The sequence below is a fragment of the Balaenoptera musculus genome, chromosome 3 (genome assembly GCF_009873245.2).
Source record: "Balaenoptera musculus isolate JJ_BM4_2016_0621 chromosome 3, mBalMus1.pri.v3, whole genome shotgun sequence".
Taxonomy (NCBI): domain Eukaryota; kingdom Metazoa; phylum Chordata; class Mammalia; order Artiodactyla; family Balaenopteridae; genus Balaenoptera; species Balaenoptera musculus.
In genome coordinates, this window is record NC_045787.1 from 119,684,295 (window position 1) to 120,261,010 (window position 576,716).

The following is a 576,716-nucleotide window of genomic DNA, read 5'->3' on the forward strand; positions in this document are numbered from 1 at the left end:
GTGTGTGCATATGCTTATTTTTTAACAAAGAAATCATTCCATATATACTTTCACATAGCCTGATAAAACTAGAATATATATAGGGAACACTTTCATATATATGTGTATACACATATATAGATAACTACATATATTCTTCCGAAATATAATTGAGATTTTATTACCACTTCAAAAACTACATGCATATTTATATATTTTATATATTAATACATAACATTATATATAACATATACAATATAAATTACGTGTTGTGTGTAAAAGTTATATATATATTTCAGAATTGAAATGTGTCAAAGAATCTAATACAACTTTACTTTATAGAGAGAAAACTAAAGCTCAAAAATGACAATCAAGGTCTCATCAAATTATTAGCAAGGCTAATGCTATATATTTTTCATTCTTAGTTCTCAGTTCAAAATTGTGCAAGAGACATGTCATTCTTAGCCACACAAAATGTAGTAAATGTGGGTCACTGTTATTTACTTGTCATCAGATACATGAAACATGAATGTCCCAATCTGGGCTACACAATGAAAGAAAGATGTGAAGAATTTGGAAGGGATCTAGAGAAGAGTCCAAGGGCAATCAGAAAATCAGTTGAGAGAAAAGCATTAAGGCAGAGAAAACTCAGCTTGTAAGGAGGAAGCTAAAGAAGGATTTTGCTCACAGTAGGCACTTAATGGCTTGGAACTGCATTCAGTGGGGAAAGCTCATTGAACAAGGGTGGGAAACATTCCCCCAGTCATTGAACCAGAAAAATCTCAAAGCAAGGGCCTATTCCTCCCCACATCCCTTGCAAAAAGATATCCAAAATATTTTCCCCATTACTTAGAGATGAAATATTCAGTTATTTTGTTAAAGAACTGAGAATAGGCAACATAAAACTTTGATATGCACAAAATGCTAAATACATCTCATTTCCATTTCTATATTAGAGTCAGTTAAAGTTTGAATAAACATAAACTGAAGACTGGGTGAGACAACAAAAGGATAGATGCAGAGTGGTAAGGATAGAAGCTATACCCTGGGCATTAGCTATATTGTTCCTCTTTAAAATGCTGATAAACTGCCTACTTTCTATAGCTTTTTAATTGTTTGGATTCATAGGTTCTGCTCTGAATCAGAATATTATAATTGCCAACGTGGAAAAAATGATTTTTGGAGCAGTACCAGCAGCCAGAGCATGCTCAGCCCGGGGAAGAGATGAAATGAAGCCCATTAGAATGGTCTCTCTTCCATGGATACTCTCTTCCAGATCTTGATCAGGGACCACAGCTCCCCAGCTCTAGTCTTAGAGGATGGTGACCTGTTCCCATCTCCCATAAAGAGACAATAAGAAGACCCAAGCTCTAATTGCACCATGAGCAATTTAAATCAGTGGCTAGAAAAATTTCCCAACCATAATGCTGAAATGGATTTCTGAGAGGTTTTGCAAACAATTGAATATCACCAGAATTACCTTGTTACGTGAATATTTAAAAACTGCTTTAGAATTGAGTTTCATTATAAAATTGATTTAAAGAATTAACATACCTTTCCACTGTCTGATTTACCTTTTTTGGTACTCACTGCTTTTTACACCAGGTAAGTAGGCTTTATTTTGATACACTAAAAATTTCATATTGATGTCTATATGACATAGTGTAAGTATTAAAACAAATTCCCTAAAACAAACTCTCCAACCTTTCCCCTGCTTATTCTCTTAAGGCTCCAGACTCCCCTCTATCAACTGCAATTCAGTCTTGACTTTCATACTCTCAATTCCCATTCTGCCTCTAGCTGGGTCCTGGTTAAGACAGAGGTTCTGTGGTTTGTTCATAAATGATTATCTCTTATTTTTGTGATATAATAAAATAAAAAACAGAAAATCAGTGTGACTCAGGTCACATATTAAATTCTAATTTTGGTTCAAAGTAGATGATCAAAGATAGCCACATTTAAATACCATTCACCTCATTGGAGATGCAGTTCAATCTTTTATTAAACCATAGAATGGCTGAATCTTTTACAGAAAAAGCCAAAGCCATGTTATCCCACTAGGAAGATTGTGACCTAGACCAGCATCAGAATAGAATATGATCTGAAGAGATGATAAAAATTGAGTCTGGTTAAGCATGACCTTGCGACAGACATAAACATCCAAGGAGTATCTGAACTGGCATTTAAGCTAGGGTATGTTGGTCAATATGAATGCTCATGTAGTGATTAAAATGTACCACATTTAAACAGTACAGAAACAGTGTTTTTTAAAAGTGCATTTAAAAAGCAAGCTTACTTACAGGCATAGAACATTATAAATAGAATGCCAAAGCAAACAAATGCCCTCAAACACAAAGAAAAAAAAAAAGGCAGAAGGAATGCATTTTAAATCATTTTATTAAGAAATTCAACACTTAAAGCTCAATAAAAATTTATGTAACTGATTTCTGCAGATATCTGAATTGGAGATGTTGATTTTAGGCTTCTTTTTAACTGCTGCTGTGATAAAATCTAATTCTTGAGAATTTAAATAGGAACACATTAGGTAACAAGGCCTAATTTGAGCCACTGTCAGATCATACTATACATTTGTTCTTATCTCAAGGGATGAATATTGAAAAAACTTAAAGCACAGCAGAGTTAAATGTTCAAGGATGTCCTGAAATGACTAAATTCTATAGGCATACAGACCCACTCAAGGTGAAATTTTAAATGGGCACATTTCAAACATTTTTTTTTAAAGCTATATAAAAACACTGACCTAAAAATGCTACTGTTGGAATGACTCTTCTAAATGGGCAAGAAAAAAAAAGCATCTCACTTTGAATGAAGTCTTCCATTCTAACGCAGAAATAATTTGAGGTGTGGGTATGACATCATATTTTAGCAGTATTCATATTCCACTGCTTAAGAGTAGAATAAAAATGTTGAGATAATTGAGAACCAAAGAGCAATGCTTGTACAAACATGGATGTGACTTGCATGTTTCAACAAATCACAGAAAACTATATTCACATTAAACAAAACTGTTAGGGAATAAAATTATTGAAGTTCTCAGAATTTAAACTCTGAGTTTAAATAATGATCAACCTCAGCACTGTTAAAAGCAAATATGACACTCCAATGATGAAAGATGCCAATACCAATGCAGCACTACTTACAATTTTTAAAAGAAGGTACAAAGATCCCAACTGTTCAACAGTAGGGAACTGGTGAAGTAAATTTAACCACTCAAATAATGATATTCAGCTATTAAAAAGAATGAAATTTCAATGTTCAACATACATAATGATGCCTATAATAGATTGTTTAGTTAAAAAAAAAAAGTTGACTTGGAAAACAATATGCAAAGATGCCAGAAGCAAGAGGCCACATTTTATGCTTCTCCTTGTATGAAATGTCCAGAATAAGCAAATCCAGAAGACAGAAAATAAATAGCAGTTGCCAGGGTATGGGAGGTGGGGAATTGAGAGGTATAGGGTTTCTTTTAGGGGTGATGGAAATATTCTGAAATTAGATAGTAATGACACTTGTACAACATTGTGAATATACTAAAGCAAAGTATATGCCCAGTGGTGGGATTGCTGGGTTGTACGGTACTTCTATTTTTAGTTTTTTAAGGAACCTCCATACTGTTCTCCATAGTGGCTGTATCAATTTACATTCCCACAACAGGGCAAGAGAGTCCCCTTTTTTCCACACCCTCTCCAGCATTTATTGTTTGTAGACTTCTTGATGATGGCCATTCTGACGGTGTGAGGTGATACCTCATTGTGGTTTTGATTTGCATTTCTCCGAGTTTTACTCAGAGACAGTCACTGGGTAACCTTTTAGTGATGCTGAGAGTATCTCCAGTACTTAAATTTGGTCATGCATGACTCTTCATGTAAACAAGCAAACTTGAGAACTCAACTCTTATATCAAAGGCAACTCCACTGTATACCTGATTAGCGGTGTTGAGCATTCCTTCATGTGTTTGTTGGCAATCTGTATATCTTCTTTGGAGAAATATCTATTTAGGTCTTCTGCCCATTTTTGGAGTGGGTTGTTTGTTTTTTTGATACTGAGCTGCATGAGCTGCTTGTAAATTTTGGAGATTAATCCTTTGTCAGTTGCTTCATTTGCAAATATTTTCTCCCATTCTGAGGGTTGTCTTTGGTCTTGTTTATGGTTTCCTTTGCTGTGCAAAGGTTTTTAAGTTTCATTAGGTCCCATTTGTTTATTTTGTTTTTATTTCCATTTCTCTAGGAGGTGGGTCAAAAAGGATCTTGCTGTGATTTATGTCACAGAGTGTTCTGCGTATGTTTTCCTCTAAGAGTTTTGTAGTGTCTGGTCTTACATTTAGGTCTTAAAAATATGCAATGCTTCACGAATTTGTGTGTCATCCTTGTGCAGGGGCCACGGTAATCCCTGTATTGTTCCAATTTTAGTATATGTGCTGCCAAAGTGAGCACTAAAATAATAGGGCTTTTAGGATCATTGACTGCCTAGCGAAAAGATGCTACCAAGTCCTATAATATTCTCAAAAATCACAAAACTGAAACCTACAAGCAACTGTGTCATTAAATTTTACAAAGACATTCGTTTGAACTGTATTCACCTGGGGAAAAAAATGAAATAACCATGTTGTTTTCTCTATTTTTAAGAGAATCAGAGTAGGCCAACTAGGTATAAATTTACAAGCACCTTAAATGTTTGAGTACTTCGTTTTCTCATATTTAAAATTTCTTTTGTGCTGCAAGTGTTGAAAAGCGATTAAAACGCCTTAATACGTAATTAATCACCCTACAAGCTATCACCATATTTAGTGGTAGTTTCAGAAAAAAAAAAAATTATATATGCAAGGTAAGCCTAATAAAACTCATGAAAAATGTAATATCTGATTTTTAGAACCTAATGTGCTCAAGGAAGTATTTGTGCTTTTAAATTAGAACAACTCTGTATTTAATTAGTCCTCATTTGCATATGTAATCATTTTAATTTATTTGCACAAACACAGGACATTGTGCTCCATCAGCAGGTAATGTTCTTTATTAACTAGACTAGGAATTTCATGCCCAGGAAGAAATATTCCTATCTGTGATGCAAAAGTCAGAACTACACACTGTCTTGACTTCATTCTTCAGGTTTTATGGTCACCATTCCAAGATAATAGAATACAATATAAAACACTTGACTAATCTGCCAATCTCTAGAAATCAGTAATTTAATATTTAATGTTTGTTTTTACCTACTGCCCAGTTACAAACTGGGTATTTATTCGTACAAAGTAACTTATTGAAATTCAAGTACTAATAATAATGCACTAAAATTCAAACTTCAATAATTTGGATGGTGGCAGAAGTAGAATTGATTAAATATCAGTGATTTCTTCATTGGTGGTGTCAAGTAATAACAGCCTAGATTGTGGAGAAAGTGGTGAGGACAGGCTTTATTTAAGATGTTTGGAAGTCAATACTGTATGCTTGACAAGCTAATGACAGATCATACTTATCTACTCATTAAAGCACGTGAACCAATTTTTCCTTAGGGCATTTCCAACAGACCCTGATAATCTTGTTATTGCCACTCCTTCCCCCAAATCCTAAACACATCCTAAAAAGAAAACAAGAAACTCTCATTAACTACTGTGACTAAAAAAGTACTTGTGTTTTTGCCTAATACTAAATGCTTCATTCTTAAAGTTACTTTGAAAACAAGCATATTATTAAGATACAAATACATTGTTTGAGGAATAACTTAAGCTTTCATTTCCAAATAAATTGCGATTTACAATAATTGAGTTCATTTGGTGACTGGTAATTGGAATTTGACACTACAGAATGAATCAGTGGATACTTTGCGAGGACAGATTTCACTTGGGGCTACTGTTTGGGTAGGAAGCTTGTTCTAGCTAAAGTCTTGAAGGAAGGCCCAGTGCTGTTCTTTGGTAAGTATTCTTCATGCGATGATCTATACCGAGTTATGTTTTTTTGGAAAACTTTTGGCACAACTTTATAACAGGCTAAGCACTGTGTCATATATATTATTTTTCTCCCACACAGCAAGTTAAGCAAATTGTTCGAGTCATTACATTAGATATGCTCTATATGACAACAGGCAGATCTCCAAATGTCATCTTGATTTCCCATAATTCTTCATGATTGGGTCTGAGTATCCTATAACATAACAGAGATAACTGTCCTCACTTAGTTTTGGAATATATTTGAGTTGAGTAATGCCTATTATAGTTCCAAAATGTCATATGCATAGTACTTAGATCCCACCCCAAATCAAATTATTAGATACATTTTTAAAAATTCTCTTTGATTGGATGACCAGTATGTAAGGACAGTGTTAAAGATTTACAGAACTTTTCATTATCTGCATAACTATATCTGGCGAAAGAATGCCTATTTCTATAAGCTTTGTTATACAGGTCTTGAAAACACCCATTGGTAAACGTATTACAGCAAAGCTGTAAAATATACATTTATACTATATGTAAAATCAACTGCATGTCTTCGGCATACATGCTTGCATAAACAACACACTAGCTTGAGTGAGTGAACCTGAAAAGTCCACTCACAAAGAGTTTTACTCAGAGACAGTCACTGGGTAAGCTTTTAGTGATGCTGAGAGTATCTCCAGTACTTAAAGGTACATGTGTGGTTTTGGTATAAAATGGACCTAAAAGCAAACGATATGCTCTTCCTGGTACTTAGCTGAAGAAGCAGAAATCTATTCCGATGCTAGAGAAAAACATTACCACATATTTCTGAGACACAGTTATGCCCGTTTTTAAAGTATGCACAAATATGGCTAAATATACTGTATTTTTTTTTTTTTTTAAAGATTTATTATTTTTTTTAAAGATTTATTGATTGCTATGTTGGGTCTTCGTTTCTGTGCTAGGGCTTTCTCTAGTTGTGGCAAGCGGGGGCCACTCTTCATCGCGGTGCGCGGGCCTCCCACCATCGCGGCCCCTCTTGTTGCGGAGCACAGGCTCCAGATGCGCAGGCTCAGCAGTTGTGGCTCACGGGCCTAGCCGCTCCGCGGCATATGGGATCCTCCCAGACCAGGGCTCGAACCCGCGTCCCCTGCATTAGCAGGCAGATTCTCAACCGCTGCACCACCAGGGAAGCCCCTATACTGTATTTTTGATTAGAGAGTTTTATAAAAGGGAAATTTTGGTCACGCATGACTCTTCATGTAAACAAGCAAACTTGAGAACTCAACTCTTATATCAAAGGCAACTCCACTGTATACCTGTTTTGACAGAATAAATATAAAACAGTTTTGCAACTAATCATTTTGGGGTTAAATAAAAGACAACAAAAATCTCTACATTATTGATTTAAACTAAAAATTATTTTGTTGGGGGTGGAGGCAAAAAAATAAGAAAACAATTTGATCCATTAGGGGAATTTAGCTGAAGATTAATGGTATTAAGTCTAACCAACAGAGGGAGATTTTAATTCCCAAAGCATCATCCACCCTTTTCGTTAGGAAGAAATGGATATTAACAGAAGGCAGCCATTACATTTACCTTAGGAAGAACTGTTTACACTTATGAATTGAAAAAGGCAAAAAAGATACTATCCAAGGATTATAATAAAAAATATTCTAGGGCTTCCCTGGTGGCGCAGTGGTTGAGAGTCTGCCTGCCAATGCAGGGGACACGGGTTTGAGCCCTGGTCTGGGAAGATCCCACATGCCGCGGAGCAGCTGGGCCCGTGAGCCACAACTACTGAGCCTGCGCGTCTGGAGCCTGTGCTCCGCAACAAGAGAGGCCGCGATAGTGAGAGGCCCGCGCACCGCGATGAAGAGTGGCCCCCGCTTGCCGCAACTAGAGAAAGCCCTCGCACAGAAACGAAGACCCAACACAGCCATAAATAAATAAATAAATAAAATTTAAAATAAAAAAAAAAAAAATTGATGACTAATAAGAACCTGCTGTATAAAAATAAATTGGAAGGATACACAAGAAATTATTAAAAAAAAAAAAAATATTCTAGGGGCTTCCCTGGTGGCGCAGTGGTTGAGAGTCTGCCTGCCAATGCAGGGGACACGGGCTCGGGCCCTGGTCTGGGAAGATCCCACATGCCACGGAGCGGCTGGGCCCGTGTGCCACAGCTACTGAGCCTGCGCGTCTGGAGCCTGTGCACCGCAACAAGAGGGGCCGCGATGGTGAGAGGCCCGCGCACCGCGATGAGGAGTGGCCCCCGCTCGCCGCAACTAGAGAAGGCCCTCGCGCAGAAACGAAGACCCAACACAGCCATAAATAAATAAATTTTTAAAAAATAAAAGGGCAGAAGCAAAACAAAACAAAAAAATGGGTGTTTGTGTGTGATTCTCGTGTATTGACTCCACAATGGCAGACAAGTCATCTGTCATGTGAATCTGAAGCCTGTCAGGACATCAAATGTTAATTAGAGCCTTTGTGTTCCTGTGTTAGAAAAAAAAAAAAAAAAAATATTCTAAAACAATTTGGTAAGTTTAAAAACCCAGCCAATAGCTAATTACTAGTGAGTGCGTTCCTCCAGAAGATTAAATATTAATGAAGGAAAACAAATTTATGTAATTCCAGAGATTAGAAATCATGATCTTCTTGTAAGAAGTATGTTTTATTACTTTAACCTTTTATGGTTGAACACTAGCTCTAAAAAAGAACCATGAATATGTCAGCATGGCATTTCTTTTTATTTAGTCTGAAAGTCTCCTCTTAAAAAAAAAAAAAAAGCAACATTCTCCCTCCCAGTATGACACCTTTCTCATAACTTAACTGAGCTTTGTCCAAAATCAGAATCTGGCTCCAGAAAAAGCCTATCATCAATATACAAGATATGGTGTTTTCTTACAGATTTTCTGACAAGAGAACATGACAATATTAACCAAATAAATTCAATACAAGGAAATAATGTTGTAACTCAAAGCAAACTGCTTTTTGCTTAATCTCACTTTTTGATTCTATACTAGATGACCACTATTCTTAAAGCTTAAAATAAATTGGGAATACAAGTCAAAACCAGACCCTAGTTAAAGAAAATGGAACACCGAGAACCGTGGGTTAGCAAAAGCAAACAACACACTTTAAATTAATTGGGAAAATTTTAATTAATAAGCATCAAATGTACTTTACATTGATAACTGCAATACTGAAACTGTGACATTTTAAATATTCTTTGCAAAAAAGGTTAGTGATATTCTTTTTCCTGGGAAACATGGAGATCCAATTATAAGCATTAATGTGGAGTCTAGGTCACTATGGTTTAGTTAATGCTAGTATCTGAAGAGATGTTCACATTTCACGTCTACAATAAGGTAGAGTGTGAACTACTTGTATTGCTGAATTTAGCTAAAATTCCATGAGATAATTTAGAGGACTGTCAAACTTTTGAAGTGCAAACTCATAAAACTTTACATTGGGATCACTTTTTTGCTTCAACTGCACCTGACTTGAGAATACAGGTAATTTTTATTTCCTAACTCCTTGGAAAACTACTTCTCCAATAAGTCTTATGTCTTCTTTATTATGCGTTGTTTTTAAGAAAGATGATTATCTCTGTGGCTAGTTTCCCACAGTTGATAAAAATCCATCAAAAACATCATAATATATAATTAGCAAGGAGAAGAGCTGTTTTTCTCAGGCTGCAGGAACATAAAAGAAACAGCACTTCTTATTTGTATTAGCACAAACATTTAAACCTAGTCATACTGCAGGTAACTCCAATATAGTATTCAAAAGTTCTATAAAAATGAACAAAAGATACATATTTACTTCCATTGCTCCAAGAGTCAAACATCAGATCTGCACGAGAGCTGTACTGTAGCAGTCTGCTGGTCTGATTTAAGAGTTCGAAGTCCTTTTTGCTATTTGGCCCAATGATGTCCACATCCCAGATAAATTCAGTTCAAAAAACAGAAATTAGGGCAAAGACTCCATATAGCAAAGCACAAGGATATGCCACTAGAAGTTGCTGTCCTTCCATGGCTAATGCAGAAATAAAAATTTTGGAAGCAGAAAAACTACACCATCCAATAATTCCAGCAGTGAGAATGATTCCTACCATTCCTCTGTAGCCGACAAGGAAAAACAGGGGGAGGGGAGAGAAACAGTAGATGAGATTAGTTACATAAGAATAAGTTTTAAAAAAGCACTTAAAAATCGACATGTAGATATCCGCAGAAATAATCAAGATGTTTTTCAAATGCTGAAATGTACCTCACAGTGAATTCAATTATTTCATGTGATAAAAAGCTCGTTTATAACACATCTTGCTCCTTAATCTAGCACAATTTCTCAGCCTTGGCAGCACTGACATTTGGGGTGGACGCGCTTTTGCTGCGGGGGTGTTTCTGTCCATCGTTAGGAAGTTACGCAGCATCCTGGCCTCTAGCCATAAAGTACCAGTAGCACCCACGCCTCCCACAGTTTTTCACAACTGAAGTTGTCTCCAGACATTGCCAAGTGTCCCCCGGTAGCAAAACTAACTCCGCTTAGAAAATACTGTTTCAGTAGAAAATACTGTGTGTAAAATTTGAATGTAAATATATCAATCTTAACAAATGAGAGGAGTGAGGCAGGGACACTGTGAGGCCATCATCCTGCCAAATCTCTACTACCAAATAGGTGATATATACTCTTCTCCTAAACCTTCATTTTCATTCTTTAAGTGTAACAAAGTTCAATCTTTGGTCGTCCAGCACTAGCCACAAGGAGGAGCTTGAACTGTTGAGAGAGCCTCTGTGCACTGGCCATGAGAAGCAATTTTACTAGCTGTATTTACACCTCTATTTTTAACCTTACCTAAAATATTATTTTAAAATAACACATATTTAAAGCTGTGTACATCTGAGAACACGGTAGGCTAGTAACAGCCTCTTCCATAAAAAGAACGCTCCATTTTTAGTTAAAAAGCTGCTAAAGAGAGAATATGTGTTTATTATTCATCCACTTAGCATATGCCCAATATCTTTAAGAAGTCAGATATGGTATAAAAAAATCAAAGAGAGAGGAAGTATAATTCTAAACAACTTGACCTTTTCCATGCAGTATTTAAGTTAACAATCACCACTGTTCAATTTGTTTATGGGCACTGCTAAGTATGCAAAAAACTAAATTCTTTAGCACAGGTAAAAGCAGAGATGGTATAAAAGACTTTTAAACTTATTCTCACTTCCATTATTCATCACGGAGAAATATACAACACAGCCCTCACGTATAAGAGGCACTATCTAAGATGCTGTTGAACCAGTGATTTATCTCAAACTGATGGTGAGGTAAAGCCTATTACACAGAATTGGTCAATCAACCCCCAAAATAAAGACCAGCACTTACTGCAAAGAAAATATCACTGCAAAGCTGGAAAGCAGGATCATGGGAAGAAGACAATATCCAAGGACACTTGCCACACAGCCGAAGGAAACACCAGTCATACTCATTAAGTTTAATAAACAAAACATTCCTAGGCATCCAATTGCACTGATCCCATATACATAGCCAAACTGGATTTTGCCAGCCTATGGGTAAAGAAAAGATTACAGGTTAAGGGCAAAATAGTTATTTTTGGCTTCTTTCACCTGAAATGGCACTCACAGAAGATATTCAATTTGTGAGCATTAAAATCCACAAAGGTACCTATCCTTTACACAGAGAAGTAAAACAGTGAGCAGACTGGCTTTTATAAAATCCTTCTTAAGAAGTTTAAAATATCCACCTCCCAACACACAGATACTGTTTTTCATTTTCTAGTTACCATTTGAGCTTGGCATAGAATTCAACAAAGATATAAAATCATGGTATGATCACCTAAAGTAGTAGATTTCTAAAAAGAAATCTGGCTGATTTTAAGCAAGTAAGCTACAGAGACAAGATGGAAAGCCATTCAGATATTTGGATAGTAGCTAATATCACTTGAAAGTACCCAAATTCCACCAAAATTGCCCTGAAGCAATTCATTCTCATTGGCAGATGTAGCTAAAATCTTTTTAACAGCAGAAATGATCTCATTATTCACTTTACATGGGTGTTAGAGGAATTAGGAGAAAGGAAGCCAGGAGAAGCAGGAAGCCAGGGTTCTGTGAGGAGGGGAGGAGACAAGAAAAGTGGTTAATAACTGGGCAAGAGGAATATAATGGAATATATTTTCTTCTTCCATTGTTTTTCCAAATCATTGGTTGCTTTATACAGTTCTCTGACAAACAAACAAACAAACACAAACCTTAAAAATTCTGCTCTTATAAAAGACACCACTGAACAGTCTTAGGGCAGTAAACGTTACCTTAATTGTAGTTAGTATTCTTAGTCCAGCTATGTGAACAAACATTGTATTCAGGTTATGCTATCACTAAAATCAGTCCACAGAGAAGCCTTTAAAAAGTTCCTGGTTTGTCAGATGTCTGACATATAAAACTCAACTGGGAGAATGTCTCTACAGATTACATTAAATAGCAAAATCCTTGGGATTTTTGTTAGAATCAGTATTTGTAAATACTTGAGTAAGAGTATAGAAGTTTAAAAGGGCTCAGCAGAGTTCACTAATGCACTCATATAGTAATAATAAAACCTTACACTTGTACAGTGCTTTAAACTTTTCTAAGTGTTCTCACATAACCTGTCTTGCTTAATCTCCAAAACAATCTTGTTAGGTGGGAAGCATAGGATTATCTATGAGAGGCAGGTGAAGGATGAAACGACTTTGCTCAAGGGCAGAGTAGGAGCACTGAGTTCATGCCCAGTTTTTCTGACTAAAAAGCCCATCTTCGATCCATTATATCATTTACCTCTTCTAATTCAGAAACGACATAAAATAAAACAAACAGTAATAATTATCTTTACAACTTTTCATTTTCAATATGCTTTAACATTCTTAGGGAGATGGGAGATAGGAACTAAAACCTGTTGCCTTTTAATGTTTCAATTCATTAAATGTTAATATATAGAAGACCAGCATTGCTACAACAAAACACCACCCAATGATGAAATTTTTAAAAATAGCAACAAGCTAAAAATTTTGTCAGTTTTTGAAAAGAAGGAATTTTGATGAGACTAAAGCCATATGATATTTATTTATTAATATTTTTCCCTAATAACTGAACCACTTAGTGGAACAAGAAATGATTTCTAAATATACTATATCTATTATCAATGGAGAAGTAATGAATAGGTATAAATTCAAACAACTCAATACTATTTAAGACACATCAAAGACTTGATTGTCTCAATAAAGGCTCTTGGTGGAACATTTAATCTCACACTGAGAGTTGCAACTAACATCTTACCAGTAACAAGGTGGCTCCAAAAGCAAGGCAAAAAACCATTGGTCCTGCCAAATCAGTCTCATTCATGATGCTGCCATCTGCTACTTTTAATGGGTGTAACACTGTGAGTGTTTTTTGCCAGATGTGATCAAAATTGATACCTAATTCTAAAGAAAAAGAAAATAAGGAAGTCAATCAGGATTTGTGATATACTTTTAGTTTACCAGAATCTATGTTGTAACAGGAGAAAAAATGAAACCACCAATATCAAAAGAGTGATCTAGCAATATCAGATGATATTATTTTGGTGAGTCCTCAATACCAGTCTTTACTGATTATGGTGTTTATTCCACAAATATCCAATTTCTGGTCTGATGTTAGAAACGGGTATGGACATGATGAAACAGACACTCTGCTATGTCTGCATAGCAAAGAATGTATGGACAGTGTTAACAGTAAGGGACTCTGTACCTGAGGCTTCAGGAACACTGGAGGCCCTGTGAAAATGTATACAAAACTACGTCTCTCTGCATATGCGTGCATTTTTCTGAGGAGTATGCATAGCTTTCACTAGGCTTTCAAAGCGTTATCTGATCAAAAAAAAGAACACTTTAGAACTACTGCTTTTTGTGTTTCGGGATGCAATTTGAAAAACACCATACTTCTGAGTGATGTTACTAGTTCTGTCAGCTTATTTCCATGCAGAATAATCAATACCACGCTATTTCCTCTCATTTCTTCCACTGATAGAATTTCATCAATAATCTGAAGTAAAAGTTACTCTGCTCATATACTGACATGCTTTATTATCACTTTATAAAGATCTATGAAAAATCTGGTCCTCCTGGCTCAATGTGGTTTCATATATACTCTGTTCAAAATGAGTCACTTTAGTAGAAAACTGTTTTCTACAATATTATTCTTTTAAAGAAAAGGGTAACTTCTCCAAACTAAGATATATTTTCACTGACCAGCTCGGTATTATAGAGTACTAGCAAGTGTTGCAACCAATCGTACCTTCTAATAAAGGTGGCTCATCCTCAAAGTTGTTTCCATAGAATGGCTGAGGCGTAGTTGGAGTATACGCCTGAGCTGGCTGGAAAATCTGCCCGGTATACGGCTGTTGTGGCTGCATCATGTCTGGAGGGACAAACCGGCCTTGGTGCGAGTAGTCATAGCCAGCACACTGTCTACAATTAAAGTAAATTACATTTCTCAGAATTATGTCAACGCCCCAAACTGATATTCCTGACAGGAAGAAAATCTTAGTCATGCAATTCCCAGGATATCTCTTTGCCAGTTTTTATAAACGGTGGTTGAAATTAATTATTAAGATCAAGCTGATTATCTACAATAAGTTGTCTCTATTTTATAGAGAATTTTCCTGATGATGCTAAAACTCACTTATGCAGTGCTTAAGCATAATTTCACAAACTATTAAGCTTTTAAACATCAGGAGGTCAACAAATGAAAACGTAAACGTTTTCTTGTATTTTCCCCTTTAGTGAGCATACATAAAGATAGCTGTGAAATAAAATTTATGCCCAAGACTATGAATAAAAACTCAGGATGACAGACTTTGTACTGCATGTTACGTTAATTTTTCACTGTAACTCAGATCTCTCCATGAGAATGAATGAGTATAAAATCATTCTTCTTTATTCTCTGTAGTATGTTATTTTTTGCAAGTGGGTAAATCTCTTCAAGAACAACCATCAATTTCAAAAAGTGGAAAAAATCAAGCTTTTTTGCGAAAGCTTTCTGAATGTAACAAACATTATTAGCACACCTTGCATCTAAATAGTGCTTTTAATTTTTCAAAGTAATTGTATACCTATTGTCTCCTTTGCTATGTACTATAACAAATCTTGCATTTTAGAAGGAAACCTTACCATGGCTTTTTTAGTGATAAAAACAACAGGGACAGAAGGATATTGAAGCAATATCTTTTAGAGACCTGTTTTACCATGTTCCAGAAAAATATGACTTATCTATCAATGGGACTAATCTAATTATATGGTAAGAAATAAGGAAGTAAAGTAATTATTGTAAAAGTAAGATACTTTAAAAATGAGAGCTGAGAAGCCTTAGAGATCTTTTTGTCTAATTATCTTTAAAAATTTATTAATTCCCTTTTGAAAAATATAACAAATCTAATGACCTCATTGATATTTGAGATTTTAAAATTAAATCTAATTTAAATTAACTGAACATCTTGATTAAAAGCAAATCAAAGGTGAAGTTTCAACTACACATAGCTCTCGTTCTCATGACTTACGTTAGTCCAATACATGCTTAAAAAAATACTATTTATTTTTCTAGCTATAAAATATAGAATTCACTATAGCATTATTTTAATAGCAAAAAGTAGAAACCAAAACAAAATAGCTATCAGTAACTACACTGTGATATAGGCACAGACTACTCTGCACCTTTTTAAAGGTGTGAGGCAGTTTTGTCTGTACTTGTAAGAAATGATAATCAAGAAATATTCAGTGGGGAAGAAAAAATCTAATATTCAGAATAGTATATACCATATACACCCACTGTGACTATGCTTTTTAGAATATATATGCATATCTATGTGCATGTGTGTATATATATACACGTACATTATATACACAATTATATAGGTAAAGGGACCCGGAGACAGGAGAAGTAAAAGACTTAATTTTCAGGTTATAAACTTTTGTACCTTTGCACCTTTAAAAATCCTGTATATTAATTATTTGTTGAAATTCATTAATTCTAAAATGTCATATGTAATATATGGGTATATGTTAACTACCGAAAATTTCCAAAAACATAAATAATAACCTTTTGAATATTACTGCGTAAAGCACTGTTTTAAGTGTTTAATGTGAATTATCTCACAATATTCTCTCTACAATTCTTTAGGTCAATTTTATCATCCTCTCCATTACAAAAATGTGGAAACATATTTGGGTTAAAATGGTTTGTCCATGGTGGTGCCAGGATTCAAAACTAGACTTTTTAATTCCAATAGCCAGCTCTTATAACAACTGTAGTAAAAAATTACCCTCAAATCCTACCTGACAGAGACAGCCATAATATCTTTATCTATACATGCATTTCCCCAGTCGTTCTGGTATGCAAGTATCTTGATTACTATTTTCTCTCTCACACACACACACAAATACGCACACACACACACACACGGAGTTTCCACAGGGCTAGCTGGTTGAATTAGGACAAGAACTCACATTTTCTGATTTAGTAAAATATGCTATTGTGTTGATCTCTGTTAGGATGCATCATAAATCCACCTTGGAGTTTATGAAAGAGCTAGAAAAGCTCCATATGGAGGTTTCTACAATCTGCATAAACAAATTGTATTTTATACTCTCTCTCTCCAGAGAGAGAATATGAATGTGTATGCAATAGAAAAAACAAGAAGAATGACATAAACCTGTGGTTCTCAAAGTCTTTGATCTTAGAACCCATTATACTCTTAAAATTTATTATTGAGAACTCCTAAAAATTTTTATGTGGGTTGTATCTATCAATATTTATTATTTTAGAAATTAAAACAGAAATGTTTAAATACTTATTAATTCATTTAAAGTAACAATAAATCCATTACATGTTAGCATAAACATTTTTATGAAAAAATTATTTTAAAAAATTACTGAGGGGCTTCCCTGGTGGCGCAGTGGTTGAGAGTCTGCCTGCCAATGCAGGGGACACGGGTTCGAGCCCTGGTCTGGGAAGATCCCACATGCCGCGGAGCAACTGGGCCCGTGAGCCACAATTACTGAGCCTGCGCGGCTGGAGCCTGTGCTCCGCAACAAGAGAGGCCGCGATAGTGAGAGGCCCGCGCACCGCGATGAAGAGTGGCCCCCGCTTGCCGCAACTAGAAAAAGCCCTCGCACAGAAACGAAGACCCAACACAGCCATAAATAAATAAATAAATAAATAAATTTAAAAATTAAAAAAAAAAAAAAAAAAAATTACTGAGAAAAGTGGCATTGTATTCTATTTTTGACAATCTCATTAATGTCTGGCTTCATATAAGACAGCTGCAAATTCTTATATCTGCTTCTGCACTCATTCTGTTGTGATATACTGTTTTAGTTGAAGTATTTGAAGAAAATCTAGTGTTGCAGACCTGTAGTTGGAAAACAGAGTATTTTAATAACCTTTTCAGATTATCATGAATATTCTTTTTTTTAACCTTAGTTGTATTTTTGTAATTTCCCCAGTTTATTTGAAAACAATCTTTTCTGACATATATTCATGTGAATTTTAGATCAGGTATCTCCAAGTGCACAGAAATTACCTATATTTGCCTATAAACTAAACACTGATAAAAGAATACTTAACATATCTATATTTAAGCATTCCAAACATAAAAGGACTTTTTCCCACTTATTATTTTTTTCCCACCTAAGCTCATCTATATTTGACATTCAGGTTAATTACATGGATGTAAAAGCAGACACGGTCCCCAAACTGACCCTAAGGTAAACCAGCACACAAGTGTCCTTCTCCTCAGACACAATTACATTTCCAGAGGCAAAGTGGTTCTAACAGGAACACTTAAGCTGACTTCCTTATGAAATCAACTAGACAGACACAAACTAAGGAGTGAAGGTGCTGAAGATTAATCCCACAAATCTTCTTCCTTCCTGTCCTGTAAATGCACAAGTGTGCACTCTGCGCATATCTGAACACTTCTCGCCAACATCACTGGACACCAGGCCCTGACATCAAGAGGTAGTGCAGGGCAGGGGCCCCATCCACACAGAGGGAAGAGGTAGTGCAGATTCTTGGAAGTGCCAATGGGCTCAGATGCTGACAGGCCTTACAGTGATGTTTTACTTCATTATGTTCTATTTTGCTGCTCTACTATTTTGTTTGTTCCACTATTTCTGTAACTGGGGCAAAGTGGGAGGTTCAACTAGTCTAAGAACAGTTACCCCATAAACTGTCTGAATCAAAAATTTTTATTTATTCTTCCGCCAAACACAACAACTGATTTCCATCTACAATTATTTTTTAAGGTAAGAAATAGTGAGTCAACTGAAGAAAGGGCTGCAGCCTTGGCTAGGGAATGGTGACACTGTGACACCTGACTGAGAATGCGGGCCTGTGGGACGAGCCTAGGCCACAGCAGGACTGGACCCAGGTCAGCGAACCTTCTCCAGGAAGGCTCTGCAGCACCGCACACACTGCTGGTAGACAGTCTCAAAGTCAGCGTCATTACCATAATAAGGATCTTCAATCATGAGTTGTTTCTGTGGATCGTAGCTCCCAAGTAGTTCAATTTTCACTCTGCAGTTTTTAACTTGATTACTTTTCCTATTCAGATCTGTCAGGTTGTTTTCATCCATACATAGTATATAATCAAAAGTTGCAAAGTCTTCTTTGGTAACCTGTCTTGCTTTATGGGCTGTGTTAATGCCATGATTTCTTAGGCAGCTCACAGCTCTTGGATCTGGTGACCGGCCCACATTCCAGTCAGAAACAGCACCACTGTCAATGACCCAAGTATCTGAAATGTTTTGATCTGTTACAAGTTTCCTGAAAACTGCTTCTGCGATGGGTGATCGACAGATGTCACCCAGACACACGAACAGCACTGACTTGGTCACCTGTTCGGCCATCTTCATCTTCCCGTGCGCACAGAGCGAATATTCTTTTTGATACATCAAAATGCAAAGCAAAGTGGTAGTTTTTTAAACTTAACTTGCAACATGGAAATAGAAACAATGCTAATGAACTCTGCTGTATTCGAATAAACTGATCTGTCTTATACTTTAATTGGATCCTTTATTATTCATGTATGATTTTGTAACACCATGCACTGGCCATTTAGAAAATATCAGTATGAATTATGCAGCTCTTCCAAATATTGACACACTTAAAATATATAAATTTTTTAAAAATCAGATTTGTTAATATCACCACTGATCTCATCAGAAAATGGTCAATTATTGGGAAGCTGACAAGTTCACAATGATGGATACAAGTTTTCCAAAATCCTCATTTTTGCCTGAAAACTTGAAATTGATCATTGGCCACACATACTGTCTATTGTTTTCCTTGAAGTAACAGGTCACTTCACTCATTTTTGAGAAATTATTCAAGTCTGAATAACTATAGTTTGTCTGTCAGATGTTCCTTCCAATAAAAATGGTTTCCACAAAAAAGTGGCTAATCAACTTGCGACTCAAATTGCACAGGGGCTTTTCCTAGAGATAATCATTGTACTTCAGTATGAAGCAGAAATGCTTTAGGACTGTTTCCATTTTGTCACACAGACTTCTCTAAAAATGTGTGTTGTCAAGATCAGCATTTAATAAAACAATAATTCTTACAGCTTCATCAAGGGCACCCTTAAGTGAAAATGGTTCCCCTCACCCCCCCAACAAGTGTGTGATGAAGAATACAATGATTACTAGAACAATTTGATGCCATTGTCTTGCCTCATATTTGGATACCAGCAGTTCTACCAGTCATTACTTCTGCAACATCAGTGCAAATCTCAACACACCTAAAAAGGTATATAACATCTTAGAATTTTTACAAAAATAGTTTTGACCTTAAAGTCTTCTTGGAAGGTCTCAAGAACCCTCTGGGTCTGCAGGCCACACTTCAGAAACACTGATACAGACCCATAAATTTCATGTAAGGAAAAGAAACACTGCAAACAAATAAGAGCTTTAAAGGTGGCACCATCATTCCTTCTTCAGGATACAAGGTGACAAAGACAACACCATGGAATTTTACAATTTTTCTTTTCTGGCAGGATCTGCTCAGGAAAATTCCTGACTCACTCCTGTTGGTTTTAAACTAAAACACCGCATGGTAGACATGACCTTTATAGTCTAAATCAACACTTTTACAGCAGGAAAAGCAGCAGATGTAAACCAATACTCTCAGAAGCACTCAGTATCAACAACAAAGACAAAAAGCATCTTAATATACTGGGTTGACTACTTAAGTTCATCAAAATCCTTACATAGTCCATAAAGGTGTTATTAGCTATTTCGGAAGATGAAAAAATACTAGCTTTCAAGACTTTAAAAAATATGTAATCGGTATCACTAAATATTTTATAGGCATATCTAGAATACAATGTGGAACCTGCCCAATATGACAGATTGAGATCAAAGGGCCTTTTACCATTTGGGTTTATTTTTTGTTGCATGAATATATGAATGTACAGTACCCATAGTGGAAACTATGCAAAATGTTAAAGCTGACTTCATAGGGCAAATGTAGAACTAGGGACTAATAATAAGTCAAGTCAAATTTGAAGACAATCCAAGTCAGATGCTATCTGTACCTAGATTTTCATCAATAGAGAGATAAAAGTTAGCTGATCCTTGTTACCAAGTTGGCATAACAAACAAAATGTTACTTGATAAACTGACATGGACATAAAAATGTCATTAGATTGCAAAAAACAACACATATAGGTACATATATAGGAGTTCAATTTTTTTTTTTTTAATAAAGTTCAGAAACCCAGTCATTACTGCTAACACATTAGGCTTCTTATTTTCCTAAGCATCATCTATAAACTCACATTCGTTAACTGGCAGTAATGTTTATATAAGCACCTGGAATGAAACTTTTTCACTAGTACAGAAGCAATGCTTACTGGTATATAATTTGCTTGGAATGGAATTGTGAGACTAGTTAGCAAGAGAGTATATTTAGATAGTCTGCTCTGTGGAGAACTGAAGTGAGATGCTAAGTGTAAAGAAAAGATAAGCCACACCTTTAAGAGATGCAAACATGGACAGAAAGAAAGAAACATAGGAAAGAAAGGCAGAGACAGATAAAGCTAGGAGGCTGCAATCTAAATGGAATAATTCTGTTGAGTCCAAACATCAATATCATTTGGTTAAAAACAGGCCCACATACAGACAGGTTTTCCAAACCCCTGTTGCAGCACCCTGACCAATCTTATATTCATCTGCCCTGTCATACATTGAACAATCACAAGAAACACATATTTAGGTAAATAAATGAGTGGAAATTTCTCAACATGACTTTTCCAATTCTGCCCGATTAACTGATAAAAGAGATAAATCTTCAATGGTATGTAATTGAGAATTTAAAAGAAAAAAAGTGATTCACAGACAGCATTATTTACATGCTCATTCCCATTGTCCAATGTGTTGAATTTGGTGGGGGGGAAGCTTTAGAATATATCAAAAAATAAGCAGATTCAAGGAGTTTTGTTTTGTAAAAAGTATAGCCTATACAAGACAAATGATACTGTGGGGCTGAATTTGATTTTTCCCTTTTTAAATTCTTGGGCACTTTCATTCAGATTTATTAATTCAAACACATTCTGGTACTAATGTTTCAGATTGGATAGGCACCCTTTCCATGCCCTCATCCTGGGACAGTCTTCATTAGGTTTTTAATTCAGAGTCCACAGATGCACATCACGTTAACACACGAACTGCCTGGACATTATATGCACATTACTGTGGGTGTTCGCATGCATATATTTCTCAGAAATAGGCCCACAGTTTTCCTAAGATTCTCAAAGTGGTCCTGGACCATCTAAAAAAGGTTAAGTAGGCCTGATACAGGAAACGCCTTCACTGGATGGCAGGCTGAAAAGATTAACTTTAAGGACCTAAGAAACTAAGAATATGATGTCCTAGAGGAGATTGGTAAAAAACTTTAAGTTTTTTGCCACAAACACCACGGACTATAAAAAGAACAGATTTTTGTTTTTGTTCAACAGTTCATGGATGAAAGGTTCTGAGTCCCCCTCACTTCAGTCTGTAACTGGCAATTTGTGTGTACTGACTGATCATAAAGTTTTGGTGTGTGGAGTAATAAAAGTGATTATCAGCTGCTTTATGAAAACCACCTGATGATTCATAGTATGCAGCTTACACTGTTCAATAGTGTCACTCAGTGCTTTCAGTTAATGGTTGATAAAGTCTGAAAGTTGGACTGATTTAGCTACTAAACAAGCTGTCAAAAGATTTTCATTTTTAACTCGTCTTATGGACTAAACAGCCTATCTTCTAGGTACTTAAAACTTCTATCCATATCTTAAATGATATACAAATACTGTCACTAGAAAAAGCTTCTTCAAGAATCTACTCTTCCACTCATGGCACACCTGAAAATTTTGCATAAGATACCAAACCCTAAATAAATAGGGCAATCCCTTCCAACCCAAGCAAGTGTCACAGATCTCTCCGGAGGTAGAAAGATTATGAAAAGTCACGTTCCTGATACGGAACATGTTCACACATTCACTCTTAGGCAGAACCAAACATTCGGGGTACATGCTTTCAATGCAATTTCGACTAAGTAAATGGGCAAAGTTGAAAAGTTACTTGCTATAAGGTCCTCCACTTCCTCCATAATCATAGGACTGCTGTGATTGGTCATCGATGCTGTAACTTGTCTGGTAGAAATCCGTGTTTAAGTTGTCAAAGCCTGACATTGCAAATGATCTGCAATAAAAAGAAACGGCAAAGACTGCTTATGCCCAAGGTCCTCCTGAATTCGGTCCTGATACTTTACTTAAGCAAATACCCTCAGAAGGCAGCAAGTAACTCTTCTAAAATTCTGGGGGGCAGCATTTGGAAGATGGGTCGGGGTGGGGTGTGCTAAAGAAATGTCTAGACTCTAAGTCGAGGCCCGGGAAGACACCTCCACTTCAAGGAGCTGATATGCCTTGGGCTCGGGGCAGGGACGTGGGAGGAGGGGTTCCGTGGGGTCTTAAAATATCAACAACAACAAAGATGATTCCTCACCTCTGGACAGCTGACAACACGACAGCCTCCTGCAAAATAAGGCCTGGGCCGGCCAGAAAAGCGCAGACTCCTGCAGGGGCCTCGTCAAAGCAAGGCCCGAAACGGAGGGAGGGTCTGGGCGAAAGGACCGGGGCGCGGTGCCGAGAGGCGGCAACAAACCGCGCTGCCCAGGTACGGGGAGAAACCGAACAGTGCGCCACGGAACTGGGCACTCACCAAACGCGGAGGCGGAGGCAGCGGCGGCGGCGGCGGCGGCGGAGGCGGTGGCGGCGACAGCTCCGGCAGCCTCCAATAACCCCCAAACTCAACTAAGGACCCCGTACTGGCCCCGTTGCTACGTGTCAGCAGGTTAAAGAACTGCTTCCGGGGCACGCCCGCTCGCGCAGGCGTGTTAGCGACTTTCCGCGTGGGGCGGGGGAAGAGGGTACGATACGGAGCATGCGCAGTATCGACCAACTGGTCCAGCAGCGGGCCAATGGGAAGAGGGAAAAGCTTCCGGCGGCTTAGTTAGCGGTGGAGGCAGAAAGGCGCCGGCGCAGCGATTGTTAGTTGCTGTTTGAGAGCGAGAATTACTCAGTAGACCGAGTGCCTGGGTGAAAGCGTGCAAGAGGCTCTCAGTACACACATACAAACACACCACCCCCACCCCCGCAATGAAACAAACAAGTAAAAATAAAATAAACAGATAAAAAGAAACACACTTGCCTTCAAACAAAAATAACTAGCAAAAGGACATAACAAACCAAAAAACCAAGGAGTGTACGCTAGAGAGGAACAAGCAGCTACCCTTTGAGGTTTTCTACTCCATCAAAGAATTTCTGAAATTGCTCATGCAACTATCTAACTTACCACCTTTTACAAATAATTTTAGAGTTTATTGATGTAGGTACAATCTGCAGAATTCTAGGTGGAATGACTATATCCTGATTTGCTGGGGACAGCCCCATTGTCCTATGTTATGCCTGTTTTTTTCCAACATAATTATTAATTTTGTCCCCTTTTCATTTTCAAAAATATTCCAGTTTGGCTGATAAATTATATGGTTGTACTCTCTTTAAGCTTCATTATCTAGGAAGCGGAGTTTCTAGTTACCAACAATATGCAATAACCTATCGCTTCATCTACTTAGTGATCTTACTGAAAAAAATTCTAGTTTCTCTTGTTTCTTCTGATGTTTCCCTTTTTTCCTGTCCAAAAGAGATATTACTCTCAAATTTGAATAGAATACAAGAATATGAGCATTAAAAATTACTTGCTTAGGAATGAATTGTTAGATAAAGATATTACTAAAATTCTGCTTCTGTCCGTGAGAGCAATTACTGTGTTTACTGGATTTTCTTTCCTCTCCAACCCCTGCCCCAAATGAGAAGCCAAGCAAGAAAATTGTTACATGATTAAATTTTCCTTATTGTTTGTTTGGTATCCTGCAGAAGCCCCTTGGGGATTTTGAGACTATCAGTCAATTTCATGGCTAGTCAGGTAGGCTTTTCTTTTGGGAAACTTTTCTTTTTTGGTGTTATACCCGTGGCGCCACCACCCTCCCCCGCCCCCCCCCCCATGATAGGCTCCAGAAAAGCATATTAAAGGAAATTGAGTACTTGTTAAATGTGCTGACCTCTGTTAAAGTCATTGAGCTGGCTTTATTAGGAGTAGAAAGCCTCAACCAGGTCAAGGGATAATAGAACATAAAGTGGGTTTGGAACAGCTGCCCAGTCCTTCCCTGGGACCTAGTATGTCAGTCACTAAACTTGGAACAAAAAAGGGAAGAACATTCTAATCATGAGCAATATCTCTTAATTAGTTTGACAATCACGCTAGTCTACACACTAACACTTTTACATTCTTCACAAATGTACAAGAAAACTCTCCTTTTATGATGGCAGTGAAATTGTGCGTTGATATCTTGGAGCTATCTTCTTTCCCTTCTGTTTTATGCTAAAATATGTCATAGGGAATTGTGCCAGGAAATTATGGTTTGAGCATAGGTACTTTTCCCCTACTTTCAGCTATATTCACAAGCACCAAATGAGTGGGGGTTTGGCAGCGGTGTGCTTATCGTGTCAAGTTACACATAATAGCTATGAAACCTGATAACTATGGTAAAAACAATGTAAGTGTCCAAGATCTGTTTTCACTATCCCTGAATATTAATTATATAACCCAAATATGACAATTATATTCCCCCAAATTATCTTTTATCCCTTAGAAAAGAGTTTCCTCATCAAATTCTGCATCTGTTATTTCAGTTATTTTACTTTGAACAATAAATTATTGTTTTGTGAAGACATTTACCTGTAACAACACTGGATGCTTTTGGAAAGAACTGATTTTCAAAAGGCAATGAAATTGAACCCTAATGTAATATTTATTCTTGAGACTTTGACTTCAATATGCAAGTGCCTCATGGTGCTTTATAAAAAAAAGTCTTTTAAAGATAATTTTTAAAGCAACACTGTAAGTATTTCCATCGTAGAGCTCACACATACCCTCTTTTTTAAAAATTATTTATTTATTTATTTATTTATTTTGGCTACGTTGGGTCTTTTTTGTTGCTGCTCACGGGCTTTCTCTAGTTGCGGTGAGCGGGGGCTACTCTTCGCTGTGGTGCACGGGCTTCTCATTGAGATGGCTTCTCTTGTTGCAGAGCATGGGCTCTAGGCACGCGGGCTTCAGTAGTTGTGGCACGTGGGCTCAGTGGTTGTGGCACGTGGGCTCAGTAGTTGTGGCTCATGGGCTCTAGAGCGCAGTCTCAGTAGTTGTGGCGCACGGGCTTAGTTGCTTCGCGGCATGTGGGATCTTCCCGGACCAGGGCTTTAACCTGCGTCCCCTGCATTGGCAGGTGGATTCTTAACCACTGTGCCACCAGGGAAGCCCCCACACATACTCAATTAAATAGCATTTCTAATGTTAGGTGGATGGATGTTGTGGTCTGGAATAAGAATTTCAGTGATAATAGTAGAAGTTCTATATCCCAAATACCTTAGATGGAAGGGGAAATAATGTAAAAAACAGCATCAGAGGACTGGGCTCTAATGATGGCAGAGCCCCTCCTGCCAAAGGTACATTTGAAAAATGTAACAGCTACCACCTTTGTATAGTTACTATGTTCCAGGTACTGCTCCAAGCACTTCATACCTTTGAACTCAATTGCTTTTCCTAACAACCTGATGAGATAGGTACTCTATATTTTTCCCTGGGTAAAACTGAGAACAGGGTGGTAAATAACTTGCAGACCTGGGATTTGAACCCAGACTGTCTGGGTCCTGAGTCTTTGTGCTAAACCACTAGACTGCATTGTCATTGTGTTACGAATATGAATAGGGAGAAAGGCAATATTTCTAATGAATATACTACTTTGCCTAATGTGTGATTATATATATATATGTATATATATAATATGCTAAAATTGCAGTTAGACAGTTGATAATTATATCTATATCCCCAAATGTGTATATGTTCAAATTGATAAAAAAAATTTTTTGTAGTCTTATTGGGCACATGATAAATCACCTAGTGTTCAAGTTTACCTTATATTAGTCATGTAATTTAGTTAATAATGTATAGTAGTAAACGATGCATGTTCTGGAGCCAGACTGCCTAGATTTACATCCTCTACCACTTACTAGCCATGAACCTTTAGTAGGTTAAGGGCTTTGTGCCTCCTATTTCTCATGTGTAAGAGCAAGATAATAAGAGTATTTGTTGTATGTGGTTGCTAGGAGGATTGTATGAGATAATGCATGTAAGTATCAATGCCTAAGAACTAAATACTCAGTGAATGTTTGCAGTTATTATCATTGCTGAAACTATATAGCTACAGAAGCAATAGGACTTTGTCAGCAACCAAAATGGACTTTTTAAAAGCTATAATGATTAGGCTTGAACCAACTATGTATTTCTGAGATCAGTTACACACATTCATTCTGATGCCTCCCTACAGATTCTGTATTATTTTATAATTGGCCTTTTGATATTGTGGAATGTATTAAAAATATGCTTTCTTCACCTTCTACCCCGGATTCTCCAAATTAGGCTTGTCTGCATTATAAATTTTAGTCTCACAAATATCTTTTGATGTCAGACACTATTGGCTTAAGAACCACTCATACATTAGAGCAGTTGTGCTTGAAAATTATACTGTGCTATCCATATTTGATTTTCTTGATGTGTTAAATGGTGTTTCAAACACTAAAGAAAATGTGTTCATCTTTCTGCTTTATATGCCTTTTTCTCTTCTCTTTCCTCAATACATGGAATTTAATTTATAAGGAGGCAGTGCATAAGATGGCTAATGCTGCAGAAAATATGTTTATTTGCAAAGAAAGAAAATGGCAGTGTCCTAGCCAAGTAAAACAACTGCCATAAAAATTTTAACATATAATGTTTCTTAAAAACATGAAGTGAGGGCTTCCCTGGTGGCGCAGTGGTTGAGAATCTGCCTGCCAATGCAGGGGACACGGGTTCGAGCCCTGGTCTGGGAAGATCCCACATGCCACGGAGCAACTGGGCCCGTGAGCCACAACTACTGAGCCTGCGCGTCTGGAGCCTGTGCTCCGCAACGGGAGAGGCCGCGATAGTGAGAGGCCCGCGCACCGCGATGAAGAGTGGCCCCCACTTGCCGCAACTAGAGAAAGCTCTCACACAGAAACGAAGACCCAACACAGCCATAAATAAATAAATAAACAAAATTAAAAACAAAACAAAACATAAAGGGATCAGGTTTTGTTATACTCAATGACAGAAAAGTCTAGAAATTACTGCAAGTGTAATATATTACACTTCCTTAGGCAGTCCACTTTTTATATTTTTCTGTTACGATTCTTCCTGACCCTCTCAGTTATAGACACTTAAAGCTACCATGCTTATCATTACAGTTTAACTCTGCTGTTATAACGAATGTCATATTCAACTCTATTTTATTATAAGACAGTATTTCCAGGGCTAGATATTGGTGCTCTGAATGCTTTAAGCCGGATAAATTTAAATATAAATTTAAAATGTTCTTGTTTTAACTTTGTACCTTGCCTTTTGGAGTATACATGCCCAAGCTACAAAATATTAATTTTTCATTTTTATCTGATTTTCACCTTAATGTCTTGATAATAGCAGTCTCTCGCCTGAGTATGAGATAAATCACTGGACACTAGACAGGTAGCCATGTGGGAGAGCCTCCTATCTTGAAACCTGTGTGAAGCAGCATACCCTTTTTACCATTATTCTTACTTTCTTCAATTTTTTTCTAAATGTCAGAGAATGCATATTCCTTGAGCAAAGAATGGTTACTATTATGGTCGCTAGAGAGAGCAGTTTACTGTATCTTAACCATATTGTTTTCACGTACTTAGGTATGATGTTTTGTTCTTAAGACTTCTTTTTTTTTTTTTTTTTTTTTTTAAATAAACCTTTATTTATTTATTTATTTATTTATTTATTTTGGGCTGTGTTAGGTCTTTGTTTCTGTGCAAGGGCTTTCTCCAGTTGCGGCAAGCGGGGGCCACTCTTCATCGCGGTGCGCAGGCCTCTCACTATCGCGGCCTCTCTTGCTGCAGAGCACGGGCTCCAGACGCGCAGGCTCAGTAGTTGTGGCTCACGGGCCCAGCCACTCCGCGGCATGTGGGATCTTCCCAGACCAGGGCTCGAACCCGTGTTCCCTGCATTGGCAGGCAGACTCTCAACCGCTGCGCCACTAGGGAAGCCCAAGACTTCTAATTATAATGCTAATTAAACTCTTTTCCTTAAATGAAGATAATTTCATTTTAAAAAAATCAGAGGCATGTGAAATCAAACTTATGATTTTCATTAAATTCTGCAAATTTAGATCTGGAAGTCAAAGACAAACACATTTTTGCCTTTTGATTTTACATGAAGCCATCAAGATGTTTTGACTCTTCCCCTGCAGTCCTAAATCTGCAGAAATTAATGAAGATCACAAATCCCCTCCTGTCTGAGATAATGAATTTTTCCATCTCGAGGAAAATATAAATATTTATTGTCTCTTGCTAAGATTTTATTTTAGAAAGATTAACATCATTTACAAGAATTTTTGATTTTAGGTTTATAAATATCTTTTCTTTCCTGGACTCTCTAAAATCTCTTCCTGTCGATTCCAAAACTGACTTCTGTACTAAATGTTGTAATATACCCCTCTTCCCATTCCCTGGAAATTAAATGTCTCAGCTTCACATGAAAATTTTGAGAGGGACCTAGGAGATTAGCCTGAATTCACTGAGATATCTCTAAAATGAACACAAATAGACTGGTCTTTGCAGACAATCAGGACAGCAAGTGCCTCAGAAAATGACCAAAACACCTCTGGTTTGACTGGCTTCCCATAATGAGAATTAAAGAGAATTAAAACTAACAGGAACCTTGGTATCATTTGTTCCCTACCCTCTGATTTTACAAGTGAGAATCTGAGGCCAAGAGAAGTGAAGAGATGTATTGCTAAGACCTAAATTTCGCCTGATGCCTTGACATTTCTGTCCCTGATGGGGCTCCAAAAGCCTAGCCATGAGTTCCTCTGGCCTTGCTAGTTATGCCTCCTACCCAGCAGGAAAGGTTTCACACCTGGCTAGTTCTTCTACCAGCCACACCAGGTAAACCCCACCTGGTCCTCAACCTAATTGGTCTTACCTTCCTACAAGTTGATGAAATTATTCAAACAAACCAAGCATATCCCCCCATGGGAACCAGGGATCATCTCACCCTCTTAATACTACAAAATCTGCCTCCTACAGCCCCTGTGGGCTCACTCTATTCTGAGTGCAATGTCCACATGGACCTGCATGGGTTGTGGTGTCCCTACAGGGACTGTGAGTATATGTGATTAATAAACTGATGCCAATCTTGTCTGTCCAGTGTCAATCGTCAAAGGAGGGATTACTCCTTTGCCAACAGGGTGAATAGAAGGTGATCAGAGCAAGGGATTTGATCAATTCTGTTAACATGGCTAGTGTCAGGTTCATCATTGTATCCTTTCTGTGACTTTCAGATGATAGATGACAAATAAAGATGAGATGGTAAATAAGTGAGTAATTGTAACCATCTAATTACATCAGAAGCTCTGTTAGGGTAGAGGTCATATTAAATTTACTTTGGATCCCAACACTAGGGCATAGAATCGTGCTGTGTTTTGGCTATGTATTTATTTATTTGACAAATATGTATTGAGAATCTACCACGTGCCAGTCACTGTAAACAACAAACAGACTCTGTGTTTGCCTCTTGGTGTTTTAAGCTTGAAAGAGTCCCGTTCTCCCATCTCACCTGCAGGTTAGCTGCGAGCTAGCCCTCCTCAGTCGTCTGCCTTCAGAAATGCTACTGTTCCCCAGTACTTCCAGCTTGATGAGGTCACTACTGAGCTTGGCATTCCTTGTTTGTGAACTGGAAGGTCCATGCCAGGAAAAGTCTCTCATTTGTAGACCTGCTGCTTGGGGGAAAGCTTATAGTAACCTGCCAATGGATGTCAGTGAGAACGACACCCCTAACTGAGAAGTCTTTATCTCCAAGACTCTCTAGTTCTGAGCATTAGTGCACATGGGGTTAGAAACCAAGGGATTGCATATCTTTAGAAACTTTTTTTGTTTTTTTTTTTCAGGTCAGGGTTGAGTAGATCCATACCAATGGGAATCCATAGAAGCACTAATCTAATCCCTTGGCAATTTATTTCCTTAAATTCTGTCATATTCCCAAAGACAATTGTCCTGTGTTCTGGTTATCTATTGTTTTATATATATATATTAGACTCCAACTTTTGGTAGAAGACTGTCAAAGATTTTTTATATGTTTTAAAACTACCACTTCCAATGGCATGCAAGTGGAAAAAAGAATAGCATATGTTTTCTTTTGTAATCAGAGAGACTGGTACATATTAGTAGCAATGAAGGAATGAAGTGAAAGAGAATGAAAGAATTCTAAACATGTATTAGATCCTGACATGTGATTAAAGGGCTGCTTCAAGACTGAATATGTTGGTTGGTGTCTTGGTTCTGTAGACATGGTCTCATTATGTGCATTTAGCAATGCCGTTCAGTTACTAATGAAGTATTCTGCTTACATGTCATTATTCCTCAGAAAAACATGGTCTCTAAATCAAATACTGTATTCATAGAATAAAGCACATTTGGATAACTATTCTTTAGAGCTCTTTCTCTGCCTACAATGATATACAACATTTGCTGTTTATTTTTTTCATGATGCAAACAAGGATGTTTCCTTTTTGTTTCTAGAATTTCACATCAGCAGTATTTATGCTGTGCTCATTTTGCCCCCTAGTGGCTTCTTATGTCCTCATTCCATATTTACGTTTAATTTTCACATCTTTTGAAACGTAAGAAGGGGAAGTATCCGCCTGTCCCCTCCACCACATGCATCTCATTTTACAGATGAGGAAATTAAGACCCAGACAACTTGTGGGACTTGTCTGATGTCACACATCCAGCTAGAACTAGAATTCAATATTGCTGTCCCATCCAAGTAGGAATAAGACCCATGAGGGCACAGCAGTCTTGTTTATTGAGGAACAGGAATGGTGCCAGGCAAATGGGAGGTGCCCAGTAAAAATTTTATAAATGATAAGAATAAATTAATCAATCAAAATTAGGACCAATATCTTTCGATTCCATGCTTTATACTGTTTACTATGTGGTCTGTCTTTTCATCCTCATCATAAATCTTATAGCACTTGATACTTGATTTTATTTTACTCCTGAAATATTTCAACTCCTTGAACTACCCTACCCATCATGCATTTTGTCATTAGGTTTATTACATTATCATTCACTTATTCATTCAATTTCAGTGAGTACCAGCTGCATCAGGCACTGTGCTACCTATAGGGCTGCAACAAACTACTTACATTTTTTCATTTAAAAATTTAAAATTATAGTAAAATATATGTAACATAAAATTCATCATCTTAACCATTTTTAAGTATACAGTTCAATAGTGTTAAATATTTTCACGTTGTGTGCAACCAATCTCCAGAACTTTTTTACCTTGAAAAACTGAAACTCTGTGTCCATTAAACAACTCCCCACTCCCCCTTCCACCAGCCCCAGCCAGCACCATTCTACTTTCTATTTCTGTGCATTTGACTACTTTAGATGCATCATATAAGTGGGATCATACACTATTTATCTTTGTGTGACTAGTTCATATCACTTGGCATAACATCGTCCATGTTGTAAAATATGTCAGAATTTCCTTCCTTTTTAAGGCTGAATAATATTCCATTACATGTATATACCACATTTTGTTTAACCAGTCATCCATTGGTGGACACTTGAGTTGTTTCCACCTTTTAGCTATTGTGAATAATGCTGCTATGACCACGTATCTGTTTGAGACCCTGATTTTATTTTTTCGGATATATACAAAGACGTGGAATTGCTGGATCATATGGTAATTCTATTTTTAATTCTTTGAGAAAGGGCCATACCTTTTTCCACAGTGGATACATTTTATATTCCCACCAACAGTGTACCAGTGTTCCAGTTTCTCCACAACCTTGTCAATGCTTGTTATTTTGTTTATTTGATGGTAGCAATTGTCATAGGTGTGATGATATCTCATTGTGGCTTTGATTTGGATTTCCCTAGTGATTAGTGATATTCAGCATGTTTTAATATACTTGTTAGCCATTAGTATAATTAAAAGAGGCTCTTTTAATTCATTAGTTGCTTCTTCTGTATACAGAAAAATCTCCTGATAACAGCCATTCCCCCCCTTTTTTTCTTTGAAATACTATATCACCATTTACTTAAGATCTGAAGAATAATGATAAAATAATAACTAAAACTTGCATTACATCTGCACCTGTTACATGCTAGGCATTGCTCTAAGTGCCTTACATATATTAATTTATTTAATCCTCAAAACAGCCCTATAAGGTGGAAACTATTACTATCCTCAGTTTACAGAGGATGACATGGAGGCACAAGGAGGTATATATATGCCTTGTCCAAAGTCACATGGGTGCTAAACAGTAGAAACAGGATTTGTACCTGGGAAGTTGGCTTCAGAGCCTGGGCACTTACCCAGAACATTATTTTGCCTCTCTGATACCCACTCAGTCCTTTTTATATCACCTTTTTAAATATCACCTACATCTTTTTTGTGATATCTTCCTGGACACCTCTTCTGTATAAGTTTGTATGAGTTTGGATTGTAGATTTAAAAAATTAAGTGCAAACTAATTGCATTGTAAGAAAGAATTCATTACCTCCATGGATGGCAAGTCTAGGGTACAGCTAGCTTCAGATATGTTTGAATCCAGGGGCTCAAACAATTTTATATCTCCCAATCATATAAAATCCTCAACCAACATCTCTTTGGCTCTGATTGAGCCCCATGCTTGTCGCTGAAATAACCATGGTGGCAGGGAGTACAAAATGCTCTGAGTGATCTGCCCAAGTGAGTCATATGCCCACACTTGGAACAAAGGTGGCATCAATACCGCTGAAACCACAGAAACTTGGAGTTGGGGTGAGGGGTGGTCCCCATGCCCATTCACATTTATTTATTTATTTATTTTGAAAGGAGAGTGGGAGGCTCTGTTTCTCCCTCTAGGAACAAATATGTAAGCGAAATTATTGTTTTTAAAAACCTTTTGCTTATAATGGTTTGAATAATTTAAAAAGCTAACATTAATTTGGTGACTGTACAAAACACTGTGCTGAGAATTTTACATATATGTTCAATTAATCCTTACAATTGCTGATGAAAAAACCGAGGTGCAGAAGTGCTTGGGTGTACATGGAACAGAACGCAATAACTGGTCTTCAGAGACTCAGTTGGTAAGTAGTGCAGCCAAGATTCTCACCCAGCTGGGCCAGCTCCAGAACCTCTTCTCCAGTTGCATCATAAGGGAGAGTGTTTGTCATGTATAGAAACTGAAACCCACAAAAGAAACAGAAGAATTCATCCCTTATGTCAATGCCTGATACTCACTCTCAGGAAAGACATCTTTGGCCAACCTAGCTTAAGCTTAATAATTAGGACTTACACTAGCAGCTAAGTTCATAGATATATAAGAAAAAATATAAATATGTAGTTTATTGTATCAAGTTTGTGTTAGACACTGATTTTTTTAAAAAAGAATGGCCAATGGTCCCTGTTCAGAGTCTAGGAGAATATGATTAAAAGTTTAGAAAAGATTATCCATGCTGTCAGAGCTATTCATCGTCGTAAGCATTGACTATTTTATTTCTAAGAACTTTAGTAACATTCTAGTTTTGCAGTGGAAAAGAAAACACAGCTGCTAAGTCTCTCTGAAAATGTTTTATCTCAAAGAAAAGCAAAAGAAGTTTTTAACCAGTTTGCTTAAGCAAGTACCAAGCTCTCTTCCAAGTGCCCACATTTTCTCTTCAAGGCACTCCCAATAAACAGCCAAAGCATCAAAGGCAATATACGAAACGTACGTTAAATTTTTAGTATCTTGGAAAAAGTGATTAAGGTAAGAGTTTTTTTATATTTTCTTTTAGAACTGCCATACTTTAATGTAGTGATGAAAAAAATAATTGCACAAACTGGCAGTTCTCATTAATGAGTTGGAAGGAGGAAGAGAATCATTCCAGAGCCAATTTTTCCACTAGATGTGTGATATTCAGCTTTTTTTTGGCCCCAATTTCCTCAACTGAAAAATGCAGGAAAAAAACTGTAATGGTGAGACATCAGTTCATCCATTCATTCTGTGAGTCTTTGTCGGACACCTCTTATGTGCCAGGCACTGTGCCAATGCAGGGGATGTGCTATAGTGCTGATCAAAAGCAGATGTGATTACTGCCCTTGTGGAGCATACAGTGTCATCGGGCAAGACAAACCTGGTTCAAATAATCACTCATCAAATAGGCAAAGGACTCCTTAAGACGTTTCAGTTCCTAGGTTCCATGTACACATAAACGTGAAAGAATAAAACACAAATCATCATATGTGTTTATTGGAGAAATCTGATGAATCTTCTTTTGTTTTAGACTCATTTTCCCCCCTGACTGTCAGCTACTGATATTACAAACCATTCATGACAATTTTCTACCTGTCAATGACATAATGCATTGACCTGGCTTATTATTGTAATAATAGTTATATGCATATTGAATGCATAATTTCAGATAATATTTCAGTCTTCATTTTCATCTCATTCTTGGAACTAACTTTTTTCCTAACAAGGAGAGATTGAAAACTAGTAGATCTTAATCCTGAAGTCCGCTGTGGTATCATTTTTTTTCTTCAAATAAAATGTTGAGTTTCAAAGGTAAGAACTAAAGAAAGAGACAAGTGGGTTGTTTATTCTCATAGCTATAATAAAATATTCCTTGGGTTCCCCCTTTCTTTCAGATCTCAGTTTTGTTGATAGAACACAGATAAAGATGTGAAATGAGATGTGTTTACTGAATCACGAATGACCCGAGGCTAGTGAGAGGTAGACTTTTTAATTACTTATTTGTTTATTACAATTCCTCTTTGGCAGTTCTTCTCTGAATTACTTCATAATTAACAACCTCAGGTCAGGTTGTTAATGAAATCTTTTGTAAAGGTTTTGGTTTTACATGTAAAAACTATCCTTTAAATTCCATATATCTCTAAGTTGGGCTAAATGGGTGAGAGAAGGAGGGTATATATTGAGCACCAACCAGTAGCCCTGTTTAGAATATATTGGCCAGCAGTTCTTCTACCTCAGGCTGATTTCATGAAAAGATATATGTACGAGTCATTGCTTCCGTAACCACCCCTCCAGCCCCATGGGAAGTGGCTGTGGTTGGCTTAGTAGATGACACTTTTCCCTCTGGGTCTAGCTTATGCGTATACCTGGGCTGAAAGCTGACGTATCTGGAGTTGTTTTTCACTAGGGTAGACAAGAGGCTCTGATAATCAGCAGTCATTATAAGTGGCTGGCTCCTTGTCACAGCAGCGAGGCTGCTTTGATGTAGAAGTTAGGCATATGTTTTGATTGATAATGAACATGTCCAAATATTAAGATTTCTTCCGGGTTTTACTGTTGATGTGATCCTTCTCTGCAAATTTTCATTTGGTACTTCCAAAAGAAAAGCTAATAAATATTTGCCTTGTGTCACTCTTAGATTTACTGTTACTAGCAGTAGGGAATCATTGAGGTCAAATTCTCATGTTAGATTTTCTTTTTTCTTGTGCCTCTCAATAGAAGGTCCATGAGAATATAGTTAAAGCTGGTTTTAATGATTCATTTTTCTGGTAGAGTTATGCATCTGGAGGTGGGCTTTTTAACCTGAAACTTTCTTAACCCCTAAAGGAGACTTAACCAAAAGTGGCTGGGCTGATGGTTAGTAGGTAGGACATTTCAACCTCTGGCAATTTTGTCATTGGGCAGCATCAGGAAAGGATGGAATAGGGCTAAGGGGTGGAGAAGGGGCAGGTGGGAGAGCATGTAGCTTGAAAACATCAGATGGGTGATGTGATACTGTTCTTTTCAATCAAATACTCTTCCCCCCACCCCTCGGTCACACACACAAAGGTTGAGGATCAGCACTGAATTAAAACCTTGAAGAGCTAATCCTCCTACACAGAAATGCCAAAAGGAAGGTGAAAGGGCAACTATGTACAACATAATCAAAGGCAAGCTCTGAGGTCTTGTTAAAGCCTTATACTCATATGTGGTGATCTGATGGCAACACACATTTGCAAGCATTTCTATAAATATAACGAATACCAATGGCATAAAAGCATTCACTTAGACTTTTAGGAGATTTTCAATGATGCCAGACACTAGTTATACTTGAATCTATTGGAGTTAACAGTTCTGAAAGTATTTAATGCATGGTTCTTAACCTGCTTGCGGAACACATACTATTTTGAAATTTGCATGAGCTCTCTGGCATCTCTAGAAAATGCACAACAGATGTAGAGAGTTTTATACACAACTTCATGGGACTCATGAAATTTGTGAAGTCTATGCATGGACCTAGGTTAAGAACGCAATGTTTGAAAGCAAATTGTGCTAGGTAAAGAGGACTTCATGGAATAAAGTTTTCCTGGCTGAATGATGACATTATCAGCCACCTGCACGATGCCCAGTGGTCTTGGGGGTTTTTTTGTGGGTTGCCAACATCCTCTCCCCTTTTTCTTCCATTCTAATATGGCACTGGTCTTCTCATTTTAATTCACCTGCTTGTCATGTTCCTCACTCTTTTTTGAGGGTAAATAGATTGCTATCTTATTTTTCTTCCTCTCCAGAATGCGTCTAAAGACTTTACATGGCCCTGTGTCAGAACTACTTACTGCACGCAGGATGAGGCTGACAAACCACACAACCTGTGAAGAGAGAGGGGGAAATCCACCGGAAGGAGGCTTTGGAAGGAACTGCAGGTTTGTTGCGGGTAACCAGGCCCACAGAGCGCAATGAATTACATAAACACAAATGAATATGTACTCATTTTGATGACCCCCACCACCCACAGTCAGGCACTTAGTCACTCTTTCCCCTGCATCTCCTTAACTCTATAATACCTTGATTATAACTGCTATCATTGCACTGCAATTAGTTGTTTATGAGTTTGTCTCTCTTACTAGACTATGAGCAATTCCAAGACAGAGTCCCTGACTTATTTATTTCTGTACCCCAATCCAGTGTCTGGGTTAAGAGTGCAGGCTTTGGAGTCAGACTGTCTGCATTCAAATCCATGCTCTGTACATAGGAGGAGGAACATCTGGGCAAGCTACTTAACTTGTCTGAGCCTTGGTTTCTCTTTCTTTCTTTCTCTTTCTTTCTTTCTTTCTTTCTTTCTTCTTCCTTCCTTCCTTTCTTTCTTTCTTTCTTCTTCCTTTCTTTCTTTCTCTCCTTCCTTCCTTTCTTTCTTTCTTCTTTTCTTTCTTTCCTTCCTTCCTTCTTCTTTCCTCAATTCCTTTGCACCTAAGAGTATCACATTAATAAGTTGTACTGGTTTATTGTGAAGAGTAAAAGAAATATTGCTTATTACAGTGACAGTCACTATAGACAATAATAGATGGTATCTATTATTACATACATTATTATTACTATTGATTATTGAGTCAATAATCAATTCCCTACTATAGTTCACCTGCCAGGAAAAAGGCTTTTAAGCTTAAACTATTAAAGAACACACTTTTCTCTCACGTCTTTCCTTGTCCCCTCTGCCCCCTTTGCTACTAACACCCCTCCTCTGCAGCACGGGAGTTGGTATCCTCCTCACCCTACTTTATTTTTCACCATCCATCATACTTCTCATCATCTAATATCTGATATGTTTATTGTCTAAAATGCTAGCTCCATGAAGGAAGGGGCTTTCGCTATTTGGGGTTGACTTCCATATCCCTAATGTCTAGAGTGGTGCCTGGTGCATAGAATATGCTCAACCATATATTTTTTTTAAACTAATTTTTATTGGAGTATAGTTGCTTTACAACGTTGTGTTAGTTTCTACTGTACAGCAAAATGAATCAGCTCTACATATACATATATCCCCTCCTTTTTGGATTTCCTTCCCATTTAGGTCACCACAGAGCATCGAGTAGAGTTCCCTGTGCTATATGGTAGGTTCTCATTAGTTATCTATTTTATACATAGTATCAATAGTGTATATATGTCAATCCCAATCTCCCAGTTCCTCCCACCCACCCCCCTTTCCCCCTTGGTATCCATACATTTGTTCTCTACATCTGTGTCTCTACTTCTGCTTTGCAGAAGATCATCAACCATATTTGTTGAATGAATGAAGGAGTAGACACACACGCACACTCCACAACACACAGAAAGCATTTTCACTCTCTGCTGTAGGTGAGCCTCACTGATTGCCTCTCAATGGGTACAATAAATATGTGCATTTCCTCACTTTTGCCAAATAATCATAGAACACCTTTTCCCTTACTTTCTCTTTCTTCCATGGTTGGTGTAGGGAGGGAAATATTTTCTAAAAGTATTGTAAAAACTGAATGATTAGAACTTCAATGTCAAAGCCACACCCTACAGTGGGGCTACTGATGGGGATCATTGAGTGGTAGGTCCCAGCTAAGGGAGGTGAGAAAGGTGACAGTGGGGAGGAGGGTGGATGAGCTCTTTAGAACCTTGTAGAAGTGGCTGCTGTTGAGAACCTTGTTTCTGTCATTCCTGCTTAAAAAGTCTCAATGACGATGCATTGTTTACAGATTCATATCCTAACTCCTCAGAGACTTTCCCACTCTGCTTCTTCACAGGTGTCTTTTGCTCCAGCCAAATTGGATCATTCACTGTTCTTTTCCCAATGCCTACACGCCTCCTTACCCACACACGCACACACATATATATTTTTGAACTGATTTTTTCCTTCTGCCTAGTACCTTTAGCATCTGTTTTTCTAAATCTACTGTCCTTTAAGGTACGATGACAACATTGTCTAGTCAGGATATTTCCTCTAATTCCTCTCCTGTTCCCTCGCCTTAAACTCTAATGACAGCCAGCTGAATTCTTCCTCAGTTTCCTTTAAGAATTTTTACCTCTCTTTTGGGGGCACTTGCCAGCCTTTCCCTGCATAGAGCTGTCTCTAGACTTGTCTGCTAAATTGTCTCAAAGTTTGGAACGCTTTCCTTTCTGGTTTTCTACATACACCAGGCATTCAGTGAATGTTTTTGAGTAAGTCTCTGGGTATATAGTTGCAAGTTGCATATATCTATTTTCCTAGAAGTGCAAAAAATCTTTTGGGTCTGTCTGATGCTAACATGTTAAGTGTAGAGTATTTTTCTCCTACGGTCAATGCAGATGAAGTTCTTTTACCATCCATTCTGTAAAAGGCAAAATCGTTCATAACTACTGTAAAGATAGATCTGGGCTCGTATTTCTTGAGACCTCAGAGAGAAGTGGTCATTTTCTGCCAAGAAGATTTGGCAGGACATGGAGGAGTGGTAGACCAAGGTGTGGGCCTCATTGCTAACTTGGTTTGGGGCCTTGAGATTTAGCAAGTGGAAAGAAACAAGCAACTGAAACTGAGACTCTTTGGGATCCTGGGAATGAGCAGGGTTACTCAGAGCAGCTTTCATTTTCTCTTCTTCAAGGCCTCACGTTGGTGCAGGAGTCTGGTAACACTGCCCCCTTCTGTTTCTCTGAATTGTCAATACCGTGACTTCTCAACTTTGGTTTGAAGATCCTGATGTGAATTTTTAATTTCCAAGAAATACTTGCTTAAGGCAGAGAGGAAAGGAAATCATATGTTTAACATGAAGCATGATAACTTGACCGTTAGATTTTGTTGTGAGGTATTCGTTCAATCGCATTGTAGTTGGGTATTATATTTCAGGGGAATGGGTGAAGTCAAGGTTCATAACAAAATCAATTAATTAATTTATTTATTTGTGTTCTAAGGGGCTACTACATTTCTTCTAGTTCTTAAAACTTCCCTATTTCTTCCCTTGGAAGCTAAATCACAACCACTGGCTGACACATTGTGGCTCTTCCATTTAGGACAGACCCTCTCAGATTAAGAGAAGTTAAAGAGTTGTGAACGCTGGTTCTTCACACATCAAAAGCTAGCACCACTCTCTGTGAATAGCACTGTTTGTGAAGGACTTGTGAACTGCTCTGGGACTGTTTTATCCTTTCCTTCCAAGCCCCCCTGTGTATCTCTCTAAAATAGTTAAGGCCGTATAGCATGGGACTTTGAATCTATACCAACGACTTTGGACTTTATTTTATAAACAGTGGGGAGCCAATTGAGATATCTGGGCAAAGGATGGCATCTTTAGAAGGATGACACTGTCAGCTTTGTGTTGAATGAACTGAGATGAAAAAGCTTGGAAGGAGGGAGAACATTAGCAGATGCGTGTAATAGTACTGCCTCCATCACCTCGATGATGTGTCCAAAATCCTCACCAGTTTTTCCTCCTTTATCCTCCCTCCACCCTAGTTCGGGCCACTGTATCTATTACCTGGATTCCTGCAACACTGTCTTTATTCTGCCCTACGGCCAATCTTGCTTCCCTACAAATTCATTATCTCCAGAGCAGCCAACGTCAACTTTAAAACACAAGTAAACTAGAACACATTGCTTCTAACTTTAAACCTATCAATGACTTCCCATCCTACTTAAAATGAAATCTACATGCTTACTGTAGTACATGATCCCCAGCACATCTTGACCTCTGTGTGCTTCTCAGACCTACACTCTCACTTCTGCTCCAACTCACTGGCTTTCTTGGTTCCTCGAACATGCCAAGCTTAGTCTGACTTCAGACATCTGAGCCTTTGTTCTTGCCATTCCACCTAGAATATGCTATTCCCAGAATTTCACATGGCTGACTTCTTGCCCTCGCTCACGTATCACCCACGCAGAGTCCCATCCTTTTCTCTTTGTCTTCCCAACCCCACCCCGACCCACGACATTTTTTTCATATCACCACATTCTAATTTACTCATAACATATCACTATTTGACATGATTTTGCTGATTTATTTACTTGTTTAAGGTGTGAACTGCTTGCGTAGAATGAAGGTTCCATGAGGGCAAGGGCCATGTTTACCTGTTCATCTCTGGGTCCCCAACACATAGCGCTTACAGCTGAATGCTGCATCTGGCCAATGGTAAATCTCAGTAATTATTTGTTGAACAAATGAATTTGGGTAAAAGGTAAAGAACAAGGGTAGAACAAATGGGGATGGAAAAGAAAAGATACCTGGAAGATTTATAGTAGAGATACAGTGGATAGATTTGATTATTGGGTATCAGGAGCTAATGGAAAGGGAGGAATCAGATAATAGATTTTCACTTAGAAAGTAGAGAAAGGCCATTGATGCCATTAACTCAGAGAATGAGGTAGAATGTAACGAATGGGAGTGGCAAACAGATATTTGGCTTTGGACTTGAATGTAAGCTTCTGGTAGGTCTATGTGAAGATGCCCAGTAGGTATATAGAAGCTGGGAACCAAACATTCAGATTTTGAAGTCATTTGCATAGTGGTGATAGTCCACTGAGACTGAATCAGGTCAACAAGGGGGAGGATATAGGGGGGAAAAAAGAGAACTTAAAAAATGTGCAGGGGCTTCCCTGGTGGCGCAGTGGTTGAGAATCTGCCTGCCAATGCAGGGGACACGGGTTCGAGCCCTGGTCTGGGAAGATCTCACATGTCGCGGAGAAACTAGGCCCGTGAGCCACAACTACTGAGCCTGCGCTCCGTAACAAGTGAGGCCACGATAGTGAGAGGCCCGCGCACCGCAATGAAGAGTGGCCCCTGCTTGCCGCAACTAGAGAAAGCCCTCGCACAGAAACGAAGACCCAACACAGCCAAAAATAAATAAATAAATAAATAAAAATAAACTCCAATCTCTTTAAAAAAAAAAAACCTCTATAAGGAATTCCAATTATTTCCCATTTTACAGATGTGAAAATCATGACTAGAAAATTAATGTAACTTTCTCAGCTGGTAAATGATGGAGCTGGGAGTTGGTTCCATAACTGCCTGATCCCAAAGCCCCCACTTTTAACCATAATGCATGAATGCTTCCCTCTGTAGGAAATAATCATTTTTAGTACTTAAGTTTTGTTTTAGTATTTCTTTGTAGGTTTTTTCCCCTTCCCATCCCCAAATTGTGAATGTTAGGTTAATAAACCAGGCAACTTTTATTTGCAGTAATACAAGGTGACCAAAATTACTCATAAGGTTGTCCTTTTGTGCTGAACAAAAGTTACTCATGTTCTTGGGCTTCCCTGGTGGCGCAGTGGTTGAGAATCTGCCTGCCAATGCAGGGGACACGGGTTCGAGCCCTGGTCTGGGAAGATCCCACATGCCGTGGAGCAACTGGGCCCGTGAGCCACAGCTACTGAGCCTGCGCGTCTGGAGCCTGTGCTCCACAACAAGAGAGGCCGCGATAGTGAGAGGCCTGCGCACCGTGATGAAGAGTGGCCCCCACTTGCCGCAACTAGAGAAAGCCCTCACACAGAAACGAAGACCCAACACAGCCAAAAATAAATAAAAATTAAAAAAAAATGTTACTCATGTTCTTTTATTAGATCTCCTCTGTATTACACAATTGCCTTAAAGAACTGCTATTGCTTACAGAAAGTCAACCTCCCCAAACCCTCAGGATATCCTTAATTACAGGGCTCCTGGGGTATCTGAAATAGAAATAGTGTTTTGGATTGTCCTGCACTTCCACCCCCTAGCCTGAAGCTATAGTCATACCCCATTTATTGTGGGAATCTGTTCCTGGATATAATTATGTTAATTAAATGGGTGCTCTATGGGATTATTGCAACGTCCTTGGGGATGTGCTACTGATATCGTACTTTGGCAATTGCTCTTCTTTCTCCTGAAGTCTCCTGAATTTGTGATATGCCCCTGGCCATAGATTTCTTCTATTTATCCTTCATACTGTTATTGGGCAATCTTTCTAGGCTGCATTGAGGTCTTATACTGCCCTTCAAAATGTCAAAGGATTTCTACCAGGCAACAATTGTCTGTTGATCTGGGTTTCTTAGACTATCTCCTTGAAGGCATTTGGAGCTGTTGCAGTGAAGCCTGCTTTCTACCATCCAGTATCTTCCTTGGTCTTTGGTGGAATCCTCAGCACCATCACTTGTATTCCTTTGGTCAGCCATCTCGAACCCATGTGTTCACTGCCACACAAGTAATGGCAGAAAGAGGGATCTGGTGGAATACATAAATGACTGTGGAGAACCACACAAATGGCTCTTAGTCCTTGTTGGCTGAGAACCAAATACAAATTAGCTGTATGGACTAGTGCTGTAATGGGCTTACAAAAATATTTCTGAGAGCATCAGGACTCTAATGAATCAGCACAGTTTGGGGCAGTTTTAAATGAATTCTAAATGAGTGCGTCTGACTTCGTGTCCAGTAAATGTGTAGGGATGCAAGGTGGCTCTTTCTTTAGCCCATCAATAATTTATTAATGGGCACTTTGTGCTAGACATGATGTTCCTTAGAGTTTCAAAAAATGACTTCCTTTTGGTTAGCTCTGTGCCTGTCTCATAGAACTTTCTCCATTTCTTTTAAGAGCAATCGTCATTCTCCTCTGTGCATCAGTTATCTATCTCCAATTTGAACACAGAAGAAGTTGTTTTGCCCTACTGGATTATCAGCTTATTGAGGACAGCTCTCTTGTCTGATTAATAATTGCATCCTCTACAGTGCCTAACATAGTTCTTTGTACAAATAGACGTGTAAATATTTCAGTAAATGAATGATGATAAGAGACGTGGAGCAGAAGTGGGATTTCAAAAGCTTTTTTTTTGTTGGACTTCAACAAACTTAGTTGTCATTAACTAATGGGGTTTCTGGGGAAGGACTCTATCTGGGCTCTAATTAACCAGTGCCTCTGCAGGTGAACTTTTTTGGGAAAGGGGGGTTATTATTGTGAAGCACTGATGTTCTCAAAGTGGATTCCATCCCATCGGTCACTTTCATTGGACAGTTACTTTCTCTTTCTTTCTTTAGACTTACAGGCACAAGTGTCCTTGGGCAAAATGGCAATAAGAGAAATGCATTTGCTTACAGTCTTTGGTGCAAATTAGAAATCCATCCCTTTTCCATCCCTAGCCCTTTCTCTAATTTTCCATCTTAATTTAAGATTTTATTTAATATCCTATCTAGGGGTAACCTTAGCCTCTGTGTTCAATATGATGGTACTTCAACAACATAGCTGTATGAACTACTCTCAAGATCTCATTTACATATATGAAAAATTCAAAGGGTTGGTCAAGAGACATCAGATTGAATCCAGTTTCTATCAGATACATAAATCTTTTCTCGTGTCACTCCATTTTTCACGGGCATTCTTTTTCCTAATGAATGGGAACCAGATTTATCAGGAAGATATACAGTACTGGCTGTATTTCAAACAATTGCCCGATATCCTCTGGCAGCCATTGGAACCATACATTGCAAACCAGCCTGTCATTTGGATAGACCCTAGGATAACTGGCAGATGTACTTGAGGCTCAGATCATTGTCCGTAAAGGTAACATGGGATTTCCTTGGCAGCAGCTGTGCACATCTGCATCATACAGCAAAAGAGTGATGTTTCCCAAGTCACATTTGAACTGTGTGCTTTGGCTTCTTAAATCTTGTGCCCAGTGTGTGTGTCTGTATAGGTCAATCATTATCAGGACTTCCAACTCCACAGTCCACTCCACACACATTTTTGGAAAGGATGCAGAGTGACTGATGCATAAAATGACTGGATTAGAATTGCCTGGTACCTTGTCAAGATTTTTTTTTAAGTAAATCACATTTTTTTTTCACCATCTAAGCACTTAAAAAAAAAACCCTGGGGTTTTTAGCTTTATCTCCAAAGGAGTTTCTTATTTCTAAAAGCTTCTAAATTCTGGAACATAAACATATAAATCTATAGTACTCAGCCTTGTGGATTCATGAAGGGCCAATTCTTTGATGCTGTTATGAAAAACTTTTAATTTTTCCTCTTTGGAACACTTTTTCATCTTTGGAATCAGTCTTCCATTTGGAACCAAAATTTCAGGAGTAAAGAAAATTAGACACACCACATGAGATCAGAACCTTGCTGTTTCTAGCTAAAATTTCTGGACACCATTTGTCCCAGCTGGTAGTTTGTTCATTTATTTGCTTATTTATTTATGTATTTATTTATTTATTTATTTTGGCTGCGTTGGGTCTTCTCAGCTGCTCACGGGCTTTTCTCTAGTTGTGGTGAGCGGGGGCTACTCTTTGTTGAGGTGCGCAGGCTTTTTATTGCGCTGGTTTCTCTTGTTGCAGAGCACGGACTCTAGGCACGAGGGCTTCAGTAGTTGTGGTACGTGGGCTCAGTAGTTGTGGCTCGTGCGCTCTAGAGTGCAGGCTCAGTAGTTGTGGCGCATGGGCTTAGTTGCTCCGCAGCATGTGGGATGTTCCCAGACCAGGACTCGAACCCGTGTCCCCTGCATTGGCAGGCGTATTTTTTTTTTTTTTTTTTTAATTTATTTATTTATTTTTGGCTGTGTTGGGTCTTCGTTTCTGTGTGAGGGCTTTCTCTAGTTGTGGCAAGCGGGGGCCACTCTTCATCGCGGTGCGCGGGCCTCTCACTGTCGCGGCCTCTCTTGTTGCGGAGCACAGGCTCCAGAAGCGCAGGCTCAGTAGTTGTGGCTCACAGGCCTAGTTGCTCTGCGGCATGTGGGATCTTCCCAGACCAGGGCTCAAACCCGTGTCCCCTGTATTAGCAGGCAGATTCTCAACCACTGCACCACCAGGGAAGTCCCTCACACGTTGATTTATTCATTCACTTGTTCATTCTAACAAACCTTTGACAAATCCTTACAGAGTGCTTTCTCTGGGCCAGGCACAGAACTAGGATTGGGGATACAGTGGTGATCTATGCTAGGAATGTGTTGCTGCTCTGTGTGAGCAAATCCAAATATTAGACACAGACTGAGGATATTTAATACAAGGAATTATGCCTAAGCAATTTGGTGTCGTTAAAAGGGGGCTTTGGCATCAGACAAGCTTGGTGTGACCTCTTGCTAATTATTTAACCTCTTGCAGGCTCTTTTATTCTCCCCACAATACCAACCGTTCAGGATTGTTGTAGGAATTAAAAGATATAACGTAGGTGAATAGGTCTGGCAGCCAGCATGTTTTATTTGTTAGTTTCGTTAGTTTGTTTGGCCACAAACACAGACATGAATATTTTAAGAAACTGGTGTCAGTGCAATTTTGAAACTAAAAACTTTGTGGTATCTTCCTCTTCCAAGGGTGTAAATGGTCTTCCTTTTTTCACTCCATTTGGACTGGGCACTGGGTACTTGGATGACCTCTTTGCAGTGGTGAGTTAAGAATGGCCGTTTTTGCAGTTAGTTGATTTCTCTGGGTCCTGACCAAATGCAAAAGTCCCTAGTAGCAGCGTGAATGAAAAATGTTGCCTGCCGTATCAGTAGACAAAGGATGTTGCAGTCATCAAGCCACTACAGCCGCCCCATGTGGTGAGCCCTGAGAGAACTCAGCCTGGGGACAAACAGGCTGCCCCCCCCCCAAGCCCTCAGCCACTGCAGCCGCCCCCAGCTGTGCACCTGGAGGGATTCAGGATGGAGAAAAGCAGGATTCTGGCCCCAGAGAGCTGAGGTGCATATCAAAGGAGTGATTTCAAGGAGCCTGATTTTTGCATCTTCCCATGCATAAAAGAAAAGTGCTAAATTCATTAACTTGAGATGTCTGGTCTTCTTTAATTAACAGTAATCATTTGAAGTTCCACTACCTGGTCTTTGTGGCAAAAACTCCTATGTATCCTGACTCCCCGCTTACCTCTTCAGAGCAGTCCCTCAGAACTATCTAAGAGGCTGCGTCCCAGGCTGAAGTGCTGAGTTTTGTGCACCAAACAAAACGTAATTCTCAACTTTTTGGCTGTGTATTTTTTTTTTTTTAGTCGACAGCATGGAGAACTCAATGTTTTGAGAGCTAAACTGAAATCAACTACCGACTAACAGCTCGTTCTGACACGACCCTGTCAGCTTCTTAGTATACCACTTTTTGTGCCATTCTGAGAAAACACTCTTGCTCCTGCAATTAAATTCAACAAACATTTATTGAGCACCTTCCAGACGCCAGATCCTGTGCTATCTGCTGGGGGCTATGAAGATGAATGAAAAGGGATCCCTGGATTTCTTGTAGATAACTCAAAAGGCAAGGGAAAAAGTGTGCTGGCTCTCAAAGTGGTTATTTCAGAGCGTGCCTGAAATTCCCAGCTTTGACTTCTCAAGTCCTCTAATAAAACAATTTAATTTTGTTCCTGGAGATGAATTTTTCCATTTGTTATTTGGTCTTTGCCCTTCTCTCTTCCTGCTTTTCCTGTCTGCAGATGCTATTGGTAAGATTCATTTCAACCTACGAGTATGACATTTTTGGATTTAGTTGTGAAAAATGCCTTCTACAAACAATGGCCACACCAAAGTGACTGCTGGATCACCGTAAAATGATGTGAGATATCCTGAATGAGCTTTCCTCTATTCATCATTCTTTGAAAAGTATAGCTACTTTCTAAGGCAGGTGACTATGTATTTAAATGAACAAATTATCCATCTCCTAGGACAATTGTGCTTAGAGTTCCCAGTATCCCTTTCCTTTATCCTATCCCACTCCTTGCAGGGAGAAGCAGACTTTTAGAAAAGGGATCAGTCTCATCACCAGTATGAATAAGTAGTGTGGTACCCTCCCACCCACTCATTCACACAGACCCATCGTGTGCAGGCAGAAAGTGGAGGAAGATGGAGAGGAGGTGAGGGAGCCAAGCCTAAATATAATCACATTGCCCTTTACCTATTGAACATTTGCTATGTGCCAAGCACTTGCAGAATATTATCTCTAATCCTTACATCAATCCCACTAAGTGGATTTTTATATCTTTAATATATACATGAGGCGAATATCCTCAGAGAGGTAAAGTGATTAGCTCATGATCATACAGCTGGTAGGTACCTCTTTCAAACCTTGCTCTGCCTGATTCTAAAACCTGTTCGTTTTCATTATAACTAGGCTTTTCAAACTCCATTTCCCGCAAGTTGTTTCAGGGAGTTCAATAAATTCCATGTATGCATATATAAAACTATTTAGAAAAACATTAAAAGGCACTGTAGAGACCACTGACCTGTTATTGCAATTTCTGACTGATTACTTTTTAAATAAATAAGTGTTTTTGAACTTAACACCTAAGCGTTTGCGGATTTGATATTGCTACTGTCTGTTGCATATTTTGGAAGGGTGACAGAGATGTTTGAAAAATGGGTTTCTTGGTAGAAGATAAAAGGTTGACAATTACCGGCTTACAAATTACACTACTCCTTTACCAAGAGATATGTTGCATAATGTGTAGCAAACATAGTAAGGATGGTGCCAATATGCATAACACAACATATACAATGAGCATCACACTGTGAATGATACAGCATGATTAAGCAGGTTGCTCGGAGTAGGACTGTACGGGGCGGCCAAGGTAGACCTCTTTTGTTTTTTATGGTTATGCCTAAAATACTGCCTATGTATTTGCTGGAACCAATTGTTTGATAGCTGGGCAGCTATATTCTTCCCCCCCCCTCCCCAACAATTCTCCAATCCATTTTAAGGACGAGTATATTTCTGTTGGTTAGGTTTCATGCTGATGAGATCACAGTTTCAAAACACATATGTGGACTTGGCTTCACTCAACTTCGTGATCAAACGATGCACTCCTAACTTGGACCATTTGTTCCAGAAAAGCTTCCTTGTTTTGAAGAAAAAGAAAAGATGTCACCTTCACATGTGAAGAACAGTCCATACTTGCTTTTCAGATAAGCATAAAATTTTTTAAAAAACTCAGATCTCAAAATGAGTTCACTTGGAAGAACTTTATTCGGCAGAATTTCCTTTCAGAGTCTCCATGGTGGTACAAACAGCTTTAGCTATTATTCATGTTTTGGGAGTCAAGTTCAAGAGTATTTTCAGGGAGACACCATGGGAGAAGTGATTTGACTGAACGTTTGCTATTACCTCAAACTTGTAGGTGGAGCTGAGAGTGCAGTGGATGATCTTGAAGGGTCTCCCGTTCCAACTTTAAAATTATACAAGTCTAATCCCAATTCTTTCTTGTGAGGCTTTATTTTAACAGGAGAGATTGCTGTTTGCTGCCTTCCTCCTCTGTTACTTCCCAGTATGTCTCTGAAGATTTGGCAGCCCTATTTTATCCTTCTTTTGCCATCAGTCACAGTATCTCTATAAGGGGAGACAGCTTCATTTTATAGATATGGAAGCAGAGGCCACCTGAGGTTAAGTGGCTTGTCCAAGTCATATGTGAACTATGTAGGACCCAAAGCTGAATACAGCAGCAGGCATCTTTTTCTGCAAGTAAGAGGCAGTACTCAAGGATCTAGAACCTTTTAATCTTTGTCTTCCCTTGCTATGATTTTGAGTATGAGTGTGTGTTTGTGAGTGTTTGAGTTCAGAGATTCTACCGAATTCAGCTTTGTATCTTAAGTACCTAGCACTGTGCTGCATACAACATAGGGACTTAGTAAATCTGTGTGGAATGGATGAAAGGGTACCAGGAATGCAACCTTGTCTGGCAGAAGATAGTGGAATTTCTATTTTTAACCATCGCGGTATTGATTATTCTCAGTTCCCCGTTTTGCCACCCATCCCCCTCACCAAAGCCTGAAATCCCCCCGTTATTAAGAAATACATTTATAACAAGCAATGATCTTTACCTAAAACTGCACAGTGGGAAGATGAATGATTTTGGAAGTAGAAGTGAATTTCAATCTTTGGGCATCTTCTGTAACTTATTATTTATTTTTATTTTTATTTAATTAATTTTATTTATTTATGGCTGTGTTGGGTCTTCGTTCTGTGCGAGGGCTTTCTCTAGTTGCGGCGAGCGGGGGGCCACTCTTCATCGCGGCTGCGCGGGCCTCTCACTGTCGCGGCCTCTCCGTTGCAGAGCCCAGGCTCCAGACACGCAGGCTCAGTAATTGTGGCTCACGGGCCTAGTTGCTCCGCGGCATGTGGGATCTTCCCAGACCAGGGCTCGAACCCGTGTCCCCTGCATTGGCAGGCAGACTCTCAACCACTGCGCCACCAGGGAAGCCCTCTGTAACGTCTTTGTGCCTCAGCTTGAGTCTAACAACAAATATGGCTACTTCTACCGCTATCACGGATACTGCTGTTATTTATTAAGCACTCAGCTAGAGCTAGGGAACGTGCTAGGGGTCCAACATGCAGATCATAGTATTTTATCAGCCCAGCACACCTGGGAGGCAGGTCTTCTCATTTTCTCCGTTTTACCCTGGCTCAGAGACATTGAGTCTCCTGTGTGCTGTTACACCACCGGTCAGGGAGAGCTGGGAGAGAGGTAATGACTATGGCTGGCCCTCCATAAACAGTAGCTATTAAGATGATGGTGCTAATTCAGGAGTCCTTGGGGCATGTAACACAATGAGTGCACTGCATCTTAGTATGAGTAAGTTTATGAGATCAATTTCCTCCCTTATAACAAAGACAGTCAGCATAAAAGCTATCAGTGCTTGAGGGGAGAGGAAACTTAAGGATGTGTTAGGGGGTGAGGATGTGGGAAGTGATCCCATTATTCCAAAATTAAAATTGTCCTTTTGAGAATATACTCTTCAACATTCAGCTCTGGGGGTGTGTGAAAGTGGGGAACAGGAAACAGAAGCTGACACGTTTTATCAATTCCACAAATTACCCATGGTGTGTCTTCATGTGCTGTGGGCTTGAATATTACAAGGAACAGGATGGAACATTCTTCCTCGCTCTTCCCTTAAGAGGAATCTGTTGCTGGATGTTCAGCCTTCGGGTGGAGTGTGGCATCCCACAGTGTTTCAGCGGAAAGCTGTCAGAAGAGAATAATCACACTAGCAGCGTTATCTGCTGACACGAAGGACAGGAACACACTAACTGCCTAGACTTGGCTTCTTGCCTCTTGTTCAGGCACCAAACATCCGGGATTACTGACAGCCTTCCTGAGACACCCTGGGACATGCTCGATTACTCCAGCACTATTTAAATCTCTCTATATGGTGTATTGCTTTGTTTCCTCAAAGCCCACTTCTCAAGCCTTTGTATCCCAGAGACTAAAGGAATAAGAAAGAGTACGGATCAGATGTCAACCTGTGCTCTACAGAACCCGACATGAATAGGCTTAGGGCCAATCCTGAACCAAACCCCTGACCTCTCAAAAGATGAGAGGTCCAGAACCTCTCAATTTCTTGAGGCTCCAGGTAAATTAAAAAAGTAAATATGCCTAAAGAGGGCTGGCAAAACAGTTGTTTATTTTTAACAGTTTATTATAATAAATGAACTTTTTTTAGGACAAAACAATATACAGCAATACAAGTGTGTAAAGCCTGGGATAGTTACAGTGTTCATTAAAAAATATTAAGAAATACGAATTCAGAGTGCATCTCAGGTGGTGTGGTCACAAGGTTAAGGTCGTGTGGTGAATGTTTTATGTTTTATTTTTTTCAATCCTCAGAACGTGTCTCTGTGTGTGTGTAATCTCATTTCAGAAAGAAGGTTCATAGTCAAAATTTAGGATTGCTGGAAATGGTGAGTCCCCGCCACGTGATCTCCCTTGTTCCTCTCTTTACTCAGACCTTTCTGAGAAGCTCTGCCCGACACTGAACGTGAACTTTTATGCTTGTGTATTCATTTCCTAGATTTCCTAAGATTCTCCAAGCAATCCATTCTCCCAAACATTTAAAAACTACTTGTCTCCAAATAGCCTACTCTCTGAACCCAGGCAAATAACAGCGCTCCTCATTTTGAAATTCAGATTACTCTTCTTTTAAATGGTAAAAATATTTTAGCCTTTCAACTCAACTTAATGCTAAAAGCTCTTTTAAATGACTTGCTCTTTTTTTTTCAAATGTGTAATAATCTTGAAATTCTTCTTGTTTTCTTTACTTGCCACCTCTCCATCCCTATTCTAGAATCCATAAGGTTAAAAACAGGACATTGGGGCTTCCCTGGTGGTGCAGTGGTTGAGAATCTGCCTGCCAATGCAGGGGACACGGGTTCGAGCCCTGGTCTGGGAGGATCCCACATGCCGTGGAGCGACTGGGCCCATGAGCCACAATTACTGAGCCTGCGCGTCTGGAGCCTGTGCTCCGCAACAAGAGAGGCCACGATAGTGAGAGGCCCGCGCACCGTGATGAAGAGTGGCCCCCACTTGCCGCAACTAGAGAAAGCCCTCGCACAGAAACGAAGACCCAACACAGCCAAAAATAAATAAATAAATAAATAAAAAAGAAGCGGTTGAATAGTTTAAAAACAAACAAACAAACAAACAAAAAAACAGGACATTGATCATTCTGAATAGGCAGTGGTCTAACCCCTACCCTGCTACTCCACAGCTGTGTGACCCTGTGGAAGTGCTTTCCCTCTCTGGTACTCAATTTCCGTATCTTTAAGACAAGATGGTGATTCCATTTCACAAGTTCCTTTTATCTTTAAACTATGATTTTTCTTCCTCCCATTCTTCACTTCCTGTCAGACTGGCCCCCAAATATTTTAATATCTAATCTCCAAAGCTATTGTCATGGCGTACTGGCCTACTCTGTTAGACAAAATAATTTGCTCTTAACTACAACCAAAACCAGTACTTAATAGGTATAGATTCAGACTTATTTTTTTCCCTTAACCAGATGGCAACTAAATGTTTACTTTGTCATCTTGGTGAACAGAACATTTCTGGAAATACTCAAACCACTATAAAAACTTTAAAATAAAGGAAAAAAAAAATCTAACTTTTGGCTCAGGTAAGTTGCCAGATACAGATGTGCATTGATAGTTTGAAAACACTAGATGGCGATATGAGTGCATCAAATAACAGACATCCTTGATTGGTCCAGCGTTTAAGTCCCAATGATTGAGGGCAGAACAGGTTAATACATTCCTTAAAGAAACAAAGTCAAGTATAATCAGGTATTGGAGTGTTAGCTAATACTCTGAATGCGTTCAGTAATCCGGTTCTTAGTGAAAGAAAAGAGCGTTAAATTAGAAATTATTTTATGCTACCAATGAGTCTATCTTCAAGCTAATTCTTGGGGCAAGGGTTGGCAATAAACACGTGTATCCCATAAAATCTATCTAATTCATACTTTCCTCTCCATTTTTGGCTTTCGTTTTTTAAAAATAGCAGTTGTTTGGAATGGAGTGTGCCTCACATATATTATTCATAGATGAAGTACTATATTCTCATTAGGAATGTGAGTCCTAAGACGTTGGTGTTTGAAAGGGGAAATGGCTGACTTACTGTAAGCTGTTGGCTGGGCCATTATTGACTGGCAGGATCAACTGGAAGCACTTTGTTAGTGGATTAGGTTGCCCTGGAAATGCCTTCCTGAAACTCTAATGATGCACTTAAGGGAACCCTCTGGGACAGGAGTTAAATGTCTCTTTGCAGGCGTGTCTTCCACCAGAGTCCTCTTGGGATGAGATGGGAGGGGGCGGGGGCACATCCAAAGAAACTCTCTGTAAGGAAACAGCCCCAGAAAAAAGGTTGCAGGTAAAAATTTACATGGAAGCTAAGCTAATGACTTACTGATATAAACCCTGGCTTTTCTGAGGGTACCAGTGCTTCGTGGATTCTTTTGAAGGAGCATCATTAATTCCAGAGAGACTGTACCTATGCATGTATGTATTTATTATTTATTTATTTATTTCCTGTGGTGGGCTGCCAGAGGGATGGAGAAGAAGGGAAAAAACAGGTGAGGGCATCTGAGAGAATATGGTTTCATTCTCTTTGGTTGGAAAAAAAACTACTTTGTAGCTTGAACATTGGGGTCATTGGGTGTGTTTTCTTTCTTTCTTTTCTTTCTTTTTTCTTTCTTTTTTTTTTTGTTTTTATAAAAACAAGCTTTAGAGGGGCAATTTGCCCTTCCGCAGAAATTCAGTGCACGTGTGAAGGGCATGTTTGTTGATTTTTTTTTAATGAAAAATCGCTGTGTTCGTCTCACCACTGGGTTGGGGGTTGTTTCTGGGGGATGGTGGTGGCGGTGGAGGTCTGAAGACAGGAGGAAAGGGCAAAGTAAAGGCCCTTGGAAACTCCAGACTTCCGGACAGGACGGGGAGGGGGGGAGTGGCTGCGCAGCGCTGCGTCCCCGCCCCGAGCCCGGAGCGCCCCGGAGTCGCGTGCCCACGGCCGGAGCGCGGCGTCCCCGTGCAGTCCTGGCGACCTGTCAGCGAGGCGGACGTGACTCGGAGCTGCCTCCGCTTTCTCCAAGCCATATTCCTTTAAGATGATGTAATAGTCATTTCCCTGGATGGTTTCTTGCCTGCACTGCTGAAACAACAGCATCCGAACTGCACTGGGAACTGTGGAACCACCCAGCTCCGCCGCCGGAGAAGCCCGAGCCCGAGCCCGAACCCCCCGCCGTCATTTCGGCGCTGCGGCGCCCGCCGGCTCCCACTTGACTGGGAACATGGGAGCCCGCTTGCCCTTGCCGGCAGGTGGGGTGGCTACCTGGGACCCCAGCAGGGCACATCTGTCTTTCTTTCTGCTTCTGGGCTTTCTGAAAAGCTTCTAAGTCCCAGTACCTCTCGCAACTCTCTTCTGTTTTAAGGATTCTTTCCAAAGGTTTGATTTTTTTTTTTTTTTTCCTGGAGAAGCTTTGGATGAATATTTTTCTCTGCTTTGCTTCTTCAATCCAGCCACCTCTCGTCACGGTTTAACTTTTTTGTGACTTGTTTTAACTTGAGATTGGAAGTGAATATATACATACATATACACAAATATACATTTATATAAATCTTTATATATATATATATATATATATATACACACGCACATATATATGATTATTTTCTAAGAGCACATCTCTCTGGCACTTTTCATTGATACCTCTGTCCTTTACCTCTTTGGGATTTGACAAGCTCCAGACTCTGTGTGTGGCTGTGGATTCCGACTGCTTTGCAAATGGGTATTTCTGCGCAAGAACTGTTTCCAGCACTCACTAAGGTAAGTTCCGAGGATTATTACTTTTCCTGTACAGACAGAAAAAAAAAAAAAAAAAAAATCCCCTTTTAGAAGTTGAAAACTCCTTATTCCTTTTTAATGCAGAAATCAAATAGAAATGTTTTAAATACTAAATGCTGGAGACAGAGGAATATGGATAAATATGTAGACACAAAATAGCTTGAGAGAAGCTACGATTTAGTTGAAGAATGGCTGAAATCAGTAGTTCCAGGGCTGCTTATGTAAAATAATCTCTCCCTCCCTCCCTCTCTCCCTCCCTCCCTTCCTTCCTGCTTCTCTCCTTCCCTCTTCTCTCTCCAGTGGTCTCTTTTTTTCTGACTCATGCTGGGTTTGAGGAAATAATTTTCTCTCTTTTCCTTCACACAGACCTCTCAGTAACTGGGGACCTGGCCTGCCTTGCCTACTGAGCTTGGGGGAAGATTGGATGCTGATGAGTTGATTATATTCCATGAAGTAATAGCTTACCACCTGCCAGGGTTTAAACTACTTTTGCAGCATCACTTCACCTGTGGACTCTTCGAAATTTTGCTTTCTTGGGGAAAAAACTGGGTAAGAGAAGGCCATTTTTTAACAAGATAGCATTCTCTCCCTCCCTTACAAGTTGGTGCAAAGAATCAGGCTCTGACTCTATTGAACTGCACCCTTCACATCAAAATAGAAGAAGAAGAAGAAAGGGACAATGGCTCTGAGTGGAAACTGTAGTCGTTATTATCCTCGAGAACAAGGGGCTGCAGTTCCCAACTCCTTCCCTGAGGTCGTGGAGCTGAATGTTGGGGGTCAAGTTTATTTCACTCGCCATTCCACATTAATAAGCATCCCTCATTCCCTCCTGTGGAAAATGTTTTCCCCAAAGAGAGACACAGCTAACGATCTAGCCAAGGACTCCAAGGGAAGGTTTTTCATTGACAGAGATGGATTCTTGTTCCGTTATATTTTGGACTATCTCAGGGACAGGCAGGTGGTCCTGCCTGATCACTTTCCAGAAAGGGGAAGACTGAAAAGGGAAGCTGAGTACTTCCAGCTCCCAGACTTGGTCAAACTCCTGTCCCCTGATGAAATCAAGCAAAGCCCAGATGAATTCTGCCATAGTGACTTCGAAGATGCCTCCCAAGGAAGTGACACGAGAATCTGCCCCCCTTCCTCGCTACTCCCTGCTGACCGCAAGTGGGGTTTTATTACTGTGGGTTACAGGGGGTCCTGCACCATGGGCAGAGAGGGGCAGGCAGATGCCAAGTTTCGGAGAGTTCCCAGGATTTTGGTTTGTGGAAGGATTTCCTTGGCAAAGGAGGTCTTTGGAGAAACTTTGAATGAGAGCAGAGACCCTGACAGAGCCCCAGAAAGATACACCTCCAGATTTTATCTCAAATTCAGGCATCTGGAAAGGGCTTTTGATATGTTGTCAGAATGTGGATTCCACATGGTGGCCTGTAACTCCTCAGTGACAGCATCTTTCGTCAACCAGTATACAGATGACAAGATCTGGTCAAGTTACACTGAGTACGTCTTCTATCGTAAGTACCACGGGTTCTTTTTGTTTTTTCATGTGTATGGATCCTCTTAACAGAAATATATGTCTGCATGTTCAGTCTATGTCTAAGGAGTACTATTTTGGTTTTTTTTTTTTTTAACCCTTGAGGTACAGCTAGAAGATTAGAGTTTATAGTCAGCTTTCATGTCTTACCTAAGACAACGTTTGTTTTTCCAGTCAAATCACAGAATGTTTAAAGGCCTCAAAAATCACAAGATGCAAATGATATTGGTATAGGTAATATGTGGAATGAAAACAGGCATGTATGTCTCTGTCAGATATTGACTTGTGAACATAAGAACATTAGAATTTAGCTGTTGGTCCACAGGAGGTTGATAGACTCAGAGTGGCTGAAGTACTGCTGTCTATTCTTTTATCTAACTTTGGGGTCTCTTAAGCTGGTTGCTGAAGACTGGCTTTCATGGGGGCGTTGAGAACACAAATGGATGTTGCACTGAATGACATGATCTTGGCTAGATGGCAGTATAGACTGACGAAAGACCCCCTTCCCCCCCACCCCAAGTCTGAAATTTGCTTTTCTAGGCTTTACAGATTTGTGATTTGATTCCTTAGCAATTTGTACTGAGGTATGAGTTGCAGTGCAGACTTAATTAAGTTGAGCTTCATTTAGGAGTCATGTAAAAGGAATGAATCCTTGAGAATTGTCAGTCACATGCAGTCATCTTCAGATAGCTGAGGTGATAGAATCACTGACATAAAAGGGAGCCAGAAGGGAAAAGAAAGGAAACAATTGCATCTTTAAATTGTGCCTTTAAAATAAGAGTTTCTTAGAGGTTAGTCCATTTGTTTAAACGACTGTACAGAATGCCTTATTTTAAGAAATGGCATTATTCTAAATATAAGCCATTGATTTCTGAAAGGAGAACAATCAATCAATCTGTAAAGTTTAGTGCTTGATGAACTGCTGATTTTCAACAGGTCTGGGAGTTGGGTGAAGTGAATTCCGTAAGAAATATTTTTCCAGTTTTTCTCTATTCTTATTTTAAGGCAAATCCATAAATTTTGAGGATTAAAATATCTAAATGGCTTTACACATAAAGATACGACTGAATTTCCTGGACTGGTTTTTGCCTACAGTTGTGTTTATTCATTTGGAGATGGTGCCGGGAACCTTGGTGACACGGCCTGTGGGAAGCCGGGTTGCTCTCTACTGGGTTATCACACATTTGGTTTTTGGAAGTGAAGACACATGAATTGTATAGAAAGAACAGCCTGTGTAGAAAAATGAAATCAGCCAGCAGTTCAGTAACGTTCTGATGTGTTGGAACAAGCATTATTTGGTCCAATATCCCTACCTATGGCCTTTATCTGTAATCTGTACCTTCCTCTATGTTGGAACTTAGTTGCCAGCTTCTGCTTTCTTCCTTCTGGTGAATTTTCCACTAGTATAGAGATAAGGCTTTAGCGTTTTAGCTTTCTACAAAGGAGTCTGACATTATCTGTGTTTCTGTAGAATAAATATCTTCTAACTTTTGGGGGAAAAAATGCATCATAGAGTTTAAGTCTAGGTGTGTGATGTTTACCTTGTTCTACAATTTCTAATATTTGAAAACAGCCTCTTAAGAAGCTTCAGTCAAATAAAAGAAAACCTGCCAGCCATAGCCCCTCAAAAAGACTACATTTGATTCTAATCACTTGCTCATCTAAATGATACCCAGAACCTGAGTGTATTTGCCTACTAGCTCAGTGACATTTCTGTGTTCATCAAAGACTCATCCATATAACACTATGTCCTTTTTAGATTGCTCTCGACAGACTCTGTTCTCTGATCATATAATCACTTCCTCCTTTGTTGGGTTGCCGAGAGGTTGCCAAGGTTTGCTCTCCATCACTCCATGGACAGGCTAGCACAAACGTACAGCAACTTCATATTGCACAGCACATATACTGTATATGATATACTTGCCCTTTGTACCTAACAACCAGAGCTAAGTGTTAACTCTTCCTCTGTCTTAGGATCAATAAAACTGGCTGCTGCCTTTCTAAGGTGCATGACAGCTTCCGTGCAGCTGCTTAGCCATAATTATTTAATTAGAAGCTGCCAACTGTGCCTCTATAACCATTAATTCATCAAGCTGTTGTGCTCAGGTTAATGGGACAAAACTACAGGAGGTGCTCTAAAGCAGGGAGTTGCTTGTATGCAAAGATGCTCCAAGCCCTGCCAATCAACCAACTGTGAGCACCAAGCCACTGCTCGCTTTGCAGAGGGTGTGGAGCCCAGAAGCCACCACCTGCCAGCCAGATCCGAAGGGGCAGTGTGTGTCTCTGGTGAGCACCTCCCCCAACCTCGAAAAAACCAAACAACCAACCAACTAACAGAAAAGATGCTCTTTGCAGGGGAACTCAGCTTCCTCCTACGTTATAAAAATATCTGTAGATAAAGATACAGATATGTAGTGACAAACTTCTTAGGTCCAAGAAATTAACTCCAAGCAATTAGACTCTTCTAATAAAAGGGATAATGCAGAGTCACTTTGTCTGGATCCAGATCACAGTAAAAAATGAACAGCAAGAAATTAATACATTGCATATGGTGGTTGACAGTCATGGGGAAAGACCCCTTCTTCCTCTGTTTGCCTAATTTTCTTCCAGATTTTCCAAGGGGAAATTGGGAAATCTGTCAATTATTAACAGGTTAGGTTCTTGCCTCATTCAATCTTCATGTGGACCTAGAATTGATGGTCAACATCAGGCAGTTTTGACTGAGTGTTTCGTTATTGCAGAACTACGAACAATTAAAGTCAACCCATGTTTGTGTGTGTTCAAAAGGGCAGCAAGGAAGGTGTTTGTCTACGTTGCTTACACACCAAAATATGTGAGATACTGTGGATTATGATTCACTTATCAGCAACTGGAAAAATGTGAGTGATATAGAAAGTAAAGAAATGTTGTCCTAGGATTGCCTCACAAAGTATTTTAATTAAAAAAAACGAGAAGGTACTTTTCCACCTTTCTCACCCACCTAGGTAAATAATTACCTCTGTTTTCTCTCCGAGTGTTATATGGAAGGCAATATCATAAACATCAGAGGATGCCTTCTTGATTCACCTCTAGATGAAATGAGAGCTAAGTAATTTGGAAAGGAGAAGTCCTGATATTGAACTCAATAGCCGTTCACACCACTTAGGAACAAAATCACAGGTGCATGGAAATAAATGAACCTCTTATTAGCCCTCTTCCAGTGCCCTAGGGAAGCTTGCTCTTGGTTGGAGAAAATTAAGTACATTTCCTTAATCCTACTCATGAGTGAGTTACTTCAGACAAATGCCTGAAACCATTCAGATTCAAAGGCATTTGCCTCTAATAGAACTGTGATAACATGACCACAAATAGGGAGTTTAATTCATAAGATCCAAAAACATAAACTCTAAGTTCTGTGAATTACAGAGACACCAATTCATTGCCTTTTCAACAGATTACTGCTTGTAGGTGCATTTTAACCTTTTTTCTCTTTACTTGGTTTTCTTAAATTTAAAGGGTTGTTTCCACAAAAGTTTCTAAATTGCTTTATGTACACAGTATATATCTTCAGGGTGGTTGATTGAGATGGAGTGTTGGAGAAAAGCAGATCAGGAAATGATTTCTCACTTAGAATTCAGCTGCATGACCTTGTATTGGGAAGAAATGGTGGTTCTGGCCATTGTGAATAACTTATCCAGTTGATTTTAAAAGCTTCCATAAGAGGGTGTGTTTTTAAAGGAAAACAGGTGGAAAAGCATCTATCTTGAAATGATTCTAGCTCTTTTTTTCCTGTTTCCTCAAAAGTTACCAATGATAGCTTCAATTTTTATTGTTCATGGAAATATGATGTTGGCACATTCAAAATGAAGCCACAGAACAATGAAGTCCAAACTGTGAGGGTCTGGTCTTTACCACACCTGCCTCTCCTCTTTCTGTGATGTTTTTCTGTCTTTTCCATCTAAGATATTCTCTCTTCCTCTTGCTTTAGTCATTCCTGCTTTCAAGTTCTCTCTCTATGCCATAATCAAGACGTCAGTAAAAATTCTGTTCTGTCATTTTATTTAGAATATTTTCAAGGCATGGTGTTACTTTTTTCAGAGGTTTTTATACATAAGAAACCTTTTCATAACTGTGGATCCAGTGACTTTGTATCCCAAAGGGAGTGTTCTTAAGACTTGAGCCTTCTTAATTTATAATTTAAATATATAGCATAATCTAAGTATAAAGCTTCAACATGAAGTTGGTTTAGACCCTGCTTGGGCAGATATTGGATGGTGATGATGATGATAAAAGAAAGGGGTAGTGGGTATCATTTTTTCTTATCTCTTGAAGATGCTGTTCTCCGACCGTTGGCTCAACGTAACAGGGATATAAGCATGTTAGTAAAATATCCTATTATGCCGTTTTCACTTTCATGCCCAACAAGATATATTACCTGAGCCCAATTCCTTGTAGGAGATGATTTGAATCGTTTCTTCCTAGGTCTCTGGCATCCTGAATGAATTTGGCAGCAAGAGAAGTGTCAGTATGTAGGCAGAAAGGGGGGGATCTCTGTGATTGCCCCCAAGTGCCTCAATATATTAAAAACGTATGTGTACGATTGGAAAGAGAAGACCAAATGATTTTGATAGCCTAACGAGGTTTAGATCTTACCAAAGGAATTAGAGGTAGAAATAGCTGAGAATGTGCCGCAGAGCTCCATTTGGAACACCTCCAAACACAAACCATGGAGAGGAGTGACTGGGCATAGAAGAGAGTGCCAGTCCGATGCACAGAAAACAGTTCTTCAGAAATGTAGGGGTGATCTCAGTCTCTGCATCATAGCTGACTATTGCTCTTTTTCTTTGGTCTTTGCTCTAGCTTTCCTCAAATACTGCGTTTCTTGGCAAGTCAGCTAAAACATGTTAGTATGGAAATTTTCAAACACATCCAAATGTAGAGAAACCCAGCTCCAAAAATTACAGTGATCATTACAAGACTAATCTTGGTTCATATATATTCCTACCTAACTTTCTCCTCTGTCTGCACTGGATTCTTTTGAAACAGATTTTAGAAGTCAGTCATTTCATTCATCCACAAACACTATACTATATGTTTCTAAAATAAAATGAATTTTAAGATACGTAACAATACCATTATCACATACAAAATTAATAGTTCTTTAATATCTTCTAATACCTAATTGGTGTTCAAACTTCTTTGATTTTCTCACAATATTTTTTTTAAAGTTGTCAAACTCTTGTTTGAATCAAGAGTCAAATGAGGTCCATCCATTATCTTTTATTGCTATTTATTTTCTCTTTCAAAATTAAAAAAATATTGCATATGGCATATACCACAAAGTGGCAAAAAATCTTAAATCTCTTTTAATTTCTCTCTCCCTCCCTCCTTTTCCCTTGCGCCCTTTTTCTCTCTCTCCCTCTTTCTTTCTTTGCTTTTTCAATCTATTTGTTTGAAGAAACCAAGTTATTTTTCATGGCGAATGTCTGGCACTCTGGGTTTCGCTCATCCATCTCTGTGATCTCTGTGATGTCACTGACACATTTTTTTTCTTACCCCTGTATTTTATGTAAATTTGTTAGAGCTAAACACCAGATTCTAAGGCTTGATCAGATTCAGGTTCAGAATTTCTTACAAGAAATCTTCACAAGCGTTGGCAGGTCCATTTTTAATTTGCTTTGACAGGTTGAAATGCCAGCTGCTTTGGAGGCAAGGGAGGGACCTCTCCTTATTGTTAGTTTTTCTTTTTTTTTTTTAATGAAATTTTCCATTTTAAAAAAAATTTATTTTATTTATTTTTGGCTGTGTTGGGGTCTTTGTTGCCACGTGTGGGCTTTCTCTAGTTGCGGCGACTGGGGGCTGCTCTTCATTGCAGTGCGCGGGCTTCTCATTGCAGTGGCTTCTCTTGTTGTGGAGCACGGGCTCTAGGTGCACAGGCTTCAGTAGTTGTGGCACGTGGGCTCAGTAGTTGTGGCTCGCGGGCTCTAGAGCACAGGCTCAGTAGTTGTGGCACATGGGCTTAGTTGCTCCACGGCATGTGGGATCCTCCTGGATCATGGCTCGAACCCGTGTCCCCTGCATTGGCAGGCGGATTCTTAACCACTGCGCCACCAAGGAAGCCCTGTTAGTTTTTTCATGATCATCATATGGACAAATAGCAATTGGGATCTGTTCTCTCCATTGTTCAAGTTGATTCTGATGATACAGCAGGGAATAAAAGAGGCTCCAGTTTTTCTTTCTAGTCATCCAAGAACTATCTAGTATTCCACTGCTGTTATTGTCATTAGGCCGGGCTATCATCAGGGGTGCAGTGAACCTACCAAGATGTGCACTGGCTCCTGTTGACTGGGAGGAAGAATCATTCTGAGTGGGAAAGTTTGCCTCCTGGCTATTCTAACTTTGTATTCTGGGATTCTTTCAACTGTGCAGAAGCTCCACTGAACTCATCATGTACATTCCCAAACCTCTTCTCTCCTTGTGTTCCTTATCTCTGTAAATGGATTCATCAGTTGCCCAGTTCCCCAGGGAAGAATAAAACCTGAGTGGCTCTTCTTTCTCCCTAACCATTTCTCCAATCTCCAAGTCCTATTGGTTCTTTTCCTTCATCCGTCTCAGATCCATCCATTTCTTCCCGTCTCCACTGATGCTACCCAGCCCACTGACATTGCTTTTCTAGATTATTGGAAAGAAACTGAAATTGTCCTTCCCACCCACATTTGGTGTTGTCCCCTTCGGGTCTCCTCTTCCTGCTGCAAAAATGGTGAGATTTCTAAAATGTGAGCCTGACCATGTCACTCCTTAACATGAATCACAGCTCTTGGTGGAATGACCTCTGCTTCTGTCCTTAGCCTCTTCTGTTGCCCTCCCACCCGTTATGTTTTTAACCTCAGCTCTACCCCATTTCTTTTAGCTCCTGAATGCTGTTATACACTTGCTTCTTCAGTTTTGTACATAATGTTCCCTCTGCCTGGAACTGTGCCTTCGCCTGCTTTGATTACATACTTCAGGTCCCAGTCTAGAGGTTCCTTTTATGGGAAGCCTTTCTAGCCCATCATATCTAGATTAGGCACCTCTTATCTGTGCTCCATAGGATCCTATTTTCCATTACTGTGGCACAAATAATACTGTATTATACTTGCTTATTTAACTGTTTCTGTAACATTAGACTGCAAGCTCTGTGAAGGTAGGAACTGTGTTGGTCACTTTCATCATGATATACCTGGCACAGAACCTGGCAAAAATGTAGGCACTCCATAAATATTTCTCAAAGAAGGAAACTAAATACCCACTGCAGACTTTTGTTATGGTCATAGGTGCCACTGTCTTGCATGTACCATTACATTATCTCTTAACAGAAGAACTGGAGAGCAATGATGGTGTGATTGCTCTGGTGTGATTGGTAATAATGATGGCATTTCCTAACTTCCACTGAGTTCTTCAGGTGCTGGGCTAAGCACTTTAATTTTTTTTTTTTGAATTTTTGAATTTTATTTTATTTATTTTTTTATACAGCAGGTTCTTATTAGTTATCCATTTTATACACGTCAGTGTATACATGTCAATCCCAGTCTCCCAATTCATCCCACCCCCTACCCCTCCCAGCCACTTTCCCCCCTTGGTGTCCATAAGTTTGTTCTCTACATCTGTGTCTCAATTTCTGCCCTGCAAACCGGTCATCTATACCATTTTGCTAGGTTCCACATATATGCATTAATATGCTATATTTGTTTTTCTCTTTCTGACTTACTTCACTCTGTATGACAGTCTCTAGATCCATCCACGTCTCTACAAATGACACAATTTCGTTCCTTTTTATGGCTGAGTAATATTCCATTGTATATATGTGCCACATCTTCTTTATCCATTCATCTGTCGATGGACACTTAGATTGCTTCCATCCTGGCTATTGTAAATAGAGCTGAAATGAACATTGGGGTGCATGTGTCTTTTTGAATTATGGTTTTCTCTGGGTATATGCCCAGTAGTGGGACTGCTGGGTCACATGGTAATTCTATTTTTAGTTTTTTAAGGAACCTCCATACTGTTCTCCATAGTGGCTGTATCAATTTACATTCCCACTAACAGTGCAAGAGGGCTCCCTTTTCTCCACACCCTCTCCAGCATTTGTTGTTTGTAGATTTTCTGATGATACCCATTCTAACTGAAGTGAGGTGATACCTCATTGTAGTTTTGATTTGCATTTCTCTAATAGTGATGTTGAGAAGCTTTTCATGTGCTTCTTGGCCATCTGTATGTCTTCTTTGGAGAAATGTCTATTTAGGTCTTCTGCCCATTTTTAGATTGGGTTCTTTGTTTTTTTAATATTGAGCTGCATGAACTGTTTATATATTTTGGAAATTAATCCTTTGTCCATTAATTCATTTGCAAATATTTTCTCCCATTCTGAGGGTTGTCTTTTCATCTTGTTTGTAGTTTCCTTTGCTTTACAAAAGCTTTTAAGTTTCATTAGGTCCAATTTGTTTATTCTTGTTTTTATTTCCATTACTCTAGGAGGTGGATCAAAAAAGATCTTGCTGTGATTTATGTCAAAGAGTGTTCTTCCTCCATTTTCCTCTAAGAGTTTTATAATGTCCGGTCTTACATTTAGGTCTCTAATGCATTGTGAGTTTATTTTTGTGTATGGTGATAGGGAGTGTTCTAATTTCATTCTTTTACATGTAGCTGTCCAGTTTTCCCAGCACCACTAATTGAAGAGACTGTCTTTTCTCCATTGTATATCCTTGCCTCCTTTGTCATAGATTAGTTGACCATAGGTGCATGGGCTTATCTCTGGGCTTTCTATCCTGTTCCATTGATCTATATTTCTGTTTTTACGCCAGTACCATATTGTCTTGATTACTGTAGCTTTGTAGTATAGTCTGAAGTCAGGGAGCCTGATTCCTCCAGCTCGGTTTTTTTCCCTCAAGACTGCTTTGGCTATTTGGATCTTTTGTGTCTCCATACAAATTTTAAGATTTTTGTTCTAGTTCTGTAAAAATGCCATTGGTAATTTGATAGGGATTGCATTGAATCTGTAGATTGCTTTGGGTAGTATAGTCGTTTTCACAATATTGATTCTTCCAATACAAGAAAATGGTATATCTCTCCATCTGTTTGTGTCATCTTTGATTTCTTTCATCAGTGTCTTATAGTTTCTGAGTGCAGGTATTTTACCTCCTTATGTAGGTTTATTCCTAGGTATTTTATTCTTTTTGTTGCAATGGTGAATGGGAGTGTTTCCTTAATTTCTCTTTCTGATCTTTCTTTGTTAGTGTATAGGAATGCAAAAGACTTCTGTGCATTAATTTTGTACCCTGCAACTTTACCAAATTCATTGATTAGCTCTAGTAGTTTTCTGGTGGCATCTTTAGGATTCTCTATGTATAGTATCATGTCATCTGAAAACAGTGACAGTTTTACTTCTTCTTTTCCAATTTGTATTCCTTTCATTTCTTTTTCTTCTCTGTTTGCCGTGGCTAGGACTTCCAAAACTATGTTGAATGATAGTGGCGAGAGTGGACATCCTTGTCTTGTTCCTGATCTTAGAGGAAATGCTTTCAGTTTTTCACCATTGAGAATAATGTTGGCTGTGGGTTTGTCATATATGGCCTTTATTATGTTGAGGTAGGTTCCCTCACTGGCCACCTTCTGGAGAGTTTTTATCATAAATGGGTGTTGAATTTTTTCAAAAGCTTTTTCTGCATCTATTGAGATGATCATATGGTTTTTCTTCTTCAATTTGTGAATATGGTGTATCACATTGGTTGATTTGCATATATTGAGGAATCCTTGCATCCCTGGGATAAATTCCACTTGATCGTGGTGTATGATTCTTTTAATGTGTTGTTGGATTCTGTTTGCTAGTATTTTGTTGAGGATTTTTGCATCTGTATTCATCAGTGATATTGGTCTGTAATTTTCTTTTTTTGTAGTATCTCTTTCTGGTTTTGGTATCAGGGTGATGGTGGCCTCATAGAATGAGTTTGGGAGTGTTCCTTCCTCTGCAATTTTTTGGAAGAGTTTGAGACAGATGGGTGTTAACTCTTCTCTAAATGTTTGATAGAATTCACCTGTGAAGCCATCTGGTCCTGGACTTCTGTTGGTTGGAAGATTTTTAATCACAGTTTCGATTTCATTACTTGTGATTGGTCTGTTCATATTTTCTATTTCTTCCTGGTTCAGTCTTGGAAGGTTATACCTTTCTAAGAATTTGCCCATTTTTCCAGGTTATCCATTTTATTGGCATAGAGTTGCTTGTAGTAGTCTCTTAGGATGCTTTGTATTTCTGCGGTGTCTGTTGTAACCTCTTTTTCATTTCTAATTTTATTGATTTGAGTCCTCTCCCTCTTTTTCTTGATGAGTCTGGCTAATGGTTTATCAATTTTATCATCTCAAAGAACCAGCTTTTAGTTTTATTGATCTTTGCTATTGTTTTCTTTGTTTCTATTTCATTATTTCTGCCCTGATCTTTATGATTTCTTTCCTTCTGCTGACTTTGGGTTCTGTTTGTTCTCCTTTCTCTAGTTCCTTTAGGTGTAAAGTTAGATTGTTATTTGAGATTTTTCTTGTTTCTTGAGGTAAGCTTGTATTGCTATAAACTTCCCTCTTAGAACTGCTTTTGCTGCATCCCATTGGTTTTGGATCATCGTGTTTTCATTCTAATTTGTCTCTAGGTATTTTTTGATTTCCTCTTTGATTTCTTCAGTGATCTCTTGGTTATTTAGTAACATTGTTTAGCCTTCATGTGTCTGTGTTTTTTACGTTTTTTTTCCCTGTAATTGATTTGTAATCTCATAGCGTTGTGGTCAGAAAAGATGCTTGATATGATTTCAATTTTCTTAAATTTACTGAGGCTTGATTTGTGACCCAAGATGTGATCTATCTGATCTGGAGAATGTTCCGTGTACACTTGAGAAGAAAGAGTAATCTGCTGTTTTTGGATGGAATGTCCTATAAATATCAATTAAATCTATCTGGTCTCTTGTGTCATTTAAAGCTTGTGTTTCCTTATTAATTTTCTGTCTGGATGATCTGTCCATTGGTGTAAGTGAGGTGTTAAAGTCCCCCATTATTATTGTGTTAGTGTTGATTTCCTCTTTTATAGCTGTTAGCAGTTGCCTTATGTATTGAGGTGCCTCTATGTTGGGTGCATATGTATTTATAATTGTTATATCTTCTTCTTGGATTGATCCCTTGATCATCATGTAGTGTCCTCCCTTGTCTCTTGTAATATTCTTTATTTTAAAGTCTATTTTATCTGATATGAGTATTGCTACTCCAGGTTTCTTTTGATTTTCATTTTCATGGAATATCTTTTTCCATTCCCTCACTTTCAGTCTGTATGTGTCCCTAGGTCTATATAGACAGCATATATATGGGTCTTGTTTTTGTATCCATTCTGCGAGCTTGTGTCTTTTGGTTGGAGTATTTAATCCATTCACGTTTAAGGTAATTATTTATATATATGTTCCTCTTACCATTTTCTTAATTGTTATGGGTTTGTTTTTGTAGGTCCTTTTCTTCTCTTGTGTTTCCTGCCTAGAGAAGTTTCTTTAGCATTTGTTGTAAAGCTGGTTTGGTGATGCTGAATTCTCTTAGCGTTTGCTTGTCTGTAAAGCTTTTGATTTCTCCATCAAATCTGAATGAGATCCTTGCTGGGTAGAGTAATCTTGGTTGTAGTTTCTTCCCTTTCATCACTTTAAATATATCGTGCCACTCCCTTCTGGCTTGTAGAGTTTCTGCTGAGAAATCAGTTTTTAACCTTATGGGAGTTCCCTTGTATGTTATTTGGGTTTTTTCCCTTGTTGCTTTCAATAATTTTTCTTTTTCTTTAATTTTTGCCAATTTGATTACTATGTGTCTCGGCGTGTTTCTCCTCGGGTTTATCCTGCCTGGGACTCTCTGCACTTCCTGGACTTGGGTGGCTATTTCCTTTCCCATGTTAGGGAAGTTTTTGACTATAATCTCTTCAAATATTTTCTTGGGTCCTTTCTCTCTCTCTTCTCCTTTTGGGACCCCTATAATGTGAATGTTGTTGCATTTAATGTTGTCCCAGAGGTCTCTGAGGCTGTCTTCATTTCTTTTCATTCTTTTCTCTTTATTCTGTTCTGTAGCAGTGAATTCCACCATTCTGTCTTCCAGGTCACTTCTCTGTTCTTCTGCCTCAGTTATTCTGCTATTTATTCCTTCTCGGGTATTTTTCATTTCAGTTATTGTATTGTTCATCTCTGTTTGTTTGTTCTTTAATTCTTCTAGGTGTTTGTTTTGTAATTCTTATAGGTCTTTGTTAAACATTTCTTGCATCTTCTTGATCTTTGCCTCTACTCTTTTTCCGAGGTCCTGGATCATCTTCACTATCATTATTCTGAATTCTTTTTCTGGAATTTTGTCTATCTCCACTTCACTTAGTTGTTTTTCTGAGGTTTTTCTTGTTCCTTCATGTGGTACAAAGTCCTCTGCTTTTTCATTTTGTCTATCTTTCTGTGAATGTGGTTTTCCTTCCACAGGCTGCAGAATTGTAGTTCTTCTTGCTTCTACTGTCCGCTCTCTCAGGGTTAAGCACTTTACATACAAATTGGAATTCTCCCTGAAAGATGCTCTGCTCTTAGCACCTGCACAAAGATTCTAGCTCTGGGGAACTGGGAAAAACACTTTACCAGCAGCGAAGTCTCCTGTGGTTTCCTTTTAGTTGATTCACCTAAGCAGGAGCAAATTGAAGCTGGGAGGGGGTGGGTGGGCAGCATTTAAGGAACAACCCTAGGAGGGACTTGGGATTCAGAAAAGTGCTGCAAAATTGAGAGAATAACCTCAATAGGAGAAGAGCTCTGCTAGAATGCAAAGTGTGCTGTGAGGCTGACCAGGTTGCCTTCTTAATCTTCTTACTGCTAAAGGATTCTATTGATATTTCCTCCTTCCCTCCTTTCTTACCACGTTAACGATCATTCCTTAATGCCAGAGGCAACATAGCATGGTGGTTTAGAGCCTGGGTGTTGGAGCCCACACTGCTTGAGTTTGAATTTCTAGCTGTTTGATCACCTGCAAATCCATGCCTCAGTTTCCTCACCTGGAAAATGGAGATGGTAACAGTGGTACTTGCCTCATAGGGTTGTTACGAGAATCGAATAGGTTGCTCTATATAAAGTGCTGATGACAGCACCTGGCACCTAGGCAATGCTATGGAAATGTTAATAAATAATTACAAGGACCTCTGAGAATACTGACATGACAAGATACAGGTCCTTCCTATAAAAAACTTACCTGATTCTTTATAATAGTCCTCTTGGATACTTTGTTCAGTCTGTTGATTCTATGCATGTTAAAAAAACAAACAAAAACATCTAGAAGTAACTTTTAAAGAGGAAATTCAAGCTATTGATTTTAATTGAATCTGAATAAACATAAAAGTAAACCCTTCAGAAAGCTTCCAATTGCAGTAACTCTTTTCTTCCCCCTGGCTATTCCATAATGCAAGTCATTAATAATGGCTTTTCTCCCTACCTTATTTTCAACTTGTGGTTTTTCAGAACCTGGGAGAATATGTGGTAGCATTGAAAATTAAGAATATAATTTAAATTATATATTCAGTCACTGCAGAATTAGAATAACCTTTTAGGAGTCTCAGCCTAGAGAGAATTCTTCATGGTGACAGAAAATGGTTACTGAGTATGCCTCCGACAATAAGATCATTTAAATTGCTCCAGAAATGAAAACAAGACATTTTTCTTCACACCATGAGTAGCTGTTCTGTGTGGCTTTGAATGGAAACAAGACTGCTAATGGGGGCTGTTGCTGCGTGACCCAGTCAAAAGCTGCCCCATGTGAAGAAATTCATACTTTTCTACTTTCATTCATCTAGCCCATTCTGAAGCAGAAAGTTCTAATAATTTCCACACCCCCGTTTACAGCGACCTTTTATTCTGAGCGTGTCTGATATAATGTGATGGTGAACTAGTTACATTGATGAAAATAGGAGGTGACCCATTCTTTATATATAACTTGGTGCACAAGAGCCTTTGGGGCTGCTGTATGTTGTGTTTTAGACAATATTGTAGCCTGTGGATTGACACTGCTAGGCCCCTACCTAGAGAAGGGGAGAGCTAGGCTCTGGTAATGGTGATTTTTCTGTGAAGGGAGCTTTCTGTGTGTGTGGAGCAGCAGAGAAATTCTAGTGACTGGGGTAAGGGAAACGGGGTGTATGACTGTTAGAGTGTGGCAGAGGCATAAAATCAAAACCAAGGGAGTACTCCGGACTTGGGGAAATGTTGCAGAGCCCTTGGCAGAAGCAGAGCTGGCCGACAATGAGAAGTGCGCATCGAGCAGTGGCCAGCCATCACGGCTCATTTTCTTACAGTGTTAAGCATTCAGTTATGTCAGGTGGAGAAATTTTCCTATGGGCACGTGCTTGCACATTTACACTGAAAATGCAAGTGGAAAATAAGATTCCGTTTGCACTAATATGCTTTCTAGCCAACTAGGTGAAATCTCTTTTTTTCTTTAAACAGAGGGATACCTGTGTGGAGTTGTACATCTTGCGAAGCTGCCGTGAAATAGCACGATGTTCCTTCCTATTTGCATGAGAAAAGCATGCCTTAGAAAATAGCAGAGTTGCTTGGCTTTTCTGGATAAATACTCCTGTGGTCTGGAGCAGTAATGACTAATGCTATAATGTGTGATACTTTAAAATTTTCAAGGCCATTTTCAGGTCTTTGGATGCTCAGGAATGTAAAATATTTATTTGGGAAGATCTGATTGCTTCATACTCACTGAGGGCCTGTCTTATATAAAGTACCTTTTTTGTTTTTTGTAGGGTTGTCCAGATGAGTTGGGTAGCAGATATCAAAGAATTGAGATCCTGATTCACAAAGTTCTCATGCTCATGATTTTCTAGTACTTCTCCACAGTCTGCCAGGGACGTGATTCACAATGTGCACAGGCCTCATGGATCGGAAACTGAAGGCCCTTCAAGCCTTTCATCATCTGCATCCTTTCACACAGACAAAAAATAAAACATAGCATGGTGTGTGATCTAGTTTTATACCAAGATGGTGCCATCCCTTCATCAGAATGACCTCCTTTAATAGGCAGAGTCCATCCCACCTCTGTTGCTTGTACAGAATTCTGATCGCTCCCTTCTGGCCATGCAAATACATGCCAGGCCCTGGGATGTTGCTATGCCTTTGCTTTTGTGTGTGTTAGGTTCCTAAACATCTCTGCAATGGTTGGCTTATACATTCCTTCTAGAATATAGTTTGAACACCTACTGTGCACCTGAGGCTGCACGCAGTTCCAGGGATTCACCTGTGAATGAGAAGCATATGGTCAGTGTTCTCATGGAGCATATTGTTTAGGGAGAGATTAGACTAGTAAATGGGCAATTTCAGTCTTGTGTGATGGGTAAGTGTAAATTGATTTGAGGCTAGAGAGGGGACTTTTAACCTGAACTTGCGGTGTCAGGAAATTTAACCGTATTTTATCTTAAAGCTTAGAGAAGAGAAAATGCTGAAATCTTTAATGCATCTGTTGACTTAAAGATACTAGCTGGCGGATGGAACCATAGAGGTTCTATCCCAGGATGGCTTAGGAGAATCTTGAGATCATTAGCCATCATTTCATTTCTCATTTAGTTAGTTCCATCATTTCCAGTGGGAATGATTTTGATTCCTCCAGGAACCAATATCTTCCTTTTTAAACTATTCATGTCTCCCTTCCATCAAACCTTTGTCTTGTGAAAGTGTATGTGCAAAATCAGAAGCCAAATGATAGCCTTAGATGACCAGTAATCAATTTTAAAGATACTTTATAATTATATCTGTAGTCTCTTTTTATAATGATTCTCGAAATGGTGTCATGATGATTATTTTAACGTTAAGGGCTACTGATTTGGCTGGTCAGTCTCATGCATGACTCTTTTTCGGTAACTACCCCAGTGCTGAACACACAGGAGGTGCTCTGTAAGCATTTGTGGAATGAATAAATAAATTCATAACACCACATTTTATTTTTTTATTTTTTAATTTGTTTGCCACACCACACGGCTTGAGGGATCTTAGCTCCCCAACCAGGGATTGAACCCAGGCCTCGGCAACAAAAGCTCGGAGTCCTAACCACTGGACCGCCAGGGAATTCCCCATAACACCACATTTTAAAGAATATTCATTTTATTTTAAAGAAGTAAAATTTAAAAGAAATAAAATTTAAAGGGGCTTCCCTGGTGGCGCAGTGGTTGAGAATCTGCCTGCCAATGCAGGGGACATGGGTTCGAGCCCTGGTCTGGGAAGATCCCACATGCCGCAGAGCAACTAGGCCCGTGAGCCACAACTACTGAGCCTGCGCGTCTGGAGCTTGTGCTCCACAACAAGAGAGGCCGCAAGAGTGAGAGGCCCGCACACCGCGATGAAGAGTGGCCTCCGCTCGCAGCAACTAGAGAAAGCCCTCGCACAGAAACGAAGACCCAACACAGCCAAAAATAAATAAATAAATAAATTAATTAATTTTAAAAAATTAAAAAAAAAAAAGAAATCTGAGTCTATGGATGTCATTTTAAAAAAATTTAAAGAAATAAAATGTGAAATGTAAAATGAATGAAATGTGAAATGAATGACAATATCAGGTTTACTTGATACTTACTTTTTTTTTTTTTTTAAAGACTTGATCATTTTTTTTTTTTTAATTTATTTATTTATGGTTGTGTTGGGTCTTCGTTTCTGTGCGAGGGCTCTCTCCAGTTGCGGCAAGCGGGGGCCACTCTTCATCGCAGTGCGCGGGACTCTCACTATCGCGGCCTCTCTTGCTGCGGAGCACAGGCTCCAGACGCGCAGGCTCAGCAATTATGGCCCACGGGCCCAGCTGCTCCGCGGCATGCGGGATCCTCCCAGACCAGGGCTCGAACCCGTGTACCCTGCATTGGCAGGCAGACTCTCAACCACTGCGCCACCAGGGAAGCCCTTGATACTTACTTTTAACCATGGATGCGCACCCTATGAGTGACAGTGAAAATATGGTTGAGTACGGTAACAGCATCAGAGCTATCTGGATAAAAACCTTAGTTCCATCCGTTCCTACCTGGGCACTCTTGGGAGGGTGTCTTAACCTCTTGATACCTCAGAACACCCATCTCTAAAAGGGGAACATGGAAGCTTCTCCCATGGCAGTACTGTAAGGATTGAACCAAGATCATGCCATCTTGTTCGCTTGTCTCATTAATATCCAGGCATTTCGTCTCTAGGCTCTTTTGGTTCATCTTACAAATAGGTATGTTTGGATTCAGAAGAAGAAACTGAGAGAATATGGATCTGATGGAGCTGAGCTTGCCCACTCTCAAACAAAAGTCAAGCTGCTCCTCGCTGGTTTCCCTCTGCACTAACACTATATGTGACCTTAGAGAAAGGAAAAACGCATCACATGACACATTCCTGTAGTCCCCTTGGTGTGCTTACTTCTCCTGCCCCTTCTGCAGGCACTGGTCTAGCCACAGCACTGTCACACTGCCTTTTGACAGTTATTGCAATAGGCTGGTCTGTTTCCCGCCTTGAGACACTGCACTTGTGAACTATTCCTTCTACTCCTCGCCTTTCTGGGTCAGGCTTTAATGGGTTTTCCTTGGAAAGGCCTTCTGTCACCATCCCAGCTGAAGTAGCCAGTGTCTTTGTCATTCTCCATTGAGCTCCGTGTTTCCACCATAGCACTGTTTACATGTGTAAATATTTGCTTGCTTTACTTGTTTATCTTCTCTCTCTGTAGACTGTAAGCTTCATGGGGGCAGGAGCTAGGAACTCTATTTGTCCTGTTCTTATGTATCCGTAGCACCTAGCACAGTGTCTGGAGCATAGGAGGCACTGACTTATTTTTTCTTTATCCTCCCTACCCCACCATGTAAAATTATAATAGTAGGATTCCCTCTCATGGTGAAGGCAACTGATGATATAGATATAGATATATAGACATGTAGATATTGATATACACACACATAAAATATTATATAATCTATCTGTCTCTGGCTAGTGTAGTGGAAACAAACATGAGAAACAGAAAAGGGCAAATTAAATCCTGAAAGAGAGAATACAAGATGTGGACAGAAGTGGGGAAACTGGCTTCGATACATCACTTACCCTCTCCAACCCTCAGGTACCTCAGTCATATAACAGGTATAGTGGAACTCATAGGACACAAAGTAGCAAATAATATGACATATGTAAAGTGACTGTTGCTTGATTAGATGTCTGCTGTTAAGGCAGATTTTATCCTAGCTTGAGTGAACACCTAGAGAATGTCTTAAGGAAAGGTAACTCCATCCACAAAGAGAGAGATTAAATCTGCTCGTTTAGAAAGTTGTTAAAGCATTTGGATACTCTTGGTCAAAATAAGTAGACAGATGGGACGTCCCTGGTGGCGCAGTGGTTAAGAATCCGCCTGCCAGTGCAGGGGACACGGGTTTGAGCCCTGGTCCGGGAAGATCCCATGTGCCGCGGAGCAACTAAGCCCGTGCGCCACAGCTACTGAGCCTGCGCTCTGGAGCCCGCGATCCACAAGTACTGAAGCCCGCGTGCCACAACTACTGAAGCCCATGCAACTAGAGTCCGTGCTCTGCAACTAGAGAAAGGCTGCGCACAGCAACGAAGACCCAACACAGCCAAAAATAAATAAATAAACAAATAAATAAATCTGTAAAAAAAAAAAAAAAAAAAAGTAGACAGGCTTTGATGGGACTGCAGCACCAGCACTATTATTACATAAGACTGAGTAGCATAGAATCAAAGATATGTTGGGTCTATTTTGGTCTCCTTTACTTGTGTAATGATCACGCACCTATGGTCTGAAGGTATTGGCTAAAAGGATAAAAACAAATTCCTTACCGAGTCCTGTAAACTGTAACGCTGGATGGGAGCTTGAAGCGTATCTTTTACACTAGGAAAAGTACCAACTTGATTTATAAAATCAGAGCATCCTGGGAGGTAGGGGGATCTCATGGTCTCATGATTCAGTTTCCTCTCACAGCCTCCAGGCTTTAAATGAAGTTCTAGGTAGAAGCCACCACACAGAATCTTTCAAAGTGACACTCTTTTGATTGAAGTAGGAATTGGGCGTGAGTAAGATGTTCCTCCCTATTCCCCTTTTTTTGTGGTGGCCCTTGGGGCAATTCAAGGAACCTAGGGCCCAGTGTAGATGTTTGAAAACTCTAACCTGGACATTCTAAACATATGGTGAATTTCTGTCTTTTGAAAAATTAGATTTTTTTTTTTTGGTCAGGTTCTTAGCTGTGTATTCCTTTCTACTTTTTAAATTTTCATTGACTTATGTGTAGTTCTCAGGACAACTCAAAAGGAAGGATGGACTGGAGAAAGGCAATTATTAAAAAAGGTAAAGAACAAAATAAATTAATTTTACCCCTATCTTTGGTATGTTACAGAGAAAGTTACCTTAATTATCCACTTTACATTTTTTCTCTGTAACAACACAAGCAATGGGAGTTATTGCTATTGAAAGAAAGCTTGGAAAATGGTCAGTACAACAGATTTTCTATGCTTTCACCTGGTAGTCTGGAGTTATTTTATATATTGTGAATAAAGGCTGAGGTTAGTATATTATTTCATTAATGTATATTTCCTCCAAAGAGCTTAAGGGACTGTGGTGAAATCTCTGGTTGAGATGGTGCTTTCTATCCTAACATGAAGAATTAATTGTAAACAAAAAGAAATCAGTTTTGGGGGTGTTGGTAAATAATCCCTCATACCAGCGATATTCTCCTGTATAAAAACAGCAGGAACACTTTCTTTTAAAAATAGCTGTATTTTCATATTGTTTATAGTCTGTGACTTGCCTTGGTAGTTTGCTTCCTTTTATGGGAAAACAAGTTTTCTTCCAAACAACCAGATGCAATGTAATCAAATAATTGCTGTCTTAATTTGCTGCTGAAGTCCTCCTGAGCAGAAAGAAACAAAATACAGGTATGCAGTGGCATATATTTAAATTCTGAGATTCTAACCATAATCATAGCTCTTTTCTATGTAAACTTGATGTCAGGTATCATGTCAGGTGTTTCTCATGTAATCCTCATGAAGCCTCTACAATAAGAAACTGAGGCTTAGAGAGATTTACCTTGCTCAAGGTCACTGTTAGTGGATGCTTCAGAGTTTCTGTAGCATTAAGTTTGAGCAGAGTTCATTCATTCATATCAAGAATGAAGGTGAGGGTGGACTGATGGAGATCCAGGCTGGGTGATGGGGCTGAACTTTAAAGTAATTTCTCCCTACACCACAGAACCAAGTTACTGCTATGTGATCTCATAATTGCTATGAGCAGAATTCAAATCCCAGCTGCCCTGACCCCAATTCCAGCACTCTTGACTGTCATGCAATACCACCGAAATACCAGATGGCAGTCCTAAATTTTTTGAACTGCCAAAAGCAGCTCTTCAAGGAAACCGACTCCCACGATTAAGTGAGAAGCCCACATACAGCCTCCCCCAGGGGGTGGCATGGCAGAAGGTGCTGGACAGCACTGATTTCTCTTTCTCTCTCCCCTTCAAATTTCAAGCCTTATGAACACGATTTCCCCATGATACAGCTTAAAAAAAAAATTAAACCAGATTGGGCTGAAATCTGCAAATCTGTCCTCAGTTACCCACACAAAACTTCTGGGATATGATCTCTTCTCTCAGAGACTCCTACACAGCATTATTTTTAAGAATTTGATTTCTTAGGTACCACAGATATGAAAAGGCACAAGCTTTCACTGTACAAAAAGACATCAAAAACCACTTGAAATGGAATGGGAAAGATTTATCCTTGTCTTCCTCCACGCCACCAAATACCTAAGCTAAATAAATAAAGTCTTTAAAAATTAAAAAAAAATTCAAAGGCATATTTGCAAGTTCTGGTTCTTGAATCTAGCAAAACGGAAATGAGTGAGGTAGTCTGATGGAAGATGAATCCAGCTGCTCTGACAGGCATTCTTGGTCTCCAGAGAAAAGGCACATTTAAGCATGAACCTGTGACTAACCTGAAACTCTGTTTAAATCATGAAGTATACTGAAAATGAGCTCTTCTTTTACCAGCTCGCCTAGTTTTGAATTTGAGGAGAGTTCCTTAAGAATATAATATTGGTATAACTATTTTATGTTACTAGCAGCTTTCTATACCTTAGAGGTCTAGACGTATATAACAGCAAGATTACAAACAAAAACTAAAAAGAAAAATTGATTCTTGATACTGAAACCAGTTGACCCTCACAACCCCTTTTCCTTCTGAATCTGGATGAAAATCCTAAAACCCTAGATATGGGGAAGTGTAGCCTCTTGCTTTTCCCCATATCTTTTGGTTTTTGTTTTTCTTCATTTAACTGTTCTCTAAAATTATAGATGCCACTGATTGAGCACAAATCACACGGCAGACACTATGATAAGTGCTGTGTAGATATTACAGTGTTCTCTTTTTAGAACAACCTTAGGAGGTATAGATTATTATTATTATTTTAACATCTTTATTGGAGTATAATTGCTTTACAATGGTGTGTTAGTTTCTGCTTTATAACAAAGTGAATGAGCTGTACATATACATATATCCCCATATCTCTTCCCTCTTGTGTCTCCCTCCCACCCTCCCTATCCCACCCCTCTAGGTGGTCACAAAGCACCGAGCTGATCTCCCTGTGCTATGCGGCTGCTTCCCACTAGCTAGCTATTTTACATTTAGTAGTGTATATATGTCCATGCCACTCTCTCACTTCATCCTAGCTTACCCTTCCCCCTCCCTGTGTCCTCAAGTCCATTCTCTACGTCTGCATCTTTATTCCTGTCCTGCCCCTAGGTTCTTCAGAACCAATTTTTTTTTTTTTTTTAGATTCCCTATATATGTGTTAGCATACGGTATTTGTTTTTCTCTTTCTGACTTACTTCACTCTGTATGAGAGACTCTAGGTCCATCCACCTCACTACAAATAACTCAATTTTGTTTCTTTTTATGGCTGAGTAATATTCCATTGTATATATGTGCCACATCTTCTTTATCCATTCATCTGTCGATGGACACTTAGGTTGCTTCCATGTCCTGGCTATTGTAAATAGAGCTGCAATGAACATTGTGGTACATGAGTCTTTTTGAATTATGGTTTTCTCAGGGTATATGCCCAGTAGTGGGATTGCTGGGTCGTATGGTAGTTCTATTTTTAGTTTTTTAAGGAACCTCCGTACTGCTCTCCATAGTGGCTGTATCAATTTACATTCCCACCAACAGTGCAAGAGTGTTCCCTTTTCTAGGAGGTGTGGATTATTTTTTCCATCTCACAGATGAGAAAACTGAGAACTTGGGAGATCCTTACCCAAGTTCACAGCTAGTAAATAATAAAATCAAGATTCAGACTCAGTCAAGTCTGTCTGACTCCTAAGACTGTAAATTCTTTTTAATTGCTGAGATATATTGGTTGTCCATAGAGTACAGATCTTCTCTATAAAATGAAATATAAAAATCAGATGGTAGAACAGAAACTGAGATCAAAAGATTTTTTTAAGATGATAGAAGAAACAACATATTTGTATGCTGGTCGGAAGCATTCAGGGGTTAGGGAAAAATCAACAATACAGGAGAGAGAGGAGAGATAGCTAGAGTGATATCCTTGAATAAGTAAGAAGGAATGGAATTGAGTACATATAGGGTTTATTCTTTGTTATGTGCCTTGTCAGTTCATTCATGGTAATAAGATGTATGAATACAGACTGGATATATAATAGATATAGTACATGTACATACAATCACATATATTTATGTGTGTATATATATGTATATATATAACAAATAGTAATAGAGTATATGGGTACAGACACCGTTGGTATGCTTTGGTGGGAGCTTGTTGATGTTCTCTTTGGATTGCTTCTGTCTGCTCAGTAGAATAAGAAGTGAAAGACTGAGGATGGGGAAGGTAGTAAATGAGGTTTGAAGAGAGAATAGATGGTTTAAATAGTTCTTTAGTACTGTGGGGGGGTGAATGAAATAGGGAAAGTTATTGACCAGCAACATTAAGGACTCACTTGAAGTAAGTGGCCATGAATTTAAAGTGAGATCATTGAGCATGGTTGTACATTTTTCTCCATCCATGTTCAGCTGTATGGGTGCAGATGGGGAGCAGACTCAGATTTGATCCTAACCAGCAAGTATGAGGTTTTGCAAAATGGGGGCAAAAGAGTTGAAGCTGTAAGCAAGAGAGTTATTAAAATGATTGACTATTGAATTTAAGTTGAGTAAGAAATGCAGTAAGGACATGAAAGAGATGAAGGTCAATAAAGAGGTGTAGGGTCAATGGATTGAAGGTCTCTGTGGAGTCAAAGGTTGTTAGAATCTAGTACTGAAGAAAATCAGCCAGAAAGCTAGGAGGAGATGGTGAGATGTTTGAAATTGAACTTACAGAGGGTCAAGCAATTAATAATGACATAATTCAGGATATGGCCCTGGAAGAAGCTGGCTGAGGGTGGGTGGAAAATGTGACTACTGGAAGAGAGGAGTTGGGAGTTTTCAAAGATCATCTGTTTGGGTATTGATAGCACCAAGAATTAAGTTATTTCAACTTCATAACAACTCTGTGATCCTCATTTTAGAAAGAAAAGTTGAGGCCAAGAGTTGCTAAATAAGTCCAAGATCCCAAGCCTAGGAGGCATCAGTACTGGGGTTTTAATCTGGCTTGCAAGACTCATCTCTCTTACCCACATAATGTACATGATGGCTTATGTATGGAATGTTTCCCTGCCTCTATGCTATGGTTAATTAAAAGGGACTGAGGCATGTCAAATGCTTTGTGTCATTTGCCTACCAAATCTGTCATTCACCAACACAGATTTATTAAGCACCTACTAAACACCAGTGCAATGCACTGATCCACGTCCCGGGGCTACAAGGGTGAAAGGTATCGCAAGGAATTGCAGAATCCAGTTTCAACTGCGTTGTCAGCTTTGCCAGTATGAAAGTGTTTGGATAATTATTTGAATATTTTCTTGCACCTTGCCCTTATTATCTTATAAAAGATGAGTAGAAAATAGCGAGTGAGAGTGCTAATATTGGTGATAAGAAGCATGTATCTCATGAACTTTATGTAGTTGAGACAAAGATGGAAATCTTTAGGCATGCTGAAAGAGGCAAATCTTTAGCCTCATGTGGATATCATTGGATTTAAGCCAGTTGAGTGAATTTTCAATTCGGAAGGAAAAAGAAATCATAATTTTAAAAAAAGTATTAACTGTATGAACTATATTTCAAAGATACTATCTACAATGAAAGGTGTCATTCGGAATGTTACCTTTTTTCTAATTTTGGTATGCCTATCATGTAGTGTGTAAATCTGTGGTTTGATTTATGCAACCAGATCTTTATACATGACTTAAGAGGTATGTTATGTATGAATATAGGGATTGCTTTTATAATACAGAAGTGATACAGGTATTGGGAAAAAGTAGATGAGGAAATAAATACTTAATTCTGTGTGGAATGATCAGGAATGTCTTCGCTGCGGTGGCAGTTCTTAAGCAAAGTCATAAAGAATGAGGAATTTATTAAGCAGACAATACAAGGAATAACATTATGGGCAGAAGGACAAGCAGGTGCTGAGGCTTGGAAATGAGATTCATCATGGCTTGTTTCCTGAACCTCATGGTTAGAATGTAAGGGCAGGGAGCAGACAAAGGCTCTGTATAGAGAGCTAAATAGAAAGTAGATAGTGAATGCCCTTATATGACATGCTAAGCTGCTGGACTTAATCCTACGTGGTGGGGAGACTTGTAGGCACCTAGTAACCACAATTCATTCTTATCAGTGTCTTCCTTCTGTTTTCATTGCTAAGTTAGTGTTACCTAAATTCACATCACTGTTGTTTGATGCTTGTATAACACTTTGTGGTATCTGACTGTATTATTTGGGGTACATGTTTATGGGCCCATTCTCATAAATTTCTTCCTTTCAGCTATATGGTTTACTGAGTCTTTATCTTCATTCATTTATTTGATAAATATTTATTGAGCACCTACTATCTACCAGATATTTTCTAAGTATTAGGGATTCAGAGTGAACACAATTTCTGCTCTTGTGAAGCTTATATTCTAGTGGAGGACATAGACTGATAAGCAAATTCATATATAAATCACTATCCATGAATACTGCCTGTAAGATTAGCATTAGGCTGAATTACGAGGTTGACAAGGTCCTCCCCATTCTCTGCTGTACCTTTGCTCCCTACAAGTGTCAAGGGTGTTGCAGAAATGGAAGTACCACAAAAAGAAAAGATAAAGGTTTCCAACTATATCATTAAATCTACATTAAGAAGAGGGAGCTATTCTCAGGTTTGAATGTTCTTGATACTTGATGGTTTGCCAAAGGATAGACTGTTATTCTGTTACAGATTCGTATATATGGTCCATAAGATCACAGTTTTTCTTAAATTCATGTTTGGATTTTAGATAATTCCTAATAGTGTTCAAGTAACAAAGCTTCTACTAATGACAACAACAATAGTAATAGCTAATATATTTTCGGCACTTACTTGCCAAATATATTAGATCCACTGTCTGAACACTCAAAATGATGGGCTCAAAGTGGCTAAGCATGTTGCCCCAGGTCATAAAGCTAGTGAAAAGTAGAGCTGGGATTCACATCTGAGCCATGGGTTTCTAGAACCTGGGCTCTCATCCTCCATGTGATATGTGACTGTGCTGCCAGAAGACCAAGCTTCCAGTCTTTTTCTTTCTGGCAAATAAACACACCTTTAGGTGGAATTTAAAGTAGATTCCTCTATTAGTTCTAAGGTAGATTCTATCCCTAAGGTAGATTCTGCAGTCTTTAGAGCAATACTCTTCAACAGAAACATTAAGTGAGCCATGTATGTAATTTAAAATTTTCTAGTAGCCATGTGACAAAAAGTAAAAAGAAGAGTAAAATTAGTTTGAATAAAACGCTTTATGTAACCCAATATATCAAAAATATCATTTCAATATATTTCTGAATATTTTTCATGACTTCAGTTTTTAAATTTTTAAAATCATTTAAACTAAATAAAATGTAAAAATCGAGATCTTTAGTTGCACTTGCTATATTTCAAGTACTCAATAGCCACATGTGACTGGTGGCTACTATCTTGGGAAGTGAAGCTTTAGCAGATTATGTTTAAAGGAACCCCAGGTTGCTCAGTGATATCACATATAGATTCATGTGTACACCCTGAGATTTTGTAGCTATTTTTTCATGCCAGATTGAAAGCACGGAACCTTTGTTTCAGGCACAGCAATTGTTTTTCAATCATTGTAGAACTGTGTCTTCCCAATTTGGATAAGTGCTTTGCAGGTACCCGCCATATTTCCAGCTTGAGTGGGCCTCCAGTCTCATAATGGAAGCCATATCAACCATTAAATAAAACACAGTGACATCAGTTGTGAAAGTTAACTTTGCTGTTGTTGTTCTTGTAGGCATAGGTGGAGATGAAGGTTGTGATCTTTGTCACTTTTCTTCAATGCCAGGAGAAATTCTGATTCTATCGTTTTAAATTCATTATCTTATTATGTTGAAATCTACATTGTGAGGGCTTGATACCATGAAGGTCAACTCTGTTTCCAGCTGAATTTTATAGCCAGCAGGGAGTCTTATCTATCAGAGCTTTCTCCCTAAGCCTGGGAAAGAGAAAAAGAAGAAGAAAGCAGAGAGATGTGTGAAGTTTGCATGTCAGCCCTCCTTAAAGTTTTTTTTTCTTTTCCCCATCCCACCCCCTTTTTATTTTATTTTATTGTAAAAAACAAAGAGTTTAGTGATAATGGCTTCAGGTTCTGTCTTAGTCCCATCCCTAAAGGACTGTGCTATTACATTATTTGCACTTTAAATGGAATCCATTGTTCCAGTGGGTTTTTCTTGTTTTACACCCTGTAGATCTTCCATAAACAGGACAGATAATGAACGTAAAAGAAACCCAGCTTACCTAGGAAGATAAGGCAAAATTGCCCAGGTGTTTGAATTGTGCTGGTTGGTTTTATCTGGTTGTGATAAATCCTTCCCTGTCCGGGCAGTCAATTCTAGGGAAGGGGAGAGAGAAGAGGAAGAATTTAAAAATGCTAATTAGTACTCATCATTTAATCTCTGCAGTATCTGCTTTGCAACTAGGAAACCATAGTATTTATTAGACAAAAGTCTTCAAGGATTAAAACAGAATCATAATATTTTCTGGTTAAGCAAAAACAGATTTAAATAAATAAATAACAGCAGGAGGATATGATCTATTCTAAAGAATATAATCTTCAATTATTGTAGGTTGATTTTGTACAGAAGCATTCGCACTCCCAGTTATCTGATGTCAAACAGGTACCATATTATAGCCAAGTCTCAGTAATGGGGAGGAAATGAGTCATTTTTGGTTTTGATGTTTCCTTTGGATGTTCCAAATTCAAAAGTCAAGATGAACTGTTCAATCCTCCCTGTTTGGTAGACACTGTGGCCATCTCTTAAGCTGTTGCTCCGTAACCTCACTCCGCAAGAGAAAGTTCAGGATTTCACTCTCTTGTGAGAAATGTAATATATAAAAGCTTCACACATTTTTTTTTTCCCACTCAGTCTGTCTTGCTCAAATAGCTCCTATTTATCGTCATACCTTCTCTATCCCAGGGATCACAAGCTATTTAGGTAGCATGAGAGGTGCTGAAACAGTGAAGTAGGCTGTAAGCAGCTTCACTCAAACCACAAAGATAAATGGCTCTTCCATGGAAGATCCAGGACTTGGAATCAGAAGGCTAGAGTGAATCTTATATCCTGTTTGTGCTACTTACCTGCTTTGTGAGCCAAAGCATACAACTGAGTCAGGCTTTCCTGTGAAAAATGGGAACAAATCCAACCACCTTACTAGGTTGTTATATGGCTCAAAGAAGATGATGTCGACAGGAAAACATTTGGCAATCTATAAAGCAGTGTACAAAGAAGTTAATACATATATAAACCGTATGCATCAGAATCCATCCCTTTTCCAAAGATAAAAGTTATTATGATCAAAAATGAGTTACTGAGATCGGCAAGAAACCAGTCTCTCCCTAAAGGGACCTCAGCCTTTTCCTTTCTCTCCTAATGAAAACAGAAGTACATCACTAACTCTGTCTCCTCTGGATAAAAGCTGAAAGTTGTCCAATAAGCAATAAATAAATGATTGCCAGGAAATACGCACCCTAGCCTCACTGAAGCCCAGCTCAATTTCTATCCCATGAAAGTACACAAGCACACCCAGTTGATGGAATAAAATGTTCTCAGTGTATGCTTTTAGGGAGAATCATTTCGCATGGGTCATCATGTTGTTTTTATGCACAAATCTTAGTCTGCTGATTCAGGGATTTCAACCTTTTAACAATCCATTATTCCTCTGGGTTAAAAGTCTCATGCTTCCCCTTTCTCTGGAGGTTCTAGTGCCTCTCCCAAGTGTAGGGGAGGAAAAGTCATTTTCCTTGTACCTTTCTAGGTTCTTGGCTGAGACCCCTGCATAATAAAAGATAGATTAACAGGAGGGAAACAAACAAAAGTTTAATAATACATATACCTCTGTATACATGGGAGATACCCAGGAAAACTGAGTAACTCCTTAAATGGCCCAACCCATCACCTTAACTACCATCTTCAGCTAAAGACAAAAGAAGGTGAGGGGGGTGGAGCCAATTATGGGCGGTTATCAGGCAAAGCACAATATACAATGATAAGATTTTATGCAGATCTAAGTCCTTGCTTTCTCCTTTGACAAGAGTTTCAAGAGATTTGATAATCCTCTTCCTGGTAAAGAGAGAGAGAGACACCCTTACAAATGGAGATTTCCCTTATAAATGTAAATGTATCTTTCAAAAAGGTAATTTCTAAGTTTTTAGAGCTTCTCCTATGTCTGCTATTTCTTGAAGATAATCAGCCTAAAATAATCCTTTTGCCAAAGAGACATGTTTTGGGGGCAAATTCTACTCCCTTTCACAAGGGTGTAGCTTCTCTGACCACAGCTAAGAGAGGATAAAGTCCTGTTTCCTCATTAGCCCAAGGTTCTTCAGTAAATTTGCTGAGCTCTTTGTTTCCATGGTTTATATTTAGAGCAGGAGCCGTAGAGTCAGTCTGACTGGGTCAAACCTTTAGTCTACCACTTATTTCTTGTTTGACCTTGTGTACACAGTTACATAAACCCTTGATGCCTCAGTTTCCTCATCTATAAAATGGGAATGATGATAGTACATACCTTATGGAGTTGCTGAGAAGCTTAAATGAAATTATGAATATAAAATACTTAGCAAAGTACCTGGCTCATGGTAAGCCCTCAATAAATATTAGCTTTTATTATTGTTATTATTGTTACAGAAGTGAGAGATTATTATTATTATTTAGTTTTTAGATAGAAAATTACAGTATAATAGACTATTTCTTATCAAACTTCAGACAGGTCTTTTGAGATTCACTATTGAAAATTTATACCTAAGGGAATAAATACCTTTCCAAATACCTTCAGGCCTTTGGAAACATTTAAATGTCTGATTCTTATTTTAAAAGGCTCAAAACCCACCATAAAAGTTTAAATAACTTGGTATTTTGAACACCCTCATTCTTTCTCTGTATTCCCAAATTTCATCAAAGTACTGCATGCTTTGGGGTAGTACTGACCCAGTACTTGCTGACCATGATAATTTTTATACCAAAAGGTCATTGTTAATGTATGGATTCTAGAAAAAGAAAAATGGCATAGATCTTAGCAATGACTCTGTTATAGGATTGATATCATTCGACAATAAAACATCTAATTAGGTCCTCCTGCATGCCAGTCACTATTAGATGCTGAAGATACAGAAAACCCTGTCTCTGCCCCTGAGGTGCTGATAGTCTAGTGAAGACACAAACACAAATACAACTAATTATCAGGTAATGAATAAATGCTGTATCTGAGGCACAATTAAAACGTAGAGGGAAAAATCAGTTTTGCCTTTTGGATGAAGTCAGGGATAGCTCTGAAGAAGAGGGAACATTTGAGTTGGGTCTTTGGAGTAGAGCACGATTTGGGCTGGTAGATGGGGGTCTGGAATGGAGGGAGGGCAATCCAGGCAGAGGGAACCGCATGTGCAAAGGCATGAAAGTTTGTAAGGAATTTTATGAAATTGGTGGGTGGTCTGGTATGTCCAGAACAAAGTGTGATAGAGATCATGTTATTAATTACATTTATCTAAAAATCATGGATGTACCTCTCCCATAGTGATATAGAGATCATATAAAATATGAACAACTCATATTTCGTGAAACAGAGCTAAAGATTGTGAAAGATACCATCTTAGAGAAGCTTGCTTGTAGGATAGTAAGATAGCAGGGAAATTTAGAAAAGCCATCAGGGTGAGCAGCTTGAAAAGCACATGACTTTTTTTTTGGTAAGGCAGGGAAGGTATATGCAAATGGTTTTAGCTACTAGGAGGCGTCACCGGAGGAAGGAGATTTGTTCTGCTACTAACTGGGTGTTGACCTGGGAAAGTTGCTTAACCTTGTGGGCCTCAGTTTCCTCATCTGTAAAGTAAGGGCTTTAGGTGACCTTAAAAAGTCTCAGACTTTAAGGATTTATCATATTGGCAATGGCTATCTCACTACTGAACTTTGTTTTAGTGGCTTACCTGTTCCCTGCTGAAAAATGGCCCATGACTAGTAGGTCAGGTGGCCAGGTACCAGTGACTAGCCCTAGACGGATGGAAATACTGTTGAATCTCTACCTTGATTCTCCACCTTCATTGTTTCTTCTCATCAATCCAAGGTTCTTGGGTGTTCTGGGCCTCTACTCTGAACGTTTCTTCTATGAAAGTCTGGTTGCTTGGCTTTGCCAGTCACATGCCTCTATTGGGTCTTAATTGGAGTGAACATAGAACGCTAAAATAATTTCTAACCACGGTGGTTTGGCTCTGGTTTCTCATCCCATTCAAGAATGGTCGCTATTTAGATCCTACACCACGAGGCTGCTGTCCTTGCTATCATAATTGTAATTTGGCATATTGATACAGTACTAAATTTCAGTTGAACAGATGGTGCCAGGATTTAGACTTATGCTTATCAGATACAGATGGTCCAAACAGTGAACTTATCTGTTGGTTATTTTTATTTAGAGCAGGTTAAACATAAATGACTTCATATCATTTTTCTTTTGTGATTTTTGTTTTACTGGTGATTACAAATGGTTTCTCGTATTCTTTATCCTTTTCTAGACAAAGTCTTTGATTTTAATTAATACCTATTTTCCCTCAATGTTGACCCAGATCGTCTCCCCTAATCCTGTTGTTTTTATTTTCCAAGTTTTCTGGAAGAGGAGAAAAATAATAATTTAAAAACAAAAAACAAAAACAAGCCACACCGTTAATTAGTCTGGAAGAAAAAGCTCTGTGGTTGTCAAGAGTTCTTAATCATGCACCCCCATCCTCATCCACCCCCAGTGACAGTTGTCAGTAGCAGAGCAGAACTTAATATACAGGCTCTGGAAGGGCCCATGCTTGCTTCAGAGATAAAAAAAACAAAACAGGGGCTTCCCTGGTGGCACAGTGGTTGAGAATCTGCCTGCTAATGCAGCGGACACGGGTTCGAGCCCTGGTCTGGGAAGATCCCACATGCCACGGAGCAACTAGGCCCGTGAGCCACAACTACTGAGCCTGTGTGTCTGGAGCCTGTGCTCCGCAACAAGAGAGGCCGAGATAGTGAAGAGGCCCGCGCACCGCGATGAAGAGTGGCCCCCGCTTGCCGCAACTAGAGGAAGCCCTTGCACAGAAACGAAGACCCAACACAGCCAAAAATAAATATAATAAATAAATAAATAAAAGATTACTATTAAAACAAAACAAAACAAAACAAAAAAAAACAAAACAGAGCATCAGAGAAACTGAGTGATTTGTCTGAGGTCACATGGAAGTGTATGGAAGGGTCAAGCCCAGAACTGTGTCTTCAAATTCCTGTTTGGTGCTCTTTTCAGATACTGAAGTGCCTTCCGGAACCACTCTGGTTGCTTAGCATCAGATACTGTTACTAGCAACTGGCGTTTTTCCCACATGGGGAAATTGATACCATCACTATGGAGAACGAATTCTCTGCCAACTTTCTGAAAAACCACAAGTTCTGCAAGTGTTTTGTGGTTCTGATTCTGAAGGTGGGGATTGTGCAACCAGATGGCTCTGGATTGCTAAAAGGAGGTAGGAGCAATAATGTTGGTTTAGAATGCAGGATAGGGGGCTTCCCTGGTGGCGCAGTGGTTGAGAATCTGCCTGCCGGTGCAGGGGACACGGGTTCGAGCCCTGGTCTGGGAGGATCCCACATGCCGCGGAGCAACTGGGCCCGTGAGCCACAATTACTGAGCCTGCGCGTCTGGAGCCTGTGCTTCGCAGCAGGAGAGGCCGCGGTGGTGAGGGGCCCGCGCACCGCGATGAAGAGTGGCCCCCACTTGCCGCAATTGGGGGAAGCCCTCGCACAGAAACGAAGACCCAACACAGCCATAAATAAATAAATTAAAAAAAAAAAAAAAAAAAAAAAAAGATAGAATGCAGGATAATGAGAGAAGTAGGTCAGAGAATGCTACAGCTGAGAAGGACTCAGGAAGGCAGATACTTCACATAGATTTCCATTGTCTTCTTGAAGATTTTCAGGGGCTGACTTCTCAGTGTCCCTTGGGAATCCATTTCAGAATTTCACCACCCCAGAGTCAATGAGCTCGTCTTCCTTTCATGTAGGAGCTTTAGTTCCCTTTAGTTTGGTAACTTTAAGTCAAAGGTTGTTACTTCTGTCCTTTTCTTTGGAGGAAGTGAGAGTTGCCTAAGGAGTGTGACATAGTCAGGATTGAAACTCGTCCAGGTAAACAGCTTTATTTGGAGAGCGGAACAATAACCAGGCTTCATCTCATGCTTCTCCATGATCACCTGGTCTTGTTGACTTATCTCAGTGATAGGCTTTGCTGCTTCCTCAGGAGTGCAGTGTTTTAATCTCCCAACAGCCTTGCTGTCTGTTGAGAAGAATTGGGTTTTAAGATGCTGAGATCTGGAAAAGGATGATGTAACTTGCATTCATCCAAAACAATTAATTGGAGCCCCTTTAGCACTTCCTTTATCATCATTTTTCGAGTTATCCCCACTCATCTATTCCATAAGTGTTTACTGAGTGCCTTTTGGGGGCTAGGTACTAGGGATACAACTAGGGCAAGGCAGATGCTTGCCTGCAAGGGGCTTATGGTCCAGGGGAGGATTCAGACAAGTAGGTAGACAATTGCAGTCCTTCATGATAAGCACAATGCTATGATAGGAGCAAGCATGTGGGGCTGAGGGAGCACACAGGGCAGAGGAAACCTATGGGAGACACTCAGTAAATGCTTGTTGAATGAGACAAGAAATTGTCTCACATTGTCTTAAATTGTGGCTTACTAACTGTGTGATTTTTGGCTGAGCCTCAGTTGCCTTATCTGCAAACTGGGGATAATACTTTCTAGACAGCCCCTAAAAGTTTTTATGAGAATCAATTAAAACAATGCACTTAAGAAACCATGATGCTGGATAAGGGAATTGTTAAAAGAAATGATGTGCTCTTCCTGGTGTGTTTGGTCATGGTAACTGAATGTGGAAGTTATTAAGAATTTTGGGTAAATTTCCTAAGAGAATGGATTACAGCCAAAGAATTGTGTCTATGGATGCCCCTGAGAGACTTTATTTTAAAGTGTCTTCTTTACAAGACAAAAACACATGACAGACCCCAGAAACGGTAATGAAGAATCTAATTTAGTTTTGCATTTGGAGTGAAGAGAATTCTGAAAGACATTTATTTCTTTTTAAAAGAGCTTTTAAGGATATGTTTACCTCTTCAAATCCTGTTTTGACAGGTCTCTAAATTCCCAGTGATTAAATCCACGTTGTCACCAGATTCCCCTAGAAACCTTTAAAAATAGCATAATCATGAACTACCATGCCTTTCTGAATGCCTAGTCAACACTGATGCCAAAGAAGATATAAGAAGAAACAAGATGGTCTTTACCATCAAGGATCTTATAGTGTAAATGATGGAACGTGACTACCACATAAAACGATAGTGAATAATAGCTACACAATACATAAATCATAAGCAAGATTGGGGGTTGAGAACTTATCAGAGGTTTATGAAGGCATTGAGATCACATTGGCAATTGGAGGATGGATAAGATTTAGATAAGGCTGAATGGAATGGGGAGATTATTAATCTTTCCAAGTGAAAGGAAAGGCTTAAACTTTGGAGATGAATAAAGTTAATAGTGCCAGTTTCTGGGATAATCTTAGTGGCTTCTACTTATTAAGTGCTTTCTATATGTTAGACATAGGCTAGGAACATTACGTATATTAATCTTCATAACAATCCTATGAGGTTGGTACTATTCACGCCCCAATTTTACATAAGAAAAAACTGAGTTTCAGAGACATTAGGTAATGTGTCGTTAGACACATAGCTAATAAGTGGTAAAATGAGGTTTTAAACTAAGATATATCTGATCTTAAAGTCCATGTTATTAACCATCATATTATACCATCTTCTGACTCTGTGTATCAGAAAGGTTTCAAATAAATAATTCATATTTACTGAGGAATTAGTCAGTGGTTTTGAAACTTCCTAAGTATCTCTTTAAATTAGAATCTCTTTCCTTCATCACAGTATATGGTGCTTTAAAATTTTTGCTTTGTATTTTTAACAGTTAATTTTTAAAATTTTGAGATAATTTAAGTTTGAAAGAAGAGTTGAGAAAATAGTACAAAGCCCTGTCTACCCTTCATTCAGCATCTCCTTATGTTAACATTTTATACAACCATAGAACATTTACCAAAACATTTACCAAAACCATAGAACATTACCAAATTATGATATTAACCTTAGTACAATACTGTTAGCTAAAGTACAGAACTTATTTGGATTTCACCATTTTTTCCAATAATGTCCTTTTTCTTTTAGAAGATCCCATCCAGGATCATATGTTGCATTTAGTAATGTCTCTATGGTATCTTCCAATCTGTCACAATGCCTCAGTCTTTGCCTATCTTTTATAACCTTGACACTTTTGAAGAGTATTGATCAGTTACTTTGACTGATGCCTCTCAATGTCTGATGTCTGATGATAATGAGATTGAGATTACACATTATTGAGAAGGATACCAGAGAGGTGATATGTCCTTCTCAGTGTTTCATATCAAGGGGTACTTGATGACAGTATATGGTTTTAAAATGTCCCTCAATGCTACTAGATTGTTTAGGCTAGTGAGATAAAAGAGGAAATGTATCTCTGAAGAGAACAGTTGGGTTGGTGTATACAGGGGTTGGAAGTGGGAGGTGATGAGCTCTCATCCTTGCATCTTATTCTTCACACTTTGAAAACTACTACAATGTAGAACAAGACAGATTCCTCTCTCAAGTCATGCATGGTACCTGTGGTCCTCTTCTTAACTCTGAAATTCACTCTGAATGGTCTTAGCTTTTGTCTGAACCTGATTTTCTGCTTTGATAGCCTGGGGATAGTGAGAGTAGAAAGAAGGGAACTAAATGAGTAAAAAACATTCCAAATAATGCAATTCCTCTCTGACCTTACTCATGCTCTCAAAACACTTTTCAGGAGCATTAAAGGGTGGGGTTGAAAACTCAGCATACAATTTTCATTATGGTTGGTGTGGAAACTTTATGTTGAAAGATTCATGTCTGAGAATAACAGGATATTACAGTAGAATCACTCTTCTTACAAGAGCCTTTGAATTATTGTACATAATGTAGATTGGAAATTGCAATCAGATCAATTAAACTCACATTTTTTATACTAATCCCTTCCTTAATCACTGACGTTGGTGGATATTTTAATTTTATTCAAGGAGGCAGATGAGGCTTGTGTGTGAATAAAAATGAAAGGATTGTGAGTATAAAGAGTTTATTGCTAGCGCTCCCCTGCTGAATACAGTGATTTTCTGGTTACCTGATCTAAAATGAATCGTATGTCAGTGGCATAAGAGAGTACAATACAATAATTCAGGGTGCCATGTTTTGCCTACGAAGCATAAATATTTGAACATTTGCATTACCGTTTCTGAATGAGTAGATTAAGTAGCTATGAAATATTAACTTACGTTCTTTTGGGTATGATTGAAATATTACATTCAATCTTTACCCCTCCAAAGGGGAAAAACCCCCCACAAATCCCTATGTTCTATGAAACGTGAAAAGAATCTCATTTCAATGTCTTGCTTCATTTAACTGTGCCACATCTATGATATAGTATGGTAACCATGTTGCAGTTGAGAATTTAAGGTTCCCATTCTGTTCTTTAGAGGGAACAGTACATGAGTACACCATACTTTACCCACTTTCTCTAAAAGTTGTAAGTTGAAATTTATAAATTCAGAAGCAGAGCTGGCAATCTAAAGGGTTTGTGTTTTTTTGAAAAGGAAGGTGGTTTTTGAAATGTGTTTTATGTTTTGTAGACTTCTTGTAAGTATTAAGAGATATTAAAGCAAGATCCATTCCGTGGACTTCCAAAACTAGGAACTCCTTATTTATCTAGAGACCATGTACTGGCATTCTAGTTTACAGACAGGGGTCATGGTAGTCTTGTCTATAAAAAATATATAGTTCCTAGCAGGTGTGTTTTGTAGAAAGTAATAAGCATTTTACCATAATACAATTTTATTATCATTATCATTATTATTATTGAATAAATAATACAAACCATAGACAATTATATACTTCCCCCCACCTCAATAACGCATTTGCCAACTTCCCAACTAATGTACTACTATTGTCGCATCTTTTAATTATATGTGTATTTTAAATCTCACCAGACATTATAATAATTTTATACAGTCAGTATTTATTAATAAACCAATATTGACACATCTTTATTAACTAAAGTCCATAATTTATTTAGATTCACTTAGTTTTTACCTAGTGTCCTTTTTCTGTTCTAGGATTCCATCCAAGTTACCGTTACATTTAGTTGTCTTATTTCCTTAGGTTCCTCTTGGCTGATGTTTTTCTGATGATTAGGCTAGGGTTGTGGGCTTGTGGGAGGAAGACCACAGAGGTAAAGTGCTATTTTTATCATGTCATATCAAGGGTTCACACTATCAACATGACATCACTTTTAATGTTGACCTTAATCCTTTGGCTGAGTTAGTGGTTGTCAAGTTTCTCCACTATAAATTTACTCTTTTTTATTTTTTCCCTTTCCACCCTGTACTCTTTGGAAAGAAGTCCTATGCCCACTCACACTTAAGTTGTGGAGAGTTATATTCCTCCTCAAGGGCACAACATCTATTTAAATTATTTGGAACTCTCCTGCACGGGAGATTTGTCTCTTCTTTCCCATTTGTTTCTTTATTCAATCATTTATTTATGTTGTGGACATTTCCTTTATACTTTGAGTTATAATGCAACTTTGTATTAAAACTTTATTTTGTTGCTCAAGATGTTTTGGCTTTGACCATTTGGAACTCTTTCAGTGGCTCTGGTGTTCCTTTGATGTAGCTCCATCATTGTGGGTTTTTTTGTTTTTGTGGGTTTTTTTGGAGCACTTCATTATTTTCTAGTATTACAAGATCCTCCAGACTTATTTTGAATATTTCCTACCCCAGTCCTGGGATCAACCATTTCCCTGCGGAGCCCTGGTTTCTTTTATTGGATAATGGTATTAGAAATCAAAATCTGCTTGCTAGGTGAGCTCATTGCTTCTAGAGTGACATTGCTTCTAGTCTCTCTTATCTGACATAGCAAGAACATAAATGTGTGTTTACTAACCATGTAGGTATACATATCTATCTATCTATCTATTATACAGATAGTGTAACCATTTGTATCTGTATTAAGCTAAATATGGGTTCATACTGATGTCTCAACTCTAATCTGTTAACATATGGATTGTTCTTGCTTCCTTCCCTCGTTTATCTGTAAACACCCTTTACAACAGTGAGAAACTTGTTCCTACTGTCTGCTATCCATTTACATGATTGTTCAATTCCAGTGTGCATGTATAGCAAATTCAGAGTTGGTAACCTGTACCGTGTGGGGCACAACTTTACCAACTAGAGAACAGTGCTTATGTACAATTTCTTTTGCTTTTAGTTTTACAGACTCCATGTATTTCTGGTGTTACTTAGGTCAGCACCTTTTCCCTCCATCCTCTTCAGCGAGATTATTTCATACATTTACAGTACAGTCAGATTGATTGGTTCCCCCCCCCTCCACAATCCTTTTGTTTCTTCACACTTTATTCTGGATATTTTCTTCTGATCTGTTCTAGTTCACTAACTCACTCTTCAACTGGATTTACTGTACTATGAAAAACCTTCATTGGGTTCTTAATTTTGATTATTATAATTTTCAGTTGTATATTTTTCCATTGATTCTTTCTTCTTTTTTTTTTTTAATTAATTTATTTATTTTTTGGCTGGTTGGGTCTTTGCTGCGGTGCGCGAGCTTCTCATCGCGGTGGCTTCTCTTGTTTTGGAGCATGGGCTCTAGGCCCGCGGGCTTCAGTAGTTGTGGCTTGCGGGCTCTAGAGTGCAGACTCAGTAGTTGTGGCTCATGGGCTTAGTTGCTCAGTGGCATGTGGGATCTTCCCGGACCAGGGATCGAACCCGTGTCCCTGCATTGGCAGGCGGATTCTTAACCACTGCACCACCGGGGAAGTCCCTCCATTGATTCTTTTTAATAGTTTCCAGTTCCCTGTCAAAATTCCTAATTATGTCTATCAATTCTTTGAACATATGAAATATATTCTGTGTCTCATGACTTTATTACTTGGATCCCATGTGAGTATATTTACATTGTTTGTTTTTTTCCTCTTGGTCTGTGATCCTTTTGTCTTATTTCTTCTTCTGCCTGGTTGATTTTTTTATTGAATTCCAGACATTGTATTTGAAAAAATGTCAGGGTAAAGTGAGGTCTAAGATGGTCTTCCTCCAGAGAGAATTTATTTTTGGTTTAAGCAGGAGGCTGGGGCCACTAGGAGTCCTGGATTACATCTCAATTCAAAGATTGAGATGATTTGAAACAGGACTTCTGCTACTGTGAAAATTGATCTATTTATGGTATATAGCCCTTTTGAGGTACCCAAATCAAAGCATGGGGAATTTCCAGGTCTCCCCCTTCTTGGTGGACTCAGTGCTTCAATTTTTGTCTTTCTGACACAACACTCAAAATCTCTGCTAAGCTTTTTAGTCATTTTTTTTTTTTTGGATTGACCTGTGCCCAGTGACTTCCTTAGAAAGAGGTGGTTGGGTCAAATGATCTGTAAGACCCTTGAGTATGGGGCACCAAATTGTGTTTAGACATAGTTCCTACCTATTTCTATTTTACTTGTGAGACTGAAAGTATATAAAGGAAACATTGAGAGCCAGTTGAGTAATGGAATGCTAAACTGCATTGTATAGACAAATAGAGAATAGGAGAGTCTATGTTAAGTTGATAATTGCACAATATAAAGAATAAGCACAAAAGAGGTACATGAAGGAGAAAGTGGTGAGGGTTGCTGTCCAAGCTATGGAATTGGACTTATGGGCTTCTTTTCCATTTTTACACTTCCATATCAAACATACGTTCTGGTCAGGTGGGTATGTGACCCAGTCTATCTCAATTTTAACAAAATAACCCCTTTAATAAAGTAAATATGTGTTTTTGTTTGGGGTTGGAGAGATAACTCTATTTTTAGATATCTTTCCCAATGAGCCTGTAGAAGTGGACCCAATTCCCATTTCTTCACCTTCCCTTTTCAGATTTGCCAGTAGCCTTGGTGTGGTTCGAATTGTAGCCTTAACTTTGTGTCTTGTTAACTATGTGGCATTTTGAATTTCATATTCTTTATAAATAAATCAAATGAAATGTAATAGTGAAAGAGAAGCTCCTTGAAAGCAGAATCATGTGTAAATTATGCCTTATTAATGCAGTAAGTCCCCTACATACAAACCTTCAAGTTGTGAACTTTCAAAGATGTGAATGTGAGTTTGCATGTCCAATCACGTAGGTTAGTTCACATGTCTGCCGTACATTGTCATGTGAGTCATCCTCTACAAGTGGTTGTGCTTTTGTGTACTTTACTGTACATACTGTATAGAGTACAGTAGTACAGAATCTTTATTTCAATCCCAGGATGTCTGGAAGCAAGCATAAAAGCAGTAGTGATATAGCTGGTACTGCTAAGAAGCACCAGCTGTTGTACTGTACTACTGTACTTTTCAAGGTACTGTACTGTACTATTAAAATGTTTTCTTTATTTTCTGTGTTTGTTCTTTATGTACTATTTGTGTGAAAAGTATTATAAACCTATTACAGTACAGTACTATATAGCCGATTGTGTTAGTTGGGTACCTAGGCTAACTTTGTTGGACTTACAAACAAATTGGACTTAAGAATGTGCTCTCGGATTGGAACTGAACTCGTTCGCATATAGGGGACTTACTGTATTATTTTGGCACGTCATCAGATTGTGAACTATGGGGATAATGATAAGATTAGAAAAGCTCTGGATATGGGAAGATAATGATGATTATTCTGTTAAAAGCTGATTGAGACCCTCAAAAACCTGAATTGTGATTTTTTTTGCTTATTTATTCATCTTAACATGTATTCATCCATTTACTTATTTAGTAAATAATCACTGAGTGTCTTAAATGGGCCTGGTACTGATGCTGAAAACTTGGCCTCTGTGCACCAGTGCCAAATCGAATCTCAGACACAGAGTTTTGGGTGAAGTAGAAAAGCATAGTTTTATTGCTTCACCAGGCAAAGGGAGAAACAGCAGGCTCACACCCTTCGAAAACTGTGTCTCTACCCTGGAGAATTTGGTGAGTTTTATAGCAATGGTTCAAGGGCAGGATTGTTGATAAAGGGCCTGTATTCCTTTAATCTGGCCTCAGGTGATCTCCTGATGAGCTTCTGTGGTTCCTTTAATCTGACCTCAGGTCTCCTGATCTCTGAAGAATGCTTCATCAAGTAGTTGGCATCTTCCATTTGTTGTGTTTGTTTTTTATGTATTTAGTTCTGTAGATGAGCTCAAAGATATTGTTATGTATATTCCTTGAGGTGAACCAGGACCCTGTCCCAAGGCTGCACTATTGTTTCTTGACTGCCCCTCCCTTGTCTCTGCATCCCTTCCCTTCCCTGATTAGCAGCTGTTTGAACCTGCCCTTTGGAACTCAGGGAAGGTCATGGAGGCTGAAGTCTATTTCCAAGAAATGGGGGACACAGGCTTCCATGGCCAGGAGCCCCACAGGGTCCTGCTTGGTTTTAGTACTGTGCTGGATGCTGGGAATTTCAGAGCAAATATACCTACAGTCTTTGTCCTTGAGGAGCTTACAGCCTAGTGAGGGAGATAAAAATTGATCAAAGAATCAAACCAATCAATGTGATGTCACAACTGTGATAGATACTTTCATGGAGAGGACTGTGTTTCTACAGGATTATATAATGAGAGGATGGAAGATTTGACCTGGTCAGAGAGGTTAGGGAAAACATCCTCAAGGAAGTGGCAGTTGCCATGAGACTTGAAGTATAGGGGTTGGCAAGATACATGGAGGAAGTGAGAGTATTCCAAGCCAAAGAACTACCATCTGCAAAAGTTCTGAGGTGAAAGGGAGAATGACATGTTCAAAAACCTTAAAGAAGTCCAGAAGGTCTAGAAGGTAGAGGCAAGGAAGAAGTGGCCCATCAGATGGGGTTGAGAGACATGCAAGGTCCAGACTTTGCAGTGCTTTGTGGCCACGTTAAGGATTCTGGTCTTCATCCCAAGGACAGTGAGGGAGCCATTGAAGTGTTCAGGGGAATGATGTGGTAATGAGGATGCTATATCCCAGAGGTCAGGTGATGTTTGGGCAGAGAGATGACCCTCATTGGGCTTCGTATCAATGAGTTGAATACTCCATTTTCTGTCATTATGTTCACAGAGAAGACTAATTTAATCTGAAATCTTCAGTACAAATCAGGATTTGTAAGTTTATGCCTTGGAGTGCATTATCGAAAAGGCACTGAATATAATTCCAGGTAGCATTAAAAAATCATCAGACTATGTCCATTTGCTCAGTGAATAAATGGCGACTGTTTTGCAGAAGTCGTTAGGATAAAAATAAGCCAAATTTGGCTTTGAGTTACATCCACTAGACATTCATTTAAAGAGCAAAATATTGGGAATATTCAAAAATTCTTTCTTCAAAATGTTTAAAATATAATGGAATAAAATGGATAATATAGAACTTTGATCATGTTTGATTTTTTATTGAAGTCTTAAATACTTGGTTTGTGTTAACTTAGGAAGAATTGGATGTAGAATATTTTCTATGCTATCTTCATATCCACTCAAATAAGACAAAATCATAAAATGGTAATTGAACCTTGACCAGGTCCCGTCATAGTGCTCTAGCTCCTACCAAGTTTCTTTTTCTTTTCCTACTCATCTCCCCTTTTCACACCCTCTGACTTATGTGTTATTCCCCCAACCCCACATCACTTTGTTTATTGAACTTGCCCAATATTGGATACGACTTGGGCCTTGGTAGTAGCAATGGAGAAGGTGAGAAAAATGGCTTCTGGCTTTGCTGATGAACTGGATGAGTCAAAGATGACTTTCTGATTTTTGTTCTGAAAACGTGAAGCACATAGTGACCATTCCTGAAAGTGGGAAGATTGCTGGAGAGGTCCCAATTTTGGAATATTGAGTTTGAGATATCTATTAATCTCCACAGTGGAAGAACCTTTTTAAAGCTAAATGTTGCCTGCTTCTCTTAACAAAAAATTCAGTGTTATAATGTTAATAGGCTCTGCCTCTTTATTTGGTCTTATCAAAGGTCCCGACCATGCAAATCAGATTAAGTTGCTCTCCTAATTAAAACTTTCCAATGGCTTCTTACGGCCTTTAGACTAAGATCTAAATATTTTTTTTACCAGAGTCTCCAAGAGCCTTCCTATAGGTATTGCCTGACCAACCTACCTCGTGATACCTTCCTCTTCGCTCATTATGCTGCTTCTATAGGGGCCTTATTTCTGTCTCTTGAACATGCCAAGAGACATACTTCAGTTTTAGGACTTGCAGTTGCTGTTCTCTTTTTCTGGATTATTCTTCCCACTTTTTCTTTTATACTAGAGACTCTTTTTGACTATTTCGATTGCAGACCATGTTTTATTGCCTCAAAAAGTTCTTTTGTAATTATTATCATTTTCTCCATAGTACTTCTCATCCTCTGAAATTAGTTATTTATATATTTACACATTCACTGGTTGTCATCCCCCACCCCTGCCCCACAAGGTATCTTATCTGATTAGTTTGTCCCTATATTCCCAGCACCTAATACAACATCTGGCACATTTTAGGCACTCAGTAAATATTTGTGAATATAAAAATATTAAATAAGTGAATGGAAGTGAGAAGAAAAGGAGGAGGTAGAGAGAAAAAAGCCTATTCTCTCTTATAATCAAATAAAAAATGTATATCACATAATGTCTTTATGTTGGCTACAATTTTGCCCCCATTGATTAATACATTTCATGTTCTAGACCTTACAAATGGCAAAGTATTCCTTGTGGGTTTTGTGCTAAGAATACAAATTCAATACGTCAGGCCTTCTCCATTTTACATAGGAAAATAAGGCTCACAGAGACCAGATAACTTCCTCACGCTTACTCTGCTTTTAAGTGACAGTCTGACCTGACCTTGAATCCACGTCTCTTGAATTTGAGTCTGGTGTTCTTCTCGTACACTGTGCTAGTTCTCTATGATACCATAGGGACTGATATTGTCACAAGAAGCAGCATGTAACCAAATGGGTCAGATAAAATTAGAAGTGGTCCTGAATTTTGATAACTCAAGTCTTTGCCCATTTTTAGAATCACAATCAGATTTATTAATATCTTCTGGCTCTGATATGTTTTAAGTAACTTTCTTTAATTTACATACCTATTTCTCAGACTGACCACTGGCTGTGTAAGTGGCAATACAAGCAGTCTCACTGGGAACATGCTCCTTTAAAAATTTTTAACTAATTGTACAGTCTCTGGGGCTTTATAATCTCTGAGAAGCCTGAATTAACAGTGGGTTCCAATATGTTCACAAACCACAGCACTTTCCACAGCATTCACAGCAAGGTGAGGGGTTGTGAGCCATTTCCACCTGGGTATATTTCTGGCACAGCTGTATCTTCCTACTCAACTGTATACTTCTTGGAACCAAGGCTAGATCTTGCATCGAGGAGATGTTTCTGGCATAGCTGTACGGAAGAGGACCCATGGTGCACCGGCTCTTTCTGCAATAGTCTGCTGCCATGTCAGTCTACCCATGGCAACAGTAATGCATACTTAGCAGAGGTGGTGCTTCAAGGGGGTGGGGTGATGAACTCCTCTCAGGGACTCTGTATCCCAGAAGTCGCACAATTGACATTTTGCTTTGGAATTCTTTGCCTTTACTTACTTCACTTTCTTACTTTGCCTCTACTTTACTTACTTCATTGTACTGTGTGTGTGTTGGGGTGGGGCAGGGATACAATATCTAGTCTTAGTTCTAAGACGTATACAGTTTATAGGAAGATATCGAACTTATTTTCAAACAACTATAATGGAAATTAGAATTTGGGATAGATGTAGCCTAGAATGTATGGTTTAAACCTTGCTCCTTGGAGTCAGGCAGACTTGGAGTTCAGGTTGAGACTCTATTACTTATTAGGTAGGTTGTTTTAGACAGCATACTTAAGCTCCCTGAGGCTTGATTTCCTCATCTGGAACATTGGGGTTACAATAACTATACGCGTCATTTCACACAATTGCATTCATGATACATTTATGTAAATGGAGTCACACAGTTCTTGGCACATAGTAAGTGCTTGATAAATGTTAGCCTTTATAATTGTTATATAATTTGTATATAAAATTTAAAATGGTTTCAATTCCTTCTGCTCTTCATAAGTGACTGCATTTTGCATTAAGGAAATACCATTAGTAAAGTTGGAAAGGGGGAAAGTGCAGGGTGTGTGGGGAAGTGGCCTTTCCCAGTTTGGCCAGATTCTGTGATCTGTGTGGAGAAGTCTTGAAATATAAGAGATAAATCAGGGAGGGTTAATTAAGGTGAAGCTTGAAGAGTTCTGAGTGACACAACTATATTTAAATCAACACTTGTGGGTAGGTAGTGAAGGAGCATACTGTTTAAAAGGGAGTTCTGGAGCCAAACTACCTAGGTTCACACCCCAGCTCCACTGTTCACTGCCGCATGATGTTGGACAAATTATATAATTTCTATTTGCCTCAGTTTCCTCATGTGTAATAATATTACCAACATCATAGGCTTCTTTTTTTTTTTTTTAAATATTATCAGGCAAGTTTACTCTCTTCTTTTTTTTTTTTAAATTTTATTTATTTATTTATTTATTCATGGCCGTGTTGGGTCTTCGTTTCTGTGCAAGGGCTTTCTCCAGTTGCGGCAAGTGGGGGCCACTCTTCATCGCGGTGCGCGGGCCTCTCACTATCGCGGCCTCTCTTGTTGCGGAGCACAGGCTCCAGATGCGCAGGCTCAGTATTTGTGGCTCACGGGCCTAGTTGCTCTGCGGCATGTGGCATCTTCCCAGACCAGGGCTCGAACCCGTGTCCCTTGCATTGGCAGGCAGATTCTCAAGCACTGTGCCACCAGGGAAGCCCCAATAGGCTTCTTGTGAACATTATGAGATATTACAAGTTCATTATTAGCTGAGAGCCTGGTAATACACTAAATAAATGATAGCTATTATTGTATTATTATTGTTATTATTTGAACAGAACTGAGTAGTTGATCTGCAAGTAGCAGAAACAAAAGACAGCCCTTTCAGTGTTATTTTATAACTAAAATGGGCATGGCGATAAATTTTGAGTAAGACAGCCGTGAAAGGTGACATTTTAAACCTCTTCTCCAATCCCCAAAGGTTTGGTTTTTCTCCAAGAGTTTCCTGACCATTTATTCAGTCAATTTCTAGCTGGAGGTGACTTTAAGAATTTCTATGCAAAGTGGCATGTGCATATGCAATTTACATATACTGACATGCCATTGGCAGCTTGTAGTTTATGAATCTATCAGTATAGTGTAGGTAGTAAATCTATTCCTGAAAAGCTAATCTATTCAGTTAGCTTTTGCAAATTGAATATTTTAAGCAAAAAAAAGGAAAAGTCTTTGTTTAGAAAAATGCTGTCATTAATTTATTTTTAAAATGTAAGAGACCACTACCCCATTTGTCATCTTTCTAAATCCAAGTGTCCATTTATTTGGGTGGGCAAAAGTCTGCATAAATAGTTTCTAGTAAATAGCATTATGGATAGAGCTACCGAAAGCCAAATCAGAGTTAATCTTGATTTTTTTTTTCTTTTCTACCTTTTTAGAAAATCTACAAATATTTCAACCTGCCATTATTAATTTTCAGTGTGTCAGTTTTCTTTAGGTGCACACATTGGACAGGTGGCCTAATGCTTTTCATGAAAACTTAAAGTGGATGAATAATAAATAGGAATGTCACTTCCCTAGAAAAACTAAAAGACCCAAGAGCGTTCACCTTTGATTAGTACAGGCTAGGGTGAAGATTGGCATCTGCAGTCTCATAGGTGAATTTTTCTCTCAGTGGGGTTCAACCAGATCACAAAGAATCATTCTAGTGAGTTCTTTGGATTTCAGGGCGTTAATGAGGCTCATGTCAGAAAACCTTAATGAAACATTTTGCTGGAAAAGACATGCAACTAGATCATGCTACATTAGGCAAGTCTCAGGGCAAAGGCTGAGTGAGTGTCAGGGAAGTTTCATCCATCTGGAACTATCTCTAACTCAGTGATTACAGAATGGCTGTCACAGCCTAAAGCAGGTTCTTTTTTCTCATCTTCTTTTGTCTTGTTATTCTCCTCCCCCATCTCCCCCCACCCCCTTGCTCTCCCTTTTTTCTGTCCTCACTTTGACTTGATGTCTCTACTGTTAGGAACTCATTTGGTCAATGACCAATTGGAACTCAATAGATCATTTTTATGACCTATTGTTTAAAGCCAGACCTGCTTGGAGCCATTTCTAATTCTCTTAATAAAGAGAATGGAGTTAAGAGTATTGTAATTTAGATGTATCCATTTGGGAAGGGATCACAGCTCCATCCAGGATATTTTATGCTTGAAGATCTATGGTCATCTCGCCATGTCCCACTCTGAATCCCCTTTCATTGTTATCCCCAAGTCAGCATGTTATCTCCTTGTACCCTACCACTTACAGGTATTACATATTTACATAATATATAATTATATATTACAGAAAGATGTCATATGTCACTTCTAGTCATGTAATATTGGAATCTGGGGATCAATAAACATTTTTTTATTATGATAATCCTCAAACATCTATAAAAATAGGGAGAGTAGTGTAATGAACCCTGTTTCAGGGACTAAGATGTTTTTCTGTGCTCATGAGCCCCAGAATTGTCACTAGCACAAAACTGGTGTTTTATACAAGTTTCTTCATCAAGATGGTTGTCTATTTATCAAATTTATTTCCTTTTTCAAAACTAGGGGAAAACTTTGTATAATTTCAGTACTTGGAGTCCCTCTTCCCTTTTTTTTTTTTTTTTTGGTTCAAAAATGAACTTGTTGCACACATGTGGCTATAGAAAATAATAGAATCTTTTTTTTTTTTTTTTTTTTTTAAGAGGACCATTTGGGCATTTTTGTGTAGTTTTCTCAAGATGTTATACCTGTTGAGTGGAGAGGAACTTATAACAGGCTTTTTCCTCCCCTAAAAATGTGTCTTTTATTACATGTTGAGATGGTGACTCTTTGAAGGTACTTGACCCTCAGAGATTAAATGACTCTCAAAGAGGGGAAAAATACATCTACTGATACCAAATTAAATGCTAATGAAATCTGGAAGCATGTTTTATACTTAGAGCTTTAAAAAACTGTTGTTTCTTGTAAAGGTCTCTGGGATTTTTATTCAGGGATTAAAAAAAGGATTGTTGTCGGCTGTGTTTTTACTAAATCACCATTGATCTCACCTGGGACTCAGGGAAGAAGTAGGCAGTTGATTTTGGGCATCTCTAGGGTAACGATTTGTTCGCTATGGACCTGTGTATCTAAGGCCTGGGTAGGTCTCTGGACAAAACTGATATGGTTGGCAAATGCATATGCTAACACTCACCACATTATCTGGAAAGTGCTTTTCTTGAGAGTAAGAGGGCAACCCAACCAGAAGAACTTCTTCCTCTATGAATGTGTTGACTCTTGCTCCAACTAATTTCTGATGTTGAAGGAACAGACCAAATAACTTTTGACTTTGGAAAAAGTGTAGTTCCTGGAGCTCAGAGTGAATTCAATTCTAAAATCACTTCATTTTGCTTCAGACAATGGAGGGACATATAAATCTATCAACATTTAGCAAAGAGGACACCCTACACAAATCATAGGACTTTGAGCAAATAAAAACCTTAGAGAATGTCTGACTCTTTTCACAGATGATAGAGATTTGGAGAAATTAAGTGATTTACCTGAGTTCATCCAGATAATTATTGGCAGAAGTAGATCTCTAGAAGTGGGTTCCTGGCTCATTTACAATCACCCAGGGAGATAATAATGCTGTATATGCCAGGCCTGTACTTCATCCATTTTTCACTTCCACAAGTTGTACTGGGATGTTCTCAAACCTCCACTGGATAAAATGAGATTACGGTCATTATGTTGCTATTGTCTGGGTTTGAATCCAGGCGTTTCAGATCTAGATGCCCCCTTTCTCAAACTCTGTGCTTCACTGACCAGGAATTATCTGTGGGAATAGGTACAGCCTTATTTAGACAGAAGAAAAAAGTGCAATGGTGGTTCTTTGCAGGGATATGAACATCACATTCTACATTCTATGTATCTATTCTATCACATTCTTCCTATGATTTGGAGTCTAAAAGCAAAGAAACTCTTCAATTACTCTATGTGCTGTGATCTCGATCAAAACAGTTGACTTCTGTGGACCTCTTTTTTCCCATTTGAAAAAAAAACAAATGATCAGGGAGATTGCAAAGTCTTGTGCTAAGAGAAAGATTGTCAGAGTATCAGTTGGAGGTAAATCTCTTTAGGGTTCTGCAAACAGAATCATCCATAAGTTAGTTTTAAGGAACAGAAAATAAATTTACATCCACACGTTCATTATTACCTGTGCTACATTAGGAAGGACAGTATCAGGGAAGATAAGCAACTGTGAACTCCAAAAAGTCCCCAAGGGGTCTTTTAATACTACTAGTCTATCTGCCTGACTTCCTCTGCGGATAAACGAAAAGGAACACCTTCTTAATGACACTACAAAAGCAACAAGAAGTCCTAAGAGGTATAGTGACCAAAATGGGAAGTTTTTGGGTCGTTCATCATGTTGCTAAAGGAAAATCATTATTTACTAGAATTTTAGGACTTTAATGCTACTGCATGTGAAGAATATGAGCCATATATATATTAGGTGAAACAGAAGCTCAGGTAATAAGTGTGATCAGCTTCTTCCATACAGAACTTCAGAAGGTGTTTATTGACATCTTAAAATCTCTAAGCTATTAACAGTCTTTTTGACTGGGGAGTAGTGAGAGATCAGAATATGCAAGGTGACCAGTGTGGCAAAAATTTTGCCTTATGTAAAGGACTATGTAGATCATAATCACTAAGAGTTTTTTTTGTATCTTATTATCATTCTACTTTATATTTGAGTTATTTATATATGTATCTGCATCCCTCCCAAATCGTAAGTTCTTAGAGGGCAGAGGTGTGTGTATTATTTACCCTGATACCCCCCAAAGTACAATATTTAACAATTGAATTCAAGGAATTGTTTTTATTCTAAAACACTCCTACCATCACCACAGCAGAGGAGCCTCAATTTCAGAGAACTATAGGAAAAACTTTTTTATAAATGTTCATGAATCGTAAGACTAAGCATTTTTTATCTGCCAGGTAAGACCAATTCAACTGAGGACGCCTATGGCTAGTGAATCACTAAGACAAATATATTTGTTTCAAGTTTGTAAATCCTAAAATTGTTTCAAAAAACCATTTCTCTTCTCTTCGTCCCAGGGAGTAATCAGCAGAAGTTTAGGCATAGTTTCTTGTTAGACTCTTGGAAGTCAGCTTATCATGATGAATTGTGCAGTATTTGAGACCACCAGTTTCACCTGGGATGCCCCAGCACCATCTGTCAGCCCCAGCAAGCTGGAAGAGCTCTGTAAGACCTAGCTTCCTTGGGGATGTTTAGATAACCTGTAACCACGTTTTCCCTTTGACTGTATGTACATCTCTGTTAATTCATTGAGCTATACCCCAGTGTTTCAATTTCACCAACATTTATACTATTTAAGACTATTCATTCTTTTATGTATCAAACATAGAATTTTTTTTTATAACAGCTTTATTGGAGTTTAATTGCTTTACAATGGTGTGTTAGTTTCTGCTGTATAACAGAGTGAATCAGCTCTACGTATACATATATCCCCATATACCTTCCCTCTTGCGTCTCCCTCCCACCCTCCCTATCCCACCCTTCTAGGTGGACACAAAGCACCCAGCTGATCTCCCTGTGCTATGCGGCTGCTTCCCACTAGCTATTTATTTTTCATTTGGTAGTGTATATATGTCCATGCTACTCCCTCACTTTGTCCCAGCTTACCCTTCCCCCTCCCAGTGTCCTCAAGTCCATTCTCTACGTCTGCATCTTTGTTCTTGTCCTGCCCCTAGGTTCTTCAGAACCAGGTTTTTTTTACATTACATATATATGTGTTAGCATACTGTATTAGTTTTTCTCTTTCTGACTTACTTCACTCGGTATGACAATCTCTAGGTCCGTCCACCTCACTACAAATAATTCAATTTTGTTCCTTTTTATGGCTGAGTAATATTCCATTGTATACATGTGCCACATCTTCTTTATCCATTCATCTGTCGATGGACACTTAGGTTACTTGCATGTCCTGGCTATTGTAAATAGAGCTGCAATGAACATTGTGGTACATGACTCTTTCTTTTTTTGAATTTTATTTATTTTTTTATACAGCAGGTTCTTATTAGTTATCCATTTTGTACATATTAGTGTATACATATCAATCCCAATCTCCCAATTCATTCCACCACCACCACCACCCCCCCTGCCACTTTCCCCCCTTGGTGTCCATACGTTTGTTCTCTACATCTGTGTCTCAATTTCTACTCTGGAAACCGGTTCATCTGTACCATTTTGCTAGGTTCCACATATATGCGTTAATATACGATATTTATTTTTCTCTTTCTGACTTACTTTACTCTGTATGACAGTCTCTAGATCCATCCACATCTCTACAAATGACCCAAATTTGTTCCTTTTTATGGCTGAGTAATATTCCATTCTATATATGTGCCACATCTTCTTTTTCCATTCATCTGTTGGGCATTTAGGTTGCTTCCATGACCTGGCAATTGTAAATAGTGCTGCAATGAACATTGGGGTGCATGTGTCTTTTTGAATTATGGTTTTCTCTGGGTATATGCCCAGTAGTGGGTTTGCTGGGTCATATGGTAATTCTATTTTTAGTTTTTTTTTTTTTAATTTTTTAATTTTTTTAATTTTTTTTTTTATTTTTAGTTTTTTAAGGTACATCCATACTGTTCTCCATAGTGGCTCTATCAATTTACATTCCCACCAACAGTGCAAGAGGGTTACCTTTTCTCCACACCCTCTCCAGCATTTGTTGTTTGTAGATTTTCTGATGATGCCCATTCTAACTGGTGTGAGGTGATACCTCATTGTAGTTTTGATTTGCATTTCTCTATAATTAGTGATGTTGAGCATCTTTTCATGTACTTCTTGGCCATCTGTATGTCTTCTTTGGAGAAATGTCTATTTAACTCTTCTGCCCATTTGTTGATTGGTTTGTTTGTTTTTTTAATATTGATGTGCATGAGCTGTTTATATATTTTGGAGATTAATCCTTTGTCCCTTGATTCATTTGCAAATATTTTCTCCCATTCTGAGGGTTCTCTTTTCATCTTGTTTGTAGTTTCCTTTGCTTTGCAAAAACTTTTAAGTTTCATTAGGTCCCATTTGTTTATTTTTGCTTTTATTTCCATTACTGTAGGAGGTGGATCAAAAAAGATCTTGCTGTGATTTATGTCAAAGAGTGTTCTTCCTCCATTTTCCTCTAAGAGTTTTATAATGTCCGGTCTTACATTTAGGTCTCTAATCCATTTTGAGTTTATTTTTGTGCAAGGTGTTAGGGAGTGTTCTAATTGTATTCTTTTGCATGTAGCTCTCCAGTTTTCCCAGCACCACTTATTAAACAGGCTGTCTTTTCTCCATTGTATATCCTTGCCTCCTTTGTCATAGATTAGTTGACCATAGGTTTGTGGGTTTATCTCTGGGCTTTCTGTCCTGTTCCATTGTTCTATATTTCTGTTTTTGCACCAGTACCATATTGTCTTGATTACTGTAGCTTTGTAGTATAGTCTGAAGTCAGGGAGCCGTTTTCCTCCAGCTCAGTTTCTTTCGCTCAAGACTGCTTTGGCTATTCGGGGTCTTTTGTGTCTCCATATCAATTTTAAGATTTTTTGTTCTAGTTCTGTAAAAAATGCCATTGGTAATTTGATAGGGATTGCCTTGAATCTGTATATTGCTTTGGGTAGTATAGTCATTTTCACAATATTGATTCTTCCAATCCAAGAACATGGTATATCTCCCCATCTGTTTGTATCATCTTTAATTTCTTTCAACAGTGTCTTATAGTTTTCTGCATACAGGTCTTTTGTCTCCCTAGGTATTTTATTCTTTTTGTTGCAGTGGTAAATGGGAGTGTTCTCTTAATTTCTCTTTCAGATTTTTCATCATTAGTTTATAGGAATGCAAGAGATTTCTGTGCATTAATTTTGTATCCAACAACTTTACCAAATTCATTGATTAGCTCTAGTAGTTTTCTGGTGGCATCTTTAGGATTCTCTATGTATAGTATCATGTCATCTGAAAACAGTGACAGTTTTACTTCTTCTTTTCCAATTTGTATTCCTTTTATTTCTTTTTCTTCTCTGATTGCCGTGGCTAGGACTTCCAAAACTATGTTGAATAATAGTGGTGAGAGTGGACATCCTTGTCTTGTTCCTGATCTTAGAGGAAATGCTTTCAGTTTTTCACCATTGAGAATGATGTTTGCTGTGGGTTTGTCATATATGGCCTTTATTATGTTGAGGTAGGTTCCCTCTCTGGCCACTTTCTGGAGAGTTTTTACCATAAATGGGTGTTGAATTTTGTCAAAAGCTTTTTCTGCATTTATTGAGATGATCTTATGGTTTTTATCCTTCAGTTTGTTAATATTGTTTATTACATTTATTGATTTGTGTATATTGAAGAATCCTTGCATTCCTGGGATAAACCCCACTTGATCATGGTGTATGATCCTTTTAATGTGCTATTGGATTCTGCTTGCTAGTATTTTGTTGAGGATTTTTGCATTTGTGTTCATCACTGATATTGGCCTGTAGTTTTTGTTTTGTGACATTTTTGTCTGGTTTTGGTATCAGGGTGATTGTGGCCTTGTAGAATGAGTTTGGGTGTGTTCCTCCGTCTGCTATATTTTGGAAGAGTTTGAGAAGGATGGTTGTTAGCTCTTCGCTAAATGTTTGATAGAATTCGCCTGTGAAGCCATCTGCTCCTGCGCTTTTGGTTGTTGGAAGATTTTTAATCACAGTCTCTATTTCAGTGCTTGTGATTGGTCTGTTCATATTTTCTATTTCTTCCTGGTTCAGTCTTGGCAGGCTGTGCTTTTCTTAGTATTTGTCCATTTCTTCCATGTTGTCTATTTTATTGGCATATAGTTGCTTTTAGTAATCTCTCATGATCCTTTGTATTTCTACAGTGTCAGTTGTTTCTTCTCCTTTTTCATTTCTAATTCTATTGATTTGAGTTTTCCTTTTTTCCTGAGGAGTCTGGGTAATGGTTCATCAATTTTGTTTATCTTAAGGAACCAGCTTTTAGTTTTATTGATCTTTGCTATCGTTTCCTTCATTTCTTTGTCATTTATTTATGATCTGATCTTTATGATTTCTTTCATTCTGCTAATTTTGGGGTGTTTTTTGTTCTTCTTTCTCTAATTGCTTTAGGTGTAAGGTTAGGTTGTTTATTTAAGATGTTTCTTGAAGTAGGATTGTATTGCTATAAAATTCCCTCTTAGAACTGCTTTTGCTGCATCCCGTAGGTTTTGGGTTGTAGCGTTTTCATTGTCATTTGTTTGTAGGTATTTTTTGATTTCCTCTTGGATTTCTTCAGTGATCTCTTGGTTTTTTAGTAGCCTATTGTTTAGCCTCCATGTGTTTGTACTTTTTACAGATATTTTCCTGATGTTGATATCTAGTTGCATAGCGTTGTGGTCAGAAAAGATAGTTGATATGATTTCTATTTTGTTAAATTTACCAAAGCTTGATTTGTGACCCAAGATATGATCTATCCTGGAGAATGTTCCATGAGCACTTGAGAAGAATGTGTGTTTTGTTGTTTTTGGATGGAATGTCCTATAAATATCAGTTAAGTCCATCTTGTTTAATGTGTCATTTAAAGCTTGTATTTCTTTATTTATTTTCATTTTGTATGATCTGTCCAGTGGTGAAAGTGGGGTGTTAAAATCCCCTACTATTTTTGTGTTACTGTTGATATCCCCTTTTATGGGTGTTAGCATTTGCCTTATGTATTGAGGTGTTCCAATGTTGGGTGCATAAATATTTACAATTGTTATATCTTCTACTTGGATTGATCCGTTGATCAGTATGTAGTGTCCTTCTTTATCTGTTGTAATAGTCTTTATTTAAAGTCTATTTTGTCAGATATGAGAATTGCTACTTCGGCTTACTTTTGATTTCCATTTATATGGAATATCTTTTTCCATCCCCTCACTTTCAGTCTGTATGTGTCAATAGGTCTGAAGTGGGTCCCTTGTAGACAGCATATGTATGGGTCTTGTTTTTGTATCCATTCAGCCAGTCTGTGTCTTTTGGTGGGAGCATTTAATCCATTTACATTTAAGGTAATTATCGATATGTATGTTCCTATTACCATTTTCCTACTTGTTTTGTGTTTGTTATTGTAGGTCTTCTCCTTCTCTTGTGTTTCCTGCCTAGAGAATTTCCTGTAACATTTGTTGTAAAGCTGGTTTGGTGGTGCTGAATTGTCTTAGCTTTTGCTTGTCTGTAAAGGTTTTAATTTCTCCATTGAATCTGAATGAGATCTTTGCTGGGTAGAGTAATCTTGGTTGTAGGTTTTTCCCTTTCATCACTTTAAATATGTCCTGCCACACCCTTCTGGCTTGCAGAGTTTCTGCTGAAAAATCAGGTGTTAACCTTATGGGGATTCCCTTAAATGTTATTTGTTGCTTTTTCCTTGCTGCTTTTAATATTTTTTCTTTGTATTTAATTTTTGATAGTTTGATTTATATGTGTCTTGGCCTGTTTCTACGTGGATTTTTCCTGTATGGGACTCTCTGAGCTTCCTGGACTTGTCTATTTCCTTTCCAATATTAGCAACATTTTCAACTATAATCTCTTTAAGTATTTTCTCAGACTCTTTCTTTTTGTCTTTCTTTTGTCTCCTGCTTCTGGGACCCCTATAATTTGAATGTTGGTGCATTTAATGTTGTCCCAGAGGTCTCTGAGACTGTCCTAAATTCTTTTTTCTTTATTCTGCTCTGCAGTAGTTATTTCCACCATTTTATCTTCCAGGTCACTTACCTGTTCTTCTGCCTTAGTTATTCTGCTATTGATTCCTTCTAGAGAATTTTTAATTTCATTTATTGTGTTGTCCATCATTGTTTGTTCGCTCTTTAGTTCTTCTAGGTCCTTGCTAAACGTGTCTTCTATTTTCTCCATTCTGTTTCCAAGATTTTGGATCATCTTTACTATCAGTACTCTGAATTCTTTTTCAGGTAGACTGCCTATTTCCTCTTCATTTGGTCTGGTGGATTTTTACCTTGCTTCTTCATCTGCTGTGTATCTCTCTGTCTTCTCATTTTGCTTAACTTACTGCGTTTGGGGTCTCCTTTTCGTTGGCTGCAGGTTTGTAGTTCCCACTGTTTTTGGTTTCTGCCCCCAGTGGGTAAGGTTGGTTTAGTGGGTTGTGTAGGCTTCCTGGTGGAGAGGATTGGTGCCTGTGTTCTGGTGGATGAGGCTGGATCTTGTCTTTCTTGTGGGCATGACCATGTCCAGTGGTGTGTTTTGAGGTGTCTCTGAACTTTTATGATGTTAGGCAGCCTCTCTGCTAATGGGTGGGGTTGTGTTCCTGTCTTGCTAGTTGTTTGGCATAGGGTGTCCAGCACTGGAGCTTGCTGGTCGTTGAGTGAAGCTGGGTCTTTGTGTTGAGACAGAGATCTGTGGGAGAGCTGTCACCGATTGATATTACTTGGAGCCAGGAGGTTTCTGGTGGACCAGTGTCCTGAACTCGGCTCTCCCACCTTGGAGGCTCAGGTGTGACAGCTGGCCGGAGCACCAAGACCGTGTCAGCCACATGGCTCAGAAGATAAGTGAGAAAAAAAAAAGAACAAAAGAAAAATAAATAAATAAAGTTATTAAAATAAAAAATTATTAAAATAAAAAAATAAAAAAGTAATAAAGAAAAAGAAAAAAGAGAGCAACCAAACTAATAGACAAATCCACCAATGATAGCAAGTGCTAAAAACTATACTAAAAAAAACAAAAAACAAAAAAACGGACAGACAGAACCCCAGGTAAAATGGTGAAAGCAAACCTATACAGACAGAGTCACACAAAGTAGCATACACATACACACTCACAAAAAGAGAAAAAGGAAAAAAAAAAAATATATATATGTATATACAAAAGAAAAACGGAGAGAGCAACCAAATCAATAAACAAATCTACCAGTGTGATACTCTCTGAATACTAAACTAAGATAAACATAAAACCAGAAACAAATTAGCTGCAGAAAGCAAACCCCAAGTCTACAGTTGCTCTCAAAGTCCACTGCCTGAATTTTGGGATGATTCGTTGTCTATTCAGGTATTCCACAGGTGCAGGGTACATCAGGTTGACTGTGGAGATTTAATCTGCTGCTCCTGAGGCTGCTGGGAGAGGTTTCCCTTTCTCTTCTTTGTTTGCACAGCTGCTGGGGTTCAGCTTTGGATTTGGCCCCGCCTCTGCATGTAGGTTGCCCTCTGGTGCCTGTTCTTTGCCCAGACAGAAGGGGGTTAAAGGAGCAGGTGATTAGGGGGCTCTGGCTCACTCAGGCTGGGGGGAGGGAGGGGTGTGGAATGCGGGGTGAGCCTGCGGCGGCAGAGGCCGGCGTGACGTTGCACCAGCCTGAGGCGCGCCTTGTGTTCTCCCGGGGAAGTTGTCCCTGGATCACAGGACCCTGGCAGTGGCGGGCTGCACAGGCTCCCGGGAGGGGAGGTGTGGAGAGTGACCTGTGCTCGCACACAGGCTTCTTGGTGGCTGCAGCAGCAGCATGAGCGTTTCATGCCTGTCTCTGGTGTCTGCACTGATAGCCATGGCTCGTGCCTGTCTCTGGAGCTCGTTTAGGCGGTGCTCTGAATCCCCTCTCCTCGCGCACCCCGAAACAGTGGTCTCTTGCCTCTTAGGCAGTTCCAGACTTTTTCCCGAAATCCCTCCCAGCTAGCTGTGGTGCACTAGCCCCATTCAGGCTGTGTTCATGCAGCCAACCCCAGTCGTCTCCCTGTGATCTGACCTCCGAAGCCCGAGCCTCAACTCCCAGCCCCCACCCTCCCCGGCGGGTGAGCAGACCATCCTCTCAGGCTGGCGAGTGCTGGTTGGCACCAGTCCTATGTGCGGGAATCTGTCTGCTTTGCCCTCTGCAACCCTGTTGCTGCACTCTCCTCCGTGGCTACAAAGCTTCCCCCCATGCCCACCCCACATCTCCACCAGTGAAGGAGCTTCCTAGTGTGTGGAAACTTTTCCTCCTTCACAGCTCCCTCCCACTGGTGCAGGTCCCATCCCTATTCTTTTATCTCTGTTTTTTCTTTTTTCTTTTGCCTACCCAGGTACATGGGGAGTTTCTTGCCTTTTGGGAAGTCTGAGGTCTTCTGCCAGCATTCATTAGGTGTTCTGTAGGAGTTGTTCCACATGTAGATGTATTTTTGATGTATTTGTGGGGAGGAAGGTGATCTCCATGTCTTACTCCTCTGCCATCTTGAAGGTCCCCCCAAACATAGAATATTTTCAATGTGTAAGAAGACTCAGTGCTGTCTCCTAGGAATGCTAAAATATGTTAATCAAGACATTATGCCCAATGAAATGGGAAGAACAGCTCTATGAATATAGTGTTCTAAAACCCTGGACCTTCAGTAAGTACCTACATAAAAAGGTATAACCAGTGTATGGTGTGATTAAAATATTAAATAACACAAGAGATAATATCTGATTGTATACAGTTGCCATGAAATTAAAATAGATCTTAAGTGGATTTGCACAAGTTCATAGGAGAAAGTAATCACAGTTACTAAAAGTCCTAGTGTCCTTCATTCACTGACACTTACACATTAATTCAAAGGGAAGGAAATACGGAAATTACTCATGTTTCTTGAATACTTACTACTTTCAGGCTTTCTACTACTATGCTTTTTTACACCTGACTCATTTTCTCTGCACAACTCTATGAATTCAATGCTACTATACCCATTTTAGAGATGAGGAATTGGAAGCAAGGTTAGTCATTTACCTACAGAGAGATGACTCTAAGTAAGCAGTGAAGCTGGACTCAAATCCAAGTCTGTATGTCTCAAAGCCCTGCTCTTTACCATACCACTCTCCTATCTGAAAACTTTTGGTGAGCTGTAGAAGGTTCTAAGTATATCCTTTTGAGAACAGTCAATGAATCAGCAGGTTAGACATGAGCATAGATGCTGCCTGATCAATATCAAATTGAGATGCTCTTCTAAAAAATGATGTGTCAGGGACTTCCCTGGCGGTCCAGTGGTTATGACTTCGCACTTCCATTGCACGGGGCACGGGTTCAATCCCTGGTAGGAGAATTAAGGTCTCTCATGCCATGCAGTGCGGCCAGAACAATAAAAAAATAAAAAATGATGTGTTATTTCCTTTTCTATAGTCACTGAAGGATTTTGATGCTGTTTCTAAATGTAGGGGGTTCTGAAACAATTCACAGAACTAGTAGCTGGATGCAAAAATGTGCCCGTTTGTAGACTGCTCTATATACCCCACGCCTGGCTGTTTGCATTGTGCTCTGTTAAGTGACTGAAAATGGGTGTTTTAATTTCTTTGGATTCATCCTTTAAAGATTGCCTTCCTTTATAGAGAAAAATACGTTTCCTTAGCCTGTATACTGTAACATGCTTTGCACACCGTGGATGCTCAATAAATATTTGATGTTGGCTGAGTAGATGATGGTGATGATGATCCTTTCTTTCAAGTCAAGATGATCAGGCTCTTTGTCAATCAAACAAAACAAATAGGTGTCCTACCATAAGCTAGAGAAAATAAAGTCATCACTTATTTTGAAAAACCAAACATTTTCCTTATAGTACCTTACTCTTTGTTTAGGATGCTTTGACCACAGGAATTTAGTGGTTCAGCCGTTTTCCGTCATGTCATTCATGTTCAATACTGTCTTATCAAGGTGATGAATCTGAAGGTGGGGCAGGAGTTTACAATTCAGTCCCTAGGGACTTTGCATTCCATCTTTCCAGCCAGTGTGAAGTGATAGGCATCCATTAAGATAAATAGTTCAAAAGCTGAGAAAACTTTGGTACAAAAAGGGGAAATTGGAGCACCCACTGGCTCCATTCCATTCACACGGTTCATGTATCAGGAGATAAGAAGAAATCCCGAGTGCTCAGGCTGGATGTGGGCAACACCTGTGGCTCTGTGCTCAGTATTCACATAACTAGAATCATAGATATTGTCCAAGATGCACCCAGTGATCAGCTGGAGTGTACTTATTGATAGCATGCAGGACTTGACCTGGAAAAGTCTCAGCTGTGCTGACGTCTAAGCAGCTAGAAGGGGTCCGGCTATCTCCTGAAGAAGAAGAGCTTTTGGAGGTAAAGTTTAAAAAAATCCCAAAGAGGTATGATGTATAGAGAAGGAACACCATGATCTGTAGCCTTATGCAGGAACATTTCCCCTGGACAAGTACCTTGTCTGGATCCATTGAAAGGGACAAGGAACTCAGTCCTCTTCCAGGGAGAGCAAGGTGTAGAAGGCAGGTAAGTCCTTGCTACTCCTGAGAGCAACTAATACACCTGTTTATTGCCCACCTCCCCACCCAAAGAAAACAAAACTATAAGATCAAGAAAAACATAAGAAAGCTATATATTCATGTGGGCACAATCACAAGTATATATTTGGTGTGGCATGTTGAAAATGTTGTTGTCAGTTTCTTTTTTTTTTTTAAGCTTAGCTTTTGTCTTGACTGTTTCACAATTCATGTCTTATCTTTGAGTCTGTATTTACCTTGCTGAAAGAGATCATTATCCTCAGAAAATGTACTATCCTATTGGTATTATTTCTTAAGTAACTATTAATACCATTTTTATACACGGATATAATTAACTCATAGACTGGCAGCTTTCTTTGAAATTCTCTCTTTTCTCTTTCCTAAGCTTACTCTAGTCTCTGACTGTACCTTGTAAACATCTGTCAAGAATTGATGAAATGACCTCATTTGCGTCCCAGTCAGCTCAGCAACAAAGACTGTCATGCTTAGGACCTGCCATCACTGAAGGGTAAAAATGAACAAACTAAAGAAAGCATTCTAGAAGGAAAACGTCACAAGCAAATCCCCCTAAAGATTCCCTTTACACAAAGCTGGGATTTTAGGACAGAAATGGTGAAGCAAAATAATTGTTAGAATAATAACTTATATGTGTGATTAAAACACTTGATGTCTTGAAAGGAGGGAGTTTTCTTAGAAGATTAATTTGAAAAATAACATGCTGGAGGCTGCCCTTAGGTATCCTCAAGCCTGCCTACTCCCTGTCTGCTTCTGTAAAAGGGTAAAATTTGACCCAACATACTACCTCATCCTTTGTACCTCCCTGCAGAAATTCTTTCATCCAGAGATTTCAAAGTGTTTTACAAATGTAAATTAACAAGCCTCCTCACTTCTCTCCATAGAGATGGTTCATTTAAGTAACAGAGAAACTTACCTAAATGGCTTACTCAAGGTCACCTGGGAAGTCCTTTGTATAATCTGGAAATGGATATTCAAAGTGTAAAAATACCTTGCAGCCTCACTGCAGATGCAAACTCATTTCATCCCTTGGCAGGTACTACTGAAGGGATGAATAATCTTCTTCAGTCTTTACAGGGAGGCTCCTACTAGTAGGCCTTTTCTCAGCCTCACCAAAAACCCACATATCTGGAAATCCAGACTTTAGCCCTCCTCTTTCCTAGCTCCTCTGTTCCCAAAGCTGAGTGAGGACAGAACATGACTATTTTTTTTAATTTAATTAATTAATTAATTAATTAATTTATTTATTTATTTATTTTTGGCTGTGTTGGGTCTTCGTTTCTGTGCGAGGACTTTCTCTAGTTGCGGCAAGCGGGGGCCACTCTTCATCGCGGTGCGCGGGCCTCTCACTGTCGCGGCCTCTCTTGTTGCGGAGCACAAGCTCCAGACGCGCAGGCTCAGCAGTTGTGGCTCACGGGCCTAGTTGCTCCGCGGCATGTGGGATCTTCCCAGACCAGGGCTCGAACCCGTGTCCCCTGCATTAGCAGGCAGATTCTCAACCACTGCGCCACCAGGGAAGCCCCATGACTATTTTTTAAGATCTTAAAATGAATTACTTTGATTAAATAAGTACTTGACCATGTTTCCTTTTATGCCCCCAAACTTGTCTGTTAATCAAGCTAACAAATATTTATTTATTAAACACTTATTTTGTTGCTGCTCACTGTGCTAGACACAAGGAACACTACAGTCATGTTTCTCCCGTCATGAGAAAGAGACAATAAACAAGAAACAGATACACTGAGTCGGTGCTACGAAGATGACAAACATGGTGAGCTGGATGAGGTGGGTGGGAATGGATGAATCAGGGAAGGCCTCTCTAAGTGGTTGACATTTGAACTGAGGCCTGAAGCATGAGAATGAGTCAGACTTTTAAAGTACAGGAGGAAGAGTGCTCCAGGTAGTGGGAACAGCCAAAATAAAGACAAGAGCTCAAGTGGGAAAGAATTTGGCATATGGGAGAGATGGCCAAAGCTTAGTGAGCAAGAGTGAGAAGAGCAGGATATGTGGCTTCAGAGGAAGGGCAGAGCTTGTGGGCCCTGGGAAGTAGAGCAGATTTTATTCTGAGAGCAATGATCAAACCGTGAAGGGTTTTAAGCAAGGTGGTAACATGATCCGATTCATGTTTTGAAACTAGTGAATTTTGGAGAATATCCTTCCTCAGCAAACATTTTTATCTGTCTTTACATAAGATTCAACCAGGCAGCACAGGTTTTCTCATGCCTTACACCCACTGAAAGAATATAAGTAGGAAACTGTATGTGTTCTTCCCACTTTAATCCTTAACCACACCAGTTCCCTGAACACTCAGGAACACAAAGTAAAACATTGTTTTATAAAGGAAAGACCTACTTGCCTCTCTGGAGCTGATTCATCCATTGTTTCATTACTAATTAGCTGCTCTTCTCACCTTTTACACTGAGGAAACTGCAGTGTTCCTTTGATTTATCTATCATCCTCCCCTGGGATCCCGAAGCACATGGCACAGACCTTATCACTTTGTATTGACATTATAAGTCATCCTTTGCCTTGATCTTCTGTTCATGAGCTCTTTGAGGGCTGGGAACTATGTTACTCACCTTTGTATTTCCAGCGTTATCACAGAGGAAGTTCCAGAGTAGGTGCTCAAAAAATGATGGGCAGTTGAATGAGCAATAATGGATTGTCCCAAATCATGACACATTGGAGTGTCAAAGGGAATGCAATTAATGATTATGCTGGGGCAGCAGTGTAAAGTTGGACTGGACACCCTCTGAACTGGGATATATGGCCACCTTGATAATCATTGTAATGAATATGAGAAGAATTGTGAACTCTCATTCTAGAGGTCTTTTATAAGGCACTGTTACTTCTTTTGCCCAAGCTGGCTTAGACCAGTGGTTCTCAAAGCATGAGAGACATAATTACGCAGGAGGTGTTTGTAGGTGGCAAGGGAATCAAGATTAAATAATATAGACTCACACTTTCATAGCAATTCGCTTTTCAATTTTACTTTAGCATTTCTACATAACATATAGTAATAGAATACATGAACACTTTACCATTTCTAATTATTACAAAGAGAAACTCTCTGTTAGGTGTTAGATTATCTTTAACCCCCTCAAACCCCTGCTTATCTTCCTTTTTTTAAAAATGGAAAGGAACAAACCTCAAGATCAGAGCCTTTGAACAAGAAATGATATTTGGCTGGAATTTAATGTTATGTTAGTTATATTTACTTCTATGCTTTCCTTTCTTCTTGGCAAATTATGATCATTTACCAGTTAGGATTGGGATATAAAATTTTGTTTTCAATTAATCTTTTGAAGTAAAAAGTATAAGATTTAAAATATATATGCTGAAAGTCATACATAGATTTTGACAAAACCCATGAAATTAATGTACAAATGACTGACATTTAAGAAGCTGGATCAGACCAGTGATTCCCAACCTTGCTTCTGAGCCTACCTTGAAGATTCACACTTATTGGAAAATATTCAAATGAAATTAATTTAAATTAAAGTAATTTAGAAAAATAAATGTGTATATATTACTTTTACTTATTTTTATAATCTTTTTCTCATTATAAAAATTATGCATGCTTATTGTTGGAATATGATCCTGGAAAATACTTAAGTTAAAGATGAAAATTAAAAACAGAATATCACAATTTAGGAACAAATGCATGTAATATGTGAGGGTTTTTTAACTTTTATAAATATGATGATTTTGACTCTCAAAATGTTAATACATATGTAAATCTAAATTTACATAAAAGAAAAGGGTTATGGTTTTATTTATTAAAAACAATTAACAATAGAATGACTTTAAATATCAAGCCCTTCCTTGTGTACTTAAAAGTTTAATTTGCTCAAAATTCATATACATTTAATATTGAGGACCATATTTACCAAGTAACTTAAAACACATCTTTACTAAATACAATTTCATACAATTTCAGTCAGTTATAGTGAGATGAGTGAAGTTTCCTTTTGGAAATCGTGTATTTAAATCCCTGCTTTTCTTACTTGCCAGAGATGTACAATTTCCAGCTCTTTGCAAACTTACCTTCCTACTATGGAGGAATAAAAACATAGCAGACTGAATTGTGTTCTAATTTTCAGTGAGAGGAGATGGCTTTGAATCTATTGCTATACCAAACCAACAGGTATAGGGAGATAATTATCTGCTTATAAGAATGCTATAGGTGTCAGAAGTGTCTATTTACATTTTTTTCCCAAAGCAGAACATCAGCATGGAGTAACATTATTACCTTAATCACGAGCAGGCAAGATGGTTTAAACAACAACAACAAGCAGAAAAATATCCACTCTGCACCAATATGACAACCTGCTGTTCCACTGATAGTTTCCTTTCCCCCCACCCTAAGGAGTTCTCTATTCAGATAGACAATGACTATACCACCACTTGATTTTGATGTTATGAGGTGAGAGTATGGGACTATATGATCTTGTTATAGCGCTTTGATCTTGAAACAAACTCCTGTCCATCGCCACCAGCTCCACTCAACATTAGTATAAATACTAATCATTTAAAGACTATAGTCTCCACAAAGACTGGGAATCCATGAAGTTATCCTCTGTGCTGGAAACAGTTGTTGGTTCCTAGAAGACTCTTTAATATTGTTGAATGAATGTGCCATCATCATAATAGCTACTGTTCCTAAATAGCCAAGATGTATGAGGTGCTGTGATTTACCATAATAATTCCAGTTCTCACAAAGACTCTAAATTGTAGTTGTTGTTATCTGTATTGTCACATTGAAGAAACAAGTTCAGAAGTGTTAAGTCCGCACAGTGATGGGAGTAGAATTCAAAGCTAGATTTGTCTCATGCCAGTGCTTCAAGTGTTTCTCCTACAGAATGCAAAAGAGTTACATGACCTCAAAAAGGCCTTCATATATGAAAAAGGAAAACTACAATGGTGCAGATTCAGATTCTTTTGTATGGTCTGATGATAGTGACGTTATTTTTAAAAAAGAAAAGAAGAAAAAGGAATCCATGTGCGTTCCTGGGACTGTGAAATAGATTTTTTTAAAATGAGTTGACTCTAAAGGGTTGGGAGGAACCTTTGGGGACTGACAGACATTAACAGTTTAGGCTCCGTTTAGAAAACAACTGTATATGTATATGTATATGGGTCCATTGTCTTAATCTTCTTTTGCTATTGTCTAATCTCTCCTCACCAGTCTGGCAGACTGGGCAGGGCAGGGGGGGCACTAAGGGCTCAGAGGGACATCTTGATTGGATACCTTCTTCCCATGCTTTGCTTCTTTCTCTTTGGAAGCTGGGCTGCCTTTTGAGGCAAATGGGTAGCCATAGCCAAAGAGAGCCCAGAATATCTGCAGAAGGGAACAGAGGGTGGCACCAAAACAGCCCTCCAGGAGATGAGGACATCATAAAGATTTGTTCACCAGAGTTTGCAGTTTCCTGCAGCTTTATAAATAATTCACTTGGGTAATGTTTTATCAAAAACTGCACAATCGCTTCAAAAGCCTGAGAACCTAATGGGCTTTAAAAAAAATCTTAATAAAAGAATATCAAGGCTTTGACCTGACACCGTTCCCCACCTCAGTAGGTTTTTTTCCCTCTTGGGAAAAAAAATCTGTAACACAAAAATGAATTTATTGTAATTGCCCACCTAGTGTGTAAAATTTCAGCTTCAGTGTCATGCTTAACAGGCAATGTGCACAAAGCATAATCCCAGCTGAGCACTCAAGATTTCTAGTTGTTGTTTCTGTTTAACAGCCAGCAGTTGGATGCTGTGTTTATCTCTGGGAAAAAGTGATTGAATCAATTCTTTATTTAATCTCTTTGCTGACTTATATTCCCTGTCCTACAACAGTGGTATTTTAGTCCATCTCCTCCTTATTAAGTATGAATTTCCCCCATAGAATTTTAATCCACTGATTTGTGTTTCTTGACATACATACTTTGCATGTACTCATCGTAAAATCTGTTTCTCTGGTCACAAGGTGAGCCATGCAAGAAAATGTGGATGATTCATGAAACTCGTCATCACTCCCAAGGAGAGATTTTAAGCATTTGCCAAAGATGGTGGATCCTCAGAGAAGGATAAGATTGACTTAGTGGCAAAAGTGTGGGCCCTGGTCAGGCGGCCTGGTTTGAATTGAAGCTACACCACATATGAGCTGCATGACATTGAATACCTTCTTTAAATCTTCTGTGTCCCAGCTTCCTTGCTTATTAACTGTAGATAATTGTTCCTGCCTAAGAAGGTTACTGTGAGGGTTAAGTAAGTTAATAAATGGAAGGCGTTTAGGGCAGGGCTGGTCCACAGGAAGCACTTTAAAATGCTAGCTGCTCTCAATTATCCTGTCTTGTCTTAACACATGTGCTATGTGAGGCTCTTCTACCTGACATGCAGAAGGCATGCAACAAATAGTAATTGGAAAAAAAAAATTAATTGGACAAATGAATGGGTGCTTCCTGGAGTTTCCATCCTGAAGCTATGGCTGTATCTGTTTCTGTGTATTTCATCCTGTTTTCCATCACTGTACATTGTTTTTAATGGGTCATTGCTGTCCTTCTCATGTACCCTTGATTCTCCACGCAAGGTTCCCACGGACAGTGAGCCTGGCCAGTGGAGGAGGCAAAATAAAGAGTCAGTTTGTCAAATTAGATTCCATTCTTTCCCTCAAGTGAGAAATCTGTAGTGATCCATTTAAGCTAACATGACTTTTGAGTGTTTACTTTTCTACTTGTTAACAGGTATCTCTCTGAACTGTTAAAAGATAAACTGAGGCATATTTTAAGAGTTTATCTGAGCAAAAATCAATGTGAATCAGGCCGTATCCAATCTAGCAGATAGAAAGGAGTTCTGAGGAGCTATACAAAATGAAAGACTTTTATAGTCAGAAGGAAGCGGGAAAAAAGAAGTTACACTAGACAAAAAAGTGGGTTGGTTATTGCAAGGTCACTTTTCTTCAGGGGATGGCAGGGGTCTGTCAAGCAGATTACTTAGCTAGTGCTGATCTGGCAATTTCTGATTGACGGGTTTAAGATTCCATTTCTGGGAGAGCTAAAACTGTAATTAAGTCTTAGTTTGGTAACATGGGGCTTAGCTTAAGCAATTCCATTTGGGGCCTGTTGTCTTGTTTTTAACAATTCCCCCTTTAGATCAGACTCTCAGCCTAACTGAGAGACTATCAAAAATTTAAGGCATTAGCTCTACTCCCAGCTACCACTCTGGAGTTCGTGCAGTTTTTGCCAAATCTCTGCGTGGTATTCACAGATCATGACTTTGGGTTCACGTTCTTTACATTGGTCATTCTCTTTGTTCCTTTTCCAATGTTCTGTTCTTGAGGAGACTGATTATGTGCTTGGTGGCTAGTGGCTATGAACATGCATTTAAGTCTTTTCAGAAAATACAGCACAGCAGGGAGACTACTATGATTATTATAACCAGGATAATTCCCAATGTCTGGAGAGCACTTTGGAGCCATGGTCCCCAAGGTCCAAACCAGTCAGAATCAAAATAAGACCCTGTTGAAGGAGTAACTTTCTCAAGGCTTGTTCAGTGAGCTCATGTAATGAAGTCTCAACTTCCCTGGAAGTGTTAATCCAAGTGCAGCAAGTGGAATTGGCCACAGCATAAACACCTCTATTCTTAGTTGAAAAATCATCAAGGGCTATCCTATTATCAAGAACTTTGGTCAGAGAGTCTAGGGATTTTTGCTGGGCAGCTATTGCTTTTGCACAAGATATTTGCCAGAGTTAAGGAACAGTGCCTTCCTGTGCATTAACAGAGAAAAAAACGTAAGTAGCAAAAAGGAAAAGGAATGAAGGTTTCATTTTGGAGATGAAGATTTTTGGTCTGTGATCTTGGGGAAGCTGTTTATTTTGAGATGTTAACTGCTTTTGGGGAGGAACCTTCCTAATCAATTTTAATTTTAGATCTTTAGCTGTTGTGCAGTTCTAAGAGTCTGAAGGAGCCCTTTTTAATTGGGAGATATGGACCCAAGATTCAAGTATCTGAAATTTGGCTGCCATCTGAATAGTGAGAAGGACCTGGTATGGCCCCTTCCAAGGAAGTTCAAAGTAGTTTTTGTTCTTAGTGATTTCAAATAAGAAGGGTGGGAGAAAATTGGAAACTTTGGTTTGGAGAGTTAGCTAGGTATTTGAGGAAACAAGAATTTAGGATTCAGTCCACTTTACAGGTATATAGCAAAACCTTTAGGTGTATAATAAAACCTCAAAGATAATTAACAGGATTAGAATCAAATATCTATGAAGATGCAAACATAATTTTTTCTCTGTAATCACCCCCATTTTTACCAAAGATAATCACAATAAAATTAATTGGTTTGCATTAAACTTGGCCTGATTATTTACATAAGTGCAGCAAGAATAATGATGGACTATATAGGCTCTTTTTAAGTCTGTTCTGTTGGTGCTTTTCATTATGAATCTAAGATTGAACTCTTAAAAGCCTCTCAAAGCTAGGAAGTCAAGCCAAGGACTTGGCATCAGACTTGCCACCAGACTTCACCTGCAATATCTGTAGATTTGGATGAATTCCTCTCTTCCCAAGGTCCCCTAAATATATTGAGGTTCCTGAGCCTGCCAGGAAGTGACCTTCCTTACTCACCTATTAAGGCTGCTAATAACCCTGTAAGCAAGGTACCAGGTCTATTTTTTCAAGGGGCTTTATTGACTCCATAAAGCCAACCTTAGTTCTTTAAAGCTGTCTGGTCATACCTGATTCTACACATATTCTCAAATATGACATTTCACCTAAAGCCTTGGCAATATAACCAATGGTTCCAGTTGTGTCTCATTACAAGGAGAACAGATTCTTATTGAACTTATGCAGATATCTAACTATATTGCCATGAAAAAAAATACTCAAGAGTTTCTGAATTCTGGTGGATCAGGTAGTGAAAAAAGTAACTGTTTCATCTTTGTTTACAAAGGTATACTTTATCAAATTCCTATAAGTCAGAGATAGCTTAAGAAAAAAGGTTTCCTTAAATCTAGAAATATAAACCATTAAAGAACTATCAGTGTTTCAAATGAAAAGTTATAAAACTTATAATCATCCTCATCAGTTCATTCAATTACATGTGATTAATTATTTCAAAGTAGATTTAATTACATATATTGATTAGAATTCTTAACCTGTAGAATCCTAAATTCCTAGTGAAAACTGAGAGGTAAGCAAATGTGGATTGTTTGTTACAATTGAATTCTGTAGATTGACAAATTTACAAATGCATTTCATAATTTCTAGAAGTACATTCTTCTTCATAGTAAATTTTCCAGTGTTTCACAAGCCATGTTTACTAATATACCTAAATATCTTTAGTTCCTCTGTAAAAGGAAGACAAAGTGGATAAACCTATGCTCAGTAGTTAATATTTCAGGATTTTATCTTATTTGAAAATGATCTAGATATTTAATGAATATCAATTATTTAATTTAGCTAAATATAACTTTAAGGTTTCAAGTTACTCAAAAGACTTTGGAAACTACTTAAAGTAGACATACTGTAAAGCATAATTATGGTTGAAAAGTTTATTTACAAGCTTTTACTTACATCTATTTAATTCATTTGTTCTTTTTTTTAATAAATTTATTTATTTATTTATTTGTTTGTTTTTTATTTTTGGCTGCGTTGGGTCCTCACTGCTGCGCACGGGCTTTCTCTAGTTGTGGCGAGGGGGGGCTACTCTTCCTTGAAGTGCATGGGCTTCTCATTGTTGTGGCTTCTCTTATTGCAGAGCATGGGCTCTAGAGCACAGGCTCAGTAGTTGTGGTGCACAGGCCCAGCTGCTCCGTGGCATGTGGGATCCTCCCGGGCCAGGGATCAAACCCGTGTCCCCACATTGGCAGGTGGATTCTTAACCACTGCACCACCAGGGAAGCCCCAGTTCATTTGTTCTTAACAATTACGTTTAGATTAGTCATGAAAATCTCACAAGACATTAAACAGCTGATTATCATCTTAAGTTATCTTTCTTGCTGACAAATTCTGTAATAGAGATAACATAAGCTTATTTAACTTTTAGTAAACTTAGGTAGGATAAAAGTATTATATTTAATGTTGATAACTCTACAGACATGCCTGCTTTAATTAAATCAGCAAACCTAAACTGGCTTTTATTTACTGAAGATTATCCTAGATCACATGAACTTGGAAAAAATTTGGGTTAATTTCTATATTTCTGTGAGTAGACTTGATTTATATAATGCTTGTTTGTCTTTAAGCCAATTAAATAAAACTCTTTGCAAACTAGTTTTGGTAATACCATCTGAAGATAGAAAAACATCACACATCTATAACATACATACATAGATATACGTAAACATAGAGATAGACACAGAAAGAGATCTTATAGCTTTCATTTTAAGATTTTAGCCATGAGATGAGTATGATAATGCAAAGCTCACTAGTTTGTAAAAGAACGGTTGGATTCAAATTGTGTTTCTGACACATGGAATAAGTTGAGGTTACTTGCTCAGAGGGCTAAAGCTTTTTACTAATATTTGTGAAAAAAACTTTTAAGATGTTTCACAGGCCTAGTTTGCGAAATAGCCTTTCCTTTTCTTTTCCCTTGATAAAAATTACCTTGGTTCCTAGAGAAGACCAGGTAGAATACTTAACATCTCAAAAGGCACAGAGAAAGAATGCAAGTTTCACCAAGAAGGACTTTGTTCCATTAAGTCAAGATGTTTTACAGTATCTGCAAGCCTTGTGAGATGAATAGGGGAGGTGTGGGGACTCACAAAAGGATAGGTGGGCTTTGGAGCGTTTCTAGAGCCACATTTCTGGTCTTGTAAAAATTTGATTTGTAAACAAATTTAGTTGTTTTAAATTTTTCAAAGAATAGGTTTGCAATCTGAATGATACGGAGGCTGACCCACCCATCCCACTACATTATCCTCAGTTTGCTTTTTTATATCAGGAAGAGGATCTTTAAGATGGAAATCAAGAAATTCCTATGTTCTAGATTTAGAGCTCCGTGTCTTTGGAATGGCTTGTGACCACTGTCATTCACCATTGTCTTTGGTAAGCTTGACCTGCTTGTTCAGCTTTCAAACAAAATTCTATTCACCTAAGGCCTCACTCTGGGCACGGTCCAGCTTAAGTCAGACCCATCCTGTTTCTAATTCGGACCCAGTCCGTCACCGGAAACAGTCTGATTTCTACGTCAGATCCAGCCCAACTCCTGCCAGTTTGGGGACCCAGGTGGGAAAAGAAGTGCTCAAAGTCTGAAAGCTCCCAACACATAAGCTGTGGATGGAGCATCCGAGGGACCTTACCTAGAGGCAGCGAGAAAGCTGTGACTCAAGGGGCTCTGCAGGTACCTTTGCTGTTGTTGCTTATTGCTCCTGAGGGCTGTCGAGGGTCTCCTTGGGTTCCCTCTTTTGTCACCAGACCTGTGAAAAGATAAACTGAGGCATATTAAAAATTTTTAAGTTTGAGCGAAAATCAGTCCAGTCGGAAACATCCAATCTAGCCAATAGGAAGGAGCTCTGAGGAGCAGTGCAAAATGACTTTAGAGCCAGAAAGGAGCAGGAAGTTACACTAGACAAAAAAGCAGGTTGTTTATGGTAAGGTCACTTTCCTTTAGGGGATGGCAGGGGTCTAACAGGTAGATGCCCTAACTAGTAGTCATCGGCTATCTCCCGATTGGCTGGTTTGAGATTCCATTTCTGGCAGAGCCAAAACCTTAATTAAGTCTCCATTTGATGCGGGGCTTAGCATAAGCAATCCCATTATTGGGCCGGTTGTCTTATTTTTTAACAATACAAAAGCACCATTTGCAAAATAAACTCATCTGGGGGCTTCTAAAGGGAATTTCATTCAATAAAAGGAGACATTAGTTATTTAAAACCACGTGCGTTGGGGCTTCCCTGGTGGCGCAGCGGTTGAGAACCTGCCTGCCAATGCAGGGAACACGGGTTCGGGCCCTGGTCTGGGAAGATCCCACATGCCGCGGAACAACTGAGCCCGTGAGCCACAATTACTGAGCCTGCGCGTCTGGAGCCTGTGCTCCGCGTAACAAGAGAGGCCGCGACAGTGAGAGGCTCGCGCACCGCGATGAAGAGTGGCCCCCGCTTGTCACAACTAGAGAAAGCCCTCGCACAGAAACGAAGACCCAACACAGCCAAAAATAAATAAATAAATAAATTAAAAAAAAACAACAAAAAAAACCACGTGCGCAAAAGGTTAAAAGGTTTTTCAGAAGATAGAATTTATGAATTTTTCCTTCTTTTTCTCCTTCTTTTCTCTTTCTCCTTATCCTTCTCATCATCCTCTTTTTACTTCTTTTTCTTCTCTGTCCCTTCCTCCTTCTCCTCCCCCTTTTCTCCTTCTTCAATCCAACTCAGAATGTGTGGCATTTATGGTCAGAAGTCTTCAGTGAGCAAGATGTGTAGGAGACAGGTAGCTTGGGAAGGTTAAAGGTTACTATAACAGTGCAGCAATTAACAGTTGGAAAAGTGTGTAGAGGTTGCTAAGACAAGGTAACCCAGAGTTATTGTGGATGAGGAGGCAGAAGGAATGGGATGTATAATATTTTTTATTATTCTGAATGTGAGGTCGTGACCTCATCAGTATTTCTCCACAGTCCAGGATAATGATTTTGCTTATGAAATAGTAAATGAGAAGGGTGGGCAGAAACATTTGCTCTACATGTTGTCAGGACTTGACCTGTCTGAATTCGGCCTTTGGACTTCAGCCGAGAAGAAAGGGTTGGGTGAGGCACTGGCAAGGGACAGCAAGGAAAGTGCTATCTTCCAGTTTCCTCTTTCAGACGACCTTCCTTTCTTTTAACTAACCTACCTCAACCCTTGTGTACTCACTTCTCTGCTTGGATTTCTGTACTTTTGAAGGTATCAATTCTACCTGTAAAGTCTCATCAATCAGAAGGTTTCCTTTTTCTTTCTGACTCTCTGTTTTACAAGGAACTTTTAACAGAGTCCAACAAAACCATAGTGCTTCTGAAAGCCAACTCTGTTTAAATTGTACCCAGGTAATTATAATTTCTTTAACTGTGGCCATTCCTCTGGTAATATGTATTCACACTAAAAAAAGATATTTTGAAATTCTTTAGCAGCATATTAAAATGCAAATTGGTCTTCCTATTAAAGATTTCTGGAAGTTCTCTGACAACACATTTAAATGCAAATTGCCAAAGTGTAGATGCTAAAATTAAAATTGGGAAACATAATACACCTCCATGGAGGGGCTGATACTCTTAACAGCAAAAAGGAAAGCAGAGCTCCGGGCCCCCTGCATTGTAATCACACAGCTGGTCAGTGACAGGTTTGGACAACTGCAGAGAATAACAGTCCCACCCCCCAGTCACTCCTCCTCCATCTGCATGTAATTCTGCAAAATGGATCTGAGCAGAGTGGACTCAGTGCAATCTGATAACCAGTGCAGATTCTCTGTCTTCCTTCCTCACATGTCATGTTGCCTGGACAGACAGGGGAAGGCAAAGCTTCTGACCCACTGGTATTATTTACTTAGTGACTCTGCCTTGCCCTATTTACAGCCCTTCCGAGATTTCTCCCCTGTCTCCTGCTCTCTCTAGAACTGGATGGTTACAGAAGGCATATTCCCATGGCAACGATACAAGCCAATGCTTTCCCAATTCTGCTTTTGTGACACCGCAGGGTACTCCTAATTATCCCAAAGGGTATCATGGTATTCTCAAACAAAATTAGTTTTCATTCACTCTAAATTTAAAAATAAATGTGTCATTTTGTGCTTTGGGGCCATTAGGTGGTAAAGGATGTACGCTGCGAGTCAGGTGGGTGGTGGGAGTGAAATTAAACAATGATCTGCTCAGAAGACTTGAAAATGTAATGTTGGAGATCATTTCAGGACTGTGTGGTTGAACAATGTAGCATGGACTCCTAATTCCTAAAATGCGGCTCCCAGATTAAAATAGCCTGGGTCGTGAGAAAAGCCTTTCTTACAAGGCTGAGCATTCTATCCTCTGACATTGTTTCGCTGTGTCCTTAGGATCTTTCTAAAGTGGCCTTGGGAAAATTTCCTGATGAACTAGCTCTCTTTGGTAGTGTTCATTGCATCCTTTGTTTGAAAGTAATTTTTAATTATACAAAAAAATACGTGAATACATTTTTTCTTAAAAGCTCCTTTGTTTTAAACCCAGTACCAGCCTCTTCTCCCGAGAGTCAACTTTGTTATGAATTTGGTGTGTACTCTTCAAAATAATTCTAATATATATCTATAGATGATGTACAGAACTGGTGTGTGTGTCTTTTTGAAAAAGGAAATGACAGTGTTCTACAATATTATTTCTGTCTCTCAATATTTCTTAGGGAATTATCAATTTTGATGTATGTATCTTTAATTCATTTATTTGCTTTTAGAATTATATGATTATATCACAGATTATTTAGCCAATCTCTTAATGGTAGACATTTAGATTACTTATAATTTTCCACTATTATAAATAATGCTGCAGGGAATATTTTTGCATGTGGTTTATTTAAGATAGGTACTTAGAAATGGAATTACTCTGATCCTCATTTTTCAAGGAATTTGCCCCTTTCTCTTAGCCCTCTGTATCTGGCAGAGACCTGGAAATGTTCCTTTTTGATTAATAGGTTCTGGTTTCCTGGAAGGAGAGGTGGTCTTTCCTATTGATATTCTGTTCTATAATCTGTGTAATTAAAAAATAGCAATGTTGCAAGAAATTACATAATGATGACAGTCGCATCCTGTGTTTGATCCACAGTGCAAATGACAGGGTGTGAAGTCCACAGTGCAAATGACAGGGTGTGAAGCAGAGCTCTGAGTGATGGAGTTAATATCATTTATTCAGTGTTGCTATATATCCGTAGAGTCTATATCCTTCCCTGAGGCTGAAAAACTCACTCTGTGTTTTTCCCCTAAGGGTTTTATTTCTCTTTGGAAAGTTTGCTGTAGGGCAGAAATAATAATTTGCAATTGTATAGTTCTTTGTGTTATTTGGTGGGCTTCATAATCTGGAATTATTGAATTATCTTGTGAATTCAGGCAGTGTACATAGCTCAAAGTTGATGATACTGCTGCTGATGATTGTGATGATAAGGCTCCTTTGGGCTGAGTGGAAGCCTTACTGAGAAAAAAAAAACAAAACCTCATAAACTGCAGAATGACTTCCCTATGTAGAGTGCGTACTAAGCTTAATTAGAGAGTAGACAGGTATTTGCATCGTATAATTTCAATCACAGATGGCTAAACTTGGAAAAGAACTTAGACCAATACCTTCCTATTCCATCTAAGAAACTTGCATCTCAAAGAGATGATGTAAGTATCTGAGATCACTTAGCAAGATAATGGCAGGGCCAGCATGATAAACCAGATTTTTAAAAATTTGACTTTTCAAAATTTACGTACAGTAAAATTTACTTTTTTTCCTTTTTGGTATATTGTTCTGTGAATTTTGACAAATTCACCAACACAATCAGGATACAGAATGGTTCCATCACTCCAAAAAATTACATGCTGCCCGTTTGTAGTCCAGGCCTTCCTCCATCACTAACCTCTAGCAACTTCTGACCTCTGAATTGGTCATGCTGTTTCCACGGTATCATATAAATGGAAGCATACAGTATTTCATCTTTTAAGCCTGGCTACTTTCATGTACATAATATGTTTAGGATTCATTCATGTAGTTGACTGCATTAGAAGTCCATATCTTTTTATTTCTGAATATCATTCCATTGTATGACTACACCCCTGTTTGTTTATCCATTCACCCCCTGAAGGACAAGTGGGTTGTTTCTAACTTTCGGTGATTAAGAATAATGCTGCTATAAATATTTGTTTACAAGTTTTGTGTGAACATAAGATGGTGTTTCTCTAGGGTAAATAACTAGAAGTAGATGGTTAAACAACCAGAAGTAGGAATTGCTGGGTATATGTATGTACTTAACATTATAAGAAACTGCTGAACTATTTACCAGTGTAATTATACCATTTTGCAATTCCACCAGAATAAGAGTTCCAGTTATCTACAACTTTGCCAGTACCTGTAATGGTTAGTGTTTAGATTTTAGCCATTTTAGCACGTTTGTAGTGGTATCTCACTGTGTTTTTAATTTGCATTTACCTAATGGCTAAAGAGGTTGAGCATCGTTTCATGTGCTTATTTGCCATATATATATCTTCTTTGGGGAAATATCTGTTAAAATATTTAATCTAGTTTTTAATTGAGTTATTTGTTGCATTTCTGTTGAGTTCTGAGGTTTATGTGTGTGTGTGTGTGTGAACACTATGTATGTGTATATATATATATATTATATATATATATATGTATTCAGGATATTAGTACTTCGTTGGATATATGATTTGTGGCTATTTTTTCCCAGTATGTAGTTAGTCTTTTCATTTGTTGTTTTTTTTGTAGAAGTTTTTTGTGAAAGTTTTTAATTTTGATAAAGTCAAATTTATCAATTTTTAATTTTATGGGTTGTGATTTGATGTATCTAAAAACTCTTTGCCTAACCCAAGGTTTCAAAGATCTTCTGTGTTGTCTTCTAAGTTTAATAGTTTCATATTTTCCATTTAAGTGTAGGATCCATTTTGAGTTAAATTTTATTTAATGTATGAGGTATAAGTAGAGATTACCATTATTTTATTTATTTATTTTTTTTGCTTATGGATGTTCCGTTGTCTGGTACCATTTGTTGAAAAGGCTATTCTTTCTCCATTGACTTGCTTTTGCACTGTTGTCAAAAACCAATTTCTGTTGTCTGTATCTGAAGTCTCTCTTCTGTTCCATTGATCTATTTAACTGTCCTTTCACCAATACCACACTGTCTTGTTTTGTAACTTTATAATAAGTGTTTGAAAAATTAAATGAGTCCTCCAATTTTGTTCTTATTTTTCAAAATTGTTTTGGCCGATTTAGTTCCTTTGCATTTCATTAAAATTTAGAACCACTTTGTCAGTATCTCTAACAGCATCAACAAAGATCCTGCTAGAATTTTTATTGCAGTTGTGTTATATTCATAGATCAATTTGGGGGAGATTTGAGGAAAATTAAACTCTTAAAATATTGAGGTTTCCAATCAACACACATGGTATATCCCTCACTTATTTGCATTCTTCTTTACTTTCCTACATCTGTGTTTTTGAGTTTTCACCAACAGATTTAGCACATAATATTTTGTTACATTTATCCCTAAGTATTTCATGTTTTGGAGTATTTTACAAAATTTTTGGTTTTCTTTTTCTTTCTTTTTCTTTGAATTATCTGACAAGCTTGCCCACCTATGTGCTTGCTTTTCCTTTCTTCCTCCTTCCCTCCCTCCTTCCCTCCCTCCCTCCCTCCCTCCTTCCTTCCTCCCTCCCTCCCTCCCTTCCTTCCTTCCTTCCTTCCTTCTTTCCTTCCTTCCTTCCTTCCTTCCTTCCTTCCTTCCTTCCTTCCCTCCTTCTCTCCCTCTTTCCAAGCATGCCCAATGTATGTGCATAACAGAACCCTATTAAGTATGATTATTGCAATGTCAATAGTGTTTAAATTCTAATAGTTTTCTTATGAGCATTTATGAACATCATTGTTAAAACCTTTTGATCCATTTCTGCTACCCCTCACCCCCTGCCTCTAGCAGCCACCAATCCTCTGTATCTATAAGCTTTTTGAAAAACAGAGTCCACATATAAGAGAGCTCATCTGGTATTTGTCTTTCTCTATCTGACTTAGCATAATTCCCTCAAGGTCCATCCATGTTGTCACAAATGGCACTATTTTATTCTTTTTTTATGGCTGAGTAGTATTCCATTGCATATGGCTACCGTATCTTCTTTATCTATTCATCCATCAGTGGGTACTTAGGTTGCTTCCGTATCTTGGCTATTATAAATAATTCTGCAATGAGCATGGGGGTGCATATATTTTTTCAATTTAGTGTTTTTGTTTTCTTGAGATAAATACCCAGAAGTGGAATTGCTGAATCATATGGTATTTCTATTTTTAATTTTTTGAGGAACTTCCATACTTCTTTCCATAGTGGCTACACCAATTTACATTCCACCAGCAGTGCACAAGGGTTCCTTTTTCTTCACATCCTTGCCAACATTTGTTATTTGTTGTCTTTTTGATAATAGCCATTTTGGCAGGTATGAGGTGGTATCTTACTGTGGTTTTGATTTTCATTTCCCTGATTATTACTGATGCATCTTTTCATGTACCTGTTGGCCATCTGTGTGTCTTCTTTGGAAAAATGTCTATTTGGAACTTTTGAAATATCTGTTCAAATTTTGATTTTCAATTGTTCATTGCTTACTGTAAAGAAATGTGATTTATTTTAATGTATTGACCTTGAATCCTGCAACCATGTTGAACTCACTTATTAGGTCCAGGAGCTTTCTGTAGATGCCCTGAAATATTCTATACAGATAAGTGATGTTGCTTGTGAGTAGAGACAACTTCACTTTTTTTTCAATCTGTAGGTATTTTATTTCTTCTATTGTGTCTTATTTCAATGACTAGGACTTTTATACAGTGTTGGATAGGAATGGTGAAAGTGGATATCCTTACCTTGGTGCCCATTTTAGGGGGAAAGCATTAATTCTTTGATGATTAATTATGATGTTAGCTTCATGTTTTTATAGAGATCCTTAATTGGGTTAAGGAAGATCCCTTTTATTTCTAGTTTGCTAAGAGTTTTTACTGTGAATTAATATTGAATTCCGCCAAAAAGTTTTCTTTATCTATTGGCATGATTGATGTCATTTTCTTCCTTAGTCTGTTAATATGATGGATTACATTGATTTATTTTCTCATAATGAATCAGCCTTGCATTTCTGAGATAAACCCTACTTTGTCTTATTCTGAGTTTCTTTTTATATATTGCTGGATTTGACTTCTGATATTTCGTTGAGGTCTTTTATATCTGTGTTTATGAAGGATATTGGTCTGTAGTTTTCATTTCTTATATTGTCCTTGTCTGGCTTTGTTGTCAGAGTCCTGCTGGCATCATAAAATGAGTTGAGTAGTATTCCCTTCTTTTCTGTTTTTTGGAAGAAATTGTGAGGAATTGGTATATTATTATTTTCTTACCTGCTTGGTAAAATTCACCAGAGAAACCATCTGGACCTGGAGTTTTCTTTGTTAGAAGTTTAAGATTATGAATTAAAGTTTTTAAATAGATATAGAGCTATTCAAATTATTTCTTTCTTCTCGAGTGAGTTTGGTAGTGTGTCTTTCAATTGGTCCACATCATCTAAGTTGTTGAATTTATGGCCATAAAGTCATTCTTAGAATTCCCCTATAATTATTTTAATGTCTGTGGAATCTGTAGTGATATATTCTGATATTGATAGTTTGTGCCTTCCTGCTTTTTTCTTTGTCAATCTGGACAGAATTCTACCAATTTTGTTGATCTTTTCAAAAAGCTGCTTTTGGTTTTATTGATTTTTTTTCTGTTTTCTATTTTTCCTTCTTCTATTTTATTTTCGTTATTTACTTCATTCTACTTGCTTAAGTTCCACATGTTCTTTTTCTAGTGTCTTAGGCTAGAAACTTCAATTATCCATTTGAGAGTGTTCTTCATTTCTAATAGAAACATTAAATGATATAAGTTGTCTTCTAGCACCATTTTAGATTCATCCCATAATTTTTAATATGATATACGTTTATTTTTATTCAATTCAAAATATTTTCTGGTACGTTCCAGTCCTTTTCATTGATGGTTGTTCTACAGATAGTTGTGATTTTGGTGTGGTCATGAGAAGAAGTGAGCTCAGGGTCTTTCTACTCTGCCATCTTGGCCACCTGCAAAGAGAATCCAATTCAGAATATTTTCTAACTTCCTTGAGACTTACTCTTTGACGCATAGATTATTTGGAAGTGTGTTTTTAACTTTCAAATATTTGGAGATTTTTCAGATATCTTTCTGTTACTGATTTTTGGTTTGATTTTGTTATGATCAGAGAATAATACCTCACATTTTTTCAGTTAAAAAAAGTTACTAAAGTTTGTTTTTATGACCCAGTATATTGTCTATCTCATTGAATATTCCATGTGGACTTGAAAAGAACATGTATTATGCTCTTGTTACGTGAAGTGCTTTATGAATGTTAATTAGGTCAAGTTGATTGATAGTGTGGTTCAGGACTTCTTTATCCTTCTTTATTTTCTTTCTATTTGATGTTTGATTACTGAGAGATGAGTGTTGAAGTCTCCAAGTATAATTATGGATTTGCCTACTCGTCCTTTTAGTTGCATTCATTTTTGCTTCACATATTTTGAATATGTTATTAGGTGCAGATACATTTAGGATTTTTATATTTTCTTCATGAATTAACCCTTTTTTAATCATTTTGTAATGCCCCTCGTTATCTCTGGTAAGTTTTCTTATTTGGAACTCTGCTTATCTTATCTTTATGTAGCCAGTCCTGTGACTGATTTGGTGACAGAGGAAGGAGAGGGAAGGAAGAAAGACACTTGAGATCACAGAGACCCCATTTTCCAGTTCCTCTGGTCATAGAGAAATAAATCTTTTCCAATTATCCAAAAATCTGCACAGGAGTATTGTCTCATGACTGAGCCTTGCCTGGGACCAGCACAGGAGAGTAAAAAATATTAAATTAAACCAGTTTTCCCCCCACATATCCATCCCACATGGGGGCGTCTTCCTGGTTTTCTGACCATGAAGAGAGAAGAAGCAAATTTCTCTTGAAGTGTCTGCTGATTGCATCTGCTGCATAGTCTTGGGATTCAGGACTTTGTGGAGTTCAAGCTCGGAGGTATGGGAGGGAAAAACACAGGAATGTCTGTACCATGTTGGTCATGCTCCTAGTTCTATTATTTACTTTTAGTGTTATCAGATAGGGGCCTTATTCATGCTATCCAGTAATTTTAATTGTAATTAGAGAAAGTATGGAATGAGCTTACTGCATTGTAGCTGAACCATCACCTTATAAACTACATTTTACTCCACACTGGACAACTCAGAAGATTCCTCCTTGTACTTTCTCTGTCATTTTGGTCAAAAATACCTTCTTAATCAGTTCCATTATTATGCCTGAAGTTCCGTATTACGTACTACTTTTAACACATGTAACTGATACAAGTGCAACAGCCAACTATTTTCAGCCAGTTATGCCTGAACTCTAATCAGTTCAATAGATAATCATTAGCATAGATCATAACTAAGAGAAAACAAAAACAAAAATGGAGAACTATATTTCCTTGATGGAAATGGAAAAGAGGCTGGCTTTATGAACACCGTGTCTTTGTAGGGCATGAAAATATATGTCCCTTAACAAATGAAGGATAAATAAGAGCTTTGTTTACATGGGAGACATACATCAGTAGGTATTAGATTTTATCAGTAAGTACTCTTTTGGTTGTGATCACAGAAATCCAACACTATTTGACTTAAACTAGGAAAGAAATGTATTTAAAAATCCAGGAGTAATATGGCTTCATAAATGGTTACATTCACTTACTCAAATTATGTAGCCAGGAATCTGTCTTCCTCATTTTCATGGCTTGTATAGCTTTTTTTTTTCTTCTGGGGCCGCTCCTTACGTGGCATGTGGAATCTTAGTTCCCCAACCAGGCATTCATTGAACCTGTGCCCCCTGCAGTGGAAGCATGGAGTCTTAACCACTGGACCACCAGGGAAGTCGCAGTTTCTGTTGGCCTCATTCTCGGGCAGATTCTTCCCATGATGTGGCTAGTAACTAGTAACTAGGTCACTAGTGACTTCAGACTTATAATTTTTCCACAAAGTAACTCCATCAAATAGAGTATCTTTTTTCAGAATTGAAATTAGAAGTTGGAGGTTCTCATCCATTGGCCTGGGTTGGGCTTTATTCCCATCTCTGAACCATCGACTATTATTCTGGCTGTCCAGACCTAGGAAGTCGGGTTAGCCCTTGATAGAACAGGGACTACAAGTGAGGAAAGAGTAAGTCCCCCAGGAAATTTGAGGTTCTATGAACATAAGAAGAAGGCATTGATTATAAAAAGGCAAAACAAGAGCTATCCATTCTGTAGGCGATGTTAAAAGAAGGATGGAAAGCTATGAAAAGAAACATTTCCTACTTCACAGTGTGGCTTAGTAGCCTATTTTGTGTGAGAAGGAAAGCTCAAAGGCTGGTTTTCTAAATCTCTAGCAGTAACAATTCCCTTGAATCCAGGGGAGTAAGTGAATTATGCTGAGTTTTTATAGTCCCTGATTTTAGCACTGACAGGTATAGTAAATGCAATTCTCCAGTAATATTGAATGGCATATACAAAAGACAGGCCATGTTTCTTTTTTTTTACTAATTGCTACCTGCTATATTTTGTTACTTATTAAAAAAATAAGAAACAGATTTCAAGTTAAAAAAAGATTGCTTTTTAAGTTAAAAAGTATATCAGATATACTTTTTAATGTCAACATCTTTATAGCTAAGGAAAAATATTGCTAAGAATTAAAAACGGAACATTGCTTGAAGAAAAGAATTTAGAAGAAGAAGAGGGTAGGCATTTCTAAAGTTATGAATGCTCCTCTCTCCTCTTCCATAGCTCTCACCATAAACTGGTTTGCTCAGGATTCAGGGTTGAGTGTCAGGGCCAGAATCCCTGAGGAACTGTCTGAAATATGCCATCACAGAAGCACCTCACGTAAACCACCACTGTTCAGCTGCCGCCAGAGGCGTGGAGGTGATAGATACAATTGGAGACAAAATTGCTTCCCAAAACACTGAGTCTCTCCCCTCCAGAGGGGAGTTTGTAGGATGGTGTGAAGAAGGTCTCCACAAGGAGTCATATGTAATTGCTACTGCAGCTGTATCACAAAAGAAAAATTTCCTGAGAACCAAGAAAGATCAGAGATTTAGGCAAGTCTCTCAGCCTCTTGCAAATGGCAGCGTGACTGTTCAGCGCTTGAGAAAATCTGAGAGCCTAAAATTAGTCCTCAGCACCTTTGGGATAAGAAGAAAAAGAAAGATAAGGGAACAAATACTTTAACATTTTATTCAAAGTCTGACATGTAAAGTAGTTGGCATAGCCATCTTTAACTGGCTGAAAGCATCTCAAAGTGAAACTTGTACTTACAACTTTCTTAGTGTTCTCTCCTTCCATGTCTTCTTCTACCCTTCCCATTTCCTCTTTGGCAGGCTTCTGTTACAGTCCTTTTTCCCCCATCTCTGGCTTCTCTAGAGCCAAGGGGCCTTAATATGCTGTGCACCCTCTAAATATGTATGTTGGAACTCAGTGACTTTTTGTTTTTCTGAGCATAGCACAGATATACCATGGAGTTTTCACTGGAGCTACCCAAAACACTTTCATGGTGTATATGTTCTCATGTGCTACCAGGAACCCCACAAATATAAAACTACTGGAGTATGAAAGAAGCATTTCTATTTTAATTCAAAAATTGCATTCTACGCTATGTTTTGCAAACATAGGGCTCTGGATTCCAGTAGTAGTATTTTGTAGTTGGTATTTGGTTGATCTGACATGGCAGCAAACCTTTTATTAAAGGACCAATCCCTTTGTAAGTTTTTATCCATTTCTTCAAAACACAGAATACCAGATAGAACAATTTTTAGATGTACCGAATTTTTATGTTTCAACCACAGGCCTAAGTGGAAAGCATGTGATTGTCGTGGCTGTCATACTAGTCTTTTTTTTTTCCCCCTTCAAGCCATCTGCTAATGGTGATAATAAATGACTTTTTTTTCTGATAAAGGATGTAAATCATTGACATCATCACTTGATGTTTTGGGCAGGAATGTTTTCTTTTTTGTTTTGAGTCATCACCAATTGTCAGGCCTAATTTGATATGAAACCTGAAGGTTTGGAGATTTTTGTTTTGTTTTATTTTTAGATAGTTCTCTTTATTTCTTTATGTTTCTGGTTGCTTTGTTTGGGATCATGGTCAAATATCATATACATCACAAGTGTGTAAGTAAAGATATCTTCTTTCTTTCACCCCAATAAAATATTATATTTAGATTTTATTCCCAATTTAGTGAGTTTTAGGTACATACATGTCTGGATTGGCCTAGAGATTCTCTAGCAGAGACATCATTGTAATTTCCACTATCATTTTTGGGAACATTGTCCCTAAGGATGAGGGTTGGGTGTGCAGAAACAGATGTTATAACTAATGGACATCTGCATTGTGCTTTAGAGTTTGTCATTTAATTTTAACTCTATAGTTTTACAAGGAAGAATTATGCTTCTTTTTCAATTCTTAATTTTAAAAATATCTGCAAAGTCCTTTTATATAAACTGAGTTCCGCAGAATCAAATCAATGATATCGTGGTGGTGATATCACTTAGTGGTGAGGAAAAAAAATCTACTTCCTATGATAATTGCAATAATGACAGTAGTAATAGCAGAAGTAAGAGTAATGATGATAGTATGTCGACTGTTTACTGAGCGCTCGTTATGTATCAGGTATTAGTCTAAATACATTTTATGATTTACCTCACTTTATCCTTATGTATTAGTTTAAGTCCTTCCAGAAGGAAATGCCAAGGCAGGGTTGTATAGACAAGCATTTTATTAGGGAAAATGTCTGTGAGGGAAAATGGGGAGTGAGTTGGAAGAGGCTAGAAGGCCTGCTAGGCTTTTTTCTTTTTTAAATTTTATTATTATTATTTTTTATATAGCAGGTTCTTATTAGTTATCTATTTTATACATATTGGTGTATGTATGTCAATCCCAATCTCCCAGTTCATTCTCCCCCCCCCCCCGCCCGGCTTTCCCCTCTTGGTGTCCATACGTTTGTTCCCTACATCTGTGTCTCTATTTCCAAGTTTCACCTCAAGTGAGAGAGAACGGGAAGGAAGTTTAGATGGAAGGATCTGATGAGATTGCCATCAGTTTGGGGAAAGCTAGGCAAGACTATCAGGGAGTCCTTGAGTCCAATTATTTAGCCATTAAGGAGTCTTGTGTCTTCCAGGAAAAGGCCTGCCTTAATACCTTTCCTGTGCTCTGTCACTGGCAGGGAGAAGCCGGTGTGAAATGGGGCATTGGTACAAATACTGCTGTGGATTTCAGAGCACAAGGACCAGGGCCCTTGGTCGATTGATCAGTTATACTCCCTGTGGCTGGACGTCTGTAGGTGTCTTCTCATGGCCACCACACCTTACCTCAACCCCGTTTTACAGTTGAGAAAAACTAAGGCAACAGAGAGATTAAGTAATCAGCCCAAAGTTAACAACTCATAAGTGACAGAGCCAGGATTCCAATTTATGCAGCTTGATGTCAGATTCTATGCTTTCAATTGCTAGATCAACTCTTAAGGTTATACTTTAATAATCCTTGATACTATTAAGACAAAAGCACCATATGAAGATCTAGAGCAGTGCTTCCTAAACTTTAGCCGGTATAAAATCACTCCAGGGACTTATTGAAGGTACAGATGAATAGCTCCTTACTATACAGATTCTGGCACAGGCAGCCTGGGGTGAGGCTTCAGGATTTACCCTTTTAAGGCTATCCCTAGTGATCCTTTGCAAATGATCCTTGAATCAGACTTTCATAAACATTGCTCTGGAGAAAGAATACTGGGCTTGGAGATAGAAAAGAGTGCTTTAAATTCTGATGGTGCCAATTTCTAGTTGTGAAAAGTTACTTAAATTTGTTAAACCCAGTTTACAAATTTGCAAATGGAGATAACAGCAAAAATTAACTAAATAGGGCTCACCAGGTTGCTGTGAGCTCCCGCCAGACCAGATGTGAAAACGTGGTTTGATAGTCTGGGTAGCATTGTGCACATGGTGGTTACGATGATGCCTGATTGGTTCTCAGATGGTCAGCGGACCCCGGTTATTTGTGGGTATGTCATATGCTTTGGATTTGAACATGTTTGCTATCTGCCTTTGAATCCAGGTGAAGAAAAAAGGAATGTCTTTAAAGTAGTCAATAAATCAAATAATTAATTTCTCCTTTACTTCTCCAGTGAGTCACATCATGTCTTTAGAGAGTGTCTTTGTTATGTGGGCAGCTTGAAAATGGAGTCTCCGAAAAGGCATTCACTGATGCATTTTTTTCCCCTTTATTCATGGCATCACTACTGGTTACTTTAAAAAATTAACAGTGATAGTAAATCAGAGTGCTGTAAAAGATGAAGAAAATTTTCATTTATTGCTTGACCCTTCCTCCAGTTTCCTATGGGAACTAGAATGTGCCCGAACCTGCATCTTATTACTGCATTTCACCCTAGGATATCTAATGTTCCTACATCCCATGAGAGCAAATCTCAGGGCTCAGCTCCAATGCCTATCTGCTAAGGATTTAAGAGGACTGAGTTTTAAGGCTGTGAGGTGCCTGTCATTAATATTTTTTTACCTGTCTATGGAGATTACTTATCACTGGTCTCATGTCACCCCTCCCTTGTCTGCCTAGGAAACACTGTCTGATAGGAGAGGGATACCTATTGTCCAAGACTGGACAATGCCACACACATTCCCTCTACTGATTCTATCTTGGTGCTTTTCTCCTCTGAATTATGTTCTTGAGCCAAAGATCTTAGGAAAGGAAAAATCCACTTAGCTACCTGGAGTGTCAGTCTCTTTGTCTGTAACTTGAGGGTAATAATACATGTTTCAATGAGGGTCAGATAAGATGAGGCAACCCCTTTATTAAGACCTAACTGGTTACCAGATTTTGGTGACACATTAAAATATCCTTAATACTGGGCACTATTTCCAACTGGCAAAAAATTGTAAATTGTACTTTTGTTTCTAGAAATGCATTTTATACCATAAAATTAAGAGAGCTATCAAAAATAAATGAAATGAAAAGAAAATCCAAATGGAAACTTGTAATGAATGTTTATTAAGCATATAAAACCAAACAATAAAAACCTTTACCATAAATTTTCCTTTTGGGAACATTTTCTGCGTGAACTATATGGATGAAATATACTAAAATATATCCATTAAGATTATTATTATTTTTTGTACTGAAATTTTCCTTTTATAATCATAAGTGTTCTTTACTTTATCCATCTTAAACACGTTTATCATCAAGTCAGTGTGCCTGAATGCTGCTCAGTTACTGGAATAGTAAATGTCCACGGAAAAGCAGTTTCCATAATAACTTCTTTTTCAAGGATCTCTTGCTGTTTTATATCAGTAAGATCTTTCCTTCTGAGCATCCATTAATGATGTGCTTTATAGACAGATGTGAAATCTTCTCTTTTGGTTATGTACATTACCAAGACATTTGCTTCCAAAAAAGTTCTGTGTTTATTTTCTCTTGATGTCTGTTAGAAGAAGAGTAGTTTTCACCTTCAGTAATTTCAGTTAATGTCCCTAGAAGTCATCCTTGAAGTGTTCGAATTATTGCACGCAGTTTCCCTTGAACTGTGACCTCATGTCAAGCAATTGTCTATCTGTTCAGACAGAACCACAATGATTTTAAAGGGCTTTTATTAATTTCTTTAGAACCATGTTGTTTCAAAAGTATTTTTAATGTGGATTACAAAGATATAACAATATAGGACATTAAAATAATTCAGAACATCAAGAGCTAGGGTGGTCAATGAGATTTTTTAAAGAAGAAAGATGTTAGGTCTAAAACCTGAAAGTAACAGTATATATGTTAGCGAAGTGGAGGAAAAATGGTGCTCAGAGCTAAGGGAGTAGAATGAGCGAAGAAATGGAATTAAGTGTGGACTGCCTAGAAGAATCCTTTGATGGCTCCTGGGTTGACGTTCTTAAGTTTACAATACCTGGCTGAAACCAAGATCTCATCTTCATCTCCCATCATTCCTTTATTTTTAAACTTTTTTGCAGGTTAAAGGAATAAAATTTTAGTTTTCAATTACAATCTAGACTATTTCTAAATTTATAATCTAGACTATGAAGAGCCTCTAAGAATTTTTTATTTATTTATTGTGATATAATTTACATACAACATTGTGTGAGTTTGGTTGGCTAACATGTTGGTTTGATGCATTTATATATTGCACTATGATTACTACAGCTAGTGTCAGCTAACCCCTTTATCACGTCATATAATTGTCATTTCTTTTTCGTATTGAGAACAGTTAAGATCTAGCCTCTCAGCAACTTTGAAGGTTATAATACAGTATTGTTGACTGTAATCACTATGTTGTACCTTAGATTTCCAGAACTGATTGATCTACTTGTCGTAAATCGTCGTTGCTTTCAAGCACACTAAACTCCTGTCATGCCAGTATCACTCACCTCCATGCCTGCACATACTCTGACCTTTTGCTCGGATCATTTGTCCTCTGTGTTATCTTCCTTGGCTCTCCTATACTAAATCCTATACTAAATTTATGGCTTCTCTCTTATACTTCCTTAGAAATTAGCACATACTACTAATTAGATGCTCAGCATACAGTTCTGTGATTTGTTTAAAGATCTATTACACTCAGTAGGCTGTGTGACCTTTAAAGACAGATTTTATGTATTTAATATCATGCCTTATATATGGTAAATAGTTGCTTGCTGAATATTTTAATTGAAATGCATTGAGTATGACATGTTTGAAAAATAAGATACACTTTTTTAGAGAGGCAAGTTTTTTCCATTTGTAGGGGATCCAGCGAGATGTACCTAAAAATCATTAGACTAGGGACTATTACAATGAGGTAAAGCTCAGAGGGTGTGGGAACTTGATTGGGAAAAAAAATTAATCTATATTTTTATACCTTAAATTTAATATTTAATTATGAATGACTGTCACCAAGCAGTATAATATTAGCAGCATCTCTGACTTTGGCATTGGTAGATATTATAAATATTTTTGTATCATATCAGTTATTTCAGATTCTTGAAATTGTTTAAGATCACTTCTTCAAAATTAGGGAAATTATTAGGCTGCTGCTAAATCTAGCTATTTGACCCATCAGTGAAGGAGCTCATATGTTTCCATATAGATTTAAAGGAATATCTTAACTATTTTTAATATAATTGGTTTCCTTTATAATCTTACGTGTTTTATTTTATGAATTTAAAAACCTTCTTATGAGAAAGAGTTCGTGGGCTCTTCATCAGATTGCTGACAGGATATTTGACACAACAGTGGTTAGGAGCACTTGCATTGTAAGCTTAGTAAGGACAGGGTTTATGAGGGATGTTGGCAGTGTCTTGCAAGCCCAATTCAGGGAAGTAGTATTTTGGGATATGGTAAGGTTGTCCTTGCTGCGGTAATGAATTAGAATTGGTAGCCTGGATAATCCAGAATACTACTGAGCAGAGCTTGGTTTGATGAAATCATTCTTTTAGGAAATTGGGTCTGGTTGTTCTACATAGGATGGGTTAGAGGGTCAAACTCATTTAGAAATCTGTTATAGCCCAGCTATGAGATGGGAAGGCCTGGTCAAAGGTGGCTGGCCATTAGGATTTAAGATGAAGACTTGGCCTGGACCTCAAAAGGGTGAAATAGAAGAAATAGATAGAGATGAGCCCTGGAAGTGCTGTTTGGGGTGGAAAAGAGCAAGAGTTCGATTTTGATGATACTGTGCTCGAGCTAACATAAAAATCCTGTTAGATTTAGATGCTGGTTTGACGTTTCAGTGTGAAGCTAGGGATTTGAAAGCTACCACTGCAGAGGGAAGAGGTGAAATAAAAAGAACAAAGTAGTTCATCAATGGAAAGAGCAGAACGAGAGAAGAGGCTGAGAGTTAGGCAGGAAGATTCAGATTCAATAGAAAGTTCTCAGCTTTCCACTCCTCAGGAGTAACCAGTGATCTCTGCCCAACGTTTACCCTCTGTGGAGTCAGGATTCAAAGGGCAAGCTGGACTCCTGGGCGGCACATATTTTAGAAGAGATTATGCTGCCCAGGAAGGGCCAGTGTTCAGCAGTGACCAAGGCCCCAGGTTGGCCTCAAATTGTGAAGCTCAAGGCATAAAATTCCTTTGCCTATTTGTACAGAAGCTTGGTGACATTGAAGGCCAAGTTCCATGCACAGTGTTAGCTGAACTCATTAGGAGCTTGGCTATTTCTCTTTACTGGCCTCACTTCCTACAGCTCTCACAGCATCCAAATCCTACTCTTATTTCTGCTAAGGCTACTCTCTGATCACTTGAGTTCCTTTTTTTCTTTCATTTCATGGCCTTTTCTCCAAGGTTTTCCTCTCTCTATTAGATAGTCTGTGGCTTTTTTCCAGAATGTCTAATTTTATAGTCTTATACTAATTCTTTCGAGCTTTTAAAAATTGTTACCATGATACAGTAACCCTCAAATCTCCACAATTAGCTGCTCCCCTCCCTAATTTGTTCCCTTTGTGAACGTTTAAGGAGCCATACTGATGTCTGCTCTTTAACATTTCTCCAATGGTCCATGTTTATTGTTTCCATAATTTTTTATTGTGGCTTTTCTAGAAATTTAAATCTTTGTTTATAAAGGTCTGCTCTTATAAAAATGCACTGATGCTTTATTCTTGTCATGTCTGTGTCTGACCCCAACCATTGCTGAAATTTTATTTTGAAGTATCTTAAAATTTTGACTGAAACTTGATCCATCTATAAAGACTTTCAAAAGCATTCATATGCAGTAGGAAAGATGGTAGCCCCTCAGTAGACTGCATCTGGAATACTGATTCCCTTTTTAGGTCCATGCCAATTTCGATGATGAACTTACCACAAAAGCATAGTTTAATAAAACAAAATATCCATTTCATTAGTCAGTTTTTATGTAATTAAATGAGAAGCCAATTACATTTTGCATATAATGTTGAATGTTTCTTAGAAGATTGTCTAGTAATTTAACTAGAATATAAACCCTGTATCCTCTTAAATTAAAACTGCTGTGTTTTTTGAATGAATACCAATATGTCATATCTTATATTTTTTTGCTGACACTAAAATGAAAGTAATGATAGAATAACCTGGAACAGATTATCATGAATTTTTAAATAGTTATTGACTTATTTTCAATTGATAACCATCGAAGATAGGCTGATAACTCTGTAATTCAGTGCAACTTGCTTTTTTAAAATTAAGACTTTATTATTTTAGAGCAGTTTAAGGTCCATAGCGAAATTGAGCTGAAGTACAGAGACTTCCCATATATCCCCTGCCCTCACACATGTATAACTTTCCTATTGTCAACATCCCCCACTGGAGTGTTACATTTGTTACAATTGATGAATCTACATCATGATCACCCAAAGTCCACACTTTATATCAGGGTTCAGTCTTTGGTGTTTTACATTCTGTGGACTGGACAAATGTATAATGAGATGTGTCCATTATTATGGTATCATACAGAGCATTTTCAGTGCCCTAAAATCCTCTGTGTTCCACCTATTCATCCCTCCCCATAACCTCTGACAACTAGTGATCTTTTTACTGTCTCCATAATTTTGCCTTTTCTAGAATGTTGTATAGTTGGGATCCTACAGTATGTAGCCTTTTCAGATTGACTTCTTACACTTAGAAATATGTATTTAATTTTCTTCCATGTTTTTTCGTGGTTTGATAGCTCATTACTTTTTAGTGCTGAATAATATTCCATTGTCTGAATGTACCACAGTTTATTTATCTTTTCACCTACTGAAGGACATCTTGGTTGTTTCTAAGTTTTGGCAGTTATGAATAAAGCGTCTCTGAACATCTGTGTGCAAGTTTTTGCGTGGACGTAAGTTTTCAACTTCTTTGGATAAATATGGAGGAGCATAATTGCTGGCTCATATGGTAAGAATATGTTTAGTTTTGTAAGAAACCACTAAACTATCTTCCAAAGTGGCTACCATTTTGCATTCCCACCAGCCATGAATGAGGGTTCCTGTTGGTCCATGTCCTTGTCAGCATGTGGTATTGTCAGTGTTCTGGATTTTAGCCATTCTAATAGGTGTGTAGTGGTGTCTCATTGTGGTTTTAATTTGCATATCCCTGGTAACATATGACTTGGAGCATCTTTTCATATCCTTACTTGCCATCTGTATATCTTCTTTTGTGAAGTGTCTGTTAAGGTGTTTGGACCATTTTTTAAATTGAATTGTTTGTTTTCTTATTGTTGAGTTTTACGAGTTCTTTGTATATTTTGGATAACAGTTCTCCATCAGATGTATCTTTTACAGATATTTTCTCCCAGTCTGTGGCTTGTCTTCTCATTTTGTAACATTGTCTTTTGCAGAGTAGAAGTTTTTAATTTTAATGAAGTCCAGTTTATCAATTATTTGTTAATTGGATGCAGCTTGCTTTTTAACTAAATGTCTAAGGTGTATCTTTTCTAAGATGCCTAGAGATGTTTAATGACACTCACAATCCCAGATACTTAATTCTCTGGGTATGTGTGGGCATGTTTGCACATGAACTTTATTTTTTCTTATGGGGGAGATTTTCCTTTACTTGCTATGTTATCGGATTATCTGACTCAAATTTTGCACATCTATTTACAATTCATAGAATTTCTCATAAATATGCTTGTTCCTCATCAGAGTCTTAAGGCCATTAGTTGTGGAGGAATCCTTTTATAAGTACTTTCACTTCAGGGTAGGGACTTGGAGAGAACAAAGGAAACCTTTCCTAATTTATCCTATGTAGTGTCTTCAGCCCTGTGTTCTTTTTGGATTGAACAGGTAGATTTAGGTGGCAAAATAGCACAGTTAGAGTGTGAGCTTTGGAGTTGGCAGAACTGGGTTCTAATCACTGCTTCATTATTTACAGTGTACATATGCTAACTTAACCTCTCCACACCTCAGTTTCTTTATCTGTAATGTTCAGTCCCTCATTCAACTACCATTTGTGGAGCATTTGCTACATGGGAGGCACTATGTAAACTCTTAGGGATAGGCATGGTGCTTGACTTGATGGAGCTTACATATAAGTGGAGCATAATGGAGAATGACACCTATGATATAAGTTTATGCAAATGAACTGATATTATCCAAGGAAGTGATAAACAAAGTGACAGACATATAGTAAGGGTTCAATAAATGATAGATTTAAAAATATTATTGTTATTATTGTTCGTTTATAAATCTTCTGACCAGCCCGTGTTGTCTTGTTCCAGTGCCTAGCATGCTTCTTAGCACATATCAGGCTCTTGTCTTAGGTAGATTTCTTTAGAAGCAAACTCCAAGGTGATAATTTGTGCTCAAATAATTAATTAGGGAAGTTCTCCCAGGAGAAACTGGTAAAGGATTGGAGAAAGCAGAACAAGAAAGTAGGAGAAGCCAAGAAAGGGTAGGATCAGGCAAACTCCAGTAGAGGTGACCTGATGCTTCAGGGGACCCTGGAGAGTAAATCATCCCTCAGAGCATTCCCAATCTGAGATAGGAGAGGTGTCAATCATTGTACCTGCCACTCATTGACTAAGTGAATCATGGGGGGCTATGGTGGGCAGAATAATGGTCCCCAAAGATTTTCATGCCCTAATCCCTGGAACCTGTGAATATATTACCTTCCACGGCAAAGGAAATTCTGCAGATGTGATTAGGGCTATGGACTTTCAGATAGGAAGATTGATTATCTTGGGTTATCCAGAGGGGCCCAATCTAGTCACAGGAATCCTTAAAAATCCTTTCCCAGCTAAGATCAGAGAGAGATGTATGACAGAAGAAGGGACAGAGAAAAGTGATATTATTGACTTTGAAAATGGAGGAAGAGGGGCTATGAGCCAATTAATGTGGGAGGCTTCAAGAAGCTGGAAAAGGCAAGGAAATGGATTCTCCCCAGAAGGAAACACAACCTGGCAACACCCAGTGAGAACTGTGTTCTGGCTACTAACCTACAAAACTGTAAGGTAATAAATTTGCATTGTTTTAAATCACTAAGTTTGTGGTAATTTGTTATAGCAGCCATAGGACACTAATACAGCTACAACAACTCATAGACACTTCAATACCTCTGCTCTTATGTGCAGGGCAGCTCCACTTGTCTATGGGAAATTCTCCAAAGAACTTTTGCAACTAAGGAATTGGAGGCAAAAGTACACCAAAGTAGAATGAACTTAGAAATGGCAAAAGGGACCCCAGGAGATCTGGAGAGCCACCAACAGTGTTTGGTACAGTGCTTGATGAGTATTTGTTACCTGAATGGATGAATGAATAAATAATTGAACAAACAAATTTATGTAAACTACTACAGCAGAGAGATTGTGTGAGAAATGGCTTCTTGTCACAGGTAGATATGTTGGCAGTTCCCATTCAAAGAGAGTATTTGGCAATCAAAACATTCTTCTACATGTAATGCCTTCCCCTTGTTTTTAAGTTCTCCAAGGGACCAGTGGATTAGAAAAGTAAAAGTGTTCTATAGACATAATAAAAACAAGCACACTTTAAAGCTATGTCTTTGCTGTAGAAATCCTTCAGAAAATTCAACAATTCTTTGGAGAATTTCATTGCATTCTAAGTGCCTGACTTGTAAACTGCTGTAACTAACCAGCTGGAGAATTCATCATCCTCTGGAGCATTTGGCTTGCTTGGCAGAAAAACAAAACAAATCTACCTAGAAATGGAAAAGGAACGGCCCTTGGAAGCAAATGTTTTGAGAAGTCAAGATCAAGAAAAATAAGCTAATGGAATATTTTCCACTTTTCTGTGGTTGTCCTCCCTCCCTACTCTCTTTCCCATCTTTTGTGCCAGGGCAAGAACTCTAAATGAATTGTCTTCCTTATAGTTAAATTAGAATAAAATCTATGTATAGAATAAAATCTGTGTACGTGAGTGATTGATTCTATATCCATGTATTCAAGAGTCAGAGAAAGACAGGTGGTTGGGGACATGATTTCTGTAATTTTACGTCGTTTCAGATCACCTAAACTCAAGAGATGCTTTAAATCTGATAAGATTAAAGATGAGGTTGTGGGAATTTGCCTGGAAGATGCTGGTGGAAGTGTCAGATAAGCATTTCCTTTCATGCTAGCTCCCCCTCATATCGCTTTTAAGTGACGTTCTCTTCTTTTTCTCCTCCACTAAAACATTTTAGTAATACTTGTATTGATGCATGAGGTGTAGAACTATACCACCACAAGTGTACCCCTTTTAGATTTAAATGCTACATTAGTAAGAATGCTTTTAGCTGCAAGAAAGAGAAAAATGCAACCAAAAGAGGCTTAAACAATAAGGGGTTTATTACCTCTGTGAGGAAGTTGAGAGACCTGGGAAGTTCAGGACTGGTTTAGTGATGCAATTGAAGACCCAGGTGCTTTCCATATTTCAACTGATCACATCAGAGATGACTGTGGTCATGGTCCCAACTTGACTGCAGAGATTCAGATATATCCAGTTGTACCACTTATGTTTTTTTTTTTTCAACATCTTTATTGGAGTATAATTGCTTTACAATGGTGTGTTAGTTTCTGCTGTATAACAAAGTGAATCAGCTATATGTATACATATATCCCTATATCCCCTCCCTCTTGCATCTCCCTCCCACCCTCCCTATCCCACCCCTCTAGGTGGTCACAAAGCACCGAGCTGATCTCCCTGTGCTGTGTGACTGCTTCCCACTAGCTCTCTGTTTTACATTTGGTAGTGTATATATGTCCTTGCCACTCTCTCACTTCATCCCAGCTTACCCTTCCCCCTCCCTGTGTCCTCAAGTCCATTCTCTACATCTGCGTCTTTATTCCTGTCCTGCCCCTAGGTTCTTCAGAACCTTTTTTTTTTTTTTTTAGATTCCACATACATGTGTTAGCATAGGTATACCATGTATGTTGAAGAAGAATTTTATGTTAGTGAGTCTCCTTTAATATGGAGTAAAACCTTTTCAAGATCTCCCCATTCCACCCTAGCTTACTTTTCTTTGCATCGCATTGGCCAGGATTAGATCACTTTCCATGTCAAGAAGCAAAGAAGGCTTGGGAATTGTGTGTCTGTAAAAGCTATGTTCAGCCTCTAGAGTGGGAGGCCAGCTCTGCCAGTAAGGAGGAAAGTGAAGGGATGGTGATGACTATTGGACATACAACCCTGGGTGTAGGTACCCAGTTGTGGTGATGGTGAAATGAGATCATGTTGATACGTGCTTAGTATGGTGCCTACAAGTGCATCCAGTCTCAAGATGCCTCTGGGACATAATTCCTTGAACGTTTGTTTGCTACTGTGTTAGCATTTTTAATGCCCAGCTGCAAGACCAGTCTAATATCCAAACAAGCATAGAAATTTTATTTGATGAGTCTCTCAAAGCAGACACAGGGCAGTTGTTTTGTATGACACTGAAAAATATCTAAAAATTCTTCTTCCCTTTTCTAATATTCTCTCATTGTCACGAATGCTCCCCATTGTACTTCGGTCTCTCCCCAACTCTGGCGCTTCTCTTAAGTCCTTTTTCCTGACCTTCCTCTTTATCATGTAGATCAGTTTAGTCTCTCCAGTGTTCTTTTAGTTTTCCTTTTTACCCAGTATTCTGATCAGCACAATGAAGTCTCAGGAATGGAGCGGGTTAAGGCAGAATTCTCTCAAGAAGCAAGGCATAAAAGAGAATGTTATGCATACATAAAATGGAGTAATGCATTTTTCTTTCCCTTGTCACTGAGCTATTTGGTGTTGCCTAGAGATCCTAGGCAATGGATCACTAATACTTTGGCAGAAACCTTCAACCTTTTTTAGTCCCTACCCCAAAGAGGACCAAGAATGGAAGCAAGACCACTTTGCCATTCATCAGGAGGATCCACCCCTGCTTTGCTGACAGCCTTGTTCTGTTAGAATAACACATTACGATCCACATGAAAATAGTTTGGCAAAACTTCAGATAAGGAAGAGGTCCCACTGATCTTAAATGTACTGTCTGTTTTCTCTTTCTCACCCTGGTTTTAGTTTCCTGTGCCCATGGGTGATGGGTGATCATGCAGACCTAAATTCATCTTTGCTTTCAAAATTATATGCCGTATTTTAATGTTGCACGTATAAATGGGTACTCCATTTGGTTTTCATTTTTCTTTTGCCACTTGCCTAACTACCAGCTGCCCTCTAGGTTTGAAAGGAGAATTAGTTACATCCACCATTAGTTTTATCACTTTATTTTTTGTGTTCAGTCTGAAAGAAAGTGCTCAGACAGACACAGTTGCAGAAACAAGTCAGCTAGTGCCCTGTACTTTGGGGACAATATTGCTGATTATGCCTTTGAGGGCTATTCCTATCAATGAAACTAGAGGCTGGGTAGAAAATCCAGGTCCATTTATGTCAGGTACATTATATTACCTTTTTTAAAAAATGGGAAGACTTCTTCACTCAGATCTTTTACTGCTTTAGGACAGTTAGACCTTAAAGAGAGAGAAGTTTACCTGACTGAGTCTCCTTGGGACCTCTCCTGGCTTCCTTTGAAAGCCAAGCTCTGTCCTTTGAAGCTAGATCTTGGTTCATTGGAAAGCACTGGGCATGTGAGGGTAAGGCGAGTGGCTTTTATTTGTTTCCTATATATAACAGGTAGAAGGAGAATACCATTTCTGCCTATGGTTTAGCAAGAAGATTACCTGGAGGAGAGGTCTGCGCCCATTTCTCTTGATAGCATTTATGAGACCAAGGACTCCAGAGTACAGGAAACAGAAGACACAGGAGGTGTGGGGAAGAAGGAATACCAGGCAAACAGAGGAGAGTTTTCATATTTTTATTCATCCAAGACTGTGCCTGCTTGAAAGTACTTTTTTTATGGGAGGGATTGGGGCAGTTCTCTCTACATATTGGAATGAAAAAGGTTCATTTTGTTTTATATTGAGTTCAGGGAAAGGTGATAAAAATAATAGCTAAGCATTTCACATAAATTATATCACACAATTCTTATATAAGCCTCTGACAATGTTTTTATTACACTATTATTCTCATTTCATTGATTAGGTAAGAGGTTTAGAGAGGTTAGTCGCTTGTGTAAAGTCAGATAGCTGGTCCTAACAACTACATTATATGGCCTCCCTAACATGCTGTTAGGATATATCAATATCTTTACAGAGAGTTATGTTGTAATAAAATATGAATGTCCTCATTCCAGCAAATTCATTTTCTAAGACCAAAGCATTCACACGTCAGTTGTGGGTTATCTGATTCACTAGAATCCTCTGCTGAAAAATAAAAGTGCCCCATTTGTTTCTCAACCTTACAAATATTGAGAAGTGGTAAACTTTTATTTTCTACAGCCATGTCCCTTGGCCTACTATTTTGGATCATGTGCATATGCTGGGATTAGAATAATAAGAAGAAAGAGACAGAGGTTTTGGGAAAAAGAAATTACATGGAAAGGAAAGGTATTTACAACTAAGCATAATACAAAAATTAAAATTTGATTTTTAACAATAACAAAAAATACGAGGACAGGTATTTATGTGTCTCACAGAAAAATAAGAAACCTATAATGCTGGTATTGTCAGCACAAAATTAAGTTTCATTGTACGTGGATAACTAAAGGGATTCCAGCCCAGAAAAACTGGTCGGTAATCATTCATGGCTGGCTATCCTAGAAATCAACGTAGATTCTTTCATGATCAATATAACTGCAGTGTTCTAAACCAGTCAATCCTACTGGCTGTGGTCGACTATAATGAAACCACTTGGCCACACTCAGGTATGACCTGAGCATGTGCTTGTATTAGTGCCAGAACAGTTTTTTCAGCCCCTCAAATGGAAAAGCATTGAATCAAAGAAGATATGGACTGATTGGAAAGTGTAGGGAAGTAAGTCTCTTGGGCTCCTGTTACTCCTTCACCAAATAGATCTGGATATTTTATGTCTGGCATCACAGAATATCTCTGCTTCACTGTCACCCGTCCAATCCTTACTCTGTATCTCTTTTCTCAAACCATTGCAACCTATCCTGAATGCTGCTGCTAATTTTGAATATCCACCTTTTACAACTTGTACTGTTAAATAGGGCACAAATATCTTTGTAATATTTCACTCAGATAATGTCGCAGGAAGCATGTTGTAATCCACAAGGTATTTTGCAATGTAGTGTATTATATATATGTAATATCTAAGTAATAATTGACTTTCTATATTCAATCCTACAATAAGTACTTACTGATCTTTTAACCCATGGCAGACATCATGGTTATTATAGGGGATATGAGATGAAGGAGATATATCCCACTAGTGAGGACCCAACACTGGTGAATAGTACAGCCATCTAAGCTCGTAATTAATACGCCATGTGGCTGGGTGAAACAGGAGAATTCTCGCAAAGGATTTCATACTATTAGATACTGCATCTTAAATACTAAGCAGAAGTTTGCTAGGAAGCAGAAGAAAGATAGGCCAAGTGGAATACCCAGCAGCCACAGAGTAAGGACGAATCATAGTCAGAAAATGGTGGGGAATTTGACCAGAGTATATGGTAAAATTGGAGGATGGAGGCAAGATGAGCAAGGAAGATAGAATCACTTAGGTGGTGAAGGACCTTGAAAGTGATGTAGAGGAGGTGGATTTTTTTCTGAAGGAAGCATTTTAGGTAGAGAAATAATTCCATCAAAGCCCCATGGAGATTGAACTGAAAGGGAGTGAGGCCAGAGGTAAGATCAGTTGTGGGCTGTTTAAGTAGGTAAGAAAAGAGATGATGAATTCTTAAGCTAGACAAGAGTATATGTCTTGACTCCTCAGCAAAACTCTAAGTTCCTTGGGGAGATATTAAGCATAAGTTATGTTTTGCTTGTCCTTTGTTTCTAGAGTAATTCTGTGTACATAGTAGATGCTTGGAAAATACTCACCGTATTAATAGATTAGGAATCCATCTTTACTTAGGAAAATGTACTTGCACAGTGTAGGCCTGACCCAGTGACTAGGGTGTTTTTAGTAAAGCTCTCTCATTATTAACAACATGGAAATCACCACTTTATAAATTACTCCATGAATGAAAATTATCTTGAAGTGTCCCTTGATAGCCAAATGTCCGGAAGTTTGCCCATCAAAAACTCTCTTTTTTGGACCTTCAACATAGTAGCTTTTGAAGATTTAGATATCTTTAGGATTCATGGAGATGAAAACATAAATCTCAAAATCATTATTTTATTTCATCTTTCATTTTATTTTATTTTATTATTGTTGTCTCTAATAATAATCACAGGTTTCATTATTGAATACTTACTCTGTGGTTGTCACTCCTCCAAGTACTCTGAGGACATTTTCTCATTTAATTTTTACACATTCACTGTGAGGTAGGTTTTATTACTATCCCATATTAAAAATGAGGAAATTGGGACACATATAGTTTAAATAACTTGTCCAAGAGCAAGTAGCTAAAGACAGAAGAGCTTCCAACCCAGGTTTTCTGACCGGAAATCACACTCATCACTATAAAAAATGAAGAGATAGGCAGATATAGGGTAGCACAGAGGTCAAGTGCTGGGACCCTAATAGTATCATTGCAGTGACATGATTTTGAGAGACTCTGGGCAGGCTTCGGGGAAAAAAAAAAAAAGTTAAAAAGGGAAAAAAGGAATAAAAGAAAGACAGAGAAATGAGTTCAAAACAAGAATGTATGCTGTCACAGTGAGTGCATAATAAATAGTTTTGAATGAAATGAAAGGTGAAAGACAGAGACAAAGGAGGATTTCATGGCAGGGAGTAAAAGATGGCCCTCAACCATGGCTTTGGGTTCCATCCTTGGTAGAGAAGAACTGTGTACTTAAGATATAAACGTTTTGGTGGATTGCAGCTTCACTTACTCCCAGGCTATTTCTGGACCTGTTAACAAATTCATAAATCTTCACCCACTATTTTTTCTTTCTGGTTAGGATCAGCCCAAATGATTCTAGCTTTCGGAATACTTATTATCATACTTCAAATACAGTATCAAGGAAAGAATAACTTAATTGTAAAACCTGTTTTTCTGATTTTGGGTCTGAGATTCTCATATTCAGTGAAAGCAGTTGCTCTGGTGCATAGAACATGTCCTCAAATAACATGAGAGATTATGCCACAGTTGTATATGAAGGTCAGAATGTTTTTCATAATTTGATACAGACAGAATGATTAAAAAGCCCACTCACCTCTTCCTTCTTCATTGTTCTGTCTCTTTTAATTTGGATCCGTTTGGGTTGGTTATAACCAGTGGAAAAGAAGTGCAGTCTATAGAATGAGAAGCGGGATGTTGTGGAATATGGAAATCATTTCTATATATGCAGAGGGGAAACCTAATTACCTCTATCGATCACTCATCTGGTCGTTCCTCTCCGCTGTTCTGTTTAGTGTTGTTATATACTTGGCATAATTAGAGCATTAGTGCCTCCTTTCACAGGGCATGTGGTTGCTGGTCATTAGCAAACTTGACAGACATGTCAAAAAGAACAGACCTAAGAAGAAAAGCAAACTTTCTTTCCACAGAGGGCTTTCTCTAGTTAACCCCTTTTTTTTTTTCCTTCTGCAAACGTCATCAGAATTATATTTCAGGTGCAAGCCGTCTAAGCTTCAACTGACTGTTAGTTACCTAGTCTTGGAAGTGATTCTTCCTGTAGAGTAGTAGCAAAGCAGTGCTCTATAGGCTCCTGAGATGTCTGTTAAATCCCTTACGATATGTTAAAAACCCAGTTAGCATTTTAAGATTCTCTAGGGCCTCCAGGTGGGGAGGGATTATTCAGAGATGGAGATAGAAGTCTGGGCCTTTGTGTGGCAAGGGTAATGGGAATGGTCCAAGGTTCAGCCTCTTGTCAAAAATAAGTTTCAAACGTGATCGAGCTTTTTATGCTCATTATTTCAGAGTGATCTGCACCTGTTTGGTTGGCATCAACAATACCAGTTGAAATACCTAAAACTCTTCATCACTTAATTTTTTCCCCCGGCCATTATAATGAGCCAAAAAAACAAACATGCTGATGGAAGGACTAGGCTGAGTGATAAAAATGAAGCTCCAGGTTGAGGTTCAGGCTTTCCACTAAATAGCTCTGTGACAATGGGAAGTAATTTCTCCACTCCACATTCTTTTCATAGGAGTTGGTTGGTTTTGGGAGTTTAAATTCAAATACCATTAGAGGCCTGGGCAAAGAACATAATACAAAAGGTAGAGATAAGGTCTGTGGCAATTGGAGAGAGCATGTCCACCTGGCCTAAAGGCATTGCAGCCTTAACACACTTAAAAATATCCTCTCACAGAAAATTCATCTATGGGAAATATTTGGCCAATAGTTATCAGTTTACCACTCCTAGGCTATATAATCTAACCCCTCTCTCTCTTTTTTTTTTTAGTCTAAATTTTCTGTTTCACAAAAGAAAAATAAAAGAGCAAATGAAAGACCTAAATGAAATGCCTTCTAGTAAAAACTTTTTTAAAGGAACAAAGCAAATTATGTGAGGATAAAAACTGACTTAGTTTAGATAGAAAAAAAAAAGGCCAGGGTGTCAGTTAGATAGAAGTTGAATGTGAATAGCTAGTGTATTATTGTTGTGGGGGAAGGAAAAGGGCTGCATAATCCTGAAATGCAACATGAAAAACCTGTCACATGGTGTCTCTAAGTCATTTTTTCACTGTCCTCAGCTTTGGTCCGACCCTTATTATAGGGGAGTCCAGATGTGGTCAGGGACCCTTAAAAGGGATATGAAAAAGCCAAGAAGCACCCAGAGCTTAAAAGAACAGAAACATTGTTTCTTTTGAGGAAAGGCTAAAGGAATTTGAATTGATTGCAGAGAACAGGATGGGATGTATTTTCATGTTGAGAATGTAAAGCAGTTTCCTCTGTATCTATGAGTAAAGACATTAGCTGGAATAAGTGAGCTTAAATGAAAGCAATGGAGATGCTGTTGACTACTTGGAAGGACAGGATCTTGCATAATAGGGTGGCGAAATGCTAGAAGGGTCTACATAGAGATGCTTTGATATCTTCATCCCAGGGGATCATCAGATAGAGAAAAGGCGAGTGATTAATCTGATTATCCTGATGGTAAAGAGCAACCGTTCAGCACTTGAATCTGATATAGTCTTGTTTGACATCACCATCGTCCCCATCACCCCCAATCTTGTGGTTACCTCCTTTAACCATAATGAATGGATTTCAAATAAAGATGGCCAAAGATGCTCTTGAAGTACTGGAACAGAATCTCAAAGCCACTGAGAATATCAAATTTATTATTATTTTTTTCCCTGAGTTCTTTTCTGGGCTAGTAGACCTCATTTTTTTTTTTTTAATTATTATTTATTTATTTATTTTTGGCTGTGTTGGGTCTTCGTTTCTGTGCGAGGGCTTTCTCTAGTTGCAGCGAGCGGGGGCCACTCTTCATCGCGGTGCGCGGGCCCTCTCACTATCGCGGCCTCTCTTGTTGCGGAGCACAGTCTCCAGACGCGCAGGCTCAGTAGTTGTGGCTCACGGGCCTAGTTGCTCCGCGGCATGTGGGATCTTCCCAGACCAGGGCTCGAACCCATGTCCCCTGCATTGGCAGGCAGATTCCCAACCACTGCGCCACCAGGGAAGCCCTAGAGCTCATTTTTAATTCCTGGTCACCTGCTCTGTCTAGTTCACCCAGCATGTAGGCAACTCTGCATTTAGAGCTCTGTAGAGCAAGAGATCAAACTGACCAAGATTAAGGTGTCAGTTAATTTAGTTTCCCCTGAGGCCTCATTCTTTAGCTTGGAGGTGGTCCCTTTCTCACTATGTCCTCACATGGTCTTTCCCTGATGCTCATATGTACCTGGCTTCTCTCTGTAGGAGCAAATCTCCTTTTCTTGTATGGACATCAGTACCAGTCTTGTACGGATCAAATGAAGGCACACCCAAATTCCTAGGAGGAAGATTCTGTTGTATCTGGTTTGGGGCAAGTGTTTGCCTGGTTTTAATAAACTATACCCTGAGATAGGGTGAGAGTTGTTTGGTAGGAGGACCTACCAGCATAGGTGGTGTTATGGGATAAATGGTGTTGTTGCAGGAGAAGGGAGAGTGGGAGAATGGTCATGTCCCAGGTCTCAGGCGAGTTCCTGGAATGGTCCACCAAGTGAGGGTCCTTGGCTTCATGCAGGAAAGAATGCAAGAGCAAGCCAAAGAAAAGCAAAAGCAAGTTTATTCAGAGGTACACACGCCATAGGCAGAATTTGGATCGTCTCAGAAAGTGAGAGCAGCCCCGGGGTATGGGGGTGGTTTGTCTTTATGGGCTGGGTAATTTAATATGCTAACAAGTGGGAGGAATATTCTTACTATTTTGGGGAAGGGGCAAGGACTTCCAGGAATTGGGCCACTGCCCACTTTTTGACCCTTGATGGTTGGCCCTAGAACTGTCATGGCGCCTGTCATGGTGCTGGTGGGTGTGTCATTTATCTGATGTATTACAGTGAGCGTATAATGAGGCTCAAGGTCTACTGGAAGTCAAATTTTCCACTATCTTGGGCCTAGGTTGTCCAAACCAGTTTTTGTCATATCCTGTTTTTCTCAATGGCTGTGTCCCCCTCTTCATTCTTTTAATCGTTGTGCCCTGCTCCCTTCCTTCCTGTCTCAGTGTCCTCCCCAAAATCCATATGTTGAAGCCCTAAGCCCCAGTACCTCAGAATGTGACTCTACTTGGAGATTGTCCCTTTAAAGAGGTAAATAAGGTAAAACGAGGTTGGTAGGGTGTGCCTTCATTTGATCCTATTGGTGTCCGTACAAGAAAAGGAGATTTGCTCATACAGAGAGAAGCCAGGTACATACGAACATCAAGGAAAGACCATGTGAGGACACAGTGAGAAAGTGACCACCTGCAAGCTAAAGAATGAGGCCTCAGGGGAAACTAAATTAACGGACACCTTAATCTTGGACTTCTGGCCTCCAGAACTGTGAGACAATAAGTTTCTGTTGTTTAAGCCATCTAGTCTGTGGTGGTATTTGGTTATGGCGGCCCTAACAAATGAATACAGGTGGTCAGTGTAAGTTCTTTGAGAAATGGACCTGAGCAGATTCTCCAAGAACTCTGCTGTCATCACTATAACCATTATCATTGCCTATATCCTATATCAACAGCAGGTGACGATTCTACGGAGATTTACATAACTATAACCGCACCCCCCTTGCTGGGAGTTTATTATAAGTATTGCACTTTTCTGGGGCTGGATCAGAGAATGCAGCAGCTCAGCTCGATCCTAAATCATTCTGAATATTCTCTAGCCTGTATGTGGTTGGAGCAAAAATTGTAGGGAAGGGGGAAGTCATAGCAGTTTGTGTTTTTGCAGCTGTGGCTGCTGTGATAGGAGATCCAACCAGAGCCATCCTGACGGTCCCCACCGAACAGCCCAGCCATGGCAAGCCTTATCCTGCCCTCTCCGTTTCCCCACAGTTGACTGCCACGGCTGGAGCTATGTTCAGGGTGGAGTCGCTTCACAGCCCACTTTATGCCAGTGATTGCTACTGGGACTGGCTTTACCGGGCAGTGGCCTTTACAAACTCCTCAGCAGATATAAACCTATTAGGACTAAGTGACTTTCCCTTGGCCCAGACTACTCACGTTACACCCTCAATTCTCTTCTTGACTCGAGCTGCAGGGACCTGCCTTGGGATTGTCTGGTGGTGTAGGGACAACTGTTAGCATTAATGAAGCTCACCTGCAACTCCTGTTTCCCTCAAGGTCTCACCTGTTTGCTAACAAACCTTTCTAAAGGCCCCCAAATAGCATTGGATGCTCCCGCTGTTATTTGTGGAGGTCAGAGTTCCTCCCTTCTGGGAATTTCCTTGCTGTGTTGTAGGCAAACCTTTTCAATTACACAGTTATTCTTAACACATACCAGAGCCAAAGACAAATTCTGTCCCCTCTGATCTCGTCTAGGCAGATCATTCCTTTACCCTGAAACGGTTGATGCCTTTCTACTGCTTGCAGAATAAAGCCCAGTTCCTTAGTGTGGTATCCAGAGGTTTCTAACTAGACAACAGCCCACCTCTCTGGCCTTATCCATAACCGCACTCCAGCCTCACAGGTCTACTTGCTATAGTTCCGTCATTACGTCTCATGTTTTGCTTGCACAGTTTTCTCTGTCTAAGATGCCTTTTCCTCTCATAACCATCTCTTTAAATTCTATCCATCTCTGAAATCCTAGATCAAGTGTGATCTTCTCCATAGAAACCTGCTCAGTCTCCTGAGTTGGAACGAATCCCTTCTCCTTGAGTTACCATCACCCAGTCTTCATAACTCCATTAGGGCCTGGCCTTGCTCTCAGCTGCATTATTATAGTTTTAAGTGTTTATTTCAGCATCAGCCTCCACTAAATTCCTTAAGGACTAGGGCGGTGTCTTGTCTTCCTGTAGATCTGCCCCCAGTATCCGTTCAGTGACTTTAGAGTAATAATTGTCATTTATTAAACATTTACTATGAGCCGAGCTGTGTGCTCAGTGTACATTATTTCATTTAATAGGCAACATTTTTTAAAATGCAGCCTGGAAAGCTTAGAGAGGTTGAATAACTTCCCCAAGATTCTACTGTTTGCAAATGGTAGAGGCAGCATTGGAACCCATTTCTCTGTGATGTCTCAACACTAATGTATAATGCTGCTTTCAGCACTCAGTATATACAGGCTGAATTGATTTGGATGAAATAGCCTTTCCATTTTAAGAACTAATTTATGTTAAGGTGAGCTCACGGAACGGCCCCCAGTCATGATTGCTGTTGCTGCCGAGCGCCCCCGAGTGTTGTTAAGGATGGAGGTGCATTGCTGATCTTGGCCCAGCCGTATGGTAGCTGAACAAAGCTGATGTGTCGGATGCAACTGCCATGCTCTGGAAAGAACAGTGGAATGTTAACCAGCATGTTAATCATGCCAACAGATGGTCCACCTGGCTCAGGTTCTTCAACAGACTCTTCCTATCTCTCAAGCTCACTGCTGTGTACCTATTAGTCTGAAGGGAATAATATAAGATACAGGTTTAGGTGGGGAAGCAGGGCAGCATTAGTAATAGTTAGAATAGGTTAGGCTCTCTGATATTTTAATTGCCTTTATTCTGCTTGCCCAGGACATGGACCTCTATCTTTCTATCATAGCAACCCACCCCCATGTCAGTACACTTAAAATATATGCTCACATTCTGGTCCCACACCCAAGATGGTCCCCAGTGACACTTTCACACACACAGCACTGAAAATGGCTACCGCCAACCAGTCAGGTAAGCATATATCCTGAGGAAATTTGCTATCCTTTTGCTTTATTTCTGTTGGCTCAGTGGGCAGATTCTAATTTGAACAAGCAAAATTTAGCCTGCCAGAGGCTGGTGGGCAGGTGTTTCTTTTTATGACTGAGCTGCTTCAACTGCTAGAGCGTCCAGATATTCAAGGCTGACATCACCTCTATAGGAAACCCAAGTTCCATGTGGTGGGGGTCTGGGGTCTTGGCAAATCCCATCTTCCACTGGTCTCACCGACAGTGCCTTGACTTATCATTTGTGGAGGTATATATCTCAATGTTGATATTCATATATGTATACCCTATCTATCTATCTATCTATCTATCTATGTATCTATCTATCTATCATCTACATATCTGTCATACTGAGGTCCACTCAAATCCACAGAAAAACCTAATGAGACACAAAGAGAGATAAACCTGTCTCCACCCTCAAATTGTGGGATGGAGTTGGGTGGGAGAAAGAAACTTACGATAAAGAAAAAAAAATAGTGAAAGCAAAAAAGGACAAAGTGTGACAGCTCCCCCTTCCCTTGCTGCCCCTTTTATTTTTTCACAGGGAAGAGAATTAGCCAGTATCAAGCACTACTTAGCATTGGGCGGTTTTCACATGGGGTCTCATTGAATTCCCATCCTAGGCCTTTGAGATAGGTGTCATTGTCTCTTTTCCACAGAAGAGAAGACTGGGAACCAGAGGGGGTAATGTGAGTACAGTCACAGGGATTGTAAACGCTGGGGTGGGGATCACACGCTGATGCTCACCTCTAGCTGCTGTGATGAACTGCCACATTTCTGAACACATTTCACACTGCCTCTTCTCTGAAACGAGCCACTTATTCGTGAGAGGAGGTGAAACGTTAGGAGGAATCAATACCTTCTCCTTCATTGCTGTGTTTAATGGACAGTTCTGTGCCAAACCGCCCAAAGTACTTTAGGTACTCTTCAAATACCTACATTTGAAACTCTTGATCAATGCATCCTACAACTCCAGGAGGAAAGATACCCACCCAGAGTAACATCCTCTTGACTGGACACCTACGACATTCATAATCTCCCCAGATTCTTTTTTTTTCCAGGCAGAAGAGATAGCAGTGGTTCATAGTCAAGCCAATTGCTTGTAAAACCCAGGACGTGTGATGTGGGTTGACACATTCTTGGCATATTTTGAATGAAGGCTTCATTGGTAATCTTTGAGTCTTCCAAGCCTTGTTAGATTGGGAAAGGGGCCAGGTCAATTTGTAATCCCGATGACAGAGTCCTGAGACCAGACAAACTTCTGTTACTGTTTTGGGTCAAAATATTAATTCTTAATCCTCTGAGGTCTGGATCCAGATGGCAGAAGAGACCTCAGAGGCATGTCCTGGAGGCAACACATCTGCTTAGCCAATCCACAAAGTGTGGCCTGTTGAAGAACTCACACACTGGCTCCAAGTTTGAGAAACTCCAAAGGAAATCTTAAAAGAAATGGACCATTGGGGATGTGATTAGTGGGAAAATGCAGCGACAGTGATATTTGGGAGAATTTATTTCCTTGGGAACTTACTGAGTAGCATGGAAGCAGAAGAAGGGTGGGAGGAGAGAGGAGGACAGGAAAATTTGTATACAGTGCAGTTTAATTTATTTTGAGTTCTGCATGGTGTCATCATGTATATTTAAGAAATAATTTGTGAAATCTTTTTTTGGTCTTTTATGAATTTTTTTTCTTCTTTCCCAAATGTGCTTTGTCTTAAGCCAGCAGAAACGAAAGTTTTGTCTTTTAAAAACTTGTCATCCTAATGGTTAAAACTGGATGTTCAAGTCTGTTCAAGGCTGATATCTCTAACATACAGAGCAGTTCCAGAAACTTAGTACTGTAGAGTTAGAATTGGCTGTATTTTTTTCTGTTTCCCACTGTATGTGGCTGTGAGGGTACATGCTAAATTGCTTGGTAAAAAATTGCAAATTACCAAAACTTAAATGCACTGAAAGACCTCAGGGTTTTGTTTTATTTTTTCCTCCTACTCTTGTTCCTGCCTCTACCTAATATTTATTCCCATGGGGCAGCTCTGGGAAGTGGGAGAATACACTCCCCACAGTGCCATTGCACATTCTTCCTGACAAGGCTGCAGCAGTGGCATCTTGGTCTTTTAAAATAATAGTGTAGGGTGTATTGTGATTGATTTCCTAACGTCCAATGGAGGTTCATCTTTCCCACCCCAAGTCAGTCACGGTAATTCTACCTCCCTTGCCATTGATTGGTTTAGATGTGGGCAGGCCAGGTCTTCTGAGATTTGCCTAAGGCTCTTGAATGCCAGTTCTTTCTGAGACTCAGTCTCCCCATCTGTAAAGTGGAGACAATAGTAGTTTCCAAGTCAAGGATTGTCATAAAGATTACATGAGTTCCTACTTAGTCAGTACTACCTGGCACATAGTACACACTCAGAAAAACAGTTTGGGATTCACCGATACACACTACTGTATGTAAAACAGATAAACAACAAGGACCTACTGTATAGCACAGGGAACTATATTCAATATCTTGTAATAACATAATGGAATAGAATCTGAAAAAGTGTATATAAAAGTATATATATGTATACATATATATATGACTGAGTCACTTTGCTGTATACATGAAACTAACGTAACATTGTAAATCAACTACACTCCAATAAAAAAGTTGTTTCAAAAAAAAATTATTATTGTTCTTTAAAATTTTCCTACCTTTTGATCTAGACATTCTACTTCTAAGAAGTATGCTGAAAACATAATTAGAGATGCATGCAAAGATGTTTAAGAATAGATATAGGTATAGATATATATAGATGTTCATCATAGTATTATTTATAATTGGGACCCAATTATCCAAGAATTGTCCAATAATATTTAACAATGAAATCTCCACTCCAAGGAATATTCTGAAGCCATTAAAACTATGTAGTAGAATTTTATTTAGTGAATGGAAAACAGTTTATGGTATATTATTTCATAAAGAGCAGCTTATTTTCCAAAGATTGATAGTGATAGATACAACTATAAATACAAATATAAATACAGGTATATGGAGACAGGCAGGATATATACCAAAAGTAGCAGAAAGATGTTTTTAAAATTATAAGCTTCAAAAAAACCATACATGTAATACATATTTAACTGTATTTTTTAAGACAGAAAAATACAGATATTAAGAAGAAAATAAAATCACCTCTAATCATACTCAAAAATGTTTAAAAAATCTGGGAGAAAGGACTTTCAAATCTTAAAAGGTGTTTTCTATTTTCTTTTTTCAATTAAGAAGCATTTTCAGTTCTTTCTTCCATGAAAATGTGTTGCTTATATACCTTTTAAAGCTACTAAACATACATATTGTTAAAGCCACTTGCCACAGATTTCTGCCAAGACTCTCTGATTCAACTCCATTCAACAAATATTTATAAAGAGTCTATTAGATGCCAGGCACTTTACTAGATGGTTCACAAAAACATATTCAGTCTGCTCCCTTATAGTTAAGACTGTACCAAATCATCCCAAAGCACAGGAGAGGGAAATGCATTGCACTTGGTTGTCTCTGTTAACAGGGGTGGGAACTGGGGCTTCTGCTTCCCTATGTCTTTCTGCTGTGTGCACAGGGGCTGAGCCAAGGGCTGCTGGACTATGTCAGCCCCACTGGTAATGTCCACCATCCTTAGCGCTCATCACCCTGATTAAGCATATTCACCTGAAGTAGAAATGAAAGTGACCTCCAATGTAGCTTCAACATAAGTCTCCTAACCCTTTCAATCAGATTGCTGTCCTAAGCCCCTTTCACATAAAAAGTCCGAAGCCACTTCTACCTGCAGAAGGAAGCCAAGGCTATTTTAGGTGCTTAGTTCAGTTTGTTCACTGTGCTGATATGTCCTCAAAATGGAATACCATTTACAGTCTGATTTTTTCAGAATGAGCACATAGAAGAAGAGAAGAAGAAAAAATTCTCTGTATTGATTTTGTTCTCCATCAAATGAGGTGTCTTCCACAAAAGGAGAGTGTAAGACAGTGCTTGTGGGCAAAGTGCTGGAGGAACCTACATTGGAAAGGGGAGTGAAGGCTTCCTGTTTATCTCTTTCCCTAGGACTTCTCATGGAGTTCGAAATGCTGTTAAAGCTCACTGTAAAACACGAAGGTGAAACTCTATAATGGGAAGTGACAAGGCAGAAGAAACTCCTTTGGATTCTTAATAAAAGCTGTCCCATTTATCTCCCTTAAACAGCCTTTAAAGGAAGTTTTTAATAACTATACTTCCACCCATGGCCTCAAGTCAAAAACTGTAGGTAGTTACGAGGCCACCATCACCCTGATACCAAAACCAGACAAAGATGTCACAAAGAAAGAAAACTACAGGCTAATATCACTGATGAACATAGATGCAAAATCTTCAACAAAATACTAGCAAACAGAATCCAACAGCACATTAAAAAGATCATACACCATGAAACTGAAACCATTTCCTCTAAGATCAGGAACAAGACAAGGTTGTCCACACTCACTGCTATTATTCAACATGGTTGTGGAAGTTTTAGCCACAGCAATCAGAGAAGAAAAAGAAATAAAAGGAATCCAAATCGGAAAAGAAGAAGTAAAGCTGTCACTGTTTGCAGATGACATGTTACTATACATAGAGAATCCTAAAGATGCTACCAGAAAACTCCTAGAGCTAATCAATGAATTTGGTAAAGTAGCAGGATACAAAATTATTGCACAGAAATATTTTGCATTCCTATACACCAATGGTGAAAGATCTGAAAGAAAAATTAAGGAAACACTCCCATTTACCATTGCAACAAAAACAATAAATACCTAGGCAAAAATCTACCTAAGGAGACAGAATACCTGTATGCAGAAAACTATAAGACACTGATGGAAGAACTTAAAGATGATACAAACAGATGGAGAGATATACCATGTTCTTGTATTGGAAGAATCAACATTGTGAAAAGGACTATATTACCCAAAGCAATCTACAGACTCAGTGCAATCCCTATCAAATTACCAAAGGCATTTTTCACAGAACTAGAACAAAAAAATTTCAATTTGTATGGAAACACAAAAAACCCCGAATAGCCAAAGCAATCTTGAGAAAGAAAAACGGAGCTGGAGGAATCAGGCTCCCTGATGTCAAACTATACTACAAAGCTACAGTAATCAAGACAGTATGGTACTGGCACAAAAACAGAAATATAGATCAATGGAACAGGATAGAAAGCCCAGAGATAAACCCACGCACATATGGTCACCTTATTTTTGATAAAGGAGGCAAGAATATACAGTGGAGAAAAGACAGGCTCTTCAATATGTGGTGCTGGGAAAACTGGACAGCTACATGTAAAAGAATGAAATTAGAACACTCCCTCACACCATACACAAAAATAAACTCAAATTGGATTAAAGACCTAAATGTAAGGCCAGACACTATCAAACTCTTAGAGGAAAACATAGGCAGAACACTCTATGACATAAATCACAGCAAGATCCTTTTTGACCCACCTCCTGCAGAAATGGAAATAAAAACAAAAATAAACAAATGGGACCCAATGAAACTTAAAATCTTTTGCACAGCAAAGGAAAATATAAACAAGACGAAACAACAACCCTCAGAATGGGAGAAAATATTTGTAAGTGAAGCAACTGACAAAGGATTAATCTCTAAAATATACAAGCAGGTCATGCATCTCAATATCAAAAAAAACAAATAGCCCAATCCAAAAATGGACAGAAGACCTAAACAGACATTTCTCCAAAGAAGATATACAGATTGCCAACAAACACATGAAAGGATGCTCAACATCACTACTCATTAGAGAAATGCACATCAAAACTACAATGAGGTATCACCTCACACCAGTCAGAATGGCCATCATCAAAAATCTACAAACAATAAATGCTGGAGAGGGTGTGGAGAAAAGGGAACCCTCTTGCACTGTTGGTGGGAATGTAAACTGATACAGCCACTATGGAGAACAGTATGGAGGTTCCTTAAAAAACTAAAAATAGAACTACCATATGACCCAGCAATCCCACTACTGGGCATATACCCTGAGAAAACCATAATTCAAAAAGAGTCATGTACCACAGTGTTCATTGCAGCTCTGTTTACAATAGGCAGGACATGGAAGCAACCTAAGTGTCCAGCGACAGATGAATGGATAAAGAAGATGTGGCACATATATATAATGGAACATTACTCAGACATAAAAAGAAACAAAATTGGGTTATTTGTAGTGAGGTGGATGGACCTAGAGTATGTCATACAGAGTGAAGTAAGTCAGAAAGAGAAAAACAAATACCGTATGCCAGTGCATATATGTGGAATCTAAAAAAAAAAAAAAAGGTTCTGAAGAACCTAGGGGCAGGACAGGAATAAAGACGCAGATGGAGAATGGACTTGAGGACATGGGGAGGGGGGAGGGTAAGCTGGGACGAAGTGAGAGAGTGGCATGGACATATATACACTACCAAATGTAAAATAGATAGCTAATGAGAAGCAGCCACATGGCACAGGGAGATCAGTTTGGTGCTTTGTGTCCACCTAGAAGGGTGGGATAGGGAGGGTGGGAGGGAGACACAACAGGGAGGAGATATGGGGATATATGTATATGTATAGCTGATTCACTTTGTTATAAAGCAGAAACTAACACACCACTGTAAAGCAATTATACTCCAATAAAGATGTTAAAAATAAATAAATAAATAAATAAAATAAAACAACTACATACAGGTTTAAGCTTTAGCCCAAGATATTGCTATTCACTAAAGTTAAGATAAAATTTCATAATGGAAATGAAAAGAAAGATCTAGCACTTTGTGTACAGTTTAGTAAATAAGACTATCTCTAATTAATAGTGACAAATAATGCCATATTAATGTAAATGTTAATAATAGAGGAAACTGGGTAGAGGACATATGGGAACTCTCTGTACTACCTAAATTTTTCTGTAAATCTGAAACTATTCTAAAGTGTATTAAATAATTTTAATAAAAAGAAAGCATTTCCAATTCAAAAAAAAAGACTATCTCATGTTTTTTGAGGTAGAAAAAGAAAATTGGGCATTGCTAATCTGATATTTTAATTTTTTACCCAAAAATATCCTAAATATTGTTTTACAGAAGTATGCCAACTAAGAAAAATACATCAAAGTCTAGATAATCCCAGACTATTTAATCTCATATTATGTGGTATAGATGAAATAATGCAAATGCCCTCAATCTATTTGCTAATTTTTCGTGAAGTATTTTATAAATGTACTGTTTCAGTGGGGATATTCCAGTGATCAAAATACTTCATGTAGTAACAATAGGTAATTGCCAGTAGAAATAAATTTGGTTTAAATTTCAGAAATCTCAGTAGTTGGTGATAGTCACGTAATCTGAGCAGGACCCTATGGGGCCTTCCTGGGACAGATCCCTTCCCCATATCCTCAGCTGTAGCTCTTCTCTGAAGTACCAAGATAATAGTATCTCATGCATATTTCCTGAGTTTTTCTGTTGCTAAAAACACCACCAAATGGAAGAAATTAACTACTTGATGTCATGAGCAGGAGCCCCCCAGACCTTCTGGCGCTGGTGGATTGATAATATTAACTGCCCTGTTACCTCACCATCAACCAGAGAATTGTGCACGAGGTAATCACATACCCTGTGAACCCCTTCCCTCTCCTGGCCTTTAAAAATGCTTTTCTGAAACCTTTTGGGGAGTTTGGGGTTTTCTGGGGGCATGAGCCACCTGTTCTCCTTGTATGACCCTGTAATAAAACTTTCTCTACTAAAAAAAACAAACAAAAAAAAACCCCAAAAAACAAACAAAAAAAAACCATAGGTAGCAAAGGTAAGAGTGGTAATGATAGTGGAAGGTTGGAGAAATGAAAGAGGAGTGCAGAAAAAAAGGTATGAAAATTATGGCAGTATAGTTATAGCCTGTATGCAGGGCATTTTTAGGGCACTGGGAAAAGCTGACCATTAAACCATTTTAATTGGTGGTGAAAGTGAGTGGGAATGTTTAGGGTTTTGTTTTATATGGCTGTGATGAGATGAGAGATCAGTAGAAAACAAAAAGCAGAAATATCAAATATACTGAAATTAAACAGCACATGAGGATTAATGGGTCCGTTTCATATAGGATCCATCTGCTGCTAGAGGTAACCGTTCATAAAATCTCAACTTTTGCCAGCAGAGATTTTCTGCCAAACACAGCCTGTTTGCAGTGTCTTAAGCTGTAGATGAGCTAAAGTTTTACTGTGATGGTCTTGGGGCCCTCGTTGCATGAATGAGCCTTAGAGTGTCACCAGTGATGGGAGATGAAAAACACTAAACCCACGATAAGGTTTTGTTATCTGAGGGTAGATCAGAATTTAGAAACTGCAGTACTGTTTTTTTTTTTAAATTATGTAAACAGGAGTAACTGCTTCACATTTATGAATGCTTTTACTTTAATTTAATGGCACGCAAGATATAGTTAAATTTTATAAACAGTACTAACCTCCCCTGTTTGGGAACCAGGGAGTGATGGCTGCTTTCTTTATGATTATGACATCCTCATAGTGGCAAGATGAAAATTTATGTGATAAAACTGATCCATGCAGGTAGTCAGTCTGGAATATTCCGAGCCTCCAGAAGTATTTTTGTCTCTCAGTAGTGATTATACTAGTAGTAATAGTAGTAATAAACGTTGATTAAGCCCACACTATGCCTGGCATTGTCAATTACGGTCATATTGAAAGAGCTCTGGAATTAGTGTTTGGTATGTAGTATCTTATTTTGTCATCACAGTAACCCATTGAGATAGATGCTATTACAATTTCTGCATTTTACAGACCAGAAAATGAGGTTTAAAGAGATCAGTTAATTTGCTTAAGATTATACAGAGGTAAATAGTGGATTTTGACTTAAGTCTAATATCAGGCACTATGTAGTTAAACACCCATTTACAAGAATCTCACGAGAGACTGGAATTGTTTCAATAATTTCCCTTTCAATTTCATTTCACTGGGAACAAAAGAGATGTGGCATTTAGCAGGTTTGTTAATCAATGCAGGTGGTTCATACAGATATTATAGTTGGACCCCAAAGTATTTGGGTGGTAATGGAAGTACTTTGTTGTTGTTCTTCTTCTTTTTTTGTGACTGGGAGACATGAATTGTTTGGAACATCAGGGAGTGCTCAACCACAGCGAATTGAGACAAAGCATAACTGTCCTGGGAGTAATGAAAGCCCAGGCACAGGAAATTTCTAGCACATGTTTTTGACTGTCATCTGCTGTTATTGGAGTCTATGTGTTTGGTAACGAGCTACAAAAGTGTACCTTCTACTCTGGTTTAGAAGAGGTAGGTCAGGCAGCCCAATAACAAAATTGGGTTACGAAAGACGGGACCACAGACTCAGAGGTGCCCTGTGCCCAGATCTCGGTTTGCAATCCAGCTAGTGGGTTAGACACTTAGGCCTTGTTCTCTGGGGACAAGAGGGTAGAAACAGGAAGGACTAGAGGATGGAATTATGATGAAAGGCATCTGGCTTTGTTCTTCCCTTAGTTGCCCTTCTCTTAAAAATAGAGAAGCTATTTTTTAAATACACATAGCTTTTTTGTTATATTTATTTGCCAAACTGTTCTTAACACATATGCATGAGCGCCCACGTACACACACACACACACACACACACACACACACACACACACACTGAAAAATAGAACATTTAAACCTTGGAAGCTTCGTGCTGAAATGCTGGTGGGCTAATTAAAAGGACCAAACTATACTTCTTTGTCTGTATCCATTCATCCTTCAGCCTCACCTTCCTGCCTAGATTTCTGTGCTACTAAAGCTTCAATAGGTTTGTGGTAAATTGCAGAGGTGTGCCAGCAGGGATGTGTTCGAAAGACCGTGATGGGCTTTGTGACTAATGCAAAGGTCTAATTATTATTGTTTATTAGACTAGTTGTTCTGCATTTTGCATTGTCCTTCTGGGTTTCCAGTATCCACAGGTATTTTCAAGACACAAGCACTTCCACACTGTGATATTCCATGGTGGCCTGACAAATGTTTCGTGAAGGCCCGTGTGCTGCCCCTACCATCCTGTGGTTGATCTGGGGACATTAGGGTCTCATCTACACATCCTCCCCTGAACCTGTGGACCATCATCCCTGATCTTCCAGTCAGTCCCGCTGTGGACCATCATCCCTGAACTAATCCAACTGTGTGAAAACAGCAAATCTGTTATATCCCCCTACTGTTCCTCCTTTTGAAACAATTTTCCTAATGGACTCTGAAGGTTTTTATTCATCTATGTTAAAAAGACCTTTTTTCCTGACTTATTTCCGAAATATAAACATCTTTATTTTTACTAAGCATAAAGTATATACTGCTGTTGTAAAAATTTAAACAGTGGAGAAGTACATGAAGTCGAAATGGAAGTTCCCTGCAACCTCATCCCAAATATAATGATGATAATTAAAGCCAAAATAATACATTTATTAAGTGCTATGTGCCAAACTAAGCTTTTAGACTCATTAGCAGATGTATCTCTCAGAACAGTTTTGTGAGGTAGGTACTATTATGTCCCAGTTTAGTACATAAGGAAACTGAGGAATAAAAGGTTAAAGGTCTGTGCACCACCACACAGGTAGTCAATAGCAAAGCTAGAACCTAATTATGATATTAAAAGTGTGAATTTGTGCTCCAGTTACTGTATTAAACCTGATGGATCAAGGTTGATCATTTATTTAACCTTTTAAAATCATAAAAGAGGAACTATGCACACCTTAATATTTTATTTTAACTTAAAGTGTACATCATTTATACATTAATTCCCTAACCATTGATTTAACACTAAGGCCATTTCTTAAGGATGGCTACACCATTTGCTTTTCTTAATTAAACCACACCCATAATTGTTGTGACTTTGTAGTGGGTGGTAAATTCTTCACAGGCTTTTTTTTTTTTTTTCTTTTTATTTAAAGAGATTCTCCCTTATGGAGTCTTCCCAAAACAATTAATTAAGTTTTCATACAGGCAGTTCTTTTTTTTCTTATATTTTACTAACTTGTGTAATTTTAAACGAAACTAGGTCATTACAACAAGTATAAAACTGGCTTTAACCAGTCTGGGGACAAAAGCCACTGATTCTTGGTAAGCAAACAGTACAATCAATGTGTGAGGCCAGAAGTGCCTGGGGCTTATTATAGCTTTAAGCACTCAGCACTTCCCTGGGCATCGCCTGAACATTTTGCAGAGGGAAACAGAGCCTGTAGGTACATTGGGAAAGCCAAGTTCAGTTAGGAGAACTTCTTTATAATGGAGTTATCAAGCATGCTGAGAGGCACCTGCAGAAGTTGCTCATTGAGGGCAATCTTGTTTTTTTCCATGCCCCGCACCTCTAAGGGTGTGTGCTTACCAAAACCTGTTGGCCCACTTCTTTTTCATTTTTTGCATCTTTTGTATGTAAGTTCATATATCTCTCCCATTTCAATTAGTCTTGGCAACCAAGACTTCAAAAACACGAACATTAAAGAGTGAGTACAGTGAATTCCCCAGGAAGGAAAAATTCTAGAGCCACTCCCATGAGACTGGGCCAACACTAGAAAAATGAAACAGAACTGAAGAAACCAATAGCATAAATCTAGTATTAAGAACTGCCTTTTTATTTTCTTTCCAGAGAATGCCCAAACTTATTAGCGTGGCTATAAGGTGGTATATGATCCAGCCCCCGAATCTCCATTTAGCCAAACAACCTATCATGCTTGATCCTGCCATGCTGTTTCTGGAGTCAGTTCCTCTGCTCTTTTTCCTTCTTGGAGTGTACACCCTCACCTTTTCCTTCCCTTTCCCACTAAGAAAATCCCTTCAAATCCCCACGAGTGCCTTCTTCTCTCTGATCCCTTCCTGGACTTCTTATCTCCTAGGGCAGAACCGAGGGGCTCCTTCACCTGACTCCATTATCCTGTCCCCACTGTACATGGTATTTCTATTTTGGCACGCGTCACCCAGATTTACAACTACGTTTTGGCTTGTGTGTTGCTCCTACTACAGCATGAAATCCAGGAGGGCAGAGATGGGGTTTCATTCATCTGTATGTCTCCAGAGTCTACCTCCATGCTTGGCAAATAATAATGCTCCACAGCTATTTGCTGAATGAGTGAACACATAGTCTGGGGGAAGTCTTGGTCTCCCAACATGCTGAGATGGGAAGGCATGGGATGCCCTTTGGCTGTGACCCATTCTCCTGACTGCAGTGCTTTCCTTCAACCCTGGGTTGGGGAGATTGAAGAAGGAGGCTCCTTGCGTGGCCATTCCTGCAAATCTCTTTCCAGCCTTGGAAGAGAGATCAAAGGCACAGCCCTGAGTTGCCTGCTCGAGCTTTTGTTAGTACTTTCCCTTTGCAGCGAGGGACTAAGAGGAAGATTTTCTGTATATATTACTTCAGACTTTGATCTCACTTGGTTGATGTGGATGGCACCTTGTTCACAGTACGTTGCCAGTGGGACTATCGTAGAATGCAATAAGGGGAAGTCTGTGTGACAGCCAGGTGATGCTGAAAGAACGTATGGGTTTATTTCATTAGGGGTAATGTATTCTCAGCAGAGACCCGTCTGCGTGCATAATGTGATTCTCGGGGTGCCACAGCAGATACTGTCTGTTAGAGGAAGGTAATTGTATTACCCTGCCACTTTCAGATTCATTAAGGGGAATCTTGGGCTTGCCCATCAGTTTTGTGAGTCCCACTCACATTCAGAACTATTTCCCTGCAGTCACCTTTCCATCAGGCCATGCATCTCATTGGCCCTGCCTGACAGCCAGCTCCTAAATGCTTCTTAGCAAGTGCGTACACCTGTCCTATACGTAGTTGCAGAATTGCTTGGCGAAGGAAAAAAAGCTCTTAGAGGACAGAGACACTGTCTTGATCATCTCCAAAGTGAGCTGTGCCCACTACTGATGATTTTAGATGGTTCATGGATAAACATTTACAAATGTTTAATTGTGATATGTTTATGTTAGTGTTGACTAGAAAAAATAAAACTAGCACATAAAACCTGTGACTTCACAGAGTTGATGTTTAGAGGGAGGGCAAAGTGGGTGCTGAAGTAAGTCAATTTAAGAGAAAATCTAAGCTAATAGCAATGACGAAAATAAAATGATATTCTAGTAATTAAAGTGTGGAAATATTGTGATATAGGACAGTTCCTGATATGTAGTGGAGTGCTTAATCAATATTTATTGGAATGAATGAATGAATATTTAAAATAATAATAGTAGCTACTTTTAATTACGCACTTGTTTTGTGCCCACTCACTGGGCTGTAAGTGTTGCGTACAATACGCCCTTTGATTCTGACTCGTAAGTTGATAAGTTATCTTCATTTTAGAGATGAAGGAACCAAGGCATAGAAGATAACTCATGCAGCTTCACACAGCTAGTGGTGGTAGGTCTCTTCTCTGTCACCAAACCCCAAGTGTGCTTCTGCACGTCCCTGAGTCATAGATACTACAAGTTAAGATTGAATTTTTATTTCCAGTTCCACCTGGGCTCCCTAAGGTGGTAAGACTGTTCCAATACGTTAAAGGTTAGCTCAGATAGCTCTGTTGTGACGAGTGTCCCACCAAGACTGTGCATTTGATACGTCTGGCCAGAGCTGGCCTGCTTAAACAGCGAGCACTTCACAAAGTCTTCTAAGTCCCTGAACAAGCCTGACTTCTAGACTCTTCTTGTACCCTTGTACCCTCTCCTCTGGAACTCCTTTTCAGCTTCACTGCCAGTGTTATGAGAATGTCATGTCACGGCTTAAGCGAAGACTTCCAGGGACTTCATCATATGCTGACCCAAACAGAACTCCGTCTCAAACAGCTCTTATGGCAGTGACAACACTGCTTTGGACAACTGTGTTGCTTGACTCAAGAAGCGGCTCTGATGGTCACTGAGACATCAGTGTCAAAGGTGCAGGTGTGACTTGATAAGAGTGAAATAGAGTTTTTCAAAATTACCATTTTTTGTTGGTGATTTTACATATGAATGTATAAGTAAATTTATAAATGTTTTATGCTGATATTTGTCTATTTCACTAGTAGAACTAAACGATTATACCTTTAAATTGACCAAGAGCTTCTCTCCCCACCCTTTGCTTTGTATTTATACTGTGTCTGTGCTGCACTGAGCACAATGACCTAGTAGCCTGGGCAGTACAGATGAGCTAAATATTGATTAAATCTCACAATCTGATAAATAAAACCTGGCTACATTCTTGAAAGCCATTTTCAGATCTTCAGTAAATCTTGGGATACCAGTAGCTTCTAATTTAAAGCAAATGTAAACTTTTAAAGTTTAAGACCGTGTGCATTCTCTCTGAGTAGTCCCCACTCTGTGCAATCAGAGGGCTAAAGGGAAAAGGCATTTGGAGGAAGAATACATTGTAGAGTTTTCTTAGTTTCATTAAAATTATAAATTGTTCCTCACGTTTGTGATTTCTTCTGTGTGGCTCATTTACTATCTAGGATAGGACGTAAGTATTATGGTTTGGAATAATTTCAGAGCTGAGTGACAGTTCTTAAAAGTTGAAAATGGCTCTTTTTCTCTTCATCTGCTTTTTACTTTTTTCACTCTAGTTTCAGGGAAGAGAAGGGTCAGATCATAAGCAGATAATGGGGATCATGGGCATTCCATATGTAAACAAATGCCAATTCCTGGCAAAACCTCTCTACCATGTCTGGGAAAGTCAATGATCTCATGACTGATCATTAAGATTGGAAGGGGCTTCTGAAAATCTTTTTTTCTAGAATTCCTCAAAATGTGAGTTGTGGATCACTGACTTTAAAATCACCTGGGGGTAAGACTGTATATATTCCAGGTCTCCACTCTAGACCGTGTGAATTAATGTCTTCAAGGGAGACCAGGGAAGAATAGATTTTTCAGAAGCTCCCTAAGTAATTCATATGGACACTGGAGGTTGGTAATGACTTTGTTCTAATCTCCTCATGATACATAGAAATTGAGGCACGACACAGTGAAGTGACTTAGCAATGGTAAACTAGACAGTAAATAAGAAGTCACCATGCTTAGCTGTTCAGAACTGCCTAGGTGAGCTACCTGCATCTTTCTGCCTCAGCTGTGTAGTGATGTAACTTAATTACTTCTTAGTTTGATTTGATGGCCTTTTTCTATTAGATAAGATGTGTTAATTACTCTGTTGGCAATATGTGGTAATAATGGCTCAGTGTTGACATTAATAATTTCAAGATCATGAATAACATGCAACACCTCTGTGTCTGAGCCATCATTAATTTGTTTCACCATTGCTGAAGTGTTTAAAATTCAGTTTCAAGCATGTCTTCTCAGAGGAAAAAAGAATAATACATGTATTGAAAAACCTCCCCTCTATTCTGCTCTTAACTCTGTCCTTGCTACACAATTAGCTGCGTATTGTACCTGATTAGTGGGGTAAAAATCCAATCTCATTTTATTTTTTAAAAATACAGGTAAATCAATACAAAGTCTTTGCTGATAAAGAAGGAGGAAGAGCAAGAGCAATATAAATCTTGTGCAATTGTATCACTTATAATGAATCTCAAGGGATAAGAATAATTCTGTAAGTAGAATTTTTTATTAGCCTGAGTTTTTGAGTAAACTTAAAGTCATACTTCCTTAGCTAAGAAAAAAAGTCTGCTACTCACTTTCATGATGATTAAGCAGTTGATACTTAGGCAGAAGAGAAGGTACTTGGTGGACACCTGTTCTGTCTCCTGCCCAGCATCCATTTCTCTCTTCTGGTAAGTGCATCCTGATGTGGAATAATCATTTCCCTTAGTCTGTGTGGGAACAACCGTCAACATCCATAGTTGGACAGTCAACCCAGGACTGACTAATCAGCATATTCTATTCTCCTAGGAATTGTGATTGGCTTAAAGATGGTGTGTGATATAAGTTGGTCCAATCAGAGCTCATCCTAGGATTTCTAGAGCAATTGAGAAAGATGTGTACTGAGGACATGGGGCATCAACTTGGAGAAACTGACACTCATCTTGCCACCATGAAAGGCAAGTCTACCATCATAGGAAAAAAGAGGGGAGGGGGGGCATGAGACCAATTCCTGGTGACAGAATTTAAGTCCCTGAATCCACACAAGCCTAAAGTTACCTACTATTTTTTTTTAACATTATGCAGCCAAAATGTTCTATTTTTTGCATAAGCCATTGTGAGTTGGATTTCTATCACTTGCAGCAACAACAAAAAGACATGAAAATGTTTAAAAACCTTCTGAACTCCTGAGTTTCCAAGAATGGGAGTGGGTTTGCACTGAATCTTGCATGTGTTCTTGAGTCTTCTTTGTGACCAGAGGAGCAGATTGGTAGCTGGCCTGGGTTAGAGGTAGGTAGGGTGATGATATAGTGTATTATATGAAGCAGAATAGTTCTCCCCCTTATCATTTAATTATGGAGAATTCTGAACCTACATAAAAGTAAACAGAATAATATAATAAATTCCTTTGAACCCATCAGCAAGCTCCAACACCATCAATCCATTGGCCAATCCTGCCTCATTCACATCCCATCAGCTTCTCCCACCTCTACTATTATTTTGAAGTGAATCCCAGACATCATCATTTCACTGGATAACATTTTGAGAGGGAAAGGAAGGGACTATTATGTCAGCAACAGGTGCAAACTAAGACTGTCCCAGAGAGACTGAGATTGATAGTACAGAATAGATTGAAAATAAGTGGATTAAAATCTGTAACCTTTGTGCTGTGCTCTAACCAGCTGTCATGGTGGACCAATTGGAGTGCTGAAAAGCCTTGAGACCTTTTGCTTTCTAGTAGCCTTTTTTGGTTGTATAAATGTTTTATTGAATACCATCTTAGTCAGGGTCCTCCAAGTAACAGATGCCAGAAAAGGCAAGAATGTACAGGAATTTCATTAGGGAAACATCCCCCAGAAAGGAAACGGAGAGGAGGCTGGAAAAGGCTGGGAGAACAATTAGAGGAAGAAAGAGTAGGTTAGACGTGTCCTAGGTTTTGCAAGGCTGTCAGAGAGTCCTCGAGCTAAAGCCGCATGTCCCCTAGAAATTGGCCTGCCCTAATATGCCTGCTGCTCTCAGTCCTGGGCTGGGGACAGCCTATGAAAGTGTTGACTCAGTGCACAAACACAGCACCTTAGTCTGTTCGGGCTGCTATAACAAATTACCATAGCCTAGATGGCTATTTATTTATCACAGTTCTGGAGGCTGGCAAGTCCATGATCAAGGTGCTGACAGATTTGGTGTTTGGTGAGGACCCACTTCCTGGTCCATAGATGGCCATCTTCTTGCTGTGTCCTCACCTGGTAGAAGAAGTGAGAGAGCTCTCCAGGGTCTCTCTTATAAGGGCACTAATCCTATTCATGAGAGCGCCACCCTCATGACCTAATTACCTCCCAAAGGTCCCACTCCATATACCATCCTACTGGGGATTAGGTTTCAAAATATGAATTTGGGGGGTACACAAGCCTTCAGTCTGTAGTGCACAGTGATGGATTTCAGACTGTGGCAGCTGAGACCCTTGGTCAATTTTGCTCCCTGTGTTTGAAGTTCTATGAGGTACATTTTCATGGCCACCACACATACTATAAAGCATGGACTTGGGAATCAGAGCAACTCTGTTAAAATCTTAGCTGTATTGCTTAGTAGTTATGTGGATGTGGGCAAATCACTTAACTTCAATGTACCTTACACATGAAATGAGGATAACAGCAGCCCTTACCTCATGGGTCGTTGTGAAGATTAAATGAGATAAGCTATAGATACTGCTTAGCAGAGCGTATGGCCTATAGCAAGTGCTCAAAAATTGTTAATGATGATGATGATGATGACAATGATGATGATAATGATGGTAACAAACATGAAGACTTTATGAATAGGCTTATTTATAGACCCCTAGCCATAGGTTCCTATTTTTAGAGACTATATCTGAACAGTGGATCTGAAATGACTAATGTATTTCACTTAGGAGTTTTGGCCCAGTCTTTCAGGTCTGTCTCATCTTCTTTTGGTACATCAGAGGATGCTTTTCTGTCCTATTCCTGAGCCTTTGTACTCAGCACTCTCTCTATCTGGATTACTTTCCCCACTTTTCTCCTTTAACCACTTGCTTTTTGCTCATCCTTCTGGTTTCAGTTTAAGAATAAATTAATCAGGTAGGACTTCTCTGACCCCACAGTCTAGTAAAGCTTCTTTTTTAAATATAGCCTCCAAGAATTGTGCTCCTAAAATTGTATTCCTTTTATAGCTAGGACTTATGTTAGTGTGTAATTATACATTTATTCATATGGTTGTCTTTCCAGTGTGAGAGCAAGGATGATGTCTGATTTTGCTTATAATTTAAATCCAAAGCCTAGCACAGTGCTAGCTCACAACCCACTCAATAGCATTTATTAACTAAATGAATGAAGTATCTTTACTCCTCAGAAATAATCAGGTCCTTGTCAGTTATATTCTTTGTAGCCCATTTATAGGAAGCTGAGCCATAAAACTAGCTTGGCAATAGACAGAAAGGAGGTGTCTGAACTAGTTCTCTGGGCAAAGCACTCCTTGTCCTACTTTTATTTTGTTTTCATTTTTGTTATTAAAAGATGTTTATTTTTATTTATTCTGGTAAGAACACTACGGGAGATCAATCCTCTTAACAAATTTTAAATGCAAAATGCAATATTGTTAACTACAGGCACGATGTTTTACAGCTGATCTCTAGAACTTATTCATCTTGTGTAACTGAAACTATATACCCGTGAACAACAACTCTGCATTTCCCTCGGCCCCCAGTCCCTGGCAACCACCATTCTACTCTCTCTATATATAGTTTGACTATTTTAGATACCTCATATAAGTAGAATCCTGCAGTGTTTGTCCTTTTGTGACTGGTTTATTTCACTTAGCATAATGTCCTCCAGGTTTATCCATGATGTCACAGGGTTTCCGTCTTAAGGCCAAATAATATTTTGTTGTATGTATATACAGTTTCTTTATCCACTCATTCATTGATAGACATTGAGATTGTTTCCATATCTTGGCTACTGTGAATGACACTGCAGTGAATATGAGAGGGCAGGTATCTCTTTGAGATCCTGATGTCAATTCTTTTGAATAAATACCCAAAAAGGGGATTTCTGGACCATATGGCAGTTATTATTTTTTTTAATTAATTAATTAATTTATTTATTTTTGGCTGTGTTGGGTCTTCGTTTCTGTGCGACGGCTTTCTCTACTTGCGGCAAGTGGGAGCCACTCTTCATCACAGTGCGCAGGCCTCTCACTATCGCGGCCTCTCTTGTTGCGGAGCACAAGCTCCAGACGTGCAGGCTCAGTAGTTGTGGCTCACGGGCCTAGTTGCTCTGCGGCATGTGGGATCTTCCCGGACCAGGGCTCGAACCCGTGTCCCCTGCATTGACAGGCAGACTCTCAACCACTGCGCCACCAGGGAAGCCCGGCAGTTATTTTTTAAAATATTTTGAGGAACCTCCTTACTGCTTTCCACAGTAGCTGCACGAATTTACATTCCCACCAACAATGCACAAAAGTTCCCTTTTCTCCACATCCTTGACAATACCTGTTAATTGTTTTGTTTTTGATAACAGCCATTCAGATAGGTGTGAGGAGATATCTCATTGTGGTTTTGATTTGCATTTTCCTGATGATTAGCAATGTGGAACATCTTTTCATTTGCCTATTGGCCATTTGTATGCCTTCTTTAGGAAATGTCTATTCAAGTCCTTTGTCCACTTTTTAAATCATATTATTTGTTTTTGTTTTATTTTGTTGCTAGAGTTATAGGAGTTTCGTATATGTTTGGATGTTGACCCTTTATCAAATACATGGTTTGGAAATATTTTTTTCCCATTCTATAGGTTACCTTTTCACTGTGTTGTTTCTTGTGCTGTGCAGAAGCTTTTTAGCTTGATGTAGTCCCATGTCTATTTTTGTTTTAGTTGCCTGTGTTTTCAGTGTCATATCCAAGGAACCATTGCCAAGACAAAATTCATGAATTTTTCCCCTATTTTCTTCTAGAAGTTTTACACTTTCAGATTCTATATTTAAGTCTTTAATATAATTAAGTTGATTTTTGTGTGTGGTGTATGGTAAGGGAACAATTATTTTTCTTTCACATGTGGATATCCAGTTTCCCCAACAGTATCATATGTAGAAAACCCTAAAGACTTCACAAAAAAACTGTTAGAACTAATAAATGAATTAAATAAATTTACAAGATACAGAAATCAGATGTGTTTTTGCATATTAACAATGAACTATTCAAAAAGGAAATTAAGGAAACAATCTCATTTAGAATAGCATCAAAAAGAATAAAATACTTAGGTTTAAACTTAACAAAGAGATGAAATACTTGTATACTGAAAATTATAAAACATTGATGAAAAAAATAAGACAAAGAAATGGAAAGACATCCCATGTTCATGGATTGGAAGACAATACTGTTAAAATGTTTCTACTACCCAAAACAAGCTACAGATTCAATGCATTTCTTATCAAAAATCCCAGTGCCAATTTTTTACAGAAATAAAAAAAAACTAAAGTTCCTAAAGATCATATGGAACCACAAAAGACCCCAAATAACCAAAGCAATCTTGAGCAAGAACATAGCTGGAGACATTACACTTCCTGATTTCAAACTATGCTATAAAGCTGAAGTAATTAAAACAGTATTGAACTGGTATAAGAACAGAAATATAGACCAATGGAACAGAATAGAGAGCCCAGAAGTAAACCATGCATATTCAATCAGTTAATGTTCAACAAGGGTGCCTAGAATACACAGTGGAGAAAGTATAATTTCTTCATTTAGTAGTGTCAAGAAAATTGGATATCCACATGCAAAAGAATGAAGTTGGGTCCTTATCTTACATCATTCACAAAAATTAACTCACACGGATTAGAGGCTTAAGACCTGAAACTATAAAACTTTTAGAATATGGATATGACACAAAAAGCACAAGCAACAAAAGCAGAAATTAGGGCTCTGTGTCTATTTTAGCATGACTAGAGAACTAAGTTTGGTATCAGAGCAGTCTTGCATCAGCATCATGAGGGGAGTTGAGAGACTGGTGAGCAAAACATTATTGTTAGAAACACTTAGGGATTGAAAATACTCATATATTTTCTCTAACCATGGTGAGTTTTCTCCCAGTGCTTCTCAAAATTTAATATTGATAAGTACCTGAGTAGTTCGTTAAATTTAGGTATTCCCAGAACCTCTGCCAAGAGATTCAGATGTAGTAGGTTTATGGCAGGGCCCCTGAATTTGAATGTTTATAAAGGGGCCCATGGATTCTGGTGGTCAGACAGTTTTAGGAATCACTGTCCTGCATTCCACTGATGGCTCAGGACTACCGAACATGACACATCTATGGCCAGAACCTGTCATGATCAACTTAGATAACACTGATGTACTCTCCCAATAGATCATATACTCTATGAAGGCAGAGACTATGCCATTCTTGCTTACTATTATATCACCAAGCTAAGCACTGTAGTTGGCACATAGTAAGCACTCAGTAAATATTTTAGCATACTGACAGTGCAGTGTTTCACTTTAAAGTTGTGGCAATTCCAGCTCTCTGTAGGTACATGTGCAGAACAGGGGCTTTGCAATTTGCAATGTAATTTGTAACCTCCAGCCCCTAAATACTAATCGTGGGTTAATTTTATTAATCCCTAATTATTTCCCACAGTAGATTATTAGTAGGTTATTCTTTAGTTATATGTAAAAACAAAAGTATTTGGAGGAATGTGCCATTTGCTGATGAAATGAAGAAAGGGTTCACATTTTGGAGTACTTTGAGCACTTTTCTGGGACCCTACTTTGAGAACCACTGGTCCAGGCTATGGGTCAGTGTGGTAAATTGTGTCTCAACCATAAAACTGATTATCATCTACCATAGTCACTGTGGTGACCAAGAACCTTTCTGTCACCTTTTTCTCAGGCTCTGTTGTGGGCAAAGCAGCCATGTTGGTCGGATTTTCACATCATGATTACTTCTTCTTTGGTTTCTGAGCTTATGTCCATTTAGTTTCTTCTTTGGACTTTGTATGACTGCCATTTTGCCTGTTTTTTAAAGTAACTAAAAGCCTCTTTATTCTTTGTCTCCCAGATGACCGGGGCAGACAGAGCCTCAGCATGTCTGCATTTTGCCTTATTCTTTACTTTCTGTTACTAATAAATTTTATTTTCTCCTGAATAGAGTTTAGAACAATGAGAATTGTCATCTATCTGTAGACCTCACACTCCACACAAAGCTTTTAGTAACCAGACATTTATTCTTTTACCTACAGCACAGTCCTTCAATCTATCCTGTACCTGCTAATAGATCCTATAGGAGTTACACCTGCAACTGCAAGTTGTAGGGGTGCTTCACTCACAGTTTATAATTATGTCCTCGTGTAAAATAGTATGTAAGGCCTCAACACTGTTGAAACGAAAGTGCTGTGTTTAGGGATTCACGATATTAGGTTAATGCTCTAATTTGCTTCTCCACATTAGTGATAAACAAGTTCTGTGTGACTTTTGTTTCTTACCTGCTTCCAAAGTCAGTCTCTTCCCATGGGTTGAAGTTTGGGAATGCTTTATACAGAAGTGGTCCCATGAGACAGGACTATCTTCTTTCTCAACTGCCCTCTGTCTCCTACATTTGCCACTGTGTAACTAAATAGGACCCCAGACTCCAGCTGGTATTCCTTGAGCAGCCTGAGAGTCAATGTGTTTAATTTCCACCTATGAAGCTATCCAGTGATTGCATTTCCCAGCAGTGACCAGTTAATTGGACTTTCAATGCACTCGCCCAAAAGACTGCTTTTGTATGCTATCCATGGGTGTATTTGCAGCATTTATAGACCAGATTGCTTCCCTTTGACTACTTGGGTGAAAAATGATGGCGATTATATTAGATTTGCACGTGCGCACACACACCCCCCCACACACAGACACTCACACACACACAGTTCTTTTCACCCCTCCCATTACAGTGGTCCAGACTTCCACCATCTCCTGTTGAGATGTTTCTGGTGGACTCCTCTAGCCTCTTTGGTCCCAGGTGAACCTCCCTGTGTGCAGTGGGAGATCTAGGCTCTGCACTGACTCCTCATTGCCCTCAGGATATGGTCTAAGCCCTTCAACAGCATTCAAAGGCCTTTCGTGCCCTCTGTTTCCATCTCCTCATGTTCCTTCCCCACGTCCTCTTCCTCCCATCTTAGACTCCATGCTACAGCCCACTGAATTGCACGTCATTTGCTCTCCCACTTCTGGACCCTGGAATAAACTCTTCACTTTGACTGGAGCACTCTTCTCTTCCTTCTTTTCTCATTCTCTCTTCCCTTTCAGCCTAGCTCTTTGTTGTTCTCCTTCAAGTCTCAATTTGAACATGCCAGCCTTCAGGAGGCATTCACGGGCAATACATCCTGAGGAAGCTCCTTGCCCAGGAACTTCCAGAGCACCAAGTACCTTCCCTATGAAAACCCTTGGCACACTGTGTGATAGCTGCCTCTTGACTTGCCTGTTTCCCCTCTCCCCTCTGCTGTAAAGACCATGAACTTAGGAACTATGACTTGTTCATTGTCACAGCTCCAATGTCTAGAACAAGGCTTGGCACACAGTAGGCATTCAATAAATGCTTGTTTGATAACAAAAGAATTTGTGTAGAGGCTCCACAATACACAAATGATTTTATGTGTATTCCATTTCATTTTTATAGACAGACCTTTCAGAATGGTATTTAATGACAATAATAAGAGACTCAACAAAATTGGTTTTTAATATGGTTATTTTAATGATATGGTTAAATGTCCAGTTCTGTCATAGACCTAAGGCCATCCATAAAGTCAATTCTGTTTTATAAAATGTTTTGCAGTTGTTAAAAGAAAGATACCAAGTGGTATAAATATATGACTATTTTATCCCATCAGTTACCATGGGATACCTTCCTTCAAACACATCCTGTCTAAGATGGATGCCCACATCTATGATGATAAAGTCTATAAAGTAATCAACTTTGAGAGAGTAACAGTAAATAAATATAGAATGTCAATGTGATCAGAGATTATGGGTGTCAGAGACTGGCAGGAGAAAAATAGAAAATAATTATCCAATAGAAGAGCAAATACGTCTAAGTTTCTTGAATGCTTATTGTCTTTTCTGTCAAGTGTACTAATTTGTGATGAGTTGAGGTATTTTACCACCTAGCTTATGAAACTCCACTCAATATATATGACTCGACATATTAAAATTGAAATGGAAACACTTGTGTCACAGATGAAATTGGACCTTATAACAAATTGTGCTTCCTAACTTCAGTACCTCCACTGTTCTCTTCTTGACCGTAGATGATGGCTAGGAGATTTCTATAGATGTTTCTAAGCCAGACTTTTACCTGGTTTGAAAATCAGTTTAGAGTCACTCAAAAGAAGAAAGAAAAAAATCCAGTTCTCTTCATCTGCCTCCAGGGCCTAACTCGTTATCTTTTGGAAAATACATTATCCCAAGAAAGAATTTCAGAAAACAGGCTTTAATAAAATATTTTTTTAAATCTTTAACTTTGAAAAGTGGTACAAATGAACTTATTTACAAAACAGAGAGTCACAGATGTAAAAAACAAACTTACGGTTACCAGGGAAGCGGGGGAAGGAGAAATTGGAGATTGGGATTGACATATACACACTACTGTATATAAAATAGATAACTAATAAGGACCTACTGTGTAGCACAGGGAACTCTACTCAATACTCTGCAATGGCCTATATGGGAAAAGAATCTTAAAAAGGGTGGATATATATAGATGTATAACTGATTCACTGTGCTGTACAGCAGAAACTTAACATTGTAAATCAACTATACTCCAATAAAAAATTTTCAAAGAATCTTTAACCTCAGTAATAGATTCTATAAAATAGATAAATTGTACTTAGAATCAAAAGCTTTCCTGTTCCCATGGTATCAATATATTGTTATGGTCAGCCCTGACATTTTTGAAGTGTTTAGGGTATGTTTAAATTCAGTATCATTTAGGAGTTCACAGGAAGTTTTGAGGAAGTTTAGGAGTTTTCAGGGAAGAGGGAATTAAACCATCCATTTTGAGCTTATTTATGGAAGCGAAACTATTTAGAGCAGGAAGCTTGGCGGCAGTTTTGGCCTTTGGGTCTGTGTGTGATAGTGTTTCCTCTGACAGAAGCATGTCATGGTTTCGAAAACTGTTTAACACTGGTGACCTGACCCTAAGAGCACATGTTCTAGTGATTTATGGAATTTGGGAATTGTTTCCAATTGAGCCTTTCTCCTTGCTCTGAGAGGTATACACCCACTTGCTTTGAAAGTTCAGTGGTTCTCCAAAGATCCTCTTCTAGAATACCTTTGTGCCTTTCTGCCTGCTCCTCCGAGCATAACGCTGGCCCTCTCTCCCACTTTTACCTTTTTCAGATAGCTTTACTGGATGTCCCTGTCTCTTCCCCATTAGAATTCAAGAACCCTTCCTTGTGTTTTCATGGTATCCACTATAGAGCTGTGTACAGTTGCCACACTGTATTTTGAAATAATTTTTTTGGTGTTTTTTATACATACCTCAATCCCTCTTTCTACAGATAATCAGTTAACAGTTTCTTGGGTTTCTTTCCCCAAAACATAAATTTTGCATATTACGGATGCACATGAAACTAAACATAAACATGGATTTTAAAGAAATCACATAAAAGACCATATTTTAGGCAATCTTTTTCACTCTGCTTTTTATTTACTCTGTTTTGGATATATTTCTATGAATGCATGCAGGCCTGCCTCATTCTTTTAAACAGCTGCCGAGTAATTCTCTTTTATGGATGTTTTATAAATTATAATTACCCAGGCTCCCAGTTATGAACACTTTGATTGTTTGCCGCTTCTTGTCTTTACAAACACTGCAGTGAAGATCCCTAGTGAACTTCTGCGAGTATGTCTTCAGGATACCTCCCAAACAGTGAGATTTCAGGGTCACAGGGCATGTGCTGTTTAATATTGGTGGATTAACTCTACAAAAAATTAGTTTCACACTTTATCAGGATAGCACTGTCTGAAAAAATTAGTTTACTTTTCTCTCTCCCCACCTAGAAGGTGAGAAAATTGAGTGTAGGATGGTGCTTTTTATCTCTTGATCCCCAAAGCACCTAGCCCAGAGCTCAGTAAATATTTGCAGAAGGAAGAAATGACGAATGCAAAGTTCTACTCATATTTTAGCCTGTGTTAACACTGTCAGAGTTATGCCAGTGGTGATATTTAAGTCACACGTTAATGTGACACTCAGACAAGTTTGATAATTCATGGAAAGGTGTGGATGCAGTTGTGAATTCACCAGGCAATTACACACCATCTCTGCATTCATCTTATTTAGAGGCCCAGGAAGAGGAAGAAAGGATAGTTCCAGGATCCATCTATGTCCCATTTCTTTCAGGGGGCACCATCCCCTGGGGCCAGCAGACTTGCTGACTGGTGATTTGAGTGTGTGGATGGGGGAAAAGAGGGAAGGGGAGAATCTTCTGTTCTTTGCCCCAGGCAGGGAGTGTGCACTCCTGCCAGACTAAGTGCTGCAACGTCCATTTCTTCCTGTCATCCCATGATGAAAGTGAAAACTGATTGTGGATCCTAAGAGCCTAACAGAGAGACTCTAAACTCTCCAGCCTGACCAGCAAGGCCCTCCATCATCCAGCCTCAAGTGTGTGTCCTGCTACTCCCGGCTACTCTGGACAGCTGAAGACCTACTGTGGGCTTTGCCAGCCTGTTTTTTAGGATCATTCTGTCTTGTTTCATTGTGAAAAGAATTTTCATCTTCCTGAGTCTTCTGTCTGGGAGAACCTTTGCTGTTGCCCCCATTTTTTCCTTTCCTTCTTTTTTTAACCAGCATCTGATTTCTTATTGTCTGATTCATGGATGCCAATCATTCTTAGTTCAGATTGGTTGCCATAGTGATTTTAATCTGCACCTAGTTTTTTAGTGAATGAACTGTAAATATGCCACCCATCTGTATTCCAGCCTGGAGACTCAGAAAAGTTTTTTAAGACCTCCAGTGCTTTCCAAGGCACATTTACTTGAAATATTGTGTGCAGTCCACAATGCTGACTCCCTGGGGGGAGGTGAGGTGAATCTGAGAGGTATTTACTTTCTCCTGGCTCTTCATCAGGCTGACATCCATTTGGCTGATCAGCCCTAACTGGCTCAGGGCGGGTGTAATGAATGTCTTAGATTACCCAGTGACTTTGAACTTTAATTTTTATTAGCTTGGTTCACTCAAAGAGCACCTCTGTGCCCCTGTAATCTTTAGGATGCCTCCTCTCTGCAGGCTGATAGGATTTATGGCTCCAGGGTTGGAAAAGCATAAAGATGAAATGGTCCTCTTGAGTGGTTTGTCTCTTCAGGTTAGTGTTAATGCAGAGGCCATATTTACCCACTAGATCCCAGGACCATAAAAAGCAAATCCACAACAGAGTGCTAAAAGATGACTCTTGTTTGGAACCACTGCAGCATCTAAACCTGACACTGCAATCAATGAAAACATTTTATTGGCCCTCTTGGGTTTTACTACGGAAAATCGCAAAGCTCTCTTACGCACGAAAAACAGGAACAGATTTTGTTGGTGGCCTTGAATCAATCTGTTAGATATATTTGGAGGAGTGTGGATATTAGTGAAGTTGGATAGGAATTTTCAGGTGGTGCCAAGAAATAAGCTTCTACAAATAAACAATCAATCAAATAAACAAACACACAGACAGAAGTATTTGCATAGGTCTCACAAGTTGGCAAAATACTTTCACATATATCATATGTTCAATCTACCAACCCTTGGAAGGGCCAGGTGTAATTCATAGTCATTCCATTTTAGAGATGAGGGCATTTGAAGTCCAAAGAAATTGAACGATGTGAGGTTGAAGTTTTCATGAGTGGCTTTAGTGTCTCTCCTATGTGTTATACTACGTGGCTTCAAAACTACCAGCAAAGCTATAGTTGCTTCCATTCTAAATCCACCAAGTCCACAGAAGTAGGCTGAACATCAAGAGTGAAAAATAAAGTCACCATTTGTAAGATATTCAGCGTATTAGGATAATATGGAAAATCCACACAGATAGTTCAATCACTTTTTAAAAAGACATCTACAACTTTATTTACTTGGATTATAAAAACATTCTGATTCTTACAGGATTGCTCATTTATCCCTTCATTTATTCATTTAAAATTTACTTAGAGTTTCTACTCACCAGGCATTGTATATGCTATAGTAGCTGCACAAATGACTAACACATTATCCCTGCTTTTAAGCACAAAATAACAATATTAGATAATGTTTCCTGATGCTAGCTTATGGTATTTTGGGGCAAAGTGCTAAACACTTAAAATACTTTGTAACACTTATTTATAACCAGCCCCTTGTATATCTTATTATCCTTATTTTGCAGATGAGGTAATTGAGGCTCACATCCCAAGTAAGCAGTAAGAGGCAGACCTGGATTCCATTCGAGGGCTGGTGTGATCCAGAAGCCTATACTTTTTAGCCTCTCTGTGGCTCTTCCTTTCCATGTTCTGCTCCCTGGCTCGTGATCTGGGATAGACAGACACAGGAACAGAAAATGTAGCAGTAAACTAGGGGAAGTTCAATAACAAAAGAATGAATGAAGTGTTGTAGGAACACAAAGTGAGGAAAATTAGAGAGGATTCGCCTTGGTAGGTGGAACTTAACTAAGGTATTAAAATAGCCAGAGAACTTTTCTGTGCAAAGAAGAGTAAAAGGCATTCTAGGAAGAAAGGAAAACATAAGCAAAAGCATGGAGTCACATCTAAGGGTTTCAGCTTTGGATACTGCATAGAGAGGACTCACTGTTTGTACAATGAATATTGCATAGAGAGTCTTCATTGGTTACCAAAAGTTTATTGAATCCTCATGGAGTTCATGGGGCTGTTTCAGTTGCTTGAGGTATTGATTATAACCCTGGCACGGTCCTGTCATTACTGTTGCTTTAAACTAAAAAAAGCTCCTCAAACTTTTACAGGAATCAGACCACAGAGAACAGCACCATGGCTGGACTAGTTGTTTTGGTAACACACAGCAGTATCCTTTCGATGCGTTGGTCTTCATCAGCCCTCTATAATGTGGCGATTGCTACTTAAATATGCAAAGACTTCAAGTCTTCATCTAATTCACACAGGAGACTGTAGCATAGGTTGGAAAGCAGGGAGTATATAATCACCCAGGAGCAGAATGAACGAGAGTTGTCACCTGGCAAACAATGTATTACCCTAGATGGGATGTATCCTTTCAGGTAGGGGGAGGAGTGGAGGGTGTGTCCATTTCTTTACAGACTTGAAGACTTTGAGGTCTCTAATTGAAGGTACGATGTTACTGTCACTCACCAATAATGATATCATATCATTAGGCGTCTGAGAATTTTATATCATTAAGAGTCTGAGAAAATCCTAACAACATCCTAGGAGTACTCTCTATCCTCAAGGAGCAGTAGGAGAGTCCCAGAGCTTACTGGAAAAAAGAAGAGGAATGCTTTGGTGTAGTTGAATTCAACTTTTATTTTCAAACTGAAATTTTCCTGCCCCTTATGTTCTATTTAGGAAGCAAGTAAGAAAGCTCCTCTATGCCTTTTGGGGTTAAAGAATAATTCCTATCCTCAGAGCATATGTAATTGTGACCTACTGACCACCACGACTAGAAGAAGATGCTTGAATTCTTAGAGGAAGCTCGTGTATATTAAACAAATAAAGGAGAAGGCCTTTTGGTAAAAGACAGCAGATTGAATACACAGGTTTTCCCCCCTTCTGATCCCTATTAAACACCCCTAACATGACAAAAGAGGAATAAAATGCGTAAAACTACAAGGACAAAGAGAATGGTCCAGAAGATGGCACCAGATGAGAAATGTCAACAACGTGTTGGAAGTTAGAAGGTGGATGGAGAAGAGATAACTGACATAGTGGAGAGGAGGCAGCTGAAGCTACATGGAGGGAAAGACAAGAAGAGGCTGAGTCTGTGACTCTGGCACGGCCCAGGGGGACTGAGGATTCCGGGTTGCTAAGGACATCCAAAGGGAAAGGGCTGGAAACAGAGGCATCCTGTAGGGTGCCTGCGTTGGGTTAGGCTACCCCAATAAATCACCCACCTTGTGCAGCCAAGTAACCTACCCTCCTCACCCTGCTAGGAACAGGGAGGGTGTTCTTCAGATAAATGAGAGGCTTTGGACTCAGAGACAACAAACCCAGCAGAGGACAATGCTGAAATACTATACTGAAAATAGGGAGTTAAGTTAAAAGCTACTCATTGACTCACAAGACCCTTAATGTCTGTCCTGTATATATCTCTGAGAATTCTAAATAGTTGGGCAAGAAATTGGAGAATTCCTTTCGAGATAAACTAATATGCCCAACAAGCAGTGGGGGACACTAAAATACTAACGCTTGACATTCCTCAAAGAAGGGGCCAGATCTCTGTTTGCTCATGTTACTGGAAAACCTGTCAGTAAATGTGTTATAATGCTATTTGCACTTTTTTCCTAACCAGTGCAGTTTTTTAAAATAATTGCCTTATGTACTTTAGGACGTCCAGGATAATGTCATTAATATTAGAAGATTTCAGTGACCATTCCATAGTGTTGAAATCACTGGGCAGTTGTGCCGAAGGAGCGTCTACTTAGGAATTCCCCATTCAAAAAATCTTGAAAAATAACAGATATTTGCTACTGTAATGCAGCTTTTCTTCTTCTCTTCTGTTCTACACTTGGTCCCTGGTGTATTGGTTAGGTATTGCCATAATAATGCTGCAAAAGAAGCTACTCTAAATCTCAGTGGCTTAAAAATGTAAGGCTTTATTTCATGTAAGAGTGTGCAGGTCGGCTAGGTGGTTGTCCTGGTGTTGGCTGGGCTCACTCATCTCGTTTGCGTGTGGGCAGCTGCAGGTGACCTGATGGCTCTGCATTTCTCGGCTGCATTCTTTCTGTGAGCCTCTGGGTGTCTATGGGGTCAGCAGGATGTTGGCTGGTCTCCGATTGTTCAGGCTGGGATGATGACTGGGGGCGACTCAGTTCTGCTTTAGTGTCTCATCCTCCCACAGTCTCCTCTGGATGCGCTCTTGGCAAAAGCAGAGGAGCAAAAGCAAAACACACCCCGATGTGCACGTGATTTTCATGCCTCTGCTCACATCATGTTTGCTCATGTCCCAGTGGCCCAAGCATGTCACATGGCTGAGTCCAGACTCGAGGGAGGTGAAGAATTGGGTCCATTAATGCCATCAGTTTGCCACATCTGGCTCCACCTTATTCCTCCATCTCCCCTTTGTATTATATATGGACTTCACTCTGCAATTTAGGGAGTGTACATTTGGGGGGTTATCTTCACCCAACAGTCTGATCTTGGCTTAAGGGACCTCAAGCTATACACTTTTTATCAGTTTACTGAAATATACAATTCAGCACGAAACAAGAATCTATTTGCCCTAGAAAGCCACTGGCATAAAAAGGAATCCCTTAGAGGTTGAAGGAAACTAGTTTAGACAGCAGACTTCCTGTTCTTTGAAGTGTGGTTATGAAGGGTTTATCCAAAATGGGACTGGATTTACAAATCCCCTTTCAGAGTTGAAGTGATAGAGTCACTTTAAAGCTTCCTCTGATCCATCTTCAAAGTCCAAACTCTTGGACCACATTTAGGGTGGTGTCCCGGTGGAGGAGACATGTGAGCACTTGGTTTCAGGGCTCAAGCTGGGTGACCTTGACAAATCACTTGACTCTGTTTCCTTTTCTGAGAAAGTGCGGTGATAATGCTTTTTAAAGAAAACCTACCTTAGAGTAGACTTAATGATTAAATGACAAATGGGTGATGATACCTAATCTAAATATATACAATTATAGATCATTAACATTTTAAATATTATTATTATGGCAAAAACTATTTTATTATTAACTTACCCTGTGACAGCATTAACAACAACAATAATAGCTTTCATTTGCCAAGTGTGTATCATGTTGATAAACATTTTACCTCCTTAATTTTATTTAATCTTAATGGGAATGCTATGGAAGTTAATATTATCCCTGTTTTATAGAAAACCAAGTTTTGGAAAGGTCAAATAACTTACCCAATTTCACATGGTACTGAAGGGAATGTAACAAAAGGAATCTGGCAGTACAATTCCGGAAACTGTCTTCTTAATTACTCTTCTCATGCCGTACATTTTGCCAGTCTTGTGCAATTGTGAATCTTCTGCACTCTCCAGAGTGTTCACCCCAGAACTAATTCCCATGATGAAGCAGGTCGCATTCAACAGAAGTTATTATACTACTACTAATCTTTATTAAGCCCTTAGTGTGTCCATCATACTGCTAAAGACTTTGAAAAAATGTGGTCCAGACCTATAGAAAGTAAATAGCTTATAACCAGCATGGGTGGAAGGCAGGGGAATGATGCCATTGAGAGGACCCTGGGGGGCTCTACATATGAAAATTACTTTTATTTGTTTGTCCAATAATCATTTATTGGAAAACTACTATAAGAAAGGTCTAGAGGTTAGAGAAATGAGTAAGGCAGGCCTGGCCCTGAAGGAGCTCAGGTTCTAGTGAAGAAGACACACACACACACACACACACACACACACACACACACACACACGATGATGATACGGCCTGGGAAAGGGCTGAAACAAAGACCTCTATGATGAGACTGACTTTGGTTTGGATGTGAGGGTGAGGAACAAGGGCCGAGTCCAGGGAAGCCTCCATGGAAGAAGTGGCAATCTGACTGAGTCACGAAGAATGAGAAGAATCTCCTCAGAAAGAAAACCAATAAATAAACACAAAAGTCGGAACGGCTCTTTGATATGATCAACCACAGTAGGTGCATGACAGAGTGGGAGGGTGAAGGCACGGTGGGAAATGAATGTTGAGAGGCAGACAGGGTCCAGATCATGAAGGGTCATGCTGAGAAAATGGAGATGTTTCTTAGAAAATGGGAGCCATCGATTTTTAAGAACCTGAAAATCCATCATTAAGTAAAAGCTGCAGTGGTAAAATGCTTCAGTACCTGTGTCGGGCAGGGTTTGCCCTTGTTTTCCAATAGGACCAGCAGAGGCACAGAGCGGAGGTGCCACTTGTCCAATGCCATCCGTCTAGCTGAAAGGACCTTCCTGTGAGACCACGTGGCATCCCCACACTGACAGAATCTGGGAAGACAGGCTTTCTTGTGCACTGGCCCTTGCAAAAGCAGAGCTGCTACAAAGTCTGTTTCTGAGAAGTTCTAATTCTTCTTCCCTTTTGCTGGTGCTGGAGAAGCTGGGATGCTGACAGCGCAGGCTCCTAGCACAGCCACTGACCTCATTCTCTGACACCTGTAACAGCAGTATGGACGTGAGCGAATCATGAAGGTGCACCTCAGTCCACAAAGTCTGCTATTCCATGACTGAGACATGATGTGAAAGAACGAGGCAACTTGGAAGCCAAGAAGAGCATCTGCATTTTCATGCTGTGAATTAGTAAGCAAGCTGTCACTGTGGATTCCCCTAATGCCATCTTTTGCTTCTATCAGCCTGAATATACTTCAGAAGTCTCTTTGCCTCTGCCCCCATACTTGACTGGTCATCACTGCTAGGCTCTGGTTACATCCAGGGCATTCATTTAAAGCTCTGGGAATTCCCCACCTGTTTAAATTAAAGAAGTTGCCAGGTTTTTGGTAAGCCTGTTTCTATGATTTCTTCTAGATGAAAAAGACAAACTGTTCTGCAAGAGTTACAAGAAAGAAAGTGCTTGTTCACATGTTATGAACCCACTTTCATTCATATCCTCCCTTCTTCCCTTTGAAACCTGCCTCGCTTACCCCGATACACACATTGACCCACACACAAACCCACACACAATCATGCATGTCCCTTATATTTGGAAAACTGTGGAAAGTTACTGAGATTTGGGGAATTCAAAGTTATGTGAAACTCAAGAAAGAAGTCTGTGTGGGTGGGTGTCGGTATTCATATTAATACGTGATGGTAATCATTATTGTGTGTATACCTTTACATTTTGCTTTATTCAGATAATGTTTACAACCATGTTCCCAAGTTACTTCATTGTCTTCATAATTACTGTCTTAGTGACTACTACATAATATTGCATAGATTGATGTATCGTAATTCAATTACTTGTAGTCTAATTTTGGACATTTCAATTTCAAGTATTTGTGATTATAACCAAAGCTATAATGGACATCTTTGCATTGTTTGCTGCAGGCAAACTTCTCCAGGATAAGAGTCATAGAGTGGAATTATTGGGGCAAAGGCTATAAAAAAATTTAGAGCTTCTCATTATTTTCATGTTGTTTTCTAAAACAGGTAGTACACACTTTTTATGTCACAAGGGGTGTGAACATACCCATTTCACCAGAATTTTCCCAGTAGTATGCTATGATTTTACGAATTTTTTTGTTGTTTTATTAATCCGTTAGCTGTAAAATAGTACAGCAAAGTTGCCTTAATTTGAAATTCCATGATTAGTAGGAAGCATGAACTATCTCTTCCAGCACTCACTTAATATTTACAGTTTCTTTTTTCTTTTTTTTTTTTTTAAATGTCTAAATGCCCCTCTTCTTCTTTAAAGGAGTTTTTTTTTTTTTTTTTTTTTTCTTTTTGGCTGTGTTGGGTCTTCGTTTCTGTGCTAGGGCTTTCTCCAGTTGAGGCAAGCGGGGGCCACTCTTCATCGCGGTGCGCGGGCCTCTCACTATCGTGGCCTCTCTCGTTGCGGAGCACAGGCTCCAGACGCGCAGGCTCAGTAGTTGTGGCTCACGGGCGTAGCCGCTCCGCGGCATGTGGGAATCTTCCCAGACCAGGGCTCGAACCCGTGTCCCCTGCATTGGCAGGCAGACTCTCAACCACTACGCCACCAGGGAAGCCCTACAGTTTCTTTTATGTACATTGTTTATATATTTTATATATTTGGTGTCTGGATTTTTCTCATGAAGTTTTTAACTACTTGTATGCCATATTAGACATTTGTAGACATTAACAATTTGCTTCCTAGAAATGTCCTTCCCCCAAATCTTGGCAAGACTTGCTCCTTCTCGTCATCATTCAGCTCTCTGCTCATATGCCATCTTCTTAGAGAGAGCAATCCTGACCTCCCCATGTAAAGTTAAGGCAGTTGGGGTAGCATGACATTAACCCCAACTTCTTCATTGGAATATGCAGGCATACGGGGAAACACAGGATGAAAACCATCTGCTTCCAGTGAAGTTGGTGGCTCAGGTATAGGAGTGATAGAAAACGAGCTGAAAAGGCAGGCTTGGGTTCTGATGATGGAAGGCCCAAAGGTTGCTCTCTGAGATGCATTGAGATGAGTCTCCTGCCCCTCACTTTTTTTAGGGCCCCTGGAATCAGGGCAAAGAGGCGCTTAAAAAGTGTAGACCAGTTTCCTGGTGGTTAGCAAGAGTGATGCTAGCACAGTGCTCTGCATTGAAGAGAGATCATTTCCATTTATCCATCCGCTGGGTCTTCAGGTGAGAATTGTTCCAGAGGAGTACTTTGACACATCCACAGAAGAAGCGTGAGCCGCCTGGATTAGCATCACTTAGGTTCCACTTCATCATCTACCACTTCTGGAGCACTTCCTCAGGACTAGGTTCTCTGTATAGTACATTATGTGCCTTACCTCATTTACTCCTCTCAAGAACCCTAAAAGCATGTGCTACTTTTATTCTCATTTTATAATTGAGGAAACTGAAGCTTGGAGAGCTCACACAGCTAATAAGTGCTGAGGTCAAAGTGAAATCCAGGACGGCCCGTCTCCGAAACCACTGCTCTTTGCAGTGTCTGACATTAGCTTTACCTGATCTCTCTGCACAGTTGTTGTTCAGTTGCTACCTTCTCTCCTTTCCCCCTACTTCCCCAGCGTATTGCACTTCCTTCCTCACCACCTCTCCCCTCCTACTCTCGTCCTCGCCCAAGCTCTTGGTGGTGCACTCATTCTCTCAACATTTACTGAATACATGTAGTGTGCCGAGCTTTCTGCAGAGTGATTCTATTTCTCTGTGGTTTTATTTCTCTATAATGCCTGATGTGGTACTGGCAGAAAGTACTGAATAACTATATGGTGTTGTTAGGTGTGGTCCAGCGCCCTCGAGAACTTCGATAAATGCCATATTTTAGCTGACACTCCCAAAGATGGGAAGCACTTTTACCTGCTTTCCTTTCTCTCCCTCCCCTTCTCTCTCCTTCCCTTCCTTCCTTCCTTCGACAAATATTTGTCCTATGAGTGTTCTATACCAAATACTGTCCTAGGTGTTTGAGGTACAGGTAAAATGCAGAGTGAGATGAATGTAATTAAAACATGTTTCGGATCCACCGTGAGGATGCAATGCATGTCTCCTGGGCGTCTGGTCAATGCTTATCCCCCGACTCAACAGTTAGTAAGATAACGCTTTCACTGATGCCTTTTATAAAAATCCCAAAAAGAACTAAACTATTGGGCAAGAAGGGCAGCACCAAAGATTAAATGAAGGAGGAGGGAGCTTTGGGTAATTCTCATGCATTCTGTTCATCTACTAGAAGCAAGGTGGGTGGGATACTATGGTCATGCTTGCAAATCAGGATCTGCAAGGCAGAACTAGAGAGAGGAGTTTGGCGAGAACCCTGGGAGATGGATGAAGCTGCCCTGGGGCATGAATCGCCCAGCCTGGATGTGTCCAAATTTCTCTAGCTATGCGACTAGCTGGCTTCATGAATGGCTAACAGGAACAGGGAACTCTCTTTTTTGCCTCTGGTTGAGAGGTAGAGATGGAGATAGAGTGATAACAGGACACTATCCCACCTTGCTCACTTGGGGAGAAATCGTATTTTCCAAATCAGACACACACATCAAGGGACATTCTGTTAGGGATTGAAGCCGAATCTGGCCTCTGTACCCTGACGCCAAATTACTTCTTGGAGACAGAGTTTTGGTGAAATAGGAGAGAATAGCTTTATTGCTTGGCCAGGCAAAGGGGGCCACAGCGGGCTAATGCCCTCAAAACTGCGTGTCCCGGCCTGGAGGGGGTAGTGAGGAGTTTTATAGTAATGGTTCACCGAGGGTGTGATCAGCTCATGGACATTCTTCTGACTGGTTGGTGGTGAGGTGAGTAGAAGTCAGCATCATCAACCTACTGGGTCCAGCTGGTCTGGGATCTACATGCTTATGGGCAGCATACCATTAACTTCTCCTACCTGGTGGCGGTTTCAGTATCTGCAATACAGCTCAAAGATATTGTTCTATATATCCCTTGAGGGGTGAACCAGGACCCTGCCCCAAGGCTGCACTGTTGTTTCTTTTGACTGTTCCTCCTTTGTCTCTGCATCCCCTCCCTTCCCTAATTAGCAACTGTTTGAACCTGCCCCTTGGAACTCAGGGAAGTTCATGGAGGCTGAATGAAGCCTATTTCCTATAATCAAGAAATGGGGGACACAGAAAGACTTTTGTGCCCAGGAGCTCCACAGGGTCCTGCTTGGTATCAGGATTAGGCGATGGACTCTAAAATAGCATTCCTTCTCATGCCTGCCCTTAGCCCATCTCATGGACCCCTCTCTGTCCTGAATGGAGGGCATAGCAAAAGATCTATTTCCTCAACAGAGATTTGAATATCTGCAATGAACAAGACTCCATGTTAGACAGAGTGGATTAGTTTCATTACAAGCAAAAAACACCTTCAGAAGAGTGAGACTGTCATACAGAGTGAAGTAAGTCAGAAAGAGAAAAACAAATATTGTATATTAATGCATATATGTGGAATCTGAAAAAATTGGTATAGACGATCTTATTTACAAAGCAGAAATAGAGACAGACGTAGAGAACAAACGTATGGATGCCAAGGGGGAAAGGGGTGGGGTGGGATGAATTGGGAGATTGGGATTGACATATATACACTACTGATACTATGTCTAAAATAGATAACTAATGAGAACCTACTGTATAGCACAGGGAACTCTACTCAGTGCTCTGTGGTGACCTAAATGGGAAGGAAATCCAGAAAAGAGGGGATATATGTATACGTATAGCTGATTCACTTTGCTGTACAGTAGAAACTAACACAACATTGTAAAGCAACTATACTCCAATAAAAATTTAAAAAATAAAATAAATAAAATTGGTAAAAAAACTGTTAAAAAAAAAAGAGTATACATATTGTTGATCTTTAATTTCATGAAGCAGAACAGCTTGCATCAGTTCACCCACTAGTAACTGGTTGATTCAGTGCATTGTGAGAAGGCACCCCAGCAGCTCTGAGCTCGTATATCTCAGCCACAGAAGGACATAGAGTTTGGATTTTAGGGAACAAGGTATTCTCACTTTCCTGTAGCATATGCTCATATATTTGTTAAAGAAACAAGCTGAGCTTGCCTAGCCCCGTAGGAAATGTAAGTACCTTTCTCTCATTCTTTGTCACCCATTAACAGCACACATTTCTGTAACCATGGGATTCGTGAATTGGTTTTATGCCATTTCTTATGTTAAGTCATTTCCTAGAAAATTTTCAGTAGTATGTCATTACCTCACCTTCCTTTCAGAGAGTTCCTGGGAATATCTGCAGTATGGGACTGGCCTCAAAGATATATTATGTTAAGAAGTTTAATTAGCAGAAAATGCAATATAACACACATGTCACACATTATTTTTTATAGGCTGCATGCAAATTAGATATTGAAAATTCCTGGGTGATTTCAGTCTGCAAGCCCATTTTCCTCAACTATATTATTTATGTTTTATTCTTACCTAGGATTGATGTAAGACTTTGGGGCTCTCATTCTTTTTTTTTATTGGCCGCACTGCGTGGCTCGCGGGATCTTAGTTCCCCAACCAGGGATCGAACCCATGCCCCCTGTAATGGAAGCATGGAGTCCTAACCACTGAACTGCCAGGGAATTACCTCATTCTTTCACTCATTTGTTTGGAAGATATTTTCTGAGCCTCTGTATATGCTGGGCACTGTCCTGAACAAGGAGAACACAGCAGTGAACAAAATAGGTAAGGGCGCTGCTCCTATGAAGCTTACATTCTGGATCAGTGCTCTCCAACAGAAGTTTCTGTGATGATGGACATGTAATGTGATCAGATTCGATTAGGGGCTGATTTGCTGTCCACTAGAGTAGCCACTAACCTCATGTGGCTCTTGAGCACTTAAAACATGGATAGTGCAACTGAGGAGCTGAATTTCTAGAATTATTTAACTTGTTATATTTAAATATAAATAGCCACACAGGGCTAGTGGCTGTCGTATTAGACAGCACAGTTCTAGTGCAAGAGACTGACTGTAAACAAGTAAATGCAGAACCGATGTCTATTCAGATTGTGAAAAGTGCTGGGAGGGAATACACAGGTGATGTGATGGGCCGAACTTCAGAGAGAGGGACTAGAGAGGGATGGGTGAGAAGGAGCCAGACTTGCGAGGAGCTGAAGGCAAAGGATGGCAGGCAGAGGGAACGGCAAGCTTACAGATCTGGCATGAGTTTTCTCAGGAGTGCCCTGAATGTGCTGAATGAATGTGTCTCTTCCCGCTGAATGTCTGCCCCTTCCCAGACCCACACCTGGGCTGGAGGCGTCTACTTTGGATGAGCCTCTCCTCCGGGAGGACCGGTTCTGCCTGGGAGCATGGCTAGGCTTTAGACTGGCCAGGAAGATCCCATTCCGCTCTTTCCCAGTGGAGCCATCTCTTTCCTGCCGTACAGCTGATGGCGGAGCTGACCCATGGCCCAGTGGTTCTGGCCATGCCCTTTCAGCTTCTCACACTCCAGGTGTCCCCAGGCGGCACAGGAGATATTTGCTGTCTAACCTACTTTCCGCATCTAAATCTTTTCTGATTTCTTTGGAAAGAGAAGAAAATTCCTTTCTCTGAAGTCATTTCTTTATCCGTGTTCCAACGCCTGTAACTCTTTGTCTCTCCACCATCTCCATTTGTCCCCTTCCCACCCCTCCCTTGCTAATCTGTTCACTGACTTCTCCCTGTAAAATCTCCCACTGGCCTATCTGTGTTTCTGTTTCTAGTGTTCTCTTTTCATAGCACTTCAAAGCACTTGCACGTGCAGGAACACATTTGATACTTGAGGTGTGGCTGGTGCTATCAGTATTACTATGACTATCGTAGTCTTTATCATCACCATTCCCATCCCCATTTTTATAGAGGAGAACAAAAAATAGCTCCCTAACCCAAATCACCAAGATGCTCAATGGCCCAGCCCAAAGATTTGACTTCCAATTCAGTGTTTTTTTTCCATATACTCTACTCATCCTCATCTTGTTACTTCCGCCTATTATCCTTCATTGAAGTGCCTCTCAAATTTGAGACCTTGAAGAAGCCAAATAAATTGCCTTTTTTCCCAGTGGTGAGAAGCTCTATAGCATCTGCTTTTTCCATGATCACTCACATGGCCCAGGATAGTTGCAAAGGGGTGGTATTCTAAATAATTTAGAACATGCTTTATTGTTTCAAAAAACGTAACTGATGTTAAAAAACGGAGTTAAAAAGATTTCCTAGAGAATTCTTGGATCTCAAAGTATATTTTTTGTAGATTCCTAGAGCTTGAAAAATATTGATTTGTGGGTATTTTTGATGTTTATTTTGGCTGACAACCCTATTCAGAGAAGGCAGACCCTTTCTCTAGCAGCCCTGACCAATATCTACCAGCCCCACTCTCTCCTTTTACAAGTGCACTGTCCGGAGGATAGAAGGGAGAGTAGCCCGGACGCAGGCGGCTGATAAAAATCCCGTGGGAGAGGTGAAGACGGGTCTGCAGGCTTCTCAGTTTTATAACACGCTGACATACTAATTTTTTGCAGAACTCTGAGTTATACGAAGTTAGTGACTTTCCCCAAATTCCTTGGTAAGTAGTACAGTTTTTAGTCCCATGCTGTCCCTCATTGCTGCAGTAAACTCCCAGTAAATGAGGACTTCTGAATTGCAGCCACTTGATGGGGGGCTGTTGAATCTTGGTACTCAGAGCTGTGGGTATGCATGTCCAGAAAAGGAAACATTACTTGCAGCATTAAGCAGTTAATATCTTAATGAGATTATGCGATTTCTCTTTTAAGGTAAACCAGCATGGATGGTTCAGTTTTCTCTCTTTTTCTTTTCTTTAATACCCTCTTGATATTTCCACAGACTGCAGTTATTATTGGTCCCCTCTGTTACACGTGGCTGCTTTGTGCTAAGACCCTCAGATATTTTGTTTGCTTATTAGAGTGGCATGAAGCTTGTGTAAGTGTTCCATGCTAAATAAGACTACCCCTAGATCCAGGTACGTAAGAAAAACGTATTGATAAGAAGCAAGGCAATTGTATTTCAATAAAAAAAATAGAGTCTGGACACCACTGAAGTAAAATATACTTTAAAAATAGGTTACAAAGTGGAATAGAGTGTGCGTGTCTGGTGGATCATGGGCGAGAATGCTTAAGATCAGCAGCTCATGTTACTGCCACTCAAAATGTTTTATGGAGATTTGTGATCCTTGTCTTTGTTCTCTGTCTCTGTCCTCATCTCTCCCTCTTTGACTCTTTTATAAACATGTCTTGATGATCCTGTGCAAGGTGCAGTGCTGTATATTGTTGGGTCAGACATGGGTCCCCGCCTTCAAGGCGTCTACTCTTTAGTGAACAGAGGCACTGCTCAGCTTGGCTGACAAACAGTACAGTATGATGTAACAAACACAGTAGCTGTGATATGACTAATGTACTATTTGGATAAAGAAAGGGACCATGTAATTCTTCCCCAGGAAGCTTTTCCAATGAGTTGACATTGGACTTGGGCCTTGGACAGTGAGCCTTCACCAGACACAGAAGGAGAGGTTGGGAAAAGAACATTCTAGGCTGCAAGAATACCACGAACAATGATCTGAAGACATGAAAGTGCAAATCCTGTTTGGAGAATGGGGAGGTATTCCTTGTAGCGAGAGAGAAGGAAGTGTCTTGATAAAGGGTGGTGAGCAATGACTCTGGAAAGGGAGGGTAAGGCCAAATGCAAAGGTATGTCTATGCCAGGCTAATGGATTTGAACTTGATTTTGCAGGTAATAAGGAGCCAAATGTTTGAAAGCAGGAGCATAATATAATCATGTCTACTCTTAAAAATACAATAATGTCAATAACCTTGATTCCATCTAGTTTAGGGACTGATATCAAGGAGAGGAGGAAGGTCATCAGTATAAAAATGTGAAGGGAGTACAGATGATAGCGAACTTGAACGTTCACACTGGGTACCAAGAGGAGAAATACAGGCAGAGGATGACAGCTAAACAAATATAAGGGAGTCAGTGGTGTCAGCTGATAACCTCACACCCGAAACACCTGTGACACACATACACTCTCTTATTCTCGCCCCTGAAATTGAGCTACTTGAAAAATTCTTTTGATTGTCCTTTCTGTCCGTAAGGCTTTCATTCCAGGTTTTCTGTCCTATAGCTAATTGCTCTTCGGTTTCCATGGTAGCAAAACCTAACAAATTGAGCACAGTCCCCACAAAGCACTGAGTTGTGGATGTTAAAATTTACGATAGAGCAATGTGGTTGTGCCCTGTTCCGAAGAAATGGAGACCCTTCATTTTTCATCTGCTTCAATGGCAGCACTCGCTATGATTTCAGATCAAAAGGTGGTGCAAAATTATTTTTGAATTATTTTAACACGTGAAATCTGAACATTGGAATGATTTATGGAAATAAATCATCTTACTTGGCACTAATGGGTTTTTGTTTCATCTTCCAGCCATTTATTTTTAACCTCTCTGAATATCCTCTGCTCTGCTGATACCAACAACTCACTTCTGAAGCCAGTGCACTGTCTGCTTATAAATACTGAATCAACCAGCAAATCACATTTAATTAGACTTTGTTCATTCCACTTAGCTTTTAAGATGGTAACATGCCTTTTAAACTGTACAAACCTTGGTAATCTAAATAAGAACAGGCCTGATAAAATCTTAATTAAATGTAGACCAGGGCTAATGTTTGCCACCTGCTTCTGCCAAATGTGAAGGAACCCTTGAAAATAGCGTCTGCCCCAGTGGGCCGTATTCAGACCCTGATACATTCTGGGGGAAGTATAGAGCCCAGTAAGCACTTTGCTTTTGAGAAATCTTTGAATGAACTCCTGATGCTGGTCTGCCCTGTGTTATTGCTCATGCCCCCTGTTTGGGGAACACTCTGGCTTAATCACAGTTGAACACAAACAAATTTCCAGGTACATTTATACTATTTCTTTGGTCAAGAGGGTGAAGCTAGAAGGGGTGTAAATGAAGCAGTGCAATAGTTAAAAATGAAGCTTTAGAGGCAGGCAGAGATCTGTAGGATTTTTGCTCCTGTTTCACACTAGCTATGCAACTCAGCATAATTTGCAATCTCTAAGCCTTGGTTTCTTCACTTTAAATTGGGTTTAGTATATTGAGCTTATTTTGTGTCATTATTGTAAAAATTAAATAAGATCATGCATGTAAAGGGCACAGACCAGTGCCTCACAGATGGTTAGAACTCTATAAATATGTACATATTATTATGTATTATATGAGAGGGCAGAGCAAGAGTCCTCTAGCTACAGCATTTCTTGGTAGTGCTATTTTACCACTGGAGCACTTTCCTAGGTTTAAGGAACTAACATTTAATGATACTGAGCAGTATGTAAATATATGCAAATACTGAATTTCTATAGGCAGATAAACATTCCTGTGACCTAGTTTATTTGAATAGTAACATGGAATAAAAGTAAGGGGCTTAAAACTTATGTACTCTGGTAGTTTATTTTGTTTTATTTTATTTCATTTCATTTTTTGAGCAGAGAAAGGTTTATTTCAGAGCCAAGCAAGGAAAACAGGTGGCTTGTGCTCAAAAAACCTAAACTCCCAGTAGTTGTTTTAGAGAAAAAAGTCATAAAACAGATATTTGCCTCTTGAAAAGAATTTAATTAATTCAGAGATATATACATGCTGTATCTTCTTGACTTGAACTCTCCCCCAATTACAAGACTTATCATATATTAATAAGAGGTTTCCTTTTTTTGGCAAGAGGGAGCAAAGAAATACTTAATTAGATACATATTTTGATTATATAGTGAATTCTGATTTCATAAATATTAAAATATGGAGAAAACTTATAATTGAGAAAATATAGTAAAGATAAATACCTCATATATTATTTTTACTACCTAAAGATAACCATTATTAACCACTGGAATATATTTTCTAAGCTCTTTAAATTATATACATAGTACACACACACATGCACACATGTATATACACAATTTAATTTTATTTTATAAAAACATGTACTACAGGATGTCTGCTTAGAAATACTAAATTTATGTAGTATATATAAAAATATGTACCATGAACACCATCCTGCAATTAAAAGAAATAATTCTGTAACTTGCTTTTATCACAATATATCATAGACTTCTTATCAATGTCTTTTACATTGAAAAACAGAAGCTAACCAGTGTTTGAGAGGCCTCTGCAACATTCTTTTGGGTTGGCCAAAAAGTTCGTTTGGGTTTTTAAACCCAAACAAACTTTTTGGCCAACTCAGTAGAAAGCTATGACATGGCTCCTTGGAATCCGAACTAAAAAGAGGAGGATTTAAGTCAGCATCACTCACTAACTACTGCACCCTGTACCACACCCAATTGTAAGAACTGCTATTGATTAGTCTATTATATATGTGTGAAATTTTTGATTTTATCATTCTCTCATTGATATTGTTCAGTAGATCGTAAGCTTTTATTATCGTGAACTCTTTTGAGAATCTGATAATAGCTCTGGACCCTTTCACGCATCCAAGATGTGCATACACTTTCAGGGACTTTATGATCCCCCTAGAGTTCACCCTTAGCCCCTCTCTACCCCACCACCTATGACCAGTTAAAACCCTTAGAGCCCCTAAACTATGTAAAAATTACCTGCCATATTTAATCACACATAAAACAATAATAAACTGTAAAACACAAAGCTTTAATATATGTTGAAATTAAAATATCTTAGTTCTAGATATTATGATTGCAAAGTTTGGAATACACTCATTGAAATAGAATGAAGTCATTTATGAGGATTCCTTCTCTGCTGGGTGTGAAATATGTGCTCAGTCTATCTCTTGGTTAATATAAAAATTAACTTCACCTGTGAACCAGAAAGCACAGTGAATTATATTAAGTGAATTTAATATAAGGCTTACAAATCAGTGCATACTCTGCTACTCTAGGGTATAACTTCCAAATTTTCTTTTAAAGCACCATGTATTTGAAAGTATTATAGCCAATAATACCTAATATTTATTGAGGACTCAACATGCTCTTGGATCTTTATTAAGCACTTTGCCTGCCTTATCCTGTTTGGTCCCCACAACATTCCTAGGACTTTATCAACCTAATTTTATAGATGAGGGAACCTAATTTTATAGAGATAAAGTGAGTTGCCCAATGTTACACATGTAGAAAGTTCTGGAGTCAGAAAACAAACCTATGACTGCCACGTTTATGGCCTGCCCTCTGCCCATTCTATAGATTGGCACTTTCAGATGACAACAATATTGAACATATTATTTGAGATATAGTTGTCTGGTTAGCTCCTGTCCACATGGCCTTAACTTTGCAGATCAAAACAAATATATAAACAACATTGAAATAGAAAAATAAATCCCCCAATTTATGTTCTTTCTGTTCAGTTCAGAGGCTTATAGAAGCAATTTTCAGAAGATGGCCATTTACATTTAAGGAATATCAAATCTCCAAACTAATTCTCAAACTCAGTTTTTTTTTTTGTTTTTTTGTTTTTAATTTATTTATTTTTGGCTGTGTTGGGTCTTCGTTTCTGTACGAGGGCTTTCTCTAGTTGTGGCAAGTGGGGGCCACCCTTCATCGCGGTGCGCGGGCCCCTCACTATCGTGGCCTCTCTTGTTGCGGAGCACAGGCTCCAGACGCGCAGGCTCAATAGTTGTGGCTCACGGGCCCAGTTGCTCCGTGGCATGTGGGATCCCCCCAGATCAGGGCTCGAACCCGTGTCCCCTGCATTGGCAGACAGATTCTCAACCACTGCGCCACCAGGGAAGCCCCAAACTCAGTTTTTATGTTAGGAAATGTGAAGCTTCTGGAGGAGTGTTACCCATTGGGAAGAGACAGGTAGTAAAAGCATGGTGGGCTAGCCAGAGGACCCACTGACATGGTGTTTCTCTCACCTTCTGTGGTCCTTGGTTTCTTTCCATAAAATGGTGAGTGGTGATACAATCCACTATCGCTTACATTTCTCATATTAATGTGTCCTCCTACATGTCATTTCTTTTTCTTTCTTTTTTAACCTACTATTTTTCTGTAGTTTCTGACAGTTGGTCCTTTATAATCATTCTCTACTCTGCTCCTTCCTTTCTTTTACCCCAGATTTGTTCAGACCAGTCTCAGGCATGTATTAGTAACACACCATGCTGATTTTTGCCTTTTTTTCCCCCCCTCTAGCTATTTCCCCTTGCCCAGAGTGCCCTTCCTGTTCTGTTCTCTCTATTAAAATCCCTTCTATTTTTCTAAATCAGCTTAAGTCTAGTAAGGTCAGTCCATTTGGGAGAAATATCTCTGTAGCTTCTGAGACATTGAAAGGAGAAATTTTAGCCTTTGTTGACCTCCCTCTCAGGAGCTTGTAGAACACAATTAAATTCTCAGTTTTTCTGAGTTTATTGCTCTCTTGTTTCATACGTGAGTGTACTTTTCCTAAGAAGATTGCAAAAATTTTAAGGCAGGGACTATGTCTTATACTTCTCTAATTCCCGCATAACTTAACATGGTTAGAATCTCCCACAGTTTTACTCAATGAAACATGCACTGATATGGTCTGAATGTTGATGTCCCCAAAAGTTCACATGCTGAAACCCTAACCTCTGAAGGTGATAGGTGGGGCCTTTGGGAAGTGATTAGGTTATGAAGGTATAACCCTCAGGAATGCGATTAGTGCTTTTATGAGACTTCAGAGAAACTTAGGTCTTCTGCCATGTGAGGATACAAAAGAAGTCTACAACTTGGAAGAGGGCCCTCACCTGACCATGCTGGCAATTCCCTCTCATTTCAGGTTTTGCTCCAGAATGTAATTATGTCCATTGTAGGATCAGAAGCTATGGCCTTTTCTTGAAATTTGAAATCTTCTGGGACAAATTATAATAGGGAGAAAATGATGAAATAAAATACTACAGCCATCAAATGTATTAAATATGTCTGGTGCCAGGCACTGTATAAATAAGATATAACCAAGGTGTTCTCTCTCTCTCTGGAAGCTTACAACTCAATGGAGGTTGCAATAACTAATGGAACAGGGGATTGTCTTCAAGATTTCACAGAGGAGGTGGTATTTGAGCTGGACCTTGAAGAATAAGCAGCGGGTGGTCGATAACAAGAATAAGAAGGGAGCAAAGGAAAATATTTTAGCTTTAACTTCTCAGGTCACCCATAATTCTGTGCATTCCTCTTTGTCTAATATCCTGGGAAAGATACCTGTTTCCTTTTCCTCTCTTTAGCTAAATCCCTGCTTGTTAAAGTCTGCTGCCACCCAGGAGCTCAGAATCACCCAGGGTACTTGTTAAGATGCAGATTCCCAGGATCCACCACAGAGCTACGGAGATAGAACCTATAGGGGATGGACACAGGCATTTATTTTCATAATATGCAGAGACTCATAGGTAGCGAGGGATTTAAGCTGCTTCTACTTTTTGAAGCTCCTGGTATATTCAAATTGAAGAAATTCCACAAGAAGGGACCAAGTTTGTGACTTTTAATGTTTCTATTAAGCGAATTAATTTTAACACATGTTCAAAATAGAATGACTGTATATATAAGCTTGATTGGTGATAGCACAAAAAGTTAACACTTGAGGCTTTTTGTAAATATGGGGCCTTGAGGCAAATGACACTTCAAGCCCCTGCCCCCTCCCCGTTAGCCCTATTAACAAATTTCTCAGGGGTGTCTTATGCGGGTACCAAGTGCTAATCTGTAGACCCACATTTGGGACTTGCTGTGTGGTTATCCACCCTCAGTATACAGAGGAAACTGAGGCTCAGAAGGTTCAGAAAGTGACATATATATCATATATATGATATATATGTATATCTAGATATAATATATATTTTATATATGTGTGTGTGTGTGTATATATATACCGCCTCTCTCTCTCTCTCTCACACACACACACACACACACACACTAATAGAATCACAAAACTTTATGGCTAAATGGATCTTTGAGATCACGTGTCTCCAAATGAGAGAAGATGCCGAGGATGCAGTGCATACCTAATAAATAGGCATAAATAAACTTACTGAATTGGAAACTACTCTTCTCCAGGTGCTTAATATGCCCTGTCTCTGTAGGACTGATTATAATTGGAACAGCCTCCCAGAATGTTTCTCACAGTTTGGGTTACAAGTTCTCCTCATTACAAACACTTCAGAATGTTTCCTGCAGAATCATTTCCGCTCGACACCTGTCAGGCAGTGGCGTGAGGGGGTAGGGCCCAGGAGCTCTTCAGTGGCGCCAGATTCTCCTAAGTAGGTGTCATTAGCTCTCCTTTGTAAAGAGAATGGTTATCTCTGTTGTAAATTAAGAGCACAGGCAGATTCAAAGGGGAGTTTGGCAATTTTTATATTGCACTGCTTCACATTTTATTAAACTCTCATTTGTTATGTGTCGTATACTAGTAGTTATGTCTAATTTTTATCCTTTACGTGAGGCTTTCATGCTCATACCTCTAGAAGAGTGAGCTCAACTGGGGGCAGTATTGCACCCCATGGGACATTTGGCAATGCCTGGAGACATTTTTGGTTGTCATAATTGGGGGTGGGGTGCTAACAGCATCTAGAGGGTAGTGGCTGGGGATCCTGCTATGTGTCCTTCATTGCACCGGCCAGCCCCCAATGACAAAGCATTATTCAGCACAAAATGTCAATAGTGCCAAGTTTTAGAAATCCTGTTCTGGAACCAGGGTTCTTAATCTGAAGGTCTTATTTGACAGTCCAGGAAACTATGGATGGACTTCAAGGAATTTATGAACCTTCCAAAATTTGGGCAAAAGTTTGTGTGTACATACATTGTCTACAGGAAGTCTATGATGTCTATCAGATTCTCATATGCCTCAAAGGTGACAGATTACAAACCTTCTGTCTCTGTCATTTCCCATACCAAGAATGTTTTCCCCATGACTTGTTTTCCAACCATGCCTCTCACCTTCATTGAAAACTTATTTAACATTGCTCTGTAAATGTGTTCGGATGATGACAGATAGGGTGACTATCTGTCCTAAGATGCTTGGGCCATGACAGACCTAATCATTATTATTTTATTGAAGTATGGTTGATTTACAATATTGTGTTAGTTTCAGGTATACAGCAAAGTGATTCATATATATATATATTCAGATTATTTTCCATTATAGTTTATTACAATATACTGATATAGTTCCCTGTGCTGTACAGTAAATCCTTGTTGCTTATTTATTTTACGTATAGTAGTTTGTATCTGTTAATCCCATACTCCTAATTTATCCCTACCCGCCTCCCTCTACAGTTTGGTAACCATAAGTTTGTTTTCTATGTCTGTGAGCCTGTTTCTGTTTTGTATATGGATTCATTTGTATTATTTTTTAGACTCTACATGTAAGTGATATATTTGTCTTTCTCTGTCTGATTTACCTAACTAAGTATAATATTCTCTAGGTCCATCCATGTTGCTACATGTGGTAATATTTCATTCTTCTTTATGGCTGAGTAGTATTCCATTGTGTGTGTGTATATCTTCTTTACCTGTTCATCTGTCAATAGACATTTAGGTTGCTTCCATGTCCTGGCTATTGTAAATAGTGCTGCTATGAACATTGGGGTGTATGTATTTTTTGAATTAGAGTTTTCTCTGGGTATATGCCCAAGAGTGGGATTGCTGGATCATATGGTAGTTCTATTTTTAGTTTTTTAAGGAACCTCCATACTGTTCTCCATAGTGGCTGTATCAATTTACATTCCCAGCAACAGTGCAAGAGGGTTCCCTTTTCTCTACATCCTCTCCAGTATTCATTATTTATAGACTTTTTGATGACAGCCGTTCTGGCTGGTGTGAGGTGATGATACCTCATTGTGGTTTTGACTTGCATTTCTCTAGTAATTAGCAATGTTGATCATCTTCTCATGTGCCTGTTGGCCATCTGTATCAGACCTAATTATTAATGACATCCCCTTTCATTTTCAAATGTATCCGGTCCTGGGTTGACCTGGTGAGTTACCAGGTTGCCGCTAATCAGATGTACTGTGTCCATTTCAAGTCTCTCTTTCAATTTCAGGAATTCCTCACTGCTGAGGCATAAATTGTATACTTAAAAAGTGCTTTCAGGAAAAATACACAAATATACAGAACCTCTTCCTTGCTGACTTCCACCTCAGGCTATGTAATCCTTTGGGGTATAGAAGGAGGAAAGTCTATGTGACAAGTGCCACAATTACATTAAATATTTTACTTAGGATATCTTTATATACTAAAAACAGATAACATTTAGAAATCTCATTATGGATACAAAACACTTGCCAAATTAGGGTGTGTTCTTATCACAATCTGTGGCCTATATAGCTAAAAAATCTGTAAGAAATTCAAAATATGCATAAAGATTGGTCCCAAGAGAGCTACATTTTATACACTTTACTCTTGGTTGCGGTGTGTGTGTGTATGTGTATGTATGTTAACATATTTATATAGAAATTACTCTTGGTCAAGTCACTTAACACTTTTCTGAATCCAGAAGAATTCTGTAAAATAAGGTAGTTGGAATAAATTTTCCCAAAGGCCCTTCCAGTCTAGAATTCTATGTCTGTTCATTCATTCATTCATTTACTCATTCATCACTCCAAAGCAGTTGAGCACCTGCTCCCAGCCAGGCCTTGTAGGTACAGAAAGAAGAATTGCACTTTGAGACCTAAAAATCTATCAGGGCCCAGTAGGGAAAGAAGACAAGCCCATATTCAGGGTGCTATGGGAGTGTGGAGGTGAATCCCCTAGTATGGCAAGGGGTAAAATAAAGGTGATCCAGACAAGGAAAGAAAAATGTGTTCATTTACCACTTGCATGTAATTCGGTCATGAATTCCTATGGCAAGGTATGATTCCTGTGGGACGGCCAGAGCCATGCTAGATTATAAACCTCCTTGGGGCAGAACACCACCTCTTCTTTTTGGGTCTCTGGAATAAGAGTGGTAGAGGGTGGTGATTAAGAGCACACGCTTTGCTATTTGATCTGGGTTTGATCCCAGCTTTAGTACTTACTATATCATCTTGGGAAAGAGAGTTCACTTCCTTAAGGCACAAGTTTCCTCATCTGTGGATTGGGAATGAAAATAGAATTATCACTGATTCTTTAACAGATTTACTTCATAGAATTGAATAAAATGATGTGTGTAAGGCACCTGCCACTGGTAAGTACTTATTAAATTTGGTCCTTAGTACTCTCAGGTGTTATTAGATGTGGGCATCACAGTTGAGTGAGCATGGGATATTTGAGTCTGGCAGACTTGAGTACAAATCCAAGCCCTGCCACTCACTTAGCGTGTGATACTGGGACTTCATCAGTCCCGGCCTCAGCTTCCTTATCAGTTAAACAAGAATAATAATATCCACCACACAGAGTTCTTGCAAAGATTAAAGAAGAGTGTGTATGATTTGTAGCAACATGAATGGACCTAGAGATTATCATACTAAGTGAAGTAAATCAGAAAGAAAAAGGCAAATACTGTATGATATCACTTATATGTGCAATTTAAAATGTAACACAAATGAATCTATCTACAAAACAGAAACAGACTCACAGACATAGAGAACAGACTTGTGGTTGCCAAAGGGGAGGGGGTTGGGAAAGGGATGGAGTGGGAGTTGGGATTAGCAGATGCAAACTCTTATACAAAGAATGGATGAACAACAAGGTCTTACTGTATAGCACAGGAAATTATATTCAATATCCTGTCATAGATCATAATGGAAAGGAATATGAAAAAGAATATGTATACCTGAATCACTTTGCTGTACAGCAGAAACTAGCACAACATCGTAAATCAACTATACTTCAATAAAATAAATTTTAAAGAAGAGGGTGTATGTAGAGTGTTGGGTGCTTAGTAATAGTTTCTTTAGAAGTCTTCTCTCTTTCCTTAATTCCTTTCAGTTTCTTTGATTTACATTGCTCCCAACTGAAAAGTTCTATAGAGCTCCTCATTCACTCATTTACTTATTATTCAGTTAAAAACTGTTTACTGTGGACTAACCTGAATCCAGACCTCAAGCCCATTGTTCAAGGAGGATAGATCTAATACTTATCATAGCCTTTCTTCTGTGGTGACCCAAGTAGTAGTGGCCTCGGCTGTCTATCTGGGGATGCGTGTTTGTTCTCTGCCCTTGTCTCTTCCTGCTCCTTTGTGACAGTCTCTTCCCTATGAGAGGAATAATTGGCAAGTCAGCATGATCTCTGCTCCAGGAACATCAGGGGCACACTGGAAAGGAGCAGTCTTTCAGAGAACGATGGCTGCAGGAGAGGGTGTGTGGCCAAGGGCAGGAGGGCATGTTGCTAAGTTGTCTATCCTCATTTTGTTCACACTTCACCTGTGCGTGTCAGGATCCATCCCTTAGCATGACAGTGGCTGGGAGAGCCATTTCTTTTTTCTTTTTTCTTTTGGCCGCTCTGTGCATGTGGGGATCTTAGTTCCCGGACCAGGGATCAAACCCAGGCTTTCTGCAGTGGAAGTGCACAGTCTTAACCACTGGACCACCAGGGAGGTTCCTGGGAGAGCTATTTCTTGTCTTTTGTCTTCTGCTTCCCTGAAGCTCTTTCTTGCCATCCGTTCCCTTCCATTGTTTGTACAATTGAATTTTGTGTTGTAGCCCAGATGTAATGCAGTTTGATGAGCTTTATTTAGTTTGGTGGTAACATGCTTATTTCAAAAATTTTTTTGAAATTTGGTTTTATGATTAAACAGAAAAAATTTTTTAAATGTCCATTAGAGGATTGCCCTTCTAAACCCTTTGGTTTCAGATACATGATTCCCTACAGTCACTTTTGGAACCAACACTATAGCCTAAGAACCAAAATAATATCCTAAGACTATAAACAACACATTCACAGTTCAAAACCACATTTTCAAGCCTCTTCCCTGCTTTTGAATTGGGGCATTTTTGCATGCAGTGATTATGTGTAGGTAAGGCTGCGGTGGCACTTTCAAGCTTCTCCACCTGCAATTCTTGAATCTAAGCCACAGCTGCTGAGTTTCCATCAAAAAGGACACATGCTAAATAGGAGGGTTAGAAACAAATTTTTACTTCTTATTTTTTCAATTTTCTCTCTGCCCCGGTGGATGTACTTGGATGAGATTGAGGACTGGTGGTAAGGGCTAAATGCACATTGTAGTCCGTCGGCTTCCAGAAAGCGAAGCAGAACAATGCGCTTGACTCCAGAGGTAACCTCATGGAAGTAGATCAAATGGCCTTTTATTGTCCTAGGCTCTGAAAAATAAAGAGGGACTTGTTAATATATAACTACACAGTCATTACATATTTATGCTCTATAGGATACATAATTAGAGCTACACTGACTGTATAATTTATCCTTGGTAGGCACAGTTAAGACTGCTCAGATAACCATGTACTGTAATTATGTAGTAATTGTTAGTCTTTGAGTAAAAGTAGTAACCGATAAAGTGAAAACTGGCGAGTAATTGCTTTATAATTATTTTGGGAAAGGGATTGTTCCAAGTAAAACAATGAGATAAACAGATGAATCTTTCCTTTGATAGGTGATGCTGGCTAGCTAGCTATCAGAAGCCCTGCAGTCATATCAAGACAAGTTCCATACTATTTTTATTCATTCATTTACTTATTTATTTTACTTGAAGCAATATGGGCAATAGAATGATTTCCCAAGAACAAATCCTACGTATGGCTCTTTTAGTGGTTATCATTAGTGGTTGCTTTCAAAATGCGGTGCAAGTTAATTCAAAACAGAACTAAACCTCTCTTTTTTTAATGTCTCTGTTAGTTGTTTCGTTGATGACAAGTTGTCATGACCACAAACTCAGCAGTGAGCTTATCAGTCCTAAGAGCATTTCTGCTTGCTATTTTTAATAATTGCTAGGACGACTCTTTTTTATACCTACACTTCCTTGTTGGGAGATGTTCTTTCTAGAAAAGAAAATCTTTAAAAGATTACCATTGGAGAGCATTCTGATCTGCTCTAGCCACTAATTTATTTGCTACTGGAGAGGGTGGGTTAGAGAAAGATCATTCATTTACTCAAGCCAGGCTTCTAAACTGTCTTGTATTCTACAAATATCCAATTTATTTTTTTTAGTACTTATTTATTCATTTAATCACTACTTCTCATTAGATCAATAGGGAGCTTTTTTTGTTCTCAAGTTAGTTTAAAAAAGAAAGACAGTTGTAAACCAATTAAGCCCATGTTGCCAGAATACTTCTTTTTGTACTTGTTTCCTATTCCCATTTGAAATTCAGGTAACATAATTGCATGCATCTTTAGGAACAAAACCAATAAGGATCAGTACTCTTTATTAGTTGCTTGAGGTTAGTCTGTTATTTTCCTGAAAAATCCTTGTGTTGCAGGTAATGTGAAAGGCAGTGGGATATGAATAGCAATTAGACAGAACAGTGGAGTTTCTCTGTGTACCAAGAAACTGGTAACAGAGTTTGCCTTTGGGATGGGTTTATGGGATTAGGACGGGAGGAGGTACACTTTTTACTGCTTAATTAATATATTTATTTTTACGTATGCATGTTTTACCTACTTGGAGCATACACATACAAACACATATTCCTGATACTAAAAATGCTCAGTGAAGATTAGCTATTATTACTGTTGTACTTAGTCATGGAAAGCTGGCTCATGACTGAAATAATGCTAACATCTACAATTCCAAGTACCCTGTCAAAGATTTGCCTGCTTGAAATCACCAGTGCTCAGAAAACTCACCGTCGGAGTCTTGTTGAGCTGCAGATCCCAGAGAGGAGTGTAAGGATATTAAATGGCCAGACCACTGGTTGTTGTGCCAGACATTACTTAAGCAATATAAGTATGTCCCCTGACATCATCCTTTACTATCATTATTTGCTTTAAATGGATCATGTGGTTGTGAGATGTTTCCATGAATTCCCATAACTTTTCTAAGAGAATGAATTGGAGGAATAAGGAATTTGGAGTCCTAACACCTGGGATAAAGATCCAGCTCTATTTGTGGGCAGTCTATGGAGCTTCAAGATGCAGCTGTGCCTGTAGACCAGAAGGAGGTCTCTCAGGGATCTACGCTGTGTCTGGAAGGAAACCAGTCCTGCTGCCCTACTCAAAACAGACTGAGCAGAGGTGCAAACCAATCATATGTGGCCATATGTGGGCGGGCTATGAAGGAGGTTTGTCACCCAAAGCTACTCAGCACAAGTTTCTAGCCTGATCACATGGATGGTGACAATCAGATCCAGTCAGATCTTCACTGTAGGAAATGAGATTGCTCAGAAAAATACATAGAACAAGTGGATCCTTTGAGTTCTGGCTATATTGAGAAGAAGCCTGAGAAATGCCCTTTGGCATCATCTACCCAGCTCACAGTCTCTGCCTCTCTGAGAGGTGTCCTCTGCTTCATACATTCACACACATATTTGGACCTGGCAGCCATGTCCGTCCTGCATGACTGGCCCTCTGGTTGGAGCGGATTAGAACAGAGATGGACAACTGGCTTAAACGACCCCCCATGAATTTAGAGTTCGAACTTAGAAGCCCTCGTCAAGTTGGTCACTTGAACTGCAGACACGTAAACTCTGGATCTGGGGGAAGGGTGGGTGTGGGACGGTGCAAGGAGGCAGCTTTGCCAAAAGTAAAGAATGAAGCATCTGTGCAAAGATGAGTGACATCGCAGGAGTGGCTGCTTGTATTTCTGAGGCTTTCTTGTGCCTGGTTCTAGTCTTTGGTTATGGGTTATGTGAGAGTCCTTTGTATTCTAATAGTAAGTCTGCAAACCCTTTTTTTTCCTTTTTTGTTTATGTTGTGTCAAGGGGATTTCCATTACTCACAACCAGGAGAGCTGGCTTTCTACATGGGCCACTGCCATGCATCTCAGTCTCAGAAGGTACTCTGAGACCCAGAGTAACCTTGTGTGCCCCTAAGGAGGCCACAACTTATGGCCCCAATGTTCCTTGCCATAATTCCCACTGAGGAAAGTAATCTGTTTTTTGGTTTTTTTTTCACTATACCCCCGGAATCTTTTCAAATCTCCAGGTATTAAACCCTTCGAATACATTCTAACATCTGTAGAATGGGAAAAACAACCTCCCCTACTCAGGAGCTATTGCAAAGATTAGAGTGAGGGATTATGAGTATGGTTTTTAATCTCTATGCATTGTACGCAGTCATGGGAAATAAACTGTGTTCCTTTGTAGAGCTGGCCTGTGAACAATAATTAACATAGAATGATGATGGTAGGCAGATTTTTGGCCCCCATAACATTTGCCCCTGGTGTTACACTCACAAGTACGTTAGTTACATGGCCAAGGGAAGTTGCAGGTGGCATTAAAATTAATCAGTTGACCTTAAAATAGGGAGATTATTCTGGATTATCTGGGAGGGCCCAATTACATGAGCCTTTAAAAATAAGAGGAGAGGGCTTCCCTGGTGGCGCAGTGGTTGAGAATCTGCCTGCCAATGCAGGGGACAAGGGTTCGAGCCCTGGTCTGGGAAGATCCCACATGCCGCGGAGCAGCTGGGCCCGTGAGCCACAATTACTGAGCCTGCGCGTCTGGAGCCTGTGCTCCGCAACAAGAGAGGCCGCGACAGTGAGAGGCCCGCGCACCGCGATGAGGAGTGGCCCCCGCTCGCCGCAACTGGAGAAAGCCCTCGCACAGAAACGAAGACCCAACACAGCCATAAATAAATAAATAAATAAACCCAAAGTTTAAAAAAAAAAAAAAAATAGAGGAGAAAGGCAGGGTGGGAGGGTACTGGGCAGGGCTGATTTCTAGATGCTCTAGATGAAGCAGAGGGTGGCCCCAGCTGACAGGCAGCAAGGAAATGGGGACCTCAGACCCACAGTCACAAGGACCTGAATTCTACCAACCACCTGAATGGGCTGGGGAGTGAATTCTCTCCCAGCACCTCCAGGTAAGAGCTCAGTGCAGACAACACTTTGATTTTGGCTTTGTGAGACCCTCAGTAGAGAACCTAGTTGAGCCTCACTATGCCTGGACTTCTGACCTGTGCAAACTGTGAGATGATACACGGCTGTTGTTTTCAGTCACTGTGTTTCTGGTAGGTAGTTACAGCAGTCGTAGGAAACCAAGTCACTATGCTCTAGGCACCGTGCTTTACAGTCACTCCACCAGAATCGTCAAGGGGTCCTAGGAAGTAGAGGCTCTTGCATCTCTCAGTTACAAATGAGGAAATTAAGGCTTAGAGAGTCTGGTTCAAAATAATACCAATGAGTCATCAGCAGAGCCAGGATTTGAACCCTGGTCTGTTTGTAAGAGACCTAAACCCAAGTTGTTCATCAAATGAGATGTTACACTTCAGCCAGCTGGAACTGAGAACTGCCCCATCATCCTGGAAGATACAGTGAGTCCCAGGAACCACTGTGCTGGATACGTAGCTCATATTACCCCCTCTCTGCTTGCTCCTCTGAGAGACAGAAGGAGCCAGACGGCAGCTCTGCACCTGCGGGAAGTGGCCCTGCTGCCCACAGGGCCCATTTAGCCGCAGTCAGTCTGTGGCGGGAACTCATCTGGGCCCCAGCTCCCACCCTGCTTGGCAACCTGAGCGCCGTGTCATAGTCAAGGCTCTGAAGCATGAAATGGGGTTTTGCGCTGAAGCCTGAGAGACACGGTGCATCAAGCTTGGTTTGGCTATTTTCCCCCCTACTGTTTGTTTTTAAAGATGAAATAAGGGCAGGCGTGAAAAAGGTCTCCCGGGTTCTCTGTACGATATGGCAGCCAGTGGTGCAGGCAGGCATACAAATAAAGGGAAGATAGGGTAGCTCTCTGAAGCCCGGCAGCAGTCAACACGCAGTATGTAGCAGTCATTCCTGTTCTTATTACCACGCTATTATTACATGATTATTTCAGGGGCATGGAGAAATTCTCCCGGCCTCCAAGATGTATGGAATTACAATTAAGGGACCTTCCCATTCCTTTGGTTTAAGATTAACGTCCTGTGAAATGTTTCCTTACCTTTGGCATCCGTTCCCTGACACTTCTGAAATGCACGGTGTTATAAGAAAATAGCAAGTAGCTTAAAAGATGTTAGGGATTTTTCATTCAATCTAAACCTAATACCCCTGGTAAAAGGCATTTGTCATTCATACTCTAATAAAGCATTTTGCAGGTGTCAAAGGCATACCCCTGGGGGTACGTGAAATGATTTTAGGTGATTCACAGATGAACGTACGGTTTTAATAATTATATATTTTACTATGAACTGTAAGAAAACATACATGGCACGTTAAGTGCATGATTTCTAACAAGGCTAAAGTTAGTAGTAAGTAAAAATAGTGTGTCTGTCGAAAGGAAAATATTATTATTATATATAGGGAGTACAAAGCACGGGGGAGGCAATATGAAGGCAGTTTGTGGGTGATGGATATTTGGGAATGTCTGCCGTAGTGTGACTTCTCTTCAGTTCATCAGATTAGTTCCAAAGCAGACATTAGGAGAAGAAAAGAGAGAAGATCCTGGTCCCCCGCGGAATAAAATGAGGACAGAGGAGAGGTTAGTCCTAAGGCTGCTAGGAGCCACAGCAGAGGGGATAGAGCCCCCGACAGTGAAGTTTTAGATCATTCGTGTCAAATATGGCTGCCTTCAGATTTTTTTTTTCTAGTTCTACCCAGACTGATGGAAAAATGAATGCAATTCCTGTTGGCCAAAGAGAGTGACTATGGCTTCCAAATTGCTTTACCTGCAGACAGGCTGTGCACCGAGAGAGTCTTTTATTTCTTTTGTGATGGCAGAATTTACTGTGGCTCCATTTGATAGACTAGTAGTCTTCATGGAATTTTGGAACCAGAAGGGCCGTGATCGTCCTCATCATTTTACAGATAAGAAACCTCTGACATGGAGGAGGTAAATGATTTCTCCAAGGTCTCGCAGATACCATCCTTGACTTCTGACTCCCCCTCAAATGTACTTATCCTGATGCGGATTGTCAGAGGCAGACAAGGAATTAAACCCCAGGCCCTGCGTGGATATTAGATAGAGAACAAATACAGAGAAGGGTTCCAATCCTGGACTTCTTTTCTGCCAGTCTTGTGTTTTTGCTTTTATACTACTCCCTCTTATGCTTTATCACCGTAATCTTAAAAGCCGTTATAACCTTACATATTTAAATTTTTTTAATAGTTGAAAAGCCACTTGTGGAGAATGTGCTCAGGGAAGGCAGTTGCTCTTCCTGCAGCCCCCTTAGTTACAATTCTACATATCCACGCTAGGAAAACTTTGTTTAAAGGGTGTTTGATACATTTGGTGTAGGGAGTTTTAAAAACTCCCTAAGCCGGGGAACCTGCATGCATGTGCCTGAGTCCTATTAGAAATAATACTGTTTCTGCTGCCCTTTCCCCATATTTGCCTTTCCCATATTTCAGAGGCTTGGAATTCTGTAGCTTGTAGGAACAGTTGTTTATAAAGGAAAGAATCTGCTGCTAATCCTTAGGCATCTATTTGGAGACAAGGCATTACACAGTTTCTTATTCGTGGGAATATAAATTGTATTTATTAGGCAATAAAGATGGAAGGTGAGTTGGCTAATGTCTTGAATCGGCTCCCTTGATTACTGACATTACCTCTATTAAACTTCAGAAACAAAGATCTTTTCAAGAAAATACAAATGTTCCTAAAAAGCTATAGAGGATTCCATTATTCCATCGGCCATCCATCACAGTCCTAATCATGGGGCCAATCCATTTCCTCATGAATGCTATCATTTGAGAAACAAAGATGCAAAGATTCTACTGGAGTTGAGTTTCTGGTTCTGACCAGCCCTGCCCTTTCTCTCCCTTTTGTTTAGTGATAGGAACTTCTAAGTTGTCCCTTTGGGATCTAAGACAGTTTGGAGTGGTTTTTGCCAGTAGCAAATGAAAAGTTCTGCCTCATTCTGCTTTGACAAGATGGGCAGGCTAACCTTATATTTACTCTTCCCTTTACCTGAATTCTCTGTATTGTACAGTGATTTTAGGCTTTTGAGATATTTCTGGAAATACACTTTTTTTCAACCATAAGTCTGAAATAATGATTTCAGTGCTACGGCATAATGGAAATTGTCCCTGTTTGGTCATTTCTGCTGTGACTGAGAGGCATGTAGTTCAGGACTGTTTGGAGATTTGAGAGTCAAACACTAAATTGCCGTGTAACTTTGCCCAAATGACAGCCTCTCAAGCCCTCTGTTTCTCTCCCTCTCTCATAAGATGAAGATCTATTATCTGCGTCCCCCGCATATGTATCAGGGAAGGGTTCTGAATGTTCCTCACTCCTAGACACTAAGCACAGCCACCAGAAGCTGCTGATTCTATATATGTCACCAAGTCGAAATGGTCAGTGAACTCTGCTGCAATTAAAAACATTCTCTTTAGTTTAGCTTCCATAGCATTGATGTTCATGGACTCCAGGGAAGCTACCAATGTGGTGAGCAATTAAATTCACCTTGAAGGCTGTCTTCTTAATTTAGACCTAAGAAATATTTGATCAAAACCATTGCTGTTTTTTCTCCTGTCATGCCATTTACGGGATAGCTGCTAGGCAAGAGCCACAACTTACTATTAATGAATAATTAACACTCTACTTAATAACTCCAAACCTCCCCTTCCTCTCTCCCCTCTAGCTGTCATGGGTTCTCACCTATGTTCTGTTTAATAACATCCCTCCTCACTTTCTCACCCCATTATCAAAGCAAGAGGGAATAAAGGACGATGGATTGGATATGTCTGTCTCACTGATAGGTTAAGGATTAGGCTGGAGACTTACACATTGGATACTAACAGGAAGAGTCAGGAGGTTGCTAGTGCTCTCATTCATCATTCATTCATTCATTCCAGCATAGAAGCTAATGTCCTACAGTCAGATGCCTCAGTTTCTCTGCAATTTCTAAATGGGTAAATTTGGGAAATTTATTTAACCCCTGTGTGCTTTAGATTCCTTATCTATGAAATGCAAACAATAGTATTACCTATCTTATAGGATTTTTGTTGAGATTCAGTTGGAAAATATTCACACTATGCCTACTATAGAGTAAGCCTCCAATAAAAGTTAACTATTCATTCATTTGTGAAGTTATTTGGCAACCATGTATTAATTGCCTATTTGTGCCAGTCACTGTGCCATGTGCTGGGGGATACAGAAATAAATAGAACGTGGTATTTTCTAGGAGTCCACAGATTGCGTAGAAGTGGGGCTGCAGATTCCATAGTGGTTAATTACATTCTAATGGCAAATGCTCTAGCCTACAGCTGTAGCCTTGGTATGTTATAAAGTACCATGAGAGTTTAGGGACTGAGACATCGAACTCAGGTGACCCAGGAGGCAACCTCTGTGACAAATCCTGAAGGGTGAAGAGGTATTACTGGATAGATAGGTGGGCCTGCCAGGCAAAGGAACTGCATCTTTAAAGGCTTGGTGATAGGATGGGAAAAGAAGTTATGTGTTATTGTCATAATTGGATCCAAGGGGTCTGGGCGGAGAATATAAGAAAAAGAAGACAGAAAGATTGGAAGTACTAGATCATAAAAACCTGTGTCAGGCCCTTTGGAGGGCTCATGGCCCAGAATGCAGAGCCTGTGAAGATCTGTAAGAAGGAGGGCGATGACTTTATTTTTGTTTGCCTCTGATGAGGGGAATTGTGTGAACACAGTTTAAAGTCACTCAACCCAGCTAGAAGGGTATTACATTAGTCTGGGGAAGAAATGATCAGGCAGCCTGCTCTAAATTTACTACTAATAATGGGAGTAGAGAATAGAGATTTAAGAGAAACTGAGGGTCCTTTCATGTGTTTGTTGGCAATCTGTATATCTTCTTTGGAGAAATGTCTATTTAGGTCTTCTGCCCATTTTTGGATTGGGTTGTTTGTTTTTTTGATATTGAGCTGCATGAGCTGCTTGTAAATTTTGGAGATAAATCCTTTGTCAGTTGCTTCATTTGCAAATATTTTCTCCCATTCTGAGGATTGTCTTTTCATCTTGTTTATGGTTTCCTTTGCTGTGCAAAAGCTTTTAAGTTTCATTAGCTCCAATTTGTTTATTTTTGTTTTTATTTCCGTTTCTCTAAGAGGTGGGTCAAAAAGGATCTTGCTGTGATTTATGCCATAGAGTGTTCTGCCTGTTTTCCTCTAAGAGTTTGATAGTTTCTGGTCTTACATTTCTTTAATCCATTTTGAGTTTATTTTTGTGTATGGTGTGAGGGAGTGTTCTAATTTCATTCTTTTACATGTAGCTGTCCAGTTTTCCCAGCACCACTTATTGAAGAGGCTGTCTTTTCTCCATTGTATACTCTTGCCTCCTTTATCAAACATAAGGTGACCATATGTGTGTGGGTTTATCTCTGGGCTTTCTCTCCTGTTCCATTGATCTATATTTCTGTTTTTGTGCCAGTACCATACTGCCTTGATTACTGTAGCTTTGTCGTATAGTCTAAAGTCAGGGAGCCTGATTCCTCCAGCTTCATTTTTCTTTCTCAAGAATGCTTTGGCTATTCGGGGTCTTTTGTGTGTCCATACAAATTGTGAAATTTTTTGTTCTAGTTCTGTGAAAAATGCCATTGGTAATTTGATAGGGATTGCATTGAATCTCTAGATTGCTTTAGGTAGTGTAGTCCTTTTCACAGTGTTGAGTCTTCCAATCCAAGAACATGGTATATCTCTCCATCTGTTTGTATCATCTTTAATTTCTTTCATCAGTGTCATAGTTTTGTGCATACAGGTCTTTTGTCTCCTTAGGTAGATTTATACCTAGGTGTTTTATTCTTTTTGTTGCAGTGGTAAATGGGAGTGTTTTCTTAATTTCTCTTTCAGATTTTTCATCATTAGTGTATAGGAATGCAAGAGATTTCTGTGCATTAATTTTGTATCCTGCTACTTTACCAAATTCATTGATTAGCTCTGGTAGTTTTCTGGTAGCATCTTTAGGATTCTCTGTGTATAGTATCATGTCATCTGCAAACAGTGACAGTTTTACTTCTTCTTTTCCAATTTGGATTCCTTTTATTTCTTTTCCTTCTTTGATTGCTGTGGCTAAAACTTCCAGAACTATGTTGAATAATAGTGGTGAGATTGAGCACCCTTGTCTTGTTCCTGATCTTAGAAGAAGTGCTTTCAGTTTTGCACCATTGAGAATGATGTTGTCTGTGGGTTTATCATATATGGCTTTTATTATGCTGAGGTAGGTTCCCTCTATCCCCACTTTCTGGAGAGTTTTTATCATAAATCAATGTTGAATTTTGTCAAAAGTTTTTTCTGTATCTATTGAGATTATTGTATGGTTTTTCTCCTTCAATTTGTTAATATGGTGTATCCCATTGATTGATTTGCATATATTGAATAATCCTTGCATTCCTGGGATAAACCCCACTTGATCACGGTGTATGATCCTTTTAATATGCTGTTGGATTCTGTTTCCTAGTATGTTGTTGAGGATTTTTGCATCTATGTTCATCAGTTTTATTGACCTGTAATTTTCTTTTTTGTGTGACATCTTTGTCTGATTTTGGTATCAGGGCGATGGTGGCCTCATAGAATGAATTTGAGAGTGTTCCTCCCTCTGCTATATTTTGGAAGAGTTTGAGAAGGATAGGTGTTAGCTCTTCTCTAAATGTTTGATAGAATTCACCTGTGAAGTCATCTGGCCCTGGGCTTTTGTTTGTTGAAAGATTTTTAATCACAGTTTAAATTTCAGTGCTTGTGATTGGTCTGTTCATATTTTCTATTTCTTCCTGGTTCAGTCTTGGAAGGTTGCACTCTTCTAAGAATTTGTCCATTTCTTCCAGGTTGTCCATTTTATTGGCATATAGTTGCTTGTAGTAGCCTCTCATGATCCTTTGTATTTCTGCAGTGTCCATTGTTACTTCTTTTTCGTTTCTAATTCTGTTGATTTGAGTCTTCTCCCTTTTTTTTCCTGATGAGTCTGGCTAATGGTTTATCAGTTTTGTTTATCTTCTCAAAGAACCAGATTTTAGTTTTATTGATTTTTGCTATTGTTTCCTTCATTTATCTTTCATTTTTTTCTGATCTTTTCTTTATGATTTATTTCCTTCTGATAACTTTGGGGTTTTTTTCTTCTTTCTCTAATTGCTTTAGGTGTAAGGTTAGGTTGTTTATTTGAGATGTTTCTTTTTTCATGAGGTAAGATTGTATTGCTATAAACTTTTCTCTTAGAACTGCTTTCGCTGCCTCCCATAGGCTTTGGGCCATTGTGTTTTCACTGTCATTTGTTTCTATGTATTTTTTAATTTCCACTTTGATTTCTTCAGTGATCTCTTGGTTGTTTAGAAGCATACTGTTTAGCTTCCATGTGTTTGTATTTTGTAGAGTTTTTTTTTTCCTGTAATTGACATCTAGTCTCATAGCATTGCAGTCAGAAAAGATACTTGATACTATTTCAGTTTTCTTAAATGTACTAAGGCTTGATTTGTGACAAGATGCAATCTATCCTGGAGGATGTTCTGTGTGCACTTGAGAAGAAAGTTTATTCTGTTGTTTTTGGATGGAATGTCCTATAAATATCAATTAAGTCCATCTGGTCTAATGTGTCATTTAAAGCTTATGTTTCCTTATTTATTTTCTTTTTGGATGATCTGTCCATTGGTGAAAGTGGGGTGTTAAAGTCCCCTACTATTATTGTGTTACTGTCGATTTCCCCGTTTATGGCTATTAGCATTTGCATTATGTATTGAGGTGCTCCTATGTTGGGTGCATAGATATTTACAATTGTTATAACTTCTTGGCTTGATCCCTTGATCATTATGTAGTGTCCTTCCTTGTCTCTTGTAATAGTCTTTATTTTAAAGTCTATTTTGTCTGATATGAGTATTGCTACTCCAGCTTTCCTTTTTTTTTTTTTTTTTAATTAATTAATTTATTTAATTTATGGCTGTGTTGGGTCTTCGTTTCTGTGCGAGGGCTTTCTCTAGTTGTGGCAAGGGGGGCCACTCTTCATCGTGGTGCATGGGCCTCTCACTATCGCGGCCTCTCTTGTTGCGGAGCACAGGCTCCAGACGCGCAGGCTCAGTAATTGTGGCTCACGGGCCCAGTTGCTCCGCGGCATGTGGGATCTTCCCAGACCAGGGCTTGAACCCGTGTTCCCTGCATTGGCAGGCAGATTCTCAACCACTGCACCACCAGGGAAGACCTCCAGCTTTCCTTTGATGTTCATTTGCATGGAATATCTTTTCCCATCCCCTCACTTTCAGTCTGTATGTGTCCCTAGGTCTGAAGTGTGTCTTATAGACAACATATATACAGGTCTTGTTTTTGTATACATTCAGCCAGTCTGTGTCTTTTGGTTGGGGCATTTAATACATTTACATTTAAGGTGATTATATGTGTGTTCCTGTTACCATTTTCTTAATTGTTTTGGGTTTGTTTTTGTAGGTCTTTTCCTTCTCTTGTGTTTCCTCCTAGATAAGTTCCTTTAGCATTTGCTGTAAAGTTGGTTTGGTGGTGCTGAATTCTCTTAACTTTTGCTTATCTGTAAAGCTTTTGATTTCTCCATCAAATCTGAATGAGATCCTTTCTGGGTGAAGTAATCTTGGTTGTAGGTTTTTCCCTTTCATCACTTTAAATGTATCTTGCCACTCCCTTCTGGCCTGTAGAGTTTCTGCTGAAAGATCAGCTGTTCACCTTATGGGGATTCCCTTGCATGTTATTTGTTGCTTTTCCCTTGCTGCTTTTAATATTTTTTCTTTGTGTTTAATTTTTGTTAGTTTGATTAATATGTGTCTTGGCGTGTTTCTTCTTGGGTTTATCCTGTATGGGACTCTCTGTGCCTCCTGGACTTGATTGACTATTTCCTTTCCCATGTTGAGGAAGTTTTCGACTATAATCTCTTCAAATATTTTCTCAGACCCTTTCTTTTTTTCTTCTTCTTCTGGGACACCTATAATTCAAATGTTGGTGCAGTTAATGTTGTCCCGGGGTCTCTGAGCCTGTCCTCCATTCTGTTCATTCTTTTTTCTTTATTCTGCCCTGCGGCATTTATTTCCACCATTCTATCTTCCAGCTCACTTATCCATTCTTCTGCCTCAGTTATTCTGCTATTGATTCCTTCTAGAGTGTTTTTAATTTCAGTTATTGTGTTGTCCATTACTGTTTGTTTACTCTTTAGTTCTTCTAGGTCCTTGTTAAACGTTTCTTGTATTTTCTTTATTCTATTTCTGAGACTTTGGATCATCTTTACTATCATTACTCTGAATTCTTTTTCAGGTAGTTTGCCTATTTCCTCTTCATTTATTTGGTCTTGTGGGTTTTTATCTTGCTCCTTTGCCTGCAAGATATTTCTCTGTCTTCTCATTTTGTCTGATTTACAGTATTTGAGGTCTCCTTTCCCTAGGCTTCAGGGTTTTATTTCCTCTTGCTTCTGCTCTCTGCCCCTGGTGGTGAGGTTGGTCCCGTTGCTTGCGTAGGCTTCCTGATTGGGGGAACTGGTGCCTGCGTTCTGGTGGGTGGAGCTGAGTCTTTTCCTTCTGATGAGTAGGGCCGTGTCAGGTGGTGTGTTTGGGGTTGTCTGTTAGCCTAGTGTGACTTTAGGTAGTCTGTGTGCTTATGGGTGGGTTTGTGTTCCTGTCTTGTTTGTTGTTTGGTGTGAGGCGTCCAGTGCTGGGAGCTGCTGGCAGTTGGGTGGAGCCAGGTGTTGGGTTCAGATAGAGGTCTCTGTGAGAGCAATTAATCTTCCCTTCAGCCAGGAATTCTGTAGTGGTCCAGTGTCCTGGCCTCGGTGCTCCCACCCCAGACCCTCAGACCTCACTTCGGTCAAGGAACCAAGACCCCACCAGTTGCTCATCCCGGCCATAAAGGGGATTTAAAAAAAAAAAAAACGAAAAGAAAAAGAAAAGACTAACAAAACCCCAAATGGTAAAAAGTAAATCAAAATCTAACAAACAAAAATAGAAACAAGGAAACACACACATACACAAAAGAAACAAAAACAGAACCTAATAAATCAAAAAGCAAGAGAACAACCAGACAAACAAAGGAACCCAAGAATTAAATCAAACAGTTAAAAAGGAAACTGTCAAAAACACAGAACCAAAAAACAAAACGAAAGCAGAGTGCCAACTGAAGAATGAAGCAAAGAAACAAAACAAACCAACAAAAATGATAAAAAAGAAAAAAGAGAAAGGGGAAAGAAGACAGAATGACAGAAAAGTACCGTAGAAATAGAAATATACAAAAATATATAGAAAATAAATTAAGGAAAAAGAAAACAAAACAAAGCAAAAAAGACAAACAAAACTCCAGAGAAATGGTAAAAACAAAATCAAACAAATAAAAACAGAAACAAGGAAACACACGCACATGCAAAAGAAACAAAAACACAACCAAATAAAACAGAAACAAGAGAACAACCAGAGAAATAGAAGGACTCAAAACCGAAATCAAACAATTAGGATCCAAACTAAGGAAAGCACTAAACCTAAAAACAAAACCAAAGCAGTGTGCCAACTGAAGAATAAAGCAAGGAAACAGAAGAAACTGATAAAAATGATTAAAAAAACAAAATAACATAAAATGGGAGAAAACACAGGACAACAGAAAAGCAAAGTAGAAATGGAAATATTAAAAAAATTAAAAATATATTAAAGAAAAAGAAGAAGAAAAAAGTAAGGGAAAAGAACACAGAACAACAGAAAAGCAAAGTAAAAATAGAAATATAAAAAAAATATGTTACAGAACATGAGGATCCCAAAAGACTAAAAAAATAAAATACTAAAACAACAACAAACAAAAAAAAGAAAGAAAAAAGGACTTAAAAAAAAAAAAAGCCAGAACCAACAACAGAATGAATTAAAACATAATAAAACAAATAGTAATAATTATGTTTCCCTGGGGTCTCAGCTGTAAGTGTCCTTGCACATGCCATGAGACACAGCCCTCCTCCAGCTCCCCAAGAGCCTCTCCTCTGCCTCTGGGCTGATCTCTGGACCTGCTGTGGGCCCTGTGGGGATCACTCAGACTCTGATCTGGTCCAATTCCTGCGTGTGCTGCCCCCAAAGTCCACAGCTGCCAGAGCTAGACCGTTTTCATTTGTGGGAACACTCACTGTCTACTCACATATTCCAGAAACACAGGGTCTACCTAGCTGATTGCGGGGATTTAATCTGCAGCTCGTACAGCTGACGGAAAGATTTTCAGTATTCTTCCTTAGTCGCCCCTTCCCTGGGGTTCAGCTTTGGTTTTATCCCCACCCCTGCATATGGTCTGCCCACAGGAGTCTGGTCCTGAGGCTGCCTTGGAGCTCTTGGGTCTGCCCCAGTGAGGACAGGGTGCAGAAGTAGTATGACTGCTTGGAACGCGGGAGCCCCAGCAGCACCAAATGCGCAGGGAAGCCGGCAGCCACGGGCACAAGAGATATAGCTCTAGTGAGGGCCTTTTCTGGTGCCCATCAGCAGGTGCGTGAGGGCCAGGCCTGAGAGGGCTTTTTTTTTTTTTGCCCTGCAGCCGGCACTTGAGGGCCAGTCCTGAGGGGGCTTCATTTATTGTTCATTGGCAGGCACCAGCGTGTGGGGAGGGAGGGGCTACAATAGTGGCTCCTCCCCCTGCATGTGACTCAGCAATGGTGCCCTGCTTCCATGGCAGTCCGGTCTTCTTCTGTAGGCATTCCCTGCTGCACATTTCCTTGCTCCTGTCCCCTCAGTCCGTCTCCCCACAGCCAACAGCAGTTCTCGCTCCGGGCCTGTTCTCCAGTCCCCATGCACCAGCTCCCAGCCCCCTTGCACACCTGTGAACACACGTCCCAGTCCAGGGCACGTTGGAGCATGGTGTGGACCATCTGTGTATTTCTCACTCTGTCCTGTCTGCCACCCATTGGCTGCTTCACCCTCTTCCGACAGCCTCAAATGCTTCCTTTCTGTCCCAGTTGATTTCCCAGTTGGAGAGGGGCTTCCCTGAATTCGGGAATCTCTCCTCTGCTTCAGCTCCCCTGCCCCAGGGTGTAGGTCCTGTCCCATTTCCTCTCCTCCTCCTTCTCCCTTCTTTTTTCTGTCCTACCCAGTTATGCAGGGATCTTTGTAGTCCTTCTGGTGTCCAAGGTCTTCTGCTAGTTTTCAGCCGGTGTTCTGTGAGAATTGTTGCATCTATAGATGTATTCCTGATGCATCTGTGGAGAGAGATGAACTCCACGTCCTCCTACTCCTCCGCCATCTTGAATCCCCCTTCAATCTCTATTTTAGTCATTACATCGTGTTCTCCCTCTTTCTTCCTTCATATATGGACCTTTATGATTACATTTAGGGCCCACATGGATAATCTAGGAGAATCTCCCCATCTCAAGATCTTTACTTAATCATATGGGCAAAGTCTCTTTTGCCACATAAAGTAACATATTCACAGGTTTTGGAGATTGGGATGTGGACATCTTGGGGGGAGGAGCATTATTCAGACTATAACATGACAAATATTTCAAAACCAAAATGCTAGAATTCCAGTAAGAAATGATTGAGATTGGAAGCATCATCTCAATTAGGACCTGTACCATCCTCATGCTTTGGAAGAGACAGCAATGAATGATATCTGATGCATTCTTCTAAGTACTCTGGAATGTAGTAGAGATTATAACTTCAACCTCTGAAGACATTAAAATCTAACATTTTTAGCAATTTAGGAGAGTGAGATTGGATAGCAACGTTAATATTTGAAATGGTAGAAAGAGTCACAAGATAAAACAGCATCACCTCATAATGTAGTATAGACTAAGTGGAAGGGAGAAGGTAAACGAATTCAGATTTGTTTATAGATCTAACTTCTTTTGCTAAAATGAGATTTCACACTAGAACCTTTAGTTTTTCATTTCTTTTTAATGAAAATGGAATTTGCCTGTGTGTGGTAGAAGGGCAAGCAGAGGAGTCTGGGATGACAATCCTTTTGACTCTTAATTTATTTCAATAGCCTGTGGCCAGTCTTGTGGTCTTTATGCTCTCCCAAGAAACAAAAATAGCTATTTTTTTCCTTATAAAGTTCTACTCAGCTAATGTGAATGATATGCCTGTAGCCTTTGTCACCACAATCTCTTTTCTGTGCTATGATTTTCCTGGAGACAGGTTTATTTTGATTCTACTGTCTTCGTTTCTACCCAATACAAAATACGGGAAGCCTCCTTCTCAGGGGTTTTCACTTTGGGACTGCTCTTATCTCCGGGTCCACACTGCTTTCTGTGACGCTCCCCAGCAGTAATGCATTTAACTGCAATACCTCTTAATAAGTCAGTTGCGCAGCAAAATTCAGTGCTGCTTTGTTCTTGACAAGAGCATTGGCTATGTTCAAATGGGCCAGCTATGGTCTTCTCAGGAATGGCCTTCATTCAGAATCTCTTCATTCACTTCCTGAAGTCTCATTTCTTCCCAGTTCATGGGATTCTTTGCCTTGCTCTTTGAGAAGAGAGATATCACAGAGAAGATTGCCATAACCCTTGGTTTGGACCCTAGAATAGTTGGAACATTACAGGACCTCTGGCAAGTATCTTACATTCTTGATATCTACACCAGTCGGCTCAGTCTCTCCAAAAGCATAGTTCCTTCTTTTCCTATTAGAATAGAATTCCAGTTGAATGACTGGGTCCTACAATTGCACATCTCTCTGCAGATATATATAGGAAGATGTCCTATTTCTCACCCATGAAATGTAAGCACATGTAATAAAAAGTTACTTGCTTAAAGGGAAAATGCTTACCTGAACTTCCTGTTTTTCTCCTCTCCCATGATCAAGGACGTATATATGACATGTCATGCCATGCTGACCTTTGCAGAAAAGAACAACATCCTAAGTGATGGTGGAACCATGAGATGGGTGAAACCTGAGTACCAGAAGGGCTTATGGGGTAGCCCCTACTGTTGTGTGAGAGAAAGAAAATTCTTTTTTCAGCAATTGTATTTGTGTGTTTTACTACAGAGAACTTCACCTCAGTGTTCCCATCTGGAAATGGAGAAGTCAATCCCCAAGAGTCTCTTTCTAGAGCGAGTTCTCTAGGACCGCCATATTAAGCCTTTTCTGTTGGCTAAATCTTCTTCATTCTGACTCATTTCTACTTTTTTCTTCTCTTATTATAAATTCTTTTTCCTTCTCTTGGGACGTCTGGACCCCCATACTCTTCTTTTCATTTATGATTTAGCTTTCTGCTGGTTGACAGCTAACTCATTATAGATACATGTTTTCAAGCGTATTCATTTTATACTGTATATATAGAAGGTACACTCTTTATCAAAAAGGAATATACTGAATACATGTGCAATGATATTCATAAAATGTTGTAATTTTGGTAGTTGGTTTAGTGATTCTTTTATAGTGAGAGATTGGTTTTGCAGAGAAAATGATTTGATAAGACCGCCACGGAGGAGAAATGAGCCTCTGGGTTCCAGGCGTGAAACTGGCACCCAAGTTCGTGCAGAAAAGGAGGGTTATTCTGTGTAATAAAGGAGTGAGAGGAAAAAGAAGAGGGTTCTGGTTTATACAGGGAAAAGGACAGGGGGAGATGAGTTAAGGGCCCTGATTTACAGAGCAGCCAGGGATTCTTGAAAGAAGAATCATGTATCATAGTTATATTTTTAAGTGAAATACATTATACAGTAGAATATGAACCCCTCTTGTGAGCCGTACTTTTTCAGTTAAAAAATCCTACAATATTCTTGGTCTGTTTAGCGTTCTAACAGAAGCTTATTAAAAGGCTGAGTTGTGTGTTAAGGTGAGATATTGAAATTTATAAACTGGAAATCATCATCTCATTGGCTTTTGTCACTAACAAAGTAAAGATGAGAGGTGATCAATGCTTTGGTGTGACCACGGTGCTATGCTCCTTATGCCATCTGTAATTGAGCAGTATTTCTGTTAGCCACTTAAGCTCACAGAATAAATCCAGCAGAGTATCCTTTATTGGAGGCTTGGATGCATATACCTGCCCATTCAGATTTGGGATAACATTGGATGAGGTGGTGGAGTTTGGGGAGTGGTTGCTCTACTTTATTCAACTCATTTCCTACCTCACCTTCCCAACAGGCCTGTAATCTTAGCTCTCCCATGAGATGCTTTGGCCATCCTTCATGGAGCCTTTCTCTGTTAAAGGAGAAAGAGCCCCTGTTGAACTTTCTCTCTTTTTACTTTCCCTTGGAGTTCCTTGATCATGTTAACCATAACATCCTCAAATTAAGTGTTATTGGAGATCCTGTATATACCACACATGAGTGAAGTGGCTGGATGTCAGACTATAAGGAATGGTGAGGCCTGTGGTAAACTGGTGAATTTCTATCCTGGCTAAAGGGCACAACTTATGCTCAACTCTAGCTGATTGCTACCAGGCAGCAATTGTATATATTTTAACTATACAATAAACCCAGATCTAGTGTAGCCAGATCTGATTTTCAACAGAATATGGAAATTAGGAACTGTATGTGATATTACTGATTTTACAGCATTGGGGCCAGAGCCAATCTACCTTTCATCAATTTATGACCTTTGGTTTAATCCTTTCTTCCATAAACTCCCCCAAGCTGCCACACACATTTAAGTTTCTGCAAGTTGAAGAAGGGAGAGGAGAAGCCTCCCCTAGGTTTAGGCATCTAGCAAGATTATCCAGAAATCACTCAGACCTTTCATAGCACTAATAAAACATCCTACTGACAAGTCTTTTGCAGGCTGTTGTGCTAAGAGTGTTATCTCAGGTCCAGTAAGTCCCCAGACTCAGGAATGAGTAGGAGCATAGGGATGAGAAGAATAATTACACAAGCCTCCATCTCTCTTTCCACAGTGCCACGGTTTTGTGCAGCTCACTGGGTAATTATCTTTCCCATCTCTTTCTATACAGACTTTGTTTTTCTTACTTACTTTCATTACATGCAGGGGAGTGTGTGGTGTGTTGTATGTGTGTGGTATATTGTGTGTGTTGTGTGTTGTGTGTGTGTATGGTGTGTATGGTGTGTTGTGTGTGTATGGCGTGTATGGTGTGTTGTGTGTGGTGTGTATGGTGTGTTGTGTGTGTATTGTGTGTGTGGTATATTGTGTGTGTTGTGTGTTGTGTGTTGTATGTGTGTGTATGGCGTGTATGGTGTGTATTGTGTGTATGGTATATTGTGTGTGTTGTGTGGTGTGTGTTGTATGTGTGTGTATGGCATGTATGGTGTGTTGTTTGTGTGTGGTGTGTTGTGTGTGTGTGTGTGGCATGTATGATGTGTGTATGGTGTGTTGTGTGTGTGTATGGCATGTATGGTGTGTTGTGTGTGTGGTGTGTATGGTGTGTTGTGTGTGTGTGGTGTGTATGGTGTGTTGTGTGTGTGTGGTGTGTATGGTGTGTTGTGTGTGTGGTGTGTATGGTGTGTGGTGTGTGTGTGGTGTGTATGTGTGGTGTGCATGTGTGTGGTGTGTGTGGTGTGTAGTCTCTCACATACATACATATCATTAACAAGAATCTGTTGGGGGGGGCATTAAACTTAAAACAAATAAAAAGAACACTCAAAAGCTCTCCAGATTTCCAAGTATAGTTTGGACTTTTAAGAATGTTTTCATGAATTTTAAAGGACACGCCCTTCCCTCCTCTCTTGCCCTCTCTCTTTTTCTCCAGAGAAGGGGGTGCTACTGGCCATGAGGCTGGGGTGGAGGTGGGGGAGAGGCATGTTAAGAGCTGTAGGAAAAACCTGTAGTGAAAAGTAATAAAAGAACTTACAGCTAAGAATTCCAGACACAGGAGTGAAATGAGACTGTTGTGTATATGGATGAATCAATATGTAGTCAAGTAAAAAATACATACACCACATCTAGTTCTTTGCTTTGTCAGATCATTAAGTGGTTTATAGGATTTAAGTCAATCTTTTTTTAAAAATTTCTTTGATAACACATCTGAGCCTTTATAAGCTCTTATTCTGCTGAAAATTTGTATCTAGGTCATCACAGAGTGGTTTTAATTTCTGTGGTGAAGTTAGAGAAATAGTTATTTCGTTTCAGATGTGTGCAGATACGCTACAGTTGATTTGCAGTGTTTTTTTCTTTTTAACAGCTTCAGAATCTGACTTTATTGGCTGTGTCATTTCTATGCCTTTGTTGCTTTCATGTATAAATTAAATAAGATGTTTTAAGTGCATTAGAAAGAATCATCTCACATGTGTCATAGATGGCAGCTTAACTTCATGAGGTTTAGCACTGGTCAAGGCCACGGAACAGACTTGTGTTTTTAAATTATTCAAGTAAACAGCTAATGTCTCAGGCATAGATTGAGCTGGACCAATGTATTATTTGGCCTATTCTCTCCGCTTCACTGCATATAGACACATGATTGCTTTGTCTTAAATGACTTTTTACAATGCGTTGATCCTAAACTAACATTCATCATAGGAAAAGATGCAAGCGTCTATGAAATGGGATTTTGCTATATTAATTGTAGGCTTTCTCTTAGGTGCCTGGCTTCAGAGTGAATATTCATTTACCACCCAGGGAGAGAGGGTTACACACTTTGGGTATTGCCAGAAGAACTTTCTGCCCTTAGTATGTTTTGTCCTCCAGAGTAGATTCGGTTTATCATGAAATGTTCAAGACAGTTATATGACTTTTACCCCTACCTAACCATGCTTTCTCTCCTGCCCGTTAGTTTTTCCCATTTTTATGACTGTTCTGTGGCTGCGCTCTACAGGCATTTCCACTGATGACAAGACAGTCACAGGAAGCAGGCTCTTCTGTCTTTTAGGCTGTGTTTACACATTGGGTTGGACTTCGGATGAGTACTGGGGAATTAATACATAAAGAGATTTTTCATGTCTTGGAAGAAGAGGGACTTAACCTGAGATGCGTTTGGAATTGTAATGAGAAGAATTTAGGTGTTCGGTAAGTAAGCTTTGTGACCATAAGGACCATGAGAGAACAGAGCACATTACTGAGGGAGGCTTTGGAAGATACTGTTGGAGGATATCTTTAAGGACATCATCATGAGAGATTAGAGACCAGGAGTTCATCAGGGGGACTTGGGACATGCTACAGTCCTAAATACTGTTATTTTATTTTCAAAGATAATACTGTTGATAATTTTTCAGATAGATTTCTTTGTAGAGGCATGACAGAAAATACCAATGTGGGATTGTTCACTCTTCCTTTTAAAGTTCCACAAAGATAGCGCCTACAAATTGCACCAAATAAGATTACCCATGCTTTTTCCCCTATGGTTAGTGTCTGATACTGAGAATTTTAGCTAGAGTGAATCAGGGGTTGTAGCTTCAAATCCTCGTCACTGCATCACTGCCTTCAGAAATATGCCAAGGAAGTTGTATTCAAATCAAACAAAGTGTAGATAAAAGAGTAAACCAACTATCCAAGTGTTTTCAACACTTATATGTACTATGTCATATAAGGTGTCTCTACATTTAATTTTTCTCGTTTTCTTCACATACAAATTCTATGCCCCAGCAGTGTGCCAGTTTCATGCATACATGCATTTGTGAGTGTGGTGTCCTCTGCCTAGAATACCATTCACCATGATACAGAATTCACCTTTAAAACCCAGCGCAGACATCAGCAACTCCGGGAAGGCTCCCCGTATCCCATGCCCCTCTCCTTTGACATCATATTTAGGCTCCTGTTTCTGAGCTTACTGTAGGTGGTTGCTCAATACACCTGTATTGAATGAATGAATGTTGAGTAGATATGTAGCCTTTCTCCCATATTAGACTATGAGCTCCAAGAAAATTGGAAATTTATTTTATTCATATCCACATATCCAGCAGCTAACACCATGCCCAACGTATAGCAGATACGTGACGGCCAAGTGGTGAATGGATACATGTTTATTCACGGGGAGACAAAGCATCTCTGTATCCAGTGCAAGACCCTCCATGTTCATGTTGTTCAAGGTGAAGTCTACTTGGTTCAAGAAAATACGACTCTGATAATAAAGTCACCGCTCAGTTCTCACATGGCTCTGTCCAACTCGTGCATATCTTGCACACGATTCTTTTCTACTATAAGCACCCAAAATTCTCTGGTTGGTAGCATCAGCTTGTCTTCCCACCAATACTCTGATAAAATGGCTTTGCCAATTTACTGCTACCCTCACCCTTCCTTCCTATTACCTCTGCAGAGAAGCAGAACCCTTCAGATTCACTTTCCGTATGTCAGTGGAGCCATTTCACCTTCCCTGGTGTCTCACAAATAAGTTTGCAAAAAGCAGAAGAAATCACGGTTGATGAGAACCTGGGGACTCTCCTAAATGATAAATGAGGATTTAGAAAATTGCCCGCCATAACTGTAAACTGCACTTGCTGCGCAAGTTGAGGAATTAAACTGCCATCTTTCATCTCATGGAGCTGAGATTTCTCTGCAGTCGGAGCTGCTGTCTTGACCTTTCGTCTCACATTCTGTTGAGTTATTCACTCCCCAGCTTAGCTTCTTTTATTTGAAATATTCAGATCTACCTTTTTTCATGGGATGGATTACTTGTTTTCTCCCTAGCTTTTTCTCATGCCGTTGAACTGCATCAAGTGTTAATAAACTTTTTTACTGTGCTAAATGGCTTTGTTTCTGTAGCTGATTTGAAGGCAAAAAGGCCCTAGAGGGTGAAAGGGGAAAAAAAGAAACATTCTAAAGTAATTAGAATGATTACAGCAGCTGAAAACACTGTTTTCCTGAAACTGCAATATTTTCTCAGGAGATTTTGTTTTTGTTTTTGTTTTACAATAGCCCATGAGGCTCCAGGATCAGTGCTTGCCAAGCGAATGGTGGCTGGTAGTTTTTCATCATAGAGCTGAATGAGAGTCACACATTAGAAATTTCCCAATGTGTTATGGTGACCACCCTAGCGTTGTCTTGCTCGTCTTATATTTGGTTCCAGTTATATCATCTGCCTTCAAGACCACCTGAGCCTGAAGCTTGGCAGCAGTTCTGAAGGGTGTGAAACACTGGGTTACAAACCGGTATTATGATAAATATGTAAAAATCTATTCATTAAAAATGATGAGTTGTAGACATCTCTTTGATCAGAAAAACGAAAATAGTAAATGTGGCAGCTATGAATTGACAGTTATGAAAAGGTGATTTCTCCTAGTGAAGTATTAGTCCTTCTGCAATGGAAGAAATAACACTTTTTCCTCCCAGGGTTTGATTTTCAGGCAGAGTAGTAGCCAGTCAAATGGGAGAGGGCTTAGGATGGAGAAGTTATATGGTTCACAGCCTTCTCTCATGATCCCCCATGATCAGGTAGCATCTGCTGGCTCATTTCAAACCTTTGCACAGTGGGTATCCATCATTTCCTTGTAATGGACATACAAATTTTAGGCCCTTTTCAGCATCCTTGCAGGCATGAAAAGCTGGTAAGGAGGCAAAGGTAAGGCTTCAGAACTGGAGGCTAAGGAAGAGGGTGGGAAAGGAGATGGGCCAGCCCATGCTTGAAATCCTTCCTCTCGTCTCCATCAAACATCTGTTGGAAACAGCAGCACTAGCTGCATTACTTCTGAACATACTAATACCTCACAATGACGTTTTCAACATAGGTCTATTTTCCAAGTAACTTTAAAATAAAATTCCACTTGGAATGTACATCTTCCAACGTATATTTCCCACTTTGCTATCATCTTAACACAAAATATATTGAACATAATTTATCCTTTTTCTAATGACTGAAGTTGGGTTTTACAAACATCCAGTAATTCTGTGGGCATTACTGTTATTTGCAGTGTTATTTATTTAGTGTGGAGACTGAATGCTACTAAACTAATGGATTTTTATAGTAACTGTGGCCAATTTTTCAAAGGGTTGTATTTCTGGCTTCCAGCTTATGCTTTCTAATGATGGTCACTTGACTACTCTTTAAAGCTTTTGGTCGGATAAGTAATCAGATGTGTAAAACAAGGTGACATTTTAAGTGAGAGTCAGTATAACTGTTGGATGGACTCTTTCATGGAACAAAGTGCAGACATTTTGGTGTCTATGTCGGCTATTTAAAAGCTCATTCCATTTTGAATTCATTGCTGAAAGTCTGACATTCTAATAAGTGGGGCGTTATAGTTTGTGTTTTGGCTAAAGGGGATGTTGTCTGCAGCTGGGAACAAGCAATCAGCAAGCTCATGAATCATGACTCCCTCCACAGTTCATTGTGAAACAATAATACATGGGCTTAAAACCATTTGCCTTGATTATAGCTGTCACTAAAGGGAAATGTGGATTGAGGCCATAACCTTTCAATACAATATAAGGCACATAAATTCAGAAAAATATTTTCATTTACTCATAGGTACTGATGACTTTAGTGAGGACAATATATTGCATTATATCAACAAATCATTGAAACATAAATGTAATCAGGTACATGACATATGTATTTGTTACTTTTCTATATTTAATTTTGAAGACTTCATTAATATGCTTGGAGTTAAGCCATACGGATTTAGGTTTTTTGTTTGTTTGTTTGTTTGTTTCCTTTACATCCACTTCTGCTGCTTCTGTGTGCAGCTTCCTGTTCTTGTTTGGGATATTATTCCACCTTCACTGACAATGGGTGGAATGGACCAAATATAATCGTCTTTCTTCCATATTAAATCTCTATTTTTTCCTCCAGACATCTGCTTCATGCCACTCCATCACTGTAAAATGATTTCCGCTGCTTCCCATTCTCACAATAGAAAATATGACCACCATAAGGTCTCAGGTTCATGTATTAATTGTCCAGCCACCCAGAAGAGACTGAATCAACTCCTGACCCCAATCCCAAATTTGCAAGCATATAAATCTCTGGACCATTCAGCTGTTCCATGAGTAGTACTCATATTGCACTGACATGTTGCTCCCACTCAAATCATGTAAGGGTATGTGTGGTGCATTTGTGGGGGTGGTCAGGGACAGGTTTCCCCAAAGGGGAAGTGGTTCCCCAAAAGTGGGATGTCCACCACTTCCTGTGTGGGCCTAGTAGGGACTCATAGTGATGTTTATTTTAAAAAGACATCCAGGTTGCCTTTAAAAATGTTCACATGCCATCTGCTCTTCATTAAAAATATTATTGGTGGAGGGTGAGGCTGAGCTACCTAGTAATCACTGTTTGGGATTCTAAATATTATTCTTATAAGGTTTTCACATCATCTAGCTGCCACTGAGAGACAGAACCCTAGAAATGTGTACAGACAGAAAATGATAAAATGGGTATGTCTACTGGATTGGCAGAAAAGCTCAGTTAAGAGCAAGGCAGATATTTTTTAATCTCTTCTCTTCTGCAGAGCTGAATAAGTGTTGACTTTCCCTCTCAGCTGATGGTAAAAGGCCCTCTGAATTTAGTGTGTGCAGGATGGGCACCGCACCTATTCTGAATGGCAGTTCCACCACTGAAGCACTCCAGCTGCGTTGTAACCAATCCCAGTCAACCCCAAATACCTTCATGAAGTTAGTGGCAAGAGGAATTTCTTGAGCATTTATTTCTGGAGATTTCTAGGCATTGTAAAAAGACTAGTGATTGGTGATTTGAGATTGACGTAGTACTTCTTATTGTTCTTAGGTAGTTATTGACCCCTCTGTGGTAGGGCTATGGTACTGTGGTCACATTTGTTCTCTTTCATTTACATGACTTCTTACTTTGACTCTGTATTTGCTCATATGACTCTGTAGTCCATTGGAAATGCTCAATACACATTTACTAAAGGAATGAATATGTGTGTTTACAAAAGGAAGATATCTCCATTTTTAATGTCTTCCAGATTTTTAGCTTAATACAGTGCTTGTAAGAATGTTCAATTATTACATAGTGGATGAAGGAAGAAAGGAATTAAAGTAGACACTTTCAAAGTGCTTTTGAAGCTTTATTTGGGAAAACAAAAACAAAATAAAACTCCTGCCATTCCTCAAAGAATTAGAACTAATCACAGGAACTCAGACTACATTGATTTGAATGAATTAATGCACAGGAGAGTACTTGATAAGCTGTAAAGGGGTATGATTGTTATCATAAAATACAATACCAGGCTCATCTCAACAAAAATAGCTTACATTTGTAGAGTCCTTTACTGTTGCAAAGCACTTTCACATGTAGTATCCCTCTCAGTTTTCTCAACAACCTCATGAGGGTGCTATTTTGTTATCTCCATGTTACAGGTGAAGCAACAGGTTCATTGAGAGAAGACCATTGGTTTGAGGTCACATACTTAATAGTGAAGTCAAGGTTCAAGCTCTGTTTCTCTGAATCGACGTCTGAACTCCTTCTTCTATTGTAGAACAAATATCCCAGGGTAATAATCTAATCTACTGTTTTAATGAGTAATGTTGCTTCTTATTTATTCAAAGTTTAAAGAAAGAATTAGGTACCCCTTTGCTTTATCAGAAAGGAAATCGTCCAACCCACAGGTTTTGGAATTACGTCTGAGCCCTGGGCTAGGCATGGAGGTCTGTGGTGAGAGCTGAGGTATTAAAGAGTTCAGGAGTGTGAGAATTTCTGTCAGTCACATGAATGCCTATGTAGGTGTAGCTTAAAAGGAGATTTCTTTACTTCTTGAAACATGACCCAGCAATAGCTTTGCCACCAGGTGGACACAACTCTTCAGCCCAAGAGTCTGTCATACAGAGTGAAGTAAGTCAGAAAAACAAATATCGTATATTAACACATATATGTGGAATCTAGAAAAATGGTATAGATGATCTTATTGGCAAAGCAGAAATAGAGACACAGACATAGAGAACAAATGTATGGACACCAAGGGGGGAAGGGGGGTGGGATGAATTGGGAGATGGGGATTGACATATGTATACTATTGATAGTAAAATAGATAACTAATGAGAACCTACTGTATAGCACAGGGAACTCTACTCAGTGCTCTGTGGGGACCTAAATGGGAAGGAAATAGAAAAACAAGGGGATATGTGTATACGTGTGGCTGATTCATTTTGCTCTACAGTAGAAACTAACACAACATTGTAAAGCAACTATACCCCAATAAAAATTAAAAAAAACAAACAACTCTTCAGCCCAGCCTATAAGCCATAGGTACTTTATCAATGACCCTATACATTAGGAATTCATTAGTGACACCTCTCCCTTTATTTAACCAATCAGCAATCCTGGTGTCAGAGAGGTTTAATAACTCACCTAAGGACACAATGCTAGTAAGCAGCAAAGCTAGCATTTCTACTCTCCATTAATTGTTATCACTTTTTTTAGGTCAAATATTACATAAAACACATTATTTATTATTAATCAGGAAAAGAAAATAAGCCACACTTCAACTCTAGAGCAAGCCTTTAAAATAAATGAACTTTTTATGTATCATTGCTTTCTTTTCATTACTAATCTTTACCTTTTCCTTTATTAATTCACTCTGAATATTATCTTGGATTTAATTTAATTTAATACCCTTTCTTGAGATTGTTATCCTCAACTTTAGTCTTATTTGAGAGTTGGATACCATAGAATATCCAGCGTTTAGTGCAGAAGAAAACTTTCATTTTAACCCTAGAACTGTAATTTATGCAGTCTCAGCTCTCCATGAAAACCTTAGGTAGGTTTACATTTTCAGCCTTCATGATGTGGAGTAGAATGGAATTGTTTCTCAGCTATTTATTTAGCCTCTTACTCCATCTCTTCTTCCCAGCCACACTGGGAAGCAGCAGCGTGGGGAAAGTATTTATTTATTCAACAAATAATTATTGAATACCCACAATATTTGGGGTGCACTGTTCAAGACACAGTGACCTAAACAAAGACCTTGTTCTCATGAAATTTTCATTCTGGTAAATAAAATGGATAAGAGTATATGCATATATATGTGTGTGAATGTGTGTGTTTATACATGAGTATTTGAAGGATAGTAAATGCTGTAGAGATGAAGAAAGCTAGGTAAGAGTGATGAGGAATAGTAGATGTAGGTGGGTATTCTATACAGGAAGTCATGGAGGACCTCAGAGCTATGGGAAGTTAGCCTCTGAGGGTAGCTTCCTTTCTCCTTCCCAACAGGCACGTTACCTCTGGAGTTGCCTATTGCAGCAGACCAAGAGGGTCCCAGGGTAAATGGACATTTCTGCTCTGCGAACAAGTCATTGGAAATAAATGATTGCCAAAGGCAGAAATCATCAAGTAAGAAACAACCAGAAAAATTGTAAGAAATATGTACAGGGTGTGATGTATATATAATGCTTATAAAAATCTCTTGATTGTATCAAGCTGCCCTTTCTGTTGGTTATGAAAGTTTTAAGTTCAGAAGTGATTTGATCCTTTCCCTGCTTGAGAGAAAGAAAAGTTAGTTTCTCTTTCTTCTAAAGGTCTTGGTGATTGCTGGAACAGTGACCTAATTAAAATTGGATTCCAGAATGTAGATTATCTGTGAATGTGTATCATCTTCTATAGAACCTCTTGAGGATATTCATTACATAATCTCATATTTTAAAAATTATTTTGTCATGACTAATGAGTCTTATCATTTATCTCTGAAGCAAGTGGCTACACACATTTAATATTTTATGTGGCTCTTTCATATAGATGTGAATGGAATCATAGCCAATCTAACTATTTAGTACGTTTTTCTGTGTGTGTTAAATTATCGTGGCTATCTGCCTAGCCAGGTGGATTTCCTTGTTTCTAACGCAGCACTACCTAACACTGATTATTAAATCTCCTTTCTTTTTTTTAAATTTATTTTATTTTTGGTTGCATTGGGTCTTTGTTGCTGCACGCGGGCTTTCTCTAGTTGCGCTGGGCGGGCTTCTCTTGTTGCGGAGCACGGGCTCTAGGCATGCAGGCTTCATCAGTTGTGGCACGTGGTCTCAGTAGTTGTGACTCCTGGAGTCTAGAGCACAGGCTCAGCAGTTGTGGTGCACGGGCTTAGTTGCTCCGCGGCATGTGGGATCTTCCTGGACCAGGGTTCGAACCCATGTCCCCTGCATTGGCAAGCGGATTCTTAACCACTGCGCCACCAGGGAAGTCCAAATCTCCTTTTTGAGAACAAGGAAAAGCATGTATTTGGGGCCCCATGTGGCAGAAGCTGGAAATGGTGACATGTCCAAAAGAAAAAGGGAAAGGTTGGAGTTGGAACCCACAGGGAGAAGGGAGAGAGGACAAGAGAGTCTAGCTCCAATTAGTGTTGGAAGGGTCTGTGCACGGCAGTTGGAAGTGCAGCTCATTTTACAGTGGCTAAAAATTAGGTCATTAAATCATTAAATAAACTCACAAGAAAAGCTCAAACAGGCTATAAGAGTGTTTTTCTCAAACCAGGATTGAGTTGATCAGTCACGACTAGGACGTAATTGTGACATTTATCTTCTGTGTTCTAGTTCTCTTTTTTTCCTCTTCTTTCTCTCCTTTGGTGTTTTTTCCTTTTGTTCCAAGGTGGCTGGTGCCTTTATGAGCTTCCTCTTACCCTCTGCACTCAACAATTACTGCTCATTTTCTCCCTCCATCTTCTCCCATGGGATTCCACCTAGACCTACCCTGTACTTGTACTATAATCCTTACGCTCATTAAAGCGTAAGGCACCTGACTCCATTCCCAGCTGATCTCGTGTATTGTATCATGCATAACCTCTGGGATATAATAGGTGCTCAATATATACTTCTTGAATAAATGTGGTTGTAGCTTAATAGGTGACCCCTACCAAATACCACAGGTATTTTGGAAAGACTCCTTAGAAACATGCCGTGGCATGATCTAAAGTTGGAGCTTTCCAGGTCCTTAGTGATATCAGGGAGAAATGTATTATAAAGCTGAACCCTCAATGAAGTTCTTCATTTGCCCAGTCATTTCCTTTGGGCAGAGATTCTGAAATGCATAGTGAGACCGAACATCATCCTCTGCATATCTATTCAGAATCTGGCCCAGATGTTATATTAATAATTTACCTTTCATTAACACTATCCCCACATGAATACTTCTAAGGCTGACCTTCTTGAACTAAGAGACAGGATGGCGTGTGGAAAGTGAAGCAGATGTACAGTCAGAAGTGTCTCATTCGCCTTCTGGCTCTGCCCCTTACTAGCAGTATGATACTGGGCGAGTCTCTTCATTTCTCCCAGCTTCTCTTTTCTCATTGGAAAATGGTCACTCCGCTAACTGACCTACCTATGGTAGATCGGAAGGATCATTGTCATACTGGATGTACATCTTCTTTACAAACTCTGAAGTGTAGACAAAGACGTAAAGGCATGTTCAATTCTAACGTGGATTTCACTTTAAATCCCAGATTAATGGCTTTCTGCTACACATATTTCAACTGACCTGTTGATCTTTATTAGTCGTTAGGGGTCGAATTGTATGGAATTTACTTATTCATGTGGTAGTTGAGTGCCTAGTGAATGGCAGGTAGCGTACTAAGTGCTATGTATAGTTAGTGAAAACGAAACCACATCATCTTTTCCTTTACGGAATTTATAGATGGAGGAAGATATTAAATAAACACATAAATAACTATATAATTATAAATTTATAATTAAAAGCATGTGAGTTGCTATGGAGTAAAAACTATAAGGTCTGTGAGAGGGAGAGGCTGGAGAGTGAAAGCTTGATGTTGAAGTAATGAGTAGGAGTAAAGCCAAGTCATGAATGGAAGACGGATGCAGAGGGAATAACACATAGACCAAGCTTCATAAATTCAGAAAAGGTAAAGAAAACCAATGTGCCTATGAGTGAGGTGGGTGGTGAAAGTGCTTTGACTGGGTCAAATAGTGGATAGAAGGGTGAGGTCATATATGTGGGTAGGGGTTAGATCATGCAAAGCCTTATAACCCATGGTTGAGATACTCAATCTTATTGTAAGTTCACTGAGAGCCACTAAAGGGTATTAAAGCGTGAAACTGATAGGGCTACTAGATTTATGTTTTTTTAAAAAGGCTTCAGTCTCTGGATGTTGTGTGAATAGATTAAAGGTGAATCTATGTGGAAACAGATAGACTGGCAAAGAGTTTATTGCAGTATCCAGGCAGGAAATGGGGATGATTGTGGTTGTTCGGGTGCTGCTTATCACGTGTTCCTGGTTCTACTTTTTCTGAGAACACAGGAAATTTCATTCCTCAACTCCTTTTAAAGTTAGGTTATGAACTTTTTAAACCTTTGTTCAATGAGACTGAAAAGTAACTTGTCACTTCTGGACAGAAAATTTAAGAACAGACTGTGGATTTCTGTGTTCTCTCTCTTCCTCCTTGATGTTCCTGGATACACACATTCATAAGGAGCTTCTATCCGTGTGGGCCCCTGAATCACTATGATTACCAGAGCCCCCCTGCTAAGCAACACTGGATATAGTATGAGGAAAGAGTATACCTTTGTTGGGTAGGAGCCACTGAGTTTTGGGGGTTGTTTGTTACTGCAGCAGCAAGTGTCTTGACCGGTCCTATGCTTACACATAAGCATTCTAATTAATGTTCAAATAAACTTTGCATTTTTACAAATATGTTGATACTATAATGAATGACCCTTTTGAATTCTGCTGATAGAATTATAGCTCATCTTTGTTGTATTTGCTTTATATTCTGATTCAGAGCAATATTCTTATAGCATTAATTAGTGAACTATATCAATATCCTAGCCTTTTAAGAAGTACATTTTCAAGACTTTTGTAGTTGTTTTAGTTACCTCCTTTTATGTGTTATCATTTGTATATCATTAAAAACAGAGATAGAGTTGAACAGCAAAACATACAGGCGGTTTGAATTGGTATAGTCTCTAATTTGTTTTTTAAAGTGGTGAATTTGTATGTTTCTCTATGTGAATATTATCAAGACTCTTGTGAGATGCTTTCCTATCCCTGCGTCATTCCTACTCAACCTAGACAACACATATAATTTTGAGGATTCAAATATCTGTTCTTAGTCTCATGTGATTAATGTGTGTGTGTATACATACATATATACATACATGTACATATAGACATACATATTTATGTATGTATATGTGTGTATATATAAAATATATCTATATATAAATATAGAGATGTATTTAGATATGTATATATAAAAGCCAAGTTGATTCTTCCTTGCCACCTGCGTGCCTATTTTTCACCCACGTACCCACCCATGCTATAGGAGAGAGTAGGCTGCGTATTTAAAGCATCAGTCCATTCCCTAGCAACCTGCATTCTGCAGTTTAAATGGCTTGGAGGCTGCAGCAGGAACAGGAAGGGTTAACTGCCTGCTTTATTTTGTTGGGAGAGGCAGCTTTCATTTCACATTGATTTTCTGCATTCTCTGTGCCAATTTGCGACAGCTTGTTTCACAGCCCCACATTTGTTTAAAGCTTTCTAACAGACTGATTCTATTTTTTTTCCCCCGTGAGTTTTTTTTTTTTAACTTAGGAGAACATGGCTTTGCACGTGGTCAGGAACCCAGATAAGCCTCTCTCTCTCTCTGGAGACTGTGATTGGCAGCTCCCCCTGTTGTGCAGATGTGAAACGAGGAAAGCTAATTTTCCCATCGACTTTCTAGTTTCTGTTACTATCTGTCATTTCACATTGGTGCTCCTTACAGCCATCTACTTGCCAGATGGAAATCTGCCTACTCACTGGGTGTCTATTTTCTGCCACTCATGGATCATGACAATGTCAGACAATATGTCAGTAAACTCCCTTCAATATCCTTTTTTGCACTGGATAGATTGGAGACATTATGTAAAATGCTTGCTATTGGTAGGTAACTACCTTCATGTCATATGTGAGCAAAGAAAAGGCAAGGTCAGAAAAATCCAGGTTCCTTGAGAAAAATTGCCCATGGTAACAGAAGAGATGGATGGTGTTGGCAACACAAACGAATCATTTTGTAGCCATAGCCGTTCTCCGAAAACTGAACGGGGTTGACTAATGACCCATGTGAACAAGCAAAGTGTTGGGCTAACACTAGAACTTCCTATTCTTCATGAGAGGACAACTCAGAGCTGGAAACCAGGCTTGGCTTGAACCACTGGTTCTCAAAGTGTGGTCCTGGGCCAGAAACATCAGCATCACCTGGGAATTCATTAGAAATGCACATTCTCAGGCCCCACCCAGTCCTACTGACTCAGAATATCTGGGTATGGGGCCCAGGAATCTGTGTTTTAAGAAGCCTCCCGGCTGATTCTGATGTTTGCTAAAGTCTGAGAACCAGTGATTTAAACTAAAGTGGGTATGGGAATATTATTTAATTGGGTTGAAAACCCAGATAGTTGCTGCAATTATCTATTTATTTTTTCAACTATGGGATGGGGAGGGGAAGTTTCTGGAGCTGATCTATTGAATCAAACAACATGGAATGTAATCAAAATGCAAGTTTATTTTCATTTTCCAAGCTTCCTTTAAAATTTATTTACTGAAAGAGGGTCTTCCCTGCCTTGAGTGGAAAGCTCCTGCAGGCCTTTTCCAGGCATTCTGAGGCAGTAAAAGTCTCATGGACACTTTAAGGGCAAATAGGCCTCAATGCAGTCCTGTCTCCACCCCAGCTGGGCTGGCTGCAGGGGGAACCCCTTGCAGGCTTCTTTGTTCTTCCTCACTCACACCCTCCCTACTCAGTACTTCTTTTCCCTGCTTACAACCTTATATTCTGGCAATTCCCTTCACAGTAATCTCCCTGGTGGAGTCTTAGTGCCCTCCTGGGTAGTCCATTTGGGCAGAATTCAAGCAGTTCTAAGCTGGCTTTCTTTTCCCAACATGGTCCTAATCTAGCTGTGGTCAAGTAGACTGACCACAGTGCAGCAGCCACTCTGCAGGCTCTGCCACCTGAGATGTCTGTCAGCATCTAGACCAGGTGGCAGTAAACTATGGCCCATGAGCCAGCTCTGGCCTGCTGCCCTTTTTTTAAAATAAAGTTTTGCTGGAACACAGTCACATCCATTCATTTCTGTATAGTCCACGGTTGCTTTTGCACTACAACATAATACAGCTTACATGGATCTCAAAACCTAAAATATTTACAGTCTCTTTGCAAAAAATGTTTGCCAACCCTGTTCTAGATTTCTGGGGGTGGGGGAGGGGAGAAAGGGGAAGGAAACAGGAGGAGGTAATGGGAAGTCAGACCCCAGTCCCCTTTGCCTCTCAAACTCCAGGGAGTGTTAAGAACTCTAGGTAGTCTCCTTGCAGCACCCCTACCCCTCCTTTACCTTTAAGGGAAGGAGGTAGCCACAGGGAAGCTGCTCTATCCAAGAAATCCCAGTGTAAGTCCTCTCTTTATTCACCTTTGTTCCTCTGATGGAAGTGAGTAGTCTAAGAGTCATAAAGCCGCTCTTTGCCTCACCTTTTGAAAACACACAATTTGATTCAGTACCTTATTTTGGTGTCTGATACTTATCGCCTGAGCTCCTTGGCCAAAATTCATGATTTTACATCCAATGACATTTGTGTTCAGGTAGTTAAATAAAATTCAGATGACATACCTAGATCTTGATTTTGAAGAGATGCGGTGAAGTTCTTTGTGGACTACATTAAAACTTAACTGATGTTTTCTTGCATAATTGATAATTGAGGGTCAGAGGCTCCATGAAAGAGATAAGCACAGAAGTTTTCTGAGATTGTTTACTGATGACTTGCCCAAATAATATATTTTAGTCACTTCTCAGATCCCCATCAGGCCTTCTGATCAAACCTAACATTGCAAATCAAAAAATCCAACCATTGCTCTGTTTCTTTCCAACAGGCTCAAGATAGTTTTCAGGCTGATCAATGATCCTATGTGTCCGAGAAAAATCAGCCTGCTTTCCAATTTCTGAGATGGAAACTGACTTCTAACATCTCCCAGTCCAGTACTTTGTTTGTTATTTATGTACTTTTATTTTTAGCATTGTTGGATTCACTTTACAGAAGTATTTGTCTTATATTATTTTGGAATTGATGGAAACACAGAGAAAACAGTTTATGAAAAAGAATCTCTCCTCATGGTAGGAGGGAGAACATGTCTCAGATTCCCACTGAGATGATTCAAGATGGTAAAATGACCATGTGGCTGGAACATGTTACATGAGGCCTTAAAGCCCAGGGCTCACTCTAGCAACTGGTTACAAAACCCCGTAGGTGAGCTCGTTTGATGAAAAAGTAATCAAAATAGCTGAACCATGAAACCATGGTTTTGATTATTTTGTGCTCTTAATACCCGAATCCAAAGAGCTATGTGGTGAACTTACTGACTGGGTGTCATGCTTGAAATGGAAATCCCACAGCAAAACGCATCAGCTGGATTTTGCTCAGCTTTTTTTCTTTTTCCAGTAATGAGTAGGTATTTTGCTAATCGATAGTTTTACAAAGTATTAGGTAATATATTTACTACTGTTTTTTATATTTACATTGGAACATATCAGATAGTAAAGAGAAGAGCTGCCTGCACCTATTATTATTATATACACTTTAACATTTTTATTAAATCCTGTTTTTCCTCAATCTTCTTATGTTTATGTCCAATCTGATTTATTGTAGCCCGATGTGATTTTGAGCTCATGCTAATTTACATAGCCAGAGTACCGGGCAGATTGTTAAGAGAAAGTGAGAATTTTCTTTACTTCATGGCTAATTCCCCACTAAGTCCTTTCAGCATAAGCTCTAAAAATATTAGTTATCTTATATCTTCAAGTTGTTTTTAAAATGTGTTCACAAGTTTCGAAGCTTGACCCGATGTGAAAATGTCTCCTTCTATAAAAAGATTTAGAGTAGTTAATACAATTAAGCTCCTGGTATAAATACTTTTGAATACATTACACACACACACACACACACACACACACATACAATGCACATGTTTATAGAGATTCACCCCAAAGAGAGACTCCAGTACCGTTTCCTTGTTTTAGCTATGTATTTGTACTATTTTTTTCAAAATATTTTCATTTCTTCAAGATTTAGGAAAGCCCTGCAATACAAAAACCATGCTGTTTCTGGTGGCGTATTTCAGTAATTCCTTGCATTTATATCCTATATACCATAACTTTTTTAAAAACCTTTGCTGGAAGAGTAAAATATGAGATTCTCACTTGGTTCCTGTGGTTTAAAGTCTCCAGCCTGCATCTCTACTGTAGGTACCCGAGAGAAATGGCATCAAGTCTGCTCATGCAGAGGAGCAGTGTGCTGATTGATATTCTCCTGAAGCAGCATTGACTGAACTCCTACTATGTGTGGAGTGCGGTGCCTGGCGCTAGGGAGAATCTGGAGATGAAAGCGATACCGGTGCTATGCATACTGAGCCTTAGGGACACTCACGACCTAAATGCACTGCTTTATCGGAGTCATCTAACTTAGAAGATGATTCACATAAAATTATGTTGTGCCCTCAAGTTATCTAAGTTACTGCTGTTTTCTCCCTTCCCTCAGTTATAAGCAGCTCACTATTAACTGGGAATTTTTTCTCCTGGAATTGTGTGTGTGTGTGTGTGTGTGTGTGTGTATGTGGAATCTAGTATTAGTGCAAAATCAGAACATCCCTTTTTTTGTTTTTTATAGACAGTAACTAGGCTTCTCTGGCTTTTGTAATCCGTTCTTTCTGATCATTTGTAAATAGAATCAGTTTTCAGGGAGCGAAGTGGGCATGTTTTACCTTTTGGGGGGCTGCCATGTCAATTACTAGGGTACAGTTGTTGAAGTGCAGTCATTTGAATAGATAATGAAAATATATGAACATTTTCCTCATGCTAGAAATTTTATCGAAGTGTTGAAGATAGATTTCATTGATAGCCAGTCCAGTCCATGAAATACATTCATTGTAGTCTTCACTAGTCTGATTGATAAATCAGATGAACAAACAGCACTTCATACATAGAAATGAGTTTCTCATGAATATAGCAACAATTATTATGACATTCTTTTTTTTTTTTTTTTACAATGATCAGACATTGAGGATTCTTTTTTTAATTAATTAATTAATTAATTTTTGGCTGTGGTTGGGTCTTCGTTTCTGTGCGAGGGCTTTCTCTAGTTGTGGCAAGCGGGGGCCACTCTTCATCGCGGTGCGCGGGCCTCTCACTATCACGGCCTCTCTTGTTGCGGAGCACAGGCTCCAGACGCGCAGGCTCAGTAGTTGTGGCTCACGGGCCTAGTTGCTCCGCGGCATGTGGGATCTTCCCAGACCAGGGCTCGAACCCATGTCCCCTGCATTGGCAGGCAGATTCTCAACCACTGCGCCACCAGGAAAGCCCCTATTATGACATTCTTATACTCATTTTGTTTTCTCATCCTCTGCCTTTCTTCTAGTACCAAAAGTGTACTGCAGTTGCATATTTTCTAAATCTCCACATGAGAAAAGATCTAAGATTGATTCTACCTCTGGTGGTAGAGACAGGAACTAAGGAATTTGGGATGCTAGAACGTCTCCTTTGAGGATCTGTAAATTTGAGTCCAAATCCTTTTCCTTTCACTGGCGCTGCTCCCATGTTTCCCATTCATAAGGCCATAGCCATAAACTAGACAAAGCTATGACGTCAATGCCTCTTCTTTTTCAATATTTTTACTTTCTAAATGCTGTGATTGTTTTCTGTGCATGATACAACTTCACCCTTGGCTTTTAGCAGGAAGAGTGTCTCTGAGTTCTGTTTCAAGTGGGGAAAGATAGTTTGGCTAAATTGGGATAGAATTCTTGGGGGGTAGGTGCCAGCTGGACGGGGCAAGGGCCTTGCAGTGAAGAAGGGAGAGCAGTGGGAGGCCTTTGAGAGGTGTTCACACAGTTGACTCACATAGGTGTGATATCCCTACTGGTTTGGAACAAGGAAGGGATCTAAAGCCCAAGAGGGAGGAAGGCGGTAGCCAACTAGAACATTCTAGCAGCCAGTCAGGTAGAGGTCCAAACCACAGTACTTGTATCAGAACCTCTTGTCCAGGGCACAGCTGCAGGGAACCTCCCACCATGTGAACCCTTGTGTAACACATCAGCATGCTTGTCTAGTTTTACTACTTGGAATAGCAATGTGGGATGAATAGCAGTATAATATAACATGATATGGAACAGTACACCTGGAGGGAACCTTGGAAATCATTCATTCAACACCCTCTATATTGCCAAGCATTGTTTTGGGTGCTGGGGATTCAGTGATGGGCAAGGCAGATAAGGTCCCTCCCTAGGTGGATCTTACTGTCTAAAGAAAGGACAAATAAATAAATGTCAAGAAAATATGAGATATTCATAAATACTCTATAGAAAACGAAAAAAGATCATATGACAGTAATTGGATGACAACTTTAGATTGAACAATCAGAAAAGACTTAGCCAGGTGGAGGCACTTGAGCTGAGATCTGTGGAAGAGAAGGAGCCAGTGGGATGAAAATTTTCAGGGAGAGTTTTTCCAGGTGGAGGGAACAACCAGTGCAAAGGCCATGAGCTGTGGGAAAAGCTTTATGTGTTTGGGATCAGAGAAAAGAGCAGTGTGATTGGAGCAGAGTAAGAGAAGAGAAGAATGGTTGGCCAAAGTTTGGAAAGGTAGGTAGGAGCCATATCATGACACCTTGTAGGCCAAGGTGAAGATCAATGTGCATCCCTCCTTCTAAAGATGAAAGAGCTCAACTTCAGAGAGGCAAAATGCCTTGACCAGGGTGGTTAGTGGCAGCCTGGGCTCTGATTGCTGCTCTGACCTCCACATCACACTCACACTCCCACCAAAAGAGGAGTTCACTTAAACTCTTATGTCATATATTGATTTTCATGTCATAATGGGGGGTTATAGCACCACTCATATGAAATTCTTAACAGCAATATTGATAAGAAACAAAAGAAGACAGACCATGCCCAGAGGCGAGGGAAACACTGCAAACCAGCATTGTCTCCTTAGTTCTTCATGGTGTAGGATTAGGTTGCTTATGTTCCACTGAAACATGTACAGAATGCATGGACACAAAAGCAGACACACAAAGCAATGCATGTGAAAAGGAGGTAAAATCATTCCAAGTGTATTTCTAATTTGTTTCCACAGAACTCTGACCTAGCTGGTGGCTCCTGGGGAATTTATGGCCATCTTGAGTCTACCACCAGCATTGAAAAATGGGGCTTCCTGGGCACTTGCAAACAGATGGTTGTTTGCAATATTAGCGTCACTTTGGGGCAACAAAGATGTGTTTAGCTTACTTTTACCATCTGTCTATCCTTTGTCTAAGAAATAACTTCTATGCTGCACATCTTGCGGAGTTCCAGAACGCTCCATAAGACAAAGCCATTGCTGCCTAGAGCTTACATCTGTATCTCACAGATGTGGACACAAGCTCAGAGAAGTGAAGCGAATGACTCAAGTGAACACAGCTGATAGATGATAGAACTGATGTTTGGATCCAAACATATCTGACTCCCCTCTTCTTCGTTTATCAAGTATTTATGGAGCACGTCTATCCCAGGGACTGTGTTAGGCCCAGAGAGCAGAAGTGAGACATCAGGCATGGTGCCCTCATAGAGTTTGCAGTCTATGCTGGACAACCTTCCAGTGTCTCAAAAATAACCCACAGAAATGGAGAGGAGCGGATGATTTTCTCATATTCAGTTTTCAAAAGAGCGGGACAGGTCAGCTTGTGCACAAGCCAGAATCTCCTGGCATGTGCAATGCCCAAGGCTGTTCTTCTTTGGCCAATTGGATACTGGCATTGGCTTTAGACGAGGCTTTGCTGCATTGGTTGTTTATCTCACAATAGCATTTGAGGCAGGAAGAAGTTTACTTGGCCTCTCTTTTGCTACCTCCCCTTAGGTGGACAGGTAAACAGTGGCTGTTATTTTTGCATGAAGACAAATGACAATGTGGTACTTTTGCCACATTTGTAGACCACGTTTTATGTCCTGTGTCCGATTAGGTCATCCATCTGACTGCATATGGGTGGGAGAAGAGTATGACTTAGTGATAAAGAAAAATATGTCTTAGAGAACCCTTTGGTCTGAGTTCAAAATCTGACTCCACTACTTACCATCTCTAAGTTAGTTAATGTTCCTTAACTTCAATTTTCTCAGCCTTTTTTTTATTAGGAATTATCATAGTACCTACTGCAAAAGGTTGTTTTGAAGAGTTCATGAGATAATCCCTCAAGAGAGTTTAGCTGAATGGTGTAACCAAGTTGTTACAGGTTGGTGGCATAATTTTGGTGTTCAAATTCTACCAGTAACTCATTTTTGCTTTTTTTTTTTTATTTTTTCATTTTTGCTTTTTTAAGGCAACTAGGACCCAAAGTATTAATGGAAAACTAATTTTTAAAATCACCTGGTATATTTAGTTCCTATTCCTGCTGCAACAAATTACCACCAATGTAGTGGCTTAAAACAGAATAAATTTATTCTATTACAGTTCTGGAGGTCAGAGTCTGAAATGAGTCTTAAGGGGTTAAAATCAAGGTATCCCAGAGCTAATTCTTTCAGGAGACTCCAGGGGAGAATACTTTTTTTGCCTCTTCCAGATTTGGGGGCTGCCAGCATTCCTTGGCTTGTGGCTATATCACTCTAATCTCTGCCTTTGTGGTCAAATAGCCTTCTCCTCTCTGACCTCTGACCCTCCTGTCTTCCTTTGTTATGGACTCTTGTGATTACATTGGGCACACCTGGATAATCCAGGATACTCTGCCCATTTCAATATCCTTAATCTCATCTGCAACGTCTTTCCTTACCATGTACTATAGGTTAAATTGTGTCTCTTAAAAAGGTATGTTGGGCTTCCCTGGTGGCGCAGTGGTTAAGAATCCGTCTGCCAATGCAGGGGACACAGGTTCGAGCCCTGGTCTGGGAAGATCTCACATGCCACGGAGCAACTAAGCCTGTGCACCATAGCTACTGAACCTGTGCTCTAGAGCCTGCAAGCCACAACTGTTGAGCCCGCGAGCTACAACTACTGAAGCCCGTGCGCCTAGAGCACGTGCTCTGCAACAAGAGAAGCCACAACAATGAGAAGCCTGCACACTGCAACAGAGGAGCCCCCGCTCGCTGCAACTAGAGAAAGCCTGCGTGCAGCAACGAAGACCCAATGCAGCCAAAAATAAATTAAAAAAAAAAAAAAGATATGTTGAAGTTCTAATCCTTGGTATAACCAAATGTGCCCTTATTTGGAAATAGTGTCTTTGCAAGTTAAAATGAGGTCATGCTGGATGAGGGTGAACCCTAATCCAATGACTCTTGTCTTCATATGACAAGGGGAATTTGGACACAGACTCACAGAACAGAACACCATGTGAAGGCACAGAGACTGAAATGACATACAAGGAGAACACCATATGACAACAGAGGCAGAGACTGGTGATGTGTGTACAAGCCAACAAAGGGCCAAGGATTGTATTGTCAGCAACCACTGGAAGCTAAGGAGAGGCAGAGAACAGATTCTCCCTCTGAGCCTCCAAGAAGGAATCACCCTGCTGACACCTTGATTTTGTACTTCTGGCCTCCAGAACTGTGAGAGAATAAATTACCAGTTTGTGGTAACTTGTTACAGTAACCCTAGGAACTATACTGTGTAAGATAACACATTCTTAGATTCTGGGAATTAGAATGTAGACATCTTTGGGGACCATTATTCAGCCCACTTCCCACACATATTGCTCAGTCCTCCTTCCGGCACTCCCTTAATACAGGACTCTCTGATAAGTGGTACCAAAGTACAAGTTGTAGTTCTGGAAACGAGGGTAAATGAGGCTTCCTTAAATTGCACACTGATTCTGAGTTGGTAAACTCAGGGCCACTGACTCCACCATGTGCACATGCTGTGATCTCACAGTATGCGAGGCAGGCGGCTAGGCCTGGGAGATGGCCTTGTGCATCCCCCCAAGGACCTTTCTGCATGGGGTGTACCCTGAAGGGGCAGAGAGTAGAAACCAATCTTTAACACACAGCACTCTCACTCACCACTAAAAAACAGAGCCTGAAACTTGTCTTAGGCTCCTCTGGATCCATTTAATAACAACACTTCTTTCTGGGGAAAGAAAGAGGATGGAAAAAAGAATTTAGAAAATTTCAATGTAACAACCCCTCACCCACTGGAAGAAGGGAAAAAATGCTACTCCTTGTGGACTGATATAGAAATGGAGAGCAAAATGGGCAGAAGCGCCCCACCCCACCCCCCACCAGTAGTCATAAGCATACAATAAATATCAATGAATATTGGTATTATTTTCATCATGTTCACAGCTGTGTTCTGCCTTTCCCCATAATCTGGATGGTCAACTATCTGACTATCCTTCATAGTCAATGAATACTTCCCTCTGTCAGTCTGGAGAAGATGTATATGATCTGGTTGGTCAATATTCTGATAATGGGGGATATCCCTCAACCATCATTTGTGCATGGTCTCTTATTTCCTCTTTGTGTCACAAGAACACTAAGGCTGTGATCCATCTGAGTTGGCAGAGCTGGACATGTTTTGGAAAGAGAAAAGTAGAAATGTATAATTATAGAGGAAAATTGAGCAGGCAAACCCATTGGATCTTATTCTTCTTTGAGAAGCCAGAACAGGGAATATGGCTTCATGACATATTGGGAGTGTTCTGTTATGAATCTTGCTGTGATAGAGAGGTGACAGGTTTACTTGGTTGTCCTTATGTTGATGGGGAAACTTTCACTTGAGACAGAGGTAGGGGTATCTTTCCAGTCCCTGGATCCCATCTACACAGCTGGATGCAGGGTGTTTTGAGGCTGCACTGCGGCCAGAGCACAGAGCACTGTCAGGGAATTCAGGCATTTGGCTTCCATTCTATGATAGGAACACTTTAAGCCAGATCTTTCCTGGATCATGAATAGAGTTCAGAAATGAATAATAATAGTAATAATAATACTTAGTTGATATTAATTAAGTACTTTGGGGTAACAGGTGCTCTCTTAAGTACTTTATACTCTTATTTTCCTCTGAGGAAACTGAGGTTTAGTAATTTGTCCACTATCACAGATATAAAATACCAAAGTCAGGATTTAAACCTAGGACTTTCCAACTCCAAAGGCTAAGCTTTAAACCATCTTACTGTAATCGTCTCTGGAAATTCATATTCCATGTTAAATAAAACCCACTTGGTTCTGGTACTTTTTCTGTAACATGCAGTATGGAAATTATGGTAAAAAGCAACAGAAAATTTAAACATGGTTTCCTACAGACCCCATTTTGCTGGAGATTGGGGTGAATTCAGGCCAATGAGAATGTCATGAGCTGAAAAGACTTTGCTAGGACCCTGTGATGTTTAGAAAATTACTTTCCAGGATGCCTTAATCCCTGCTGTCACAGTATGAATCTCATTCCTCTCGTCTGTCTTAAGCAGAGATGGAGATCTGCCAGTAATTATTTCCTCAAAATAAGCCTTCATTGTGCCTGAAGATTCTTCTTTGGACTCCTGTCTTAGTTTCCTTTCTACGTAACGCACGCAAAGCGTCATCCTGCTAAGGTGGGAACTTAGGTACTCTCCTTTTCATAGCTCACCAGGTAGCTCTGAACTTGTAGCTCCTGGGCTAAGCATTCTAGCAAGCGTCTCATCTGCTGGGAGCTGCTTCCCTGATGACGGTGGTTTCGCTGGGCTTTTGTAGGCAAACAGCTCTGTTTTTCGCACCATTGATTGGGATGGCAGAGGGACCAGAGGGCATCTCCAGCCAAATGACTGGAAAGACCCAGGACAATAGGGCTGTCTGCTCCTGCTGTGAGTCTTCTCTCTCCTCAGTAGCCACTTGGAAGCCATTGGTGGCACTAAGCACCATTGGCAGCCCCAGTTAATTTTGAGTTTCCAAGGGAGTGGATGAAAAACAAAGCTGATCTTAATTCTATTTATAGGATGGATTTGCTGAAAAGTAGGAGAATGGTTGATACTCTATTTAGTTCTGGTGAAGTATCGGAGCTGGTTGCTCATAACAATATTGTAAGTACTCTACAAACAAGGCGACTTGCATTAACACATGATGTGACTATCGTAGCCCTTGTGCCTGACCACAGTGGGAATTACTTAGATAACTAGGTAGTACCCTGAGAATTCCCAAAGCTATTTCAGGCTAATAAGAGGAAACCCACACCAAGCACACAGTGTTTTAGTTTGGACAAAGGTTATTTTAGCCCTAAGCAGTGGCTGAGAGGCAGTGATTGATGTTTTCCCATCATGAAGCACAGTTGGTTAGTTCCTTACTTCATCTCAAATTTATTGTCACGGAAGGACATTTGTTTGTTACAATATGCCAAGAAGGAAAAAAAAAGTCGTTAAAGGTCAGATAGTTATTAATCATTTTAACTGAGGAAAGGATTTAAAAATCAACTCCATGGTAGGGCCTCTTTAAATGCCTTACCAATGATCCGTTCTAAAAAATATCTTCATTTATAAGTGACCGTTTTCTCCCCTAGTTGTCAAAAGGCAAGATTTTTTTCCCCTCCTTATTCTCTTGTGGTCCAGATGCACTAGTTATGGTTCATCTCATTTCATAATAACACATACATCACATTGGTGCAAATAATCAAGCAGCACCTGTTTCACAAAGCCTGGCCAACAGCGCTCATTAGGTGACAACCAATAGAGGGCAAGTATGGTTTGATGGGGATGGAGGGTGAAAGCTATTAGAAATAGAAAAAGACAAAGGGTTTAGTTAGGGGAGATTCCAGCTAAGCCAGCGATGTGCCAATCTATGCAAGCGTCTCCTAGGATCTTTTCTTTATCTGCCACCTACCTCTCTATGCAGTTATATGGCAGAGAGACTCATTGGTCGTTCTGCAGTTTGATACTTCCTAGGATTTGGAGGCTGACGTGATCTTATTCCTTATCCACTTCCAAGTGACCAGTTACTCTTTATCATCAAACACTATTTAACTGTTTCATGCAGGGCACAAAAGTAGGATTTTTAGATGATCTTTAAAGGCAAAACTTGGTTCCCTTGGCCCTGCAGTTAGGTGAGTAAACAGGAGGAAGGCTTTTGGCAAAGACAACCAAGGGCCCTCCAATAGGCATTTCACTGTAAAGTTCGTGCCTTTGATGGGAGCGGGCGGGAAGAAGAAAGACAGCTGGAAAAATGCCATGTGCAGGGCTATCAGAGTTTCCAAGCTCTTCACCCTGTTTCTCCTAATGTTGTTGTTCTTTTTTTTTTTTTATTTTTTATTCCACCAACCGAATTTTGAACTGAAAACCCTAGAATAGATAAGGCAGAAAGCAGTTTCACTTAAGGGCTTCTTTCGAAATTCATTACAAATTCATGAAATTCATGTTTAATGTAAAGTAGAAGTTTGGGGCCTTGAGTAATCAGATATGTTTAAGGGAAGATATTAAGATCTTAGCTACATTTTCTTACCATTGTTCTTCTGCACATTGACTAGCTGGGATAAAGCCCAAAGCCAGGAGCGGAAGGGCTGGTATTTGAATAATCTTTGTAAACAGTCCCTGGCTCTGCACCCCACTGGTGGAGAGAAACCTCACTGGAGCACCATCTTGGCTACCATAACTTGGTGGAATTTGCAAGGAAGGCCTAGCTCCACTGTCCGGTTTCAGCACCCTTGCTTTAGTCAGATTGCTCTTGGAATGAATATACACACGTATATTTATGTACAACTACAAAAGCTTCCTCTTGTTCCTGAATAATACATTAGAAACAAATCCTTGGCTCTTTTGCTACGTTATTTCTCAAATGTTTCACCCTGGTTCACTTATCAGTTCAACAATGATGACTGGGTAAAGCGAAGACACTATTTTGGTGAAGAAGACCTTGGAGGTGGAGATATATCTACTACATCACTCCCTCTCAGAGCTTTCCATGCACTCAGAATTAATCCACACTGCTTATCCTGGTGTCCCAGGCCTGCATGATGCGGCCCCTGCCTGTGCCTCCAACCTGATCTTACATGATTATCCTCACTGCTCCTTAGGTTCCCACCATTTCAACCTCCTTTCTTTTCTTCCAGTGTTCCAGCCTCCATCCTGTTTTTTTGCATCCCCAGATCTTCACATGGCTGACACTTTCCTGAACTTCAAGTCAAATGCCACCTCTTCAGAGAGGCCTCCCCTGACCACTTCATGTAGCATCAAGCTCTCTATTGGGTCATTTTTCTGTAATTCCTTTTTTAACTGTCTGTTGTCTGTCTCCCTTCACCAGAATATATGCGTTACGAGCGTGAGGTCCTTCTCTCATTCACCTGTATATCTCCAATGACTGGCACATAGACATGCTTAATCCATACTACTGAGTAGCTGAATGAACTGGAAGTCAAAAGATCTATGTTCTGTTCCATCTTTCCCATTATTAAGCTGTGTGAATTCCTAGAACTCTCTAGGTCTCAACTTCACCTTTCGTATAATGAAAACAGTTGAGCCAGATTTCCAAGGTTAGTTTCACATCTGATTTTCAGTTTTTACATTGGCTGTGCTTCATTGAATCCTGTTTCACTTTATGGGCATAAAAGACTATTTCCACAAGACCATTTCACGTTTACAGCTGCGAACAGCCTCCCACTGACTGAGCCTTTGACATAGTTCTTGGGACAACGATGTTATCTCTCGTTCATTCAACAAGCATTCTTTGAGAAACAGACACGAATTAGGCTTTGGGAATACAGCAGTGAGCCAGACCTCTGCTCTCAAGGTTCTTACATTCTCAAGAAGACAACAGCTACAATCGGCAATATCAATACAATGGTAAGTACCATGATGGGGGAATGTTCTCTGATGGCCCATTGGCAGAACACCTAACATAAATAGGAGGCATCAGGGACACTTCCGTGATACTGTGACAGTTCAAACACGACCAGAAAGCTAGTGTTACCCTGGTGAGGATGAGGAGGGGAAGGGTATTCCAGGAAGAGGCACTAACATGTGTGAAGGCCTCTGAGGGAGAGAGAGCATGACATGTTTCCATTAAACTTTGCAGTTAGACTGGATGAAGCAGAGGCTGCAAGGAGATGACTGAGAAATGTAGCTGAGCCTGGCTGTGCACAAGACTCTGGCAAAGCCAAGGTCATCTTAACGTTGTTTGGTTCTCTGGTTCCTAAAGGAAGAGGCCTTCGTAAGTGTCTTCTGAGACACAAGATCTAGAAAAGGACAAATTGTTTGGTTTGGGCACCTGTTAAATTACATATTCTCCACGACACTAGCATATTAAATCCATTTCTATAGAAGATAGAAGATTGGTACCACCTCGCGATTTCATTTGACTTTCATGATGATACCCTACACGTAATCTCATATTTAACAGGGATAATTTCAGAGAACTATTTGCAGAGAAGTTCCATTTTTTTTTCCCTTACGGAATATAGAAAATAGCACTAGATAATACAGTGGATTTTCAAACTTTGCCAGTTCCCACTAACAGCCTTATGTGCTTATTCATCAGTTTTGTGACATTCAGTTTTTATTCTGCTTGATATGATGTGTCGAGTTCCCCAGGTTCTCAGCGCATGTTGTCATGGTACTAGGGATTGGGTACTAGGCAATATACTGTTGGGAAGATGGCATTTCTGATATTTTTTCCCTTCCAATATGTTGGTCATGCCTATGAACGCCAAAGAAGTGATCTTGTGCTAATTTGTAAAAGTCTGATTATTTGAAACTTTGTTCTAAGGACATATGAATACAGTTTCGCTATAGACTGAGTTTTAGGGCTCTTCGTCCCCCTCCCCCAAATTCATATGTCAAGCTACCTCAGAATGTGACTGTATTTAGAGATAGCCTTTAAAGAGGTAATTAAGGTTAAATGAGGTCATATGAGTTTGCCTTTATCCAATTTAGCTAGTGTCTTTATAGGAAGAGGAGATTGGGACACAGACATGCACAGAAGAAAGTTTATGAAAAGACGGAGGGAAAAGGCAGCCACCCACAAGCCAAGGAGAGAGACCTCAGGAGAAACAATCATGTTGACATCTTGATCTTGGACTTTAGCCTCTAGAATTGTGAGGAAATAGATTTCTGTTGTTTAAACCACCCAGTCTGTGGTACTTTGTTATGACAGTCCTCACAAACTAATACAAACTCTATCCCCTTTTTTATATGAAGAAGTTGAAGATTACACATAATTCATTCGTTTATGAACTAGCCTAGTATATCTTTTATTGATTTGGGGGGAAATGTTTACATGTATTTTTTTAGGAATGTATTATCAGGGTTTGCTGTCAACAGTGTTATCAGCTTCCCCTGACAAGTCTACAAGACCCCCTTGAAGGGGAGGAAATAAGGGAAGATAAGAAGGATTAAAGCAAATGCATCAGTTATCAGGAATTGTGGTATTTATGATAATAATACTGGTGAGTCATCCCATCTTCGGGGCATGGTCAGGATAGAGAACTGTGAGCTGAACTGATATCATAGGCTTTGGAATGAATATACAGTTTATAATCTACAAAATGTGTAGGCACTCTTTTGAATGGACAGGTCTTCAGTGGTTTAACTAGTTGGTGTTGTAGAATGAGCATCGATGTAGAAATCTGGAGAGCCGGGTTTGAGATCTGTCAGTAGGTCCGTGGAACCTTGGGCCCTCTACTTTTCCTCTGTGGATCTCCCAGTCGTCATCCTTGAGCTAAAGGGATCGTCCTAGATGACCTTGTAGGTCCATTCTATCCTTAACATTTAATGTGTGTCCCCAATGGGTAAATGTGGTTGAAAAACATTTCACACCTCTTTGACTTTTTGGTGGGTTTAAAAGCAATCCATCCAGTTACTAGTTATAGAAGTCCAACTGTAGAAAACTTAGCTCTGCTTCCAAATTTTTAAGGTGTTAATAGAAGCATTATAAACCATTGTGACTTCAGTGTCCGTCTAGTTATTTCATCCACATTTTCCTGTCCATGGGGTCAATGCTGTGCAGTATTGTAGAATAAATCTGTCTTCTGATTGATAGGATGAAAAATGCTACATAGCCTCAGAACCCAAATGGGTTGTCATGACGACTGATGACATTTCTATCCTGCATAGTGTACTGGGAATACGTGGCCTGTGTGTCCCTGCAAACTGTTTCATGTTATTTTTGCAGTGGGAAAGCTGGAGCCAGGAGTGGTGTGAAGGTAGAAAGTTATCCAACTCAAATCTTCAGATTATGGGCTTAACTTGGGCAGAGATGATGTTTTATAATCATTGAATCTCTAGGCATTGTATTAAAGTAAGCACGTAGTACATGATTTTTACATAAATAAATGAATAAATATCAGAATTTTGCTGGTACATAACCCCCAACATAAAAGACTTGAGAGAGTGGCATGGACATATATACACTACCAAATGTGAAATAGATAGCTAGTGGGAAGCAGCCGCATAACACAGGGAGATCAGCTCGGTGCTTTGTGACCACCTAGAGGGGCGGGATAGGGAGGGTGGGAGGGAGGGAGACGCAAGAGGGAAGAGATATGGGAACATATGTATATGTATAACTGATTCACTTTGTTAGCAGAAACTAACACACAATTGTAAAGCAATTATACTCCAGTAAAGATGTTAAAAAAAAAAAAAAAGACTTTTACAAAGTCAATTAACTTTGGAAAGTTTTATTTATCACAGTGAAGTCGACATTTATGGGTTTTGCTGACCAGCATTTACTTACACTCCGATTTTCTTCTGGGATATCATTCCCTCTCCAACTCTTTGTCAGTGGGTTTTGGGTTAAAGTCACTTTGCCACCAGCCACAAGAGTAGGAAAATGACTTGGGCCTTGCCAATCAAAGCATTATATCCTTGTGTCCATAGTAACTGATTCAGGGATAGACATGTGACCCAGTTATACTGAGATACACTGCTGAGAGACAGAGGCACACATTCCTATTTAGCTGGTCTTACCTGAATGTTGATTGGTCTCAAGCTGCTGGCAACCATATTGCCATCAATGGAGCTTGAGGATGAAGTCATTGGAAGCAAAGCAGAGCCAAAAGATAGGGAGGGACTTGAACCTGGTGGCATTGTTTGAGCCACTCCTAAAGTTAGACCTTCCTTTGCACTTATCAACTTTATGAGCCAATAAATTCCCTTGTTGTTTAAGATACTTGGGGTTGCATTTTCTGTCACTTTCAACAGAAACCATGTCTATAGAAATAGGCCTACGGTAAGCTTTGAGGGACAGTGGAAAGAATCCTGGTCCATGGACAAAACTCTAGACTGTTTAATTTTGGGCAAGTACCTCTTCGAAAATGGGACCAAGTATTCTAGACAGTCCTATTCCTTGTGTTATTAAGGGGATCAAACTTGAAAACATGTTTTTGAAATGTTTTGTAAAATGTAAAACTTCTTTACTCCTGTTAGCTATTAAATTTTTGACAGTGGGGACTGTAAATGTTGCTGCAGAACAATGTTTTGACTGGCAGCTGCTATATCCATGATACCTAAATACACATCTCTGTTATTTCATGCCTTAGGCCTGAAGGAAACCATGTGATACAAACCAATTTTGGTTCGGATAAATCTTTGTTGTGAGGGGCTGTCCTATGCATTATAGGATGATTGGCAGCATCCCTGGCCTCTACTCACCAGATGCCAGTACACCCCCTACCCCAGTTGTGACAATCAAAAGTGTCTGCAGATATTGCTAAATGTTCTTTGTGGGAACGAAGTTGTCCCCCTCCTCCAAAAGAGAATCACTGGTCTAGTGTATGGGTAGATAATTGTACCTAATTGTCTGAAAGAAATGGATACATTAAGTCAAAGATTTCATTTGTTAACTCAATTATGACATTTTATGGAACACTAATTTTTTCTCTGTTATGGACTAAATGTGCCCCCTGAAATTCATATGTGGAACCTCTAACCTCCAATTTGATTTGGAAGTGGGGCTTTGGGGAGGTAATTAGGGTTAGATGAGGTCATGAGGGGGGGGGCTCTCGTGATGGGATTGGTGCCCTTGTAAGAAGAGACACCAGGGAGCTTGCTCTTTCTCTCCCCGTGTACAAAGAAGAGGTCATGTGACCACAAAGCAAACTGGCAGCTGCCTACAAGCCAAGGGAGGAGGCCTTGGGATGAAACCTAGCTTGTTGGCACCTTGATCTTGGACTTCTCAACCTACAGAACTGTAAGAAGTAAGTCTCTGCTTTTTTAGCTACCCAGGCTGTGGTATTTTGTTACAGTAGCCCGAGCTATCTAGTATAATCTCCCAGGCCCTGACCTAAGCTCTGGAGATGCAGTATTAAATATAACACAGTCCTTGCCTTAGGAGTTCACAGTCTAGTGGGGAAGACATATACATACATGTCAACATGAAACTGAAATAGAGTCTGCCTAATGCTACACTCAGTACCCAGCCGCCCCAGGGTGGGCAGGTGGGGAAGCAGTTGGGGAATGGACTGAGTTCAAGCTGAGTTATAAATAGGACTAAGTGAAGTGAAACAGGTGACAAGGGCATTGCAGTCAAAAGGCACCGTATATGCATAGACTGGGTGGACTTGGTGGTGGCAGAAAACATGGTGTTTCTGGGAATTGTAGTACCTGGTCTGGCTGAAGTGAGCAGCAAGAGATGGGAAGTGGTCAGAACTATGGCTGGGGTGGAGGAGAGAGGCCAGATCATGACCTGGTATGCTATTCTGAGCAGCTCAGACCTATCCTATAGGTTTTGAGGAGCCTCTGAAGGGTTTTAAGTAGAACTATATCATGCTAGATGTGTTCTTCAATATCTGGCTTCAAAGTGGAGGATGGGCTGGAGAGGGCATGGTTGGTTAAGAGGCTGCTGCAGTAATTTAGTGAAAGGTAACATAGCTCAAACTAAAGCAATAGTTATGGAAATAGAGAGGAAAGAGGCAGATTATGGTGATATTCAGGAAGTGGTCTTGGCAAGACTTGGTGACTGATTGGATCTGGGGGTAAGGGAGAAGGGAATCAAAGATGGCTCTGAAGTTCTTCTTAGTATGTGTGTGTGTATGTGTGTGTCTGTGTCTCTGTTCCTTTTCCAGATACCATGGTTAAAACAGGACAGCTGCAGTTTTCTCGTGGGGACTGAGAACTCAATCCATATTTGGGTGTTCTCAGGAAGGGGAATCAATTTTAATTTCCACCTTGGGAAGGGGCTGTGCTTTAAGAGCCTGATGTATCCTATAAAGATGCATATATGTGGCTGATGTCTCTGCCTGAAGGCTGATAAAAATACAAAGAGAAAACACCTTGCTTATAGCAGCCTTAATATATCCTGGAGGGCTATGTTCTTGGGGACCCTATCAAAGGAGAGAGACTGGGGCGAAATAGCTGTCTTGTGCTCACTGATAACCCTCACGATAACTTCGCTCCTGGCGTTGATTTGGATTGCCCTCTGAATGTGAATTTCATGCTTGAGGTAAGTCATCTCAAAACCCATGGAAAGAATTTGGGCAGAGGAAATGAGATTTGTGTAATCTGCTTTGGCCTCTGTTCTATTCTAGCATCTCCAGCATCTCTCCCTGCTCCTTCTTTTCCTTGGTGGTTTTAAGCTCTACTTTGTTATCCTGGTTTCTCAGACCTTTACCCAGCTGTGGTGTGGCGGGCCACAAGGGCAAGTCTAAGCTTGCCTTAGCCACTTATTTTTAGTTGGAAAATCTTGTTCAGAACATACATGAAGAAATTATTTGTCCTTTAACTCTGAATGACTTAATGTGGGTGTTTCCTGACTGGTTCTTAAAATCAGACAAATCATTTGATCTCAAAGTGAAATCAAATGATTCTCCCAAGCCCTGCTTCTCCCTGCAAGGAGGTGACTTACGATATGTTTGAACGGGATGTTCCTCTGAGCCCAAGCTTGTATTCATACCTGGGCTGTGTGTGAGTCTGTTGGCCTGGGGAGTCAGCGAGGCATCTATTTGCATGGGTTGACTTAAAAGGGGGCTTCTGTATGTTAGCTAAAGGAGCAGGAAGTATTTTTGCATGGGTGCCTAGGGTCTGGAACAAGATAGAATGACATGTCATGAGTACTCCAGCTTACTCCTTGGACTGGGTTGGAATGCTAGTAGGATAAGAGAGTGAGCCAGGGCCGAAGGAATTTGTTTTCAAAGGCTTAAGTGAGAGGGTGTGGCAGAGAGACAGAGAGAAGGTCACTATCACCGCATGGGCGTTACACTTACTTTTGCAGATCTAGGACTGGCAACTTTGGGAACATCCATACGGAGCATGGACATTGGTTGCAGAAATGATAAACATGAGAAACATAAGTAGACTTGAGCACATCAGAGTCAACTCTGGGGATCCCCAGGAAGAAACTGTGGGAGATTCAGATGAGGAGGGTCTGAAGCCTTCCAGAATAAGTTTGAGTAGGGTTTGAGTCATCTTACCTCATTTGTACTTAAAGGCATCTGAGATACTAGGTCCGCCATAAAAACCCTGGGCAGGAAACCATTTATCTATATGTGCGGTGGAACTTTAATCAAAAACCTGGAGTGGGTCCCCTGGTAGAATTTCAGTCAATGTCCCTCATCTACTTATCACATTCTCTGACTCTTAAATGTCATCAAAAATCTCTGCTTTCTGAGTGACAAAGCAGAGAATGTGAGATTAGAAACAAATTGCCTGGCTAAACTCTGGGCTGCTTAGTATGTAAAATCTGAAAGTGCCATTAGCTTTGCTGAGCTGATAATCATCAAGGCTGTGGTCTAGCGTTTGTGAAAGAGAAGCCAAGACCAGGCTCTCTGAGCTGTTGATTTCCATCTAAATGTCCTGTTTGATTGTGTGTTGATTTGGGGATCTGACTGGGGTGCCGTGCACTCATCCTCCCACTTTACTTAGGAAGCTTGAAAGTTAGAACATCCACATTTCTAAAATTTCAAACAGATCCACAAATGGAAGTATTTATGCTCCCCTATTTCCGTGAAAAATACAACAGGCTGTACTGAAAATTTTCGGCAAGTGCTATTTATGCTTGTTGCGTGGCACACGTCTGTCTCAGCTCTGTGTCCAAGTAGTACAGCCCTGTGTGTCTGATTTGGATGTCTGGTTGGAGAAATGAATGATCCTACTGAACAACATCAAAAGTCAAATTCACCCATCATCGTTGTCTATGAAATGAATGATAAAGAAGCTTATATAACAGGGCGGGAGGAAGAAAACAATCTAATACCCAACAATAGGAGATTTATTAAGTAGGCTGTGGTATTCTATAGAAGAATATGTTGCTATTTAAAATGATGACATGTTTAAGAAGAATATCTAATAACATGGGAAGATACCTATAGTGTAATGCTAAGTCAAAAAAGTAGGTTACAAAGATGAATATATACCTCCATATGGGATGTTCCTAGCCCTTGATATGTGGCAGCATTAAGGCTGTGCTTGCTCCTTTTATAGATATAATAGGTCTTTTCTTTTCCTTAGACTACCTGGAAGGATGCTGACTTAATTGGCAGTATCCTCCCAAGCTCATTAGTCCACGTACAACTTCCTCAGAGCTTGCATTTCCACTGGTTCTGACTCAAGACCATTTGAAATACATAAAATGGTGGCCAGCCATCCTTTGCTGTCACTTATCTGTTACTCAGAATTTTGAAAACAATTGTAGGCACCAATATCCTGCTTATCGCCTGCATGCCAGCACTTGTATAAAAGCCAATTACAAGGCATTTGTCATTGTTTTTATACCATAACTTGATAATTTTATTTAGACAGGGGCATTTTGTGTTGATAAATCTAGGTAGATTACCAAGTCAGAATACATTTATTAAAATACCAGTTAGATCCTGCTTCCTCATCCATCATAAGACCTTTAATTCTTGTGTGGTTTTGGCGGGGTGTTCCAGGAACCGTGTTCACCTGAGTAAATGACTTAATTCAAATTGGCATTTTGCAAGGATTACCTTTCTTGAAATTTCAAGGCAAGCCATTCTTCGTGTATTCTGTGAATAATAAGCAATATTGTTTTCAAGCCTTACTACTTCATTGTTGGGATACAGCATGGGACATAGCAAGTCTAGGAGGCTGAAGCTGAAAGTGGTTGTTTTCCAAAGGGAGATAATCTCCCAAGGCGCTTACGGACTTGGAAAGAGCACAACCAGTGACACGAGCACAGCGGAAAGTGGAATTAGCAGCAGTTAGGGTCTGGAGGAAGAGATGGAGCTAGTGAGAAGAGCAGATGCTATTCCCTACATGATTGTTTTGGATGTTCTTAAGATGAACACAATGTCTTTTCCCTCCCCTCTCCCAACTTTTATTTTCTGCCAAAACTAGTTGACAAGAATAATGTTTCTTTTTTCCTGAAATGTCTTTTCAGGATTGGGTATTCTGCTGCTTGCTGCCTGCCACTGACACCTTGCATGAAAACATCTGCAGCAGGTGGCAGTAAAAGAGCTTCTCCTGAAGGAGAACACAGAAAAGAAGACAGGAGTTGGGCAGGAAGGAAGGTAAAATATGAGGAAGCAGAGATGAGAAAAATGGAATAGACTGATTTGGAAGAAAAATTCTTTAGTAACTCTTTATTGAGCACTTATTTGGGGCAGGGCATTATGAGTGTATTTGGTTGACAGTGTCAAAAATGAAACGTGAGCAAGCTCAAACAAGAGATAGAGTTTATTGGAAGGATACTGGTGTAGCTTACAGAATACAGAGAAGAGAAGAAAGCTGGGTTCCCTATGGCTTCTGTTTCCATCTGTAAGTTGCTTTTATTCTCTTTAGCAACAGGAGGTTCCTCCCTGAGCACAAGGGAACATGGCCTCAGGCAGTGAACAAACACCACTTTATTTGAGTGACCTAAGATTTGACAGCTCAGCTTAAACAATCTTGTGATGGACTCTGGACCAGCGTGAGTCACATACCTCCCTTTAACCAATCATGTTGCATGAGGGGGATGGTAGGTTATGATTGGCCAGATCTGAGTCATGCACCCATCTTTGGCTGGTGGCAGGGTACCATGATTGACAGTTACCATGAGAACCATGTTTTGAGTTGGAGAGAAGATATTCCCCAAGGAAAGAAGTATTATAAGGAAAGGTGGGAGTGGGGATGGGAAGTGATAGCAAACTCTCCCTGAACAACAATTGAAGGGAACTAAAATGAGGAATACAAAGATGAGTAAGGTAGACAGAGATACAGAGATATACACTGTCCTCAAGGAATATATGTCCTGTCAGGGAACTAAGACATATTCACAAATACCTTTAACATCCAGAGATGAGAGCAAAAAGTGAAAGAAAAAAAAAGAGAAAAGAGAAAAATGAGGAGAAACAGACAAGAGAAAAGAAGGAAATGTGTTGAGGAGAGAGAGCCGATAGGCATAGCTTTTATAGAATAACAAATGCATGAGGTTGTAAGATGACTAAAATGATAGCAGTGGGAAAAGAAAAAAACCCAGTAAATACAATATGAAATGTACAAGCTCAGCTAGTCTACACAGTATCTCAGAGGACATGGTCCCTGTGCAAGTTCCTTGTGTGGTCATTTTTTTAAAACAAAGCAAAGCAGCAACACAAGAGACCTCATTTTCCCTTCTTACTTTGCATTAATCTTATCTTCCAGTTACTAGTTAGCTTTATTTTATATTCCATGGACATAACTCACTGTTTCCTTAAAATAAAAAGATGAAACATTTGGAATAGGAATTGCTGACAAACCAAAATGGCAGAGAACACCCAGGATAGAATGCTTAGGAAAGGGGTGGGGCTAGGTCAGGCAGAGTGAGAGAGAACGAGGTCTCTGTGTTTGTCAGTTTGGCTGTGGCAGATGCATTTTACTAGGAGCCTCAGGCTTGGCTACTATGCCAGGCTGTGATACCAGCTTGCTATGTGGCCTCAAGCAAGTTATTTCACTTCTCTGGACCTCAAATTTCTCATCTCTAAAATGAGAGAGATTGAATTAAATGAGGGATGGCAAACTGTTTCATCCTAAGTGCCAATTCTGATCAATTAACTATGAGAAGGATTATGTCTGGGTTCAGTGAGAAAGATTTCAAACAACGAGACAGGTAACATGTTAAACCATCAGCTGTCATTAGTGCTTCAGTGGGAATTGGTTTGCTAGGATTTTTCCATGTGAGAGATGAGGCATTTTCCTCCTGGGGAAGAGTATGAGGAAACTGGTCCAGACTCCCATCCACACAACCAAGCCGAGGGTCTCTCCATCTTTACTGGCAACACCTCTGGAATGAGATTTTCGTATATTGCTTTCCCAGTTAACGCTTTATAGTGATTTGCAGCTGTTTTTTGTTACATAGCTCCTTGAGAATCTAATTATAGTCATGGATCTCCTACCAAAACACATAAATATCCCCTTTTTTTGCATAAAATTTCAGGGGTTTCACAGTCCTCCTAAAGACCAAACATATAGCCCCAAAGTAGCCTTCCAGGACTACTGATATTAAATGAAATAAAACTTTAACATCATGTCAAAACATTTGTAATTATAAATTGTGAAATTAGGAAAAAATATTATGTATTTTAATCAAGTTACCTCTGTCAAAACTAAGTAGCAGCCCACCTACCTATACATACTACATGTTTAGCTCCTTCAGTAGGAAAAATTCAAGGATTTCTTTTTTAGATGACTGGTTGTTTCACTTAAGTAGGATAGCAATTGAGTTAAGTAGTCAGTCACTTTAGAGGTGAAGAGACTTGCTTTAGTTTTTTCACAAGTACAAGGAGGTGGTTGGACGAATGGCTCCTTAAGGTTGGTGTCAGTTATAATGCACTTCACGTTCTAGTGTACAGTTAAATAATTCACCAGCACACCGTTTACTAATGGAATCAAGTTCAACTCTTTAACTCAGTTTGTGCAAGTAGATGAGTGGCTCTTCAACCTAGTGGGCGTACAAATCACCTGGCGTGTTAAAATGCACATTGCCAGGTCCAGAGCACAAAATTTGGGATCTCTGAGTATGTGAGAGAAGCCAAGAAATAGGCATTTTTAAAGACATTCTCCTGGTGATTCTCATGCAAGTGGTCCCGAGATCCCACTTTGAGAAACATGGCACTCGTGTGAGGCAAAGATCGTGTTTTTATTCTGACACAATACCTTGTATAAAACAGATCATAAGTGCTCATTAACTTGAATTATTCCTGCTTTAGTGAATCATGGGAAAATTGCCTGGGCTCAGAAACGTTTTGCAGAGTGTTGCATACCATAACATACGAAGCAATGGAAAATGTTAGCACCAAACCATATGTCTTAGGAATCACAACTAAATTTCCTATACGATGTTTTTTCAGTATGTTGATCATTTTAAGCTGCTCATTTTCTAATCCTGAAAAAGGAGCCATGAACGTTCTATAATTCAGTAAAAATGAAATAGATGATGTGGTGACTTCCTTCCTTTTCTATTATTCTAATGCACCTTGCAAATAGATGCTTTTTGATGATATGGACATTTAGGTCACCTTAGTGCCATTTCATCAATGTTTGAAACTGCTCTGGTTTTCTTTTAAAAATAAAACCAAAATCGTCTCTTTTTTTCTTTTTAAACTGTGAGTAGGATGCTTTTCAAATGAATCACTAGAATAAAGGTAAATGGAATCACATGTGTTCACTCCTTTTATGTGCTAGGAATGTTGATAAGTGCTTTACAGCCATTGTGCTAAGCCTCACGACAACCCCTTTAAGAAGCAATTGTTATACCCATTTTATGGCTGAAGTTATGGATTCAGAGAAGTAAATTGCTCAAAGTCGCCCAGCCAGTAGCCAGTGGAATTGGAAATTGTCTTTATTTAACATTTTAATGACCCTTTTCCAGCGTACTTGTGTTATCAGGACTTACTGAAGTGATTCCTTGGAACAAACTTTGTGTATCATGACTATAATTTGTCAGTGGTCCACCTGGGCCAGAGAGAATGTTTTGTATTGGATCAGATTCATACTCCAGTGGCAAAGACTAAAACAAAGCCTGATTGTGTGTGTGTGTGTGCGTGTGTGTGTGTGTGTGTGTGTATAAATCTCCTTGATATTAGGGGAAAAAATAGGTTACTGATAAGACTTCAGTTTATCCAAATTGCTTTCATCTGCTAATCTAATTTTATTGTTATATGTATTATCTTCTAAGTCAAGCCCAATTTTTCTTGAATTACCTCAGTTTTCTTTTCCTATCACTTTTTATGTTCTCATTATGTGCTAGCTACCAATATATGTATATACATACACACACATACATACATACAGTTAGTCTTCATAGTTGACATAGGAGATAGACATTATTGCCATAATGGTTCCCATTTTACTCCTGGAAGAACAGATTTGTAGCAAGATCAGATGATTTATTCAAGGCCAAACATATTAAGTGGCAGAACCAGGGTTTGTTCTCGAGTCTGCCTGACTTTGAAAGCCTGTTCTCATAGCTTCTTACGAGCTCTAGCAGGTGTCGCAAACTCGAATGCCAGACTCATGAAAAGGACTCATGAAAATGAGTAGCTGGCAGGAGTAAAAAGAAGAAATTACTTGGCTCTTTTGGTCACTTGTCTGTTTTTACAGTTTAAATAGGGACCTGGGAACAGAGAAATGTTTCTCTGCTATTAGAAAATTATAGGTCAAGTGCAGTGATAAAGGACAAGCGATGTCCATCCTTGGCATTGAGAAGCGATGGGGAGTCTGCGTTGCCCTGAACTTGGCCATTTAGAGGAGCAGCCATTACTCCTCCCAAGCCAACTGCTGCATGAGAACATAATGATCTAGGGGGACCAGATTTTCTGAGTTTTCAAGGAAAGTTGGGACTCTAGATTTTTATGTAGCATCTCTTAATTTTTAAAAATTGTCTCAGGTTTTTTTTTTAATTTTAAAATGTCAGCTAAGTAAAATAAGTCCGCCAGCCAAATCAAATTTCTAGACCACTTATTTTCTACCTCTGTAATTATTACTTATTTGACATTTAAAAATAAATAGAAAACCAGTGTATGACATAGCAGTCAGCTTTTCTGACTTCCCAAGTAGACCATGATAAGTTCTTCTTCCTTCTGCTTTGTTAAAGTCCCCCATTCTTTCGTTATGTGCCTGGTAGAGTTAACATGTCTACAATAATTATGATGTTTGAAGTCCTTAAAACTTGGTCTTTCTTGTTCTAAATATGATGTCACGCCCTTTTGCTTATAAAAAACAATGTGGCAGTGTGAATTATTTCTTTGTCGTTGTAGTCGCCGTCATCAGGTTTTTCAGATAATGCCTTCTCTTGGTTAAGAGCCTGTCAGCGGAAGCAGCTGCCCCTGTGTGCCGCGTTATCACCTAATGATGATGCTGGCCCAGAAAGCATGTGGGAAGTGGTTCTTGCCACCCACGGACATCACCAGTAGACAGAGCCCTCAGCTCTACTAACCTGTGAAATTGTTTCCCACTTTCCAGCACACTAAAAGCTAATTGCTTTCTTCAATGAAACAAAACTATCCACTGAGCCAGTTTGTTGAGCTGGGAAATTACTCACCTATGACAGTTGGCTTATCTCTGGGGTTTTCAAAGAAATGTTAACTGTTGGGACGTAATTAACCTTAAAGAGTGAGTTGACCATGTGGGCAACTTTACCTTTCTGGGCGATCTTTGTCTCTTATTTTAAAACCCGAAATCCACTCTCCATCTGAGAAGTGATTTCCCTTTACTTGATGTTAGTAGTCATGTTTTTATGGTTGATGCAGGGATTAATAGTTAAATTAATTACATTTCGCAGAGGAAACAACAATATTCATAAACATTATATTCAGTACATGGATGTTAAATGAGGGAGGAATGTGTAGCTCATGAAACACTATTGCTGATGTGAATTATGGTAATCCTCTTAAAAGGCCAGAGGGAGGGAAGATTAAGCTCTCTTGGCCTCATGCTTCATCTCATTTACTTTCACCCCTGTTTTTCAATCAGTTTTCATGTAATGCTCTACATGACACCCTTTTGGATTTGGTACAAGAAGCTGATTGCACCTGGACACACCTGATAATGTTTTGCAGGCATCACCCAAAGCCAATTCTTTCATTCTAGTTGAAGTGATTAGAATATTGGCCTAATTAGTATCTGAAATACATGTCATAACACGGTTGGATATAGTGGTAGTTACTATTCAGTAGGTCACATAAAACACTTCATTCTGCATTTTTAATATAGCACACGCTGTGAGAGGCAACAGAGCAAAGGTGCCTTTAGTCGGAGTATCAACACATATTCCCTAAAGATGAAGGCTATTAGCTGGATGGACCGTCTCTGGGGAAATAAGAGGAGCAGAGTTCGTTGTGTCATTTCAAAGTGGAAAAGGGAAGCCCACGAGGAGGGGAGCTGAGAAATGTGCTGTGGGGTTTAGGTGGGGAGGGGGCCAGAGGTGAGCAACAGAGAATCTGTGGGTTCACAGTTTTTTGGGTCTCTTAAAAAGATGTTCATGCTATTGTTTTTCTTTCATTCTTACTTTTTTTAGCTTCATAAAAACGGTAGTTTATTGAAGAAAAGTAACACCATATGAAATTGTATAAAGGAAAAACCGATAGTTGGTCTTTTACCCTCTTCATTCTGCCAAACGGATAAGACCTTGGTTAACGTACTTTACCTCTCTGTAATTTGCTATGTATCCTTGTCTATAAATCAAATATAACAGTAGTATCACCTTCATAGGTTTGTTGTGAGGTTTAAATGAATTAATGTATGGAAGCAGCTTATAGCAATGTCATTTCAGATCAGTGTATCTCTCTGTCTGTTGATCTAATTTATCTGCTGTCTCCTTCCTCCACTTGCTTCTCACCAGACCGATGTATCAGGAATGGGAATGTCATTTCACGTTCTCACATAGAGACGATCTCATTCTTTTCACATCTGCTTTATATTTCAAAATGTGAACACACTGTAGTTATCAGTCCTCTTTTAATGAATATTTACATGATTACCATTATTAGGCTATTACGAACAAAATTCTGCAATAAATATCCTTGCACATATACCCTTCCTACACTACCAGAAATGGGATTACTAGGACCCAGGATCTATGTATTTAAGTTTGATAAATATTACCAATTGTCTTTTAAACCAGCTGAGTTGACTTACACTTCTGTTAATAGCATCTGAGACTTCCCTTTTCTCTACACTTTTGCCAACATCAAGGGAAGTGATTTTGTTGTGTGGTACTCATAAGTACCTTGTCATGTGTGTGTGTGTGTGTGTGTGTGTGTGTAGTTTTATTTTGACTCCACTGTCTGACACACTGCTTTCAGCCATCCACACACCCAAAGGGCAAAGAGCAGCTGTATTTGTAGGAGCATATTTATAGAGCTGCTCTATCTAGTTTTCCAGGGAAACAACTTTGGTTTTAACTTAGTGACCTGTTGTGCGGATGTGACTCCAAAGTAGAAGCAGTCCACGTCTTGACTCTTCTCTTCCTCTCCGCTGTTCTAAAGCTAAAGTCCTATGGGACTTTAATGAGTGTTTACTCTTTAGAAGAGGCAGACCTAGTGTGGTGGCAAATGGAGTTGACTGCCAACCACCAATTACAATGATCTGGTTCCTTAAATATCTCCTGCACTGCTCTGCCGTAGTGTGGAACATTCTCCCCTTAGGATTTAATTTTCAGGGACTGTATGAAAAACTGCACTTTATGTCTTTGTCCTCCCTTTAAAAGGCTATTGTTTTTGGCCTAGGGAATCGGTATCATGGAAAGAAAACTGATCTTGGGGTCAGGAGACCTCGATTCTAGTCCCAGGATAGCAAGTAGTTAAGAGACTAGAGGTCTGGGTCCAAATTCCACTCTGCCCATTACTTCCTAGGAAATACTGGGGAAAATATTTAACTTTTTGAAGATTTAGGGTCTTCCTGCGTAAAATGGTTATGGTAACATTTCCTACTGCTATCGATCAACATTCTTGATTATAGGTAATAAAAATGGAGTCTGGCTGTTTTAAGCAGAAGGACATTTTTTTGTAAATGTATCAGGACTTCTCAGATTAATAGGAGGCTATAGATTCAGTTCTAGAAAACAGGCAAGAATTGGGCTCCTTGGAATGCTGGCCACAGGCACAATCTGGCTAGGGTGCCCTTGGTCTCCACTGTGAATACTTATACATTATTCGTATTTACACCATTTCACCAAGGTTCGAATTTCTGAGGGTAGTAATCAGTTGGCCCAGGCTGAATTAAGTACTGTGATACCCAGGCTGCCAGGGACAAGGAAAAGGAGTAACTGCCTCATTTGTCCTCTATGATAGAAACATGGCACTGCCTCCAACAAGACCATGAAGGGAGAATGATGGAGTGATTAATAGCATGGATTTGGGATCTAGATGCCCTGGGTTCAAGTCCTAGCCCCAATCCTTAATCCATTTGTGCTTCATGGGTACAGTGAAGATGGTTAAGATACGTACCTCATTAGAATTATCCTGAGGATTGAATGCATTGACAGGTGTAAAATTCTTAGAACAATATCTGACATATAGTAAGCTCACCAGAGTTGTCTCTTAATATTATTAATTTTCTCAGATAGGAAGGAGTTAATACTGGATAGCCAAACACAAACACAAAAACTGACAAACAAACCTACCCCACCAGTATCAACACTTACACATAATAAACATTCAATACTGATGGCAGTTTTTCTTATTGCAGTTTATGAACTCCAGCTCTGCAACTAGCTTGCTTTCAACAGCCTGGGCGATTATTACCTTCTTCGTCTGTAAAATGAGAGGGTGGCACATGACATTTAAGGTATCTGACAATTGTAAAATACTATGAATGGGACTCAGGAAAAGGCAGAGAAACTGTTGGGAAAAGATAGGGAATGTCGTGCAGTTTTGTTGCCAGTTAAGATAGATAGGCACCAGCCACGTGTGGCTGTCGAGCATTTGAAATGAGGCCAGTCTCTACTGAAATGTGATGTAAGAGTAGAATGCACGGTAGACTTCAAAGACTTCACGCAAAAAGAAAGAATGTAAATCATTATAATAGGAATTTTTGAACTGTTGGTTACTTGTGGAAATGATATCATATATATATATACATATATATGGTTAAATAAAACATACTCTTAAAATTAAATCCCCCCATTTCTTTTTACCTTTTTTTAATGTGGCTACTAGAAAATTTTAAATGACTTATGTGGCTCACATTATATATCTATTGGCCAGTGCTGGGCTAGAGCAGTTACGTAATTGAATACCCTGGAAACAGTTTAATGTTTGAGCCCTATATTAGTCAAGATATTTTCATTTTCACTTGACAGAAATCCAACTCAATTTGCTCTAAAAAATAGGAGCATTTGGGATATAATGGCTCATCCATAACTGAAAAGGACAGGAATAGCCTATCTTCAGACCTGACTAGAATCTAAGAACTAAATCTATGTCATTAACACCCTGTGTGAGCATATATGTGAACTCTGTGTGTCCATCTCTTTGCTCTGTTTTCCACTGTGCTGGCCTTCCTCCTAGGCAGGTTCTCGTTTCACGGTAACCACAGCATTAATACATCTAAAGCTTTATACCTCCTAGTCTAGGAGAACAAGAGATGGTCTCATCCCCTTAGTTCCAGCAAATCTAGCTTGGGTCATGTGCCCATGCTTGCACCAATCATTGTGGGATGGCATATTATGCTTTGGTTAGCCAGACCTGGGTCACCGGGCACTCCCTGGATCACAGTTGGAGACAGTCATTTGAACCCCATGGACTGAGAATAAGGATCACCAAGAAAATATGGTTTCTGTTCCTAGAACTAGTCAGAATGGCTTGCTGGGCAGGGAAAATCAATCATCAAAGGCTGTCAGGGGGAGAAAGAGGGTTCCTCTTCCTCTGTTCTTTATCTCATGCTTACCTCTAAGTCATCATCTTCCACTCTTCCTCACATACTTCATCCAGTCAGTCACCAAATCCTATTAATTTGCCTCTTAGACAGCTTCATACATAACCCAACATCCCCTGCTCTTGCATTAGCTTCCTATCTGTTCTCTTTAGTTTTAATCTCATTTTGCTGAAATACAAAATCTACTTTCCACACTACTTACAGAGTTATTTATTTAATTAATGAAACATATTTAAAAAAAATTCATGGGTGTAGAAAACTATACAAAACAAAACGTATGACAATGAATTATTCTAAAGCAAACATTTTTGTAACCACAACCAGGTGAGAGAAATAGAACGCTGCCAGACACTCTAGAAGCCCCTTCCATGACCCCCAGTCCAAACACAATCCCTTTGTTCCCCCCTGTAACTTTTATACTAAAGTTAAAACCACCCTAACTTTTATACTAAACATTTCCTTGACATTTTTATCGTTATTTCTCCATCTTTCTTTGCATTGCAATTAAACTATTAAAAACTCAGGCTTCTTTTTCTTAAATTTTTTATTGGGGTATAGGTGTTTTACAATGTTGTGTTAGTTTCTACTGTACAATGAAGTAGAGTTCCCTGTGCCATACAGCAGGTTCTCATTAGTTATCTATTTTATACATATTAGCACATATATGTCAATCCCAATCTCCCAAAACATCCCCTTCCCCTTTCCCCCCTTGGTGTCCATATGTTTGTTCTCTACGTCTGTGTCTCTATTTCTGCCTTGCAGACAGGTTCATCTGTACCATTTTTCTAGATTCCACATATAGGCATTAATATATGATACTTGTTTTTCTCTTTCTGACTTACTTCACTCTGTATGACAGTCTCTAGGTCCATCCACGTCTCTACAAATGACCCAATTTTGTTCCTTTTTATGGCTGAGTAATATTCCATTGGGTATATGTACCACACCTTCTTTATCCATTCATCTGTTGATGGACATTTAGATTGCTTCCATGACCTGTCTATTGTAAATAGTGCTGCAATGAACACTGGGGTACATGTGTCTTTTTGAGTTATGGTTTTCTCTGGGTATATGAAAAATATTCTGTAATGGCCTACAATGGAAAAGAAGCTAAAAAAAAAGAAAGTGGATATATATATAACTGATTCACTTTGTTGTACACCTGAAACTAGCACAACATTGTAAATCAACTATACTCCAATGAAATTTTTTTAAAAATTAGAAAGAAAAAAAGAAAATGAAGGGTACAAAAAAAAAAAAAAACCTCAGGCTGTTTGAACTGTGGAGTTTCTCGGAGTTTAGATTTGGCTGAATGTAAACACATCAAATAATTCAATATCCTCCTCTGCCCTTTGTATTTTCTGCAAAATAGTAGCTGCGTCTAGAGACTGGATCTGACTCAGGGTAGATTCCTTGGCTAGATTATGATGACACATATCTGGTTGTCTTTCATTTTGTGATTAGTAGCCATTGATATTTAATACCTATATCTATTAAGTCATTGTGATTTGTAAAATGGTGACATGCTGATTCTATTATTTAATTTTTAGTTATTTATTTTTAACCCTTTATTTATATAAAACTTGTATGTCGTAAAAGTCATCCATTTAAAATGTACACTACAAAGTTTTAAAAATATAGTCATGTGGTTATGAAAGCATCACCACAATCTAATTTTAGAATATTTTGTCTCCTCTCAAAAGAAACCCTGTACTTATTAGGAGTTATTTCATATCCCACCGCAGCCCACCCTCAAGCCTTAGGCAACCACTAATCTATAGATTTGCCTATTCTGAACATTTCATATAAATGGAATCATACAATGTATGTTATCTTGTACTTGATTTCTTTCACTTAGCCTAATGTTTTTTTTTTAGCCTAATGTTTTTAAGGTTCTTTCATGTTGGTGCATGTATCTGTACTTCATTTCTTTTTAATAATGAATAATATTCTGTTGTATGGATATACTGTATTTCATTTGTTCATTTATCAGTTAATGGATATTTGAGTTGTTTTCACTTTTTTCTCTATAACAAATAATGCTGCTATAAGCATTCATGTACACATTTTTGTGTGGACATGTTTTAATTTCTCTTGGGTAATACTTACGAGTGGAATTGTTGTGTTATATAGTAACTCTATATTCAACTTTTTAAGAAACTGCTAAACTGTTTTCCAAACTGGCAGCACCATTTTACATTTCCACCTCTGATGTATAAAGTTTCCAATTTCTCCACATCCTTGTCAAAACTTATTATTATCTGACTTTCTGATTATAGCCATCCTTTTGTGTGTGAAGTAATACATCATTCTAGTTTTGATTTATATTTCCCTAATGACTGATAATGTTGAGTAGTTTTTCAATGTGTTTATTGACTAAGCATAGATCTTTTTTGGAGGAATGTCTATTTTTGTCTTTTGTCCATTTTTAAATCGGGTTATTTACCTTTTCATTGTTGAGTTGTGAGAATCTTCACATTCTAGATACAAGAACCTTATCAGATACATGAATTGGAACTATTTTTATCCCATTCTATGGATTATCTTTTTCACTTTCTCAGTAGTATCATTTATAGTACATAGTTGATACTTTTGATGTAACTCACTTTACTGTTGTTGTTGATTGTGCTTTTAGTGTCATATCTAAGAAACCAGTGGCTAACGCAAGGATAAAAAGATTTATCACTCTTTTTTTTCTAAGAGTTTTATATTTTTAGCTCTTACATTTAAGTTTGTGATTTTGTCTTTGAGTTACTTTTTGTATGTTGTGTGAGATAGGAGTCCAACTTCATTATTTTGCATGTGGATATCCAATTGTCCCCATACCATTTGTTCAAAAGACTTCTTTTCACATTGGTTGTCTTGGTATTCATTGAAAATAAGTAAATATAAATGTAAGGTTTTATTTATGGACTCTCAATTTTATTCCATTAATTTATATGTCTATCATTATATAGTATCACACTGTTTTGATTATGGTAGCTTTCTATTAAGCTTTGAAATCAGGATGTATGAATCCTTTGACTTTGTTCTTCTTTTTCAAGGTTGTTTTCGTTATTCTGAGTCCCATCCATTTCCATATGAATTTTAAGATCAGCTTGCCATTTTCTGGAAAAAAACACATCTGGGATTTTGATAGGGATAGTTTTGAATTCACAGATTTATTTTTGGAGTATTGTCATTTTAATAATAGTAAGTCTTTCATCCATGAACATTTCAGCATTTCATTAAAGAAGGTTATTTAGATGTTCTTTAAATTCAACAAATTTTTTTTCTTCTTTTTAGTTTGCAAGTCTTGCACTTCTGTTGTTAAATGTGTACCTTAGTGTTTTGTTCTTATTGATGCTGTTGTAGAGGAAATTGTTTTCTTACTTTCATTATTGGATTACTCATTGCTACTATATGAGAATTTGATAGATTTTTTGTTGTATTGATCTTGTATTCTGACACATTGCTGAACTTGTTCATTAGGTCTAATAGTTGGGTTTTTTTCCCCTAAATTTCTTTGAAGGTTTTTTATACAAGATCATGTCATCTTCAAATAAATATATTTTTACAATACTTTTTCGTCTCTAATCTGGATGTCTTTTATTTCTTTTTCTTGTCTTATTGCTCTCGCTAGAAACTCTAGTACATGTTGAATAAAGTAGTGAGGGTTGATATCCTTGTCATTTTCCTAATCTTAGGGAGAAAGCATTTATTCTTTCACCATTAAGGATGATGCTAGCTGTAGGTTTTCTGTAGATGTCCTTTATTAGATTGAGAAAGCTCTGTTCTTTTCTAATTTGTTGAACATTCCCATCAAAAAAGGTATTAGATTTTGTCAAATGCTTTTTCTGTATCTACTGAGATGGTGATATGGTTTTTAGCCTTCATTCTATTAAATAATTTATTACATTAATTGATGTTTGAATATTAAATCATTCTTGCATTCCTGGGATATATCTGCATTTGTTGCTATGTATAATGCTTCTTTACATGTTGCTGGATTGGGTTTGCTAGTAATTTGTTGAGGTTTTTGTGTCTATATTCATAAAAGATATTTTTATGTTATTTTCTTTCTTGTGATATCTTTTGTCTGATATCAGGGTAATATTGGCCTCCTAGGTTGTATTAGGCAGTGTTCTCTCTTCTATTTTCTGGAAGAGTTTTTGATGGATTGGTATTACTTCTGTGAATGTGTGGTAGAATTTATCAGTAAAGACATCTTAGCCTGGGCTGTTCTTTGTGGGAAAATTTTAAACTGATGATTACATCTCTTTACTTGGTATAAAACTATTCAGATTTTCTCTTGCTTCTTGACTCAGTTTCAGTAATTAGTGTCTTTCTAGGAATTTATCCATTTCATGTAAATTATCTAATTTTTTGACATATAGTTGTTCATGGTAATTTCTTATAATCGTTTTTTATTTCTGTAATGTTGGTAGTGACATTTCTTCTTTCATTCCTGATTTTAATAATTTGAATCTTCTCTACTTCTCTACTGTTTTTGTTTAGTAGAGCTAAATATTTGTTAATTTTGTTGATCTTTTCAAAGAACAAACTCTTGGTTTTTTTGACTTTTCTCTATTCTTTCTATTCTGTATTTTATTTATTTTTGCTCTAGTCTTTGTTATTTCCTTTTTTTGAATTTTCCTGGGCATTGTTTGCTCTTCTTTTTCTAGTTTCTTAAGTAAAATCTTAGGTTACTGATTTGTGATCTTCTTTTTTTAATGTAGTCATTTACATATAAATTTCTGTCTCTGAGGAGTGATATAACTAAATCCCATAAGTTCTGTTATGTTGTATTTTCATTTTCACTCATCCAAAAGTATTTTCGAATTTCCCTTGTGATTTCTTTTCTTTAACCAATTGCTTTCTTAAGAATGTTTTGTTTAATATTCACAGACTGATTTCTAATTAAATTCCATTATGATTGAAAACAAGCTTTGCATGATTTCAATCCTGTTATATTTTTCAAGACATTTTATGGCCTAGCATATGTTTATCCTGGAGAATGTTCCTTCTGCAATTGAGAATAATGTATATTCTGCTGTTGCTGAGTGAAGTATTCTACAGATTTTTAGATTTAAGCTATTAAGTTGTTTAAGTTTTCTATTTATTTATTCTTCCTAGTTTGTTTTAACAATTTTTGAAAGTGGATACTGAAGTCTCCAACTACTATGTTGAGTTTTCTTCTATTTTTTTCTTTTTTTTCCCGTTCTAGTCTGTCAGGTTTTGCTTCATGTGTTTTGGGGATATGCTGTTCATTGCATATACAGTCCTCCATTGGTATCCATGGGGGAATTGGTTCCGGAACCCTCATGTGGATACCAAAGTCTGAGGTTGCTCAAGTCCCTTATATAAAATGGTGTTGATTTGCATATAACCTATGTACATCCTCCTAAGTACTTTAAATCATCTCTACATCATTTATTTATTAACATTTTTATTGGAGTATAATTGCTTTAAAATGGTGTGTTACTTTCTGCTTTATAACAAAGTGAATCAGTTATACATATACATACATCCCCATAGCTCTTCCATCTTGCGTCTCCCTCCCTCCCACCCTCCCTATCCCACCCTTCTAGCTGTTCACAAAGCACCGAACTGATCTCCCTGTGCTATGCGACTGCTTCCCACTACCTATCTATTTTACATTTGGTAGTATATATATGTCCATATATACACTACCACTCTCTCACTTTGTCCCAGCTTACCCTTCCCCCTCTCTGTGTCCTCAAGTCCATTCTCTAGAAGGTCTGTGTCCTTATTCCCATCTTGCCCCTAGGTTCTTCATGACCATTTTTTTTTTTTTTAGATTCCATATATATGTGTTAGCATACGGTATTTGTTTTTCTCTTTCTGACATACTTCACTCTGTATGACAGACTCTAGGTCCATCCACCTCACTACAAATACCTCAATATTGTTTCTCATTATGGCTGAGTAATATTCCATTGTATATATGTGCCACATCTTCTTTATCCATTAATCCAATGATGGACACTTAGATTGCTTCCATCCTGGCTATTGTAAATAGAGCTGAAATGAACATTGTGGTACATGACTCTTTTTGAATGATGGTTTTCTCAGGGTATATGCCCAGTAGTGGGATTGCTGTGTCTTATGGTAGTTCTATTTTTAGTTTTTTAAGGAACCTCCATACTGTTCTCCATAGTGGCTGTATCAATTTAAATTCCCACCAACAGTGTATGAGGGTTCCCTTTTCTCCACACCCTCTCCAGCATTTATTGTTTGTAGATTTTTTGATGATGGCCATTCTGACTGGTGTGAGATGATATCTCATTGTAGTTTTGATTTGCATTTCTCTAATGATTAATGATGTTGAGCATTCTTTCATGTGTTTGTTGGCAATCTGTATATCTTCTTTGAAGAAATGTCTCTTTAGGTCTTCTGTCCATTTTTAGATTGGGTTGTTTGTTTTTTTGATATCGAGATGCATGAGCTGCTTATAAATTTTGGAGATTAATCAGTTTGTCAGTTGCTTCATTTGCAAATATTTTCTCCCATTCTGAGGATTGTCTTTTCATCTTGTTCATGGTTTCCTTTGTTGTGCAAAAGCTTGTAAGTTTCATTAGGTCCCATTTGTTTATTTTTGTTTTTACTTCCATTTCTCTAGGAGGTGGGTCAAAAAGTATCTTGCTGTGATTTATGTCATAGAGTATTCTGCCTGTGTTTTCCTCTAAGAGTTTGATAGTGTCTGGCCTTACATTTAGGTCTTTAATCCATTTTGAGTTTATTTTTGTGTATGGTGTTAGGGAGTGTTCTAATTTCATTCTTTTACTTGTAGCTGTCCAGTTTTCCCAGCACCACTTATTGAAGAGGCTGTCTTTTCTCCATTGTATATTCTTGCTTCCTTTATCAAAGATAAGGTGACCATATGTGCGTGGGTTTATCTCTGGGCTTTCTATCCTGTTCCATTGATCTATATTTCTGTTTTTGTGCCAGCACCATACTGTCTTGATTACTGTAGCTTTGTAGTATAGTCTGAAGTCAGGGAGCCTGATTTCTCCAGCTCCGTTGTTCTTTCTCAAGATTGCTTTGGCTATTCAGGGTCTTTTGTGTTTCCATACAAACTGTGAAATTTTTTGTTCTAGGTCTGTGAAAAATGCCAGTGGAAGTTTCATAGGGATTGCATTGAATCTGTAGATTGCTTTGGGTAATATAGTCCTTTTCACAATGTTGATTCTTCCAATCCAAGAACATGGTATATCTCTCCATCTATTTGTATCGTTTTTAATTTCTTTCATCAGTGTCTTATAATTTTCTGCATACAGGTCTTTTGTCTCCTTAGTTAGGTTTATTCCTAGGTATTTTATTCATTTTGTTGCAGTGGTAAATGGGACTGTTTTCTTAATTTCACTTTCAGATTTTTCATCATTACTGTATAGGAATGCAAGAGATTTCTGTGCATTAATTGTGTATCCTGCTCCTTTACCAAATTCATCAATTAGCTCTAGTAGTTTTGTGGTAGCATCTTTAGGATTCTCTATGTATAGTATCATGTCATCTGCAAACAGTGACAGCTTTACTTCTTCTTTTCCGATTTGGATTCCTTTTATTTCTTTTTCTTCTCTGATTACTGTGGCTAAAACTTCCAAAACTATGTTGAATAATAGTAGTTGGGGCTTCCCTGGTGGCACAGTGGTTGAGAATCAGCCTGCCAACGTGGGGACACGGGTTTGAGCCCTGGTCTGGGAAGATCCCACATGCTGCGGAGCAACTGGACCTGTGAGCCACAACTACTGAGCCTGCACGTCTGGAGCCTGTGCTCTGCAACAAGAGAGGCCGTGATAGTGAGAGGCCCGCGCACCATGATGAAGAATGGCCCCCGCTTGCCGCAACTAGAGAAAGCCCTCACACAGAAACGAAGACCCAACAAAGCCAAAAATAAATTACAAAAAAAAAAAAAAAATAGTAGTGAGAGTGGGCAACCTTGTCTTGTTCCTGATCTTAGTGGAAATGGTTTCAGTTTTTCACCATTGAGGATGATGTTGGCTGTGGGTTTGTCACATATGGCATTTATTATGTTGAGGGAAGTTCCCTCTATGCCCACGTTCTGGAGGGTTTTTATCATAAATGGGTGTTGACTTTTGTCGAAAGCTTTCTCTGCATCTATTGAGATGATCATATGGTTTTCTCCTTCAATTTGTTAACATGGTGTATCACATTGATTGATTTGTGTATATTGAAGAATCCTTGCATTCCTGGGATAAACCCCACTTGATCATGGTGTATGATCCTTTTAATGTGCTGTTGGATTCTGTTTGCTAGTATTTTGTTGAGGATTTTTGCATCTATGTTCATCAGTGATATTGGCCTGTAGTTTTCTTTCTTTGTGACATCTTTGGTTTTGGTATCAGGGTGATGGTGGCCTCGTAGAATGAGTTTGGGAGTGTTCCTTCCTCTGCTGTATTTTGGGAGAGTTTGAGAAGGATAGGTGTTAGCTCTTCTCTAAATGTTTGATAGAATTTTCCTGTGAAGCCATCTGGTCCTGGGCTTTTGTTTGTTGGAAGATTTTGAATCACAGTTTCAATTTCAGCGCTTGTGATTGGTCTGTTTATATTTTATATTTCTCCCTGGTTCAGTCTCGGAAGGTTGCACATTTCTAAGAATTTGTCCATTTCTTCCAGGTTGTCCATTTTATTGGCATATAGTTGCTTGTAGTAATCTCTCATGATCCTTTGTATTTCTGCAGTGTCAGTTGTTACTTCCCCTTTTTCATTTCTAATTCTATTGATTTGAGTCTTCTCCCTTTTTTTCTTGATGAGTCTGGCTAATGGTTTATCAATTTTGTTTATCTTCTCAAAGAGCCAGCTTTTAGTTTTATTGATCTTTGCTATCGTTTCCTTCATGATTTCTTTCCTTCTGCTAACTTTGGGGTTTTTTTGTTCTTTCTCTAATTGCTTTAGGTGTAAGGTTAGGTTGTCTATTTGAGATGTTTCTTGTTTCTTAAGGTAGGATTGTATTGCTGTAAACTTTCCTCTTAGAACTGCTTTTGCTATATCCCATAGGTTTTGGGTCGTCATGTTTTCCTTGTCATGTGTTTACAGGTGTTTTTTGATTTCCTCTGTGATTTCTTCAGTGATCTCTTGGTTATTAAGTAGTGTATTGTTTAGCCTCCATGTGTTCGTATTTTTTACAGATTTTTTTCCTGTAATTGATATCTAGTCTCATAGCGTTTTGGTCAGAAAAGATACATGATATGATTTCAATTTTCTTAAATTTACCAAGGCTTGATTTGTGACCCAAGATATGATCTATCCTGGAGAATGTTCCATGAGCGCTTGAGAAGAAAGTGTATTCTGTTGTTTTTGGATGGAATGTCCTATAAATATCAATTAAATCCATCTTGTTTAATGTATCATTTAAAGCTTGTGTTTCCTTATTTATTTTCTTTTTGGATGATCTGTCCATTGGTGAAAGTGGGGTGTTAAAGTCCCCTACTATGATTGTGTTACTGTAAATTTCCCCTTTTATGGCTGTTAGTATTTGCCTTATGTACTGAGGTGCTCCTATGTTGGGTGCATAAATATATACAATTGTTATATCTTCTTCGTGGCTTGATCCCTTGATGATTATATAGGTCCTTCTTTGTCTCTTGTAATAGTCTTTATTTTAAAGTCTATTTTGCCTGATATGAGAATTGCTACTCCAGCTTTCTTTTGATTTCCATTTGCATGGAGTATCTTTTTCCATCCCCTCACTTTCAGTCTGTGTGTGTCCCTAGGTCTGAAGTGGGTCTCTTGTAGACAGCATATATATAGGTCTTGTTTTTGTATCCATTCAGCCAGTCTGTGTCTTTTTGTTGTGACATTTAATCCATTTACATTTAAGGTAATTATCGATATGTATGTTCCTATTACCATTTTCTTATTTGTTTTGGGTTTGTTATTGTAGGTCTTTTCCTTCTCTTGTGTTTCTTGCCTAGAGAAGTTCCTTTAGCATTTGTTGTAAAGCTGGTTTGGTGGTGCTGAATTGTCTTAGCTTTTGCTTGTCTGTAAAGGTTTTAATTTCTCCGTCAAATCTGAATGAGATCCTTGTTGGATAGAGTAATCTTGGTTGTAGGTTTTTCCCTTTCGTCACTTTAAATATGTCCTGCCACACCCTTCTGGCTTGCAGAGTTTCTGCTAAAAGATCAGCTCTTAACCTTGTGGGGATTCCCTTGTATGTTGTTTGTTGTTTTTCCCTTGCTGCTTTTAATATTTTTCTTTATATTTAATTTTTGATAGTTTGATTAATATGTGTCTTGGCATGTTTCTCCTTGGATTTATCCTGTATGGGACTCTCTGTGCTTCCTGGACTTGATTAACTATTTCCTTTCCCATGTTAGGGAATTTTTCAACTATAATCTCTTCAAATATTTTCTCAGTCCCTTTCTTTTTCTCTTCTTCTTCTGGGTCCCCTATAATTCAAATGTTGGTGCGTTTAACATTGTCCCAGATGTCTCTGAGACTGTCCTGAATTCTTTTCATTCTTTTTTCTTTATTCTTCTCTGCAGTAGTTATTTCCACTATTTTATCTTCCAGGTCACTTATCCGTTCTTCTGCCTCAGTTATTCTGCTATTGATCCCTTCTAGAGAATTTTTAATTTCATTTATTGTGTTGTTCATGATTTTTTGTTGCTCTTTAGTTCTTCTAGGTCCTTGTTAAACGTTTCTTGTATTTTCTCCATTCTATTTCCAAGATTTTGGATCATCTTTACTATCATTATTCTGAATTCTTTTTCAGGTAGACTGCCTATTTCCTCTTCATTTGTTAGATCTGGTGGGTTTTCACCTTGCTCCTTCATCTGCTGTGTGTTTCTTTGTCTTCTCATTTTGCTTAATGTACTGTGTTTGGTGTCTCCTTTTCGCAGGCTGCAAGTTCATAGTTCCTGTTGTTTTTGGTGTCTGCCCAGTAGCCTAGGTTGGTTCAGTGGGTTGTGTAGGTTTCCTGGTGGAGGGGACTAGCTCCTGTGTTCTGGTCGATGAGGCTGGATCTTGTCTTTCTGGTGGGCAGTTCCACGTCTGGTGGTGTGTTTTGGGATGTCTGTGACCTTATTATGATTTTAGGCAGCGTCTCTGCTAATGGGTGAGGTTGTGTTCCTGTCTTGCTAGTTGTTTGGCATAGGGTGTCCAGGCCTGTAGCTTGCTGGTCGTTGAGTGGAGCTGGGTCTTGGCATTGAGATGGAGATCTCTGGGAGATTTTCGCCGTTTGATATTACGTGGAGCTGGGAGGTCTCTGGTGGACCAATGTCCTGAACTTGGCTCTCCCACCTCAGAGGCACAGCCCTGATGCCTGGCTGGAGCACCAAGAGCCTGTCATCTGCATGGCTCAGAATAAAAGGGAGAAAAGAAAGAAAGAAAGAAAGAAAAAGATAAGATAAAATAAAATGAAATGAAAGTTATTAAAATAAAATCAAAAAATAATTATTAAAAAAATTTTTTTAAGTAATTAAAAAAGAAAGAAAGAAGAGAACAATCAAACCAAAAAACAAATTCACCAATGATAACAAGCACTGAAAACTGTAGTTAGAAAAAAAAAAAACAACAGACAGAACCCAGGACAAATGGTAAAAGCAAAGCTATACAGACAAAATCACACACAGAAGCATACACATACACACTCACAGAAAGAGAAAAAGGGAAAAAATATATACCTATCGTTGCTCCCAAAGTCCACCTCCTCAGTTTGGGATGATTCATTGTCTATTCAGGTATTCCACAGATGCAGGTACATCAAGTTGTTTGTGGAGCTTTAATCCGCTGCTTCTGAGGCTGCTGGGAGGGATTTCCCTTTCTCTTCTTTGTTCGCACAGCTCCCATGGTTCAGCTTTGGATTTGGACCTGCCTTTGCGTGTAGGTCGCCTGAGGGCGTCTCTTCTTCGCTCAGACAGGACGGGGTTAAAGGAGCAGCTGCTTCTGGGGCTCTGGCTCACTCAGGCCGGGCGGAGGGAGGAGTACGGATTGAGGGGCGAGCCTGCAGCGGCAGAGGCCAGCGTAACGTTGCACCAGCCTGAGGCGCGCAGTGTGTTCTCCCGGGGAAGTTGTCCCTGGATCACGGGACCGTGGCAGTGGCGGGCTGCACAGGCTCCCGGGAGGGGAGGTGTGGATAGTGACCTGTGCTTGCACACAGGCTTCTTGGTGGCGGCAGCAGCAGCCTTAGCATCTCATGCCCGTCTCTGATGTCCGCGCTGATAGTCGCAGCTCGCGCCTGCCTCTGGGGTCTGCGCTGATAGCCGTGGCTCGCACCCGCCTCTGGGGTCCGCGCTGATAGCTGCAGCTCGCGCCCATCTCTGGAGCTCGTTTAGGCGGTGCTCTGAATCCCTTCTCCTCGCGCACCGGGAAACAAAGAGGCAAGAAAAAGTCTCTTGGCTCTTCGGCAGCTCCAGACATTTTCCCGGACTCCCTCCCGGCTAGCTGTGGAGCACTAGCCCCCTTCAGTCTGTGTTCACACCGCCAACCCCAGTCCTCTCCCTAGGATCCGACCGAAGCCCAAGCCTCAGCTCCCAGCCCCTGCCTGCCCCGGCGGGTGAGCACACAAGCCTCTCGGGCTGGTGAGTGCTGGTTGGCCCCGATCCTCTGTGCGGGAATCTCTCCACTTTGCCCTCCGCACCCCTGTGGCTGCGCTCTCCTCTGTGGCCCCGAAGCTTCCCCCCTCCGCCACCCGCAGTCTCCACCCGTGAAGGGGCTTCCTAGTGTGTGGAAACCTTTCCTCCTTCACAGCTCCCTCCCACTGGTGCAGGTCCCGTCCCTCTTCTTTTGGCTCTGTTTTTTCTTTTTTCTTTTTTCTTTTGCCCTACCCAGGTACGTGTGGATTTTTTGGGAGGTCTGAGGTCTTCTGCCAACGTTCAGTAGGTGTTCTGTATGAGTTGTTCCACATTTAGATGTATTTCTGATGTATTTGTGGGGAGGAAGTTGATCTCCGTGTCTTACTCTTCTGCCATCTTGAAGCTCCCCCCTCTAGATTATTTATACCTGATGCAATGTTAATGCTATATAAATAGGTGTAAATACAATGCAAATGCTATGTAAATAGTTGCTAGTATGTTAGAGATTTAAGTTTTGCTTTTTGGATCTTCCTGAAAACTGTTTTTTTTTTTTTTGATATATTTGGTCTGCATTTGGTTGAATCGGTAGATGCAGAACCATGAATATGGAGGGCCAACTGTATGTTTATAATTGTTTTCCTGACGGACTTATCCTTTTGTCATTATGAAATGTCTCTCTTCATGTCCAATAATTTTTGTTTCTTTTAAAGTCTATTTTCATATTATTATTTGAGAATCATATTTTTAAAGAATTCTCATATTATATATTATATAAAATTAATATACAATCTCATTATATATTATATGTGAGAATAATATTCTCATATTATTATAAAATCTATTTTCTTACATTAGTCTAGCCAGCTCAGCTCTTTTATGATTGTTGTTTACTTGGCATATCTTTTATAAACTTTTACTATTTGTATCTTTGCATCTAAAGTATGTTTCCTACACAAAGCATATAGTTGGATCTTATTTTATATCCCATTTCACAATCCTTGCCTTTTGATTGCGTTGTGTAAACCGTTAACATATAACATTATTGATATGTTTGCATTTATATCTGCCATTTTGCTTTTTGTTTTCTATATGTCTTGAGTATTTTTTAAAAAATATTATTCTCCTTTATTACCCTCTTTTGTAGTAAGTGTAATTTTTAGTGTACCATTTTAATTCCTTTTTGAATTTTTTATTTCTTTTCATAGTGATTGCTCTAAGCCTTATTTCAAATTTATTCATAGCTTCAGGGAAATATAGAAGTGTTACTTTTATATGGCTCCATTTCTTCCCATCTTTCCAACATTTTTGTGCATTTACTATTATACATTTTATGTTTATATATGTTGCAAACCAAAAATACGTTGTTATAATTTTCACTTTGCATAATTTTATATCTTTAAAAGAAGCTAAGAGAAGAAAAGAAAGTGAGTATATATTTATTGAGTTTGTTATGTTAACTTTTTTATTTGCCCTTTCTAGTTCTCTTTATTCCTTCCTTTGGATTTGAGTTGCCATCTGGTTTCATTTTCTTACTCCAATACAGCTTTGTTCTGACCAGTCTTCTTTGTGTGCTATTGTCAAATATATTAATTTTGTATGATATAGGCTCTGTGTTACAATTATATCACATTGTTTTATGTAATTGTTTGTAAATCAGTCAAGAGAACAAACAAAATGAAATATGTAATTATAGTATCTTTTGAAATTACCTATATAATTACCTTTAATGGTACTCTTTGTTTTATCATGCAGATTCCAGTTACCATCTGGTATCACTTGCTTTTTAGCATGAAGAATTTTCTTTAGTTTTTCTGGTAAGGAAGATCTGTTAGCAACAAATTCTCTCAGGTTTTGTTTGCCTGGGAACGTCTTTAATTTGCCTTCATTTTTAAAATATAGTTTTGCTGGATATAGTATTCTTGGTTGATAGTTTTTTACTTTCCATACTTTGACTATGCCACCCCACTGCATTCTGACCTCCATTGTTTCTGATGAGAAGTCAGTTGTTAACCGTATTGGAGTTTTTGTACATGGTGAGTTATTTTTCTCATGCTGCTTTTAACATTCTGTCATTGTCTTTCAACACTTTTATTATGATGTGCCTTGATGTGAATCTCTGTATTTATCCTATTTGGAGTTTACTGAAGTTCTTGGATGTGTAAATTAATGTTTTAAATTAAATTTGGAAACATTTTAGACATTACTTCTTCAAGTATTTTTTCTGTCTTTCTCTCTTCTTTCTTACTGGTACACCTATTCTGGTGTCAAGATAATGAATTGGTTCCCTGTCATCCTCCATATGTGATGTTACTATATTTCTGTTATCATCAGCAATTCATGGGTTTAAACTTATATAATCAGTTTAAATTTATTGCATTTATTATCATTATGTGGCTCAAATTGTTCTATCTTTGGCCTGTGGGAGTTTCTTCAGTTTGTCTTCTGAGTCTTTTTGACATGACTTTAGTAGTCATTGATGACTTCCTTGCTATCATGTATGATGAGGTATTCCAGGATCATCTGCTATATTTTCTACCTCTGACCTGGAATTAATTTTCTCCAAGAAGGTTTGATTTATTTTAGTGAGAAATGGTATTTCAAAATCACAATCTGGGTGCTAAAAGTGCTCATTGGTACTGGAGTAGTCATGTACACATATCTTATAAATTCATACTGATACTTACAATTGAGATTAAAAACTTCAGGGTTTTTAGTTAAGCTCTTCTCTAGTATATCTGTTTTCCTTTCCTCCACATCAGAAATCATGGTATATAATCAATGCACACTATTCTCTCTTTCCCCTAGACTTCATTTAATCTTAGTTCTACAAGTATATCAGTTTGATCAGGGAAGCAGACCATCTTGAATGATATGGAGTAAGGGATGGGTCTTGGGAGTTGGGTTTTACATAATTGTGAGAGCTAGTGAAGAAGTCTGTTGAAGGCTGTTTCCTCTGAGTCTGGTGTTGGGTCTGAAGCTGATGTAGGTAAGCAGGGAAGAAACACTGCACATGAAGCAGAAAAAAGCAAGCAAAAAGTGGAACCCACAAAGAGAATCTGTGTCTCATGTTTATTTCTCACCACCTACAACCCCAACAGTGTAGTGATTGCAGAAGAAATTGGTGCCTTTTGCCATAGAGTTGCACACATGCTTGACTGAGGACTCAGAGAAGCTGAAGAAAGATATTTGATAGGAATTGAAGGGGGTTAGGACCTAGCTGATGCCAGATACCAACAAGGTGAACTAGCAGATAGCAACTACATGGGCAAGCTGTAGTAGTACATGGAGTCCCATACTGACATTCACAGAATAATGGCTACAGTTCTACTTCTGCTTTACAAACTTTATGCAAATTTCTGTTATAGACAACTCTAATCTAGGAATATACAGGGAAAGGAATTCTGGAAAACACAACTCTAGCTTGGTTAAATTGACTTAGCAGTAAGCTACTACTTCAAATAGATATGTATTTAATGTTAACCACAAGTCCTTATCTTGGCACCTCTTTAGTCATTTTGGTTAGCTAAAGCTTGTTGTATTATAGATTTTCCAGAAAATTCTCAAGAGAATATTCCCTTAGTAATTACAGTTGATAACAGTTTGTGCCACTTATACCTGTAAGATAGTTTTGCTAGATATAAAATCTTGGCTTATATCTTCTTTCTTTGAACACCGTAAATATGATATTCCATTTTCTTTTGGTGTGAAGTATTTCTATCAAAAAGTCTGATGATAATATTCTTTCCCTAATAAATCAGATGTTTCTTTTATTTTCCTTAAAGTCAAATATACACATATGAAATAATTGCATTTCCTTGTATAGTTCTTAACATATTCTCTGTTCCCTTGCTTCAGTTTTCTTCTTTAGCAATGCCTATCATCTATTTGTTGAAAAAATTTTTTGCTTATGTTCAGTATTTGTCACTTCATTTAGAACCCTTTTGATCTCTTATTTTTATAAGTATCCTTTTTTCACCTTTTATTTCTGTTAAGACATTTGTTGTTTTTGCACTCTTGTGTTCCTTCTAGCTGTCTTTATTTCTTAAAATATTCTTTTATTATTATTCTTTTATAAACACTGTCATCTAAATTGTGTCTTTTCTGATTCCAGTTTGTGTTATTCTTCAATATTTTGTATTAATTTCTTAATGTATTTGAGCTCATTTTGAAATAATGGATCGTAGTTTTAATCTTCTTTACATGCATGTTTTCCTGACAGGTATTCATTGTCTGTAGGTATGTTATTTTGCTATTTTTTTCTACTTCTTATAATTTTTTTTTTTTTGGAAATTGTTACTCTGCCACCTGTTCTCACTTTTCTTATTTTGTTGTATAGAATTTGAGCTCAACAATTTTATGTTGCTTAATTTTGTGGGAAATTATCTTTCCTGACCTTTTAGAATGAGGTGAGGTTCAGGGATGTTCTAATTTTACAGAGCTCTCCCTTCTGTTGTTTTAATATAATGTTAAAAACATGGTTGCTGCTTTCTCAGATTTCCTGGCTACATTCCTCTCATCTTGGCCTACACTGTATTTTTCATTTATTTCTGTTCTATCTTGTTCAATTTTTGTTCTACTCCCAGCAGTTTCTTTTCAGTATAGGACCTATCTTAGAAAGGAGTCCTGGTAGGTTGGTAATTAGGTTTATGGCTAACCTGCTCCAGTCAGTTCAGTCCATATTATGGGCCCTCCCCCAGTACTAGGGAAGGAAAACTCCCAGTTTATGCTGCTGCTCTCAAATTGGCTTTCTAAGCTTTCCAGTGTATGTCTGTTGGCTATTTTTGGGTTCTCCTGTTTTCAAGTCTTTTCAGTCCCACTTTATTGCTTCTTTCCACACAGACGCTGTTATCCTACAGGCCTTATGGCAATAGGTGGTATGTCCTCTCCTGCTTGCATCTGTTAGCTGCAGAGTTAACTTGGCAGCTAGTTTTGTTGTAAATGTTGTTCATGGGTTTTGCTTTTGCTGCTTTTTTGTTCTCTTTCTTAAATTCTATTTTATTTTTCAGCTTTTTGAGGTGTAACTAACAAATTTGTAAGATACTTAAAGTATACATCATGATGATTTGATATACATATACATTTTGAAAGGATTCCTCCCATCTAGTTAATTAATACATCCATCACCTTATTTATTTATTTATTTATTTATTGTAAGAACATTTAAGTTCTACTCTATTAGCAAATTTCAATTACACAATACAGCATTATCAACCATAGTCACTATCTTATGTTAGATCCTCAGACCTTATTCATCTTATAGCTGAAAGTATGTACCCTTTTACCAACCACTCCCTACTTACCTCACCCCCAGCCCCAGGCAACCATTTTTCTACTCTGTTTCTTGAGTTTGAGTTTCTTTTAGGTTCCACATATGTGATACCATGCACTATTTGTCTTTGCCTATCTGACTTATTTCACTTAGTATAATGTCTTCAAGGTCCATCCATGTTTATGCAAGGGACAAAATTTCCTTCTTTTTCATGGCTGAATAATATTCTATTATATATATATATATATATATATATATATATATATGTCATATATCATATATAACATTTTCTTCATACATTTATGTATTGGTGGATACATAGGTTGTTTCCATATCTTAACTATTGTGAATAATGCTACAGTGAACATGGGAGTGTAGATATTTATTTGAGATCCTGATTTTATTTCCTTTTGCTATATATCCAAAAATGGGATTGCTAGATCTATGGTACTTATATTTTTAATGTTTTTTTGGGAAGTCCATACTGTTTTCTCTAGTAGCTGTTCCAATGTACATTCCCATCAACAGTGCACAAGTGTTCCCTTTTCTCCACATCTTCACCAACACTTGTTATCTCTTGTCTCTTATCTTTTGATAGCCATTCTAACAAATGTAAAGTAATAATATCTCATTGTTGATTTGCATTTCCCTGATTATTAGTGGTGTTGAGCACATTTTCATGTACCTGTTGGCCATTTATATATCTTCTCTGGAAAAATGTCTATTCAGATCCTCTGTCCATTTTTAAATCAGTTTTTTTGCTATTAAGTTGTATGAGTTCTTTATATATTTTGGATATTAACCCCTTATCAAATATATGATTTGTAAATATTTTATCCCATTCCATAGGTTGCCTTTTCATTTTGTTGATGGTTTCTTTTGCTATTCAGAAGCTTTTTAGTTTGGTGTAGTCCCACTTATTTATTTTTGCTTTTGTTGCCTTTGCTTTTGGTGTCAAATCCAAAAAATCATCGTCAAAACTGATGTGAAGAAGTTAACCCCCTGTGTTTTATTCTAGGAGTTTTATGGTTTCTGGTTTTAAATTTAAGTCTTTAATCCATTTTGAGTTGAATTTTGTATATGGTGTAAGATAGGGATCCAGTTTCATTCTTTTACATGTGGCTGTCCAGTTTTCCTAACACCGTTTATTAAAGAGACTATCTTTTCCCCATTGTATATTCTTGGTGTCTTTGTTATAAATTAATTGCCTATATATGCTGATTTTTCAATTCCTCTTTTTATGTGGGTATTCAAGTGTTTTAAAGCAACACTGCCACCTCTTCCATTTCTCCCAAATCCTGCAGAACAATCTTTTGGAAACATAAATCTAAATATGATACTTCTGTGCTTTAAAAATAGTGATTTTATATATTTTTATTATCCTTAGATGAAGTCCATGCTTTTAAAATGGCCTAGAAGAGTGGTTCTCAAACTTTGCTTGGTACTGGAATTACCTAGGGTGTTTTTAATAATCCTGATGCCCAGATTGTATTCAAGACCAATTAAATTAGAAGCTCTGCAGATGGAATCAGGCATTTATATTTTTTAAAGCTCCCCCAGATGATCCCAATATTTAAGAACCATTGACTAGAAGGCCCTTGACAATCTGATCCAGCATTTGTCTATTTCTCTATCTCCCCATGTTGATGTTGCCCGACAAGCCCACATATAATCCACACATCAGTCATATCAAATTACTTACAGTACTAAAGTTCATTACCCTGTCTCTTTGCATATACTGTTCTCTTTGCCTCAAATTACCCTTTCCCTCTAAAATAACTATTCACCTGATGATCACCATATAGCTTGATGGTAGCAGATCTAAAGATTATTACAGGTACCTGGTTTTAACAAAAAGTAAGGGCGATGGCTGATTCTTGTAAATTTAGGTTTTCTTTCTTAATACTATGCTCAGTGTTGGACCTGGCTGCGTGATATTATGAACCATTTCTTGCTTGGAGGTGAGCCTTCAGCTCTCTCTGATTATCTCCGGGAGACTAAGTTTTGGTCTTTGGGGCATTTATTGAGAAGGATGAGTTGCTGACCAGGACCTCTATAAGGTGTTTACTTCTCTGAGTGATGATTTATATTTATAATACTGGGGCTGAAGTTGGAAATTAGACCTGCCACTTTAAAATATGCTTGGTCTGGCTCTGGTATTGTGAAGAGTGGATTCTTATCAGCAGTTGCATTAAAACAGCATCAGAGACAAGAGCAAGCATATTTTTAAAATGACAGCTCTAAGGAGCCTTCCTGTTTTAGGTTAAATCATGTTTCCAAAATGCTAAGCCCTGGATTAAAGATTTTGATTTGTCTCCATATTCTCTTAATCAAATCTCCTTTCCTTATTGCTTGTACCCTTAGGAAAAATGAGAAACCACTTCTTCCTAATGGCTTTTATTGTATCACATTAGGTCCCAGTAGATACCAAATAACTCATCTTTGTTTGGAATAAGATAAACTTTTGGTACAAGCAATGAACCATCTGGAAGCAGTTAAAAAGAATGTCATAGATTCATGTTTACAGTTGTGGAAAGATGATGATATAAAGTCTGAAAGGATTCAAACCAACATAGTAAAAATAGTTACCTCTTTTTGATGAAATTGCACACAGGTGGTTTTATGTTTGTTTCAGTGTTTTTACCTGATCTTTCCAATTTTCTAACGATGAATATCTTCATACATATACATTTAAAGAAGTTAAGTGTAGCTAGAAAGTTTTCTTCTACAGTAGGAGAGATTGCCTTTTTCAAGACTTTATTGAGGGATTTGTAGAATCTATCATTTTTCATATTTTTCATACTTTTCATATATTTTTCATCTGAACAGAGAAGCTAAAGAGTCTCTCAAAGCAACTTAACCTACTTCCTTTCACTTCTCAATGCAGAGGTCTCAAGTTATGATTCCCAATTAAAGGAGAGAGAGAATATTTTTTTGACTGGATAGTTAATTTGTTAAAATTATTTTTACTCTCCAATCCTATACTTGGGATAAATGGCACATGAGGACACAGGAAAGGCCAACTGGTGATTCTGTGTCTGTTTTTGTGTTGCATGGATTGGTTGCCCCATAGGGCTCAGCTTTGTCTGTGCTGGTTCTGCCTCACCAGGAGATAATGGCTAAGAGGGAGACATTAATTACATGTTAGAAAGGACAAACCAGTGCAGTAACAAGGCATTGAAACACAAATCTCGCTCTTTTTGGAAGCTCTATTAAAATCAAACTTTAATCATGAATTGTGAAATAGAACACAGGCAGTTAGGAGCTGCTAAAATATTAACACATCTATTGAAACAGAAACGCAGGCACTTTATTATCCTCATGACCAGCTCTGGGATTTCATAATTAAGTCTTTCAATTTGATTTATTTAGACTCTAAGCAAACTTTCAAAGTGAGTTTGAGGGGCTTTGTACTTGGAACATGAATGCATTGCGCTTCCCGAGGCAATTTGGAACTAGGGTTTTATCACTTCAACACCCTGGCTTAGAAGCAGGTATTCTGAGAAACTTCTCCTGAGCACACTTAACTCATTAACTGTGAGAAGGACCTCAGACATCTCCCTTAACAATGAGAATCTTCAGGAGGGAGGGAGAGAGGGAAAGATATAATACTTAGGAGGGAAACTGGTATTAGTCACAGCATATTAATTTCTCTTGGTCTGTTCTCTTTGGTACTGCAAATGGACACCTCTGTCATCTCCCATCTAAGCCTTTAGCTGGTTCTAAATATTTCCCCATTGGCCAGAGTGCGTGGAAAGATGCACCCCTTCCACATTTAGAAACATTAGTCCTTTTACCCTCCAAGAGGTACTTTGATACTGAGGAACATTGGATCTAACATAACCCTGAGATTGATCACGTGGCAAATTCTGAGATCATCTGAGCTTGAACATACCATGTAAAATTACCCATCTCAAGGAACAAGGTTGGCGAATCAAGGAAAAGAATGAGACCTAAATACAGTACAGACTTAAGGGTGGCATTTTATCCAGTGATACATAATAATCTTTGTTCCAAAGGAATCAAGGAAGGGAGAAAGGGAGTGAATCACCCAGAAGATGTATGTAATAAGTGTTAATACAATGAGAGAGAGAGAGAGAGAAAAGGAGAGAGAAGAAGAGAAATAAAGAGAAAAACAGAAAGAGAAAGAAGAGAACATTGCTACAGGAAAGCAGAGTATTCACGTTTAAAGATATGAGGTTTGGGCTTCCCTGGTGGCGCAGTGGTTGAGAGTCTGCCTGCCAATGCAGGGGACACGGGTTCGAGCCCTGGTCTGGGAAGATCCCACATGCCGCGGAGCAACTGGGCCCGTGAGCCACAACTACTGAGCCTGCGCGTCTGGAGCCTGTGCTCTGCAACAAGAGAGGCCGCGATAGTGAGAGGCCCGCGCACCGCGATGAAGAGTGGCCCCCGCTCGCCGCAACTGGAGAAAGCCCTCGCACAGAAGCGAAGACCCAACACAGCCATAAATAAATAAATAAACAAACAAACAAACAAACAAATAGTATAACTTTAAAAAAAAAAGATATGAGGTTTACTTTGGGATGTCCACTTTGAGCATTTGAAAATGACCAGTTGACCTTAGTCATTTGCCAAATCAGGTGACAAAACTAGACCTAAATGAAATATCATCTCCCATCACTGTGACGATAAAGCTGAACGTGGAAGCTGAGTGAGGGGAAAACACAAAGAAAAGCAAGCAGCACCCCAAGAGAATAAGAAAGAAAACTGGACCTTCTTTAAATGCCTACATTAGTGGAGAATCTGGCTGCTTTTCTCTCAAGTTCCAAGCTTCAGAGTCTATTATTTGAGAATGGTACAGGCTACACTCAACATATCTCACTAATCATACCCGAGATGGGGGAATTGGCTCTTAAAAATCATTCAGTCCAGTGCTGCCAGAGATGTCCACCAATGCAAGGGTACCCGGGAGGAAGTGGAGAAGGATCTAAAGGAATGGATTTGGTCCTGTAGGCCCTTTTCTTCCCTGAAGATAGAGCTAGCTGTACCTTTTTGCATCATTGGGAAGATGATCCAGAATTAGAGCTCACCCTAGACAGATTGTTCAGGGACAGCTATTTCTCTCTGTATCCTCACACTTTCTGCCCTGTGGGGCTCACGTCCCTCCTCCTCTAAGTTGATGTTCAGGCTCCAGGTGCCCAGGGCAGCCCAAGATGCTTCAGAGTCTCTCGCTGAAGTCCCCCAACCAGCATGCTTTGACTTCCTAGTCTGACCACATTTCCCTCTCACCATCAACCCACTCCTCTAGTTTTCCTCTCACCTTGATCTTGGAAAGAAACTGTTTCACCCTAAGTTGTCAGTGTCTCCTCACCACTTCACTACGTCTTTACTGTGTGTGGATTTTCATAGGAGACTCTTGAAGCAAAAATGCCTTAAGAGAAACAATGATAGAATTTAGTGTCAGAAGCACCCAATTTGAGGCCACACTAAATGTGGAACCTTGGGAAAGGCCCTTAATTAATGTGAATCACAATTTATTAATTTGGCAAATGGAAGAAAGAATCCTTTATTTCACAGGTTAAAGATTAAAGTGTGATTATAGCTATATAAAATCCACTAACAAACTATTAAGCCTTGAGTAATTGCTGTTAGTGTTATCATTTTCATCATGGTAGAATTCTTTATGGGCCAGTGAAAGAGGTATTTTGGGCAGAAGAGGAAGGGTGCTTACATCAAAATTCTAATATCATACCCTATAGTAGCTACCTACTCTACTGGTTTTAGGCTGGCCTTAAACCGGGACTGAGATTTTTAAATGTACCAACCCTTTGCAAGAGTTAATTTCTCTAAGGCCTCAGAGGTGGCCCCCTCTGACTTCAGTATGACCTCATGGAAAAGATATTCAGTGTACTATTGAACCCAGTAAGACTTCAGTAAATTTAGCAGATGGGGATAAGACATGGAGGATTGAACGCTCAGATTTCTTTTGATAAGAAATTGACACACCATTGTTCTAACTGGTATTCTAGCCATGCTGGGGAAATCAATGGTGAATCAGTAGACCCTAAGCACATACATGTGTATGTCAACTCTATGCTTATCTTAAATCCTTATGCTATACATTATGTTGCTGCATAAGTTAGAATTGAGGAAGTTACCCATCCAACCAGTCTCTGCCTCATTTTCTTTCAGTAAAAATTACCTTTTTAAAAAATAAAGTTAAAAAACTTTACCCTTATCTTCCATAAAATCAAAGCATTCATAAAACCAGAAGTACCCATATCAACTTTATACTTTGTTTTCGTCACATGGACATGGTACAAATCAACTTTGTGTTTTCTAAGAGAGTGTGTCCTTGCTCTTAATATTAATTATTATTAATACTACTCTATCTTCTGCCCCTGATAATATTCAGGGAATGTTGATTCTTCTCTCAGCCAACTTTTTCAGGAGGTGCCCAAATTATGAATGGGTCACATTTCTGCAATTATATAAACACTGAATCTATACAATATTTCCTCATAGAAATAATGCTAAAGTTTGTGGTTAGGTCCCTAATTAGATGTCAGAAGCTTTTTAAAGTCATTACAATTTCTATGGGAAGTCTTGGGATTTCATATATAAAGATCCCTCGTTGATAAATCAACTCTGAGAAGGAAGCTCCTCTCAAAGCTCATTCTCTTTTCACTAACCTGGTGGTGTGAGATGCCTTCTTCCCCTTACCAGGGATTTCTTTGCCTGGGTCATATCTTTTTTCTGGGTTAAGTCATGTTTTAATTCCTTTTAAGAGAGCATTGGGCTTGGGCTTTTATGGTCTTGATAGAGAGATGTTCATAATAACAAGTAAATTAACAAACAAACAAAAAACAATAGACCTGAAGTTTCAAGCCACCAAAAATGGTCCATCCAGGGAGTGATTGTGCTACCATTTTCTTATAGACCTCAACACCATAACACCATGTTTTGAAGTAACCACATTCTGAAGGCACTGCAGCAGTTTCCACCTTCTGCTTGAGATTTCCTCCTTTTTCTTTTCAAATATCTGAGATGATGGGGACCCTGCACCCTCATCATCTGAGGGATTTTGTTCACAACCAGGCGTCTGCATCCAAGCTGGGGGGGAAGTGTTCTCATTCTCTTTCATAGTGCACCTGGGCAAACATGACCTGTAATTAAATCATCCACTCAGAGCTCTGTTACCTCATTTGAGGCATGCTTGGTGCTCAGGACCACTGTCTCTGTTCTTCAGGAGCACGGGTACCTGGCAGGCAGGCAGGCAGAACGTTTGAACATATTTCTAATGCAACCTTTAAAAGTGTTGTATATTTCTTTGGTTCAGTAATACGGAATCTGTCATTCTGAGAAAGATACACACAGATCTTTGTTTGTCCTCACTAAGGACTCTAGGTAAAAGTTATTATTTTTTCTTGACATTTTTTTCTAATAAGGAAGAAAGTAATGATACTAATAAAGTATCATTAAATGTCTGGTAAAATCTTTGAGGAAATTTAGAGCCGTAAAAGGCTACTCCACCTAAGCTTTCCTGGAATAGGAATATGGTGATATAAATATAACGGCCAAAGCCAGTGCAACACGTTGATTCACTCAACTGAAATTTTTTGGGTTGGTATCTAGCACGTGCAAATATTCTTGTAGGCATTGCAGATACAGCGGTAGATAAAAGAGACAACAACCTCTTGGTCTCAGGGAGCTTACGTTCTTGAGCATGTTTGGAGTTGACTGCTACAAGTATTGATCGTACGAGGTCACAGACTGCCTGCTGTCTGAGTGGCCCCACCTCCAGCTTTTCCCTGTGACTCATAGCAGGCCCTTCCTCCTTTCCTTCAACATGGCAGCATTGAGGAAGGTGCACAGCCCTGAGTCTGGAGCAGACGGGAGAGATACAAGTGGGAGAGTCTCACTCAAGTTTCTTTTGCTTCTACATGGCCCCCTCCCTTCCAAAGCAGGGGACTCCTTCCCCTTAACCAGAATCTATCTCCATGCCTCCTGGGTTATTGAGTATGGTACCTCAGCAACAGTTGAGAAGAAGGAGGTACATTCAACTTCTGCAACCGTACCTATCTTTACTGGAGAATAGAGCATTCTCCTGCTGCGGTAGAGATTGTGGTGGCAGGTAATTTGGGGACCAGGGCAATGTAGAGGGGAAGAGTCAGAGAAGGAAGTCCAGTGAGGACTCCAGTGATGGAATTTGGTGTGGGGCTGTGGGACAAGACTGGGATCCCTCTGACTAAACAGTGGAGTGAGGGCAGGATTAGCTGAGCCAGTAGTGGAATGGAGAGAGTTAGGTTTGGAGGATGGGTTGACCTTGATGGTTGAATGAGGGAGCCAGGGATTGTAGCAGCTTAAAAGGTTTGTAGTGGGGTGGAGGAAGGGGAAGGGATGTTTCTAGGTATGACTGGCAATATTCAGAGAGTATTTAAGCATTGGAGTAGAATCTTTGATAGCTTTTGCTTTTTAATAAAGGGACTTGCACAAATGGGAGTGCATCAGTCTGGAGATGTCTGAACATAGGTGCAATTCTCGAGGCATAATTGTCTTGGTGTCAGTGCCTGATTCTCCTGCTACAATGTCAAAGAAGGGAAATTTGTGTGCAGCATTAGAAATACTGTAAATACAAACTTGATTCACAGATAATCTGCAAGCCATTGCCATGTCTCATATTATGCCATTTTAAAATTGTGTCAAACTTCCATGATCCTCTACTAATAGAAATAAATATTTGGTATACACACATTATCTTCAAATTATAGGAACAAGAAGATTCTTTCGGAATTTAACCCTTTTCTCTAGGTATATCTAAAAAGGCATGTATAATTCTTTATGTGCATAGGCTATTTTAAATTCTTTATATATTTTCATTATTTTTAATTCTTTATATATTTCTGTCATACGCACAAACAAAAAAGTATAACTGTGCTGGGGTTTAGAACAATAGGGAGAGCATCAGAGTAGTGTATGACTTTTTGACCTTTAACACTTACATTTTAACTTAAAATACATGTATGCTTTTCTTTTAACTAAAATTTACTACGACTGAAAACGTAACCTGCCTCTCAACTCAGTGTGTACTTCTTTTTTTCTCTCTGACTTGCTCTATCACTTTTTTACTTCCATTCATTCCCTTCCCCCGCCCCTCACACACACAAACACATGCATATATGCACACACACCCAATGTATCCCAGGCTAGACTCATTAGGGGCACGTTACAATACAATTTGACTATCAAACTTCTCTTGCCTATTTCTCATTCAGCTGAGGAAGATACACTGCCGTGGTCTCAGGTTTACTCTTCATTTTCCTTAATGCACGATTCAGTGACTTATTTGACTAGTGAATGTATTTTTGATGGATAAATCGAGAGTTGGGTAGATCTTGGCTTTTGAATTTATTTTGGCAACACTTTCTGTGATACTATACCACGTTTCTTTTTTCCTGGTGAATGGGAAAATAAACAAATAACCTCTTGTAATGACTGTACAGATGAGTATTTGAAAAGATAGACACTTAGAAATTCTTTCCCACAATATTCTTTTACACCTTATGCTATACAGACTGTTTTTATTCAAAAGTGGTGTTTGAAGACCTGAGAGGAGGGGGAGTGCAGAAATTTTCTAAACAAAGTATGCATATAGCCGTAGATGCAAAGTAGTTTAAGCTTCAAGTGAGGTAGTTAAGGAAATAATGAAGCTTGCTCAGATGAAGTACAAACTTGTGATGGAAAGGCAGTAATCAGTGGGATATGTGCATTTAAATGTAATGAGTACTTAATGAATCTGTCATCAGATAGCCTAGTTGATTAAAAGATGATTCATCTATTTGTTCACTCCAATGACCAGAGTGAAGTGGCCCTTATGTACCAAATACTCTGCTTTTCTATGGGGTTAGAAAATGAATAAGCATGGTCCCTGCTGGTAAGGGACCCAGAGTCTGATGTGGGAGCCACTCACAGAGTACAGCACGACACTGTAAGTGCAGGAGAGAGGTGCCCCAGGTGAAAGGGCAGATGAGGGGTCAATAACTCGACCTCTAGGGGCATTGGGTTGGGCTTGGTGTAAATCAGGAGACTTTCTGGAAAAGGTGCAACTAAGCTGACTCTTCTTGATTAGTCACTCAGACAAAGGGAAGAGGAGACAGGAAAGATATTTAGGCAGAAGGGACAACCTGAGTAAAGTCAATGAGGCAAGAAGCCTCATACACAAACGCTAAGGAATGAGTAAAGAGCATGGAAGGAGACCAGTTTAAAGAGAGAATCAAATACCAGATCAAGAGTCCCTTTTGTCCTGTGAAGGAGAATAATCCAGTGTCAATGAGACCAAACTGAAGGCTGAAAATAAAAATGATAACAATACCAAAGATACAAATTCTACCTCAAAGTTAAATGCCGTGATATTATTATTATTTTGCAAAATATCTTCATGAATATTCTTATTTGACAGAGAGAACCTAGCAAGCTGTAAGTAGGGTAATAATACTATCAAAATTAAGGCTGAGAGAAATATAGGGATTTTAATAATTTGGCCAAGGCCTTATAACTTGTTGGAACCATATCAGGGCTGGGGCATGGGTCTCGTACCATGACTGGTGCAGCACACCGCCTGCCCATGCAACCAAGGCATCTTAGCTCAAGGGTTGCTATTGCTCCCACTTTACAGGTGAGCAAAATAAGGCTCAGCAACTTGCTTAAGTCACACAAGCGATATGTAGAAGTGCAATGACACTGAGATTTGTTGACGTCACAGCCCAAGCTCATCACCACCGTGTGAAACTGCCTTTCTCATGTACTGCTCCTTGATTTATATAACACCTGTACTGTACCATATGTGAATTGTTGGTATTAAATAAACCATATGGAGATTTCTTTCTCTGTTCCAAGAATTCTGCTGCAGAGGCTGCTGTTCTGTAGCTAAAGAAACCCCATCCTAGAATGTTTACTAACTAGTCCTTGGTCCTGCTGTCAAAAAAGAAAGAAAGAAAGAAAGAAAGAAAGAGAGAAACAGGGAATAAAAAAAAGCCGAATGTCTCAGATCCTAATGGAACTTGGTTTACTGTTTAATTCAGCTTCAGGGGTGGGGCTGTCATAGAAATCTATTAGAAACTGCCCTTGAATAAAAACCTGATGTACAAACCAAAGGGATGCTATAAAGCTGAACACACTGAAAACCTGTTAATTTTCAACAGTGTTTGAACTTCAGGTTTGGCTTCTGTTCCCAAGAACCTGACAGGATGCAGGGCTGTCTTCTTGCATTTCAATGTGTTTGCAGCTATTTTCTCTCTCCCTGTTGTAGAGGATGCACAATCAGGTATTAAGATGTGACAGGATGATGGAAATGAGAAAGTGAAGAAGGCACATGGGGAGGCAGTAATTAACTGGAATGCATATTTATCATAGTCTGTCATTGTTTACAAACAATATAATGATTCCTGATGGTGAAGTTAAACTCCAGCCTTCCAGTTTGTGAAGTCAACCAAACAACCCCAGCAGGTGCAGATCAGCAGAAGGGCTAACCAAGTAAGTGTTCTGATGTACAGGATAAAGCTGGAGACATCTATCAAAAACTGATTGCTTGTTGAAGATTTGAATAATCTATATATTGGGATGCCTTAACCATTGATACAACCATGGCATAATGGGGGAAGAACTGGACTTATAAACAGAAAAATTCTCCACTCTAATACCCAGCCTAGACAAATCCTTTGCTTTCTGAGCCTCATTTTCCTCATCTGTAAGACAGGAATAAGGACATCCATCTCATAGAGTCCCTGCTCTCCATCTCTGCTCCTAGAAGTCACCCGCATGAGTCATGTCTGGACTCTGTAATAACATCCTAACTGGCTTTCCTACCTCCATTCTTACTCACCTATAATCTCTTCTCTAGAGAGCAGCATGAGTAAGCTTGTAACAAAGATAAATTAGATCATGTAATTCCTCTGTTTAAACCATCCTTCTCGTTGCCCTACATAACTCCTGAGTGTAGCCTTTGTAGTTCTTTACATTTTGGCCACTGTCTCTCTCTTCAACCTCGTTTTCTGCAGTTCTTCCTCTCTCAGCATATTCAAGCCATGCATGTCTTCTTTCTGTTCCTTGCATATTCTTTCTTATTCCTACCTCAGGACCTTTGCATATGATGTTTCTTTTGCTTATAATGACTTCTACATGATCTTCACAGACTGGCTTCTTTTGGACAATAGGTTCCCACTCAAATATCAACTTCTCTGGAGATGCCATCTGACCATTCTATCTGTTGATTACAACTCTCTCAGCCAACTCACTCCATCATATTATCCTGTTTTATTTTCTTCAAAGCCCTCATCACTACCTGAAATTTTATCTTTTACTTGTTTAGTGTTTATCTTCCTTACTAGAATGTAAAATACCAGTGACCAGCTGTGTACCCATTGCCTAAGAGTGCAGTCAAATATTAGTTGAGTGCTGAGTGAATAAATGTGAGGATCAAATGAGGTATAAAAAATGGAAATGGTTCTATAATCTATCAAGTGTTATACAAATACTAGGTTTTTTCATTTCTTCTTGCCTGTTAAGTCATGACTCTTCTCAAATCTTTGTCAAAATGGAACAAGCGTAATTTTCAGCCAGGAACTCTTTCAAATGGGAACTTACTTTCCAGGAACGTACAATTTAATGAAAGACAAGATTAGCATGAAGAGTAAAATAAATTATTTTTATGAAAAAATTGAAGATAGCCTATATTCATTTGCTAAGGTCAGTTTTTTTCTTTTGTACCATACCACCCCATGTAACTATATGGTTGCATGTATGTCACATAGAATTATTGTATAAAATTAGAGGAGAAGCATGGAAAAAGGAAATTTGAAATAGTTTTGATGTGGGGAGAGAGCAAGATTTATCAATTTGGAATTTCTACAGGCCCATAAGAATTCTCAAATTTAACTAATTATCTTCATCCCACTCCCTTCTGCCCTTAGTCTCTTCCTTTTCCTGGCACCTTTTCATATATCTGTTGGCCATTTGTATGTCTTCTTTGGGGAAAAAATGTCTATTCAGTTCCTCTGCCCATTTTAAAATCAGAATGTTTGGTTGTTTTTTTGTTTGTTTGTTTTACCTGTTAAGTTATATGAGTTTTTTAATATATTTTTTGGATATTAACCCCTTATCAGATATATGATTTTCAAATATTTTCTCCCATTCTGTAGGTTGCCTTTTAATTTTGTTGGTTGGTTGTTTTGCTGTACAAAGTCTTTTTAGTTTGTTGTAGTCCCACTTACTTTTTTGCTTTTTTTGCTTGTGCTTTTGGTTACACACCCAAAAAAGTCATTGACAAGACTAATTGTCAAGGAACTTTTACCCGATGTTTTCTTCTAGGAGATTTACGGTTTCAGATCCTATGTTTAATACTTTAATCCATTTTGATTTAATGCAGCCTCTATCAAAATCCCAATGGCATTTTTCACAGAAATAGAAAAAAAATCCTAAAATTTATACAGAACCACAAAAGACCCTGAATAACCAAAGCAATCCTGGTTTAAAAAATAAATAAATAAACAAAGCTGGAGGCATCAAGACATCACAGTCTCTGAACTCAAATTATATTAAAAGGTGATAGTAATCAAAACAGTATGACAGTATGGCACTTGCATAAAAATAGACACAGACCAATGCAACAGAATCAAGAGCCCAAAAATGAACCCTCATATGTATGATCAACTAATTTGACAAGGGAGCCAAAAAAAAAAAACACACAATGGGGAAAGGATAGTCTCTTCAATAAATGGTGTTGAGAAAACTTTATAACCACTTGCAGGAGAATGAAATTGGACCTTTTTCTTATACCACTCTTTTGGTTATCTTTTTTAAAAGCTCTTTCCTATCTACAATATTTTCCAAATGTTAACAATCGAGTGTGTTATTAAGGGTCTAATTATTAATGCAAAGGTAATAATATATTTAATAACCAGGGCCAACCAATGTAGTATTCAAGAATCTCACAATCTAACTTCCCCGTGGTTATCACAGGGATCATATTTTCCATCCCCTTTGGTCTGGAAATCATTAGTGCTAATTTATGTTGATAGCACTCCACTGCACTCATTGCTTATTGGATACATCTGTCAAACCACTTGAATATCTGTTTTAAGTGAATTAACCATAAAAGTAATGGTGGGATCCACAATGAAAGATATTTCTCCCTATAAGAACGGTGAGTTGGGCAATCTTATGAAATTGTGCATTTGTTTGTAATTAATATGATTTAACAAAAAAGGCAAATCATATATAAAGGAGTAATAGTGAACTATCATCACAGTACATAATTTACCCCCTCTTTCAGGAATTCTTGTTGCCCTTAGAGCCACTGCTGGTCATGTATGGCAATCTTTGCTCCAGAGCCAAGAGGAGGAAAACTTCTCTATTAATCATTCTGTTCATCAGCAGTGCTTTCCTAAATATTATAAATTATGCAAATGGAATCAATTATTTGGTAAATAGCCCATGAGAGCAGAAAGTAGAGATGTTGGTTAGGTAATATGAAGATGGGCTATGGGTAGACTGTCTTTTGAAAGAAAAGCAGAAAAACAGGAGATAACCTATAAAGTATCTTTATTGAAACTACCCTTTAAATATTTTACAACTGTGATTGATATGAACATTGTCAATTTGGGTATCAAAGTAATTATCTTTTTAAAAAAATTATGCAGTGGGTATTGAATATATTCTAGACACTGTGATCATGCCAGAGAAAAATTCTCACCCTCCTACTGGAGCAGTACTGTTAATTCCAACATTTTCAGATGACAAAAACTGCTAGTCACCAGCAGAGTTGTGGCCTATTCCTGTTTCTCTGACGCCAAAGCCCAGTTTCTGAACCACTAGGCTTTACTACCTGCCTCATTATGGAAATTGTGGGATCAGACTGCCTGAGTCTGCATCACAGCTCGTCTCTTAAAGCCTTTTAGTTGCTTAACCTCTGTGTGCCTCAGTTCACTCTTCTGTAAAATGTGAATGACAGTAGAGCTTACTTCATAGGGATGTTGTAAATCTCAAGTGAGATTCTGCAGGGCAAGTGCAGAACAGCACCTGGCATGTAGTAAACACTCAATTTAATGTTGTCTATTATTATTACATGATAGGAATATAGGCTCTGGCTATATGGGAAAATCCTAGATTAAAGCCATCTTTGTCCCATTTTGAAATCCTAATTAAAAGAAGAGTAATTAATCAGTGGCCAATTGGCAGAGATCCATGTTCAGTTGGAGCTGCTAAATTCTGTAAATCTTTCTTTTCTGTTGTCATCTGAAGACAACCTGGTGAGAATAAGGTGCTCTTTTCATTTTATGAAAAGTGAAAGGGCAACTCCATTTCCTTCATTTCCTTTCATTGGCCTTCTTTTGGAACTTATAGTGAATGGAATGGTTAGGTCTCTGCCCAATAAGCTCCTTTCAAAAAGATATCATTTCACTGAAGCATCACGATATACTGATGGAACAGGAGTTAGTCTTGGAGTCAGATCTACCAAATAGCAAATCCTGGTGTCATCTTCTTTTAGCTTTGTGACTCATGGGCAAATTAGTCAACAATTATGAACTTCGGTTTCCTCATTAATGAAATGGGAATCATATTAACCACAGAGCAGTAGTTCTCAACTAGAGGTGGTTGTAGTTGTCGTGCCTGAGTGGCAGAGGTGCTATTGACAACTAGAGGGGAGAAACCAGGGATGCTGCTTCACAACCTACAATGCACAGGACGGCCCCCGCAACAAAGAATTATTCAGCCCAAACATCGGTAGTACCGAGGTTGAGAAACTCTGCCTTAGAGTGTTGTTGCTAGAATAAAATAAAAATATTTGTAAAGCACTTAGACCACCTCTGACATGTGGTCGGAGCTCATAATTCATTAATGTCATTTGCCGGGAGTTACTAATGTAAGTTCCCAGGCTTCCTCTGTCAGGTCCAAGCATTGTGATAAACTCATTCACACGGAGGTGTCAGACTCATTCTTCCATCAGGGGTGTACGCAGTTTAAAAGCAGGCCTTTTAGATGCTGATTCTGAGTAAATCTCTATGATGAAACGTCAGCCTCCCTAGCGCCTGGGGAAGTTTGGTCCCCATGCACCTCCTCTTTCCCCCAAGGAGGTGGGAATTCGTCACTGTAATTATTTACCTATTGTCACTGGTTTTGAAGATTCAATGAGATGATACAGGTAAAGTGTCCAGCACTGTGTTCGGCATAGGGTAGGTGCAAGCGTAGGTCAGTGTTATCATCACTTAGTGTCTGTCTGACTTTCTGTCTGTCTCTCTCCATTAGGCATGTGGTCATATTAGAGGAATCTGCTTTCTCCAAATTGCTCTGCCCTGTGTTTATCTTCACTGTACTCAATAATGGACTCTTCCTGAGAGCTTTTTTCCCCCAGGTGATAGACTCTTCAGATACGAAAACCTCTCCACTTCGTTCTGATTTTGCCTACATGGCTCTACACCCTCCCAGCTCTGTCCCTGGCAAGGTCCCAGACAGGCTCCAGACCTGGAGCTGGGCTTTGACACTATTGTTCGGACTCTTTCTCTCTCCTCATTGTAAAACGAGGGTGCTCAGTGGCCTCTAAGGTCCCTTCCAGGTCTCGCACTCTGTGATTCTGTCTACAGTGAGTTCTGCACTACATCCTGATTGTCTTTCTCATGGCTTTCTCACCAGTTTTCTGGTTAACTCCGACTTCAAAGCAGTTTATGACTTGTAAGGGTTCTAAGACAAGTTATTTTATCTGTGATTCTCAAAACATTCCCAGGGTACTCTGGCTCTTGGACTACTGCTCTGGGTTCATTTGGCTATTTTTTCTTTTACCAGGAGAATCAACAGAAATTTATGTTTGCATTTACCAATAAGCCATATATTATTGTGTTTTGATTTTCCCCACTTGGAGGAGGTATCATATATTGGTTGGTTGTTGAAAATTCATTAAACAGTATTAGCAAATATTAAATCGTAATTAAATGGCAAAGGACTTTTTTTCCTGTGCTAATTAAATGCATACTTCAAACACTGTTGATTGCTACCAGGGCAGCCTGGGTAGAACAGAAGACTGGTGGAGGGGCGTGACATACCCCACACATCAGGAATGTACCAGAGCTCTTCATCCTTCATTTAGTCATTTTCAGTTCTTTCCAGTGAACTTGGGGAAGGGAGCTGAGATTTCTTATATAAATATAATGATTTTTAAAAAACCTATGAGGGGCTTCCCTGGTGGCGCAGTGGTTGAGAAGCTGCCTGCCAATGCAGGGGACACGGGTTCGAGGCCTGGTCTGGGAAGATCCCACATGCCACAGAGCAACTGGGCCCGTGAGCCACAACTACTGAGCCTGCGCGTCTGGAGCCTGTGCTCCGCAACAAGAGAGGCCGCGATAGTGAGAGGCCCACGCACCGCGATGAAGAGCGGCCCCCACTTGCCGCAACTAGAGAAAGCCCTCGCACAGAAACGAAGACCCAACATAGCAATCAATCAATCAATCAATCAAAAAAAAAAAAGCTCCTCATAAAAAAAAAAACAAAAAACCTATGAAAACCCGGATTTTCAAGTTGTTCGATCAGTTGGTTACTTTGAAAAGTTACCAAAGGGCTGAAATCACTGGGACTATCATGTCTTAAAGTCCACACTTTAACCCTTTTGGCCTATTAGTATTTTTAAACATCTCTAGTAGAAAATTCTCGTGATACTGAATAATATGTCCACCAAAAAGAGCAGAGGCTTTGCGTTAAAAGAGACCTAGACTTGAATTCTTTTTTTTTTCTTATCAAAACCAGAAATTTATTTCTTACAGTTCTGGGGGCTGGAAGTCTAAGATCAGGGTTCTTAATCTGCCACATGTAAACTCTGTAACTTTGGGTCAGATAATTAACCACTTTGAGCTCCAGTTTTGTCTTCCATAAAAAGGAAAGAGAGTAACAATCCACCTAGTAGAGTTACTGTGAAGATTAGATTATGTAAAGTGCTAAGCACAATGCTAGGCACATAGGAGTCCTCAATAAATGATATCTATTATTATGCTAAGTTTCTGGTTTGGGAGGTACAGCTATTGTTGGAATAACTATGTACAACAGGTGGCAGTATTGCCTTAGTATGTCTCTTGAGAGTGTTAGTCAAATTTGTTGGGACTAGTGTAGCAAAGAGGCTATGATTCCAGAAAAGAAACAAGTCACCAACAAAGTAGCTTAGAAAACTAATAGTACTTGTGCCCTAAAGCACTGGCCAATATTAGTGCTAGAAATGTACAAGTGTTCAGAAGATGACAGAGGTAAACTAGACAGAAATTAAAGGTGTTAATATGAATTTGATACAGTGTTCAAGACTTTTATTGTAAGTAACACAAAATTAACTTTCACTAGATTTCAGCCAACAGACAATTTCTTGGCTTGTAAAATTATAAGGCTGGGAACGGGGCCAACTTGTGATACCACTAGATGTAGGGCTCTGTCTCTTGACTATTTCTCAGCTTTGCCTGTCCTGCTTGGCTTCTTCATGCATGAATATTCTCTCGAACTGGTAAGGAAAATAGCCAGTGAACTCACATCCTCCTAGTTTGGTACATCCCACATCATAAGGCAGACACTACCCATAAGTTCGAGCAGAACAGTCACAGTGGGGACTCCAATTCACCCAGCTTGGCTCACTTGACTGTGCCTGAATTACCCACTACAGTTGGGAGATGGGAAGTTCACATTTGGTCCATGTGTCCTCCCCTTATGGCCAGACACGGCACCATGGTTGACAGCCCCTTCAGGATGTGATAGGGAAGAGGCAGTTCCCTAAAGGAAAAGAAAGGTGGTTTTACTGGAAAAGGGAGACATGCAAACCCTGTAATAATTTCATATACATTTCATTCTAAGAGATAAAATACTCTGAGATATTGATTGAGAGGAGTTGTAGCAGAACTTATTATCTGGGGGACTTCTTCAAGTTTATGAAAATTGGTGAAGAAAAATATAAAAGCGAGTGGCCAGGATGAAGAAGACTGGGTGGGAAGAGAGATCAGATGGGGCACAGAACTCCCTATGAAATAGGCAAATAAGGACTTTGGGGACAGGAGTAATTCAGTATGATCTTAGCTGAAAAATGCTGAGACTTAAAAGGAGGAAATACAATAAAGAGGAGGAAAGCAAGAGAAGGACAAAAGGCCCTGGAGAATGTGAAATAAATGTGTCATCAGGAGCACTTGAAAGAGCAAGGCAGTAGTCCAGAAAGTTAAAGTTCAGGATTACAGCCTTATACACATCATTGCATTGCTTTATTTAGGGAGACACCTCACAGGTGAAAAGCCTGAGCTAGGAGGGTGTCTGAACATCACCAAAGTGGAAAATTATGTGACTAGAGACCATAGTTGAATGGTTAAGAAAGTTAATTTTTACTTAATTTGTATAATGCCTTTAGGGACTTTTTGGATATTAATAAATAATTATGAGTGATGATCAATTAGAAAATCTGTATACACAGTTATTCAGTTCTGGATGGATTTTGCCATTCTCTCTGTTGATCAGCATGTTTTATGTTTTTGTCACATGCATATAAATGTCTAGTGATATGCCTAAATATTTTCCATTTTTCAGGTCAGTTTTTTCTATCTTTTTTTTTTCTTTTGGAGGAAGGTTTACTGCCTCTCACAAACACTCTAAACCAAACATGACTTTCTGTACACATCATCCATTTCCTCTCCCGTTCATTTTCATGCAGATATTTCCAGCTGCCCTGATAGCCTGGTGTTTATGTGCCCTGGAGTGTGCATTAGAATTCAGAAGAGAACAAACCCAGGCTTTAACACAGGAAAACGGACATTAAACCAACCTAGAAACACATCCACAGTTACACATTGTGGTGGTGTGATAGAAACAGGTTGGAAGTTAGGACTGGCTTAAATTGGGTTGGGGGATGAATAGGTAAGGTGCTCTGAGAAAGGGATGGACAAAAAAGTGCTAAACAGGTGAAAATCAGAAGAATAAGTTGCTGGTAGAGGGATGATCAGATGCAAAACACTTAATAAGGTATAAGAAAGGGCAGCTGGGCAGCAACTGAACTGAGATGATGGGGGGGTTTTGTTTCTTTTTTTTAAATAAATAAATTTATTTATTTATTTTTGGCTGTGTTGGGTCTTCGTTTCTGTGCGAGGGCTTTCTCTAGTTGTGGCAAGCGGGGGCCACTATTCATCGCGGTGCGCGGGCCTGTCACTATCGCGGCCTCTCTTGTTGCGGAGCAGAGGCTCCAGACGCTCAGGCTCAGTAGTTGTGGCTCATGGGCTTAGTTGCTCCGCGGCATGTGGGATCTTCCCAGACCAGGGCTCGAACCCGTGTCCCCTGCATTGGCAGGCAGACTCTCAACCACTGCGCCACCAGGGAAGCCTGAGATGATGGTTTTTACTTCCATTCCCTAACTCCTCCATTTGCACTCATGGTCCAGCAGGTCCAGAGCTGTGTCTTTCTTTTCTGTTGCATCCCTGGCGGGGTCTGTGTGCTGTTATTAAGCTGTTGTCTCTCGGCTTCAAACCCACCCCTCTCTACAGTGCTGGCTGACGCTGAGGCTGGGTTTCAGCTAACCACCCTTTTCATTGGCCAAGCTGGCTTCCTGTTAGATTCTGTCTGTAGGGGGCGCTAGAGGAAGACTGTAATAACAGGGGGAGAAGAAAGACTCCTTATTTGCTTCCTGCTCATCAGAATCAACTCAGCTTTTATTTACCCCAGAAGCAGTTGGTTCCGGTTCTCTTTTTTTTTTTTCTGTAATCCCCAGAGCCAGGCTCCTTCAGAGATACCAGGACCAGCAGGCATGGTGCCCTCCTCACATGCCTGGGTCTCACCTCCCATAGTATGCCTTTTGCCAGCATCTAGGTTCTAGTAAGCCCCTCTCTTTTATTTGTCTCCCCAGCCCTAAGGGTGGTATCTGCCTCTTGCAGTCACTATCTTTGACTCCTCCAACATCTGTTTAACCAATTCCTTATATTAAATTCTCCCTGTTCAGATAGCAGGTGGAACGTCTGTTTTCCTGACTGGCCCTGGCAGATGCATGGGTGGTTTAACTGTCTGCTCTTGCCCAAACTTGCCATGTCTTAATGAGGATCCCCAGCTGGGTCCCTTCAAGGCCAAATGTCCATGAGTGGAAAAGGTCAACCACAAGCAAGAAATGATGATTGTCAAGCTGGAAGATGTATTTTTCGCAGATGCTTGCACAGTCTGCCTATTCCCAACCTCCACTATGCAATATCTTTTCCAAGGTTAGCAGAATTATAAAAACATCAATTTGGGCATTATTGACTTTTCAACTGGGATACCGAGAAAGTGTTTCAGCAGCCTTGATAAATTAAATCTGACCACCTAGCTCCCAGACTGGCAGGTTCCTACATCACTGACAGAGAAGACAGGGGAAAGCAGTTTTCCCAGCTGTTGCTGTAAATGATGTGCATTGTGTTCACAACCATTAGCAGGTGGAGAATTTGAAGTGTGGGTAGATTGCAGAGCTACCTCTTTTAAAAATGCATAAGCACTTAGTGAGTTTGCTAAGTCGTGCCTCATTCAGTTCGGTTTGAATTTTTCATAGGGGAGAAAGATTCTGTTGTCTTTCCTCTTTTATTCCTTCTTTGTCAGTAAGGACTTAGGGCTACAGTGGAAAGGGACATGAGTCTAATCATGTAATTTTCTTGACTGGTCCTCAATTTTTCCAAGTTGTAAAATGTTGGAAGATTGAGTGTTTAAGGACTTGAGGCTGTTGAGTTTCCTGCCCCTCACCATGTAATCCAAACTACAAATTTCCCTGGGCTCTGGGTTTAAATTTATTTGATGCGTCCTAAAGTAAATTTTTATCCTGGAAGACTCATCCATTTGTGAAATTCTAAGCACTGCACTTTGAAGGAAGCTTCCTTCCAAAATGATCCCCTGCTCATACACTATGTTCCTCTCCACTCCCAAATAGAGTCAGACGTTATGAAATGCTCAGTGTACATTTTCCTGACGAGTCCAATTATAGCATCAGTGTTCTTCCCAACATGATGCTCCAGCCAGACCTAAGAATTGGTTTTATAGCGTGTTAGTGGAAACATAATCATCATATCTAACAAGCTCCTGATCTTTTTTGTTTATGTAGATCAGTGTCTGGCTTCTGGTAAAACAAATGTGGAATGTGTACACTGATTGAAATGCGTATTGGTTGCCACAAACCATGAAACATCTTTACCTTCGTTAACTATCTCATTTAATTTTCCTAAAACCCTTATGAGGAAGATACTATTACTAGCCTTATTTTTCAGATGAGGAAACTGAGGCTCAGAGAGGTGAAGTAATTGGTCCAAGCTGACATGTTTCAGGGCCTGACTCTGGAGCCTGCCATCTGTCTGCTACATTATCAACTTGATATAATTCAACACATGTGTCTGGCTCATTCATTTAATCGTCAGACATTTATCAAACCTCTATTATGTGCCAGGCAGCAAAAATGAAATCCAACAAAGTCAGCAATGGTTTATTTAAAAATAAGGAAGAGCTATTAGGCTCTTTGACCAGCAACTAGTTAATACACCCCTCGAAAGGCAGTAGAGGTTTTGCTTTTTTTAATATCAATAAATCAGACTTTTCTGGGAATGAAATGGCTTTCTCCCTATATCTGACTAATCAATTGTAACCTATTTTCTCCTCAAATGGAGAGATTTATCCCAGCCAGCATTGGAACCTCAGCAAACTGAGAGCAAAAGTATGTTGCAATCTGAAGTACCAAGGTATTTAGGAGATCATATTTTGCTGTAATTGGGGGGATTCTAGAATACCTAGAGTTACAGAACATACCTTTCATCGATGCATTTACACTCTCCAGAACAGGTGAGTACATGTCAGTGGGACTGCAAGGGCGAAAGGGTTTTCTGTGTTCTGGTTTATAACCTCCGTCTGCTGTGGTTAAATTCTTGGGAAGGGGGTGATCAGACAGACGGTGCTTCCAAAAAAGAAACGGCGTGGTTCTCTTCTCACGTTTGATTATTTTTCAAATTTCATAATGACTCTTCACGAAGCACCTCCAGCTAGACGGTGTTAATCCCATATTCTTCCCTGATTTCAACCTAATATGTAGACTTCAGAAGTCATCTTATGGATTATCTTTCCAAAATAGTAAAACATTCAGATGTGCTCCTAAAATATTGAAACGTGGTAGTATAACAAGCTCCACTAAAATTAATTTGTTTAATTTCCCTTTAATAGTGATAGCGCCTAGAATAAGTGGAAAGTAATACTTCTGTTTGCCTGGAAGCTGGTGGATCCCAGCTGACATTTAAATCCGTGATCATCCTGGCAGTCCAGGGAGGAAATAATGCATCTGTGCCAGGTTCTTGGCTTGGACAGGTCTTGGAGGGCTGCATGCAGTTTTCCACATGAATACACAGGACTCCCTCACATGATGGTGTTTGCGTTGTTAAAATGCCTTTTAGAAAAGCCTCAGGTTTCCCTCCAAGTCCACTGAATGGAATGACTTTCAGGGGAAGGTAACTGTTGGGCAGAGAAACACAGGTTTGTGTTTTCGACCGGTACAGCAGGTTTTATGGCCAAAATATTTTGTCATCTTGTTTTAAGGTAATAGGAGTACTCCAGCACATCTCCTTCTTCTTCTCCTTTCTGTCTTTCTCCTATTCCTCTTCTTTCTTTTTTTTAAGGCTAAGTTCAATTTCTGAACTTTTCTCAAAAAAAAAAAAAAAATCAAACTAGATCAACTCTGGGTTGAGGTGATTACTTTTCCTTGACCCAGTTAGCTGGAGCCATTTTTCCATCGAGTCATATTAGTATAGGGATGGTCAGGTTTGGAGAGGCAGAGGCAAAATCTGCCTTCTGAAGGAGAAAAAACGTTCACCTCAAGAGTCTGGGCTGGCAGACAGAAACCATTTTCTATTGCTGATATTTTCTGTTACCAGCTGGCATATGTTGAACAGTTTCTCTGTTGCACGGAAGAGATTTATTTGTAATAGCCTGAGATAACTAGGACGTTATTGCTGTGCTGATTCCTATTAGCTAATGGGATTGTTGCATTTCATTTAATGGGTATATAAATACATGAATACTCACTCGCATTTTAAAAAGTGGTTCAAAAGAGCAGGTATACATGAGAGAGACTTTTGGCATTGTGATTTACAGGGACTTTTTTTTTTTACTATCTCTGGGGAAAAATGTATAAATTGCTATAAATATTTAAATCATTTAGCTGTGTAGAGGACAGGCATTGTAAAAGACGGCAGGATATAACTTTCCTAATAGTTTCCATTCTAGGGTTCCTCTACTTTGACCACATTAGAAATGACAATAAAGTGAGATCTTATTATCATGTGACTTATTATTTATGAGTATAAGATATAGTGCAAATCAAAACTAGGTCTCCTTTAAAACGTATAAACATACCACATTATCCTTGCCCTCAATATTAGCATCATAAAGGGGATTGAATTCCCTTTTTTTTATGGCTTAAGTGCAATGAACTATATGAAGTACCCAGTGTATAACATATGATCAGTAAACAATATGAAGTTCATGACTCCAAGAAGACTGTGGCTGTTCAGAGGGTGGAAGGCTGGGAGCAGTGACTTATGTTTAGGAAATTGCTTTGTGCCGTAATTGTGGATTTCCTAGTTTAGGGAGCCACCAACTGAGTATCTGAAAAATGGCTCTGCCTCCAAATAGCTCAACGCAATGCTATGAATCAAGACTTAGGGAAATAGGGAGAGAGGAATTCACACTGGCTTAAATATATTGTAGTGGATCATATAAGTGAAAGCTCATTGACAGGTCTAGCTTCAGGTATGGCTGGATCCAGGTATTTAAACGTTATTATTAGGATAGTATTTTAATGAATTTCTACACTGTGACTTGAGCTATTTTCTGGGATGACAACAAGAAACATTTCATCATGTCCACCTCAGGGTGCTCATGGTATAGTAGCTGAGATGCCTAAGGTAGAAAAGAACTATTACAAAATATGATATGTGCAATAATAGATGCATTTACAAAAGTAGACCATAACTCAGAGGAAAATTTTAACAACTACTTCTGAGGATAGGTGAACAAGGACTTCAGAGAGGAATGAAACCTTGAAAATTGTTTTGAAAGAGAAGCAGGAATTTTACAGACAGCCTTGGTTATAGTATTTGGGAGACCTGTATTCAAATCCCAGCCCTGCCATTTACAGATAGTGCAAACTACGACAAGTTTCTTAAATTCCCAGGGTCTTAGTTTCCTTGTATGGAAACTGGGAGTGGAGCTACTGATTTCTTCGAATTATCATGAGGACCCGGTGAATTGATGCGTGCCCAGAGCTTACATGGGGGCCAGCACAAAGTAAGCCCTCCCTGACTGGTAGCTGTAATTCCACTTTTCTAGACTCCCCCTATTTACCTGACCGCAATAACATGGGGCATTGGATTACGGTTTAACATCAGCCACAGTAAAATCCGCTAGCATTTATTGAGCACTTACTGCATGCCACACATTGCATTAAGAATTTCACTTGCCTTGTCTAAATCCACCCTACAACTCTTGGAAGTGGGGAAATTATTATCCTCATCTCACAGATAAGGAAACTGAAGCTTTGAGAATTTAAGGGATATGCCAACGTAGCAAGGTTAGTGATGGTATAGCTGAGTAACTCTCTGACTCCATTGCCCGTGGGCTGAAGCATTATATTATATTTCTTGTCATGCAGCACGCCATCATTAATTTGCTTCGCTTGATGAACTTGGCTGCTGGGTACTCCTGTTGCAGCCCATTCCGTGTGCCATCCCATTTCTTCTGAAGACATGGTTGTGGTTGCTCGTGTGTGTGTGTGTTCACGTGCTGCGTTGTTACTCCACACTGAGCTGCCTGGCATTCATCCCTTGGGTCCTGTGCTTCCTTGCAGGTGAGCCATCGAGGTGGTCATCCTCGCACTGTGATTGCTGCTGCAAGAATGGCAAGGGTGACAAAGAAGGAGAGAGCGGCACCTCTTGCAATGACCTCTCCACCTCCAGCTGCGACAGCCAGTCTGAGGCCAGCTCTCCCCAGGAGACAGTCATCTGTGGGCCCGTGACACGCCAGACCAACATCCAGACTCTGGACCGTCCCATCAAGAAGGGCCCCGTCCAACTGATCCAGCAGTCAGAGATGCGACGGAAAAGTGATCTGCTCCGGACTCTGACTTCGGGCTCCAGGGAGTCGAACATGAGCAGCAAAAAAAAACCTGTTAAGGAAAAGCTCTCAATTGAGGAAGAGCTGGAGAAATGCATCCAGGATTTCCTAAAGATCAAAATTCCAGAGAGGTTCCCTGAGCGAAAACATCCATGGCAATCTGAACTTTTACGGAAGTATCATCTATAGTGGAGGGCGGGGGAGGTGGGAGAAGAAACAGATCGTGTCACCATTTTGAAGTAAACCTCCTAAAGGAAATTCATATTTGAAAAGAAAAACAATAACTAACAATACACATTTGTTAGAATACAGTAGCCCATTGATATACTACTGCCTATTTACCTAGTTCATCTTAACATGTCAATCCACAGGGTAGATTTCTTTCCAGATGTGGAAGTGTAAGAAAATCTCTCTCTCTTCTTTTTGTTCTTTATTTGTTTGTTAACTTGGTCCCATGTGCTGAGTATCTTATCTATAATGAGAGCCAGCTACATAAGTATAGCTGAGAGGCCTTGGGAATCATTTATCCGAAACTGGGTTTTGCTCTCCTCTTCTACCTCCCTCCTTCGAATGAGAATATGGTAGAGATCTGACCCACTGCCATAGGTCTGGATTTTTAAATTTTCCTTTTCCCTTTTGTTTATGGGGTAAGGGGGGAATGGCAGATTTATATGACTTTTCACTCAAATCGATTATGTGCCAGTTTATATTGACTCCGTCTGCATGAGTATTTGTGCAACACAAGCCCAACAAAGTGTGTATATACACACAGTGCACATGAGCCCAGGGCCTGGGCATCCTAAGAGGTGTGCTTTTGCTCCCAGCAGCACCCTCTTAGAGCCCTTCAGACACAGGAGCCTCTGCTCTTATCTTAAAAGCCTTCTGGGAAGATTTCCCAACCTCTCTTGGCAACACTTCCTAACATCAGTGAACCTTCATCATCAACAAATTACCTTCCTTATTTCAAAATTAACACCCTCAGGCTCCATTTTACTGCGTTGCTCTTTCTCTGCACTAGGAGAAGGTGAGAAGAGCTAGTCACATATTCTTTGTGTTTTTTTTAAAAAAACAAAACATCCCTCATCCACAAAAATGACTGCAAAACGACCCCATGTTCAGCCTTCTCTACCCTGAGCTGAATTACCTTCCTTCTCGCAGCGTTTTCAGAGTCCTTACTGCCCATGTTTTCAAGGCGTGGCCTTTTCACGTAATCCACATTAAGTTCTCTGCATTCCCGTGTAGCTGTGGAAGTAAGAAAAACACACAGCGCTTGGATGAGGGTCCAGCGTTTTGTTTTAAGAGGAAATTGTATTCCACACCCCTCCTAGTAATGTCTCATAACTTGTTCAAATTGCAGTGCTTCACTGTTACTTCCTTATAGGCAGTTTTGTTTGCCTTTGGGATCTGGGATTTGGCTGTGTCCATACTAGGATTTGGCTGTCGTTTCTGTGATGTCTGTGAACAACCCAACTAGATAACTGAAGCTCTGAAATTAAGACTTTGGCTTTCTAAACTGTCTTTCTTGATTATATCCTTCACCTATATAGACACAGCCAAAAAGATAACTGTTAACAGCCATCCATCCATGTGACTCTGTATTCTGTTAACGTACCAATAGTTTTTTCATAGACTTGTGGTAAGTGAAGATTGAAGGGCAAGTTTTTACTTTCAGCATTCCTCGTGCATTTCAGTGGGAACTGAAAATATAATTTGTCCATCATTAATTGTGTGCCAAGCACTACTAATTTTTTTTTTACTGTGTGTGTGTGTGTATGTGTATATGTATCACAGGTAATAAAGGCAACTGGATGATGTTTGTAGGAGGGAAACATAATGACCAATTGCTTCTTTTTGAAGTCTTTCACTGATGCACATTTATCATGTAAGAGGTCTGTCTTGATTCCTGTTATTATTGCCCATTAGTATATGGATATCTTTCTGAATTTTTATTAATTCTTACACCTGGGCAACAGACTCAGCCAGTGTTTTCTTGTCCTCATGGTTCAAATGGACTTTACAGTTTTGCTGAAGTGGAAAAGAAAGATCATTTGGGGAGCTGAGTTGTCAAGAGAATTATAATTATGAATTTAAGTGGTGTTCTTTTTTGCAGTAGTATATTAGCAGACATTTAATCTTAACTACAACATAGCTTTGTACAGCCTACCAGTATGTCTTCATTCTTTTCAATGTTTCTTTATACCACATCAAGATATCATATTAATAATAGAAGATTCTGCAAAGGATCATAGAACTTAATGGGCCAAGAAGTTGAATTTGGTGAAAATATCCCCAAACTCACTTTGGTCAAATGATTCTTATGGTCCTACTAGAAGTTCTGTCAAAGAGTTAGGGGTCTAACTGAAATGGCCAAAGTCCCAACTTTCTTGAATTTCAGACCTGATTGTCATGCCTTCAAGATAGAAACACACTAGTAAGAATTAGAGAACTAGTAAGATGGCAGTCAACACACTACTCCTACTACGTACTTTAAATAGGAAATTAAACACTGCAAAAGAAAATGTTCATGGCATTATTTCTCTGTTCTTTGACCTGTCATGAATTTGTTTCCGTTTAGGCTGTCTTTATACCCCCAGTGAACAAAACCAGTGGCGGCAAGTCTGTTTCAAACAACAGTAACCTTTTAAATCTGAGTCAGCTCTAGACTGACACTCACACCAAATAGTCCAAGTAGCTGAAACAGCAGCATGGTGTTCATTTGTGTGGCTGTTGGTGTGGAGATGACGGTAGACCTGATCAGTAAAAGGCTCTGCAGAGGCACCGAGTCCATGGACATCTTCAGTCCTAGTTCAGGTGGAGTTCAAGTGAGGTCTGTGTGGCCTGCAACATTGGAGATGAGTTCTGGGTAAGTGAGTTAGAAGATGAAATGCTGTAGTGGCCCTGCACCATGAATCAGGCCCATTTTCCTGAACTTAAAAATAGTTTGAAGAACTTTTAGTTCATTTCTGGACAGAACAATATATATGGTTCGCTTCTTGACTATTGGTTATGACAAGGGCTGATATGAAGAGACTAGTAGCATCAAATAGGTCAAATGAATAACGAATCATATGTGCAGAGCCCCTACTCAGGTAGCCTCCTAGAAAATTCTGCAATGCTAAAATCCATTGAGCTTGGGGAGGTCATTCTCTAGGTCATTCTCCTAGAAAATTCTGCAATGCTAAAATCCATTGAGCTTGGGGAGGTCATGCTAAAATCCATTGAGCTTGGGGAGGTACATGGGTCTTCTGAAGGCAGAACTATATTTATAAAGCCCCCCCACCCACTGTCAAAAAGGGAGTGATCTGTGTTTAGCAGGAAAGGGAGAAGACAGGAAAATAAAACTGTTGCATCATTATGGTGGTATGCTCTCCCTCCCCCTGCTAAGAAAAAAATTGCCCTGAGATACGGCCATAAAACAACAAAGTGAAGTGGTTTCCAAAAGTTGCAGTGATGTTATCCTTTGTAATTGTAGGCACAGTGTTATCTTCCTGGAAATACATGCATGATGAATTATAATAAAAGGGGAACAATTCACAAACCGTAAGTGTTCCCTTTGTTCTTTATTCCTCCATAGCTATGTCTACCCCCAGCTGATTCATTTGCAGGGGTTACATCTATTAAAGGGGAGCTAACAAGGAATTTTTCACTTTTGCATTGGCCTTGTTTGATTCAGGGGCACCTTTATCCATAGGCACAGACCAGATATGTATTGTTCATTTTGGGTCCTCTTAGTTCCCACTGCTTGTGCTTCTGGATTACTTTTGCTTCTCTGATTATCCTTTCTGATTCCTTTAGACTGAGATTCCTTTCTGATTATCCTTTGTCTGTGCCAAGCAAAACATGCTCCAGTGAGACAAAGAAAAGGCATATATGGTGTTTTGCAAAATTACTTGACCCCAACTCCCAAAATGGGAAACAAACTCTGATTCTCCTCTGATTCTCCTATGTTTTTCTCTGTTACAGTTTCAAATTTCCAACTTTGTATTTATAGTGTCCCAATCCAGAACACTTAAGTGCTGGTATTTTCTGCCACTAGCTATCATAACGTGCAACTTGACTAGTCTTGGTCTTCTGGATGATATTTCCTAGATTTAAGACTCTATGAGCTTTTAGGAAGAATCGTTTGTCACCTTCACGTGACATAGCAATTTTCAAAGGAAAAATGATGGGAGTTATTTTTTCCCTGATGACTCTGTGGCGGATAAATGTTTTTGCCAATTTGCATGCTGGGTTATACGTTTAGCATGGGCCGTTTCTCTCTTAATGTCTTGGTATTGTTGGCATCTTGCAATCTTGATGGCCCACTGTTCCAATTTATTTATTTTCTTTTATATTGTCAAAATAACACACGAGAGAAAGAATCAGAGTGAGCATTCTGTATTCTGAGGTAATACGGAGTTAGATGTCGTTTGAACAGGACTGTACAATGATTAATATCTGCAGAGAAATTAGACCAAATGAAACCTGCTGAAATGGGTTTGATTTATATTGCCTTCATCATTCTGATTTTAGAAGAAATGGTTATTGCTCTCCACCCCTGCTGAAAGAAAAGAGTGTTTGTTAAACTTTAATAATCACAGCTTTGTGGTGCAAGCACAACGCTTATTTGTTTGGAATGTCTGTTTTTCCTCATCTTGCCATATACATTGGAATGGAGATTCTTCCCCTAGTGGCCTCCACTGCAAAAGTTTTGGCAGTGTTTCCAGTACTCGGCATGCATAAAATCATTTGCAGCACTTGCGTAAAAATGCAGATTCCTTGATCCTAACCCCAGAAAGTCTGATTCAGAAACTTCAAGCAGGGCCAAGGAATCTGCATTTTGGGCTATCATCCTTAATGGTTTTGATGAGATGGTCTGTGGACCTTCCTTTGAGAAACTCTGCTATTTAGGGACTATGCAGAGGTCAACATTTCTCTCACTTCCTAGTGGCACTTCCTCTCACTTTCTTTCCCCTACAAATGAGTCAAAGCATGCATAATTCATTATCTTAAGAAAAAAGACCCAAAGAAGAACATTCTAGGACTAGGGCAGAGCAGATTTCCATAATTTGTTTGCCCTTTCATCTGCCTGTCAATCATAACCTTTTCTTCATTTTGTGTATGTTTGATGTTTGTGCCTTTTTTTTTGTTTCCAAACTGAAAACCTACATCAATATAGTTTTATGACTGGGTAGATGGGAGCACATCTCTGAGTGAGATGTGTCCTAATGATACCCAACAAGGAACAAAAATAATGACCTTTTCCAAAGAAAGTTGTTCATTTCTAGGCCCTTTTACAGTTTGAGTCAGAGGAACCGTAGAGTAATCCATAATTTAATGATGTGTATGGCCCCAAAGGAGGTTCCAGTAACTGCACATACAAGCCACCAAAATGAATATGGAGTGTTTAGTGAATTTAGCTCTACTTCACGGATGAAATCCTGAGTCATTGTACTGCTAAGTTTGTCCAATTTGATTCAAGCAGGACTAGGAAGTTCTCAGAGTTGAAGACCCTGAACCCCAACATTAACTAAAAACTTCAAGCAAAACCCATGGGGGAGAATAAATTTTTAAAAAAGAAATAAGGAGTGGATTCAAAATTCCATTTGTAATGACATGAAATTCTCTAATTTTCCAGTCACTCTGACCAGGAGAGATGGCCGTACTATGATTATTCAGAAAGAAAAGAATTTTGGAGGTTTCAATGACCCAGTTGGTCCTATCCTTGTAACACAGTAACTGGAGAGGTACCAGATTCCCACATGCAACAGGAAATAGAGAATAGATGGCTTAAGTTCATGCTTGTCATGATATTAGTTAATATTTAAGTAAAAACTACTATCAAAGGAAAGTGAATGAAACGAATGCACTTTTTGCCACTAATTAAGATTATTTGGCCAAGAATTTTTTTAAAATCTTAAATTTGATTCAGTTTCTTTTCCCTCCTTTACTTCCCAAGGGAAGTTTACTTCTCTTTATTCCCCAGCTTCCTAACCTTTAAAAAAAAAATGTTCTTCTTGTTTGTGAACAAATTGTGTTGTTTATTCGATAAAGAATTTTTACTTCCTAGACTGTCATCCTTGCTTTATCTAGGGAATTTACTTTGAAAAGCCTGAAGAAAAATGTGTCCCAGTCCAGTGACTATCAAGGGGTTTTTCCTGGGGGAGGGAGGAGGTGATTTTCCTGTTAATCAGCCTTCTAAAAGCACTTACATGCCAACCTTACATGGAGGATTAAGTAAGTCTCCTCTCTCCAGCGACCTCTTCCATCTTGTCAGTTTATTCTTAGAATTGACCTTTAGCTAATTTACCTGCACTTGCACAATAAAAATCAGCATAACTGCAGACTCTCTTATTGCTGACGTTGGCTCCATCCACCACAAATGGAAGAGGATTGATGCGCAACTAAGTAGTGGAGGAGAACTGCTTTATAATTGTGTCTGTGTGGGTGCGTGTCTGTGCGTACACATACATGTGCAATTTTTAGGTCAATGTTGGGTCAGTGGCTAGTGGCCATGGTAATGCTATCCAAGTTCAGGGAAAAAGTCTTTGGTCACAAAGTTTAACAGCTTTTAATTCAGCACCAGTAGTTTGTCAATACTTGAGAAGGTGGAGTAAAGCTGGTCTCCTGATACAAAATTCAAACGTTACAGATTTCTGGATGAAAATCAAACTCGTTTTCATTTATATAGTCACTAGTGACATCATACTCAAAGAAAAGAAAAAAAAAAAGGAAAGAAAAAGGAAGGCTTGAAAGCTAAAATATGCATAGAATTCACATTGATCACTAGCAGTTTTTCTCGACTACATCCAGTGGTCAGTGGTTTTTCTTACATGTGAGAGACAGAAACACTTTCAGGAAAGGCTCTGATTTGTGTGGCTTATGTGCATTTAAGGCAGTGACTCTCATCCAGGTGTGATTTTTGCACCCCAGGGGACTTTTGGCAATGCCTGGGGATATTTTTGATTGTTGTGACTTGAGAGGTACTACTGGCATCCGGTGAGTAAAAACCAGGAATGCTGCTAAACATCCCACAATGTACAAGACAACCCTCACAACAAAGAGTTATCCAACCCCAAATGTCAGTAGTGCTGAGGTTGAGAAACCCTGAGTTAAGGGTTGGCTCAAATTTTCCACGGCATTCTTAACCATGTAGAGAAAGACTTCTGGGCCAAGGGATAGGATGAAATGAATGATAATAATTTGTACCACCTGAAATCTGTGTAGGGTTTATTTATTATCCCTTTATACAGATGTGAATGCTGAGATTTAGAGAGAAATATGTCATTTTGTCCAGGGTTCCAGTAGTGATGAAGCAGGCCTGTGGTCTAACTCTGTCTTCTACTTAAATCTTTTTCTGCCTCAGAAAAATGATACTTCAGTGAAGTTATCAACCTTAAAACAGCTAAATGCGTTTGTTGTGAAGCACTTTGGCAGCATTCTGAGTTCGTGTGACCCTATTAAGGATGCTTTTCAAGCTGATCAACAGTAGAGAGCAAGGTGCTCTCCGAAAGGAAACAGGAAAGCGGGGGCAAGAGTGCTTAGAACAGGCCAACAATTCCATCATCTTTAACTGCTCATTGTGTGCTTTGTTTCTTTGGGTCGAATATCCTCACTAAAGATGATATTTAGATCTTGGAAAATATCCTCAGACTCACACAGATGACCCCCATGCCCATGTTTTCAGAGATATGACAAGTCTAAGCAAGGCCCTGGCTACTGAGCCTCATTATTTCATTTGCATGTACTGACCTCATTAGAACACAAAACAGGTTTGTATCTTAAATAATTTGGCATTTTTCTTTTCAGTTATCACACCAACATCACAGTGATAGAATAAAGGTCCAGTCATTCTACCTCCATTTCGTACAAGGGAAACTGAAGACCCAGAGAGCTGAAGTCAGACATTCATTTATTCATTTGTTCATGCATTCACTCAGCAGGTATTTGTTTGGTGCATACCGTGTACAGGTCACCGTGATGAGCATTATAATCTACTAGGGAATCGAACTTGGGATACAGAACTTGAATTCAGATCAAGTTCGCATCCTAGGCTAACATTATTTTTGTATGTAGCTCTGATCAACATTCTAGATTTATGGTTTAAATATTAAGTTATAAATAATGTAGACTACGAACTTGTTGTTAGGCGCTAGAAACTCTACTAGGTGTTTTCTATGCCTTATTTAATCCTAGAATAACGCAATGAGGTAGATCTTGTTACTCTCCTCTTTTTCATAGTTGAGGTCAGTGAGACTCAGAAAGGTAAAGCAGCACCTAGCTTGACAACGGCAGAGACAGATTTTCATCTGGGTTTATTAGACTCCCAAGGCTGACAACTTCACCACCTCATGACATAAGCTCTTCTTCTCTGTTTTCTGGATTTCACCTTTTTATCGTTTCTTCTGCTCTAAGCAAAAGGTAGCCAGGATGATTCCAGCCTGACATCCTTCCTGCAAGTTGTTAGCTATTTTGAGTTGCAAGTTCCATTGGACATGCATATCCCTAGGAGATCAAGGAAAAAAAGATTTGGGGGGTACCACAGACTGTACTTAATGGTAAAAGCCCTATCAGGGGGCTTTGTTGTAGAACAGGTATCTAGTGAGTACTGAGCCCTGTGAAACCCACAGTGGTAAGATAGCTTCCATGTCAGGAGGATGGTGCCCGCAGCTACTGGCTGTGCTGTTCACGGGTGACCGGGGCAAATTTCACGAAAAGTAAAACGTGTCTGTATATGCGTGTGTGTGCATGTACATGCACGTATCTGCCATTTTTCCTTTTTGGCTTTTTAAACAATTTCAGTTTTTGTTCATGACAGGTCAGAAATCCAAATATGATTGACTGCCCCTAGCATCTCATCATTACTATTCTAAGTTGGAAAAAAGAGAGGCATCTAGAGAAAATAAACTGCACTGAAATATGTGAGTGTGTGTGTGAGGCGTGTGTGTATACTTGTGTGTTGTGTATGTGTGTTTATGTATAAATTTTGTGTATATATGTATATATGAGTGTACATCTATCTAAATATATATATCTATATCTATACATTTGTATACACACATAAACAAATCTTAGTTTGAAACTGTTTGGAATTTTGGGTTTGAGGGACTTATTATAATTTATTTTTGATTTCCTAGATAGTCTAAAATAGTTCTAATTTCCAAAAGTCTCTTCCACTATGAGTATATGTATATATCTATGGTACAGAGAATATGGTTAGAATACCTAGGTTTAACATCTATGGATGCAAAACCAAATAAAAGTGCATTTAAGGAAAAGCCAAACTTGGAAAAACTGGCTTTCTAATTTGAACCATTTGTTGGAATTTCAAACTACTCTATGTGTTTTCAAACTTGCTCATTAAAACACACACACACAACCCACCAAATGAACATGATGATGTTTAGGAAGAAAAGAATAAGAAAATGTAGGTCTATGATAGCACAAATCCAATGGTTACCATACCAATGGTACTTCACCTACCTATTGGTTAATTTACTATCTTCTCATTGATTTTACTTCATCATTCATGGGGGGGCCCCTGTGGCCTTATGTATTTGTAGGTGGAGCTGGTTATCTGTTTAATTATTTTAAAACTCTAGTAAATAATTAATATGCATATTGTAAACATATACCAAAGCTCAAGGGCACATTGTAATAATAACCAAACATTTCCTAGACTCCTGCAAGTAACCCTTTAAGCCTGTGTATACAGATACCAAAATAGTTGCTCAAAGAAGGAACAACATAAAGTTAAATGAAAGAAAATGTTACTTCTCTGTTTTGGCATCCTATATGCATATGACCAAATGACTGAAATTTGGGCACTCTGAAGGATACAGTAAGTTATGTTTTCATTCATAGGCATGTGCTTTGCATATTTTGGAGAATACGAAAAGTGTTTTAAGTCAACCTATGCAAACAGGGCTTCCCTGGTGCTCCTTGGGATCAGTTTGTATGCATACAGCCCATACCTTCAGAAACTCAGCCTGGCTCCCAGGCCAGGTCTTAGCTGATGGTCCAAGCACAGGCTTCTCCTCCCAGGGACCTGTCAGGTTTGCTCAGACAGTCAGAAACATTTGCAAACCTATCGAGTATGGTCATTCCTTTTTTTTATTCCCAAAGTCTCCCTGCCGATGTGGTCTTAAAAGCGTAAGAAAGAAAATCAATTTTGTAGCAATTTCATGTTCTAATTAGGTTTAAGGCCACTTGAAGAAGGAATGTTTGCTTTTCCCCCAAATTTTATAGCAGAGGAGGAGGTTTAACATCAACCTTGGCTTCAAGTTCTCTTCTTTCATTCATTTTTATTCTAAAGGAGAATGTTGAATCAGGATAATTTTGCTTAAAATATTCTGCTTAGTTTAGAAAAGGACAGATTAATTTTTGTGTGTGTGTACAACATGAGGGGTGGAGAAGCGGGTGTGCCAGAACCCCTCATTACCCTGTTTCTGATCTAAGGAAATGGATTCAGGAATTATTGGAGTGGTACCCTACTTAAGACACAAAAACAGAAACGTAGGGGGCCCCATTTCAGAGTCCCATTGAAAGCTGTTAATGGGATCTCCTGTAAGTGGGTCACCACTTAGATTAGTGATGGCATCTCACTTGTTTCTCTGATAGGAACTTAGTCTGTAACATCAAGAATCTTTGTGTTGGCTGAAGGAATTGAACGAATGATCTCAGTTGAATTCCTGTTCCCCATGTCGTTCAGAACCAGCAGAGCATGGGGTAGAATCTAACAAACAAAATAATTTGTCCAAATTAAATCAACATGTTTAAATAGTATCGGCATTGCTCTTGACCGGTACTTATAAAGACCCTGTTAATTATGCTACCTGTGATCTCCAAGTACAGTTTGCCAGGGATCCTCAAGCTCCTCTTATATCCATCTCGGATGCTTTGAATGTGATGTCACCATAGATAAAGGAGTCTGAATTTCACTGGTACTAACCCTGAGTGGTGATCTACTGGGGCCTTGCTCATGTTTCTTTTTCCTGACCTCATTCAAGTGCTTGATGACTTGGGTCAGTTTGTTGCACATTGATGCATACCAAGTGACACCCGCTGAAATTACCTCTTCTCCTTTCCAATGCAGTTTGCTTGTACATAAGTATAATGTCAAATTGTTTACAGGTTCTTTTTGTGTGTAATTGTGATAGCAGATTTAGCTCAAACTTTAATCTGTTTACTGAATGGTGTTCAAATGAATGTGCTTATTACAGTATAAACATCATTAATTATGGACTCACATGAATGCATGTCTACATGTTGTCAATTCCCAGCAGCTCGGTTATCCAGCAAAAAGTCTGCGGTCTGTGAATAGCAAATATACATAAACTACTGTGACTCTAATAACTCAGTAACTGTTTTTACCTTGGTATGTAACACTGTAGATTTTGGCCTGTTGTATTTCTTTCTTACCTATTTGTTTTGCAAGAGAAACATGATAAAAGATAGTACTACTAATTGTCCCAATGGAATTGCACATCATTTTGGCAGTCACTGGTCTACCCCAAAGGCAACTGCCTATGATGGAACAATGGCCCTGAGCAACATATAAATATATACATACATATTTATGTATGCAATATCTACAATGCTAATTACTACCATCTATTCTCACTGCCAGTGGAAACAAACTATTTTCTTTGGAATCATTGATGGATATAAAAAGTTTAATTTGCTATTAACCGCTTTCATATTCTGTTTAGTTCTTATAGTATGGTAAATGATACAGGTGCAGTATCAGTATTGTAAAATTGTGTGGTGAAAACTACAAAAGTCATTCTGTGGATATATTTTAAAAGGCAGACCAGAAACTATATTTCAGATTCTTGTGTGAATATAATTACAGAAATAGGTAACTATTTTTTATGTGTTTCCATAAATGACTCCATTTCATATACATTGTAATTTAGCACCAATCATAATAAATCATTTGGTAACATTTAGTTGTTAGAGATATCTATTTTCAGTATTCATGAGAGACTGATGATTCAACATTATTTCATGCTAACTCAAGAATTTTAGATGGAAGGTAATTACCATTGCAATTAGTTTATTTCTGGTTTGTTATGGCAGCTTGCTGGATTGGGGTACAAAAAAGGAGACTTAATAAGTTGGTTATTTAAAATTCTTAGAATGAGATTGCAGTGATCTGAAGCCTTGCCACTGCCTCTTCTTAATTGGGTGGCCTTACACTGTTTATCAAGGCTCTTTGAACTGCAGTTTCCTCATCTGAAAATAGGAATTCATAAAAATAATAAATAATAGACACCTCATGAGGTGAGAATTAAATTAGAGAGTCCAATTAAAGCATTTAGCACAGTATCTAGTACACTAAATAAATGCTTAGTAATCCCTACCCATTCGCATTACTATTATCCAAAATGCAGATCTTCAAGAGGAGCTTGGCTTCAACAGTCTGAATATATTTCTTTTTTTTCCTCTTTAGCGTTTTACAGCATTGCCTATAGAGCTAAACATTCAGTATGTTTTTTAATCAAGAGGGAAAAATTATACAGGGAAAAAAGGGAATTCTACAGCTTGGGGTGGTACTTTAGAAATAATTTAGCCTTTTGCTGCTGTGAAATATATTCAGCAGAACACTTGTCCCATGATCTGTGCTGAAAAAATGAAGGGAATTGGATGAAGTAGAGTTTGGGAAATATAACCTTTTTACACACTCCTCTTTGTAGTTTTTAAGTGCTTTTTTATTACATTTAAAGCCCTGAGAGTTATGCGGTAAAGGAACTTCCAAACTCTATTTAACCCAGAATCTCCCAGACTTCTCTCACTAAGGATGCTTCTATTTCTAAGGTGTGCATTTTCAGAAAAGCTAATTTAGCCCAGTCTCCTCCTTGTACAGGAGAGAAAGCTGAGCCCCAGAGAGGGGAAGGGATGTGTTGAAGGTGTGATGGTCCTGCGCCTAGAACCCCATCTATGAACCCAGGCTAGGACACTTCCTCCTAAACAAGTCTTATCTAGGTGACTGGCAAGAGTAATGACATTGATCTGAAAAACCCTTCTAAATTCATAACATCCTACTAGCACAGACCCAAAGTAAATAGTCGCATGAGATACTGAAGGCCAAGCAAGAGAAAAGCAAGGATGCAGCGAACAGGAATCCTTCCTTAGGCTCAGTCACCCCTGAAATTGCTGAGGGACAGACATTGAGCCTGCTTGGGCCTCCCAAATCTATCTTTAGAGATAGTCGCTACCGTGACACAGACCCTGGGCCGGGCTATACCTCCGCCCGCCACAGGGGTAAGAACTTAAATGGACCAAAGTGGTGGAGGAGTTCGGAGGGGAGTTTTCCTATGAATTCTTATGTGGGAGGCTGGGAGCTTCCTCCAAAAAAATTAGCGAGAAGACCCCTGTGTTGAGAAATTGTGAAGTCATTGACTTCTGCAGCCCCAGAAACTGCTTTTGTAGAGCTGAAACTTCATCAGGTGCAGGTCACAGAGAAAGACGTTGCCTCCAGTGTTCCAGAATGATACAGACAGTGAAGGAGCCACATCAAGAGGAAAACTTGGCTGCAGCTTTAAAGGATGAGTTCTGCCTCATACAGTAGCTAGGTTCTCCCCAAATCAAGGGTCCCGAGAACACTCCCAAGAGCCTCTGTGATGAGGACACAAGGAGGCTGCTCTCTCTACTTAGCTTGGAGCCTGCGTGGGAAAGAAGGTGTGTCAGGGGGCCCAGCCAGGAGTATAGTGGTGGTGGGTCAGGAGAAAGACTCCACCTTGAGCTCTCTGGGGAGACCTGGGGAGTCTCTGGGAGACTTCATCCATCTCAGCTTTGAAGTTACAAAGAGCCAGCAAAGGCTTACAGCCTCTGTCCTCCAAAAACTTGTCCGTCTGACAAACTGAGTTGAACAGGACTTGATCAGAAGGATCATAGCTTTTGGAATGAGGTCAGTGAAATAGGGAAAAATACCACCTTCTCAGACAACACTTCTGCTCCCCTCTAGTTTCAACCCAAAGACAGCGTTCCTTCCCAGACCTGCCAAACACCCAGAGCCACGTCAATCTCAGCCCTGATGGCAGCTACCACTGAGACAGGTCACTATAGGTGTTTATCCCAGTAGTGGGGCCGGTGACAGCCCCTAGCCAGGCAGAACACCATCAGCTTTAAATAAGCCAGACTCACCTTGCAAGGCTCACAAATAACAATGTGTCAGTAGCAGAGGCCCAGAAGGGCAGGTTTTCCGAATGCTCAGAATCCCAGAGAGCGCCCCACATTGCTTAGTCTCAGCAAGCTTGTCACGAAAGCACCAGAAAGAAAGTCTGGGCGCCAAACTCCAGCTTGTTTTCTCCTTCCTTCTTGCTCACTGTGTCCCCCCGGCCCCCATACAGTACCAAGAGACAAAACATCCCATGTACTTGAAGATCACCGTTGAAATGGGTTTGCTGTTCATCTGTGACTGGGTCTGGGCTCAAACGTGCTGTCCGAGCCTAGGAAATCCCTGGTGGATGTAAAGCAATGAAATCTACCGCCTCCAAGACAGAAAAATCACAAACTCCATGCACCCTTCACACAAATAAAGCTTTTCTTCTCTCCATCTCTCCTGGCCTCTCCACTTCCATACCTCTGCATTTCTGTTTTTCTCTTTTTATTCTGTTTGGTCTTTGGATGTCTGATACACAGAACAAACATGTTGAATAAACCACAGTACCCCTTATTCAACACCCTTATCCCTGCTCTCACACTTCTCTCCAGGCCTCAGCTTCCTCATCTGAACTGTAAATGAAGAACTTGGAGGAAACACTTCTAGGTACCCTTTGCCATTCCTCCTCTCTACCGATTTTTACCTAGGCCCTAGCTGGTCTCCAATGTGAGGGCATGGGTAAGAGGGGGGGAGAGGAGGCTTTGGTGGTGCCCACAAGTTGACCATTTCAGCTTGTCTTTGAATGAAAACAGCTGGCCTACCTAAGAGAGAACAAAGGATAAGGAGGCAAGTTGGATGCTGGTCTATCCTTTCAAGTCTTGTTGTTCCAAAAATTTCACAATTTGTGTGGAAACACAGAAGATCCCAAATAGCCAAAGCAATCTTGAGAAAGAAAAAAGAAGCTGGAGGAATCGGGTTCCCAGCTTCAGACTATACTACAAAGCTATAATAATCAAGACAGTATGGTACTGGAACAAAAATAGAAATATAGAGCAGTGGAACAGGATAGAAAGCCCAGAGGTAAACCCACACACATATGGTCAACTTATCTTTGATAAAAGAGGCAAGAATATAAAATGGAGAAAAGACACCCTCTTCAATAAGTGGTGTTGGGAAAACTGGACAGCTACATGTAAAAGAATGAAATTAGAACATTCCCTAACACCATACACAAAAATAAACTCAAAATGGATTAAAGACCTAAATATAAGGCCACTCTAAAACTCTTAGAGGAAAACATAGGCAAAACACTCTATGACTTAAATCACAGCAAGATCCTTTTGACCCACCTCCTAGAGAAATGGAAATGAAAACAAAAATAAACAAATGGGACCTAATGAAACTTAAAAGCTTTTGCACAGCAAAGGAAACCATAAACATGATGAAAAGACAACCCTCAGAATGGGAGAAAATATTTGCAAATGAAGCAACTGACAAAGGATTAATCTCCAAAATATACAAGCAGCTCATGCAGCTCAATATCAAAAAAACAAACAACCCAATCCAAAAATGGGCAGAAGAGCTAAATAGACATTTCTCCAAAGAAGATATACAGATTGCCAACAAACACATGAAAGGATGCTCAACATCACTAATCATTAGAGAAATGCAAATCAAAACTACAATGAGGTATCACCTCACACCAGTCAGAATGGCCATCATCAAAAAATCTACAAACAGTAAATGCTGGAGAGGGTGTGGAGAAAAGGGAATCCTCTTGTACTGTTGGTGGGAATGTAAATTGATACAGCCACTATGGAGAACAGTATGGAGGTTGCTTAAAAAACTAAAAATAGAACTACCATATGACTCAGCAATCCCACTACTGGACATACACCCTGAGAAAACCATAATTCAAAAAGAGTCAGGTACCACAATGTTCACTGCAGCACTATTTACAATAGCTAGGACATGGAAGCAACCTAAGTGTCCATTGACTGACAGATGAATGGATAAAGAACATGTGGCACATATATACAATGGAATATTAGCCATAAAAAGGAACAAAATTGAGTTATTTGTAGTGAGGTGGATGGACCTAGAGTCTGTCATACAGAGTGAAGTAAATCAGAAAGAGAAAAACAAATACCATATGCTAACACATATATATGGAATCTAAAAAAAAAAAATGGTTCTGACAAACCTAGGGGCAGGACAGGAATAAAAACGCAGACGTAGAGAATGGACTTGAGGACATGGGGAGCGGGAAGTGTGAGCTGGGACGAAATGAGAGAGTGGCATTGACATATAGACACTACCAAATGTAAAGTAGATAGCTAGTGGGAAGCAGCCACATGGCACAGGGAGATCAGCTCGGTGCTCTGTGACCACCTAGAGGGGTGGGATAAGGAGGGTGGGAGGGAGACACAAGAAGGAGGGGATATGGGGATATATGTATACGTATAGCTGATTCACTTTGTGATACAGCAGAAACTAACACAAGGTTGTAAAGCAATTATACTCCAATAAAGATGTTTAAAAAAAAATTGTTGTTCCAAAGTTCTTGTGAATGGATGAGCTGCCCTCACCCTTCCCTCTGACAATGGGCCTCCCAGGGGGTGAAGTGGACACCCAGTGGCCCACCTCCTGCATTACCCAGGGCTGCAGCTTTTGTTTCAGCAAGCCCGGTGTGAATTTCCATTTTCTCTTCACTGTGGATAGATGGGAAGGGATTGGCAAGCGGGACAAATAGTCAACTAACTGGAGTTGGAGATGGGGGTGCCACAGTTGACAGCAAATTGTTCTTCCTCCCCTTTGTCCCTGGGAAAATGTGTCCCTTAGTACCTAGAAATAATAAACTGTCAGATGTTTTTAAAAATAAGGAGATAGACTCTACTATCTCTGCCACCTGACATTGACAAATGTGACAACATACGAGGAGGGAAACAGAGACGTTAATGACTACCAGGTCTGTGTACCTGAGGCATAAGGGAGGGTTTTTTTCTGCAAAAGTCAATGAGTAGCATGGTAAATATCTTGATCTTCTCTTCAGGGAGCTGCTACCTGCAGGTCCCTTTCCAAAGCCCAGTTTCTATGTTCATAATGGGATTAAGTGCACACTGTCTGTCATCTGGCACCTTGAAGTTTGCAGTGAATATGCTTGGTCATCTGAAGTTTCCAAAAGCAGGAGCAAAATGTCAGGATTTTCCTCTCGTTTTCCTCTTAAATCTGTCACATGGGTCTATATAGCTACTGAGTACCTTGTATTGATATTTATGAGGCTTTGAGGAGATGCTGGAAATATAGCAGAATAAAGTTAACAAGATAACATAGAAATATGTTCAGTGCAGTTGTTTCCCATATTTTGTAGTCCTCTTTTATTAATAAGTAAATGTCAACCAAAGACAAAAGTAAACAAGGAGTGTCTTCTTGTTTGAATGGGGAAATTGATTATTTTCTGGTTTATGACATTTAGGCAATATAGATCCCATTTTCTTAGTTCCAAGATAGTGAAATCATCCAAACAATAGAGGCCTCTGAAACACACAGACCCAGATGCAAGGAACCCTAAGGGCAGTGCTGAAAGCCATCAACGCATGTGCTGAGCTCTGAGGATGCTTCTGCAAAAACCATGGGAAATAGAACAAAATGACAAGAGGTCAAACAATTATATCTCCCTAGCTACAAGACCTCAGGATGTTTCTCATGGACCAACTTCCTTAACTTAACTTCATGAACTTTTCCTTCCTTAAGATCGTTCCCCCCCTCTGACACTACTGCTGTTTCTGCTCTGGTTATCTTATTGGAATTTCTCAGAGTAACCTAGAAAAGAGGCAGAAAATAGGCAGTAAGGACTTGGAATGAAACAGAGTCTGGGACGGGAACGGAAGGGAGGTCTGGAGGCTCGCTTCTCAAAGTCTGTCCTGAGGATAAGCAGTACGGGCGTCACCTGGGGACCTGTTAGAACTAAAGAATCTCAGGACCACCCCCCGCACCCCTACTGGATCAGAATCTGAATTTCAGCAGAACCCAGGTGTCACAGGCACACTGCAGTTTGAGAAGCATTGGTCTATAAGGTATGGTAGAATGTGTGGAGATAGCCTTAGAGGTAAGTAAGAAGGAGATGTTGAGGGTGAAGGGATGTATGAGAGGTGCATTGTTCCAAGTGCAGCCGTGAAATTAGGTGACGTGGAGGTTGCCATGTGGGCAATAAAAATACCACCAGTAAGTGCTTAAATGAAGAAATGTTTATTATTAAATTTAAAAAATTTCTTACACTGTATAAACATTTTTCAATGTAAAAGTTTAGCATCTAAATATAAACAAAAAGAACAATACAAGTTAACCATAATTGTAACCATCAGCTATAATCATAGTTAACATTTTACCCTGTCTTCCACTTTCTTTGTATATATGTATGTACTGTATATATATCTACATATATATATAATATATATAATTCATATAGGTAGATATAATTATATATATAATTCATATAGGTAAATATTTATTATATATAATTCATATAAGTAAAATATTTATTATTAAGAATATGAATTAGTTACAAAACATATGAATAAATGCCTAACTATATAATAATATATTAATACATTGATATACAATTATTTAGGTGTAATATATTAACTTTATAGGGAGGGGAATGTAAGTGCCAACTGTAACTTTCATTTCTGGTTTATAACATATTCTGATAATTTATGCAAATGAATTTTAGGAAAGATTTTTTTCATTAATAATATTAGTTTTTCTAATGTTAATACTGAAAAGACTGACTATACTAAATGTTGGCAAGAATGTAGAGCAGTGGGTACTCCCATACATTACTGGTAAGAGAATAGAGTAGTACAGCTACTTTGGAAATCTTTTTAGCATTGTTTCCAAGCAAGGGTTTGCTGCCCAACGCCCCTAGAAGTCAACACTATCGAACCTGATTTTGAGAAAAGAAAGAGCTTTATTGTGAGGTCAACCAGAAAGGAGATGGAAGGCACAGCTCAAATCTGTTTCCCAGTCCAGGGCTGGGGTGAAATTTAAGGGGTTGGGGAAATTTCAAACTTGGAAGCTGATTGACTAGTCTCAAATCAGTCCATAATAAGCTACATGTGCTGCTGGAAGCCAGCTTTTCCTTGAAGGACTTCCCGCTTCATAATGCTCTCTGGGGGCAACATTTGTATTCTGTAAGCGCTGCAGACTGAAGATTCTCCGTCCCCGGGTCACCTGTCGACAAGGGCTGCTGTCCTGAACAAGTGCAATGGCAGTGCTGTCTCCGTAAAATAATTCCAGGTTTGATTAATCAACAACCTATTTAAAGAGGCTAAACCGGTTTAAGCTGGTCAGTGTGTTATGTGCTGTTTCAGCATCATCTGTTAAATATCAGTAAAAATTCCACACTGGAAATAGCCTAAATACCTTTCCATAATAGATTGGATACAAACAAAAGTACTGGCTGAAATCACTTATGCAATATTTCAAACAAAACTACTCTCTGTTGTTAGAAATCATGGTAGTGGTTCCCATCAAGGAGGAACAGGTGGGTAGTGATAGGGAATGCAGGACGAGGGCTTCTGGAAGGTCAATAATGTTCTATTTCTTGACTTGGATGATCAAGAAATATGCTTCAATAAAGTAGTTTAATAAGCATTACAAAGTGATGCTGTATATTTTAGAACATTTGGAAAATTAAGTGACAATTTCTATTATCATGTTGATATATGTTCCCCTGATCTTTTTGTTTGTTTTAAAATGTCTCTTTTTCCTCCTAAACCCACGTAATGCATACTTATTAAAATTAACTGCCCTCCCCACCCCTGGAGATCAAAATGTGTAAACTAGAAAGGGAAAGACCACTGCAACTCCAACCCACACAGGTAAGTTCTGGTAAAATGTAGTGCTTATTCAGGAGGGGTTTGTTTTTAAAGTGGATCTTATATTTTAGTTAAATCAATGGGCTTTTGCTAACTTCACATTTCTTTGGAGCAGGGGTTGGTTGGTTTGACTTACTAATTTTCCTTTCCAGCCTTCCCATATACTAAACTCTATTCAGTAAATGAAAGGGAGTCACCTTCATTTAAGCTCACAGTCTCCACCACCTCCCTTCTTTTGCTATAGAGTTACGTGTTAGTCTGAGAAAAGGGATATAGGAAAAGGGAGGTAAGCTTTGACTGGGACCCACAGGTCATCCTATAAGGAAGCTCTGTTTGGAAGTATCACACCCCTGGCCCCCGGGGACTTGCTCATCTCATATAAAAGCCAAGAACCATCTTTTGAATACTCAGAGCCATCCCAGGTCTCAGGGCAGAAATCTGGGAAAGAAGAAACAATTGGCGACATAAGGTCTCATCTATCTTCTGCTCTAAGTACCCCTCTGCTCTGGGTGATAGCAGGGAGGTGGACATTGAGAAAAACTAGTGCTCAGAAGACCCTTTGAAATCATGTAAGCCAGTGGTTCTTGCTTGAGGCCAATTTCACCCCTGTCCCCCAGGGGACATTCACAATGTCTGGAGACAGTTGTGGTTGTTGGAGGGGGGGGGGGGGGGAAGGCTTGCTGCAGGTATCTAGTGGGTAGAGGCGGGGGATACTGCTTAACATCCTACAATGCATGAGACAGCCCCCATGACAAAGAATTAACCAGTCTGAAATGTCAATAGTGCCGAGGTTGAGATGCTGATATGAGTGGATAAGTGTGTGTGTGTGGGGAGATGTTAGTTTCAGCTCAGGCCTCCCAACAGGTATATAGGTGAACAGCCCTTGACACATTTTCTTCCTCCCTAGGGAAGTTTTCTTGATTGAGTTCAGACAATGGTTTAGTTCATTCCATAATGATTTCAGGCACAAAACTCACATTATTCAGATGGATTGGTTCTGTCTTGTAGAGTGGGAGCACACACATACACTTAATGTACACCAAAATTAGTAGAATAAATATCAGCTAAGGGAGTCTTGTGGGAAACCAGCAAGTTCATTATTCCTAAGAGACAGTTTGGCAGCTACCACCCAAGCTCCTTGTGAGACCAGATGGAAGAACCCGGAGAAAGAGCCACTTAGCTGAAACCACGCTAAGCAGACAGTGAGAAGCCTGGAAATGGAACAGTGTGAAGGCTCAGCGAACCTAGATTCTCTTTGAGACACACAGAACTTACTCAGGGACAAGTTATTTAATAGCCTTAGAACTCTTTTCCCCTTATCTGTAAAGCAAAGGAGAGGAAAAGAATGAACATTTATTGTGAATCTATTATTTATTAGATACCTTTGTAACTTTCTTTCATTTAGTCCTCTTCTTAGCTCAATGAAGTAAATATTGGTATCTCCATATTACTTATGAGACTCAGAGAGGTTACCTGCTCGATGTCACACAGCAGAAAGTAGTAGGGCCAGGATTTCAACTTAAGTGTCCTGATCACTTTCATTTTTTACCTTTCCATAGATCCTGTTTCCTTAACCTGTAAAACAGACATGATTCATGGGTTTTTGTGTGATGATTTATTGATTTAATGCACACAGCCTCAGAAGAGCAGTAGACATTTAATAAATGCTGAGCCTTATTTTTAATCATTATTATTATTTTGACACTTCCCTGTTCAAAAACTGCCCTTTTATTTGTAAGAAACAGCTGCTTAGAAATGAAATTCACTCATCAGTATTAGATACCAATTATGAAGCTAACTTACAAAGTTCCTTTGGAATAACCCCCCCTCCCCGCCCCGATTTCTCTTTTCTGGCAGAATCAAGGGAGGCTCAGGACCTGATATTCTGACCTGGAGACAGAAATCAGGCTTGCCCCGGCTTGAGCGCCCCATTTACCAAGCAGGGAGCTCTCCTGTCCTCGGGGCAGGCAGATCGGGGGTAAATGGAGCCACTAATAGTGCCGCTGAGCTAAGCACCTCCACCAGGAGCTCCACAGTTGCCTTTCTCCTTGGTTATCAGGCTCTCGAAATGCTCTCCAGGGATTCTCAACTTTTAGAGTAAATGATCCCAGTCTGGGAGGATGAATAATTCAGAGCGGTAAATTTTGGAGAAACACAAGTGCGGGAGACACTCTGGGACTCTGGGGCATTAGTTGTGCTTAGAGGCAACCCCTTGTAACGGGGTTTAAGACTTCTGTAACCCACTAGCACCCCGTCCTGCCAGGACCCCCGCTTCCACTAACACCTGTCAGGTCCGAATCACACCTCCTGTCAAGGCATCCAAGGCTCTTGCTAAAAGGCAAATATTACTTGGGAGCAATAAATGCATGAATATATTAGCACATATTAACACTGTGTTTGTTTATCAGATTAGCTGTCCCTCAGAGAGCAGATCCCTAGGGGAATGGAAGCTAATTTGCATTTGTATCGGTGTAGAAAAGGACCTCTCAGGGAGGTCTGACCTGGATTTAGATAGAATTTAAGAGGGACGTATTATCACATCCTTTGGTTTTTACAGACTTGCTCCAGGCTTGGCCAGAAGCCTGGCCCCTACAGGTTAGGAACTGGTCTTAGGTCAAAGGACTAGGAAGCAGCAGGGCCTCCACTGAAAGCTGGGAGTTCTAAATCTAAATCCAGGCTAGCAGCTCAGTGGTTGTTAGTAGGAAGACAGAGGGTCCAATGGCAATGGTAAAGAAAAACGCTGATTTGAGTTTAAGATTGGGGTTTGACAAGGTTTGAATTTAAGAGAACAAGCGACGTTATTTGGTTTGAAGGAAGACAGAGAATAAGGTGCAAATGTATAATTCAGAGGGCAAGGTGCGTGCGTGTGTGTGTGTGTGTGTGTGTGTGTGTGTGTGTGTGTGTGTGGTTGGGGGCAGGGTGGTCCTTTTGCCAGAACCTTCAGTGACTTTAGTTACTGCACCTGAAGGAAGCAACATGCCCTGGGTCTGGGCTCTTGGTCCTTTACAAAGGAGGGACCCCTTGCTTTTGCCCCCCAGGTGAGACAGGCCTTGGGAGAAATCTGTCACTCCTTGGATCCCTGCCTAGACTCTAAAGTGGCTGTGACTTTTGGATGTGTAACGATGTAAAAAGCATCTAGCATAAGCGGGCCTGGCACGTGGGAGGTACATATGTTTAGTGGTGAATGCTAGAAATATGACCTGGACTTGGATTCAGATATGAGGGGCTTGAGCCTCCTTCAGGTAGTTAGTAACTGTGCATTCAGGCCCAGCCCTAAAAATGTAGAGCCTGGGGCAAGAGTACACTTGGATGGTAGCACCCATATGTCTAAATGTTCAAAGACAATAAATCAAGCTTAAAAACTGTTACATAAAATATATTCTATCACTTCACTTTCATAATGACAAAATCAAAATGTGTAAAGCTTTGGCTTTTATATGACCAAAAGTCTGCAAAATATCAAACACGACTGAATTTAGTTCTTATTGCATATATCTGGGTGTTTTTTATTAATAGGCCTGCAACAGCAATAAAGACATGCATAACTAATAAATTATTAATACCCATTCCCTCAATTTTTTTTCTTGATTTATTTCAGCCAAAGCACTAAGGGCTGTTAAGATCAAGATCTTTCGAAATAATTTGGTTTTGCAAGAGTAACTATTTAAAGGTTAAAAATATAATTGTATTCAAAATGTCTACAATTTGACTATATTTTCTCAAAAAAGCAACTCACAGAAAATGTATCAATAATAAGTTATAAAACACAAAAAATATTTTCCATGTGTTTTCCAAATTCTGCAAATTTGTAAAAAGTAAAAGGGAAAGCTCAAATTATTAATAATGAACATCAACACTTAAAAATATAGTTTTTTAAATTTAAAAACTTGTAATTTAATTTTAATTACATTATGAAAATGTAATTACCTCATTAAATAATTTTATGTTAAACTATTTATAATACTAATATTTGGGAAAACTACCCCCCACTTCTTTTCTTGTTCTTTTGGCTGGTCAAATAACTAAAGTGACATAAGACAGATTAAGAGGAGAAAATCAAATTTAATTACGTACACACTGGAAATCCACATTAACATGAGAAATTGCAAAGACAGGTAAAATGAGGTGTATATACGTCATTCTGGACTCAGGATAAAGGGTTAGGGGCCTGTACTTCAAAGGAAAGGAAGGCAATTCAGAGGAAGAATGAAAGAGTAAATGCTTGATAAATAAATGTTTTCTGGGCCATCCCTAAACACAGGGAGGACTTTTGATCAAACAGGCCGTGCTAGGTCCCTCCCCGTCTACCACACCTAGTTTGTACAATATTATGCTCTAGCTGTCTATGGTGATAGTTCCCTTCCTGGACCAGGTCCTCCATCTAAATTCTTTTAGGCAGTTAGGGGGAAGGTCAAAGGTTCTTCCTGAGTGGCACATCATGGGGAGACTCAATCCAAACCCCTACACATTCAATCACCTAATTCCATGGGAAGAATCGGCAGCATGCTATGGGAATTTCAGGGTAATAGGCATTGTTTAATATTACAAATACTCCCAGCCACCATGAGGAACACACTGCACTAATTCCTAAATGCCTCTGGAACTCTGAATTGTGAAACAAATAGAAGTGAGAAAACAGAGGCACTCTGGGAGAGGCTACTTTGTTGTGCAGGAATCTATTGCTTTCATACTATTTGAAAGAAAGGATTTGACAAGTTAATTAATTTGCCTTTCCTCTTACCTGAGCACTTCTGAGGCTCACATCCTACACTACTCTCTCTGAAGCCCTGTCTCCAATGCCAACGTCAGACAACCACAAACGTTCACTGCTTTTTGACATAATTGCCTTTTTAGGGGGAATAAAGCGAGACAGGTGGAGAAATGTTTCTTTGGCCTGAACAGAATTGATCAGGAGGGTGGATGTTTAGGACTTAGGGTCACAGGGTGCGGGTCTGTGTGCTGGATTCTGAGTGCCGAGGTATCTCTGCATCCTTACGTTTATTTTGTGTGTGTTTCTGTTATGTAGGTCCCTCCAAGGCTTGAAACCTGGAGCAGCATCTGCCCTTGCCTGGGTGTTAGGACATTATCATGTACATGATTTCAGGCAAGTCACTTTTCTAAGAACTGGTCCTCTCACCTGAGAAATGGGAACATTACCCCCTGATCTACTTATCTCACAGCATTCTTGAGAAAAGTAAGACTACATTTGCGTGCCTTTCTAAGACTATATTTATAGTTTTGGTAAAAACGTGGAATTGAAGGAACATAAACCTTTGCAAAAATAGAGTTTATTGTTTGCCTGGATTTCTTTTTTTTTTCGTGTATTTATTAACAAAAAATCAGAATGAATGAAGTAGACATTATTACCATGTATCAAGTGACAATCAGCTAGGAATTTCTACTAAGACAGGCCTTCATGCATAGGACTCTGGAAGGGTTTTATTCTTTGTCTTATCCTCAAGCACATTAAAAATCCTCACATCTGTATAAAGTAAAATGGGGGTGACATTTATCCCATAAAGTCAAGTCATATAAATAGTTGGCTGTTCATTTCCATGTCAGGGCAACCTCATTGGTTCCATCTTGCAATGAGACAGACCATTCATTGAAATCTTGCTTCCTCATTTCTTTATCTTGCTCACTTTTTTCTAATAATAATTTCTAGGTTTTGAGAACATATTTAGTGCCAGGCCCTAGGCTAAGTTTTACACATAGTATCTCATTAAGCTTTCTTAACAACCAGGTTATATTATTATGATTCTCACTCTAAAATAAGGAAACAGAGCCTGAGTGATTCGCTCAGGGTCATAAATAGGGAATGAAAGGACTAGAAACAAGGTTAGTCTAACTGCAAAGCCCAATACTGTCCAATATAGAGATTGTTGATGACATCAATCAAGGTTTCAGGTTGGATTCACCTGCTGTTGTCGTCTCTGTTTGGATTAATGATGTCATCCTGATACCTCTGGGATTGGGAGCCCTTTAGACAAAATCAGTTTGACCCAGAAGTCTGAGCCGGGGACATCTTGGCCTGACTCACATGTTACCAGTTGTGTTGGGATATATACAGAGTGCTGATTCGCAGGGCTGTGGTTCAGGACACTGCATGACTCCGATGTGAACGAAAACATCAGAGCGTTGTTTTGGGCACAGCTGGGTAATCAAAGCCACACAGCCTAGATGGATTTCAGCTAATTGGTTCAATGGAAACTTACAGCTGGAATGGGAAGGACCAGAGCTGTCTGCTGTTGTGCATGCAGACCAGCCCCAGTCATGTTCCGCGGCCACCACTGAAACAAATGCCTTACGTTGTAAAGAAGCACGGAGTGTGGCACACAGATAGCTAAGCTGTTTCACATTTGCAGACATTCAGGGTAATATATCTGCTGTCAATACGCCACACACACATTAGGGGGGATTATGACAGCATTGCTGACACAGTATTGCTTCATGGCAGAGGCTGTTTATCTGTGACAAGAAAACATCAGTTGATATTGACAAATCATCTGAAAATACCCACCTACTTGCACTCTATCAAGTTGAGTGAAATACAGTAAACTGGCTGCTGGGAGTCAAAATGGATCCACAGGGAGAAAGTGTCCATAAGACATTAGATATTCTGTACAAATACACAGCCCAGGTTTATTGATGGGAGAGGAATAGTTTTTTCCCTGTAAGGCCAAAGACTGAAAACCAGTTGTGTTAGTAGTAGGAAAGAACAATGAGCGAATTTGGAGTAGGACTTGTTTATATAATTCTGTCCTACTTATTGACCTTAAAAAATGAATATGAAAAACTGCCTGGTGTGCAGCGTTAGATGGGCAATAAAGTCTAACATACTAGAGAGAGGAAAGCATGCCCTTATTTTTAAAGAGCCAGGATCAAGGCGGAGCGTTTTTACTTAAACTGATATTTTACAGGCACGTTACAGACTTTCCCCATTGCCTTTCTTGTTGGTGGTGGGCGTCAACAAAGCTGTTTAAATTGAGGATGCACATTCTGTCAAGCTAGAGCGCTGCATGTAGGTTACCTGGAAAAAGGATGGCCATCGGTCTACAAATGCTCTTGCAAAAATGCATTCACTCATTCAACCAAGAGTTAGTTATTAAGCACCTATTGTGTGTCATGTACTGTGCTAGGTGGTCGGGGTATGGATGAGAGCAAGAAACAAGTCTCTGCCCTCATGGAGCTTATATTTTACTTTGGGAGGAAGACAGAAAAAGTAAATATAAAATAAAATAAGCCAATATAAATATAATAAAGTTTTAAGAAGTAACATGTCAGAGACAAAGGTAGTTCGAAATGGATTCTGCCACATGCAGCAAGAAAGTCCCGACTAGTAACAGTGAGCTGGTTGGGCATATCTGGATGTTCCCCAAGTCCTCCATGGGCCTGCAGAGCGAAGGTAATATAAGGTTAGAGAAGAGGGATTGTATTTATTTGGTAACTGCTTTGAGCAAGCTCTGTACCTAGACACTCTTACGTACCTTAAGGATTGTGAGTAGAAGCTTGGGGGAAAGAATTTGGGGTTTGAAGTCAGATTACCTACAATACCCTACTACTGTGACCCTAGGAAAATCACTTAACATCTCTGACCCTCAGTTTCCTTGTTCATAAAGTAGAGATAATATTATACCTTGCAGGATCACAGTAAGGATTAAATTAGATAATACATTTAAAATATGTGACATATAATAGGCAATTAATAGGTTAATTAAGGGAATTCCCTGGCGGTTCAGTGGTTAGGTCTCGGTGCTTTCACTGCTGGGGCCCAGGTTCAATCCCTGGTCAGGGAATTAAGATCCCACAAGCCACGTGGCATGGCCAAAAAAAATAAGTTAATTGAGCCTTCATAATCTTCTAAGAGGAGTACTAAGGACCACTATGCTAAGTCTGAGGCTATCGAAGGCTTAGAATGCTTAGTGGGGTTTTTTGTTGCTGTTTTTGTTTTGTTTTGTTGTGGTTTTTTTTTTTTTTTTGCCATATCACAGCATGTGGGATCTTAGTTCCCTGACCAGGGATCGAACCCATGTCCCCTGCAGTGGAAGCACAGAGTCTTAACCACCGGACCACCAGGGAAGTCCCAATGCTTAGTGTTTTTAAAAGGTTGAATGAATGGGGCTTTGGATCCTCATCTAACTGACTAGATCACCACTCTTTTCATTGTAGTTAATGCTACATCACAGCACTTCAATAATGTATTCCTACCAACTATTCCTACCATCATCACCATTACTGCTGTCATGACCTCCACCATGACCACCACTTCCACCACCATCACCATCACCATCACCACCAACCACTACGACTACTTCTATAAGCGTCTTAACCTTGTTGAGCCCTTACAGTGTACCAGGCACTAAGCCACAGAAAATATCATCTCATCTAATTCTCACGACCCATGTGATAGCGTTATAACCTCTCATTTTATAGATGAGAAAATGGAGGCATGCTCTAGGTTACAAAATTAATTCAACTTCCAGCAGCTAATAAGAAGTAGAATTGGGATCCAAACCCAGGCAGCCTAACTCTAGAAATTCCTCATGTGAGCTGTGTCCACCGTGCATTACCCATCGGAGCTTTACTAAGGCATTCCGTAGTTCTGACTGAGTTGTTAAGGCAGCCACAGGAATCCCAGGCAGTCTGGTTACTGCGATCATCATCATCGATAGCCTGGAATCAGCTGGACCACCTGTCTGCCTGCTTGGCAACATCCCAGGCTGCCCTTTTCTCTCCGGGGAGTAGCTTAGGTCCAAGGGGAATCTGGCTCAACAAGGGCTAACTGACAGTGTATGATAAGGAAAAGACAGAAGGAAGCTCTGTCAGTAAGACAAAGACTTGGAAGTGATATGTTCTGTTAAAGAGCTTTCCTGTGAGTGACTAATGAAAGTCGAGAAACTGGTATTTCCTTATTTGATCAGGTCCCCTGTTAAGGATTGATTGAACTCACACATTTGCCGATTTACTGAAAATAACTCGAAGCGTCATTACATGAATTTCTCCGGAGTCCAATTTCAATCTGCCCTATTTCTTTGTTTATAGCCACTGTTTTCTGGGATACTGCAGGGAACACTCTTTCTCTCCAGTAGATCTAATAGAGGCGGGAAGATGTGTTGCTAAATGTATAGGAATCCTTTTCCCTAGCTTGTCTAAATCTCCTTAGCTCAGTTGCCTATTGTTTTCGATGATTATTTTGTATATGATGTTAGTGGTGTGGCTGTATGCCTTGGGAATCAATTCTGTTTTCAGTAATAAGCCTATAATATCTCTGGGAGCTGTCTCTGCTGTGGGACTGTTTTCTAGGTGAAAAAAAAATTACTTTATAAGTTCCTTCTGGAATTTTAACAATAAAATTACATTGGATAAGGTCTAAGACCCAGGTCATGCCAGACTTCAGGTTGGAATGGGATCTGCTTTAATGAGACATTGTTGTATTGGGGATGGTTGTGATGAAAAATAAACTGAAATGACCTATAAACTACTACTCAGTGCAACTAGAAAAAGTGGCTTTTTTATCACTTGTGTCATTTATACTTTCAAAGCCAAGTGGCTTCTGCTTGGTTATTGGTATGACAGCCACAAAGTGATATAATATGCTTTGCCTACTTTTAATCAAACTTAGTTTCCAGGAATAATGAAGTAGTCCTGTGTAATTGCTTCTCCAAAAAATTAAGCCCATGGGTTTCCTAGGGCAGGAAACACAATTCTTAGATATGGAGGATGCCAGTGCTGGGTGGTCATATTTTCTCATTTTACACATGATGAAGTAAAGACATAGTAACTTGTTTAAAATCTTACATATAGTAAGTGGTGGTGCTAGGATTCGAATCCAGGTCTTTAAGTCTCCAAAGTTTAAATCTCTTTTTTACCTAACATGGTATCCTGCCTTCTGATGACCCAAATAAGGAACTGAGATATTTCTAATGCTCTACTTAATTTATATGGTGAAATGTAGTTTCTGAACCTTAAATGTCTCCCCATCTCCCAGATGTCACAACTTCTTTATCTTTATAAATCCCATTTATTTTATTTTTCAAATATTTATAAAATATTAACCATATGTCTGGGGATACAAAGGTAAGACATAATGGTTGCAGTCAAAAATCTCATAGTTCACTGATCTGTTACAAATTCTCTATTTCAAAGCTCTTCATCATTATATTTTTTTACAGAATGCTGCAATGTTTATTCTGTGCTTTTTATTTTATTGTTGATATACGACTAAGAACTTCTTCTATGTTATACCTTTACAAGTCCCTGATCAGATATTTAAATGATAGAAAATATTGCTTCACCACATTGAAGTTAAATGATCTTCATTTTCTCCATATTTTGTTTTATAAAATTTCTATCTTATATCTCCATGAGAATTTTATTTTTTGTCTGAGGAAATATTTACATAGTTATTAACATATAAGCTAGTGCAGTGGTTTTCATGATTTTCACTGGAGCAGCTAATCTAAATGGGATGGTTAACCGTAGTGGACCATACCAGGCAATTAAGGAAGGGACTTTTGAAAAGCAAAGAAAACATGATATTGTTTGCATAGATAATTCCTTAATATGTTTATTATTGTTGTAGAGTTTATGTGTTTAAACTTGTGTCTAACTATTTTCTTTTAGGGATTTCTGAAGCTAAAGAGCTATCCTTTTCTCTTGGCTTTGAATGTTAGAATCATCAACAGGACATAAGATATTAATTGAAGCTGACAACAATTTGCAAATTTTAGTTTTCAAATAATGTGTCTTATCTGATGCCTAAGTATTTGAGAACCCAAATTAATGAGAGCATTTCTGAATACACAGGAGAGAAGTATGGAAAGAGTGCAGAATATGTAGTCAGAGAAGCAGGCCCTTAGACAAATCTCTGTTCCTGAGCTTTGGTGCCCTGAGAGATAGCCAGGTAAATGTCTCTGAGCGTCAGTATCAGTTTTCTCATCTGTAAAGTGGAGAAAATAACCATGGCAATGTCTATCTTCTGGGATGGTCACATCCTTGTTGGAAGGAGGTGATGGGAAAATATTCTTACGGCTATTTTGTTAAGCTGAGCACATATCCATTTTTCAAGTTTTTCAATACTCAAGCTGTATACAATTCTAATTTCCAGCACCCAGCTTAGTGTCGAGCAAATGACTGGAAACTCCATAAGTGATAGTTGTTGTTATGATTAAAAACATGAAGTTTCCAGTGATGGACCTTAAATGTCTCTCTTAACGCCTAGAACAGCAAGCTTTACACTAATTTCTCTTGTCCAGGTCCCCCAGATTGGCTTTATGTTATGGATACAAAAATTCTATCTCAATCAGTTGTTCATTTGGTTGATTCTGACTATATATAGCTGGCCAGACATCCTCAACAAAAGAAGTCAGACCCTAGGAAGATGAGTGAGGGTCCAAAAACTTCTCAAATCAAAATATTTCCAGATTTAAACAAGTGTTTGACTGAATGCTATCTTGCATCATATCCCCAGTGCTTTTTCTTGTTTTTTATTATATATTTCCTCTAATAACACCTATGCTTGAGTGAAGAAGTAGTATAGTTTGCTATTTCTGTCTTTTTCAAAAAAATAATGTTTATGGCTTTGATATTTTTAGGGATGAAGAAAATTACCAAAAATGTGTGCTTAAGAACACAATTGCCAGGCAGGGTATATTCCTAGAACAGAGGAGGACTTGACTTAAGGATAGCTCTTTATGATCCAGACACAGGAAAGAGGGCAATGGATATAAGAAGTGCAGTGTCTTCAGAAAAATTGGCTTCGACCGTCATAGAAATGGTTGTGAATGGGAGAGAATGTAGGCCTTCTGCAAATGATGAGCATACCTTGCATCACTTCTGCCTACCAGTACCTACCAGGCTCCAGTACTCTTGGGAGTTCAAAATGCACAGTAGAATTCTCTGTGCATAAGAGCACTAGACATTGTAAATAGAGGCATGAGACCTTCATGAATCCTTTGGGGTAAATGAAACTTGATTTATATGAGTAGAATCATATATTCTAGCTCTTCTCTGGGCACAGCATTTCCGTTCAGGAAGTTTTAATTGTAAGATGCAGTTCACCAATGGATATACATTTTATATCTTTACTTACCAACATATTGTTCTTACCCTTTGGTTTATAGGAAACATCAGGAAGCTTTGTGTATAACTAGATATCCCTGGGAGAAAATTGCTACAAATACTATTTTTTTTCCTTCTCAGTAAAGAAGAATTCTAACAAATAAGTTCTAATATTGCCTTAGATAGCTTCAGGGTACCTAACAGTGGGTGATTCTGAAGCCCAACCATATAACTCCATATTAGAATCCTGGCTCCACCATTTGCTAACTTTGTGTAATTACTGCTTAATTACCACTGTATTAGGGAATAGGAAGTATACTTTACCAAGTGGTGCATGGATCTGGGGAACAAAAGGTCCAAAAAGGATCAGAGAAAAGTAACTGGTACAGGTGAACCAGTGTGGGTCAGGTGGGTAAATTGGGGCCCACAGGAAGCTAGGCATGTCCAGATGCTGGAGAGGACTGTAAGGGGCTGGTATAGAGGACTGTGAAAGATCATTGGCTTTTGGTGGGTATTGCTTCTGTGAGATTTCAGTGAAGCATCTGATGATAGGCCTGGAGCTGCTGTTGGGCACCCATTAGGAGGAAGACCTGAACTCAGAGTGGACAAACAGGAACCCTCTGCATCTCTCTCTAACCAAAGTAAAATGGCTGCTGAGTCACTCGATTGCCAAAATTACAGCTACTGTTTCTTGAGGACAACCCTAAGCTGAAGTCATATATGGAAAGGAATTCTGGGAAATGTAGGTCCAGGGTAACTAATTCGACAGAGTACAAAACCAATATTCTGTGTGACTTTAGTTAAATTACTTAAACTCTCTGAGCATGCTTTTCTTCCTCTGTACAAGGAACATAATATCACTTGCTCTGCACAATTATTTTAGAATTAAATGATGTGCTTTATGTAAAGCATTTTGCACAGTGCCTAGCATATGTGCCTAGCTCAAAAAATTAGTTATTTTATTTTCACATCTGTATTTTTTTGTCAGGTGTTGCATTTGCCCTTCCATGACTGCTCTATCAATCTATGTTTACCTTTGCCCTTGAGTATCTTGGTTTTACTTGAGCTTGTGTTAACGTTTATTAAACAAACATTCAGGGGGATAGGATGTTCTGTTCTCTAGGGCTGTTCTAGAGAGGGGTGCCCTTGGGTTCAAAAGGGGATTATTCACATCAAAAGATAATTGTCTATTCTCCACTCTAGTGGTTCTTAGAAGATGAGACCTGTTTGCCAACTGGCATCTGGGAAGAACCATATTCTGATCTTTGAACTATAGCTGTGCCTTGTACAAAAGTGTGATTGTTTGAATGGTTTGATCTGCTCAAGGCATCACAAAGTCATGGTCACACCACACAAGATGACTGCTTTCTTGCTTTTCTGGAGTATATGTTCATGCTGCTAATAATCTGTCTTTCCTAATGTGCTCAGTCTGGTGTGGGGGAGGGATGTTAGCTCACTACTCTTCACAGCTGCTCTTCGTTTTGCTGGTTTGGCTAGAACAGGAGGCCCAGCTCACCAGGGATGGACTAACCTAAGTTTATTTCAGATGCTCCTGCTTCTATAGGTGGACTTTACTGTCACTGCAGGTAGTACCCTAACAGGGATAAATCTAATGCTAGCACCAACCTTCCCACAAGTCAGAACACTGGGGCAGGTGGTAACCTCAATTACTTGCACCTCCCAATGCAATGGTTCTTGCAATTTTCCTATCCAGGCTAGACTGTCTCAGGCAGTTACAGCAGTAGACTCTGAAAAGGCAGCAGAATTTTATTGGTCAAAATTAGCTTCAAACTATAGAAACCAAGAAACTGGAATCTAGGGACCAAGGAGCAGCAGTGGAATAAAAGTATGAAGGGGTCAAGGGTTACTGCTCAGGCCCAATGTTGTTTAATTTGCCAGGAAAGATGCAGGGAACCATGAGCCAGGGCAGCCTAGATTTGACCCTTCTTACATTAATTCCATTCTTAGTTTTCATTTACACACCACAGCCAGAAGAGACAGATGAAGACCTCTCTTAAGATTTAAGTAGTAATTCACCTTCTCTTAGAAATCTTCTTGACCATCACACCTTGCCATATTTCCAATCTCCATTTCTTCCCCCACATCCCCAGTCTGAGTTGATAGAATTCTAATTTATTTTGTGTAATAGTTAATATTATGTGTCAACTTGACCGGGCTGGGTGCATCTGTGAGGGTGTTTCTGGAAGAGTTTAGCATTTGAATCTGTGAACTGAGTAAATCAGATGACACTCTCCAAAGTGAGTGGGCTTCATCCGATCCAATGAGGGTTCCAAGAGAACAAAAAGGTGGAGAAAGGGTTAATTACCTCTCTCGGCTTGAGCTGAGACATGCATCTTCTGCCCTCGGACATGGGTGCTCCTGGTTCACGGGATTCTGGACTGAGATCCGGGACTTAACCATTATTCCCCTGATTCTCAGGCCATTGGACTCAGACTGAATTACACCTCTGGCTTTTCTGGTTCTCCAGCTGGAAGATAGCAGATCATGGGACTTCTCGGCCTCTGTAATTGCATGAGCCAATCCCCATAATAAATCTTCTCATATATATCCTATTGGTTCTGTTTCTCCAGAGAACCCTGAGTAATACACTTTTAATTTTTTCAGTTCTTGTGTATGGATCCTACTATCTTTACAGGGCCTGCTTATATTTTTTCACATAATGTCTAACTCTTTCATATTTGTTGTAATGTCCAGTGCAAAGATTATAACTCTATAGATTGACTATTTTGTAGACTACTCTAGTATAAGGATTACTGCTCTATATATCAACTGTATTCTAATCTGTCACATTGTAAGGTCTATAGCTTCATAGGTCAGCTGTATCGTAATCTACTGCAGTAGGAGAATTAGATCCTCATTTTGTATCTGTATTATTGTTTATTCCAGTGTAACAACTACACGTCTATTATATGGACAGCTTTAGGCTCTAAGAACCTGGAGCCTAAAATTGTTAATGAAATTGTTACTATCACTTTGCATGCCATGAGACACTTCATAAATAAAAGGTTCAAAATCTGAATGCAGACTTGCAGAAGGTAACCCTATAATGACAGCAATATAAAAAAAAACAAACAAACGGGGCTTCCCTGGTGGCGCAGTGGTTGAGAGTCTGCCTGCCAATGCAGGGGACATGGGTTCGAGCCCTGGTCTGGGAAGATCCCACATGCCGCGGAGCAACTAGGCCCGTGAGCCACAATTGCTGAGCCTGCGCATCTGGAGCCTGTGCTCCGCAACAAGAGAGGCCGCGATAGTGAGAGGCCCGCGCACCGCGATGAAGAGTGGCCCCCGCTCACCGCAACTAGAGAAAGCCCTCGCACAGAAACGAAGACCCAACACAGCCAAAAATAAATAAAGAAAGAAAGAAAACAAAGAAACAAAAAAACAATGCAATTGATAATTAGATTTCTTGTTTGCCTTTCTCTAGAAAAATCTGTTCTTTCACTAGATCTTTTAGTTAATGGGCTTAAAGTAGCATCTCTGATTACTTACAATTAACCCTGCATTGTTTAATCTGAACTTTTAGTCCTCATTTGTTTGATTATATGCATAGAAGGAGCAAAGATGTTAAAGTGAAGGTGGATGTGTATACTGATATCCAACATGTAGATAAAAAGTAAAAAGGGTCTATCAATCAATTAGATGTTTCTGGAACCAGCTGTACACACAATGCCAAGTAGCTGAACATTTGGAAACACCTGGCTAACTGACAGAATGTTCTTTTAAACATCTAGATGTTTGAAATCACACTGACTTGATGAACACAGAAGTCACTCTCAAGATGCGGGGCTTGGAAAATCATCCTCATTTAATAGGACCAATGCTGTGAATCAGTATGATCTATATGAAAACTTGAAAGTTTGGAATTAAAAAAGAATTTGTCCTTTAGTCAAAATCAGATTCTAGGTTCTTTAAAATATTTCCAGGAACATAGAGGATTTCTCTTATGAAAACCTGACCTAAGGTTTCAGTAACATAGGAGATAACCTAGATGGCCTTTGGTATGGCAATGACTTTATAAATTTATTTATTTATTTATTTATTTATTTATTTATTTATTTATTTATTTATGGCTGTGTTGGGTCTTCGTTTCTGTGCGAGGGCTTTCTCTAGTTGTGGCGAGCGGGGGCCACTCTTCATTGCGGTGCGCGGGCCTTTCACTGTCGTGGCCTCTCTTGTTGCGGAGCACAGGGTCCAGACGCGCAGGCTCAGTAGCTGTGGCTCACGGGCCCCGTTGCTCCACGGCATGTGGGATCTTCCCAGACCAGGGCTCGAACCCGTGTCCCCTGCATTGGCAGGCAGATTCTCAACCACTGCGCCACCAGGGAAGCCCCGGCAATGACTTTAGATACAACACCGAAGGCTGGATCCATGAAAGAAATAATTGATAAGCTGGACCTCTTTAAAATTAAAACTTCTACTCTGCAAAAGACAATCTCAAGAGAATGAGAAGACAAGCCATAGACTGGGAGACAATATTTGCAATGTTTGCAAAAGACATCTTATAAAGGACTATCATCCAAAATATATGATGAACTCTTAAAATTCCACAGTAAGAAAATAAACAACCTGCTTAAACAAGAGCAAAAGACCTGAATAATCACCTCACCGAAGACGATATATACATGGCAAATAAACATATGAAATGTTCTTCAACATCGTATGTCATTACAGAATTACAAATCAAAACAATGAGTTACGACTACACACCTATTCCAATGGCCAAAATCTGGAATGCTGACAACACTGAAAGCTGCTGAAGATTAAAAAAGAAAAGGGAAACTAACCTCAGAAACTTTTCCCCCCTCTAATCCAGGTTCATCATCGGCAGGAGTGAAAATCCTGCTGGGAGAAGTTTTCACAAAGAGAATGGATGGTTTTGTAATCGTTACATAATTATCAGTTAATAGAGTACAAATCGGATGTGCCTTTGCTTCCCAACTCTTCCTCCTCCCTGCTTTTAGGAAGCAGTGCTGATCTTTCAGGCATCAAGCTTCCAAGCATCCGTGTCATCTTTAATTTCTTCCTCTTCTTTGCCTTTAGTTTCCATTCAGTGGGTAAGTGCTTTCTCTTGAGTCAATTTAGAGATATTTTTATGTATCCTTTTGTCTTCCACTGAAGTTCAAGTTCAGATCATATCTTTTTTTCTTCAAAGTAAGTGTTCAACTTCTTTTTAATTATAAGAATAGTGCATGCTTTTTAGGTAACAAATCAAATAAAACAAAAGTGAATAAAGTAAAAATCGTAAGTTTCTTTTTCTCTAACCTTACTGCCCAACTGTTAACAATGGTTATTTCCTGATTTTATTATGCCCATAAAATATATTTATATATACCTTTATCTATCAATATAATACATCCATATCAACATATGCATCACAAACACAAATTAGCTAATATTTATTGAGGAATTATTATGAGCCAGTGATGTGTTATGCGCTTTACATACGTTTTCTCATGCAGCCCCTGTTGTACTATCTGATAACCGATTAAACCACAATTCTAACCTTGCCTGGCTAACTCCAGAACCTCACACTCTACTGTATTCTTTGTTGCTTTTTAAAAATAAGATTATGATGACTTTATACATGTTGTTTTGCAACTTCCTTCTTTTTACTTAACATATTAAAGACACCTGTACTTATATCAAAATAACTCATTCTTTTCTCTCTGTTATAGAAATACAATAAATATTTTGTACACTTGCATTTGTTTCTGTTGGCTAAGTTCCTTGGAAGTAAATCTGCAGTAAGTTCTTAACTTGTTGGCCCACCTCCACTTCCTGCCCTCTCAAATCTGTCTTTCTCATTCCTTCTAGATTAATCACCGTGCAGCCGATCCCATCACTTCCAGGTTCTGGCCTCCCCTGGACTTTTGGATAAGGTATAAAACCTTGCCTCTTCTGCCTTTCAAAATTTCAAATACTTTCCACCCAAACTCATTTTACCAGTTCTCTTTTACTCACTCAGTGCCCCACTATTAACTGTTCTATTACTGCCTTAGCCTGGAATCTCTTCCTCCTCCTTCTCATTTTCTAGTATGGTTCTCCCCAGCTGGAAATCATAGCTCCCTAGTCCCAATGTCCCAAAGCAACTGATCCATATGTCTCTCTGTTTTCACAGCTATCAGGTCCTATTTTGTTTTAGCGTTGATCTCTAGTACACACTTTATCATTCTCTGAAAATTCTGAAAATGAGAAGGAAAGAAGATAAAAGAAAAGAAGATCCTCGTGGGCATGTGCCATGTCTAATATATCCTACATCCCCTGTGGCATCTAGTGTTGGCTTGCTAATTAAGTAGTTATTTCATAAATTACTTTGTTTATAAGTGTGAAGACCATTTTACTATCTCCCTGAGCTTCTTTCTCTTTGTAGATGCTAATGCCATGGAACCACTGAACATGATGATTTGAGCTGCTTGTCTTTCTATGAAATAAACATTCACTTACCTTTAAAGGTAATCTTATTGCTACTTTATTGGGGAGGATTATTAAAAACTTCTAAAAACTAAAATATTTTGGTTGGTGATATCATATGTGCCTTTTCATACAGGCTTTTATAGAGAATTGTCCTGTCTACAATTCCTGATATTAGGCAGCCATATCCATGAGGCTCTTTCTGTGCTCCAGGAAAATGGACTGGAGATAAACATGTGATCTATGGACAAGCAATCTTGATGCTGGTCAGTAAAATTTGAATGATTTTCTGAAATAAAAAGTGAGGTAAGACAATCAGATTCTCCTTCAGAATCTGGAAATGAGAACTGTGAGGCTGAGATGTTATTTGGAAGGCAAAAATGTGTGGGAGTGCATTAGGGCCCAGCGTTACAAGAATGCCTAAAAGATGTACAGTGCAGTCATGGATTGGAGCCTGGTACCTAAAAGCAGTTGGTGTTACAGGCAGTCAAATTTACCCTTGCAATCCCTTACAGAGGTGCCACTTTGGGACCAGTATACTGTTTCTTGGTAAGTTCAATATAATATGATTTTTCTCTCATTTTGGAATAGACTATTGCTTCTTCAGTAGAGTACCAGATGAAGCAGTTGGCTTGCATTTAGAGGCCATGTTTTACTGAAAAGATGTATCTCTAAATACTAGAATTACACGTGGTGCCATGAGATGATCATGGTATAGGAGGCACCTGGAAACTGAAAGTGATGGAGAGGACAGCAGTTTTAGGACACCCACCTTATGCTCACTTCTGTGTGTATGTGGGAAGAACTGAAAGATGAATATGCATAAGGTAAATCTACTTATAATTTGGCTCCAGGGTAGAGAACAGAGGAGGGATCCAGTAGAGGGAAAAGATGGAGGCATCATACAGGGAAAAGGTGGGTTATCATGAGGTAGAGGCTATGGAGCCATAGAGGAGGAGACAGGACAGGAGGCAGCCCTTCAAGCTGGCTTGGATTTGGACCAGTCCACTCTTCTGCTCCAGTCTGTGTCTATCCTTACAGTAACCCCCCTTCTTCAACATAACCTATAAAAACCTTTGTTCATTACAACTGAAATTGTCCAGGCTAGTCAGTGAAATGGTAAAGATACTGCTTCTTGAATTCTTCTGAAGTTTGCCTTGCATCCATGAAAATGCTTTGGGTGGGAAGTGAGAGAACATCTCTGGAAAATATTCTCCACTGTATGCTTTCCAGAGAAATTATATATTGGCATTTCTAGAGCTAGTATATCAGCAAAAAGATCAGAAGGCAACACAGAAAAAGAACATTCAACTAGTATTTGGATAAAATAGTGACATTTACCATTTTTTTTGTTTTGTACATAGCATAGCTAGTGTGTTTTACAGGCACTCGAAGTCACCTTTAAATGTAGTTCAGACCAACTTCAGTATTTTCAGCCATAGATAAATCATATTTTGCACCCCTTCTTGTATATCATAGTTGAACAGCTTTCAGTGTGAAATAAAATGCTTTTATTATTTCTTTCCAGGGAAGGCAAATGCATAATTTCAAATTGTCAGATGATAGGCAGCTTTGAATAAGTTCTGTTCCCTCCTCTTGGTGAGAAGCCTATACAGAGAACGTTCTGGGATTTAATCGGCAAACAGTAGAGGAGAGTTAGCTTAGAAAAATAGCCCTCTCTAACACATCCACTCTGCAGATACTGTGTACTGCAAGGAAGCATCAGACCTCAGAAGACCAAACAGGAAAGCTGCCAGGGAAAGGATGGCAAATCTGGACTGCCTTTTGCAACATCTGTTGGGAGTCAACAAACTGCCTGGTGATATGCAACCTGGATTACACCGATCAACTTCAGTGCCAGCTCCTGGCCCCAGGGAAATTGGTTTCCAGGTCTACTGTGCTGGTGCTGAGGAGAACACAGAAAATTCTTGGAGCAGGAGAAGGCAAATAGTTTTGGATGTACTTGGCAATACAAAAGAGCTTTGTGGAAACTTGAGCTTTCTTTTCCCTCCTTGGAGAACATTGGTCTTGTGATCTGTGCCGAAACTTTTTCTTCGTTTGCCAAAAGCTTGGACTGGAACGTACACACACACTCAGACGTCTACAGAGAATTCCAACTAGCACATGGCGCTTCGTTTTTGAGGAATAAAAGAAAGAGCCTACTCTCTGCCGTACTTTACAGTAGAAGCATGTCAACCATAATGATCACTTTTGTTGTAATATCTCTTTCCTCCAAACTAATAACTTCTGTTTCTCATGAATGCCCTTGTCCCTACTTGCCTAAAATGAAAGCTGTCCTATCTTTGCTCTCCACTGATCAGTCATCACTCTGGCTTATCATCTGCATTCAGGCAGATTCTACTGATGATTCTGGCGAGGCTACTTTTGTTTATGAAACTAGAATCCAAATGTATTTGCTGAATATTCACAGAAGGGGTTTGACCAATGAATGATGGAGCCAGATTTATTGAGGGGCTAATTTGAATTCCTTTACATGATTTCTAATAAGAAAACTGGTCAGAAGACAAAAACAGGCAATGAAATGAAACTTCTGTTGACAGGTGGCAATAGTGAAGTCTCATAATGTGCCAACTCTGGGGTTTTGTGTAGGTTTTCTCATTAGTCCTTAAGAGGAAGAATTGCTATGTTTGTTTTCTTAGGTCAGAGACATCTTGTAATCTGCCTAAAATTAACTTACTTGGTAAGTATAAAGTTTGTGTGACTCCAAGTTTCAAGATTTTCCAATATATTTTACCCCTTCCACAGAGTGTTATTAATTGTTCACTCAATAAAAAGTTATTGAGTGCCCATTCTGTGCCAGGCATTTGTCCAGCTCTGGGGACACAGCAGTGAAAATGAAAAGAAAAAAAGAAGACAAAATCTGCCCTTGTGGAGTTTACATTCTGATGTCAAAGTTAGAAAGACCCTGAGAGGGAATCTAATCTAACCTAACCTAATGTAGATGAGGAACAGAACATACAAGTTTTCTCCTAAACTCTGAAGGCACATTAACCAAATGGTTAGAGCAAAGCCTCTGAAGCTGGGTTTGAATCAGGGTCCTGTTATTTCCTGCTGGTATCCTTGTTTTCTCCCTCTGCAAAAAATGGGGTTAATAATAGGAGTCCTTGCCCCATAGGAACATTTTTTTTAAGACTGAAGGTGATAATGCACATAGACTGACTAGTATAACATCTCACACAGAGCAAAAGCTTGGTAAAATATTGGTGTGGTTGATTGTGGTGGTGGTGGTGGTGATGAAGATGATGATGATGATGAGATTCTAGACCGAAATTACAACAAAAAAGAGGGCAACATTTTAACCCATAGAGGAGAAGACCCAAGCCAGAACAGACAATGTTTAATTTTAGAACTCAGGGCTCTTTCATTTGGGAAGTGTACCTGGTCTCAAAGATTAAAAATAGATTAAACTGGAGTGCCAGCTAACCTGAAGAGTTTTCAAAGCTGGTGACCACAATTGCATGAGCCCTTTTGCTTGACATCATCTCTGCAAGTCCTTGCCAAGGAGGTGCCTTCTGGAGAGGTATAGGGACAATGTGGAGATCCGGCACTGGTTTGTGGAGAAGCAGAATTGATACTCACCACGTCAGAGGGAGCTTTCCTGCCACCTGTGCACTGCCCTTCTCCCTCCTCCCAAAGAGGTGTATCACACTTGTGAGAGATCCCAACAGCCTACTAGTGGGATGCTCAGTACGAAAGAAGACAGTAAAATTAACGCTTGAGTTTGAGTTGTGATCTACAGAAGGTTTAGGAAGTTTGGCTCAGCGGATGGTTGTTAAGTCTGGGCATTCAGATTGTTTTGTTAGGTAATCCTATTCACATTTATTCAATTTGTTAAAGAATTTCCAAACTTCAAAAGCCGGATTGGTTTAACACTCTGCTAACGTTAACTCATAGATCCTGCCCATTGTCATTTAGAGCAACACAGTCTGGCAGCTTCTACACTTGCTAATTAATAAATCCTTAGGCGTTAGAGATGGGAGATGGTATGTCATTTACGTTTCATCAGTAAGCTGTGGGCCTAGAACAAATTTACCTTCATTGCCGTCTGCTAACATCTTTCTTCAAGGACACAAGAAGACATCCAGTAAAGCATTTAACCTTCCTGTGTCTGAGTCTCCTCAACTATGAAATAGAAATACTCACATCTGTCCAGATACTCTTGTGAGACTGTATTAAGATAATGGATCTGAACCCTCCAGATAGAATAAATGTCTCTCAATTTTCACAGAGAACTGATGGCACAATTCACTTTCTCTCTGTGGTATATAGTTTTTTATCCTTCCATCTTATCTTCTCAGTGACATCAGTTTAAGACTGTCTATTCCAACTCTACACCTTCTTTCCACAACTCTTTGCACGATCGTTAATTCTATTTTTTTTTCTTTAATAAAAATTTGAGTAACTTTTTTTTTTTTTTTTTTTTGAGTAACTTTTTATGTGCCAGGCTCTGTGTAACTGTAAAACTTGTTCTCCTTTGGGGTCCATCTTCTTCCATATTCATTAGCTGCTTCAGGTTCAGAGTCCAGGTGGGGAGGAGGCTAATTAAGGTGAAGAATGTTGTCTCTGACATGGCTGGTATTTTCTTAAAGAAGTAAACTTTCGATTTTAAAATAGTTTTAGATTTAAAGAAAAGTTGCAAAGATGGTACAGATAGTTCCCATATACCCCTCAGCCAGTTTTCCCTAATGTTAACACCTTACATTATCATACAGGACATTTGTCACAGCTAAGACAGCAACATGGTTACATTGCTATTGACCAAACTCACACTTTAGTCAGATTTCACATGTTTTCCCACTAATGTCCATTTTCTGTTTTCGGTTCCCATCCAAGACACCACTTGCGTAGAGCCTTAATCTCCTCTGGTCTGTGACGGTTTCTCAGTCTTTGCTTGTTATTAATGACCTTCACAGTTTTAAGGACTACTGGTCAGGTTTTTTGTACAGTGTCCCTCAGTTTGGGTTTGTCAGATATTTTTCTCCTGGTTAGACTGAAGTTGTGAGTTTTTGAGAAGACCACAGAGACGAAGTGCCTTTCTCATTACATCATCTCAGGGTAAGTGCTGTGAACATGACTTATTTTTACTGAACCAAAATTGGGTCTCCTCACCTGCATGTAGTAAAGCCAATCTACTGACACCAGGTGTGGTGAAGGAAAGTGCAGCCTTTATTGCAGGCCATGAAGCAAGGAGTCCAGGCAGCTAGTGCTTAAAAGATCCAAACTCCCCGAAGGCTTTCAGGGAAAGGTTTTTAAAGACAGTTTGAGGGAGGGGGGTTGTGGGGTGCGTGATCAGCTCATGGACATTTTTCTGATTGGGTGGTGGTGAGGTAATTGGGAGTCAACATCATCAACTTTCTAGTTCCAACCCAGCTGAGGTCTACATGCTTGTGGGCAGCATACAGTTAACTTCTTCCACCTGGTGGGGGTTTCAGTATCTGCAAAACAGCTCAAAGGACATGGCTCAGAATATTCTCTATAGCCCTTGAGGAGGAACTAAAGGTTCTTGGATTTGTTTAATGGCTAAACTATTATTATTTTGTTTTGCTTGACTGTTTTCCTTTCTTTCTGCATTTTCTCACTTCTCTGATTAAATTTATTCTTTGACTAAATTTCTTCTAAAGACAAAAGGCAGGCGGAGGACATGGGGAGGCAGGGGTATGTTCTGGGAAGGCCTCATAGGGTCCTGCTTGGTTACATTATTACTGGTGGTGTTAATCTTGATTCTCTGGCCAAGGTAATGTTCTCCAGGTTCTGCATTGTAAAGTTGCTTTTTCCCGTCTTATAGTCTATTCTTCAGAAGCAAGTCACTAAGGCCAGCCACACTCAAAGAGGTGGGAAAGAGGTGATAAGCTTCACTTCCTGGTATTTATATATAAATTATTTGGAACTCTTCTGTAAGGAAGATTTGCTTCTTCTCCAATTGTATCTTCCTATCTATCTATCCATCCATTCATTCATTTATATCAGCATGAATTCATGTATATTTATTTTATACTTTGTGTTGTAATATGATACTGTGTTCATGATTTATTTTGTTGCTCAATTGTTCCACCTCTGGCCATTGGCAGCTTTTAGATTGGCTCTTGTGGTCCTTTGACAAGCTCCCATCCTTTGATTTTTGAGTACTTCTTTACTTTTACACACTAAGAGATGCTAAGAGATGCTCTAGGCTTATCTTGCATTTTCCCTGCCCTGGCCTGAGAATTAGCCATTTCTTAGGAGACCTAATTTATTTCACTGGAGAACAGTATTAGAAACCAGGATCTGGGCGCTCATTGTGCTTGTTCCTACTGGGGTTTCACAGATTCTAGGCCTCTCAGTAGCCAGTATAGTTTTAATCCAACATTGAGTCCTCTGTGCATTGGAAGCTTAGTAGCTGGTTACGCTCTTAGAACATGCTTCTGGGTTTCTCAGAGGTTCATCCACTGGAGTCATCCAACAATGATTACTTTACTTGCAGTGGGGACCATTAATGATTTCTAAATATGGCATGATAATGAAAGCTGTCTTCTAGTAACATTACTTGCATAGAAATTTGGGGTATGAAATGGAGTAGAGAAGAGAATGGAATAGGGAGGCCAATTAGGAAATTGATAGAGTAGTCTTAGGATTTAAAACAAAAAGAAGTCTGGACAAGGATGATTACTGTGAAAATCAAAAGAGGGAGATAATTACGAGAAATATCTACTAAGAGTATTGAAGATCTGGCTGTTCTCAGCTACTTCCCACCATGGTTGTATACTTTAAGGATTTTCTGACACCAAATTCTGCTGTTACTACAATATATGAGTTGGGACAGCTTCTAAGCTCAGTCAGACTCTCAGGCCATTTACAAGGGGAGACTCACAGCGTGGTTCCTATAGTCTGCAGCTCTTGGGGCTCAAGTCTCTAGACTGGATTGCTCATAGTGTCCACATTTTAGTGACATAGAACATTTTGCTATTTCCCTCCAGGGAAATGGTGGATGGATCCAGGCAAGAGGTATGACTGGACACCAAATGATGGTTTCAAATTGCTCTTGTAATAGTCATCTTTCATTTTCCCATTCTCTGTATCTTCTAAGAGGAAGGATGTAGAAAAGTACATGGGAATGTGCTAAGTAAGAGCTTATAGGTCTTAGATAGCTCTTCATGAGATACAAATCTGTAGCTCTCTAGGCCAAGCATGCAATTTTTTTTTTCTGATGAATACAGGGGGCTTTAAATGGATACATAAGTAGTTTGCATTTGTTCCTCTAGGATCTCTCTTGCTACCCAAAATGCAGTCCGCAGAGGAGCAACAGAAGCATCACTGGGGAGTTTGCTGAAAGTGCAGCTTCCATGTACTGTATAAGAATCTATATAAAAATAATATCCCTGAATCATCCATATGCACAATAAAGGTTGAGATGCAGTGGTCTCAACCACTGGTTCACTAATTTGGCTGTACATGAGAATCGTTTGGGGAGCTTTACAAAACACTATGCTTGGGTTTATCCCCACAGATTGTGATGTAAATGGTATTGAATGTGACCTGAGGATTTGGATTTTTAAAACTTCCCAGTACTTCAGGATTGCCATGGTGAATATCACCATTCCAGGCAGAAGATTAGAAGGCCATAAAACAATACACTAAAGAAGAAGAACTTAAGACTAGTACTCTTAATTCATCTGATATTACCAACATTGATCCAAAAACCTGGCCTGTGGCACACAATATCAATAACACTGGGCATGGGTATTCTTTTTCTGTCAGTGAAACTACATGGGCAGCCCATCAAACTGCTGACTGGAAGGGTCCTAAAAATATCACCTTCAGAGCCACAGGTAGTTACACTCAGATTTGAGATGGGTTCATGTGGCTCACTCCATGTTATGGACATTTTAGCATCTGGCACCCCTAAGTTGGGAAGAAAAAAAATCACTCTAAACATAACAAACCCAATTGCACTAGGGATATGGAATGATGGATATCACTGGAACTGTGTAGTCATTCTGTCACACTAAAGGCTAGTGACTGGTTTGGCGCTGGCTGCTTGTGTCACCCAGGTATTTACTGGGTAATCCTACATGGGACCCAATGGTTGTGTGGCACAGATCTTTGGTCCTGGCTTCTACCTGAGTGGTTGAACAGCTTGCACTCTGGGTTTCCCTGGGCACAGGGGAGAATCCACCCCACCATAGCTAAAATTACCAGCCTTCCCCTCCTCCAGGCTAGGTGGGCACCTTCTCTTTTCCACTGGTATGATCATTTGGCTGCTTTGTCCTCTACATTGGCCTGCAGGACATTACAACACACATAGAAGCCCTTACTAAATTCACCCAACAAGCCTTAAATGATAGCTGGCAAACCTGTCTTTACTGAGCACCGAAATGTGTCTAATAAGAAAAGCTGTCTTCCAAAATAGGATGATCCAACAAGAGTAAGGGATATCCAACACTAATAAACAGTTCTCAGACACCAGCTGGGTCTCCTCCAATTCAACTCAATTCTGTTACTATCTACCCAGAGACAGCATCAGATTCCACAGGTTGAGGGTTCAGTTTTACAACACTGCCACCCCCAATCCCCCCAACCTCAGACTTCAGATGCCAGTCACAAGCCCACGTTGTTACCTGTGCTTGTGCTTCTGACAGACCAGCTATAGATGGGAGGTTCCCAGCCTCCTCCTTGGACTTCAGATGCCAGTTGCAAGTGCAGGTTGTTACCTGTACTTCTGACCACTGGCTATAGATGAGAGATTCCCAAGACCCCCTCCTTAAGTTCAATTAATTTGCTAGAGCAGCTCACAGGACTCAGGAAAACACTTTACTTACGAGATTTACCAGTTTATTATAAAAGGTTACAACTCAAAAACAGCCAGACAGAAGGTGTGTGGGAAGAATACAGGGCTTCCATGCTCTCTCCAGGTCTGTCACTCTCCCCAAATCTCCATGTGTTCACTAACCACTCCAAACCCCATTCTTTTTGGCTGTTATAAAAGCTTCATTACATAGGCACGATTGATGAAATCCTTGCCCATTAGTGATTAAATCAACCTCAAGCCCCTCTTTCCCTCCCTGGAGGTCAAGAGGGTGGAGCTGAAACTTCCAGACCTCTCAACCAGTGGTTGGTTTCCCTGGCAACCAGCACCTCACCCTTAGGTAGGATCCAATAGTCATCTCATTAACGTAATGAAAGACACCTTCCTTCCCCCATCCCCCATCAATTAGGAAATTCCAAGAATTTTAGGAGCTCTGTGCCAGAAACTGGGATGAAGACAAATTTGTATTTCTTACTATAAATTACAATATCATAGATGGTCTTAGACATTATTACTTCCTTGCAGGGATTCACCCGTGCCATTATCCAGAGTGTTGTGTGTTTATACTTGATAAGGCTGCTAATGTATCATCTTTATTAAATTACATGAGGACGCAAGTGAATACCCTAAGTGATCAGACTTCCAGCTTAGGGGACTTAGTAAGTCAATGGTTGGGATCGCGGGGCTCTTGGTGGAAAAAAAAATGTTACTTATTTTGGGAATTATTATTATAATCCGTATTTTCTCTTACATGTGCCTATACTCTTGCTGTGGCATCTGCCTCCGACGCAGCCAAACAGCCACCACTGTGCTAATGAAACCCCTTGCTGACCGTTCAGGGGGGCGTGTACAATTGTAAGAGCTGGTCCCAAGGGGTAAAATGTTGGGGGAGGCCCTAGAGAGGTTGGGACTGCTGGTTGCCCCTTGAGGCTGCCGCCAGCAATCAGAGGCCCCTCACCCCACCGTCCTTGGAATGTAAGCCCCGCCACCGTTCCCACAGCTGAAGCCTTTTTCAAGGAGGCAGCCTAGAGAGAACGCTGAGGTACTGAAACCACCTGGAGGGTATCCAGGCCTGAAACCACTTAAGCAATCTTTATAAGCTTTGAAGACTCTGGCGGGTAGGTGTGCAGATCGACTCGTCTCGCGGCGTCCGCAGCAAGCTTCGTATGTAAGTTCCTTTGCTTCTTAAAACTGCCACCTACCAGAGTCTGGAGTGGTCTGCCTCTTTCTTAGGTCTCTCCTTGTCCTTGGTGTGTTGGGGGCCGGTCTGGGAACCAACACCACGAGAAGGTATTTAGCTAGCTTTGGGGTGCGTTTTAGTGCTTCCTCTTTAAAGCTTCCCAAGTAATTTTAATATGCTGCCAGCACTGAGAAACTTTGTTTTTACGCTCCTGGAGGCCACGCCGGAAAACGGTTTTTCCAAGAGTGGAGTAAAGGCCTTGGTGGCATTAAAGGACTTGCCAAGTAGAAACTGAGCTGTAGGACTTGCAGATTGCTGCTCTCACTGTGAAATGCGCTTCCCGCCCCGTTTTCAAGATGAATAGCACAATATTGCGTAAGCACTAAATATTATCATTCCTCATACGAGGCTTTTGTTACTTGTTTGACTCCTGGGTAACCTGAATTCTGGGACATTTGAAAGTTTGAAAAGCCCCGAATTATCGATGCCTTTCCCTTGTCTTGTTGGAAGCCAGGTGTTAATCACTGTATTGTGTAACTCCTTCAACTCTGCACTTTACAAGTTTTAACAAGCTTCCAGAAGGGTCCTTCCCTCTACTCGAGAGCACTCCCAGTGCATCTCTGTAAGCTCACCTTCTCCTGTTGCCTGCAGTGACATGGCCCCTAAACAGGTTTTCTCAAGTTTTTACAATCAGCCGGTATTCTTCTTATAAAACACGAGTTTCAGCTTTTATTTTTAGAGTCTTCTAATACACCCTGATAAATGTTCTCCTCCTAAGGGTTTGTCAGGAGCAAGGGTGATTGATCAACTGTTGCAAAGGAAAGAGAAAAATGTTCTCGCTAATATCTGCCACTGTGACAGATTACATAATGTTCTAAGGCTAATCGGTACTAAATGGATTTTGTATTTTAAATGTTCTCTGCAGCCATTCAGGTATGAATCACATTGTTTTATCAAAATCGTTATGAGGGCCGCCTTGACTTGTAAAATCTGACAAATAGATGTGGGAAAGCAAATGGTGCTAGGCATGTGCGTCTGCATTATTAGGGCGTTGTTTATTCTGCAAGCTCATAAATCATCACTCCATGTGTAAAGACTTGGCAGGGAAAAATAAAAGCTTTGTCCTTGTTTATCAGTGTTGGCTCCTGGGACAGGTGTTGCTTTCTCAGTGTCAGATGACTGGGGCTTCAGCTGTTTGCTCCTTGTTTGTGTTTGATTCTTTTTTTCCCTGTATTTCAGGACAGAATTCTTTATGGCAGAGGTTTTTGAAATGTGTCAGGCAGGATAATTTTAGGTGGCACATGAGCAAATATTTTGATTTTTAGCAACTGAAATATTTGTCTGTTTTTGCATTAAGCCTGCTGATGGAGTCTCCTTCCTACTTTCCTTGCCTCCAGAGGTTCAGAAATAGAAACAACTAAAGAGGAACAAAAGAGGGAGTAAAGAAGAGAGGAGCTAAAGGAAGTGAAAAGAGAAGGGACCCAATGCTAAGAGAGGTATTGGACCCTGGGGTCCTGCCAGAGATATAAGGATTTATAGATGTAGTAGTGTGTGTGCATATGTGTGTGTGTGTGTGTGTGTGGTAGAAGCTTCTTCCAAAACTTCTCCATTGGGGGTCTATCTCCCATGACAGTAGAAACTCCAGTTAGAGAACTCTGCTTCTCATCCAGTTCACCCACCCTTAAGAGCAGAGGGAAAAAGGACTTTGGAAAGGTGAGAGGAAAGAGAGATGGGCAACAATATAGAAAGGTTCAGAGATGGGAAACCAAGTGGTGAGACTGGAGCTACAAGATTTTTAGAATCATTGGAGGTTCAAGGCTACACAACTCGGTGAGGGTGTATGCTAGAGGCATATGATAGGGCAACCATAAGTATATTAGAGAAATCTCTGTATTTGTTAATAAGCATAAATTCCCAGCTGTGTGTTTAAGCCACCCCGACACCTTGGGGCAAATCTCTTTCTCTTCTGTAAAATGCAAGAGTTAGATTTTTAAAATGTTTCACTGCTATTTTATAAAAGAATAAGTCCAGTGTGATTGGTGGTTGTTGTTGCTGCTGTATTTAGTTTTTAAATTACCTTATATTCATGGTAAGCCAAATCGGTTTTCCGTTTATTTTAGGTTAAGTTTATCTAAGTTAAAATGATTCTACTTGTAGAAAAAAATGTCAGTTAATACAGCAAGAGTTGTTGCTTTCATGGCATTTCTTCCTGTGTCAGGCTTTACTTGTATTTGATTGTCATTTGGTCATAATTTGCATAAAGTGCTATTGTATTCCCACTTCACACACCCTGGGACATAGAGGTTGAATATCATGGTCAGTGTCGCACAGTTCATGCCTGGAGAAAGCCAAAGGCTGAACGCAGGTGCTCTGGCTCCGCAGTCAGTGTTACTCTCCTCCGAAGTCACTCGGTTAACTCTTCAGCATCAGTATAGGTGTAATTACTTGGCCAAAACAGGGAGCTTGCTGCTCAAGAGACATTGCTCTAAGTTTCACCTGGTATCACGAAACTGTTTTTTTATCTAAAGCTTTGTTTAGTATATAAGGTAGCTGCTCAAAAATACTGTCATAGATAAAAAAATGAAATTTGTTTTCTGTATCACACTCAGTGGTATCTTCCTAAGGCTCAGATTATATCATGTCACTCCCCTGGTTAAACTTTTTTAGTGGCTTCCTATTAAGTTTGCCGGAGTAAGCAAATAAAAATACAGGACACCCAGTTAAATTTGGATTTCAGATAAACAATGATTTTTTTTTTTTTTTTTTTTAGCGTGACATATTCTAGGCAATATTTGAGACATGCTATAATTATTCATTGTTTATTTTAAATTCAAATTTAGCTGGGCCTCATTTTTTATCTGGCTGCCGTGGTGCTCCAAGGACAAGGGTGCTTCAAGGACAAAGGGCGACCCCCCCTGAAAAAGTGTCAGCGTTACACCCCCTACTGGACTCTTAATTGCCCTCCCCACCCTGTTGCGATGGTTACGGAATTTCTGAGCCCACCTGGGCGATGCCCACCTGAACAAGGGGATCTGTCCCAAATAAGGAAAGGCATCTGGCCTGTCCCACTCCCGCCCTATAGAAGGAAGGTATATGTGCCTCGACCAATCAGTAAATGAAATTTTCACCTTGGACCATTCCTTTTGTTTTCTGGCTATAAAAAACTGATCAGTAGCCCATGTTTGGGCTCAACTCTCCCAGACTACTAGGAAGTCGGCCCGCTGTTCTGGCAGCAACCCTTCCCTCTAATAAATTCTGTCTTCTTTCCATTTTGCCTTGTGTCTGGAAATTCTTTTCCAACCCGCGTTCTGACCATGACAGCTACCCCACCCTCCATTGCACTCAGAATAAAGTTCAAATTCTTTAATTTGTTTAGGGTTTGCAATCTGTTTACAGCTTAATTCTCCAACCTCTTATTACACCATTTCCCATGTAGACTGTGTTTTGGCTACATCTGGATATTTGCAGTTCCCTGAACAGATACGTTCTCTAACCACCTGACCATTTCACATACTGTTCTCCCTACAGATCATCCGTCACTGAAGTCTTTTGTCAGATCAGATTAGATGTTACTCCTCCTAAGTCTAGGTTAGGGGCCACCATGCTTGCTGTTCTCCAACCAGCCTTCCTATTACAATGTGTAGTAATTGCCTTTTTACCTGTTTATCTCTCTCTAGACTTCATGCTCTTTGAAGGCAGAGGCCATATACATCTTGCTCCCTGTTGCATCCTTGTTGTATGCCCAGGGTATGACCTAAAGCAATATCTGTGGAAGAAAATGACCTTAAGAGTTTAATAATGGAACAAGTTCAGATCTGGACTATTTTATTGATTCAGAAAACAAGTGGCTAACCATATACAGGATAAAATGAGTACTGATGCATGTCTACTCTGCATGTTTTGCTCATCTAAGATCTATTTTTCAAATGAATGTATTTAACTTTGGAGGCAAAGCTCTGATTTTTTTCAGGTGGAATGCATATGAGGGGCTCCTTTCAGAAGCAGCATCTATTTTGTTCAAACCAATGATGCATAAAATTATATTTTAATCATCCCAATAACTTACTACAACTTCATAGTTTATTAATCAGGTTCCACAGAATTTAACATCAAGATGTCATTGACCTAGTTGATTCTATGTCTGTGTATTGGCAACCTTTCTGTAGTCTGATTGTGTAAGAATGATGAGCCCTACAAAAGAACCAGGCTCTATAGTACATGGTGCTGAGCTATATATGCATCTTGGGGACATTCTTGGCAAATATCTTCCCAGAACTTAGACTGGTCAGTGGGTAATCATTAAGGTAACCACTTTTCATAGAGGTCTGTCTTGGCAATCAGTTGTGATTGTCCCCTACTAATGTGGATATGTCACCTTCATCACACTGAATATGGAGAACTTACCAAATCGTTCTGCTTTATAAAGATCAAGTTTCATCTACATCAAAATGCATTTTTTTTTTTTTTACCATACATTCCTAAATTGGCATGTAAGCAGACTATGCTAATAGTTTATTTCTGGAGGGTAGTGCTGGCTTAAAAAAAGGAACATGAGATTTTGAGACAGTGATTGCTTTGAAAACTTTCTGGTTTTGTTATTCTCTGAGCCTCATTTATCTTTTGTGGTAAAATGGGGCTAGTAATACCTACTTTTGGAAGAATGTTTCTTTCGGTTTCTAACAATCTTTTTAAGCTTCAGCCAAATTCATTAGAAAATGTTGCTTATCTGTCTTCTTTTTTTTTTTTAATTAATTAATTAATTTATTTTTGGCTGTGTTGGGTCTTTGTTTCTACGCGAGGGCTTTTCTCTAGTTGCGGCAAGCGGGGGCCACTCTTCATCGCGGTGCGCGGGCCTCTCACTATCACGGCCTCTCGTTGCAGAGCACAGGCACCAGACGCGCAGGCTCAGTAGTTGTGGCTCACGGGCCCAGTTGCTCCGTGGCATGTGGGATCTTCCCAGACCAGGGCTCGAACCCGTGTCCCGTGCATTAGCAGGCAGATTCTCCACTGCTGCGCCACCAGGGAAGCCCACTTATCTGTCTTTTTTGTCTGCTTACCTGTCTGTTTTTCTCTTCCTCTCGCACATCTACATGCAAAACACACACAGAGCAATGGGAAATTTAAATGAAACCCCCTCTAGTACCTTGGATCAGATATTGGCTCAAAGCAACCATATTCGAGCTGAACATTAGGGAAGCCAGCTTCCTTTGTCTTAGTTTGACAGTAGCTCTATTTTACTATTTTAGGGTGTATAAATACCAGTAAGCCCAGTGAAACAGGTCACTTCCGTTCTAATTGTTATCCCAAGTGGTGTCAGATGAACTTGACTGTTGTTTGTGATGCTTGCCGCACTGAGAATTTCATAGACCTAGGAAGGGAGACAATGCAGCTGATGGAGATACAACCACTATTTCTCTACATTTCCACATATCTCTGCAATAAAACTCTATGCATGTCTTTTTCTTGCAGCCTTTAAAAACCTGCTGAAAATACAAGGGTCTAAATTTCTATTATCAGATCCCTCAGCTGAGAAGATATATGTGCCTAACAATGTTTACAATGAGTTGCTTCTAATAATGTTTGGAAAGACCGTAACTATCTAAAAATAGTGGAAGTTAATGGGTGTCTTCACAAAACTTAAGCCTGAGGAGTGCCATCAGAAAATTACTCTAATACAGCTGTATTTTGAGCAGCCCCTGGTTCTACCTGGCTGCCCTGAGGACCAAGTAGATCAATATCTGGAGGCATATCTGAAGCCCATTCGTGGCATACGGATTGGAAGGTTCTGAATTATGATATATACATACAATCGAATATTTGCAGCTGGCAAAAATGATTATATCGATTTAAATGTGTTAGCATTAAAAAATGTCTACAGCAGATTGTATAGGAGGAAAAACGTTCATACCTATGCCCTCAGCTTCACTAAGCTATGCAGCTGGGCTATGGCAAATGGGAGGTACAGTCAGTTGTCATTCATGCCAACAACTGCATGAACATAGGCCTGGGCGGAGCTCATTCAGAAGTGGCAGAGACTCTTCACACTGTGTAGGCCTGGTGCTAGTCCTGAGATAGATACCATGGGTCTTATAGTAATAGAAAAGGTTGATTGTAAACCCCATGTGAATGGCACAGCAGTAACGTGTTGATGTCTTCATCATCATCAACAGATTTACTTATATAGGCTTGTTTTGCATCAGAAATATCTGATATGGGATTGTTGGGAAAACATTTACAGATCTTCAAATTATCTTTTGGAAGGATGGGCTGGAAATTGAATTGAACAATATAAGGTCTTCATTAGGCTCTTGTCACATGCCAAGTTTCTGTGCATTTGCTTTGGTTTGATTCCTGTCTGTTTTGCATTTTTCTGCCATGATAAACTGTATCAGGTCATTAGGTAATAATTCCCCATTCAGTGGAGTGAGGAGACCCATGGATTTTCAGAGAAAGCATAGCTAGTCTTGTCTTGCATTTCACAATGGGCATAAACCTGGATGCATTTGTCTACTCCATAGTTATTTTTCTATTCATCCCAAACCTTATCAGAACCGATAATAAACCACTTTATGAGCAGATGTGCCACTTATTCATCTAGTTCTATAATGATACTGAAGAAAGTTTAATCTGGAGTGTCTATGGAAGATGAACTAAAGCCAGATTGGTATGAATAATAAAGGCTCTGTTGCAACGTTGGGCCCCACATGCAAAGCCAGTCATTACCTATGTGACAATGCTGTCTTTGATATAGTCCAGTAGTGCATAGAAACAACCACCTCTTGGGTGCTGGACTCCACCTGGAGCTACTGTTGCTACAGATGTAAACGTTCTAAATTGCTTAGAGCATAAAGGAGCATAAAGGATACATTTTCTTGCAGCTGGAAGCAACATCTGACGTTGCAAAATGCTGGAAATACGTTGGAGGGATTGCTTTATTCAGACAAATTTAAGATAAACTCAAAAACATGTGCAGCTTGACATTTTTGTTAAAAAAAAAAAACAAAACAAATTGAGACCAATTTCCCTCTAAATACTGTACAAAATGATCTCTTGGGAGATAATGATTAGCATGAAATCTGCACATTTGACCTTGGTTTTATACATGATGCATAGCTGCTCTTGACACAGGAACATGTGGTCTCTGTAGCTAGGAGGCAGTTGTGTCTTCAGTGAACTCCAAACACAGCTTTATCATATGGGCTGTGTAACTTTTTCATTTCTTATTGAATTCAATGCACCAAAACTACAATAATAACAACACCTTCTAAACTCTGAGAATGTGGGTTTTGTCCCACATTCTCAACATGTCGCATGGTTTCAAAACAATTACCTTTCCTCTCTGTGCTTTTGTGTCTTTGGGAAATGTAAGGAAGAATATCAATTTCCCTTGTGGATCTATTGTCCTGAATGACTATTTTTCATTTAAAAGTTGTAGTTCCTTGGTAGATCCCCGTTGCAGTAATAGACACCTAAATAATTCTGTCCTGTCCAAGCAATGGAAATTAGTGTGTATTGTGCATAGAAAATCCTGCTTTTGACCTTTGTGTGCAGAACCACTCAATAATTCAATTAACAAACCCCATGAGGAACAGTTCATAATTATTTCTTAAAAGTCAACATGGTTGTAAAACAGCTTGTCAATATAAGCAGAACAGGAGATTTACAATAACAAGTCCATGCTGTACTTACACTTTTCAGTGAAGTTAATACTTTAATGAAGTCGAAACCAATAGCCCCAAGGAAATTAAAAAGTTGTTTCTCTATAGAACAAATTGAATATTAAGTTTGGCCTCAGGAAAGATGTTTTATATTCAAATCGTTTTGTTAAATGATGTCTCTCGATACTGAACTCTTCATAATCACTACAACACCGATCTTCCTCCCAACTTGCTCCTTCTCTCTTATTCCCTCCCTCCATAAATGGCTCCATTACCCCCCAGGCTTTTTGTCTCCCACCCCTCTCTCTGCAGTTACAATGTAGTCTTTCAGAACTCCCACATCTTCCAAAATGCAGGAGGTTCCCCATCGCCACCTGCACTTTCACATGCTATCTCTTCTGCCTGATTTAGTTCTTCCTCCCTTTTCTCTCCATCTTTCTTTGGCTACCTTACCTGCAATCTGTAAGACTCAGCTCGGATATCCCTTCCTTCTCCACGTCTTCATTGTTTCACCCTTTCCTCCTGGTCCGGCTTGTCTGTGCTCTCAAGTCACCCACTGAAACGGAGGCCCTTACCACTCTGCTTCCCAGCCCAGCACCCACTTATTTGTCTTCCATGATACATGGTAAGCTGTTTGAAGATAGACGCTGAGCCCTATCAGCCTTCGTATCTGAAATCCCCAGCAGGGTTCTTACTGTTTAGGAAGGGCTTAGGAGGTGCTCCTTCAGGATACATGAGTTAACCTGTGTTGAGGTGGTAGAGGCTTTGATGATAACACAGAATGAAGTAAACCACATAGGTAAGGTAACGCCTTGGAGGATTCTCTCGCAACTTACCTGTCATCTTGAGGGGTTTGAAAATTACTTTAAGGGCTAATAATGTGAATGCCCAGACATATGCTTATAAACCTTACTTTTGTTCATTTCATTACTGCTGCTAATTGTTTTAAGACGCTCTGGCTAATCCTCCTTATCTTTGCTGCCTAAAGCTTTTCATGGTCCTGAAGGGAACCTGGACTCTGTAATGTTCTGTGGAAATTAGACAGTTCGGAGTCTTCAAAGGCAGGAATTTCACTATTCTGTCACCAAAAATCTGAGTGTCAGGAAATGATTAGAGATGTTTTCCATGAATATCATACAGAATATAGAACTCTGGAAAAGATTGCCACCAAAAGCCATCCTTCTTGATGTGCATGGGAGGATGAGGTAGTTGGTGATTTGCTGTTAATATACAACCCTTTGTAAGGAGCTTGAGATGACACATAGCATTTCCCCCTGCAGTTTTGGACTTTATTAGGAGAGTGACATTTCCCAAGTTATTGTAGATCAGCTTTATCTGTTTATTCTAGGTAATCCCCAGGACTTGTAAGATGCTAAGACTGCAGTGGATAAGGTTCTAGGGTTCTTGGACTTTTTTTCTTATAAGGCTCACTTTTATGGGTGCCTCCTCCTCTCTGAGTGAGAATTCTGAGGATGACTCTAATACCCAGGGTTCCAGAATAGAGGGGATGGCTAAGGGGAAAGGACTAGGAGTGGCTTCCTAGCCTGCCTCTAGGTGCATCTTAAGAAGGATTGAGTCCTGAAGGCTCATATGTTCTTCTACTCAAGGCCAACTTGAGGCATCTCTTGTTGTATAAGTGAAAAGAGTTTAAGTCGCTGTTGCACCCTGACCATGCAATGCCAATTCCCCAGTGGGTATCGGTTCACATTATTCCTCTGTCTTCTTTATTTCTATTTACCCGTTTAAAGAGCCTGAGTTCTTCAAGACCAGAGTGAATCCCACTTGTACTGGATAAGCTTTTCTGGTCTAACTCAAATTCCTGCATTAAAATATATATATATATTTATATTTATATCTATCTTATATCATTGACTTATATATACATTTATAATATATGTCTTTATATATATATATATATATATATATATATACATACACACATTTATATATATGTCTTATCTCATTGACTGGATTTAATTCCATTCATTAGACATTTGGTGACTGCCAACTGTGTACTGGATATTTTTGTATGTGTTTGCTGTCTATTTCTAACTCTACTTCCAATTACCACACCTTTTACAGTTATTGTGGCGTAAATATTGATTAATTAGCGCCTGGTTTTACTAATGATGATAGCATAAGCACCCAGGCATAGTTCTGTACTCTGCAATTTTATTAAAATATTGTACAATCAACATTGCTTTGGTGCTAGAATGTGGTTCAGCGTTGCCCTTGCTCACCTGGCCATTTTCTATGAATAGTATCCAACAACCTCACTGACAAAATAGTTCAATGAATTGGCTAAATATTTTGACGTTGCAAAAACATGTTTTCCTTTGTAAATTTGCAATAAATCCTTTATAATCCATAAAGTCAGTATTTTTCAAAAGATTAATATGTTTCTCTTAAGAGCACGTGATTTTGACCAACTCCAGTTTAGCTGAAAACAGGTTTTTCTTAGGACAATATTCTTAGTCTTCCTTTATTAAATCTTTGGTATACTAAGAGAGCATTTTTTCACTATTTATGCATCTTTAACAATTTCCCCTCCCTTTTTTCAGAATATTTTTTCTTTCTTACTTTTAAATATAGAATCCATTTGATTCTGCATTAAAATAAGCTTTATCCATCCATCAGTCAATGTAGCAAACATTTAGTTGGCTTCCACCTCTTGGCTATCTTGAAGAGATATACGCATGCGCTACCATGTTCATTGTAACATTATTCACAGCAGCCAAGATGTCTCTTCCTTCCTTCCTTTCTTTCCCTCCCTCCCTTCCTTCCTCCCTCCCTCCCTCCCAGCCTCCCTGCCTTCCTATTTTTTTTCTTTTATTGAAGTATAGTTGATTTACAATATTATATTAATTTCAGATGTAAAACATAGTAATTCAATATTGTCATAGATTGTACTCCATTTATAGTTATTACAAAATATTGGCTATATTTCCCTGTGCTGTACAATATATCCCTGTTGCTTATCTTTTTATACATAGTAATTTGTATCTCTTAATCTCCTACCCCATCTTACCCCTTCCCTCTCCCCACTGATAACCACTAGTTTGTTCTCTATATCTGTGAGTCTGTTTCTGTTGTGTTAAATACATTCATTTGTTTTATTTTTTAGATTCCACATGTAAGTGATAATGTAGAGTATTTATATTTCTCTGACTTACTTCACTAAGCCTAATACTCTCTAGGTCCATCCACATTGTAGCAAATGGCAAAATTTCATTATTTTTTTATGGCTGAGTAACATTCCATTTTGTGTATATATATATATATATATATATATATATATACCATATCATCTTCGATTTCCTTCATTAATGTTTTATAGTTTTCAGAGCATAGGTCTTTTACCTCCTTGGTTAACTTTATTCCTAGGTATTTTATTCTTTTTAATGTGATTTTAAACAGGATTGTTTTCTTGCTTTCTCTTCCTGATAGTTCATTATTAGTGTATAGAAAAGCAACAGATTTCTGTATATTAATCTTGTATCCTTCAATTTTACTGAATTCATTTATTCTAATTTTTTTTTGGAGACTAGGGTTTTCTATATAGTGTCACGTGGAGAGGTCACATTGTTTAATGTGTTTTTTTACAGCTATAAATTTCTCTGAGCATTGCTTCATTAGAATCACTTAAGTTTTGATTGGCATTCATATAAAAGTACTTTCTAATTTCCCTTGTAATTTTTTTTGGTACACTGGTTATTTAGGAATATATTATTTACGTATCATTTGGTTGTGAATTTTCCAAATATTCTTCTGTTATTGATGGCCAATTTTGTTCCAGTGTGGTTGGAGACCATACTTTCTATGATTTCAAACTTATTGAGACGTTTTAACTTAGTTTATGGCCTAACATGTGGTCTATATTGTAGACTGTTCCATGTGCACTTAAGAATGTGTATTTCGTTTTTGTTGGGTGGTGTGCTCTATAGATGTCTAGTTAGTAGTGTTATTCAAGTCTTCTGTTTCCTTGCTGATCTTCTGTCTAGTACTTCTATCTATTACTGAAAATGGGATATTGAAATCTCTAGCAGTCATTGTTAAATTGTCTATTTCTTCTAGAACCTCTATTTGAAAAGGCAATTATTTATGCCCGTGCCAAATAACAACACCTAACATTTGTTTGCAAACATCATATCATTCACAAAACATTTGCATACAGTTTAGCAGTGAATTTTTTCCGCAACCTTAAGAACTAGTGTTCTTGACCCTGTCATTCAGTAGTTGAAGAAAATGCTATTAAAAGAAATAAAATACCCTGACCAAGCTGAAGCTGGTCAAGGTGATGCTTGAACTCAGGTTTGTATAAGTCCTGTATGCTTTCCAGTGTGCCATGATGTAATCTCCCCGCTTCCCCACTCATCAAGATAATACCCCCATAAATGCTCTTCATGGGTAGAGTTCTGCCTACGTTTCTTTCCCTTCAGACCACCTGGACCTGCTCCTCAGCCTACGGACTTTGGTGGAGTCCATGTCTGGCTCCCACACAAATATCTATGTCTTTATTTCACATCTTGGATTGGCATTTTCTGGTATTAAAAATTCCACCCATTCTTTTGGCCAAGAGCCAACAAGCCCTGGCGATGACAGCTGGACCTACCCACCTTTCCATTCAAACACAGCCCAGCCGGGTAGCATCACTCTCTGCCAACCACCTGCCTACATTTATCTTCTTCTGCCAAAGCAGCTCTTTCCAAACCCCAGCCCCAGCTCCAGTTCAACCCTTCTCTTGGCACACCTGAGAGGAACATGCAGGTCAGAATTAAATAGCAAGGCATTTTCCAAAATCATTGCATAGCAAATAAATGATCAAAGGCTGGGTCTACTTACTCAGGGAGAAACCAGCTGAATAGAAAGTGAAGAGTCAGTCAGCTGTTTGTTGATAACCTACATTAAGCCAACAAAAGAAAAAGATTTTGGCTGATTTTCTCAATGAATTATCCAGATGTGTCTATGTCACGTAAATACGTGGTGGTTCAGTGAGGTAGGAGGGGGTGGAAAGGGGATATTTGATCTGCAGTAGAATCCACAATAAGTTGTCTCTGAAGTCTGAGGTTTGCGTTTGGTGATTTGGAAATCTCCAGGATTTGGGTCTATGGATGTAGCAAGAGGAAGACAAGGAGTTAAGCTAGGCAGTACAGTGAAAGTTTGGGGTGCCAGAGGTGAGTCAAAGGAGAATATATTGAAAAGACGTGTAAACATTTTGCCGGGACATAGTCCTCATTTTTGTATAGATCTCTTTAGTAAGCAACCTCTTTGACCGGTAACTAAATCTTAGGGTTATATAAACCAGTATATGTGACAGAATATACAACCCAAACCCAAAGTATCAATTAGGGAGCAAGAAATCCAAGGTCCTAAAATCAGGCCCAAGGACATGACAGCTGGAAAGGCAGGGTAGATTATTGAAGTCAGGTGGGATATGTTTGGGGAGTATTTTTTTTATGTCTGGGTATCTTTTTCTGGTGGGGAGATAGTTTTGAAGAGCTTTTGGAATATACACAAAAAACTATTTCAGGAGTCAGTAATTTAGTGCCTTTGTTTTATCACAAGATGTTGAATATAGCTCCCTGTGCTATACATTAGGGCCTAGTTGTTTATCCATTCTAAATGTAATAGTTTGCATCTACCATCGTCAAACTCCCAGTCCATCCCTCTCCCTCCGCCCCTTCCCCTTGGCAACCACAAGTCTGTTCTCTATGTCTATGAGTCTGTTTCTGTTTCTAACCTGCCCTTTGGACCGGTGTGAGAGACTGGGTGAATTTGTACTCTGGGAATTTACACGTTTTGCTTAGTAGAGGTTGCCCCTTCTTTAATGGACTGTTGATAAATTATTTGATTTCAATGAGAAATGATGAGAATATTAATCAAATCTAGCCATGGACAACTGAGGACAGTTTTGGAAGAGTAGATCTATTCATCTTTTATGTAATCGTAGACATTTAGACACTTATTCAGCACCAATAATGCATCAAAAATTATATTAGGGGTTCTAGTGTACTGTTCATCCCCTCAGGAGGTCCATTGATAATGAAATAGGCAGAAAGTAAAACAATAATTGTTAAATAGTGTGATAAATACTGTAATAAAGATAGGAATATAATATTTTAGGAGTGTCCTGCTTCTGGCAATGATTCAATAAGTGGTATATTTCCACTTTCACTATGAATAGCTGGAACACGGGATCAAATATATTAAGTAGCTGATGGGAAGGATTGCCTGTAAAGGAAACTTTTGGGATAATGGAAATGTTCTTTATCTTGATTATAATGCTGTTTACATCAGCACAAGAGAATCAGAACTCATCAGTCTGTATCCTTAAAATGGGTATCTTTTTGGTTATAAGTTTTACCTCGTATACTGATCAAAATAAGTGAAACCAAACTTTTACTCCATAATTGAAAAATATACAATTAAAAAATAAAACTGAGGTGGATCAGAGACTTAAATGTCAAAGCTAAAACTTTAAAATTTCTAGGAGAAAACAGAATATTTTTGTAAACTTGAGTGGGCAAAGCATTTTTCACAAGGAAACAAAAAGCATTTTTTTCCTTTTTTTTAAATTGAAGTATAGTTGATTTATAATGTTGTGCCAGTCTCTGCTGTACAGCAAAGTGACTCAGTTATACACATACTGACATTCTTTTTTTATATTATTTTCCATTATGGTTTATCACAGGATATTGAATATAGTTCCCTGTGCTTGTTGTTTATCCATCCTATATATAATAGTGTGCATCTGCTAATCTCAAACTCCCGATCCATCCCTCCCTCACACCCCTCCCCCTTGGCAGCCACAAGTCTGTTCTTTATGTCTGTGTGTCTGTTTCTCTTTTGTAGATAGGTTCAGTTGTGCCATATTTTAGATTCCACATATAAGTGATATCATATGTTATTTGTCTTTCTCTTTCTCACTTATTTCACTTAGTATGATAATCTCTAGTTGTATCCATGTTGCTGCAAATGGCATTATTTTGTTCTTTTGTTCTTCTTTTATGGCTGAGTAGTATTGTTGTATATATGTAGCACATCTTCTTTATCCATTCATCTGTCGATGGACATTTAGGTTGTTTCCATGTGTGGGCTATTGTGAATAGTGCCGCTATGAACATAAGGGTGCATGTATTTCTTTTTTCTTTTTGGCTGCACCTCATGGCAGGCAGAACTTCCCTGACCAGGGATCGAACCCCTGCCCCCTGAAGTGGAAGCATGGAGTCTTAACCATTGGACCACCAGGGAAGTCCCCATGTATCTTTTTGAATTACAGTTTTGTCCTGGTATATGCCCAGGAGTGTGATTGCTAGATCATAGGGTAATTCTACTTTTAGTTTTCTGAGGAACCTTCACACTGTTTTTTCATAGTGGCTGCACCAACTTACATTCCCACCAACAGTGTAGGTGGCTTCCCTTTTTTCCACACCCTCTCCAGTATTTATTTGTAGACTTTTTAATGTTGGCCATTCTGACCGGTGTGAGGTGGTACTTCATTGCAGTTTTGATTTGCATTTCTCTAATAATTAGTGATGTTGAGCATCTTTTCATGTGCCTAATGGCCATCTGTATGTCTTCTTTGGAGAAATGTATATTAACGTCTTCTGCCCGTTTTTCAATTGGTTTTTTTTGTTGTTGAGTTGTATGAGCTGTTCGTATATTTTGGAGATTAAGCCCTTGTCTATTGCATCATTTGCAAATATTTTTTCCCATTCCGTAGGTTGTCTTTTTTTTTTTTTATGGTTTACTTTGTTTTGCAAAAACTTGTAAGTTTAAGTCCCATTTGTTTATTTTTGTTTTTATTTCTATTGCCCTGGGAGACTGACCTAAGAAAACATTGGTACGATTTATGTCAGAGAATGTTTTGCCTTTGCTCTCTTCTAGGAGTTTCATGGTGTCTTGTCTTACGTTTAAGTCTTTAAGCCATTTTGAGTTTATTTTTGTGCATGGTGTGAGGGTGTGTTCTAACTTCATTTATTTTACATGCAGCTATCCAGCTTTCCTAGCACCACTTGCTGAAGAGACTGTCTTTTTCCCATTTTATATTCTTGCCTCCTTTGTTGAAGATTAATTGACCGTAGGTGTGTGGGTTTATTTCTGGGCTCTCTATTCTGTGCCATTGATCTGTATGTCTGTTTTTGTACCCATACCACACTGTTTGGATTACTGTAGCTTTGTAGTATTTTCTGAAGTCTGGGAGAGTTATGCCTCCTGCTTCTTTTCCCCCCTGCTCAGGATTGCTTTGGCAATTCTCATTCTTTTATAGTTCCATATAAATTTTTGGATTATTTGTTCTAGTTCTGTGAAAAATGTCATGGGTATTTTGATAGGGATCACATTAAATCTGTAGATTGATTTGGGTAGTATTGCCATTTTAACAATATTAATTCTACCAACACAAGAGCATGGGATAGCTTTCCATTCCTTTGAATTCTCTTTAATTTCCTTTATTAATGTTTTATAGTTCTCAGCATATGTCTTTCACCTCCTTAGTCAGGTTTATTCCTAGGTATTTTATTTTATTTTATTTTTTTGGTGCTATTTTAAAAGGTCAAACAGCATTTTAAAAGTGTTTCAGGAACACAAAGAAACAATCACATTTGCCTGGGAAAGACTTTAGAGAAGAGGTGGGTCTTGATGGAAGTATATAGTAACAGAATTCTGGTGGTGTGTGAAGGATGTGCAGAATGGGGGAACTACCGCAGATGGGAGATTATTTAGAGATTGTGGCAATGAGGAAGAAACAGAAGAAAATCAGTACATTTTAACAGGGGCCTCAAGCTCAAATGCCTACACTGTCCAGGTAGACAATATAAATGTATGAAGCAGTTTAGGTATGAGATCATAGGGAGAAGAGGGAGCTGTGAAAAATGGCATATTCTTGTCTTATCTAAAGAGGGCCGCCATGCTCACCTGCAGCTAAATATTCTCCCATGGAAGTGCAGACTCAGTGCTGTCAAATCTGATTTTTCTTCAAGAGAATTCGGACACCCAGATCTCTATGCAAAATCTCTTGGATTTTAAACTGCGGAAGACTGTGTGGGCTAACACCCTGTGGGTCAAAAAAACCCCCCAAAAACAAAAACACATTTCCAGGAAAATGTGGATCATGAGTTAACAGTTCATGACCCTGAATTTGGATCTGTGTGGCTTAATCAATCTTTGAATGAGGGTGGTGAAAGATGATGCAAAGTTTTCTGGCTGGGGCAAGCATTTGGATAGTGATTTCAATAACTGAAATGGGAAATTAGGAGTCAGAAGTATATGCATGTGCATATAGTAATACTCTGTTTGGGGTGTTGAGTCTGAGGATTTAAAGTGCTTGTATGAGTAAACAAACCTTTCTATTCCAGAAGGTATTGAAATATGGGTCCCTGAACTCTTGTCAAAGGACAAGATCTGGGAAAATTGTATGTGGTAACTGTGATTGTGGTCCTTCAATATTTTGCTTGTAGCATCTATCCAAACCATATCAAACCTAATTTCCTTATGCCACCACTTACATTGATTGTTTCAACAACTATTTAATAATACTTTCAGTGGTTTACTTAACAGTATAATATTTCATTTATATTAATATACTCGTATTATTTTATCCCCTAGTTATCTGACTCAATTTCAGTTTTTTCCTTGATTCCAAAATGAGAGAGAACAATTGAATGCATCATGTGGTATTTCGTTGACAAATGTGTGAAAAATATCAGTGTGTATACATGCTAATAGAGATATTTTAAGGCATTTTCTCCCTAGGTTATTGAAAAAAAGTTACTTAAAAATCTTTTGCCTTTTATTGGGGAAAAAAAAAGAGGCAGGAAAAATTAATATTTTTCCTGCTAAAAGATAAATGTTTCCATATTAGTAGCTTTCTCTTTCTTTTAACCACCTTAAGATACAGGGTTTTAGAAATATAAATGATATGTTGACCCTTAGCTCTTTCTGCCTTCAAGAGAAACCTCTTATGCTGTTTTTTAAAAGGTGAAGTATTTAATTAGTGTGCTTTTTCATAATAGAAATGGTTTGGCCAAACATTCCCATGACCTGAGTTAAGCAAGTCTTTTGATTGGCTGGCTGTAACAAAGTTGATTTTCTTCATATTGCTCTGTTTTGGTGATATTCATCTTGTTGTAGTAATGACAGTTTCATTCTTCTAGAGTTTGGGGAAATCAAAAAGCCTCTTATTATAGATAATGGATACACAATACATTATTTAAAAGTAATTAAAGCCTCAAGATAGTGAAGTTGTCAGTTCTCACCAAATTTATCTATTGGTTTGATCCAATTCCTATCAAAATCTCAGCGAAGTTTTCTGTAGAAATAGACCATCTTATTCAAAAATGTATATGGAAAGAAATAGGACCTAGAATAGCTAAAGTAATTATGATAAAGAATAAAGTGGGAGAACCACTCTACCCAATGGTAGGTCTTGCTACACAGCTAGAGTAATCAAGACAGTGTGGCACTGGCAGAGGGAAAGACACATAGGTCAATGGAGTGACCTGGAAATAGCCCTGCACAAATATGCCAAACTGAGTTTTGACAAAGGTGCAAAACCAGTTCAATGGAGAAAAGATAGTCTTTTCAACAAATGGTATTGGAGCAATTGGATACCCAGAGAAAGGGGAGGAAAAAAAAAAAAGAAGAAAAAAAGAACCTCTGACTAAACCTCAAAACTCATACAAAGACTGAAAATGGACCATGGACATAAATGTGAAACTAAAACTCTTAGAAGAAGCATAGAGAAAATGTTCAGGATTTAGGGCTAGTTCTTAGACATACAAAAATTCATTAAAAAAGAAACATTGATAAATTGGTCAACATCAAAATTAAAAACTTTTGCTCCACAAAAAGCCCTGTTAAGAGACTGAAAAGATCATTTATAGACTGGGAGAAAATACTTATGAATCACCTATTTAACATAGGACTTATATCTAGATTATGTAAAGAACTCTCAAACTCAACAATTAAAAAAATCCAATTAGAAAACACGCAAAGGACACTAATGGACATTTCACTGAAGAAATGCAGCTGGCAAATAAGCAATTAAAAGACATTTAACATCATTAGTCATTAGGGACATACAAGTAAAAACCACAATGAGATGATACTACATATCAGAATGGATAAAATTTAAAAATATATATTAACACCAAATGCTGGTGAAGGTATGGATAAATTTTAACACATGTACACTGCTACTGGAAATGTACAGTGGTATAGCCACTCTGAAAGAATATGGTAGTTTCTTACAAAACTAAACATTTGCTCATCATATGGCCCAGCAAGTACATTCTTAGGCATTTATTTCAGAGAAATGAAAACTTAATTCCTGCAGAAACCTGTACATGAATCTTCATAGCAGCTTTATTTGTAATAGCCAAAAACTGAAAACAACTCAAATGTTTTTCAGTGGATGAATAGTTAAACAGTGGTATATCTACATCATGGAACACAGCAAAAAAACAAAAAACAAAAAACTACTATATAACAACTTGGATTAATCTCAAGGGAATTATGCTGAGAGAAAAGTCAGTCTCAAAAAATTATCTACTGCATGATCCACCATTTGTATAGCATACTTTAAATAATAAAATTATAGAAGTAAAGAACATAGTAGTGGCAGCCAGGAATTGGGCACAGTGATAGAAGGGGGGAGGAGAATGGGGGAGGAGAAAGTATCTATAAAAATGTAGGACCAAGGATCCTTTTGATAGGACGGTCTGTCTCTTGAGTGAAGTAATGGCCACATGAATCTATATGTAAGATAAAGTTACATTGAACTAAATACACACACATACACACAATGAGACGTGAAGCTGGAAAAATCTGAATAAACTTGATGGATTTTGTAAACATCAATTTCCTGGTTGCAGTATTGTACAATAGTTATGTAAGATGTTACCATTGGGAGGGAAACTGAGTGAAAGTTATACGAGATCTTTTCGTATTCTTTCTTCCAACTGTATATGAATCTAAAAGGAATTCAAATTGGGAAGGAAGAAGTAAAACTGTCACTGTTGCAGGTGACATGATACTATACATAGAAAATTCTAAAGATACCACCAGAAAACTAGAGCTCACCAGTAGATTCAGTAAAGTTGCAGGATACAAAATTAATATTCTGAAATCTGTTGCATTTCTATACACTAACAGTGAACCATTAGAAGAGAAATTATTTACCGCCCCATCAAAAAGAATAAAAATACCTAGAAATAAACCTACCTAAGAAGGTAAAAGACCTGTACTCGGAAAACTAAGACTGATAAAAGAAATTGAAGATGACACAAACAGATGGAAAGATACACTTTGTTCTTGGATTGAAAGAATGTTGTTAAAATGACCATACTACCCAAAATGACCATAGTATATACAGATTCAATGCAATCCCTATCAAAATACCATGGGCATTTTTCACAGAACTAGAACAAATAATTTTAAAATTTGTATGGAAACACAAAAGACCCCAAATAGCCAAAACAATCTTAAGAAAGAAGAACAGAGCTGGAGGAATCACACTCCCTGACTTCAGACTGTACTATAAAGCTACAGTAATCAAAACAGTATGGTACTGGCACAAAAAACAGACACACGGATTAATGGAACAGAATAGGGAGCCCATAAATAAACCCACACACTTATGGTCAATTAATCTATGACAAAGGAGGCAAGAATATAGAGTGGGGAAAAGACAATCTCTTCAATAAGTGGTGCTGAGGAAACTGGACAGCTGGGAAAACTGAAAGAATGAGATTAGACCATTTGAATTAAAGACCTAAATGTAAGACCAGAAACCAAAAACTCCGAGAGGAAAGCATAGGCAGAACACTCTTTGACATAAATCATAACAATAGTTTTTTAGGTCTGTCCCATAAAGCAAAGGAAACAAAAGCAAAAACAAACAAATGGGATCTAATTAAAAGCTTTTGCACAGCAAAAATGATATGACCAATAAGGGGTTAATATCCAAACTATATAAACAGCTCATACAACTCAATATCAAAAAACCCAACAACCCAATTTAAAAATGGTCAGAAGACCTGAATAAACATTTTTCCAAAGAAGAAATGCAGATGGCCAACAGTCACATAAAAAGATGCTCAACATTGCTAATCACCAGAGAAATGCAAATCAAAACCACAATGAGGTACCATCTCACACCTATCAGAATGACTATCATCAAAAAGAACACAAATAATGAATGTGGTGAGGATGTGGAGAAAAGGGAATCCTCCTACACTGTTGATGGGAATGCAGATTGGTGCAGCCACTAGGGAAAACAGTATGGAATTTCCTCAAAAAACTAAAAATAGAACTACTGTATGACCTATCAATTTCACTCCTGGGTATATATCTGAAAAAAAACCCATAATGCTAATTTGAAAAGATACATGCACCCCAATATTTATAGCAGCATTATTTATAATAGCCAAGATATAGAAGTAACCTGTCCATTAATAGATGAATGGATAAAGAAGATGTGGTATGTGTGTGTATGTGTATACACACACAATGGAATACTACTCAGCCACAAAAAATAAGTAAATTTTGTCATTTGCAATAACATGGATGGACTTGGAGTGTATTATGCTAAGTGAAATAAGTCAGACAGAGGAAGACAAATACTGTATGATATCACTTATATGTGAAATCTAAAAAATACAACAAAGTAGTGAATATAATAAAGAAGCAGACTCACAGATACAGAGAACAAACTAGTGGTTACCAGTGGGGAGAGGAAAGGGAGGAGGGGCAATATAAAGATAGGGGATTAAGAGGTGCAAACTATTATGTATAAAATAAGCTCCAAGGATATATTGTACAACACAGGGAACATAGCCAATATTTTATAATAACTATAAATGGAATATAATCTTTAAAAATTGTGAATCACTATATTGTACACTTGTAACTCATAATATTGTACATCAACTGTACTTCAGTAAAAAATGATCTTTAAATAAAAAGCTAAAAATAGCAGTTAATGGATGTTTCAGTGTGTTTTTAAATCTCTGAAATTGACAAAGAAAGCAAATGGCACAAACTGTCTCTTAATGGCCATATCAGAGAAAGGATGATTTGGCTGGACAGCTCATGGCTATCATTAGTGTGATATTACTTAGTCTTTTTTTTCTTCATATATATAGTGAGTGACTCCTCTGTGCCAGCTACTGTCATAGCCACTGTTACAGTGGTGAATATGATCCATGCTGTCAGGGATAACAGTATCTAGCAATATACTGCCTATATTGACAATTAATAGTGGAAAAAATGATATCATTGTCATATACTATTTGGGATATTTTCTTGCCAGATTTACATAGCACATTTATTTTATCTCCTAACCTATTGTAACTGAAGTAGGGAATAAAAAACAGAGTAAACAAATTATAGGAGTTGCTGAACTAGGCAAATAGTTTTAGGTGGTTCTTTTAGATTCATGATATAGGATGACTCAGCAATTGTGAGAATTCTGATCTTAGATTTGTGTGTTTAATGGTCTAATTTTTCCAGCACCACCAACAAAACACAGTTCATTAAGCTGTTAGTGGTCAGGCTAAACTGGACGATTGGACTCAAAGATACCCACGTTGCCTTTTCTCTTTTTCCTTTTCATATTCCCTTATTTCTTCAAATGAAGTTTTTTTTAAGCAGTCATAATCACTCATAATGGATTGATTAAAATATTTAAAATTAAAGGCAAGAGGGAACGGAGGGAATGCTGTAGTTATTATTATTATTTTTTAATAAAGGGGCTCTCAGTGTCATCTAATTGCTCAGAAAGAGAAAGATTAAGAGGCAGTGGATATTTCTCTTCTGCAATGGCCACAAAAAATTACAGAGGAACTTGAATTGTATTGCCTGAGTTCATAGTCAGGCTCCAGCACTTCCTTTCTCTGTAAGTTTTGGCAAGTTATTCAACTTCTGAGCCTCAGATTCCCCACTTTCCAAGTGGGGATATCCTTAATACTGTATAGGGTTACATGACAATGATGTAAGGGGGCTAGCTTGATGCCTGGCATATAATATGAGATCAAGAAGTATTAGTTATTTTTAAAAAAATATTTATTTATTTGGCTGCCCCAGGTCTTCATTGCGGCATGCAGCATCTAGTTCCCTGACCAGGGATAGAGCCCGGGCCCCCTGCATTGGGAGCATGGAGTCTTAACCACTGGACCACCAGGGAAGTCTAAGAAGTATTAGTTATTTTTATTACTGTTATTTTTATTGCAAATAGGCTAGGGTTTGGGTTTTCATGCTTCGGAAATCCTGTGCTTTCCAAATTGTTTTCATCTCAAGGTTCAAATTCAAGTCAAAGATCACTGTATTAGTTAGGAGTCTTTTGGTACTCATGAAATAAATCCAATTAGAATTAATTAATAAACAAATCATGAAAAAAGTTGTTTGGCTCACTTAACTGGGTAGATCAAGGATCCCGCATCAGACAATCTAGGATTTAGGTAGTATGGTCATGACACTGCTTCATCTCTTTACTTTCACATAAAAACTTCCTTCTCAAGCAGGTAAGGAATATTTAAGAAAAAAATCCTTAATTTCAGGGTGCCTTTGTAAAAAAAAAAAAAAAAAAAAAAAAAAAAAAAAAAAAGCCAATGAGAGCTCCAGGCTTACATGGGCCTTACAGATAGTACTTCTGTGAGAAGTGTGTGTCTTTTTTTCCCAAAGGTTCCAACAGAAGACTCAGGAAGAAAAGGCATCCAAATTGGAAGAGAAGAGGTAGAACTGTCACTATTTGCAGATGGTATGATACTATATATAGAAAACCCTGAAGTCTCCACCCAAAAAATATTAGAACTAATAAATGAATTCAGTAAATTTGCAGGATATAACATTAATGCACAGAAATCTGTTGCTTTTCTACACACTAATAACAAACTATCAGAAAAAGCAAGAAAAAAAATTTAAAAATTACATCAGGAACTTCCCTGGAGGTCCACGGGTTAAGACTCTGTGCTCCCAATGCAAGGGGCACGGGTTTGATCCCTGGCCAGGGAACTTAAATCCCACATGCCACATGGCATGGCCAAAAAATTTTTTTACATTAAAAAAAATTACATCAAAAAGAGTAAAATACCTAGGAATAAAGTTGACCAAGGAGGTAAAAGACCTATACTCTGAAAACTATAAAATGTTGTTGAAGGAAATTGAAGATGATACAAAGAAATGGAAAGATAACCCATGCTTATGGATTGGAAGAATTAATAGTGTTAAAATGTCCATACTACTCAGAGCAATGTGTAGATCTAATGCAATCCTTATCAGAATACCCATGACATTTTTAACAGAATTAGAACAAATAATCTTAAAATTTGTATGGAACCACAAAAGACCCCAATTGTCAAAGCAATGTTGAGAAAAAAGAACAAAGCTGGAAGTATCACATCCCCTGACTTCAGACTGTACTACCAAGCTATAGTAATCAAAACAACATGATACTGGCACAAAAACAGACTCATGGATCAATGGAACAGAAATAAACCCGGACACCTATGGTCAACTTGCCTGTGACAAAGGAGCAAAAACATACAATGGAGAAAAGACAGTCTCTTCAATAAGCAGTGCTGGGAAAACTGGACAGCTACATATAAAAGGATGAGATTAAAACATTTTTTCTCACACCTAGCATAAAAATAAACTCAAAATGGACAAAAGACCTAAATATAAGACCTGAAACCAGAAGAGAACATAGGCAGAATACTCTTCGACATAAATTGTAGCATTATTTTTTAGGATCTGTCTCCTAAGACAAAAGAAACAAAAGCAAAAATAAACAAATGTGACCTAATTAAACTTAAAAGCCTTTGCACAACAAAGGAAACCATCAACAAAACAATAAGACAACCTGCTGAATGGGAGAAACTATTTGCAAATGACATGACCAGTAAGGCGTTAGTATCCAAAAATATATAAACAGCTCATACAACCCAATATCAAAAAAAAAGAAACCTAAATAAAAATGGGCAGAAGACCTAAATAGACATTTCTCCAAAAAAAGATATACAGTTGGCCAACAGGCACATGAAAAGATGTTCAACATCACTAATCATCAGCGAAAGCCAAATCAAAACCATTATGAGTTATCACCTCACACCTGTCAGAATGGCCATCATCACAAAGGACACAAATAACAAATGTTGATGAGAATATGGAGAAAAGGGAACCTTAGTACACTGTTGGTGGGAATGTAAATTGGTGCAGCCACAATGGAAAACAATATGAGGGTTCCTCAGAAAACTAAAAATAGAACTGCTAAATGATCCAGCAGTTTCCTTCCTGGGTATATATTAAAAAAAAACCCAGAACACTAATTTGAAAAGATATATGCACCCCAATGTTCATAGCAGCACTATTTAAAAGAGCCAAGATATGGAAGCAAACTGTGTTCATCAACAGATGAATGGATAAAGAAGATGTGATGTATATATATATATATGTATACATATGTATGTATATAATGAAATATTACTCAGACATAAAAAAGAATGAAATTCTACCATTTGCAACAACATGAATGGGCCTAGAGAGTATTATGCTCAATGCAATAAGTCAGACAAAGGACAAATACTCTGTCGTATCACTTATGTGGAATCTAAAAAATGAAACAAATGAATATATTTAACAAAACAGAAACGGACTCACAGATATAAAGAACAAACTAGTGATTACCAGTGGGGAGAGGAAAGGAGGGAGGGGCAAGAGAGAGGTAGGGGATTAAGAGATACTATGTATCTCTTAAGGATACAATAAGGATATATTGTACAGCACAGGGAAATATAGTCATTATTTTATAATAAGTATAAATGGAGTATAATGTATAAAAATATTGAATCACTATGCTGTACACCTGTAACTAATATAATATTGTAAATCAACTGTACTTCAAAAAAAAAAAAAATTCCCTGGGAAAGTCCTTCATGGGTCACTGAACCAATGCTAATTGCTAGGCAGAAGGTATTCTATGATTGGCCAGGCCTGGGTCACTTGCTTACTCACGGCGCTGGTGGAGTAGAGACCTCCAAGATGTCAGGAACTGGCATAGACAGAAGTAATAGCGTGTTCCAAGACTATGGGCACAGAAAGGAATGGCAGCTGTCAGTAGAGGAGTGAACAACTACCTGGTAAATGGTGCCTAGGGATCAACCAGACGAGTAATGAGAGATGGCTCTCTCTCCTGTATTGGGAGGGCAGTATGGCTCGAGATAATGAAAAATTGCTAGGACAGTGATTTAAAAAATATTTTTATATAGGTAGTAGAAACTCTTTATTGTTTTAAGCTGGAGAAATTGTGTATGTACTTGAGGGAGATTAATTTGGTCAGAACTTCTCAGATAAATTGGAGAAGGGAGGCATTTGTGGCATAGATTCTAATTTGAGACTCTTGCTAGCCTCAAGGTAAGAAATAATGAATAGATTTACAGCTTTCACTTGTTCTTCTTAATAGTGATTACAAAACAAAAGTAGTAAACAATTCAGTGACCATTTATATTTGGCTTTACAGTTTGTAGAGTTATTCTTTCAGCTTTTGTTTCTGTCTTGTTTGTGTGTGTGCCTATTTCTTTTTTTTGGAGGGAATGTAGGCATTTCTTACAAATTAGTTTTGACTTTAAATCAACTTAAGAATTACTTTTTTCAGCTTTATGGAGGTATAATTGACAAATAAAATTGTAAGATTTAAAATATACATTGTGATGATTTGATATATGTCTACATTGTGAAAGGATTCCTCTCCTATCTAGTTAATTAACACATCCATCACTATATATGTATATAATGTGAGAACATTTAAGCTTTCTTAGCAGTTTTCAGTTACACAATACGGTGTTATCAACTATAGTCACCATATTATACATTAGATTCTTGTACTTTATTCAACTTGGAGCTGAAAGTTTGTACCCTTTTACCAACATTTTCCTTTTTCCACCATCCCCCTAGAAACATTCCTTAACTCTTTTGTGATAAGTGATGCCCTGTGTTCTCTGGGATAAAAAAAAATAAGCATAGCGCCCTTTCTTAAAAAGCTTTAAGTATAGTTGGTGAGATAAAACACAGAATCACTAAATAATGAGAGAAAAATATGAGAGGGACTTTGTCCTGTGTTGTTCGCTCACCTCCTGTTATAGCATAATACTGGGGACATGGCAGGTGGTCCAAAAGTATGTGAATGAAGGTGGCCAGAGTGCCACTATGTTTCACATGGAAATTATCCATTTGCAGCTGCACTTAGAAGATTAATGAGGAAATGGGTGTACACAGAAAACATCTAAATGACTATATTTTTACACTTGGAAACTGCTGGTGACACACACTCACACCATCTGTTGGCTTGGCAGCTGCAACAGTTGACAACATTGTTCAACGGAGAAGTCAGGATTCACTTCTGGGAGGATAAATGCACAATTAAGCATGGCTGGGAGAGCTGGGGAACAGTGGTTAGAGTGGCAAGCCTAGAATCAACTTCCTTGATTTTTACACCCATCCAAGGCTTGGAACTCTGAAAATCCCCCCTCAGCACAGTCTTATTTCTCTTCACCCCCAATTAACTTGGTCTCAACCTTAAGGCTATCAAGTCTTTCTTATCAAGGGTCTAATTCCTCCCTACTCAGCTGTGTTCCCTTTATCACCTGCTATATTTTTCACCTCCAAGTTTTGCCCAATCTACTTGCCAACTTCCAATTCTGAAATAAACTCTCTTTCCAATTTTATTGAAACATCTAGGTCTCTAGCTAGATAAATTTATGTAAAAATACTGAGTTCTGTTCTAATTTCACATAGACAAGACAATAAATTATGTCTCATTTGCTTATCTAATACCAAAAAATGTTGTGAAAATCAAATGGTTTTGTAATTTACTTGGTGGCAAAACCTGATGTAGCTTGAACTAATTTGTCAACAACACCTTAACCTGAATTGAGCTGGGACTATTTACATACTTTGTCTCTTAGTGAGAAGATTAATATTTTACTGAAGAAAAATATAACTACAAGATGGTTCCCTCGACCCTACTTGGGATGGCATGTAACATATATTTCTATGCTATTATGTCTTTAAAACAGAAAAATTCTGAATTCTGAAGCATGTCCACCCCAGGTGTTTCAGATAAAGAATTGTGGACCTCTACACCCTTAGATTTATGGATTATAAGTAGTTGCACTTGTGCTACCTTGTATAATCCTTAAAACAATCCTGAGGTGTAATGAGTACATTGCTGCACCCATTTTTCAGACACAAAGGCTGAGGTTTAAAAATGTAGGTCCCTGATCACAGAGCTAATAGACTAGAGAGCTAGGATTTGAAATGAGGCATTCTTTTCTGTTTGCTTTTTGCTCATTCATGTTTTGTTTTGTTTTGTTTTTCTTTTCCTTAACAGTTACTGTTTATTTTCATTATAAAAGTAATCAAGGGTATTAAGTAGACAGTGAAAAATCTGAAAAGTAGAAAGAAAAAAAGGAATGAAAAGTACTCACAACTCAGTTATCATTGTTGTAAACATCCTGTTACTCTTTCGTTCTGTTCATTCTTAATATATTTTAAACAAAATTGAGATACTCCATATATAGTGTTTTGTATTTTGATTTTTAAAATTATTTAAATTATATATGTTCTAATGGCATTAAATCATCTTCTGCATCATGACTTCTCCAATTTTGTTTAAGCCTCTGGTGCAGAGAATTCAGGGCACATCATCATTTTCAGAATTTGCAGGGCCTGTCATTACTGATCTGCATTCACATTCTATCCCACTCCTCCCTCAATTCATATAGACACTCTCTCTTTATATGTCTGATATATGGCCCTAGACATGTGAATAGTCTTATAAAACAAACATAAAATAAAATAAAAATTTTGTATGTTTTCCAAATTATTGAAATTATAATTTACTTAAGACCAGGCTCCTTTCTAGTTTTTTTTCATTCACTACACTTTAAGATTTATCTCACTCTCTATGTTTATTTCTAACTGCCTTTAACTGCTTTGTATTATCCATAATGATCATCCATCACACTTTATTTTTCCATTCCTCAGTTGGTAGACCTTTTATAGTTATAAACAGTGCTGTGAGGAATATCCTTGAACATGTTCCCTTATGGAATTGAGCAAAAATATCTCTGGGCTCTGTTCCTGGAGTGCTATTTCTCAGTCAAAAGGCATATGCAGATTGAATTTCTACAAGTGATAATCAGATCATTTTTTTGAACACCTGTATCAGTTAAGCCTCCCATAAGTAGTGCTTGAGGATATCATTTCCCCATGTTAAATCTAGATGTAATCCAAATTTTGAAACTTTTTGAAATCTGATGGATGTAATCTGACATATCATTCTAAAGCCAGTAAATCTGAGAAAGTCTTTATGTTTTGGTTATCCATATGCGGTTTCCTACCTACAGATTGCTTGTTCATTTCTTTGCACATTTTCAACTGAATTTCTATCTTTTTATTTTTCATATTCAGTAGCTTACACAAATATGACTACAAAATAATCTATTTTATGTAAGTATTAGAATTTATTTTACCTATTTCCTATTGTTGATTATTTTGATTGGATCAGCCTGTCACCATTTTAAATAATGGTGTGATGAGTATTCTAGTATGTTTGAGTACATCTCTATTTAGTTCTTAAACACTGTGTTTTTTTTTGTTTTGTTTTGTTTTTACAAACAGAAGTACAAGAGATTCAACTGTATAAATTTAAAGTGTTAGGTAATAAGAAATTAGTTTGTATCAATTTTACACAGCATATGAGATTTCCTGTTTCTGTAAACCCTTGCCAACCTTGCGCATTAACTTTATCTGAATAATTACTGATTGTTCAAATAGTATCTGGGAATTTCAGCGAACATTTCTTCAGTAACTAATACCTTGAACATAGAGTGCTATAAAACTTTCTCTCTCTAGTCATTTACCTGTACTGCAGTGCTTTGATTATTTTACTTTTAAGATTTGATTTTACATACTGTAGAGCTGGTCTCCCTTATTACTTTTCTTTTTCAAAATTTTCCTGTGTATTCTTGCCTCCTTATTTTTCCATTTGAATTTTAGAATTATTTTTTTCTAGTTTCCCCTCACCAAATTCAGTGAATTTTGCTCTGTTTTAGGGTTTGGTTAAATTTATAGTTTACTTTAGAAAGGATTGAATCTTTATGGGTTGAAACTTCATATCCAAGAACATGACATCCCTTTAAACTAGTTTATGTCCTCTTTTATATCTTTTAAGACTCTTTAAATTTGCTTCATATAGATCCTGCACACTTCTTATGTAGTTCATTCCTAGGTATTATGTTGTTGTTGTTTTTAAAGGGAGGGAAGAGTTGCAATCTCAAATCGGATTTATTTCTCCATTATAACTTCTAACTTGTTGTTTGTATAGTATATGAAGACTATCGATTCCTTGTATTACTTGTATATACTGTCTCTTTATTCAATTCTCTTACTGTTTGTAATTGTTTTCCAGTTAATTTGCTTATAGTCTCATTGTTTGCAATAGTATCCTCTACAAATAATGGTAATTTTAACTCCTTTCTGTTTTTGTTTTTGTTTTTTTTTGTATCTCTAGTTTTTGTGCTTCCTAATTGCAGTTTTAATCCTCCAGAACAATGTTAAATAATAATGGTGGCTACAGACACCTTTGTCTTATTCCTGATTTTCATTGAGAATGCCTCAAGTAATTTCTCATCATGTGAGATGCTGACTTTGGGGTTGAGAGGCACATATTTTATGATGTTAGGAAGTAGCAATTTGTTCCTATCTTAAAAAAAAAAATCTTTCTATTAAGAAATAATTTTGAATTTTATGACTATTTCAGCCTCTATGAAGATAAACATAAATTTTCTTTTTAGATATGTTGTATATTTTAATAAATGCCTTGAGGTTTAACTACACCTGCATTCCTGGAGTAAAGTCCACTTACTGATGGTGCATAATTATTTTAATATATTGCAGAATTCTGTCAGCTAATATATAAAGGTTTTAAGATGACATTTATAAATAGATTGGTTTATAGACTGACCCTGCCTATTTTTTTTTTTTTTTTTCTGGAGGAATTCTTTTTTTTTTTTTTAACATCTTTATTGGAGTATAATTGCTTTACAATGTTCTGTTAGTTTCTGCTGTATAACAAAGTGAATCAGCTATATGCATACATATATCTCCATATCCCCTCCCTCTTACATCTCCCTTCCACCCTCTAGGTGGACACAAAGCACCGAGCTGATCTCCCTGTGCTATGCAGCTGCTTCCCACTAGCTATCTATTTTACATTCGGTAGTGTATCACTGCTACTCTCTCACTTCGTCCCAGCTTACCCTTCCCCTTCCTTGTGTCCTCAAGTCCATTCCCTATGTCTGCATCTTTATTCCTGTCCTGCCCCTAGGTTCTTCAGAACCGTTTTTTTTTTTTTTTAGATTCCACATATATAAGTGTTAGCATACGGTATTTGTTTTTCTCTTTCTGACTTACTTCACTCTGTATGACAGTCTCTAGGTCCATCCACCTCACGACAAATAACTCAATTTCGTTTCCTTTTATGGCTGAGTAATAGTCCATTGTATATATGTGCCACATATTCTTTATCCATTTATCTGTCGATGGACACTTAGGTTGCTTCCATGTCCTGGCTATTGTAAATAGAGCTGCAATGAACATTGTGGTACATGACTCTTTTTGAATGATGGTTTTCTCAGGGTATATGCCTAGTAGTGGGATTGCTGGGTCATATGGTAGTTCTAGTTTTAGTTTTGTAAGGAACCTCCATACTGTTCTCCATAGTGGCTGTATCAATTTACATTCCCACCAACAGGGCAAGAGGGTTCCCTTTTCTCTGTACGCTCTCCAGCATTTACTGTTTGTAGATTTTTTGGTGATGGCCATTCTGACTGATGTGAGGTGATACCTCATTGTAGTTTTGATTTGCATTTCTCTAATGATTGTCTATTTTTGAGCTTTTGGTATCAAGGTTATGTTCATTTAATTAAAATTATTTAGAGACTTGTCTTATTTTTCTATGTTCTGGAAAACTTTAAATACCATTGTAATTATTTTTTTCCAAATATTTGGTAGAACTTCCCTCTAAAATTTGGGTCTGGTGCTTTGGGGGCCAATAGTGTTTGGTCATTTTGCTCTCTGTCTCTCTCTAGCAATGATTCACAATTGAGAGAAGTTTAATTTGGACCAAGGAGAGGAGAGGTGGCTCAGAAGGAAACATCTACCTTCTCTGCTTCCAAAGATATAGACAAGTTTCTGAACATGTGGTTTGTTCATGTGATGAGTTTCTATGTATGTGCTGCTTCCTCTGGCTAGTTGATTGGAGCCTCAATTGGGGAAACCTCTGATACCAGACCATGTGCCCCTTTGGATAGGTGTAGACCAAGGATTCAGGCACTGCACAATGTGTGTCTCCTCTTACCTTCAGGAGTGTTCTTCAAAACATTGGCTATTGGAGGCCAGGAAACTTGTTCTACATACTCCCTGCATGATTTTCTGCTTTCTCTCCATGGCTTTAGCTGTCCTTTGACACATCTTGAGATTTGAGGCTTAGCTGTCACTTTATTTAGCTGAGAATTGAATGTACACATTCTCTTTGTTGCTTTTAGATGACTTCTTAGAAGTATTGGAATGCTCACTGAATGACTTTATTTTCAAGCAAAAGGTAGTTAAGAAGCATTTTTCCTTTTTCTATTTCATGAATAAATTTTCAATTTATAACATGCCTCTTGTACATCTCTCATTTTGGGGACCCAGTGTTTTGTGAAGGACACTTTAAATTTTATCAGTGCTGTTTTAGAATATATCAAGATGGTCACATAATTTTTATTCTTTGACTTATTAATGTGATGAAATGTATTAGTACACATTTAGTACTAAGTCTTTTTTGCATTCTTCAGGTAAATATGTTTGAAAAGCTAACAATAAGAAAAGATTATATTTATTGAGTGTTTACCCACATACACTCAATAAATATTACTAAATTCTTTGCACATATGTATTACCTTTTTAAATCCTCACCACAATTCTATTAAGTCAGTACTGTTAATATTTTACATTTGAGGAAATTGGGACTCCTTAAGGTTAAGTCGTAAGTTCACAAAGCTGGTATTAATGGTGAACTCAAGTTTTAACCAGGCTGACTGACCTTGTATCTTATTGTTTTATTATTTTAATGTAGTAGTAGTTTTAATTTACTAACATTTTATTAAATATTTTAAATCTAGTTTAGTATATCAGTAAGATTTTGTTGTAATGTCTTTTATGAATGAAATAAAAAAGTGAAATGAAAAGTTTTATATTTGCCCCTATGGTGTATTGGAGAGGTGATGGAAGTGGGAGTTATCCCTGTCTTAAATATTCAATTGTTGTCACTTATAAAGCCATTTAAGCAAGTTACTAATTTTACAAGCAATTATTCAACATCTTTTTCTGTTATTCCCAATGTTTTCATTCTTTTCAGTTCATCTATTTTTTTTCTTTTTAGGCAGGTTTTGGTACTTCTGTTTTAGGACTTGTCCTATTTTCTTTAAATTTTTCATTTTTTTTTTTTTAGTCCTATATACTTTATATGTATATGCCTCTGTACAGAATAAGTACCTATGTAATAGATATCTAGATGAATAGAAAAAGATCCAAATCCTCAGTATGTGTTGCCACATTTTCCTCTGTTTGCTTCATGCTCTTTTATTGATTTCACCAAACCTGAGATCCTGCACCCACCCAAAAACCACATCTTAGACTCATGTATCAATTCTATGCTTTTGTTTGTTTGAATATATTTTTCTGATTAGTTAATTTTTAATTAACAATTTTCTTATAGTTTGCCTCAAATGAGTTTTAGTGTTCCTTTTCTAAATCTTGAGGTTAAAAGTTTAGTTTATTTCCTTTCATTTCTTTTAAAATATTGATCTAATTCAAAGGTATGAATTTTTCTTTTAGCCATTTCCTATATTATAGTAATCTTATTGTCATTATTTTATAAATAGCTCATAATTATAGTTTTGATTTTTCTTTTTAAAAAAGTTTTGTTTGATACATTTCAAAACTATATTAATGCTACTTTTTTTGGGTTGTTATTAGAGAAAGTGGTATACAATTTCTACCTTTGAGAATTTATGCAGTTCTTATTATGCCACAGAATGTAACCAATTTTGGTAAATGTTCCATAATCTTTGGAAGATAAGGTGGATTCTTGGTCTGTAAAAAGCTGTTCTATACATAATCATGTATTATGTTTAAAACTTCTGTATATTGTTTACACATATTATTTTTTCTTCTTGTTCTGTCAAAAGCTGATGATGGTATATTAAAATTTCCCACTTTATTTGTGTTTCTGACAATTTTTTCTATAATTCTGACAGTTTTGATTACTGTATTTCAATTCTATATTCCCTACTCGAAGGTTCATGACTCACATCTTTAATTTCTTTACCCTATATTTAACTTTTGTCAATAGAAATGACTTCTTTTTAAAATTTTACCTTGATTTAAATCATACTTTGATTATTTTGCCAGCCCACCTTTTTCCCCTTGATATGTCTTTGTAAGTTCTTTTATTTGGATCCTAGTCCCCCTACCTGTAAGCCCTTTACTTTTAGTAGGGGATTTAATTCATTTACATTCATTCAGATAGCAGATAAGTATAGCCTTATTACAATCATCTTACTTTAACATTTTTCTTTTTTGATGATGCCTTTTCTCCTTCCATATCTTTTGTTATGTGACACTCAAATGCACACATGCACACTTTTTTCTTTTATTAATTTGAGAGGCATATACATCTAAACTAGGACTATATCAAATGTACATATATGTGTTTCTTTCTCTTAAGGGTGGAACAAAGCATCATCTCAGGTCACCTGGGGAGTTACCCTTAGAAGTACACCAACATTGAGTCTTTCAAGGGGGGCTCCCTCAGATTTTTAAGGCTCCCTGGAGTTGCTGAGGGGATCTTCCATCGGAGGTTACATGAGAAGCTCATTTGTCCAAGGAAACTAGATGTTAAAAGAACCTTTAAAGCTGTTAAAATAATTTTCTCCAGGAAGAGGGATGTGTTTTTGAGTCCAGGAGGAGGTTGCCTGGAAACTTCTGTATCATCACTCCCAAGGAGGGTAGGGATGGTTTCCTGGGAGGTGGTTATAAAAACCCAGAGAGCTGAGTGCTAAGAGCTATAACCCTAGGAGCCCAAGCCAGGAGCACTCCTGCCTTGATCATACTCATTAAAGAATCCGGACAGCTGGTGCAGTGATCAGAATCCATGAATAATTCTCCCAGTGCTGGGCCAGAGTACTTTTCAGATTGTGAACAACCACTCCTCAATAGCAACGCCTTGTGGAAGTGAGGAGGAATAGCTGTGGCCAACACATTTCACCCCAGGGCATTCTCTATTAGGTTTGTCCTTCAGACTAGTCCTCTTGGGTGTGAGTAAGTCCCTAGGGTCTGTAGATTACTGGAGAGAGAAGAAAGTCTCAAAAGGGAGCTACCAAACCTCCTGACAGTGGGGCATTTGTGGGCTAGAGTAATTAACTGGAAAAACAAGGCATGTTACTATATTTTAAACCTCAAGTTTGTGGAATAGGTTATATCATGTTTTATTTGAATTGTGGTTACTTCTAAATTAAAAAATACATTTGAATTTTTTAGTTTACCAAAATCTATACTGAAATAAAAAATTGTTGACTGTGTAAGATAGGAACTTTAGTCCAGTTTTTACTTCTCCCTTCCACCTGCTGTCTTCTCAATGTTTGTTCATATAACCCCAATGTTTGTTTGGATTTTAACCCCAAATTATTATTGGTTAGTTATAAGCTGTTAAATGATGTGCCAAGGCCTAAAATTATTTTAGATTGACAAAAATTATTTCAATGTTATCTTGTTTAATTTAGTTTTATTACACACAGTTCAGTCTCATATAATAACCATTCCTTTTGGAGATATTCATTTTGATTTATCTCTGGAAGGCTGCTATACATCTTTAAGTAATTTATTTTTCAAGAAGAGTGTTTTGGGGCTGTATGAGTAGCTGCCTTTTCTTCTTGGCTACTTATATGTGAGTGTTTTTTTTTTTTTTGTCCTTGAAATTAAGTGATCACAAAAGATTTTTTGATCTGTATGCATTTTATATAATACTCATGATACTTTATACTTATAGTACTTTATGGTACATAAAGAGCCTGTTCATTTTGCAAATTTGTGTCCTTCCTCAACTCAGCAAAGTTTTCTTTTATTATTTTTTATTATTATCTTTATCTTATCCTTCTATTCTCCATCTCCTTTTTGGGATTCTTGTTTTACGTTTACCTTTTCTCTCATCTCTCCCATCATATTAATATTTTGTGGCATCATCTATCATCAGCTCAAATTTATCATGTAAATCGTTAATTTATGGGAAATCTAACCTCTGTTTTTTATCTTGATATTTAGAAAAACTTTATATAATCTTTACTGATTTTAGAAGATTTAAAAAAAAATAAATGCTTAGCTCTACTTTCACAGATAAAGTGTCCTCTTGAATCTTTTTGGGAACACACATCAGAATTCTTTAAAATGCTCTTCTGTTTGTTTGCTATGTCAGAGAGGAATCCCTGTGATTTCTGTTTTCAAGGTGATTCTCTCTTTCTAACCTGCAATTTATATTTAGGAGTATTTCCTTTATTTGCTTCACTGGGAGAAACTCAGCTGATTTTTTTTTTTTTTTTTTTTTTTGGTCCTGTTGAAGTCCTGTTCTCTAGGAGGAAATCCTGCATCTTAACCGTCCCATCATTGTTGTGCAATCCTACCTTTCCTCATCTCTCATTTAGAAAGTGGAAGTGGAATTTAGTGTAGAAGTCCTTCAGTTCTTCTCCAGAAAGCCTTCTCTATCATGAGAGAAGTCATCAATAGTTTTTCTTTCTGCCTTCATTCCATTCCTTCCTGAAGATTTCTTAGCAAACATTCCTTGATTCCTTCTATTTTTCATATTTCAATTCCTAATGGGAAATTTTCCCTATTAAAAATTTCATATGAAATATTCATAGACGTGGGGAAGAAGGTAAGGTACTAGTGCTTGTCTGTGATGTGTTTTAAGATATTTTATAATATGTTGTAATATACATACACATTTGTTATATTACATTATATTTTATATACTATACACACCACATATGCTACATACACAACATGTTTTACAAAAATCTGTAACCCTTTGTTAATCTGTAGCTGTGATAGTATACATAGCGTGTGTTCCAGACCATTCCTAATCACTTTAGGACCTCAGAACACATTACTGAGAAGACCAAGATAATTCAGTATGAACTTCCCCAACATCTCTTTCTCTATATCCCAGATTATACTATCTTTCCTTTTTTCTTTCTTTTTTGTTTCTAATTAAGGGATCACCATCAATTACCATTTCTGGTTCTCTCAGTGTTTGATTCATCAGTTATGCTTTCCTTCCCTTGAAACTTCAGTTATCTCTACTCACTCCTTTTCCTCAGATGGAAAATTTATCTAAACCCCTCATTTGAGAATGTAGTCTACACATGATGCATCCTCTTTATTTCCACACACACATGCCTCAACTTCCAAGCTTTTTCTACTAAAATAATTCTTTTGAAAGTAATACATCTAGGGGTCTTTAACTATTTCCTTACTCTCTTTCTTCTCTTTGTCACCTAGGATCAATATCTTAGAAATCTTTTCCACCCTTGGTACCCTAGGTTTACCCTGCTTCTATTCCATGCTCTGTGATTAATTCTTCTGCAGCTTTAGTAGCTCTTTTGATTTTTCCTTCTCCCTAAGATCTCTGGTACTTCCATGACCTCTCTCCTCCCAAAGTGTCCTCCTTGGTGAATTCATCCAGTCTTGACACTTCAGTCCTCATCACTAGGCTGATGACAATTTTAATCTATAACTTTTTCTAGCACTTCTTCCTGAGATCCCAATGTTTTCCTCAACCACCTGATAGACACTATCTCCAAGACTCTTAGTTTGGATCCTCAGAATCCGGGACTCTCCTCCCTCTTTCTTCCTATATCCATCAGCAAACAAATACTGTCATCATTTTTTTTTTTTGAAATTGGTTTTGTTTTTTTTTTTTTTTTATCCTTTTACTCATCTTGTCATCTCCACCTTGAGTCTCTTCTCTCCCTGCTAAAAGCCATCCCATATAGTACTCTTGTATCATATACAGTAAGGACTTGAACTTGCTGCCATTGCCTTCTCATAAGTAGAAATATGCACAAGCCCATCCAAGACCAATTCCTACTTTGAGCAAACATTCTGAAAGCTCTATTCATAGTCACATGTCATGTAAAAGTTTCATGATGCAAAAATACCTGCTTGCAAAATAGCAGTATATTCCTTTCAAGTCCCATTCCTTTCCATTCCAGGACAGCAATGTTGTGAGTTTACATCTTTACAGTACAAAGACGTAAACTTAAAATATTTTTATTTTTCATCACTCTCAGCGAACCACATTCTGGGATTTACTTATCTCTTATGACTGATCACAAATAAAAAACTAGACTTGCCGTCTCTCAAGTGGCTTGCATAGTTTCTTGTAACATCCCCTTCTACATAGCAAATTATCCAACTTGGAACTTAGATTAAATCTCTGGTCTGTGACCAGAGAGACATAGTTTGTAAATATTTAGCTAAAAAATATTTTTAACTAATAGACATACTGAACTATGGGATTTTAAATGTTGCCATGCTATAGATCCTCTTATGTGAAACTAGTTTGGGGACAGGATCTGGGAGCCCCTATGCAGAACTGTTCCCTTGGTGATTAAATCCCAGCATGTAGGGTTCAGCATTCATTGCCTGGTCAATGGTGGTGACTTATATTAGAGTCTGTGAAGCACTTTTATAATTCTATTTCACTAATCTGTATGATACCCTACAAGATGGGTTGAAAATGCTGTACTAATCTCACTTGATAGATAAGAAAAGATAAGGGTTGGAAGAGTTGAGTGGATTAAGAAGGTGACACAGCTAGAAAGTGTCAGATTCTGGTCAAGAATTCTAGTCTCTGACTCCAAAAGCAATGTTTCCCCCTTACACAATATTATTTTGGATGTATGCATATCAGATGTTCCTGTATTTTTTTTAATGAGTCCCCTCTCTAATTTGAGTATGAACTCATGAGTATCAGGGATCTGTTATTCATCTTTGTATCCCTAGATACTGTCACAGCCACAGTGGGAAGAGTTGTCCACTATGCTGATATTTGATAAATGAATCCATGCATAATAATGACTAACATTTACTGAGAGTTTCTTTGTTTCAGATGCTAATACTGATACTGCTTTCAGATGCTAATAACTTTATTGACTCATTTGATCCGTGCAACCACCTCATGAATTAGGTATAGTAATTATTACCTGTACTCTATAGAGGAAAAAAACTGAGGCAGAGAAAGGTGAAATAATGCACCCACAACCAAGAAGTGAGAGAGTCGGTATTTGAACCCAGCACTCATTTAGCCACTATGTTCTGCTGTCTTTTAGTATTTGAGTCCATTTTATAAAAATCAGATAATAATAATGGATGTAGTTGTTTTAAAACATGGCTACAAGTTCTTTGACGGTCCTCCCATGGAAAGGTGTGGGTTTATATCTTCTCCCATTGAATCTGGGGAGTTTGGTGAAAGTGATATTATGTGGCTTCCAAGACTGAGCCATAAATGGCCATGCGGCTTCTACCCTGTTACCTGGAACGTCTGTTAACAGACCACTGAACTGAGAGGAAAGTTATCTAACTAACTTGACGATGTCAAACTGTGAGGAAACCCAAGCCATCTAGAGAAGCCATGTGGAGGTGCCTCTGGTTAATTGTCCCAGCTGATGCTAGTTTTTTTTTGTTTTTTTTTGAAATTGAACACTTTTCTCTTTATTACCATTGTTCACTTCTTTAAGTGTCTAGATTTTCGGCTACCATTTACTGGGCATCCACTTATGCCATACATTATATATTTTTTAACACACACATACAAACACAACTTTCATTTTTTTTCATTTTTTAAACTGAAGTATAGTTGTTGTATAATTTTAAAATTTTTTATTGGAGTATAGTTGCTTTACAATCTTGTGTTAGTTTCAGGTGTACAGCAAAGTGAATCAGTTATACGTATACATATATCCACTCTTTTTTAGGTTCTTTTCCCATATAGGTCATTACAGAGTATTGAGTAGAGTTCCCTGTGCTATACAGTAGGTCCTTATTAGTTATCTATCTATCTATCTATTAGTTTTATATATGATAGTGTGTATATGTCAATCCCAATCCCCCAATTTATCCCTCCCCCCCTTATCATCTGGTAACCAGGATGTCCCAACTCTGCTGTCAGACATGTAAATGACGAATCCTTCAGAAGATTCCTGTCCTGAGTGTTTGTGTCACTCCTAGCCATTCTAGTGTCCCCAACTAAGGGCCTGGACACTGTGGAGCAGAGATCAGGCAACCCCATTGTGCCTTGCCTGTATCCTTGATTCACAGAGCCTGTGAGCATAACAAATGCTTGTTGTTGTACGTATGCCACTAAAATAACCATAATAATGAGATTTAATCATTATTAAACACTCCCATATCCCGAGGCCACTTGCTTTCTGATAATAATACTCCAGAACTATTTAGTTGAAGCAATTAAATGCGTCATGTGTTACGTACCCCACACCAGAGGGTGCTGCGTGTTAAGCTGATGGAAGTATTTAAAGAGATTGGCCTGTTGGACAGCTCCTTGTTTCCAGGAAAGCCACAGGAATATGGAATCTCTTGTTTATATTCTGCTGAGCTCAGTGGGTTGCATGTTTGTTCTTGGCTTCTTGCCCAACAAATCTTGGCAATCTTGCCACTCCTTCCCTGATTATTTTGCAACTGGTTATGAATTGCTGCTGCTGATGTACTGAGGTTTTGTTCTCTGCATAACTGGGTGCATTGGCTAGCTTTCTCAACTATGTAAGTTTACTCTACCCTTAGATTTGCTGAGGAGTGACCAGACCTTCAGAAAGTGAAGAATGATTAATGATAGCTCAGACTTTCCTCCTGAGTCAGGATAGATTTACTTGGTTGTGTTCTTTGTGTATCATATTACGGACTAAGAATACGAGTTTGCTCCTCCAGGTCCTAGGCATCACTAAAAACTTAACAGATTTACAAAGCTTGGACACATAAAAGACACAAACGACCCTATTCCTCATGCATATGAGTTACTGCAGTTGTGATACATTCTCTGAGCCAAAACTGCTATTTGAACCATTCATTCATGGAAAAATTAATTGAGGACTATGTGCAAAGCATTTTGCTGGATGTTAATGAATCTGCACCTCAAGCAGAAACACACTGCATTCATTTCCATTTCTTTTATGGTACCTGTACCCTGGAATGCTATGTCCTCCATCCACATGGTACCTGACACAATTTAGGGGCTCAATTCGTATTTGTTGAATTAATATAAAACAAAAGTGATTTTTCCTTTCCTGGGAGAGTCTTTATTCATGAAGACTTTCCTTATTCTTTTTTTTTTTTTTTTAAACATCTTTATTGAAGTATAATTGCCTTACAATGGTGTGTTAGCTTCTGCTTTATAACAAAGTGAATCAGTTATACATATACAATATGTTCCCATATCTCTTCCCTCTTGCATCTCCCTCCCTCCTTATTCTTTCATCCTACATTTAATCCCTCTTTCCTCTAGGCTCCTAGAAGGACCCAATTTGTACTTTATGTATAATGGAGTTTGGATTTTCTGTTATAGTCTTATGTGTTCTGAGTTAATAAGGACCTTAGCACCCATTAAACAATATTTGGTTGATGAACCACTAAGCATTTGATATTGGACAAGTCTTTTTTTCTCTCTAGGCCTCAGTTTCCTCTTTTGTAAACTTAGGCATTTGAACTAGGTAAGTGGATTTCAGTCTGTGTGCCAAGAACCTCCTAGGCAGGATGGGAGAGCAGCTAAAGTTTCTAAGACCTTCACAATCATATTTAAAATATAAATTTCAAGAAACGTAATGTAAAATACACATTATTTTGTAGTAGCCTGGCTTTTAAAAGTATTTTTTTAAAAATAAAAAACTGTCCTCATACAGGAGAAGTTTAGAAATTATTAATCTGTAGGTAGAAGGTTGGCACACTATGACCTCCGGAACAAATCCAGCCAGCAGCCTGTGTTTGTATAGTGCACAAGCCAAGAAAGGCTTTTACATTTTAAAAGAATTGTTAAACACACACACACAACTAACAAAGACAGTGTGTGACAGAGACTGTATGTGTGACCTGCAATGCCTAAAATATTTACCAAAGTATTACTTTGGTCCCTTACAGAAAAAGTTCACTGACTCCTAATGTAGATCAAGGATGGAACATGCATGGCTTATGTGCTGGTTCTCTCTTCTACCTTGCCTGTGGCAGGCATCTTTAGTGGGTTATAGTATCCTTATCCATCTGCCTTAGGATCCCCCTCCACATAGTACTTCTGGAAGTTATTACCAATTTAGTGCAGTTGGCATTTTAGCCTCCAAGTTTTCATTGTATGGAATAGCCATACTTAAAAGAATGTTGAGGTGGTCTCTGTTAGTGCCCCCAATCCTCTCTTTCTGAGCTTCTAGCACATTTTAGCTGACTTCCTTTGCCAATATCTGTGTGTCTTTTGCCCATGGGCTTTCTCCAAAGTCACTGAAGCTGGCACCACTTCTACACATGGCAGGATAGGAATGCCAATGAATTAATACCCCTGGGAGCAACCTCAGGAGTCGTTGTATAAATACCCCAGCTCCCTTGCCTTTTGGGCAGGATAGTTATGAAGCATCTTTAACGAAATCTCCCGGAGTTTTCCCATGAGGTTAAGCTCCATTTGCTCATCGTGGTAACTGGCAAAATGACGCACCTTTATTCTCTGTCTTGTCTTCCCTTTGACACCATTGTCTTTGCTGCTGGCGTTCTCTGTCTTCCAAATAAACTACTTATACTCAAATTCTTATCTCAGCGTGTGCTTCTGGGGAAACTCAAACCAAGACTGATTTCATACCCACTCCTTTATAGAAGTCATGCTTTTACAAAGACCTCTGACTTAAAGCATCATGACCTTCAATTGCACATTCTGGAATTTGCTGCCTGCAGTTATTCATTCAGAGGACCACCCAATTTTGTGTGGTCTGATGTCTCTATTGTTGGTTCTGACATTATGGATGGGTCAAACGATTAATTTTCTTCTTGGATACTGGGAGCTTTCCAGCCCATTTTTCCAGACCCTTATTAGAGAAAACACTTCCTAGGTGCCCTTACAATGGAAAATTCACAACCAATAAACAATTGAATCTTAAGATTTACATTGGGCAGGCAGGTTGCTATAACAAGCTCTAATAATAACTCCATTTTTTCTCAAACCCTGGCAGAAAATGCAGGCAGCTGTGTCCAATTATGCTGAGCACAGCAAACTCAAACTTATTAAAGGTAGGAAACAGGCTGTTTCAGGATGTGAAAATCTCCACATAATGTGAAGATAATTTCTCAAGTGTATGGTTTAGTTGCTGTTTTAGCTTTATTTTATTTCTCACTCCAGCACTAAGTTTTTAGTTCCCAGTATAGGGCATGGAATACAATGTTTGCTAATACCTACAAATCAGAGTTCAAATATATAAGCTCAGTTTCTGGAGCAGCCAACAACTATATTGAATGACCCACACAAATCATTTGTTTCATTTATTGTTCAAAAAATGCAATTAATAATACCTCCTCGTAAGAGAGGAATTTTGGTTAAAGTTTATTTGGGGCTTTGAGATCTAAAACCAAGATATGGAAAAAAGCAAGGTGGCAGAGCAATTTAATTAATTGGCTCATGGGTCTGCCTGGCATTTTGGGGCAGTATTTCAGGACAGGAGTTTCATGGTCCTGAGAAAAAAAAATAGATTTTTTATGATGTGAGAAAAAAGTATTTCTTCAAGTAACTTTTCCTCCTTTCACCACCTCTGGCTTCCCCAGAGAAGTTGCTTCCATCAACAACTTGTTCCATTGCCAAATGATTCTGATGATGTTTTTCCAAGTATTTAAGTAGAGTTTTCCATGCTGCAACAGAGACCTGGTATAACTTTTCTCCTTCCTCTAATAGAAATAATTGATCCTTCAGCTTGCTTTCTCTAATGAGGGCCAGTCAGGGAGCAGCCTCTCTTCTCACTCTTCTACTAATGAATATCTTTTTCTGCACCTTGAGATATTTTACAGCTGTTTTCAAAATAATGCACACAATTGTTTTTCATGCTGTCAAAGCTAGTTCCTTATTTTTCTAGACAACTTTCCTATCCCCCCCACCTAAATTAGATCCCTTGTCATACTTATTCATGTTACTGTGTGTTTTCACTTCATTGAACTTAGAGCTGTTTGTAGTTATGTATTCATTTCTTTGGTTATGTGACTAATATCTTTGTTTCCCCACCAGACCATATGCCCCAAGAGGACAAGGATTATATTTGTCCATTAATTACCATATTCTCAGTGCCAAGTTTCTTCCAGAAACATGGTATTATTGAATGATATGGATTGTACATTAAATATACTTATTAACCCATTCATATTTATTAATATATAATTATGTGATTATTATTTAATAATACTTTGTTTCATGAACACAGTCCTGGCGATGTACATATATACTATGCATATATATGCACATATACTATGTAATGTGTAATAGAATACTATTTTATATTATATAATAATAATGTATAATATAATATATAGCATAATAATTATATGCATTACTATATACTATATAATATACGTGTGTTATATATACACGTATGTATACATCTATATGTATATATGTATGTATATATTTAGACAAACTAAATCTATATAGCTCTTTCTCTTTCAAAATGTCCGTTTTGCAAACATTTTCATCAGAGGGAATAAGAAGCTTGTTGAAGTCTGTTGTCAAAGTTACATTTATTTTTAACTTTTTAAAAAAAAACAGATTTTGTTTTTTATTGTTTCAGACTGAGAATGCACAATGCACTGGCTACATTTATATTAGTTACCATGGTTTCCAGTACTTCCCAAGAAAGGAGTGGAATTTTTCTCACCATGCAAAGATGTTTTTCCCTAACTTGTTTGTGCCCACATAATGTACCAGTTCGAATCATCTGCTTCTCTCCTCCCCATCTGTGCTGTTTGCAAGGGGCGGGGAGAAAAGGGAAAAAAAAAGCAGGTGAAAGAGTTAGACACAGCCTTCATTACATCAGTGATTAGCTCAAATGTAGACTCTCTTTCCTGTATCCTAAAGGCCTCTTACTTGCACAGTATAGATGTAGCATCAAGAGTACGTTTCCTTTCATCCAGTCACTCCGCCATGAACATGTAACAGTTTTTGTGGAGAAGGTAAGGCAGAGACCACTGGTTCTCTAGAGGTGGCACTGTCAGAAGAGATTTTTTTTTTAAAGCATTATTCATTTTAATTAATTAATTAATTAATTAATTTTTGGCTGAGTTGGGTCTTCGTTTCTGTGCGAGGGCTTTCTCTAGTTGCGGCAAGCGGGGGCCACTCTTCATCGCGGTGCGCGGGCCTCTCACTATTGCGGCCTCTCTTGTTGCGGAGCACAGGCTCCAGACGCGCAGGCTCAGTAGTTGTGGCGCATGGGCTTAGTTGCTCTGCGGCATGTGGGATCTTCCCAGACCAGGGCTCGAACCCGTGTCCCGTGCATTAGCAGGCAGATTCTCAACCACTGCGCCACCAGGGAAGCCCAGAAGAGATTTTTATGCTAATGGTTTTATTGATATTGCTGCTCTTGCTTTTAGTTAATTTTTTTTTTTTTGTGACCAATTGGAAGGATCTGCTTTTGCAGGGATGACTACCTTTGGTTCTGCTCTAATTACTTATCTGTATTATTGTCTCAATTCACCAAAAAAGAAAATGTGTTTTTCCCTCGGAATGTATTATTACTCTGCATTCTGTGGTTCATTTTCATTGCAGAAGCCATTGCCAAGTAAGCTTTCTTTTTTTTCAGTAGCCATTATTGTGTCCTAGCGTGACTTTCTGTTAATAATAGCTCTCATTTACTGAACAGTTGCTATGTGCTTAGAGCTGTGGTCAATGCAATAAGGTCAATATTTGCTTCACCCTCAAAATAACCCTGTAAGATAGGTGGTACTATTATCCCCATTTCATAGATGAGAAAACTGAGCCAGAATTCAATGCACAGACCTAGGACAGTAAAACAGATCTTTCTAACATCAGGCTTTTCTTAACTTGTTCACTTAAGAAATTTACTGACAACTTACTATGACCTAGGTAATTTTATATGTGCTGGGAAAATAAAAAATTCTTTCTCTCAGGAAGCTTCCATTCTACTGGTCTTTACAGTGCTGTGCTATCTCTCACATGTCTTGTTGAAACCAGAGGAACATTTTGCCAGAAAATATTGGGATATTTCATCCTAAATTATGCTAACCCATATGTCAATTAACTGGCTTGTTTATTTCTAGAGAAAGAGGCTCTAATAGAAAAGTTTGGAGTGCCTGCTTAACCTATCATTCTCTTCTCTTGGTAAGTTCCTGCCACTTGCAAGAATAGTTTGAGGTGTCACATTACCCTCTCAATCTCCCATGGCCATAGCTGATTGGGTCTTAACCATGGCTAGGTAAATCAGATTTTTTCTCAATCTAGAATTTCAAATTAGAAATTAGAGATACTTAAAAGACCACTTGTTATTTGAAGACAAGAGGTTTAAACTTTTTTTTTTTTTTTTGTCATTCTTGGCTACGTGCACACAGGAATAGAGAAAGTTTGCCTTGAGATTGAGAGAGAGAATAAGAAGAGAATGGTAGAGAAGGGGGCAATTAAGTAGATAAATACAGAGAAGCAACAACACAAATTTGTGTGATCTCAAAAAGAAGGAAACCCAGTGGGTACTCTCTTAATATGGCCCCTGAATTCCTATTTCAGTTTCTGCTTCTGGGGAACCTGCCTATGAGAGTTGATAGCAGGAGTGGTCCTAGGAAGCAGCTTGCTGGGAGTGAGTCTGGAGTTGAATCCCTCACCACCAGTTAGAGATGAGGACACTGGCACTGATGGCAGGTGGCGTAGCAGCAACCCCTACATGAAGCTACAGCGCACTTGTTAAGCTAAGACTTTGACCCTCTGTGGACTAGTACAATATAAGAGGAAGGAACACGCCATCTCATGCGGTATCTCAAGCATTTGAAAGATGCAGGAAGATACTAATTATAATGATCATATTGTGCTGACCACCACTGATACCTCAAGAGGGCAAAAGGTAAGCCCAGGAGAATCAATACCCCTTTTCAAGTGAAGCATGAGGGTCGGAAGTCCTCCTTGGCAGCATGTGAAGAGACCTTTATCACCTGCAGCTGGAGGGCAGCAGAGCTGAAGACTATGCAGATATCGTGACCGGGAGATCAACAGAACTTTGTAGAAAGATGAAGTTCTCAGCTTGGGCAGGTCTCCTATGACAAGTCAGGGCCCATAGAGGAGTGTGGTCCTGAGATTGGAATCAAGGTACCTCGGTAGACGTTCTTGAGCAACTTGCACTTCCAGGTGCCCTTGATCCCTCTGTGCCTGCAGAAGTGTCTGACTTCCCCTTGTTGGAAGATAGAACTCACCCTGCCTGCCAACCCCTGCCTTTAGCTTGAGGCTATAGAGAAATCTCAAATGAGACAAGTGCCTTAGGAGATAATGCTGGTCTTTAGGATCTGCCTTGTCTTCCTCCTCTCCTGGTCACCAGGCCAATTACCAGAGGCAGATGGTAACAAAGGCTGAATCTGCTAAGGTGTGGAAGGAATTATATGCCAAAGGGACCACATGATTTGGCTGTCGTATATTAACTGAAAGTACAGAGGAGGCCTAGTTGGATTCTGAGGGTGCAGAATTAAGGCGGGGAGAATATTGAACTGGATTATGGAGAGCTTGTTGATGCAGGAGCACTCTCCCATGTCACAGGACTTTACACACTCTTAGGACTCTCAGAGCTGGTCCTAATACATTTCCAGGATAAGCCTTGGAAGCTTGGATAAAGTGGCATCCCACAGTAAATGGCATAGAGATGCAGAACTGCCATGGCAGACAGTGGAGAAACGTGTCAGAAGAGATGAGAGAATGGCATGCTAGAATGAGTCTTCTGTATGAGAACAGAAAACCCACCAGACAGTGATATCCTGGGGAGGACCTTGAGAACACTCCATTTACCAGAGTGTTGCAGAGCACACTGGGGAGGACAGTGCCTTCAGCATGTGGTCCTTGAGAAGCTCAGTGAGGGCTATCTGTATAGGCGGGGACTGACAGTACAAGATTCTGGTACAGAACCGAGATTCCTGGTAGCAGTGGGGATAATAGGATTCCAGAGTATCAGAGACTAACACTTAGTCATCAGTAACAAGGTGGGCTTAATTATTCTAAAGGGCGGCAAGGTTGGAATGGCATCTAAGGGTCCTGAACTGTGGGAGTCAATGAGATCTCTAATAAAGCCCTCTCTCCATAAATCATGACCTTCCAAATCCTTATTTCAAGCTTGCATCTAAGGGATCTAACATAAGATAACCCCTTTCCCAGCCCCCCATCCACAGAGCTGTCCTTTCTAGGCTTTAGCAGTTTTGAAAGGATAGGAGAGAAACCTTCTTGTTCCAAAGTTTCTATCTGGACCTCCTAGGAAGTTGCCAGGCAGGAATAGCGGCAGTTGGTATGTATCCTGTCATCAGAGCCAAAACAGACATCTTTCCTCAACCCAACATGATGGCCCTGAAAATGCAGCTTGAGTAGGTTGTTGAGGGAGCAGGAAAAGCGGTCCTGTGGCTGTCAGATGGTGTGAACAGACACAGGCAAGGCGTGTGGCCTCCACTGGATAGACGAGGCTGAGCCCGGGTGAGTCAGATAGCAAGTGAGGGTCCAATGTGGTCACAAGAACGAGTCCCAATAAAATAAGTATGTACATTCATAAATGACTTGGTGCTTTTTGGTCTGTTTCCTCATCGGATATTGTATTAGGTTAAGTTATTTTTGGTTACGTGCGAGAGGAATGAAACTTGAATTAAATTCAGTCCAAGAAGGAAATTTATTGATTCACAGAATTTGAGAAAGGGTTGAATAAAAATACACGAGAAAAAGGCAGATAGACAACTGAACTACCAGAACGAATGGATCCCGGAACTCAAATGCTGCCAAGTCTTTCCCCCTGACGCCCAGCACTGCTTCTTTCCAAAGTCAGTTTCATTCTCTCTTACTACAGCCTGGCTGGCTCCTGAAGGAGCAAAGAATAGTGTCTGTAGCTTTTGAGTTTTCTATCTGTATGTCTTCAGTCTCCAGAAAGAAAAGAGTCTGACTCTGTCTGGTTCAAAGTACAGACATTGTAGGAAATGGAACTGGTTAGTTTGACTTGAGTTAGTTGCTTACCTACAGACGAATCAACTATAACCAGAAGGGCATGGACGGTCAGGCTCAAATATGACACTTCCTAAGGAGAAGGATGGATACTTGGTCATCACCTCTGTGGGTTTCCATTATAAAGCCTCAGGGCAATCCTGAGTGGAAGGCAGAGCAGGGTTGCAGGGTTACTCACTTTGGGAGGCACTGAACATAGAATCCAGAGTCTGGGATTCAGTGGGAGCATGTTGGTGGAAGAAAGAGCTGTAAACTTAGAATCAGAAGGAACGAAAGTCCAAGTAGTAGCTACCCCATTAACCTTGTGAACAAGACTGTATCACTTACCCTCTCAGAGCCTTTGTTTCTTCACTGTAAAATGGGAGGGATTATGTTTTATGTATGTTTTATGTATTATGCTGGGATTATGTTTTATGTATATTTTTTATTACTGTAAAGTAATCCCAACATAGTACTTGCCATGTTATCCAAACTGAATATGTGTTTTCTGAATTGTAATATCGTAATAGCCCACCATCCATTTTTAAACCCAGTAAACGTTCATTCAGAAAAATAAGTATGGACTTTGGATACACACACACCCAGACACACAAAGGGTCTGCATTATTATTCTACCCCTGGCGTGGCCATATTAGAATTTCTCCATTTATCTGATCTATAGCTCACATAAGGTCATTATGACTATGGAGAACTCTGGTGAATTTACACATGCTATCAAATGCGGTAAGTGTAGGAACATGCAATAGAAACTGCACTTATCTAGTGCTTTCATATCTAAATACTTATTCCAGGTCAATATTTTTGGAGCTTGTATTATTTAGACATGTTTCGGCTCTACATTTCACTCAGCATATATAGATACAAGCTTTCTAAGGATTTCTGAAATAGCTATTCTCCTTTCCTTTATCTGTTCTGTTTTTCTGGGTCTGTTGGACAGATCTTCCTAGAGAAGAAAGGAAACACATGTTAATTTTGTTTGCCTGGAGAAGGAACCTGTCTCTTGCAGCACACCTGCTCATTTCTAGCCCTGGACCTGAGCCACACCTTCCCTAGACTGCTTCATTTCTGGGGAAATAGCCATGGTTTTTAAATTCTACCTGGAGTGAGGCCTGAAAGGGTCATTTTAGTTCTGAGCTTGGTTTCAAGAGGCTCATGTCCCTCTTTTCATTGGCAGGGCGTTTACAAGGGATGGCCTCAATAGACTGAATTCTCAGGACAGTGAGTTCTATTCAGGCCTGGAGGCAGACCAAGAGGGACAACTTCCCTATAAGAAAAAACAGGCCATTCAGGATTTGCCTGTTTCCACCTGTGCCCCTCCTTGTTTACAAAGCGGTGGCAATGTTTGTGTTGAATGGCTTAGAGCACAGGAGTGCTTTTTCTGGAAATAGTTGTAAAGAAGTCAAAACAAAATCCTCTAGTTATTCCATTTCTTAACTTTCTTCTTCCCCTTTTGCTGCACCCCCTACAGGAGCTAAAAGCAGCACTGCCCTTTGTATGCACCTTGGAGCTAGGAAGTTCCATACTGTCTTAGCCTGAGTTTTCAGAAAGCAGAGCCTGAGAAAAGGCTTTTGTGGTACTATTTTATGAAGGGGATGCAACTCCAGGGAGCCTGACTGAAGGAGAAGGGGTGTGAGGCAGGGAAGGTGTGGGAACCAATGAGCCAAGGTAAGCCATGTGACCAAGTTAGCAATCACTTGGTTTGAAGTGGGACTGAGCTCCATCTTGGAGGGCTGTCTTCAGAGAAGTTCACAGATCGCTTCTCAGGACAGTTCATGCAAGGCAAGAAGGAAGACATTGATCTGCTCCCCCCAGGCTCCCATTGGTCCATGGTTCTCCCCATGGGGCATTAAATCCCTCATGATTCCCAGCAGCATCCACCACTCCAGCATCCGAGGGACACACCTGAGGAAAGAGGTGAGCAGTGCACAGAGCACACCTGAGGTGTGACGTGGTGGGCTGTGTGTGCAGGGAGTTAGGTCTATATAAAGACACCTAGGAACACAGAGTTTCAGCTGTGGGGTGGAGGGGAAGGAATCTGTATTTTGTTTAGGTTCTCAGGTTATTCTGATTCAACCTATCCACAAGCTAAAGTTCAGAAATCACTTTTATAGATTATGACTACCTCTAACCATAAACGTTGACATGCCTATCAGTTGTAACAATGGGATATGTGAGATTTTTTTTTTTTTATAAATTTATTTATTTTATTTTTGGCTGTGTTGGGTCTTCGTTTCTGCGCGAGGGCTTTCTCTAGTTGTGGCGAGCGGGGGCCACTCTTCATCGCCGGGCATGTGGGATCTTCCCAGACCAGGGCTCGAACCCGTGTCCCCTGCACTGGCAGGCAGATTCTCAACCACTGCGCCACCAGGGAAGCCCGATTTGTGAGCTTTTGAGAAGTATTTTTCTTTTATGACCTCCTAAAGGCAAAATCATAAACATATACACTCACACAGGTGTGTGTGTGCGTGTGTGTACGGGTTGAACACAGGGTACAAGGGAAATAGTTTGAATTCCATAAGCTACATGAGTTTAATCTGTATGGAAAGAAGAACTGATGAGTTTTCCCCAAATCTTCCCAAACTTCATGCATATTTGTAGGAACTGTGATTTTTAAAATGTCTTATATGGACTCAGCTCTTAGTTATCCTTTGTCTGCTTTGTGAATTATGAGCATCAGGTTTGTCTCCGTGGCCAGCATGCCAGGATGACTGGCTTGCCTTCCCCACTGCGGAAAGCATGTGTTTACCGAGGAAACAGCCACTCAGTTCTAGCATTGGCCTCAGCAAAAAACCTATTTATGAGGGCAGATCCAGTGCTCTTGCAAAATTAAAATCTGACTTGAACACCTTCCAAAAACCAAGCTGAAATGGCTTTTGGATTATCCATGGTAGTGGATTATTCACACTACTGCTCTCCTATTAACAAACAGTTATTCAGAGTTCACCATCCAGACAGTCTCAAAACTATGAACGGGCTATGTTGCAATTCAGCTGCATGTAACTCACAACATGTTATCATGTAAGCTGAGTGAGGAATTGTGGTGAGACCCCTACCTAGGTCAGTTGTTCTCAAAGTGTGGTCCCTGAGCAGCAACACCAGTATCACTTGGGAACTTGCTAGAAATTCAGAAAGATCATTAGCTTTTTGTTTAATTACATATGCACATTGAAAAAATTGTAATGCATAAAATGAACTGCCTTATCAGGTGTTGTATCTCCAACTGCTAGAAGTATTTAAGTAGAGACTGGATAGATTGTCAGAGGTTTTTGGAAGAGATTCTTGCTTTAGATGAGATGTTGGATAAAAGCGCTGCTAAAGTTTCTTCAGACACTAATGTTTTTTTTTTACCATATCAGCAGGAAGTAAGTGATCAGAGTATCTTATCTTTGTGTTTTAGTTTGGATCTCATAGATGGTTCATGCAGCCACACTAGTACATGACTTTCAGATCATTGTGAGTCTTTTCCTGAGTTTTGCTGCCATATCCACATGCACTCCAAAATAATTATTTACGAACTGTTTTCCAGATTGGTCTTATCTGTAATCAAAATTTCTGAGGTTTCTAAAGACTTTAAAAAATAATGAAAACCAATCAAATAGACCTGTGCTAGGGAGGCGATAAAAATGTTTTGCATTATGATTTAGCTGATCCATGTTTTCATTTTTTATCACAGAAAGGTAATTGTTATTAACATGATTTGTCACATTTTAGTACAAAGTGTTGTCATGAGTAACGGTAAGGAAATAACATTTGTATAGCTCTTTGGAGGGTACGAAGTGCCTCCTCATATACGAGTACACTTTATCCTTATAGTGACCCTATCAGCATTTATGATTATTATCACTCTTATTTTATGCAAGAAGCACCTGGCACTGGAGAGCTCAGTTACTTATCTAGGAGCACAGTTAGTTACTGATGTAGAGAAGAGGAGTCCAGGCCATTGACTTTATCAAGTCCATTTTCTTTCCCTTATATCAGTGGTTCTAAAATGTTTTGCCTTAGGATCCCAATTATGGAGGACCCCAAAGGTCTTTTGTTCATGGGGTCTATATCTGTGGTTTACCATATTAGAATTTAAAACTGAGGAAATTTTTTAAACATCTTTATTAAAACTGAGGAAATTTTAAAATACTATTTACTACTTCATTTAAAATAACATTAATAAACCAATTACATCATAATACCAATATATATTTTAATTGAAAAAGTCATTTTTCAAAACAAAAAAATTAGAAGAGTTGTATTCTTAAATACTTTAAAATATCTCTTTAATGTTTGGATCAATAGAAGGCAACTGGATTCTCTTATTTTCTTTTGCATTTAATTTTTTGCAAGATGACGTTTTGGTTGAAGAGTTTGAAAAAAATGTGACCACCCAGAGATACATGGTTGGAAAAGAAGGCATATTTTAATCACCTTTGTAGATAATTGTGGATATTTTTCTGTGATACTATACCAACACTCAACAAGTGATAGTTTCTCAGAGATCTGTTGTGATACGCAACCTGAACGCTTTTCAATGAAATTTTGTACTCTGTTACGTTGTGATGCAATGGCCTTCCTGCATTCTGAATGAATATTTTACAAATGTAAGATTTGATGACTTCATGCCATGGTTACTTGAAAAATATTTATTCACTGAGTTATGAGGATTTTTCAAATATTGTCACATTTTATTATATAGTACCAAAAAAATCACATCTGTTAATGGCACCATAATGCTATAGGAAGAGTTCTTATGTATTGGGAAGCTGTCAGGTTTATGGTCGCAGACACAAGGTTTTCAGAACTCTCATTTTCCATTCAGATCTTATCTTTAACAACAAATATTAGTTGTTTTCCTTAAAGTGCCAGGCTTACTTCATTTTTCTCAAGAAATTCTCAAGAAAATATTTTTATGTCAGATTTCCAAGTCTGAACAACCAGAGTTTACATTTCATGGAAAAAAGTCCAACTAGTTCAACTTACAGTTAAACACTCACACAAACATTATTCCTCAAGACAATCATCATACGTTGTTATGCGGCAGTGATGTCTCATGCACACTTCCCATTTCATCATTTAATCACATACAATATTGACAAGACGTGTACTCAAGATTAAAATATAAAAATTTAATAATTTATACTGGTTCCACAAGAATATTCTTTGCTGGAAATTGGCCTTTTTTTTTGAGTGTGTGATGGTGAAGCATGTAACAGTTACCTACTAGGATAGTCTGGTACCAGTGACTTGCTTTGTACAAAGGCACCAGTAATTTTCTCACCATTGTTTTTGCACCTTCAGTACAAATGTCAATCCAGTGAAAAAGGCAAATAATGTCTTAGTATTATCAGGAACACAGTATTGAGCTCATGGGTGTCTTAGCAGGGTCTTGGGGACTTCGGTGTTCATGGAAGAATTGCTACCTTACATCAAGCTGCCCTTCTTTTAAGTAGCTGGATTTTGAAGAAGTTGATATTTCACTCCATTATACAGATGCCAAACTGCTTAATGTTGCTGACACCGACATTTTTGATTTTTTGCTGCTATGGCCCATTTTGAACTGTTCTCCTCCTTGCATACTACACTGCAGTCGCTCTAAACTTTCCATTCTTTTAACTCACTTTGTTCTCCCTAGTTCCTGGACTTCACAAACATTGGTCAGTCTGCTGGGAATACCACTTCCTTCTAAACTGTGAGGCTAGCTCATCCTCAGGTATGAGCTTAAATATCATTTTCTCAAGGACATGCTCACTGACACCTACAGTCAAAGATATTTCTTCTAAACACATATTACATGGCAGGGCATAGACTAGGTATTAGGCACACATTTGTACATATTGGGTATCCATCGTTATTACCTGTCAGCAGAAAAAGATAATTCTGATTAATCTAGGTAATTCCATTACTTTTATATTTATAGGTTAAGTCAGTCAAATTCAGGGTCTCTTTCCCCTGTCCTTCTTCCTGATGTAGATTGTATCATCCAGGGTTTATTCAAGATTGTTATTGATGGGGATGGGTCTTCCAAGGCTTGGTCTGCATCCATCTACCCTGGCGCCCACCAAGACATGCAGTAATACTGTGGTGCTCTCTGATAGAGAGCCTCCATCCATTTTGGCATCTGCAGATGAGAGGGTGCACTTCCAGCACAAAACCTGCTACAAATGGCTGCAATATACAGTCTATCCTCATTATCCATAGATTCCATATTTATGAATTTGCCTACTTCATTTGTTTGAAATCCTAAAATCAATTCATTTATTTTGGCATCTGCGGCTGATTTGTGTACCCTCCTACATGAAACCTACTGGGACTGGCTGCAATCAACAGTCAATCCTCATTATTTGCAGGTTCCATATTTGTAAATCTTCCTGTTTGCTATAATTTACTTATAATCTAAAATCAATAGCCATGGTGCTTTCACAGTCACACGCAGACATACGAAGAGCAGCAAAAGATTTAAATTGCTTGACGTACACGTTCCCAGTTGAGGCTGAACACAGTTATACCCTGCCTTCTTGTTTCACTCTCATACTGTACGTCAGTCTCCTGTTGAGTCTATTGAGTTCTGTGTTTTTCACTTTTTTGAGCTTTCCACTGGTGACTTTGCTGTTTAAAACGGACTCCAAGCATAGTGCTGTCTAGTGTCCCTAAGTACAAGTAGGCTGTGATGTGACTTATGGAGAAAATGAGTGTGTTAGAAAAGCTTTGTTCAGACATGAGATATAATTGCTGCTGGCTGTGAGTTCAAGGCTAATGAATTAACATTACACATGAAATAAGGTGTCTTTAAACACAAACACAAAAAACAAGGCTGTGTATTGATCAGTTGACAAAAATGTTGTGACCAGAAGCTCACAGGAACCTAACCCTGTATTTCTTCTAGGAGCAGTGGTTTTAATATTTGCAAATTCTGTATTTGTGACTACTTTATAGAACTTAACTACCATGAATAATGAAAATTGACTGTACCATTTTCCTATGACTTTCTCTGGTCACTGAGTAGATAGCATGACTCTGAATTCTGGCTCTAGCTCCACCACATACTCGTTGTATGGAAGACCAGGAAACATTTCAAAGAAACTTGTCTAAGTACGGAACAGAACTCTGGCTAGTCTTTCATCCTACCCTGTTGTGGGTTGAATGGTTTCCCCCAAAACAAACTGTTGAAGTCCTAACCCTGGTACCTGTGAATATGACTTTATTTCGAAATAGGGTCTTTGCAGATGTAAGGTGAGGTCATACTTGATTAAGGTGGGCCCTAAATCCAGTAACGGGTGTCCTCATAAGGAGAGAGAGATTTGGAGACAAAGAGACAGAGAGGAGACACACAGAGAGGAAGTCCCTGTAAAGATGGAGGCAGAGATTGGATTTATGATGCCACAAGCCAAGAAACACCAAGGATTTCTGGGAACTACCAGAAGCCAGGGCAGAGGCATGAAACACATTCTCCCCATAGCCCCCAGAAGAAACCGACCCTGTGGACACCTTGATTTTGGACTTCTAGCTTCCAGGCCTGTGAAGGAATACATTTCCCCTGTTTTAAGCCTCCCAGTTTGTGGTACTTTGTTACAGCAGTCCTAGGAAACTAATACACACCCTTTAACTGTTTAAGGTAGTATCCTTGATAAGAGCCAGCAGAAAATCACTCCAAATAGACCTATAAGAAAATGGGCATTTCATCAGGCTCACTGTGATGGTTCAGAACGGACAAGTCCTGAACTAATTAACTGGAAATTCTAGCCTCCAGATTTCACGTAGCGGGAGTCATGGAGAGAAGTAGGACGCCGGAGACCTGGCTCATGGGAAAGTTTCTGTGTGTGGTATTTCACACTCTCAGATCAAATGCTGTTTAAAGGAGGAATGATAAATATTAATGTAGCACCTGCTGCAATTCCTTTCAACTAGCAGGAGCTGACAGAGTGTGGTGCGTGCAGTGAGACCCTGCGGAAGCAGCTCCGGACACTCCTGCAGGCTTACGTCAGCGACCCTTCCCAAACCAGACCTGGTGGCTTTGCTAATTGGCCCTCTGAGGTGGCCTGTCACACACCAGCACAAGGGCCCTAGACAACCAGAGGGCTGGCAGCACAGGGGTTCCATCCACTGCCTCTTCGGTAGGCTGGTGGGGAAGGATGCTGCTGACCACATTTCCCTTTTCCATCCAAGTTCCTGGAGATTTGCTGGTGGAAAGTTAGCTGCTTCCTCTGGAAGTGAAGCAGCCACGTTTCCTTAGCAAGTTTCCCTGAGGTGGAATTTGACTCGTTTGCCACCACTCCCAGCTGCTGCAGGGGCCACGCACCCTCGTGAAGCTGGCAGGAACATTTGAGGGGGATATACCTTCCCCATGCATTGAGCCATTCATGGGGACACCAGGGCCTGAGAATCCTGCATAGGGATGAACTGAAATCAAGCAGGCTGCAGTAAGCACCTGTACCTGTGTCTGGGCCTGCCTCTAGCAGTGTGAATTATTTAGAAATTGCTGAGTAGCCCTCAGTGACAAGCTTCATCTAGAAAGTGAGGAGAAGTGATAGTCTATCTTCCAGCAGCTGCATGGCAAAAAGAGCATCTCCAAGTGAAAATTTTAAGCCATAATTTATAGAGGATTCTAGGTGTGCCAGCTGCTACATGGAGTGCTTTAAAAATTCATTAAATTCTAGCAACCCTAAGATGGAGCAACTATTATTATCCTCATTGTACATATAAAGTAAGAAAAATCTAGAAGAGCAGGGACGATTTCTGTTTTTCTCAGCAATGTATACCCAGAGAGTAGTGCAATATCTAACACAAATGTATACTCAGTAAATATTTGAAGGAACAAATAAAAAGGAAAATGAGTGGATGAAATTATTTTGCTGAATGAAAAGTTCTGCATTCACTGTAACCTTTCTATTCTCAGGAAGTAGGCAGAGAACGAGAAAGCTCTCGTTCTCACCTTACAGACATGGAGCTGGAACTTACATTTTCCAATGGCTTCACTTCATTTTTCTGATATGGCAAAGTAAGGTAGGGGTCTGTCAACCTTAGTTTTCGCTATTACTCCTTATGTTCTTGTTTTAAAATTTATTTATTTAATTTATTTATTTACTTATTTATTTATTTTTGGCTGTGTTGGGTCTTTGTTGCTGCATCCAGGCTTTTCTCTAGTTGCGGCAAGCCTGGGCTACTCTTTGTTGCAGTGCGTGAGCTTCTCATTGCGGTGGCTTCTCTTGTTGCGGAGCATGGGCTCTAGGCACGCGGCTTCAGTAGTTGTGGCACGCGGGCTCAGTAGTTGTGGCTCATGGTCTCTTGAGCACAGGCTCAGTACCTGTGGTGCACAGGCTTAGTTGCTCTGCAACATGTGGGATCTTCTTGGACCAGGGCTTGAACCCATGTCCCCTGCATTGGCAGGTGGATTCTTAACCACTGCGCCACCAGGGAAACCCTGTTCTTGTTTTTATAGACATAAGTTGAGACACTAGACAAATGTTGCTGATTGCCAAAGAACAGGCCAAGAATGACAGGAAAATTTCCAAAGTTTCTACTTATATCCTTCAAATAAACTGTAAGCATGCTGTGAAATCTCTTCTTAACTTGGTGAAGGGTAGCTGCTCCCATTTGAACAGTTAAGCTTTGAGCTGAGAACCCAGCACCACAAGTATCATTTTATTTCTGGAACTAGAAATCCTGAGGTGAATCCTAAAAGGCAATCTAGAAATATTTCTTTTATTCTGTCCTTGGTGATGCAGAAACTGTTCTATGTTTTGACATATTCAAGTGAGTCAAACATTCTGGGGAATAAATTCCTGTTCAATATTTTGGGAAAAGAATAATAGGTATAGGTATAAACATACCTATAGCTATAGATAGAAATATAGCTTGAGATTTGCCTCTGTCTATTTCACATTGTCCACAGGCAGGATGGGCAATTCTCAACCCATCTTATAGGGAGCATCTCCTGTAGCCACATATAAAAGGCCAAAATTGTGTATAACCTTGAGGCAGCCAGATACCAAGAAGTCAAACATGGTCTATGTATATCTGCCAAACATTATAATGAAGGGCCCAGAAATGGTAAAGGCCTATTGGGTACCACAAAGATTATTTTGGCTCTATTACCACCTATTATCCTTCTGGGGAAAGAGCTTAAGTAGCTGATTTCTTCATTTTCTGGAACAGAGATCCATCTCTTGAAAGATGCTATTTGGGACCATTACAAATTTGTGAAACTCACTCTCTGGGGTGGGCTCCCCAGATTCTAGCTAGTTCTTTTTTTTTTTTTTTTTAAACCTGCAGGCCTCCTGCTGGGAGGCTGTCAGCTTTTTTTTTTTTTTTAATTAATTAATTTATTTATGGCTGTGTTGGGTCTTCGTTTCTGTGCGAGGGCTTTCTCTAGTTGCGGCAAGTGGGGGCCACTCTTCATCGCGGTGTGCGGGCCTCTCACTGTCGTGGCCTCTCTTGTTTCGGAGCACAGGCTCCAGACGCGCAGGCTCAGTAATTGTGGCTCATGGGCCCAGCTGTTCTGCGGCATGTGGGATCTTCCCAGACCAGGGCTCGAACCCGTGTCCCCTGCATTGGCAGGCAGACTCTCAACTACTGCGCCACCAGGGAAGCCCTAGCTACTCCTTTTATTTATGCATCTGATCCTCCACACTCTTGTCATGTTCCCTTCAGCTTCTGTTCCAAAGCATCACCAAGCTCCTATTTCTCTTAATGGTGGTAACATTTCCTTTGTCTTCCTGAGGTCAATTTGGAGCTCTTAAATCATTATATCAATAGTCAATTCCTCTTTCTCTTTATCTACAATGTCTGATCAGCTACCAAGTTTGATGGATTTGGCTTTCTATTTTCTCTTGATTCTTTTCTTTTTGTTCTTACTCCATCCCTATCCTTTCATTCTCTTAGAATGTTTTCACTCCCCATCTACAGCTATTGAAAATAAAGACATCTTTTCAGAGAAATCTGAGAAGCCTTCAACTTGAAGAATCTTTTCTGAAAGTGCATCTTGCCCACTAAATTTGATAGTGCCTTATCCTGAAATTCTACAGCACATGTGTTTCTCGTTGCACATGTATTCTCCATTGTACCATAGTTGTCTGTACCCTGTGTTATTCTTTTCATTGGAATATAAGAAATGTCAGTCTCAGTTCCATCCCTCGAGGGCTGGCAGTATACTGCACCTATTAGCTTTGCACCTAATACAGTCTAATAGAGAAAGTTGAGAGTTCTGAGTCAGACTGCCTAGATTTGAATCCCAGCTTAGACATTTTGAACCTCAGTTCTTTTATCTAACAAAGAACAATAACTATCTTTGAGGTGTGTATTTTAATACAAAGCTTGTATCAGTGTTGTCTGGCATATAGTAAATGTTTAGTCATTTAATTCATTCAGCTGAATTTACTGAGCAGGTACTCTGTGACAGATATTGTTTTTGGCTCTAAGGATCCACGGTGGTGAACAAGACAGACAAGTGCCTTGTTTCCGTAGGGTGTAGATTCTAGTGGGAGGAGACAGAGAGGGCTGATGTTAATCTGTTATAAAATAGTACGGCTGTACCAGTTGTTTTCAGCTAGTTTCCTTTCTGATTTGTTGGTTCCCATGCCATAGTCATTTTTAAAGATCATGAATGCAGTTCTGGATACAGATACTTCATAAAGATGTTGAAATGGAATTTTTGGATGAAGCACCATGACAATAAATACCATACTCCAAAGTGAAATGCAAGTCATTATATATATATATATACATTTCAAAAGTATTGAAATCCACTTCCATATCTATTAAAATCCTCACTTGTAATGAGCATAACTAAAAGTCAGCAGTTGAAGATAAAAGAAGAGGATTTTTGTTGAGAGCATTTGGGATTCTCTGAGTGTACCTCCTTCCCTAAGGATGGAAAGGATAGGCTTACTTCCTTCTTCATCTTAAGAGAGAGATACTTTAAGGAGACCAGTCAGGGTTTAACATGATATATCTTCAGTTTGGGAAACACAGTACCCTTGGGTCTGATTCCTTCTAGAAAATCCAACAAGTGAAAAGTTGGCTAGCTGCTTTGATAGTGGATTGCAGGGACATTGAGTGGCCTGTAGTCCTTGAATTTGTTGAGGAACATAGTATATAAATATGCTCCATGGAAAAATTGTGCATGAAAACACGGGGGAGGGGCTGATGGTTTAACTTCTGTCTAGAAGGGCTGCAGGGAATATTGAAGAGACCTCAGAAGAAAGAACTTGAAGTACCAATGGGTGCTTATGTTCAAAGAAGGAGTAAGTGGCCAGGTGCAACAGAAATGCATTCATACTCCTCAGTAATCAAGATCAGCTGGTTAGGTACTTATTGGAGTATCCATTTATACTTACATAAGTAAACAAGATATCTTGAGAGAGTGGTAAGAGCCATGGAGAAGATAAATTGGGATAATTTAATAGAGATTGACAAGGGTGAGGCAGAAGTAACTTGAAAGTGGATGCCCAGGGACCATCTCTCTGAGCAGGTCATTGTAGTCTGGCAGGAAGTAGCCAGGCAGGTAATGTTCTCGAATATCAAGAAGGTTCTGCAGGAAAGGGAATAACAAGCTCCAGGGCTGTTGGGTGGGAATGAGGTTGACACGTTTTAGGAACTCGAAGAAAGCCAGTGTGCAGATGATCAGTAAGTGGGAGTGATAAACAAATACTGAGTGTCATCAGAGAGGACTGTACGGGCAGTTCGAGCAGGGCCTTGCAGGGCATAGTGAGGTGTTTGGGTTTTATTTTCAGTAGAAAAGGAAGCTACTAGAGAGTTTTGAGCAGGAAGTGGCATGAAGTGATTTACTTTTACTTCTGAGTAAAGTAACAGAAAACTGCAAAGTACAGAGATAATGGAATATCAGAAACCTCCTCAGGGACATCAGACTTGAAATAGAGCTGAAGCATTTGGGTTGGACTTGGAGAAGCTGGGAAGAAGGATGGGTGGAAGAGCATATACAGGTACAGAGGCAGGGAAGTACATGACAAAAAGCACAATTCCCCTACGGCACAAACAAACACCAGGGGATTGGGATTTTAAACTACAAATTGGTTGCTGGGATGGATTAATACTGGAAGAGGTACCTAGACGTAGGGTGCAAGCAAACCAAGCTAACTGTCCAAATGTGAAACCTATGCAAAGGGACCAAATGAAGAGGTAGATTACAGGAGTGAGGGAGCATGATACCAGTCAAGAAGAAAGATTCCAAAGGAGGGTGGGCTGTAGGGCCTGAAAAGAGTGTCTCACTGGTTGAGATGTGCTAACAGGTTCTATGTTGCCTGTGGCCACGGACAGAGAGGAAGCTATTAACAGTAATGGAGCAAATCAAAGCTATACTTACCTGACTGTGGTCAATTGTCCTTACTTTTCTCTTGGCAATCCCTTGCTTAGAGCTCCTAAAATCTAAATGAATCACTATACAGCAACTTCATGGCATTTGTCTGAGTTCTATTTTTCCATTTTGTGTGATTATTTGACTAACATCTGGATCCACAACCAGAAATTCAGCTCAGTAAAACTGAGGACTTTTCCTGATTTTACTCAATAATCTATCCCCAGCATAATGCCAAGCATGTAATGGTTATTCAGATATTTGCTGAATGAGTGAATACTGCCTCACCTCCTAAGCATTTCATGAGTTTATGTCTGCCTCTCCCAAATCCAGACTAGTACCCTTCTAGCTTGTGAATACACTTTAATTAATTTCTTTATTTATATATACAAGAAGATTTGATTGGCACTTATTATGGGTTACCCACTGTGAAAGATGCTTAATACAATGATGAACAGGACAAACCTGCCCCCTATTCCCTGAAGAACTTAACATTTAGTGCAGAATATTAAATAATTCTGCACAAGGATATTATATTACAATTAACATATATGCTAAAGAGGAAAAATAGAGGTTGCCGTGAATAGCCATGAATATGAAGCCCATTCTCTACCCCCAGAGAAGAAAAATATAATCTTGAAGGAAAAAAGGAACCATAAGTTTAGTTTTGATTTGTAAATCTGTGTGGTACCTAGAACAGGCCCATACATAGTAGTTAAACGCCTGTCAGAGTGAAAAATCAAAGCTGACATACTGACAATACACCCTAACTATGCTAATCAGTGTGTTCTGTCAACACAGCACAGAAATCACGAAGTCCTTATTCTCGTTGTCACATGGGTATGGTGGTCAGGGAATTACTGAGGAGACTCTGTTGGGTAGGATATTAGACATTTATTTTCCATCTGTCTATGCACACAGAGATATTGGCTGTTTGCCTCTGTCAGAAATCAGATTGATCAGTATAGAAGTACTGAAATTAAATGTTTACAGAGGATATCTCTGGTGATTATTAAAAGATTAGAGTCTCCTTAGAGGTTTTAAGTTGGGCCAGATGGTCATCTATATAAAAGCACTAAAGAAATTCTGGGGGAAAAAAGACAATTTAGAAACTTAAGCAGATAATGGTAGGGAAATTGAAAGATCGGGGTGAGGATGCCAGGATTTGGTGAGTCCAGAGGAAAATCATTTTCTTGCTTAAATGCCCCTGAAACCATATTGTTTATGGATACAAGTTGCCTCTGCTTGCAGTTGCTGTTCCTTCTTGCTGGAATCCTTTACTCTGACTCTTTCCCTAGTTATCATGTTTATGTCTTTTAGATCCCAACCCAAGAGACTTTCCTTGAAGACCCTTTATATATTGGACCCTCCCCATGTACTTTCCCATTGCCTTATTTTGTCCTTCATAACATCACAATGGGCATTTATCTTGTTGATTTGTGTACTTTTAAAGAACCTTTCTCCCCTATTAAAATGTTTCATGAGGACAGGTATCTGTTCTGTGTTGTTTGCTTCTTTAAACTGAAAAGCAATTAAGGAGGTCAAGAGCATTACATAAATATTTATGAAGAAAGGAATGAATGTTGATTGACTATGGAGGGGATTATAAAGATGTCATTTTACGTTGGTGAAAACCACTTGAATTTTTTAGGCTTATAGAGAAGGAAACTAACTTTTTTCCTTATCTATTCCTTTATTTAACTACTTCTAATAGAAGGGTTTTTGTGTATGTGTGTGCCTCAGTGTACTTCTATTTTCTTTTTTCCTCTGGGCTTTGTTGAGGTATACCTAATATATAAAAATTGTATGTATTTAGCATATACAACATGATTTTTTTGTTTTGTTTTGTTTTTTGAATTGATGAAGTTGTATAGTTTTATTTATTTTATTTTTTATTTTTTAACTGAAGTATAGTTGATGTACAGGGTTGTGTTCATTACTGCTGTACAGTAGTGACTCAGTCATATGTATATTATATGTATTTTTTTTTCATAATGGTTTATCAGATATTGAATATAGTTCCCTGTGCTATACAGTAGGACCTTGTTGTCTATCCATTCTCTATGTAATAGTGTGCATCTGCTAATCCCAGACTCCCAGTTCATCCCTCCCCCACCCCCCTCCCCCTTGGCAACCACCAGTCTATTCTCTATGTCCGTGATTCTGTTTCTGTTTCATAGATAGGTTCATTTGTGTCATATTTTAGATTCCACATGTAAGTGATAACGTATGGTATTTGTCTTTCTCTTTCTGACTTACTTCACTTAGTATGATAATCTCTAGTAACATGATGTTTTGATATATGTGTACATTATGAAATTATTACCACAGTCAAGCTAATTAACATATCCATCACCTCACATAGTTACGATTCTGTGTGTGTGTATGTGTGATGAGAACACTTAAGATCAACTCTCTTAGTAAATTTCAAGTATTATGACACAGTATTATTAAATATATTCACCATGCTATACATGACATCTCCAGAATATTTTTACCCGGAGTAAGTGGAGTTTTTTTTCCTAATTGAACTCCTCCGATGCTTAAACTGAAGCTTACTACCTATTGTTCAGTCCTCTGATAAGAATGGCCTCATATAGATAATCACCTTCTTACCTTGCCTTCTTTAAACAGTCCATCTCCCCATCCGTCCCTTATGATGAGGTAGAAAGAGCACTGGACTGTGTTTCAGAAAAAGGAAATGTTAATTTGCCATTGAGATTTTGGTCACAAAATCCCTTCTCTCAGATTTGTCATTTGTGAAATGAAAGAGTTGGACTGGATGATAATGTACAGTGTTTTCTAAGTTTAAGATACTATGATTCATAGGTATTATATTTAAGTCTTTTATTCCTGCCTCCAACTGATCTTTTTAAAGGTCAGAATTGGACAACAGATGCTGAAGAAAGGTTTTGGCCAAAGCTCAAGTTGATTGGGAAGGTACTGTCAGTGTTTATATAGGTCTTGGTCTTGCTGAGCTAACTGTAAGAGGAGCCCCGAATTCTCTACATCATATGGGAACCTTAATTATTAAAATTTGCTCATCTCCATTGAGATGTTTCTGGAAACCCAGACATAGTTTTCAGAATTTTTAGAAGAAGCCATGAATTTGGCCAAAGAGGAAATGCCAAGGAGTGACTTTTTCAGAAAAAGATAACTTTCTAAAAATGAATAAATCGAGAACTTTCATGGTTGTTACCAGAATCCAACTTCTACCAGAAATCTTTCTCTTTTTAACAAAACATTTTGCCATTGATTTAGATGACAGAGAGAAGCAGGAAGGACACCAGTGAAGACAGAGTGTATAGTAGTTAAGAACTTGAAATTTGGACTTAGATCAGTGTTTAGACCACTTACATCATCTGTAACCTTGGGCAAGTCGTTTAACCTCCCTGAGTCTCATGTTCCTCATCTGTAAAATGTGGATGACAGTAGTACTGTTATCATAGCTCTACTTGGCTTTTAAATGAGGTAGTATGTGAAAACCTTGCCTGGTTCATTATAAAGTGCTCCATAAATATTAGCTATGTCTCTCTTACTATAATACCTGTAATACTCAACAAATATTTGTAAGCAGCATAAGTAATGAGATTCCCAATTCCCTTCTCACCTTCACACACATATTGCTTGTTTAGACTATAAGCCCTTTAAGAGCAAGGTATACTTGGCAATGTAGTAGTACACCAGCAACTTCCAACATGTTATGAATGATTTTAAAATATGGAAGAGAGAAAACTTGTTATTAATGGAATTCCCTCACCCAATCTATTTCCTCAAATTGTCCTCTTCACTTCCTGCATCAGAATGTATTTATTCATTGTATTCAACTCATGCTGAATCAAATGTGGACTTAATTATTTTTTACCAAGTTCACTGGAGGATACAGTAAAAATATAAGGTCCCATATCTACCCTCAAAGAGCCTACAGTACAGTGGTTTAGAGCACAGGCTTCAAATTATACAGACTTAGGTTGAAATTCTGGCTTCCTTGTCTCTTAGCTACATGATCATGGGAAAATTATTTGTTAATTTTGAACCTCAATTTTCCTGTGTGTAAAATGCAAAACCCTCCTTTTAGGTTTTTTATGAATGTAATTCATGTACTGAGTATAACATAATTCTTCTAAAACACTAAGAATTCCTAGCACATAAAAGTACCAATAAATGGCTATTATTATTATCAGTAAAAATATAGTGTACATTTTTAAAACACCCCATTTTTGATCATCTCATATATAAAATTATTGACATTTCTACCCCCTTATTGAGTTAGTCTGGGCTAAAAGGCAGGTCAATAATAACAACAATCCTTCAAATATCAGAGATTTAATACAACAAAATACTATTTCTTGTTGATCCAAAGTCTTCTGTGGTTCCAAAGAACTCCTCAGGTCAGCTGTCCTCGGTACAGTCACTCAGAAATACAAGCTGCAATTCATTTCTCCACCAACTCAACACGAGAAGTATCTGTGGGTCCAGAGTGTGAAATGAGTATCAGGGAGCTCTAGTACTATCTTCCACAACCTTCTCCTCTCCAGTAGACTCTTAGGTGTTCATATTAAACACTTCATGGAAAAATCAGAGAAAATGCTGGTTCTTAGAGACAGAAAGAGAAAAAATAAAATGGAATGATGGGACATTTGCAGGGATGTTTTATCATTCATGCTAACATCAATTCATTGTTTTCTAGCTGTGCAGAGAGCTTAGCTGAGAAAGCTAACCTTGCTTATTAGGAAAAGTGTCTTCATCATTTCACAGTGTCTTCCATAGGCACAGAATGCAGGAGTAGTGACATACATACTACACTTTTTCCATTCCTGGCTTAAGTAAACATCTTGAATCCACTCTTATGCAGCTATTATTTTGAACTATGTTTAATAAATAATGTCGGATACCTAAAACAGTAATACAATAAATAAAAAAATAACAAAACTTTATATATCACAAAACATCAACCTTTTTTCAGTGCTGTTTCATGTTTCTACTCCCTGTTAAATTTTAAAACATATTTCAGATGTGATATAATTTTACTACTAAATATTTCAGGACACATTTCTGAGAAAGTTATGCTAACATTGCCACCATGCCATTGTTACATAGAAAGATAACAATAATTTACTAATATCATCTAATTCCCAGTCAATGTTCAAATTTCTCTAATTATCTCAAAAATGTTCTTTTATGGTTACTTTTAAAAATCAAACTATAAACCAGGACCAGTTATAACATTTGGTTGTTATGGGTCCTTGGTCTCTTTTATCCTATAAGCCCTCATTCCATTTTTTTTTTTTTGTGATTAGGAACAATTTTTTCTTGTTGTTGTTAGTCATTTAATTTAATTTATTTAATATCTTTATTGGAGTATAATTGCTTCACAATGTTGTGTTAGTTTCTGCTGAATAAAAAAGTGAATCAGCTATATGTATACATATATCACCATATCTCCTCCCTCTTGATTCTCCCTCCCACCCTCGCTATCCCACCCCTCTAGGTGGTCGCAAAGCACCAAGCTGATCTCCCTGTGCTATGCAGCTGCTTTCCACTAGCTAGCTATTTTACACTTGGTAGTGTATATATGTCCATGACACTCTCTCACTTCATCCCAGCTTACCCTTCTCCCTCCCCGTGTCCTCAAGTCCATTCTACGTCTGCGTCTTTATTCCTGTCCTGCCCCTAGGTTCGTCAGAACCATTTTCTTTTTTTTTTTTAGATTCTATATATATGTGTTAACATATGGTATTTGTTTTTCTCTTTCAGACTTACTTCACTCTGTATGACAGGTTCCAGGTCCAACCACCTCACTACAAATAACTCAATTTCGTTTCTTTTTATGGCTGAATAATATTCCATTGTATATATGTGCCACATGTTCTTTATCCATTCATCTGTCAATGGACACTTAGGTTGCTTCCATGTCCTGGCTGCTGTAAATAGTGCTGCAATGAACATTGTGGTACATGACTCGTTTTGAATGATGGTTTTCTCAGGGTATATGCCCAGTAGTGGGATTGCTGGGTCATATGGTAGTTCTATTTTTAGTTTTTTAAGGAACCTCCATACTGTTCTCCATAGTGGCTGTATCAATTTACATTCCCACCAACAGTGCAAGAGGGTTCCCTTTTCTCCACACCCTCTCCAGCATTTATTGTTTGTAGATTTTTTGATGTTGGCCATTCTAACCAGTGTGAAGTGATACCTCATTGTAGTTTTGATTTTCATTTCTCTAATGATTAGTGATGTTGAGCATCCTTTCATGTGTCTGTTGCAAATCTGTATATCTTCTTGGGAGAAATGTCTATTCAGGTCTTCTGCCCATTTTTGGATTAGGTTTTTTTTTTTTTGATATTGAGCTACATGAGCTGCTTGTATATTTTGGAGATTAATCCTTTGTCAATTGCTTTGTTTGAACATATTTTCTCCCATTCAAAGTTTGTCTTTTCGACTAGTTTATGGTTTCCTTTGTGTGCAAAATCTTTTATGTTTCATTAGGTCCCATTTGTTTATTTTTGTTTTTATTTCCATTTCTCTAGGAGGTGGGTCCAAAAGAATCTTGCTGTGATTTATGTCATGGAGTGTTCTGCCTATGTTTTCCTCTAAGAGTTTTATAGTGTCTGGCCTTACATTTAGGTCTATAATCCATTTTGAGTTTATTTTTGTGTATGGTGTTAGGGAGTGTTCTAATTTCATTCTTTTACATGTAGCTGTCCAGTTTTCCCAGCACCACATGTTGAAGAGCCTATCTTTTCTCCATTGTATATTCTTGCCTCCTTTATCAAGATAAGGTGACCATATGTGCTTGGGTTTATCTCTGGGCTTTCTATCCTGTTCCATTGATCTATATTTCTGTTTTTGTGCCACTATCATACTGTCTTGACTACTGTAGCTTTGTAGTATAGTCTGAAGTCAGGGAGACTGATTCCGCCAGCTCCGTTTTTCTTTCTCAAGATTGCTTTGGCTATTTGGTGTCTTTTGTGTTTCCATACAAATTGTGCAATTTTTTGTTCTAGTTCTGTGAAAAATGCCATTGGTAGTTTGATAGGGATTGCACTGAATCTGTAGATTGCTTTGGGTAGTGTAGTCATTTTCACAATGTTGATTCTTCCAATCCAAGAACATGGTATATCTCTGCATCTTTTGTATCATCTTTAATTTCTTTCATCAGTTTCTTATAGTTTTCTGCATACAGGTCTTTTGGCTCCTTAGGTAGGTTTATTCCTAGGTATTTTATTCTTTTCATTGCAGTGGTAAATGGGAGTGTTTCCTTAATTTCTCTTTCAGATTTCTCATCATTAGTGTATAGGAATGCAAGAGATTTCTGTGCAGTAATTTTGTATCTTGCTACTTTACCAGATTCATTGATTACCTTTAGTAGTTTTCTGGTAGCATCTTTAGGATTCTCTATGTATAGTAATCATGTCATCTGCAAACAGTGACAGCTTTACTTCTTCTTTTCTGATTTGGATTCCTTTTACTTCTTTTTCTTCTCTGACTGCTGTGGCTAAAACTTCCAAAACTATGTTGAATAATAGTGGTGAAAGTGGGCAACCTTGTCTTGTTCCTGATCTTAGTGGAAATAGTTTCAGTTTTTCACCATTGAGAACAATGTTGGCTGTGGATTTGTCATATATGGCCTTTATTATGTTGAGGTAAGTTCCGTCTATGCCTTCTTTCTGGAGGGTTTTTATCATAAATGGGTGTTGAATTTTGTCAAAGCTTTTTCTGCATCTATTGAGATGATTGTACGGTTTTTATCCCTCAGTTTGTTAATATGTTGTATCACATTGTTTGATTTCTGTATATTGAAGAATCCTTGCATTCCTGGGATAAACCCCACTTGATCATGGTGTATGATCCTTTTAATGTGCTGTTGGATTCTGTTTGCTAGTATTTTGTTGAGGATTTTTGCATCTGTGTTCATCATTGATACTGGTCTGTAGTTTTTTTTTGTGTGTGTGATATCTTTCACTGGTTTTGGTATCAGGGTGATGGTGGCCTCATTGAATGAGTTTGGGAGTGTTCCTCCTTCTGCTATATTTTGGAAGAGTTTGAGAAGGATAGGTGTTATCTCTTCTCTGAATGTTGATAGAATTTGCCTGTGAAGCCGTCTGGTCCTGTTCTTTTGTTTGTTGGAAGATTTTTAATCACAGTTTCAATTTCAGTGCTTGTGATTGGTCTGTTCATATTTTCTATTTCTTCCTGGTTCAGTCTCAGAAGGTTGTGCCTTTCAAAGAATTTGTCCATTTCTTCCAGGTTGTCCATTTTATTGGCATAGAGTTGCTTGTAGTAATCTCTCATGATCCTTTGTATTTCTGCAGTGTCTGTTGTTACTTCTCCTTTTTCATTTCTAATTCTATTGACTTGAGTCTTCTCCCTTTTTTTCTTGATGAGTCTGGCTAATGGTTTAGTTTATCTTCTCAAAGAACCAGCTTTTAGTTTTATTGACCTTTGCTATCATTTCCTTCATTTCTTTTTCATTTATTTCTGATCTGATCTTTATGATTTCTTTCCTTCTGCTAACTTTGGGGTTTTGTTGTTCTTCTTTCTCTAATTGATGTAGGTGTAAAGTTAGGTTGTTTATTTGAGATTTTTCTTGTTTCTTGAGGTAAGATTGTATTGCTATAAACATTTCTCTTAGAACTGCTTTTGCTGCATCCCATACATTTTGGGTCCTTGTGTTTTCATTGTCATTTTTTTCTGGGTATTTTTTTTTTTTTTTTAATTGTGGCACACAGGCTTAGTTGCTCTGTGGCATGTGGGATTTTCCCAGACCAGGGCTCGAACCCGTGTCCCCTGCATTGGCAGGCAGATTCTCAACCACTGCGCCACCAGGGAAGCCCCCTCTGGGTATTTTTTGATTTCCTCTTTGATTTCTTCAGTGATCTTTTGGTTATTTAGTAGTGTATTGTTTAGCGTACATGTGTTTGTATTTTTTACAGATTTTTTCCTGTAATTGATATCTAGTCTCATATCGTTGTGGTCAAAAAAGGTACTTGATACGATTTCAGTTTTCTTAAATTTACCAAGGCTTGATTTGTGACCCACGATATGGAACATTCTCCAGGATAGATCACGAGCACTTGAAAGAAAGTGTATGTTGTTGTTTTTCAATGGAATGTCCTATAAATATCAATTAAATCTATCTGGTCTATTGTGTCACTTAAAGCTTGTGTTTCCTTATTTATTTTCATTTTCGATGATCTGTCCATTGGTGAAAATGAGGTATTAAAGTCCCCTACTATGATTGTGTTACTGTTGATTTCCCCTTTTATGGCTGTTAGTATTTACCTTATGTATTGAGGTGCTCCTATGTTGGGTGCATAAATATTTACAATTGTTATATCTTCTTCTTGGTTTCATCCCTTGATCATTATGTAGTGTCCTTCTTTGTCTCTTGTAGTAGTCTTTATTTTAAAGTCTATTTTGCCTAATATGAGAGTTGCTACTCCAGCTTTCTTTTGATTTCCATTTGCATGGAATATCTTTTTCCATCCCCTCACTTTCCATCTGTATGTGTCCCTAGGTCTGAAGTGGGTCTCTTGTAGACAGCATATATATACAGGTCTTGTTTTTGTATCCATTCAGCCAGTCTGTGTCTTTTGGTTGGGGCATTTAATCCAGTTACATTCAAGGTAATTATCTATATGTATGTTCCTATTACCATTTTCTTAATTGTTTTGGGTTTGTTATTGTAGGTCTTTTCCTTCTCTTGTGTTTCCTCCCTAGAGGTATTTCCTGCCTAGAGAAATTCCTTTAGCATTTGTTGTGAAGCTGGTTTGGTTGTGGTGAATTCTCCTAACTTTTGCTTGTTTGTAAAGGTTTTAATTTCTGTGTTGAATCTGAATGAGATCCTTGATGGGTAGAGTAATCATGTTTGTAGGTTTTTTCCTTTCATCGCTTTAAATATGTCCTGCCACACTCTTGTGGCTTGCAGAGTTTCTGCTGAAAGACCCGCTGTTAACCTTATGGGGATTCCCTTGTTGTTATTTGTTGCTTTTCCCTTTTATTATTTTTTCTTTGTATTTAAATTTTGGTATTTTGATTAATATGTGTCTTGGTGTGTTTCTCCTTGGATTTATCCTGTATGGGACTCTCTGTGCTCCCTGGACTTGATTGACTATTTCCTTTCCCATATTAGGGAAGTTTTCAACTATAATCTCTTCAAATATCTTCTCAGACCCTTTCTTTTTCCATTCTTCTTCTGGGACCCGTATAATTTGAATGTTTGGTGTGTTTAATGTTGTCCCCAAGGTTTCTGAGACTGTCCTCAATTCTTTTCATTCTTTTTTCTTTATTCTGCTGTGTGGTAGTTATTTCCACTGTTTTATCTTCCAGGTCACTTACCCGTTCTTCTGCCTCAGTTACTCTGCTATTGATCCCTTCTAGAGAATTTTTAATTTCATTTATTGTGTTGTCCATCATTATTTGTTTGCTCTTTAGTTCTTCTAGGTCCTTGTTAAAAGTTTCTTGTAGTTTCTCCATTCTAATTCAAGATTTTGGATCATCTTTACTATCATTATTCTGAATTCTTTTTCAGGTAGACTGCCTATTTCCTCTTCATTTGTTTGGTCTGGTGGGTTTTTACCTTGCTCCTTCATCTGCTGCATATTTCTCTGTCTTCCCATTTTGCTTACCTTACTGTGTTTGGGGTCTCCTTTCCACAGGCTGCAGGTTCATCTTTCCCATTGTTTTGCATGTCTGCCCCCAGTGGATAAAGTTGCTTCAGTGGCTTCTGTAGGCTCCCTGGTGGAGTGGACTGGGTACTGGTGCCTGTGTTCTGGTAGGCGGGACTGGATCTTGTCTTTCTGGTGGGCAGGGCAGCATCCAGTGGTGTGTTTTGGGGTGTCTGTGATCTTAGTATGATTTTAGGCAGCCTGTCTGCTAATGGGTGGGTTTGTGTTCCTGTTTTGCTAGTTGTTTGGCATGGGGCATCCAGCACTGGAGCTTGCTGGCCATTGGGTGGAGCTGGGTGTTAGTGTTGAGATAGAGATCTCTGGGAGAGCTCTCACCAGTTGATATTATGTGGAGCTGGGAGGTCTCTGGTGGTCCAGTTTCCTGAACTCGTCTCTCGCACCTCAGAGGCTCAGGCCTGACACTTGACTGGAGTACCAAGACCCTGTCAGCCACATGGCTCAGAAGAGATGGGGGAAATATAGAAGAAAAAAAAGCTTTTTTTAATAAAATAAAGTAATTAAAAATATATTATTATAATAAAAAAATTAAAAAGTAATAAAGAAAAGAGCAAAGACACCAGTAAACAAATCCACCAATGATAACAAGCGCTAAAAACTACAGTAAGATAAACATAAAAATCAGAAACAAGTCAGTCGCAGACAACAAACCCCAAGTCTACAGTTGCTTCCAAATTCCACCACCTCAATTTTGGGTTGATTCGTTGTCCGTTCAGGTAATCCACAGATGCAGGGTACATCAGGCTGACTGTGGGGATTAAATCTGCTGCTGCTGAGGCTGCACGGAGAAATTTCCCTTCCTCTTCTTTGTTCCCACAGCTCCTGGGGTTCAGCTTTGGTTTTGGCCTCACCTCTGCATGTAGGTTGCTCTCAGGCTTTTGTTCCCACCCAGACAGGACGGAGTTAAAGCAGCAGCTGATGAGGGGGCTCTGGCTCACTCAGGCTGGGGGGAGGAAGGGGTATGGTAGTTATAATTGGAATGCGGGGTGAGCCTGCGGCTGCAGAGGCCAGCATGACATTGGAACAGCCTGAGCCACGCTGTGTGTTCTCCCGGGGAAGTTGTCCCCGGATCACGGGACCCGTGCAGTGGTGACCTGTGCAAGCTCCTGGGGGTGTGTGGATAGTGACCTGTGCTTGCACACAGGCTTCTTGGTGGCTGCAGCAGCAGTGTTAGCAGTTCATGTCTGTCTCTGGTGTCCAAGCTGATAGCCACAGCTAGCGCCCATCTCTGGAGCTCGTTTAGGCAGTTCTCTGCCTTCTGTGGGCAGACAGGGAAGGAATCCACTCTCCTCACACACCCTGAAACAATGGTCTCTTGCCTCTTAGGCAGGTCCAGAGTTTTTCCCGGGCTCCCTTCCGGCTAGCTGTGGCACACTAGCCCACTTCAGGCTGTGTTCACGCAGCCAACCCCAGTCCTCTCCCTGGGATCTGACCTCCGAAGCCCGAGCCTCAGCCCCCAGCCCCCACCCGCACTGGCGGGTGAGCAGACAAGCCTCTCAGGCTGGTGAGTGCTGGTCAGCACTGATCCTCTGTGCGGGAATCTCTCCTCTTTTCCCTCTGCACCGCTGTTGCTGCTTTCTTTTTTTTTTTTTTTTTTTAAACAATGGTTTCATGAGCAGTGATGGGGGGCCTCTGTGTTTTGTTTTTTAAATTTATTTATTTTTATTTATTTATGGCTGTGTTGGGTCTTCGTTTCTGTGCGAGGGCTTTCTCCAGTCGCGGCAAGCGAGGGCCACTCCTCATCGCGGCGCGCGGGCCTCTCACCACCGCAGCCTCTCCCGTTGCGGAGCACAGGCTCCAGACGCGCAGACTCAGCAACCGTGGCCCACGGGCCCAGCCGCTCCGCGGCATGCGGGATCCTCCCAGACCAGGGCCCGAACCCATGTCCCCTGCACTGGCAGGCAGACTCTCAACCACTGCGCCACCAGGGAAGCCCCCGCTGTTGCTGCTTTCTCCTCCATGTCTCCAAATATCCCCCTCACCACCCCCGTCTCCTCCAGTGAAGGGGCTTCCTAGTGTGTGGAAACTTTTCCTGCTTCACTGCTGCCTCCCAGAGGTGCAGGTCCCATCCCTATTCTTTTGTCTCTGTTTTTTCTTTTTTCTTTTGCCCTACTCAGGTACGTGGGGAGTTTCTTGCCTTTTGGGAAGTCTGAGGTCTTCTGCCAGCATTCGTTCAGTAGCTGTTCTGTAGGAGTTGTTCCACATGTAGATGTATTTTTGATGTATTTGTGGGGAGGAATGTGATCTCCATGTCTTACTTCTCTGCCATCTTGAAGGTCCCCACCCATTCCATTTTTATGCCTTTGATCTGTTGGATAAATCAGATCACTTGTACTGTAGAATGTTGTATATTATGAATTTACCAGTTCCCTCATGGTTTGGCTTATCTTACCTTTCTTTTTCCCTTAAGCCTGTAGGTGGATAGAAAGACTTGATTAGATTCAGAATCTATTCATTTGTGGTGTGTCTCTTTTATTTTTACTTATTTTTGCTTCAGTTTTATATTTCAGGCATTTCTTTTAAAAGTTTCCCTAAGGACTTCTTACTTTGAATAATCGTCATGTAGACTTCATTAAACTAATATTTCTGCTATTAACAATTATAAATGTTAAACAAGATATATATGTTAGTTATTTGAAAGCACAGAAGAATGATAAAACATTGGCAGAAATCTTAGGGAATAAAATGTTTGAAAAAAAGAAAATATGACAGTTTCAATCCACATTTAAATTATTTTTTTCCCTAGTTGCGAGAATGGCTAGAAATTGAAACAGGAATCCAGTAAAAGAGGAAAGTCACCAGGGGTGGAAGCTTCAAAAATCTGCATATATATTTTCCCCCCAATAATAATATACTCTTAAAGTGTACATGCATAGGGTGAGGCTCCCAGAAGCTGGAAGGCTAAAAAAAATTAAAATTTAACAGTTTTCTGGTGGTGGGAAGAGTTGGGGGTTCACTCCTTATCAAGCTTTAATAGCTTAGTAAACACTTGGGGCTTTTGAGTAAAATCCCAATAGCATCATGCCTTAGGTGTAAGAACCACATGACAGAACTAAGGTCTATGCCCTAGGATTAAGGGAAAATCCAAAATAGACCTTCAGTGACCAATCTGCTATGGATAAAGGTGATTCATCATTTAACTATGTATCTGTGGGAACAAAACTCCACACTCTTCAGAGGAGCACAAATAACCCAGAGTATCTACAGTGTATCATTTATAATGTTCAGTATCAAATACTACCAGACACAGTAAAAGTCAAGAAAATATAATTATAAGGAGAAATAGTCAATAGAAGCAAACCCACAGATTGCCTACTAATTCCAATATCTGGGCTAAGACATTAAAATAACAATTAAAATATGTAAAAGGAATCCCTGTGAAAGTAAGACATGAGAATTTCAAAAGAGATATGAAAATTGTAAAAGAGAACCAAGCAAGAATCCTAGAACTAAGAAAACTAAACATGAAATTAAAGAATACAGTGATTGGGTTTAAATATAGATTATATAATAAAATGCAGAAGGAAGGGTCAGTGAATTTGAAGGTAGGTCCATAGAAATTATTAAACAAAATATATAAGGACCTTATACAACTTAATAACAAAGAAAAAACAAACAAATAACCCTATTAAAAAATAGGCAGAAGAACTAAATAGACATATTCCCAAAGAGGACATCAAAATAGCTAGTAGGCATATGAGAAGGTGCTCAACTTTACTAATCATCAGGGAAATGCAAACAAAAACTACAGTAAGATATCACCTCATACCTGTTAGAATGGCTATCATCAAGAAGACAAGAGAGCACAGGTGCTGGTTAGGATACGGTGAAAAGGGAAACCTTATACACTGTTGATGGGAATATAAATTAGTCCAACCACTATGGAAAAAAATTAAAAATAGATCTATCATAGAATCTAGCAATTCCACTTCTGCGTATATACCCAAAGGAAATAAAAGCAGAAGTTTAAAAAAAAATTTTTATTTCATATTGGAGTATAGTTGATTAACAATGTTGTGTTAGTTCTGGGTGTACGGCAAAGTGATTCAGTTATACATATACATGTATCTATTCTTTTTCAAATTCTTTTCTCATTTAGGTTATTACAGAATATTGAGCAGATTTCCCTGTGCTATGCAGTAGGTCCTTGTTGGTTATCTATTTTAAATATAGCAGTGTGTACATGTCAATCCCAAACTCCCAGTCTATCTCTACACCCCACCCTTCCCCCAGTAACCATAAGTTCGTTCTCTAAGTCTGTGAGTCTGTTTTGTAAATAAGTTCATTTTACAAATGTATCATTTTTTTAAAAGTTTCCACATATAAGTGATATCATATGATATTTGTCTTTCTCTGTCTGACTTACTTCACTTAGTATGATAATCTCCAGGTCCATCCGCATTGCTGCAAATGGCATTATTTAATTCTTTTTAATGGCTGAGTAATATTCCATTGTATATATGTATCACATCTTCTTTATCCATTCATCTGTCGATGGACATTTAGGTTGCTTCCATGTCTTGGCTACTGTAAACAGTGCTGCAGTGATCATTGGGGTGAATGTATCCTTTCTTTTTTTTAAGTTAATTTTTATTAGAGTATGGTTGATTTACAATGTTGTGGTAGTTTCAGGTGTACAGCAAAGTGAATCAGTTATGCATATACATATATCCACTCTTTTTAAGATTATTTTCCCATATAGGCCATTACAGAGTATTGAGTAGAGTTCCCTGTGCTATATAGTAGGTCCTTATTAGTTATCTATTTTATATACGGTAGTGTGTATATGTCAATCCCAATCTCCCAGTTTAACCCTCCCCCTCCCCTTACCCCCTGGTAACCATAAGTTTGTTTTCTACATCTGTAACTCTATTCCTGTTCTGTAGGTAAGTTCATTTGTACCTTTTTTTAAATCTTCCTCATATGAGCAATATCATGTGATACTTGTCTTTATCTGTCTGACTTACTTCACTCAGTATGACAATGTCTAGCTCCATCCATGTTGCTGCAAATGGTATTATTTCATTCATTTTTATGGCTGGGTAATATTCCATTGTATATATGTACCACATCTTCTTTATCCATTCATCTGTTGATGGACATTTAGGCTGTTTCCATGTCTTGGCTATTGTGAATAGTGCTGCTATGAACATAGAGGTGCATGTATCTTTTTGAATTATAGTTTTGTCTGGATATATGCCCAGGAGTGGGATTGCTGGATCATATGCTAATTCTATTTTCAGTTTTCTGAGGAACTTCCATACTATTTTCCATAGTGGCTGCACCAACTTACATTCCCACCAATAGTGTAGGAGGGTTCCCTTTTCTCCACACTCTCTCCAGCATTTGTTATTTGCAGACTTTTTCATGATGGCCATTCTAACCAGTGTGAGGTGGTACCTCATTATAGTTTTGACTTGCATTTCTCTAATAATTAGTGATGTTGAGCATCTTTTCACATGCCTCTTGGCCATCTGTATGTCTTCTTTGGAGAAATATCTATTTAGGTCTTCCTCCCATTTTTTGATTGGGTTGTTTGTTTTTATGATATTGAGCTGCATGGGCTGTTTTAAAACAGAATTTTGACAAGCTATATACACTGCTGTGTTTATCACAGCATTTTAAAAATAGCCAAGATATGGATCCAACCCAATTGCCTATCAGTGGATGACAGATAAAAAAAGATGTGGCATATATTCAAAATGGAACATTATTCAGCTATGAAAGAGGAGGATATCCTGCCATTTTCAACAACATGGATGGGGCTTTAGCACATTATGGAAGTGAGAGAGACAAGTACTGTATAGTACCACTGATATGTGGAATATAAAAAAATCAAATTTGTTAAAAACCAAACAAAACCAGAGAGTAAAATGGTGGTTACCAGGGGATGAGGGAACAGGATAAGACTGATCATGTTTAAGGTTACAAATTTGTAATGAGTAATAAATAAGCCATAGAGATCTACTGTAGAGTATCATGAATATGGGTAATATTGTACTAAAAGTTATGTAACAAATAATTATCGCTACAACAGAAATTATATTACAGCTTATAAATGTGTCAGGTAACATTCTGTATGCCTTAAGGTTATACAATATTACATGTCAAGTTTATCTAGTAAATAAAATTTTAAAAAATTTTCTTGAAGTGTCTGCTGATGGGAATGTAAAAATAGAACATCCAATTGGAATCAGTTTAGGAGATTCTTACGAAGTTAAATACTCTCCTATGTTATGCCCAGCAATTTAACTTCTAGACTAGTTATGTATCTAAGAGTAATGTAAGCATGTGCCTACACCCACAAAAAAACCTTCTGTGAGACTGCTTTTTTAGCAGCTTTATTCATAATAGCTAAATACCCCAAACAACCAAATTGCTTACCAAAAGGTGAATGGAGAAACAAATTGATATATTTATGTAATACAGAGCTTCTAAGAGAAAAAAAAATCCAAACTGCTTATGTGGATGGATCTCAAAATAATTTTGTTGTATGAAAAATATCAGACAGAAAAGAGTATGATTTCATTTATATAAAAACATATATAAAACAGGGAAAATAATCTAAAATGACCAAAAATTTCTTAAGTAGCTGGGGAGATTAACTGTAAAGAATCACAAGGAAAATTTCTGGGGTGATGGAAATGTATATCTTTACAAGAATATTACACAATTCTATACTTTTGTTAAAACTCATCAAATTTTATTCTTATAATCTTTTTATATCATGTAAATTATGTATCATTTAGGAAAGAGTATTGGAAAATTTGTCCTAAAATGACTATGTTATACTGGCTAATGTTAAGTTCAATAATTTTTTCCAACTTTACAATTTGACAATTTTTAAATCTCTAGAAATCTGAAATAGTAGTTGTAACCACTACTGTAACTATAACAAATTAATTAAATTTGTTAATGGTTTAACAGGTTTATTATCTTAAAGTTCTGGAGTACAGAAATCAAACATAAGTCAACAGAGCTGCGTTCCACTGAGATAATCTAGGAGATAATCTGTTTTCTTGCCTTTTTTCAACTTTTAAAGGCCACCTTCATTCTTTGGCTCATGGCCTCCTCCATCTTCCAAGACATCAATGTGGCTTCTCTCTCTGGCACTGACTCTTGATTCTGTTGTCATATCTCCTTCTCTGATTCTTTTGCCTCACTTGTTACCTCAGAAGGATGCTTGTGATTACATTGGACTGATGTGGATAAACCACAATCATTTCCTCACTTCAAGATCCTTAACTTAATCACATCTGCAAAGTCCTTTTGCTGTTTACTCACAGGTCCTGGGGATCAGGGCATGGACATATTTAGGGTCCATTATTCTGACTACTATAGTGGTACACCGAACACCTAAAAAACCCACTCTTCACCCAGGTTCATTGATTGTCAGCAATCTTTGTCACTCTTTCTCTCCCTGTCTCTCCCTCTCCCTTTGTCTCTCTCGCTCTCTCTTTTCTCTCATTGCAACTTCAGCAATAAGGAAGAAATAATTTTAAAAAAGGCGTGAAGGCATAAATAACTCAAGATATGTAGATAAATCTGGATTTTCTGTATCATTTATGATGGCTTGTAGTTTATATCATAATCTTTCCGGGGGTGTGTAACATGATTCTTATTCAAATTTTTATTATTTTAAAAAATGGTACTACGTTTAGAAAATGGGGCCAGGATGCCATAAAATCAAACTAATGGCAATAGATCTCCAACTCAGAGAGATAACTGAATTTATATGTTATTCATCTTTTTAATTCATTTAAAACAATTGAGCACTGCTATGTGTGTTTATAGGGGTTTTATGCAAATAATCAATTTAGGGGAGTTAAGATGGGCTAGTATATAATGTTTTGTTGAATACCTACTGTATACAACACTAAGCTGAGTCCTGGAGATACAGCAGTGGGTGATGCAGGCATGTTCCCTATGTTCATGAAGCCACAGCCCATAGTCTCCCAAAGAGACATCTTATGCAAGAAACTCCAGAAGAGCATTGAAGAAAAATTTATCCAGTTTTTACAATGAAGGGGCCTTTCCCTAGAGACTTCATGGAGCTAGGAGGAAATCCTGATTATAGTAATATAAATGTGTCTTATGAGAGTTAATCTAATCCTTTTAAAAACATGTTATGACATGATGAATTTGGTACTTGAAATCTTGCAGAAAGACTACAGTGGTAAATGATTAGGAGTGAAAAAATTATAGAGCAAATACCTCAGAAAACAGCTGAAAAAGAACACTGTTCACAACAGAGTAATCTCCTGGGATGACAGATGGGCAGTTAGTTTCCTGGGACATTCAGAGTCATATTAAAAAGCACAGAAAAAAAAAAAAAACATTGTGGAGAGTCAATCATCATTCTACTGCAAATGGATGAAATTCACTCTTTCATCTGATTCCAATTTCTATTCTAATAACAACCAATTTAGTCTAGCTTTTTTTTTTTTAGTATCTCTCTCCCAGTGCCCTGAACTGTTTTGAAAAAAATGTAAGAATTCTTATAATTCTTACCTTGTGATATTCAGGACAGGAGAGAATGTATTTAGAGGGAAATTGTGACCAGTGACTGATAGGATTAAGAATCTGACTTTGCTTATTTTGGTTCGATATATGTGTGTCTGTGTATCTATCACACACTGAAATTAAAATGGTGCATGCTGTTGAGAGGGAATAAATTCTAAATATAGCTGAAAAAAAATTTTAAATGCTCATATAAGCTGTGTTTATATGGGAAAATTATAGTATTTAGAAATATTTATAGTCAAATGCATTATCTAACACTACAGTGTATTAGGGTAGACAATGAAAATCAACCACAAAATCTCAGCGGTCAAACATAATAAAGCTTGTTTCCTTCTCATGCAAAGTGCACTGAGGGTCTGACTCTAGGACAACTGTCCTCTATGAGGTGACTTTGAAATCCAGACCACTTGTGTTCCCTCCATCTCAATACATGTTTCTTCAAGCATGGAAGACATGGGAACAGAGTGTCTCTTGCACTGAAAGTGAAATGTTTTCGTTTGAAAGGAGTGTCAGTTCTGCTCACAAGACATTAGCCAGACCTTGATCAGAACCAGTCACGTGGCCCTTCCTGCTAAGAGTAGCAGTAAATGGCCAGAAAGAGGAGAATGGTGTATGGGCGAGCTCTAGAAATCCAAACCATGCATGATCATCTTCCCCTACTAGAATGTAAATTCCATAAGGCAAGGATGTTTTCCTGTTTAGTTCACTGCTGCTGTATCCTCAAAGCCTAGAATAGTTCCTGGAACGTAACACATGCTCAATGTTCATTGAATGAATGCAGAAAAAAAAATCACCTGGAGGTTATTTTCTCCACAGGGGGCTTTGGGTATTGCAGGCACTTGGACTTTCTGGGATGTGCCTCAGTAAATAAATTATACAATAATCATGCTGAATAGTGAGAAAGTTGGATTGGCCAGATCACAGGCTCTGATTAATCACTATGTTGGCCAGTGTCTAGGTTGCTTTCAGCTACAAAGTGACAGACTAACCAAGAAAAAAGAGACAAACAACTGGTATTTAATATTCTCTTACATGATAAACATTCTGCAGAATAATGATCCTGGAGTGCTTTATGGCTCAATTATCATCAGAGACCCAGCATGCCCCCATCTTTCTACTCCATCATCCTCTATGTGCTGGTAAGGATCACATTAACAGAGATCATCACATCCTTATCCAACAATGTTAAAGAAAGAATGAGGTGGACTAGAAAGTTGTCTTCATACATCTCTCTCTTTTTATCAGAGTGGAAATTATTTTTCAGAAACCCCCCTGAAAGATTTTGCTCTATATCTCAGTGGCTACACCTACATTAAATGCCATCACCTAGCTATGATGGAAGGGTCTGAGCTGGAGATAAAAGTTTGAAGTCGTCACTATACAGATGGCATTTAAAGTCAGGAGACTGGATGAGATCCCCAAGGAACTGGATGTTGACTGAAAATGCAAATCATCAGAGTTCTTCAATATTAAGAATTCGGGGAAATGAGGTGCCACTTAGTAGCTTGGTAACTTGGGGCTAGTCGCTTAATCTTTCCGAGCCTCCATTCTTTCAACTTTAAAATGAAGATGCTATTTAAATGGCCGTATAGCTAAATAATCAACATATAATTAAAGTTACCTAGGCTTTTCTTTTCAACGTAACATCAAGATTATGAGGCTTAAATTAAAAAAACGCATGTGCTGTACATTGTAATTTGGTGATAAATGTAAATTTCCTTTATAGCAAATATTGTATCTGTATAAATGGATAACTCTTTGTCCTGCTCAATACCTTCAGCGGCTTCCGGCCACACTCGGAGTAGTTTCTCTCTCTCCCACCACGGTGGTGCTCAGCGGTGCCCCTGCCTGTCTGCATAACCTCATCCCATCCCTCTCTTCCCCTTGCTCTCTACTGAACAAGACCGCCTTAAATTCCCCTCAGCTTGACTAAAGTTTTCACAGGCTTTTTCTTGACTCTTGGGTGGGCCTGACCTCCTTTTTCTTAGAGCATTGTCTTTAGGAAACTTGTCATTTTAAATTCTTTCTCTAATCCTTTGACATGTAAATCTTTTTAAAAGCCTCTTGCCCTCTTGGCAACCCAGGATTGTCTTTCTCGTGGATGTTGAAGGCTGAGCTTCAGCAAACTAGCCTAGATGGTATTAATTTGGCAGTTGGTGACCATTTCTTTCAATGCAGATGCATGAATTATATTAGCAAGTGGCTGATGAGTGAGCAAGTGATTCCAGGCTGAAGCTTTCTTGCTGGGGACCTCAGGTCTAACTATTAAGAAAGCATTGTGGACAGTCATCTGCACAGGTCTGCTCTTTGCTGCAGCAGAATGCTGGCTGAGATCTAGCCTTAAGCACTGGTTATTTCTAGTCCCAGGAAGTAGAGAAAGCAAACCATTCCAGGCCCCCAAAACACTTTTTCTGGAATAGCTAAATAACCCAGGTTAGAATTGCTCCACGTTTTCTCTTGTTACTTTACTTTTTTTTGGACTTATCTGTATACATGGAGCTTAAGAAAATACCCAAGATAAGGCAGCCTAGACACATGGCTGTCATTTGGCTTTACAATTATTAGGGAAATGAATTGCTCCATGTGATAGATCACCACTGTTCTATTCAGAGGCTGAAATCCAAAAGCAACTTCAACTGATTTGTTAAGTCCCCAGGTTAACTCTTCTCTGTTCCCAACTCTAGTGTCCTATGTACTGTCTTTTTCCACTGAGGTCAAGTAGAGAGTCAGGAACTTATCTAGGAAATATGATTAGTGGTGACATCGTTTGGAACAAAATCCTACTTCATTATCGGAAGCAGCTGTTGCTCCTAAGGTCTGGAGTTTCTGAATAATTGTTTCAACTCATTCCATTTGTCCTTTGAAGGCACAAGTGAAGAAATTTGATAAGAAAAATCTTCCCCAGGGGACACATGTATATTAGCCAAGAGAACATCAATGGAATTTCTTCATCTTTCACATCTTGGACATCTGATAATCTCAATGATATTCACAAAAATCTCCTGGAGCAGGAGGCTGCAGAAGACAAAATGATGTTTCCTGCAGAAAAAAAGAAAAGCAGAGAATAGAGTAGTAACCTTAGCAGGAAGAAGAAACTGGAATATAGTAAATATCAGGGAGCAGAGATGAGAAAGCCAATAGAACAGCTGCAGCCCTATCTTTCCTGAGCTGGTAGGCCTTGAAAGGGAGAAAAAATGTTAAGTGGTGAGTGGCAAGGCAAATGGTGCCAGGGAAAAGAGTTTTCTCTTCTTTTTTAGTTTTCTAGAAGGGGAGAGAGAGGAGGAGAAAATTATTTGAATCACAAAAGTCTAAAGGGTGATGCAGATTGAATATAGGTGGTATGAGGAGTTAAGCATCATAAACAGGACACTTTTTACTTTGTGATAAAGTGCAAGAGAGAAAAATCCAAAATGATCATCAAACAGGACAAAGGAGTGTTGCCCAAACCTTGGTTTTTTTATGGATGTAGCCGCCTATGCAGACCTCAGCATATCCCCTCCAGTTGTGCCCATGGGTCTAGGATAATGCAAATTAAAATAACACCACTTTGTAAATTTAAAATTTGTATTGTAAAAACCAAGCGTCTTTGCAAAGTTTACTCATGTCTGATGTCCTCTGTACCACACAAGCGGGTGAATCAGTGACAGGAGCCACCCCTGATTCAGACAGACAGGTTTGCACAAACATCTTGCAAGTTACACGATGATGCTGAAATCCCAAGCCCTTTCCTACTAATTCCATGCCCTGCATACAACCTAATGATAAAACCACTTGCATCCATAACAGTTCCGGCAAGGAGAAGGGAATGTTATTTACCCAAAGTTTATTAAACACAAACTTACTAATGCCAACTCTGTGCCTGGCACTGTTCCATGTGCTGGGAAATAGCAGTGAACACAGTCCCTGACCTCAAGGAGCATATATTCTGGTGGGGAGACACAAACAAATGTACAGGCTGCCTGATATTAACAGCTGTTGTGAAGAAAAAACAGAGCCAGGGAGATGATGTTGCCTGGGGAGAACTAGTGCTCCTTTATTTAGTGTCCTTAGGGGAAGTCTGTCTGATCAGGTGACTTTGCTTGGAGATTTGAAGGAAGGGAACGGACTGTACTGATGACTGATGGAAGAGGTAACCGGTTGAGGAAACAGCAAATGCAAAGACCCTGAGGTGGGAATGCAGCAGCATCTTCAGGGATTTATAGAATGGGCACGGTGGTTAGAAGAGAATAAGCAAGGGGACTGGGGTAAGATGAAGCCAGAAAGACACAGAAAGAAAAGGGTGGGAGAGAAGGTAAGGGAGGGAAGAAGAAAGAGAAGAGAGAGGCAGGATCACGATATAGGGACTTCTGAGCGGGATAAAAGCAGCCTTCTGATACAGATGTCACGTTTAGATTTTCTCTCATCTTGCTGTTTCAAATAGACCAAATAACAGTCAGCTTTCTTGCCAGACCAGACTAAACTTCAAAAATCTTATTTCTAAAATTTATATATCAAATAGAGGAAAATGACATTCTTCACCTTTATGACCTTTGCAGCCTGTTTACAGAGACCTGTAACTGCATCTAGTGTCTGTGGGTCTGTTTGTTGCACAGATGTATTATAACTCAAATAGCTGCGAGTAGAAAAATCAAAAGAAAGCCACTATCCATGCTGCCATTCAGGATCATCTTGCTTTGCAGAGCTTATGAGAGATTGGGACAAAAGCAGCATATTTGAAAATTCCCATATGAGTTCATTTCAGTTCTACTTTAATGACGGGCCTTGCATCAACTTTTTTAATTGACATTTTTATTTAGATACTTGTAGATTGACATGCAGTTGTTTAAAATACACAATAAATTTTATTTTATGAAAATAAATAGATGGTCATTTTGATTACTGTCATGAATTTAACAAATGAGTGTATTTAATTCCCTCCTGAAACAGCATTAAAATGACAGTAAAGGGAAATTTTGGGGTGGGGGGATTCCACATTCCTCATTTCATAATGTTGCCTTTTTAAAGTCTTTTTTGTATCTTTTTTCTCAGATTCCACATATAAGTGATATCATATGATATTTGGCTTACTTCACTTAGTACAATATTCTCTACTCCATCCACATTGCTGCAAATGGCATTATTTCATCCTTTTTTATGACTGAGTAATATTCCATTGTATATATATACTACATCTTCTTTATCCATTCGTCTGTCAATGGACATTTAGGTTGCTTCCATGTCTTGGCCATTGTAAATAGTGCTGCTGTGACCATAGAGGTGCATGTATTTTTTTGCACTATGGTTTTCTCTGGATATATGCCCACGAGTGGGATTGCAGGATCATATGGTAACTCTGTTTTTAGTTTTTAAAGGAACCTCCATACTGTTCTCTGTAGTGGCTATACCAATTTACATCCCCACCAACAGTGTAGGAGGGTTTCTTTTTCTTCACACCCTCTCCAGCATTATTTGTAGACTTTTTGATGATGGCCATTCTGACTGGAGTGAGGTGATACCTCATCGTAGTTTTGATTTGCATTTCTAATAATTAGCAACGTTGAGGATCTTTTCATGGGTCTGTTGACCATCTGTATGTCTTCTTTGGAGAAATGTCTCTTTAGGTCTTCTGCCATTTTTTGATTGGGTTGTTTGTTTTCTTTTTTGATATTGAGTTGTATGAGTTGTTTGTATATTTTAGAAATTAAGCCCTTGTTGTTTGCATCATTTGCAAATATTTTCTCCCATCCCGTAGGTTGTCTTTTTCTTTTGTTGATGGTTTCCTTTGCTGTGCAAAAGCTTATAAGTTTGATTAGGTCCCATTTGTTTATTTTTGCTTTTATTTCTATCACCTTGGGAGAAAACATGCTATGATTTATGTCAGAGAATGTTTTACCTATGTTCTCTTCTAAGAGTTTTATGGTGTCTGTTTTATATTTAAGTCTTTAAACCATTTTGAGTTTATCTTTGTGTATGGTGTGAGGGAGTGTTCTAACTTTATTGATTTACATGTGGCTGTCCAGCTTTCCCAACACCACTTGCTGAAGAGACTCTCTTTTCTCCATTGTATATTTTTGCCTCCTTTGTCATAGAATAATTGACCATAGGTGTGTTTGTTTATTTCCAGGCCCTCTATTCTGTTCCATTGATCCATATGTCTGTTTTTGTGTGAATACCACTCTGTTTTGATGACTGTAGCTTTGTAGTATTGTCTGAAGTCTGTAAGGGTTATGCCTCCAGCTTTGCTCTTTTTCCTCAGGATTGCTTTGGCAATTCTGGGTCTTTTATGCTTTCATATAAATTTTAGGATTCTTTGTTCTAGTTCTGTGAAAAATGTCATGGGTAATTTGATAGGGATCACATTAAATCTGTAGATTGCTTTGGATAGTATGGCCATTTTAACAATATTAATTCTTTCAGTCCAAGATCATGGGTTATCTTTCCATTTCTCTGCATCATCTTCAATTTCCTTTATCGATGTTTTACAGTTCTCAATGTATAAGTCTTTCACATCTTGGTCAGGTTTATTCGTAAGTATTTTTTTTTTTTTGGATGTGATTTTATAAATTTATTTATTTTTTATTTATTTATTTTTGGCTGCATTGGGTCTTCGTTGCTGCGCATGGGCTTTCTCTAGTTGCGGCGAGCAGGAGCTACTCTTTGTTGCGGTGCGTGTGCTTCTCATTGCGGTGGCTTCTCGTAGCGGAGCATGGGCTCTAGGCGTGCGGGCTTCAGTAGTTGTGGCATGTGGGCTCAGTAGTTGTGGTTCGCGGGCTCTAGAGCACAGGATCAATAGTTGTGGCACATGGGCTTAGTTGCTCCGTGGCATGTGGGATCTTCCCGGACCAGGGCTTGAACCCCTGTCCCCTGCATTGGCAGGAGGAGTCTTAACCAATGTGCCACCATGGAAGTCCTGGATGTGATTTTAAAAGGGATTTTTTTTTTTTTTTTTACTTTCCCTTTTTGGAATTTCATTGATAGCGTAAAGAAATGCAACAGATTTCTGAATGTTAATCTTGTATCCTGCTACCTTGCTGCATTTATCAGTTCTAGTAGATTTTGTGTGGAGTCTTTAGGGTTTTCTGTATATAGAATCATGTCATCTACATATAATGACAATTTTACCTCTTCCTGTCCAATTTGTATACCTTCTATTTCTTTTTCTTATATGATTGCTGTGGCTTGGGTATACCATAATTTAACTGTTGATCGATTGAAGGATATATGGACTGATTACAGTTTGTGGCTATTATGAATAAAGCTGCATTCATGTTTACCTTTTCTGAAAATATAAGTTTTATTTCTCTTTATTTCTCGTGGATAAACCTAAAAGGTAAATATACGTTTACCTTTTCTGAAAATATAGGTTTTATTTCCTTTGGCATGCAACTGCTAGATCCTATGGTAGTTGTATGCTCTGTTTTATAAGAACCTAACTGTTTTCCAGAGTGGTTGCACCATTTTACCTTCTACCAGCAGTGTATAAGTGACTGTTTCCCTATAGCCTTGTCAGCTTTTGGTATTGTCACTTTTTTTTTTTAATTTAGCCATTCTGATAGCCATATATTTATATCTCATTAGGGTTTGATATGCATGTCCCTGATGGCTAATGTTGCTGAGCATCTTTTCATGTGCTTATTTGCCATCTTTATGTCCTCTTCAGTTAAATACCTGTTCATTTCTTTTCCCCATTTTCTAATTGTATTATTGTATTGTTTTTGTTATTGTTACTTTTGTTGTTTTGGGTGGGGTGTTTCTTTTGTTTGTCTGTTTTTTCTGTTTTGCTTTGTCTGTTTTTGTTTTTGTTTTACTATTGAGGCTTCCCAGATTTGGAGACTTGATGTACTTGGATCCTGCTTTCAGCTCTGACCATTGCCCCCACATCTCTGGTGGGGCATGAAAGCCTTGGCCACAGAACAAAGCAGCTTCCTAGACCAGACTACTTGCTGTGACTGGTCCTTGTTTCCTATCCCATCTGCTTACTCGGTTGTCTCTGGGAGGTGGAGGAGCATTTTGGGACCACAGGGGCAAGTTGGCTCCTCAGCCTGAGCTGCTGTATCTCTCTTGCTCATTCCTCTTGCCACTTGGGTATCTTTTGGCAAAAGAGGGAGTCTTGGACCAGGCAGAGAAAGAGAGTGCTTTCCCTGCATGCTTACTTTTGGTGAGACTCCTGATGGATTCTTCATGCCATTTGTGTTAGGCTTGCCTGATGTTGTCAAGGGAATCTCTTCCACCCAGGGGAGGAATGAGCTTACATGAGCTGCCTTCGGTTGCTAAGTCAGGGACTGAGAAACACCAGGTCTGTGTGGCCTTCAGCTGGGCGGGGGAGCCAGGAAGCCCTGCCACTGTGCTGTTTCTCCAGTCCTGAGGTCCCAAACCAGTTCACCTTCTTAACACTGTTCAGACTTCTACCTCCCTTGTCTCTTAATCCATTTTCAAGGTTTGTAGTTGTACTTAGTGGGGAGGAGCAGGGTAAAATGGGTCTGTACCATCATGTCTGGACTGAAAGTTCCAATTTATTTTAAACAAAGAACTCTTTATTTTGAAATAATTATGGATTCGCAGGAAGTTTCAAAGAAATATACAGGGAGTTTTTGTGACCCTTTACCAAGTCTCCCTCAACGTTAGCATCATGTATGACCATAGTACAATATCAAAGCCAGGAATTTGACCTTGGTACAAGTCATAGAGCTTATTCAGATTTTATCAGTTACATATGCACTCCAGTGTAGTATGTGTATGTATAGCTCTATGCAATTTTACTTCATGAGTAGCTTTATGTAACCACCACTATAATAGGTACTTAAGATACTTAACTTTACCATCAATATGAGACTCTCATTCTACCCCTTTTTGGACACAATCACCCCTCCTCCCCCATTAACTCTTGGCAATAACTAATCTGTTCTCTATCTCTATAATTGTGTTATTTCACAAATGTTATATAAATGGAATCATGACATATATATCCTTTTCAAGTTGGCTTTTTTCACTCACTATAATTTCTTGAGGTTCATTTAGGTAGTTTCTACGTTTTCATCACAAATAAAGCTGGTACAAATATTTGTGTACAAGTTTCCGTGTGAAAATATATTTTCATTTCTTGGGGATATACATCCAAAAGTTAGGTTGTATGATACATTTATTTTTAGTTTTAAAAGGAACTTAAACAATTTTCCAGAGTGGCTTTACCATTTCATCCTCTCACCAGTAATGTATGAGTGATTCAGTTTCTCTGCATCCTTGCTAGCATTTGGTATTATCACTATTTTTTATTTTAGTTTTTCTGACAGGTGTGCATTAACATACCACTTTAGTTTTAATTTGCATTTCTCTAATGGCTAATAATAGTTGAACATTTTTTCATGTGTTTCTTTTTTTGCCATCGTCTTCAGTGAAACATCTCTTCCTGTATTTTGCCTATTTTCTGAGGGGATTTTTTTAATGTTGGCTTTTGAGAGTTCTTTATATATTCTAAATAAAAGAACTTTGTGAGATATATAATTAAAAATATTTTCTCCTGGTTTGTAATTTGCATTTTCTTGACAAGATCTTTCACAGAGCAAAAGGTTTCAATTTTGATCAGGTCAAATTTTTCGATTTTTTTCTTAATGGATTGTGCTTTTGGTGTCAAACCTAACTCTTTACGTTTAGATATAGAAGACTCTCTCTTATGCTTTTTTTCTGGTAGCTTCATAGTTTCATGTTCTACATTTACATTTATGATCCATTTTGAGTTAATTCAAAATTTTGTGTAAGGTGTGATGTTTAGTTAAAAGTTTTTGTTTTTTGGTTTTGTTTTGTCTATGGATGTCTAATTGCTCCAGCACCATTATTGAAAGTGCTGTTATCCTCCTTTGAATGTCTTTTGCTAATTTGCTGATTTACTTTTAGTACCATTCTTCAACTGCCACTACAGATTATCTAGCCATTTGATGATTGCTCTGGACAGAATTTGACTGATTGAGGCCCTTGATGTTTGTTTCCTTGCTTATGAATATTGGGATGTTGAAAGGGATTAAACCCTGGACTCTCACTGGATTTTCTTCTGTCTCAATCTAACAAACATTCTTGTCAGATTCTTGGTATTAAGCTATATTCATGGTATTCAGAATATTTAAATTTTGGGGCTCTCTTTATTCTTAATTTATTTTATATTCTTATAGAAGTTGGGGCAAGTGGCCTAAGCATTGTTTGCCTCTTCATATATTCTCTTTAGTTCTGATTCATGGTATGTGTGTGGAGGCATTGGGGAGGGAAGTAAGAGGGAACTGTGTTCAACTTTTTTTTTTTTTTAACATCTTTATTGGAGTATAATTGCTTTACAATGGTGTGCTAGTTTCTGCTTTATAAAAAAGTGAATCAGTTATACATATACATATGTCCCCATATCTCTTCGCTCTTCCGTCTCTCTCCCTCCCACCCTCCCTATTCCCACCCCTCCAGGTGGTCACAAAGCACCGAGCTGATCTCCCTGTGCTATGCGGCTGCTTCCCACTAGCTATCTATTTTACGGTTGGTAGTGTATATATGTCCATGCCACTCTCTCACTTTGTCCCAGCTTACCCTTCCCCCTCCCTGTATCCTCAAGTCCATTCTCTAGTAGATCTGTGTCTTTATTCCTGTCCTGCCCTAGGTTCTTCATGACCATTTATTTTTGTTTTTAGATTCCATATATATGTGTTAGCATACTGTATTTGTTTTTCTCTTTCTGACTTACTTCACTCCACATGACAGACTCTAGGTCCATCCACCTCACTACAAATAACTCAATTTCGTTTCTTTTTATGACTGAGTAATATTCCATTATATATATGTGCCACATCTTCTTTATCCATTCATCTGTTGATGGACACATAGGTTGCTTCCATGTCCTGGCTATTGTAAATAGAGCTGCAATGAACATTTTGGTGCATGACTCTTCTTGAATTATGGTTTTCTCAGGGTATATGCACAGTAGTGGGATTGCTGGGTCGTATGGTAGATCTATTTTTAGTTTTTTAAGGAACCTCCATACTGTTCTCCATAGTGGCTGTATCAACTTACATTCCCTCCAACAGTGCAAGAGGGTTCCTTTTTCTCCACACCCTCTCCAGCATTTATTGTTTGTAGATTTTTTGATGATGGCCATTCTGACCGGTGTGAGATGATATCTCATTGTAGTTTTGATTTGCATTTCTCTATTGATTAATGATGTTGAGCATTCTTTCATGTGTTTGTTGGCAATCTGTATATCTTCTTTGGAGAAATGTCTATTTAGGGCTTCTGTCCATTTTTGGATTGGGTTGTTTGTTTTTTTGAAATTGAGCTGCATGAGCTGCTTGTGAATTTTGGAGATTAATCCTTTGTCAGTTGCTTCATTTGCAAATATTTTCTCCCATACTGAGCGTTGCCTTTTCATCTTGTTTATGGTTTCCTTTGCTGTGCAAAAGCTTTTAAGTTTCATTAGGTCCCATTTGTTTATTTTTGTTTTTATTTCCATTTCTCTAGGAGGTGGGTCAAAAAGGATCTTGCTGTGATTTATGTCATGGAGTGTTCTGCCTATGTTTTCCTCTAAGAGTTTTATAGTGTCTGGCCTTACATCTAGGTCTTTAATCCATTTTAAGTTTATTTTTGTGTATGGTGTTATGAAGTGTTCTAATTTCATTCTTTTACATGTAGCTGTCCAGTTTTCCCAACACCACTTATTGAAGAGGCTGTCTTTTCTCCACTGTATATTCTTGTCTACTTTATCAAAGATAAGGTGACCATATGTGCGTGGGTTCATCTCTAGGGTTTCTATCCTGTTCCATTGATCTATATTTCTGTTTTTGTGCCACTGCCATACTGTCGTGACTACTGTAGCTTTGTAGTATATTCTGAAGTCAGGCAGCCTGATTCCTCCAGCTCTGTTTTTCTTTCTCAAGATTGCTTTGGCAATTTGGTGTCTTTTGTGTTTCCATACAAATTGTGAAATTTTTTGTTCTAGTTCTGTGAAAAATGCCAGTGGTAGTTTGATAAGGATTGCATTGAATCTGTAGATTGCTTTGGGTAGCATAGTCATTTTCACAATGTTGATTCTTCCAATCCAAGAACATGGTATATCTCTCCATCTTTTGTATCATCTTTCATTTCTTTCATCAGTGTCTTATAGTTTTCTGCATACAGGTCCTTTGTCTCCTTAGGTAGGTTGATTCCTAGGTATTTTATTCTTTTTGTTGCAGTGGTAAATGGGAGTGTTTCCTTAATTTCTCTTTCAGATTTCTCATCATTAGTGTATAGGAATGCAAGAGATTTCTGTGCAGTAATTTTGTATCTTGCTACTTTACCAGGTTCATTGATTACCTCTAGTAGTTTTCTGGTAGCATCTTTAGGATTCTCTATGTATAGTAATCATGTCATCTGCAAACAGTGACAGCTTTACTTCTTCTTTTCTGATTTGGATTCCTTTTACTTCTTTTTCTTCTCTGACTGCTGTGGCTAAAACTTCCAAAACTATGTTGAATAATAGTGGTGAAAGTGGGCATCCATGTCTTGTTCCTGATCTTAGTGGAAATGGTTTCAGTTTTTCACCATTGAGAACAATGTTGGCTGTGGATTTGTCATTTATGGCCTTTATTATGTTGAGGTAAGTTCCGTCTATGCCTACTTTCTGGAGGGTTTTTATCATAAATGGGTGTTGAATTTTGTCAAAGCTTTTTCTGCATCTATTGAGATGATTGTATGGTTTTTATCCTTCAGTTTGTTAATATGTTATATCACATTGTTTGATTTCTGTATATTGAAGAATCCTTGCATTCCTGGGATAAACCCCCCTTGATCATGGTGTATGATCCTTTTAATGTGTTGTTGGATTCTGTTTGCTAGTATTTTGTTGAGGATTTTTGCATCTATATTCATCAGTGATATTGGCCTGTAGTTTTCTTTCTTTGTGACATCTTTGTCTGGTTTTGGTATCTGGGTGATGGTGGCCTCGTAGAATGAGTTTGGGAGTGTTCCTCCCTCTGCTATATTTTGGAAGAATTTGAGAAGGATAGGTGTTAGCTCTTCTCTAAATGTTTGATAGAATTCACCTGTGAAGCCATCTGGTCCTGGGCTTTTGTTTGTTGGAAGATTTTTAATCACAGTTTCAATGTCAGTGCTTGTGATTGGTCTGTTCATATTTTCTATTTCTTCGTGGTTCAGTCTCAGAAGGTTGTGCATTTCAAAGAATTTGTCCATTTCTTCCAGGTTGTCCATTTTATTGGCATAGAGTTGCTTGTAGTAATCTCTCATGATCCTTTGTATTTCTGCAGTGTCTGTTGTTACTTCTCCTTTTTCATTTCTAATTCTATTGATTTGAGTCTTCTCCCTTTTTTTCTTGATGGGTCTGGCCGAATGGTTTATCAGTTTTGTTTATCTCCTCAGAGAACCAGCTTTTAGTTTTATTGATCTTTGTTATCTTTTCCTTTTTTCTTTTTCATTTATTTCTGATCTGATCTTTATGATTTCTTTCCTTCTGCTACCTTTGGGGTGTTTTTGTTCTTCTTTCTCTAATTGCTTTAGGTGTAAGGTTAGGTTGTTTATTTGAGATGTTTCTTGTTTCTTAAGGTAGGATTGTATTGCTATAAACTTTCTTCTTAGAACTGTTTTTGCTGTATCCCATAGGTTTTGCGTTGTCATGTTTTCATTGTCATGTGTTTCCCGGTATTTTTTTGATTTCCTTTTTGATTTCTTCAGTGATCTCTTGGTTATTAAGCACTGTATTTTTTAGCCTCCACGTGTTTGTATTTTTTACAGATTTTTTTCCTGTAATTGATATCTAGTCTCATAGTGTTTTGTTCAGAAAAGATACTTGATATGATTTCAATTTTCTTAAATTTACCAAGGCTTGATTTGTGACCCAAGGTATGATCTATCCTGGAGAATGTTCCCTGAGCACTTGTGAAGAATGTGTATTTTATTGTTTTTGGATGGAATGTCCTATAAATATCAATTAAGTCCATCTTGTTTAATGTATCATTTCAAGCTTGTGTTTCCTTATTTATTTTCATCTTGGATGATCTGTCCTTTATTGAAAGTGGGGTGTTAAAGTCCCCTAGTATGATTGTGTTACTGTCAACTTGCCGTTTTATGTCTGTTACTATTTGCCTTATGTATTGAGGTACTCCTATGTTGGGTGCATAAATATTTCCAATTGTTATATCTTTTTCTTGGATTGATCCCTTGATCATTATGTAGTGTCCTTCTTTGTCTCTTGTAATAGTCTTTGTTTTAAAGTCTATTGTGTCTGATATGAGAATTGCTACTCCAGCTTTCTTTTGATTTCCATTTGCATGGAATATCTTTTTCCATCCCCTCACTTTCAGTCTGTATGTGTCCCTAGGTCTGAAGTGGGTCTCTTGTGGACAGCATATATACAGGTCTTGCTTTTGTATCCATTCAGCCAAGACTTTGTATTTTTTAGTAATACATGATTATTTGTTAAGATTCTCAAGTGGTTAGTGAGCAGAGTCCTGAAATTATGATCAGCAACCGTCTCTGAACCTCAGAGAGTTTACATCACAGTAGTGGGAAATTTTTAGAGTATTTCAGAACTGGTTTTCTTTTGTCACCTTTAGAGTAAAAGAACACTTGAGTGAGTTGGAGGACAGGGACAAACACACATACATATGTTAGAGTTTCAGTTTTAGAGGTTCTAAGAGAGAGCATTTAAAATACCTGTTAAATTGAAGGACATTTCCAATAAGGTAGTAGTTATTCCATAAGCAGAGGATCTGGCTGTTGTCAGGGTACTAATGTGCCCTTACATAACATTTTGGTTACAGAGAGTGAAAGATTAAACTTTCCTTTTGCCTATTCTTAGATGTAGCTCTGTCCCAGGAGCTGAAAGGGGGTTTTTGGTGAGGCGTGGCCCAAGTGGACAGAGTGACCACTGGGCTCAGTAGATGTATTTTTCCCTACAAAAGCCAGCCCGTGTCATGAATATGGAGGTTCTGCTAGATTCTCTCCCCAGTTGTTCCCTTTCTTTAATCAGTAACTCAACCAGGCTTCCATACACTAACTTCATACTACTGCCCCAGTGCTTATTATACAGGTCCTTATTATTATCATACAATGTATATGTTATTCTATTACAGTTACTTGTGTATTTTTTAGTCCAACACTGGACTTCAGAAGGAAACCTGTGCCACATATTAACTTTCTATCCATCATGCTTGGCACAGGGCCTGACGCAATAGATGTTTTTGGAATAAATGCATCTGACTCATGTTATTTTCTCCAGTGCCTGTCCTAATGATTTCAGGTCATGGAGAGTGTTAACTTCTTTGAATTCTTGCAAGAGTTATTATCTAAACAGTGCCTTGTAATTTTTTCTTTGGCACTCCTGTGTATTAATCTACAGTGGGTTGTCTTCATGGTCACCTGCACAGGCAGATGGACTCCACCCAGGGTTTGGTGTGAATGTCAAGTTTGCTTGATAGTTGTATATTTGCCATGTTAGCTTCTGACTTGCTACGGGGGCACACACTCTGAGACATCTCCTGCTCTTGTTCTCTGAAGCCATTTTGAATCTGCTTGAGAGACCTTCCCTGCTCACTCCAGTGACTTAATTTATGTTAAGCAACAAACATTTGCTTACCCTCTTGTGTGTGTGTGTATGTGTGTGTTTCTGTGTGGTATCGTGTCTTGATATGGGAACTGTGTTTTTGGGTAGGGGTCCATCTGCCTTTGCAGAAGACAGTAACAGTTACTCTTGTTGTGTTTAAGTGTTCTTCTGTCATTATTTTATCACTTCATTGGACCCTGGGTCCATCCTGTCTGCTACATTTTTTTGTTTCTTCCTGCCTGTTTTTAAATCTTCTGTTCTTTTGTCATTTATTGATCATTGGTCATGTTGGTTATCTTCACTGAATTTTGGAGACACAAAGACAAATAAGACACAGGCACTAGCCTCAAGAGTGTTTAAGGTTTAGTAAACTTCACTGTGCTTAAAAAAAAAAAAAAAAGAATTTCCCTTCTTGTCATTTGGAGGAGTTGCAGATTTGGCAACTGACCCATTATCCTCTTCAGCATCTTCAAGAAGCAAGGAGTGGAATAGAGTCAGGGCAGATTTTTTTTATAACCATAGTGAGGCATCAGCTATTCCTCAGAGCTGCCTGATACTCAAAATCTGAATTCACTTTTACATGCACTGACCGCAAGGAAGGGTGAAGTAGCCAGTGGTTCTCTTCAAGCCCATTCCCTACGGGAACCTTTCCTTAGGCCAGGGATTAGTGTTGGGAGGATCTCTTTAAAAATTTCTGATAATGTGTTTTACCCATGGTGGATAGAAAAAAAAAAATCAATTAACTTCTAGAGCCCAGGGTGGTCAATCATGAATCTTTAATAAGGAATCCTTAAAAATCAGGGCCTGAGCAAGTTTTTTGACCTTCTTAAGATATGTCATTTTCTATACACTGTCTACCATTTTCACAAAAGCTGTGGCTGCTTTGGACAATCAATTCAACAACCACCACAATGCCCCCATGCCAGTAAAAGCACAGGCTTTTTAGTTCTAAGAAATATGCTCCATTCAATTCTCCTTAGGTTCCAAAGTCTGTCTATTAGAAGCCATTCTTTCATTAAGAACAGAAGTCCCTTTGGCCCCAGGTGCCATTAATAGGATGTGGAAACTATAAAGTAATCTACTCACAAATCCTCTAAACCCCAAAATTAATCCCTTTTGCTAACAACAAAATAAAGCAGTGTCTTTAACATATTAAGGCATTTTTTGCACATGCATAATTAACTGATTAAGCTACCTAATGTGCAATTATCCAATTATGAGGAAGGAGGGAAAATTAAGATTAGACACAGTTTTTTTCTAGAAAGAGTAATTAAATTGTTACATCAAGGAGACATGAATAATATTTAAATCAAAGAAGCAGAAGAGACAGAAAATGTTTTATCACAAATACAGAAACAGAGGAGGGAACAAAATGGGTCAATATAACTGGGATTGGAGAAGAAAGAAGGGGCAAAAAAATAAAGGGAAAGAAGACAGGAAAGAGGATGGAGAAACTTATTTGAAGATACCAAGGAATATAATTGGAACACTCAGTAAGATATATTTATTTCCCTAAGATTATCTTCTGGACAGTATAATGATATATTAAACAAATAAACCACCTCCTGGATGAAATCCTGGGGAAGATGCTATGGAGCACAGTTGTTTTAAGACAAATAATGAAAAATAACAATTAATCTTGCACGCCTGCTTTTTATTTCCTTTTGAGTTAAAAGCAAAATAAGACAGTGTTCTGGAAGAGCTGTATTTTTCCAGAGGGAGTACCTCTTGATGGCTTGAAGCTCAGCTTATGGGGAAATGATGAATCACATACATAGGAATTTTCTTCCAAAAATCTTCAGCCTACCATATTTTTCTTCTCTTCATTCATTCATTCAAGCAACATGTATTAAATACCTACTCTTTGTCAAGCACCGTGCTTGGCAATGGTGATAGATACATTAGTCAAGAAGAACAGCATTTTCTCTACGCTAACAGGGTCCTACTTTTCTCCTTATATAAATGACTTCTTTCTCCCCTCTCCTAATTTCTAATGGGACTCAGGTCATAGGTTTTAAAAACTGTTTGGATACTACAGAAAGACATAAATGAAGCATTTGATGTTATGCTTACCTTAAGGATTTTATCCAAACCTCTTTTTAACAGTTACCTATGATTTCAAAAGCTTGTGCTCTTTAGCAACTGGGAAGAATTCCCTGATACCTGAAACTTATATTCATTTATAACCTTACAAGATTTAGCTTGGGGACTCTGAGTGTTTTGTTTGTTTATTTTGTATTTCCCTTCTAGCTAAGAAGCCATCCTTTTTTCACTCTTGGCACATCTGAGACTTGTCATGGATTATCTAACAGGACATGTGCTTTCAGAGACATTCCAAATGATTCCAGGCTCCATTCCTAGTGAACTTACTGGAAATCAAGGCTTCACCAGAAAATAAGTCATCTGTTCTGAGCCCCTTAGACTCACGTGGGAAGACTGAGGCAGCAATACCCTGAGACAGAGTCCTCTAGGAAAATGGAGGTCAGGAAAGGAAAAGTCTTCACTGATCCCAAATATTAGTTGAAGTCATTAATCCACTTTGTCGATTTGGAAACCAAGAGGAGAATAAAATAGTATCTAATTGCTATTTGATATCAGAGGAAATGTGCTAAGAAATGTCCCTGGGCAAAAGGAGGAAATAGTGATTAGCTCTAGATTATGGATGAAACTCTACAAATTTGGGTGGGTCACCTATGTAATATTGATAGATCTCAAATATCAGAGTTCCTAGGTCTCTCATTGGGTGGAATGAAAAAATTCTATAGAATTAGATTGTGTCAGTTAATCTGTCTAAAATTATTGCTCTCCTCCTTAGGTTTTATATTTAATATTAAAAACTTAACTGGATCATGGGAAGGATGATCCATTTAAGGAAGGTCTTTCTGTGATGGTTGCTGGGCTAAGCATTGCAAGGGGAGTATTGCTTTATTGACTCTGGTCACAGATGAGTTCATATTCTTTGAACACATATTAGAAATAGATTTTTTTTAAGTGTCCCTCCTTTCCCTCCACAATATAAGCTTCTATTCAATTGGATGATTTTATTTCCTTTCTATATTGACCCAAGTTATGGCTCCTAGGTGATAGGTGAAAATGCCACATCAATTATGTAATTGTTACTGTTGCTATGATTTTAATGGTGTGATATCTGCACATGCTTGTAAATTTAAATATTATCTTATTAGAATTAGCTCTGGCCAAATATGTGGATTAAATGCAGATGAGGTAGTGATACCCACCTCTGCATTCACCATCTTTGATGGTGAACCAAATCTCCCATCTGCAATCCCCACCCCTGACTGTGGATAAAAGTGTATCAGCATACATTGGAGTGGGGAACATTTCCAGGGGCTTCCACTGAGTCCTTCTTAACATGATAGCTTTCACTCAATGGGTCAAAGAACAAAATTGGGAGCTCTGTTCCATCTCTTTCCACTATATGTTCTAAGATTAGAGGAAGAAACAACATGGGTCAGTTGTCCCACTGGACCTACTAGGAGATGGTCTTGGGTCAAGAATTCATCTATCACCTGACAGATGTTATGACTGGTAGATCACAGTAGTGTTTTGGGTCTCAGGGAGCTAACTTCAGTATGAAGTCAATACCTAATAACTCTCATAAAGTTTGTAAATGTCCACAGATTCCCTCAAGGAAGGCTTGGATGAATATTTATAACATACACCGAAGGCCACTTGTTGAGATTGTCCTCAGATGGAAGGGGGTTTGGATTTATAAATTAGCCTAGGTCTGAACACTATGTAAGAGGTCATAATCAGCCCCAAAATTTGAATTAGATTTCTCACCACACCACCAATACCTGGGATTTGCTTACTCATATATGTCAAGTGGAACTCAAAGCTGTCTATTTAATGCCTGATGACAAATAGCCCACTAACCACTGTCATTTTATTCCTGTACATCAAAACACTCCACCACTCTGTTCTCTGTGTAGCTTAAAATAGTTATTATTCTCCCTACCCTGTACTACTTCAGAATCCCATTATTTCCACTGAGGTCAGGAAAGCAATTTTCTTTGTAACTCCTCTAGTCATCTCTAGCATGGAAGAACGGCCAACATACTGTTTTCAAATAAAGCCAATGCCCCTTCATGAATGCATTTTTAAGATTTTGGTGAAGGGAGTGTCCTATGGGTCTCCTGGAGTTGTGATGGTTAAGACATGGCTGAAGAGGGTATACACATGAGGCCTGGTCTACCATTCCCATTTCCCTGAGCCTTCTGACTCCTTCCCCTATACGTTTGCCAGGAAAGTTCTGACATAACAACTTCGTTGGCCTTAGGCCATTCCTGAATCCAAGTTTAATTAGACAACCAAGAAGACTTTTCATTCTATTCCCAGTGAGGTGAGTGTATCAAAAAATGTGGCCTAAATGCAGTTTTATATTTTGGCACCTTTGGTCTAATACCATTAGTGTCTACTCTCATGCATGCTACCCCAACTTACTCCTCTGGATATAAATTGGCAATGTTTTTACAGCTCTTTTGGCATATAAGCTATTTCCTCCCAGATGGGGCCTTGAATTCTCTGCCTTGGATATGCTAGGGTTTACCTTTTATTGTTTTCTACAGAGAGGTAGCTCTGTCTGTCAGGGAGATTTAGGGACACAGAGTCCTCAGCCTCTTCTGTGTTCTGTCCACATTTAGCTTTCTCGTTATCAGGGTCTCACCCTTCTCCATCAGAGCCATTACATAAAAGATCTGGTGGAGCTGAGCATCTAATTGGTATCCCAACTCAGCATTACTTACCATCAGACTCTGGTTTCCATCACAGACATATTAGCCCTGTGGCTACAGGAGAAAAAGTGCTACTGCAAAGTTATCATAAAGGCTTTCTGATTTTCCACTTATGAGCTGGGCAGTTAAAGCCTCCAATTTCCTCTTTCTCTGGGGGTCCGTCAGCTCTCCAGGCTGTCAGAAGCAACTAACTAGCTCCCCAAACATCCTGATCAATATTGTTACCATAGAAACTAAATGCCTCAGTTATTTAATCTCTTCATCCCCTGTCTTCCATTTGCACTTCATGCCAAGCCATCTTCAGTGATTACTCATTTAATTATAATGCCACTGCATCACATGGAATACTGCTGTTTCATTTACCTCTTAGAAGGAAGGTATCTGTGCCCTCCTCAAATATATGGGCAACCTCATCTTAGAATTGCGTCAGCAGGGCTGGTTTCCACAGGCTTTTCCTATTGTATCAGCTGTGGTTTTGGTCTTGGAAGGAAACAAATAAGACATTTATGTGGGCTAAAGAAATTTTAATAAAGTGACTATAAAGTTGTGATCATAATTAAGAGAGGATAACAGGGGATGGTGAAGCACCCTAGCTATTGCGGACACTGCTATATGTTGCCACCTCTAGGCCTGGAGAGGGGACAGGGGAAAGGGAGTAGTTAGCAGAGTTCAGACAGTAGCTGTGGTTACAGGAGAGGACCACTTAGCAGACTTGATGGCTTGGGTAGAGCAGTGGGCAAGCCATTGAGACACAATAGGAAGGGATCCAGAGTTATAAACACCAATATTTCACTTTCCCTGAATCTTCTGCTCATCTGTGCTTCCTATTAGTCACATCCAGCTGGAAATTAGATGCAAGACAGCCTGCTGATCTGCTCCGCAGAGATCATCTCCCAGGGCTGAGAGCAGCCTGGGCGAGTACGGAGAGTGACTGTGAGGTCGCAATAGAAAACAGCTGGCTCACAGGGGTCCTGTTATACTCCCGTTTGACAGATTAGAAGACTAAGGTTCCGAGAGCAAGAGTCACTTGCCTGAAGTCTTTCAGCTCACAAGCTGGGGTTTCAGTGAAAATGGATCAATTCCAGTCACTCTTCAGTGCCTTGGAAACCGCTTCAGAGAGCAGTTGTTTGACATTTTATTCTACAAAGAACTTCCTTCCTAAATAGTCTGTTTTGATCATCACTAGAAATGCTCCTGAGATAGGAATGGTTATTATTTCACTTTACAGGGGTGAAAGCTGGGACCGGGAGAGTTTAAACTATGTTCCTAAGCCTCACACTTCGTTAAGTGGCAGAGAGCATCCGGACGGCAGGTCTGCTGGACTCCCAATACCAAACACAAGGCACCATGTCAGTGGACGAGGGTTTGCTTTTTTTCTTGCGGTTTTTTTCTGGCCACTCCCTTTCAGTTTTTAATGTGGATCATTCATAGATCTAGCCAGAAGCACTTTTCCCCCATCTGTTTTCCGAAAGCGAACTTTTGAGAAAATTGTAAAATGGACAGTTTCTCTTCCCGCATTCCCTTGAGCACTCAGCCTTGGTGTTCATCCCATCCTGTGAGCTTTGCCATCTCTAGGCACTTAGGAGTGGTCTGCCCCTGCTCACAGCACAGGAATATGAAAGCGGGGAATTCACTTTTGCTTTGTTGGGATAGACATTTCAGTATCAGCTCTGGGTTATTAGTTTTACTGGGCTATAAATAACACTGATTGAAAAACACAACAACATTTTTTTTTAAAGGCTTAGGGCTTATCATTACATCAGCAGGGAAGAAATAATTAGCAAAAAAATGGGACAAATGTTGCTGGAGTATTCCCCTAACCCATTTAAAGAATTGTGAAAATGATACTATTCTCTAACATTATTATTATTTTATTTTTGGTTACTTTTCTCCTGGGAATTATGCTATAAGAATGATTTACCCCCATGATAGTATTCTGGCAATCTTATTTAAAATAGTAAAGACATTATTTGACTTTTTGTGAGGCAGCTGTAAGTTTGCATCATGTTGAATTAGAGGATTTCTTACTTGCAGGTTGGATTTCTTACTTACTTATTGATTTTAGGTCAGTATTATCACTTTCTTTGCTGCCACATTATGCAAAAAATGAGTTCTCATTTAGAGTGTCTGGTGACAATCTCTACTTTAGTCATTGAGCAAATTTTGCTCCTGGCTTTGTCTTTCAATTAATTTCTATGCCCTAGATATGGTGTTCAAGTAGGAATGAAAATAAAGATCTAAAAACTGTGTTTTCGTATATATGGAATCTAAAAAAAAAAAAGGTTCTGATGAACCTAGGGCCAGGACAGGAATAAAGACACAGATATAGAGAATGGACTTGAGGACACGGGGAGGGGGAAGGGTAAGCTGGGGCGAAGTGAGAGAGCGGCATGGACATATGTACACTACCAAATGTAAAACCGATAGCTAGTGGGAAGCACCTGCATGGCACAGGGAGATCAGCTCGGTGCTTTGTGATCACCTGGAGGGGTGGGATAGGGAGGGTGGGAGGCAGAAGCAAGAGGGAGAGGGTTTTGGGGATATATGTATGCATATAGCTGATTCACTTTGTTATACAGCAGAAACTGACACAACATTGTAAAGCAATTATACTCCAATAAAGATGTTAAAAAAAAAAAAGGACAGTAAACGGCACAAAAAAATTAAAAAAAAAACACTCTGTTTTAATTAGAGGACGACAAGTAACATCCCAGGTTGATGTTTCCCGCTCTAGGATTGAATAATGCATTTAACATGATTTTACTGAGTACCCACTATGTGCTAGCACTGTAACACGGGCTGGAGACAGAGTCCACGGTGACTGGAGCTAGCTGCACGGAGAGGAAGGTTTCAGGAAATGTGTTCCAAGAGGTAGCCATGAACTAGATCATGTGGGATCTGGGTAGGGAGCACCCAGGGCACTGATGTATTTCTTCTCTCGATGGTTAACTTTCCAGTAAAGTAGATTTGAGTGAAACAAGAAAGGCTGGATGCAAAGCTGGTGCAGAGCTGGGAATGAAGCTGAAAATGTTAGCATGTGTTCTCACTGTTGTTGAAACCTTGAAATAGCATTACCCTTGACTTCAAGCCATGACCGAGAGCCAGCCGAGGCCGGTGCCTGTACTCACACCTAACATCTCAACTGGTGAGGCCTCAGCGGCATGGTGGCTCTCCCCCAGTTAGAGGTTTGGAAACATCCATTTCCTCATTTGCAAAATGAAAGCAATAGTTCCTTCCTCATGAGAATGTCATGAGTATTCTCTGAGGCAATTTATTTAAAATGCTCATCTCAGAGCCTTGCACATATTAAGAGCTTAATAAATATTTGCTGTTAGAATGATTATATAATAATGGTTATAAAGGATTATTTTAAGCATGGCTTCGGGCTATCTGGGAAATGACATATACAGTCATTTGACATACAGACATATGGGGTCATTTTCCGAGAAAAGATAATCAGCTGTAGTGATGATGGTAATTTAAGTAGAGAATTTCCCTTTTGAATAATAACCTTGATCTTATTCCAAGGTATTCTTCAAAAGTGCCTTTTCTTGACCCCCCCCAAACATTAAACTACATTAGCTAATGAAGTGAATAACGTTACTGATGGGTTTGACATTTTCTGGCCAGTTGAAAAAATTAACCCTGCTGACTATAAACAGCCAGGAAATTGGTAACCTTTCAGCCACTAGCATCATTATGAAGCATAACAAAGGTAAAGAAAAAATGATTTATGCCTTGAAAATGTATTGTGGAGTCATGCATGACCATGAACACAAGGCTGGATTTCTAGGAAGGCAGTTCCCCAGCTGCTGTGTAAATGCAGAAACTAAAATATATATTAACACCACATTATCCCAGAAACGCACCTTTTTTTAAGAGTCTAGCTGCCTTTTAAACAGCTTTATTGAGGTATAACTGATATACAAAGAACTCCAAATATTTAATGTATACAATTTGATGAGTTTGGATATATGCAAACCGTCATGATACCATCACCATAATCAAGGTAATAAAGATATCCATCAATTCTCAGAGTTTCCTTGTGTCCTTTTTTTTTTTTTTGGTGGTAAGAGCGCTTTACACGAGAACTACCCGCTTAACAAATATTGACATGCTCGATACTGTATTGGCAAGTATAGATAGACCCTGTGTTGTGTGGCAGATCTCTCCAGAACATATTCACCTAGCATAACTGAAACTTTATACCCATTGGACAACTCCCCATGTCCCCCACCTCCCACCTTCTGGCAACCACTGTTGTATTCTCTGCTTCTATGAGTTTGACTCCATTAGGTTTCTCATATAAGTGGAACCATGCCGTATTGGTCCTTCTGGGACTGGCTTATTTCACTCAGCATAGTGTCCTCCAGGTTCATCCATGTTGTTGCATATGGCAGAATTTCCTTCTTTTTTTAAGGCTGAATAATATTCCATTGTATGTACATACCACATTTTTTCTTTATTCATTCATCTATCATTGGACACTTGGCTTCCCCCATATCTTGTCTATCGTGAATGAGGCTGCAGTAAATACGGGAGTGCAGATATCTCTTTGGTTTTAATGTGTTTTCATGTTGCAGCTTGGTGCTGTGGATATCATATGCTTGTCTTGATTTGCTATTATTATTAGCTCCGTTTTGCAGATGAGGAACCCAAGGCTTAGAAGAACCCCATTTTAGTGTAAGTTTCCTGTATCCTGCCTTTGAGGATTACAGTGTGAGACTGTGAGCGTAGACTCCAATCTAGATGGATCCATGCTTGTGTCATATAGTCACGGAAAGTGGTACTGCATTGTCTGGGACAAACATGTCCCCCCACTGTTGGAGTTGTCTTCCCTCTCGCCTCCAACTACTTTACTATTCACAAAAACAAGACACCATGAACCAGAGTTCCTTCCAAGCTTTAAGCAAGCAGGACTACTGGCCTGCTTCTCTGATTTCCTATCCTTCCCATTGCTCCCCATCCCTATGCTCTAGCTGCACAGTTCATTCTGTGCCTTAATATGCCAGATTTATTTCCACCTCGAGGATGTTTCACTTCCTACTGTGTCTTGGCTCATTTTCCTCTGGACTTTACTGTGTCTTTCTAGCATCCAAATCTTAGTATAGCACAGGTATTACCTCTGCCGAGAGGTCTTTCCTGATATTTCTCTCCTGCAAACTTCAACTCTGTTCACTCCCTATAGTTTTTAATTTTCAGGATAGCATTTTCACATTTATTTGTGTATCTGTGAATTGTCAGTATCCCCCACTGAAATGTGCAATCATTCAGGTAAGGACTCACCTGTCTTGGTCAATGCTGAATTCCTAATGCAGTGTACATAGTAGGCACTCAGTAGGCACATAGTATAGGCACTCCCTTTTCTCCTAATGCAGTGTACATACAAGGCACTAACAAGTAGGCACCTTGTTAAAAGTGCAGATGAATATTGTAGTGAGAAGAAAATATCATGGGAGCCAGTGTGTCTAATTCCTCCATGTAAAATTCAGTTCCCTAGCATATCAGTTGCATCCGTACTTGAGAATCAGTGCCTGAATGTGGGGTTTATGAAAAAGGCAAAACAAGAGATAGACTTTGCTGAATTATCAGAGACTCTCTGATACTCTAAGGGAAAAGGCATTCCTGGCATAATAGGACAGCAAAGAAAGCAACAGTCCAGGCTGAGAATCACTGGCAAAATGGCTCACAGGTTTAGTGTAACATGGTGTTAAGGGGACTTCTGAAAAGCAACACATTAAATCTCATGGCAAAACTCATTTCTTTTCTTCTTTCGCGTAATAGTTCCAGATAATCAAAAGAGGAAAATAATTCTGATACTATACTATACTCAGAGAAATTTTTAAATGGTATGACAATAGAAAGCACAATGTAAGGAAAGTCTGCAAGCAGAAAGATACACTCTCAGACTACAAGGCTAATCCATTTCTTTAACATATGTGTGTGTGCACACACACACACACACACACTATTCTCATGCCTTAACTTCTTGTTTCAGCCTTACTTATAGTAAGCGTCTCACCTGACAGAAAATGAGATTTTTCTCCTGACCCCAGGAGGTTTCAGTGAATTAAAGGCCAGAGGCCCTGATGTCTCCTTAAGAGGACCAGCTTGGAGAAGTGGGTGGGAAAGTGACTTTCTAATATGTTCTGTGACTGTAACTTTAATCATAGTTACATTTTGTTGGATCGTACCATATGCTAAGCTCAGTGCTCAGTCCTTTTTTCATATTATTTTCAAAACAATATCCAAAAGTAGGTGCTGTTAAAGTCCACATTTTTAAGGTTGAGAAAAATGAATTTAGGGGAATGTTCAGTATCACCCAGGCAGTGAGTGATAAGGCCCATATGATGCCAAGATGTGCTCATAATGTCAAGGTGTACATCCAGTGCCCTGGGTCCCAGAGCATCATATCATGATGCTATAGCAATAGCACTTACAAAGCACTTACTACGTACCTGGCCCTGTTCAAAATTCTCCACATTTGAACTCATTCAATGCTCATTCAATGACCTGTGAGCTAAGTATTATTACAATATTATTGTTCTTGTTGTTCTTCCCATTTCATAAATAGGAAAAAATCAAGGCCGAGAATACTTGAAGAGCTTGCCCAAGCCCTCTCATATAGTAACTGGTGAAAGTTTTGAACCCAGGTTCTCTGACTCCAGAATTCATGCTCTGAGGCGGTGTGTAATATACCATGACAATACAGGCTATTGTGTTTTCCTGTCTTTCGATCCAAAAGTCTCATGACCATTGATTTGGAAGAAAGCCTTTCATGATAGGTGCTCCATTGGGGGTGAATATTCTTAGTCACTATCATGCCCTAGGTGAAAGAGTTAAGGATCTTTCTGGAAGATAAGCCCCCACATCTGAACTGACCTAATGCCTAGTGATTCTAGGGCACAGCCGTTTGACTCAGAGACACCGTCTAGAAAAGCCCAAACTGTGGACCTCATTTTCTGTGGGAGTATTTGGGTGGAAGGGCCTGTTTGTTAGTGTTAGTTATTTATTTGTTTACTTGTCCATTTGTTGTCTTCCTCTCTGGCACATCAGCTTCATCAGAGAGGGACTTTTTCTGGCTAGTTTAGCTTTGCATGCACAGTTCTTAACCCAGTGACTGAAAGATAGTAAGCATTCAATAGGTATTTGTCCAAAAAAAGAAATGAACTTTGTAAAGAAATTCCAGGAGGCAGTGGTAAAGTGGAAATGGCGTGACAATTTTGGAATCAACATAATTGAGTTTGCGTCCTGGTTCTCCCATTCTGTAGGAAGGTGATGGGCGTCAGACACAGCAAGTTTTGTCCTGGCTCCTATTTTATAACAACACAACCTTGGGTAAGGCACATAATCTTTCAGAGTCTCAATTTCTTCACATGGCAAATGGAGAATAAACATTCCTGCCTCCAGGGGTGATGGCTGGCATGAGTTCGTGAATGTAAAGTACTTAGTAAGAGGTCTTGTTAATAATAAACATCAGATTCCTTCTTGTTCCCTCCTCATCCCTAATTGTTTTTAGTGGCAATCGGAACATCAGCACACACCAGCAGCATTAAAGGTTCTTGCTTTCTTGCTCTCTTCACTTGAGAACCCTTAGCTTTTCTTTTTTACCAACAAATTCACATTTGGGTGGTAAATATCCTGCTTTAGGGTATACAAAGATAGGCAAAGATATTTATGTTGTTTCAGTAAGTGTAAAAGCCTTATAGCATAGGATGCAGAATGTGATTTCATGGATATAAAAAAGGTGTATATTTCTATAGGAAAATTCTAGAAATATATACACAAAATGTTAAAAGTGGTATTGATACTACTAGTGGTAGGATTATGGATTATTTTCTCTTCTTCCATTTTGTAAAAGTTTGTCTTATTTTTTACATATTCTAAGATGAACATGGTGTTATTTTGTATACAAAACTACAGTGCTTCAAGTTGTATGGCTTGACTAGTACAAAGCAGAGGGAAAAAGTCTCCTTGAATATGGTTGAGACTTTATTTTTCAACTAAATTCAGAGAGAAATTGAGGAATATCTCATGGGAGTGAAGACAGAAGTCATTCACTTTAGGCCTCCACATGTCTTTTTCTGAAAGGACACGAAATGAGGAAGCTGTGAAGACCTAATGGAGATTTTCTCTCACACACACCTGCTGAATCAAGGTAGAGAATGGATATTCCTTTATCACTGATGCTCTTTCCACCAGAGCATAACACAAGCAGATAAATCATGGCCATTGCCAAGGTGGGTGGGGTGCAGGCACTGAGAGCTCTCACTTAGTTCAGGTATACTCACCCTCTGTCCTAGATATGTTCCTAGAAAGATAAGTAGGCATCAGATTTCTGTGAATTGAATTCTTAAGGGAGTCTGCTGTGTAAATTAATTCTGCTGAGAATCTGTATGAGGGTTAGTTAGCCCCTTGGAAATTCTCTGGAGAGAAATTCCAATTTCTCTCAATTTACTTTTTACTTTTTTTTTTTTTAGCTCATTCAGTGAAATAAAATAAGCATATTTGTGTATTATTAATTATTGTATATCAACATTTTTATTTTTCAAGGGCATTAACATTTTTTCCAGCTTTTATTGAGATCTAATTGACTGTAACATTGTGGAAGTTTAAGTTATACAGTGTGATGATTTGATACACGTATATATTGGAAAACGATTACTGCAGTTAGGTTAGTTTAACACTTCCAAGACCTCACATAACTACCTTTTTCTGCATGTGTGTTGAAATCCTTTAAGGTCTACTCTCTTGGCAACTTTTAACAATATGGTGTTGTTAAAATACCATGCTGTACCTTACATCCCCAGAACTTATTCATCTTATAACTGGAAGTTTATATTTTTTGACCAACATCTCCCCATTTCCCACATCCCCCAGTCCTTGGCAACCGCCATTCTACTCTCTGTTTCTATGAGTTTGGCTTTTTTAGATTCCATATATAAATGAGATCATACATTATTTGTCTTTATTCATCTGACTTATTTCACTTAGCATAATGCCCTCAAGATTTATCCATGTTGTTGCAAATAACAGGTTTTCTTCTTTTTATGGCTGAATAACATTCCATTGTATATAGATATAGATGTATATCACATTTTCTTTATCTGTTCTTCTGTTGACAGACACTTAGGTTGTTTCCATGTTGTCTTGGCTATTGTAAATAATGCTGCAATGAACATGGCAGTGCAGATATCTCTTCAAGATAGTGATTTTGTCTCCTTCAGATATATACCAAGAAGAGGAATGTAGCTGTATTTTAAATTTTTTAAGGAACTTCCATACCATTTTCCATAGTGGCTACACCAGTTTACATTCCCACTAACAGTGCATGAGGGTTCCCTTTTCTCCACATCCTTGCCATCGGTTGGTATCTCTTGTCTTTTTGATAATGGCCATTCTAACAGGTGTGGGATAATTGCTCATTGTGGTTTTGATTTGCATTTCCCTGATGATTAATGATGTTGAGCATCATTTATGTATCTGTTGGCCATTTGGATGTTTTCTTTGGAAAAATGTCTATTCAGGTCCTTTGTCTATTTTTAAGAATTTTATTGAAGTGTACTGGATTTACGATGTTGTGTTAGTTTCAGGTATACAGCAAAGTGTGTCAATATTTTTAATGGTTGCTTTGTATTCTATAGGGTGGATGTCTCAAAATCTAATCAATTTCTAAGTGCTCAATGTTTAGATTGTTTCTGATATTTGTTATTTTTCATAGCATTTAACATTATTGCAGTTATAGATTTGAATACATCCATAGGCTATGTGTTTCCAAAGAATATATGTTTCTGAGACTCTGGTTACATAATGCCAAATTGTTTTGCAGAATTCTTACACAACTTCCACCAGCAGCAGAAGAGAGTTTGCATTTCTTGCTGACTGATTTTGGATATTATTTTTATTGAAACATGCCAATTTGACAGTGAAAGTGGTCTCATATTGGAAGAATTTTTATTTCTTTGCTTACTAGTGTGGTTGAAAAAATTTCCCTTGAAGGTTTATATACCATTACAGTGCCTTCTGATTTTTTAGTGGGTCATAGTACAAACTTGGGAAGCAAAATTGCTTGTACATATTCTATTTTATTAGCTGAATAACCTAGGGCAAGTTGACTTCTCTGTGCCTCATAAGATAGCAATAATAACAGTACCTGATGATATTATCTGAGCCCCCGGATCCAGCTTTGCATGAACGCCACACTTGAAATTCCGGTTATGTCAATGGTCAGACTTGGATTTCAATCTCTTGCAACTTAAGGAGTCTTGTCTGATTCAGGGATAAGCGAGTTCTGTATCATTTCAGATGCTCAAACCGAGGATGGATGAGACCACTGTTTGGGGGTATTGTCAGCAGTGACTCATGCTTCAGAAAAGGTGTAAAACTAGACCTCTAAGCATATTCCTAAATTAAAATTCTATACCGTGTTTTTCATTATTTCAGAGTCTTACCCAGTGAAGTGTAAGTTGCTTAGTGGTTTGCCCTGATTTATGTTTGAAAAGATGTCTGTCAGCCTGAAAAAAACCTAGTCATTTCAGCCAGGATTTGTGTGTTGAATTTCTTCCTCCACTCCAGATATACCCTCTGTCCTTTTCCACCTTGTGTGTGCCTTAGGAGAGCTGACTTGTTAGATTACATCAGTGGGTTCTCTGGCCTGTGCCAAGAACTGGTAGGAGAATGGAGGCCTGAAGAACAGTGCGGTGATGGTATTTATTTCCCTGGGTCCGTTCTTATAACATCACTAATGCTGACTGCTTCCTTTAACCAAAGCTATAGTGCTTCAGGTGACCCTTTCCACAGAGCTCTCTCAATCTCCAGGTTCTGGTAACTGCTTCCTTACATTGCTGTTTTATCTTAGGAATGATAATGATGCCTCATGGTTTCCTAGTATTCTGCCTACATGTAAGACTCTCCTTAGATTACCCATTTGTGTGTACCATCTGTTTCTACCTAAGATCCCAAGTGATACAGATAAATGTATTTTCACACTCTCTGGCTAGTTGTCTAAACCTGTAGTGTTCAAAGACTCAGCTGTTGGAGTCTGGCCCAAGAAATCCTACCACATATCAAGTTATCAAGTTATATCCCAGAACCAATAGCCCTGGAAAAAGCCATTTAGAATTCAGGTTGATGTTGTTGACAACCCACTCAAACACACAAATTAACCAAACCAGTAAATAATCATGCAAAAGAGTTAATATTGGAAACTTGTCGAACATTTATTTCTTATGTTTTATGTTTTTCATGTATGCTGATCTTGGATAACTATCACTCTCAATGCCCATGTAGAAATCTTACTGAGAGGAGTCCTAGGAATCATTAATATAAAATTATAAAGAGAACTAGTCTCCAGCTTAAGTCGAACACTTTATATTTTATGGAGCTAGCACTGTATACATATTTGTTCAGAGTATGGCCTTGGGTATCAAAAAATCCTGGGTTAGATTCCTAAATCAACTACTAACGAGTTGTAAGCGTCCTTGAGAAATTACGTAACATTTCTAACCTCTATTTTCCTCACTTGTAAAATGAAGGTTATAATAATATTTATTACACGTTGTATATAAAGCACTTAGTAAGGAGTAAGTGCTCTATTAAATGTTATCTATTATCAGTATCATTGTGACTCCTATAATATTTTTTCCATGAATAGGCATCATTTTACCATCCATAACGAAGGCTCATAAACTCTATAGTCCATAGGGGCCAACAGGTAACGTAGAGTGAAGTAAGGTAGGCATAAGAAGTCATTTTGCCGTCTTAATCTTTCCTTTGTAGTCCTATTTTTAAGAGACACAGAGAGAATGAGAGAGAGCGACAGAGATATTTCTTTACTCTGTGAAACAAAATCCTTATAAGCTCGATGACAAATGGCAAGTGACTCTGAGCCTAGTTTCCCAAGGACTGCTAGGCTTTATCAAGAGAAAAATGATTTTTGAAGAGAATTAGAATGTTGTATGTGAAACTTCCCAGTTTTTTTAATTAAGATAATTTTTCAGAGCAGTTTTAGTTCACAAAAAAAAAACTGAGGGAAGTTGCAGTGATTTCTCATATACCTCCTGCCCCTATACCCATAGCCCTCCCATTATTGACATCACCTACCAGATTGGTATATTTGTTACAACTGATGAATCTACATAGATACATCAGAATCACCCAAAGTCCACAGTTTCCATTATAGTTCACTCTTGGTGTTGTACATTCTATTTTGGACAAATGTATAATGGCCTTTATCCATCATTATGGTATCCTATAGAGTATTTTCACTGCCCTAAAAATACTCCATGCTCTGCCTATTCATTACTCCACTCTCCCTAACCCCTGGCAACCACTAATCTTTTTACTTACTGCATGATTTTGCCTTTTCCAGAATGTTATATAATTGAAACCATTTAGTATGTAGCCTTTTGAGATTGGTTCTTTCACTTAGTAATATGCAGTTAAGTTTCTTCCATGTCTTTTCATGGCTTGATAACTCAAAATATTTAGTACTGAATAATATTCCATTGTTTGGATGTACTGCAGTTTACTTACTGATTAACCTCCTGAAGGACATCTTTATTGCTTCCAAATTTTGGCACTTGTGAATATAGTTTCTGTAAAATCGTGTACAGGTTTTTATGTGGATATAAGTTTTCAAAGTCTTTGGGTAAATACCAAGGAGTGCAATGATGTTGGGTTGTATGGGAATGTTATGTTTACTTTTGTGAGAAACCACCAAGTTGTCTTGCAAAGTGGCTGTATCATTATGCATTTCCACCAGCAATGAATGAAAATTCCTTTTGCTCCGTACCCTCCCTAGCGTTTGGTGTTGTGCTTTGGTTTTTGGGCATCCTAATAGGTGTACAGTGGTATCTCATTGTTTTAATTTGCATTTTCCTGTTGACATGTATGTGGAGCATCTTCTTATACACTTATTCGCCATCTGTATTTCTTCTTTGGTGAGGTGTGTCTGTTCAGGTCTTTGGCTCATTTTTTAATTGAGTTGTTTGCTAAGTTTTATGAGTTCTTTGTATATCTTGGATAATAGTCCTTTATCAGATGTGTCTTTTGCAAATATTTTTTTCAAGTCTGACATGTCTTCTCATTCTCTTGACATTATCTTTTTCAGAGTAAAAGTTTTTTATTTTAATGACGTCCATCTTATTAATCACTTCTCTCATGGATTGTGTCTTTGACGTTATATCTAAAAAGCCATTGCCACACTCAAGGTCATTTAGGTTTTCTCCTATGTTATTGTCTAGGGTTTTTTTGTTTGTTTGTTTGTTTTAGTTATGTAGTTTTAGGTCTGCAATCAATTTTGACTTAATTTTTATAAAGGATATAAGGTCTGTGTCTAGATTTTTTTTTTTTTGCATGTAGATATCTAGTTGTTTCAGCACCATTTGATAAAAAGAATATCTTTGCTACATTTTACTGCCTTTACATTTTTGTTAAAGATTAGTTGACTATATTTATGAAGGTCTATTTCTGGACTCTGTATTCTGTTTCACTGATCTCTTTGTCTCTTATTTCCACATTGTCTTGATTACTATAGCTTATAGTAAGTCTTGAAGTTAGGTAGTGTTAGTCATCCAACTTCCTTCTTCTCCTTCAATATATTGTTGGCTTTTCTGGGCCTTTTGCCTCTCCATATAAAGTATAGAATTGGTTTGTCAATGTCCACCAAGTAATTTCCTGGGATTTTGATTGGAATTTCATTGAATCTTCAGATCAAGTTGGGAAGACTAACATCTTGGCAATGTTGAGTCTTCCTATCCATTAACATGGAATATCTCTCCATTTATTTAGTTATTCTTTGATTTAATTCATCCATTTTGTAGTTTTTCTCATATAGATCTTGTACATATTTTGTTACATCTATACCTAAGCATTTTATTTTTTTGGATGCTAAGGTAAATGGCATTGTGTATTTCAAATTCCACTTGTTCAGTACTGGTGTATTGAAAAATGATTAACTTTTGTATATTAACCATGCATCCTGCAACCTTGCTATAACCGCTTATTAGTTACCAGAGTTTTTGTTGTTGTTGATTCCTTCAAATTTTCTACATAGACATCATCTGCAAAGACAGTTTTATTTCTTCCTTCTCAATCTGTATGCCTTTTATTTTCTTATTGCAATAGCTAGAACGTTGAGTGTGATGTTTAAGAGGAGTGGTAAGGGGACATTTTTACTGTGTATCTGATCTTAGTGGGGAAAAAACCTCTCAATTTAAAAATGTTGACTCAATATTTTTAAAGACAATACTAGGAAAACAAAACACATCTGCAGACTAGATTGAGAGCATAGAGCACCAATGTGTCGTCTGACCTAGGAGGTTAAAATCACTTGTTTTAATTAGAACAATCTCCAGAAAGCAGAGAAGTCAATGGTTAATTCAGCTTACACATAATTCCCTTCTGTGTTAAAATTCAGAATAAGTAAGCACTTGAGAAATTAGTGATGGACTAGATAGAGTTTCTCTGCTTTTCCCACCCCCTTCCAACCCCAAATACTTTGTCTGCAGTTCCAACAATGACAAGTGAAGAAGAGGAGAGAAGTCTAGCAATGAACAGATCCTCAGTGTAACACTCATGTCCTCTTGGCAAGAAGCTAAAGAAGGGACATAGAAAAGGACCCTGCACTTTAAGGTTTTACTCATCGCTTAGCTCTCACAGTTAAAACACACTGCTAAATGGGAAAAAAAGATGGATCTTGGTCTGACCTCCTTTCTATGCTGTTTTTCCACTTGCCTGTGGGCTTTATTAAATGTGCAAGAAACAAGCAGGTCTTCAGAAGCCTGTAGTTGGAAAGCTGGAGAGCAATGTCTAAAATAGGCACATTACGTCTACATAGTCATTCCTAGCTAAGGAAGTGCTGGGGGCAAAAAAGGAGGGGGAGGTAGGAATAAGATATCCTTGAAGCTCTTCAGCATTCCAAAGAGAAGGGAAAATAGGATAGTGGCCTTGTGATGGGGATTGATGAGGGGGATGGAGTACAATCTGATTCTGAGTTCTTTTGCAGGGATTTAATTTTCTGCAATGCCCTTCACAGATTTCACAGATCCTTTAATTCATTTTTCATTACACACTTCTTGTTCTCCACTCTCGTTTTCCCCTAGATTATCGATTCATTCATTTAATGACTCTACTCTTTCATACATGTAGTTTTTATTAAGTGAGGATTGTGTCCTAAACTCTATGCCAGGCACTAGGGATACTATGAAAACTAAGAAGCTGTGTAGGGGATGAGAGAGATTTTAAACAAATGCCCACAACATCACTTTGACAATTCCGGTGGGGATGGGAGCACAGCTTGGACATGATGATAGTGAACTGCCTTTATTCTTCTCCCTACCTCATTTGATACAAATAGAATTTTCCACTATTTTGTGACTTCAGAACTCATCAGTCTTGCAAACACTGCTTTAGGTTTGAATATACCCTCTTTAAAGGAGGTAAATTTCCTGAGTTTTAACTCCAGCTCTTTTACATTTACTAGCTGTGCAACTTTGAGTACATTTTCTATGCCTCAATTTATTTATAATATGGGATTTTAATAATAACTGACTTATAAGAGTATTGAGGCAATCAAAACAGAGCATAGTATCTGGCTTATAGTTAATATTTGTTATATTAGCTGCTAATAATGGTATAATATAATTAATTTGTCATATTATTATTAATTGGTCTAATGACTTAAGTGTATAGATCAGAGTGAACAAAAGTAAAAAGACCTTGATTGCATGGAGGACTGAGATGATTAGTGTACAAGAAAATCAAAAATACATGGATAATAATGGGAGTTATAGTTTGAATTTTTTAAATTAGCTGTGATGGTAGATTTCCCTGTGACTTTAATTGCTATTGACAATGAATCAAATTCCAGGTTTTTCTGAAAAAAAATCTGTCTAAATGCTTCAAACCTACACTTGATTTAGCCAGTGTTGACAGACAGTTCTAAACTGCTGAGCATATTAGACAGGATGCTATCATTTGGAAGTGATAGAAGTCAAACATGAATTCATGTAGGTTTGTAGAGGAGAGAACTGACATCAAGGATAAGAGGAATTGATCAACATCTCCCCACCCCCGACCTCTCTCCTTTCTCTGCTGATCTCTGAACTTTAGCTTTTTTATCTCTTCTACTGTAGATGGGTGTTCACCCAGCAATGTCCATGGCTTCATGTCCCCATCTCTTTAGGGAGAATTTCTTTAATCCCAGCTAGATTTTGAGAAATTCTGGGCAGTGTCCAATTGGCTTTGCTTAGGTCACATGCCCACGTTATTGGACCAATAACGGTGATGAAGGAAGGAAGAGTGTAATATGAGTCTATCAGTTTGGGTTAGCACCTTCCCTTATAACCAGTTTGAGTGTATTCCTGGAAATAGCTGTGAGGGATAGGGTTGTGACACAGTTTTGGAAATTTTGTCAGTCATCCATCCCAATTTGTGTCCACTTCATGGGAGGTGGAAAGTATTTTTCATAGTATGTGAAATTTACTTACATGTATTTTTTTCATAGTGTATGATGATTGTTAGATTTATTCCAAAGATATTTAGACTATAATGAACCTTTAAAAGTTTTACTCTAAATTCATTTTTTGATGGTATGATATGGGACTTCACCATTTCTCAAACACATATCCTAGTCCAGTTTCCCACAGTATCTTGTTAGTTCCTTGGACTCTATTCAGGAAATTCTACCAACTTTAAAAGGAATCATGAGTATTACTAATATTTTTTAAAAATGTGTATTTTTTGCTAAGAATAAGACCCTGAGGGAAGAAAGGAAAATGCAATGCTATTTATCCTTATAATTCCATATATAAGATATGCACTGAACTGTTCTGTAAATGGGACAGGGGTAAAACAGAGTCAACTGTGTGGCATGTAGTAAGATTTCAATGGATGCATGTTGGCTAAGGCATTTATGACCCAGTTTGCATGCAAAGCTTGTTTTTGCCAGAACAGGTGTTGCACTCTGGTTTTTTTTTTTTTTTTTTTTTTTTAAAGATTTATTTATTGATTAGCTGATTGATTGCTATGTTGGGTCTTCGTTTCTGTGCTAGGGCTTTCTCCAGTTGCGGCAAGCGGGGGCCACTCTTCATCGCGGTGCGCGGGCCTCTCACTATCGCGGCCTCTCTTGTTGCGGAGCACAGGCTCCAGACGCGCAGGCTCAGTAGTTGTGGCTCACGGGCCTAGTTGCTCCGCGGCATGTGGGATCTTCCCAGACCAGGGCTCGAACCCGTGTCCCCTGCATTAGCAGGCAGACTCTCAACCACTGCGCCACCAAGGAAGCCCCCTGCACTCTGGTTTTATACTGTGCAATTATTGCAGAAGGGAACTGAGGATTCCTAGAGACAGAAAACTCAGAAATATTTTTTTTACTTGATGAAGAGCTTTTTCATATTTGTATACCAATTTCCCTCCCCCCAAATCTCCCCACACCTTGAACATTCTCTCTCTTAATTGGAAAATAGAAAATCTCCAATTTATTCAAAACATTTTCTACAGGTATAATATTCATAAAAATTCATGCAGGCTACATGCATATTATTCAAATGTTTAGGGCATGACTACCCGATGTACACTGTATTCTAATGAAAATTAAATTGATGATGAGTCTCTACATTCCAACATTACAAGAAACATTTGGCTGATGAGAAGCTATTTATCTTGAAACCAATTATGATTTTGTTTTACAACCAGCTTTTACTATCATCTTTTAACTCCAGGATGAAGCTTTTAAGTTTCAATTAAAAATCAAGAATCCTCTCTCGTCAGTGAAATGCTTCATTCAGAGAGAATTCATTAAGTAGCTACTGTAAGTGGAATTCTGCACCAATAGAATTAGACTGAATGCAGAATAACTCTCTTATCCTAATATCGTTATTAGACCAGTGGAAGATTTAGACTATTGTAACAAATGTCTCCACAGAAAATGCAGTTGAACTGCAATTTTTATCAGTATAATTTTAGATTTTTATCAATTTTATGACAGAACTGAAAGATACAGAGAGAAGAAGTGACTTCTCTGAAGTGACATATAAGGGTTTACCTAAGGTTTTTTTAAAAATTATTGAGATATAGTTGATGTACAATTCACAATTCTTAAATGTTATACTCCACAAACAGAGTATAACTATAAATAGTTATTATAAAATATTGGCTATATTCCCCATGTTATATAATATATCCTTATAGTTTATTTTATACCTATTAGTTTGTACCTCTTAATTCCCTACCTCTACATTGCCCCTCCCCCGTTCCCTCTCCCTGCTGGTAACCACTAGTTTGTTCTGTATATACCCGTCTGCTTTTTTGTTATATTCATGATGAATGGATAAAGACAATGTGGTAAATATATACTCAATAGACTACTACTCTGCCATAAAAAAGAATGAAATTTTGCCATTTGCAGCAACATGGATGGATTTGAAGGTTATTATGCTAAGTGAAATAAGTCAGACAGAGAAAGACAAATACTGTATGATATTGCTTATGTGTGGAATCTAAAAAATTGCCTAAGTTTTTGAATCCCTAAATTTCTGTTCCCAGTCTTCCCCATAGCCTATGTCATGTATCAGTGGAAAAATGCTATTTAATGTTAGGGAAGACTTAAAAATAACTCTTTTCCCTCTTCTTTTTTGAGCTGTGAGGTATTATGGCTTGTTGGTTGAAAGCAAATGGATTCAAGGATTTATTTTTTGAGCTTGGAATTCAGCGAGGAGATACATTTTCCTTTTGTTTTGCTAAACAGTACATTTAGGATGTGTATCACATGTTGTGAAAATGCTCATAAATTTGGGTGGAAAAATTCCCAGACCCAGTTACACAAACATTAAACAAAATACCTGCTCATTAAAAAACAACAACAATAACAAAACTAGGATGAATCATTCTGCCAGGATAATTAACTATTGATTATATTTCAATATTAAAGTCATTTCTTGGAATGAGTTTAGATTTTCTTTTTTTCTTTGTATGCATTTTTAACTGTTAACCTAATGCATTCATGTATAGTGGGAGAGGAAGAATGACATTTAAATTAAAATTATACTTATAGGGCATCAATTGGACAAAAATAACATGATTGCAAACTTCTTCAGGGCAAGGAGGGTGAATAGTGCATCTTTTTAACCTCTGTCAGAACTGTTAGCATAGTGTCTTTCTCATGATGGATATTCAGATAAAGAGTGATAAATGAATGAATAAATACATGTATGTATAAAATAAGCATTAATAAAGGAAATGAAGCTGGTTTGGGTATTGAATTGCTTAAAAATAAGAGCATGGAAACAATGTAAATGCTCATCAGTGGAAGAATGGATAAAGAACATGTGGTTTATGTGCACAGTGGAATATTATTTAGCCATGAAAGAGAAGGAAATTCTGCCATTTGCAGCCACATAGCTGAACCTGGAGGATATTATGTAAGTGAAATAAGCCAGTTACAGAAGTGCAGATACTGCATGATTCCACTTACAGGAGTTATCTAAAATAGTCAAACACATAGAAGTAGAGAGTAGAATGGTTGTTTCCTGGGGCTAGAAGAAGAGGAAAATGGGAAGTTTTTGTTTAGTGGGTATAAAGTTTCAGTTAAGCTAGATGAATAAGTTCTAGAGATCTGCCCTACAACATTGTGTCTGTAGTTAACAATACAGTATTGTGCACATCAAAATTTGTTAAGAGGGTAGATCTCATGATATGTATTTTTAACACAATTAAAAAAAACAAAACAAAAGCAATGAGAGCGGCAATATAGACACTTCTGTGGATCCAAGTTCATAGCTGATCTTGGAAAACAGTTAGTGGATGCTAGGAGCTAAAGATACCAGAGCTCTGTAGGTAATGAACACCCAGAAAATGAAACCCTCAGAAACTCTCATTCACAGCTGACTCTACGTTCCTCATGCAGATGCTCACGTGGATCCATTTCCCAAACTGGTGTTCACAGAACACTTTCCTCCATGATAGTAATAAGTGAGCAGCGTGCAAAGAGTTCAATGCTTCCTAAGTTTAAAACCATTGATTTAAATGCAGATAAACACAAATGTACATGTTTCTTTATTACAGACTTCTAAGAGCTTCTAATGTACTAACATGAAATATGAATCTCAGAGAAGGGCTAGAGATAATATTTTCCCATATTATTTGAACATAGAATTTTTTGTTTGTGATCTCTATGTTTGCAAGAGAATTGTTTTGATTTGTGATGCATCTAACAACACTAATATCTCCTAAAATTAGGTTTATGCAGAATATAAACACTGAGAAACACTGGCCTAGAGAATTAGAGCTAAATTTAGCTATTTGGCAAATTCATCCACCTTTGCAAATGTCAGCAGGATTAATTTATATATTTGATATGTAAAAATAGTATATCTAGTGGAATAAGGTACAGTTGGCAGAATCATGATGATGATAATGATTATAGCTAAAATTAATTGAATGCCTGCCATCTGCTAAGCACATAGTATTATCTCATTTAATCCTAATGAATTATATGAAGAGATTTCAAAACTGAGAAACTATATATCAGAAATTTTACTTAATTCGTCTAAGCTCATAGAGCTAGGGTTAAACTAAATCTTATTCCATACCATTATACTATAGTAGGACCTCCTTAGAAGTAGAATTTTATAACTAGCACGGGACATCATGGGATTAGTGCTGGATGACAACCCTCTTATTTTTTCCCCACTCATTATTACCTATTTGTGATATATATATCTTTATTATAAACATTGTTAAATATTAGGGAATTAGAAGAACAAATTTATTACCATATATTTGTCTACTAGATTTAACAATTTTTTCATATATGCATATGGATATGCGTGTACATGTATATATGTATATAAATATACACTTACTGAAGTTTTTTAAAGATAATTTATAGAATTTACAACATTTGATGTCTAAATTCATCATACGCATCTTGAAAAATAAAGATTTTTCCTATACAATCTAAATACATTATTCTTAATAAACTCATATTTTCAAAATTATCTCAAAACTGACTTCTTCAGCTGAATTGTTCCAACCAGGATGTAATCATTGATGACACATTTCATTTGGTTGGTAATATATCTCTTAAAATTTCGATCTAGAACACTCTCTCCAAGCCTCTTCCTCCCCCCACCCCACTCCTGACAGCCCTCTCACCCTGCTCCACCAGCCACATTGACTTCTTGAAGAATTTGAGCCTGTTATCCTTTAGAAATATCCCACTTTCTAGGTTTGTCTGATTATTTCCTTGTTGTCTCATTATCTTGTTTTTCTTTTTCCTGTAAATGTTAGATCTAAAGGTTTGACTAAATTCAGATAAAAAAAATTTTGGCAAGACTACTATAGGCGACATTATTTCATAATGCATCATGTTAGGAGGCATGTAACACATGGTTTTCCTACTAATTAATAGTGATTATATGATTGATCCCTGGGTTCAGGTAGAGAAGGCTAGATTCCTCCATTGTAAACTCCCATTCCCCACACTTTGCTCCTGGAAAGATTATGGTTGATACTTTACATCTTGTGAGTATGCAATTTTCCAGTAACATTTTATTTAATTCTTTCAATATTCATCAATGCTTTCTTCTTAACTTGATTATTTTATTAGGCATTGATTTTCTAATTCTATAATTCTTTCTACATTTATTCACTATAATTCATCTGTGAAAAAGATCTCTTTCTCAAAACACTAGGACTGTTTTTGTTACCCTGAATTCTTGTATCCTTTGTAAAGGCAGGATAAACAATCATTTCCCTTTAAGCATAATTTTTTAGAGTAATGGTTGGTGGCAAACGAGGATTTTTATGTGTTTGTTTTGGCTCCTCTTTTTAAGTATAATTATAGAATCAAGAATTTTAACATATTAATGTGTTCCAATAAGTTAGAGTTTTATTTTTAAATTTACTTATTTATTTATTTATTTATGGCTGTGTTGGGTCTTCGTTTCTGTACGAGGGCTTTCTCTAGTTGCGGCAAGCGGGGGCCGCTCTTCATCGTGGTGCACGGGCCTCTCACTATTGCGGCCTCTTTTGTTGCGGAGCACAGGCTCCAGACGCACAGGCTCAGTAGTTGTGGCTCATGTGCCTAGTTGCTCCACGGCATGTGGGATCTTCCCAGACCAGGGCTCGAACCCTTGTCCCCTGCATTGGCAGGCAAATTCTCAACCATTGCACCACCAGGGAAGCCCTAGAGTTTTATTTTTAATACCCAAATTGTCTCAGTTGAGTTACCGCCTTCCAGGTATCAACTTTATCCTTTTAATACAACCCAATTAGTCTCTGAAAATTTTCTTGCTTTCAGGCAAAAGATGTCCCAGGTACATTTAGGTCCTTCCCTTCTTTAGATCTGGAAATAACTATTTCTCCAAGGAACACAAATTCTAATAGGAATGGTGCTTGGAAACCAAAATCCGGTCCTAGAATGACTTTGCCTTTAGGCTCTTTTAACGAACCAAGTTAAATATGTATAAATAAATATATTTAACATAAAAACATATATTTGTGTTTGTCAAAAAATGATAAAATCATATTGATTTTAAGTTTTTACTCAATTTCTTTGATTTTACACTTTTGTCTCTGTCTCCTTTCTCTTATTTTGAAAATCCGTGATTTCTGATTACATTAACATAATCATTGATTCACATTTTCCAATCATGTCTGTAAAACATTTCCAGATTACACTTAAAAGTACTAAATGAATTTTATCTTTTTGCAAATTTTTTGGTCCTTAGTGTATATCTCACTTTGTACATTCAGTTCAAGAATTGCATTTTGAAGGGACCCAAAATGATTATTCTATTGTGTTACTAGGGTATTTTTGTTATTGACTATTTTGGTTCCTTTTTTAATATATGAAATATTTCACAGTTCAAGAGTAAACTCTATATGAAATGGTACTCTCAGGCAATCTCACTTCCTGCTCTGTTGCTATCATGCCAGTTCTCCCACCCCCTATAGGTAACATTTTTAATAGTTTTTGATTTATCTTTTCACTGATTCTTTTTTCTAGCAGAAGCCTATATACATACATATTATTTCCTGTCTTTTCCTAAACAAAATGCAGCCTAATAAATAACCTTCTTTATATGCATAATTCATATTATACTTTTGCAAGTATACCTTTAATATAGATTTCTAGAAGTGGTATTGCTGGTCAAAGGGTAAATGCATGTGTAATTTTGTTAGATAGTGCCAGATTTCCTTTCCTAGGGAAGCTTTACACTCTTACCAGCTATGTCTGAGCATGCCTATTTCCTTGTATCAGTTGTGCTGCATAAAATACTACCCCAAAGCCACTAGCTTAAAACAACCACCATTTAATTTAATTAGTTCATAATTATGTAGGTGGCTAATTTAGGCTAGGCACAACTAAATAGACCTTCTGTTCTCTAGACTGGGCTCTGTCATGTTTCTGAGATCAACTGCAGGTTAGCTTTTGAGATTGGTAGGCTCTTGTTTGGGTTGAAGGGAGATGACGAAACCAAGTGTCTCTCATGCAGAAAGTTAACCTAGGAATGTTCACGTGGTGACTGGGCAGTAGACAAAGAGAGCAAGTGAAAGCTGCTTGAGGCCTAGGACAGACCTGACTTGATGCTCCTTCTCCTGTATTCTATTTGTCAAACTCAGTCACCGTCACAAGGGCAGCCCAGAAATGAAACGACATCTTGATGGGAGGAGTTGCAGAGTCACATAGCAAAGAGGTGTAGCTATAAGGAGGGGAATCATTGTGGTCATTTTTACAAAACGGTCTACCACATTTTTCATACACTTGCCAATAACAGTATATTGTTATGATTATGGATTTCTGCCACTCTTTTTGGTAAAAAAAAAAAAAAAGGTATTTTAGTGGATTTTATTTTATTTTATTTTTTATTTATGTTTTAAATTTTATTAACATCTTCATTGGAGTATAATTGCTTTACAGTGGTGTGTTATTTTCTGCTTTATAACAAAGTGAATCAGTTATATATATACATATGTCCCCATATCTCTTCCCTCTTGCGTCTCCCTCCCTCCCACCCTCCCTATCCCACCCCTCTAGGTGGTCACAAAGCACCGAGCTGATCTCCCTGTGCTATGCAGCTGCTTCCCACTAGCTACCTATTTTACGTTTGGTAGTGTATATATGTCCATGCTACTCTCTCACTTTGTCCCAGCTTACCCTTCCCCTGCCCCATATCCTCAAGTCCATTCTCTAGTGGGTCTGTGTCTTTATTCCTGTCCTGCTCCTAGGTTCTTCATGACCTTTTATTTTCCTTAGCTTCCATATATATATGTTAGCATACAGTATTTATTTTTCTCTTTCTGACTTACTTCACTCTGTATGACAGACTCTAGGTCCATCCACCTCACTACAAATAACTCAATTTCGTTTCTTTTCATGGCCGAGTAATATTCCATTGTATATATGTGCCACATCTTCTTCATCCATTCATCTGTTGATGGACACTTAGGTTGCTTCCATGTCCTGGCTATCATAAATAGAGCTGCAATGAGCATTTTGGTACATGACTCTTTTTGAATTATGGTTTTCTCAGGGTATAAGCCCAGTACTGGGATTGCTGGGTCGTATGGTAGATCTATTTTTAGTTTTTAAAGGAAACTCCATACTGTTCTCTATAGTGACTGTATCAATTTACATTCCCACCAGCAGTGCAAGAGGGTTCTCTTTTCTCCACAACCTCTCCAGCGTTTATTGTTTGTAGATTTCTTGATGATGGCCATTCTGACTGGTGTGAGGTGATATCTCATTATAGTTTTGATTTGCATTTCTCTAATTATTAATGATGTTGAGCATTCTTTCATGTGTTTGTTGGCAATCTGTATGTCTTCTTTGGAGAAATGTCTATTTAGGGCTTCTGCCCATTTTTGGATTGGGTTGTTTGTTTTTTTGATATTGAGCTGCTTGTGAAATTTGGAGATTAATCCTTTGTCAGTTGCTTCATTTGCAAATATTTTCTCCCATTCTGGGGGTTGTCTTTTTGTCTTGTTTATGGTTTCCATTGCTGTGCAAAAGCTTTTAAGTTTCATTAGGTCCCATTTGTTTATTTTTGTTTTTATTTCCATTTCTCTAGGAGGTGGGTCAAAAAGGATCTTGCTGTGATTTATGTGATAGAGTGTTCTGCCTATGTTTTCCTCTAAGAGTTTGATAGTGTCCGGCCTTACATTTAGGTCTTTAATCCATTTTGAGTTTATTTTTGTGTATGGTGTTAGGGAGTGTTCTAATTTCATTCTTTTACATGTAGCTGTCCAGTTTTCCCAGCACCACTTATTGAAGAGGCTGTCTTTTCTCCAGTGTATATTCTTGCCTACTTTATCAAAGATAAGGTGACCATAGGTACGTGGGTTTATCTCTGGGCTTTCTCTCCTGTTCCATTGATCTATATTTCTGTTTTTGTGCCAGTACCATATTGTCTTGATTACTGTAGCTTTGTAGTGTAGTCTGAAGTCAGGGAGTCTGATTCCTCCAGCTCCATTTTTCTTTCTCAAAATTGCTTGGGCTATTCGGAGTCTTTTGTGTTTCCATACAAATTGTGAAATTTTTTGTTCTAGTTCTGTGAAAAATGCCATTGGTAGTTTGATAGGGATTGCATTGAATCTGTACATTGCTTTGGGTAATATAGTCATTTTCACAATGTTGATTCTTCCAATCCAAGAACACGGTATATCTCTCCATCTGTTTGTATCATCTTTAAGTTCTTTCATCAGTGTCTTATAGATTTCTGCATACAGCTCTTTTGTCTCCTTAGGTAGATTTATTCCTAGGTATTTTATTCTTTTTGTTGCAGTGGTAAATGGGGGTGTTTCCTTAATTTCTCTTTCAGATTTTTCATCATTAGTGTATAGGAATGCAAGAGATTTCTGTGCATTAATTTTGTATCCTCCTACTTCACCAAATTCATTGATTAGCTCTAGTAGTTTTCTGGTAGCATCTTTAGGATTCTCTATGTATAGTATCATGTCATCTGCAAACAGTGACAGCGTTACTTTTTCTTTTCCGATTTGGATTCCTTTTATTTCTTTGTCTTCTCTGATTGCTGTGGCTAAAACTTCCAAAACTATGTTGAATAATAGTGGTGAGAGTGGGCAACCTTGTCTTGTTTCTGATCTTAGTGGAAATAGTTTCAGTTTTTCACGATTGAGGATGATGTTGGCTGTGGGTTTGTCATATATGGCCTTTATTATGTTGAGGAAAGTTCCCTCTATGCCTACTTTCTGGAGGGTTAGGTTGCTTATCTGAGATGTTTCTTCTTTATTAAAGTAGGATTGTATTGCTATAAACTTTCCTCTTAGAACTGCTTTTGCTGCATCCCACAGGTTTTGGGTCGTCGTGTTTTCATTATCATTTGTTTCTAAGTATTTTTTGATTTCCTCTTTGATTTCTTCAGTGATCTCTTGGTTATTAAGTAGTGCATTGTTTAGCCTCCATGTGTTTGTATTTTTTACAGATTTTTTCCTGTAATTGATATCTAGTCTCATAATGTTGTGGTCAGAAATGATACTTGATATAATTTCAATTTTCTTAAATTCACCAAGGCTTGATTTGTGAACCAAGATATGATGTATCCTGGAGAATGTTCCATGAGCACTTGAGAAGAATGTTTATTGTGTTGTTTTTGGATGGAATGTCCTATAAATATCAATTAAGTTCATCTTGTTTAATGTATCGTTTAAAGCTTGTGCTTCCTTATTTATTTTCATTTTGGATGATCTGTCCATTGGTGAAAGTGGAGTGTTAAAGTCCCCTACAATGATTGTGTTACTGTCGATTTCCCCTTTTATGGCTGTTAGTATTTGCCTTATGTATTGAGGTGCTCCTATGTTGGGTGCATAAATATTTACCATTATTATATCTTCTTCTTGGATTGATCCCTTGATCATTATGTAGTGTCCTTCTCTGTCTCTTGTAATAGTCATTGTTTTGAAGTCTATTTTGTCTGATATGAGAATTGCTACTCCAGCTTTCTTTTGATTTCCATTTACATGGAATATCTTTTCCCATCCCCTCACTTTCAGTCTGTATGTGTCCCTAGGTCTGAAGTGGGTGTCTTGTAGACAGCATATATACAGGTCTTGTTTTTGCATCCATTCAGCCAGTCTGTGTCTTTTGGTTGGAGCATTTAATCCATTTACATTTAAGGTAATTATCGATATGTATGTTCCTATTACCATTTTCTTAATTGTTTTGGGTTTATTATTGTAGGTCTTTTCCTTCTCTTGTGTTTCCTGCCTAGAGAAGTTCCTTTAGCATTTGTTGTAAAGCTGGTTTGTTGGTGCGGAGTTCTCTTAGCTTTTGATTGTTTGTAAAGGTTTTCATTTCTCCGTCAAATCTGAATGAGATCCTTTCTGGGTAGAGTAATCTTGGTTGTAGGTTTTTCTCCTTCATCACTTTAAATATGTCCTGCCACTCCCTTCTGGCATGCAGAGTTTCTGCTGAAAGATCAGCTGTTAACCTTATGGGGATTCCCTTGTGTGTTATTTGTTGCTTTTCCCTTGCTGCTTTTAATATTTTTTCTTTGTATTTAATTTTTGATAGTTTGATTAATATGTGTCTTGGTGTGTTTCTCCTTGGATTTATCCTGTATGGGACTCTCTGTGCTTCCTGGACTTGATTAACTATTTCCTTTCCTATATTAGGGAAGTTTTCAACTATAATGTCTTCCAATATTTTCTCAGTCCCTTTCTTTTTCTCTTCTTCTGGGACCCGTATAATTCAAATAATGGTGCGTTTAATGTTGTCCCAGAGGTCTGTGAGACTGTCCTCAGTTCTTTTCATTCTTTTTTCTTTATTCTGCTCTGCAGTAGTTATTTCCACTATTTTATCTTCCAGGTCACTTATCCGTTCTTCTGCCTCAGTTATTCTGCTATTGATCCCTTCTAGAGAATTCTTAATTTCATTTATTGTGTTGTTCATCACTGTTTGTTTGCTCTTTAGTTCTTCTAGGTCTTTGTTAAATGTTTCTTGTATTTTCTTCATTCTATATCCAAGATTTTGAATCATCTTTACTATCATTAGTCTGAATTCTTTTTCTGGTAGACTGCCTATTTCCTCTTCATTTGTTAAGTCTGGTGGGTTTTTGCCTTGCTCCTTCATTGGCTGTGTGTTTCTCTGTCTTCTCATTTTGCTTAACTTACTATGTTTGAGGGTCTCCTTTTCACAGGCTGCAGGTTTGTAGTTCCTGTTGTTTTTGGTGTCTGTCCCCAGTGGGTAAGGTTGGTTCAGTGCGTTGTGTAGGCTTCCTGGTGGAGAGGATTGGTGCCTGTGTTCTGGTGGATGAGGCTGGATCTTGTCTTTCCGGTGGGCAGGTCCACGTCTGATGGTGTGTTTTGGGGTGTCTGTGGCCTTATTATGATTTTAGGCAACCTCTCTGCTAATGGATGGGGCTGTGTTCCTGTTTTGCTAGTTGTTTGGCATAGGGTGTCCAGCACTGTAGCTTGCTCATTGTTGAGTGGAGCAGGGTCTTGGTGTTGAGATGGAGATCTCTGGGAGATTTTTGCCGTTTGATATTATGTGGAGCTGTGAGGTGTCTTGTGGAACAGTGTCCTGAACTTGGCTCTCCCACCTCAAAGGCACAGCCCTGATGCCTGGCTGGAGCACCACGAGCCTGTCATCCACACGACTCAGAATGAAAGTGAAAAAAAAAAGAAAGAAAGAAGAAGATAAAATAAAATAAAGTAAAATAACATTATTAATCTGAAAAATAAGAAATAATTATTAAAAAAATTTTTTTTAAGTAATAAAAAAAAATTTTAAAAGAAAGAAATAAAGAAGAGAGCAGCCAAACAAAAAACAAATCCACCAGTGATAACAAGTGCTAAAAACTATACTTAAAAAAAAAAAAAAGAAAAAAAAGAGAGACAGAACTCTAGGACAAATGGTAAAAGCAAAGCTATACAGACAAAATCAAACGCGGAAGCATACACATACACACTCACAAAAAGAGAGAAAGGGGAAAATATATATATACCGTTCTCCCAAAGTCCACCTTCTCAATTTGGGGTGATTCCTTGTCTATTAAGGTATTCCACAGATGCAGGGTACATCAAGTTGATTGTGGAGATTTAATCCACTGCTCCTGAGGCTGCTGGGAGAGATTTCCCTTTCTCTTCTTTATTCGCACAGGTCCTGGGGTTCAGCTTTGGATTTGGACCCGCCTCTGCGTGTAGGTTGCCGGAGGGCGTCTGTTCTTTGCTCAGACAGGACGGGGTTAAAGGAGCAGTTGATTAGGAGGCTCTGGCTCACTCAGGCCGGGGGGAGGGAAGGGTACGGATGCGGCGCAAGCCTGCGGCGGCAGAGGCCGGCGTGACGTTTCACCAGCCTGAGGCGCTGTGCGTTCTCCCCGGGAAGTTGTCCCTGGATCACGGGACCCTGGCAGTGGCGGACTGCACAGGCTCCCGGGACCGGAGGTGTGGAGAGTGTCCTGTGCTTGCACACAGGCTTCTTGGTGGCAGCAGCAACAGCCTTAGCATCTCATGCTCGTCTCTGGGGTCCGCGCTGATAGCCACGGCTCGCGCCCGTCTCTGGAGCTCCTTTAAGCGGTGCTCTTTATCCCCTCTCCAGGAAACAAAGAGGCAAGAAAAAGTCTCTTGCGTCTTAGGCAGCTCCAGACTTTTTCCCGGACTCCCTCCCGGCTAGCTGTCACGCACTAGCCCCCTTCAGGCTGTGTTCACGCAGCCAACCCCAGTCCTCTCCCTGGGATCTGATCTCCGAAGCCCGAGCCTCAGCTCCCAGCCCCCGCCCGCCCCGGCGGGTGAGCAGACAAGCCTCTCGGGCTGGTGAGTGCTGGTCGGCACCGATCCTCTGTGCGGGAATCTCTCTGCTTTGCCCTCCACACCCCTGTTGCTGCACTCTCCTCCATGGCTCCAAAGCTTCCCCCCTCCGCCACCCGCAGTCTCTGCCCGCGAAGGGGCTTCCTAGTGTGTGGAAACCTTTCCTCCTTCACAGCTCCTTCCCATTGGTGCAGGTCCCATCCCTATCCTTTTGCCTCTGTTTTTTTCTTTTTTCTTTTGCCCTACCCAGTTACATGGGGAGTTTCTTGCCTTTTGGGAGGTCTGAGGTCTTCTGCCAGCATTCAGTAGGTGTTCTGTAGGAGTTGTTCCACATTTAGATGTATTTCTGATGTATTTGAGGGGAGGAAGGTGATCTCCACATCTTACTCTTCCGCCATCTTCACTACTTCTCCATTTTAGTGGATTTTAATTTGCATTTCTATTGTTATAAATAGGTGGAACATCTTTTTCTATGAACAGTCTTTACATGTCTCTTGCCCTTTTTAAAAATCAGGTTGTTATTCTTTCTTGAATTTCAGCTAGGATTTTTAATATATTAGAGATTGATCATTTATCTATACTATAAATTTCAGTTTTCCCTTCCCTGGTTTGTCATATATTTTTCTCCTCTATTTGTGATGTTTTATTTTCTGTGTTATATTTATATGGCTTATCATTTTTTCCTTTATGTCTTCTGGATTTTTGATTCATAGTTATAAAGGTTTTCTCTGTTCCCAGATTTTAGTGGTGTTTATCATGTTTCCTTCTAGGTCTATTAAGTTTAGAACCAGCTAATGTCCCAAAGTTAAGAGCTGTGCTTGAGTTTTTTCTAACTCCATAAAATAGTGACATATTTTAAGCTCATTCTCTGAAGGCAACTTCTTGTTGGAGAAGGTGCAGTGTACACTTTTCTGCAGGTTGCAGAAAGAAGGAAAGGCAGAGAGGCAGATAAGAGAGGAACCTTGATCCAACAAACAGATTTACTTCCGAAAGCTCACGTGCAATGTTTGTTATGTGAGATGCAGAACATCAGTATCCATAGAAAGAATGACAGAAACGATGGTTTGGTTTTCTCGCCTCTCACCAACTTTGTTTTACCTGCATCATAGGATAAACCACATTGTACTCTTTATTACCCATTCCTGTTCCCATTTCTAGACCTGAAGAGGCAGGGGCAGGAAATAACATTATCAGTGCCTATGAGAGCTGGAGTGTGGACCACAGGCCACCCAAAGGAGCTGAGGTCATAAAGAGGTGTGGCCACTGCCTTAACATAGTGCTGGAGCAAGAAAAGAACACAGCGGAAGAAATATCCCAGTTCCAACCTCTGATATTCTGTCAAACCCAAGTGGAATCGAAAGGGCAAAAGATCCCAGGTGATTTGGTTCATAAAGGTCAGCTCTGAGGGCATAAAGAAGAGAAAGAAGGATGGATAATGATTAAAGGGTACAAACAGAGAATTCCCATACAGTTAGAGACTGCAGGGAACAGGTCCAGGGTGAAAATTTCAGAGTACCAGGATCTATATCATTATAAATGCTAGAATATATCTTGCATTTCTTCTTCTTTTACTTCTAGACTTTACTTCTAGACTAGGAAGTTCTCCAGGCCATCTGTGTATCCTTATTGCTTAGTTCAGTGTTTAAAACATGAAGGGAGCACAGAATACATCGAAGAGTGAGCAATAACTGACTAAAAATCGATTTTTCTCTCCAGTGTTTCCCCTTTCCAATTGCTTTGGAAAGGCCGTGGAGTTAAACAGCTTTATGTTCAACTACTGGCTCCTACTTACTAGCTCTGTGAGCTTGGGCATATTTCTTTCTTTCTTTTCTTTTTTTAAAAATTTTTATTGGAGTATAGTTGACTTACAATGTTGTGTTAGTTTCAGGTGTACAGCAAAGTGATTCAGTTATACATACACATGTATTCATTCTTTTTCAGATTCTTTTCCCATACAGGTTATTACAGAATATTTAGCAGAGTTCCCTGTGCTATACAGTAGGTCCTTATTAGTTATCTATTTTATGTATAGTAGTGTGTATATGTTAATTCTAATCTCCTAATTTATCACTTCCCCTCATGATTCCCCTTTGGTAACCATAAGTTTGATTTTGAGATCTGTGAGTCTGTTTCTGCTTTGTAAATAAGTTCATTTGTATCATTTTTTTGTTAGATTCCACATATAGGTGATATCATATAGTATTTGTCTTTCTCTTCTGACTTACTTCACTTGATATGATAATGTCTAGGTCTATCCACGTTGTTGCAAATGGCATTATTTCATTTTTTTTGGCTAAGTAATATTCCATTGTGTATATGTACCACATCTTCTTTATCCATTCCTCTGTCGATGGACATTTAGGGTACTTCCATGTCTTGGTTATTGTAAATAGTGCTACAGTTCTTAAACTCTCTAAGCCATAGTTGCTTTGTCTATAAAATAGAGATAATAAAAGAACTTAAAGGTACTTTGAGGATTCTTGTGAGGATTAAATGAGATAATTCATGTGAAGTTCCTGCTACCTAAGTGCTCAAAATGGTAACTGCAAAATGCATCAATGACCTAAATGTAAGAGCTAAAACCATAAGACTATTAGAAGAAGAAAACATAGGGATAAATCATCGTGAACTTGGACTTGGCAACAGATTCTTATATATGTCATGAAAAGCATGAGGAACAAAAGAATTTTGGGGTACTTGGATCATACCATCATAAATGTGAGAATATTACCTAAAATATTGTATAAAATGTAATTAAAATAATGATATTGGGCTTTATCAAAATTTAAAAACATTGCAGTAAAGGACATTATCAAGAAAGTGAAAAGACAACCTACAGAATGGGAGAAAGTATTTGCAAATCATCTATCTGATAAGTTTTTAGGATCCAGACTATGTAAAGAACACTTAAAATTCAATAACAAAAAGACAAACAATCCAATTAAAAATAGACAAAGAACTTGAATAGATATTTCTTCAAGGAAGATATACAAATGGCAAACTAACACATGAAAAGATGTTCAACATCATTAATCATTAGGGAAATACAAATCAAAATCACAATGAGGTACCACTTTTCACCCACTAGGACAGCTATAATAAAACACACACACACACACACACACACACACACACACACACACACACACACACACACAGAGAGAGAGAGAGAGAGAGAGAGAGAGAGAGAGAGAGAGAGAGAGAAAATAACAAGTGTTGGTTGAGGATGTGAAGAAATTGGATTGGATCCTTATTACATTGCTAATGGAATTGTAAAATGGTTTGTCCACTATGGAAAACAGTTTGGCAGTTCTTCAAAAAGTTAAACACAGAATTACCATGCAACTCAGGAATCCCACTCCTGGCTTTCTCCTCAAAAGAATTAAAAACAGGTGTTCAAAGAAGTACATGTACACACATGTTCACAGTAGCAATATTCACAATAGTCAAAAGGTGGAAACAGTTCAAATGTCCATAAATGATGAATGAATAGACAAATTGTGGTAAATCTACAGAACAGAATATTATTCAGGCATAAAAATGAATGAAGTACTGATACATGGTACAATATGGTGAACTTCAAAAACATTATGCTAAGTAAAAAAAGTCAGACATAAAAGGACATGTATTGTGTGATTCCATTTTTATGAAATATCTAGAATAGGTACACCCAAAGAGACAGAACACAAATTGGCGGTTGCCAGTGGTTGGGAGGAGTGGGAAACAGGATCAGCTGCTCAATGGGCACATAATTCCTTTTGGGTGATGAAAATGTTTCAGAACTAGATAGAGGTGGCGGTTGAACAATGTTGTGAATGTACTAAATGCCACTGAATTGTTCACTTTCAAATGGTCAATTTTGTGCTATGTGAATTTCACCTCAATTAGGAAATAAAGAATAAAAAACAGGAGGAAGGAAGTGGGTGGTGATATAGGGGAAAAAATATTGGGCCATGATTTAAATACTAGGTATATGAGGGTTCATATACTATTGTCTATTTTGTATGTGTTAGATGTTTTCCATAAAAATTAAATGAAAGCAAGAATAACAAAAATTAATACTGCACCTGATATAGGTTTTACATATTTTAATTGGCCCATTGCAGAACAGATTGCAATCTCAGAGCTTTCCCTCTGTTTTTCTGTCTTTGACTCAAGTATACAGCTCTGATAGATTTTGTAAAAGGCATTAACCACACCCACCCTCAAAACAATTCATCTCATCTTAACCCATCTAACACCAAATAATTAAGGAATAATTATCTCACTCTCAAAAGCTATATTATGCTATTTTCTCTTCTCCTCATACTTACGGCAGTAAGGTTCTGCATCTGGGTTTTCAGGTGGTCCTGAACAACATGAAAATATTTGCAACATTTGTGTTTCTGTATTATATACCTTTTGAGTGAAGGAGGGGTTCATAGCTTCCATCAGATTCTCAAAGAGGCCTATTAGGACCTCATAAAAGCATAAATATCACAGCAAACAGAGAAAGAGGAATTATACAGAGTTGGAGAATTAAGGTACACTTGAAAATGACAGAAATCATGGATTAATTTATCAAGGAACATATTGGTGGATATAACTAACAAACAGGGGTGGTTCAGCTTCAGGTATGGCTTCATCTAAGGACTCAAACAATGTCTTGGACACAATCTCTCAGCTCTGTCTCCATCTGCTTTGCACTTCTTCTCAAGCTTTTTCATGTGGATATTCAAGCAGTCACATATTCTCTCTTGACACAGGTGGTGTGGAAATGTCCACCCACGTCACAAGTATAAGAGTGGAAAAAATGTGGATCCTTGAAAGAAAACTGGTATGCTAGCATCTCATTACCAAAATAAAAGGAAATGGATGCTGGGAGAGTAAACATAACAAATGTTAGCTGGGAATACTAATGATGAATCTTCATATGGGCATAAAAGTAAAGTAGATCCAGTTCTACCTATGCTTCCTGATATTTAGGATTTCTCGGATTAGAAATACTTGTAATTAGGAGCAGAAATGCCCTCTGAGTGGACCATGAAGTGAAAACTGGAGTTAGGGCAAAAGCTGCGGGATCTGCCAGCAGTGTTGGCATTGGTAAAAGAAGCGAGAAGAAAGGCAAAGTGTTCTGGCTAAAACTCTTGACCTGACCAGCAAAGAGAGAAGTGCTGACAGCAAATCAGAACCAGCAGAGGCTCAGCAATAACTCACAAAAGTGAAAGCAATGAAGACGGGAGATCTATATTTAGAAACAGGTGGGAAGGGAGTCACAGGATATAGTCCTTCAGTGGACATAATTATAATAATAAAAATAAACACCATTTATTAAGTATCTCATGTATACTAAGCACTACCCCTGTGTGTATTATCTGCACTATAAACTCCTGTGAGGTGGATGGTATTATCCCCATTTAATTTGGAAGAGTTCAATCTCATTATGTTTATATAGCTTGCCCCCGGCCACAGTGTCTGATTACTAAGCGCATTCCTCTTGCCACTTGCTTTGCAGAATGGCTCCTTGAGACCAAAGAATGCACTGGTCTGACAGCATGTTGCTTATGACTCTGAGCCTTGCCTTTACAAAACGTGAGAGAGTATTGCACATGCTAGAACTGAAAATTTGCTGTGTAAGCACTGTGCTAAGAGCTTCGTGAACATTACCTAATTTTATCTTTGCAAGAACTCTATCCCTATACGACCAATAAGGAAACTGAGAAGTGTGATTTCCTGAAGTCACACAGGGAATCCAGGGAATCTGATCCAAGAACTATGCTGGTCATCACTCTTTTGATCACAAGATCATTAGAAACAAAACTTTTGGATAATTCTCACCTCAGTGAAATTTCAGGGCCCGAATTTATCTTTGCCCCCAAGGAGATCTTTGTACAATGGTCTTTCTCCATCAAGCATGCATGTTATCAGATATCAGGGTCTATAGAAAGAAATACTATAAAATATTTTTTAACTTGGAGAAAAAAAAATTAGAGTTGTTCTGGTTCTTATTTTGCCCTGAAGTTTTCACTGGTTTTTCTTTATTAGATTTCTCCCCTGATGCCAAAAGTTTGATGTTTTCCTCCTTGTTTTTTCTTTTCCTGGAGGTGATTTTGATACTGATATGTGATTTGATTCCATTAGCTGGATTCTTCCTGGCTTATTGTTTGGTGCTGTGTTTGTAAATTCCCACAGATATGCGTCAGAAGACAACTGCTTTATTCTCACATGCCAGGAAGGAGAAAATCAATCTCCATTCCCTATGGGTGCCAAAAATTTTCCCGTACCCTAAGCACTTTCTTTCTGTCATTGTTGTCCTTTAGCAAGATAGAGAGCAGGAGACCATTGTGTATGAGTACTATATGATAGTGTTAATAATAATTAGTATTCATTCAACAATTATTTATTGAGCACTTCTTATATTCTAGGCTCTTGGAATGCATCAAATAAACAAACCCTCAGAGAGCTTGCATTCTAGCAGGGGGAAATGGACAACAAACAATAAACATAATATAAATAAGCAAAATAGTATATTGCTTAGTGATAAGGCTATTAAAAAGGGTAAAAACAAGTTAAGCAGGAAAATATGGGGTAGAAGATGGCTGCAATATTGGTAGTATGATCAGTGCAAGCATCACTGAAAAGGTGAGATATTAACAAAGACTTCAAAGAGTGGTGATGAATGAGCTGTAAGCATAAAGATAGGGAAGAACATTCCATGCAGGGGGACAGCCAGTGCAAAGGCCCTGAGGCAGAAGCATGCCCAGCAAGTTCTTGCATCAGCAAAGAGGCCTCTGTTTCAGAAGCCAAGTGAGGAGGGAGTCAGATCAGGAGGAGATAAAAGACATAACAGGGAGCTAGAGTTATGTAGAGTTTGTAAGAATTTAGTCATTTTATTTTGATTGAAATAGGGTTTTAAACAGAGGAGGGACTTAGTTTATCTTTTATTTTAAACAAATAACTCTGAGATTAGACTATAGGATTACGAAGGTGTTAGCAGGAAAAATCTATTAGTAGATTATTACCGAAATCCAAGAGATGGCTCAGACTGGGTGACAGCAATGAAGATGATGAAAGAGGTCAAGTTCTGGGTAGATCCTCATGTTTACTGACAGATCTGTTGTGAAGTGTGATGTACAGAGTGGTTATCAACTGAGATGGGGAAGGTTACGGGTGGAGTAATTTTGGGAGGAAGACCTTGATATCTAAATGCATTCTTTTATTTATTCATCCATTCATTTTTCATTCAGTCATTCAATAACTATTAAGTGCCTCTTACTAATTTTCAGAAGAAATATTATAGATGAGGAAACATAGGCTCAGAGAGTTTAAGCTGTTGGCCAAAGTTCGTTCTGCCAGTAATCAGTAACCAGTAAGTCCAGTCGGAGTCTTTGTGATTTTCTCTTGCAAGCCTATCCCATGTGACTTGACTAAACTGACAGAACCAGAGAAAGATGAGATTGATACGGTTTTACTTATATGTTGTTAAATATCAGATAATGCTTTTTTGCAAGCAAACATTTCTTGTCTGATATGTCCTATTTTATCTTTCTGTGAGACACAAGGAAGTCTCCCCCTTCCCATTACATTTTAAGGTCCTTATAATATCCCATTCATAACTTCAAGCAAAAATGACTAAGTGTTCTGCTTTTTGGAAGATGTAACAAAGATTTAGTCGAAGCTTCTAAAATATTGAGCACTTACTGTGTAACAAGTGCTATATCTAGATATTTTCTAGAATAATGTAAATTTCATGACATCATTATAACGCCTGTCATTTCTTTATCAGGGATGTAAAACAGCAGTAAGAAAGCCACGTAAATAATTAGGGTAAAGATTTTCCGTGAATCAATGTTCATTACAGCTCTATTTACAATAGCCAGGACATGGAAGCAACCTAAGTGTCCATTGACAGATGAATGGGTAAGGAAGGTGTGGCATATATATACAATGGAATATTACTCAGCCATAAAAAGAAACGAAATTGAGTTATTTGTAGTGAGGTGGATGGACCTAGAGTCTGTCATACAGAGTGAAGTAAGAAAGAGAAAAACAAATACCGTATGCTAACACATATATATGGAATCTAAAAAAAAAAAAAAGGTTCTGAAGAACCTAGGGGCAGGACAGGAATAAAGACGCTGATGTAGAGAATGGACTTGAGGACACAGGGAGGGGAAAGGGTAAGCTGGGACGAAGTGAGAGAGTGGCATGGACATATATACACTACCAAATGTAAAATAGATAGCTAGTGGGAAGCAGCTGCATAGCACAGGGAGATCAGCTCGGTGCTTTGTGACCATCTAGAGGGGTGGGATAGGGAGGGTGGGAGGGAGACACAAGAGGGAGGGGATATGGGGATATATGTATACATATAGCTGATTCACTTTGTTATACAGCAGAAACTAACACAACCTTGTAAAACAATTATACTCCAATAAAGACGTTAAAAAAAATATCTTCCTTGAATACTTTTGGCAAAAAACAAAGAAACAAACAAAACATCAAAAGGTTTCAATAGCTGGAAATGTATCTCTTTGGATATGAACTGTAAGATCAAAAGAGGATGATTTTTCTTCCGAAAGTATCTTTTAACAGCTCTGTGGGATGCTCCTCTGGCCCTCAGGCCCTCTTACTCCTTCCCGCCTCCCAGAAGGGAATGCAGCTTCCCTGATGGCTTTCCCCTGTGCTGCCCTGAGTTCTGTCTGGTTTGGGGCTACATTAATGTTTCTGTTATTCTTGACTGGCTCTGTTGGTGGTTAAAAGGACTCTTTTAGCCATGTTGGAGGAAAAAATAATCTCACTCTTTTCTATCCATTTCTTTTATTTTAACTTTTAGGAATCTATTTAATAACTTTTTTTTTTGGACATAGCCTCCAGTTATGATTTCGAGGCTATTCTGGGTTTTTTTTTAAAAAATGTTTCTGTAAAGATGCCATTTTACCAGTGTGCATGCTTCGTGGACGTTATTTTCTATTACATGTGAAGAAAGCAGCACCTCCTTCACCCATCCATGATGCTGCCTTTGTTCCCCTAGGTACAGTTTTGAATTTAATAAAAAGGATACAGCTCATAGCTATGAGAAAAGAAAGATGTGCTCACAGCATGACCCTCCTTCTACCCTCACCTCCAATGCCATCCAGAGGGGAAACATGAGCAGGTGTGGATTGAGAGGTGAAGGAGGGAGAATTTATCACTAATATGAGGCCAGTAGAACCCATGAACACACAGAGCCCATCAGAAAATAATAGCAGCATTCATAATGTGTTGGCACAGTCCAGAGTTGTAAATAAAATGCAGAGGTTATCAAAAAAATGGCAGGGTTGGCTGAATCATAACCACATGCTGTTCTCATTCTGAAAGCTGGATACAGAAGCAGAGACTGAGTCCCCAAACATGGATTTCTTCCATCAACAGAGGAGCAGTTATGCCATGATAAAGATGATGATGTTTTCATCTTCCCAGTGTCCCTCAAATGATGTTTGGTCCTTGTTCTTGCAGACCACTCTGACAAAATGCCTCTAGAAGTTTTCAGTTGCTCTAGATGACTTGATTTGGTAGTATAAGAAAATCTCATTATTTTCTACCACACCAGTTCTGTAATAGTGTTAAAGGAATAGGAATAAGTCTTAAATTTACTTTTCCACAATTGTCTAAGAAATGAATTGATTGCTGAGAAACTATCTCATCTGCCTAAGAATTTGAAAGACTTTAAACTCTTTAATATTTTTGTTTTTATTATAAAAAGTTAACACTGTAATGTTCAACCTCTGCTTTCTAATTATTAAACTAGGTGAATCTGTGTTTTATGGCCACTGTAACAAGTTGCTACAAACTTAGTGGCTTAAAACAGCAAGAATCTATAATCTTACAGTTCTGTAAGTCAGAATTCTGATGTGCATCCCAATGGGATGAAAACAAGGTATTTATGGGGGATGAATTCCTTTCTGGAGGCTCTAGGGAACCCATTTTCTAGCCTTTTCCAGCTCCTAGAGGCTGCCACATTCCTTAGCCCGTGACCTCTTACATCTTCAAAGTCAGCAATGCCCAGTCAAGTTTTTCCCACGTGCCACCAAACTGATACTGACCCTTTTGCTTTCCTCTTCCACATTTAAGGACCCTGGTGGGCCATATCAGTAATCCAGAATAATCCCCCTATTTCAAGTTCAGATTAGCAATCTTAATTCCATCCTCAATTTTTATTCCCCCTTGCTATGTAACATAACATGTTCACAGACCCTGGGGTAACGATATGGACATCTTCAGAAGCCTTTATTCTACCTACCACAGTAGGTTGTTCTGGAAGACCTTCATTAGATATCAGAGAGTTAGACCAGACCTTAGAAACAAAATGTTTTTTTTTTTTACTCCAGTGCCTTGTTGTCTGCTTATAACATAGGCATTGCTAATTGCTCACAGTGTTCTTTTTCACTGAGACCCAATATAGTCTCAGAATCCTTCTTAATGGGAAGCTCCAAGCATTCCTCTAGCAATTGATCAAAGTCATCACATGAGGTGAACCATTTTGTCATTTCTATCCCAAATCGTTTTACTTCCTCTTAATGAGATCTAATTTCTTAAAACATTTGTAAGGCACGTTTCCTGACACTAATTTAGACTGGCATTTCCCTAACTTATCCTAGTCAATACAGCTTACTTAAATCAGAGTCACGGAATTATATTTGTTCATGTTTGCTGCATGCAGATCCCTATATTGGATAACAAAGTTTAAAAAACAGACAATACCAAACACTGGTGAAAATATAGGAATTCTAATATATTGCTGGTTGGAATGCAAAATGGTACAGTCACTTTGAAAGATATTTTGCAATTTTCTTATAAAGAAAATGTTCTTACTAGATGACTCAGAAACCACATGCCTAGATATTTACCCATTTGAACTGTAAATTTTGTTCATGCAGATACCAGGTGTGTATGTTTATAGGAGATTTATTCATAATTGCTCCAAACTGGAGGCAACCAAAATGTCCTTCAGTAGGTGAATGGATACATATCATACAATGGAATTCTATTTAGCATTAAAAAGGAATGAACTACTGATTCATACACAAACATAGGTGAATCTTAAGTACATTTTGCTAAGTGAAAGAACCAAAGGTTACATAAATGAGTGCCTTCATAAGATATCCTAGAAAAGGAAAACTACGAGAATAGAAAATAAATATGTGGCTGCCAAGAATTGGTGGAGGGGAGAGTGGCTGATGACAAAAGGAAAACAAAGAAGAATTTTTAGGGTGATGGATCTATTCTGTATGGTAAGGTGAATATATGACTATGAATTTGTCAAAACCCACTGAAATTTACATCCCAGAGAGTAGACTTTAATGTATGCAAATTAAATTAAAAATCAACCAGGAGGTTAGAGAAAATCCCAGGATGAAATGTTGACTGTGACAAAAAGAATAGTCTGTATTGCATATGTATGACATGACTTCATGGAAAGGGATGAGGAAATAGGGGTTGACTTAGGTAACTTCGGAAAATAGATTTTTAACTAGAAACTGTAAGGCTAAAGAATAAACATACTGAACATGAACACTGTACTCTAGTCAGTAAGTTGTTTATCATGGGAATACAGGTTAAACAATTCTGAAAATGCCTTATTTGTATACTGAGGTCAAAAAATAATTAAATGAATATGGATGGTGGTGAGAGATAGACTTCTCCTTGTTGGAGAGCAAAGTTACAGATGAGCAAGAGGGGAGGCGAGAATGAATTATATGGTATTGGATTTAGAGTAGGAGACATTAGTGTTAACATATGGTTAATTTATCTTAATACAGATGGAGAGAACCAGAAACAATTATAGATACGTATATATACATGTGTTAGTATACATACATAAATGTCTTAGTCCTGTCGACCAAGAAAGCCTAAAAGTAGTGACATTCCAAGTAACAATGAAGATATTCAGTGCCCAGATCTTTGATTCTAGACACCATTCTCCAATAATAGGTACCTGGGTCTCTTGGAGAAATTGTTGATTCTAGGGCTGAAGAAAAGAAAATACACGATGAATCTGGTGCTTTTCTAGTGCTTCAATGTAAGAACGTGCTCAGAAATCAAAAGGATGGGAGCTTGTTGAAGATACACAAGAGCAAATCTGAAAAAGATGCTAATGGCCAAAGCTGGAACAATTTAGTAACAAAACCAGTACACAAAATAAAAATTAAATAAATAAATAAGTTTTTCATACAGAAGAATTCCAAATAATTTATGTAGACACTTCCCCCTCCAGTTGGTAGAGCTTAATCTCCTTCCTGCCCTTGAACAATGGGCTGGACTTGGTGATTTGCTTCCAGTGAATAGTGTAGAATGGAGAAACAACACTGGAAAAGCCTGGCAATACTGTCTTGGCCAGGTGATCAAAGTTAATATTATAGGTGGTAAGTTATGTTGATAGCATGTACCCCAGATATGATGACATGAGAAAAGTACTTTACATATGATATACCTTCAAAACTACAGACAAACCCACATTGAGGGACATTGTACAACATATTTGACCTGTACTATTCCAAAATATCAAGGTCATCAAAAACAAAAGGGAGAAACTGTCACAAACCAGAGGAATCTAAGGAGACATGATTACTAAACACAATTTGGCTTCCTGACTTGGATCCTGAAACTACAAAATAAAGGACAGTAGTGTAAAAACAAATGAAATCTGAAGAAAAATTTGAGTTTAGTTAATAATAATTGCAAATGTTGGTTTTTTTTTTCTTTTTTACTTTTATTTTTAAATTTTGACAGATGTGCCATGGTTATATAAGATGTTAACAATAGGGCAACCAAGTAAGGAATATATATGAATTCTTCACACTGTCTTTGTAACTTTTCTGTAAATTTAAAATTATTCAGAGCAAAAGCAAAAAAATTTTGACTTGGCACCTTGTTAGAGAATATTTTGACCATACAATGTCTCTCTACTTATATAAAATATTCCATTCATGGATTTGTCTGTCTCTAGGCCAGTCAACACTGTTTTCATTACTAAAGCTTTGTAGTAAGTCATTATACAAAATAATGTTAAGTTCTCCATCTGTCTCTGTCTTGTTTTTTGTGTGTGTGTGTGTGTGTGTGTTTTTTTAGTGTTTTAGCTCATCTAGATCCTTTGCATTTCCGTATACATTTCAGAATCAACCTATCAATTTCTTCTTCAAAGGGCTGTTGGAATTTAGATACTAATTGTATGTATGTAGATCAATTTAGAAAGAATAAGTATCTTAATAATACTGAGTCTTCCGATTCAGGAATATTCTATTTGTCATCATTTATTTAGGTCTTATTTAATTTTTTGCAGGAATTTTGAATAATTTTTACCAGTCTTATACATTTGTTTTTACATTTGTTCCTAGGTATTTTATGTTTTAGGTGCTATGGTAAATGGTACTTTTTAAAAATTTCTAATTATTTTTTGCTAATACATAGAAATACATGTGATTTTTGTTTATTGACTATGTATCTTCTGTTTTTGCTAAACTCATTTACTAGTTTTATTTTTTCTTAGAGGTTCCATTCAGTCTTTCTACATATTCAATCATGTTATCTACAAACAAAGATTTGTGTTTATTTCTAACCTGTGGGCTTATTGCACTGGGCAAGACCACCTGTAAAATATGCCTAGAAATCATTAGAACAGTCATTCTAGCCTTGTTCCTATTTTAGAAGAAAAGTGTTCAGTATTTTACTGTTATATATGATGTTAAGTTTCAGGATTTTTTTAGATGCCCTCTTTCAGGTGAGCAAGTTTCCTTTGACTTTTAACTTACTGAGAATTATTATGTGTCTGCTGAATTTTATCAAATTTTTTTTGCATGATTTGTATCCTTTATTCTTTATTGTAGTAAAATACATTGAGTGATTTTCAAATGTTGAACTAAACTTGCATTCATGGGATAAACATCATTTAATTATTTTGGATTTGATTTGCTGACCTTTAAAATTTTTTAATCTTTTTTTTCCTCTTGCTGCTTTTATGACTTGCTCATTGTCTTTGATTTCTATCAGTTGGCCATGGTAATTTGAGGTGTGAGGTTCTTTGCATTTATTCCGCTTCATTCTCACTGAGCTTCTTGTGTCTGTAAGTTGATGTCTTTTGTCCATTTTAGAAAGTCCTTGGCCATTATCTGTACAAACAGTTTACCCCTTTCTCTCTCTTCTTCTGGAACTCTAAATTTATAGTGTTAGACCAACTGATGTTGTCCCATAAACATCTGATTTTTAACGCCTCTTCCCCATTTTTTGGTATTTCCATTTGGATATTTCTGTTGACCAATCTTCAAGTTCTGCCTTTTTTTCTGCTGTGTTCAGCCTGCTCTTAGGCCTACCAAATGAATTATCCATTTCTAATATCAAACTTTTCAGTTCTAGCATTTATTTTTTCATATTTTTTAATAGTTTCTATCCATCTCTTCTCTATGAAGGAATTGTTACATTCTGGAATTAGTCTTTTTTAGAGTTCTTTGCATCCTGAACTCTCTGATGGATTTTTTTGTTGTTTGCTAACTGTGATTTTATAAATTATTGGGTTTGTTTGGATTGTTAGAGTGAGGATGAAAGTCTCTTGTGATTTTTAAACTATCTAACTGAAATTGAAACTTGTATATTATTTTCAAGGAAAGGTTTGTAGAAATATTACTCTTTCCCTCTGTGGGGTATTATAAACGGTGGAATTGTTTTAAGCACACACAAACAGCAAGGAATTAGGAAACTTTTCTCAAGTGATGATCTGGGCACAGATTGCAAATAATACCTCACAAATAAACTGTATCTGTACTTGACCCTTATGTGGGGTATATCATCAGAGGTTTTATAGCTGATGGGTCCTGGTGTTTGACCTTCCTAAATTCAACAAAATTCCCTTTGCTCATCTAAGGAGAAATGAGCATCTCTGAGCTTGGGTGGCTGGAAGGCTAACTCTAACCATGCTTGTAATATAATGTGTGGCTTTGGAAATGACTTCCCTTCCTATGACTGAAGAACTTCTTGCTAAACAGGAAAACATAATTAATTTATAACACATAATGTATTTGTAATTACAGTAATGGAATGGTAAATGAGTTGTTAGGGCCAATACCAGCACATATGAATAATAACTTTGAGAAAGCTTTGATAATAAAACACAATTCTTTATCCTTTATGCATATGTTCGTAATCCCATTAGGTAGATACTATTTTAATAATAGTTATTTATATTTTTACAAAATAAAAACTGAACCATTGATTGGTTGAATCATTTGCAATAGTGAGCATCTGTTATATTTTCCTTTCTAACTTCAACTCATTCTTATTTCCTTAGGGTAATAACAACATGCTGATTTTCCCTGGGGGAATGAAATCACCAGCATTCTCTGTTGGTGTAGTTTAGGTGGAGATGACTCCATCCTGGCCTCAGTGTTGCACACGTGACCCAGGCCTGGCCAATCAGCTTTATAACAACATGGCCCACTGTGATTGGTTCATGTTGGGCATGTGATTCAATTCTAAGGATGCTTTCAAGCTGTTAAGAAAGAAAGGATCTCTTTTTCTTCTGGGACTGCTAGCACTAAAGATGATGTACAGAAAGGAAAGCAGAACTGAGAGAGAGAGACCAGTTGCTGATTACGTGCTTTGAGCTCTTGGATCCCAGTCAAGCCTGCAGTCCTTTGATCCCTCAACTTTTTCTTTAAGTGTGCCAATATATTTGCTTAACCTGTTTGGATCAGGTGTCTCTCCCTTCCTTGCATACAAGATTGTTATGGCTAAATTTATTCAGTGCAAGAAGTTAGTGAGAATTGAGATTTGAAGTCAGATATCTATTTCAGAAGACTATATATTTGAAACCGTGCATGTCCCAACTTTCTTACTGAAGCTGCTTTGCTGCAATTTCAACCAGCATTTCTTGAGTTAGGAAATTATCTTGCCCAACTTGCCTGGGTTAAGAGGAGAGGTAAATATTAAGAAATTTATTTGTTTAGTTCTCTGTTCCCTTGGGTTGACTCTAGATTGTGATTAACTGCAGCTTTGGGCTAATTTGTTGTCTAATATTCTTGTGCAAAACTGTAGATGTCATACTAGATTTAACTAGGAGAAGCAGGGGGCTGTCTGTCTTCTGCAAGCCTAGAGTGGCATGAACTATGCAAATGCACATTCACATATGAGTGCATGTTTGTCTTCCTCACTGCTGTTCCCCTGCAGGTTAACTCTAGCTAATCTAGTAATTAGTGGTAGGGAGCTTGCAGATTTGCAAGCTAATTTACACATAAGAAAACCATGTTTAAAATGACATTAACTCACTTGGTTTCTATGTGGAGCTTGGCACACAGTTGTTCTATCCCTTTGGCTATATAACCCCTGTGGTGCTTTGAAATGGGAAAAGGCATTAGGGTCTGCCTTGGAACAAGATATGCATAATGGGGAAGGAAGTCAAGACAGAAAGTGTTTCTTTTCGGGCCACTGAAATCCTAATAGGCCCTATTACTGATTGTAGAAGGGATTAATGGTCAAGCACTAAGTAGAAATAATGACAACTCTTCTCAATTACTGAGTGCTTACTATGTCTCAGGAACTGTGATAGATGCCATGTGTATATATATATATATAAAATTATATTTTCTCCTCAAAAAAAAATTATTATCATCCTTAATGATGTGGATTAGGAAATAATGCCTCAGAGACCTTCACTAAGTAGTCTAAGTTCATACATTTACTGGTAGCAGGGTCATAATTCCTATTTAGGCTCAACATTTTAATTACAATGTGTGCTGCCTACTATAATAATAGACTTTGAAGAAAAGTGTTATCCAAGACGTTAGCAACATTTGTAGTAGAGTCAACTCCATTATAATACAGCTTCTTATCAGAAACCCCACAGGCATGCAAACATCTTAATACCAGTTAAAAAGAGACACACTTGAACCTATGTCCACTGTCACCTACTACTTAATTTTTTATTCCCTTTCACAGGAAGACTCCTTGAAAGAGGAGGCTATTCCTGTTGGCTCCATATCTTCACCTCCTCTTTTCTCCTAAACCTTCTCCAATAGGGTTTTTGTCCTGATAAGACAGTGGCTCCTATGAAGGTGAACAATGACCTCTAAGCTCCTCTTCCTTGTTGTATCAGCCTCCTTGGACAGGACAGATCCCTCTCTTTTGCTTTAAATGCTTTCTTCACCTGGCTTCTGGGACACCACACTCTCTTACTCTTTTGGTTACCTTACTGTCTTTCTTACTAATCTCCTCTGCAGACTTTTTTCTTAGGTCCAAAGTTTTAAGCCACCCTGGAGTGCCACCCTAGGCTCCATCCTGAGACCTCTTTTTTAAAAAAAAATTTATTTATTTATGGCTGCGTTGGGTCTTCATTTCTGTGCGAGGGCTTTCTCTAGTTGCGGCAAGTTGGGGGCCGCTCTTCATCGCGGTGCGCGGGCCTCTCACTATCGCGGCCTCTCTTGTTGCGGAGCACAGGCTCCAGATGCGCAGGCTCAGTAATTGTGGCTCACGGGCCCAGTTGCTCCGCAGCATGTGGGATCTTCCCAGACGAGGGCTCGAACCCGTGTCCCCTGCATTGGCAGGCAGATTCTCAGCCACTGTGCCACCAGGGAAGCCCCTGAGATCTCTTATCTTCTGTCTTTATACTCCATTCCTTAAGACCTGTCACTTCAATCCTCAACATGTCTTATAGGGGAGCAAAATTTGCCACCCCAAAACGTGTGTCTTTGGCATGCCGATTATTTCAAGCTGAAAACAATCAAGGCCCAAAAGACTCAGGAATAACCTTTGACCTCCCAACTGCCTAAAAGAATTTATACAGAGGCCTCCCGGAATAGAGTTACCACCAGAGATACCTGCCAAGAATATGGGCTAGGTGTGGTGAGGGAAAACACAGGCAGGGCCTGGAGATGAGAGTCCACTATGTGTCCTATTGTCTCTGTATGGTCCAGCAAACATTTGTTTACCAAATTTTGCTTTTCCGTGTGAATTGCCTTCCTTCCCTTTGAAATCCCAAACCACTATCCCCAACATCCTTTTATGTCTTTAGCCCAAGATGGTATTTAAGGTGAGCATTTTGGCCATTTTGGCAAGTTAACTCAGTTTTCCTGGGTTCCTCCCATGTACACGTTATTAAACTTTTGCGTAATTTTCTCCTGTTAACCGTCTTACATAAATTTAATTCTTAGACCAGTCATAAAAGTCTAGAAGGGCAGAAGAAATTTTTTTTGCCTCTCCAGCAGTCTCAAATCCAGTTATTTCTAACCACAGTTCTTTCCCCTTTCCTTGTCTCAGCCACCCTTCTCTCTTGCCTGGACTCTTGCTATAGCCTCTGCTGTGGTCTCTTTGTCCTTTCTTGCATCCTTAAAATCCATTCCCTTCATGCAGACAAGGTGAATTTATTAAAACACAAATCGGATTGCAAATTTCTTGATTAAAATCCTCCAGTGTTCTCCTGTTGCACTTAGGATGCAATTCAAATTCCATTTCACGATGAACAAGGCCATTTTAGATTTGTGCTTCCTTCCTTATTTCATTTTTTACTGCTTTCTCTTTGTTTTCTCTGTTCCACCTACATTGTCCTGTTTTCTCTTTCTCAAATACACTAAGTTTATTTCCAAAACATGACTTACACTACTCTGCCTTTGAATTTTCTCCCCTAAGGTTTTCATGTAGTGGGGTGTTTCTTATCATTCAGATCTGATCCTAAATGTCACTTCTTCAGAGATTGTTCCTATAACCTAATCTTAAGAGCTTCCTACCCAAACCCCTGCTCTCTAACCCCTTACCCTGCTTTATTTTCTTCATTGCAATAAGTCTATCTAAAATTGTATATTTAAAAAACATTTTTACTTGTTAATTGTCTATTTGTTCACTAGACTGTAGACGTGTTGAGGATAAGAATTTTGTCTGTTTTTACACTGCTGTTTCCTAGAAACATGGAATGATAGTAAATATTCTAAAATATTTGAATTAATGAATACATTTTAATAAAAGGTATTTTAATGTGTCCCATCATCAAGACTTCCTCTAATATAGAAAGCCCTGCCAATCTCCTTGATGGTGTATCTATTTCTCTCCCACTTTTCAAATTCCTTCCGAATAACTTTTTATTAAATTTCCCTAGTCTATATTTTCATATCTTTCTGCCCTTCATAGTACCTGATACAGTGCAGGCATAAATGAAAGATGGATAAAGCAAGCATTTCATGCCATGAATATTCATTAAATATTTATGGTCACTCAGAATGTGGGATGGGTGGGAGAAGAAAAAAGTGAAACAAAAGTTAATACACCATGGTTTAAATTAGGTCATTTTATGAAAGTCTGGACTTATTTAAAGACTTAAGAGTCATCAAATGCTTTTTGTTAGGAAATTTGTAGCATTATGTGATTGCATGATTATTAGTAAAAGACAAACACTATTAGCAGTGGGAAGAGTGGCTGGGAAAAGAAAGAAGATACAGGCAGGGAATCCAGGTTGGAGGCTATTGTAGTGCAGGTAAAAAGGAATTAAAACTCTAAACTAGGACATTGGCAAAAAAAAAAAAGTTTAGTGAGTCCATTTTAGGTATAAATTGTGCAGGATTTAGTGAATAACTGGATATGTATGCTACGAAGAGAAGACATTAAAGAAAGTTCTGGGTTTATAACCTAGGAATTTCATTGCCACTAATTTTGACAAAAAATACAAGAGAGTTCATGGAGGGGACTCTTTTTATTATAGAAATTCAGGCCGACCTAGTTTATACACACAAGGGAATTTGTTTCAAGGACATTGAGTGTGGTAGAAAAAATAATGGTCCCTCAAAGATGTCTATGTCCTTACCCCCAGAACCTGTGAATATGTTCCCTTTCCTGGCACAAGGGACTTTGCAGATGTGATTAAGATTAAGGACCTTGAAATGGGACCATTTTGGATTATCCAGATGAACGCTGCCTAATCCCTTGAATACTTAAGGCCAGAGATCCTTTCTCAGCTGAGTTTAGAGAGAGATGTGACATTCTGCCTTTGAAGACAGAGGAAGTGGCCATGAGTCAAGGAATGTGGACAGTCCCTAGAAGCTAGAAAGAGCAAGAATTGGATTCTCTCATAGGGCCAGCAGAAAGGAATGCAGCCCTGCAGACACTTTGATTTTTGCCTGTTGAGACCCATGTCAGACTTTGGATCTACATAACTATCTCAGAAGGCTCAAAGACAGGAAAGTGGTTGGGCCTCAGGAATAATCACAACCTAGAATGTAAACAGGATCATCTGCCCCCATACCTCTCTGCATGTCTTCTTCATCCTTCTCTCTCTAGAGACTGGCTTTCTCTACTTCTCCAATGGCTATGTCTGTACAATGGCTCCTGAGAGCACCTGAATGTTTTATATATAATAGTTTCATCACCCAGAGAGACTGCTTCTCTTTCTTGACTTTATTTCCAAAACTTTTGTACAAGAATTATAGTTGTCTGTGCTTGGATCAACCAATTATGGTCAGAAGAGATTATTAGCATTAATTAACAGGATGACACCTAAAGTAACGAGGTGGCTGGAATGAAATTGGGAAGATCTGACCCCCCAAAAAAGAGAAGGGATGATGCCTAGACAAAAGAACAAGCAAGGTAGAAGGACACAGGTGTAAAGGTTGACATTGCTTCTTTTTCCGTCCATTAGAATTCAGACAGTATATGAGTATTTATGGAGTGCTTATTTTGTGCCAGTCACTGAGATAGTCACTGTGTAGCCTTGGTGAACATAACCAGCAAGACCAGTGTCCACGCTAAGCTTATATGTTTAGTGGGAAAGGCAGTGATTTAATGTTTTTTAAAAATTAACACACACTTAAAACTGTGTAAATAGCTGTAAAGATACAAACGTTTTAAAAGAAATGTCTAACTGGGATGGAAAGGTGGTTCATAGAAATGAGACCTACCTAATCTATGCACTAGGGGAGCGTTTAAGCTGAGACCCAAGGATAAGAAGGAGTTGATCGGACAAAAATATGGGGGTTCCAGACAGAGGAAACAGCATATGTATTAAGACAGAAATGAATGTGAAGTTTTATAGAAAGTGAGTGACAGTGTAGCTGAAGGTGAAGCAATGAGGGGAGAGTAATGTACGTGGAGACTAGAGAGATAAGGGCCTGGGCGTGCCCTTATCAGGGTGTAATAAGTCACTGGGACTTTGTACAAATGTAAATTAGGGACTTAAATATAAGGCAGTCCTTCAACTAGAGCTGGGCTCGATCTTTACATTCAGATCATGAGCCTCACCTGTAACCTTCCGAATCAAAATCTCTTGGGATAGAAACTGAGGTCTCTGCATTTTAGCATCATAACCTTATGATTCTTATGCACTTTAAATTGTAATAGCTACTCTTCAGAGGGAAATGACAGTGGTACACTTTTGTTACAGTATTATTATTAGAGAATTCAAGGAGGGTTTCATGTATCTCTTAAGAACTGACAGAGGAAGAATAGTGAATTATGTGTCCCCCAAATGCAAAAGATAAAAGAGGTAAAGTTACAAAATTGTCAGACTTCACTGATGTTCACATAAGCATACTCGTTTCAATTAACCTACTCACCTCGATCTCAATATCAAAATGAAGAATGCTTGTAGTGGAATACACTGCTAATGGGTGTTGCCCAGCTTCTGCCCCTAGGGAACTCTTGATACTTTGTTTATACTTATTTTAAAATATGAGACAGGCCCTTATACAGGGAAGAATGCAGGACGCAGGACGTGTGTGTTCACCTGTGCTGTAATTGCTGGATGCACTGTTTGTTCATACCCCTCTAAATTGGCTATAGTGTAAATTGATGAACTCTGACAACCATTAACTTTTTATCTACTAACTAACTTTTTTTTAGTTCAAATTACATTAGCACTCAACTGAAATAAACAACGATATGCAGAATGTCTACTGATCACAAAGCACCTAGTATGTTAGATGTTTAAAAATCTTTGGGCATGACTTTGGAAAGTGTGAAATGTCTTTCTTATTTCCATTTGTTCATAATGGGAGACATAGACACTGAAAAAAAAAAAATCTCTAGTCAACTGCCTAGACTCACTAAAATGTTCTCTGCTGAATTCTCTCCTCTTTCTTTTGAGGGGATTTAAAGATGATCCTTCAAAGCACTCTACTCCTTCCTCATGTGCAATGTAGTTGTTGCTAAAGGCCAAGGACAGAACAAAAATGTGGAGACAGGTTTTTTGAGGTTCCTAAATCTGGGGGTTGGGTGAGATGGCAGATAGGCTGTTATGTGTGAAGATTTCTGAAGAATCATTATCACTTAGCATCTCAAGCCTTGCTAAGGGGAAAATCCTGATTCTTCCTGAATAAACATTTGAAGCCAAGGGTGAACTGAATCTTAGTAAAGCTGCAATAAAAATCACACTCAGGTCAATCACAGATTAGCAACCTCAAAAGAAGAACCATGCCTTTTTGTCTAGGTGTAATATTGCTTACTTCACTTTCTATTGTTCTTCTACACATGGTATCCAGCATTAGTTATTTTTTTTTTAAAGCATAACACACATAAAGAAGCAAGGAAATATGAAACATGGTCAAGAAAGGAAAGTGTCAGTAGATGGAAAAATGATTCAGATAATTGGAATTAGAGACAGATGAGGACTTTAAAATAACTAGGATAACAATGTTAAAAAGTAGAGTGGAAAATGTGGACAAATTGTGTGAACAGATTGAGAATTTCAGCAGAGTAATAATCTATTAAAAAGTACCAAATGGAAACAGTAGAAAGAAAGTAGTGGTTAGAAAAAATGAAAAATGAATATGAAGATGTTAACGGAAGACTGGACATAACTGAAAAGGATAAAGAAGCTCCAAGATTATCCAAGTGGAATTATTTGGAGAAAAAAAGAGTGAAAAAAATGAACCAGAGCAGTTGAGGCCAGTGGAGCAACATGAATCAGTCTAACACTGTCAATAATTACACCTATTTGATACTTATAAATATGGCCCCAAAACTGCAGAATACAATTTTTTTTCAAGTGTATATGGAAGAGTCACCAAGAAAGATTATATGGTGGGCCACAAATCAGGTCTCAACAAATTGTAAATGACTGAAGTTGTACAGAATATGTCTTTGGTCACAACAATAATAAATTAGAAATCAATAGTAATAAGATATATAGAAAACTCAATTATTTAGAAATTCAACAAGATCCTTGAAATAACTCATTAATCACAAAATAAATCAGAAGAAAACACAATCAAAATATATCCTATGCAGTTAGAGGGAAATTTATTGCTTTACATGCTTATATTATACAGATAATATAAGGATGGGGGATATTATTAAATTCATGAAAGTAACTGAAAATTTAGATGAAATGGAAAAATTCTTTGAAAACCACAATTTTTAAAAATAGATGCAAGGAGATACAAAAAAACACCAGTAGACCTTTATCTATTAAAGATATTGAATTCATAAATAACAAAAACAAAAACCAAACCTTCCTACCAAGAAAATTTGAGGCCCAGATGACTTCACTAGCGAATTCTTTCGAACTTTTAAGAAAAAGTAATAGCAGTCTTACTCATTTTTTTTTTTTTAGAAAACAGAAGAAACATTTCTCTATATGTTTTATGAGTTCAGCATAATTCTGACACCCCCCCCCCAAAAAAAACCACAATCCAAGTCTAATAACCCTCATGAAAAAGGGCCAAAAGTCCTTAGCAAAATACTAGCAAATCAAGTGCAGTAATATATTACAAGATCCTCAAATCTGTGCATATGTTCTTGCCTCAGCCTGGCCCAGTCCTAAACCCCTTCCTGCTTTATTTGCATATCTGGATATCTGGTGCTTTGTTATTCTTGAGGTCCCTGCTGAAATGTAGCCACTTCAGATCCCCTAAAGAACATCTTGGATCAGTCAACCTAACATAGCCTCTCTTCACCCCATGTTTCATAGTACCTCATACCCTATGTGTTTTCTTTATAGCACTTATAATAATGTAAAAGAATAGGATTTGTACATTTCCTTCCTTTCCCAGAATATAAGCTTATGAGCAGAGATTTTGTCCTTTTGATACCCACTGCATTGCTAGAGTGTCTGACAAAATGAATAGCACTAGTAATGGGCACTCTAAAATATTTATTAATTGAATGAATGAATGAAGTGCAAGTGGTCAGTGAAACTAAGCAACTTAGTACCTACATCTGTGAATTTTGGACATCTCTGAAGTTTCTGCTTCATTTCTGCAAAGCTCTATTAGTCAGAACAGCCCTCTTCACAAACTGAATTTTTGCTTTAGATTATAAAGCTGCTCCGTGGGGATCTGTACTGTATCAGGCAGGTGCATTCCCTAGGGAATTATGTGTCTTCACACCAGATGCCCAAGCATGAAAAGCCACCTCTTCCATACATGAGTCAGGCAGTTTCTGATGAAAGCAGCCACTTACTCTTGAAGGGCTTCCAGGAAATCCAAAATGTTGGGAATGTTTTGTTAATAAAGACTTTTAAAGAGATGGGCATGTGTTCTTGCAATGGTCTGAATCAAGCTACTGCAGCTCAATCCCTGCACCTGAGACATAGCTGACTACTTATTTAAGTGGGAGGAACTGTGCCCAAAAGACAAGAGTCCAGAAAAGTATCTGTGTTAGCTGATTCCTAAGTCTAATACTTCTTATATTTTACTGACACAGTGACTGCATCTCATTTTAAAACAAAAATGTCACGTGATTGCAATTCAACTTTGGTTCAGTAGAACCAAACATTTAAAATTTTATTAGGCTGTCACTCTGGAAAAAGAAGCTGTGTGTGTGTGTGTGAGAGAGAGAGACAGAGACAGAGACAAATTGAGACTCAAGTATTCACTTCTCTCTTTTGTAATAAAGGAGAGTATTCACCTCTCCTTTGTCTCTGGAGTAGTTTTACATGGCATTAAACAAACTAACAAAACAGCAAAAGCCCACTGAAGACTATGGTCAGAAGCTATCTGCATAGAAGTATTTTTTTTTCTTTAGCCTAAAATAATATAGGCAAATGTTCCCCTAAGCAGGTTTCCCCCAAGCAGGTTAATATCTAATGAAGGTTAATATCTTTGACTATCTAATGTTTGTGCCATAGCTAACTCAGGTAGCACAAGTACACAAAGTGACAAATCATGTATTTGGGACGTTCACCTCATTTCTCAGTCTCTTTCTGCCACCACAACAATCATTTCAGGGCTGTACAAGTGTGAGTTGATGCTCCTTTGCTAAATCACCTTGTTTAAATCTCCATAAAACATTGCTGCCATCAACAGCTAGAAACTTTGAGAAGCAATTTAAGGTTGATGTAATTTGCAAGTAATTTATCACTGCAAGGGGATGCTTTTATTAAATAGCTGCAGGGTGCCTTCATAAAAAACAAAATAAAAGAAAGGTTATATTACCTGTGTTCGTCCTCCTAACCCCTTTTGTTTTCTGATGTGGTTATTTAAACTTCTTCTCCTAGGTTGGAGAATAAAGAAGTAGACAAACCCTAGCATGTTTTGAACTGAAAAGATCCATAAGTATATGATGACCCTCCCTGCTTTTATGAAAAAAGATTCCTGCAAAGAAAAGGCACAACAAAAGCTAGACCAAGCAGAGAAAATGTTGTGGAAGAGATGGGCTTTGAGTCAGATCATAGATGACTGGAGGAGGAGGAAACTCCTTTAAGATGAAGCAAGAGTATGTGGCAAGGTCCTGGGGCTAGGAGTGTAGAGGTAGTGAGGAGACCTTCTAGTAGAATTTTATTTATCATTTTTGCTTTGTACTTAACATACTAAATTGCTATATCTATATATTAAATTGGTGATTTAATGTGTCTGTAGCTTAATTTTGAATAAATCTATATGTGATGTATCCAAATTATTCAAAATTCCTAAGGCTAACATTTGTTCTTCCATTCAACCAACAGAGCTTAAACTTCTGGTATATGTCACACAGTGTGTTAAAAATTAGGGGTACAAAGAAGATTGAATCAAATTGTGTAATAGATCAACCTATTAAAATTAAGTGTTTTAGTGGAACTTAGTGTTTTAGTGGAATTTCTGACTGAAGTTCTGTGTGACATGGGACAGAATGAGGCATTTTGACAGACAGGCACCAGCTTAGGGTAAGGTTAAGTCTTTGCATCATCATGTTTTTAATAATTCTTCAAACATTGAAATTCCAAGTGAAATTGCTGTGAGAATACAGAGGGGATGGGTACAGCTTGAGCGAGACAAAGAAGGCTTTCAAGAGCAGGTAAAGGCTTCAGTAACACATGAGTTAGTGAGCTTAGAATAGTTAGTGTGTATGGATTGCTTGTTCTCCATGGTTTGTATTAATTCAAGGGGGTTTGTGTATGGTTGTATGCATATATTTTATGGAAGCACGTTTATATCCTAAGATGATTACTTGGACTAAAAATGGATAAACCATAAATTTTTAAATGAGTTATTTGGCCCATAAAAAAGCAGCCACTGGAGTGTAAGCAGCTAACAGAATTAATCTGGCTTTGAAGAGAAAGAATTGTCACTACTCAAAACCTGGTGTTGATTTGCAAGCAAGACCCCTATTCCCTTGCCCTCATCACGGTCATCTGGTCTCCCTATCTGTCACACGTGCCTTTGGATTTCAATCACATTTCCATGTAGTATTTTGGTTCTGGAAGCGGAGATGGAGATTTTGTGGCCACACTGTTGGAGAAGCCAAAGATGTTCTCATATTTACATACGCAAATATGGCCCAGCCGCTAACCTCTTTCTAATTCATTGGCTCTACTAAATTCAGTACAGGCTGCAAAACCAGATAATGCTCCCTGTTTCAGTGGAGATAACACTGTTGGCTAATATTTTTTGAAAGAAAAGTAATGATTAAAAGAAATGAACATTAATTTTTTTAAAAAAATTAATTAATTTATTTATTTATGGCTGTGTTGGGTCTTCGTTTCTGTGCGAGGGCTTTCTCTAGTTGTGGCAAGCGGGGGCCACTCTTCATCGCGGTGCGCGGGCCTCTCACTATCGCGGCCTCTCTTGTTGCGGAGCACAGGCTCCAGCCGCGCAGGCTCAGTAATTGTGGCTCACGGGCCCAGTTGCTCCGCAGCATGTGGGATCTTCCCAGACCAGGGCTCGAACCCGTGTCCCCTGCATTGGCAGGCAGATTCTCAACCACTGCGCCACCAGGGAAGCCCGAACATGAATTTTTTGCATTGAATTATTTGAGACATTTAAGGAAAGCTGATTTAAAATGTTTTACCATTTTTTTTCCGGTTTGTTTTCCCATGGACTATGCCCATAGGGAGATTTTTTTATTTTCCTCTTCCCCAAATAAGATCTTATAAAGATTTGTTCTAAGTTATTTTTTTAAATAAAGAAATGCATACAACTGAATAGTTGATCTTCTAATACCACTGAAAGAAAAACATATTATCAAGTTCTTATCCCCTAAGGAAACAATATACAAATTCTTACTGGGTGGTTTATGAATAAGCTATATCCATGGAAAAACACTGGAGATTCTAGGAATCTTGATGCTCAAATTTGGCTCCATCCCTTATTAATGACTCACTTGTCAAGGAGCTGCCGGCAACAGTACGTAGATCTTAGATTTGGCCATTTATCCCTCATCCACATTGGGTACGTATGACTTTCCTCGCTCCTCAATGCCAAGAATGGATGAATTAATTAATGAATTGTTCACAGCCCAAGGAAAAGAGCTCTCTTTGGTCTTGCTCTCTGATTTTGTCCTCTAGTCAGGTTTGTGCCTCAACCACAGGAGATAGGAGCAAGGAGGCTAAATCTTATAGCGGAAGCCACTATGGTGAATAAAGGAGGGATTAGAGTCTGCCAGGAAAAGACCTCAATTTATTGGGCCCTCAACTTTCTTTCCTTCTACCCTAAATGATTCATGTGGACTAACTCCAGGGTCAGAGATGATGGAAATTTTACCCTAATGATTCATTCTGAGGTTATTCTTGGCTGTGTCCTCAAAGTGTATTACTATTTATTAAGTGCCTATTTCATGGCCAACACTGTACTTTCATGATCTTTAATTTAAAAAAAACTTTTAATTAAAAATTTAAAAAAAACCTTCAGAAATAGGTATAAATTGTATGTATGTATGTATGTATGTATGTATGTATTTAAAATAGAAGAAGAAACTGAGGGCCAAAATGAATAACCAACATGCTCTAGGACATACAGATGGTACAAGGCAGGGCCACCATTGAACCAAGGTCTGTGTAAGGCTGATGTCTTTGAGCTTTCTACTGCATACAAATGGCCTCTTTAACAAACAAGTTTGAGCTCAAAGCGAGATCAGTTGGAGATTATTGATCTCACTATCACTTTAAGTCATTATTTGTATGAAGTATCACCGGAGCCTGGGAGGAGGGCAAATGAGAGAAAGTATTAAGTGGGTTAACAAAACGTTTTCACCTTATCTGTGAGGATGCATTCACAGCTAGAAGAAAACATATCACACTATCTGATAACTCACTTATGACATAGTATGAGTAGGATAGCAACTGCTGGTTAAGAAAAGTCATCAAGAGAAGAGTTGTGAGTAGGACTTCTGATCTTTAATTGCTTTGAGATACAATCAGGGCTCTTTGGTGTCTATCATTTTCATGTTCACTGTGTCTTCAGAGCTCCCTGCAGGAGCCTCGAAAATGAGAGTGAGATTCCAGCTCAATAGCAAATGAATTTAGAATTGATTCTTCATACACTTAAATCTATGATAAAGTAGATAAACAGACAAGCCGCTAGTAATAACAAAAATTATTATGAATTATAAAGCAACTAGGTAAGAATTAGATGAGTAGATTTTTCATTTGAAAAGAAAAATGCAAGTATGTTAGGTGTTAGTATCCAGAAACTTTAGCTTTATGATGGAATATTTACAGGTCCTGACACTTGATAGCTGCATGACTTTTCAGGACAAAATTCTCTATGCCTCAGTCTTCTCACAACAAAATGGAGATAATGGTAGCACCTACCCACCAATGAAGCAGTGATGAGGATAATAGGAATGCTTCCTATACACAGGGCCTGACCTGCTGTGAGCCTTGATACATTTTTTTTTTTAAATTTAATTTTATTTATTTTTGGCTGTGTCGGGTCTTCGTTTCTGTGCGAGGGCTTTCTCCAGTTGCGGCAAGCGGGGGCCACTCTTCATCGCGGTGCGCGGGCCTCTCACTATCGCGGCCTCTCTTGTTGCGGAGCACAGGCTCCAGACGTGCAGGCTCAGTAGTTGTGGCTCACGGGCCCAGTTGCTCCGCGGCATGTGGGATCTTCCCAGACCAGGGCTCGAACCCGTGTCCCCTGCATTGGCAGGCGGATTCTTAACCACTGCGCCACCAGGGAAGCCCCAAGCCTTGATACATTTTAATCATCAACTATGATTTATCACTATGATTACCACTGAAATAGTGTGTAGGAAGATGGTAACACCTTTGGGCAATTGAAAATTGAATATTATTTCACTGGGGTTCAAATCCATTCTTGTACCATGAGGCAGGTCTACAAATGGAAAAGCTTCTTAATTTTATTGGGTCTTCCAAAAAGATGTAGATTTGCTTTATAAAAGCCCTTAAATCATGTTGTAATTATTCTTTTACCTAAAAGTTTGACACATAATAACGCCTCAACAAAACTGAGTTATTTTTCTTTGTATTATCTGTTCCAGTATAAGATAGGTAAGCATATAAGGTGTGTCTCTATGTACAAAACTCATCAATTGGGACTTATGATATTTGCACAGAATTCGTTGATTGCTATCATAAAACTATTTAACACAGTGACAGTGATTCTATTTTGTCAAATACTCGCACTGCAATAAAGTTCTAATGTGACAGAATAGATAATTTGATGTTGTTTTAAGACTCAGTTTTCCCTAAAATCAAGAAATGTGGTCTATTTATATGCTGCTAGAAATGCCAGGGCACAAGTACACCAGATGCTCTTAACCTTTGTTCCAGTTGGTGCAGAAGGCAACCATTCATTCATCTGACCAGCATCTATTGAGCAACTTCTATATGACCAGGACTGTTCCAGACCCTGGGATTAGAGGGGTGAACAAGTTATACAAGGTCCTTGCTCCCTTGGACTTGCGTTCAAGTGGGTGTAGTTAGACAGTAAATAACTAAAGGACCTACAGAAAGTGATATGAGCTGTAAAGAAAATTAAATGGGAAAGGTTAATAGAAAGTGACTGTGATGGAGGTATGTTTCCTTTAAATTGGGTAGTAAGGAGATCCTCTTTGTTTGTGTGACACAAGTGTTTTTAGAAGCATGCTTGAATTCTCTTGAAGGTTGGGGGATCTGAAAACCATCAAAATGAGCATCATTTTTAGAGTTTAGAAAGCCTTTGCATAGCTGGGTTTATTTTGTTCCAGGATATCAATAGTTATCAAAACTGGGAAGCTCCTTCTATCTTGCATGACTGTCCCCAGTTCTTTGATCACTTTGGTTGGACTCAGACTGAATTTCATCTCTTCTGGGAAGCATCCCTGATCTCCTGAATGTGATGTTATATCCTTTCTGTGTGCTCCTCTAGCACGTACCTCTATATAATACCAAGTTAAAGAGATTTATTTATTTGTCCATTCCACAACTTACTATGCATACATAAAACCATAAGCCCCTTGAAAGAAATGACTTTTCTTATTTGAGTTTGTATATCCAGTACTTAGCACACCTGCAACTTTCCCTCATGAAAGGTGATAGATGATACACAGGACATTTAAATTTTGTTAAGTGTCAGACTCATTTATTAAGCATTTTTATATTCTGTACATGTTGTGCATTTTCTCATCTGATCTTTGGCCCATGTAAAACTAACTAACTCCTATAACCTCAGAAAGGCCATTGTGTTGTAGAACCAGCTTTTTGATGTCTTCCAAGCAACAGGTCATGGAGGCCCTGGAAGTAATATATAAGCATTAAATGTTCAGCTCTGGAGCATAGTTAATAAATAATAATTCATAGTTACTAAACAGAAAATTTCCTTTTTTGTGCCATTTTTCTGTCGTTCTCCTCTCTAATCGAACCCAGTGACTCACTTCTTCCCATACCCAGTCTAACCCCTTATCTTTCATCTAAGACACCTCTTTTAGAATTTAGTTCACATTTGAATTTTCCACTTGAAATGCATCTTGCTTTCTACACTTTCAATCCTTAGAAAAAGTTGTACTACGCTGGAAAGAGCTGGTACTGGGGATCTGGTGGGCAACAGAAACCATCAGAGGAGAATTTAGCTTAATTTCTAGAGACTGACTGATATTGTGCCAGCATTTCTAGTAAATTAGGATCAACCCTAAAATGGAAATAGTAAATGAAATCTTCTAATATGTTCAGCTCAGTGAGCTTCAAAAATCTTTTACATCAAAGTTATTCATAAAGTTTTGGAATTTTGAACATTTTTGTTCAAAGCCCCCATGCTGCAAAATTCATGTGCAGATCCAAGAAAAAAGAATCTCTTTGAGGGAATTTGAGGTGAGCTCTGAAGTTTTATATAGATATTCTCGTGGAGCTGTATAAATTATTAAATATATATATATATTTCACAATAAATATGTGCTACTTGCCACTTTCTGAGTAATTTATTAGAAGAGATATACAGCAGGTTTAGGGCTATACACATTGTGAGTTCCCAATAAATGCTGTTTACTGATTGATGAAATATAAGCTATAATCCTAGGCTGTGATTGAAGCAGACCGAGCCTGGCCAAGGCTGACCCACAACACTAGTTTCATTTCATGAGAGCTTTTGTCAGCAAATAGGGCTGATTAGTTCACAGCATGGTGTCCTGTTTCCCCAGTGCCTTTGAATCTTGCCACTATCACCCTTTCTTCATGTTATAGGTAAGAGAAATGAGCTATTGCAAATCTATTTGAGAAGTTTCTGGGTGTCAAATGCTGATTCTCACTGCTAATCAGTTGCTAATCCTGCTGATTTTACTTACTGTATATTCTGTATGCTTGTCCACTTAGCCTGAATCCCACTGCTTTTTGCCCTTATATCTTTCATTAAATTAGATAGCATGTGCCTGGCACTTAAAAGGTGCTCAATAAATGGTAGATTTCATACTTTTTTTTGAATACCTCTTCTTTCTCCCTTCAGTGTATTTTGTATACTGCACTCACATTAATCCTTTTACAGCATCTGTCTAATGATGTCACATCTTTGCTGAATAGCTTCAGTGATTCCCAAATGCTTGGAGAATAAAGCACCCACTCCTTATTTTGGTATTCAAAGCCATCTTGGTCCCAAGTAGTGACTTTAAAAAACTTTTCTTGATCATGAAGCCTATGTTCCTGCATAGTGTTTAAGAACTTGGACAGTGGAATCAAATTCAGATCATGGCTCCACAGCTTATGACCTGTATGGCCTAGTGTATTCATATGTAAAATGGGGAAAATAATATTAACTACCTCCTTTGGTTACTTCATGATGGTCAAGATCACAAATATGAGGAAATATAAGCTATAATCCTATGTTGTGACTGAAGCAAATTTCTTAGAATTTCTGATGTGGGTCTTAGCTTTTGACATGTTCAATTTTTTTTTAGTATTAATTTTTAGCAGCTACTTTGTACAGAGTGCTGCATTATGTTTTTATAATGGGAAAATCTGAAAGACATACCTGAAAGGCATACCCTCCTTCAAAGAGTTACCTTCAAAGAGTAATGTACTTTCCATCTATTAGCAGATTATTTTGTGCCAAAAAAGGAAGATGTCTGTCTAATGGCCAAGGAGAATTGAGCAGCTTCAGTTTAGCTGATGATATTCTTTTTGTAACTTTTCTGTTAGTCACGCTCAATGAATGGACAAAAATAACTCCCCCAAGGAGAGTAATTTTCCCCCATAATAATAATGTCTGTAGAGTGCCTGAGAGTAATGGCGTTATCAGGAGATTCCTATGGATTTCCTGTGTCCTAGATGCAGACAGCAGGTACAGGAGATGGAAGGCTACCCCAGGGAACAGCCTTTACCTCCTTCCTCTTTCCCATTTCCTCTCCCACATTATTAATGCAATGCCTCCCTGCCCTCTTCCTGCTCCCAAGGAGGCACTGAAACAGAATGCCATTAATAATATCTCAGTTATTCTTTCTACACTGATAACCACCCACCTGGGAAATGGTACAAGAATATACACAGAGAGTGAAAAATTTTGAAACTAAGAAATGACCGATGTTCTTAACTAGCATTATAAATGTTACTTATTTTGCAATTTCTGCCATCGTTTTTTTTTTTAACCTACATTCTTTCCATTCTCACTGACTAGCTTGTGTGCGTCCTTGCCCTTATCTCGTTGGACATCAGTCTTTTCATTAATGTGAGGCCTATCACATTGGGTATCAATCTGTTAATTAAAACTACAAGGAGAGTCATCCAAGAGTTGCACAATGTCATCCAGGGCTTCTCAGTCAGAAGGGATATTATGAGTAACCTGTTAAACTTCGTTCAGCTTTAGGGCAGCGACTATCAGAAAACTCTGATTTTTAATTTATGAAAGTTGAGTATTAAACATGTGAAATAGACATGGTGCCCTGAGAGCTATTATAGCGTATAGTCCCTGACCAACAAAGCTCCAGGGGATCCCTTATACCTAAATCTATACACTTTGAATCATGAGACCCCCTCTCTCCTGGCCACAGACTGTTGACATCTGATCTAAAGGCAGCCAGTGAAGCTAGTGACCTAACATGGGTCCGCTATATTAAATGGTTACTAACAGATGTACTCAGATTTTGTTAAAGCCCTTTGAATATGAGTAGATGTTTACTCATCAAATGATCCCTTATTGAGTACGCACTGTGGATTTGCTCACCTTTTTATTTCTGTATCTGATTTACCCCATTTGAGAATTTTCAGCCATTATTTCTTTGAATATTTTTTCAGCCCCACCCTCTTTCTCCTCTCTTTCTGAGATCTCCAGTGACACAAACGTTAGATCTTTCATTATAAGTCTGTAGGTCTCTGAGGTTCTTTTCATAGATTTTCAGCCTGTTATTGTTTTAATTGGATAACATCTATTGTTTCATCTTGAAGTTTACTGATTTTTCCTTCTGTCCTCTCTGTCTTCTGCTGTTGAACTCATGTATAAGTTTTATATTTTGGAAATATATTTTGGAAATATATTTTTTCTTTAAGTTCTAAAATTTTTATTTCATTCTTTGTAGTATGTTCTGCATCTTTTCTGAGACTTTCTGTTTCTCCATTACTTTCAAGCATGTTCATAATTGCCCTCTGGGGCATTTTTCAGTTGGCTGCTTTAAAATCCATGTTACTCAATTCTAGCGTTCTTGTCATCTCAGTGTTGGCATATGTCTTTGGGATTTTTCTAGTTCTCTGTAGTATATGTGATTTTTCATTGAATTCCAGACATTTGGGTATTATGTTATGAGACTATTAATTGAGTTTAAACCTTCTGTTTTAGCACTGACACTGTGCAGTGGGCCAAGTAGATAATGACCTGGTTGGATTGGTGGTTATCCAACCACCAGGTAGGGTTGGAAGCCCAAGTTCCACACTCAAGGTCCTAGACACCCTGAGTAGGATCAGGTCTCAGTACTGCTGGGTGGTGGGTGGGACTTCAGACTCCTCATCAGGCTTCTTTTCTGATACCACCAATGCTGGGAGGGTTAAGGATGGCTTGTTACTATTCCCATATCACCTTCACTGATACCACAAAGGGGGTCCTTGCCATGTATGTTATATGCCACTCTGCACTGTAAAGAACCAAGAAATTTTCTTGGAGAAGTGGCTGATTCCAGGACTGGGACAAAAAGGGTCAGGAATGTCTTATTTTATCAAAAAGTAAGGAAGACACGTTAGAAGGACACAGGAACCAGCTTGAATGGGCTCCCAGTGATCAAATCTTGAATACTTTAAATGTCAAAATAAATAATGATAGCAATGAATGATAACCCATTAATTAAAGTAAGAATTCCCTGATTTTATGCTAAAATAAATAAATAAATAAAGCTCTTTCTTATAGTGGAATTGCAACTAATATGCACAGAAGTTGAACAATCATCAGTGGAACCTAAAATTTGTAGGTGTAAGTTTGATGAGGAACAGGATATTTGCATAGTGTCAAAATAGCTCCCACGAATTACTTTTTTGATCACAAAGGGAAAAAGTTATAACCTTACAGTGAAGACACCTGGCAGACACCACCTTAAATGACAAAGATAACATTTAATATTCCTCATGTTGAGACAAATTGACATCAAGTGCCTTCTGTCATAAGGCACTGGGAATGCTTCTTCCGTGGCATTCCTATAAAAAAATGCATATCCTTAATCTAGCTGTGAAGAAACATTAGAGAAATCCAAATTGAGGGATACTCAACAAAGTAACTGACATGCACTTTTAAAAAATATGAACGTAAAAAAGAAAAGAGACCTGTGGTGCTGTTTATTTTAAAAGAAACATGACAACTAAATGCATGCAATACATTATCCTGAATTATTTATGACAACTAAATACAACAGATTATCCTGAATTGGGTTCTATGCATGGGGATAAAAAGGTTATAAAGGATACTGTTGTAATAATTAACAAAATTTTGAATACGGACTATGAATTATTAGGCATAGGCAAACTACAGGATGTGAGCCAGATTCATCCCAGGGTCTGTGTTTGTATGACTTATGAGCTCAAAATGGTTTTTACATTTTAAAGTGTTGTTACAAACAAACCAACCAAAAAACCCCCAAAATATGCAAGGGAGACCTGATGAGGCTCTCAATGCCTAAAATGTTTATTATCTGAATCTTTACGGAAAACAGTTTGCTAACTCCTAGACTAGAGTACTGGTAAAAGTCAAGATATGTTTTAGTTAAGCTTCTATTATGGCAAGATGTCCCCCTTGCCTTTTCATGCGCATGAACCAACAAATCCCCTTCATTCTTCCGAAGCCTCTTGAGTTAGAGTTCTAACGCTTGTAACCGAAGGGGTCTTGAATGATACAAACAACCTGCACGACCAAGGCAATGTGCCCTTGCTTTCCTCTATTTTATTTTCTAGTGTTGACCGCATTTAAGGTGATGTGGTTCTTCAGAGGCCTTATCAAGTCTCCAATCCTGGCTGGCGTAACTGTGCAGGTATAGAGTTTTCCATTTAGGCTGGTTTATGTGTCTCTGCAAGTGCCATTATACATTCTGCCGCTCTCAGAAGAAATATTGATGAAATGTGTCCAATGTAATTAAAAATGTATTCATAATGGAAGTGCCAATTCAATGAACATAACTAATAACACTGTGAGTTCATATAATTACTTTTTAAATGGTCTAAAAATCTGATAGGAAAAAAAACACTTTGCTATCATATTATGCTATTTCATACATTTTTACATTCCAGAAAACACATAAAGCAATTCTTAAGGGAGAGGGGAGTTGAAGGGAAAGAAAGATGTGTCAAAATGATTTAGAGAAATAAGAACTTTTGCTTCACAGAGTTAGTTCAGAATCTTCTATTCATTCTCCTTTCCATTCATCTCAGCAAACATGTGTTGAGCAAGTATCTGGGCTGGGCTCTGTGGCAGGTACTGAGGCTACGCTAATTAATATGACGCTCCTTACCATTGAGGTGATCAAAAGGTGTTAGGGAGGGAAATATTATCCCGTAATTGCAATGCCATATGATAAGTGAAATGAAAGTTGTACATGTAAACCTTATTGCTTAGGTCATTCAGAAAAGCCTTGTGTCTTGTGTTCTTTAGAGCAGAAGTTTGATCTGGGTGTTGAAGGTGAAGAGGAGGTTGCTGGGATAATCTTGATAATGAAGCAGGCATGTGCCTTTGTGGGGGAGATTAATGGAAGTTTTTATAGTCATTTAAAAATCCAAGAAGGTTGTACATTCAGGACAAAATACCAAAAGATAGTAAAGGAAAAAAAGTTGAATTTTTCTTATAAGTTTTTTAGGAGGAAACCTTGGGTTCAAGAGGAGCCACCCTGGACAAATAAATGCAGGATAGAAAGCTGGAAAACATTAACAAAAGCAAGAGAAAAGAAGGGGATTAGACAGAGAAGGAAAGAGGGAAAGAAAGGAAGGAAGGAGCCAGTTGAATGTGGGTTTCCAAAATTCACAGGTCACTATATATCAGGAGATGGCCAAATGCAGACCTTCCAGGACTAACAAAGAGTAAGTTGTGCTGTCTCCCTTGAATTTGCATCTGAGACATGATTTGAGGCTCCCAGGCCTAACAAACCCATCAAACCTTTCTAGAGCTGCTGATTTACACAAGAGGAAGTATGCAGCCCTAGAGGCATCTGTAAATGTGTCACAAGTCAGGAGCATGGTCCCCTACTCTCTTTGCTTTTCTACCATTCCCCAGTCTGTGAATAATAGAACTCCGTTTTCATTTGGAGCATCATATCTTCTGTGTGATTTGGGTGAGCCAACTTGACTCACTCCTAGCTAGATGTTCTGTGTGACCAAGGCCTACCTAATCATAACCGGGACTCCTGGGATTTAGTGATTTGTTAAAAAGTGACCCAATTCTACTTTGAACTTCTGGAAGAGATCCCTTTTTATTCACTCAACTGATAATTATAAAAATATAAGCTTGAATCTACCTGGGGTCACTACCAGCAATGAACCACCAAAAAAAAGAAGTCAACAGCAAGGATGATGGAAGCACAGCATGATGTCATTGTGTGTGCATCTGGGTCTGCTAGTGACAGATTTCCTCAGTTATAGGTTTTTCTGGAAATGTCTTTTTATTCAACCCTTGTTTTTGAAGCACGTTTTACCGGGCACAGAATTCCAAGTCAGTGATTTTTTGTTGTTGTTGTTGTTCATTTATTTCCCTTTAGCAGGTAAAAAATGCCATTCCATTATCTTATTGTTTGCATTATTTCCGTTAAATAACAAGCAGTTAGTTTTATTGTTGACACTTTGAAGCTAATGTTCTTTTTCCTCTCTGTACTTAAAATTTCCTTTTTGTTTTGTTTTCTACAGTTGGACTATAATGAGCTTAGGTGAGGCTTTAGTGTATTTACCCTGCCTAGAATTTGCTGAGCTTCTTAAGGCTCTGGGTTGATTTTTGTTTTTTATCATTTTAGAAAATTCTCATCCATTTGACTTCAAATATGTGGTATCTCATTCTTTTTCCTTTCTGAGACTCCAGTTACACCTATGTTAGACCTTTTCCATATATGTCTTAAGCCCTTATATACATATATATATATATATGTCTGTGCATCTACTAATTTTTTCCTGAACTACTTTCTGGTTCACTAATAATGTCTATTATATTTTTCAGTTTTGGAATATTCATTTGATTTTTTTAAGAGTACAGTTAGTTCTCTTGTGAAATTCTCCATCTTGTTACCTATTTTCTTGTACAGAGTAATCATAGTTATTTTAAAGTCTATGCCTGATATCTCAAATATCTGGGTTACCTTTAGGCTTGTTTTATTGCCCTTTTTGTCTTAGTCACTTTTCTTGAGACGCTTGGTAATTTTTGATTAAATATTCATAGGCGAAATTGTAGAGGTTTTGGATGAAATTATACTCTTCAAGAAATTTATTTACCCTCTTCATTGGCAGTTAGCTAGAATAGGGCTTATACAGTCAATACAATCAGGGAGAGAGTTTCTTTAAATATCAGTGTAAAGATAAATGTTCCTAGCGTATTCTCCAGGGGTTCCAACTGAAAGCCTGGAGTTCTTATCATGACCCCTCCTCCTTGGGATCCTCAACTCCAATTTTGTTTACTCAGAACTGCTAAAAAATGTGTACTATTTTGAACATACAGAATTCTTGTTCCTAAAAAGCAAAAATTGTTTGGTGCTCAGTGACTGCCTTCTTTAGATGCAGCATGCACTTTCCAGCTCACCGCAGACCCCACCACTCCCTATTGTCTTGCACACAACAAGCTTCATTCATTTTCATCAGTTGCATGGTCTCTGTCTGTAACCATTTGATTTCTTTCTCCTGAAATCAAGTAGGAGCATAGGATATTCTCTGTTCTTCAGACTTAGTAGAGGAAAGAAGCTTCAGTGGCAGTAAAATGGTTTTGTGTTAGACATAAAGTAAGACACAGCTTAAGGACAGGCAAACGTTTCAAAGGAAAAACATATGAGTTTTAGGCTTATGTCTCTACCCTTCCTCCTCTCAGGAATCTTATTTCCTCTCATACTTATAGCCTTGGCAGCCTTAAACTTCAATTTTTGTTTTCCCAGTCCTGCCCAAACACTGATGACTTGTCTACCTGTGTGCATTTGCTGCCTCCTGCTTTTTGGCTTCTCAGACTCTCACTTTCTGCAAAAATGGTAAATTCTCCGAGCAGAAAAGTGATTTTCAGGATTTACACCTCACCTCAATGAGCTTCCTTTTTCTGAAATATTGATCTCACAAATCCTGGTTGTCTTGGCATTTTTTACTGTACCTTCAAGCAGATTGTTGTGTCTATGCATGCATTTGTGTGCATTTTTATTTGTGTGTGTGTGTGTTTGGATTTTTAGTTGTTGTTAATGAGATGTGCTATTCCTTAATAGCTTGACGCAGAAGAATTCTTACCTGCACATTATTTTAGGCATCAGTACGTCTCACATAAAAATTCAGATTTTTTTCACTTGAAAAGTAACAAGTTACAGTAACACAGAATCCTTCTCCTTTCAACTCAGCATGAATTTTATAGAACACACAGTCTTCACCACTCTATATTGTCTTTCACCCTTCTACCCTCACTCATTTCTTTCAGCTGTACATCCCTCTGTAACCATTTGATTTTGCATCTCTTGAAGTGTATTGAGAGAACAGTATGTTCTCTGTTCTTCAAAGCCACAGTAGAAGAAAGCAGTTTCAGTGGCAATAAAAGAGATTTTTGTTAGACATGAAGCATTTCTCCATTATAGGCACTTTCCAAGAAAGGCGAGGCACTTCTAGAATATGATACAAATAGACTATAAGCCCCATCCATTTAGTATAGATGAGACTATGTCAGAGTTTGGAATTATTGAAAATTAGACTAACTGGGTAGCCTTGATAAGTGTAACTTCATTAACTTCTGGCACAGTGATTAAGTAATAAAAGAGCATACATAAAATAAAATGATAATCATTCAGGAATTTGGTATGAAAGTTCATCATTCTTTCCATCTTTATTCACTCAATATTTATTGCATAGCTACTATATGCTAGCCTGGTTTCCAGGCACTCAGTATTTGGGATGAGTTTTAGTTTTAGCAGGATAATACAGTAAGTGCATAAAGAAACAAATAAGGTAATTTCAGATAGTGTTTAAGTATTTGTGGTAGGCAGAATAACGGCCGCCGACAATATCCATGTCCTAAAGCCTAGGATCTGTCAATATGTTACCCTGCGTGGCAAAGTGGACTTTGCTGATGTCATTAAGCTAAGGACCTTAAAATGGAGAGATTATCCTGCATTAACCTGGTGGTCCCAATATAATAATATGAGTCTTTTAAAGCTGAGAACCTTTCCTGGCTACAGTCAGAGGGAGCTGTGAGCACAGAAGAAGGATTAGAGAGCTATAACATTGCTGGCTTTGAAGATGAAGGAAAGGGGCCATGAACCAAGGATTGTGGATGATGTCTGGGAACTGGAAAAAGGAAGAAAATGGATTCTCTCCTAATGCCTTCAGAAAGAAATGCATCCTAGCTTGCACACTAATCTCAGCCCAGAAAGACATGTATTGGACTTCTGACCTACAGAATTGTAAAATAATCCGTTTGTGATGTTTTAAGCCACTAGGTTTGTGGTAACTTGTTACCACAGCAATAGAAAACTAACACAATACTATAAAGAAAATAATAAAAGTCTGTGGAATACAGAGTATACAAAGTGGTGGGGTGGCTGCACTAGCTAAGGCGATGACAGAAAACTTTCCAAAGAGGAAACAAGATGAGTAAGTCAGAGGACAATGTAGGGAAAGTTTGTTATTTGAGGACTGGAAAGAATACCAGTATAACTGGAGGCCAATGAGAGAGTGAGATGTGTGCCTTTAGGAAAGTGGAGGGAGTACAGAGGACAGGGTAGGAGGTGAGGTAGGAGAAGCAAGCAGGTGACAGATCGTGTAGGACATTGTGGGTTTTGATAAAGTGTTTGGATTTTATTCTCATTTTGTTTGGAGGGATTTTATCAGGAGACCGATAGAATGTTATTTGCATTCTTGGCCCCATCCCCAGAGAATCTGATTTATGAGGTTCATGAAGCTACCTGAGGATCTACATTTGTTCAAGCACCCCTACTGATTCTCATGCAGGTGGTCTTTGGATCACACTCTGACAAACACTGCTTCAATTTCTGTACCTCTTTTGGGGCTCTTTCTCTGGCTCATGTACATCTGCTCCCTCCCCTCTTTCTTGCAGACACTTTCCCAAAATATACCATAATCTCAAGACCACAGAACATTTTTTAGGTTCCTGCCATGTTCCTCAGGGAGCCTAGCCTTATGCAGGGTATGCAAAAAGCATCTTAGTATACACTTATTTAATTGAATTGAATGATATTTATATACTATCACCATTCTAGGTCGCCATTTTTTAGGTTGAAAAAACATATATATAAAATAAATATATATATAAAAAATATAAAAAATAAATATATATATAAAATAAATATATATATATAAAATAAATATATATATATTAGTATGCACTTTTAATGATGCTTAAACCATGGAAATTCTACTATTTCTCTTGCTTTCCCCTCATCCCTTAGGAATATGCTACTTTTTAAAGGAAAAGTGTTCCTGATGAAGTAAATAGCCTTTTAGCTATGTTTGAGGAAATTATATATTGTCTCTCTTGTTGAAGTGCAGGGTGTAAGGAATATAAGAGTGGAGAGATTGGACTAGGGAAAGAATGTGTCTTTAAAATAGCTCAAATCTATAAATTGGATTTAGGAAAACAGACCGTGATTTGGGACACCATAATATGGGGAGACTTTTACAAACCACCACAGTAATAGACATTTACTTCCTGTGTAAATAGCCATCACACTTGATTTGACCTTCTTGCTTCTTTAAAGATAACCCTACAGAGCTCTCAGTAATTCTCATTTGCCCAAGCAACTCCTCATCACTCTTCATAAGCATCCAAGGCCAGTGGGTGGCATAGAGAGGAGTCTTGCATTTTCAAGAGGTAGCCAACTTTGTCTTAATTCGTGCTTTCTGGTACTATGGAAAGTCAGCAATATTTTTTAAATTGTTAATCTTTCTTGCCTCATAACTATGTTTATTTCTGGGGACTGATGATTGCCAGGCAAGCTTCCTGTTTAAGGCACCCCTATTTCAGGTGTTTCAAAATTATCTTTGATCTTATTCAGAACTCAGCAGCTGCATGTGGAATTCTTTCCTGGCTTCTCACCTAATCTTTTCTTCTTCCGTCTCTGGTTTGGCTTCGGGATTGTGCTTGCATTTTCTTCAGAGGAATTATTTTTAAGTGACAGCGTTGAATAGAAGTGAGTGAATGTTCTTACATAATTGTTCTGAGGATGTGCCTACAAAGAGGAGAGCGGAGACAACTACTTAGGTCATCCTGGCACCCGAACACTTTCTATTTTGCATTGGTGTGGCCTGAATGTTTGCTGTTCTCCTCTGTCCCTGGTAGCAGCTACACTCATATACTATTTCAAACTCCTCAGTATGTCTTTTCACAAACCTACCCAGGAACTCCTGCTCAAGTACACGAAGGACACCAGAATAGAACAGAAACCAATATCATGGCAGACCAAAAAAGTCCAGTTATCCATAATTTCTGCTTCCTGTTTTATAAGTTGTACTCTTTACTACAATTATCTCTCAGAAATATAGATCTTATCTTGACACTTCTCAGCTCAAAACCTTCAGTGGTTTCTCCTTGTGTTAGGAAGAAAATATGAATTCTTACCTCTTGGTAGGAAATTCTAGGGTGACTATATAATTCATTGTCCTAGATGGGACATCTTGAGAGTAAAAGGAATGCTATGAATAATTATGTTTGGGCAACAGGCACAAACTCAGACTATTCTGGACAAATAGGAACAGATGGTCACCCTAACTAAAAGCTGTTTGCAAACTCACCCTCCATCCCCCTCAGTCACTCTGCTCCAATCACACTGGTCTCTTTCTTGTCCTTAAAAGTGCTAAGCGTCCCCCCTTGTGGCCTTTGCAGATGCTATCCACTTTATGTAAAATACTTTTCACCTAGCTCCTTGCATGGCTGGCTCCGCATCCATTAGGTCTCAGGTTGCAAATCACCACCTCAGAGATGCTGTCTCTGGTCATCCACTCTTGTGACAATCCTCGCTCCATTATGCTCTATCACATGATACTGTGTCTTTTTCTTACAACCCTGATTGCAGTCATAAACTCTGTGTGTCTGTACCTTGCCAGCTTCTCAGTCAACCAGCTCTCTCTGCTACTCAGTCTACGTGGAGTCCATATCTTCTTTTAGGGTTTCATTCACACAGCGAGACTGACTCTTCTTGCCCCAATTCCAAACTCCTAGTGGATGGTACTGGTTGTCCCAGCTTGGTTCAGGTGACCTGCTCTGGTACAGTCAACTATCATAGGGGAGTGGGTCAAGTTATATAAGCATCCATGCCAAGAGCCCACATTTTTGGATAGGGACAATTAAGGGGGTGTGGGCAAAGGCGTGCACTCTGCAAAGTGTCTAAACACATCTCCAGATGGTTTGCTTTCCTTTCTATATCTGTGGTTTCCTAGGGTAGGACTCTGATGTTATGTTCCCATTTCTCCTTTGCTCTTTTAATTTCTGGCAATATCTAGTTACACATTATATTCAGTTCTTTTGAATAGAGCAATTTGGAATTGTTTTCTCACTGATTTGTTCAGTTTTACTGAATGGAGTGGTTGTTTTTGGCATCATGTAGATAACAAACTCTGACTGAATCTAATGAATCATTTAATTGATCAAAACATGTGCACCATACCAATATTCTGAACCTGACCCTTGACATTAGGCCAAGGGGTTTATTCTGACATTAGCTGCTTTTCTTTGGAAATTAGAGGGTTTATTCATTCTTGGTTGTATGTGTTTCTTTTGTTTGCATTGCGGATTAAAATCAGATGCACATTATGATTCTACTGATTTAGTAGTTCAATAAAACAGTTTTCTCCCCTTTGGCACAAAAACCTAATTAAACATGTACTCTCTGCTCAAAGTTAGGAGTCTCAAGTCCTAGACTGAGTCCTGCCACTAACTAAAGGTATGGTAGTGGGAAAGCCCTTTAGCCTGTCCAATTGGCCTTCCTCAGGTTTGAAATGAAATAACTGATGAAGGTTATTTCTGAGTTGCCTTCAGCCCTAAAATTCTGAGATGCTGTAACCTCCTGAAAAGGGATCATATTATCTTTTGGCTAGCAATTAGTTTTGGAAAAGCCTCTGGATAAAATACTTACTTTTAAGATAAACTCTTTAGGAAAAGTTTGGGGGGGGGGGGAATTTTTATTATATTTCAAAGAATTAAACATCCTAAGAGGACCTACCCAGGTCTAGAAGTTGATGAGTCTTTCAGAATCTGTTTTCTCTGTAGTAATGGAATTCAGTGTCATCTTGCTGCTTTTTGTCTGGGGGTAAAGACAAAGAGGCGAAGTGGCCGAAATGGCTGCTGACCTGATTCTTGCTCAGAACACTCAGTTAGAGGACAGTGCCAAGATGCAGACCAAAGTAAGAGTCATTATTTCTCATAGCAGATTAATGAGAGTGAAGTAGAGAACGCTTTCTGCTTTGTAAAGGTGCCACTTACAGTCATATAGCATATGGCTCATCACAGAAGAAGGGAAATTAAAATGGTCATTGAATGACAAAGGCCAGAAACTGCCGTGATGTCATCTCAAGGAGCATGACGGATACCCTGACCCACTTCCTTCCCTGCCCGGCATTTCCAGTAATGAGAAGGAGGACTCTTTGCTAGTTGCTGAGCGACTTCCCGATGAACCTCTCGAAGAGGGTTCATAGCATCTGCTCACCACACACTAACGACTTGAGCAGTATTGCTCCTGGCGTAGTCTCTCCCAGGAGAGACCTGACTACACAGTGCTTCTTTCCGAAAGACTTTTGGCAGCACTTAGCAATTCGCAGATGTCTAATAAATACATCTTGGTGAAATGATAGGTATTAGGACAACTGCTGGCAGCTCAGTTCATGTGTCTTTTGGGTATCCAGATCTTCCGGGTGTATTTTAAGTATTGCTTTGGTTGCCTTTAGTTTTCAATGATCTCTAATAATGGAAGGTAGTGGTTAATCTAAAACAGCAGAGTTTTCAAGAATAATCTCGGCATTGGTGCAAATTTTGATAGTGATTTTAACAAGTATCTGCCTGATACTCTATCAGTTCAGATCAAGACTTAACCACACCAAAAGGAAACTGCAAAAAGTAGGACGCTTACTATTGCCCCTGAAAGTTTCCCAAATCAGAACTCTTTCATGCTTTAAATTCATTGCTGAGAATATAGAGAATCACGTCACAGAGAGGCAAAGTGCTGGTCTAAAGCATGACTAGCTTATCTCTATCAGAGTCTCTGTACCTTTCTACTCCCTTTCAATTCAATAAACATTCATTGAGTACTTACTGTATATGAGGCATGGAACATAAAGGGGCACACCTTGCTCTCACAGAGCTGACAGTCTAGTGAAGGACACATGCACCCAAAGAAATAACTAAAAGGCTGTGACGAAGTTACACAGAACTTCAGAGCAGAGATGAGAGTGCAAGGTAGGGAAGTCAAGGAGAGTTACAGAGAAGATGCAACGTTTGAGCTGAGTTTGAAGGCTCATTAATAATCTTTCAGGCAGACAAGGAGAGAGGAGGGCAGTTTCTATGATGAGAGAACACCATGAACATAGCCATGGAGGTGTGCAAGCCCACAACTAATTAAAGAACAGAGAATAATCCGATGTGAATTAAAACAAGTATCATATGAGTAGAATGAATGTTATTGAAAATCTCTAAGCAACTGAGTAAGTCTGATGCCAGACATGAATACCTATCCTCAAAGAACTTACAGACTAGTTTAATAAGCACAACAGGCATATAAGAGAGAATTAATAACTCAAGATAACAGATGGTAACAGATAGTGTTTATGAGACATAAAGACATTAAATGCTACAGATATTCTGAGGACTGAGAGGTTCAGGACCCCAGAGATTCAGGGGTCACTGGAGGGCATCTGCAGAGGCAGAGGGGAGTGGGAGTTCAAGCTGAAAACTAGAATGCAAGGCAGGATTCCAAGGAGGTTTTCATAATATCCCTCTTCCATTTCATAGGCTTTCAAGTTGTGATCATCTTACTCACCTGAGACCACAACTATTAATTTACACAGCATTATTGTGTCCCTCTTCCACACACACATGCAAGCCCAGTTTTATATATATATATAAATATGTTATATGTTATATCTTCCCTATGAATTGACCCTTTTGTCATTATATACTATCCTTCCTCATTTGTTTGAATTTTAGACTTAAAGTCTATTTTGGTTAGTATAATCATGGCCACCCTTGCTCTCTTAAGGTTACCATTTGCATTGAATACGTTTTAGCATTCTTTGTGTGCCCTTAGGTCTAAAGTGGGACTTGTAAACAGCATACAGTTGGTACCTTTTTTTGTTTTTATTTGTTTTATCGATGCAGCCACTCTGTGTCTTCTGATTGGGAAATTAAAACCATTCACATGTAAAGTAATTACTGATAGGCAAGGAGTTACTATTGCCATTTTGTGTATTGTTTTCTGTCTAATAACCTTTTTGCCCTTTTTTCCATTCTTGCTGTCTTTCTTTGTGTTTTATTGATTTATTTTTAGTGTCATGTTTTAATTCTTTCTCATGACCTTTTATGTATCTTCTATAGGTATTTTCTTTGTGATTACCATGAGGCTCACCTAAAACATCTTATAGTTACAGCAATTTATTTTAAGCTAATAATAACTTCAGTAGCATACAGAAACTCTGCTGTTTTTCCTTCCCCTCCCTAATTTATGTTATTGATATCACAAATAACATTTTAATATTTTGTATTCCTTTAACATATTTTTATAACTATAGTTAGTTTTTTATACTTTTTTTCAACTTCTATATTAGATGCTAGAATTAAAAGTGGTTTTCCCACCTCCATTACTGTAGTACATTATTTTGTGTTTGTCTATATATTTGAATTTATATTTGAGCTTTATTCTTTCATATTCTTCTGTGTTGCTCTCTCTAGCATCCTTTTATTTAAACTTGAAGGAATTCCTGTAGCATTTTTTATAATGCAAATCTAATAGTGATAAATTCACTCAACTTTTGTTTATCTGGGAAAGTCTTTCTTTTTTTTTTTTTTTTTCAATTTTGAAAGACAGTTTTGCCAGATACAGTATCCTTGGTTGACAGTCCTTTTCTTTCAGCACTTTTAATATATCATCCCATTCCCTTCTGGCCTGCAAGATTTCTGCTGAAACATCTATTGATAGTCTTATGGGGCTCTTTTGTGATGCTGCTTTCATAATTCTCTCTTTAACTTTTGACAATTTGATTATAATATGTCTCTAAGTAGACTTCTTTGGGGACATTCTAGTTGTATTTTTTTGGGTTTCTTGAATCTGACTGTTTATTTCCTTCCCCAGATTTAGGAACTTTTCAGCTATTTCTTCAAATAATCTTTTTCCTGTTTCTCTCTTCTCCACATGTAATTCTCATAATGCATATATTAGTCTTTTTAATGGTGTCCCGTAAGTCCCTTAGGGTTTCTCATTCCTTTTCATTGTTTTTGTTTTCTTTTTTTCTTTTTGTTCCTCTAATGGATAATATAAATGACCTGTCTGAGTTTGTTGATTCTTTCTTTTGGTTGATCAGTTCTGTTGTTGAACCCCTCTAGTGAATTTTTCAACTCAGTTATTGTATTCTCAGCCCCAATATTTCTGTATTTTTTAAATACATTTCTCTTTGTTGATATTCTCATTTTGTTCATGTATTGTTTTTCTGAGCTCACTGAGCATCTCTATAGTTATTTTGAATTATTTGTCAGATAATTCATATACTGCCATTTCTTTAGGGTTGCTTTCTGGAGATTTATTTTATTCCTTTGACTGTGTCATGTTTTCCTATTTCTTCACATGCTTCTTAACATTTTGTTGGGGTCCACACTTTTGAAAAAACAGCCACCTATCAAAGTCATTACCGACTGGCTTTTTGTAGGGAAAGAACTTCACCATTCAGCCTGGATAGAGATTTTGGGGATCTGCAAACCTTTTCTGTTGATATATTTTCTCTAGATTTGTGTATGTTAATTCTCAGAGAGATTTGCCAGTTTCTTTTTTTTTTTTTTTTTAAATTGAGAGTATTTATTTATTTATTTATTTATTTATTTATTTATTTATTTATTTATTTATGGCTGTGTTGGGTCTTCGTTTCTGTGTGAGGGCTTTCTCTAGTTGCGGCGAGCGGGGGCCACTCTTCATCGCGGTGCGCGGGCCTCTCACTATCGCGGCCTCTCTTGTTGCGGAGCACAGGCTCCAGATGTGCAGGCTCAGTAATTGTGGCTCACGGGCCCAGTTGCTCCGTGGCATGTGGGATCTTCCCAGACCAGGGCTCGAACCCGTGTCCCCTGCATTGGCAGGCAGATTCTCAACCACTGCGCCACCAGGGAAGCCCGCCAGTTTCTTTTTTGAGGAGCTCATAATTTCTTGTTCTCTGTGGTGTCTGTCTGTGGTATTGCATTTTCCCTGGAGCTCTCTTTTTTCTCAGTGGCCCCCATGATTCATGATTATGCCAGGCCCCATCAGTGTTCTAACAGGTGAGAAAGAAACCTGTCTGTCATGTAGCCTCCTGAAAACCCAGAACACTGGATGCAGCCGCCATGCTTTTTTTTTTTTTTTTTTTACCTCCGGGAGAGTCCACTGGTCTCTATCTGTATCATCCTCTGTCTGATATTCCATGGGTTTCTTGGAGCAGCACCAGGGGTCTTTTGGAGTAGCCATAAGGTGTCCTGCTCTGTTTTGTTCTCAGAAGCCTCCAGGCAACCAAAGTATACCCGGTCTAGTCAGCACTCCAAAACAGGTGAGATAAAAGCCAGTCCTTTGGGCACCCCTCTGAAAAGCTGGAATGTTGGGTGTATGTTTCAACTCTTTCCCTGCCCAGGGAGAAGCTGGGAGTTGGAGGTTTTTCCCATCTTATTCCACATTTAGCCATGGATACGAAGTGTGGTGAGTGAGGGTGTTCTAGTCAAAAGTTTCTCCTCTGTCTTCTGCAGCCCCCAATCTGGCATCTTTTCCTGTCAGTGTTTAGATTTAGGTAAGATACAAACTAGTCCTTCAGGAACCCCCCTGAAAAGCCAGACCATTGCACATATGTTTCAGTCTTCTCTTCCCCTCCCTGGAGAGAACCAAAGATCTGGGTTTTTGTTTGTTTGTTTGTTTTCAATTATGCTTGCAGATCTGGGTGGGGTGTCTATGGTGAGTGGGTACCACAGATTTTCCTCCTGGCTACAATAAGGCTGGTTTCACACTCACCTGGGGTACAGGAGCCTCTTAGCTATTCTCTGCACTTCTCACAAAAGGAATTGTTCTCTGAATGGTTAATTGAATTGATGTCTCTGTAGGGGGAAGGTGGGTCTGGGGCTTCCTGTTTCACCATCTTGCTTTTGTCAACCTGTCAGTCTTATCTTAAATCCATGGCATTGTGGATTCATAAGGGCTTGGACTGTGTGAGACTTATTTCTGCGTCCTATGGGTGCTGCATAATGAGTGTTCATCAAATGTTCAATGAAGGGATATAAATGTGAATCAAGCTAGACCTAAAATGGTTGAGTACAAACCCTTGGCTTCCTTTTCTTATTTGGATAACATGAGGCTTTGTTTGGATAAGTATTTAAGGTGACATTTGCCATTGTTATGCTGTTTTTTCCAAGTTCATCCATAAATGAAAAAAAAAATGTGTTGAACTTTCCAGGTTGGTTTACGAACAACTCAATGAGGTTTCCTTTAAAAAAATACTCACATTATTAACTCCCTTTACAGAGCTAGGATCACAGGATTATTTGGCCAGCAACATAGAGATCTTCCTGCCAACTCCTCCCACCTTTAATTTTACAAATGAGCAGACAAGTCCTGGGGATTTTAAAGGTTGTTCAGAAATCTCCCTGCTAATTGGAGAGGGAGCAGTTACTAGGACTAAGGCCACCTTGAGTGTGGCTGTTTGTAATGTACCAAAACCAAGTCTCAATTCTGGAATAATTAAGATGTGTCAGAAATGCCTTAAATTGGTTGAGTACAATATGCACTTCAAAGGTGAATTTAGTATTCAGAGATCATTCTTTCATATCTCCAGCTGTTACAGAACAAGCTGCCTAAAACTCCAACATCAACAGATGTCTGCTGACACTTACTACTAATAATTGAAATAGTAAAGACAGTATTACAGTTAGTCTACAAGAACAACAACAGAAAAACCCCACTGTTTTTATACTTGCTTTTTTTTATGGGTATTAATGCATCTATGTAGCACCTTGAGTGAACATTCTGATTGAGGAAATTAAGGAAAAAACCTTCAAGATAGAGTATGTGTTGGAGATAATAATTTAAACTGTTTAAAAATCATTACCTGGATAGTACATTTGGGTTAGTGATTTGGGGGAAAATATATTCTGAGTGCAAAAAAATAAAACAAAAATGATCTGAGTAGGCTGCTTGTTTACATGATAAGGTTAGATGAGAGCCCTGGTACTAGGGGGAGAAATGACATAAAGATTAAATGACTGAGCATTTTCAGTTTTTCCCTTTAACTGTTCAGCACAATTTGACACAAAGTAGTTCATCACTGATTTTGACCAAGGTTAATTTACTGGCCTACTCAAAAGCATTCATTCATTCATTCATTCATTCCAAAAATATTTATTGAACTCTATTATTTTCTGCTTACATATTAGAAAGGTAAACACATGATCTGATCTGTATGGACATTTTATTTTAAAACATAAAAAAAAAATAGCATCAAGTATTCACTATGTGTCAAGCATTTTGCTTACATCATCTCGCTTAAGTCTTAAAAGGAATCTTATAAGGAATGTTCTATTATTATCCTTTGTTATTGATGAGAGACCTACGAATAAATTAAGTAACTTGTGCACGGTCAGAAAATTAGTATTTTGAGAGTAGGAATGAAATCTAAGAGTTTCAATCCAGAATATGTTTTCTTAACCACTATAAAATATAGACTCTCATAGGTAGAGCTACAGAGCAGACTGTGGCTCTTAAAATTGGAACAGGGAAGTTGTTCACAAGCTCTTTTTGGAATCCAATGAAATAAAACCTTTGCCTCTTAACCAAGGGAAAAAAATTATAATGCACATACACATGGATTTGGAATATATGTCAGTGTTTTCATGACCTTTTGAATAGCATTCACAGACCTTGCATGGGATGAGAACCTTAGGTTCAAGATTAAGGCTGCCTGAGGGAGAAAGTCATTTCTGAGATCATTATTTCAATGTCTGTGTTCTTATACATGAGGAAATTGAGGCACCACAAATTTTAACATCTCTTCCAGGGTAACCTGGGAAGACTGTAACTAGTGCCCTCCTCTCTACCACACGGCCATCCTTCCTACACCTAATTCAATGGGAAACTCTCTTCCTAATAGATACATTAGAACAGATAGATTAGGACAAGTTTAAATGGATTCAGGCAAATATACCATCAACAGGAAGTCACAAATGAATTATTTTGGAATAAGAATGAAAAGATATTATGGGAAAATAAAAACTGTTCAGTTCTCTTTAAGGACTAAGGAAATGGAGTGTGCTTAGGGATTTCATCTAAGATGTTTAGGCTCTTTGAAACAGGAAGCTAAGATATTAAAAACATTTGACATTCATGTATTCCTCTTATTTTTTTATTATTAGTTATTTATTTCATACATATTAGTGTATATATGTCAATCCCAATCTCCCAGTTCATCCCACCATCCTCTTATTTGTTTTTAAACACTATAAAAAACCCAACAAAGTTTGAAATCAACGGCAATATAAATATTTATAATAATACTTGTTGCTCTAGTTCAATTACAAATAACACTGGACTCAGTGGATTCCCACTTTTCCCACTTCAGTCTTGGAGAAGAAGAATATTTCTATTTTTTAAACATTGTGCAACCCTGAAAATAACAAATCCATTGTTCAAAAAGGAGCTTAAAGAGAATTTCTCTCTTTTTCTCTAAATTAAATAATCTATTTAAGTCTATTATTTATTGTGACATTTAGGAACTTTTGAGCACCTTGAAAGAAAATCTGTAGATTCTGACGGTAACACACAGAAAAATCAATTTGATGAATGCAGGGTTTGGATTCATTTTATTTTAGGGTGAAAATATACTTGAAATATGGGTTGTGAGTTTTATTAATCTTTTTATCCTTAGGGCCCAAATGCTGATACTTCTCCATTAGGCGCTTGAGAAGTTACAGTGATGGACAGTCTATCAGTCAGCCTCAGGCCATAGACCTTTCCAACAGCCTAGTGGTCCAGTGATCAATACGATATGACCTAGTGAAATCTCTTGCCGATGTTGTCATCACATTGTAGCTTGCAAAGAATACAAATCTAGCTGGTCTGATTTGCTGTGATATTTATTTGTCCTTGGGTTTGCTTTTCTTAGAGGATTTCTTTTTCCCTCAATGCCCAATAAATTATTAAAATGTACACATATAGCAAAAAATTATGATATTGTGTTTGAAATCATTAAAAAAAACCCAGCTGTGTGAACAAGGGCACATAACTTAGATCCGTCTGCGTCTCTATTTCCATTTCTCTCTCTCTCTAAATCTGAGAATAAGACTTACTAGCCTAAAGTTATTACAAAAGTTAAATGTGCTAAAGCATATAAAACACTTAGTGTAATGCTTAACACCTAAATGGTGTTCAATCAATGTTAAGTATCATATTGTTGTTAACATTTATAAAATTTCAAAAATATTTAAATGCCTTGAAGAGGACTCTTTCAGATGAGATAGAAAAAAATAATGTGTGAGATACAAAGGATTCTTGACTTCAAATGAAAACATTGGGGTTCTTGCCTCAGCATTATCATTGGTTAGTGGGACACATGCTCCCAAACTATAAATTGGAGAAGATATGCTAGATCTACTTATTCAAAAATATTTGTGGAGCCCTATTCTGTACAAGGCACTGAGATACAGTTGTGAGCAAGACAAAGTCTTTGCTCCCATGGAGCTTCCATTGTGGTGGGCGAGACAGGGGACAATATGTTTAAAAATACATAAATAAGATAATTTTATACTACAAGGTGATAGCTACTGTAAAATAAGAAAATGGGTTAGAGAGCAAATAAGGGGAGAAAGGATCTACATTAGACATGGTGGGCAGGAGACGTCTTTGAGAAGGTGACGTTCAAATCAGTTCCTTAATGGTGAAAATAGTCTAGCCATGCAAAGCTCTAGGGAAAGAGCATGCCAGGCAGAGGGAACAGTGATTTAGGAAAAAACTTGCCCTGCTCAAGAAACAATAAAGATCAATGTAACTGGAATATAGTTAGGGCAGAAGAGAAAGTCAAGGGTGACGTTAGGAACATAGGGTTCTTTCAGTGATCCCTAAGCTCTTTTCCTGATGTAATTTTTGAAGTTTCTAAGACTGGACAGTAATCCTGATTTTTTCATAGCTTAGAAGGAAATGAGATGGCATATTCACTAATAGGTACGCATCCTGGGCTTATTCACAGAAAAGATTTTTTAATTCCTTCATGTTCCATGAATAACAGAGACAGGAAAATGTGCACTGTTTTGGAAACTTGGTTTTTTTTTTTTTGTATTATGCTAAATTTTAATTATTAAAAGGCTCACATATTTCTATTATCATAAAGACAAAGAAAAGGACTGTGACCTAGACTTGTTAGAGCCAAAGGGAAGCACAGAACCAGAGTAATTCTATACTTCCTACGGAATGAAAATATATTCCTTTCAAATAAATTAAAAGTAAAAACACCTCATAATATGTCTTGCTTCTTTTATAGGAGGAGATTAATCTAGTGATGCCTATAGATACAACAATAACTTGTTAATGAGATATTGATTCCTAAAATTAAAATCTTAGTAGTATAATATTTTCAATCTAAATTAATGCTTCATTAATCTAATTAATAGCATAACAATAACTAGAACGTTTAGAGATTGTAATTAATCATAATCACATAGTATTCCTTTACCAATCCATAGGTGTAATGTGATCTTTTGGAAATCAGATAATTTTTACATATAAGTAAAGTAAGCTAATATGCTATTTTATTTTATGGGGCGCTAATGTTGCAATATAATTAGATGTGTAGGGTAGTATAAAGATGTTTGACTGTATTTGGGAGAAATGAATTTTGACACTCCACCCCTTTTCTTTCCCATCTCTCTCTCCCTCTCCACCCGCACCCAACTTCGCACTACATGGTCCTTACAAATCACTTTCTCTCTCTGGATAGACCATTTGAGAAATAGAGTTGACCTAAAAGAATTCTAAGATCTCTTATATTTCTAAAAATGTTAGTTTGGGACAATGGCATTCCTTAGGAAGAAGGTGACCTCAGGCACTCCCACTGTTTCTTTTAACAATTCTACGCTGATGGCCCCAAATCTGTATCTCTAATTCTCTCCTGACATTCAGCCTTTTTATCCAACAATTAACTGGACGTTTCAACTTAGGTGTGTTGCAGGTGCCTAAACTGCTGCTTAAGTAAAGCTGAACTCTTCGTCTTCCCCATTGCATTCACTCCTTTGGAGCTCCCTCTTTGAGTCAATAGTACCAACAACCACACAGTCATTTAAGTCAGAATATCTGGTCATTATAACCCGCGGTTAATTTGTCACCCAGTCTTATAGATTACAGCTCCCACATGTCTCTTTAAACCACCCATAGTTCCCATCTCCATGCCCTAGCATTAGGCTGCGGCATTATCTTCTCTGAGCTGGACGTCTAAGAGCCATTTGACTGCTCTCGCTGCCCTCTGTTACGGGTCTCCTACATTCCTTTCTCTTCACTGCCTCCAAAGCAATCTCTTTGAAAGGTGAAACCAGTGATGTTGCTTCTCACTCTGCCAAGGACCCAGATATTATACATGTCCTTCAAGGCACCACAACTTGGTCCCTGTACTGATTAAGCTTTATGTTTTGCCACTTTCTTCTTTGCTGCTGTGATTATCCACCCCTCTCTTTTATCTGCGGCTTTGCATATCATGGCTATTCTTTTGGTTTTGAATATCATGATATTCTTTGAATATCATGGCTATTCTTTTGGCTTATCCTTTCCAACAAGTTCTTTTTTTGCCTGGGCTTACTACAACTTAACTTTAAAATTAGGTAAATTATATCCCATTTTAAACCCTCCAATGGTTTCCCATTGCAATTAGAATAAAATATATACTCCTTTATTTTATAGGATAAAATCCATACTGCTATAAAAATCTGCATGATCTGTCCCCAGCTTAGTTCTATGTCCTCAGGGTTGCCAAAGTTCTTACCTTTACAGAAATATTCTTATCCAAGCTCTTTACTTGATTGGCTCCAGTGCATCATTCTTTACTCAGTTCAAGTTGAAATTACCTCTCCACCACTAGTCAATCTCTTCATTGGCTTAAAAGTGTTGATCACTGTCTGAAATTACTTTATCTTTTATTTTCTCACTTGTTTATTACTTTTCTCTCCAACTAAATTGTAAGCTTTCTGAGAGGACTTATCTGTCTTGTTCAGTATCATTCCTTAGTTTCAGGCATGTAATAGGTACTGAAAAAATATTTGTTAAGTAGTTAATGAAACCTACCACTTACACTTCACATCCTGGGGGAAGACTTCCTTGATTTCCTGGACCAAAAAAATAATTCAATATGTTCCTAAAATACTATATCTGTGTTTATCTATCTTTTGATATAATGAACCACAACTATAATTTTAATAGCTTTATTAAGGTGTAGTTAATTGATGTACAAAGAACTATACATATTTATGTGTACAACTTGACAAGTTTGGACATATGCAAACATCTGTGATACTATCACCACAATCAAGGTGACAGACACCTCCCAGGGTTTCCTTGGGTGTCCCTTTATTGTTGTTGGGATTTTTTTGTTGTTCTTATTTGTTGTTGTATTGTTGTTTTTGGATGTTGTTTTGTAAGGGCACGTAACATGAGATCTACTCTCTTAATTTTGAAGTGTACAATACCATAGGGTTAACTATTATGTACAGCAGATCACTAGAATTTATTTATCCATCATAACTGAAACTTTGCATCCATTGAATAACAGCTCCCCATTCCCCACACATCCGAGGCCCTGGAAACCACTGTTGTATTTTCTGCTTCTCTGTCTGAGTATTTTAAATAGCTCCTCTAAGTCCAATCATGCAGCATATGTCCTTCTGTAACTGGCTTATTTCACTTAGTCTAATGTCCTCCAGCTTCATCCATGTTGTCAGGATTTCCTTATCTTTTAAGGCTGAATAATATTCTATTACATACACACACAGACACACACATTTTAAAAATGTATCACATTTTAAAAATTCTTCTATTGATAGACACTTGGGTTGTTCCCATATCTTGGCTATTGTAAATACTACTGCAATGAGCAGATATCTCTTTGAGATCTTAATTTCACTTCTTTTGGATTTACACTCAGAAGGTGGAATGCTGAATCATAAAGTAAGTCAACTTTTAATTTTTTGAGGAACCTCCTTACTGTTTGCAGCACTGTTTTACATTCCCACCAATAGTGTGCACGGGTTCCAGTTTCTCCACAACCTTGCCAACACTTGTCTTTAGTTTTTTAATAATAGCCACCCTAACAGATGTGAAGTGATAGTTCATTTTGGTTTTGATTTAGACACATATGTGATGGAATGAGGAGATACAATATTCTATCTATTAGAGGTTTTGGAAGAAAACAATGAAAATAATAGGAAATATTAAGATTAAGGAGATGTTGGTTAGCAGAAGTAAATGTATCTAATGTATGTAGAGAGGCAGAACATTTGAGAGTATGAGATCCAGCCCTAATTTCCTTTTCTTCTTGTCAGCTTTCTGCTTCCAGTAATGTTTTGTTGGATGGTGGTTCCTGTCTGGTGGTCTTTGTATGAGGTCTTATTCCTTATAATACACCTCTTTTCATAGAGTATCTGAGTAAGCCTCTGTTCTTTGCAGTGAATCAGGCTTTAGCCAAATGAAAGATTTGGTGTGTTCAAGTGGTTCTGGGTGATAGAAAGAGAAACAGGACTTGAATTCATCAATGTGCTAATTAATTCCCTGCTTTGGAAGTTAATGTTTAGTAGCTGACATTTGTTTTCTCTTTAATATTTGTAGAGGACATCTAAGGATATCTTTGCTGTTTCAATACCATACCACTGAAACAACTGGGTTCAGATATATTACTGGCTTTTGTGAGCTCGCAGCTCATCCAGCTGAGTTGAATATATCTACCTTCCTCCAGTTTGGTACCATGGTTGTCATCTCTCAGAAAGCACTGGCTGCACCACCCTCCTGCTCTGGATCCCTCCACTTTGAACTCTGTTTCCCACTGAGTTAATAGTTTGTGACTTTTTATGAGCTGTTTTTCTGCTAACTGCTATCCAGTCTTCCTGCAGCACCAGGTTATTCATAGCCCAAAGTAATAGTTTCCTTAGAAACGTAGAGGAGGCTTTTTGTAGGCATCCCAAAAGTTTTGCAGGCAAATGTTAGTGATTGATTGATTGTCAGCTTTCTTAGCATGGGCAACGATGATTAGTATTAGGTAGTCCTACCCAGCATTAGGTAGGAAAACCTAGGCAAGAGAGAAAGAAAGTGAATCACTCAACATCAAGTCGAACCAGAATTAGAAACTTTCTTCCAACTTGGTAGTCTTAAACTACCTTCCCAAATCCATACTTTATCCATATACTGGTTAAATCCTGGGCCTATGAGGTCAGATGGCCTCAGAGCAACCCACATTTTGTCACTTACTAGCTATATTGACTTAGGAGAAATGATGTAGCCCCTTTATCCTTACTCCTCATTTGTGGGAATGGGGATAATAAGCATTACTGTCTCATAGAGTTTTTGTGAGGGTTAAATGAGATGATGTCCGTAAATCATTTGGCATGGTGCCTAGTACACATTAAGTGCTGAAACATATTTCCTCTTACTGCGGTAGCAGTGCACAGCATGATAAATGGCTTATTAAAGTTAAGTCAAATCAATTATTAATGTTTGGTGAAGTGCCTCTTCCCAGTGCTTTGCCTTGTGTCCCAGGAAAATACAAAAGAAATACAAAACAGCCTTCAATTTCATGAGGCTAATATAGCAGTTGGGTGGAAAAGGTTACCTGTGAAAAGTTGTTCATTTAACAAATACTTATGGAGTATTTGTCCTCTATGATGATACAAAGATTCCTACTCTAGTAGAGCTTACATTTCAGCTTGGGGATACTGGCAGTTACCAATACTCTTAATAAAGAAGTTAGTTGTAGAGTATGAGGGAATTAGGTTTTAAACAGAGTAGATTGAATGATGCAACTTGAAATAGGGAAGTCAGGTAGGCCTCTGTGGGAAGATGGTGTTTGAGAAACACTTTAGTGAAGGAGTCAGGCCATCATAGAATCAGAGGCTCATTGTTTGGTGGAATGCACAATCTGCTTACTGTGGACCCTGGAAGGACTCAAGTAAGGAAAGACTCAGAGGCGAATAGGGAAAAGACATTTCAGGTGGGAGAGAATAACAGGGTACAGTTCTTGGTTTATATGTTCGTTAAACCCTGAGTGGTTATGGAGTAACAGCTAATAGAGAAAGTTTTAATGAAAGAGAAGTATTCAGAACAAAATTTGATAATGTGGCTTATAGGGCACTCTATCTTCTTCCCCTTTCCACATCTGTAACAAAAATTATTAATACTAGATTATATCAAGCCTATAAACAGCCTCAGAATCTCTTTCAATATATCGCTTCAGAAAGCTAAATCAGCGTATCATAGTTGACTTATGGGATGAGGTCTGTTTTCAAGCTCAGTGCTATGATCTTGCAAGACTTCGTTCACATTTAGGACAGATCTGCTATCAAGAACCTTCTGGCATTCATTTTTATCCTTCTTTCCTTAATATTTATTCCTGTTTTATTTCCAAAATCCTCTCCTATCAACCACTCACCAAAGCAATGGTGGATAATGAGATATTTTCGTTCACTGCAAATTAGAGCCTTGTACATAAATGTAGTGAGTGGCTGCCTATATAATGTGATGGAGGATACCCATATCAAATGATCTATATCGTGGGTTTTTATGATAACCAACAATTCCACAATTACAGTTCTATTTATTTGTGTTGACACATTTTAACATGGTTCAGTGCTGTATGGTTTGAGATTCTGTCTATTAATATACCTGAACTTATAATATTGTGCTTTCTATACATATGCTTCAAACCTGGAAGGTTCTTCTGGTTCCTAAAGCAATGATGTTGAGAATACTGGTACCTTATGAGCTGATTTTTCTCTTGTCCACAGTGACTTCTTTCATCCCCATTCTATTGAGTTAAAAGGCAAGCAGCTCAACTCCTGTACTGCCTAAGTGGCATGTTAAATTACAAGTGTTCCCACACTCTGTAGATAATTGTTTAGGACAGAAAATGTAGGCCTGTATTATTGATTCAGCAGCTTGGGCTTTTTAAGCAAGATATAAAAAATCAGAAGGAAATCAAAGCCAATTGCTTTGGAAAGGAAAATAAATAGAGTTGCCTCATCATTGCAGAACATTTTGAAGGAATTGTAAAAGCTTTTTCCAGGCTCAGATAAGGCATTTGGTTCAAGAGAATAAAAATGTTTACCACCAAAAAGCAAATTTCATTAACTGAACATCAAATTTGTGGAGGGCAACCAAGTATCTATTGAAGCTGTTGTGCTGCTTCCTGAAAGTTGAACAATGGTATTCTGAAAGTAGATGCTTATGGTCTACGTTTTTAATGTTCCACGCGCCCTCTCTATGTGGCAACAAGGTCAGAAGTCATGCTTTGTAGGAGCCGAGGTGTGGTGTAGAGCAGTGCTTTGAAAAGCATTTTGGAAGAGCCTGCACAATTCTACTTGTATCAAGCCTACATGGCAAGGCCAGTGGAGATGTAATCATATCTTAGTGGTAGTTGTGGTACTCCTGTGTTCAGTGTATGCATAACTAGAATATGAATTGAACTAAAATAATACACACACAAATACACATGTGGGTTGAAAGGGAGGGAGGGAGGGAGAGGGGAGGATTCTATAGGCAGAACACAAAACAGAGGAGTAATGGTTACATTTAAGAGAAATCTGAAAAACAGGAAGTCTATGATGGCGAAGCAGAAAAATTAGTTGTAAGACTAGCTTACATGGGTATGAGAATGTGAGTGTGTATGCATAAGTGAGTATGTGGATTTCCAACCTACAACTGGTACTTAGGAGGATGTTTGGTTTATGTCTTAGGCTCTGGAGGAAAGGCCTCCAGTTCAGTGGAGAGCTCATTATATTGGGAATTAAAAGACTGAACCCTGCCCTACTTTTCTGCCATCATCAGGTGGTACTATCTTGGGCCATGACCTTTTTTACTCTGAGCCTCAGCTTCACTGTTAGTGAACTGAGAACTTATGGTTTTCACTATCGTCTGTAGCTCTCACTAGGCCCTAATTCAAAAACATGTGCATGTACATATTTATATACTCAGGCACTTAAGGAGACGTTAGTATCCTGGCAAAAGGCCTTTCTAGCATTTTCTCATGTAATTCTCACAACCACCCTTTGGGTGAGATGCTATTATCATCCTCATTCTACAGGTTAGGAACCAAGCTTGGGTGGTTCCTATGTTACCTTACTCGTGGTTAGTCTGTTACCAGGGAGTGTAGACAAATCTTAAACCCAAGTTCCTAACATATGAGCAGTGCTTCTAACCACTACATATTTCTGCCCCTGCAGTATTTTATGCTGCTATAAAGATGATTATTCTTATATGGCCCACACCTCTAAAATATTTTTTGCACTGCCTCGAGGTACATATATAATTGAGTATAGACTGGGCCTATGTAGCTATGGTGAGACAGATAATATACATATTCTGTACTGCTGGTTTGAATCTCTTAATTAACAGGAAGAGTCAGAAAATAATGGTCTTACCATTCTCTTGTGGTAAGATTTGGGGTAGGGAAGGTCCTTAATGATCAGGGAGGATTGATTTTCAATCATTAAGCCACATCACAAGCAACTGACTCTATCTGGATACACTGGACATGCCTCTAAACAAGAGTATTAAAAGAAAACCTCTCCTCTAAACAAGTATATTAAAAGAAAATATCTCCACTAGAAAATCTCTTTACATACATGAACCCAACAATTTTTTTTTTTTTCAATTAACCTAGCAACACAAGAAAATTATGGATAAAGACTTAGAGGAAGAGCTTAGCACCTGAAGACAGGCTCTTCCAACATTGCTAATGAATTCTTCATCCTCAAAACTTTGATGTCACCATCATTTCATCTGGTCACCATCACCACCATTATCCTCATCCTCATGGTTGGCTCTTTCCACATTTTTTTAGTATACTGCTCTTGATTTAGAACTGCTATTAGCTTAAATTCAACAGATGGCTATTAAGCACCAATTAAGTGCAGCTTAATATGAAGCTTTAAAAGATAAGAAAAAGATAAGTTTCACAGAGATGTGGTATTGATGGTAACCTACTGGCGGCAGAAACCCAACTCTTACTGGCTGAAGCAAAAAAAGGGAATAACTGGCTCATACACTTAGAAGATCCAGGAAAATAGTTTTAGGCCCTTCTGAATCTTTGAGTGCAAAAACTTTGGTCTTGCTTCTTTCTCTTTTTTCTATCACTCAGCTCTGCTTCCCTTCATGAGTACTGGCTTTATTAAGCTTCATTCTCTGGTAGTATCTTTCTATGTTGTGGGGAAGGGATCACCAGTAGCCTATACCATTACAACTCATAATCCTAAAGAGAGACTTTCCTCCAGTGCTTTTGCCCATGTCCACTCACCCTTGGGCTAATCTCTTTGCCATAAGTATGGGGCACTGATTAACTACCACAGTCATGTGTTCCTTCCTATGGCTGGAAGTTGATCCAATATCTGTGGTTGACAGCATTACTGAGAGTTCGCAAATAAAAGTTGGTTGGCCAGACAAACAGCATACGTCCACTACACATATGCAGTTATTTATGAATAATTTACATATTTTCCCAAAATGTTTGAAGAACCTGGAAATAATGGTGAAAATAAGTAAACTGTGGTAAAGAGATAAGCATAAATCAAAGCACAAATATAAAAAAGAATAGGCTTATTTGTAGAAAACTAGGGTAATAGCAATGGAAGCTGGAAAGGTGAAGGAAAGCTATTCACAATTTCACTTGTTGATTCAGCTGGATGGATACTGTTAACTCTTCAGGAAGAAGTATTATCAAAATAATTTGAATCCATCAAATAGTAAAAAGTCACACTTTCTCTTTTTAGTCAGCTAACTCACTTTGTTACTTTAACTCTCCCTTTTCCCTCTCTGTCTCAATTATTTTTTTCGAACATACGTGAATATTTGCGTGGAAATACTGATTATAGAAACTAGTTTAGGTCTCCTGTAAACCGTAAGGAAGCACAAAACCCAAATAGTTTTTCATTAGGATCACAGTTATGATTGCAGTATTATCACAACTTTGCTCTTCTAATAGTAGCCAACCAGTTACTGCAGAACTAATTTCCTCCTGGATGATGAGGGTGGTAGCTGTGGTTTGAGGTGATGAAGATCCACGTGCTTGTGAGATCTGGAAAGCCAAGTGAGCAAAAAATAGTTCTGGTCCAGTCAGTCTCATTTAAAAATCAGCTTTAAAAGCCCTACGCCTTAAACAAGTTGACGTTGTTAATGTTGTTATCTCCTTTTCAGAAACGTTGTTTCTCCTAATTTGAAACAAGTGCTTCCTTTAGGGCTAATTAAGCTGATGAAAGACATTTCTGAGGACCACATTGTTAACATGTTCAGTCTTACAGCAAAGCCAGGGATGGTGGTTACAATGAGTTAGAATTTGCACTTCCAGAAATAACTACTCTCTTTACTCTGGGAAGACACTGATTGGGTGAGAGAGAAAACAAACAAACGAACAAACAACTACTTCATTAATGTTTTTATTTTCTTTTAGCATTTACTCCTTTTCTACCAAAAAAAAAAGGAAAAGAAAGAAATAGAAGATAGATTTATAGAGGGCATTTGTTTGTTGCAACACTGGCATCTATTAACTTCTCCCACCAAGTAGTATTTGTTTCTCTCTTAAGAAATTTACCCCACTCTTAGAATAGTTTTTGTGATATTGACCTCACTCTAAGCTTTGGGATTGGGTCCTGACTTGCTTAAGGCACTCCAAGTGTCTCAGGCCATTGTGATTATATCAGGGATGGACACATGACCTAATTGGTGCCCATGAGCTAATAAGAAACTGAGGGTTCCAGGAAAATGAAAGTTTACTTTTTTAGAAGGAACTATGACAACACTCTACTTGTTGGATCCAGACAGTATCTTTTCACCATAAGGTATGATTGTATCTGTGAATGAAGCAGAAGAAGCAGAGTGACTAAACGCAAAGTCCAAGGGGGAAAATGCCAAAAATACCAACTTGGTTCTGATCACAATGAGTCCTGAATCATTTTCTCCTGAAGAGGAACTACCCCTGAACTAACCAGATCCAGAGCCAGTAAATTTCCTTTCTTTATGTAGGTGGTTTAGACAGATTTAAAGAGTTAAGAAGAGTACTGATGTAGTTAAACCACAACAATCTGAAGAAGAAAGTGAAAAATGACCCATACCCCACTCACCCAGACATATCAATCATTCCAATATTGATGAGATGTTAAGCTCTTTTGGATTTTTCCAGATGGATTAGAGAAAAAGTTAGATAATTACTTCTGTACTCTTGAGACAAAGGAGGACTTTTTAAGTATTTTACCATGGCTAGAAGCTATAATGAAAAAGATCAATCTCACCTCATAAAAGTTTAAAGCTTTTATATGTAGAAAAATAGTAACAAAGTTAAAAGACATGACAAACTGGAAAAAAGTACACGAAACAGTAAATTGGGTAAAGAATTAATGCTATTAATATATAAACAGCTTTCTCAAATTAGTAATTGAAAGTTGAATACCAATAAAAAGTAGGCATGGGGCTTCCCTGGTGGCGCAGTGGTTGAGAACCTGCCTGCCAATGCAGGGGACACGGGTTCGAGCCCTGGTCTGGGAAGATCCCACATGCCGCGGAGCAACTAAGCCCGTGAGCCACAACTACTGAGCCTGCGCGTCTGGAGCCTGTGCTCCGCAATAGGAGGGGCCGCGATAGTGAGAGGTCCGTGCACCGCGATGAAGAGTGGCCCCCACTTGCCGCAACTAGAGAAGGCCCTAGCACAGAAACGAAGACCCAACACAGCCATAAATAAATAAATAAATAAATAAATAAATAAATAAATAAATAAATAAATAAATAAATAAAGTTAAAAAAAAAGCATGGAAAAGAAATAGGTAATTCACAGAAGAAGAAACTATATATATAATTGTGTGTATATATATATATATATATATATATATATCTCCAAATATTCAGCTCTCCTCTGGCTAGTTTGGGCACTTTGAGCAATGGATCTTACTTTTCTACTTTACAGTCTTCTTATTGGTTAAAACAGGGATGATGTTATCTGCTTCACAGCATTTTTATAAAATCAAAATGAAGAAAGATCATGTAAAATATTTTATGAATATGAAGAATTAGATTTAGGAAATGGCCTCTAAATTTACTCATATGGTTGTCTTACCTCTGTCGTTTTGCCTGTGGAAGAAGACTAATAACAAAAAGTCCCTGTGATTCAGAAAGTTCATTTGCAACTTTTGATTGCTAAGTTATTGATCACAATAACATACTCCATTTGGGTCAATGGATTCCATAACCAAAATAATTGAACTACAACTAAAGCAATAAGTTTAATGTGGAAGTTATTGATATATTGCTCTAAAGTACTCATGGCCAAGGCTGGGGAGGAAAATAATTACTACTATCAAGAACCAAGTGACAGAGTGGCACGGATATATATCCACTACCAAATGTAAAACGGATGGCTAGTTAGAAGCCGCTGCATAGCACAGGGAGATCAGCTTGATGCTTTGTGAGGATCTGGAGGGGTGGGATAGCGAGGGTGGGAGGGAGACGCAAGAGGGAGGAGATATGGGGATATATGTATACGTATAGCTGATTCACTTTGTTATACTGCAGAAACGAACACAACATTGTAAAGCAATTATACTCCAATAAAGGTATAAACAAAAAAAGAGCCAATTCTAGATAGATGATATTTTAAATACTTTTTAAGCATTATCTCATTCAATCTTTACAAAGACCCTAAAAGGGTATTATACAACTCGTTATTTGGAAAGTGGGGCTCCCAGAGATTAAGTAACTTGCTCAGCTAATAAAGAACAGAGCCAAAATGTGAGTTCAGGCCAAATTCACATGCTCATGCTGTTCATTCTCTTACCTCTTATGTTATAGTCAGGTAGTCATTTTGAATTTTTTTAGAAATACTAGAATAATATCAGGATAATATACACAACATTTTTCTTTTATTTTCTCTACTTTACATATATATTGGTGCCCCAACCTCAGTTCAAGATTGGATGTTGAACAAATCTTTCAGAAGCCAGTGAGTGCCAAGCATTATGCTTGATGTCGGCGAGTTTAAAAAAATGAGATTAGGCAGGGTTTCTGCCCATAAGAGCACATTATTTCTTTTTTCTCAGCTCGTAGCACAAGCTGATTTATTGTTAGGTACTCCTTGCATGGATCACTGTTTGCAGTTGCATTATTAACCTTTCTAAACTCAGGGCTATGAAATTTAACATTCTTAGGGTCACATCCTCGCTTCACTACTTGCCAACTGTATAACTTTGTGCAAGTTTCCTTCTTATCAAACGGGGACAATAAAAACTATTTGATAGCAGTGGTATGAGAATTAATTGAGATACTTCATATAAAACACTTATCAGACTACCTAGAACATAGTGAGCACCCACCAAATGATCCATTTTATAACAATTATCATGGCAGATTTCTGTATTCAAGTCTGAAGGTGATGCATTTGGATGAAAAATTTTAGTCTACGTCGGTTTCATCAAAATCAGCAATGAGTTGAATTAATATAACCCTATGCAGGAAAAAAATAATTTTAGTTTGAGGACACTGGGGCCTTCAGTTTTCATTCCAGTTCTAAAAAGAGCAACATATTTAACTGAGATCTTCTATCACAGAGTTAGGAATTATCAGGAACTCTTGGGGGAGCTAAAGTGCCCATGGATTTCTTTATCTCAGGGCAAAGTTAGCAGCAGCGAACAGCCACAGTTGGAATACTACTAAGTCATAGTTTTTTAGAAGATGTCTCATGGTCCATTACATTCCAAATTGTATACATTTTTATTTTAATATTGAGACCTCTGACAACCCAACTGGTTCCCAGAGGATTCCATCAAGGATAGAACAGAATCACCTTGTATCTCTCCCCAAAATGAAAATGCTATCTGTTATTTTATCAGCATGACGTTGTGTGCATTAGCATATTTCAAATACACAGCAATTTATGTAATGCTTAGAAAACCATCTTTCTATGATGCATAAAGTTTTCCATCTGTTCCCCTTATTTATTGCTATTATTGGAGGCTGACACACCTATGCAGAGGAGAGTCGGTGTACAAGTTAAATTGGCTGTGAACAGTGGGAGTCCTTAGTGTGGCCTTTGGCTCTGGCTGGAGAGAAGCAGCTCGGTGCTCTGTTCTGCCTAAAAGGACATTAGGAGACCATTCATTAATTACAGTCTGTCTCATTCTATGCATTTTCTGTTTATTTCCACTATTCCATAAATCCTATAAACTTTTGGCAGGGCTTAGAAGTATTTAAATTATTTTCTATTGTTTTTATTGGTGGTAGGTTTTCCTTGTAAATAATTTTTTTTAAGAACTTTGGCTTAGATATCTGTTCTCTCTGTCCCAGGTTTTTCTTTCCCGGACGGAAGTTGTTTCCAGATATGTCTTTGAGACTCCTGGGAAATAAACTCTGAGACTGAGTTAGGAGTGCAAAAGATGTGTTCAGGAGAAAAACCTGTGAAAGGAATGGGGAGAAGATAGGATTGGGGAGGGAGACCTGACAGTGGAAGGGGATGCTTCAGAGGAAGTTTACCCATTAGAGGATTCCTATGTTAGACAGAAATGGCTTGGCGCTTGAACCAGGGCTTTGCCAGTCACCAACTTAGGTCATACATGGCTGAAAAGCTGAAGCAAACCCAGAGGAATTAACAACTGGAAGCCAGCAGCTAACTAGAGTCTCCAGAGCTGGGTAGCAAGTCCTTTCTTGAAAAGCAATCTGAGTGTGCATCTTTGACTGCTATCCCCCTAGTGCAAAGCAATATTTAATTGTTTTTCCTTAAAGTTGGAGGTTTGGAAGACATAAAAAAAATGTAGGGAAACATATAACTCTCTTCTTGTTCCAAAATACCCTTATAACTATGAAATTCTGATCGCCTATTTGTCGGCTGTTGGGGAAAAGACTGATTTCCACTGTCAGCTTACAAGTTTTTTGGAGGTATGGTATGGCACAGACAGCAGTGCTGAATTTTCCTTTTAGACTTTCAAAGCCAAGTGGAAGCAAAAGTGGGTACCTCCTGTTGTTCCAAATAAGCCAATCACCAAACTATGTTCATAGTTCATTGAGAAATTACTGCAGAGTAATACTCATAAGTTATCAAAGATATCGAAACTACTACCATTGGCTATGCATTTCAGGAAACCATTTAGCTACACTATTAGTCAATCAAGAATGTCTGTTTTAGTGGTGGAATTGAGTACACGGAAAAAGCCACCGTCATTCAGAGCATAAATGTGCATGTTTCTATGAATGCTTGTAACATATGGTACTTTCCCACAATACATCTTCTTTCCATCTCAATCCCTTGCTCCAAACAAGAAGTTTGTTATGTGTGTGTTTATTACTCAGTGGATCACACCATGGGTCTAGCATTCTGTGTATTCAGGTGGTATTTTGCCTCTGCCAGTTATACTATCTGTTTATAGATGCTTCCCATAATATTTCATTAGGTAAGTTGAGCTGACTCACTTGATGGTTCCTTTACAAATTAAAATATTTTATTGCTTAACTATAGGCATATTTAGAAATGCTGAAAATCCTGACGTTGAACTCAGAGTAGTTTTAATCATAAAGCCCTTTTCTCCTGGCCCACCTTCTTTTCTTTTCCATATTGGTCTGCTAAGACCCTTGAAAAAAATATGTACTTCCATATTCCTTTTCCACCCAAGAGACTCATTCTTCATCTGTAAAATAATGGAATTGGACTAAGGGATCTTTAATGTCTCATTTAGGTCTGTGACCATGTGTTTCACAGGAAATGCCTTTCCTCCCTGAGGAATAATAAAAAGTAATGACTGGACCAATTCTGCTAGACTCATTCCACTCACTGACACTGGTGGAATATGGTACCGGACTCTAGCTGGGAAAGAGAGGGCTCTTATATCCAGAGACCTCAGGAGAGGTTTGACAATGTGAGCTCTGTAAAGGAGCCTGGAAATAATAGCCTCACTTAGTGCCTAGAATGTACCCCTAACTATGACAAGTGTTTACATTTATTGCATTTATAGCAACCCTATGAGAACAGCATCACTAACTCCATTTTATAAATGCTGAGAATGAGTCTAACAAAGATAAGCAACATGGCCATTGTCACTGGACTTTTAGGGGGCTGAGCAAGGTACAGACATGGGTTCCACCTGACTCTACTTCTCTGGTCATTTTATTGGTTCATTCGTTCCATGCCTAGGTATCAAGACCGTGCATCATACCAGGATTGATCAAAGAATGGGTGAATGTTTGGTGGGAATGAGTCTGTGCTGGAGATGAGGAAGTTCTCTGTGTCCTTTGTGAATGAGAATATGTTGTCTCTGTACTGTGGCTTTCCCCCGAGGGTGACACCATGAAATGTTTCCCTTCTGACAGCCCTGAAGCCTGGGTCTCATCAAGAGCAGCCATGGAGTCTTTGGTTGCCAGTATCTTAATCACAGCTTTTAATTCCCTAATTCATTCACTGGAGAGAAGTACTGGAGGTTGTTAGGAGGTGTGGTGAGAGCATCACTTTTTCTCCCTGTAACATCCTAAAGACTATGAGTGTGCAGTGCAGGGTGAGAGAGGACTCTTTAAGGAGGCACAGTAGGGTGGAAGGTGAGAGCGTGTGGGGAAGAAAATCATAAGGTCACATTTTCTCCCAGTTTTGCAGCATTACTTTCAAGTTACCATTTCAAAAAGCAGAACTTTCTTGTGCTTACCTCTGTCTTTGAACTTATCATACGCTAATTTAATTGCTAATTGTTCTGTCTTCCCCACAAAACTAGCCTCATGTGTGTTGTTTACTTTGAATCATCAGCACCTAATGTCTCCTGGACCCAAATTTTTTTGTATTTATTCAACAAATACTTAATGAGTACTACTATGTGTCAGGCACTGATATAGGCGTTGAAAATGAGATGGTGAACGAGACAAATTTCTCCCAGCATGAGCTCACATTCAAGTGAAAAGACAGTAAATAAACAGAGAGCCAGGCAAAGATGTAGGTATGACGCAGTTTCATGCAGTGACAAAATGTAAAAAGAGAAATAAAGCCAGGTAAGAGGTCAGATATTCTCTTACGATAACATGCTCAGGAAGTAGTTTCCAGAAATATAAAAATTACAGAGTCAGATCTAAGGGTAAGAATATTCCAGGTAGTAGAAGAAGCAAATAAAGGCTTGAGACAAGGATGGACTTGACCCATTTAAAGAATATAAAGCTAGCGCAATGGGATATTCAAAAAGAAAATGGTAGGTGAGAATTCACAGTGGTGAGGTAAGCATAACTGAGTTCACAGAGGGCCTTGAGGCTATAGTAAGAAGTTGGAACAAATCCTTCCTCAGCAAGTATTTATTGAATATTAACTATGCAGCAGACACTGTTCAGACTGTTCTGGATTGTGAAAGTACAGTTATAAACAAATTAGATGCATTTACCAGCCTTGGGAGAGCTTACATTGTTGGGGGTAGAGACATACAAGAAGTCAGATGAAATATATATATATACATATATATATATAAAATGTTAATTAGTTATAAGTGGTAAAGAGAAAAAGTAGGCAGGAATGAATGATTGATATATTGATATTGATATATTATAAAACAATAATTTGGGAATAGAGT

At 38.6% G+C, this 576,716-nt stretch overlaps 3 protein-coding genes, 1 long non-coding RNA gene and 1 other non-coding gene across 6 annotated transcripts; 2 read left to right on the forward strand and 3 right to left on the reverse strand.

Moving 5' to 3' along the window:
- Positions 1-4,329: 4,329 nt before the first annotated feature.
- On the reverse strand, positions 4,330-4,433 carry LOC118893677. Its single transcript, XR_005019535.1, has one exon. It is a non-coding gene; the product is annotated as a U6 spliceosomal RNA (small nuclear RNA).
- A 4,617-nt stretch (positions 4,434-9,050) lies between these two features.
- Positions 9,051-23,354, reverse strand: YIPF5 (Yip1 domain family member 5). Of its 2 annotated transcripts, XM_036848681.1 has the most exons (6): positions 23,202-23,354; positions 22,563-22,682; positions 14,239-14,411; positions 13,243-13,388; positions 11,300-11,481; positions 9,051-10,035 (listed from the first exon to the last, which is right to left on the reverse strand). In XM_036848681.1, the coding sequence occupies exons 2-6, from the start codon at positions 22,670-22,672 to the stop codon at positions 9,873-9,875; spliced, it is 774 nt and encodes a 257-aa protein (XP_036704576.1). In that variant the 5' UTR covers positions 22,673-22,682; positions 23,202-23,354; the 3' UTR covers positions 9,051-9,872. The 2 variants fall into 2 exon arrangements, with proteins under 2 accessions (XP_036704576.1, XP_036704577.1); XM_036848682.1 differs by lacking the exon at positions 23,202-23,354 and having other exon boundaries at positions 22,567-22,682.
- LOC118893303 (low molecular weight phosphotyrosine protein phosphatase-like) lies at positions 17,718-19,090 on the reverse strand. The gene has a single exon (XM_036848683.1). It carries the CDS (start codon positions 18,891-18,893, stop codon positions 18,372-18,374), a length of 522 nt encoding a protein of 173 aa, XP_036704578.1. The 5' UTR covers positions 18,894-19,090; the 3' UTR covers positions 17,718-18,371.
- Positions 23,355-55,277: 31,923 nt separating the features above from the next.
- On the forward strand, positions 55,278-326,720 carry KCTD16 (potassium channel tetramerization domain containing 16). Its single transcript, XM_036848055.1, has 3 exons — positions 55,278-55,410; positions 55,795-56,939; positions 326,238-326,720. The coding sequence occupies exons 2-3, from the start codon at positions 56,108-56,110 to the stop codon at positions 326,690-326,692; spliced, it is 1,287 nt and encodes a 428-aa protein (XP_036703950.1). The 5' UTR covers positions 55,278-55,410; positions 55,795-56,107; the 3' UTR covers positions 326,693-326,720.
- Positions 326,721-364,364: 37,644 nt separating this feature from the next.
- Positions 364,365-367,671, forward strand: LOC118892968. Its single transcript, XR_005019380.1, has 4 exons — positions 364,365-364,428; positions 364,920-365,001; positions 365,097-365,226; positions 366,489-367,671. It is a non-coding gene; the product is annotated as an uncharacterized LOC118892968 (long non-coding RNA).
- Positions 367,672-576,716: the final 209,045 nt, after the last annotated feature.

What these genes read in the sequence shown, in the direction of transcription:
- KCTD16 (XM_036848055.1), top strand. Translation starts at nt 56,108, where the DNA reads ATGGCTCTGAGTGGAAACTGTAGTCGTTATTATCCTCGAGAACAAGGG. An exon ending in CACTGAGTACGTCTTCTATC is followed by an intron (nt 56,940 to 326,237) that starts GTAAGTACCACG and finishes GCTTCCTTGCAG; the next exon opens with GTGAGCCATCGAGGTGGTCA.
- LOC118893303 (XM_036848683.1), bottom strand. Translation starts at nt 18,893, where the DNA reads ATGTATCAAAAAGAATATTCGCTCTGTGCGCACGGGAAGATGAAGATG.
- YIPF5 (XM_036848681.1), bottom strand. Translation starts at nt 22,672, where the DNA reads ATGTCAGGCTTTGACAACTTAAACACGGATTTCTACCAGACAAGTTAC. An exon ending in TGAGCCACCTTTATTAGAAG is followed by an intron (nt 13,389 to 14,238) that starts GTACGATTGGTT and finishes CTTTTTCTTTAG; the next exon opens with AATTAGGTATCAATTTTGAT. An exon ending in TTGGAGCCACCTTGTTACTG is followed by an intron (nt 11,482 to 13,242) that starts GTAAGATGTTAG and finishes CTTTACCCATAG; the next exon opens with GCTGGCAAAATCCAGTTTGG.